Source organism: Neoarius graeffei, chromosome 25, assembly GCF_027579695.1.
Source record: "Neoarius graeffei isolate fNeoGra1 chromosome 25, fNeoGra1.pri, whole genome shotgun sequence".
Lineage (NCBI taxonomy): Eukaryota > Metazoa > Chordata > Actinopteri > Siluriformes > Ariidae > Neoarius > Neoarius graeffei.
This window is the reverse complement of record NC_083593.1, coordinates 5,432,050-6,008,765: the sequence shown is the minus strand read 5'-3', so window position 1 is coordinate 6,008,765 and position 576,716 is coordinate 5,432,050. Positions and strand designations below refer to the sequence as shown.

The following is a 576,716-nucleotide window of genomic DNA, read 5'->3' as shown; positions in this document are numbered from 1 at the left end:
ACAAATTGGCTGCTAGGGGGCGCTATAACTAGGAAAAATGTCTTTTGGCTCATATCTCATGATGCGTTTTGGGTAGAAACAAAATTCTACTATCTCTGGAATCCATGGGTCAAGACGAATGCATCGCACCCTATGCCGTCATATTCTGCCTTGAGGATTTTCCGCCATTTTGAAATTTGTTAAAATCAATGAAATTAGATGGCAACCCATAGAACCGTATGACTAGAGGTTTTCAAATTTTTCAGACTGATTCTAGGCTCCCTCAAGGGTCTTGTCACCAAATTTCAACTCACCACCTCAAACTCTCTAGCGCCACCAACAGGTCAAATTCGCAGGTACATTTCTGGTTGTTACTTTTGGAACATACGTCTGATCGTCAAAATCTTAGTCTTTCTGGAATGCTTCCCTCAAAATGAATCCAACGCGCCCTGTTTCGTCATATTGCACCTGGTAGATTTTCCACCATTTTGAATTATGTGAAAATCAATTAAAATGCTACTCCTCCCTCAGTTTTTGACCATTTTCTCCCAAATTTGGTCCATAGCAACTGTGGATGAAGCTGCACAAGAATCTTACACGGATTTTCGAATTTCATAAGCGTTTGGCCGTGGCAGCCAATCAAATTTGGCTGCACAGACGCGAAAGAGGATGTGTGCTCACATCTCGGCCGCACTTTGGCAGATCTTAACGAAACTTGGTGGCATTATGCTAGACACAACCAGAAAGGTCCCCAAAAAACTTGGACCAACTTGGCCGCTAGGGGGCGCTATAACTAGCAAAAACGAATTTTGGCTCATATCTCATGATACGTTTGGGCTAGAAACAAAATTCCACTAGCTCTGGAATCCTTGGCTCAAGCCGAATCCATCGCACCCTATCACGTCATATTCACCCTTTAGGATTTTCCGCCATTTGGAATTTTGTAAAAATCAATTAAAATGCTTCTCCTCCCTCAATTTTTCACCAATTTCTCCCAAACTTGGTAGATAGCAACTTTGGACTAAGCTCCACAAGGGCATTACCTGGCCCAAGTGCATTCTGCTGGCCTTACGACTCGGCCCATATGCTGCGTGGCCCCCACATTGCTGCTTGCAGCTATATTTATTATTATAATTCAACTTTCTTCTCCTATGGGAAGTCAATGGCAGCCCATAGAGCCACACATAGGAAAATGCTCAAATTTGGCACACACATTTCCGACAGTCTCAGCATTCCCCACAACAATTTTTAGGTCCCCACCCCCAACCCTCTAGCGCCACCAGCTGGTCAAAGTTGCAGGTACATTTCTGCTTGTAACTTTTGAACCGGATGTCCGATTTTCAAAATCTTGGTATCCCTGGAATCCTTGGGTCAAGACGAATCCAAAGCACCCCATGACGTCATTTTCCGCCCATATAGTTTTCCCGCCATTTTGAATTTTGTGAAAATCACTTAAAATGCTTCTCCTCCCTCAATTTTGGACCAATGTCTTCCAAACTTGGTTGATGACAACTATGGACGAAGCTCCACAAGAAACTTACCCGGATTTTAGAATTTCATAGGCGTTTGGCCGTGGCAGCCAATCAAATTTGGCGGCGCAGATGCCAAACAGGAAGTGTGCTCATATTTCGGCCGCCCTTTGGCGTATCTTAACGAAACTTGGTGGGTTTATGCCCCACCACTCCCTGAAGGACACCAAAAAAATTGGAACAAATTGGCTGCTAGGGGGCGCTATAACTAGGAAAAATGTCTTTTGGCTCATATCTCATGATGCGTTTTGGCTAGAAACAAAATTCCACTGCCTATGGAATCCTTGGGTCAAGACGAATCTATCGCACCCTATGACGTCATATTCTGCCTTGAGGATTTTCCGCCATTTTGAATTTCGTTAAAATCAATGAAATTCTATGGAAACCCATAGAACCGTCTGACAACAGGTTTTCAAATTTTGCACACTGATTCTAGGCTGGCTCAAGGTTCTTGTCAGCAAATTTCAACTCACCACCTCAAACTCTCTAGCGCCAACAACAGGCCAAAGTTGCATGTACATTTCTGCTTGTTACTTTTGACTCGTATGTCTGATCGTCAAAATCTGTGTATCGCTGGAATCCTTGGGTCAAAACGAATCCAACGCATCCTATTTCGTCATATGCCGCCTTGTATATTTTCCGCCATTTTGAATTATGTGCAAATCAATTAAAATGCTTCTCCTCCCTCAATTTTTGACCAATTCCTTCCAAACTTGGGAGATGGCAACGTTGCACTAAGCTGCACAAAAAACTTACCCAGTTTTTCGAATTTCATAAGCGTTTGGCCGTGGCTGCCAATCAAACTTGGCTGTGCAGACGCGAAACAGGACGTGTGCTCATATCTCGGCAGCCCTTTGATCTTTCTTAACCAAACTTGGTGGGATTATGCCCCACCCCTCCATAAGGGCCCATACCACATTTGGTGCACATTGGCCATTAGGGGGCGCTATAACTTTCCAAAATGTATTTTGGCTCATATATCATTGAGCTCATATCTCAGCAGTCTTTTTGCACACACACACACACACACACACACACACACACACACACACACACACACCTAGTACACTTGAAGTAATTTCAGCCATCACAGTCAATCGATTTTGACGGTGAAGCCGTGCATGCCTCTACCCATCTGGTTGGAGGTACATTTCTGCTTGTAAACACTTCCCGTGCGTGCCTCTGACCGTCTGCCTGGTCAGTTCTTTCTGTTGCCTTGGCAACTTAGGCTGGGTCACACTGCTTGGCCCCGCATAGCTGCTTGCAGCTATATTTAGGGGCCAAGCAGCGAAGCTGGCGAAGGCCCCTAATGAGTTTGTCGGTTTTCTTATTATTATTATTATTATTATTATTATTCAACTTTCTTCTCCTATGGGATGTCAATGGAAGCCCATAGAACCACACATAGGAAAATGCTCAAATTTGGCACACACATTCTAGACAGTCTCAGCATTCCCCACAACAATTTTTAGGTCCCCACCCCCAACCCTCTAGCGCCACCAGCAGGTCAAAGTTGCAGGTACATTTCTGCTTGTAACTTTTGAACCGTTGGTCCGATTTTCAAAAACTTGGTATCCCTGGAATCCTTGGGTCAAGACGAATACAAAGCACCCCATGACGTCATTTTCCGCCCATATAGTTTTCCCGCCATTTTGAATTTTGTGAAAATCAATTAAAATGCTTCTCCTCCCACAATTTTTGAGCAATTTCTCCCAAACTTGGAAGATGGCAACTGTCGACTAAGCTGCACTAGAAACTTACCCGGATTTTAGAATTTCATAAGCGTTTGGCCGTGGCAGCCAATCAAATTTGGCTGCGCAGACGCCAAACAGGAAGTGTGCTGATATTTCAGCCGCCCTTTGGCCTATCTTAACGAAACTTGGTGGCATTATGCCCCACCCATCCACAAAGGGCCACAAAAAATTTGGAACAAATTGGCTGCTAGGGGGCGCTATAACTAGGAAAAATGACTTTTGGCTCATATCTCATGATGCCTTTTGGGTAGAAACAAAATTCCACTGCCTCTGGAATCCTTGCGTCAAGTCGAATCTATCGCACCCTATGACGTCATATTCTGCCTTGAGGATTTTCCGCCATTTTGAATTTTGTTAAAATCAATGAAATTCTATGGCAACCCATAGAACCGTCTGACTAGAGGTTTTCAAATTTGGGACACTGATTATAGGCTGTCTCAAGGGTCTTGTCAGCAAATTTCAGCTCACCACCTCAAACTCTCTAGCGCCACCAACAGGTCAAAGTTACAGGTACATTTCTGCTTGTTACTTTTGATCCGTACTTCTGATCGTCAAAATCTAAGTATCCATGGGATCCGTGGGTCAACACGAATCCAACGCACCCTATGACGTCATATTCCCCCTTGTATATTTTCCGCCATTTTGAATTTTGTGAAAATCAATTAAAATGCTTCTCCTCCTTCAATTTTTGACCAATTCCTTCTAAACTTGGTATATGGCAACTTTGGACTAAGCTGCACATAAAACTTACCCGGTTTTACGAATTTCGTAAGCGTTTGGCTGTGGCGGCCAATCAAATTTGGCCGCGCAGATGTGAAACAGGAAGTGTGCTCATGTCTCGGCCGCCCTTTGGCTTATCTTAACTAAACTTGGTGGGATTATGCCCCACCCCTCCATGAAGGACCCCAAAAAATTTGGAACAAATTGGCTGCTAGGGGGCGCTATAACTAGGAAAATTGTCTTTTGGCTCATATCTCATGATGCGTTTGGGCTAGAAACAAAATTCCACTATCTCTGGAATCCTTGGGTCAAGACGAATCAATCGCCACCTATGACGTCATATTCTGCCTTGAGGATTTTCCGCCATTTTGAATTTTGTTAAAATCAATGAAATTCTATGGCAACCCATAGAACCGTCTGACTAGAGGTTTTCAAATTTGGCACACTGATTCTAGGCTGTCTCAAGGGTCTTGTCAGCAAATTTCAGCTCACCACCTCAATCTCTCTAGCGCCACCAACAGGTCAAAGTTACAGGTACATTTCTGCTTGTTACTTTTGATCCGTACTTCTGATCGTCAAAATCTAAGTATCCCTGGGATCCGTGGGTCAACACGAATCCAACGCACCCTATGACGTCATATTCCCCCTTGTATATTTTCCGCCATTTTGAATTTTGTGAAAATCAATTAAAATGCTTCTCCTCCTTCAATTTTTGACCAATTCCTTCTAACCTTGGTATATGGCAACTTTGGACTAAGCTGCACATAAAACTTACCCGGTTTTTCGAATTTCGTAAGCGTTTGGCTGTGGCGGCCAATCAAATTTGGCCGTGCAGATGTGACACAGGAAGTGTGCTCATATCTCGGTAGCCCTTTGACCTTGCTTAACCAAACTTGGTGGGATTATGCCCCACCCCTCCAAAAGGTCCCGTACCTCATTTGGTGCACATTGGCCATTAGGGGGCGCTATAACTTTCCAAAATGTATTTTGGCTCATATATCATTGAGCTCATATCTCAGCAGTCTTTTTGCACACACACACACACACACACACACACACACACACACACACACACACCTAGTACACTTGAAGTAATTTCAGCCATCACAGTCAATCGATTTTGACGGTGAAGCCGTGCATGCCTCTACCCATCTGGTTGGAGGTACATTTCTGCTTGTAAACACTTCCCGTGCGTGCCTCTGACCGTCTGCCTGGTCAGTTCTTTCTGTTGCCTTGGCAACTTAGGCTGGGTCACGCTGCTTGGCCCCGCATTGCTGCTTGCAGCTATATTTATTATTCAACTTTCTTCTCCTATGGGATGTCAATGGCAGCCCATAGAACCACACATAGGAAAATGCTCAAATTTGGCACACACATTCTAGACAGTCTCAGCATTCCCCACAACAATTTTTAGGTCCCCACCCCCAACCCTCTAGCGCCACCAGCAGGTCAAAGTTGCAGGTACATTTCTGCTTGTAACTTTTGAACCGTTGGTCCGATTTTCAAAAACTTGGTATCCCTGGAATCCTTGGGTCAAGACGAATCCAAAGCACCCCATGACGTCATTTTCCGCCCATATAGTTTTCCCGCCATTTTGAATTTTGTGAAAATCAATTAAAATGCTTCTCCTCCCTCAATTTTGGACCAATTTCTCCCAAACTTGGTAGATGGCAACTTTGGACTAAGCTCCACAAGAAACTTACCCGGTTTTTAGAATTTCATAAGCGTTTGGCCGTGGCAGCCAATCAAAATTGGAGGCGCAGACGCCAAACAGGTAGTGTAATCATATTTCGGCCGGCCTTTGGCCTATCTTAACGAAACTTGGTGGGTTTATGCCCCACCCCTCCATGAAGGACCCCAAAGAATTTGGAACAAATTGGCTGCTAGGGGGCGCTATAACTAGGAAAAATGTCTTTTGGCTCATATCTCATGATGCGTTTTGGCTAGAAACAAAATTACACTGCCTATGGAATCCTTGGGTCAAGACGAATCTATCGCACCCTATGACGTCATATTCTGCCTTGAGGATTTTCCGCCATTTTGAATTTTGTTAAAATCAATGAAATTCTATGGAAACCCATAGAACCGTCTGACGACAGGTTTTCAAATTTGGCACACTGATTCTAGGCTGGCTCAAGGTTCTTGTCAGCAAATTTCAACTCACCACCTCAAACTCTCTAGCGCCAACAACAGGCCAAAGTTGCATGTACATTTCTGCTTGTTACTTTTGAACCGTATGTCTGATCGTCAAAATCTGTGTATCGCTGGAATCCTTGGGTCAAAACGAATCCAACGCATCCTATGCCGTCATAGTCCGCCTTGTATATTTTCCGCCATTTTGAATTATGTGAAAATCAATTAAAATGCTTCTCCTCCCTCAATTTTTGACCAATTCCTTCCAAACTTGGTAGATGGCAACTGTGGACTAAGCTGCACAAGAAACTTACCCGGATTTTAGAATTTCATAAGCGTTTGGCCGTGGCAGCCAATCAAATTTGGCTGCGCAGACGCCAAACAGGAAGTGTGGTCATATTTCAGCCGCCCTTTGGCGTATCTTAACGAAACTTGGTGAGATTATGCGGCACCCCTGCATGAAGGAACAGAAAAAAATTGGAACAAATTGGCTGCCAGGGGGCGCTATAACTAGGAAAAATGACTTTTGGCTCATATCTCATGATGCGTTTGGGGTAGAAACAAAATTCCACTATCTCTGGAATCCTTGGGTCAAGACGAATCTATCGCACCCTATGACGTCATATTCTGCCTTGAGGATTTTCCGCCATTTTGAATTTTGTTAAAATCAATGAAATTCTATGGCAACCCATAGAACTGTCTGACTAGAGGTTTTCAAATTTGGCACACTGATTCTAGGCTGCCTCAAGGTTCTTGTCAGCAAATTTCAACTCACCACCTCAAACTCTCTAGCGCCACCAACAGGTCAAAGTTGCAGGTACATTTCTGCTTGTTACTTTTGAACCGTACTTCTGATCGTCAAAAGCTAAGTATCTATGGGATCCTTGGGTCAACACGAATCCAACGCACCCTATGGCGTCATATTCCGCCTGGTATATTTTCCGCCATTTTGAATTTTGTGAAAATCAATTAAAATGCTTCTCCTCCCTCAATCTTTGACCAATTCCTTCCAAGCTTGGTACATGGCAACTTTGGACTAAGCTGCACATAAAACTTACCCGGTTTTTCGAATTTCATAAGCGTTTGGCCGTGGCGGCCAATCAAATTTGGACGTGCAGATGTGAAACAGGAAGTGTGGTCATATCTCGGCAGCCCTTTGACCTTTCTTAACCAAACTTGGTGGGATTATGCCCCACCCCTCCAAAAGGTCCCATTCTACATTTGGTGCACATTGGCCATTAGGGGGCGCTATAACTTTCCAAAATGTATTTAGGATCATATATCATTGAGCTCATATCTCAGCAGTCTCTTAGCACACACACACACACACACCTAGTACACTTGAAGTAATTTCAAAGGCATCACAGTCAATCGATTTTGACGGTGAAGCCGTGCATGCCTCTACCCATCTGGTTGGAGGTACATTTCTGCTTGTAAACACTTCCTGTGCGTGCCTCTGATCGTCTGCCTGGTCAGTTCTTTCTGTTGCCATGGCAACTTAGGCTGGGTCACCCTGCTTGGCCCCGCATTGCTGCTTGCAGCTATATTTGAAAATGTAAGTTAACACCTTCTGACCAACGACAATCAAGATTTCACCAGAGATACCCGGCTCTATTCAGTCACCATCACCTTCCAACCTTTGGCCAGTGCCATGCTTTGAATTGCTGTAGCTGCATCGTACATATTGGGACCAGTGCACCAATTTGAATTGGAAATCCTTGGACGCCCTTTTTGTAACAATCAGTAAACTTTCGTTTGTTTAAATAGAACAGAACAAAAACAATTTCTATGCACAGTTATAACTTGCTGGTTATTTGCAGTCTTCTCACATTCTTATGCTGGCAGGTGAGTAAACGGATGAAAGGAAATGTGTATGTGTGTGGTACAGAAAGGAACAGGACGTTTTGAATGGGCTTTTATTGGTGCTTTGTTTCTTGACGGCTGTTCTTTTAGAAAAGCAGAATTCTTTAAGAGCGCTTTCATGCAGCCCAGCAGTGCTACATCGTCTGCCTACTAATCCGATCCTTTCTCTGTTTGTATGGGTGAGAGTGTAGCTCTTTGTTGCCCAGTCGTCCTCATAATAATACACGTTTTAGGTGGATTTTTTTGTTACAGGACAAGAACCAAATGAGTACCTTTTTAGTTTCTAGTAAAGATTAAGGATAGTGAGATATAGTAACCAATGTGAATAGAAATGTTAATGGCATTGAGCAGATACTCTGACCCAGAGCAGCCTGGGGGTTAGGTGCCTTGCTCAAGGTCACTTCAGCCATGCCTGCTGGTCCAGGGAATCAAACCGATGACCTTTCAGTACCAAAGCTGCTTCTCTAACCATTAGGCCATGATATCGCCAAGGAAATACCCCACAACTGCAAGTTTCTGGCCATTGGTGATGCAAGTTACAAGTATTCATGGCCACAATGACCTGCTCACACACTAAGTTTATGGGAATTAGGGATGTTCAAGTGTATGAAGGTTATCCAGGTCATGCTCAAGTGCTCTGGAAATTCGGAAAATGTTTAGAAAGCATGTGGCTTTCCATCCATCCATTATCTGTAGCCGCTTATCCTGTTCTACAGGGTTGCAGGCAAGCTGGAGCCTATCCCAGCTGACTATGGGTGAGAGGCAGGGTACACCCTGGACAAGTTGTCAGGTCGTCACAGGGCTGACACATAGACACAGACAACCATTCGCATTCACACCTACGGTCAATTTAGAGCCACCGATTAGTCTAACCTGCATGTCTTTGGACTGTGGGGGAAACCGGAGCACCCGGCAGAAACCCACACGGACATGGAGAGAACATGCAAACTCCACACAGAAAGGCCCCCGTCGGCTGCTGGGCTCGAACCCAGAACCTTCTTGCTGTGAGGCGACAGTGCTAACCACTACACCACCGTGCCATCCCTCTTTAGATGTTATTTTTATTTTACCTCACTGGCATTACTAATGCACATCATAACTAATAGGTTAACTCACTGGAATATAGTCAGAGACCATACTGGACTGGAAGAGCTGCGGAAAAGCCGTCAAATCCTGACCAAGCGTGCCTGCTTCTGACACTGAGCCCTGACGGAGCTGTAACTTGACAAATATCGCCACCTATAATTCAGTGACCTTGTCCAAATTGGGTGTGACGTCTCTTGCACCTTTTAATGCAAGTTGGATCATCATAGATAACATTCATCAACATGTTTGCCCAGATTACGGAACTGGATTAAAAAGAGACACGACATTTTCGAGATGTATGTATTTATTTATGTATTTTCTTGACTTCCAAGAGCAAGAGTTTAAAAAAATAAGAAACAAAAAAAATCTCATTTTTGAGTGACAATGTACATTTTCATTGAATTTGCACAATTTGGTATTCTACACTATTTACTGACTCTATACATTAAAACTTGAAATTTCCAACACATTACATCATTTATCATTTCCCTCGTTATTTTTCAAGTCATCTCTAAATTTGGCACAAATTCCTGATAAACTGGCTGCCCAGAAACAAAAAAGAAAAGCGAAACACGTACAGAGGATTTGGCTTTGAATTCGATTCCACCTGCAGTCAGAGCTGCGTGTGTCGTCTTGGTGATGCCAGGATGATTCCTACTCTGCCTTTTCCAAATCTTCCATCTTCAAATCACCTGTTTCGTCGGATTGATCGACTTCTTGGGTCGGCGTGGTCTCACTGGTGACGTCAGCTGAATTTTTGTTCTCTTCGGTGGAGACCTGGTTTCCGACTTGGGCGGTTGCTCCGCCCACCTCCTCTGGCACCTGTGACTCATCTTCAGTTGCCTCAATCTCCACTTTCACCGAGCTGCAGTCCTTCAACATTATGTCAGTTTCTGACGGCCCACCATTTTCGCTGTTGCTCCGGGTGATTTTGGGCGATTTCGTCACGACCAGCTCGTTGTTCTTTGCGCCTCGACAACATTTGCAGGTCAGGCACATGATGATGATCAGCAACAAAAAGCAGATTACTGAAAGGACTGCAATCATCAACCATAGTGTCATTTCTTTCTTGTCCTCGAGATTGATGAGGCAGCCTGTTCCCATACTGGACTGACCTGGCGTTTGTTCGGTCTTGCTGACAATAGCCAGCACTGTGGGTTTGGCCATGTGTTTATTGTCTCTTGTCGATGGATTGGTTTGAAGCGTTTGCACTGAAGCATTTGTAGACACGGTTGGATTTGAAGCACTGCTGAATGAAGATGGAGTTGTGGCTGAAGACTTTTGTCCATTCACACTCACAAACAGAATGAAGCACACAAAATGGTACATTTTGGAATCTGTCAGGAATCTGTAAGAGAATTCAGAAAAAAGGGCTTTCTAAATGAGTGGTCAATCATTTTCCTAATTACTATATACATTATTTCTTGAACTGAAATACAGTACTGTGCAAAAGTCTTAGGCACCCTGTTTTGTTTTTTTCCCCCCATACAAACTTTGTTATAGATTTCTATTTTATGACTTCTACATTATCGAGTCAAAACATTTACAAAAGTATTTTAGAGTTCCAAAGGTTTTTTTTCCCCTTTTCCCCCAGCACAAAATTAAATGTTTGTATCTGCGCAGCATATGACATACCGGTAATATAGCACTTTTCAGATTAAAAAAGAAAATATAATGCAGGCTACTGGGTTTTGGTGCAAAATGAAGACGCGAGTGTGACAGTCAAAGTGTCCAGAAGAACTGTGGCTGGTTCTGGAAGATGCTCAGGAAAACCTACAGCTCATTTCCGCATAAAACTGCACTCACTCTACCTGAGACTTTGCTTTAAAAAAAAAAGGAGTCGTCTCATACCAAATATTGACTTTGTTTTGTTTATTATGGCTTACTGATTACGGTTTATATTATTATTATTATTATTTTTATTTATTTATTTACTTTAATATTGAAACATTTCATGTCATTATTTTTTTTAAAGCCATTTTTGGTCTCCAGCATTTCTTCTATTAAAGAAAATATCAAAATAATACAGTTAACCATGAAAGTATTTATCTATATTTTAGTGGTTTCACATCCAGTTGCAATTTTTCAGCCTCTTTTGTTCAACAGTCTTTTTATATATCCTATAATGACCTTTATAAAAAGTCTAGCTAAGTTTAGAAAGTTAATTTTAAAAAAAAAAGTCTACATAATTTCTACAAAGTAAAGTACTTTTTTTTTTTGTAGAGTCAAAGTAAGTTACATGTAGGAAAAAAATGGTCAAAACTGGATTTTTTTTTTATTATTATTTTTTCAGCCACAGTGACGGCTGATGGGTCGCAACACTAAGAATTTTTTTTTTCCCTTGTGATGAGCTATTTTCATATGCAAATTTTATTTCTGCTATATGGAAGCACAATTACGTAGTCGTTCCGAGACTTTTTAAAACATGTAAAAACATTTTCACCAAGCAAAGAATCTCGCATTCTGGCTGTAACCTGTTTATATTTTTATAGACTATAATATAATAGCAATTTCTTACAGAAATCTACTCAGTAATGTAAATGTTTTTGTTGTGTGTTGATTTGATTTTCCAGTGACGATCATGTTTCTACCTGTGTGGAGCAAGAGCTTTAGTGTGAACCACTGCTTGATTATTTGAGTCATGTCTGATGATCCTGATTACTCTTACGGTGAAGTGCCGGAGCAGCAGCAGTTGATCCGTACAGAATTCAATAATAGTGTAAAGGTGTGAGCTTAATAATCTTTTGGTGAAGCAGTGAGCTCTAAATTTCTGAATATTGGTCTGTTGAGTTTTAATTTATCCAAATCTACAGCTGAATTGCAGTTACACTGAAATTGAGAAGTACAATTGTATTTACCTTATGTTATTTTCCTTAAATCAGTAGTTACACCAGAGATGGTAAAAAGCACCCACATTCTTTACTCAGGTAAAAGTGCTATAAAAATGACTAATTCTAGATCATTCCTCTTTTAAACGTTGAAGTCGATCTTCAGATTCTTCAACCATAAACTCCTAAATTGACTTACCATAAGTACCATATAAATATAAATGCGAAAGTACAAGAAAGATTTACAAAAGAAAAAGACGTGTGCGACAAATCACATCCTGATCTGATTTTAGTTCATGATGGTAAATTAGTACCTCTTTGACCAAGGATCCAAGAAACCAATAAATATGGGAAAACATTAGCTAACAGCTTTATTCTTAGTCTTTCTAATAGTTTAGCTCATATGAAAATAACTAGCTGTGATAAGTGCAAAGTACGTATATTTTATAGTGACAGACCTTGGGTCTCTGTATCATCACGTTTTGTTAGGAATTTAGACTCCTTGAAGCAGTTTGATATTAAAAGCTACAAATAGTACCGTAAGTGAAAGACAAAAGAAGCACAGATGAAAATACATAAATAACCGCACCCAAGTACAGGAAACAAATGAGTTGCACTTGGTGACCTCCCACTGAATTGTTTCATCTTATTGAAAGACTTAAATCCAAAATGTGGACTCTGATGTAGTTAAGATAACAAATGAAAAATCTGTTACTTACCTCTAAATCTTTGCCTGCTGTGTGTGCGATCTCTTTGAGATCACTAGGGAGATGTGGTCGGGTGAAGTTAATGTGTGAAATGTGAAGCAGCTGGTCATGAAGCATGAGGAGATATGGCTCTGGCTTCACAGAATAGCACAGACACGTTTCCTGTCACTTTTTCACTTCTGCTGTGGTTTTATTGGAAATATTTTTAAACCTGCATATGGCTTGAGCTTGCCATACTAGAGCTTGAGCTCTACATACTAGAGCTTCATTCTTTACCCTTTGACTGATTGAATATTACTCGTGTCTCAAGCTATAGGATTCTTATCGTATAGTTCATTCTTGAGCTTGGGAAAGGTTCTATAAAACGGACGGACTTTAAAAGAGCTTTCTCTGTCATTTCATACGTAAAATATTTTTGAGTTAAAGCCACAGTAAGAAAAGTGTGTCTGGTTTTGTTTTTTTTAGCACCTCAGTGACATAGAGGTTGGGTTTATGTTCCCATACACATTCAAACATGAATAGCAGCGTGCTTAATTCTCAAGCAAGAATGCCTTCATGTCTAAATCATTCGAGTATGATTTTAGAGCAGGGTTAAATGCGGCCCAAGTTTTTCTAACTTGCTAAAATATATACAGTCGTGTTCAAAATAATAGCAGTCCAACATGACTAACCAGATCAATCACTGCTTTTGGTAGAAATTATATTACTACATGGCAAATAATTTACCAGTAGGTGTAGTAAAGTCGTAGAAAACCAACAGACCCAACATTCATGATATGCATGCTCCTGAGTCTGTGTAATTGAATAATTAAGTGAAAGGGGCGTGTTCAAAATAATAGCAGTGTGGAGTTCAATTAGTGAGGTCATTCATTCTGTGAAAAAACAGGTGTCAGTCAGGTGGCACTAATTTAAGGATGAAGCCAGCACATGTTGTACATCCATTTCTCTCTGAAAACCTGAGTCGTTCCAGACATTGTTCAGAAGAACAGCGTGTTTTGATTAAAACGTTGATTGGAGAGGGGAAAATGCATAAAGAAGTGCAGAAAATGATGGGCTGCTGGGCTAAAATGATCTCCAGTGCTTTAAAATGGACAGCAAAACCAGAGAGACGTGGAAGAAAATGGAAGACTACCATTCGAATGGATCGAAGAATAGCCAGAATGACAAAGACTCAGCCAATGATCAGCTCCAGGGTGATGAAAGACGGTCTGAAGTTACCTGTGAGTACTGTGACAATTAGAAGACGCCTGTGTGAAGCTAATCTATCGGCAAGAAGCCCCCGCAAAGTCCGACTGTTAAAAAAAAAAGACGTGCTGAAGAGGATACAATTTGCCAAAGAACACATCGACTGGCCTAAAGAGAAATGGAGAAACATTTCGTGGACTGATGAAAGTAAAATTGTTCTTTTTGGGTCCAAGAGCCGCAGACAGTTTGTCAGACGACCCCCAGACAGTGAATTCAAGCCACAGTACACTCTGAAGACAGTGAAGCATGGTGGTGCAAGCATCATGATATGGGGATGTTTCTCTTACTATGGTGTCGGGCCTATTTATCGCATACCAGGGATCATGGATCAGTTTGCATATATCAAAATACTTGAAGAGGTCATGTTGCCTTATGCTGAAGAGGAAATGCCCTTGAAATGGATGTTTCAAAAAGACAACGACCCCAAACACACCAGTAAGCGAGCAGCATCAGGGTTCAAGACCAACAAAATGAAAGTTATGGAGTGGCCAGCCCAATCCCCGGACCTTAATCCGATAGAAAACTTGTGGGGTGACATCAAAAATGCTGTTTCTGAGGCAAAACCAAGAAATGCAGAAGAATTGTGGAATGTTGTCAAATCATCCTGGGCTGGAATACCTGTTCACAGGTGCCAGAAGTTGGTCGACTCCATGCAACACAGATGTGAAGCAGTTCTCAGAAACCGTGGTTATACAACTAAATATTAGTTTAGTAATTCACAGGAATACTAAATCCTAAAGATTTTTTCAGTTTATACAGTCAATATTTGAGTTTGTAATGAAAAATGCAGACACTGCTATTTTTTTGAACAGCCCAAAATTCATTTTTCTTCATTTTCTGTAAAGTAATTAAAACATTTGATACATTTTTCTTCATGTTTTGATGTAGAATATAATGTGCAGTGTTCCCAGTGCATGGAAATAAAAACAATTATAAGGATTTTGAGCTTTACTCACGTTTTTAAACACACTGCTATTATTTTGAACACAACTGTAATTGGATTTGTAGACATCATGCACCTCATCTTGACAGGTTCTGCTTTCATTATTTTAGGGAAGTTACCTCTGTTAAAATAAAAATGCCCATTTACTGTAAAAAGACAATATTTGCATGCAGGATTAGCATGAACGGGGAGGATGATGATGAGGAGGAGGATGATGCACTCAGCCAGCAGGCTATTGGGGAAATGAAACTCGACAGTCTTTTTGTAATGTTTTTCCTGGGGAATATTTTCAGCTTATTTTTTTATTTTTAAAGCCCCAGAATGTCTTTCTTTAGCTAGCTTGCAAAGCATGTGGGTTAATCAAGCTAGAAACTTTTTTTTATCTAAAATATATATGAACAACTTCATGAAATAAAAATAAATTACTTGTATAAATCTTCATCATAAATAATACTTTGGGTTAAGATGCTCTGTGGAGCATTTTTGCTTCTCGGAAAAATAATTTTTATAATTTATTTAAATTATTTAAATATAAATAATCTTATTCCTAAAAAACTTAATTACATTTACATTACAGGCATTTAGCAGACGCTCTTATCCAGAACAACATACCCAGAGCAGTTGGGGGTTAGGTGCCTTGTTCAAGGGCACTTCAGCCATTCCTTCAGGTCCAGGGAATCGAACCGACAACCTATTGGTCCCAAAGCTGCTTCTCTAACCATTAGGCCATTGCTTCCCCAATTACTACTCAATTAATTTCTTAAACTCTGTACAAAGATGATCCAAGCACAAGATGTCAAAACAATAGTTCTTGGATCAAAAACAGTAGGAGAGACTCCATGTACAGGAGCATAGTAAGATCATGTACCCAAGATGAAATATGAAAAGCAGCTGCTTGTTGTGTTGAGATTTGATCAGAGGAAACAGACTCAGAGTGTTCAGGGATATATATCCCCCCCCCCCCCCCAATTCTACCCTTCTTCTCAAACCGGTCTTATTTTTCACAACTTTTTAATCCCAGTCATCACTAATGAACGTTTTCCGTGCTTTCTTTTCAGGTTCAAAACTGGCCAGATTAATGGAGACTTGCTCATCTACCACGTGCTGCTTACCCTCAAGCCCTACTACGCCAAACCGTATGAGATCGTAGTGGACCTGACCCATGCTGGCCCCAGCAACCGATTTAAGACCGACTTCCTCTCCAAATGGTTTGTCGTCTTTCCGGGGTTTGCCTACGAGAACGTAGCAGCCATCTACATCTACAACTGTAACACATGGGTGCGGGAGTACACGAAGTACCACGAGAGGCTCCTCACCGGCTTGAAGGGCAGCAAGAAGCTGCTTTTCATCGACTCGCCGACGAAGCTGGCTGAGCACATCGAACTGGAGCAGCAGAAGCTTCCGGCCGCCACGCTGAGCCTGGAGGAGGATCTCAAGGTGTTTCACAATGCCCTCAAACTGGCCCACAAGGACACCAAGGTGTCCATCAAGGTGAGCTGGAGAGGAACAAGCTCGAATGTTTTTATTGCCAGAATGCTGAATTATTTCTCTGAAGCATGTTATGGAAGATTTGATGATATAAAAAGCCACAGCACAAATGAAAGCTCGATTCTGATTGGGTTAATAAGCTGCTGTAGTTGTCATAGCGAAAGTGATGTTTTATTCATTACCTTAGAGTTAATAGAATATTGTGTTTAAAAGTCAGTGTAATATAAAGTAAGCATGTCCCTCTCTTCCCCTCTTCAGGTGGGGTCCAATGCTGTGCAGGTGACCTCGGCAGACCGCACACGTGTCTTGGGCCAGTCGGTCTTCCTTAACGATATCTACTACGCCTCGGAGATCGAGGAGATCTGCCTGGTGGACGAGAACCAGTTCACGCTGACCATCGCCAACCAGGGCACGCCGCTCACCTTCATGCACCAGGAGTGCGAGGCCATAGTGCACTCCATCATTCACATCCGCACGCGCTGGGAGCTCTCTCAGCCCGACTCCATCCCACAGCACACCAAGATCAGGCCCAAGGACGTGCCCGGGACGCTCCTCAACATCGCGCTTCTCAACCTGGGCAGCTCCGACCCTAGTCTCAGGTCATTAACAGTTAGCACACTCGTTAAATACCACAACACTGCTGAATTCTTGATTCTGATTGGTCAAAATGTATTTATTAATTAATTAATCGTGAATTACAGCAGCTCTGATGGTTTTATGTTCTTTTTTTAAAGATATTTTTTGGGCTTTTTTCACCTTTATTGGATAGGACAGTGTAGAGACAGGAAATGAGTGGGAGAGAGAGACGGGGAGGGATCGGGAAATGACCTCGGGTCGGAATCGAACCCGGGTCCCCGGATTTATAGTATGGCTCCTTATCCACCTGAGCCACGACGCCCCCAGTTTTATGTTCTAATATGTTATTGTTTCCATAGTAACAACTTGCACAGGGACGTGAGTGTGAGAGAGAGCGAGAGATCATTGATCTGGTGACGTTTTAACGAAGGAGACGTTTATTTACAATTTTACAGAAGGAGTCTCCAGTGTCCGCTATCAAGTTCTTCCAGTGTGAAGAAATCTTGAACACAAAAAGCTGCATTTTTTTTTTTTTTATTAACTGTAAGAAAGAGGAAAAAGAGAGTCTGCTGAGAGAATAACTGTTTATCTGCTATAAAGTAACTGATAACATGAAATAGCTTGTTTCCTGGATGTTCCACATCATCATATGAACATGACTATAAATGGATATATAGCAGGGCTGTCGAAGTTAATGTGATGATGACAAGTTAACGCAAATTCCTTTTAACACCACTAATTTTTTTTTTTGATGCATAATTAATGCATGCACATTCTGTGCCCCTTCTTCCGTAGTTTGGGAAATCAGGAAGTGATGTCGTGCGAGCGAGCGATGTAGCAAGTAGCTGGTCTGCGTATGTTGTGATAAAGTGCTCTTATGTACGGAATCAATTTATATTGTTGCGTTCTGGCTGTTTTTATATAAAATGTGTGTATTTTTTTATATGCTTTTGATGGTCCAGAGGGGAGAAAAGAAGACATGTTAAGGTCCAGGTGTGTGTGTGTGTGTGTGTGTGTGTGTGTGTGCAGGTTGTACATTGGTGTGAGAGTGAGAGAGTTTGCTGTATTCTGAAAAATTTGTGAGCGATGTAAAAGTGTTTATAAATGCAGTTTTTGCTCATGAATGTACTGTACAGTATATTTACCGGTGAGTTATTGCATTTTACTGGAAAACATCTTTATGAGCTGTGTGGCTAAACAAATGTATTTATTATTTCTTTATTTAAAGACGGCCATTACTGTTGTCTAGACTCCACATCACCGAGTTTAATTTATTTTATTGCACAGGTTGAGGCTGGAACTTAAGTACAGAACTAGAGGAAAATACTAATATTGCTTTCTTCACACTGAATTACATTACATTACATTACAGGCATTTAGCAGACGCTCTTATCCAGAGCAATGTACGACGTACCCCGAGCAGCCTGGGGAGCAGTTGGGGATTTGGTGCCTTGCTCAAGAGCACTTCAACCATTCCTGCAGGTCCAGGGAATCAAACCAGCAACCTTTTGGCCCCAAAGCTGCTTCTCTAACCATTAGGCCATGGCTAAACTCTTGGCTCGACCCTCAAAATTATAAAGTTAACGCTGCTTTATTTATTTTTTTAAATGCAGTGGGGGAATAAACTATCAACGACGACAATTTTTGCTGTGTCTAGCCTTATCCTTCCTGACCTGGCTGCATATATTTGCATAAAGCAAGCAGATTTGTCCACTCCCACTCACCAAAAACTTGAAAAATTTCTCTTTAAGGTACATTTTAGAACAGATTAAAAAAAAAATGTGCGATTAATTTGTGATTAATTGCGAGTTAGCTATGCGATTTAAATATTTTAATCAGTTGACAGCCCTAATATTTATTAAGTAGTTGTGATGAATAAAATAAAGGAATAAACACTTTGGGACGTGCTGCTGTAGGAAAACGATCAACTTCAGGATCGTCACCGTCATTAAACTTCACAACACCTTGTCGTCGATTTATGTTCCGATTACATCAAGTGTTTTATTCCTTAGTTCTGTATATGAGCTTATTACCCTCAGTGGAAACTTTAATGCAGTATTTATGGGATGGTTGTGGTGTGTGTGTGTGTGTGTGTGTGTTAAATGTACAACTTGTACATATTTTTATGTCATTATTGATTTTCCACTCCTCTCTCATTCTTGTGTGTGCAGGTCAGCAGCCTATAATCTCCTGTGTGCCTTAACCTGCACCTTTAACCTGAAGATTGAGGGCCAGCTACTGGAGACGTCAGGTCTGTGCATCCCAGCCAACAACACCCTCTTCATCGTCTCCATCAGCAAGACGCTGGCAGCCAACGAGCCCCACCTCACGCTGGAGTTCCTCGAGGAGTGTATCTCCGGCTTCAGCAAGTCCAGTCAGTGCCTCTCAGTATTCTTCTTTTAATCTTTTCCGTGTGTCAGTGTCAGGGTGTCTAACGAGGCTGGAGAGGATCTCAGACTGCTCCTCATTCCAGAACCTGAGACACAGATCATGTATCGTACTGTTTCTTTGTTAATTTGCTTCTATAGTTACGACAAATAGTCTTGACCACCTGGCAGAGACATCCAGGTATTAGACAATTTTTTTTTCTTTTAATATAAAATGGTGCTCAATTATGAGGTTTTGAAGCTTGAATGTATTTAACATATTTAAATAAGAATTCCATACATTTTCATTATTTGCACATCACATTAGCTAAAATAATTTTAAATTAATATACATTTGTTAATTATTTGATACATTTGCATTTTTGTCCATTTTCCTCCCTTTGTTTAGAAAGTTTTAGGAATAAGATTTCAGATTTTAAAAATTCAGAACCTTTTAATAAAAATCTTTGGAGAAAGTCTGAAATTTTATCCTGGAAATTTCAAAACAAATGAAAATAAGAATGGAAACGCATTAATAAACACACCAAATGCCATATTTAGTAGTGTTTAGAGTGATAGAGTTTTTGCTGCCTGAGAGCAATATTTAAAAACTTTAATTATTTGTTAAGCTGACAGTTCATTTGCATTTATTCATTAAAGCTGTTTTGGGGTGTCAGTAATTTTTTCAAAGGCGTTTTTGAATTATGCGGGAAAATCAATAACCGTCCAATCATTTTTGCGCTAATAATCCAGGAGCATTGCAGCTATCTTTAGTGATGAAACCTTTACTCATAAGTACAACCCCGATTCCAAAAAAGTTGGGACAAAGTACAAATTGTAAATAAAAACGGAATGCAATGATGTGGAAGTTTCAAAATTCCATATTTTATTCAGAATAGAACATAGATGACACATCAAATGTTTAAACTGAGAAAATGTATCATTTAAAGAGAAAAATTAGGTGATTTTATATTTCATGACAACAACACATCTCAAAAAAGTTGGGACAAGGCCATGTTTCCCACTGTGAGACATCCCCTTTTCTCTTTACAACAGTCTGTAAACGTCTGGGGACTGAGGAGACAAGTTGCTCAAGTTTAGGGATAGGAATGTTAACCCATTCTTGTCTAATGTAGGATTCGAGTTGCTCAACTGTCTTAGGTCTTTTCTGTCGTATCTTCCGTTTTATGATGCGCCAAATGTTTTCTATGGGTGAAAGATCTGGACTGCAGGCTGGCCAGTTCAGTACCCGGACCCTTCTTCTACGCAGCCATGATGCTGTAATTGATGCAGTATGTGGTTTAGCATTGTCATGTTGGAAAATGCAAGGTCTTCCCTGAAAGAGACGTCGTCTGGATGGGAGCATATGTTGCTCTAGAACCTGGATATACCTTTCAGCATTGATGGTGTCTTTCCAGATGTGTAAGCTGCCCATGCCACATGCACTAATGCAACCCCATACCATCAGAGATGCAGGCTTCTGAACTGAGCACTGATAACAACTCGGGTCGTCCTTCTCCTCTTTAGTCCGAATGACACGGCGTCCCTGATTTCCATAAAGAACTTCAAATTTTGATTCGTCTGACCACAGAACAGTTTTCCACTTTGCCACAGTCCATTTTAAATGAGCCTTGGCCCAGAGAAGACGTCTGCGCTTCTGGATCATGTTTAGATACGGCTTCTTCTTTGAGCTATAGAGTTTTAGCTGGCAACGGTGGATGGCACGGTGAATTGTGTTCACAGATAATGTTCTCTGGAAATATTCCTGAGCCCATTTTGTGATTTCCAATACAGAAGCATGCCTGTATGTGATGCAGTGCCGTCTAAGGGCCCGAAGATCACGGGCACCCAGTATGGTTTTCCGGCCTTGACCCTTACGCACAGAGATTCTTCCAGATTCCCTGAATCTTTTGATGATATTATGCACTGTAGATGATGATATGTTCAAACTCTTGGCAATTTTACACTGTCGAACTCCTTTCTGATATTGCTCCACTATCTGTCGGCGCAGAATTAGGGGGATTGGTGATCCTCTTCCCATCTTTACTTCTGAGAGCCGCTGCCACTCCAAGATGCTCTTTTTATACCCAGTCATGTTAATGACCTATTGCCAACTGACCTAACGAGTTGCAATTTGGTCCTCCAGCTGTTCCTTTTTTGTACCTTTAACTTTTCCAGCCTCTTATTGCCCCTGTCCCAACTTTTTTGAGATGTGTTGCTGTCATGAAATTTCAAATGAGTCAATATTTGGCATGAAATTTCAAAATGTCTCACTTTCGACATTTGATATGTTGTCTATGTTCTGTTGTGAATACAGTATCAGTTTTTGAGATTTGTAAATTATTGCATTCCGTTTTTGTTTACAATTTGTACTTTGTCCCAACTTTTTTGGAATCGGGGTTGTAGCTTTTGTTTGTGTGATCAATGCTGCTGAAATAATTAAAATATTTGGTATTCAGGTTTCAAAGCTAACCCCAAACTAAAGGTAAGGCAGGTTTTCACAGCTGCTGGTGTAGCACAGGTCATACAAAAGCACGAACTCATGAGGATATTAGAATGAGGCAAGAATTTGCGCTGCCTGCTATATAATCAGCAAAATCTGTGATGCAAATTGCAGGCTGTATAATCCTGGAAATACAGTAATTTCCTAATCCATCCGTTTCTCAACTCTGATTTTGTTATCATGATTAAAAACAGACTTGCAGATCACCAGCTGTGATTGCTGAGGAAATTGAATCACAGGTTTCTTAGATTTTTTTGGTGTGTGTGTGTGTGCAGGTATCGAGTTGAAACACCTCTGTCTGGAGTATATAACTCCATGGCTGCTCAACCTGGTCCGCTTCTGTAAGCACAACGACGATGCCAAGCGCCAGCGGGTCACCGCCATCCTGGACAAGCTCATCACTATGACCATCAACGAGAAGCAGATGTACCCGTCCATCCAGGCCAAGATCTGGGGAAGCCTGGGCCAAGTACGACACGTCATGATTGATTCTAGCGATAAGATTTATCAGATCAAATTATGTCTGTATGTGCTCGTTCAGACGCCCGGCTACTGAAGTGCACTTGTACAAAGTTACCTTTATTGTTTTTATTGTATTACATCACCTGACTATGGGCATTAGTGTGCAGATTTACTCCAGTAGGGTGCCATGCCATGCCGTTCTTGTAGACTCAACTCTGCTTTATAATCTCCTTAAGGAATTCTTATTTTCCTGTGTTTGATTATCAAGACATTAGGTTCTCAGGGGAGACGATGCAAATTTTTCTCCACAGGAAAAAAATTCCCAACCTCCAGGCTGCCATGTCTGTCACATTGTCCCACCTGTCCACTAAATATTTAAACCAACCACACATTTGGCATTTAAATAATTCGTCTGCCAATAAATTTCACTTTGGACTTTATACAGCACTGATTGGTCAGAACATATGATGATGAGGAGGATTCATCTTCTGTAAATAGTAGATTTGACAGCTATTATGTTTTAACACACTATGTTTCTATAGCAATAACAAACGCTATGTCGGACGCAACACAGATTTAAAAAATAATGATGTGTAATTGATGACAGGGTAATGTTATCTATAAGGAGATGTTTGGTTAACCATTCTGGAAGGAATCTCCAGTGTGAGTGCTTTGTAACAGTCAGAGGTAAAATAAAAATATATGACAAAGGAAAGTCTTTCCAGATATTTGGCAACATGACAAACTGCTTTTTTGCTTTAACGTAAATCATAATAATAATAATAACCAACAAAAAAAAAAATCATGGACCCCATCAGTATAGATTTATTACTAACTATAATAAAATAGGGGGCGGCACGGTGGTGTAGTGGTTAGCGCTGTCGCCTCACAGCAAGAAGGTCCTGGGTTCGAGCCCCGGGGCCGGCGAGGGCCTTTCTGTGCGGAGTTTGCATGTTCTTCCCGTGTCCGCGTGGGTTTCCTCCGGGTGCTCCGGTTTCCTCCACAGTCCAAAGACATGCAGGTTAGGTTAACTGGTGACTCTAAATTGACCGTAGGTGTGAATGTGTGTGTGAATGGTTGTCTGTGTCTATGTGTCGGCCCTGTGATGACCTGGCGACTTGTCCAGGGTGTACCCCGCCTTTCGCCCGTAGTCAGCTGGGATAGGCACCAGCTTGCCTGCGACCCTGTAGGACAGGATAAAGCGGCTAGAGATAATGAGATGAGATAATAAAATAGGCACATTATTTAAATGGGTCTAATAATATTTTGGATGTTTTATTTGAGCCATTTTTTTTCCTTTTCAACCTTCCAGCCATGGAATCCATATTTATTAAAGTTGTTCTTGTTGTTTTTACATTCCAGTTAAGGGCGTAGTAACTTTGATAACGTTTACAGAATTAGAAAATTGCAGACTCCCTGACTATGCTTTCAGGACCCTACTGTGAGAACAATGGACTAACTAACTTGAGGCAAACTGATGTGGCATGTTAAAGGAGTGGGGGGAAAAAAACACTTCAGGAAGTGATGTGATGTGATGTATGACTATTTTTTCCTATAACAGCACTTCCTGTTGTGTTTTATTCCTTACATAGTGTCTTTGCGAATACGTTTTTCTCATTTCATCTCATTATCTCTAGTCGCTTTATCCTGTTCTACAGGGTCGCAGGCAAGCTGGAGCCTATCCCAGCTGACTACGGGCGAAAGGCGGGGTACACCCTGGACAAGTCGCCAGGTCATCACAGGGCTGACACATAGACACAGACAACCATTCACACTCACATTCACACCTACGGTCAATTTAAAGTCACCAGTTAACCTAACCTGCATGTCTTTGGACTGTGGGGGAAACCGGAGCACCCGGAGGAAACCCACACGGAGAACATGCAAACTCCGCACAGAAAGGCCCTCGCCGGCCATGGGGCTCGAACCCAGGACCTTCTTGCTGTGAGGTGACCACGCTAACCACTACACAACCGTGCCGCCAATACGTTTTTCTATAAGGTATAAAACTAAAGACTGTGGTCGTCACAGCTCACTCGGTCTCTGACCATCTTCTGTCTGTTCCAGATCACAGACTTGCTGGACGTGGTGTTGGACAGCTTCATTAAGACCAGTGCGACAGGAGGACTGGGCTCCATTAAGGCTGAGGTGATGGCGGACACCGCTGTGGCTCTGGCCTCTGGCAATGTCAAACTGGTCTCTAGCAAGGTGACACACACACACGCACACACACACAGGATGTCAAAATGAAGTAATTGTAAAAGTTTTCCATGTTATCCTCTAATCTCAAATGTGATTGGTCGAAAGCTGTGACACACATTTCATGACATCACTAAGCTGTTATCCAACCGAAGTGCTCAGAAAGCCTGTTTTAAACATAAAAATGATGTGGTGATGTCTATAATCAGAATCTGACATCCAAGAGGAGTTCACGATTTAATATCATCACTATTATATAATATAATTATTGCCATCACTAATTATCTTATCCTCCCGTCCACTTGGCCTTTGCTACGTTTTTATATTTTTTGACCTTTAGCATGACATGGCAAAATGTCTGTCAGTGTTGAAATAATTTCACTACATCTGTGTTTCTTTCTGAGTAACTTTGCTCGATGTGAAGGTGTGTGCGCATGTGGGTTTAAATCTTTTCTCACTTCTGTTATGACTGTGGGGATTGTTTGAGTCATGTGGCGAAGGCCATGTGAGCTCGTGCCAGCGGGAGATGTGCCCGAGCAGGAAGGCTAGCACAGGGGTTGCTTTGTCCCTGTAGTACAAGGGTTACTAGGGCTTAAAAAACCCGTTTCACATATGCTGCAACTCTTAACAAAAGACAGTCGTGCTAAATCCCGGGAGGTTTAAATTATTTAGACATGTAGGACCGAGATGTAGGACTGATCTGTATAGTACCTCTGTCTTGCACAGGCATGGAGCTGGATGTGCCCTCTTTGCCCACTTCTTGTCCAATTGCATCACCTGGCCGTCTTTCATGACAGAACTTGTTTTTTATTCTGCGCAAGTTTCCGTATCATGATTTTCTTTGGATTTTGGTGTACTATGAATACTCTTGTGCATCTCGAATACTGAGGACTGATCAGTGGACATGTTATATTGTGAAATCACGCCTGAAAGTTGTACAGCCAAAGACTCGCCCCAGGATATCATTAATCTCGAAATCCTGTATTTCTAGCAGGGCTTTGAACTGGTTCAAGGAACGAAAACGAAAACCGGGAACTTTTTCTATTTCACATGGAACAGAAACGAAACCAGAAACTTTATTATTTTTTATGTTCCGGAACAGAAACGCTTATTAAAAATAATGGTAACCGGTTAATACCGGTTTTTATTTCGTTCCTCAAAGTTTCCGTAGCCTACAAATAAAAAAAAAAGTCATTCTTCTCCAGCGCAAGTTTCTATGACCCGCTGGGGTTCACTTCCTGTGTGACGTTCGCTGACTGAATGGAGAGAGCGGGAGGGTGGACTACTATCACGTCTCCACATCTTAAATAAGAGATAAATATTGCAGTCTATCGTTATTCAAAAATGTCAATTTCAAACACGATATCAATATATTTGTCCACATTAATGAGAGGCTCGCGAACATTAAATGACGTTAACCTCTGTTAGCCTATCAGTGCATAGGGCCTGACTAGCCTTTGGTAACACACTAAACGAATTATCTTTCATTTTTGGCACTTTTTCTGTTTGTGTAGATGGGAAGACATACTGAGAATCCAAATCGCCAACATTTGAAATAATAATTGTTTTGAATTATTTCTTGTCTTATTTAATGAAGGTTGTAATAGAATTAGCCTACATTTGGCTTAAGCTGGATGAGACAGAGACATAATTTTATAGCCATTTGTTAAACAGCTGACAGGGAACGTAATTAACCGTTCCGGGAACGAAATTTTTTTGTTCTAACCGGTTCGGGAACGTCTATTTAATGGTGGAACCCAAAACCGGAAATGTTAAAATTCTGTTTCTGTTCGGAACGAACCAATAGGAAAAAAATTCTGGTTCAAAGCCCTGATTTCTAGATTAGATTAGATTAGATTAGATTAATTGACTTGTTTCTATGTCTTGTAAACATTGTTAATAAAAGCTCATCCTCGCTATGTTTACGATGCTGTAATCTGATCATCTCTGCCCAGGTTATTATCCGCATGTGTAAGATCATCGATAAGACGTGCCTGTCCCCGACTCCAACGCTGGAGCAGCACTTGATGTGGGACGACATTGCGATCTTGGCGCGCTACATGCTCATGCTGTCCTTCAACAACCTGCTGGATGTGGCAGCTCACCTGCCCTACCTGTTTCACGTGGTGACTCTGCTGGTGGCCACAGGGCCGCTCTCGCTGCGAGCCTCCACCCACGGCCTTGTCATTAACATCATCCACTCGCTCTGCACCTGCTCACAGCTCAGCTTTAGCGGTGAGGGCATGCACACCGAGTGTATCCGTCCTAGCCATACCTCTAGCTACGCTCACCGTGTTTAATGAAAACACTAAACCCCCCCACTATAAATCGGATAGTTTGATAGGTTTAACGCCGTTAGAACACGGTAAATTTGTTACGAATTTCAGCCAAGACCTTGTTAAAATAAGGAAGGCCATCCTCAGATGTCTTCCAGTTAAATTTGGACCACACAAAATATTTTCTTGCTGAAAATAAAAAGCATCTGTAGATCAGTCATTAGTCTGAATGAATATCTTCTTTTATATTTATTGCTAATTGATCTGAAGAGAAGCTAATGGAGCAGGTTGATAACAAATGCTTGTTCTGTCCTGCAGAAGAGACCAAGCAGGTGTTGAGGCTGAGTCTGACCGAATTCTCACTACCCAAGTTTTACCTACTGTTCGGCATCAGTAAAGTCAAGTCTGCAGCCGTCATAGCGTTCCGCTCCAGCTACAGGGATCGCTCCTTCTCACCAGGATCGTACGAGCGAGAGACCTTCGCTCTCTCTTCGCTGGAGACGGTCACAGAGGCTCTGCTGGAGATCATGGAGGTACTTGATCGTTGTAGATAATTGATAGTCAGCTGCTCGGTGTTTCAGCCAATCGGAAAACTTTCTGTACATTCTCAGTATTGTAGTAGAAGTTTAATAATTAAATAATATTAGCTGGCGTTGAGTGGTATATCAGATATTCCATTCAGCTAGCATGATATTGAACAAGTCGAAGATGAGTATCTGAATGGAATATATCTGATATACCATGAAATAAAGCTGTTATTATTATACATACACACACTCTTCATGTCTGCATTCTCAAAGGCCAATGCTAGCTTACCTGTGGCTCGGTGCTGTTAGCGCGGCAGTCCAGTTACCTTCCAGCTGGTGTAGCAATAGCGTTAGCAAAGGCCAATGCTAGCTTACCCGCGGCTCGGTGCTGTTAGCGCGGCAGTCCAGTTACCTTCCAGTTGGTGTAGCAATAGCGTTAGCAAAGGCCAATGCTAGCTTACCTGTGACTCGGTGCTGTTAGCGCGGCAGTCCAGTTACCTTCCAGCTGGTGTAGCAATAGCGTTAGCAAAGGCCAATGCTAGCTTACTTGTGACTCGGTGCTGTTAGCACAGCAGTCCAGTTACCTTCCAGCTGGTGTAGCAGTAATGTTAGCAAAGGCCAATGCTAGCTTACCTGTGACTCGGTGCTGTTAGCACAGCAGTCCAGTTACCTTCCAGCTGGTGTAGCAGTAACGTTAGCAAAGGCCAATGCTAGCTTACCTGTGACTCGGTGCTGTTAGCACAGCAGTCCAGTTACCTTCCAGCTGGTGTAGCAGTAACGTTAGCAAAGGCCAATGCTAGCTTACCTGTGACTCGGTGCTGTTAGCACAGCAGTCCAGTTACCTTCCAGCTGGTGTAGCAATAGCGTTAGCAAAGGCCAATGCTAGCTTACTTGTGACTCGGTGCTGTTAGCACAGCAGTCCAGTTACCTTCCAGCTGGTGTAGCAGTAATGTTAGCAAAGGCCAATGCTAGCTTACCTGTGACTCGGTGCTGTTAGCACAGCAGTCCAGTTACCTTCCAGCTGGTGTAGCAGTAACGTTAGCAAAGGCCAATGCTAGCTTACCTGTGACTCGGTGCTGTTAGCACAGCAGTCCAGTTACCTTCCAGCTGGTGTAGTGTTAACGAAGGCCAAAGCTAGTGCAGTCAAGCCAAATATTATTATTATTATTATTATTATTATTATTATTATTATCCATGTGTAATTTACTCTTAAAATCAACACACACAATGGAGCGACCCAGCAGCCAAAATTCTCTCAAAATCTTCCTTTTTTTTTTAATGAAACAAACCTGGCGGCCATGTTTGTTTACAAATTGTCCCTGTCGCTCACTAACACGGAAGTTTTACGTCTCTGACATGTGATGTCGTGTTGTCTTGACAACGTGCAGTATTGTTACAAATGTTGCACGCTCATTCTCCATTGGGTACAGTGGCGTAATACCCGGAGGATGAGCGATATGGTAACAATATTGCATGCTATCAATAAACCCACAAGAAGGGAATAGAACGTTTTTATTCCATGGAAAAAGTGGCCTCTATGTCTCATAATAGATAATATTGATTATTCCAAGTTTTTTTTAATTTGGACAGTCTTTCTTTCAGATCACTTCATGTTGCTTTGGCTTAGGTTTAAGTGTCCTGAAAGTATTTCTGCTGTAACCTACAAAACTGCAGTACTGTGTACCAGTTGAGACAGGCTTCTGTACCGGTTCCATTTACTAAAATGTGGCCTTTATATTTTTAGCTTAAGTCTTCAACACTTCCTCACACTGCTGTTTCCAGGTTATTTTTACAGCACTGAAGAACCCACAGGGTTTTTCCACGCACTCATTTGTTTTATACAATTGAAGTGATTGAGTGGATTTTTTAATTAATAATCACATATCAAGGTGCTCTTGTTATTGTCTTTAGAAGCAGATACACACCCCTGAATGGGGTTTAATACCAGGGAGATGTTTGTCCTGAGCATAATGAACAGAGTGAGTAATTTGTGAGTAATCCGGTCTCATTTCTTCTCGTCAGGCTTGCATGAGGGATATTCCAGCGTGTAAATGGCTTGATCAGTGGACCGAATTGGCTCAGAAGTAAGTTACCACCCACAGTTTTATTTGCGCATCTGGTGTACTGTGCTCTGCTGATGCAGTATATGAGAAATATGTGTGTCAGGATGGTCAATGAGTCATTCTAACACCGGTTTTGTAATCAGTCCACATGTTTTGTTTTGTTTTTTTTCTGCAGGTTCGCGTTTCAGTACAACCCTTCTCTACAGCCCCGGGCTTTGGTGGTGTTCGGCTGCATCAGCAAGCGCATCACTCACGGTCAGGTCAAACAGATCATCCGCATCCTCAGCAAGGTGAGTCACGTGCTCATCACACCTATTTTTGTGTAGTGATTACAAGATGATGCATGATGCATGGCACGAAGAAGCGGCTCCCAGACTCGTCCAAAACACAACCCAGTCACTTACATTAATGTCCATCAGTGGGGAACCGTCAGGGCCTTCGAGACCTTCAGAGCAGGTTTCAGAATGCGGATTGCCGCCCTGACAGCTTGAAGTTGCTCTATTTGAGTGTGGTTAAAAAAAAAAACACACACACCACAAAGCTGCCTTTCATAAGCGATAACATCATACAATTTGGCTGTAAGTTTCCTCTTTCAGATTAATGACACTTCAGCTAGACTTCCTTTCACTCCGGCCAGTTAACTGTGACTGCAGGATAACAGCTGCACTGTTATTATAGTGATGACTACAGAGCATCTGCAATGTGTAATTCACAACGGATGGACCCTTTGTTGTGTGGACAGGGCCTGGAGAGCTGCTTAAAGGGGCCAGACAGTTACAACAGCCAGGTGCTGATCGAGGCCACAGTCATCGCTCTCACCAAGCTGCAGCCCCTGCTTACCAAGGTACAGCAAACTCTGATCAGATCAACATGTAAACACGCGCGCACATGCACGCACTGCATGTGAGACCATGAATTATTTTGAGAGAATATGCAAGTATTAAAATTGGGAAAGTTTCTTTTAATTAAAAAAAAATCTGATTGAAAATGTAAAGTGAACAGACACTTTGTTAATAATAATAATAATAATAATAATAATAAATGCAAGTTAGCTTGTACTAGTTAAGATTCAGTGATAGTTGCTATGGTTACAGTGTAGGTGTTGCATAAACTGCTTTTTTCAAAGTATCACAAAAGATGTTGAGTACAGCACTTTTTTGTTGGGGGGAGACGTGAAAGCAGTCTTACTTTAAAACCCAACTCTATCTGGTCTGAGGTGAGTGGGTGATGCTTTAGGTATAGAGTTTATCCAGTGTTAAACAGGTAGCTATAAGCTACTTAACATAGAAAATTGCATTGATTGATTGATTAATTACATTAGGGTAGGCTGTGTAAATTTTGCTCGATGACACCTACTGAATATTATTAGATTTAAATAATATTGGCTGGCTTTTTTTCATGGTATATCAGATTATATTCCATTCAGCTAGCATGATATTGAACAAGCTGAAGACGAGTTCAGTATCATGCTAGCTGAATGGAATATATCTGATATACCATGAAAAATAGCCATTATTATTATTATACACATTCCTTTCAGGTGTTAAATGTGTCTTTCTCTTTCAAAATTCTCTCAAAATCTTCTGTATTTAACGAAGCAAACCTGGCAGTCATGTTTGTTTACAAATCATCACAGTCGCTCGCGAGCACAGAAGTTTTACGTCTCTGACTCGTGACGTCATGTCGTCTTGACAACCATGCAATATCGTAAACCATATTCAATGCTCATTATCCATTGGGTAATATAATAATACATAATACACATGGGATAAGCGATACACTAACAATATTGCATGCTATCAAACCAAATGAATGAAACCCGCGAGAAGGAAATAGAACACAATAGAACGTTTTTATTCCATTGAAAAAGTGTCCTGTATGTATAATAATACATTTATACAACCCTGATTCCAAAAAAGTTGGCACAAAGTACAAATTGTAAATAAAAACGGAATGCAATAATTTACAAATCTCAAAAACTGATATTGTATTCACAACAGAACATAGACAACATATCACATGTCGAAAGTGAGACATTTTGAAATTTCATGCCAAATATTGGCTCATTTGAAATTTCATGACAGCAACACATCTCAAAAAAGTTGGGACGGGGCAATAAGAGGCTGGAAAAGTTAAAGGTACAAAAAAGGAACAGCTGGAGGACCAAATTGCAACTCATTAGGTCAATTGGCAATAGGTCATTAAAATGACTGGGTATAAAAAGAGCATCTTGGAGTGGCAGCGGCTCTCAGAGGTAAAGATGGGAAGAGGATCACCAATCCCCCTAATTCTGCGCCGACAAATAGTGGAGCAATATCAGAAAGGAGTTCGACAGTGTAAAATTGCAAAGAGTTTGAACATATCATCATCTACAGTGCATAATATCATCAAAAGATTCAGGGAATCTGGAAGAATCTCTGTGCGTAAGGGTCAAGGCCGGAAAACCATACTGGGTGCCCGTGATCTTCGGGCCCTTAGACGGCACTGCATCACATACAGGCATGCTTCTGTATTGGAAATCACAAAATGGACTCAGGAATATTTCCAGAGAACATTATCTGTGAACACAATTCACCGTGCCATCCGCCGTTGCCAGCTAAAACTCTATAGTTCAAAGAAGAAGCCGTATCTAAACATGATCCAGAAGCGCAGACGTCTTCTCTGGGCCAAGGCTCATTTAAAATGGACTGTGGCAAAGTGGAAAACTGTTCTGTGGTCAGACGAATCAAAATTTGAAGTTCTTTATGGAAATCAGGGACGCCGTGTCATTCGGACTAAAGAGGAGAAGGACGACCCGAGTTGTTATCGGCGCTCAGTTCAGAAGCCTGCATCTCTGATGGTATGGGGTTGCATTAGTGCGTGTGGCATGGGCAGCTTACACATCTGGAAAGACACCATCAATGCTGAAAGGTATATCCAGGTTCTAGAGCAACATATGCTCCCATCCAGACGACGACTCTTTCAGGGAAGACCTTGCATTTTCAACATGACAATGCCAAAGCACATACTGCATCAATTACAGCATCATGGCTGCATAGAAGAAGGGTCCGGGTACTGAACTGACCAGCCTGCAGTCCAGATCTTTCACCCACAGAAAACATTTGGCGCATCATAAAACGGAAGATACGACAAAAAAGACCTAAGACAGTTGAGCAACTAGAATCCTACATTAGACAAGAATGGGTTAACATTCCTATCCCTAAACTTGAGCAACTTGTCTCCTCAGTCCCCAGACGTTTACAGACTGTTGTAAAGAGAAAAGGGGATGTTTCACAGTGGTAAACATGGCCTTGTCCCAACTTTTTTGAGATGTGTTGTTGTCATGAAATTTAAAATTACCTCATTTTTCTCTTTAAATGATACATTTTCTCAGTTTAAACATTTGATATGTCATCCATGTTCTATTCTGAATAAAATATGCAATTTTGAAACTTCCACATTGCATTCCGTTTTTATTTATAATTTGTACTTTGTCCCAACTTTTTTGGAATTGGGGTTGTATTATTGTCACTGCTTGTCAGCACTCTCTCAGAAGTGGATTTGTAAAAACAGTGATATTGAGGGTGTGTTATGATATAAACCAGGAATATCTTTAAACTTTTTCGTCCTGGATAGGACTCGCCCATGCACGAGGCCCTGTTCTGGGTGGCCGTAGCAGTCCTGCAGCTAGATGAGGTGAACCTGTACTCAGCAGGCACGGCCCTGCTGGAGCAGAACCTACACACCCTGGACAGCATGCACATCTTCAACGACAAGGTGCTCCATCCATTTATATACAATTCCTAAAATAAAAAAAAAATCTGTTGAATTCCCATAATCAAAAAAACAGATTAAAAGACGTGCTTTCAGTTAACAACAAAAACTGGCGTCTCCAGTATCAGTCAGCGGTGAAGCTGGAGCTTTAAGTTTTCCATGAAAGGAAAGTCTACAGGACGGAGGAGTTTAAACGTTTTTACGTTATTATGGTGGGCTTTTTGTTTTGTTTGTTTGTTTGTTTGTTTGTTTGTTTTAAATAACTTCAAGAGGAGAAAAAAGACCTAAGTGCTGTAATGTACATAATAACAGGAAGTAACTTGTTTTATAGATGTTCCACAGCATTTAATGTAACTATATTTGGATAATATGGACAACATGACGTTCTTTATTAATAACTAAAATTGTATCTGTTGGTGTGTGTTCTATTTTTGTAAAATAACTTACTTTGGGTTGATTTTGTCTCAGGCCATATTAAACCATGCATGGTTGATTTATTTTCTCATTACAGCTCTCAGCAAAGGATTTTCTTCCTTACTGGTGTTTCAATACGCAAATTCTGTTCACAGTGGAGGAAGGGGTGGGGCAATTGGGGTGGGGTCTGGGGTCAGTTTGCATATCAGTAAACTCTAGAAAGGGGTAAAAGTGCACTGTAGCTTGTTTTTAAGTGATTTTTTTTTTTTGTTCTTGAAATATATATTTATTATTGTTGTTTTTGTTGTTAGTTGTAAACCAGACATGGCAGCCATGTTTGTTTCTTTCTACAGAGCCCTGAGGAGGTGTTTATGGAGATCCGGAAGCCTCTGGAGTGGCACTGCAAGCAGATGGACCACTTCGTCGGCCTCAACTTTAACTCCAACTTCAACTTTGCACTTGTGGGTCATCTGCTTAAAGGTGAGATCTAAAAATACTATAATCGCTACTGTAAAAACTCAGAGAAATTAACTGTCTTCAAAAAAAATAAGTGTGCTTTCATCCCCTTGCTCAGGCTACAGACACCCCTCCCCCACCACTGTGGCCCGGACAGTGCGCATCCTGCACATGCTTCTCAGCCTGGTAGGGAAACATCTCAAGTGTGATAAGTTCGAGGTCAACACGCAGAGCGTGGCCTACTTGGCTGGTGAGCGCTGATCGCCCTGCTAATTTCAGCGCTGTCGAGTTGCTGTGTGCTCTCATTTTGACCGCTCTCTCTCTTTTTATTTTTATTCACTGCAAACCATCGCAGCTCTGCTCACCGTGTCAGAGGAAGTGCGCAGCCGGTGCAGTCTGAAACACAGGAAGTCTCTGCTCCTCTCCGATGTTGCCATGGAGAATGTTCCTATGGAGACTTACTCGATGCATAACAGTGACCCTAGCTGCAGGTGCAAACCACAAGATTAAACAATGAAGACTTGTAAATAACTATAGCATATTGAAGTGAATGTTTGTTTTTATTATAGGACGTTGAGCGAGAACCATCCATGGGCGTCTCCTAAAGTTTCAGAGCGCTACTTGGTTGTAAACTACCCCGTCGTGGGCCAGATCAGCCCTCGGACACGGAAATCCATGAGCCTGGACATGGGCCAGCCGTCTCAGGCCAACACCAAAAAGCTTTTGGGTAAGACTGACACGACACAACCAGGACTGACCAGATATTAACAGGAACGCTAATCCAGTCTGAATAAAGCCTCTGAACAAGTTCTTCTCTGTGTGTGTGTGTGTCAGGGACGAGAAAAAGCTTCGAGCACTTGATATCAGACACTAAAGCACCAAAGAGGCCAGAGATGGAGTCTGGCATCACCACGCCTCCCAAAATGAGGAGAGTGGCTGAGAACGACTACGAATTAGGTGATTATTGTTAGCATGCGGAAATGACGTTGAAGAGGGCTGTGTGTGGTGTAAATGAAAATAACTGTGGTGTGAATGTGTCATAAAGTCACTGAATCTCGATCTGAATCACACATTGCTGTTGTTGAGACTGAACAAGTATTTACAGTTAGTGGCCTAATTACTACTGCACACAGTTTTGATATTTCAGATACTTGTAGTATTTTTTTTAATAATAAAATGAATATAAAAAGTACACAATTGCTTAGCCCGTAGTCAGCTGAGAGAGGCTCCAGCTTGCCTGTGACCCTGTAGAACAGGATAAGCGGCTAGAGATAATGAGATGAGACAATTGTTTAGCTTTACCAAAACTCTTCCTACCTAAAAAAAAATACTATGAAGGTAAATCTGATGATCAAATTATACGAGAAAAGTGTCACACATCCTGCTGTGGTGAAAAGTAAGCATCATGTTGAACAAGAGATGAAATTTATACACATTTTTGACACCAAATAACTTGTAGTTATATTTTATTTATAGAAAAGAACAAGGCTTCTCCATGTGGCTGAACTGTAACACTGTTTGGCAGCAGTCTCAGCCAATCAGAACAAGTTTTAAAATTATTTTAAACTTTACGCCCCGCCTCTAAAGATTAACAGCAAGTGCATGAATTGAAAAATTGAGTTTGGGCCAAAATAGGGTTTTTCTGCTTGTAACATCTCAACTTCAATAAACCGTAAATATATTTCACAACATGGACGTGGTGTTTTTTAATTTAATTTTGAAATCTTGCTTAGGTTAGATTCCTGCAACGATAGTGTTTTGATAAGGAGCGAGTTTAACAAACATGATGTTAAAATGGTGCGTTTGCCTAAAGGCGTCTAAAATCTCATCATTAGCTCGCAATGTCACGATTTGATCAAGTTGTTGGACAGATACATGCCGAGAAAAACGGACATGAGCCTTATCGATTCAATTTGTAATCAGATTATGCGCCGTGATCCTGAACCACGGTCAGAAGGAAATCTTTAAATAGAATTTTTTTTTTTTTTCCTCCTTTGACTTTTGGAGGTCATGAGATTTTAAAATCCTGGAACTTCTGGTCAGTGGTGTAGCCAGGATTTTTTACATGGGGTGGCCAAAGGGGGGCCAAGGATATACAATGGGTGGCCATGCTGTGACTAAATAAAGGGGGGGGGGGGGGTCTGGGGGTCCTCTCCCAGGAAATTTTGAATTAGCTTGATTTGATTTCCTGTATTCTGATGTATCTGGTGGCATATCTGGTGCCTAACTCATGAACAAAACCCATGTGAGCCAAGAGGTCAGAAATTAATGTATTAATTTATTTATGTAAGAAAGCATGTGCAAAACAAAGAAACCATCCAACTTGTTTACTCTAGTTAAGCATCAGGATTTTAACGATCACTACTAAAAATCAGAAGTAAAAACTAAAAGATCACCTGTCCCAGGCACCTGGGAAGTCATCTCATCTCATTATCTCTAGCCACTTTATCCTGTTCTACAGGGTCGCAGGCAAGCTGGAGCCTATCCCAGCTGACTACGGGCGAAAGGCGGGGTACACCCTGGACAAGTCGCCAGGTCATCACAGGGCTGACACATAGACACAGACAACCATTCACACTCACATTCACATCTACGCTCAATTTAGAGTCACCAGTTAACCTAACCTGCATGTCTTTGGACTGTGGGGGAAACCGGAGCACCCGGAGGAAACCCACGCGGACACGGGGAGAACATGCAAACTCCACACAGAAAGGCCCTCGCCGGCCACGGGGCTCGAACCCAGGACCTTCTTGCTGTGAGGCGACAGCGCTAACCACTACACCACCGTGCCGCCCCCACCTGGGAAGTAGTAAGGATATTAGTCAGGCTTGAATAAAGAGTGCTTTGCTCAGGAAAAGGAAAATACTTGTATACTTATACATACAACATATGTAAACACTTACAACATGTTGTGATATTGTCCATTGTAAGTACTGTACAAACTAAATGTGTTGAGTTACAAAATGTTTGTGTGTGCGTGTGTGTGTGAGAGAAAGTGTTACACTGATGTAACACATGACATAGATGAGGTGTAGTGCATGAGTGGTGTGTGTGTGTGTGTGTGTGTGAGAGAGAGAGAGGGGGAAAGTATGTGCACTGCATGTAGATATAGATGAGCTGTAGTATACGAAGTGTGTGTGTGTGTGTGTGTGTGAAGATATGTTACACGTAAATACAAAAATGAAGTGCATAAGTTGTGTGTGTGTGAGAGAGAGAGTGTATGTTCAGAGTGTATGAGTGTTGTGTGTGTTATACGTGAATATAGAAATGTAGTGCATGGGTGGTGTGTGGGTGAGTGTGTGTTCAGAGTGCATGGGTGGTGTGTGGGTGAGTGTGTGTTCAGAGTGCATGGGTGGTGTGTGGGTGAGTGTGTGTATTGAGAGTGCACGAGTGTTGTGTCTACCAGTGAGTGTGTTACATGTAAATATAGAAATGTAGTGCATCATGCATGAGTGGTGTGTGTAAGAGAGGGTGTGTGTTGAGAGTGCATGAGTTGTATCTTATAGTGTGTGTTAAGAGAGTGAAGTACGTGTTCATATATGAGAGAGAGAGTGTTAAGACAGTGCACGAGTGTTACATTTAAATATAAAAATTTAGTGCATGAGTTGTCTGTGTTGAGAGTGTATGAATGTTACATGTAAATATAGAAATGTAGTGCACAAATTGTGTGAGTGTGAGATAGACAGTGTGTTAGAGTGCATAAGTGTTGTGTATGAGTGAGTGTGTTACATGCAAATACAGAAATGTGGTGCATGAGTGGTGTGTGTGTGTGAGAGAGAGGGGTAGGGGGAGAGTGTGTGTTGAGAGAATGTATGAGTGTGACAATTATTAATCAATGTGTACTCCCACCAGTAACACACATCATCTCACACACATTAATATAAACATCACACAACATCTCTATATTTTCTCTATATCTATCTATAACCCTAACACCCCCCCCCCGGCCACCCCTTAGCTCCGCCCTGCTTCTGGTTGAGATGCATGCAAAAGAGAAACATATTTCAATTCAGGAAAGCCTGTTAAGTCTGTACAGAGCTATAAATAGTAGAAAATAATCAGAATTTTTCTAGTGGAAGGGTTTTCCCAGGCCATTGTGTGTGTGTGTGTGTGTGTGTGTGTGTGTGTGTGTGTGTGTGTGTGTGTGTGTTTATTTTATTTATTTATTTAGCATATTTTAATTGACACAAATCACTTCTTGTAAAGTACATCACACTGAGAGTAAAATAAAGAAGAAAACTCTAAACACCAACCATATCGGTATGCTGATTGATTGATTGATTGATTGATTGATTGCTGAAATATACTTTGTGTGGTTTTTTTTTGTTTTGTTTTTTTGTTTTTTTTTTTAAATGTATACATACAGAAACCCAAAGAATCTCCCAGCAGCACCACCACCTGAGGAAAGTCTCCGTGTCCGAGTCCAACGTCCTCCTGGACGAGGAGGTCCTCACTGACCCAAAGATCCAGGCCCTTCTCCTCACCGTGCTGGTGCAAACTCACCTCTCGCACACACTTTCACACTTGCTCATTCGTTTTGGTTCCTCTTTTCGGGCTCTTTGTCGTGTTTGTCTGTGTATTTGTTTCCTGTTGTCTTTTCGGCCTCTCTATCTGCGTCTCTGTTCCTCTTCAGGGGTTCACTTATAACACTTTAACTTGGTTTCATAACATGATGACTTCTCCATTTTGAAAGGATATTGCAAATTTCACTTTTTTTTTAATTCAGGATGATATTTAAAATTTAAAATCTAGCGTAATCAAATGCAAATGTATAAACAAGCGTTTAATGTTTGTTGCAGGCAACTCAGGTCAAAAACACGACAGATGAATTCGATCAGAGGATTCTCTACGAGTTTTTAGCCGAGGCCAGCGTTGTCTTTCCAAAAGTCTTTCCTGTCGTGTAAGTCAAAGAAACCATTTATAATCAACACTGTAGCATTTCCACGAGAGAATGCCATTAGACATTGTGATATGAATTTGATGTCAGTCCTACAAGCCCCGCCCCCTTCCCAGTGTAAACCAGTATTTGTGTATACGAACAGGATTCGCTTAAAGGTTATGGTACAGTAACACCACTCACATATTCAGTAGCTGTTTTTCCAGGCCTTAAATTAATTCCAGCTCTGAAATAATTTAATTATATTGAGTAATTCTAACTCGCCTCCAGTTTATCTTTAAGATCTCTGAGATTTCAGTAACTCACACGTCCTTAATCTTTTACACTTTTTCCCTGCAGTCACAACCTCCTGGACTCGAAGATCAACACGCTGCTGTCGATGTGCCAGGACCCGAACCTGCTGAACCCCGTGCATGGCATTGTACAGAGTGTGGTGTACCATGAGGAGTCACCACCACAGTACCAGCCCTCATACCTTCAGAGTAAAAACACACACACACACCTCACTTGCTGCACCCAACCAGGCATTAACAAGTGACATGACTTTAAGAGTTAAACTGGGCTTATGCTGCATGATTGACATGATGTATGAAATCACATGAGAATTACAGTGTTGAAAGGGTTAATATTAACTAGCTAGAAGCTACACCATTTATTTATACATTTACGATGAATTCATATCAAGCTACAGCAAATAAAAATGAATTACACCATTATAATAAACTCAATTCCTGTGCTCCTATTCCATATTATTTTTACTGATACATAATAAAGCTCTCATTTTCAGAGTGACGCAGTTTGTTTCAGTCGAAACGCTGTGAATGGAGAATGAGCGCTGATCTCAGACATATTGAGGTGACATCACCACTCTTCCCCACTTTCTCTCTCGCCCACAGGTTTCGGATTTAATGGACTCTGGAGATTTGCCGGGCCTTTTTCAAAGGTAGTGAGCCTTAATTTCTCTGGTTTACTGAAAAACAGGAAGTGGCTGAGAAACTCCTGTTTCAGAAAACTCCCTTTTCTGTTTTCTGCATTATTAACAACACTGCTGTCAGAGTGGAACAACACCCGTCCTCTGAGATTTCTGTCCTCTGACTCAAAGATGTACCCTGTTTTCTAAAATGAAAGATAATTGTTTCATTCGTGGTTTGACGGAGATATATTTTTTTTTAAATGAGGAATTTTATTTTTTTTTTTTAAATCTGCTCTTTAAAGCTAGACAGTGTTTGGATTTTGTAAAAATCGGTGAAATTTGGTCATTATGATTTATGTTGATTTCTATAATATCTAAAAAAAAACAAAACAGCCCATTCTGTGGCTGGGAAGTTATTTAACCCATTGACGCCTGAAACGCCTGCAAAAAAACGTCTGCAAATGCCTAAGCCAGTTTTTAGAAAAGGTCCCCATCTGCCTGAGGGTTTTCTGAAATAAAAATAATTAATTGAAAACACCTATGAAAAATTCAATATCTCAGCCTCTGAAGCACATAAAGACATGAAATAGTTGCATTTAAAAGATAAAATTCTCTGCTTTTATTGGATCATGCTCATTCAGCATTAACACGAACACATTTTTATAAAAAAAAAAACAAATCTGTCATGCGTCTTGAAAATAATGACAGATCAACAATGCTGCGTTATGCAGCAACCAGCATTTGGGGCAATGTTGCGTTATGCAACAACCGGCGCTAGGGGCAATGTTGCGCGACGCAGCATCCGGCGTCAATGGGTTAATTTGAGGGGATTCCCGAACAAATCATGTGCATGAAATCGCTCGCTTCATGTAGTCAAGCAGACAGAGGAAGTCTGTGTGTATGCGCATGCGCAGGTTTACCTTTGAGCGTGCACTGACAGTTCCATCATTCTGTCGCTAAACGAACAGCTGATCACACCGAGGTGCTCGCTGAGCGCCAATATTTATTAGTTTGGTCCTGCGTTTCCTTTCCTTCACAAGATAATGTCTTTTCTTCTCGCTTTCCGTTACTGTAGTCAGTCTTTCATGTTTCATTCGCACACTCGCGTCCTCCATTTTTCTCTCCTGTTTCAAATGTGTATCCCACAATGCCTTGCGTGAATGGGGAAAACCCAACACATGATGCATGACATAGTATCTTGAATTGGGTCATGGTGAAGCAGGAAAAAATAGTGGAGAATTTCGGGACACGTCGCCCTAAAGTCATTAATGGTTCTATTTAAAAAAAAAACTAATGAAACTGGAAGTCTGTGATTCGAATTCAGTAGCTTTCAGTCCAATAAACAAAAATAAGGCAAAAATTAAAGGCGGTATGCCTTTAATTTAAACATGTCTTGTTTTTGGTTTTATGCTTTTTTTTTGTTTGTTTGTTTTTTAACTGAATTATTTGCTTTCACATTTATATACTGTGTGTGTATATAAAAACATTATGCTAAATGGTGCTTGGTATCTGATGGCGTAGCTTTTCTTTCTTTAATCTGAGCCGCTGTCCTGTTGCCCACAGCAAAACCAGATCCCGGGCTATGCCGAGCTGATCGTTAAGTTTCTGGATGCTCTGATTGACACCTATCTGCCCGGGATTGATGAGGAAGGTAGCGAGGAGGCGCTGAGGACACCCACGTCTCCGTATCCACCTCCGGTCCAGAGCCAGCTCAGCATCACTGCCAACCTCAACCTCTCCAACTCCATGACCTCACTGGCGACCTCACAACACTCGGCAGGTCAGTGTACACACCCCCACACCCCTCCTTCTCCTTCGTCAGCTATAGTTGACTGTTAAATGCACATTAACTCAGGAGAGCTGACCAGGGTGGATGTAGAGCAGGTCCCACCCAACCATTCTCACACACACACACACACACACACACACACACACACACACACACACACACACCTATGGGCAGTTTAGAGTAGCCAGTAGAGTTAACTTCACCGTATGCCTTTGGACGGTGGAGGAAACCGGAGCACCGGAGGTCACAGTGAGGCGACAGTGCTAACCACTGCACCACCGTGCCGCCCATACAAACACCTTCATCCAACACAACACACACTAAACCATATATTCTGTACTGAGCACACGGCGCGACGTCGTACCTGCTTTAACAGCTTTTAAAGGCTTTCAGGGGAAGAAGATTTTGAAGAGCACTTCAAAACTGGTTTTAAATTACAACTCAGTTAACTTTTGAAAAAAAGTATAAAATTTTCCACAGAACCCGAGGACGGCCTGTAACGCAGCAAGGTCGCATCCTTTTTGCATTAGCCTGATTTGAATATGCGCATTGCTTCGTGTTTGTTTAGTGGGAGTGTTGTTCCAGCAGCTATGAAAATGTTCACTACCATTAACTTGGTGTTAATGTAACCTTGAAACATCTCTTAGGCACAGATTCTAAAGTAAATTATGAAGGTTTCAGCCATGAAAACGTAATGTATTACAATGCAATTAGATTAAATGATGCATTAATTAATATGAATTATATTATCCTGATTATTATGCCTTAAAATATGAGTTATTGGTCAAGTTGAACTTTTAGATAGATATTTTCCAGATTTACAGAGGGATTACATGGAATGGCATGTTAGTCCATTAAAAATAAAATAAATCATTTAAAAAAAAAAAAGCGCAGCAATAAATATATGAAAGATTCAAACAATACTGTGAAATAAGTCAATAAAGAAATGCATAACTTGACATATTTCATCATACTCTTTCACAATTGTCATTTTTGTTTGTTTTTATTTCATATTGCGACTTTTATTTCCTCCTGTTGTCACGTCAGTCAGCACCAGTGGGGCGGAGTCAGGGAAGATGATTGGTTGTTCACACATTCGGGTGTGACTAAAATGTGATTAATCTGGAATAAAATTGCATTATTTGGCAAACTGTCTCCAGTCTACATCTTTCCGGCTCTGGTTCTTTTACAAGAATCTCTCTCTCTCTCTCTCTCTCTCTCTCTCTCTCTCTCTCTCTCTCTCTCTCTCCTCCTCATGCTAGTTTCCATCTCTTAGCAGCTCTTTCAGTGTGTGCTGTCACTCTGCAGGTGTTGATAAAGAGAACGTGGAGTTGTCTCCGAGCGCGGCGGTTCCCACCAGTGGACGTGCGCGACACGGCTCGGCCAGCCACGTGCAGAAGCAGCGCAGCGCCGGCAGCTTCAAGAGGCCAAGCATCAAGAAAATCGTATGAAAACGGTGTCCTCTGCTGGCCCACACTCCATGCTGCATTTCTACTCACACACTCCTTCCTTCTGCTCCTCTTAGTTAGGGTCCCCCCCCCCACCTCCGTTTTCAGCCATACTTTGCCTGATGATCAATAAAACCACAGGACTAATGGGAAAAGTTCTCACATGTTTGGGAACCAGTCAGTGTGTGTTTGAGGAGAATTTTTCATATTTATAATGGAACTCTATCTTCTTTTTTTTTTTTAAATGCACCTCAACAGCTCTGTTAATTCTTTTTATTAAATACTACAAACCAGGTATCTAAAGGAAAAGCACTGAAATTTACAATTCCAGACTGCATTTGAGTGTTTTAAAAGCTTTTTTATGATTATGATTATTTTTATTAACTTTTATGGAAAGTATTAACCAGGTTGCTCTTTCAGCTCCGTTTAGTCCTGTAACGTTTTTTTTTTTTCTCTACAAGGTTTATTTCTGCATACATTCTGCTTTTCTTATAGCAAAAGCGTTTTGTTTTTTTCCCTCTAGCAAGTCTTTGGGAACAAATAGCTCGGTTTTAACACATGCAGCACACATTACTGTATATTCACAGTATAATTTGCACTTGAATTACAGTGTGTATGTTTCCAGTCCTGCTCAGGTCCATGGATGTGCAGAACTGTTTCTGGACAATTGAGGGCTAATGACATTTTTAAATAAGTAGATCAGATGGATGGATGGATGGATGGCTTTGCCCATGGCAGTGTAGGCTTTTTCCCTAAAAATTGTCTAAACTGTTTTGTTGTAATATATCGGTCTCCATGATGATGATGATATTGCTCAACGCACTATCTGATTATCAACATCAGACTGATAGTAAAACAGCACTTGCTCAGAATGGAACTAGTTCCATTTTTATCCACCGCCATCCTTTTAATCCATGAAATGAAGGCATGTGATGCTGACTGATCATTTTCTTCTTTTTATTGCATAGACAAGTAGCTCGATTAGAATCGGTATTTCCATTAAACACATTGTTAGCTGAAACCTAACCAACAACTTTTACAGCATTTGATCAGTATCAGGAGGAATTGGCTAATACTCAGAGCGCTGATGTTGGCACTGTGTCAAATCAGGGATGTGTCAATCATCTGTCGTGTCATATTGGAAAGGGGATACTTTACAGTCTTTGGTGTGGACACAACACATCAACATGGTACTCAGTTGAGTGTTTACAGTGAGTCTATACTTGAATTAGCAAGAAATTGTGAAGCAGTGTCTCCTTGAAAAGAAGAACGTGAAGGAATGTGATACTCATAATCATCTGTGAGGAATTTGTAGCAAAACCAAAGTTGTGGATAATGGTGCAATATAATCTAAGCTCATTCACCAACACTGCGAGTGGGACGATTGGTGGGACCAAGTCTTAATTTGCGTCAAGTATTGAAATAAACAAGGATGTTGTGGTAGTTCAGCGTTTTAAAAGTGCAGTTTATAATGCTTAAAAAAGCATCTAAGATTTCTGATAGTCCTAAAGTTTCATGGAAAATGTAGAGATGTTGCCGTGCAGGTGCTTTGGCTTGTTTTGGCCTCTTGACCAGGGTGTGTTCTCGCCTCATGCATTGTGTTCCTGAGATGGGCTCTCGATCCACAACCCTGACCAAGATTAATGAATGAAAGAAACATGCAATGCTATCGATCATGCTAATTTAATCATTTCAGGCTTGTGTTAAAGGTTGAATTTCTGAATCCTAGAGAGAAGGTTTTGGACATTTAATACTCAACTCTGTGTGGGTTTTATTCTGCCTCATGTCTAACGATTTGTGATTTAAAAAAAAAAGTTAGGTTTACATGTTTATCCATTCAGCAGATGTTTTTATCCAAAGTAACTTCAGAATCCAGAGCAAAGAAGAAATGCAAAGGAAAGTCAGAACCATTGAGGCTGTGTTTCTCTGGCAAACGCTGAATTATCACCATCCTTACACAAAATACTTAAAGTTAGACGGCCTTTCGATTTCATAAAAACGGTGAAATTTAGTTCCCTCTGAAATTTGATCATTGTGATATGTTTATTTCTGTAATATCTCACAAAATATCAGGCTATTCTTTGGCTGGGAATTTATTTAATTTGAGGGGATTCCCGAGCAAATAATGTGCATGAAATCGCTCGCTTCGTGCAGCCAAGCAGCCAGAGGAAGTCCGTGTGTGAGCGCATGCGCAGGTTTCCCTTTGAGCGTGCACTGATGGTTTCCATCATTCTGTCGCTAAACGAACAGCTGATCACACCGAGGTGCTCGCTGACCGCCGATATTTATTAGTTTGGTCCCGAGTTTCCTTTACTTCGTATATAACACAACGTCTTTTCTTCTCGCTTTCCGTTACTGTAGTCGGTCTTTCATGTTTCATTCGCACACTCACGTCCTCCATTTTTCTCTCCTGTTTCAAATTTGTATCTCACAATGCCTTGCGCAAACAGGGAAAGCCCACCACGTGATGCATGACGTAGTATCTTGTATTGGGTCATGGTGAAGCAGGAAAAAATAGCGGTGAATTTCAGGCCATGTGGCTCTAAATTCATTAATTGCGCTATTTAAAAAAAAAAACTAATAAAATTGGAAGTCTGTGATTTCGAATTCAGTAGCTTTCAGTCCACTAAACAAAAATAACTGGGTGTCAGGGAAAATTTCTTTTTATGACCTACACTACACTGAAAATCTGAAAGGTAGTCTACCTTTAAATATGTAAAAGAATTATTTTATTTTTTTTAATGCAATCTGCTCTCACATGCATACATGTGAGGTCATCAACTTCCACTTTGTCCTGTCAAAAGATTTTTTTTATTACTTTTTATTGATATGAATGAACTTTGGTAAGGTGAGATGGCACTGTGCAGGTTTTAATGTTGGAGATGTATTACTTATTCATTCTTTAACGCATTTAGATTGTTTTCTTACTAAAATATATTAAGTTAAATATCTTTGCTTGAATGTTATGTTAGTTTTTTGTATTCACATCAGGGCCAATTATATTAATGAAGCTTTAAAGACAGGTTTGGATCAGAAAAGATTAATTGATGGAGGACAGAAAGGGTGAAGTGTTATTAATCGGATAACCATCAGTGTATGCAGGTAATATGGCTTTGCCCTTATCTTGGGTGTGCGCGCGCGTGTGTGTGTGGTGGGGGTGTGAGTGAGCGACTGTGTTTAGCCATAGACTTTCACAATACCTTAACTAGTTAAGTGTAATTTGCTGAAGTTATGCAAAACAGAACCTTTTTTCATCTGTTTCCTGTTTTTTATCCTTCACAACTGTGCATAATTGTGTAAAGAAAATTGAAAGAGGTATATTTACTACACTGTAAATACATGTGACAATATATTGTATTATTTTGCTTTTTGTACGAGTTCATTGCTGTATGTGTACAACAGAATATGACTTACTGTTGCATCGGTAACTGAGACGTCCATCATGTTCCCAGCAGTCATAAAACCTCTGACGATAAACAGATGGTTACAAACCGAAGATCTAGACAATTGGAAAGAAAAATGTTGTATAATAAATTCCAGTTACCATCTGATTTCATATTTACACACCTTACACTAATAAAGTACATTCTGTCCAGATTGTTCGTCATGGTCTACATTTGGTGCTGATTATGAGAGTAATTCTATTTTATTGAAAAGGCCCAACTTCCTGGTTGGTACAAAGGCCCAAAATATAATACATTTGTACAAGATATGTACAAGATACTAAGTAATAGTGGTTTTTTTTGAGATGTAGATGCCTAAAATGTTATCAATGCCATTAATCTAACAAGAATTAGATTTCATTTCATTGGTCTCCACCAGGCGGCACGGTGGTGTAGTGGTTAGCGCTGTCGCCTCACAGCAAGAAGGTCCTGGGTTCGAGCCCCGGGGCCGGCGAGGGCCTTTCTGTGCGGAGTTTGCATGTTCTCCCCGTGTCCGCGTGGGTTTCCTCCGGGTGCTCCGGTTTCCCCCACAGTCCAAAGACATGCAGGTTAGGTTAACTGGTGACTCTAAATTGAGCGTAGGTGTGAATGTGAGTGTGAATGGTTGTCTGTGTTTATGTGTCAGCCCTGTGATGACCTGGCGACTTGTCCAGGGTGTACCCTGCCTTTCGCCCGTAGTCAGCTGGGATAGGCTCCAGCTTGCCTGCGACCCTGTAGAAGGATAAAGCGGCTACAGATAATGAGATGAGATGGTCTCCACCAAGATGCATGCACAAATAAAAGATGACTTTAGGGTTCCTAACTAACTACTGTGAAGAAGCTGCTTTTTAAACAGATTTAGAACAGGAATGATTTACAAGGACACAAACACGTGCTGAATACAGCCAAACGCTGGTTAATACTGTCTCAGAACCATGAACAAATGTGTTTTAGGGTCTTGATATGTACAAAGCCTGGTATGTAATTTATGGATGTAATGTACACCAATCAGCCATGACATGATGACCACTGACAGGTGAAGTGAATAACATGGATTTTCATTACAACGGCACCTGTCAAGAGGTGGGATATATTATGCAGTGAGAGAACAGTCGGTTCTTGAAGTTGAGGTGTTGGAAGCGGGAAAAAAAATGGGCAAGCGTAAGGATCTGAGCGACTTTGACAAGGACCAATGGCACATCTTGTGGGGTGTTCCCAATATGCAGTGGTTGGTACCTACCAAAAGTGGACCAAGGATTGAAGGACAACTGGTGAACCGGTGACAGGGTCATGGGTATTGAAGGCTCATCGATTTATGTGGGGCACAAAGGCTAGCTCATATGGACCAATCCCACAGAAAAAACAGAAAGGTGTCAGCATTAACTTTTTTTCAGGAGTTTGTGCTGCAGTGGGATTGGACCGTATGGGCTAGCCTTCGTGCACCATACGAACCCATGAGCCTTCAACACCCATGACCCTGTCACCGGTTCACCAGTTGTCCTTCATTGGATCCCACAAGATGTGCTATTTGGGAGATGCTCAGATCCAGTCATCTAGCCATCACAATTTGGCCCCTGTCAAAGTCCCTCAAACCCTTGCCCATTTTTCCTGTATCCAACACATCAACTTCAAGAACTGACTGTTCTCTTGCTGCCTAATATATCCCACCCCTTCACAGGTGCCATTTTTAATGAGATGATCAGTATTAATCACTTAACATGTCAGTGGTCAAAATGTTATGGCTGATTGGTGTAAGTAACAAATAAAATAAAACCCAGTATGCTGTTATAGAAAAATTATCAGCTACACGGTGGGGTGTTGTGATGCCACCCGAGACAAAAGTTGATCGTTTTCCCACAACAGCAATTTGTCAAAGATTACAGGTTATGAAAGAACATCTCGTTACATCTAATGTCATGGAACATCGAGGAAACGTTAATAAAAAAATCACAAAATGGTAATTTCTATGTCCTGAGACAGTATGCGATCTTTAAAACCGATCCTGAAGAATGAATGGGTGAGATCACATTGGAGTTCTCAGGAAAGTTTATACACGATCATCACTGTTGATTGAATTTTGTTTGAAATGAATGGGCTGGAGTTTCCTTAAAGCATCGCAGCACAAAGATAATTGTCAAATGGTAGATCGTGCAACATGCACTCTCCTAGTTAAGATGCTCTTAGGGTTAAGAGGCTTTTGGGAAACCCATCCCAGTTTAGTTCAACAGGATACACGTGCTATACATCTCATCTCATTATCTCTAGCCGCTTTATCCTGTTCTACAGGGTCGCAGGCAAGCTGGAGCCTATCCCAGCTGACTACGGGCGAAAGGCGGGGTACACCCTGGTCAAGTCGCCAGGTCATCGCAGGGCTGACACATAGACACAGACAACCATTCACACTCACATTCACACCTACGCTCAATTTAGAGTCACCAGTTAACCTAACCTGCATGTCTTTGGACTGTGGGGGAAACCGGAGCACCCGGAGGAAACCCACGCGGACACGGGGAGAACATGCAAACTCCACACAGAAAGGCCCTCGCCGGCCACGGGGCTCGAACCCAGGACCTTCTTGCTGTGAGGCGACAGCGCTAACCACTACAACACCGTACCACCCTGCTATACAACTGTGAAACTGATTTTTTTTTTTGGGGGGGGGGAATTAAATTCCCACAGATCTTCTCATCTCATCTCATCTCATTATCTGTAGCCGCTTTATCCTGTTCTACAGGGTCGCAGGCAAGCTGGAGCCTATCCCAGCTGACTACGGGCGAAAGGCGGGGTACACCCTGGACAAGTCGCCAGGTCATCACAGGGCTGACACATAGACACAGACAACCATTCACACTCACATTCACACCTACGGTCAATTTAGAGTCACCAGTTAACCTAACCTGCATGTCTTTGGACTGTGGGGGAAACCGGAGCACCCGGAGGAAACCCACGCGGACACGGGGAGAACATGCAAACTCCGCACAGAAAGGCCCTCGCCGGCCACGGGGCTCGAACCCGGACCTTCTTGCTGTGAAGCGACAGCGCTAACCACTACACCACCGTGCCACCCTCCACAGATCTTACATTTGCATAATACATCCTCCATAAGCATGTAAACAACTTGGTGAAACAGAAAGCTAGTCCACTGTTGTATTTTATTGTTTCATGAGAATACAATGAGAGTCAAATACTGTCAGAAATCACATAATCTGTGTCATTTGAAATAATTTGGTGTCTCATGATGTGGTCAGAGGTTTTCACTACTTGTTGGGTTTCAAACCTGAACTAAAAATATGAATTTAGACCCCAAACATGATTTGGATTTATTTCTACATACAACAGTTATGAAAATTCATTAGAGAGAATACTGGACTCCATTAAAACAGGCCACTTCTTTTAGCTGAGACAGGCAGAATATCAAACAGCTCCCTGTTGGACATCTAGTGCACTATATAGGGAGTAGAAGCCTGTCATTTATACTATTCCTAGTGCACCTATATAGGGCGCGTGAATCGATTTGTCATTCAGCATCACTGGTCTAATAATGACCGTTATTAGTGGCACGTGCGGCTTCAGGCAAAACCCGGCTCAGTAAGTGTTGACTGTCAGCTCGGGGTTTTAAGGTAAAAATTTCCGCGTTTAGTGTTAAAATTGTTTTTAATTTGTGTGTTGTACAAAAATAAGGTTCGTTTTTCAAGCAGGTTACGGTGAGTTTGCAATAAGTTTAAATATTTCGGTACAATATTGTTGTTTTAAGTTTCAAGCTAACATGCTAACGGTGAGGGGTTTTGTGGCCACAGGTGATTTTTTTTTTTTTTTTTTGAGCTGTCTTTTTTTTTTTAATGAAATCTGATAGATGACCTGTAAATATAAAATAAAACACATTGTACTTGTATTAAATTTAATGATATTAAAATATAAAATTTATTTTTGTTCCGTCAAGCTTTTTATAATGTACTTATGATTTCACTCGTGAATGACTGAGTCGACTCTTGGATTCGGCTCTTTTTAGGTAAGGTGAACATTGAGCCGAATCTTATGAGTCGGTTCGTTTGACTGTGGCTTTTTTTTTTTTTGTATTATTTGTATAGGCAGTGTTGTCAGGATAAATGAAAGTTAAGCAATTAAGTTTATCCCTTGCTGACTTAACAATTATTTAAGCAGACTTATAACAATGAAAAACATAATGTTTTGTTTTTTAGAAAGTAGACACCATTTTTGAACAGTTTCTGGTGAAAAGGGTTTTTGGTTTACATTAAAAAAAAAAAAAAGTGATTTGGGAGCCGAAGTATGAACCATCTTAGTATTTTAGGTCAATGTTAATTTCAGTAATCAAATATATTGATCTAATGGAACATTTCTACAGTTTAATAGCATTTATTCAGTGAAACTGTAACGTATCATGTAGAATGAATATTCAGGGGATTTTCATATCATGCTTTTGGTTGTACTGGCTGAGTCACCCAGTTATTTTCTTTTCTGCCTGTGGTCCTGCCAGGCTAAAGTGGTGCCAGTGAAAATGCTGCAGTCACCTCTCAGGCCTCTTGTACCTCTGTCAGCACTTGCTCTGCTCAGCTGGTGTTGGTACACCTTTAGGAAGACGAGGAACCTATGTGAGAGGGCTAAGGAAGAGTTGTTGGTCCCCTCTGCTGCTAGAAAGCAAAGTATGGTGGATAATGTTGCGGTGCAGGAAGCTGCTGTCAATGGAAATACGCTGGCAGCACAGAATGTAAAAACACAGTGCCATTTTCAGCCTCAGGAAAAACAAGAGGGTGATCAAAATCTTGACCGTAACTGCTCTCCGCTTAGCACTACCCTGGATACCTCACAAGCCACTATCCTCACCTCTACTCCAATTGTACGACTTCGAAAAGGAGTTCGCCCTGAACCGGAAGGGGAGGTTTCTAGAGCTCAAGTGCCTCTGATTCTGGCCGAGAAGCCAGAAACGGAGACGGAAAAAGAGGAAGACGCCTTTAAAGGTCACTCGGACTTGAAAGTGGTTGAGACGGAGTCTTTTGTGCAGCAGCCAACAGGGATTGTGTGCCCCAAAGAACATGGAGCCACTACTGTGTCTGAAAATCAAAGTGAAGGAGGCCCAAGCCTGAATGAAGCTAATGGCCTGGTCATCGAGGTCATTGACGGTGCTACAGAAGAGATCACAGCAGTTGGTGGTGGCATTTTAAAAAGAAAAGGTCATGCGGAACTGAAGGTGACTCCACAAAGCCAAGTGCAACTTCAAAAAGAAATCGATGAGAATAACAGTTTAGCGGTCACTAAGAAAGATCTTGGTGCTCTGACTAAGACGGTGAAGGAAAGTGTCTCTTCAGCACACAAGCCGAGTGACCCCCCTTCATCATTCCCAGCAGGAAAGGATTCAGCGGATGGGGTAGAAGCAGAGAAGGCTTCGAGCAAGTCTCAAGCTGTGGAGAAAAACTCTTCCAGTGTTTCAGGATCTTCTGAAATTCCCCATGCCTTAGTGCGAAAAAATGGAAAACTCTCAAGACAAAAGGCAGATGCTTCAAAAGGTTGGTCTAGTAATGTACAACTCAGGAAAAAAACGTTTCCCTTGTTTTTGCTTTGCAAGCGGATAGATGCGTTTGTAAGAATGACCTCATAGGTTTTGGGGTAAGATGCCTAAAATGACTGCTTTTTGTACAGGTGCGAATGGAGTACAGTGTGTGAATGGGGAGAACATCAGCAAAAGAGCCACGCATTTGAGGAATTTGCCCCACACTCTGTGGAACATAGAGGTGCCAGCAGTGAGTGTTGAATGAGAGCTGAAGTACTTCTAGATATTGGGAAAGTGATGTATTCCTAGTGCTTTTAATAATGTAGTGTGTGTGTATGTGGCAGCACCTTGTTGGGCGATTAATTGGAAAGAAAGGGATGCACATTTCCTCCCTGAAGCAAAGTTCTGGTGCAAAGATCTACGTATCTACTCTTCCATACACATACGAGTTTCAGATCTGTCATATAGAGGGTGAGTGAGTGCTTCTCAATAATGACCACCCTTTTCTCCAAGTGTAATGGCACTCAGTGCTCCCTAGGAGGCAGCCCTACACTTCTTATTCTAGGTTGTTCCATTCAGGGACAGAGGTGCAAGTGGAAAAAGCTCTGGTGCTAATCAGAAAAAAGTTCAAAGATTTGGATTTGAGCAACCGCATAAGCAGTTTACAACCTGCTGCAGTCCCGTCTCTACCCATGACTTCCTGGGTAAGTAAGCGGCTGCTATTTTTTGCATCCATCAATAGTGTAAAAAAAAAATGGATCATGGAACAGCTGCTTTTAAATTAAAGACCTTGATTGATTCTGGAAGGGTGACATCAGGTTTTGTTTCATGGGGTAATTTATGCAAGGTGATTTCTCCCCCCCCCCCCCCCCCTTAAATTTATTATTGACTCTTGTCATTCTGCTTACTATGAGTCACATGTACCTTTCACTGCTGTTGTGAAAATGGAAGCATAAACTAAAATCATCGTATCTTGTTTGATTTGACCCCTAGTCCTGGGAGTAAATGTGTGTGGGTTTGTTTTAGTGTGTGATACAAAACAAACTTCAGATCACTTTTTTTTTTCTCTTTTATCCCCAAAAATAAATCTGAAAACAATCAGCATTCCAGTTCTAAGCTCCCCCACCCCCCAAAAAAAATTTATTTTAATGTATCTTAAATGGACCATCCCTGGTTTCGAAGATGCCTTTCACATTCAACCAGGCATAGCAAATAAATGTGGTTTTGTGAATGTGATCAGGCATTGTGTGTGTGTACATGCTTGCATCTAGCTGCTGCTCCCTCAGGACAGAACTGTGGAGGTCATTGTACCACGGGTGGAGGCAGCAAACTACCTATTTGTTCAGCAGCACACACATGCCACCTATTATGGCCTGCACAGTCTCACAGAGCAGATGACGTTCTGCTACTCTCACTCAGGATGCCCCAGCTTGCCCACTCCTGTAGAAGGTACACCATGCCATCAAGCTCTCTCCAACCACACATGTACTGCCTTCAGGGCTCTGTTTATCCTGCCCTTTTTTGTTTTTCTCACCTTCAGTTTGTGTTTTACACAGCCTGTTTTACCACAACTGTATTTTTGGATCTTCTGTGTCATTTATGTTCATTTGTCCCACACAAACACACGCATGCAAATATGTAAATTCTCAGCCTTTGAATAATGTTGTTTGTGTCTTTCTCACAGCAGGAGTGTTATGCGCGGCTCTGTCTCTAGACGGTGCCTGGTGGAGAGCTCAGGTTATTCAGCATTACAAAGACTCCAATATGGTACAGATCAGATACGTGGACTATGGAGGTTACGTGACTGTTAACCTTGCGTCTCTGAAGCAGATCAGGTTGTCCCCCCCCCCCCCCCCCCCCCCCCCAGGCTTGTTTTTACAGCCTGTGATGGGATTGAGGAGACCTAAAAATATCGCTTGTTTTCACAGATCCGATTTTGTGACGTTGCCTTTCCAAGCGTCTGAAGTTGTGTTAGAAAACATTGCACCTTTGCCTGGTATGTAAGTAATGGTAAAGTCTAAATATTTTTCTATTTTCCCCTCACTCACTCACTCACTCATTCAGGGTGGAATTGTTGAGTAGAGGAAGTTCCCTTCCAGCATCTTGTCACTTCAGAATGAAATGAGTGTTCGGGCCAGAATAAGTTTAACTTGTATTATTCAAATTCTGTGCTTAAATTGTGTGTACTCCATAACCAGCCACAAACTCTCTGAATGCTGTCCCTTTGATTCTTCAGGAAAGGGGAAGTTTTCATTTGAAGCCAAAGAGGCTCTTGAGGAATTGACACGAGGGATTCCTTTAATCATGAAGGTGAGAAACTGATAAAATGAGCAGTTCTGCTTCCTTTTTTGATCTTCTTTTCAAAAGGATGAAGCACCACTAGTGTTTTTTACTTGCTTCTCATTGTGATCCATATTGGATATGATCAGTATGCTTTAGGAGGAGTTTTGTTTAAAGCTACTGCTCAGCATTGTATGTGGCAGCTGTGTGCTGCCTAATCATTTATATACAATAAGTGTGTTTCTGTTCTTAGGTGACTGGTAGTCAAAATGGACTGCCCTTAGTGCACATGTGGCGACAGACAGGGGAAGAGGTTTGTATTGATCCCTTTTTTTTTTCAATAGGGGTGCATCAATATCGTTGATGCTGATACAGATATGAAATGAACCAGTCAGGAGGCACATGGTATCAGGGGTTTTTTGAGGACGTGTAAATGAGCATGGTATCGGACTGAGATCCATATCGGTCACTGTGACTACGTTCAGACTGCACCCTGAAACGACCCATATCCGATTTTTTTTTTTTGGCTGTATGCGACCTGTATCCGATTTGTTATTGACAATCTGAACGACACAGATCTGATTTTTTTTCACATGCGACCCAGGCCGCTTGGATATGTGGTCCTAATTCCGATGCATATCCGTTATTTTCACATGCAACTGCAGTCTGACCGGACAGGTCGCATTCATACGACCTACACGTCATCAACAAGAGACAACTGTCACTATTCTGTGTTGGCTAATCCCGCCTCTTTGGTGGAAAACAACAACATTTGTACAGTTTTCAGAATTTAAATAGACTTTTGTAGAATTGATCAAGCTAATGATGGATTTGGTAGGGACCTGGATGTTAAATCATCCTGTATTATAAGATTGTTCTGGAAATTTCCAGTAATTTGACACCTTCGGTCTCATTAGTCTGCTGCCCACATTAATCAGATTATTGTGCGAGTTCCGCCGCCGCCACAAAAAGCACATCGCCAGGTCTCGCCTCATCTCCATGCTTTACTTGCAAACTTGAAGAGTGCGCTTTTTTTTTTTTTTTTTTGTGCATGCGGGACACTTTTGGGTCGTTTTCCGTTCATATTGGAGATCGCATACAAGTCTCATATAATTGGTAATGTGAACGGCCTAACAAAAAAATCGGATTTCACAACAAATCGGATATGGGTCGTTTCAGGTTGCAGTCTGAACGTAGTGTATGTTTACATGCATGAGATTCCTGTTTTTGGCCTTATTCCATAAAGGATGATATTCCGACTAGGCTGTTTTACAAGGTGAATGAACATGAATTGATCATCCCATTTACCTGCAACTGCATCTCTACCCCAGTCTAGTTAGTGTACAACACAGAACGGACCATAAACAGACGAGACTGCTGTAAAAACCGCAGTTGAGACACGTATGCATGTCCAAAGAATGGTCCTGAAACCAGAATAATATCGGCATATCCTTCATGTCTTGAAGCTAAATTCAGAATATCCAAATGGAATGTGCTGCTTACATGACCTGTATCAAATTCTAAATATTGTTCTATTTGGAAAAATTGTGGAATATTACTGTGCATGAAAACGTACTGATCCATCCCCAAATGTAAGGAATGGTCTCTGGAGGGAATTATTTTTAAAGACATTCTGCTATTTCAAATCTAACTAATGAGCAACTGTCAAACATTTTCTTGAAGTTTTCTTGTTTTAGTTCTGCACTGGACCTAATGCAATGTCCTGCCTGGGTTCTGAAAATATCCTCCACTTTTTTCCTTGAAAAATCAAGTCAAAGAAGTATTCACTTTGCTTCTTTCTTAGTTACTGACATGAAGTGGATTTAACACAGGTTTATCCCAACCAAACTGGCACAGCTCAAATATTTATACAGGTCTCTGTATTACATGTAAAATCTAGGCTCCACTCCAGCCTCTAATGGTCTTAATTTTTGCGCACCTTGTGCACCATCAAGCTAAAAATAAGCCTTTTAGGTTGAGGTTACTTTAGCATGAAATTATTCAAAAGAGGTATTAGGACTCTCTCTCTTTAGCCTTTACTTCAACACAAAACTCCTATTTAGTCGAACAGAGTCGAGAAGAATCTTGGGACAACCAACAGTGAAGTTTGAATTTCCCGTCAAATTACGAACCGAAGACAGAATGACACTGCGTTTTTCATCATGCATTCGCCACGGGGACTCAACATGCCACGCCCCCCAAAACATAGCTTCCTTCAGTCACTTGCCAGCTGACAGCACTTTCACTTTTTCTATCTTATTTATTAAAAAAAATAAATAAATCCACTGTCGGATGTGCTTGGGGATGGTAAGGGCTCTGAGTGTGCCTCCTTCATGATTGTTTCGGCCCTTGAATCATCAGTACTTGAAGAAGCTTGTCCAAAAAAACCTTCACCAGCTTGGACTGTGCCATTGTTTGGTTCATGCAGAGATAATTACCACACGAGGCTGGTTAAGACGCACTGCGATTTGGTTAAAAACTTGGCACCTGATTGATCGTTATGTGTAGTCGGGTTATTTATTTTTTTTAATTGGTCACAAGCACGTGCTCATTGTTTACGCTCTGGCTTCCCATCGTCTCTTCACTGGGGTTGGATTTCAGCAAATGGAAGGATTTCTATAAAAGAGAGCTTATGATAAAGATGACGGATGCGTTCGTCACTGTGACGACTGCTAGTAACTTTCTCTTCATCTGATGGAGTATGTTCATCAATGACAAGCGCCAGCAGGAACCCTGCTAATGTTGTGAACAAATAATCAGTCACTTTTTCTATGGACACTTTATTTAATCAAAATTTTAAATGTCAAAAGGCAGTTTTCTGTTAGTGTGTGTAATTTTGTGAGGTGTGGCTTAATGTACGGCTGAAAAGGTAATTCTGGTTCTTCAAGACGCTGGCCCCAAAACTTTAAACGTTCAACTACACAAAATAGTTGGCTTTTTTTTTTTTTTTACATGGTGGTACATGTTGCATTCTTACTTGGTGTCCAGTAACCAGGAAGATGGTATGTCTCCTATGTGCTGATGTAGATGATTTCGGTGAATGGAGTACTGGTGGAGCGTGGGCTTTGCTCGTGGTTGGACAGCCACTGATGGTGAAGCCTGTGCACATCTACTTCACCTCTTCTCCAGATTGTCTTTGCTCACATGGGCCTTGGTGCGCGCACAGCAATGTTTTCTTGTATTGTGTAAAAACCTTTTTTTTTTTTGTTGCATTTGAAGTTTAACTTCCTTGGGGGGAATAAAGTTTATATACTAAAAAAAAAAAAGGGGGTGGGGTGGGAGGGAGATCAGCCTGACTGCAGAGAAGTTTGCAGTCAGATTATAGTACATTGTACACATTTTATGACTTCTGTACATGTAAACGAAGATATTTAAAACATTTTTCTGATCAGTTTTGTAATTTTTTTTTTTTTTTTTTAATATATTTGAGGTACATCTCACTCCGTTATTTGGGTTGGACTGGATGTATAGTGTATATACTAATTGTCTGTTATTGCTGCTTTATTACTCTGTCACTTTTTTTTTTTTTTTTTGTCTCTTGCTGCACCCCCCCGTGTTTCAAAAATGGGGAATCTTAAGTAGGATGTGAATGTAATGTGAGCCTATTGGCTTCATGCTGCTAGGCTAAAGCACAGCCTAAAGAAAAACATCTTTCTAAAGAAAGGCACTCAATGTGGGGAATTACTGTCTTCACACCATTGAATTAAATAAAAAATAAACAAACCCTCTTAGTGTGCTGCTGTATTTCAATCCCATCAGTAACATCTTGTGCTGAAGGGTCCGCCACCCTCCTTTCCTGCTTTTGTGTCTTTTTTAAAATGGAGTTTTTGAATGCAGTTTAAAACATGAATAAATTATAGATAATTTTTGGTGTTACAGTTTAAACTGTTGGGGTACTTGTTTTGTCCCCTACCTGTTCATATATTTTCCTGGGGATGTACTAAAGGGATGTGGGGGAACCCATTGGATTTCACTCTGGCTAAAATTGGGCGAAAAGACAAAATGGAAATTTTGTTTTGGCCCAAATTGGGTTTTTCTGCCGCTAATATGCTTTGACATGTTGACGTTTAAACTGGGCGGTTTCGTGGATATCCAACTCGATTGAGTTGTTGGAGAGCCGTAGATGCGCCGTAGAAACGCGGATATGACTCCTCACGTCGTGATGATGCACTGTGGGCAAAGTTTTGAGTGACCTTTATAAAAAGATGTGAATCTTGGCTTATACATCTAGACAGGATTGAAATAAAACGGCACTTATTTCTCCACTGATCTTTGCCTGAACTGAGATCAGTCGAGTGAAGAGCTGGCATTGTTTAAAAGTCTGACTTCTACCTCAGGTGATGAGGTGGATGTGGCTGATGCTGCGAACTAATTTCCCTTGGTGAATGTATAATTCTTGAGAATTGTTTTTATTAACGTGTCACCAACACGTTCCTTTTTCATGAGTAAATTTGCAAATCTAGAAGTGGGCGGTCTGATTGCTCACTATAGCCCGTTCTCCTCTCAGGATATTTAAACAGGTTAAGATATTTTTCAGAGGTAATATAAAGATAGCATCTGAAATAGTAAGGACTCGTACTTTTTTTTTTAAATGACGTAAATAAATTTGCTTAATTATCTGCCATTTTATATGGAAAAATTATGAAATGACTGCTGGATGGGCAGGGCTGATGACAGCTTGTCAATCTGGAGGTTATGAATAAAAGCTGGCTAAATTATTTTTTTTACGATTTCATATGAAATGCAAATCAAATTAATAAATGGCACTTTTTTTAGACAGTGAGTCAGATTGAGATTTTTAAATGTCATCTTTTTTCACTTTTGGGAGTAATCTGATTTTTAAAATACCAGAAGTGTTGGCCCCCCCCTTTCTTTTTCAAACAATATTATTGTTGAATACGTCCAAATTTTACCAAGGATCTTCCCCAGACTCCCACATACATAACTTGGAACTATGTCTAAGTTTCACTTTACAAGGACTTTCTAAGAATTAAAATAGTTCAGGTCTTTGTCAATGCTTAGTGTCCATTTTGTTTGTTTGTCTGTAGACTGATATCTGCAAGGAACATGTGCTGTAATCCTTGATCTTGGAAAAGGAGGCTTTTAAGAAGCACCCATTTAAAAGGACATCTCAACAAGACTGTAGTTCGAACATCAAAAGATGTGCAGTGACCCAGGTAAGACGCTTTTATCCTGCAGTCATTCAGTGTGCAACCACACCCTTTCATATCAGGTGCTCCTATATGTTGTTGGCCCTTGTTGCCAGTTTTAAGATTATCTTCAAAAATATTTTACATAAACACACATCATGCACACTTTGCAACGTTTGGGTGGTGTAGTGGTTAGCGCTGTCGCCTTGCAGCAAGAAGGTTCTGGGTTCCAGCCCAGGGGCCTTTCTGTGTGGAGTTTGCATGTTCTCCCCGTGTCTCCTTGGGTTTCCTCCGGGTGCTCCAGTTTCCCCCACAGTTCAAAGACGTGGTTAGGTTAACATGGGGCAGCCTTGGCCTGAGGTTGGGCTGAAGTGCCCTTGAGCAAGGCATCTAACCCCCAACTGCTCCCCAGGCACTGTAGCATAGCTGCCCACTGCTCTGGTTATGTGTGTGTGCTCATCGCTCACTTATGTGTGTTCACTGCTTCAGATGGGTTAAATGCAGAAGTTAAGTTTCACTGTGTGCTTAAAGCGTATACGCAGAGCCATGGCGCCTCTTTCGTTTATAAACGCCTTGAGACCTCAAGAATGGCACAGGAATAGTTTTAAGGGTTAACAATAAATCTAATATAGTAATTTTTATGATCAAAGTGATTCATATACGTGGCGGTCTGAGTGAATGACGTTGACGTCTGTAACGTCACAGCAGGAAGTCTATCGGTCTCATTGCCATTTCCGCTATACTAAAACACAGAGCTGACTGCAACTCCGATCCTCCATTTTGAGCTAATTTATCGCCGTGCCACGTAGATGTGCCAGCAACATGACAGAAGATGGATTTACGTTGCATTCATGGCCCAAGAATGTTCAAACTGCAAAGATTTGGACGCGTTTTGTGAGAAGTTCACGGGCACATTGGGCGCCTACGAAGTGGTCTCTCCTCTGCTCTGCACATTTTACTAAAGACTCATACGAGACCTCTGATCTGTTGAGGAGCAGGAGCGTTGGCTATAAGCCTGTACTGAAAGAGGGTGCAGTACCAACAGTTAAATGAAACTACAAGGAAAGCATTTATTTTATTTCGCTTTTTTAAAAGGAAAGTTCAGTTGCACCAGTTCTCCTGGAGCATGAGCCAAGGGTTGTCAGTGACTTCCCCGCGGTTGTTGCTAAAACCGGTGACGTTCCGTCCCGGGTTTTAGTAATTGCCTGAGCCGAGCAGTAATGGCGGAGTACTCCATATGGAGAATGAGTGGACCAGCCGTCTGATTTCTTCACTGGATATTGCTGCCATTTCGCCCTTACGTGGAAGAAGTGAATGAACGGAAAACTGAATGAGCAACTGAAAGTCAGATTGTTTCAGAACAATCGGCCACAAGGTCGGCCTTCCAAAAGCGAGAACACAGACGGGTAAGCGCCGACTCATTTGGTTATAAAACAACAAAAACACTTGTTGTTTACCTGCATTTAGATTAATACATGTAACTTGTATTGTGTGTTTAAGTTAGCGGTATAAGATTATTTAATTTGCTTCAGAATGTGATTGTCTCAGTTCATCTGATTATTTAATTAGCCTTTTACGTTTTATCAGTGAAAATGCGTGCATACGTGCATACGTGTTGCATAAGTTATAACACCCATCCTGTTTTAATGAGAGTCAACCCACAATCAATGAAGTCAAATCAGTCTTAGTTGAGCAAGTCGGTAACAACATTTCTTACTTTCACCATCAGTTTTTATTTATATGACTTTGGTCTAGAGCTGTCAAAGGCCTCGGCCTTAAAACCGGTTCCTGCTGTGACGTCACGCACTCAGAGCTGGCTGGCTCAGCAGGACCGCTCGAATGACAACTTTGCGGTCGATTTTAACTCTCAAAAATATACTTTTTAAAATTCCCATTTATTCAACATACAAGAATCAAGGGTGGAGATACTGTCCACACTGTCCACTCAGACATTTATTTAAAAATAAAGGTTCTGCTAAGTCTGTGCTTGAGTGCACGTGTGACAAAGGCTTCTTGGCTTCTAAAAAAAAAAAGGTATCCTATGGGTACATGTGGCTACTGCTTATAAATAAATTTGTTTGATCCCATGTCCATACAGTAAATATAGCATATATACATGTTATTAATTCTCCTCACCTCATCTCTTGCAAGCGTCACCAAGCTGTGAGCAGCATCAGGGCTTGGACTATTTTGGTTACCAATTTTGTTTACTGTGTTTTGTCCAAAATACAGTGCTGCGAGCTAGATCTATTTTCAAAATAGTAAGAAAGCACTTGTTCATGAATTGTCTTCGAAGCATTATTTAGTACTAATGAGCACGTTTTGTGTCACAAGTGTAGTGTAAAGACTCTAAAATAAAAAAAATTAAAGCGAATAACAGAAGTTTGACCAATTAGACTTCTAACATTTACTCTTAGTTTTCACGAAGGAGCTGATTTATTCCCACATGGGACTTTTGTAATTGCAAACCGAGTGGATTGCTCAAAAGATTCCAATGTTGTCTTCGCTGCTTTCTCGGGTTTTTGTTGAATGGCTGGAATTCTTAGTGTAAATATCTGCCAAAAAGCTAAAAAAAAAAACCCTTACAAAACCTTTCATTTGACCTTTCAGAAGGATCAAACAAAAGCTGTGATAATTTACCTTTTGATTTTCTTAAAATAAACACCACTTAGTTGATATCGAATCCATAGCCTTGGCGAACCACGAGCTGAATTTCGTTTATATTTTTATCTGCTGATTATCTTCCAATACTACGCAATTATAACGAGGTTTCTCTTGTTTCGTTTCTGGTTCTGATTGGTTCCGAAGTTGATCAAGATAAGTGCTGATTGGTTATGAAGTTTCGCTATTGTTACATTCATTCTTACAACACCATGATATAGTGGCTTCCCCACTCGTTCTTGTGCACCTTTTGATAGTGCGAGACCAACTGTTCGTCTTGCGAGATCACGATTCGCCGTTCTGGTGATTGTAATGCTTATGCACATGCACAACGCGCTATTGTTACACTCATTCTTACAACACGATGACATCGTGCCTCTGCCTCTGTGAGGTAGTAGCCACAATGATGCTTCTTCAGAAGAAGAGACTCTAAACACAGTATCCTGGTAAATACTGTACAGCCTACTCAATAGGAGCTATATTTCTCTGATAATGGCTTTCAGCATTATAAAAATATGTGAATTCAAAGTACTCCGATCCAGGTAGTTCATTTATTAAATAAAACAAGCTCTATAAGTAACACTGGCGGCACGGTGGTGTAGTGGTTAGCACTGTCGCCTCACAGCAAGAAGGTCCTGGGTTCGAGCCCAGCAGCCAACGAGGGCCTTTCTGTGTGGAGTCTGCATGTTCTCCCCTTGTCTGTGTGGGTTTCCTCCGGGTGCTCCGGTTTCCCCCCACAGTCCAAAGGCATGCAGGTTAGGTTAACTGGTGGCTCTAAATTGACCGTAGGTGTGAATATGCTCGGAGAGGAGATGGGCGCCACCAAGCAATCTAAGCCCAGAGAAAAGACATGAGAGATGAGTGACCTATGTCAGCATGGTTACGGGAATGAACAGAACAGATAAGTAACACTGATGTTTGAGGTCAAAATGCTTTGTCTCAGCAGGTCGACTTTTTTCCTGTTACTGTTCAATAAACTTCACACTTGGCTTGAAGCCATTACTTTCACTGGATTTAAACTCTATAGCAAGGTGCTTTGGCTTTCTCACCATGATCTTATTGTTGAACTAGACCTGGGCTTTTTAACGCTTTTAGCACTTGGCACTTGAAGAACTGCAGTCATTAAAGACTGGACAAGTCATTTTCTTGTCTAGAGCAGCTGTGACATTTTGTTTGTGTTGATTTGGTACTTTCTGGTCAGTTGTTGTGTTTATTTCCCCCCCCCTCACCCTTTTTGTCAAGGCAGCCAATTTTCTTTCAGTCTTGGCTCCATTTTCTTTGCTTCATTGCTTCTCGATCAGCAGCTCTGCTCTGTATGAACAGATTGTTGGATGCGAGTCTAGTATATTTAGTCTTTGGCACACAGAGTGAAGTATTGCTTTTCTCATTTTACTCTGTTTACTGTGTATATGTCCAAATTACAGACAGGTCACTGCTGAGACATCGCTCTCTAAAGAAACAGAATGATTTTCAGGCATTGACTCATAAACATGAGGCATTTAATTCTTTGACTTCATTCCAGTAAGGAACCCAGGCTTGGTATTTTTTCTCTGTTCTTTCAGTTCACTTCTTGCTCACCTCCATCACCTGCTTGCTGTCTTTAGAATCCACCTGCCTGATTTTTAACATTGTTATTCCAGACTTTGTTCTGGTAACGTTTCTATTAGAACAGCGTCTCAGTGCTGTGGTATGATTGTCTGTCTGCACAGATTCAAATGATTTCACATTATTTTGGATTCTTCCAGTGCAGTAATACGATGGGAAAGATAGGAAAACGGGCTTTCCTGAACAGAAATGTTTCTCTTTTGCATGTATTTCAATGCCAAGTAAAGATTTCATTCTGAATGTGGTGCAAGAGCATCGCGGATATTTTGACAAGTACTTCAGTACAATCTCAGTAGGTTGGGTTTGTATTGGTTTTGTTATGCCATGTAGCTGCCTACCAGTTTGAATAAATCTTGATGTGGGATTCTGTGTGAAGAAAGGGCACTCAGCTAGCAAGGTTTTAGGCAACTTTAGGCAGACTGACTGCTTGTATGTGAAAGTGGCTTCTTACACCACACGATTTTTGTAGTCAGCTAGCCAAAGCTAGATTTAAAAAAAACCAACAAACCCTGTCACTGGGAAATCGCGTGTTTTTGAATCCCACTAAAGCCACAGCCATTCATAACAGAAAGCCAAGAGAGTAAAATTGTTCATGCAGCCCAGTGAGTTTTCGCAGACTGAACCAGTTATTAAGTGGATCATAATTTGTTTCCAAATGGTGATTTGCGGATTGACTTCAGCCTTTTGAACAGAAGTGGGTTTTATTTATTTATTTATTTATTAATATAACTCTCTTAACTGATTCTTCTCATGTTTAGTCACCTTTTCCTGTTTGAAATGGATCCTTCTCTGGCTGAGAGCTGCATCTTTTCCATCTTGTATGACCGTATCTACTGAGCGAGCGAGCAGCCGTGTGGTTGACTCCTCTTCCTCATCCTGCCTTTTTGTTTTGTCTGTTCTGGGACAGTGTGTCTGCTGCTTAATTTCTGTGGCAGAGGTTGATTTATGGGCTCTGCACAGCACAGCAAAGTGGAGTCATCACGCTCCCTAAGCACTGCACTCTCTCCATCATGTTGATCAGCTACACTTCCTGGGTGTACTCAGCTTGTCGGATTGGTTTGTGACCCAGTTTCTCAGTGATGTTGGTCCTTTTCAATTTCCAAACCTACTCAGTTGCTGGTATTTCAAAGGAGACAGATATGCAAGCACAGCTAGGCTTTCGAAATGCAGTCAAGTTCAGAATTATCATCACCTTTCAAGAGACCGGGAGTTTGGGTTTTTGTATATCCAAGTCTTAACACACAGCGTTTTTCAAACTTTCCAAACGTTCAAAACTTCAAGTTAATAAAAATCGATCCTGTCATAAGTATTTCCTCTCTCAAAGTTATGAAGGGGCTAAAATATTTTAAATAAATGCAAATAAATTGTCAGAGTTGTACAAAACAGGTGCTTATGTTTAAAAGATTGTCTTATTTAAAAATAAAATAAAATAAACTCTCATGTCCCAATATTTTTGAATGCCAGATGTATCCCTAATTTTAGGCAGGTTTTTTTTCTTCTTCTTCTTCTCATATTGATTTTACTGCATTATTAGGTTCCAATAATTCTGAAGGTTACTTTAAAGGTCAGGAATTTCAAATAAAGACAAATAGGCCTAAACCATGTTGCCATTTGTCACATTTTCCACTCTGTCTTTTCCTTTAAAGGTATTTTTTAAATTTTAATTCTAGGATAAATTTAATAATTTCTTGTATCCTGTAGATGGAGCTGCAGGCTTAAATGCGAAATTAGTAGCCAAGCCTGTCCTTCAAGCCTTACAATTTTTGCTAAATATTTTAGTTTTATAGTCAATAAACCACTCAAACGCCATGCATTCTCTCTGAGATAAATGGAGGACTTGTGTAGCTGTATGAAGTTCTAGTTCCTCAGACGTTGTAGGAGGTTAAGGATTGACCTTTGTCTCCTGGAGGTTCTCCAAGGCAGTAAGCTCCAAGAATAAACCCTAAGCAAAACTCCAGGCCAGTAAACAAGCACGAATGTGAGTCACTTTGCTGATCAGGACAGACAGCCATACCTCGCTCCTTTATCCTGCAATGTCTTGAGTATACAGGATCCTTTTTGCCTGTGTGTGATTCCTCACTTTAGATGTGCACTGACAGTATCTTGTGTGCCTCGCTGCCCCTACTGCCGACCTTCACTGTCCGCTTTTGTCTGGCCTGTATAAGAGTGATGATGCCTCTCATTGTGCTGGCGATATGATAAACAAGGAACAATATTACCTGTGGCATCCGGATGGTCAGGATGGATGGCTCAGTGGATCTCTTGCAGTGCATCTCTTCAGCAGTGCATTGTGGGAGCGCAGCAAGGGCATGTTTTGTAAGCTGACTGATCTCAACATGTGCACAGTTCATGTAACAGGAAATTTCTCCCTCTCTCTCTCAATAATGGATGGTGATGGGTGTTCTGCTACAGCGAATGGTCGAACCTAATCAGAGCTGTTAAAAGCCACAGCTCACCCTCTATGGCTTTATTTTATTCGTGGGGGGGAAAAATAGTACCAGATCCTGAATAATGGCAGCACTGCATCAACACTGAAATATATTACTGATATTTACCAGAGGGCATTGTGGAGCAGAGCAGTTCCTGTGCATTTTGCACGTTCATTTTTCTTTTTCAGTGCATGGAATAATGCAGAGTGCTGCTGTGTATAATTGGATGGTGCTATCTGGAGGGATTGCAGGAATTGTATGTGTTATAGACAGCAAAAATTTAATAAAGTTACAAGCTCAGTTTCATTCCGAAAAAAAAAATCATCATACCTGCCATTTTGTACACTGTGTAGCCAAATGTTTGTGGACACCTGACCGTTGAACCCATGTGTGTTTGAGTATCCCATTCAAGATTTAGTCCCAACTCTTCTTTAGATTTTGGGGCATAGCTGTGGGGATTTGTGTTCATTCAGCCACAAGAGCATTAGTGAACATGATCAGTCAAGCAATTAGTGCTCCAGTCCATTCCAAAGATGTTCAGTGGGGTTGAGGTCAGGGCTTTGTGCAGGACACTCAAGTTCTTGCATTCCAGCTATGATGCACTGTGTCTTCATGGAGCTCACTTTGTGCAGAGGGACATTTGTCATGCTGGAACAGGTTTGGGCCTCTTGGTTCCAGTGAAAGGAAATTGTAATGGTACAGTGTACAGCAGGGGTGGGCAATTATTTTTTCCATGGGGCCACATGAGAAACCGAAAATTTTGTGGAGGGCCGGACCAAAAGGCTGAACTAAATTCTGCATAATATTAATTGTGTTTCTTTATATAAAGCAATAAATATCATTGTTTTTACAAGCTGCTAAGACTGGTAAGAGTATGGAAAAAACGAGGTTGCCTTACAAAAAATGTCATTTATTCAATCAAATTTCCCAAAGCAATGGTTAACAAAATGTGAACGTTTGTACCTTTTTTTTTTTCAGTCACATTCACCCCAAAACACAATAAAGACATCACAATATTGTCTTTCTACTCCAAATATCAAGCAAGTTACATCATATTATAATAATGATGCCCACATTTCTAGTCTAATCACCTCATTTGGTGTTTTTCAATTTATTTGTTCAGTGAGAGAAATCTAGTCTCTGTTGGTCTTTAACGAGTGCATCAAAGTCAGGTTGAATGTCTGAGGTGGAGATGCGAAGCACAGCTGACAGATGATCATCAGTCGATTCGGTGTAGGAATCAGATCTACAGATCGGCTCGGGCTCCGGCGCCTGCTGGTGACATCACACTATGTGATTGGCTGGACTGTTTGAAGGATGACGTACAAGTTTGTGGTTGGTCTGGACAAATTACGGAAGTAGTTATCGCAGGATTAGGTTTCGTGGGATTTCATGTCATGTTCATGTGGCGCGCATTGCGTTTTTATTGAACACAACTTCAAAATAAAAGCAATGCACATTCAGTTCATGCATGAGGTAAAATTAGAAAATACGTTTATTTTGAAATTTCTAATTAACCTTACGCGGGCCGGTCAGAATGAACCAAAGGGCCGGATGCGGCCCGCGGGCCGTAAAATGCCCAGGTCTGGTGTACAGTGACGTTCTCGACACTTGTGCTTCCAATTTTATGGCAACAGTTTGAGAGGAAGAACCACATATGTTCACATACTTTTGGCCATTTTCTTTTTTTTTTTAAAATGTGCGGTTTGTAGGTATAGGATATCCCTGCAGTGGCTTCCAAAGGAAATTTAATTATTTTAAACGATATTAACTTGTTTGTTGCACTTTTTTTTTGGGGGGGGGGTCATTGTTCATTTTTAAATTAAAATTTTACAGGGAATTCACTATAATTTTATTTTTTTTTATATGCTGTGTTCATGAAAAATTACTTTCAAGCAGCCCTATTTTTTCCTTTAGTGTTTAAAACAAACAAAAAGAACTGTTTATACCACACCCATTTTAAGTCTGGATACAGATATGGGCATTTGTGTTTTAGTGGCATTGCCTTACATGTCCACTTGAAGTATATTGGTTTGATTAGCAATATTATGGAAATTCTTGTTCATTCTTCTTATCGTTTCCTGCCTCGAGTTAATTTTTTTCCTGGAGTGATTCACTGCTAGTAACGATCTTATTTATTCCCCAGGTCAGCATCCCACACCTAATCTAAAGAAAGGGCATTTGAACGAAAGCTTACACAAAGCCAAGGGGTTAAACGAAAGGAGCTTTTGTGACATTTTTGCCCTCGAGGGAAGCCACACCGTTTTCCCCTCCCTGCATTTTTTTTTTTCTCTCTCTCTCTTTGCTTTCTGGCTAACAAAAGAGATATTGGAGATCAGCGTTGCTGTCATTTGAAAGCAGTGACCTTGCCTGTGCCTCTTATTATTTACCTAACCTCTTTTCGTATTGAGTGGAAAAAGCACTTGTGTGGGTGCTCGGTTTCAGCCACCCGTACCTTGAAGAATTGCCTCCATAATAATAGAACCTGTGATTGTTCACAGGCAACGGGAATGCAATCCCCGTGATAAGAATGATGGCTTTGCCAAAGAGATGGGATATAAACATGGTGATGAGAGGGATGGATTTGAGATGGAAAAAGCGGAGATTTTTACATCCCATAAGCCCTTCAAGTGCCAAGGTGCTGTGGCTGAAGGGACAATGGTCAATGAGAGCTTAGCCTTGATTCCAGGCTCAAGTTCTGCAAAGACATCTGGATCAGCTGTAGGTTCAGTGGGAATTTAGTGAGGTAAAATCAGGGCTGGTATGTATAAAGCTTCTGAGAATACCTGTGAAAAATAGTTTGAAAAAAGATTCTTGGTTAAAAGACAGGAGTTTAAATGCGTGTTAAAAGTTCTCAGAGGAACTTTTAGCGAGGGGTAGGAGTGAAATTCGGGGTGGAAATATTTCTCATGTTGCCCTTTAAATAGTATAGACCAAGCTTGTAACACTCGAGTCCAGGACTCGTGACTTGACTTGGACTTGAGCACTGATGACTCGGACTCGTAAATTGGAGACAAGGACTCGAATTTTTTTGTAACATGCCATAATAATTTGGCATAAGATATTTATATCTACATTAATTTTTATACTAATTTCGTGCAAGAGAATGTCACACCTGCGCGCCCTGGCGCATGTATCAGACTGACTCTCGAGCATGCTCCAGACAGCACGCATGCCATAAACGACTCGCACCTACACAGGATTAAGGCACAATCATCGCACCTATATAAGGACTTGGAAAACACTCATGGATCACGAAGTATTGCGTTGTGGACACATTACCGAGCCTTAGTTCCTGCTTGCTTCTCTTGGTTTCCCGATCTTTGATTTTCTATTTCTTGTGTTTGTTTTCTGCCTAGCCTTTGATAATCTGTTTGTGCCTCACTCATCCTATTGCCTGTTTCAACGTTTCTCGATTTGTGCTCACCAGTTTGGATTGTTTGCCTGTTTTCACTTTTCTTAATAATAAACTATCTTCTGCACTTGCATCCGTTTCCCAACCCATTCCTGACAGAATACTCCGCCTAGCTGACAGAGAATGCACATTCACCTGTTCATACGTCATATTCAGGAGCAAACTAACATTAATGGCGCTAAAATGCCTGGAGAGACGCCCCTAGGATTGCCCGCTTTGCTTATACACACTTCTCGTGCAGTGGGAAAAAATGCACTGCTATGTGTTCCATATGTAGAAGAACTATCGAGGAGACGACGGGAACAACCTCGAACTTCAGTCGGCATTTGGTAAGACTCCACCCAGAGAAGGAAGTGACACGCTGTGTTCATTGCTCTGTTGATAGCGGGCCTTGCTGAGCGATGAACTAGCTAGTGTTAACCCTCTCTCATGTTATTTACCCTGTTGATAGTGGGCGGGGCTTGCTGAGAGATGAACAAGCTTTTTATCTGTAGCCTGTTAACTAAAATGGGGCAGTCGAGCAGTAACGTTAGTCCGACACAGTAGCAGAGACGCTTTCACATAAAGGCAGCAACAGCCACCGTCAGATGGTGCGGATGGAGTCTTGTTCTCGGACTCAACTCGGATCAGTAGTGGACTCAACTCGGACTTGAACACTGGGGACTTGAGACTGGACTCGGTTTAGTGACTGGTATAGACCAACAGAAATGGACAAGAAGTAGACAACGTGCAATAATAATAATAATGATCTGAATTGGTTAGTGTAACATTAAAATAATGGCTAAAAAGACACTTCCACTAAGGATATTCAGTTACCGCTACTCTGTATTTACTTTACTGAGCTTTAGCCTGTTTAAATGGTGACGTCTAATTGTTCCCTGTTCAAACGCAAACCCCTTTCGACTCAAATACTAAGCATATATCGGGGACAGTATAAACAGTGTTGAGTGTGACTAGGCAGGATGAGAAACTGGTTAGCTGGAATGTAATAGTGATTGTGTGATAACCTTGTATGGAGCTGTTTTATGCATCAGAGATGAGCGCCGGAAAAGATGGTCCAAAATGCCATCCAATATTTAAAAAAAAAAAAATGTGCAAGTAGCAACAGTCAAGTGAAATAGTCTATTATTTTGGTGTATAACAACTGACTGTATTAAAACTCGTGTAAGGTTTATATGAATATTGCTCACGCTAGCAGAGGCATCGTGGATACAGACACGGCCCGAGAGCCTGTAGTCTTGTAAACGTAAGAGCTAAAGTCAGATACCGTCCGCTATTTGCTTAACGTGTGAGTAACCACCAGACAATCGGCTAATAATCGATTCATTTTAGAACTGAAATGTTCTCACCCATTTAAGAATATCTCTTCAGTGAAAAACCAAAATTAACAGTCAGGAATAATGTGTATATGGGGATGTCCCTGTGTGTGAGTGAGTGAGTGAGTGAGTGTATATACAGGGAGTGCAGAATTATTAGGCAAGTTGTATTTTTGAGGATTAGTTTTATTATTGAAAAACAACTATGTTCTTGATGAACCCAAAAGACTCATAAATATCAAAGCTGAGTATTTTTGGAAGTTGGAGTAGGGCTTTCTTAGTTTTAGCTATCTTAGGAGGATATCTGTGTGTGCAGGTGACTATAACTGTGCATAATTATTAGGCAACTTAACAAAAAACAAACATATACCCATTTCACTCATTTATTTTCACCAGGGAAACCAATATAACAACTCAACATTCACTAATATACATTGCTGGCATTCAAAAACAAAAAAAAAACAAATCAGTGACTAATATAGCCGCCTTTCTTTACAAGGACACTCAAAAGCCTGCCATCCATGGATTCGGTCAGTGTTTTGATCTGTTTGCGATCAACATTGCGTGCAGCAGCAACCACAGCCTCCCAGACACTGTTCAGAGATGTGTACTGTTTCCCCTCCTTGTAGATCTCACATTTGATGAGGGACCACAGGTTTTCTATGGGGTTCAGATCAGGTGAACAAGGAGGCCACGTCATTAATCTTTCTTCCTTTAGACCCTTTCTGGCCAGCCATGCTGTGGAGTACTTGGATGCGTGTGATGGAGCATTGTCCTGCATGAAAATCATGTTTTTCTTCAAGGATGCTGACTTCTTCCTGTACCACTGCTTGAAGAAGGTGTCTTCCAAAAACTGACAATAGGACTGGGAGTTGAGCTTGACGCCATCCTCAACCCGAAAAGGTCCCACAAGCTCATCTTTGATGATACCAGCCCATACCAGTACCCCACCTCCACCTTGCTGGCGTCTGAGTCGGACTGGAGCTCTCTGCCCTTTGCTGATCCAGCCACGAGCCCATCCATCTGGCCCATCAAGACTCACTCTCATTTCATCTGTCCATAAGACCTTAGAAAAATCAGTCTTGTGATACTTCTTGGCCCAGTCTTGACGTTTCATCTTGTGTGTCTTGTTCAGTGGTGGTCGTTTTTCAGCCTTTGTTACCTTGGCCGTGTCCCTGAGTATTGCACACCTTGTGCTTTTTGACACTCCAGTGATGTTGCAGCTCTGAAATATGGCAAAACTGGTGGCGAGTGGCATCTTGGCAGCTTCACGCTTGACTTTCCTCAGTTCACGGGCAGTTAGTTTGCGCCTTTTTTTTTCAACGCGCTTCTTGCGACCCTGTTGACTATTTTGAATGAAGCGCTTGATTGTTCGATGGTCACGCTTCAAAAGCTGGGCAATTTTAAGAGTGCTCCATCCCTTTGCAATATGTGTCACTATTTTTTACTTTTCTGAGTCCGTCAAATCCCTCTTCTGACCCATTTTGCCAAAGGAAAGGAAGTTGCCTAATAATTTTGCACACCTGATATAGGGTGTTGATGTCATTAGACCACACCCCTTTTCATTACAGAGATGCACATCACCTGGTATGCTTAATTGGTAGGAGGCTTTCAAGCCTATGCAGCTTGGAGTAGGCCAACATGCATAGAGAGGGTAATGTGGTCAACATACTCATTTGCCTAATAATTCTGCACTCCCTGTAATTTAAATTCGGTGTTGTGTTTGAATTCTGTTTTTTTGTGTCGTTGTATTGTGATTGTTTTGTATAATTGTATTGTATACGAATTAAAAAAAAAAGAATATCTCTTGAGGCTAAATAATGTTTTCTTAGGCCCAAGTGTAGGAGTACATTTTCTGATTTTTTTTTTTTTTGGAACATAACTGCCACATATCCCAGATCATCATATTTGTGGTCAGTAGCAGTTTGATATGTGTATTAGCAATCCATCGTTTCCAAAAATCAGGTGAAACTCAAGAGACCATCTCTAGCTGAGATCTTGGACACTGCTGCTTTATCAGCCACCCGATATCTGAAGGTCGTGTAAAACCTGCGGTAATTGTCCTTACTTAATGAAAGCTCTTGGATGAGTGGCAATAGTCCTGGAGCTGTGACTTACTCAAAGTCGATTTAAAAAATGACGGACAAAAAAAACCCAACAAAGCAAAATAGTGTCGCCTTCAGTGCCCACCACCTCATTTCCAGAGCACTTCTGTCAAGTGTGTGTTGTTGCTAGGTTACAAAAAAACATCTTTAAATACTTCTGGATTCCTTCGTTGTGAATGCCAAGTGTCTAAAGTTACTATGTATTTACTAATAAACATTGAAAAGCAATTTCAGGTATCGATCATGGTAACCTTTCAATGTTAGATCGTAAATAACTGGATTATCAGTGATTAGTTTCTCCTCCGTCTTTGTTGAATGTTGATATAGTAAGTCCCGCCCCCTTTTTGATTGGTTGGTGAGTGAGAGAAGTGACACACTTTTTTTGGCGGGGGAGGGCTGCATGTTGAAGCCGTTTTTTGCGGAAAGGATGTTCATAGGATTTGTATAGAAAATAGACGCTGCTAACCTTCAAATTAAAATATTGTCTTTGAAATATCTTTGTAGACACTGTTTACTTAAATGATCTATAAGAGACGGTGAAAAAGAACAGCACAGCATTTTGTTCCATTAAAACGTTTGAACTGGGGCCAGTTTAAGAAAGAAAAGTGCAAACAATTATGTATCGGCCTGAGCATTTTGCCCAGCCTGCCAGGTCTCGAGTCGTGTGTGTGAATGCAGACCGAGTGCTGAAAGTCCGCGCCGTTGTCAGTATGCAAGCCACAGAGGAGGCTGCAAAGCTCAGCTGTGTTTCCTCTTGGCACATGACCAATTGCTTTCAATATTTCTTTTTGAAAATGTCTTCCCAGGCAGGTAATTAAGTTTCTTCCCACCCCTCCCCAGTCTACTTTTGGCACGGATCTCGGAGTGTAAATGATTCCAATTGAGCGTGGACTGGAATTTAATTGATCAAAATGTCATCCTGTCTGCCACTCATGTGGACGGAGGGTAATAAAAGAACTGAGGGGAGAAAAGTTTTACGGCTGTGGCGTGCCAGCTGAAAAGGCAGCGCCAAGCTGTCGAGGAGGACTGGCTATGCTAAACGTGCCAATAGATATAAAGTATATGCCGAGCAGAGAAAGGAACTTGGGCGTTTGAAATGTTATGGTTTAAACATGTTGATTTTTGAATAACAACTGGTTTGACCTTCTACAGCTGGCGAAGGACATCCGTCTAAAATGTCCTGCTACTCAAGAAACAGGAAGTGTTCCAACTTCTCCATTTATTAAGGAGAGCTCTCCCATTAGGACTGTCCTTTGGTGTGTCAGGTGATGCGGTGATGTGATTAGCTCTTCCTGCCTCCGACCTGACTGAGATCAATGAACGCTGTGTCCTCATCGACAGCCCAGCCCCATTAAAGAGGCATCGGTCTGCGTCCTCACAGCAGCCTGCCAAACCCCGTTATTCACTATCGAGGCTATGGATCAGGAACACACAGAGCAGGCAGACATCATTTACTGCTCAGAGATGGAGTTTTCAGTAGACTACATTGGTCAAATTGAATCAAAGCACGTCTACTCAGCATCACTTCGCTGTTAACGTTTTACAGAAAATATAGCTGTAGGCGTGTTAATTATCAGGTCATGAGTTGCTCTGTGGTGCTGTAACACACCTCAATGATTCACATTACTCGAAGTCAAGAGATTAATGCATGACCTCTGTAATGCCTGTGTGTAGGATTCATCAAGGTAATAAATAAGACAACTCAATCCGTCCGAGAGCGCCCCCCCCCCCCCCCCCCCCCCCGCGCTTTATTTACTCACTTTATTGATGCCTTTGTGATGAACTCTTGGAGTGCATGGAGTTGAAAGGCAAAAGGAAAACATTATATTGGAAATCACTTGCCTTTAAGCAAAAAGTCTTCTCTCTACAAGTGAGTTTTGTGCTGCGTTTTCCATACATCAGCTCATATGTTTTTTTCTAATACAATTGCTTCCTTTCTTTTTCTGCATTTCAAACTAACCAATGCTTGCTGAACATTTACTTTGCAACAACGCTGTTGGTATTTTTCAAAGCCCTGGCAGTGGCAGCCATCCAAATCTCTCTTGTCTAATGTCGAGCTCAAATTAGAGAAAGCTAATTCATGATTCTGATACCGTTCTCTTTACCTCATTGAGCACTTTGTCAAAATGAGGACAGACAACCACTCTGGGTTGCTCTAATTATTGCACTTGACAGAAACATGTTGCTTTCTCTAAAAAAAAAAAAAAAGATTCACAGAAAATGCTTTACGTGTTTCCCTGAGCAGGGTAGAGGAATATCTGGCAGGACAGTATAAAATCCACGCAGGAGCATACTGTGGTCTATATTTACTATATTTACTAATTACAGCTGATCCATTCACCATTTGTGATTGAAGATGGGGCCAATTTATTAAGTCATCTTCCATGAATACACATGCTGAAAAATTCACGTGAACCTTCTATAAATACATAGGTGCAAGTTTTCCGGCATATGCTGGAAGCTCCGGTTTTTTTCGGTTCTGAAAAAGTCATTTTTCCAAATCGTGTAAATCCGTTGAGATTTTCGGAGGGGTGGCCCTCTCACTGTCTCACTCTCAGCGTATTACCGGGTCACCGCGGTACAGTCTCTGCACGAGACAAATCTTTTCATCTCGTCTTCGCCACAAACCTCATTCAATTTATACGCCGCTCACCGATGAGCGGTCCTGACTAGGCCGTTGTTTCACGGTGTTATACATGTGTGATATGTTTCACGCACGTAGCACGTTGTTCGACCAAATCAACACAGCTATTCCAGTGTATATAAAAGGGATCACAGCAAAAGCATATTAAAAATGGTTGTTTCAACATTTTAAATTAGTAGTTGCTAGATGTTTTGAAATATCAAGCCTAGTACTTTATTATTTCAGATGAATTGATGAAATGTATTAAAGGACCCATGGCATGGTGGTTTGTTGATGCTTTAAACGGGCTCGTGGAGGTTTCCGGATGTTATATCCGCAGCCTTTCTCGAAATGAACCCTCGGCACGTAGATGTAGCCTCCTGGGAGAAAGCCCCGTTTCAGCGCTTTTCCCAGTGCGTCGTTTTTCTAATGAGAAGCATGGAGGCGGGGAAAGGTAGAGGGTGGGGGCGGGTCTTATCATTAATATTCATGACATGTAAACGTGTTACCTCTGATTGGCTAACAGCACTGTGATGCTACCTCCAGTGGGTCAGAACAAGTGGATGTGGGTGTCTTACTATGGCGAGAGAGAAGGAACAAACCGCGAAGGGAAAAATACCGCGCGCTGACGTCATTAAGGTGAGACGCGAGGAAATAAAATAAATTCAACAAATGTTTGGGTTTTTACTGAACAAACAAATAAAATGAACGAGTGACTTAAAAAAAAGAATGTGGGTGTCTTTGTAAAAACTGTTTTGATTGGCTATTATAACAGAGCATGCTGCATGCTTTTTGGTTTTGTAGCGCAGAGTACCTGGCTAACTGCAGGAAGCGGTTAGCTGCACAGCTAATGTAGCCATTGCAAGGCTAACGTGGCACAGATTTTAAAACACGGCAAAATGACTTAACAGTTATACACTTACTTGTTCGCTGTTTGTGGCTGATGCGGCAGGGATGCTTGGTACGGACCCAGGCTTCAGTGACAGTTGATGTGCAAAACCTGCCCTGTACTGTCCCAAGTTGTGGAAACATTCCTCAGGAAAATGCTTCCGACAAACGTACACCGTCTTAGGTAGACTCGACGGCGTATTATTGGAGTAAATAAAATTAAGCCACTGCGTCTTCAGGGGCTCTCCCGTCGGCAGTAAAAACAGACTCCTTTCTGTGTTGTCACATCCATGTACAGCGCAATTTCCATGTTTCGCTCGCTTAGGTGATGCCATGTTGTGTCCTCTATGGTCTCCTCACTACAACTGGGCGGGGCAATCCATACAGTGGGTGGGAATGTAGAGGGGGGGGCGTGGGGATCATCTCCCTTGCTGACGTAGTAAAGGGAAGAGTTTATCAACGCGCCGTTTTGACGCGCCATTCTCAAATGTTGGGCATAGTTTGGTTTACACATTATGAAATTTCTAGCCACTGGGGTGACTTAAGAAGGTCAGAGGAACTCATTTTAACGTTAAAAAACCTCAGAAAGTGAAAATTTCATGCCATGGGACTTTTAAACATTTGATGTGAATATGCAAATCATATAACTATTAATATTATAAATGATTGCATGAGAGACAACCATTTTAACTTGTAATTTAAATTTTTTTTCGAGCCCTAAGGGGGGCTCACCCCCCTTTTGTAACCCCCCCCTGCATGGCTGCGCCATGCACGTCTGGCCTTGTCAGACTTTTCAGGTTTTTGAAAATTTTATACTTGCACCCATGTAAATAACACCTGGACAGTGCAGAATAAAACTCTTTCCACTTGTGTTCCTGTCAGTAAACCATTTTTAGTGCTTTTAGCTTGGCTACATTTAACTTCATTAGGCTGAACAAAACCGAACTAAAAGTTCCTGGCGGTTTTACAAAAATTTCAGTGAGACAGAATTTCTTTGCTACCGGATGCCCATGAACTACCAAGCAGGTTCGTGGCACAGCTGCAGAACATGAATAAAACCATAAAACTCAACAAGGCAAAGCTCACTGAGGGATGTAAATGGCAACTAAACAATGAACGAGCGCCTTCTAATCTCGACGTGCGCTAAACCTTGCAGGAATACAGCTCGGCTATTGCAGCATCTCGCCAACAATGGACAATCCTCCTCTTATAGGGTGCCGTTACTTTTGTTCTAATTTAACGGATATTGATATTTGTCTTAATTTGTGGATTTGACACAACTATGTTTTGGATTGTTTTCTTTTAAGCTTATTAATATGAACTGACACTTTCATAACATTTGGATTAAATTTGTGTGTGTAATGTAAATAAATAAGCTATTTAAATTTGAAGGTGTAATCTGTACATAAAATCTCAGTAACTCAATAATACAACCCCAAATCAGAAAAAAAATTCTCAGTATGTTGAAATTAAATCTGAAAACAATGATTTGTAAATGATCTTTGACTTGCATTGCACATTGTTTCATGTTTTACCTCATGAGTTTTATCGTTTTTTCAAAATAAATGCATCTCAGTTTTGATTCTTGCAACACATTTAAAAAAAAAAAAATTTGGGACAGCAAAGCACTTTGTAATGTTTCCATTCCTTCTCACAACACTTAAAAGATGTTTGGGGACTGAAGACACCAAGTGATGAAATGTTTCAGGTGTTATTTTATCCCATTCTTCTTGTACACAGGTCTTAAGGTGTGCAACAGTACTGGGTCGCCGTTGTCATATTTTTTGTTTAAAAATTCTTGACACATTCTCTCTCGGGGACAGAGGGGACACACCCTCTTCTTCCACAGCCACGCCTTTGCAATGTGTGCAGAATGTGGTTTTGCATTGTCTTGTTAAAATCTCCCTGGAAAAGATGTCGTCTTGAAGGCAGCATTGCTCCAAAATCTCAGTGTACTTTTCTGCATTAATGCTCCATCACAGAAGTGTAAGTTAGCTTTGCTAAGGGCACTGACACAACCCCATACCATGACGCGCTCTGGCTTTTGGACTTGTTCCTGGTAACAGTCTGGATGGTCCTTTTTGTCTTTGGTCCAGAGCACACGCGTCCATTTCTTAAAAAAACAAAAAAAAACCCACCTGGAATTCTGATTCGTCTGACCACAATACACATTTCCACTGTGTGATGGTCCATCCCAGATGCCTCTGAATCCAGAGAAGTCAACGGCGCTTTTGGATACACTTAACATCAGGCTTCCTTTTTGCACAGTGAAGTTTTAACTGGCATTTGTGGATGTAACTCCATATCGTAGTGCTTGACAAAGTAACCCAGAGCCCATGCGGTTCTATCAGCTGTAGATGAATGATGGTTCTTGGTGCAGTGCCGTCTGAGGGATCAGAGATCACAGGTGTTCAGCTTAGGCTTGTGCCCTTGCTTTTTACACACCGAAGTTCCTCCAGATTCCTTGAATCATTTAATGATGTGCACTGTAGAGGGTGAAATATCCAAATCCCTTCATATGTCTTTGAGGAACATTTTTGTTTTTAAACATTTTTTTATGCATTTGTTGGCAAACTGGAGATCCTCAGCCCATCTTTGCTCTTCAAAGGCTAGGCTTTTTCTGGATCCTGATTTTGTACCAAATCATGATTACAATCACTTGTTGACATCTGTTTCAACTCGTGTCATTTTTAAGTTATTTTACCTTATTGTTAGCCCTAAATCGCTCCCATCCCAAGTTTCTTTGGAATGTGTTTCAGGCCTGAAACACAGGGATGGAGTGCATCTCAAAAAATTAGAATATTGTGAAAAAGTTCAATATTTTCCATCAGTTATTTAAGAAAGTGAAAATGTTATATATTATAGACTCATTACACATAAACTAAAATGTTTCAAACATTTTTCTATTTTAATTTTAATCAGTATGGCATACAGTACAAAAACATAAAAAAAACCCATCTCAAAATATTAGAATATTTCATTTCGAGTTTGAGTAAAACAGTATGAACACAGTGTATCTCTCGGTCTAGTTCAGTACACACAACCACAATCATGGGGAAGACTGCTGACTTGACTGTTGTCCAGAAGATGATCGCTGATGCCCTCCACAAGGAGGGTAAGCCACAAAAGGTCATTGCTGAAAAGGGTGGCTGGAAAAGGTGCACAAGCAACAGGGATGGCCGTAGTCTTGAGAGGATTGTCAAGAAAAGTTAATTCAAGAACTTGGGAGAGCTTCACAAGGAGTGGACTGAGGCTGGTGTCAGTGTATCAAGACCCATCACGAACAGACATCTTCAAGAAAGGGGATACAACTTTCGCATTCCTAATATCAAGCTACCGTACTCCTGAGCCAGAGAAATGTCAGAAGTGTCTTATCCGGGCTAAGGAGAGAAAGAAATGGACTGTTGCTCAGTGGTCCAAAGTCCTCTTTTCAGATGAAAGTACATTTTTGCATTTAATTTGGAAATCACAGTTCTAGAGTCTGGAGGAAGAGTGGAGAGGCACAGAATCCAAGGTGTTTGAAGCCCAGTGTGAAGTTTCCACAGTCTGTGATGATTTGGAGTGCCATGTTATCTGCTGGTGTTGGTCCACTGTATTTTATCAAGTCCAAAGTCAACATAGCCATCTACCAGGAGATTTTAGAGCACTTCATGCTTCCATCTGCTGACGAGCTTTTTGGAGATGCTGATTTCCTTTTCCAGCAGGACTTGGCACCTACCCACAGTGCCAAAACTACTGCCAAATGGTTTGCTGACCATGATATTACTGTGTTTGATTGGCCAGCCAACTTGCCTGACCTGAACCCCATAGAGAATCTATGGGGTATTGTCAAGAGGAAGATGAGAAACACCCGACCCAAAAATACAGATACGCTGAAGGCCACTATCAAAGCAACCTGAGCTTCAATAACACCTCAGCAGTGCCACAGACTGATCATCTCCATGCCACACCGCATTGATACAGTAATTCATGGTAACGGAGCCCCAACCAAGTATTGAGTGTATAAATGAATATACTTTTCAGAAGTTGGACATTTCTGTATTGTAAATCCTTTTTTTTTTTTTTATTGATCTTAGGGAATATTCTAATAATTTGAGATACTGGATTTCTGATTTTCATGAGCTATAAGCCATAATCATCAAAATTAAAACAAAAAAAGGCTTTAAGTATTTCACTTTACATGTAATGAGTATAGAATATATGAAAGTTTACCTTTTTGAATTAAATTATGAAAAAAAGGAACTCTTTCATGGTATTCTAATTTTTTGAGATGCACTAGTATATATTAAATGAAGTTGACCAGGAGAAAAAAAAAACATGAAATATCTTGGGTTCGTACAGTCTGCAATGAATTACAAGTCAAAGTAACTTTAGAAATCACTGCCTTTTTTTTTAATTTGCATTTTCCCTACTGTCCCAACTTTTTTCTGATTTGGGGTTGTACTATAGCTTGGGTGGCCAACCTGCGGCTCGCGAGCCGCATGCGGGTCTTTGCCCGGTGTCATGCGGCTCTTACGTTCATATCAAAGTTTGTGTTTGTGTTTTTTTTTTATGTGCGTGTGCGCTTTGCTTGAGTTCAGTATGGTATTTTCGTCAAATACATCTTCGCTTTGCTTGGGTATATTACGGTATTTTCAGGTCATGTCAAATGCGCATGTGCGTGAGATAATCGCTAAGTTTTTGGGCAAGGTGTATCTTGTGTCAAGTAGCCTCTCAAAATGGCAATGAAAAAATGCACAGCAAAACGAAAATATGAAGACGAACATAGGACATTTTTAACAGAGTGGGAGAGTTTATACTTTTTTGTTGAACGTAATGGCAAGCCATTCTGCCTTATATGTCAGTCGTCATTAGCTCATTTCAAAGCTTCCCGCCTCCCTGAATAAGCAAGGAGCCAGATATGCAACACTAATTGAAAACCTGCACGAAAGCTTTGTAACCCGGTTCCGTGATATACAACTGAAAAGGCCACAGGTTACGTTCCTCGTCGACCCATTCAATGCGGAGACGGACTGTTTGAAAGCCCCGCTTGTCACAGATGAGGCTGCGGCTGAGTTGGAGATGATCGATCTTCGTGAGGAAGACCAACTGAAACCTGTTTTGAGGGAAGGCAGCATTGAGTTTTGGAAAAGTGTGCCATTGGAAAAATACCCGAATGTGAAACAGGCTGCGCTTAAGATACTGTCAGTGTTTGGGTCAACATACGTCTGCGAGTCTGTGTTCTCTACCATGAAACACGTGAAGTCAAAGCATCATTCTGTTCTGACTGAAACCCATGTGAAAGAACTGCTTCGAGTGGCAACGACGGAATACAAGACAGATTTGAAGAGGATTGTTCAAGGCAAGGAATGTCAGAAGTCCCACTAAGCAACATGCATAGTAAGTGCACACAATATTGATTGCTGTAAATGACTGGCCTGTGGTATTAGTATTGACTGAAGGAGTAAATTTCTCTCATGTTGGCATGTGACATTTACTATTAATCTGGCTGAGCAGAGGTGCGTGTTTGAGCGTGTGTGTCTGTGAGGGAGAGAGAGAGCGAGGGGGGTCACATGTATGGTACACATGTGTGGTCATGTGTATGGTGTGGCTTTTTTTTGGTAATGCCATGAGTCCCACTAAGCAGCATGCATAGTAAGTGCACACAATGTTCATTGTTAAAAATGACTGGCCTCAGCCTGTGGTCTTAGTACTGTAGGAGTAAATATGTTGGTGTGTGACATTTACTATTAATCTGGCTGAGCAGAGGTGTGTGTGTGTGTGAGAGAGAGAGAGGAAGAGATGGGTGATGTTCGTGTGCCCATGTGTATGATGTGGCTCTTTGCGGTAATACAGTAAAAAATGTGGCTCTTGGTCTCCAACTGGTTGGCCACCCCTGTACTATAGGATGCAGATCAAGTGAGAGTCACATTTGTATTTATGCATACATAAACTCAGGAGCTCTTGCAGGATAGAAATTCCCCCCAAACAAACAGTTTTCATGAATAGTACACATTTCTTGTGTAAATACTTTTTATGAATACATTTGTTCGTATTCTGCTTGATGAATATAACCCATGATGCATATCCTTGTAATTTGAGAAATGTACATGGTGCTAAATAGACAAAAGTGGCAAAAGTGACCTGAGCAACAAGACACCAGAGAAAAGGTAAAAGATGGGTGATGGAGTCCCCCCCCAATTTTCCAAAGTGCTAAATTGACAGACAATCACATGTATAATGCAGTATGTACTGATCAACAATTACTATCAGCTTTCAGAATTATGTCTGGTTCTAAATGCATATGCATTGAGGCAAAACCATAAGCAGTAGTGATTCTACCTGTTCTTTCCGTTTAATACAGATCAGTCTGTTTTCATCCCCAGAGTATGGTTTGTGGACACACACACACACACAGCACTGGTAAATATGGCCGTAATTTGTACACACACGAGACAGAAAAGAACACGAGAGAGCCATTGAAGCTGATAACATTTCATCAGTCACATTGTGATGTACATTGCAGACTGGAGAAAAAGGTAATGAGAAGATATTCCTGGGATTGTGAAATCCCACAGTTTGTTACTGATTATAGCTGTAATGAGAAAGCAACCAGGCTCTTGAGAGCTGAAACACAAGCGCTTTAGGAGGAATTGTTGTGCTTACGATGGTAGGCCGCAGCCGTTTTGGTGATTGAGGCTCATTTTCTCAGGCTAACCATCCATTATTGTGGCTTTCCCAGGTTTTTCTTTCCATGGGTAAATCAAGACGCGTGCATAACCACACGTGCAATAAAATGCAAAGAAGTTAGCGATTTATTTTCTCGGACAGATTGCAGATTAAGTCTTCGAGTAGGACATGGAATGTGACTGTACAATGAAGATGGATGCGGGTTGTACACAACACGGACAAAATCCTACATTGTGATTTTATATCGGTGTATGTTTCATATGTAGTACGTCTTGTAATGTATCAGAGTCTGGTTTGGTTATTATGCAGATTCACCTGTATTGATTGATTTAATTATTTTCGTTCTCTGAAAAATGACAAGTTGCTTGCATCTCAGATTGTTTAAGATTGTCACAGCATGCAAAAAAAAAAAGTTTATTTTTTTTGTATCCTTTTGTGATGTGTAAATATCACAGGCCGATATTAGCGTACTGATTCACAAAATAGATCATGCGACACTAATAAAGGCTCGTGAATATAATGTCGTCGTTGCTGAACTGTTAATTTACCACAGAACATTTACAAGCAAGGGCAAAACCTTGTCAAGATCATTTTCCCACAGATATCGAAATACATGCCTTTTTTTTAAATCTGTGACAGTGAGATATAGGCATATTGTGTGTAATTACCACCAAGAGTTGCATGTATTTTGACAGGGGAGGCTGGACTGTAAAATTGTTTTGTTTGGTTTTAGAGTCGATAAGGGAGCAGCTGCCAGTCATGTTGATGGACAGCTCGGTGATGTAACTGTATATCTGAGCGAGTGTGAAATGGAGGGGAAATGACTTTGAGTGACTGGTTTTATCTGTCGCCTTATATGCGCTTCATATTTACCATAAGCCCCCCGTATCATCTCATATCTTTCCATCAGTCGCTTCTTCAATAGCTTTGTCTTCCAGAAACGGCCGTGTGCAAGAAAGGCGCCCTGCCTCTCCCTTACTCTGTCTCCCTCGTCTCCTTTCCGAGCTTCCCAGCCTGATTAGCTTATGAACTGTGACTGACATTTGACTATTTGCCTGCGCTTTTTTTCCCCCCGACCCATCACTGTTTTGCCTGAGTGATTTGCATTCGCAAGAAAAAGAGGGAGCGTTTCCAAATCCTCCCTGATCCATTCTCATGCCTGAGAAGATCTTATCAAGATGTAAATGTCTCTGATAGCTACGGTGGATTTGATAATGGAGTGAATTAATAAACAATTTGATATGTAAAGGAGCTTTCGGTAACGGCCATTAAAAAAAAAAAGTTGATGCCTCCTCATGCACGCATGCATATGGTCAATATCTCCTCTTTCTCTCTTGCACACAGACACACACACACACACACACACACACACACACGTTCAATGACATCTGTGCATTTAGAGCTCAAGCTATTTCCAGGGAGTTGGATTGGGATGGGTTGACTGCCAATGATGAGATATTGATTAGCTGGAAAATGTCAGTCTTGAATAATAGCCTTGAGCTATGTGGATATGAGAGCAGGAGAAAGGGGCAGTGCCTGTGCTCAACCACTGGGGGAGGCTGTTAACGTTCACGTAACCACCATCTGTCATCAGAGCCGCTGTCATTTGCACCGGATTGAAGGGTGGACACATGCCGCGCTCAAGACCAGGCAACACTGGATGCGCTCTTCGATTTAGCTTTGTTTTCTTCACAGCCTCTTGTTTTTGATTTGTATTTGCTGAGGCCTGGGAAGAAAAAAAACAACAAAAAAAACCAGTGCAGCCATGAAAGCAGACAGCAAACACGCACATTTATGTCAGACAGAGGTGTTGGTGGAAGATGAGAAAGATATGATGAGGTCGAATCTTTAGAGATTGCCCTCGTCAAATTGCCTATCACAGTGTACGGTCAGCTGTATAGCCCCGGCCCATTAGACCTATATCTCACACATCTGCTGCATTTCTTTTGAGTGGGACTGCACGCTTGTGTACCTTCTTAAGAAAAAAAAGAGCTAGGAATAGCTGTGGGTGTATACAGGAATTAGTAAAGAAAAGTCATGAAAATGCTAAAACCTGTTAAAGGAGCATGACAGAGATTCGCCGAGTTACAGTGGAAATGAACGTTTTTAAGATCAGCAGTCTTTTTATTTATTTATTTTTAATCCTCAGAAACCTGGTACTGCAAAACACCCCTTTCCTTCTCCTCCCCCCCCTTAAACTCCAATCCTGATAGGAAGGAATAAATAAATAAGGATCCCCATGACAACTGAGCGAGAACAATTGTCATGCTGCGCAGCGGATGACTGGCATCGCACTCCCTTCATCCCTCCTTAAGGCCCCTGATGGCAAATGCCAGAAGATATATTATTCATGTAGCCACACGCCAAGCACTATTGACAGGAAGCAGGAGGGGGGAAAAAAGTTCCCCCTGGTGCGCAAGCTTGTGCAAACTGCACATATTTCTCTCATACACAGGTGAGCGGTGCAGCCTCTGTGAAGAGCTAAAAGCTTCGTCTCTTGACGCCGATAATCTATTATCAGTGGTCATTCAAGTTTGAAGCTATGATTTGGATAATCTGTTGAGTTGGCTGCCACCACAAACAGCACAAGTTCTTTTAGCACCAGAAACCACCCCAGAGAGGTGATCAGGTGCTGCCAGATTTCATTCCTTCAAGCACAAGAGAGCATGTGGCGTGTCTCAGTTATTCAAATCCTCCTTCCAAGACCCTCTTGTTAATTCCTGAAGGAAGATTAAGCTTTCAGAAAGCAATTAGATAATAATAACAATGAGTTATGCCGACGACTCCCCTGGTAGGCAGCCATAAGTCCAATTCAAATAGACTTGCAGTGTTGCACAAATGATAAACCTGCTTGTGTAACTATTTTTTAAAAGCATTATCTTACTGAGTGTATTTTAAATGTCTAGAATAACAAATTAATGCCTTTTTATATTTATTTGGATTTGTTTTTGGCTGAAGATCTCACCCTGAATCATGACCGCGTCAACTTTTGTGCTTGACAGAAAGTTGCTGATGTACATCAGTGCGCTTCCCATCGGCCCTCTTTCTGGAACACTGATGCATATCTAAACTGAAACTCTTCAGTTGCGAGCTCTCTCTGAGTTTTGTCGCTGCTTGTCACACCATGAGATACAGCATCCATGTCTTTTTATGCTTTTGACTTTTCACACAAAAAAAAAAAAAGTTTCCAAACTACAAGACCTCTTATAAAATTGGATGCCTGATGCCGAGCAAACGTTTGCCTGGGTTTCTTTATGTCCCTTAAAGAAAGGTCCCTTTAACTATCATTCATCAAATAGAGAGAGTTTTTTTTGGCACTTCAACTGTTTTGTTTTCTACTTCACAAAATTCTTGAATGAGAAATCTAGAAAATACAGCCATACACAGCTGAGATAACTGTAAGATTAAAAAAATATATTTAAATACATTTGATAACTGGTTTGACAAGGTATTAATAACTAAATGGTGACACATTATACCCCTTTTACACAAGTTAACGCAATTCACTGAGGTCTTAATGAAATGTCTGCGACTTACTTGTGTCAAAAATACCACAAGGATAAAGCACTCCAGCTCCCTTCTCACCCTGTCCCTGCTCACCCTGTTCCACCCCACCTGCTTCCGCCAACCAATCAGGTAGCACGTTCTTCATTTGCAAAAGCAGTTCTCAAACCATCAGTGAAGATGCCCAGATAAGGAGGTGGTATAAATTGTAATGAGCTGCTCCCCTTGTGACATAGAACTACTTCTGAAACGGGCAGAACCAGAACAAAATAAACTGATTGGGTGTCTTATTTCAGAGTTTGTGGATTGGTAGGGTCCAAATGCACAAATGTATGCACACAAGCACTGAAAAAGTGAGTCTTTCACAATATGTCGTCTTTTACTGATTAATAACATTGAGTTTTTGTTCAGTTGTTGTCAGAAGTTTACATACATGTCAAGGACATGAAATCATGGCCATATTAACTGAGCGCAAGGTCTTTACGGGAAAATATCAGGCTGAGGTCTTGACAGTGCGGACCAAGCCGTAGGGAGGGCGGTACGAAAAGACCGAGGTCTGATATTTTCCTGTAAAGACCAAGCAAGCAAGGTTAATAAGGAGTTTTATTATATGGCTTTTTTTTAATTTCTAAGATTAAAATAGATGGTTATTATTATGAGGTGTGATGCTGCTTTCAATCACGTCATATTTATAGTTCGATTCCCTGTGCAGCCTCTTCAGGATTTTAAAAAAAAACAATAATTGCTTTCTGAATGCTCTTCATTGCTAAGTACCTGAATAACTCAGCGGCTCTTGTTTGTGTTTTGGCCGTTTTTTGATTCCGTTTTGATTTCCAGTTTCTTTTTTTTTTTTTTTGCAACATTGAAAGCCGGCATCTTGGAAAGTCAGTCCATAATCGACCACGGGCATTACGGGAAAATTCTGCCCACCAAGGAACCAATCAGAGCGCACGATTTTACCAGAAGTAGTTCATGCCATATAATATTGGGCTTTAAGTGATTTCTTTGCCCTGTATGTATCTTTTTGACCTTGTGTTCATTTCAGAAAACCTAAAATAAATTAAATCTTGTGCACCAAATTCTTTATTTTTCTATGAAAGATGTATGTACACTCATTCTGCAACAGAAAAGAAACAGCTCAAAGGAATCATTGAAAGTCCAATATTGCTATGACATTCATGTTCATGATGCATGTATGTAAACTTCTGACCGCAACTCTGTGTGTGTGTGTGTAAAAACGGTTTATGAATATTTGAATCACATGGCTTTGAGTATAGCCAGTTTATCATAGAAGCCTTGGGTCAAGATAAAGTGCTGGAGGTAAACTCCTTTTTGCAGAAATGAATGACTGGAGTGTTCACAGCAGTTTGTTCCTGAACAGGGTCTTTGTGGCAGGACACCAGTCAGTGTGCCATTCATTCTGTTTAGAGCGCTTAAACCTTCTTATTCTCTCACCATGCTTTGCCCGTGAGGTGAAACGGTATGAAATACTGACAGTATAATAACTGTACACACCCGTTATCATGCTATCTCCTTACTCCTGCGTTAATTTATTTAGTAGAATCGAAACTCTATGCTCACTTTTTAATTTTTTTAAATTATTATTATGGAATTGTTTGGGGACATGCTGGGGAGAAAGATTCGAGGGCAAAAATCTAGCCGCTTTGCTTATATGAGCCAAGCTGCTAATGTAACATAGTCAGTGAATTAATCCAACTTGGCATATTAAGATATTAATACGACCCACAAGATTGCAACCTCAAACGTACCCGTATTCACTCGTTTTTCCACTGGTTAATTTTATATGCATATAAAATGCAATTATCAGGAGTTATGACACCAATTGCAAGAAATAGGGAATGATATTTTTAAGTGAGATATTTGTGTACGTGTGTCCTGCAGCCATTTTCTCACCACCGCCATCAGGTTTTTAAACTTCATCATGTCTATTTGATCCTCTCAGCTTCATCTAGCCTGCATGTCTAGAAATATGCCATGTTTCCTTATTAAATGAGATTTTCTAATTTCAGTTTGAAGGAGAAATAAACAAACATGACATTACACCAATCCTGAGGCTGTAGAATTCCAAAAACACTTTTCCAACATTCAAACCTTTGCGGTTCTCTGCTTTGTCACAAGCTTGGGGGCGATCCAGAGTAGACAAGGGTTATGAATATTCAGACTTTTATCGGTTCTGACAAATAGCTAAGGAGACATTGACACATGGCACTCTCAGATGCCCTGCATGGGCCGACACGGTATTTCTGGGCTCCCTTCTCTAGCTTTGCCAGAAATTGTGGTGACAGGTGCTTGACAACATCTATTTAAAATGAAGAGGGAGATTAATAAGTTAATTAATCATTCCGTGCCATTCAGAACAACCCCAAGAGAGTTCCCCTTGCAATTTTTTTTTTAAAAAAGACAACATAGCTGCTTTTGCCTTTTTTTTTTTCCCACAAATCATAATTGTTTTCACCTTACGAAGCAGCCTGCTATTTTGGCCACGGTCCTTAATTATGATCGGTGTGTTATTGCTCAACAGAGCATAGCAAATTGCCGTTATGTTGTTTGCCTGAGCCTAATCTAATTGGCACATTGTCACAAAAGTAATTATCTGTCATTTAAATTGATGCCATAAGCACAAGTTAGAGGCACACCTGCTGCCACAAGCAGGACCCAGACCTCCTTCTTTCCCCTCGCCTTTCTCATTCTTTGTCGCTTGCTTAATTGCTGTTCTACCAGTGCTGCAATGCCATCCATGCCTAGTAAGGCTTCTGGTCCTCATTTATACCTTCAAACATCTTGCATTTTAATGATGTAAAGGGTGTAAAGACAATCCTAAAAACCAAGAAAGTGATTAGATCAAGACTTTACCATCAACTGCCAGTCAGTAACATGATCCAACATACATAGAAAATACCTCATCCACCATGTGGACCAAAGACTTATCGGTCCACAGAGAGGCAGTTCATGTCTGTCTTTTTCAAGGTAACACGTTTCCTTCACGTCGGATCTATTTTAACAAACTCAAAACTGTTGTGCTTTGCAATAAAGTGGTGACTTGGTTTATCCATCTTTTATGGCGCCCTTTTATTGGTATTTTATGTAAATTTTGTCACATTTTAGTCAATAACTAATGCCTCCAAACTCATTTGTATACACTGAAAAACAGTATAATATCACATTTATGGGAAAGGAGTGTTATAATATTTTGTGGTGTACCCTGAAGGTATACTTGGTCATTTATTTATTGAGGAAAATGATCCAAATATTACATCAGTGAGTGGTAAAGGATGTGAATCTTGCTTTGAGTATCTGGTGATACTTGCTTGTGCAGAAATAACTGCAACTAAAACGTTTCCGGTAATTGGTACGGAACAGCTTCAGCTCTGGGATGTTGGTGTTTCCTTACACGTACTGTACAGTACTGCTCGCTTCAGGTCTTTCCACAACATTTTCTTTTGGTTTAAGGTCAGGACTCTGACTTGGCCATTCCAAAACATTTAACTTTTATTCTGCTTTAACCATTCTTTGGTAGAACAATGTGTGCGCGCTCGTTGTCTTACTGCATGACCCACTTCTTATTCTTGAGTTTCAGTTCATGGACAGACATCCTGAAATGCTCCTTTAGAATTTGCTGAAATAATTCAGAATTGATCGTTTTTGTTGAACGATGAACCACTGCTAACTCTTGAGAAATGGTTTTGTAAGCTTTTCCTGCCTGATGAGCCTCAACAACTCTTTTTCTAAAGTCCTCAGAAATCTCCTTTGTTCGTGCAGTGATGCACTTCCACAAACGTGTTGTGAAGATCAGACTTTGATAGATCCCTGTTCTTTAAATAAAAACGGGGCGATTCATTCACTCGCACGTGATTCGTCATCCCATTTGGTTGAAAACACCTGAAACTAATTTCACCTTCAGATTAACGACTAATCATTGAGGTTCACGTACTTTTGCCACTCAGTGCTGTAATGAGCAATTCCAGCGTTATGGACGTGACACTTGAACTCAAAATGGCAACAAATGACCCAGTGCATGTTTTCTTGTCTCCCAGTATTTAAACAGGTGTTGCATATTTTAAGGCTGTACCATACTGGAGAAGTGATAGAACAAGAACAATTCCCATAGTACATCTAGGGCATGCCAGAAAATGCCAATAAAAGATGCGTTGTGGATGTGACAGAAAAAGTATCACTTTTCTTGGGTGACTGTACATTTTTATCAAACTCTGTGAAATTGTAAACCTAATGTCGAAATGGAGATATCCATTTGATAGAGGGGACCAAGGTGAATATTAAAAAATCTTTGTTTAAAATATTTTGTATTTCATGCAGAGTTTCGGAAGGAAAAGTCAGCGTTATGGATGTGACGAAATTCCGTTATGGATGTGACGCGTCTGAAATAGATATGGCATATGTTTAGAAAATCAGCAATTTAACCACCATAACCCTTTGAAAAACTCTCTAAATATCAGCTAAAACTATCAAAGTTCTTAAATAATATTTAGGATGGCTATTGTTTTGCTGTTTTGTGGATTTTAGCATACATTTCTGTGGCTTGTGGCAATAATATAGAATTGTACATGATCAAAGTTGATTTTAGCTTGGGTTTTACATTATAAGAAAGAAAGACTGACAGTGACATATTAGGTGATCAAAATATTTATTTATGTATGTATTTATTTGTTTATTGCCTAGGTGATATCTCTGGGAGTGGTTTTGATGTATTACATGTTGCTTTATTTTTGCATGGTGAGGTTGACATTTACATGGAATTGCCCTAATATCGGATCACTTTCCTAAGTAAATAAATGATCAAGTATAATATTTTTGTCTCATTTGTTTAATCGGGCTCTGCGTATCTACTTTTAGGACTTGTGTGAAAATCTGATGAGGTAATTTATGCAGAAATGTATAAAATTTGAAAGGGTTCACAAACTTTCAAGCACTGCAGTGCTGTAGGTGTACATTTTAAGTTTTATACTGTATGTAGAACTCATCACTTGATATACAACCATACAGCTGGAGGATCTGGCTGCTGATTTTATTTTATTTTTTTGCCCCTTAGATAACGTACAGTAGTCAGGCACCATATTTACATTTATCTCTGTAGGATTGCTTACTGATTCCTACAAGACTTGGTAAGAGATTGACTCTTGTTGCATGACGTCGACTTTCTCTGCAGGGGATCATGGGCAGCTTTTTCCGTCTACCTATTAAAAATTCAGCGAAGGAGGAGACGATGATGAATCGGGCCTTATTAATTTTAGCTTTGAATAAATAATGCATGGTTCTCTGGCTCCTTCCTATCTCCCCCTCTGGCCCTTCCAGCCTGTAGCCTTAGTATCTGTCACATCTGATATCCGGACAGTTCCTCTGGACAGTTTCTCTTGAGCCGTGCGCTTCTCATCAAAAACAAACATGTAGCAGAATATTTTTGGATATTACTGTGTTCTGAAGATAAATAAGCAAAAGCACTGAAATGATGACCAAGCCTTAGACTGGAAAGTCTTTTTTTAAACGTCTGTGCCTTCCGTCTGAGCATGTGAGCTTATTTTTAGTGTTTAGCTGCGCTGCCGGTTATTCTTCAGTTCTGTTTTTAAACAAGTCATTTACCTCGAGCTCTGTTTATTTTCAGATACAGATGAAGCGATAAACAGGATGTCCTTGATGCAGAAATGTCTAATTATATCTACTGAATCTACACATAAGCAGATTTCTAACTTGCAGCATTTACACACCTTTAATTTGGGAGCAATCCATCCATCCAGGACATGCTGTTCCTTTAGTTATTCGCTATTCTGTTCAGTTGCCACCCCCGAATCTTCTTAATGTCTTATCTTAGATGTGGGCCTCAGATCCATCTGATTTATTGTTTGATAAAGTTGCCACTGATCTGCCGTAAATGTAGCTGTCAAAGGCTCTTGTCTGAAGGGACCCACAGTTTGCCCTTGACAAATTGGGTTCTGAAAGGCAATTCCTCTCACCGGTTCAGGGGAAAAAAAAGCATCGCCTTGACAAGACAGGAAAGAGGCATCTTCTTGAGACAGGGATATAAATAAAATACAGAATGAGGAAGAAAAAAGGAAGAGGAAAAATAAATCAGAAGGTCCCCTCCCTCTTTCATTCTGGGCCAGACGGTTGCGCTTGGGTGGGAGACAGGGTTGTCAGTGATAATCTTATCTGCCGATGACGGCTAGCAGAAACGGGACAAAGGCACCCGAGCCTGACTCGAGGTCTGATGGGCTGCTGATTGCACAGATGTCCAATAGAGGGGCAGTTGCCATGGAAATGATGAATGACGCGTGGCCTGGCCTTTTGCCCCCCAGCTTTAAGATGGTGCTCAGAAAACAAGGGAAATTTCTCAGTCATGAGCATCTCCCAAAGTTTGAAAATTTTTGTCTCCTTGGAAATCTTTCAATGTTTGAGTTGTAGATTTATTGAGCTTCAGGATTTTATCAACAGTCTTATGATTGCAGATGTTTATGAAGGTAATTGGTTAAAGATGGTGTAAAGCTGGGCATACACTGTGCGATTTTTTTCAATCGCGGTATTCAGCTGCTGCTCACACTGTACGAGTGAATCGCAGGGGTAAACAGCATGCAGCTTACGATTCCTGTTCTCACACTATACGATCTGATGCTCGGATGCGATCTGACTGCTCACACTGTACTTCCATACACGACTCGTCGGATTCTTGTATCCGGAACTGCAACGTGAAAAAGAAGAAGAGGAGGAGACTGGAAGTGCTGCTCAGTGTTTGTTTTCTCTTCCGTATCTGTGTTCGCGCATGTGTAGTGTAACAGGTTGAGGTAAATCGGCTCGTGACACTGCTTCAACAGTACGATAGCCTCACGATGGGCGACCAGGATTTCAAACAGGTTTGATTTTCATCCAATCGATCGGGGAGGAGGTCGTGAGCTGTTAATTGCTTGTCGTTACCCCATGTATACTACACGATCCGAGACGCACGATTGAGCCAAAACTCGGCCCGATCTCCAAAATAGTCGCACGAGTGAAAATCGTGTAAAAATCAGGCCAAAAATCACACAGTGTATGCCCAGCTTAAGGGACTTCTTTATTTATTTATTTATTTATTTATTTATTTATTTATTTTTTTAAGCGTCTGTAGGCTTTCTGCTTGATTTATAAGACGAAGAATTTTTTTATTTTTTTTATTTTTTGGGGAAGCTTGTATCAGATTAAAGTGAATGTTATCCTGAAAATGAAGACAGCAGATGGACCTGAGGTGGATACACGAGAACCAAAACATAGCCTCTCCTGGAGCTGTTTGCTAATAGCTAAAATTATGATCGTGGTTATTTTGCTTAATATTAAAGTCACAATTATGCAATTGTTCAGAGTTTAGGAATACAGTAATTTTCTTGCAGGTTATATTTAACAGTTATTCCATGAAATTGAGTCGGACATGAGCTGATAGCCAGCGAGGTGCGTAGTGCCGAGTTGGCAATAAGCCATGTACGATGAGATTGAGTGGAATACCGGTTTTATTCTATCCACATTCACTGGATTTTGAGAAACGGGGCATTTTTAGTTTTTGCAAATTTGACGAATAAAAACTTTATACAAAACATCCGACAAAATCATTTCCGCTTCGAATGTAAACAAACCGGTGAAATGACAGGAGCAATTTGTGAAAAATGTGATGATAATTCTTGGAAAAAAAAAGTTCTTACGATCAAACACTTTTTCTTTCCATATTTTGCTACTTTTTTCATTTTTTGGGGTTTTGTTTTCAAGTAAGTTTTTATTTCATCCTCAGTTGGTTCAATGACATGCTCTGCCATTTTGTTTTTCTCTACTCATAGTATATGAGCTGATAGCCTAGTAGTAGTCAATCAGAATGCGTGATTGCTCATATCCAGTGAATGTGGATAGAGTAAGTATTGTTTAAAAATGGACTGATGTTTACCATTTATGCCAATATTCCAAAAATAAATTATCAGAATGGTGCTTAATTGAAACTGGTACTTGATTTCACTCGATTCTCTTCATAAGAGTTTAAAAAAAAATCTACCAAGCCACCAGAGTGGATTTCCTGTGCATGTTCTTCCTGTGTTCATTTGGGTTTCCTTGGGGTTTTCTGGTTTCCTTCTACCTCTCAAGCACGCAGATAGCTACGTTGGATTGGTACAAGTGTATGAAATGGGACATGTTCAGGGTGTATTCCTGCCTCATGCACAGTGTTTCTGGGATAGGACCCGGATCAACCTTGACTATAAGCAGGATAAAGTGCTTATATGAGAGAGATGAATGAATGAGTGAATGAATGAGCACCACAGAATGCAACTATATCCAGTGTCGGAGCTGCCCACAAACAGCCATTATCCACCCATAAAGTCTCTCTCTCTCTCACCCACCCCAACACACACACACACACCCTCCTCTGCGCAATATATGAGGGATATGTCTTATGACCCCAATTTTGTAATCTATAAGAGCACATCAGGGTCCGTGTTCTCTTATAGGTCGCTGACTACCTAACTGCGTACTTTAATCACTATCTTTTAAGGCGTTCCTCATTTCTGCGCTGCCTTGTTTATGGCTGAAATGGGGTTGGAGGCAGAGGTGATGTTCATTCTACGTCTGCTTCTCTGTACCACAGTTTAAATCTGGTGGAATTGAGCAGTGAGTGGTAGCCTGTTAGTGAGGACCTTGACCAAAAAAATTCAGCGAGCGAGGTTGACGGCACCGCAGACCTCTGAGAACAGAGATCTGGCGATCACAACATTCCATACTTTAGCAGGAACCTGCTGACAGATAATTCATCATCATATGAGTTAGCTCAGAGCATACACTGCTTTGCAAGGCAAAAAGCATATTTCATCCAGCTCGTGTCTCTTTGTCGCCTTTCCCAGGCTACTTATCCTGATCCTGAGATTTGCAGCATCCGGGTGGGAATGGGAACAGCTTGGCCGCTGCAGGCCTCCATCCGAATCTCGGCTTATTGACCAGCTTTTCACTTGATCAATATTTAATGTCCTCTTTGACGGAGATCACATTCTGTGGTGAATGCTTTCTTTTTTTCTTTCTTTTTATATATACCCGGCTGTTAACCACACTGCCTGGCCTGGGGTCTGGTGTGCTGCCTGAATTCTTTTTTTTTCCCCCCAGTGTTATTACGTGTAAAAGCGGCGTTTGGAGCCACGCTCTCTGGCTCGCTGGTTTGTCCGATTTTCTTTTCAGACCTGACTGGCGATGTCAAGATGAAGCCGTGGGGTGAAGGGGACTATGCAAGACAAGTGCAGATTTTGTTTCTGCCACTAAACGGCTTGTTGAAGTGATAACTCCGTGTCAGCTGTAGTCTGGGCAAAAAGAAAAGATGTCCTTTGTGATACAAAATAGATGCTGAGTGATTTTAATGACGTACCACGAAAACATACCGGTATATAAAATGTAGTCCAGATGTTCCCAAACCTCTGGGTCATGGGGTCACTTGATTTTACAAATGGGCTCACAATCTCCTCTTTTGTTTCATTCATTTTTCCAAATTAATATTAGAAATATCAAAGACGGATTTTGCGTGATGTGACTTGGAGTCCTATTCAGACAATCCACAGTTAAATTAATAGGATGCATGTTATGTTTATTCTTTTTCACCTTAATGATGCACTGCAGTAGTATAATTCAGCAATAAAAACGGACAGATTTCCTCGTCTGCCTCCCTCCAATCTGTCTACAAGTGTCTCAAACAGAGTATATACTATTCTAGACTGTTACTGAGTTAACACGAACTGGTTTTATTATTACATTTAGTGTTTTGAATTTTAAAAACCTCTCACGTTGCCGTAAAGCCCAGTGAAAGAGGTTTTTTTTGTTTTTTGTGTGTACCAGCCTTCTGGATTTATTCTATTGGTAAATGCTTATCAATCCAAGGGCAGAATTTTCGATTTGAGACTTGACATGCTCATGACAACAATCAAGAGGATGGCAGAGTGTTTTAAAGAGAGATCGAGCTTTTCACAGTGTTGAACATCCGTGAGCATAACATCCCTCAACATTTTACAACTCGACTTTGAGACCTGACAGACAGGAAAGTTTTGCCTCTGACATGAGATCGAGAATGTTGCTGTTAAATCTTCTGGATGTATATAAGATATGCAGTGTATATATATGTGTGTGTGTGAACAATTGCTCTCACGTGGCCACAGCTTCTGCACGTGGAAACGCAAAATCATGCGTCTCCTGCATGGAATTTTTTTTTCCTTTAGGAAAAAAAAAAATAAGTGCAACACTTGCCACTAGACAATATTCCTTTGGGTTTAGTCACTTGCATTACACACGTGTATGTTACTGATGTACAACCCCGATTCCAAAAAAGTTGGGACAAAGTACGAATTGTAAATAAAAACGGAATGCAATAATTTACAAATCTCAAAAACTGATATTGTATTCACAATAGAACATAGACAACATATCAAATGTCGAAAGTGAGACATTTTGAAATTTCATGCCAAATATCGGCTCATTTGAAATTTCATGACAGCAACACATCTCAAAAAAGTTGGGACAGGGGCAATAAGAGGCTGGAAAAGTTAAAGGTACAAAAAAGGAACAGCTGGAGGACCAAATTGCAACTCATTAGGTCAATTGGCAATAGGTCATTAACATGACTGGGTATAAAAAGAGCATCTTGGAGTGGCAGCGGCTCTCAGAAGTAAAGATGGGAAGAGGATCAGCAATCCCCCTAATTCTGCGCCGACAAATAGTGGAGCAATATCAGAAAGGAGTTCGACAGTGTAAAATTGCAAAGAGTTTGAACATATCATCGTCTACAGTGCATAATATCATCAAAAGATTCAGAGAATCTGGAAGAATCTCTGTGCGTAAGGGTCAAGGCCGGAAAACCATACTGGGTGCCCGTGATCTTCGGGCTTAGACGGCACTGCATCACATACAGGCATGCTTCTGTATTGGAAATCACAAAATGGGCTCAGGAATATTTCCAGAGAACATTATCTGTGAACACAATTCACCGTGCCATCCGCCGTTGCCAGCTAAAACTCTATAGTTCAAAGAAGAAGTCATATCTAAACACGATCCAGAAGCGCAGATGTCTTCTCTGGGCCAAGGCTCATTTAAAATGGACTGTGGCAAAGTGGAAAACTGTTCTGTGGTCAGACGAATCAAAATTTGAAGTTCTTTATGGAAATCAGGGACGCCGTGTCATTCGGACTAAAGAGGAGAAGGACGACCCAAGTTGTTATCAGCGCTCAGTTCAGAAGCCTGCATCTCTGATGGTATGGGGTTGCATTAGTGCGTGTGGCATGGGTAGCTTACACATCTGGAAAGACACCATCAATGCTGAAAGGCATATCCAGGTTCTAGAGCAACATATGCTCCCATCCAGACGACGTCTCTTTCAGGGAAGACCTTGCATTTTCCAACATGACAATGCCAAACCACATACTGCATCAATTGCAGCATCATGGCTGCGTAGAAGAAGGGTCCGGGTACTGAACTGGCCAGCCTGCAGTCCAGATCTTTCACCCATAGAAAACATTTGGCGCATCATAAAACGGAAGATACGACAAAAAAGACCTAAGACAGTTGAGCAACTAGAATCCTACATTAGACCAGAATGGGTTAACATTCCTATCCCTAAACTTGAGCAACTTGTCTCCTCAGTCCCCAGACGTTTACAGACTGTTGTAAAGAGAAAAGGGGATGTCTCACAGTGGGAAACATGGCCTTGTCCCAACTTTTTTGAGATGTGTTGTTGTCATGAAATTTAAAATCACCTAATTTTTCTCTTTAAATGATACATTTTCTCAGTTTAAACATTTGATATGTCATCTATGTTCTATTCTGAATAAAATATGGAATTTTGAAACTTCCACATCATTGCATTCCGTTTTTATTTACAATTTGTACTTTGTCCCAACTTTTTTGGAATCGGGGTTGTAATAAAATGTATAAATGTTACAGTAGTCCCATGGCCTCTTTTATAAATCTGGAATTTAAAAAAAAAAAAAGGTTGGATGTTGCAGGAAATCTGTAATGTCCCAGAAAGGCTGGGAAACCCTGATGTAGTATCTCTCACTTTGTGTGACTAGCCACATTTGTGTTCGGAAGCTAAAATGGGTCTCAGTAGGAAGCGATAATTTTATATACAGTGGTGCTTGAAAGTTTGTGAACCCTTTAGAATTTCCTATATTTCTGCATAAATATGACCTAAAACATCATCATATTTTCACACAAGTCCTAAAAGTAGATAAAGAGAACCCAGTTAAACAAATGAGACAAAAATATTATACTTGGTCACTTATTTATTGAGGAAAATCATCCAATATTACATATCTGTGAGTGGCAAAAGTATGTGAACCTCGAGGATTAGCAGTTAATTTGAAGGTGAAATTAGAGTCAGGTGTTTTCATTCAAAGGTATGACAATCAGGTGTGAGTGGGCACCCTGTTTTATTTAAAGAACAGGGATCTATCAAAGTCTGATCTTCACAACACATGTTTATGGAAGTGTATCATGACACGAACAAAGGAGATTTCTGAGGACCTCAGAAAAAGCGTTGTTGATGCTCATCAGGCTGGAAAAGGTTACAAAAGCATCTCTAAAGAGTTTGGACTCCACCAATCCACAGTCAGACAGATTGTGTACAAATGGAGGATATTCAAGACCATTGTTACCCTCCCCAGGAGTGGTCGACCAACAAAGATCACTCCATGAGCAAGGTGTGTAATAGTCGGTGAGGTCACAAAGGACCCCAAGGTAACTTCTAAGCAACTGAAGACCTCTCTCACATTAACATTAGCCAATGTTCATGAGTCCACCATCAGGAGAACACTGAACAACAATAGTGTGCATGGCAGGGTTGCAAGGAGAAAGCCACTGCTCTCCAAAAAGAACATTGCTGCTCATCTGCAGTTTGCTAAAGATCATGTGGACAAGCCAGAAGGCTATTGGAAAAATGTTTTGTGGACAAATGAGATCAAAATAGAACTTTTTGGTTTCAATGAGAAGCATTATGTTTGGAGAAAGGAAAGCACTGCATTCCAGCATAAGAACCTTATCCCTTCTGTGAAACATGGTGGTGGTAGTATCATGGTTTGGGCCTGTTTTGCTGCATCTGGGCCAGGATGGTTTGTCATCATTGTTGGAACAAGGAATTCTGAATTATACCAGCAAATTCTAAAGGAAAATATCAGGACATCTGTCCATGAACTAAATCTCAAGAGAAGGTGAGTCATGCAGCAACACAGCAACCCTAAGCATACAAGTCGTTCTACCAAAGAATGGTTAAAGAAGAATAAAGTTAATGTTTTGGAATGACCAAGTCAAAGTCCTGACCTTAATCCAATCGAAATGTTGTGGAAGGACCTGAAGTGAGCAGTTCATGTGAGGAAACCCACCAACATCCCAGAGTTGAAGCTGTTCTGTACGGAGGAATGGGCTAAAATTCCTCCAAGCCGGTGTGCAGGACTGGTCAACAGTTACCACAAATGTTTAGTTGCAGTTATTGCTGCACAAGGGGGTCACATCAGATACTGAATGCAAAGGTTCACATACTTTTGCCACTCACAGATATGTAATATTGGATCATTTTCCTCAATAAATAAATGACCAAGTATAATATTTTTATCTCATTTGTTTAACTGGGTTCTCTTTAACTACTTTTAGGACTTGTGTGAAAATCCGATGATGTTTTAGGTCATATTTATGCAGAAATATAGAAAATTCTAAAGGGTTCACAAACTTTCAAGCACCACTGTATTTCTTACAAGGACTGTAAAAGCCATTTGTTCTTGGCCATGGGGACACCATAATACCAATATTTTAGGGTCTTGGCTAATTTCTGTTGGTTCCAGGGGCTTGTGAGACCGATTTGTGTGGTTTTGTTACTTTAATCCTTCTTTTGTGTGTTTTTAAATCAAGCTCAAATTCTTCAAGGGCCATTTCTTCATTCTGTGAGCACTTTTGAAGGGTTCTGAACTAAGCTAACCCATCATCTCCGTTTCCAATATCAGCCTTCACTGTGCCACCTGTGGTTTAATATTCCTTTATATTCACAATGTATCTTCTGTTGTGAGTGAGTTGGACGTTAGTCAGAGTCTGGCTCGGTCTGCCGTGGATGCAGTTTAGGCTTCTGTGGATTAATAGACGTCTGTGCAATTTATTGTAAAAGGCCACAGCTGATAATAGACTTTCATAATACCTTTTATTAGAGGGCAAAGAAGAGTTGGATTCCTGACTTGCTTTTTTTTTCCTCCCTCAGTTGTATTTCTCATGTGGACCTTCTGCAAAAATAAAAACAAAAATGGCAGCTCCTGTCCTTCAGCCCAAACCTTTTGTTAGAAATTGATACTACTTGGAGGTGACGGTCGTTCTGTCTTCCCACAAACTATTTACTGTAGGAGTTCACAGATTAAACAATTTATTTGTTCTCGAAAGAAAACTTGCCAATGAACACGTGTACAAGATGACCACACAACTCTGTTTTCATCAGCAGGAGGAGACATCTTATTAACGCAGGCACCTGGGACGCGCAGGTTGTGAATCATTTTTTCATTCAAGTGATGACGATGATTATTTATAAAATTTGAGGTGAATAAAATCAGGTGATTTACAGAAATAAAATAGAAAGACAAGACAGTAATAATACAGAAGTAAGACACTGAAAATAAACTGTGCTCTAATGATAATTATAATAATGATGCCAGTCAGACACTTGCGATAAGAGAACAGCACTGCAAAAAAAATTATATCTTAGCAAGTGAAATAGTTGAAACAGTCTAGCATTCCCTATTAGAAGAATACAAGACACCAATTCTGAGATTATTAAACCTAGTTCTAGATTGCAACCAACTTATTCTAAGATGTCTTATCAAGTAAAAAGATCGGTACATGCAGCAAGATAATTTCTCTCGTATTAAGTAATTTTCTCCCCAAATTCAGTTTTCAGTTTTTTGCAGTGCATAGCTCATAGTTGAAATTTCAAAGACTTGATTTCTCTCTGTCAAGGTCTGACATGATTCAGGGATTCAAGTCCTTACTTATTTTCCATAGTCTCTATTAATCCACATAATTAGCTTGACTTAATTTTAGTGCTGCTTAGCTTTGTTAACTAGGCCTCTGTGAGCATAATATGAACCTGGACAAGCACAGAGGAGCTTGGAGTTGCTCCGTAGGCTAGCTGATGGATTTGATTTGTCCAACCTGAAATAAAATATAATTCATGAGCCTTTCGTTAGAGAAAGATCCCTGAGAGACGGTGACGTACACCTCATGAAGATGAACTGTAGTGTGCTTGGTGAACTTAAAAGTAGACAGCCTTTCGATTTCATAAAACCGGTGAAATTTGGTTCCCTCTGAAATTTGGTCATTGTGATGCATGTTTACTTCTGTAATATCTAAAAAAAAAAAAATCATCAGGCCATTCTGTGGCTGGGAAGTTATTTAATTTGAGGTGATTCCCTGGCAAATAATCTACATGAAATCGTTTGCTTTGCGCAGTCAAGCAGACAGAGGAAGTCCGTGTGCGCATGTTTACCTTCCGGCAGCGTCGTCATCTTTTGGGTTTTACGGCAGCTGGCATCCAGTATTGCATTACTTCCATTTACAGTTTTACCTTTGACCGTGCACGGACATTTACATCATTCTGTCACTAAACGAACAGCTGATCACACCAAGGTGCTCGCTGACCGCCGATATTTATTAGTTTGGTCCTGCGTTTCCTTTCCTACGCAACATATCTTCTTTTTTTTTTTTCTCGCTTTCCGTTACTGTAGTCGGTCTTTCACGTTTCATTCGCATCCTCCATTTTTCTCTCTTGTTTCAAATTTGTATCCCACAATGCCTTGCACGAACGGGGAAAGCCCGCCACGTGATGCATGACGTAGCATCTTGTATTGCATCACGGTGAAGCAAGAAATAAGAGCAGAGAATTTAGGGCCATGTGGCCCTAAATTCATTAATTGTTCTATAATAATAATAATAATAATAATAATAATAATAAAAACTAAAAATTGTAAGTCTGTGATTCGAATTCTGTAGCTTTTGGTCCACTAAACAAAAATAATTGGGTGTCGGGGAAAATTATTTTTATGACCTATGCCCTGGCTGGCAATTATTTCATTAAAAGTTTATATGGGGAAAAAAAAAAACAGCAAGTTTTTCTACGTTCCCGGCAGCATAAGCACTCGTTAGCATGCTCTCGACTCATTCATGAAAAACTTGAAGACGTCACCAGGCTAGCCTACCATAATTACCGTGGTAGACAGTCCAAACACTGCCTTACTATACAGGATGCATGTGAACATTACAGGAAGATGCACTTGTATGGAAAAAGGCAGAAATATTGCCAGAAACACCCGAGTGGCTGGTATGATTATGGATTTATTTGGTAAAATTCATACATGTAAAAGATACAGTATACAGTGGTGCTTGAAAGTTTGTGAACCCTTTAGAATTTTCTATATTCCTGCATAAATATGACCTAAAACATCATTAGATTTTCACACAAGTCCTAAAAGTAGATAAAGAGAACCCAGTTAAACAAATGAGACAAAAATATTATACTTGGTCATTTATTTATTGAGGAAAATGATCCAATATTACATATCTGTGAGTGGCAAAAATATGTGGCCCTTTGCTTTCAGTACCGTATCTGGTGTGACCCCCTTGTGCAGCAATAACTGCAACTAAACGTTTGCGGTAACTGTTGATCAGTCCTGCACACTGGCTTGGAGGAATTTTAGCCCGTTCCTCCGTACAGAACAGCTTCAACTCTGGGATGTTGGTGGGTTTCCTCACATGAACTGCTCGCTTCAGGTCCTTCCACAACATTTCCATTGGATGAAGGTCAGGACTTTGACTTGGCCATTCCAAAACATTAACTTTATTCTTCTTTAACCATTCTTTAGTAGAACGGCTTGTGTGCTTAGGGTCGTTGTCTTGCTGCATGACCCACCTTCTCTTGAGATTCAGTTCATGGACAGATGTCCTGACATTTTCCTTTCGAATTCGCTGGTATAATTCACAGTTCATTGTTTCATCAATGATGTCAAGCCGTCCTGGCCCAGATGCAGCAAAACAGGCCCAAACCATGATGATACCACCACCATGTTTCACAGATGGGATAAGGTTCTTATGCTGGAATGCAGTGTTTTCCTTTCTCCAAACATAACACTTCTCGTTTAAACCAAAAATTTCTATTTTGGTCTCATCTGTCCACAAAACATTTTTCCGATAGCCTTCTGGCTTGTCCATGTGATCTTTAGCAAACTGCAGACGAGCAGCAATGTTCTTTTTGGAGAGCAGTGGCTTTCTCCTTGCAACCCTGTCATGCACACCATTGTTGTTCAGTGCTCTCCTGATGGTGGACTCATGAACATTTAACATTAGCCTATGTGAGAGAGGCCTTCAGTTGCTTAGAAGTTACCCTGGGGTCCTGTGTGACCTCACTGATTATTAAACACCTTGCTCTTGGAGTGATCTTTGTTGGTGGACCACTTCTGGGGAGGGTAACAATGGTCTTGAATTTCCTCCATTTGTATACAATCTGTCTGACTGTGGATTGGTGGAGTCCAAACTCTTTAGGGATGGTTTTATAACCTTTTCCAGCCTGATGAGCATCAACAACGCTTTTTCTGAGGTCCTCAGAAATCTCCTTTGTTCGTGCCATGCTACACTTCCACAAACATGTGTTGTGAAGATCAGACTTTGATAGATCCCTGTTCTTTAAATAAAACAAGGTGCCCACTCACACCTGATTGTCATCCCATTGATTGAAATCACCTGACTCTAATTTCACCTTCAAATTAACTGCTAATCCTAGAGGTTCACATACTTTTGCCACTCACAGATATGTAATATTTGGATCATTTTCCTCAATAAATAAATGACCAAGTATAATATTTTTGTCTCATTTGTTTAACTGGGTTCTCTTTATCTACTTTTAGGACTTGTGTGAAAATCTGATGATGTTTTAGGTCATATTTATGCAGAAATATAGAAAATTCTAAAGGGTTCACAAACTTTCAAGCACCACTGTAAATCTGAAAGTCAGCCTTTAAAGGAGATATGCAGAACCTTTTATTTTTAAATAAATGTCTGAGTGGATCGTATCTCCACCCTTGACTCTTGTGTGCTGCATAAATGGGAATTTAAAAAGTATATTTTTGAGAGTTAAAATCGACCGCAAAGTTGTCATTCGAGCTGTCCTGCTGAGCCAGCCAGCCCTGAGTGCGTGTCGTCACAGCAGGAACCGGTTTTAAGGCCGAGGCCTTTGACAGCTCTAGACCAAAGTCATATAAATAAAAATTGATGGTGAAAGTAAGAAATACCGTTACCGACTTACTCAACTAAGACTGATTTGACTTCACTGATTGCGGGTTGACTCATTAAAACAGGATGGGTGTTATAACTTATGCAACATACACGTACAGGCATGCATTTTCACTGATAAAACGTAAAAGGCTAATTAAATAATCAGGTGAACTGAGACAATCACATTCTGAAGCAAATTAAATAATCTTATACCGGTAACTTAAACACACAATACAAGTTACATGTACTAATCTAAATGCAGGTAAACGATGAGTGGTGGTGTTTTTGTTGTTTTGTATCCAAATAAGAGTCGCAGCTTACCCGTCTGTGTTCTCCTTCTTGAAGGCTGACCTTGTGGCCGATTGTTTTTGAAACAATCTGACTTTCAATTGTTCGTTCAGTTCTCCGTTCATTCACTTCTTCCATGTAAAGGTGAGAGATATTGCTGCTGAGGCGAGCGTATCCAGCGGAGAAATCAGATGGCTGGTCCGCTCATTCTCCATTTTCTCCATACTGAGTACTCCGCTATTACTGCTCAGTTCAGGCAGTTACTAAAACCTGGGATGAGACATCACCGGTTTTAGCAACAACCGTGGGGAGGTCATTGCCTGAGTGATATGTCCCATCCCGGTTTTTAGTACAACCCTCGGCTCATGCTTCGGGAGAACTGGTGCAACTGAACTTACTTTCCTTTTCTTGTAGTTTTCTTTTCTTTTAATTGTTGGTACTGCACCCTCTTTCAATACGGGCTTATAGCCAACGCTCCTCGACAGATCAGAGGTCTCGTACGAGTCTTCAGTAAAGTGTGCAGAGCAGAGGAGAGACCACTTCATAGGCGCCCAATGTGCTCGTGAACTTCTCACAAAACGTGTCCAAATCTTTGCAGTTTGAACATTCTTGGGCCTTGAATGCAACGTAAATCCACCTTCTGTCATGTTGCTGCACCCACCAGCAACACATCTACGTGGCATGGCGATAAATTAGCTCAAAATGGAGGCTTGAAGTTGCAGTCAGCGGTGTTTTAGTATAGCGGAAATGGCGAAGAGACCGATCAACTTCCTGCTGTGACGTCACAGATATCAAGGTCATTCACTCAGACCGCTACCTATACAAATCGTTTTAATTGTAAAAATTACTATATTAGGTTTATTTTATTTAGCACTCATAAGAACAATGGTGCAAGGAGTGAACGAAGCCCGAAAAGTTCAAAAGTTCCACCCCATCAGTAATCAGCATCAATCAGTATGATGATGGCTAACAAATGAACTTTGAAAAGTAAGGAGACAATGTACAAAATAGTCATTGTAAAATGGAAAATATAGACACAAGATACAAAACAATGTAAATGGATAATAAGGAGACGAGATGAAAAGAAACGTCAAGGAGGGATAATAATCATGGAAAAAGGCCACACAAAAAACAAAAAAAAAGTGAAGTGAGGCAATGGAGAGGGCAGAGAGTAGATGCAATGACTGGAGGATTCATGAAAAGGTAAAATGTATTTTAAGTTGCTTTTTGAAGCGTGAGAGGGAAGATATGGATCTTAATGGGAGAAGTAGTTCATTCCATAGCTTAGAGCCTCTATAAGATATGTTGAATTGATGGTGTGATGTACTAGAAAATGATAAGTATAGATTATTATTGTTGTTACTATGTCTTGGGCGATATGAATGGACATCTGATGTGTAGGTAAAGAAATTTTGGAATGTGTCAGGGAGATCTTGGTTTTTGTAAATAAACGTGAATGAATAAGCATATTTGGTACATATCCAGTTTTTGAATTGCCAAAAAATATTTTTCAAAAAGTGGTGTAGATGGAGTATATCTGTTAGAATATGAAATGAACCTTAGGAACAACTTCTGAAGAATACATAATTTGTTAAGATGAGTAGGGTAAGAGGCTGCCCAAACAATATTGCAGTAATACAAATAAGGAAACAAGAAACTATAGTACAGAGTTACAGTAGGTGGGCTGAGGGATGTATTAACGGACAGACCTTTCTTAATATGCCCAGCATCTTTGTAGACCTTTTGCAAACGAGGTTGATATGATTTGACCACTTAAGTCTTTCATCAACTATAATTCCCAGAGATTTAGTACATTTTACTTGCAATATTTCAGAACCGTTAATATATAATTTAGCTAGCTCTTTTGGGTAAGACTTATTTGTGTTGCAAAAGATCACGAAGTTACATTAAGTGTTAATTCATTAAGTTGAAACCATTTAGAAATATTAGATAATTCATCATTCACACTATTAATCAAATGATTGAAATCATTATGTGTTGCAATAAGATTAGTGTCATCAGCAAATAATATGGGAAGATGATGTTTGCAAGATATGGCTAAATCATTTATATAAATCAAATATATAAGGGCCAAGAATTGAACCCTGAGGAACTCCGTGTATGATTCTGGATTTGGTGGAAGAGTATCCATTTAGACATACATATTGTTCTCTGTTTAAGTCATTTTTTAAACCACATTAGGGCAATATCCTCCACTCCATATCGATTTAATTTGGAAATCAAAATACTGTGGTTGACAATATCGAAAGCTTTACTTGGGTCTAAAAAGACACCAAGGGCAAACTTTCATCCATAGCGGTTGAAATAACATTTGTTAGCTGAAGTAATGCATGCTCTGTTGAGTATTTTTTTTCGAAATCCATATTGATGTGCATATCGGATGTTATTTTCAGCTAAATGCTTAAATATTCTTGAATAAACTAATTTCTCCAAAATTTTAGAAATGCAGGGCAAGATAGATATAGGTCGATAGTTACCGAAGTCGTTGGTATCACCTGTTTTGAAAATAGGAATAACTTTTGCAATTTTGAGATCAAGGGGAACAACTTCAGATTGTAACGATAAGGAAAGAATGTGGGTTAAAGGTTGAATTATATAATTTAATAGTTTTTTTTTTTTATTAAAATGCTCTTTATGCCATCATGACCTGGTGCTGATTTTTTTAATTCCAAGATGATATCATGGACTTCCTGTACACTTGGAGAGTCGAAGGTATGGAGAGGAGGAAAACGCCCTTTAATCATATTACATGGGAATCCAAAGTACTCGATGCAAGAACAGAACCAACATTTGACCAAAAAAAAAAAATTGTTGAAGCCATCAGCTTCAAGAATGCATGAGAAAGAATCCTCTCTTTCTCACGCATCTCTGTAGGTGATTTTTTGCGATTTAATAAGTGGTTTATGAGGTTCCAGGTTGACTTGATATCATTTGAAGCTTGTGTGAATTTATCTGCATAGTACTTTTTTTTTTCTTATATCGGCTTTGAATGTGTTTTTATATTTCTTATAGGTTTTTATATTTGTTAGGGTGGGGTTTGTAAGAACTTTCCTGTAAAGCTTGTTTTTTTTTTTTGCGGGAGCGTTTCTTCAGTTCATCTGAAATCCAAGGTTTCTCCTTAGAAGAATTAATATTGTATTTTGAGTTGATCAAGGGGAAAAGATCATTCTAAAGCACATTTAAACTGTACTAGAAATGAGTGATAGGCTTCATCAACATCTTGTAACCCGAGAACCTTATCCCAGGAGACTGTAACTGATGGCTGTTTTAAAAGATTCTAAATTATTTCTAGTGAATTTGCGATATTTAATTTGTCCATAATCAGAATTGGTGCATTTAAAGTTTGGATAATCAATAGCATGTAAAATCTGGAAAACCGGGAGATGATTTGAGATATCACACATCAGTAGACCCAAAGTGATTTCAAAGTATAGAGAATTGAATCGGATGTTATTGATTAATGAAGCTGATAATGTAGTAATTCGAGATGGCTTTGTTATTAAGGGATAGAAATTTACAGAATAAAGAGTATTCAAATAGTCTTTTGTTGATGTCAGATCATCTTTGAGCAAATTAATGTTGAAATCACCAAGTAATACACACAATTTATGTTCCTTGTTTATGATGACAATGCATCAATAAACGTATTTATATCAGAGTCGGGTGGCCTATAAATACACCCAACTATAATGCCTTTTCTACTGAAGGATGGATGGGATGGAATGCTGATAAATGCAGATTCTACAAGCGTCATGTCAAAATCAACACACAGATCCTTTCTACTGGTGAAATTATAGTTATCCGACACATACAATGAAACTCCTCCTCCTGTTTTGTTGTTTCTGCAAGAATGAATGGCATTATATTTCGAAAGAGGATAAAGACTGAAAATATCGTCATTTAACCATATTTCTGAAAAAGCTATAACTGAAAAGGAGTGTGTCAGAGTTAAGTTTTCAAACATAGTTTTTAGACAAACTGCGTACATTCAGGTGGAAAGTAGAAAAAGCATCTCGACATGCAGCCGCATGAAACAAATTATTAAACTGATTTTCAGTGAAATAATTACATGACAGTTTAGCAGAGATTGTGTCAATATAAATCACATCAGAATTAAAGAAAGTTTCATAGATTCCGTCATTGTCCGTATTGAGCTCGAAGGGACTGAAAGCTAATAAATCAGAGTCGGTAGGGGCGATCGCCCCGATGTTTATGGGGAGTACGTCACTGGAGGACATAGAGAAAAAGATGATCTATACCTGGAGAGCAGGTCATCGGTCAGTCTCGGCTTGATGCGGTGTTTGGTAAAACCACATTGCTGACTGAACAGACCCAGATCCCTCTGAGCAAGCCATCTGTCAGTCAACCATCTGTAGCGCAGGGCTGGACTCACTCCGCGTCCAGCTACTGTTGACCGTTCAGTGGTGATGGTCCATAAAGTCCAGTTGCTGCCAAAGACACAGTCCGTAGGCCTACAACAAAATGTTATAATCCATTTGATGTTCCCCGCAGTAGGTCTACTGCTGTGGCTGACAGGCAGTCCTTCATAGTTCCTCATACTACTCCAATTCATTGATCTCTCTTACGACAAGCACCTTCTCTTCCTCCGGTGACGCTCCATTGAGTCGTATTAAAACTTTACAATTCCTTGTCCATGTTGGCTTGATCTTTTTCTCTTTCTTGAGTCTGCAGGCTAATCTCATTATGTCAGTGGTTTTTTTTCGTGAGTTGCTCATTCAGGTAAACACCTGTCCCTTTCAGCTTGCTGCGCTGCTTCAATAACTCAGCTTTGTGTTTTCGATTCACAAACCTTATGATTGCTGGTGGTGGCTGCGGCAGGGTGGTTGATTTTGGAGGGAGAGTATGACAAACCGTGATATGTTCTCTTTGAATTGGCAAGTCCATGCTACTGAGGAATTGAATGACCTGGGTCTCCAGCGACTCCACCTCAGTTTGCGAGGACTCCTTGTTGGTCGCAGCCAAGGCTGTGATGCTTGCAAAGGAGCAGTGTGTGGTCTTCAACCCGGTAATAATCAAATCACCAATGCGAGAATATTGTTCCATTTCGTCAATTCTTCTTTTCAGGGTTTCTATTTTCTGGTCCTGTCTCTCCATTTTCTGGTCCTTCTCTTTGTTCTTCTTTTTAAGTTTGTCAACCTCCTTCTGGAGGCTGTCCACCTGTGCAATCAACTGGAGGATCTGTGTTTGCTGCGTGGCAATTTTTCCAATCTCCTGTTGTATATTGGCCAGAGCTTGCTTGATTTCCTCCATCTTTTATCTTTTTAGTGGCACTCTCCTCTCAAAAATAAACTTAAAGTACTTTTGAGCTCCTAGCTTTGGCTTAAACAGCTCAAACGAGCTATACAGGTAAGCTCAGGAACACCGGTAACCTCAGTGTCAGCCATCTTGCGTCCGTTACATTTACTTTAGATTTATTGTTAACTCTTAAAACTATTCCTGTGCCATTCTTGAGGTCTCGAAGCATTTATAAACAAAAAGTGAGGCCATGGTTCTGTGTACAGTGGAGGAAATAATTATTTGATCCCTTGCTGATTTTGTAATTTTGTCCACTGACAAAGAAATGAGCATTCTATAATTTTAATGGTAGGTTTATTTTAACTGTGAGAGACAAAACATCAGAAAGAAAATCTAGAAAATAACTTCATATAAAAGATATAAACTGATTTGCATTTCTTTTGCGTGAAATACGGTAAGTATTTGAACCCTCTAGCAAACACGACTGAGTATTTGGTGGAAAAACCCTTGTTGGCAAGCACAGAGGTCAGACGTTTCTTGTAGTTGATGACCAGGTTTGCGCACATGTCGGGAGGAATTTTGGTCCACTCCTCTTGCAGATCATCTCTAGATCGTTAAGGTTTTGAGGCTGTCGCTTTGCAACTCGGAGCTTCAGCTCCCTCCATAGGTTTTCTATGGGATTAAGGTCCGGAGACTGGCGAGGCCACTCCATGACCTTAATGTGCTTCTTCTTGAGCCACTCCTTTGTTGCCTTGGCTGTATGTTTTGGGTCATTGTCATGCTGGAAGACCCATCCACGACCCATTTTCAGTGTCCTGGCAGAGAGAAGGAGGTTGTCACTCAGGATTTTACGGTACATGGCCGCGTCCATTCTTCCGTTGATGCGGTGAAGTAGTCCTGTGCCCTTAGCGGAGAAACACCCCCAAAGCATAATGTTTCCACCTCCATGCTTGACAGTGGGGATGGTGTCCTTCGGGTCATAGTCAGCATTTTTCTTCCTCCAAACACGGCGAGTTGAGTTAATGCCAAAGAGCTCGATTTTGGTCTCATCTGACCACAGCACCTTCTCCCAATCACTCTCAGAATCATTCAAGTGTTCATTGGCAAACTTCAGACGGGCCTGCACATGTGCCTTCTTGAGCAGGGGGACCTTGCGGGCACTGCAGGATTTTAATCCATTACAGCGTAATGTGTTACCAATGGTTTTCTTGGTGACTGTGGTCCCAGCTGCCTTAAGATAATTAACAAGCTCCTCCCGTGTAGTTCTAGGCTGATCTCTCACCTTTCTCCTGATCATTGATACCCCACGAGGTGAGATCTTGCATGGGGCCCCAGACCGAGGTCGATTGATGGTCATTTTGTATTTCTTCCATTTTCGAACTATTGCGCCAACAGTTGTCTCCTTCTCACCCAGCTTCGTGCTTATGGTTTTGTAGCCCAGTCCAGTCTTGTGCAGCTCTACAATCTTGTCCCTGACATCCTTAGACAGCTCTTTGGTCTTGCCCATGTTGGAGAGGTTGGAGTCTGATTGATTGATTCTGTGGACAGGTGTCTTTTTGTACAGATGTCAATTTAAGACAACTGTCTTTTAATGCAGGTAACGAGTTGATTAGGAGTGTCTAACTGGTCTGTGGGAGCCAGAACTCTTAATGGTTGGTAGGGGATCAAATACTTATTTCACTCAACGAAATGCAAATCAATTTATATATTTTATAAAATGTGATTTTCTGGATTTTCTTTTTGATATTCTATCTCACTGTTAAAATAAACCTACCCTTAAAATTATAGACTGTTCATATCTTTGCCAGTGGGCAAACTTAGAAAATCAGCAAGGGATCAAATAATTATTTCCTCCACTGTATATGCTTTAAGGATGTACACATGTCTCTACACTTTTTAATCAAAAAATATGTAGCCTGCCTCTATAGCCATACAATCTTCCGTTGTCTGATTTAAAATAAATTCAATGGCCTAATCAGTGTGTTGATGCTGGTAAAGCTCATGCAACTGTAATATCCTGCTTAGAGCCCTCTTAGTCATAATAATGCCCTGTTTCTTAAATATGTTTTAATTCATCTCCATAACGCATCTCTAAAGGGTGCTTTATTAAAAGAATCTCTAACCATAATCTGGACTTATGAACTCCACCTTCTTAGATGGAGTTGTAACCTGATTGGTGGTTTTATCCATTAAATCGCAGGTAGATTTTTTTCCCTTTTTTTAACGAGAGCTCATATTAATAACCAAAGCATCACCCATTTTACTTCAAAGATCACAATATAGTGAACTAACCCAAAAAAAAAGCTAAATTGGCTCGTGTTATGGTTTTGTAATCACAATAAATGTGTACATGACATCCATCCATCCATCCGTTATCTGTAGCCGCTTTATCCTGTTCTACAGGGTTGCAGGCAAGCTGGAGCCTATCCCAGCTGACTACGGGCGAAAGGCGGGGTACACCCTGGACAAGTCGCCAGGTCATCACAGGGCTGACACATAGACACAGACAACCATTCACACTCACATTCACACCTACGCTCAATTTAGAGTCACCAGTTAACCTAACCTGCATGTCTTTGGACTGTGGGGGAAACCGGAGCACCCGGAGGAAACCCACGCGGACACGGGGAGAACATGCAAACTCCGCACAGAAAGGCCCTCGCCGGCCGCTGGGCTCGAACCCAGAACCTTCTTGCTGTGAGGTGACCGTGCTAACCACTACACCACCGTGCCGCCCCGGTACATGACATGCGTACACAAAAAAAAAAAAAAAATCAGAGATGGTGTCAAATCCTTATATATCTTTCAAAATTGCTCCCCATTGTGGGGCCCTTTGGGTGTAAAAGCCACCAAATGACTCCGTAACCAAAAGAATGATGTCCGTGCCCTATACAGTGCACTTCGTGACTAGAATTTGAAGCATTCCACGTTCATCCCTAGTTTTTATCCATCTTTCGATGCACAATAGTGAGCAGGTTAGCATCAGATCCACAGGCCCCAAACCAGATTGAAGTGAGTAAATGATGAAAAAAGCCATGCCAAGACAGCTGCCCTCGCTCCCAGGCTGATGATGACAGCCGTGCTCTTGTACATGTCAAAAGTGATACGATGATTGCACGTTTTCAAGAAAGTGCTGACACTGGGTGCGGCAGCATGGGTTGGGAACTGATCGGCGGCATGCTGAGAGAGAAAGAGAGAGAGAGAGACGGATCCGTGTATCACTCTTTGTTTTAGCATCAAATGCCATCGTGATTAATAACCTGCAAGGAGAGATATGAGACGAGAAGGTAAAGCCCAGATTCTCACCACAGTGCTGGATTACTCAAAAAGGCGTTTAATTAACAGTGACACTGTCTGGCCTGCACAGCTCGCTGAGCAGAATACCAACATGCACCACGCTGGCGATATTACACAGATTGTAGAGGATTTAATTCTGTAACGATGGCTCTTATTGTTCATCTAAATCTTTCAGTAAATCATCTGTGTTCAACATGTATCGCTGTTATTATGGTGTGTGTGAAGCTTCACAGTAAATCAGCACCTGTTTTCATGTAAGACACGATGGGTGTGCTGTTCTAGGAAAACAATCATCTGATGCAAAAGTGTTCTATTCCTCTTATACATGTTTGACATTTTTATCCATTTGTAGTTACATTCCATCCTGAACACTTTCCCATGAACATTGAGTGTTATAAAAAACTAACACTGGAGACTCCTTCCAAGAATGCAAAAGCAACAGGAAGATTAAACTACATCAAAAATCAAATGTTTATGTGGAGCGTCAACCATACAGTTCCCCGTGATCTAGCTTTTACTATAGAAACGATAACGTACAAGAACGAGTCCATTCATAAGCACCTTGAAATTGAAAAGAACAAAACGAGACTACTTGCTCAAAATATATTCAGCTAATTGTCAGGTTGTATGTGTGAAACTCAATAATTGATTAGAGAACAATTTTTAATTTAATCTACATTTTTTACAACCTGTCTGATTAGCAGACTTGATGCCTTTGGCTGTTAAGTTGGCGAATGTATACAGGAAACCATATAAATCGTCATGAGAGGGCTTTTACTGTTTGATATATAACCCAATTCAAAGATGATGGAGATATTTTCAGGTCACCCAGGTTGCGTAACTTCCCCCCCTGTGGCCAAGTAACAGAGCGTTGCATAAACCTTTGCTCTCTGGTGGTATTGCATTGCCTGTTTTATTAGTGCATCACAGTTACTGCTTTGCCCTCACAGTCAAGATGATATCTTTTTAAAAGCTTATTGTTATGAAATATTCCAGACACATTCACAGTACTGTGATGCAGATTGCTGGGAGCAGAACACGTTTCCGCAAGCTTGGGAGCTGCTTTTAGCATTAAAATGCGTCTTGAATTGCTCTCGGGCTGAAAAATAGGACTGATGTTTTTGAGTGAAGATTTCTTACGCAGTTAAGACACTTTGATTTCACCAGTCTTTTACAATTTTTACTCGTATTTTCACAACGTACGAGATTGAAATGATTCCGATAAACTCGTGGCTGAATTCTGTAAGAGACTGCGTGATGATGTGCGTTCTCCATGTGAGATTATATGATGACCCTCTCATGACAGACCTGCAATTAAAGAAAATTTCAATGTTCTATTTGTCATCAAAAATAAATATTATTCAACGTGAGCTTGAGATTATATGTATAGTTTTCTGTCCATTTGCATGTTTAATTTACTTTTCGCTTTTGCCACTAACGTGTTTGCAGCTGTCTTGAGAGTTTTTGAATAAATCTATGCCATTCTCCTGTTGATGGGTTTTAGATGAGTGTTGTAGTAGCGCTCAGACTCGGAGACTTTAATCAAACATTTCTAACACTGAAAAAAAAAAATTCTAAACTTTATGAATGAATCTTGGTTATGACTGCTTTTTTTTGTTATATAATGCACTTGAAAAATTACAAAATTTAAGAATAAAGATTTTAAGAATGGACTTTGGAAAATGTAGATGTGCGAAAATAGTAACAGCACCATCGATAGCAAATAGTGCAAACAATGGTTCTGTTAAATAAAGAATATTTAAAGGAGGGATATTTAAAAAAAAAATTGCTTGCACTGTCTACTATAGATGGCACTGTTACTGTTTTTGCACATCTTTGTGAACCCTTCATCCTTGACAGAGTAAATGCGGACCGTGTCTTTCATGACATGAAATGCCACCAAGACTGAAGTCAGTTTGTGGTGGTGCTGGTCTCAAATCCAAGTTCCTTCCCTGTTTACAGCGTGACGTCAAACAAAGTAAAACTTCTTACGCTTTTTAAATGCGTTATACTGTATATACATGCATTAGCTCTAGATTAATCAACATACAGACATATTTGTTTGTTAAATCTAAAACACTGACTGTACAGTTCACTGTTTGAGAGAGAAAATGTATATCTCTTGTCCGAGTTAGCTGCTTAGCTCGTTGCTAACAAAATATGAACACGGGGCCGTCCGTTTTCCCACTTCATCGATCAAACTTGCCGAGGTCAATAATGACGTAATTCCGACTGGTGAATTACTGCTTAGGATGGATTATAATAATGCAGCATCATTATTATATTTTACATAAATTTGTTAATCTGACTTTTCAAACTTCTACCAATTCCATACCTCTGAAGTGATGTTTGAAACTTTTTCTTAGTTCAGTCCTCACTGAAGTGCTGCCTGTTTATCTTCGCTTGCTTTCTTTTTTTTTTAAATCTTAAAAAACGCAGTGTTTGGGAGCAGCACGGCACAAATTAAATGTAGATAGAAGATTGCATTAAAAAGTTCATTCAGCTTAACAAAATGAATCATGAAAATCCCCCAGCACGACTTTGTTGATATCTTTGTTTCCAATGCTAGTTAAATTCAAAATTTAAACTGTTCTAAAATTGATGTTAAGAGCTATTTTTGTTGTGAATGCCTTTTCTAATTTATATTGAAAAAGAATATCACAGGTATAAATATTTGTGACGGTAAAAACACACCCTGTGTCCGAAATCGCTCACTTGTTCGCTACTCCCGACTCCCTGTATAAGGAATTACTATATAGAGGACTATACAGTGAGCTCATTGGTAAAATGAAAAAACGCTTTCGGACACTAGTCCATTGTGCTGGTATTTACGTCATTACTGTCGCACAATTAAGACGTGCCGGATTAGCCAGCTGGTGGGTTTTCAAAATGATAAATACATGCATGTAGTTTTGTGATAAATAGTGCTGAGCGTAAATGAGTACACCCCTTTTGAAAAGTAACATTTTAAACAATATCTCAATGAACACAAACAATTTCCAAAATGTTGACAAGACAAAGTTTAATATAACATCTGTTTAACTTATAACGGGAAAGTAAGGTTAATAATATAATTTAGATTACACATTTTTCAGTTTTACTCAAATTAGGGTGGTGCAAAAATGAGTACACCCCACTGAAAGTCTCTGGAGCAAAGCTAAATTGTAGACTACAAATGTCTAATTTAACAAGAATACAATCACAGGTGAGTCTAATTAGTCATTATACAGGTGTCCACCAGACAGTTGACTGTGTTATGGGCCTTTTCCACTACCCTTTTTCAGCTCACTTCAGCCCAACACGGCTCGCGTTTCGATTACCTCAGAGCAGCACGACTTCAGCCTTACTCAGCACCCAAAACTCGCACGGTTTTGGAGTGGGGCTGAAGTGAGCCAAACCGAGCCGAGTGAGGCTAGGGGCGTGAGGAGACACTCCCCTGTGCACTGATTGGTGAGGAGGAGTGTCCTCACATGCCCACACGCCCCGCAAGCACGCTGGGATCTGTAAACACCGTAAACCTGGAAGAAGAAGAATTACGACTTTCTGAAGCCTTATGCGCCTCGCCTCATCTATACGCTCTTGCCAGTATCTGTTGGCGTTGTCGGTGACAGCAAGCCACAGCACCAAGACCAGCAACACTAACGACTCCATGTCCTCCATGTTTATTGTTTACTATCCGGGTCGTGAGACTACCGCTTAAAAGCTCACTGATGTCACTGTTTGCGTCGCCTAACGACATCACGTGACGTCCACCCACTTTCACTAACTCCACCCAATATGTCCACCCACTTCCAGCCAGCACGGTTCAGCGTGGTTGTAGTCGAAATGCAACTCCAACAGCCCCACTCAGCTCAACTCAGCACCGCACGGCTCAGCCCAACTCAGCCGCGTTGGTAGTGGAAAAGCCCCATTACTTAAAGAAAGCCCCTTCCCATTTCATGCTGTCAGCAATGGCACCACATGGAAGAGAAATGACACAAGACCTGAGAAAGAAAATAATTTCTTTACACCACAAAGGTGAAGGCTACAAGAAGATCAGCAAAGCTTTACTTATCAGTCAGAATACTGTAGCAAAAGTGGTACAAAAATTTAAGAAAGATGGAACTGCAACCATCTCACAGAGACGTCCAGATCGTCTGCGGAAGTTAACACCTCGACAGGAGCGTCTTCTGATGAGAAGGGTTGAAGAAAATCGGCATGCAAGTTCACTGCAGTTATCTAAAGAAGTAGAAAGCCAAACTGGGGTGACTATTTCCCGTGACACAATACGGCATACACTGCAGAGGAATGGCATGCATGGATGCCGTCCACGAAAGAAGCCTCTCCTAAAGCCCAGGCACAAAAAAGCCCACCTAGAGTTTGCCAGGGCCCATGCTGTCAAAGATGAAGACTACTGGGACTCTATACTCTGGAGTGATGAGACCAAGATAAATGTCTTTGGAACTGATGGCTTCAAAACTGTTTGGCATCGCAAAGGTGAGGAATACAAAGAAAAATGCCTGGTGCCTACAGTGAAACATGGTGGTGGCAGTGTCCTTATGTGGGGCTGCATGAGTGCTGCTGGTGTCGGGGAGCTGCGTTTCACTGATGGCATCATGAATTCACAGACGTATTGCTCTATACTGAAAGAGAAGATGCTACCATCGCTCCGTGCCCTTGGTCGTCATGCACTTTTCCAACATGACTAAACGCACATCTAAGGCCACTGTTGGATTTCTGAAGAAGAACAGGGTGAAAGTGATTCAGTGGCCAAGTATGTCTCCTGATCTGAACCTAATCGAACACCTATGGGGAATTCTGAAGAGACAAGTTGAGCATCACTCTCCATCCAGCATCCAGTCACTAAAAGAGGTCGTTGTTGAAGAATGGAAAAAGATTGATGTTGCAAAATGTCGCCAACTTGTTCATTCCATGCCTAGAAGACTTGGTGCTGTCATTAAAAATCATGGAGGCCATACAAAGTACTAGATGGAGTAGTTTTTGTTGTGGGGTGTACTCATTTTTGCACCACCCTAATTTAAGTAAAACTAAGTTATATTATTAACCTTACTTTTTCCTGTTATAAGTTAAACAGATGTTATATTAAACTTTGTCTTGTCAACATTTTGGAAATTGTTTGTGTTCATTGAGATATTGTTTAAAATGTTACTTTTCAAAGGGGGTGCACTCATTTACGCTGAGCACTGTACATATTACTGTATACTGAGCGTATTTCCCACATTAATAAATACAAAGTACCTGCATCTTTCATTCTTTTTAAATCAAGGTTGAATACTTTCTTCTTTGCTGCTGCCTTTTATTAAATCAAATTTGAGACTTTTAATTTGATTTCTTTCAGCGCGACTGCAATGCATGATGGGATATATTGCTTTGGTTAGTGACCATCGTTGTATACTACTTTTCGTGATGCATTGTGGGATGCTTTGCACTATATAGGGTGTAATATTCCTCGCTATCATTTCAGACAGCACTACAAAATGGCATCCTCACTATATAGTGCCCTATATAGTGAGTAGGAAGCGATTTCGGACACACACACTTTTTAATTCACAAACTTTCTTCATATAAACAGTCGATATTTCCAGGCATATTACACTACACTATTAGAAATATTACAAAATTTCCTCGGACATGCTCTGCTGTGTCTTTCAAAATGTCCCAGAGATTTGTAGAGCTTTCTTTTTTTCTTTTAAATTCAGCTCCTAGAGCAGGTCGAGTGATTGAGCAGGTTTTTGCTTTTGCATTACACACTGCACTGCCTTCTTCCTGAGCAAGTATCTCACACAGCTTTGAAATATGTTTGGGCCCATTTCTTGCACAATTTCACAAAAAGTTCTCTGAAAATGTCCATTTCCTTTATTGCAGTCGTTATTATAGCGGAAACAGTTATAAAACGTACCATTAAAAATGATATCTAGTTCAAGTACAGGCTGCCACGGTGAGGTTTGTATTGAAATGAATTCATACTCGAGTTGAATCAGTTGGTTGGGACGCCATCCCCTCAGGCCTAAAGCAGCATTTTCATATTTCCACACTGGCTGCACACCGCAACGCTTGAAGTACGTCGTCGCTCTCTTCACACTTGTGTATGCAAGGAAGGCTGTCTTAAAACAATTAACCACAGACTTTCATAATAACCCCTGACCAAGCCTGCAAATATTGTTTGGTCCTAGCTGGAATTAATTAAGCTTCGTACCAAGGGAGAGGATGACAGCGTGTGATAATGTATTTTACGTGATATGGACCATTGACTGCCTTTCCATAGCTCGGGAACAATAATGAGAGAAATATCTGTGGATCCATTCAGAGCGCTGATTGTTTGTGGGTATTAAATTGTGCGTACATCTCTGAATGCCGGGGCGAAGGAGGAAAGCCATTGTCAAAACATTTGTTAGCAAATTGCTTTCTCCGCCATTGTGCCAGGTTTGATGGATTCTGTATTTCTGAAATGGACAGAATAGAAAGGCCAAGCTTTGAACCGCAGGCCATGGTGGAGAATTCATCCCTGAGATATCTAAAGTGGCGATTGTTCTTGGCACACGGAAGCGAGGTGTGAGCTCCAACAAAGACGGACATGGAGGTTTTTTCTTTCTTTCTTCACACTTTAAATCATGAAAAGGCGACTTGTGTAAAGAAGGGTTGAAGTATTGGAATAGGTCAGCAGTGAGCCATGGCAATTCTGCTTATTCATATACGCACACCGCTCCCAGGTCATTTTCCACTTTCACACACCAGATTAAAATAAGCCATTAAATTATTCCTTTGCATGCTGCTATTCAAATAACTAGGTGCTTCCTTCTAAAGCCCCACCACCATGGCACAATTTCCAATTTTCTATAGCTGGTGCATGAAGGTCATGCAGAGGACGCGTGACCTGCACATTGCATCTCTCTCTTTTTATTTTATTTATTTTTTTGTGTGTGAGAGAATAGAAACAGTGCTAAGATTTTACCACAATAAGCAATGTATTAACACTTAAAGTGCATATCACGGGTAAATTCAAGAGCGAGATCAATGTCTCATCTCATCTCATTATCTCTAGCCGCTTTATCCTTCTACAGGGTCGCAGGCAAGCTGGAGCCTATCCCAGCTGACTACGGGCGAAAGGCGGGGTACACCCTGGACAAGTCGCCAGGTCATCACAGGGCTGACACATAGACACAGACAACCATTCACACTCACATTCACACCTACGCTCAATTTAGAGTCACCAGTTAACCTAACCTGCATGTCTTTGGACTGTGGGGGAAACCGGAGCACCCGGAGGAAACCCACGCGGACACGGGGAGAACATGCAAACTCCGCACAGAAAGGCCCTCGCCGGCCCCGGGGCTCGAACCCAGGACCTTCTTGCTGTGAGGCGACAGCGCTAACCACTACACCACCGTGCCGCCCCGAGATCAATGTAATTCTCCTATTTTATATTAAACTTTGGTCAAATATCTGTCACATTTTGCATTTTGTGCAATTTTTTTTTACCTTGCGCAATACCAGAAAAATTCAGTTGAAATCAAGTCATTTGAGGCGAATTGGTCCGCCGCTGAAAAAACTTGGCATTTGGATTTCCCGGGAAACATTGATTTTCGTGACGTCGCGTGCGGGACGCCTCCTTCTGAATCCTACGTCAGCGCTGGTTTGTTTATGAGAAAACGACCTGGTGGTTTTCTGGAAATTTCTTCAACGTTATCGTGTAATTATTAAAATGGTTAACAGATGTATCCTAGGAGGGTGTAGCAACACCAATCTTGATGGGATTAGTACTCATCGTTTCCCAAAAGACCGGACAATGAGAGCGAAATGGGAGCGCTTGGTCTACACAGGCTGTGCACTGAAACCGTGCAAAGCTCTCGCAGCCTGCCAGCGCTTCCGCAGATAACGTCACGAATCTGGCTCCAGACTCCCTTGGGATTTTTCCAGACACGTTTTGTTATTTTATTTTTTTCTGCTGTAGACAGATGGCCTTGTGCAAAATTACCCTTCTGGATGAGTGTGTAAAGGGACATACTTTCATATAAAAAAAAAAAAACCAATTTGGTCCAGGATATGCACTTTAACTAATGCTTTCATAATCATGAATTGATGCAGTGCGTTAATCCTGAGTTTGTGAAAAATGCTGCTATAATAATAATTCCTGAAAAAGTTAAATATATGTTCTTACCATCAAATACTCATCTCATTATCTGTAGCCGCTTTATCCTGTTCTACAGGGTCGCAGGCAAGCTGGAGCCTATCCCAGCTGACTACGGGCGAAAGGCGGGGTACACCCTGGACAAGTCGCCAGGTCATCACAGGGCTGACACATAGACACAGACAACCATTCACACTCACATTCACACCTACGCTCAATTTAGAGTCACCAGTTAACCTAACCTGCATGTCTTTGGACTGTGGGGGAAACCGGAGCACCCGGAGGAAACCCACGCGGACATGGGGAGACCATGCAAACTCCGCACAGAAAGGCCCTCGGGGCTCGAACCCGGACCTTCTTGCTGTGAGGCGACAGTGCTCACCACTACACCACCGTGCCGCCCATCAAATACTTTCATTCCATATTTTGTTGCTCTTTTTGTATTTTTTGGGGGTTTTGTTTTCGAGTAGAGTTTTTATTTCATCCTAGGTTGGTTCAGTAACACACTCCGCCATTTTCTTTGACTCTACTCACGATATATGAGCTGATATCCTAGTAGTAGAGTCGCCAATCGGAGCATGCGATTGCTCATATCCAGTGAATGTGGATAGAATAAATAGTAATAGCCTCTGAGTTATATATGAATACCTAGTAATAATTGTACTAGAGAAGTACAAGTGCCTTGTTGACTCACTCTGTTTATGAATCATATCCTGGATGGGCGATATGACAATTTGTACGAGACATGATATGTATCACTGTATATAATTTTGCCAACATACTGACAGCAAAACTGAAGTCCTGGGTTAAAAATGTAAAAAAAAAAAAAAACCTTGCACTGAGATTGATGAATTTAACATCTACAAAAACTAAACTGAGCACTGAAAAGAAGGAAAACGGTTTAAAAGATTGTGGAAAAAAAATTACAGTTAAATTATTGTTACCGCAGTAGTGTACAAGATGGGTAAGGGTCCATCTAGGACACGCTAAAGTTTGAGCAAGGCACATCTTTGCATTCATTAGTGAAATTTAATGCAAAGTTGTCATGTATGTATGTCACTGCTGTACAGAAATTTAGTACTGAAAATAACTCTCTGGTCATCAAAAGGGGTTAAAACCCACATGGTTTTGGAGAAAAATATTTATAATTTAGGTGGACCCTTAAATTTGGCATTTTCTTTACTCATTTTATTGGGCAGTACTCGATAATTAAATTATTTATAACTCATATTGTACAGACCAGTGTTGTCGTCGAGTCACTAAACCCCGAGTCCAGTCTCGAGTCCCCAGTGTTCAAGTCCAAGTCATTAAAGAAAATATCAAGTTGAGTCCACTATAGAGGGATTTCACTGACGTCACCCGAAACCGGAAGTAAACAGACCCTGCGCCATTTTGGAAGACCAACAAACTCGTGATTAGGGGGAAATAACGGCAGCGGTATGTGAACCCACGAGAATAAAGTGGAGTGGCAAACGACTTGAGCAAACAAATCTGAGCTGTTTTATTTATGATTTATTGGCCCAACAGTAGACTTGAAAGAAACCTGTGTGAGACTTGGCAAAAAACTGTGGATATAATGGATAAGTCTGTGCATGATCTGCAGACACTTTGAGGTAAGCAAATGCAAGAAATTCAGATTTAAAACATGCTAAATTGGCCCCAAGTTGATAACTGTATGAGGAGCAAGCCTCCCAGACTTCTACAATTTATTAATAATAATAATAATAATAATAATTATTATTATTATTTAGGATGGTTTGGGGCTTGCTCTCCCTCCTATTATATAAATAAAGCATAGTTGTTGTGTAGGCATATATCATAAATACATATGTATAATTTGGATAAATTAACCTAAATTATGGATACCTTAATAGTAACAAAAAGTATTAATTTTTCAACTGAAAAGATATATTATTAAAAGATAAATATCAACAAGATTACCTCGGCCATAACTATGTGTAGGTTATTCTTAATAACAGCTGTAATATCACGAACCAAGCCACTAACAACATAATTGTAAGCCTGTAGGCCTTCAAGTCATCAGCAGTGTAGGCACTGGGTGTAAACAACAAATAGTTAACAATGTCTGGGTAGCAAACAGATGGCAGAATTGGTGTCAGGTCCTCCTTATGTTTCCATTCTCCCTTGCCCCGAGTCTTATCATATGGGTCAAACCCATCAATCACAGCCAGTTTCTCCACATACCGTGCCCTTTCTGCAGCTGGTAATGTACTCTCATAACCCGAATTATCATCCATCGTGTCACTTTACTCTCGCTCGTACTTTGTTTTATATTGTGAGTGCATGTACTTGGTCTTCCAATATGGCGCCTAACAAAATCTCGCGGCGCGGTGATGTCATGCGGTAGCCCTCTATTGATCCGAGTCGATCCCGAGAACAAGACTCCAACGGCACCATTTGACGGTGGCTGTTGCTGCCTTTATGTGAAAGGGTCTCTGCTACTGTGCTGGACTAACGTTACTGCTCGACTGCCCCATTTTAGTTTACAGATAAAAAGCTTGTTCATCGCTCAGCAAGCTATCAACAGGGCAAATAACATGAAAGAGGGTTAACATTAGCTAGTTCATCGCTCAGCAAGCCCTGCTATCAACAGGGCAATGAACATAGCATGTCACTTCCTTCCCTGGGTGGAGTCTTACCAAATAACGTTCAAGGTTGTCCTTGTCGTCTCCTCGATAGTTCTTCTACATATGGAACACATAGCAGTGCATTTTTTCCCCACTACACGAGAAGTCTGTATAAGCAAAGCGGACAATCCTAGGGGCGTCTCTCCAGGCATTTTAGCGCCATTAACGTTAGTTTGTTCCTGAACATGATGTATGAACAGGTCAGACTGCATTCTCTTGCACGAAATTAGTACAAAAATTAATGTACATATAAAAATCTTATGACAAATTATTATGGCATGTTACAAAAAATAAAGAAAATATCTGAGTCCTCGTCTCCAGTTTGAGTCCAAATGCAGTTAATGCACGAGTCCAAGTCCGAGTCATCAGTGCTCAAGTCAAGTCACGAGTCCTTAAAATTAGGGCACGAGTTGGACTCGAGGACGACAAGCCTGGTACAGACCAAAATGCAGCACATCTTTAGACAGTGTAGTTGCACAATCGAAGCAGAAGAATAAAATATCTTTCAAGGCATAGTCAGCAATATTGGTCAAAACGACCAATAGTTGATTTTAAACCCTTCTTTCAGTGTTCCATTCAGTCTTGCAGCTTTAAAATATACACACATGGTGCCTTGACTGGAACGGTAGAGGAGATTTCGACATTAACAGACAACATGATTGATAGACCATCAGAAACACGTCCTAGTCCTGATTGGTTAAGCATTTGTGGTCCGTGATATTTTTTTTCTCTAATTTACATAGAGTTAAGAAACCAGATTTTGTTTTTGGGAAGGGGGTCCTCTGAGCAGATATTGAGAGAAGCTAAAATATTCATAATATATAGATTTAGGCACTGCCTAAAAGCGGGGCTCCTATCTGTTTCTAGGTTGTAGAATTTTCTTATATCATAGCCAGTCTCTTTTGTTTTATTTCTTTACTGGCTAGCACTGGCCAGTAGGCGGTGTGTATGACTGGTAATTACTAACACTGGCCACTAGGCGGTGTGTATGACTGGTAATTACTAACACTGGCCACTAGGCGGTGTGTATGACTGGTGGTACACGGACAAACCGCAAAAAATCGACTCGATGGGTTTACCATTTTTTCTTAGGTATGGTTCTCCGCTAAAACTCCACAAAATATTACTAAAAAAGGTTCTCTAACTCCACCTTCAAGAACGAACAACAAAAAATAAGAGACTAAATACAACAGACATGACAAATACAGACATTAGGATGTTAAGACAGTCAGAAAAAAGATGGCACAATTTTATTGTGCAGTGCAGATGAGATGGAGTAAGAGCATCAATATAACGATATAAAGTGCTAGTGTTTATAAAATGTAATTTGATATAGGAATGTGCAATGCAGAATCAGTTTTTATATAATGAAAGGGAAGTAAAAATATTGCCTTGAACAAGTCGGCTACTGTTTAGCAGCATGTGGAAGCACAAAAAGGTTATATTCTAATGTCATTTACGAAGCGCAGACACCAGCGATACTCTGATATCGAGCTTGTACAGCTGTAGAAACTCTTCTCTCGTCTTGTGTGCTACATTAAGGCTTTAAAACGTGTACAAGTTGTAGATGGAATGTATCATCACAACTTGGTAGACTTCCCCTTGTTGGTCACAATTCTCCAAATTTTGGAAAATAACCCTCTAATTGACTGTAGTGATCATTTTCCTTCCGTGTTTGCTAGTGGGGGTTGCAATGGCAACATGCTAAGAAGGTCTTCCCAGACTCCTTTGTTCCTAGTCACAGGTTCCAGCTCCACTTGGGTGATCCACATATGTTCCCAAGCTGGCTGTGAGATTTAATATGCTATATGGCCGAAAGTGTGTGGACACCTGACCACCTGATGTGTTTCTTCCCCAAACTGCCGCTACCAAGTTGGAAGGCAGAATTGTCTACAATGTCGCTGGAACTAAGGGGCCTAAACCTGTTCCAGCATGACATGTTCTCAAAGTGAGCTCCATGAAGACATGGTTTGCCAAGGTTGGTATGGGAAGAACTCGAGTGTCCTGCATAGAGCCCTGACGTCAACTCCACTGGACACCTTCGGGATAAACTGGAACGTTGACTGCACCCCAGGCCTCGTCCGACACCAGTGCCTGACCTCACTAATGCTCTTATGACGGAATGAGCAAATCCCCACAGCCACGTTCCAAATTCTCAAGCAGCTTCTGGGAATGCCCCGAATTCTCCATCCATTTGGACATGCCTGATGAAGCGCTATTGGGATCATCAGGTAAGCTGCCTGAACCACCGGAACTGGCTCTGTTTGATTCAGAGGAGCAGTGTCTCTAATCAGAAGTCTCCTGGATTGTCGAGCTCCTCACTCTGTTACAAAGAGCAACCCTGCAGCGGAACCTCATTCCCATTGCCTGTACTCAGGCCCGTATCCTTTTGGTCACTACCTACCTTTCGTGAGGATGCAGAAATACCTGGCTGCTAGTGAAGGACTTTGATTGGTATTTGTAGTTTCATACAAAACAAACTTAATCTCTCTCATTCCAACACCTGAGAAGGAACAGTACTTTTGGGGGCTCGATCCCACCAGCAAGGCAGCTGAAATGGTGCTAAGCCAACTCTCTAAATCCAAACAGTACTCCTTAAAGTCAACATAAACAATAGTGGCTTATCACACTCTGAGACAGGACTACTGGTGCTCCAGGGCCTCTCAGCAACCTTGATACCATGATCAATGCATTCTCTTGCTTTCCCATACGTGTTCCTCGATATTATTTGCCCGAAGCAAAAATATTGATTTGGCGGTGGTTGTGTGTATAAAGGTTTGGAGAAATTGTTCACTGTATTAACAATAATGAATAAGTAGGAGGTTGCACACGTTGCAACCAGATGAGGCACTTAAACAACATGCAGTGTTTTTAATAGAGCGATGGTGGGCAGCAATAAAGTGCAATCGTCTCTGAATGCTCTCTATTAGTATTGCTAAAAAGGACACATTTAGCATAGTGGGTTCATTTTTGAATGCGACTGCAGAAACAATAAAAGGGTAATTCTAGCGTAGGATGGAGAACCGACGCTGTAATGTCGATATTTAAAAAAAAAAAAAGCCATTTACCTCAAGAGCCTCAACATCTGGCTCTGACGATAAGACGTGAAGGCTAAATACAAGTTAGCAGCTGAGAAGTACAGCAGAACGTGCCATAAACGAGTTCACTTAGACTCTGTTCACTCGGACCTGGGTGGAAATCTGAGTTTATGCTTTAGTGTTGAGAGCTCTTTGACAACACTTCTGCTTGGCTGACCTTAAAAGCTTTTGTGCAAGCATAACTTTCTCAAATTAGAGAGTCCCGAGACCTTAATTATTCCATTGAATTGGGGTCAAGGATGGACCGCAACAATGTAATTACATTAGATCAGCCACAACTCAAAGGTTATTATAGACATTTGCCACCGCACGGGTAAGTAACAGCTCAATAAAGATAAAAGAAAAAATGGCATTGGTGAATAGCAAAGGAGGATATTGGCTGAAGACATTTTGAGAACAAATAAAAAGCAATGTGCAATCATGGACCATGGACACTCCTATACTTATCCGTGCTTTCTTATTCACACCCATCTTCACGGACGAGTCTGAAATCAGTTCACTTTGGTGTTGGAGCTGTATGTCTGTGCGTGTGTGTGTGGGTTGTTCCCTCCCGTAGGTCATTTGGTTAATGCAGATTTTAGTCTTCACAGGCTCTTAACTAGTTTTTAATCAGCAATTATTAACGAGCTGGAAGGCTGTGCAGGCTCTGGGCTCTCTAGCCGCAGGAGAGTGCCCATCAATATGTCACATCAATTACTGAAAACCAGGCTGTGCTGGGGGGGGAGTGATGGTGGGGACTGTGGATAAGAGACTAAACTACTTTCTATCATATCGATAGTGTATTACTTCTGGAAGTGTTCAAAAAGGTATAAAGCTTTGGAGATGTACTGGGGATTCATTTATAAGGGAAAAAAAGTGTAAAAAAAAATGTTTCTCTCAAACCGCTGAAATGCACAACTTGTGGCAGTAAATCAGCGGCCAAACAAGTCTTAAGTTCGTTATTTGATCCCACTCTGGACATCACTGTAGAGCCCTTGATCACAGCTCTTGACCTGCAAGTAATTAATGCACTGCATGTCTCTTTGAGCAGAGCTTAGTATTATTAAAATCCTGGCACCAGAAGGTTTGACCTCGAAGTCAATGTCGCATCTGTTGCTTTCTGCTTTCTTCAACAGTGTGCATGTTTACCTCAACTCATTCTAAACATAGTCCTGACACTTGCATCCCTATCAGACATATCAGTAATTGCCAATTAAGCATGCCAGTGCTTCAGACTGCTGCTTAATTGCTGTTAATGAGAGTCGAGGCACTGCAAGGTGTGCGCAGGCGTCCTGCAGATTCATAAACAAGTTCCTTATAAAGCAGATGCCCTACTGTACACCGGAGCATGAATATGCATGCCAGTCGATTCGCCTCGGCTTGGACTCATTTCAGAGCCAATCAGGCTGACGTGCCTCAGCGCTCCCAGTGAGTAAACGCCACTTCGTTAGATTTACCGCTACACAACTTAAAGCCCTAAGCTCACATGCACATATTAAACAGATGAGAGCGTGTTTGTGGGTAAGTGTGGTGTGGTCTTGGCTCTCAGTGTGTGGGATGATGGCGTCGGCATTGCAGGTGCTATTCACTAAGCTCTTGCAGGGAACTGCAACTTTTTTCAAAATGTATCACACCTGCATATGCTAATTGGTGCAGACTGCACCTCAAGAGTCCGTTGTCGCATACACAAGAATGTCAGATCACAAAATGACAGTTTCGTTTTCTCCCAGAGCAATACTTGAAATGTGAGCTGAACATAGACCAGAGGTTGGCCCAAGGATTAATCTGGGTAAGGTGAGGTTTAGTCAGTTGGCCCACCAAAGGTTGGCCCAAGGATTAATCTGGGTAAGGCGAGGTTTAGTCAGTTGGTTTACCAGAGGTTGGCCTGAGGTTTAGTCAGTTGGTTTACCAGAAGTTGGCCCATGGTTTAATCTGGGTAAGGCGAGGTTTAGTCAGTTGGTTTGCTAGAGGTTGGCCCGAGGTTTAGTCAGTTGGTTTACCAGAAGTTGGCCCATGGTTTAATCTGGGTAAGGTGAGGTTTAGTCAGTTGGCCCACCAAAGGTTGGCCCAAGGATTAATCTGGGTAAGCCGAGGTTTAGTCAGTTGGTTTACCAGAGGTTGGCCCGAGGTTTAGTCAGTTGGCCCACCAAAGGTTGGCCCAAGGATTAATCTGGGTAAGCCGAGGTTTAGTCAGTTGGTTTACCAGAGGTTGGCCCGAGGTTTAGTCAGTTGGTTTACCAGAAGTTGGCCCATGGTTTAATCTGGGTAAGGTGAGGTTTAGTCAGTTGGCCCACCAAAGGTTGGCCCAAGGATTAATCTGGGTAAGCCGAGGTTTAGTCAGTTGGTTTACCAGAGGTTGGCCCGAGGTTTAGTCAGTTGGTTTACCAGAAGTTGGCCCATGGTTTAATCTGGGTAAGGCGAGGTTTAGTCAGTTGGTTTGCCAGAGGTTGGCCCGAGGTTTAGTCAGTTGGTTTACCAGAAGTTGGCCCATGGTTTAATCTGGGTAAGGCGAGGTTTAGTCAGTTGGTTTGCTAGAGGTTGACTCAAGGTTTAATCTGGGTAAGGCGAGGTTTAGTCAGTTGGTTTACCAGAGGTTGGCCCGAGGTTTAGTCAGTTGGTTTACCAGAAGTTGGCCCATGGTTTAATCTGGGTAAGGCGAGGTTTAGTCAGTTGGTTTGCCAGAGGTTGGCCCGAGGTTTAGTCAGTTGGTTTACCAGAAGTTGGCCCATGGTTTAATCTGGGTAAGGCGAGGTTTAGTCAGTTGGTTTGCTAGAGGTTGACTCAAGGTTTAATCTGGGTAAGGCGAGGTTTAGTCAGTTGGTTTACCAGAGGTTGGCCCGAGGTTTAGTCAGTTGGTTTACCAGAAGTTGGCCCATGGTTTAATCTGGGTAAGGCGAGGTTTAGTCAGTTGGTTTGCCAGAGGTTGGCCCGAGGTTTAGTCAGTTGGTTTACCAGAAGTTGGCCCATGGTTTAATCTGGGTAAGGTGAGGTTTAGTCAGTTGGTTTGCTAGAGGTTGACTCAAGGTTTAATCTGGGTAAGGCGAGGTTTAGTCAGTTGTCACACCTTTGGCTGCTAGATCACATTTTAAGGCTTTCTTCATATTTATCCAAATGTTCTCAAAACATTGTAGAATCCTTGTCTCGTTGTGCATTGTAGGAATATTATCAGCATCAAATATATTGAAGTGTCCACCTTCTGTTATTCCACCGGTTTTGGTCTTGAAAAATATTGTAGATCTATTGTTGGCAGGAAGTGAGACATCAACATGGACCGACCAGCCAACACCGTGCTGAAATGAAATGGGCTGTATATCAATTCTTGAAAGCTTGTTTCCCCAAGAGGTTTGTTCTGACACTCAATCAGTTTACAATTTCATTTTAATCAGTAGCCTACACATCATCTCTGCCATAATCCCTAATTATACAGGTTTCAAAACTGTTGTAGCAGCTGAAATTGAATGTGTGTCAAGGCTGTTAAGTTGCAGCGTTGTTCTCAAGATGACTGGTAGTGATATTTTACTGCACCTCTGCTGTCTTGGCTTGATGTGATGTTGGATTACAGCAGTGGTTCCCAAAGTGGTCTCCAGGGGTCTCTTGGGATCCCCAGGGGGCCATGAAGCATAGCCGTTTTAAATATGTTGTTATTGAAATCTGATGGGTAGTAGGCTGCTCAATTGTTTACTTGAATTAATCGTTTAATAGAAATATTTGAATGTTCAGAGGTGGTTCATGATTTTATTTTTCAGATTGAGGTGTTCCTCAGTCTTGTTGACTTTGTTGCCTGTTCCATATTGTCTCGTTAACGCAAATTTTGATGTCGGCTGAGAATTTGAAGAGCTTTACAGGAAAGATCTGCTCTTTGGTAGTTCTGAGACATTAATCTGCAAAGGTTGTCGTCAGAAGAACCAAACCCACTGAGGCTACCGTCACCCATATAACTTCAACATAACACATCAAATATCAAATGATGCACATTTTGATTTGAGTTGCTGTCAGTTACAAGAGCAGCTTTGAACTTGGATTGCACTTTGAAGCACATGGGACAAGAACATATATTTGACCTGTAGCCCGTCTAAATGAGTGATTAAGTCTTTTCTGCAACACCACAGATTCACTTATGTGACATCTATAGTTAATAACGTTCTGCTATTTTGGTAAGGGATGGCTCTGAACAGATTAAAATTTAATAAGACTGATTTGACAGCATATATATTAGGACTATGTATTTTTATCTATAGATCACTGCCATGGCGCGCTCATAAAGTAATGCGCAGAGCCCAGTATAATACATCACTGGATTATTTGCAGAGTTATTGTACAGCTTAAGTAAAAATGTGAATTTCTATTATGCTGTAGCAGCACACGAGTCGCACCCCACAGCTTAATATCCATTTATGAGAATATTCATTTCGTATTCACCGAAATTCATGAGGTAGAAAATGTCATTACGGAGTTTCTGAAAGCAGAATATGAGGAGTTTGGAAAGTTAAAGGAAGGCTGATTGCCAGGCTCTGTTAACTGGACAATTCATTTTCTCTATCTTGGTGAGAGCAGGATTGAGAGGTTTAAGTATAAGAATGACCACCACGCCGATTCGATTGATTCAAAGGAATCCAAAGTGTGACAGAGCAGCCATTGTGTTTGATGCTCAGCCCATTATAATGCCTAAAAATACATGTTCTAAAATATATATAATATATATACACACTGTATATTTGGATGTCTTTTGAGAGGGGAAAATGAAAGCAGAACTTAAAAAAAGAAGAGCAGAGACCTAATGTAGTCTGCTGACATCGGAATGAAGGCTGAGATAGAGTGAGAGGAAAACGAGCGAGCGGGTAAGAGAGGTGGCAGGTAGAATTAATTCATAACGTCCATAATAATGAAGGCTCCTGTAATTCTCAGCAGCAATCTGAGACGTGGAAATGAGACAAGGGGGAAATGAGACAGGGGAAGAACAAAAGCAGACGATTCCGCTGACGGAACACTATACAATATTGTTTCCCATCACAGCTAAAACACTGCTGGTTTAAGTTTGACGATCATATTCAAAACTTTAACATTCGACACCACGCTCGTGGCTCCGAATTCGGCTCCCTCCTCCGGAAGTCCTCGGACTAAAAAAAAGATTCCCTTCACTTCAAGAGTCTCACTCTTGCAGGACGGATTTACAAACCTCACACAGTCGTGCCACAAAGATGGAAGGCAACTCTCGGATCGTTTCGTTAATGCTTATAATTAACTTGGCACCAGATTGTGGAAGGTCAGCCTGGTTTTTGTTTTGACATAATGAATAAAGGACTCGGGAGAAATAACAAAGCACCAGCTGATGATACATGCTGAGTGGGCACGTCTACCGACTAATTATTGATTAATATCGCCCGTACAGGAAATGAACGACGCTTACCTTGATTTAGAAAACTAAGTGCTTAAGAGCGCCAAGGAGAGAAGGACTCTGTGCTTGTGATGGCTAGTTTAAAAACAGAGATGTGCCCTTGGCCTGACTTGGCACCATATCACTCTGTGTTACTGAGCCTGCTGCTCGACAAAGGAGGAGAGTTATTAAAAAGTTATTTTAATAACGCTTATTAAAAACCAGCTCAGGAGTCACTGACCCAGACCAGGAGAGAATGCCAGCGCATGCTGTGCTAGGTGAGACAGGGCAGCTGCTTTGATGGCGGAGCCTCAACTGCGTTACACTATCATATTCTCTATAAAGAGTAATAAGTAATGGTGGAGTTGAATAAGACTCAATGTTAATTATAAATATAGATATGCAAATTATTCAGGATGGACTTTTTCCTTTAATTCCTGCCCCTGGAATCGATAACCAGAACATGGTGTCATTAATGCAAAGAAGCTTTCTTATCGAGCACCTTGGTGCCCCCCCCCCCCCCCCCCCCCCCTTCCTGAAGGCCTTGATATCAGAAAGCTGACCTGCATATTTCGAGGTGACATCATTGAAGCCTGTCCTTGTTTGAATGTGGAAATTGTTCCGCCCTTTTTTTAAAATTTTTTTAACATCACCATTGTAATGAAAGTGAAATGGTGCGAAAAAAGGAAGCTGTTAAATGTTTCTGTTTAGATGACTGACAACTCTTTATCTACATTGTGAGAAACTACTGTATATCCTGTAGGCATTCGGGTAATGAGTGTAGTGAGTTGAATGATAAATGTGTGTGTGGTGTTTTGATTCAGGCTTTATTAAGTGTTTGTAAGTAGCTTGGCGCAGGGCTTTTCTACTTTAAGGCCCACCTATTCATACTTGTAACAAGTCGGGGCCCATTAAAAAAGATCCCCGATTATTTTGGCTCATCTATTCTATTAGAATCTAACAATCTATTGTGAAGTGTATTAATGGGATGCAGCGCCCCTCCCTGTTACAGATAGGAGCCCAGGAATTAAATAAATAAATGCAATAAACAAATGTAGGTATTGTATTTAAAACTGTATGGATGTGCCAGAAGCCAACATAAAACCATGCAGGGATTAATGGTCCAAAAGTGGAGTCTGGTCCATTAACACAAGAACTTGGTACCATGTTTGTGTTCAGCAAACAAGCAAGTTATTAAAACCAAGAAATACACTCAAAAGAAGTGGATATAGAAACCACTCAATGGGATTAGATCATTACACGCTAACAAAGAAGGATTTTTCCTACGAGTTGGAAAAGTATCCATCCGTCGAGTTCCCGGACATCTCAAACTACCTGGTGTTGCAGACATTGTTCTACACGGACAAACAGATTTAAAAAAAAAAATTATTGGAAGAGCACAACTTTTTATATGTGGCTGGGTTAAAGATCTGGGGATCAGGACACTCCAAGATAAGACGCCATTTGATGGATCTAAGTACAGGAAGTGTGTTTATTAGTAGGCATGATATTTACAAAAACAAAACACAAACGAAAGCAGAGTATTTAAACAGTGTTATCAACATGGCTAGAAACAAATGTGACCGTGATGATGATTATACTTCGCAAAGCATCTGTGAGAACAGCATCCGTATCTGCACACACCGATTGCGCTCAAATCAGTATCAGGTGTTTCCCATAACGACTGGGTCCTAAGCGTGCACACGGCCGCTCGAGCTGTGCCAGACTCAAGTGCGCAAATGCATGACCGTCAAGTGTTCGCCTGCTGTGTGACTACAACTTGCATGTCACCAAAATGTCTCATTTTCATCGATAACCCATTGCAAAGCATCACGAGCTGTCATGTGACCGTAGCTTAAGGAGGCGCCTGTGATGTCGGATGCAACCTAGCAATTGTACAGTTTTTATGAGTAAAAATTAACTTGGGGGGGAAAAAAAAAATCGTGGCCCAGTGGTTGAGAAACACTGGCTTAGTGGACGTTTTTATTGTGAGGCTACTTTGTCAGAGAGAAGGTTTCTTATTAAACAGCTGTACTACAAGGTCAGCAGACTCTAATGTTGTCTTGGTGTAGGGTATGGGTCAGGTATTTTATTTTATTTTTTTTCCTTCCCTAACTCCATATACACACAGTTTATGAATGCATACATTTGTAGGCCATCTGTTATGCACAATTTTGTACTCGTTGACCGCCACGAGGCCACTGCTGTGCAGTGTCACCCATGTACTGATGTCACCGAATACGAGTGCATGATTCACAATGAACAGATCCTGTGGTGGTGTGATGTCATCTGCTTAAGATTAAAGGTCTCACTCAGGACCAAAGTTGCACAAATGGCGTATTTCTTACTTTCCTGCAGCTGAGTGAGTCGTCAAAGACCAAATGCGTGTCATTAATACAACATGCTTAGTCTCTGCCCAGTTAGGGTCACAGTGGGTTAAATTACGCTACTAGTTTGATTGTTTTGGGAAACCAAACTAACACTTTTTTTTTTTTTTTTTAAATAAAATTTATTTGAACTTCCCCACAAGTGCAATTAAAAACATTTTGGCCAAATTATTAACTGGAGTGATGTAGTTGAGGTTGAGGAACTGTCAGAGCCAGAATTCGCATACCATGCTGAGACTGCTGCCATTTGTACTGCTGTTTATCCCCCCAGATTACATCCTACAAGGCTTAGAACAAAAATTGACACTAATGAAGGACAGATTATGAGTAATACACTGTACAGGAGAGGAAAAAAGAGCCCTCATCTCTGCTAGTCTAATGAGGATTTTGTGTGCAAAATTGGCATGTGCAATAAAGTAGCCAGTAATTGTACGCTTACACCAACGCTCCACATAATCACCAGAATAATATCTGCTCAGTGGTAATATTGTAGTAGCCCCTTTGTTGATGTGTTATGTACAGTATCCGATAGGATAGCTATGATTATGATAGCTATGTATAATTCAAGCTGATAGGAAGGCTACTCAAATAACCAGCGTTTACAACCGCGCTGAACAGAAAATCATCTGTTTTTGCGAGCTTGTGCATGCTGGGACCCTGTTACTGGATGACTAGAAAGGAAGTCCATGTATTTTTCTGCTGTTGCAACCCATTGGATTCAAATTTCAGTGTGTTCGATGTGCCGAGATGCTTTTCTGTAACACCACGGCTGTAAGGAATGGTTGAGTTGTAATAGCTTCCTGTCAGTGCCAACAAGTCTGACCATTCTCCTTTGTCCTTTCATCAAAATGTATTCTTAGTCTACAGTTCAGCTAAAAAAAAAAAATTTCACTACTTTATTAAGGAGCGAATTCAGGAACTTTTACTCACCTTGACGTAGAATTAATATTGTTGCTCCTCGTACAGTACAGGTAGCATGAGATTAAAAAGTTTTACATACCACAGCATATGTATGGACATTTATCTTACTGCATTAGTTATATAATCAGGACCATAAACTACTAGATTCATCATTTAGATGAACAAAATAATGATGGAAATGAATAAAATATATTTCTGTTGACTTTTTTTTCCCAGATACATTGACCACAGTAGATGATGGACACCTTTCAGAAACATCTTTTTATTCATAATAATAATAGAAAATAGAAATATAAAAGTATACTTTTCATATCTGAGGCATGATAACCCCCACCCTATTATTATTTATAAAAAAAAAATTTTACATCAAGGCTTGAGCAAGCTATGCAAGAGGACCTGAAAGATGCTTTCAGGCATCAGTTTCTTGCCATTAAAAGGTCGTTAGCATTTGAAGACAGGCAAGTGTCAAGACCGGGGGGGGGAGAAAAGGAAAACTGCCCCAAGGGGGATATAGGAATGGAGTCCGTCGGTCCGTCCGTTTCAATCTGGACAAGTTTTTTCAGAAACTACATAAGCTACATCAGTGAAACTTTGCGTGCTCATACTACTGTTCATGATCTAAGTTGAGTTTGAAAATCCTTTAGGATTAATTCAGAGATGCCTACTAGTACGGATTGGCCGCATTTTGTATGGAAAAGTTACGTAAATACGATGTTACGGCAAACAGTGTTATTCTGTACGGAATTATTATAAAGTCTTAAAAAATTCCAGTGAGTTGTTTTTAAATGTCCAAGCGACTTTTTCAATCCATGCGCGATTCACGGCTATTTATTTTTACGACAACCACACATGCTGTGTGTGACATGCGCAGATACCGCACATGCTGTATGTGACATGCGCAGACATAGACATATAAACATAGACGCCGCCTTCCGCGTAGAATCATACGTCATCCTCGCCACTATATTGGATGGGGCAAAGTGGAGAATAAAGATGCCTCATTCATGTGCTGCGTTTAACTGTACCAACAGGTTTACCGTCCAAACGAGATCACATGAGATTACCTTTCACAAGTGAGACTGGAAAAATACTTTTCATTGTATTTGGTCATTATAACGTAATTTTACGAACAGATTTTTCTGACTTTGTGGCTAATATGACGTCTCGCGCATAATAGCCGCTCGGTGAAACCTGTCTCCAAACAATTTATAATTTATTTCATAGCCCACTAGGGCTGTGCGATGTCCCCTTAATTGGCATCGACGATGTTTACAGTGCAAACATCGTGATGGACGATCATATCGTGGGCGGGGGGGATTTTAATACCACATTTATTAAATATATTATTATTATTATTATTAAAAGTATTAGATACTCATCCGAGGCTTTGGCACGTAAAGAAAAAAAAAGCGCTAGGTGATGTGGAATATTTGGCCTTGACAACGGATATGTGGTCCAGCTGCAACATGATGCCCTATATGTCAGCTACCGTACATTATGTGGACCGAGAGTGGGCAATGCAGTCCAAATGCCTGCAGACGAGTTTCATGCCAGAGACACATTCAGCGGACAATTTAGAAGACGCATTGTGCGAGACACTTGCCGAATGGAAAATAGAGGAGAAAAAGATCGCCTGTATAACAACGGGGCGAATATTGTCACAGCCATCAGGCAATTGAAATGGCCGTGGTTAAGTTGTTTTGGGCACAATTTGAACCTGGCCATAACCAATTCGCTTGCGCAACAGAAGGCCAGTACAGACCGAGCGTTTGGAGTTTGCCGAGCAGTCAACACTGCGTTTGCGCACAGCTGGCTTCGGAGAAATGAGCTGCGCAAAGCGCAGGTGGAAATGAACCTCCCCGAGCACTCACTGATCACGCTAAGATATTAATCAGCTCTAACAATGAAAGACTAGTATTCAAACTATGAGAAGAAACTACACTTAAGCTATTACTCATTGTTTATTTACACCATATCAATTGAAGATGCGTTTCGGCCTTTAGTGCGCACTTGAACGCGCTCATTTTTCCAATTTATTAGTGTTTGAATTATTGCACCAGCTTTTAAAATCATGATTTAATATATATATATATATTTTACTGTCTTTATATTTGTCAGAATCACCTTCATTCTTCCATTTGGTTTGACATTATGGCTTAGAGTGGACCATTTTGAGTCTGAAAGTAGGCCTATTTACCAGATTAAAGTTATTTGACTTCTGCCGAAGTCTGCGCTTCACTGCCGTTTGGGGTGTAATATTTCCTGACTGAAGTCGTTAATAGTGGCTATTTGTTTGAACAACATGACAAATTTTACATTAAAAGTATAGTGTAGGCTAAAAAATGAAGTCAAAATTTATTATTAGTAGCATACTGTATTTGTGTAACCACATGTTATGTTCACTAGCACGTCCCTGCACCATAGCCTACGTGAACAAGCAGTAATAGGATATTACTTTATAATGATTTATATAATTATGTATTTATATATAATTATATGTTATATAATATATTTATATATTAAACAAAACTAACTAACTAAACTAACAAAAAACTAACTTTTTAGGTTAAATAGGCCCAGATGATACCGTATATGCATGTTTATGACAGGAGGGGGTGTGGTATCACGATGGTGGCTCTCCATCGTGATGGATGACCACCATTGTCGATGGATGATGGCATCGTCTATCGGCACAGCCCTATAGCCCACCCAACCAATTTCACCACCAGCTGTCAGATGGTGATGGCACACTCAAAAATAGAAGAGATTGGAAGCATGTCAGACTGTGAAGCAATCACATGGAGCAATCCCATTGTATGGTTTAATTGATTTTTTTTTTTCCAAAGAGCACTGTATATTGCAAAAATTGTTTTTGGAGACATTTTATAGCCTATCTGCTCGGCATTTAATGAAAGTGATGCGGAGACGGCACGGCACGGCTTCAGCAGCGTAAGCACAGCACATTATTCTACACGATCCCCGCTGAGCTCCAAAACGTGCCTTGATGTGTAGATATCGTTAGTAGCCTACGATAGTAGCAGCGGAATAAAAAAAAAAAAGTGGCCTGCTGCATGTTGAGGAAATTTAGGTCACACCTCCCACGGAATATTGACGGGTATTTCGCACACTATTTATAACCATCACATTAAAGTTTTATAAGTTGTTTTGATGCCTGTTTGTTTTCCAAATATATACGTGTATATATTAATGGGTGAATAAAAGGCATCGAGTTAAATATTATTGTAGAAAGGGGCTTTATGAAGTTCAGTCCATTTACTTGCATTGGTTTACGGGGAAGATTTGCCACATCCAATACAGCGGACACTCTGACGTATCCCAGCAACGGGCCACCAGCTCAGTGCGGCGTCTATGTTTATATGTCTGTGTGCAGATACCGCACATGCTGTGTGACATGTGCAGATTCCGCACATTTGTTCGCGCTATTTTCGCTCGACATCACACACGCATGGTGCTGCTTCTCAATCGTGGAAATAAAACGCTCAGTATCGGGACAAGTATAGCACAGGTCTCAGGTGTTCCTCCCACGATATGCGGTAGAATGGCCGTGCATTACACCCAGTCAAAAGGGCAATGGATACGTGTACTGCAAATTGTGTAGAACTGACATTAACATCACTCATGGTGGTCGCGATGACTGCACGGCATGTCAACTCCAAAAAAAAAAAAAAAAACATATGGAGTATGCTGAAATGGCGAGTCAGGCGGAAAGTAAATCTGGGGGTATCCAGCAGTTTTTTACGAAATCTGTGGATGAAAAGACACGGAACGTGACACGTGCTGAAGCGGTGATGGTTGACCTGTGCTTGGAGTTGAACTTGCCGATTAGTGCCATGAAATGTGAGTTAAACTTATTCAGTTTCTTTTTACATGTCTGATTTTTATTCACTGAAATATCAAACACTGGCTGTACTTCTTTAATTCCAAGTCTTTTCAGTGTTGCAAGTGCAAATGTACATGTAGTATGATCAAAAACAGAATTTTATGATTAGTGTTGTTGGGATTGTGGCAAAAAATTGATCATTCCACTGTTTTAAATACAATTATAAATGCCATTTTATTCAATGTCTCATCTGAAGCATTATGCTGAAGTATTTATATACAGTATTGGGACATTAAGATAACAATGTCGGACTCTCTTTGGCATGAAATAAGAAATTTTTTTTAAATTTTATTAGAATCCGTTAACAGGTAGAACATTTTGCCAGGCAATATAATATAATACTTTTGAGGAGTTACATTCAATACCAATGATTGGTAGTCAACCGTAATGTCTGCAAACAGGGAACACTATTGTATTTAGAAAAATGTGATATATTGTATGCTCTAGAAATTTGTTGAGTGGAAATTCAATTGAGATGGCTGCTCGCGTTTTGTTTATTCAATTCACACAAAACAGTACTTTTTAATAATTTAAATGTTAAACATATTGGTATATACACCTCTTTATAATGGAAATGCGCATAAATTAATGTTACTGAAAGACATTCCAAAATACTGAAAAATGTTTTCAAAAATACTGAAATTCAAAATTTGGGGTAGGCATCTCTGTTAATTATTATTTTGAGAGTTATGGCCCTTGATTTATTTGTTACTGGAATTTGTATAAGTGGACTCAATCTGGACAAGTTTTCTCAGAAATCACATAAGCTACATCAGTGAAACTTTGTGTGCTCATACTACTGAAGAAAGCTGGGTAGCGTTTTATGAAGGCGTCATAGCACTTACGACATGAGTCAATATAAGTGTGTTAAGAGGTCTTCATAAAGTGCTCGTGGCGGGGGATAGTGATGACCATGTCTTCTTGTTGATTTAACTGTTTTAAATGTATGATATTGCCTGGTAAAGAGAATTATGGCATTAGCCTTGACAAGAAGGAAATATTCTATGTTGCATTAAAATTTTGCCCTAAAGATGGAATAAAGTAGCAACGATACACATATAACGTGATGAACTAACACATGCCTACTTCTCAGATGGAAAATTAAAACAAAATGGGGGGGAGAGATTCAGTTGAGGCCACTAAAACACTGGTTAAGTCAGTACGCTATTCAGTCATCAGTGTACATGCAAACAAGTTTGCAAGTTTTCACTGCACACAATAAATGCAGAGTACGCTGCAAAGACCTTCCAGCTCAAATTTATTAGAGCTTTTTTAAAAATAACCTTTCTTCCTGAAACCAGTGGACTAACTAGATCTAGTTTAATGTGTGACATTCATCAGCTGGAAACTTAAAAACAATTTTAAAGAAACAATGTCATTCTACCTTAAAATCGAAGCAAGAGCAGAAAATTAAAATCATGTCTCAATAATGAATTATACCACAGCGCAGATGAATGCTCGAATCTGATTGGTGTGCAATAAAGTGTGCATTATTTCTGTAGAACAGCATGACTTGGACAGTGGTTCCAGCTGTGACATGAACAACAGGTTAATATTCATGCGCTCACTCTACAATGTTATGGTTTCTATCGTAACAGCCCAAGGACTTGTACAGCAGATGCTCCACATAACCTAGAACTAATAATAAACGGATTTTAAAAAACGTGTAAGTGCTTTGTGATGTTGACTCTGGCGGAGTGGGTTGTTTGACGCGGCACTCAGCTTGCGCGTAATGCCATGTCCCCCCCGGGTGTATCTTATTTTTAAAAAAATTTTTTCCGTATAACAGCACAGTCTGTTGTGTATTATTCTTTACTTATGATCGATGTAAAACTCTCTTGAGTCAGCTCTGGCGTGTATGCACGCGCGCACTTGTACCAGGGTGATATTTCCGTCCAAAATGTTTTTCTAACTTTCACAGACTGATGAACAGAAGGAATTTTAGATGTACACTGTGTTTACATCACCTTCCTAATGGTACTAAACTGTGCCATTCCCTGTCTACTGTTCTTTGTCAAGCCTACAACGTTTGTACTGCTGGTGTGTATCGTTTACTTAGAAAAGTGAATGTGTGCTCTTTACTTATAACAGGTGATTGTGTACCTTAAATATTTGACACACTATCCTCACTTCCAGAGGAAAAATGGCCATTAAAGATACAGAACATAAGGGTACCACCCCAGCAACAAGGAAACCTATAGTTTAGTACCCCTTTTTCCTCCCTCTGTAGACAGCCTCCAGTAGAGCTGGGCGATAAATCGATTTTATCAATTAATTCAAATTTACAGTTAAGGACGATGTGTTTTCATGAAAATCGGTTTTCTCTCAGTTCTAACTTCCGCCACCGACGCTCCCCTCTGTGCATGTGCAGAACGGATTGGGCAGCAGGGACGGATCGGGCACTGACACCGTAGCCCTCCTCCTGCACGCTTACCATAGACACACAAACAACATGGCAGCGATTGGGGTAAAGCCGCAACTTGTGCCCAAGAAAGGAGTAACGTCCTCTGTGATCTGGAATTGGTTCGGTTTTGCGGCGTCGGACGCAGACCAAACAAGTCCCCGTTGTAAGGTGTGTTTGAAAACGGTTGCTTCTAAAGGAAGCAGCACGACGAATTTATTCCAACCCCTTAAACAGAAGCCTGCAGCGGAGCGGGAGAAGTGCTGCTCCCAGCGGAATGAAAACAGCCTCAGCACTAGCACACCATCTAAAGTAAAGCAAGCAACCGTCCCTGACACATTTTCGAACTGTGTGCCTTATGATAAGAATGGGGCGCGGTGGAAGGCAATCACAGATGCTATCTCATCTACAAGCTTGTTTTTTGGCTTCTTTTTGCACTTTAACCCCAAAGGGAAAATTTAAGTGAAAACAAAATAAAGGTAAAACTTGTTTTGAACCATTTCTTTGTCATCTGTAGTTTGATTTTTAGTAGGGGGGAAAATAGATTAAAATCGAAAATCGGATTTTTTGTGAAAAAATCTAAGATTTATTTTTTTTGGCCATATCACCCAGCTCTAGCCTCCAGTGTTGAATGAAACAATGTGGAGATTAAAGTGTTTTAATGCTGTAATACAGTCTATGCTGAATATTCTGGCATGCTATATAATTTAGGACATGACTTTTTTTTTTTAAATTCTAGGAAAGATTTTCAGGAATAGAAGTGCTGTGGAGATTTGGCTTGGTGCACGCACATACACAGCAGCTGTGAGCGTGTGGGTTAAGTTATAAAAGTCAGGGTGATCTCTCTAACTCGTAGAGATTCCTTTAGGGGGAAAAAACCCCAGACAGTTTAGTGTTTTTACTGTTTATAGCTGTGTTTACACTCAGTGGCCACTTTATTAGGTGTAGGTACCCTGATGATGATTGTACTATTAGGCCAACCTGCTGTATAGGTGCTCATTCAAGCTCTATAATTACTGACTGTAGCTCATTTGTTGCTGTGTGCAGTAACCTGTTCATCAATGGAAACGGACCACCACTGTGCAGATATGATTTGAGTGGTGTAATCTCAGTACGACACTGCCACTAGTAACAGAGGAAGTGTGTATATCAGGCACAGTGATGATGCTGGAGATTTATTCTTACTGGCCATTTTGTTACACGCCTACCTTGTTAGGCCTACCTGTAGGTGTCCAGTTGGAGACTTTATCAGTCAGCAACAGCAATAGTGTTTGGTGCAGGTCATAAAATAAAGGCATGAGAGGGCACGTGATCATGACTTTATCCTGGATAAAAGTGTTCTTATGTATGATGATGAGCAAACAATATATTAAATTGCAGTGTTTAACAAATTGTATAATTAATTAGTCTTAATATTTGTGATAAACAATTTTTATCCCCCGTGGCGATTTCCATCCCTCCCTCCCTCACAAAACTTGGCAGGATTCTTTGTTACATGTCGGTAATACGCATATTGTAATTTTGTTCAATTGGGTCATGTTTTACCAGAGTTACAGCCCTTGATTAATGAAATAATTTGACAATTTCATGAGTGTGTTTTTTCCTTCTGAAATCAACTCCTCTCTCAATTTGTGGAGGAATTTCACCAAACTTGGCAAAAGGCCTTGTTATATGTCAGTAATACGCATATTGTAATTTTGTTCAATTCAGGCACGTTTTATCAGAGTTGTAGCTTTTGATTAACAACCTTGTACTTTCACAATTTCATGAAGGTGTGCTCACCTTCTGACATCAACTCCTCTCTCAATTTTTGGACGAATTTCTCGAAGCTTGGCAAAAGGCCTTGTTATATGACGGTAATACGCAGATTGCGATTTAATTTAGTTTGTGAAAATTTTACCAGAGTTTTGACCCTTGATTAAATAACTTGTATTTTGACAATTTCGTGAGGGTGTACGTTCTTCTGAAATCAACTCCTCTCACAATTTGTGGAGGAATTTCACCAAACTTGGCAAAAGGCTTTGTTATATGGCAGTTATATGCATATTGAAATTTCGTTTAATTTGGGCAAATTTTACAAGAGTTATGCCCTTCTTACCTCACAATTTTTATTATCCCCCGCTGGCCGAAAGGCCCGAAGGGGGATTATGTTGCGGTGATGTCCGGCCGTCCCAGGAAGGGTGCTCACCTTCTGAAATCAACTCCTCTCACAATTTTTGGAGGAATTTCATGAAACTTGAGAGCAATTCCAGCGTTATGGACGTGACACTTGAACTCAAAATGGCAACAAATGACCCAGTGCATGTTTTACTGTCTCCCAGTATTTAAACAGGTGTTGCATATTTTAAGGCTGTACCATACTGGAGAAGTGATAGAACAAGAACAATTCCCATAGTACATCTAGGGCATGCCAGAAAACGCCAATAAAAGATGCGTTATGGATGTGACAGAAAAAGTATCACTTTTCTTGGGTGACTGTACATTTTTATCAAACTCTGTGAAATTGTAAACCTAATGTCGAAATGGAGATATCCATTTGATAGAGGGGTCCAAGGTGAATATTAAAAAATCTTTGTTTAAAATATTTTGTATTTCATGCAGAGTTTCGGAAGGAAAAGTCAGCGTTATGGATGTGACGAAATTCCGTTATGGATGTGACGCGTCTGAAATAGACATGGCATATGTTTAGAAAATCAGCAATTTAACCACCATAACCCTTTGAAAAACTCTCTAAATATCAGCTAAAACTATCAAAGTTCTTAAATAATATTTAGGATGGCTATTGTTTTGCTGTTTTGTGGATTTTAGCATACATTTCTGTGGCTTGTGGCAATAATATAGAATTGTACATGATCAAAGTTGATTTTAGCTTGGGTTTTACATTATAAGAAAGAAAGACTGACAGTGACATATTAGGTTGGTTACAAATTGGTTCAACTTATTCACATCTGTAAAATACAGGCCTAGGTGAGATATCTGGGAGTGGTTTTGATGTATTACATGTTGCTTTAATTTTGCATGGTGAGGTTGACATTTACATGGAATTGCCCTTGACAGGATTCTTTGTTATATGTCGGTAATATGCATATTGCAGTTTCGTTCAATTCAGTCGCATTTAACCAGAGTTATGGCATAGTTGCCAGTGGGGGATATTGCGCTGTCAGATACCATAGTCTGTTAAGAAACATATAACAGACAAATATTAGACTATTCTCCAGTTTAATCAGTTTAAACCTGACGCGTTGCTCCAGAATTTTGATTCTAGTTTCTAGTCACAGGTGTATATAATCAATGGAGGATTTTACTTCGAACAAGGCTCAGCCAATTAGATTTTAGCCGTTTTCTATTCTCTGTCTAGTGAGTGGAGTTCAATGTAAACTGGCAACTGAGTGTGAATGTATATAGCTTTATACTTCAGCAATAGAGAGAAATGCCCAAAAAACAACAATGAAACAAAATCAGTGTCTTGATAATTATTACCCTTTATACATAAAAGAAATAAGATTTGTTTAAAGGCATAGGAAAAAAGAGTGGCACTTTTTTGGTGTAGAAACATCAAATCAGGTAGTTGATTTAGTACTGTAATTATGAAAAAAAGATTTCCACATTAAAATCACCACTGAGCTCTGTTTTAATTATAGCTCCAATCCAAAATAATAGTTCTGCATTAGGATTTAAGGTAGTATGGTGCACTGCTTAAAAAAAAAAATCAATGGTGTGGAGTCAAGCGATGCTTTGATTTTCTTTTTCTGCCTTTTGCAATTTGTATTATTATTTTTTATTATAGAGATCTTTTGTGAAAGCTTTGGTTAGTCAGGAAATTATATGGACAGATGAAATTTGAAAACATTTGATTCTTAGTAGTCCTAAATTTTCTACAAACGACCAAGTCTAAACAGCATCTATAAATTAGGGAAGAGAGAGAAAAAGAATGGCCATGGAAACGTGAAATCACTACACGGCTATCAAAGACGGCACGTTGTTACAGTACATGATTTTATACACCACTGAATATTAGGCATGTGCTGATGTCACAATAGTTGCGTCATGTTTCATCATTGTATTTATCACAAGGCTCCAGCGAAAAACAACTGATACACTGGCAAAAATCGCTTCTCATTTGGACTGACAGTTCTGTCCAGTGAATAGAATTATAGAATCGTATTCTTCAATTGGGACAATTTTCTGCTCAAGAGCACAAAGGCAGCCAAAAAAATCTGCACATGCCTACTAAATACAGTGATGAACTGAAGCTTGGGTGTGTTGATGAATGGAGAGAGAAAGAATCTGAGTACATTGGAGTATAATTATTATATTCACTACTACATCAACAACGACAAAAAATAGGAGTCATAAAATCCCCCCGATCCAAAACTGAAATCAGTGAAGGAACATTTTTTCCTTTTTTTAAAGTTTTGTATTTCATTTTTTTTCTTGTACATTAGAACATTACAATAGTCATCTTTTTTTTTTCTTTCTTCAGTTTAAATTATTACTTGATCGCATCTCCAGATTGTGTAAAAAGCATCCAGCATTTTGCTTCACCTGGTTATTCGGAGCGTTGGTGTACATCAAAATCAAACAAAGTCCAACCAAAAAAAGAAACGAACAACAACAAAAAAAAATAGTAGTATACATTTGCAGCAGGAAACAAGAGACAAATGTACAAATATACATCGATCAAATCATCACCTTCAACAATCCACACTTTTAAAATCATTTCATTAAAACGTTATATATCTCTGACCAAAACCCAAAAGTCTTTTATACAAGTAAAAGTCAGCACAGCAGCTCTGGTTCTCTGCACAAACATATTCAGTGTCTTCTATCAGCTGTATCTAAAATACGTCAATATTTTAGAGTCAATGCTGGCTGTAGCCATGAAATGAGATCTGAGCTCCGAGGTCTAGAGACTGCTTTTCTTTTTGCTCGCCTCGCAGTGACATTCATATGGAGTCTTCATACATGAAACCCTGGTCAAGGAGCATTTGACATGTGCAAAAAGTTAGCGGTCAGAGGGCTTTTCCACTGGTCACAGTGCAATGATTTAGCCTTATACTCAGCTCAGCATGGTTGACCTGTTAACTCACTGATAAAATAAATTACATTACATTTTTAAGCGTTTCCACCGTTAAACTCACAGCACTGAGGTATGGTATAAAAGGTCTGCCTTCTCGATTCATTTAAAATGAATAAGCTGCGACTAGGCCTGTGCTGATATTCAGTTATATCACGATAATAGTCTGATCATGGATTACATTTATCGCAATTTTTTTTTTAAAGTTACTACTTGATGATAAATTGTGGCAAGATTATTTTTTTCAGATCCAGTGAATTAGGATCTTTGAGAACGTGTGTTCTGCTCCCTCATATGTCTAAAATGAGCACCTAAGATCTTTATGCTGTGCAATATCGTATAACCGATTATCAGCACATGCCTAACTGTAATGTACAGGCCAGATAAGTTCCAAAATCAGGTGGAGGACAAACAACAACACCAAATAACATAGTTGTCTTTTTTTTTTTTTTTTCCTTTCCCCCCTCTCAGGAGTATAAAAGTGTCAGGTCACATAGAGTAAAATCTCTTGAACACTACCTACAGTGTGCTTTGGATTGAAACATTGTTCTCTCAAAAGTTCTTCCATGCTTGAATCTCTAGAGTTGAGATAAAAGCTGCCAACAACATTATCTGTTCCTCTGACTCTGAGCAGTGCCCTGTAGTCACCGGTTTGTAAATATGCTGGTATGACACTTGGAAAATTATTCAGCTCGAGTATTTACACAGCAAGCGAAAAACAGCTATCCGATAGATCCGATTTGTCACCGGGGTACTTTACTATATTTGAGTGACACCTAGATAATAATCTGTTAAGACCTATATTTTCTTTTATTTTATTGACACCCTGGAACAATTTCTTTTGACACGTGGTAAGAAAAATATGTACTTTTTTCCCCCCCCATTCTGAGTAGGTTATATGCAATGACTGGAATAATATTTACAGTTACATTTCTTTTTTTTTTCTCTTAAATCTGAATTCACAATGTATTCATCTGAAAAAATGCCATAGTATACATTTTTTTCCCCCCTAAACAACAAAAACAACACTTATAAAAAAAAAAGGACCATAAAAATATCGGAGTCCTCTTTGTATTGCCCAAAAATAGGTAATTATGATCGACAATGAGACGTCACAAGAATTAAAAACAGCTACTAAGATTGATTAGATCAATTAACCTCTCGTTTTTCACTCAAAATGAAATGTTCTCTCATAGCTGTAACGCTGGATCGTTAACTGTGCAAATATGACACCATAAAATCAGAGCTTTACAACAATTGGTACCAAAGGTAATTTCTGACATGACCAGTAAACAAAAACTACACTTTCCAAAATGCTGAAAGAAAATTCACATGAAATAGAAATAAGAAAAAAAATCAATGATCACAAACCAAACTTTTTTTTTTTTAAATCAACTATGCAACTTAACCAACTAAAAGCTGAAGAAAAAGAGAAATAAAATGCCATACAGAACAAATAAAAGTTACGTGGTTACAAGAGGGTGGTAGGGGGTTATGGTACAGCAGTTATTATTATTAATATTTTTTTTTAAATAACAAGCTTAACATATATCCTTTGTTCTTTTCTTCTTCATGGTGCCACCCCCTGTCCCTTTCACCAATGAGATGCTGCAGTGCTTGAAGTCTCACGTCATCACCTGTACAAGACCAGTTAGAAACTTCGGCCCGTCTTCCCAGGACCTCCAGATTTATGCTGAGGAATCAAAACAGGTACAGACCAATTAGTTTCGTGAGTTTCTGTGTGACGTACAGCTAATCACCAGAGCCTGAGCTACTACTATCCTGCAGTGTTAGACACAACACCATTACCTCAGTTCAAATGCACGTAAAGATTAAAAGAAAAGGAAAGTCAGTTTCTATGCAGAATGGAAATTTCGTGGATGCCGCCATTGAAAATATTTTAACCAATCTGAAAATTCCTCCCGATTGTTTCCGGCAAAGCTCTGACGTCATTTGGGTGCAAAACATGGAAGCTCAACATATCAAGTAAGACTTGAAGCTGCCCCTGGCTGGCGATTATTTCATTAAAAGTTTATATGGGGGGAAAAAAAAAAAAAACACAGCGAGTTTTTCTACGTTCCCGGCAGCATAAGCACTCATTAGCATGCTCTTGACCAGGGCTTTGAACCGGAATTTTTTTACTATTGCTTCGTTCCGAACAGAAACAGAATTTTAACGTTTCCGGTTTTGGGTTCCACCATTAAATAGACGTTCCCGAACCGGTTAGAACAAAAAAAATTACGTTCCCTGTCAGCTGTTTAACAAATGGCTATAAAATTATGTCTCTGTCTCATCTAGCTTAAGCCAAATGTAGGCTAATTCTATTACAACCTTCATTAAATAAGACAAGAAATAATTCAAAACAATTATTATTTCAAATGTTGGCGATTTGGATTCTCAGTATGTCTTCCCATCTACACAAACAGAAAAAGTGCCAAAAATGAAAGATAATTCGTTTAGTGTGTTACCAAAGGCTACTCAGGCCCTATAGAGGGCTACCGCATGACGTCACTGCGCCACGAGATTTTGTTAGGCGCCATATTGGAAGTACACATCTATGCAAGTACATACATACATAACAAACTACAGCTGAAATGTAGCCAGGGCCGGTTCTGCCCTAATCTGGACCCGGGTGCAACATCGTGCAACCCCCCCCCCCCCAAAAAAAACAGTCTAAATCAGGACAACCATCACATAACTATAAACATTTTATATCAACTATTTTAACTAAATGGGCTATAATAAATAAGCCTGCAGGCAGCCATGGCGGGCTGCCTCAGAAAACTAACCATTTGTCCTACCTTAAAACTCGTTTTGCATTTTCTGCCTCCTTTTTTGTATTTTCGACCCTCCGTTTAATTTTCTTTCCTTTTCTGAAAACCCGATTTGTGTCCAGACATTTTGTTCTGCTACCAACGAACTAACTCGTCAGTTCTCGTCTCTCGAGCCCGCGATGATTCCCGTGGGAAGGGCAACAACTGATACATTTTTACAAACAGCCAATAGGGAGGTTACATCGTTCAGGCTCTTCTTTGCTCAGAGACACTCAGTAATGCACTTCTCACTCGTAGTCCACCTTCCCGCTCTCTCCATTCAATCAGCGAACGTCACACAGGAAGTGAACCCCAGCGGGTCATAGAAACTTGCGCAGGAGAAGAATGACTATTTGTAGGCTACAGAAACTTTGAGGAACGAAATAAAAACCGGTATTAACCGGTTACCATTATTTTTAATAAGCGTTTCTGTTCCGGAACATAAAAAATAATAAAGTTTCTGGTTTCGTTTCTGTTCCATGTGATATAGAAAAAGTTCCCGGTTTTCGTTCCTTGAACCGGTTCAAAGCCCTGCTCTTGACTCATTTATGAAAAACTTCAAGACGTCACCAGGCTAGCCTACCATAATTACCATGGTAGGCAGTCCAAACACTGCCTTACTATACAGGATGCATGTGAACATTACAGGAAGATGCACTTGTATGGAAAAAGGCAGAAATATCGCCAGAAACACCCAAGTGGCTGGTATGATTATGGATTTATTTGGTAAAATTCATACATGTAAAAGATACAGTATACAGTGCTGCTTGAAAGTTTATGCACCCTTTAGAATTTTCTATATTTCTGCATAAATATGACCTAAAACATCATTAGATTTTCACACGAGTCCTAAAAGTAGATAAAGAGAACCCAGTTAAACAAATGAGACAAAAATATTATACCGTACTTGGCCATTTATTTATTGAGGAAAATGATCCAATATTACAGATCTGTGAGTGGCAAAAGTATGTGAACCTTTGCTTTCAGTATCTAGTGTGACCCCCTTGTGCAGCAATAACTGCAACTAAACGTTTGCGGTAACTGTTGATCAGTCCTGCGCACCGGCTTGGAGGAATTTTAGCCCGTTCCTCCGTACAGAACAGCTTCAACTCTGGGATGTTGGTGGGTTTCCTCACATGAACTGCTTGCTTCAGGTCCTTCCACAACATTTCGATTGGATTAAGGTCAGGATTTGGCCATTCCAAAACATTATTCTTCTTTAACCATTCTTTGGTAGAACGACTTGTGTGTTTAGGGTCGTTGTCTTGCTGCATGACCCACCTTCTCTTGAGATTCAGTTCTTGGACAGATGTCCTGACATTTTCCTTTAGAATTCTCTGGTATAATTCAGAATTCATTGTTTCATCAATGATGGCAAGCCGTCCTGGCCCAGATGCAGAAAACAGGCCCAAACCATGATACTACCACCACCATGTTTCACAGATGGGATAAGGTTCTTATGCTGGAATGCAGTGTTTTCCTTTCTCCAAACATAACGCTTCTCATTCAAACTAAAAAGTTCTATTTTGGTCTCATTCATCCATGTGATCTTTAGCAAACTGCAGGCGAGCAGCAATGTTCTTTTGGGAGGGCAGTGGCTTTCTCCTTACAACCCTGCCATGCACACCATTGTTGTTCAGTAGTATTCTGATGGTGGACTCATGAACATTAACTTTAGCCAGTGTGAGAGAGGCCTTCAGTTGCTTAGAAGTTAGCCTGGGGTCCTTTGTGACCTCGCCGACTATTACACGTCTTGCTCTTGAATTTCCTCCATTTGTACACAATCTGTCTGACTGTGGATTGGTGGAGTCCAAACTCTTTAGAGATGGTTTTGTAACCTTTTCCAGCCTGATGAGCATCAACAATGCTTTTTCTGAGGTCCTCAGAAATCTCCTTTGTTCGTGCCATGATACACTTCCACAAACATGTGTTGTGAAGCTCAGACTTTAATAGATCCCTCTTCTTTAAATAAAACAGGGTGCCCACTCACACCTGACTCTTATTTCACCTTCAAATTAACTGCTTATCCTAGAGATTCACATACTTTTGCCACTCACAGATATGTAATATTGGATCATTTAACTGGGTTCTCTTTATCTACTTTTAGGACTTGTGTGATGTTGTTTTAGGTCATATTTATGCAGAAATGTAGAAAATTCTAAAGGGTTCACAAACTTTCAAGTACCACTATAAATAGCACCGAGGATAACACACTTATTTCCATGACAGCAGGGAAAAATAAGAGAGAATTTATAAACAAAAAATATATACTCTGTGATAATTACAGTTCGGATAACTTGATTACAGAAATAGCACCAAATGATTAAAAATGAGTTATATATAAAACTGGGTTTGGAATTTTCGTCAAAAAAGCCTCGGTAATGATGAACTAAAACAACTCAAATTTTGTTCACTTGTGTGTGTCACCAATTGATATGGTAATGCTTGTTTATCATGATCAGTGTCACTACGGTCCATTTTGTCGAATAGACTACCTTGATCACTGTAATCTAGTTGTACTCTGTGATAATTACAGTAAATATATATTTTTTGTTTATGATCATTGTTTCCTGCTGGACCACATTGGGGAAAAAAGTGTATTTTATACTTTGTGTTATCCTTGGTGCTCTTTATACTGCATCTTTAACCAAATAAATCCATACCATACCAGCAGCTCAGGCGTTTCTGGCAATATTTCCGTACAAGTGCATCCTCCTGCACTCTTCACATGAATCCTGTATAGTAAAGCAGTGTTTGTTTACTCTCTTCCTGCGTTGGCTGGACTGTCTACCACAGTAATTACGGTAGGCTAGCCTGGTGATGTCTTAATGAAGTTTTTCATGAATGAATTGAGAGCATGCTAACAAGTAGTATCACACATAGTTTCAGCCTCGTCCATGAGTCAGGGCTGCATCTTAATAATACACTACTTTAGATGTGTAGTGAGGAGCGGCACTCAGCCTTGCACCCAAATGGTGGCATTCGAGCAGCAATACAAAAACGCTTACAACTTTCTCATAAATGGTCAAACATGCCCTCAATATTACAAGCTACCAACCTATGCATGTATTTACTTTACATTTTCTATTCCAGAACATCTATAAGACAAAAAAAAGTTAGTTGTACTAAGATACTTTTTCTTAATTCTATACACATTGCCCACCATACAAGTCCCTGTGAATGAGTTATTATAGAAACAATAACAGATGCAGTTTATTTAATCAATCAGATTCCAGAATTAACAGTGCATCCTTCCCGCGTTAGCATAATTACTTAAGTTTGTAAGGTGTAGCTTGAAACATTTGCTATAAAAGTGTTTCAGAAACTGTTGCTTTCTCCAAGATTGAGTAATTTCTTATAAAGGATGCGTCATATGGTAGATGCTCCAGTTCCCATAGCTTTCTGTTGCTATACAGGCAAGACCTGTTAGGTTAAATTTTTGTCCATAACGTTTTTTTGTTCAAGGGCCGTAAACCCACAGATTCTTCGAGTCTCTCGGTAATGCTGTTCCTGTAGAAAAGCCAGGCATAGTGATGTGGAAGTGATTTGAGTGGACAGGGCTGGGCAGACTACTGTGTGGTGAGTCTGGGATCTGACTCAATGCTCCACGGATGTGAAAATTTCAAAGCCATGAGAGCAAAGCAGTGGGATACCCAGGGAGCTAATAGAGATGGATGTCGCCTCTTCTGTTAAAAAATAATACAGCATTTAATTTCATTTGCACCAACAGGTCATAGCTAAGACTAATTATTAGATAGAACTTGATTTGATATAAAGTCTGCATATCCATGTTAGTGCGTGGCAGCCCTTTACATGGACCCTATCAGCCATAACATTAAAACCTGCCTTATATTGTGTCGGTCCACCTTGTACTACCAAAATCTGACCTGTTAAGACCTCTGCAGGTGTGCTGTGGTATCTGGCACCAAGCTGTTAGATCCGTAAATCCTGTAAGTTGCTCCTGTAAGCTCAAGGTTTTGCCTCAGGACTTAAAGGATCTGCTGCTAACATCTTGGTGCCAGATACCACAGCACTAGGAGGACCTACATGATAGGCAGATGGTTTTCATGTTATGGCTGATCAGTACAAAAAGGCCTGCCCATTTTTGCAGTTCCTGTTCAAATCAAACATGGGGAACAAAAAACAATGTGAACAGAGGGTCTGCAGGCTGAACCAACTTATTGATGAGAGAGATCAGAGGAGAACGGCCAGACAAGCATGGGTTGTTACAGCACAGCAGACCATATCAGGTTTGACTTCTGTCAGCCAAGAATCAAAGGACAATTTGGTGAGCCTGTGCCCATGATAGCCTCAGATTCTTGTTCTTGGCTGACACAAGTGGAACCTAATGTGGTCTTCTGCTGTTGTAACCCATCCATCTCACGATGCTTTTTTTTCCCTGCTCAGTCCAGTTGTAAAGTGTGATACGAGTTACTGTATCCACTGACTTCTCTTATCCACAAGGCAGCTTCACTCACAGAACTGTTGCTTTTTCGCACCATTCTGTGTAAAAATCCCAGGAGATCAGCAGTTTCTGAAATACTCAAACCACCCATGCCATGATCACACTTTCTTCATGCTGGTGTTTAACCTGTATCTGCATGAAGGTGCATTTAAAGACATCATTCTGATTGCAGGGATGGAGCTTAACAAACATGATCTTTACTAAAAGAAAACTAAGATTTAAAAGAATTCTGACTGGTTATTACAGTAGCATGTAAATTTACCAACAGCCTGTCTTCATCTGGCACAAGGGCCTTAAACTTTTATTTAGGGAAAAAAAAAAATCTGTGAACTGAACTGATAGAAACTAATAATCTTGCAGAAAGCAACAGTATAGATTTTTGTAAACTCTCCACATGATTCTGGTAATGAAACTCCTGAAAAAAACCCATTCAATTGGAAGACAGTAACTGTGCTCTGCCATTACATGCATTTTCCTGCGAGTCTAACATTCAAGCTTAAACATATGAAATGTGAATAGTTCTATAAAGGCCAGAACAGGTGGAGGAGAAATTAGGACTGAAATAAGTCCATAAAGGCTGACACAGTGATGGATACAAAGCACCATTGAGCAATATAAAGGAAACATAATACCTCCACTGAGATGGCGACCGACCACCTGTTAGGTTTCAATGGTATCCGTTTGTAAAAGCTGTCGCAATCAAGGGGCCCTAAAAGTATACAGTTAGTGTGAATTGTCAGTAAGCATTGTGAGAAAAGTAAATACATTTTCATCGACAGGATTGTTCTGTCAGCATGAGTGAGCGGGGGGGGGGGGGGATCACAAGAAAAGCCTTACTGTGAACATGAATATAAAAATTCACCATTTAATTAATGACCGTTCCCCTTCTCTGACATTATTTAACTCATTAGTCGTCAACGTGAACGTACCACAATTGAGTAAAATGAAGCCTACAGTGACCAAGTTCCAAGGTTGGTCTCCGCCTGGAGACCACAGTGGAGCAATTTATAAACATAAGACCATGTTATAATGTTAGGACAGGGAACCACGGTGTAAAGCATTACTTTAATTGTATTATTTATGCAAAGGTCCTCATTACGCACATGTCGTCACTTACCAAACACAGTTGATTTGGTGTCGAAAGGCACCAGCTAGCATTATATAAATCAACGTATGCTAACTTGAGCCATGCTAATGGATCTCTAATAATGTTGTAGAAGGATTTTATTTCATAAAACCAGCAAAATTATTTAATTTGAAGGGATTCCCTAGCAAATAATACACATGAAATCGCTTGCTTCGCGCAGTCAAACGTTTGACCATGCACTGACAGTTACAACTGATCACACTGAGGTGCTCACTGATATTTATTAGCTTGGTCCTGCATTTCCTTTCTTTCGCACACTCGCGTCCTCCATTTTTCTCTCCTGTTTCGAATTTGTATCACACAATGCCTTGCACGAACAGGGAAAGCAGGAGAATTTAGGGCCAGATGGCCCTAAATTCATTCCATGTTCTATTGGGGGGAGGAACAAAATTGGAAGTCTGTGATTCGAATTCAGTAGCTTTCGGTCCACTAAACAAAAAAAATTTGAAAGGCAGTCTACCTAACTAAGCGTAGAACTAAAGCATCACAAATTTCAGGCATAACTAGATTAGATCTCTGGCTCTCATTCATGCTAGCGGGATAACTCGAATACTTCAAACACCCTCCAAAATGAAGAAATGTCCACCCTCATCTTGTCTCAGTCTTGAGACGATCAATTTCCCCCTCCATATGCAAATCCCTGCTGCTGTCTGATTTCCTGAGTGCGTTGGTGAAGTGAACCGCCCATGCGGCAGATTTAGGGGGCAAAACAGCAAACTGTCAACATGTCTTTTCGAAGAAAAAAAAAAAACAGGCTCTTATCAGGGCTGTCATCAGCCCATTGTGATCATGACGGAAGCGCTTCAGAAAGAAGTTTAATCCATATGAATAAATCAAAGGCTGCTCTGGCAGGCAGCTTCGGGCTCTCTAATCAGGCAGACTTGGAAGGAAATGTTTGCTCCCAACTCCCACTAACATTCATCTCAGTGGAGTACAACAGCTTCTAAGATTAAATTCCCTCTCTTTGTGTGTTTATTTCCGTATTACTCAGATCAGGGCCTGGAAGTTAAGTGTTTTTCCTGCTCTAACACAGTTGATTCATTTCATCAGCTAATGATAAAGCTCATTTAGGGTTCAGTGCTGAACTCTAGATCACCAAGGAGCCTCTCGAGCCAGTAATAACGCAGCAAATGTGGAATCGTTTGCCGGATTGTGGCCCCTACAGTTCTGCGGTGTAGCTAATTGTTGACACGTGTCGCAGAAATAAACAGAGAGGAGCATTTTTCCTTCCGCATCATTTCCCGTGCTAATGTGCAGCTCGGAGACATCATCTGCTCTTGGCCCAGCCTTCAACTCTGATAACACCCTCAGAGGAACTAACTCAACCTGAAACCACACCACTACACATTAACCTCTCATCTCTGCGCAAATTTGTGCACACATGCATTCTTTTTAACACGTCTGCGTGACGAGAGATTTTATTTCAAGGCGCTCAGGGTGTTAGACGTTCAAGCCATTTGTTCTCGAACTTCTACTCTTTTTTTTTTCACCAGCACTGGCTAACATTCTTGATGTGACTTGTGTGTGTAAAGAAAGAAAGGAAGAGCAGTTTCTAGCCTTGACGCAAATTGATCCTCAGAATGAGGATAATTACTTGATAACCGTATTATAATTAGCATTGTTCAGCAAACATAACAGCCGGTGACAAAAAGGCTATTCAGTTCACAAAGGCAGGGAAGGGGAGGCCTAGGATGACTGGCGTTATACACTTCATCATAAAGCACATGTCTGCTGTTGAGCTGGTTAAGACACTTAGTTGTGCAAGACCAAGTGTGTGAATAATTGAATTTCAATTTGGCACTTCATTACAAATGCATCCTTTCGTTTTTCCAAATTGAGAGCTGCAGCAATTCAAAAATAGGCACTGACATCTGTGACATTCAGAGGAGGAATCTGCACTCTGCCAGCAAAAAGCCAATTAAAGCAACTTTTGTGCAGCGCCATGTTTTTGTTTAGATATGGTGTCAAAAGCAGCTGCTTGTTACACAGACACTGGAATTTGATTTACTCATTTCCAATCATGCAGGCTTCCCCCCCACCCCGCCCTAAATTTCAGGCACTATTCTGATGGCTTTCCTCATTCATACAGTGGCGATTAATTTAGTACACGCCCTCCTCTACAGCCCGCTGCATTAGCAATAAAAAGGCTCACTTTAGATGACTAGTTTTGGACAAAAAACGTGGTTTTAGATTTTATTTCTGGGTGACGAACTTTTATTCAGTAGCTTCATTTCATAATAATTAAAAAAATATATTTCACCACCAACGTCTTGTCCGATTGAATTAATTTTTGGTCAAAATGTTCCTCTCAGTGAAGCCTTCAGCATTAAGACGTAATTAAACTTTCACTCAAAAACAAGGCTGGAGAAATTTGACGTGTAATACTCACAGCAATGCCGTGGCTGAAGCCGGAGCCAGGCTGAGGACTAGCAGCACTGATGTAGTTCCCCACAGCCGATTCCTGACTAGTCGGGCCGTACAAATCAGCTACAGGCCCTGGACTGTTGGCACCCGGGAAGGCTCCAGGCCGAGCAGGGTTAGCCCCTGGGTGAAAAACACAATGTTACGGTGAACTTCCTCAGGACTGGAGATTGGCATAACCGTGGAGAGAACATGATGTTGGACATGTACATTAATTAATTTTCAGAATACTGAAGGACTGGGAACACTAAATAACACCAGCAAAGAGAGTGGCACTGAAATGCTTACTAATTACCTGAAATGCCATTTAGCTCTAATTACTATAAACTGCAACTTACAGTATGATGACTGTCATTAACCCCATATTAAAATGATACCCATATTTCTTCTAAGTAGTGAGGGGCAAGATTAGCCGAAATCATATTCTCGTGTATGCACATGCTATGTGGGAAAATCTCAAGTTCGGGCAAAGTCATGCACAAGAACATTCAGCATGCAGTCACACGATGAATCCAGCATGCAGTCAAGTTGTCCTCTTAGTCCTTGATGTAGTTGCTTTTGTTCAAATTACAGCACTTTCAAAGAGATGTTTACAGAACAGTGCCTCATTTAGCACACTGGCTGCATTAAACTTGCAATAAAAAAACAAACAAACATCTAAACGAGAGGAGTTGTGTCTGTTGTAAGGGTAAGGTCACTTGTGGTACGAGTACTAACTACTAGTTCACCAAAGTAAACAAGTCTTTGTTGCCGTTTCCTGTGCGCATGTTAAAAACTTGCTCCGCGCTTACATGGAGAGGGGAATATGAACAGGGTTATTGATAATGTTTTATACAACTAACCGACTGTTAGCAACAGCATTTGATAAAGTATAGTTTGCTGGGCAGCTCCCATCACTCTGCATTTCAACTTGTCATGATCACTAGGCTCATTATTACAGGCGTACACGAGACTGGGAAGGATCATCGTAAGCACGCCGCACCCTTTAAATCGCCTCCGCTGCCACCGTCACAACAGAGCCCTGACTAATATGCAGCATCTGAGTCATGGTTCACTTTGGAGAAAGCAAGCAAACAATTCTCTCCTTCTGGTCCAAAGACAAATCCTCTTTGCCACTTCAATGCGTCCAACTCAAAGCATGGAATAAGGGTAAACGTTTAACTGCATTGTAGAAAAGCGTACACACACTCATACTGTCCATGTAATGAATGGCTCGATTCAGGCTACTGTACCTGGCCTACACTGAGAGAGCTAATGAGGAGAGTGAATGTGAGAAAGAATAATGCATAACTCCAGGCCTTTCTTAAAAGTAGCCACACTGGACTTATCTAAACAGCACACGTTCTAATAGGCCTGCTTATTAAGCAATTACAGCCATTTTCACTTTCAACAGTAATCCTCATTTCTTGTAATTGGTGGATTCTGTTGAGGCAAGTGCACTGTGCTCTCTCTCTCTGTGTGCACGCAAGCAGGAGGATTTATGTTTCAACTTAAACCCCCAGGCTAGACTGCTCCTGCTATTAACTTTAATAGGCAAACATGAGTTACACTTATTGGCTTTGACTGGTAGCTAAGCAGCACCATCCTAATTAAACCAGGGGCTTGTGCTTATGCAGCAGCTTTTGAGGTACAGGTGACTTGCATGTCCTGCAGAGGGCTTTAATTTGTAAAAGAGAGCCTTCCTGCAGGATGACAAAGTGCTACTAGTCCACAAGGGAAGAGGGCAAACACTCAACCAAGCACAAGAGCCGCTCTGACCTACAACTTTCACCAAGGTATTTTCCCTTCATCCTCTATTAAATTACACAGGCTTGTGTATTTGACGCTCCACATAAAAAGCACATCTAATTGTTGATATGGTGAAGTTCTCTCTGAAGAGATGTTTATGGAGCATTTTTGGAAGGAGACTCCAGTGTCAGAAATTTGTGACCATCAGAGATAAAGCTGTAAATTTTCTGACAGGACAAGCTGCGTTTTCCATCTTATTAACTTGTTACTTAAAAAAAAATACGATGTATAATTCCTTAATGCATAAATATTAAAAAATGCTGTGATATGGTGGTAACAGTAAATCTGCCGGATCATATCACCCCATCGTAATTTCCTTGCACAGCACGTGTCCGTGTGTTTTATTCCTTAATCGAACACCTACACACACTCGTACCCAAACACTTCCTCCTTACTGTTATGGGATAAAGTGCTTCGCTGTGACCCCTAAAAGACCCATGATGCATTGATTATGTTCATGTTGCCTCAGCAACCAAGATACAGAAGACAGTTTGACAGAACCTCATATCAAGTATCGCCTTAATCCAATAGAAGTTTCTCTCTGTGTTCTTGACCTATATTAAAAGCAATATTACTGTCATATATTGCAAAAACCCAGACACAAATTCACCTTACTGCCTCGGAAGCCACTGTGGGGGGAAAAAAACAACAAAGCTGTAGTGTCGTTTATGTCTACCTGATAAAGGCTGATGAAAAGGCAGTGAAACATATCAAGGGGGGGAGAAAAAAAAAACAACCAAACAAACAAGGGACCAAATACAAAGCAGTTCTGTTGCTTCTGAAAACACAGTGTGAAAGACTGCAGAACAAAGTGAAGATCTTTTAAAGCAGGTCCAGGTGAGTTTCAGTACTGGCATAGCTTACAGGCCTGGGTCTTATAGCACCCCCCGGGGTGTCATTGAAGATGAGCATGGTGAAACGTGTACAGGATGGGTCCAAACCAGGAGCTCTGTGTAATCTTCAGTGTAAAGGACTAAAATGCCTTTCCTTGTCAGCTGCCACCACAAATGAGGCAAGACAGAGTGCCTGGCAGGCCTCGCACCAACTGGCTGGAGCTGCCACCAAGGCAGTCGTTATGACTGCAACAGACGGGCGATGTCACGCAACACATTCAGGCTCGCAGTGCTCGAGACATTGCAGGCAAGGAGGCCCATGGAGGGTCTTCTGAAAATGGCCAACCAACGAGCCTTGACTTTGCATGAGACAGGAGGGTCATGTTCACTGTTCATGACTCCGCAACTGGGATTGAGGTTGCTGTGTTTAGGCCACACCAATTTGATTAGTTGGTTCTCGGAATCGCTGCTTGAAGAAAATGAAAAAAATCGAAATCAAACTCCTGCCAACAGAAAAGGTCACGTGATGTCGAAAACCAATCAAATCGCCCCTTTCACTTTCGTTAAAGACTTGTGAAGTAGCCTACTCCTGGTCAAATCTTTTTTTCTGTAAATTGTAGATGTTCAATTGACTGTAACTCAATCGTTTATTTAGCCTATCTGTTTACTGGTTTGCCTGTATTGTTTGGTCTATTTCCACTGCTAATTTTACCATCAGAGCATTTTTTTTTTTATTTCGCCCACTCGCTTCATATTTTTCCTGAAAAAATCTGAGAACCAACTAATTAAATTGGTGTGGCCTTATCTATCAGGTGAGATTTCAGCAACAGTGCAAAAGAGAACTTTTTTGTTTGCGTTTTTCTCTCTTTTTTTTTTTTTACAGAACGTGGGTAGAAAAGGAAAAGAGGCTTGTCAGTGTTTGCAATGCACTTGTGATTTGGCAGCAGAGGGCTCAAATGATTAACTGCTTCTTTAGAAGAATCTCAAATACAGTTAAAACTAATCTATTTTAAACTAGGACTTATTTTTCACTTAATATTCAGCACTAACATTTTAGACGTGAAATAACTCGTACTCCACAAGCTTAGAGCAACACGTCAAGCGAGACAGAACACCAGGAGGATGTTCCAGGACGCCTGCATTTAGAAGTCGGATCAGACAAATGTCAAGTGAAGGTGACTCACTGTCTTCACGCGCTACACAAAGTGACAGGAAGGGAATTAGCTTGGCTTCTTACTGTGATGATTTTTTTTTTTTTTTTTAAAACACTTCATATGAAATGACATCTGGTCGAAATTCTGAACAGAAAGTGACGGTTTATAAGTATAATACTGCTGCTCAACACATCCTTATTTGAAAGCTGCAAACAAATATGGCCGAGTCTGGACAGATCCAGGTTTTTAAAAACGGCATACCATGCTCCATCCTGCATAAGTATGTAAGCTAATGGTAAAGAAAGTGACTGGGTCATCCATTTTGGCATGCTTGCGTTCTGTGCATGCATCCTGATGTACCTTCGTGCAGAAACAACAAAGAATGGCTCTACAACACGCAAACTTAAAGACCTCTTAAAGGGAGAAATAAACATAACTAAATGAATACATGAAATAAAACCCAGCATGCAGTGCATCTCGGGGCAAGCGATCAGATGCAAGTGTTCTTCGTGTCTTGTAAAACTACGCTCTTAAATGAACACGAAAAGAATAAACGAGGTGTCTTGCTTGTGCAAGATGTGACCAAAAGAAAGTTTAAAAAAAAAAAACAAAGCAAAACCAAATGGAGGAAAGAAACAAACAAACAAAAAAAAAAAACAAAAAGGCAGAAACGCACCATACAAACCTGGGCTCTTAAACTGATCCGGGCTGTGAAGGTGCTGCAGGGGAGAGTTGCAGGCAGATGTGGCGTGCTCGCTTTGCAGCATCTGAGCCGCCTGAGGCCCCAGGGAGCCATAGTCGGCAAAGGAGCAGGGCGCCCCCCGCTGGTCACTGGGCGCGGAATAAAACCCATAATCGGGAAAGCCTGGGAGATACAGTACAGGATGGGGGAGAGGGAAGGGGGTTAAGGGGTGAGGGATGGGACGCCATCATTTGGGGGGAAAAACTCTTTCATTGTACACAGTCATGTAGGCAAGGTGTGTGTGTGTGTGTGGTGCTCATGAGAGTGGCTACAGATGGCTACACGGCTCGATACTACCTGCTCATTCTATATCCAACTTCCAATTTTCAGAAATACACTGCATGACTATAATGGAGGGAGAGAAGTGGCCATTGACTATCTGCTACAACTGAGTAGAAAAATAACTACAGCCAGACAAAGACACTAAAACTAGCTAGTCTGCATGAACGACCTTCAGTTTCACCTAGATGATCAGTGTGGAGCAACAGATTGTTACTGAAAACTGGTCCTCGTTCACACACTCGCATTCTTCAGTAGTCCCTTTATAGTATCTGTCGTTACCTTCTTGACAGAAAGAAACTTGTATTCACACACGTTTCAAGGATCGATTTCAAACTCCCTTGCAATTTCTGAGATTTGACTAAAGACAGCACTGCACGTTAGGTTTTCTATACGATAAAGGAGGCCACATTCATGTTTACTGGGCATAAAACATTAGGGAGGATCAACAGCACAAAGCACTGCACTATCACATCACGAAACAGCCTTCCTTTCACTCAGATGGTAGATTATCAACGCATCAGAGAGCATCACTGACGAGTGTGAGCTGACATTTAGAGTTTGTCAGAATATCCAGAGATGGAAATTTCGTTTTGAAAGCCACTGGTGGCACTCGGATGTCTTTCTAGCTCAGGTAACTCAGTCAAGGCCACTGGCAAAGGCGCTTTACTCTGGGAACTGTACTTTTTTTTTTTTTTTTTATGAGTGACCCAAAGCAAAAAGAAAGGACTCAGAGCATTGCCACACGCAGAGGATACTGTCTGAAATTGCAAAGTGTAACTTAGCTGGCAGAAGAATGCCCATCGATGCTACCGCAACTCCCTTATTGGGTAATGTGCCTACTTCACATTACAGCATGCAGCCTGAGAATGGCACTGCGTTATCCGTTTACAAAAATACATGCGTTATTTAAAGGAATCGGACAAACCTGCAACTATAACAATCTCCTTTCGGGGCAGAGAAGAACACAAAGTGAGTAGGCTACCTTTTGTTTTTGTTTTTAAAAGATCTATCCCATATTCCACAGGTTTTGAAGCCATTCCAGTACTCGGTCAGATGTGGGAGATTTTCAATGAATGGAGTAAAATTAACAAATCAGGAAGAACCTCCCAAGTTGTATTTCTGGCCTTGAGAACGTGTTTTATATTCTAAAAGACAAAACATCCACTGTCCATACAGAGTACAAAGGCTTGATAATATAGCTCTTAAAGTGGGTTTTATAAATAGCACTTACTTATTATATTTAATATAATAAAATGTCAATTGAATTTTAGCCCAAACTCCATAACATTAAAAACAGACTCAATGAGGCAGTAGCTCATACCGGCCAAGACGCCCATAAAATTGTAAATATGACAGGTGGCACCACCATCTTGACAACTTTTATGCACACCTATCTGGGGAACATTGTATGCGAGTTTGATCGAAATACGATCAATCCTGTAAGAGCGACGGCGATTTTTGTAAATTGTGGACGGATGATGCGTCAATCTATAATGTATAAATAATTGGATTTACTGTTTTCTGTCTCCAGTAAATATGAATATAGAGGAAAGAGAGGCATTAGGGCCCATACTTTTTTTGATTAAAAAAAAAAGGTATAAAGAATGTAACTTTATAATAGAACAAACACACAATTACAAATTAACTGACATAAAAGTGCAATAGTTTTCCAACAACTTTTAAACCGGTGTGGGGCAATAAGCCCCCAGCAGAACAGTCTTGCTTTCAATTTCTGTTTCATTTTACTGAGTTCAGTTATCACGCGTTCCGTTTGGCTCCTGAATAATCTGCAACAATGTCCGACATGCTGTTGATAAATTCCATGCATTTTCAATGTAGTGGGGCCACATACCCCACAGGGCCGAATGCCTGCCCGGTTTCCCCTGCAGAGTTAAATCGTGAGACTAATAATTGAATGAATAGTTGGATTATGTTCAGAAATTAGTGTATCAAAGGGGTGGAATTTGTTTTACAGTTAAATAGGTTCCTGGCTACATACAAAGTTTGGGAACTCCTACACTTTGGTTGTTGCATTTGGCTATGAGTGTGGGGGTGCTTAAACAAAGCTTTACTGGCATTGGTATTAGTAAAGTCGCTGTGATTCTCAGGAGAACGGGTGTTTCATCCACACATCGTCTGAGATGAGACACCAGCAGTGAAATCATCACTGGTAGTTTGATGGTGGAAACTGTTTTTCCATGAAATGTGACTTACATAATCAGTCTGTTGTCAATATTACATAATCGAGCCAAATTATTCTGAATGGACAGTGAATACTATGGAAATTGCTCTTGTGGTAATAGTTTTTTTTTTAATGTAGACCTCCCAATTCACTCCCACTGTCCCTAAACCAACTGCTGGCAGGGGGCAGAGAGACTGCTTTCTCTCTCTCTCTCTCTCTCCTAATGACTCATCTTTGATGGGACTGCAGCAGCCTTGGAGTCTGCACTGCCCACTGCGGCTCCTGCTGCTGACTCACCACGTCCGCATCTGCTCTCTCTCTCACACACACACACACACAAATTGCTAGACTACTTCTGTCCAGTTGTCTGGCTCCAGGTCCCTTTCATGTGCCTTCATCAGGTACACACCCTCGCTCAGTGCCACACAGCTGCATGTCGTTAATATCCCATCATTGCTCCGTCCTCTTCTAGTGCAGCTTGCGTTTCCACACAAACGGGAGCCGTGTTTCCCAGCATTCCCCGTGTTCTCCGCTCCTCTGTATTTAATAAAAAGGGTCCAACCCAGAAAGAGTTGGAAATAAGAGTGGGGGTGATGCGAGACCAGGGGTTTGGGACGACGATAACCTCAGAGAAGACAATAAAATCGAAGAGTGGAAAACACTGCCTGGTATAAAGCTCATAAGATGGCACATGCCCCTCTTGCTGCTACCGCCCTGTTTTGTAGCCGTACGACTTTCATGGTAAACAGGCATCCTTTAGGGTTCATTTAATTATTCTAAGCCCAAATACAATACAAAAAAAGAAAAGGGAGCGTGAAAGAGACGACTTCTGTTTAATCCATTTTTAACGTGTATGCAAATAGCTCGTCGTCCTTGAGTTTCAAAGTGGGTTCCGGGCTCCTCACTAATTAGACAAGCTTCCTCAGCTTCCTCTCCTCACTCTAATTAGAATCTTTAATAACAAACAAGCGCCGACCTTTACAAAAGGCTTCACCACAATCTTCTCCATTAGCTAAACGGATGAGGAGAGGAGGGGTGAGAGAAGAACCGTCACCCCCGCTACAGCCAAAACACCATCCAAGGGGCTTAGGCCTTGCCAGGTGCACACAATGTCGGCTTCCTGCCGCGGTCTTGTTCAAGGCGGCGGCAGATTCAGAGTGTTTTTGGGAAGAAGGAAGCGACAAGGCGCAAGGACGACATCAGCACGCACAAACACACACACATGGCGGCTTTGTTTGCTCTGACACGGACAATTAACCCTCAGCTGGCGACATCTCGCAACCGGGAAGGTCTTATCTAATAAAGGCAGGCAAAACGACTTTTATTGTTCAGGTAGATTGCCTCTAATGATAGTGCCATCAGTGTAAAAAGATATGAATAAAAATGGGCCTGCATGAGAAGGGGGGAGAGAAAGTGGCTCTTCAGTGGATGGCAGGAGCGTGAAAAAGACACCATCTGTGAGTGCTGCAATCACTCGGTTATCTTCCTGCGCTAATTTTCTTTTCGGCGCATACAAATGATTTACTTCGGGCAAAGGTGAGATACAAAGTGCGATTGAGCCGAAGAGCCTTTTTTTTTTCTCCTTTTAACATCAAAGTTAGAGAAATAATGGTCTCTCTCTGATCTTCCCCTGGTACAGCATATGTTTGTCTCCATGGTGTGTACGACGGAACTGATTGTGTTGTCGGTTTCCTCTGGGAGAGGCGGTGGCGGTGGAGTGGGTATGGATTAAAGAAAGGCATTTATTCGTACGGCGCGAGAGCAAATTTGCTGCATGCTAATGAACAAACATCAAATGGTGTGTTGGAGCTGCACAGACATCTGCTGCCACACTGCATCCGAACAACAACCAGCAATATCACACAAGCTCGGTGTTTGGAGTAATAAAGGTGCCTGTTTGTGGTCTGTTAAAGCTTGTGATGCGAGTGCATACGTAGGTATCACCCAAAACAAACGATGTCAAAAAACATTTTTTTTTTTTTTTAAACTATGCAGCATTTTTTCTTAATCACTTTCAGTTAACCGAGATGAAACAACCAACAAAAAAAGTGAAACTGCTCAAAGTCTCAAGAATAGTTAAAGCATAGAGAAGAGCTTGACTGAGTATTACCATCACCACATTCAGAATTTCCATATGTTTGTGGATGTGTGCGATTTCTATAATTGTTTAATTTGTCATAGAGGTTTAAAGTTGTCTCTTATCTAGTAGTTGTTACACGTCTCATCATTGCTGCTTGCATGTGACTGGACTTTCTTGTTGCACAGACCACTACTGTACCCAGTCTCACCCCCACCAAGAGGTTGTAGCTTAATTCTAGCGCTTGTGTAGCCTTTTGACTTGTTCTTAACTTCATTCTGCTTTGCCCTTTGGAGCTGTTCACGTTGGTCTTTGTAGAGCTTATACACAGTCTACATACCGTACATACCTACCTAAATAGTTACACACAGCAAAGTAAACTACTGGATTGTCATTTCTGTGTATTTTTGTTTCTCTGTTATGTTAGGAAGCTAACAAACAAAATGAACTCCGATCTAGACCACATTACAACAACTCTACTGACTCTTGCATGGACATGGTCCTCACACAATATATTCTGAAATTATAGCTGTTCAAAGGCTGCGACAAAAATAGCTCGGATACAAAGCCAAGTCTCATTGTACATTACACCTATGAATAAGTATGGATATAACGCTGAGCGAGAGATACCGGTGTTCAGGCGGGTGTTGGTGATTTTCAGCCGAAACAGTGGTTCAGGATAAATGCACACAAATCTTATCATCATCAGCCACCCCCACCTCTCATCATCCAATTATTAATGTTCGAGCTATCAGCCTGAAACAAAAGACCATTTCTTTGCTATTTCTTTCTTTTTTTTTTAATCCTGTGGTCTAATTGGATGTAATTACTCATCTACAAAACAAATGAGTAGGTCGGCGTTGCCGTGGTGACCGGAATGGTGGGTCCAACTGTGGATAATTGTCACTTCTCTACCTTTCGCCCAGTCCCTGAAGGGTTACCTTCACCAAGCTCCAGCCCTCGGCTACTGCTAATTCAGCGGTCTTCAGCTGTTCTGTCTGTCCTAACCTCCCGGTCTTTCTGCATAGCATACTACCATCAAGTGTAGAACACTCAAGTGCATAAATGCGACTCTCTCATTTTCACTTTGCCAGATGACTGCCCTGGAAAAGAAATTCCAAACCACTGCCCTGAAAGTATGACTCTCTTTCTCTCATGAAAAGAAGAGTACGAGTTTTTCACTCATAAAAAGAAGATTAGAAGGAGGACTTGCATGTCAATCCAGTGCATATTCTCCCCCATATTTCCCACTTTAGGGCCAATTTGAGGAGTAAAATCTGATCATCCTAATACCAATGCTTCAGTGATTACATGCACACGTGATGTCTCCACTTCAAATCCCTGGTGGCCATCAACTGCACTTTTGGGCCAAATGTCAGTGAACCCGTCCGATGCCTTCCCAATTGAGCTATGAAATTAATTGCAGCTACAGTTAGCGACTTTATTTCCACTTATGAAGAGACCTGGAGTTAGCCTTCAATTTTCTTTTAAAAATGGGCCTTTTCTGGACGAACCAGTGAGTAATTAAGACCCCTCGAGTCATTCTGACGGTGCTGACATTTCCCAAATAGTTAATAATAAATGTCTTGTCATTTTGTTCTGACAGAGGCTAATGGGTGTTAACAGATGATTTACTCCTGTCTCAACAGTGTCCGTATCTCTAAGCTGTTCAAAGGTCTTCGGATGCTTAGAATGCCACGCATAACTCAATTCAGATGTCTGAAGAATGAAACCTAGACTTGCATTCCTGGGAAGAAACTCACATGAGCATGGCGAACATTCCTATGAGACACTGTGGTGCTGTGTACTTGTTTACCAAAACCAATGGTTTCAAAACCTGCAGCTGTGGTCAAAGCACCACAATTTAGCTCCGTAGAGTACTGCAAGACTGACAAAACCGGCATTGCCCCCCCCCCCCAACACCACTGGGTACAACCACAGACAATGTGGTGCCATGAAGCTGCAGAGCTGGACAATGAAAGCAAGAACAGGCACACCGGACTTAAGCAGCCATAGTGTGTGACCATGGCCAGCAAAGAGCAAACACCCTTTCCTTTGACTAAAGCAACAAGTCCCATATCAGGCTACTATATGATCAGGTGCAATACTTCACCCACATCTGCCAGACATGTATTGGGCCAGGAAAACCAAGTCCAGAAAAGTCTGTTAATCAAGTTTGTCTTACCGAGCTCCGCTACTTCCAGAGACCAGAGAACAAACCCGCGTCAATCTCTAGGTCACATAAACCACACACACACAAAACCCCACCCAGAAATAGTGATTGCAAAGTTATGCAAGTGAGATGAAGCTTTCATATTCCACGTTCACATTGTTTTAAAGGTCATGGTAAGTATGGGAAATGAGAAGATGAAAAAACTTTCTTTTGAGATTTTATCTCCGTGAGTGGGGAGATGAAAGTGGTCTACAGCTGAGCACCTCTGGAGTATGCTTCCCCCTTTGAAGTTCAGGATGGTTCCTCCCAGAGGCCCTGTATGAGCATCTGCCCATAACAGCTGTGCGGAGGAGACCATCCTGAAACAGAGGGGGAGCAATGCCTCTCTAACCTTTATATGTAACATTTCTCTTCCCGCGATGAGAGCCTTTGGGACCGGCGTCACATGGAGCATCCTTGAGAGAGCGAAGCTGCTGTTGGTCCTTTTGGCACGAGCCAGAGCCGCAGCTGCGTGGGTGTGTGTGAGAGGCAGTAGTTGGGCACACGTGAGAGCTGGCGAGCCAGTTTAATCTCGCCATGGCAGCGCAGGCCAACGTGGCCCTCTGATGAGCCTCTCGGCAGCGATCACAGTACTTGTTGGGATGAAATGCATAATGATTTCCAGATAATAGGAAGTACTCAGCCAAAGGAGAGCAGCTCTGTGTCTAGCAAGCCACAGGCCTCAAGCAAGAATAGGACTTCATACAATCATTTCCTTCTTGTTTTATCAGGATATGTCCAGAGGATGGTGCCGACAACGAGGATGACGATGGGCCAGGAGCAAATGTATGCATGCAGAATGCAAAGAGAAATACTGACCATTTCCCCATTACAGCCTGATCAAAAGGAAGAGGCTGACTGATCCTATGAAGAGACCAACTGTGGTGGTGTTGGGATAGAGACAGCAAAATTACACAAAAACATTTGTCTCAAGCCTCTCTAGTGAAAGCAGAGTTTCTGACACCTCTATGCCTGGTATTGTGCAAGGACACAGCTTAGAAGGACTCTAAGGTTAAACGTAGCGGTGATTGGCCATTTTATAAGCCGTAATGCAGAACTGCTTATTCAAGAGAAAGCTGCAAGCAGTATTAACCTTCAGCACAATAGACTTATTGAGCAGCAAGGGACAGCTGGCCACCTGTACAACATACTCTTCTGCTGACAAGAGACACTGGAGAAGTACTGTTGGGTTCCTGACAACCAGCAAGTTGAGAATGACAAAGATGAGAATACAGAGACTAGTGAAAAGGGGTAAAAAATCTGAAAGAACTCTAATTTGAACCCAGGTGTGAAGGAGTGTGCATAATGCCTTGTGATGAAATGGTGCTCTGGAACAGGCTCCAGGTCCACCATGACTCTCACCAGGATAAAGCACTGCCTGAAGATGAATGAAGGAGAAATGAAGTGTGGGAATAACACAAAAATGAGCCAACCTCTCCTCTAAATAGCTGGAGGGAGGAAGGAGGATTGGGAATCGATCTGGGAAGAGCTGTGTTGTGAAGCTCTACAGGAAAGAGACGGAGGTTTAAGAGTGGGTGATATAATGAAAATATATCATATCACAATTTCTGTGATACATGATATGTAGGTTTAGATCACAAATTGTAGCTTTGCTAAGAAACAGCCAGCAAAACAAGTGTGTTGCATTTTTTAAATAAAGAACTGTTTGATGATAGCGGATTAGAAATCTATTAACTATTTTTATATTTAAAACATTTTATTTCTAAAACAACTAAAAATAATTAATACTGAAAAGGAAAAAAGCCGTAAAAAGTTTATCAAATCGGGTGTTTCCAGTGAGTTTGTAATTAACTTTTTTTTTAAGATATAATATCCATGCTGGATCTCAGTAATAGGAACTAACAATTTTTCCCAATATCATCAATATTGTACGGTATATTGTGATATCACCCAGCCCTTGAGAAGACAAAAAGATGTCCATGGAGATACTCAAATTCCTCCAGTGGACATAAAGTAGTAAAAGAGTGAGCCAGAGGACATTTCTCAGCAGACACAGAGGGAGTAGGAGGGGTGACTTGAACAGCACGTGCCAACATGGCAGTCGGACACCCGTACGGCCAGCTATAGAGGCTGGCATGGAGAATAAAAGTGCGAGACAGACCTCCAGAGGGCAGCGCCTCCTGTGGCACAGCACCCTGTGGCTCACACACACTCAGCTGCACGTGAGGTCCAGGAACAGACGGACAGCCGGAGAGACAGAGACCAGCTGAGAGAAAGTCAAAGGGACAGCTAGTGAGACAGATCAACACTCAACTTCCATCTGTGGACTATTCTTCAAATTCAGTGTGCTAGCCTCTCAACCAAGAGCAACACCTGACCAAAGGTTTATAAACGTAATACCAAATCTTTATGACCAACTTCTTTTACAGGAATTCATCCGGGTATGCAGACTGGTTAAAGAAAAAAAAAAAATCCCTCGTTTTCTCCACAATTATGCCACCTGCCAATTTCCACCCACCAGCCTGCTCTCCCATATCATATGACAGCTACCAGCTGGGGAGGGTGAAGGCTTACACATGCTTTCTCCAAGACACGTGAAGCCAGCTACTAATGCTATGAGAAAAACAAGTGCCGTCTACCCTCTTCCGCATACGTGAGCTCACGAACTACTGTGTAGTATCGCTATGATTGACAGGGGAGAGAGTGCGCATGTCCCTCCCACTCAGATAGCATGGCCAATTTTGCTTTCTTGGCTCCTAGCCATGGATGGTTGTGACATCACTATGGTTCGAACTCATGATCTCTAGATGATCGCACAGACACTTTTCAAAGAAATGTGTTTCTAGAAGTATTGCAGTCAGATTTAGGACTAAGTAACCATGACAGGCACAATAAGAAGAGCAGGAGAGAACAAGTTTAAAGTCAACAGAACAGGACTCCCAGTTCCTCCCTGTACATGCGATGATGTACATCTCGATAGGTGATGTATACAACGAGATATTTAAAGCAATCGAGTGTTTAATACATTAGTTCAAGTCGTTTTGATATTCTACAATGATTAAATACATGCTACAGGCTAAAAGCGATAAGCGGCAGCAAAAGTAACTTTAAAAATAAACACACAATTTTTATTCAGAAAGAGACATTAAAATGTTTAACACTGAATCATATTTTTGGATCATATCCAAAAATCCTTGGGTAAACCAGATACCAATAAACATGGCTATTGTTGACAAAGGCATTTAAAAAAAAAAAAAAGTCTTTATCTGCTTTCACACACATTTTTGGCCTGTAGTGGTGAAAAAAGGGAAATGCCATGCCAAAGGAAATTCATTTGATAACGGTTTTGAATGATTTAAAAAAAAAAAAAAACCTGTATGGGGTACGAGACTTTACACTAGCCTGCTATTAAGTCAAGGTAAAAGCTACAATTCACTCAGCCTTTCAGTTGTCCTTGTGTCTGTGGTGCTTCACATACGCTATCTCTCACATTTCAGACAATCGAGTCAGCCAGCAGTGCACGTCAGATCAACATTTCCTCTTCTATCACTGCATGAGAGCTTGTGTATAGCACTTAATGTCTGAGATTTTACAGTATCTTTGCTGTCTAGAAGTACAAAGTCATCTTTCTTAACACTGGACACTTTCAGTACACTAGGCTTAACTGTGCACACAACACCTAGGGTTAACAGACGAACGCAGACTTCAACGCAGATTTTCACGCAGGTTGTGCTGCTCACTGAAGAGTTTAAGTTTAATGAACGCACAGCGTGATACTGCAGTCAGATATTTGATCATTTGTTTCGCTAAAATATTGAATACCACCAAAATTGATAAATAAGACACTCTGGTAAACATTGCTGCATTTTAACAAGATCACCTATGAGCTACTGCTCACTTACGTATCCCCCCCACTCGCTTTTATCAGAATGCAAGCAATTGAAGGAATAGGACACTTATTATGAATGTTGACTTCAACAAATAATGAACCCTGAAACATGCAAGTAAAGAGCAGAGTTCTCCCCAGGGATTTCAAATAGCATCCTGGGAAAGTGTCATTTTGAAATGGCGTCAAAATCCACCCTATGTTTTTCGTAAATGCATTCGGTCAGTAAACAGGAAGTCGATGTGCGACAGACCTGAAAACGATATACACGGTACAGAACCCCAAGATGAAGCTCAGTACCAAATATCAAGCAGTTGTGATTTGTAGTTGCTGAAAAAAGTGTTATGAATTTTGTAAATCCCCGCTGTGTGTTTCGTAAATACATCAAGTCAGTAAACAGGAAGTTGATGTGCAACAGACCTGAAAACAGTATACATGGTATAGAACCCTAAGCTGAAGTTTGGTACCAAGTGACTATGATTTGTGGTCGTTGAGAAAGAGCGTGTTTCGGATGGACGGAGAGACAGACAGACACAGGTAAACCAGTATACCCCCCCTCCCCCTCCTTCAGAGCAGGGGTATCAATAATAATGAAATTTCAGGGGAAGCCAAGCTTCCTGTTTAATCTTAAAACAGTCGCCTGTGGAACGTATGGTTATTTGTAATTAGCAGGAGTGGCAACATGGTGCTCCACACAGTAAATTTCTCATGCAAGATTAGTCAAATGCACAAGTTGCATGCGTGCAGATTTAATGGGTCTTACTACATTATGTATTTCATTACACTGTGAATCTCGCTACTGAAATCTGCCATGGACTTATCTCTACTCAGCGGGAAATGGAAAACAGACGGAGGTCGATGACCGGAGAGCTCCCCGGCAGCCCATCCAATCACAGCACAGCACCCAGAGGGTACCCACTCCAGGATGGTGCTTAATTACCCCCCAAAAAAAGGCCCCGGGGTCCCTGAGGTGTCGGTCAGCCCTTTAAAGATGTCCGTCACCTCAGTTCTAAATTGTGCTTAAGGCAAGTGTCCTCTTCTCCTGAGAAGCCATCGATTTATTTACGGCTATTGAGGAAGCAGATTTGTTCATCAATCTGACAAGCTGATCCATGAAGAGTGATAAAGAGGAGAAACTCCCTTTCCTCCATTTCGGTCAGGACGTGTGTGCTTAGTGGTGCACTTTAATATACACGCGTGTTACTGAGGGTTAAATCATATCCATAATACTCGCAAAATTATTTAAAAACAAATAGAAATTACAGCAAATAGCGATTTAGTCGAGTTGTTTTTGGGTGAACTGGTAAAACTGCCACTCTCTTGTTTAAGGTGTGTAAGTGTAGAGTGCAGAAGAGGATGAACATAGCCGTAACCACACAGAACACACGCGGTCAGAGTGTTTACCTGGCCCCGGGTTCTGTGGGTACGCCACGTAGCTGCCTCTTCCTTGGGCACCCCTACCTGAGCCTCGTGCTGCTGCCACTGCCGCCGCCACCGGACCATACGCTGCTGCCGGGAAACCTGACGCACAAACACACAAGTTGTTAGTACTCAACCTTTTATACTACTTGTTGTTTTGTGATCATGATAATACTGATGCTCTTTACCAGTAGTAAATCCAGTTTTTTGTTTTGTTTGTATCGCACTTTTAACAAGAGCCACTTTTTTTTTTTTAAATCGCTTACTTAAAGCGTAAACATTTAAGGCCAATTTATGCTGACAACCCAGTCCTCGCAGACAGCGTCTGCGTAGCCCCCCCACCTTCGCAGATGCTCTGCGCGCACCTCCCAAAAATTGTGACCACCGCAGAAGCCTCGCAGACAGCGTCGCAGACAAGAGGGCTCTGATTGGTCCACTCTACATCCGCTGTACACGCACTTCCGCTTCCCTACTTTCCCGGTTTGGTTTGGTTTCACGACCGCCATTTTTAAAAGCACGAGCGAAGATGGAGCAGCACGAAGAGCGGTTGATCGAGGAAGTGAGGAAGTACGTACATCTATACGACTCCAGTTCTAGTCATTATAAGTAACCGGAGGATAAACACTCCACTAACCACACCCACCAACTACTCCTAGCGATTTCGCGACTTCGCGCCCCTTGCGTTGTGGCGGTGAATAACATCGCGCACGCCTATTACTCCCCGCTCAACGATAAATTGCAACTGTCTGCGAAAAGCTATCTGCGAAAGCCTTGTCGCAAGAGCATGCAGAGGCCCTTACAATTCACATGTGCAATGTATTACAAACAGAAAACGGCATCGTAGCCATGTTTAGTAAAGCTCTAAGAACAAGCTCTAGTGAAGAAAATATAAAGATTTCAGTTTGAGCATAAATGGATTGCAGAGGGCAACTGAGAACCATGAATAAGCAATGCCCATAAACATTTTATTTCACACACTGTCTTCTCTCCCTCTCTCTCTTGCATGTGCAGTGTTGCTGTGAGGCAGATTGAATAAACTAACTATAACGGTGGTGCCAGCACAATCATTTACTCAAATGAAATAATTAGGAAAGGCAGCGATGAGAGCTCAGGCTTCGATCTGTGAAAGTTTTTCCATGCCTCTTTATTGAGTCAGTGACATGTTCCCATTTACTTGTGCATTCTCTCTCTCTCAACATGACTCCTTTTCAGCACCATAATTACATTGAACACAAGAGTATGGGGTTCATGCATGGGGACTGATTGCTCTTTTCTGTAAAAAGTGCGGGTGTTTATCACACAAATAAATGCAATGAAAGCAAGCAATGAAATGTTTCACTTGAGCAAAAAATTACAGGACTGTTCAACTGAGGAGTGTGAAGAGGTCAGATGGCCAGTAAAGGGCCACTCGCACCAAATATTCACCAGGCAGCTGGACATCAGTCTAAGACAACTGGTAAAAGTAAATGGATGGCTGTTTGGATGAACAGCTTCAGAGAAGGCACACACCCTATAATTTATCAAAACCAAAGGGCCTGCCCTCTTGCTTCTGTGGTCCAACATGCTGTCATAGGATAGAAGATTTAGACCCACTGATTCCCAGTGTCGAATGCACACTACAGGACTATATAGCCCCAATTTCCTGTTGCAGACGAATTTTGGGATGACAGACGCTCGGATTTTTTTTCCCCCTCCAAGCATCATTAAAATTCTCTGCGATGACTTTTCAGTGTAAGCACCTCTACGAGAAGCAGCAAGAACAGTGTTGGGAAACAGCCAATCAAAGCCCAAGAGGAAATCAAATTCATCTCCTGTGATGCACAGCAGATCCCTGAATCCAGTTCATCATTCAGCGATGTGTGTGGAAGGCAAAAATATTAAAAAAAACCAAACAAAAAAACCAATATTGGTCCTATGAGAAATTTATTTGGCATGTCATACTCAAATAGTTGTCATGACCACCTAAAAACAAATAACATGATTACACGGTATAAAAACAGCTACATTTTGTTTCAGTACATCTCCAGTTCTTGTTGCAGAACAGACAATCCATCCTTGTTGCACATTTTTCTCTTTTTTTTTTCTTGTTTCCATACTTTTTGTCTGGGCAGACAGACACAATAGACAGTTCTCACGTTTATTTTTGGAGGGAGCAAGATATGGGAATCAGCCGTGGTGAACAATTGTGAAGTATGTGAGCTGGTTCTGATTGCGTGTTTACTGTGTGATAAAGTCACATGAACAGTGCAGTGATTCTAAGAGATTGTGAAAGTCGTGTAGGAACCAGAGATCGTCCACACGTTTTACTTTCTTCCTGCTCTGCCAGGTATTCGGCGTCCTCGACTGCCCTGGAGTTCAATCTGTTATGGCCAAGTTAGTATGCTGTTTTATTTAGTATGTCGGGGAGGTAGCTGGCTTTAATGTTGGTTCCAAAGAATACTCACAAAATTCAGTTTTCATTTCGATGAAACTTGCATTGTAAATCAGTTAAACGTTACCTTTCCTTATTTTAAAAGAGTAATACTTGAGACTCAGCACTGTTGCTTTGTGGAGATGACCGGACTAGGGGGTCCCTAAGGACTGGATTGGGAAAACCTGGTTTAGGTACAGTACCATTCAGCCTGTATGTGTGGATCTCAGGCACAGTGTGAAGAAAATGAATAATGGGTAGTCGTTGGCCAAGCTTGGCTGGTCTGCCCCACAGCTCCCTCCCCCCACCCCCCTTCCAAAAGACGGGGACAGAAGGATTAATAGCTTGTTACTGAGTGCCTATTATGCCATTCCAGTCCGTGTGCGGCAATGAGGCCCGTCAAAAGCTATGCGGTCTTCTTAAAGAGCCTTAATCGAGGAGAATGATGTGTCTCATCAGATGCATATGATCAAGGCTGAGTTTAAATGTCAAGATTAAGATTACTGAACTCGTTATGTTGAGTTTTAAAGTGAAGCTTCACAGACATTGGTCAAAGCAAAAGCCATTACAACAGGAGCCGGTAAATAACGTTAACTACAACACAAAGGTCTGTTTGTTGAACAGTATAATCAAACATAGTCATTAGCGCAGTCTGATTAGGGACATACATCAGAGTAACGCGGCTGAGACATTACATTATAATAAATATAATTACAGACCATGCACTCTAATGAAGGCATATATCAGTGTGTGACAGCAGCTCATCAGACAGTGGGGGTCCGACAGTGGAGATGGGGCTCACAGTTAGATGGAGTGATGGCATGTAATCAGACATAGCTCAGCTCGGACAGCTCATTCAGCCCCCACTATCAGTCCAATTCCCGCAACAGCGAACATACCAGTCTCATTTAAGAGCCTTAATGATTAGCAAGAGAGGCCCATTAAAAGGCTTAGGTTTAATGGTAAGGGCAGTGACAGCTGAATAGGATACGACTATTATGAAACCATTAGAGCTGACCTTATAGCATTGTAGGCAGAAGCATAAAACTATAATGCAAAAGTCTACATTGGGTGTGAATCTACAGTGTGGGCTAGAAAGAAATCAGCTCCAGCCTCTACTTCATGCTGCATGTGTATTTCATACAACCACTGGTGGTGGTATCGTTTGGTAAAATGTTTTTTTATATATATATATATATATATATATATATATATATATATATATATATATATATATTTAGAAGTCCATTAACAACAAAGATGATGTAGAAGCAAAAAATTAAAAAGAATTTTTTTTTCATTGAAAGAGATGAAGGTTTTAGGCCTGCTAGCTCATTTGCACCAGCTAGCTGTGTGTAAAGGCCAATTTATGCTGACAACGCAGTCCTCGCAGATGGCGTCGCAGATGGCGTCTGCGTAGCCCCCCCCCCCTTCGCAGACGCTCTGCGCGCACCTCCCAAAAATTGTGACCACCGCAGAAGCCTCGCAGACAAGAGGGCTCTGATTGGTCCACTCTACATCCGCTGTACACGCACTTCCGCTTCCCTACTTCCCCGGTTTGGTTTGTTTTCACTACCGCCATTTTTAAAAACACGAGCGAAGATGGAGCAGCACGAAGAGCGGTTGATCGAGGAAGTACGTACATCTATACGACTCCAGTTCTAGTCATTATAAGTAACCGGAGGATAAACACTCCACTAACCACACCCACCTACTCCTCCTAGCGATTTCGTGACTTCGCGCCCCCTTGCGTTGTGGCGGTGAATAACATTGCGCATGCCTATTACTCCCCGCTCAACGATAAATTACAACTGTCTGTGAAAAGCTATCTGCGAAAGCCTTGTCGCAAGAGCATGCAGAGGCCCTAAGGGTCAGTGATTTAAAAAAAAAAGTTTTAAATTGTGTTCTGTTTATTTATTTAAGTGATTTAATATTTGGCAGACTTTCTTGCCAAATAAAACAAGAGTGCTCTGAGAGCACAATATCCTCTGCTACAATATATTGCAAACGAAATTGTAATATGCGTATTACTGTCCTATAACAATGCCTTTTGCCAAGTTTCATGAAATTCCTCCAAAAATTGAGAGAGTAGTTGCTTTCAGAAGGTGAGAGAACCCTTTCCGGGACGGACAGACTTCGTCACGACAAAATCCCCCTTTGGGCCTTTCGGCCAGCGGGGGATTTAAAAAATAAATAATAAATAAATACTTATTTTTTTTTTAAGCAATGATGCACACCACTAAAATCCAACCTACCAATCAAGACAAGGTAATTAGTCTACTCAATAGTTTATCACGTTTAGGTGCTCCAGCTGAGGGACACATGGTGAACAGTTTGTTGCAGTGGATGTTGCCTTTATTAAAAAAAAAAAGAAAAAAATATAAAACATATAATTTGGGAACAGGTGCCTAAACTTTTTCATATACCTGTAACTTTGATGTTTGCTTCTGATAGGATTTGTTTTGTTTTTAAGGAAAGACTCAGAATATCCCAGTGTTGCAGTTTTGTTGTCAGTCACTCAGGATAGAAAAAAGAAAAATGACTGATCAGGGTCACTTTACAATCAGACCTTGTCCTGGCTTAGCATCCTTAGTCTAATTGCACTTTTCATTTCTTTATTCTTATCCACTCATTAATCTCTTCACAGCACCAAATTTATGGTAATTACAATCACGAACCTCGTCCCGCCTTACAAAAACCACAGCACCCCGTCTCCTCGCGCTCAGTCTACCTCTTAACCCCTTTCATCGTAAAATGCTCCTCTCCAGAGCCACAAGTCAAATGCTCTTTTATTTTGCTCAAGTACTTCGTCTCTCCCTCGCTGCCCCGTCAATGTGCCCTCGCCCTGTTCTCAAACTTGGCGCAAAAAAGTTCTTCAGAGAGATTAACTGTGCCGGATTAGGAGGGTTAATTAATAGTTCTTGCCAGCTCATTGTTTTGCGTTGGCGCCGTGAGAAGCCGCCCTAGAGAGGCGCTGCGGCATTAAATCAATTTCATGGCCCTTTTATTACCAGTGCGATAAAGCCAATATTTCGAGTTTTTTTTTTCTTTTCCCTTTCCTAGTGTTGTTTTTGCCCCTGCTGTCATCTAAAGCTGCACTTGGACAGACGGCAGGACTCCAGGGAGGGCACAAGGACACATCTGCTTACAGCCTCGGCCAGGGGTCTCGGGAGAGCATCCCAAACTGTATGCCAGGAGTCCTTTTGGGCCTGGAGCTACCCTCTGTTTCAGGTCGGGAGAGGAGCTGATCACGCTGCAAAGCAAACATGCTTCATGCTCAGTGCAGCACAAACCCTGCAGCTGCCAGTTTGCCAAAACTGAACCCACGTTCCAATAAGATCAAAACAAGCATGAAGGAAAATGCATGCACAAGCAAAGATTCCACCAAGAACGCTGTCAAAAGAAGATGCAGCTGTTTAAAGAGCTGGCTGTCGGACAATAATTACTGTCTCCTTTGGCGGATGCTGTTAATGTTCAGGTTAATTAAAGACATTCTGATGAGAACTTGATGCTAGACACTGAGTGATGCTCAGTGATGGTTCAACTAAAAGGATTTACAGAACATAATTCCTTCTCCCCATAAATCAGCCAGGACATGTTTAGGAACCAAAAGTTTGCTTCACTGCACTTGCTAACGTTGCTTAGAACTACCAGTTTACTAACATGTACATTTCAAGTGTAAAAACAATCTCGCCTCGCCTCAAATTGTGTCTTAAACAGACCTGCTGACGTGGCTTCCGACAAGTGTGACAAGCAGGGAGCGACAATAAAATACAGGTTGGAATAATTTTTTTTTCACTGAGCGCAGTTTGGTGTCACTCCAAGCCAACATCAGGCTCTGGTAGTTTGAAGACAGATTTTTGCAATAGACTATTTTATGAAACGGTCCATTTATGAGTCACATCACTGAGTCACACAATGCCTTCTGAGAAACGTGGTGCAATTTAAACATGCAGTTTGCTTTAAACCGGTCATAATATCCTTCCTCTAGTTGTTTTTTTGACAACCACTGCCGTAACTATAGCCTCTTGTGCGTTCTAGTTACGTCTTCAAGGTTTGCTTCAACCTACTCCGTTCCTTTCTTTTCCGTAGCACCTGCTGAGGAATGAAGGACTCCAATTTGTAAAACTCTGTCAGAATTGAAATGAGGGATGAACTTGTTCGTTCTGTCAGCTCTAAACACTTGGATCACTTACAAGCTTATGCAATTATACAGTGCACTGGAATGTTAAATTAGCAACCGGGAAACTAGGGTTGCCATTAAGAGGCGGATAGCTGTGAGCACAAAACAGGAAAACCAGAAAGCAGTCGATTCCAGTCGAATCCTGAGGCCCTGAAACAGCAAATCTGCTGGTGAACGCGGCTAAACTTCACAAGCTGCAGCGCCAGCGCTCATAAAAAGAGGATCAAGCTGTAAATACAGCTGAGGCTCCCGGGCCAAATCCGCCGGCACTCAACCTACTCCTCCTTTCTTCAGCCTGCAGGGTCGTGGGAAATAGAAAGCTTGCCCCTCTCCGTCATATTTGAAAAGAAAATGGTCCAAAAAAGATAACCATAAAGAGAAAGAAAATCATGACAAATAAGAATAGTCAAGGGGAGAACAGCTATTGCTATCTTTTCATCTGTGGATTGACAGCTAGCTTATTGTTGGGGCGTTCTGCTGCGAGCTAGTGGTGTTTGTTGTTTTCAGAAAGGCTCGGCAGAGTGCTATCAAAGCTCTGAATCGATGCGAGTGGCCCCAAGCCCAGGTGCCTCTTTACGCAGCATGCACGCACACACAATTTCACCCAAAGGAGAACTCCTGGAAGCAAGATGTGCACTTTTGGGAAAGTGTGATGCTTTAGATGCACTTGAGGATCCTTGAAGGAACACGCCAATGAAAAATCAACTTTACATAATTTTCCCCTGATGTCGGTCCCTGATCAGCCAAGGCATGCTCGGAGTTGAGCTTTTGCCTTTTTTTTTTTAGTATTCCACTACAGGTATAATGCTATTACAGAGAAGTAAAATAATTTGCGTAAATATGAGCCTCAGACCATGTTTAGATCTTTAGTGGTGTCACAGGTGCTCTGATCTAGAAAATAATACTAAAATACAGTATATACATCACCACTGATTAATTACATTAGCGTTGTAGCACCACTAGAAAAATTAATCATATTATGTAACTTTCATTTTGTCTAAAATATGGCACATGATGATCACCGTATGATTTGATTCATTTATTATGAAGATCTTTTCCGTCACCGTCTGGACTTCAAACAAAGAAAGGATATGAAGTTAAATAAAGGAGCTCTGTAGGACAGACTTTTCCCTGATGAGTATTCACACTTGAGCCACTGTTTAAAAGCGGTGAGCTGGAGAAAAGTTTCCCAGAAACATACGCCATTGTTCTTTTCCGTACATTAGCAGTACTTCAGACAGCCGTGCGGCATTCATTTTCGCCAGCTCCGTAATGGCATGTCATTTTGTATATGAAAGCATATGACAGGCACCGTCTCGCAAGCCTAACTAGAGTCTGAACTCATCAACAGCGCAGGACTGAAAGTACAGAGCCGGGGTGTAATTTATGACACATTAGCACACACTTACACAGCTGGATACACACGGGGGTGGCGCTCTGAGCTTCTGTGCCCTGTGCGGGTAATAAGGCTATTGTAACACTGTGATGTATGGCTTTGGCCCGCATTACTCGCTCATTACCGTTCCGCTGGATGTATTTTATGGAGGTGACTTGCTCGCCCCCGGTCGCCTCCATGAGAGCCGTATTCACACGTATCATAAAACATCAAAACTCTGCGCATCTCTCAGACCATGCCGGGGCCACGGCGTCTCTGGAAGCAGCCGAGCAAGCAGAAAGATGTCCGCTAAAATAAAATAATTTCTCACGCTGGCGCCACAAATAGCCGGGTTACTGCGAGTCTGACCTGTGGCTAATGGAAGACTCATCACACCGTCAAGGTTATGGCTTGCTTTTTTCTCTCCACCTCCCTTTTTTTTTTTTGCTGTCTTGGAGGCCCTTGGAAGAAGAGTCCTGACCTGTGTGGTCCTCCGTAAAAGCTTCCCTCTATCAAGGTGTTGGCAAAAAACTTCTGACAGGTGTGAAAGTCAGGAAGAAGACCTGTTCCTCAGAAACGCTGCTGATCTCCACTCATTTCCTCAGACCAGACTGATCCAGAATCAGTAGGCACCCTGGTATTTGTTTTCCCTCAGAGGATCTCTCAAAATCAAAGAACGCCAAGAGTAAGCAGGAAGAGACCCCACCCTCTTCGCAAGATGCCGGTCTTGTTTGCCCGAAGTGCCGCTATTAATTAGCAAGGCCACCGTGGCCTCCCACTCGTTAGCACCAGAGTAAACACTCCTAATTTGTTATGCATTTTAATGGCCTTCTCCAAAACACTCAAGAAACGACTGAGGGGGTATTAAAAGTAAACACACAAAACACAAATCCCCAGCAAGCTGTAAAGGAGACGGAGATGAAAGCAAGTGCTTGGTCAAACAGAGTCTGTCTTTCTCTTCCTGTGCAACACAGAGATGAACTGCGGCTAAAGGAAACCCGTGCGTGTACAAGGTTACTGGAGGAGTTTAAGCATGTTTTATGGCTCACTATTACATCTTTACTGCCATTCAATACAAAGCAAAGAGCCTTCAGAATACACGGAGAGAACTCGGTGGTGTGGTGATGCGCGCTCCAGGCTGAACCACTCCGAGTACGGTCAGGAAGCAGGAGACACGGAGGAGAGAGGACGGAAAGAAAACGGGACATCACGTTTGAGCATCTTACATTATAGCAGCTACAAAAAGTCATTCCATAACCAAATGACCAAACAACAAAGCTGGTCATGTTACCGAGAAAACAAATTTCTCCATCCTCAGGACTTTCCCATGCTTCTCCATATCGAGCTCTGTGGTCGGTCATTTGAAACGTCAGTCAAATAATCAGTCTCGGTCTCATTACAGGAGTCTGTTCCTGGTCATGTGACCAAAAGCAGCAGACTCTCTGGTGATATCTGAATCTATGGCTTGCGAAATTATTAAGGGTGCACAGCAATACGATAAAAAGTTTATTCACTCAGCTCATTTTGTCAAATGAATATGATATGATCATGCTTAATTATATTTAATCAGTTATATTACAGAGATGATGAAAAAATTACTGGTGTAATCGAAAACAAAAATGAGGTTCGAGCCACTCTCATTCCCCATGTCTCTTATTTACACACGCACACACATATATACCTGGAAGCTCTTTTAGGGCTCCATTTACATCAATATTGTTTATTTTGATCATTAATGAGATGAAGAGAAGATGAATTGTGGATTTCAAAGAGTATTAGAGCTGAATTGATGGCTTCAGGCAATGCTCCAACGCCGCTAATTACTGAACACAAGGGTTACATACGGCTTCTAATCCTCAAATATCAAGACTTGTCTTATTGATTTCTGATAACCACTTCATGTACTCTTTTAAGAGCTCTTAATCACCAGCGCGCGCACACCCATTTCTGCCCCTCTTCCTCCACAGCTTCTTTTTAACCATCAGTGAGGAGGTGTGAGAAATCTTCAAACAAGGCAAGCTCACACATGCCTGAATACTGGGGGTACACACACACACACACACACACACACACACACACACACACACACACACTCACAGCAGGGTCCTAGGTGCTTATTAATGCCTCTAAGTACCTCACATCCAAATGTGTAATTGAGGTTGTGAGAGGTGGGAGTTGACCTAAGGAACCACCGACAGTGCTTGCGCGCTTTCTCTCTCTCAGCCCCCCCCATACCAGTGCCAAGCTGAACCGTATCTATGCCGAACTGAACCGTATCAGGTCAGCACTGAATTAAAATGAACTGAATCATTACTCATTTTACTGTACGAGGTACGATCAAAAAGTTCTGAGATTGTTCTTGTTGCGAACGAACGCAGATGTGAGCAGTAACTTTTGAGAGTCAGTACGACACGTCACGCCACTCTTAGCATCAGCACCCACGTTAGATGTATTTTTTTGAGACACTGTACCCCGCCTTTCGCCCGTAGTCAGCTGAGATAGGCTCCAGCTTGCCTGCGACCCTGGAGAACAGGATAAAGCGGCTAGAGATAATGAGATGAGATGTACACATTTGCAATTTTACAATGGATCTCAAACTTGAGCAGAGAGCAAACATCAAATTCTGTGTCAAATTCAGGAAATTGGGAACGGAGACCCTTGAAAAGCTTAATTGCCGTAGGCTTGCTGAAGCATTTAAAGGGTCTCCGCTGTGGATTTCCTGAGTTTGACACAGAAAAATGCGCATGTAATGAGAGTTACTGCTCACTCCTGCTGCATGTGCATGCTGCTCCGTTTGTTCGCAACAGGAACAGTCTGTGGACTATTTGATTGCAAATTGTAGCATTTCTATGCTTCGTGGACTGAAAGACGAGGGATTCACTCCCCTAGTGTGACTCAAATAAGGGACCCCCCCAAAAAAACAACAAACAAAACCCCCAACACCACCACTTCTTTCAGCAGTCAGCACTCGTTCATCTCTACATTGCATATCACGTATAAAGCTAAACACACCCTACAAATACTACATTTGTGCTCAGCAGAAAATTGCATGAACTTTCTTCCTTCTTTTAATTTTGAAACTTCTTTTATTGGCTGTGATTGATAATTATTCAATTTGATCATTATTCAGTTTGGTTGCCACCGTTATTAGACGCCGACATGTGCCGTGGTTAGTAATGTCAGGTTTGATTAAGGTGATGGTTAAAGTCATGATTGGTGCATCTCAGGTTCAGACTGAAAGGTTCTCATGCTGTGATCGCAAGCGAGTTCATTATTTCAGGTCTGGTTAAAGCTCGAGTGTACCCACACATCAGCTGAGAGGTGAGCAGGAGAACAGCAGAGTGAGACAGGAGAATGAGAATGAAGGAGCCGTTTCGAGCCGAGCGCTTCCCCAACGTTTCCTCCTTCCAGATGGCCAATTTCCATAATGACAGCGCAGCACTTCACACTGTCCAAATAAGAGTGTGTGAGCGCATGGGCTGCTCCTGCTCATGCCCTCTGAGCAAGTAAATAAGTTACAGAGGGATACGTGTGTTCATGTCTATGACCTCTGTGTCACAGTAAAACGATCCTCAATGATTTTCACCTCTTGCCTTTGTGTGGTGTTACTCTTTATTTACTGTTGGTGCATAAAGAGAGAGAGAGAGAGAGAGAGAGAGAGATATGGAGAAAGTTAGAAAAAAATTTGATTGCTAGATGAATCATGGTTCTCTCTTGGATGATTCTCTAACTTATGTCAGAGTTTTAATTCCTTAATATATTGAACTCTGAAATCGAGTTAAATGTTAATGAGACTGCAATCTTTTTTAGTGCTACACTATTCGATCATGTTGCAAAAACTGCCAAGTGAAAACTCTGCCACTTTCTCAAGCAAAGAAAAATATCCGATATCACAAAAGAATTATAGTAATATTTTTGTCACTGATTTATTTATAAAATTTAGAGGGTACTTAAAGTTGGGGTTGTGAAGCGTAGACTGGTGGTGATGTGGTGAAGTTCCAAGCTACTGTGCTTATAATCTAATGACAATCTGAATTAAAATGGGTTCTATGGGTAGAAGGTTCGGATGGATATATATATATATATATATATATATATATATATATATATATATATAAAAATTACACACACACACACACACACAAATACAGTACCAGTCAAAAGTTTGGAAACACCTTCAAATTCGATTTTTTTCCCCCTACATTGTAAATGAATACTGAAGTCATCCAGACTATGCAGCAACACGCAAGGAATCATTTAGTAAACTTTAAAATGTTAATCAAACCAAAATATGTTTTAGATTTTAGATTCTTTAAAAGTAGGCACCTTTTGCTTTTACAGCTTTGCACACTCTTGACATTCTCTCAATCAGCTTCATGAGGTCATCACTCGAAATGGTTTTCCAACAGTCTTGAAGGAGTTCCCAGAGGTGCTGCGCACTCGTTGGCTGCTTTGCCTTCACTCTGCGGTCCAACTCATCCCAAACATTTTCGGACTGACTGACCTTCATTTCTTAAAGTAATGATGGACTGTCGTTTTTCTTTACATACAGTAGCTGAGTAGTTCTTGGCATATAATATGGATTCGAACAGTACTCAAATAGGGCCATTCACTGCATACCAACTCTACCTCTTCACAACACAACTGATGGTCTCAAACACATTAAGAGGTCAAGAAATTCAAGAAATTAAGGCTACATCCACACGACAATGGCAACGAGATGTTATTTAAAAAAATATCGCGTCCAAATGGGCAACGATCAGTAAAATATCAGGTCCATATGGCAACGCAACGCTTGCTGAAAACGATGCAATACACATGCCACACCTCTAGGGGCGCTGTAAGACGGTCCCTTCGGAGACACCAAAACAATAGAAGAAGTAAGGACGCATGCACATAAACTGTTATGCGCGAGACTTCATATTAGCCACAAAGTCAGAAAAATCTGTTCGTAAAAGTACATTATAATGACCAAATACAATGAAAAGTATTTTTCCAGTCTCACCTGTGAAAGGTAATCCCATGTGATCTCGTTTGGACGGTAAACCTGTTGGTATAGTTAAACGCAGCACATGAATGAGGCATCTTTATTCTCCGCTTTGACCTATCCAATATGGCGGCGAGGATGACGCATGATTCTACGCGGAAGGCGGCGTCTTTAATGGTCCGGAATAAATTGAATGCGACACGTTGATGGATTAATTTGTTGTTCTACGCCCTTTTTGAGGAATGTATTGTAGGACTTAAAACAACATCTGAAGAGGTGAGATCGCTCCTTTTTTTCCCTATTTTTGCTGGCGGGATTGACTCTGCCCTAAGGGCTATTTTCTCTCTCTCTCTCACTCACTCTGCACCATTACACAATAAATATTCACAGTGAAAATATTTTGTAAGCGCGTTTCATGAACCAAGTTATAGGATTTGTTGACAACTCGCATCGAGTTCGTTACACTTCTACCCGGCGTGAAGCACTGACAGTCATGTGGTTGTGACATCATCGTAAACAACTGTTCTACTCATCCAGACGACTTCGCAACGGCAACGTTGCCAGATCTTTCCACTCTGGAACCCGTTCTCAAAAGATTGCGTTTTGGGGCACCCAAAACGCCGGTGCCGTGTGGACGCCAGGCCTAAACGATAAGCAATTGTATCGGATTCACCTGAAACCGTTGCCGTGTGGACAGGGCCTAACTCTTGGCAAGGCACAGCTGTAAACTGAAAGCCATTCCAGGTGACTACCTCGTAAAGCTGACTGAGAAAATGCCAAGATGTGCAAAGCTGTCATCTAAGCAAAAGGTGCCTAACTTTGAAGAATCTAAAATATAAAACATTCTGGTTTGATTAACACTTTTTTTTACCAAATAATTCCATATATATTTCTTCATAATGTTGATGACTTTAGTATTAATCTACAATACAATTCAAAATTTTAAAATAATGAAAAACCACTGACTTGGAGGCGTTTCCAAACTTTTGACTGGTACTGTGTGTGTGTGTGTGTGTATATACACACACACACACACACACACAACACATATACACACACATTTTATATATATATACACACACACACACGTGTGTGTATATATATATATATATATATATATATATATACACACACACACACACACATATACATATATATATATATATATATATACGGTTGAAATTATGGATTCTCTGAGGCAACTGGCATAGTACTATTTTGTGAGCGGTGCAGCCCTGAAGAAGAGAATCCTGAATTTTAACTGGAGCCTCTCAGTGCATGGTATACTAGATTTTTATTCTATCCATATTCATTGGACATGAGCAATCGTGCGCTCTGATTGGCTTCTCTACTACTAGGCTATCAGCCCATATACCATGAGTAGAGAAAAACAAAATGGCGGAGCATGTTGCTGAACCAACCGAGGACGAAATAAAAGGCAAGCAACAAAATATGGAAAGACAGTATTTGATTGTAAGAACACTTTTTTTTTTTTTTTCAAGAATTACCGCATTTTTCACAAATTGCTTCTGTCATTTCGGCGGCTTGCTGACATTCTAAGCGGAAATGATTTTGTCGGACATTTTGTATAAAGTTTTTATTTATTGAATTTGCAAAAAATAAAAATGCTCCGTTTCTCAAAATCCAGTGAATGTGGAGAGAATAAAACAGTTATTCCACTCAATCTCGTCGTACATGGATTATAGCGGCTATCAGCTCGTGTGTGACTCGATTTCGTGGAATAACTATTATATATCCCCCATCAAAAAATTCTAAACTAAAAGTGTTAACTTTTAACTTTCATCTTTGGGACTGAACCTCAGCATAAACTCACTGAAGGCAGCCATGTTTGTTATTTACATTGGCATGACCTTCGATCTGCGCATGTGTAATGTACCATGTTACTGCTTTTTTTTTAATTTATTTTTTTAAAAACACCTTTTTAAATTTTTGTAACCATGCTATTGCCTGCCTCGCAAGGCATGATCATGGTATGTTGATCTACACACACAGAAATGCTCTCAGAGCCACAGCTGTGACTTGAATCAGCTGCAGAGCTTGAAATTGTGACATCAGTTCAATGTTCAGGATATGCCATGACTCACTCACTCACACTATATCCTTTTTATTTATTTATGACATCATGAGATACAGTGCTTAATCAATGGTGGAACTATTTTATATCAGCCATCCTTGGCCAATCCCTGCACAGGAATTTTTTTGATGAGAGAGATGTATACATCTTTGGGCCTTGTAAAAAGTCTGACATTTCCAACTGAGTGAGTCAGGAGTGACCTGAGAGCACTAAGCTGCCATACTGTACATTTACGGGTAGAGTAATGAAATGATTTGTGTCATCCTGTCACCACCTGATGGACGAGCAGTGAGACGAGCCATCATTTATTCCCCCCCCAATAATTCCTCCTTTTCTTCGGTCACTCTGTTTACCGTACATTTAATAACGTAACTAATATCCGCTTTCTTTCATTTAGCCATGTTATTTTCTTTGGATGATGATGAAACTTTTGTGAGAATGCGTGAAAACAAAGCAGAGCGGAGCTGAGAGCAGCCATGTGATTTAGTGGTGTGCGAGAGGCAGGCCGTGTCTCATAAAGGTGAAGGAGAGAAAGAGAGAGTGAGGGAGGATGAGTGCTGATGCTGGAGCAGATAGAGAGACATTTCCTGCCACCTTCAGCTCTCCTGCTCATCACGTCCCATATATCAGAGAATGCAGAGACAGACTGGAGGAGCTAACAGAAAAGCCCGTCACTCCCAACAGCCCTCTGATGACCTGTGAGGCTGTGTGTGAGAGCACACACACGTGTGTGTGTGTGCGCCTATGTGTAAAAGAGAAAGAAGATAGAAAAAGCAGACATGTGATACACTGCATTCCTTCATTCAAGTAATACGCCAGCGTTGTATAATACCGTGAAGTTAGCAGTGGCTAACGCAGGAGCTAGTGCATGTAGGTACATACAGATTAAACATTCAGTCTCAGGATGGACTTCAGTCGAGGTAACAGCAGAGCGCTGAACTGCAGCAACACGAACAGGACAAACATCAAACTGGAATATTTACACAGTACAGTGACTGTATAATTAGAACACACACACACACACTCTCTATAAACGCAGAACGTACAGTACATTTGATCTGAGCACAAGCTGACACACTGTCCTGACCTTCCAGAGACAAAGCGTTTAACAATTTCATTCTGAGAAAGCAGAGCAGCTCGGCTCGAGCATATGGGTGGTCTGTGAAACTGAGAGGTATGCCCTCATCGACAGAAGGACCATCAATCTCTCTCGCTGTCTTCTCACTCCCCCCCACACACACGCACCACACAGAACCAGGCTTAGGGAGAACCCTGTGAAACAAAATGAGCTCCACTCCTTTGAACAGAGTTAGTCAGTCAATCTCAAACCCCCCTTCCACAAATCCTCTTCATACTCACGCACTCACCTTCTCCACTCCACAGCAAGGTCACCGAGCGTGGATTGGGTTAGGCGAGGCAGGGGGTCTTACAGAGCAAAGCTGGGGGATTAGTGCTGACAGAGATGCTGACACGCTAACACACCACCACCAGTCCTTAGACGAGACACACTGAACTGTCCGTTTTACATTTCGTGCCACAGTTTATTCAAGCATTGATCTAGATATCAGTATCAAAAGCTAGATCTGTATTAAAACCATTTGCTATATAAATAAATATAATAGCTTTGATAATTGTTGGTTGTCATTTCTACCACTGTAACAAGATAAATAAAACATGGACACCCAGTCTGAGAATCATGGCAATGTAGGATCTGATTCATTTAGTCAAAAAAAAAAAGTCATCAAGGACTTAATGTGTGTACACAGACAAAGAGACTAGCAGTGAGACCATGGAACGTCAGTGAAATTCAGTGACTTAAAACAATGACAGGCAAAATGCCCATTAGTGATGTTACATACTGAATTAATTTCGTCTGAACTTCGAGGCGAGTAACAATAAGAGCAAAGGATACCGTTGATGCAAAGATATTTCACAGTTATTCCACGAAATTGAGTCGTACATGAGCTGATCGCGGCTATAATCCGTGTATGACGAGATTGAGTGGAATAACTTTTATTCTGTCCACATTCACTGGATTTTGAGAAACAGAGCATTTTTATTTTTTTGCAAATTCGATAAATAAAAACCTGATACAAAATATCTCACAAAATTATTTCCGCGTTGAATGTAAACAAACCGGCAAAATGACGAGCAATTAGTGAAAAAATGCGATGATAATTCGGGGGGGGGGGGGGGGGGTACAGTCTTACCACGAAATACTTTTATTCCATATTTAGTTGCTTTTTTGTATATATATATTTTTTTAGGGTTTTCGAGTCGAGTTTTGATTTCGTCCTCGGTTGATTCAGCAAAACGCGCCGCCATTTTGTTTTTCTCTACTCACAGTATATGAGCTGATAGCCTAGTAGTAGAGTAGCCAATCAGAGCACACGACTGCTCATGTCCAGTGAATGTGGATAGAATTTAAAAAAAAAAAAAATATATATATATATATATATATATATATATATATATATATATATATATATATATATATACACACACACACACATACATACATACAAACAAGAGAGCAAACCAGAGACTGAGGCTACATCCACACAACAACGGCAACGAGATTTTATTAAAAAAAAAAAAATATCGCGTCCACATGGGCAACGGATCAGTAAAATATCAGGTACATATGGCAACGCAATGCTTGCTGAAAACGATGCAATACACATGCCACACCTCTATGTGCGCTGTAAGACGGTCCCATCGGAGACACCAGAACAATAGAAGAAGTAGGACGCATGCGCATAAACCCCTTCTTCTAGCCGGCGTGAAGCACTCACAGGAACAAACACACAACAACAAGAAGATGGCTGCGACTACGCGAGGAAATTGTGCCTTCTGTGCAGGGCTTTGAACCGGTTCAAGGAACGAAAACCGGGAACTTTTTCTATTTCACATGGAACAGAAAGGAAACCAGAAACTTTATTATTTTTTATGTTCCGGAACAGAAACGCTTATTAAAAATAATGGTAACCAGTTAATACCGGTTTTTATTTCGTTCCTCAAAGTTTCCGTAGCCTACAAATAAAGTAATTCTTCTCCTGCACAAGTTTCTATAACCCGCTGGGGTTCACTTCCTGTGTGACGTTCACTGACTGAATGGAGCGCGCGGGAGGGTGGACTACTATCACGTCTCCACATCTTAAATAAGAGGTAAATATTGCAGTCTATCGTTATTCAAAAACGTCAATTTCAAACACGATATCAATATATTTGTCCACGTTAATGAGAGGCTCGCGAACATTAAATGACGTTAACCTCTGTTAGCCTATCAGTGCATAGGGCCTGACTAGCCTTTGGTAACACAATGAATTATCTTTCATTTTTGGCACTTTTTCTGTTTGTGTAGATGGGAAGACATACTGAGAATCCAAATCACCAACATTTGAAATAATAATTGTTTTGAATTATTTCTTGTCTTATTTAATGAAGGTTGTAATAGAATTAGCCTACATTTGGCTTAAGCTGGATGAGACAGAGACATAATTTTATAGCCATTTGTTAAACAGCTGACAGGGAACGTAATTAACCGTTCCGGGAACGAAATTTTTTTGTTCTAACCGGTTCGGGAACGTCTATTTAATGGTGGAACCCAAAACCGGAAACGTTAAAATTCCGTTTCTGTTCGGAACGAACTAATAAGAAAAAAATTCTGGTTCAAAGCCCTGCTTCTGTGTGTACAAATTAGTTTTATTAGTGTGCATAGTTTTATATAACTTAATTTTCTTATTGTGTGTGAACATTTTGAAAAGCATTTTTATATAATTTATATAACTTTTTATATTGTGTGTCAACATTTTGAAAAGCAGTCTTATCCAATAAAAAAAGAAAATCAAGAAATGGTTCAGTTACTTGTTTCTTTAAAAGAAAAGCTGTATGTGAATGCAATGCAGTGGTTCATACAAAACAGCGAGAGTGCTGCTTGTTCTAGTCATGTGGTTGTGACGTCATCGTAAACAAATCCGTTCTACTCATCCAGACGACTTCGCAACGGTGCCGTTGCCAGATTTTTCCACTCTGGAACCCGTTCTCAAAAAATATTGTTTTGGGGCACCCAAAACACCGGTGCCGTGTGGACGCCAGGCCGAAACGATAAACAATTTTATCAGATTCACCTGAATCCGTTGCCGTGTGGACAGCCTCTGAATGTCCACTAGCGGACCAACTGTCGGCTACAAAACGATGGGTGATGAGCAAATCGTTTCTACGTGGATGAGTCTTTACTACTGACATCTCAAATAGCTAACCACATTGAGGTCACCTCTAACAGTTTCAGACAAAACTCGGAAAAAATGTTGGAGCTTTGTGTCCTGAAAAATACAGAAAGGATATCAGGCGCTTAGTGAGCCGTGTGTGGTCGCTAATCTGATCAAACTTTGAATCTTTAAAACTAAAAATTTTATTTTAAAAATTAAATTACATTGAAGTGTTCCTTCTATTTCAGTTCATTTTGGTGGACATTACGGTAAATAACAGTACATCTACACTGATTTTTTTTCTGGCTTAATGTGAGCAAACCTCTATATTCTGATACATTATTGTGCATCACAGAAACACACACACACACACACATTTGATATTGTCATATTATCCACTTTTAAGATGTATAAAAAAAACCTGACACGACTGTAAACATTATTTTTTCCAGACATTTAGTTATAGCAAGAGCATGAAAAGCTGTACAAAGTAAATCCACAGACTTGTATTTTTATGCAGTGGGAAAGTGCTTGACGCTCAGTGCTTTTTAAATGGTTTTTATTTTTTTTAAAACGTCAGAATTGTAAAAAAGTCATACAGTGCATCCAAAATGATAAAAAGGCTCTTTTTAACAGCACCAAACGTAGAAAAAGGGCGAGAGATGATAAGTTTAGATCGATAGACAGACAGACAAATAAATAAATAAATAAGAGCAGGTTTCCCTGGAGGCCAGCACTCTTCAGACTGTAATCGTGTGCACACTTTTCATCTTTTTCAAATTGTTTTGAGGCAAACAGGAGAGTGTTGCGTAGGCCTAATGGAGGCCTAACAGGCATTTAAAAGCAGCACAGGAGAGAGGAGAGAGCTGCTGGAGTTCACCGTGGGTGGCATTAATGACGCAACCATGCTAATACTGGTCTAATGTGACACCGCTGATGATCAGTAACCCTGCTGGCACACGCGCGCACGCGCACACACACACACCTCTTCTAGTGCTTCCCAATTTACACTGCATTATCCCTTCACTCCAGTCATCCTTCCTCTTTTTTTTCCACCAGGCTTGTTGATGAGACTCTACATTCCTTTGCTTTTAAACAGACACGAAGAAACGTTTGATGCGTAGGTTCATGTTTTGTTTTTTCCTTCATGGATTCTTTACACGATGCTGCACTGAAAGGATTTCCAATTATCTGCACTCCGCCCACTAGACTGACAGAAGCCCGGAGAAGAACGAGGTCCTGATTGCTCGGGTCAATCGGCAAGCTAAAGTGAGCAATTACGCTTTTACTTTGATGATTCCTCTCGACTCGGTCATTACTTGAAACACTTCAAGAAAAAACAAAATGTTGAGCCGACATCACAAAAAAGTATCAAGATGCTTTCCAAAGTGCAGCACTGAACCTGAACGCGAGACGGTAAACCAGCATCACTCAGAATCCTCACATCCTTCCTCCAAACACACACACGCTCGAGAAAACGTATTACAGAGATCTGTGCTGCTGTCAGACGTTTCCCATTCGAGCTTATCAGCCGTGTGCCACCGATGTCCGGAGCAGCAAACAGGCATGTGTAAAGAGGCTCAAATAAAGCAGGAAGTCAACAGGCAGAGAGGCGTGGGCCGAGCCGGCACGTATCGGTGCCAACATCTCACCGCCAAGAGCCCTCAACACTCTCCCCATCACTCTAACCATCTCTCACTCCCTCCCTCCCTCACACACAGACCGCAGCTCTGAGTGAACACACACTCGCCATGTTCAGACTGGTGGGCTTTCGGTTTCACTGCAGCTACAAAGCAGACCACTAACGGCAGCAAAATTGTGCAACTATTTGTGGGAAAAAAATTGAACAACTTTGCTCGTTATTAAACGTATCGGGTCAGATTTCACGAAAAACGTACAAATATTTACGTATTTGAAGGTAAAGAAGTGCGATTCATGATCAAAACATGCTTTGATTAAAAATAGAATATCTGTTGTTGTAAAAATAATGTCTGTTTTAATTAAATATGAAAATTATAAAAATACACGTCATCAGAAGACTCTGAATGATGTTCATGTTTTTTTTTTCCCCCCTTCACAAAACCACAGAGTTCCCAGTAGCATTCCACTACACTTTATCCATTACACCTTATGTAGCGAGCATATTATATTCAATTAGGATTAAGCCTAACTGTGCTGGAAGGGATTTATATAGTTTAAAGAGAGGAAAAAAAAAAAGCGTATAAAGATGAAAGACAAGGTAAAGACAGCGGCTGTTAACGTGGTTTCCATAAAACTACGCCAGATAACAAGAAAACATTCTTGTCATGTCCCCCCCCTTAAGAATGGAACGATTTTTACATTTTTTGGTTCATGTGATACAAACGCACAGCGTAGCGCTACTGCTAATGTCCGTACAACATGAAACTCTCATTAATATTACAAAAATCGCGCAGCTCTACAAGCTACTATTATATGCATTATGATCAAGCATGCACTGGGACACCATGGCTAAAATATCCTTTATGCAGCAAAAAGTCATGTGACCACACGCTCGCTTATCCAAACATCTTCGTTACATGTTTCTGATTAACAACCGCACAAACCGTGTTTTTATTATTTAGCAGCAGCACACAGTAACTTACCGGGAAACTGGTAGCTATAACTCGGAGCAAATCCAGTGTATCCACGCCCATACGTCGCCACGATGTTTGGGTAACCTAAAGGACACACAGAGGACGACAGTTTAGACACATCAGAAAGATAAACCTAAGTTTACAGGTGCAGAAATCGCTAGTATGTTGTGCATCTAGCTAGTTTGGTCATTTTATAACAGTCTTTTCAGATCATCACTCACCACACTGTACAAGATTCCAGTCATATCTGGGCTGAATTCTATAATGATAGTGTGTTCTCTGTGTTAGATTATTATACATACAGGACACTTTTTCGATGGAATAAAAACGTGTTCTATTCCCTTCTAGCGGGTTTCATTCATTTGGTTTGATAGCATGCAATATTGTTAGCGTATCGCTTATCCTATGTGTATTACGTCACTCTACCCAATGGAGAATGAGCGTTGAATATGGTTTACAATATTGCATGATTGTCAAGACAACATGACGTCACACGTCAGAGACGTAAAACTTCCGCACTAACGAGCGACTGATGATTTGTAAGCAAACATGGCCGCTGGGTTTGCTTCATTAAATACGGAAGATTTTGAGAGAATTTTGAAAGAGAAAGACGCATTGAACACCCGAAAGGAATGTGTCTGTATAATAATAATAATAATAATAATAATATTGGCTGGCTTATTTTCATGGTCTATCAGATATATTCCATTCAGCTGCTCGTCTTTGACTCGTTCAGTATCATGCTAGCTGAATGGAATACATCTGATAGACCACAAAAAAAAGCCAGCCAATATTATTTAAATATTCAATGAGGATTCTCTAAGGGTCGAATCTTGCTATGTTCTGCTTATGTCATCAATCAGGGTGATCCTCACATTCGCTCACAAACATTCTTCAAAGTGAGCCAGATGTAATGAGGATCATTTTTCTGTCCATTAGCAATGCCACGAGAGTATCTGTGGCTGTCCACGGAGTTTTAAGTCATCCTAAGACATCCTCTTATTAGTGGTTTTTAGATGAGCGTCCTAACAGCGCTCTCACTGAGATTTTAAGAAAAATATTCTCGTACCACCAGCACTTTGGTCGCAATAAGCAAGTCACATTATGCATTCTAAGATCCACAATCTGGACTCACGACTTTGTCGATTTTTGTCTGCAACAGCTAAATCTGACTAAAAGTCATACAGCGTAAAAACACGGCTTGCAGGCATTTTCAGGCACAGCAATAAGCTCCGCCGCAGTCGGAACAGCATGACACAGCTCTGTCTCTTTCCTTGGAAGAGAACCAACAGGGAAAGTGTAGTTTCAACAGCGAGGACACTAAGGAACAAGGATCCATGTCAGTGTTTTCATTGCAGGTGCAGTTCACCTTGCAGGCAGCAGAGGGAGCTTAAATTCCAACAGCACTGAGAAAGTGAACACACTGTCCACACTCTGTACAGGCTATTGACACCACCACCAACACATCACTGGAGTTCTCTTCTGGACTGTTAATCAGCAAAGTCTGAAGGATAAAGAGTAGAACGAGATCGAAAAGAGAGACCGAGATCATGAAAGAGAGACGATGCCTTTAGCATATTGGCTTAGACAAGTACACCATCATGCACCGCAGCACCACTGAACGCACACGGATATTACAACGGTATGTTTGCAAGCAACTGCGAAGAGCTTCAATCAGAACGCGTCATGAGGGAATTTCTCCACCATCTGCTCTCCTTCTCCGGTGCTGCAGAGAGATGTGGCAGCATTTCTGTTGCTACTCCGGCAGATCAGTTATTCTTGGCCTGGTTTATTCTTCTTTTTTTTTTTTTTAAATTTACACACTTTATTGATTTTATGTTATCCAAAAGGAAAAACTTGGATGCAAAGCCAAGCAGCATGTGAGCAAGTGCGTGAGGCAGTGTGCTAAATGAATTCTTTCAGACGGACTTCGAGCAGTTTATAAACACATGCAGGAGCGTGCGCAATATCCGGACACGTGCATACGAATTGTGATAGAGATCACAGTCACGCAGGGGAACGGTCACGGCTAGACAGAGGCGTCATGAAAAACCCAGAGCTAAATACCGTTCAGTACAACTGTGCTGTTTTGCCCCTCAGGCTGGAACCAGTGACATTTAATTGAGGAGCAGGGGTGCAAAATTGGCTGAAACGCATCACGTACAAAGAGCAGCAGATGCGACTCTGGCTACAGGTGGAATTCTGCAAACCCGCTGCAGCGAGGCTATTTGCATAACCCAGGGTGGTTCAGGACTAATAGGCCTCAGCGGGGTTTGGGGTAAAAGAGTGCGTCCAGCATGTTGAAGCGTGACACTCGGGAGATGCCCTTTCAGGATTATTCTGCGCTAATCAAAGCCTCACTACAATCAATCGCTAAATTGGTCTCGGGTCAGCGGAAAAAAGTTCCAGCTACAGCGTTCATCGAAAGGGCAGAGCAGACGACGCTCGGTTACAGAGTGACTGGTCCAATCACAGCACTGCCATGACTTGTGGTCATGTTCATCTGAATAATGAATACTGAAACCAGTTTGTTGCTCCATGACAAAGTGTGATGAAATTCACAGCATGAACTGGAGGATGTGCTCAGTGGGGGCAAGACAAAGAGGAAGAGGAGACGTACGTGGTGTTCAGACGATTCATTTTTGATATTCTAATTTCAGAAAACGAAAAATCTCACAAATCCAACCTTTTACAGTCAAGTTTATTATTTGGTGACTCTCAGAAGCCTTTATCCATCCACTTTATTAGGAACACCTGCACATTCATCCAGTTATCTAAATCAGCCAGTGATGTGGAAGCAGAGCAGCGCAAAAAAAAAAAAAAATCATACAGACGCAGGTCGAGCTTCAGTTAATGTTCACATCAAACATTAGAATGAAGAAAAAGTGCGATCTCTGACTTTGTGGTTTGGTTGTTGGTAACAGATGGGCTGGTTTGTGTATTTCAGGCTACGTCCACACCAGGCTTGTAGGACTCGATTCCGACTCATGTCTTAATTTTAAGGGGTCGTGACTCGGACTCATAAATTGGAGACTAGGACTCAGATTTTTTTTTCTTCATTTTTTGTAGCATGCCATAATAATTTGGCATAAGATATTTAGATCGACATTAATTTTTATACTAATTTTGTGCAAGAGTGTCACACCTGCGTGCTGTGGCGCATGCCAAGTGGACTCTCGTGCTCCGTTAACGACCTGCACAGGATTAAGGCGCAATCAGCACGGCAATATAAAAACACACTTACTTTGCGAAGTATTGAGTTGCGTTGCTGACACGTTACATTTCCTTGTTTGGTTTCCTGATCCCCGATTTCCTGTTTCTAGTCTTTGATTCTGCCGAGTCTACGATAGCCTGTTTGTGCCTCGCTCAATTTATTGCCCGTTTCATGATTTTGCCTGCCGTTCTGGATTGTTTACCGTCTTCACTTGTATTAACAAACACACCTTCTGCACTTACAGCCGTCTCCCAACCATCTCTGGCAGAATACTTCACACTCCCTTGTTCATACGGCATGTTCAGGAACAAATTCATGTTAATGGCGCTAAAACAGCCACCGTCACATGGTACGGTTGGAGTCTTGTTCTCGGACTTGAACACCAATACTCTTTAGTTTTAAAATGAAAACTGTCTCCATCCAGATGAGCATTTTCGGTGTGTATCAGAAATGATCTCCATCTGTACTAACACATCTGAAAACACACATCATATGACCATTCATGTGACCGAAGACTATACGGAGGACAGGAGGGACGTTATCTGCTGTGGCGACCCCTAACAGGAACAGCCAAAAGAAGACGACATGACCATTCACGTACACTGGGTATGTGTGCGCCAGTATAAACAGCTGATGCCAATGGTTTTCTTCTGGAAAAGGGCCACGTGATAGAAATCTGACAAATCAGGGAAGGATTCATTGTGAGTGATGAGACCCAGTCAGGCAGAGAACGTGGGTGTCCGCGTCATCGCTTCCAAACGTCTCCGATTTCACCAGTCTACACTAAAACGCTTTTGAATTAAAATGGGGCTAGCAGCGTTGACAAAAGTCAACATTTTTGGGGCTCAAAACCTCCAGAGTAGTGTAGGTGACAAGTGTAAACATAGCAAACGTGATGCTTTTTAAAACGAAAATGTGTGGACATCGCCTGAGAAACTGCTGAATTTTCACACACAGTCTCGAGTTTACATAGAATGGGGTGGGGTGGGGGGGGGGGGGGGACAACCATCATGTGAGCGCAGGGTCTGCAGGCTGAAACACCTTGCTGATGAGAGAGGTCAGGGGAGAATGACCAGATTGGTCTGAGTTGACAGGAAGTCTATACAAGCTCAAATAAGCACACTTTACAGTCATGGTGCGCAGAAAAGCATCTCAGAACAAACAACAAATTGAACCAGTAAAAAGTCCAGGTGATTCCCCTCCCCCTAATCTTAAACTTCCAGCTTCAGTGAGCCTGTGTCCACGATAGCCTCAGATTCCTGTTTTTGGCTGCAGGAGTGGAACCCAATGCGGTCTTCTGCTGTTGCATGCTGAGATGCTTTTCTGCTCACCACAGTTGTAAAGAGTGATTATATGAGTTACTATATCCTTCCTGGCAAAAAAGCTTGAACCAATCTGCCCATTTTCCTCTGATCTCTCTTATCAACAAGGCACTTGTTTCCACCCACAGAACTGTCCCTCACTCACTCGATATTTTTTGTTTTTCGCACCATTCTGTGTAAACTCTAGAGACTGTTGCGTGTGAGTGAAAACCCCAGGAGATCAGCAGTTTCTGAAATACTCAAAACGGTCCATCTGGCGCAAACCAACACCCACGTCATGATCCAAATCACAGATTTCACACTTTCTTCATTCCGAGCAGAAGCTCTTGACTTTAACTGAGAATAAATAATAAATGTGTTTAATAAACACATTAAACAATTAAAATAAAACAAACTTATTTTACACCATTACGTCAATATTTTGAAAATATTCAAAATAAATCAACAATCCAAACAACAAGCTTGTAATAAAATAAACAACATAATAGATTTCAGATTATCCACAATATCTCAAAGTGTCTTGTAACAAAATCGATCATGATGATAATTTCCCATCATCGTATCGCCCAGCCCTCGCCACCTGAATGAGTTTTAGTCATGGTTGTCTGTGCTGAAAAAAGGTGACGAGATGTCATGTCTCCATGCTGGTAGATATTTAGCTTGAACTTTCACCTGCTTTCGCATTATGTACTCGCAACAATATGGACAGGCAAGCACACGCAAACAAACCAGTCAGACTCGGGCACTTGTAATTTGCATTGCAAAGTTACTTTCGAAAAAAAAAAAAGGATTTAAGGAACAAATCGGATTTGCCGGATTTTTCTCCAGTCATTTTTGTCCACTCTTGAGTCACTGGCATGAGAGATCAGCTGAGAAGGTAGATTCTCAAAAGCAAGAAACAATAAGCAGGAAAATGCTATGATAAAGGTCAGGATGCTATTTAACCATCATGCATCAGGCAGCACCTCAGCATGATGCATGCTGGGTAAATAAAGGCTGTCGCTTCCTCTGGAGCACCAGAGTCGGCTGCTGCTTCTGCTGCTGTCGCTTCTCCCTCCTCTTCCTGTTATTAATATGCATGCTAATGCACCTATTTTATGGCTCAACGGTTCCGATTCACTTTAAAATCAATTATCCATCTGGTACACCCATACTCCACACCAGCTCGAATGTGTATTAATTTCAGCAAACATACATGCAGCACAACACAATAAAGATAAATGGTTCGATTAGGACTGGTAAACAAAGGAGCCGGGGAAGGAGTTTTAATGAGATCTGGCATAGAAGGGAACCTACAGTTCCTTAAATAATGAGTCCTGATCTTCAGCTGCCTCCCCCCCCCCCCCCTCCTGTTCGAATGCAAATTATACTAAGTTATGTCGTGCTGCCCTGCGTTTTCCAATTTCATTTAGATAAGCATGAGTGTGGATAAGTCTGGAGTTAATATTTTCACATGAACACTCCAAAGACTCTCTCTCTCCCCCCTTCTCTCTCAGTTTAGCTCTCTCCCTCTCTTCCACAGCTCAGCGCTGAACCAGAAGAACTTCTGAAAAGTTCACACGGCCTGTTAAAATTTCAATCCGGCCAGATTGCGGGGAAAGCTGGCAAGAAAAGATGGCCCTAGCGCCATTTACATACTGCTGCTACCACAGCACTCTCGCTGAAGGACATGAATCAGACTCTGTTCATTTCAGGGTGCCTCCTCTGAGCCACTGTGCTCTGTGTGTGTGTGTGTGTGTGTGTTATAGGGATGACTATGATAAAGTGGAAGCTTGTATTGCGGCTCTGGAGCGACGAGGAGCTCCTGAGATTCACTGGTGCTGTCATTAGCCAGAGCAGAGGTCAGGCAGATGGATTGGTGAGCCCCTAATAGAGCATTATCCCAATTTTCCTCCTCATTTGCGCTGGTAATGCAGGCTGCGCTCCAGTGCGTGCTGCCATACACCTTGCCATGCCCAGCCCCGCCTCCACAGGCTCATTTCCATATGGGACGACCCTGAGCTCAGGACCGCAGGTTGGTAGGGCCCTGGCGCATCACACTGCTCATCAAGAGTGACCTCACTTGTCACGGAGACAATCAGCAACGTTCAATCTTTAGTGCTGGGGGAGGAGCCATGCTAGGATCCAGCTGACGAGGAACTATAAGAGCACATATATATAGAGAGAGTGGGATATTCGCCTGAGCTGGTGGACCAGTCAGGTTCTGCTTTGCTTTGTTGAAATGAAATCCGTGGAAGTCTTTGGGAACGCTTTCCAATAACGGACATTCATGCGTCTGATCTGCTTCAGAAGCTGCGATACAGATTTTTTTTTCATACATTACTCAGTTCTGCTACAGTACCCCCCCCCAAGTGTTTTATTATGATCAGCTGTAATACTACGTAATAACGCTGGTTGATGACCCTGGTATTAAAGGAACACTTTAATGTGCATAATTTTCCCCTTCATCCAAATCTAATTCATCAGCAAAGACATGGGACACACTGGCTTCTTTAGTTCTGAACAGAATATTTACATTTTAAAGCAATTTATTAGCCTTATCGACCCCTAGACTCGAGATGAAGCGTACACTCTAGATACAGCCTCCTTCATTTATTTTTGGTGTAGATTGTTTAGCTTTATGATGTTCAAACCTTAGTATTTGGATGTGGAAATAATTATTAATTTTTAGCGACTATGCCTGGGATCAAACGCAAAATGTTCGACAACAAACATTTGACCTAAAGGAGAAAACTATTGAGAAGCGTTTCAGTGTGAACGTGATCCACGCTTGGCCAGGGTACGTACGTACGTGTGTGTGTATGCAAGACGTGGTACTCACTCAGCATGCCCATTCCCAACATGAAGGCGTCCATGGTGTAGGGCAGGCCCCTGGCCCTGCCCCGTGTGCCCGGGGGGAACATCACCTCTTTGGGCTGGGCCTTCTTACATTCTACCTGTAGACACAACGATACACAGCTGTCACCAACAACACAACGACAACTCACGAAGAGTGGTTACTATGGTTACATGATGTTTACTCCTATAAATTAACCTGCCATCATCCGATGTGGAAAATAATGACCAGTTTCCACTGATGGCCTTTCTGAACTGCTTTCTTATTCATCACTCACACACATTTCTTAGAATGGATACCATCCAACTTACTTTTGCTAAATTTTGTTATCTGGTTTGTTTCTGGTTTATTACAATTTATGCGACTATTCAAAGAGACTCCAGTAACTGAGTTTTTCAGTCACAGAAGTCTGAGGGAGTTTTTCCTCGCCACCGGTTTGCTCACTGGGGATAAATTAGGGATAAAATTAGCTCATGTTTAAAGTCTTTAATTTTCTGTAAAGCTGCTTTGCAGCAATGTTTGTTGTTAAAAGAAAAGTGCTATACAAATAAACTTGACTAATAAGGTCTAGGAAATGATATAGATTATCTCACACACACTGTGTAATAATCCATCGCTCACCCCTAATATCTGTGTCCTTGTCACAAAACAGCTCCCCCTGTTGGATGCATGTTGCACAGTTTAGCGCATTCTATTAGTAGACACACTATTTGTGCCCTGTTTACTTCTTCACTGCCGCTTGTCATGTCTGTTCTCCTTTGTGTTGTTTTATTTAAAGCGCTTTCGCCACAGGCCTGAAATCGACAGGCGGATATCACCAAAATATTCCTCCCTTCCTCTCCACCTCTCTCTTTCACTCCCCATCTCTGGCTAACACTTATCTCTGACCACAGCAGACATATGTGACACTAAACACACACACACACACACACTTAGGGAGGGACAGGAGGACAGCAGCTTTGCTTTTTAACAGTGTGTTTAAATACTGCTCAAAGAAAACACACACATGCAGAGCAAAGAAAACAGATGTGCAGAGGGAATCTTGTCCATTCTTTGGAAAAGGATAAACAGAGCAGGACCTCTGCGTGTGTAACATGTATATGAGTGCGTTCGAGCTGTCAAACCCTTTAAAACTGCACTTGAATTTTAATTACTTAACAGATTAAGTAAGGAAATGCATCTGAATATTAATGAGCCGAGAGTTTTATACTTTACAAACAGTGAACATTTCCCCCATGTGTACACGCGTGTTATAACAAAAAGGAAACCATCATCTAGGTTTGGATGTTTCAGATTAATATTCACGTATGCAGTACCTTTTTTTCCTCATTGCTGATATTTAGTTCGATTTTATATTTCTTAAGTGAGCAGCTCCAACTAAACTTCCAACATAACTAAATAAATAAATGAGTGTCATCAGGAGATGACGGATCCCCCCGGACCCCACATGAAACCCCACTCCAAATTTTTCTAAGTTGAATTGGTTGCCATGGAAATACGGGGGGGAAGAAAAAAAAAATATCACAGAAAGCCCAAAATGTCAAAAGGCACAACTCTAGTCACTTAACATAACTGAGGTTTTGTGAAAAAAAAAATCCTAACAGTTTGAGTTATGCTTCGGAAACTATAATACTTACAGACAGACAGACGGACAGAGTGCGCGTGTGTGTTTGTAATAAATAAATAAATTTAACAAATCCCAAATGGCTTCCTATTCACTCCAGAATGTTGAGCATAACAGGACTGTCGTAAGTAACTCCTTGACATTCAGAACACGCTTCATAGCTTCGTTTAATTTCTTTTAAATACGTGAAGATAATACACACTGCCTGTCAAATGTTTTTGAACACATGGACATTTCATTCCAGTTTACCCACTACTGGCAATTAAATAAGGAACAAAATAAACAAATGTCCATCAAATCCCTAAATCTTTCATCATCATCCAATCTTTCATTATAATGCAACTTTTATTAAAGGCACAAGTTTGGTGAAGCAGGTTTGTTTTTTGTTTTGTTTTTTTCAATAAAATAAACTGTCAAACATTTCTAAGTTCATGCACACCCATTTCTCCAAATTTAACTAAAACGTTAGTCAAGACAGGCTGCTGAAAAACCTCTGATAAGCGGCATATAGTGAAAACGACGTATATTTATTCATAAAGACATGCAAGAAAACCCCAAAAAACTTCACAACCGTGTGTTTCAGCAGGCTTGCGTAAGGCAACTAAAAGTAGACGGTGAGATCATACACACAAAAACTGTAAATATGATGAAAATTCAAATATATCACTCGAGCGGTGAGATTGGTCCTGACAGCTCCCGTGTGTGTTCTCATATCTATGCGAGCTTGTGACAGGAGTCTGCTCTTTGGTAGGCCAAGGTTGTATTCGCTGAAAATGTCTACGGCGTCGTGCCGCCCTGCTCTGCTGCAGCGGTGATCGACTCGTCAGCCTGCCTGCCTCGGGCCTGTCCATCTGAGGGGCTCAAGGCTACGCTCTCTTTTTCTCTCCCTCTGTCTCTTCCTTTCTCAAGTCTATTGCAATTCACAATTCATCTCTTCTTAAACGTCAGAAAAAAACTGAGGCCAAGACAGTTGTTGTGTAGGAGCGAAAACACACACGTGCTCGCTCACACACACAGCTCCCCTGCTGAGATTCATCACAACGACACACTCAGCATTCATCTGGACAATCAAGGAAATATTTTTAGCTTCAATCATAGGAGAAGAAAGCAGAAAAACAAGGTGATCACACACATGTAGAGAGGAGAACGTTACGCATATTTACTTCGAGGGGAAGATCTCGACACGTTTGACAACACCACAGTGCACTTCACACTAACGCCGATCTGATCCTGATGGTAATGATACCTCTGTAAATCAACACCCAGAAATGTGGAGAACGTCACCAGCTCCAGCTGTCCTCCTCTCCTTGGTGCCACACTCATACACACATTTTCTTGTTGTTGAGAGTCTGCCTCTTGGGCCGAGTCCTTTCCAGTTAAGCGGCCAGCTCTCTCGCTCTCTTCAGGACGACAGGCGTTTGCAGAGAGTTGTGATTTTTCCAGCAGGAGCTCACACGGCCTCCTCTAGCTCTGAAAGCACTCCATATAAACGTACATGTGTGTGTGTGAGAGAGCATGAGAGTGAGTGAGTGTGAAAGAGAGAGAGAGAGACAGACCTCGGGCTGCCTCGAAGGTTGCTTTTAACCCGAGTCGGTGCTGCCACAACCCCTCAATTTTATGTCAAGACGACACAAAAATAAGAATGACATCTCACAGACACACATGGCTGATCTTAACAAAAAAAAAAAAAAAAAGTTGACACTGTCATGATGTCACGTTGTACAAATCTGCTCATCAAAAATATCTAGCTGACAGTTTAGTCTTGTTTGCAGCCAGAAATCTCCGAGTCATCAAAATTAAACTTCGGATAAAACTTTCATGTTGTGCTCGTCAAGAAGCTAGCGTTCATCTTCATTATTTGGTCACTGTATAAGGAATAAGACACTTGGGAGCATGCTGTTTTGGAAAGTCATCCACAGCAGGATGGTGTGATGCGGTATGTTGTGTGTTACACAGCGCTGACACCAGAGACTCCCTTCCATAACGGTTAAAATATCACAATACCAACGATTTTAATTTGTTTCTTATAATCCTCATCTTACAAGACCTTATCGAAATGTAAATCTGCCCTTATCGAAAATTAACCAACACCTCCTGACCAATCAGAGACGAGCATTCGACACCATCTCCTTACGACTGGAAAAATGCAGTTTTCTACTTTTTTGCAGCGTCAACTTTCAACACTGAGTTTTACATACAAGATTTTTTTTACTCTGCAAAGTGTGCCAACGTCAGCTATTCCTGTTACACTGAGGGCACGGACAGGTTTGTTATTCCTGCAGTGAGAGGTTAAAAATGAGCTTCTGGATGGGCGGTGAGTAGGAAGGGCCTCCAGGGATGCTGTGTGTGTGTGTATGTGTGTTATTAGCTTGTTCAGATGTCCTCTACAAGTCCTGATATTACCGTCCCATGTGAGAATGTGAGCACAGGCTCGGAGACGGGATGGTTAAAGCAGTAATTCATTCCCGCGGATGTGGAGAACAGTGGGAGGCGTGGCAGACTGGCAGAAAACATCACTCTGTGGGCGAGAGTTGTGAGAGAGGCCAGTCAGGTTTGGGTGGCGGACAAAAAGGAGAAAGGAAGGGAGTGGAGATGAAGAGAGAGTGACGATCCGTTTTCTCCCACTCAGCTGCCACGCAAGTGCCAGTCACACCACAGCGTGCTGATCATCACTGACTGGAGTCCATCTGCTTCTCTAAACCACCACTGAGCACATCCTCAGCACAACAGCAGTGTGTCTTCAATCAGATTGGTCAGAGGCTGCCATTTTCTATAACAGTAACTCCGACGGTGGCTCAGTGCCGGCTGTAATTCAGATCACAGCTTTATATTAATGCGTTTCTTATGTTGTTATCGTTTCTATAGCAACAGCTCATTCACAGGGATTTGTACAACCCAAATATAATAATAATAAGATGAACCTAAACTTTGGCTGGCAACAATAGCTCCACTCCATCACACCACTGTGTCGATTTTTTTTTTTAAACATACACCAGCCTTATTGGTCACCTTTAGGTGCACAGTGAGAGAGCACACTGTACATTAATTGTCCTCCAGCGTTAATCAGTGTCTGTTTCTGACCATTTACCTGGAGACATTTGGTTGGTGGACTGTGTCTCACCCCAAGAACGCTGCCGTACCTGATACACTCGTACCAGCACCACACACTGAGAATGAGAAAGATCTAGAACCTAAATAGCCGTTCAGCAGTGTTTGCCTGATTAACTGGTAACTCTAATAGTTACGCAAGCTCTTTAATTGCCCAAATCACTGAGTAGATTGGTCACAGTGTAAGACGTTCTAGAAGATTCTGTGTGTTCTATAGGCAGCGAAGACTCTACATCTGCCTCCATCATTAACTTCACATTGCAAACATTGACGTGTTCATCCCAGTTAATGCACCCTCATCCCACTTAATGCACAAAGGCAAACAGCCTTACAGAAGATAACATCGTGAATATTGTTTCTCTCTCCCTTTCCCTCTCTCTCTCTCTCACACACACACCACTACATCGTGCATGTGCAGTTACATAGCCGCACTCAGAGTGCACAATTTCCCTCTCAAAGCAGAAAGCACAATTCCAGCATAAAAGAACTTTCTGCTGAACAGAATTAAATGAAACCTATAGGACCGAGGTAGGCAGCGTTATTAGTGCAATCCATTATCTGCTCCAGTACAGCATGTGTACAAACCAACAACGCATTACTGCCCTACTTTTTATACAACTGTGGTATATTCAAATCTGCAACTGACTGCGCATGTGCGTGTTGTTCATTTACAATTTAATAATCGAAAATGTGCAGTAACACATTACACACACTACACAAAGTGGACGACAATGCTAGGCCAAGAAATAAGTAAATAAACTAGACTGCATTTCCGCAGAGAAAATGCAAAGTGTGCTTGCTGAGCTGTAGCAGAACAGCTATCATGCTAAGGCTAACATGGTAACAGGTTCCATGCTAACATAATAACAGATAGCATGCCAACAGCTACCATGCTAACTTATAGCATGTCAACAGCAAGCATGCCGACATGCTAACACTTAACCTGCTAACAGTTAGCATTTTAACTTGCTAAGCCTAACATGCTAAAAGCTAGCATGTTAACTGTTAGCATGCTAACAGCTAGCATGCTAACTGTTAACATGCCAACATGCTCATGCTAACGACTAACGTTAACTGTTATCATGCTAACACGTTGAAGCCAGGGCGGCACGGTGGTGTAGTGGTTAGCGCTGTCGCCTCACAGCAAGAAGGTCCGGGTTCGAGCCCCGTGGCCGGCGAGGGCCTTTCTGTGCGGAGTTTGCATGTTCTCCCCGTGTCCGCGTGGGTTTCCTCCGGGTGCTCCGGTTTCCCCCACAGTCCAAAGACATGCAGGTTAGGTTAACTGGTGACTCTAAATTGACCGTAGGTGTGAATGTGAGTGTGAATGGTTGTCTGTGTCTATGTGTCAGCCCTGTGATGACCTGGCGACTTGTCCAGGGTGTACCCCGCCTTTCGCCCGTAGTCAGCTGGGATAGGCTCCAGCTTGCCTGCGACCCTGTGGAAGGATAAAGCGGCTAGAGATAATGAGATGAGACGAGACGTTGAAGCCAATATGCTAACAGCTAGCATGCTAAAATGCTAATGGATAGTAAGTGGCGTGTGTGTACGCGTGCATGCAAGTATTCCTAATAAAATGGCCATTGAGTTGAAGTTGATTTGTTGTCAAAGTCTCAGATGAGCAGATCCTTGCCAAATGTATTATCACCTATGGGGGACTGGAGGGATGACTCCGTCAAGCCTCCAATAATTGGCAGCAATGTGGAGGAAAAAGGGATGGATGAAAGGCAAGACAAAGAGCTGATGTGTGTGTGAGGGGTGAGTCGGCCTGAGGTGCCACATGAAGTTTGGTGGATGTGTGGTGAATCTCACCAGATTCCCCCCCCCAAAAAAAAAAAAAATTCCTTGCACATGGAAACCAAACGGTGCCAAGTTTCCCAAAAGTATCGCAACACAAAGATCATCGTTAAATGGTAGAGCGAGCAGCACAATGAACACTCCCTCTCCTAGTTAAGATGCTCTTAGCGTTAAGAGGCTTTTGGGAAACCCGCCACAGTTTAATTAATCATCACTGGCTTCTCCATTTTTTCTTTTCTTTTTTTTTTAAGAACCTAAAATTGAGTCTTTCTTCTACTGGTGCACAAGACTGAGGCGCAAAATTCACCAGTCATATTTTATTTGTGTTCCGCGATTTTAGCCGAGGAAGCAGAAGAGTGCAGTTGTTCCTGATGTCAAGATTTAGCTAGTCAGTGCGACGACATCAATACAGAGCGCACACACCAAGAAAAAAAATTAAAAATCTACACACAGTGATATAAAGCATATTTAAACTGATTCACATACGCGTAAACAGTCTAATTTGTAGAAATACTACGAGGAAAGTGTCCCGTTACTACATTTCATAATAACCATGCTTTTCTTCTCGTAACGAGATGCTTCTCACAGCAATAAGATGTTTTCTCTGATAATGAGATGCTTTTTACGTAGTAAGGAGGTGCTTTTTTTTCCCCATAACAAGATGTTTTTCTCATAAAACATTTTTTCTCTATATATGTTACCTCTGGGCGATATTATTCGTAAACATTGTATTAGTTTCCACTGTTATGCTGATGACACACAGTTGTATGTCTCTGCAAAACCTGATGAGAGACACCAGCTTAATAGAATTGAGGAATGTGTTAAGGACATTAGACACTGGATGCTCGTTAATTTCCTTCTGCTTAACTCTGACAAGACTGAAGTACTTGTGCTAGGACCACATACAGCTAGAAGTAAGTTTTCTGATTACACAGTAACTCTGGATGGCCTTTCTGTTTCTTCACGTGCAGCAGTAAAAGACCTCGGAGTGATTATTGACCCCAGTCTTTCATTCGAAACTCACATTGATAACATCACCCGGATAGCTTTCTTTCATCTCAGAAATATTGCAAAGATAAGAAATTTAATGTCACTACATGATGCAGAAAAACTAGTTCATGCTTTCGTTACCTCCAGGTTGGATTATTGTAATGCCTTACTGTCTGGATGTTCCAATAAGTGCATAAACAAGCTCCAGTTAGTTCAAAATGCCGCAGCAAGAGTCCTTACTAGAACTAGAAAATATGACCACATCACGCCTGTCTTATCCACACTGCATTGGCTCCCAATCAAATTTCGTATTGATTATAAAATACTACTATTGACCTTTAAAGCACTAAATGGTCTCGCACCACAGTACCTGAGTGAACTTCTGCTCCTCTATGACCCGCCACGCCTACTTAGATCAAAAGGTGCAGGCTATCTGCTGGTACCTCGTATATTGAAGGCTACATCAGGGGGCAGAGCCTTTTCTTACAAAGCCCCACTGTTATGGAACAGCCTTCCAAGTAATGTTCGGGAATCAGACACAGTCTCAGCATTTAAGTCTAGGCTGAAAACATATCTGTTTAGTCAAGCCTTTTGTTAATGGTGTTTATGAGGTAAAGGAGTAGATCTGGAGGGTCCTCAGACATAGAGTGTTTTGGTAAACTGGGATGTATGGATGCTGTCAGTCCCCACTCGCTTGCTCACTCGAGTTTGTTGACGGTGCAGTGGCTGGCTGCTTTATGTCCTGGGGCTCCCTCATGCCTGTGTTACCTTCTGGCTCTCTCCTTTTAGTTATGCTGTCATAGTTAGTTGCCGGAGTCCCTGCTTGTACTCGGTGCAATATGTATACTGTTCCTACTTATTCAGGTGACATTGGGCATACCTAACCACCTGTGTTTTCTTTCCCCCCCCCCCAAATCTGTCCCTCTGAGTTACATGGAGTCAACAGGAAATCTTTTGGTGGAGACGGTGGGGACCTCGACTGGCTATCGTAGCCTGCAGGGAATCGGCCGTCAGACATTCTGTCGCATGTCCCAGACCCGGTGAAATGTAACTGAATTGTCTTGGCCAGGCCTAAGAGTCCCATCTGCATCTCATCATTGCTGAGGAGTGTGCTCCCATCACCCAATCAAGCATCCAGCCAGAGCAGGTCATGATATATTTTTTACCATATTAACATGCCATTGTGCGTCATGCCTGATGTAAAGACTCTCGTCTCTGCGAGCCTACCACACAGATTTAATACTTGTCATTTTTAGGGCATACCTAACAACGTGTTTTCTTTCTCTCTCCCCCCCCCCCCCCCCATCTGTCCCTCTGAGTTACATGTTGATCCTGGGATTGAGATGCTGGCCTCTTCTGCCCCTCGGACCTGCTTGATCCATCCTGGTGCCCTGTGTCTGGTCGGAGTTTTATCGCCCCACTCCTGTGAAGGACGGCCCCATGAGGACAGTTGAGGGTTATACCTGTTAAAACTGTTAATATTATAGTCAGGCTGTCTGTTGTTGCCCAAATGAGGATGGGTTCCCTTTTGAGTCTGGTTCCTCTCGAGGTTTCTTCCTCATGTTGTCTGAGGGAGTTTTTCCTTGCCACCGTCGCCACAGGCTTGCTCATTGGGGATAGATTAGGGATAAAATTAGCTCATGTTTTTAAGTCGTTCAAATTCTGTAAAGCTGCTTTGCGACAATGTTTATTGTTAAAAGCGCTGTACAAATAAACTTGATTTGATCATAATAATGAGATCCTTTTTTTTTTTTTGGCATGGAAGCAATGCGCTTGCTTTTGTTGGACCAAACTAAACATGATGATGATGATGATGAAGGCCCAAGGCCACAGTTTTCAAGTAAAAACATCACAAACGGCATGTTTAAGAACATCGGCTCTCAGGACGTCAATAAAAACAACAACATGCAGCCTTTTAGCCCAGGCCCTTCGTCGCTCAGAGTGCTGCCTACCACAGCTGCGCAGAAAAGCACAGAATTCAAGTGTCTGAGCTGTTTTACAAAGAAAAGTGAGTTTCAGATCAGTCCATAAGACATCTCGAGACAGCCAGCACTTCAATTATGAGCCACAAATGCCTGATGTATGAAAAATCTATACAGATCTTTAGCTGAGCTTGATATACTGTGACCTCTGAGTTTAAGATTTTTTTACACAACTCACTCACACTCTTGGACAGTTACACACAGGACAAATGAGAAAAACGTTGTTTGATTGGCTGTTCAAAGCCATCAGCAAAACCCCAGTTTAACAGCAGCATGTAATTCACAGGAGCATGAGCGAGATTACTTTTGAGACACAGGAGTGTGTGCATTATTGATACACTTTGCCTATGACACAGAAATCTATATTCCCCTTCCATCATCGCCGCCCCCCCGAATGACGCTGTCAGAAGCGCTAAGCTTCAGGAGAAAAAAATAGAAATAAAAAGGAAAGCCACTACACTTCACCGCATGTAGCTTGATGCTACCGTACACCATACTAATAGCTCTCTTTCCCATCAAGGCTACATAATACAGCTCTCTCGTAGCCCGAGGAAGACTTTTCCTCAGCTTTCTGTCTTTCTTCTGCTTTTGTATGAACGCAAGCTAATGTACTGTGCAAGTCAGTTTCCAGCATGACTCTCCCTGGGCAAGGTCAGGCTCTGAATAACAGCTCATCTGCGTTCTTCATTAGCTTTCTCCAGGAGAGTTTCCTTCTCCGCTGCCATGGACATCAGAGCTTAGCACTTGCTTTCATGAAACATATTCAGCTTAAATACTCAGTAGAAGAAAAGTGCAGATATAAACAAGAACGCAGCATTTACTGGTTACTACGATCGAATGCTCATTAAATCAGTTCTTTCTTAAACTGTTTGGTAATCAGCTGAAGATTATTTAGAAGCGATAAAACCAGGAACACACCAGGGCCCAAATTTATCAACAGTGTGATTAAAAGGTTTGAAATTATTTCTTATGCATAACATTTACAACTCTCAATGCACTCTATAATTGAAATCCTTCAAATTTAAGCAAAGAACAAATAATAATAAAGCCTAAAGGGTTTTTTTTCGTGAGATTAATTCACACGTCACTTTTTTTTTTTTAAACTGTTGCTTTTGTCACGAGTACTTTAAAGGAGAACTGAAGTCATTTTTAAACTTGTTTTATTTCTTAATTAACGTGTTATTCAGTTACGTTTTCGGTTTTATTAACCTTATATTGTGAATCGTCTCGGCATATTATATTACACTTATCAGCCTTTTCGGTTTTTAGCCATGTTGAATGTAGTTCGTTTGGTCCACGGCAGGCGTCGCTGATCCGCGCGATCTTCACGAGACTCGTGCGAGAGTTCAAACGTGACATGTCAGCGCCACCATTTTGAAAACTGTTTACACAGTGGCCAGATCGCCATATCATTCCAATTTAGATTAATTTTGAGATTTGCCAGCTTCATCAGTGATGGAGTGTCAGTCCTGAGCACTGTGGCGCGCATACCTGAAGGTGCGACTCGGGCTGTGTGCGTGCCGAGTGGACTCTGGCAAGCGCGCCGTGAACAAGACGCACCTGAGCTCAATTAAGGAACTACGCGTTTGCCTATTTAAGGACTGGGCTGATGCATTTGCATCACAAAGTATTACGATACGCACGTACGCCAACCAAGCCTTTCTATCAGTTGTCTTGATTTCCTGTTTCTCGTTCTTGCCCTCGCTTAGCCTTTGATGTACTGTTTGCGCCTCGACTGACCCTTTTTCCTGTATTCTCGTTTTTGATCTAGCCTGCCATTTTGGATTGTTTGCTTGTGTATATATTGTCTCACTATTTTATATATATATATATATATATATATATATATATATATATATATATATAAATAAAAGGATAAAGCAGCTACAGATGAGACGATCTATCTATCTATCTATCTATCTATCTATCTATCTATCTATCTATCTATTCTGCACTTTATTAAACTCTATACTTCTGCACATACCGTACATCCGCCTCCCTTGCGTACGTGACATGGAGATTATTCCATACAACTTCAAACCAACGTGGAGTAGAGAAGAGTTGGAAAGACGATAGGATAAGGATTAGTCCGTCGCGCTGGTATTTACGTCATTACTGTCGCACAGTTAAAACGTGCCAGATCAGGCGGCTGGTGGGTTTTCAAAATAATAAATACATGCATGTATTTTTGTGATAAATCCATATTATACTGAGGGCATTTCCCACATAATCCTCACCAAGTTTTCAGACAGCACTACAAAATGGCGTCCCCACTATATAGTGAGTAGGGAGCGATTTCGGACCCAGGGAAAACTTCCGGCTTGATTACATCAACATTCGAAAGAGGGCGTGCGCGTCTTTTGACAAAGTTGGCAGATGTCGATCGCTTTGATTTCCGCTGTATGTTTCACTTCCGTCCTACGATGTCTCGCACAGGTCTCAGTGAATCTCGTTTACGGCCGTTGCTTTGACAGATGGACTGATATATTACAGAGCATATTTCAAACACTCATAACTTGCTGTAGCAGCGACAAAATAGTGATCAAAAATGCATTCCTATATTTAAGAAAATGAGAGAAATAGAATTTTGATAAAAAAATTTGCCTTCAGTTCCCCTTAAACACAGAATGTGAATACTTGTATTATGCAGCGAAAATATTACTTTTTTCCACAACACTGATTTTTCTGAGTTTTCACACCGCAAATAAACCCAATCACGTTGTGTGGAACAGATGTCACGTGGCGATGTGGGAGACGGAGAGCAAAACAGCCTCGACTGCAGCAGCGAGCCTCTGCTCCGCGCCGACGTCACTCATATCTGAACCCATGAACACACAACACCGTGAGCATCGCTTGCTTTCTTGTTGCCCAGCATCCTGTCTCTCAACTTCAACTCTTGACCGAGATTATAAAACTCTCCATCTTGTCATTTGTGGCCAAAACGTTCTCTTACTTGACAGCATGTCTGTAATCGTCTTCATCATTACTAGATGGCCATCATTCACTCAGGATACTACTGACAGTCGCGGTGTGAAACCAGCATGAAGCAAGCAGAAAACAGAATGCAAAATATTTTTAAAATCTGAATCGGACTCGATGCGCATGCAACATTTTTTACAATTTGTCGTATCCGGTGAGTAAAGGCCATAAGTAACAATTATTCATATCCGAAAAGGTCACTGCACAGTAGCATAATCACTGCTCATTTACAATAAATAGACACACATGTTTCACCATATATGGTATGTAGAATAATTTCAAAAAAAGTGTACCTTTATTTAAGGAAAAGGAAAAAAAAAAAACCTCGGAAGCTGCTGTTTGGCTTATCGCACCTCTATTTAAAAAAAAAAAAAGGTCGCAGTGGTAGAATGAAGGCGACTGTAAGACACTGCTAATCCACAAGTTTAAGAAAATTATTACACTGATGCAGGGTTCGAGAGCTAAAACATATTCTATCCACATTCAATGGATATGAGCAGTCGCATGGTCTGACTGGCGACTCTACTACTAGGCTATCAGCTCATATACGGTGAGTAGAGAAAAACAAGATGGCGGACCGTATTGCCGAACCAACCGAGGATGGAATAAAAACTCTACTCGAAAACAAAACTCCAAAAAATACAAAAAGAAAAAAAAGTCAACTAAATATGGAATGAAAATATTTGATGGAAAGAACATATCTTTTTATTTTTCAAGAATTTTTATTACAGCATTTTCCACAAATTGCTCCTGTCATTTCACCGCTTTGTTTACATTATAAGTGGAAATGATTTTGTTGGACGTTTTGTATAAAGTTTTTGTTTATCGAATTTGCAAAAAAGCCCTATTCCACTCAATCTCGTCGTACACGGCTTATAGCCAACTCAGTGCTACGCGCCTTGTCGGCCATCGGCTCATGTACGACTCGGTTTCGTGGAATAACTGTTAAATATACAACCCTTAAAAGCTTAATTGTACACATGTAACCCAGAGATGAGAAACCAAAACAAATGGTAGCTGTCGCTCAGAAAAGCAGTCATTGATTACTTGTATTGTAATTGACAGAGAAACTTACTTGTTAATTGCTTAGATCAGTGCAAGGTCAAAAAAGTACAAAGGGTCAAACAGACCTCCAGAGTGTTGGTGTAAGGTGCGATGCACTGTAAGCAGTAGTAGTGGTGTCCATCAATGCACCAATCAATTAATTGCCAATCAGTCCCTCGTTTGGGGTTGAAGCGTTGCTGGCACACAGTGATATGGTCTGAGCCAGATTAGCTTAATGATTATCAGAGATGAGTAAGGGGCTACAAGATGATGCCTGAATACACTTCCTGTAGAGCAGTCTGAATCACAAGGCATTCTGTCAGAAAAGCAACAAAACCAACGTGTGTGTGTCGCCTTTCTGCTCATCCATCATCATCACCCACGACATCAGTCCATTAGTCGCACCGCACAAATTAATGACATTCTGAGTGGCTGTGATAAATGTGGCACAAGAGGATGCAGAAGCTTCACTAGATCTGCTAAATCCCTTCTCTTGCTTGTCACCTGTCTTTCTCTCTGTCCAACATCTGGAGACGCGAGTCTGCAGTCTGTCCCAGCCTTTGAGGCTGAGCAGGAGCATGGACTCTTAATGACTGGGTCATTATCTGTGAGATCTGCTCTCCAGGCAAACAGATAAGCGCCAGCAGCCAGTTCCTCAGATAACTAACCCACTGCTGGAGCCAAATTGTGCCAAAAATGACAAAAGGAGAGAGAAGGAGAGGTAGAAGAGAGAGAACAAGGCTTATTGGTATGCACTGCCATTTCCTGTATTTCGTTGATGAGGCAGAACTCACATCTTAACAAGCAAGAAGGGAGTGATCAGGAGCCATTGAGGAACTCGAGAAAGGGAGGCAGGCAGGGATGGCACAAGTGAAGGCCATTTTCTCAATCACTCTCTCGTTCCTGATTCGCAGCAGCCCTGGGGAGTGCGAACAGAGGCAGCAGCAGTAATCAGATCTGAAAAGTCTGTGAGCGAATGAAGAGCTCTGCTGTTCTCACTCTTTCCTTCTCACTTTCCATCTATCCATCTTTTCACACATGTCTGGTCTGTGGACAGAAGAGTGCATTCAGGCATTCCTCTCATCCTGACATGAGGCATCCCAGGCAAGGATCTCAGCCAGCTGGAAGAGCCTCTTCCAAGTGTTGGAGGGAAGAACTTTCCATGGGTTATGGAGAGAGCTGTAATTCTCCACTACCCTCCAGCAGGCTGTAAATAACAGCTCATGGGTTTCTAAATGACATCGTTTAGTGCATGAAGTCCTGTGCAAGGTGTTGACTTTGATCATGGCTCACTGTTCAGTCACAGTGGAAGGGGAGGACGAGCAGAAGGAAGGAGTACGGATGTTAGGAGGCCGATGCTTGAGAAGAGTTAGAAAAGGGGAGACAGGATCAGATTACTCAATGAAATCAGAGTTTACCAATCTAGATCTTGGAGAACCTTCATGGATTTGAATTTGAGCCCTGATCAACGAACAAGGCATCACATTCAGTACTGTCTGGCTTCTTGATTAGAAAAATTGGAAATAAATATAAAATGGACTGAAAAAGTTCCCAGACTTTGGTGTACCGGCTTGTTAATACACTGTGACATGACACGTACTGTAACACTACCGTAACACAATATTCGACGGTCAAGTGAAGGAGGATGGCATCACACTTGCTCCATGTCAAAAAACCAACAGAAAAGGGCACATCAAGTTTGGAACCTTGCTTGTGGATGGTTTCCAGCAGGCTGGTTAGTGCCGGTTCATCCAGGAGCCACGTCTTAAATTTGCATCGCCACCCCTCTCTTATACTTCAACACAATACCACTGCCAACGCTTTTCTCCTCTTCCTGGTCTCTCATCCATCTGTCTCCGTTTCCTCCAGATGTGAGCATCACGGCAGGTCCATCTTAAGTCCAATGTTAAGCCAGCAAGATATGACTTTAACCAAGCTTTAGTTTTAGTGTAATGAAGGATGCTCCTGAATGTTTTATAGGCTGCCGTGTGTCCAAAGTGGAAAATCAAAGGCAGCTGGCAGCAGGAGGCTTCCCTGATATTTGTCTCATTCTCTCCCTCTCTCCCAGCCCCCTGCTGTGCTGGAATCCCTCCCAGGTCCATCTGGGTTGTAGGTGTAAGGGGGCACCTGGCTCACAGCTTAAAGTGTTACCTCAACAGATGGTTACAGCAAAGAAGAAAGGGGAAATCGGGGGGTAAGACAGCAGCTTTCCAAATATCCCAACTGAAGCACTGGCTTGAGGTTTACAAAATAGTAATAACAGTCATTATAATGATGAGGATGATGGTAGCAAATTAGCAAGTCAAATAAGCAATGAGGCTGCAAGCAGGTGATGCTTCTGAGCCTCCTTTGATCTCGCTGGCAGAGAAAAAGAGTTTTCAGCTCTGAAACGAACACTGAAGGTGGGGGCAGGAAAGCACCAAACTCTTCTCAACCGTGCTCCAAACTACGCTGTTCTTCCTCACTCCTACAGCTCTTTCATTTTAAATGGAGCCAGCGAAAATATCACCAACGCGAGAGAAGAACCACTGTTGTCATGTACACGAACCAAATGGCCTCTATTAAATGCAGCATTTTGAAATATGGTCTCTTCTTTTCCCACTCACTTCTTTTTTTGTTTTTTTGCCTGCCCTGAGGTTACTCATCTGGTAATAATGATGCATGCAATTTCCTGGCAGGCTCATTTTGGAGACAGGCATGCGATGGATGGCATGAACAGTGCCGGGAGGAGGAAAGTGCCAGAGATAAGATGTGGAACCAGTATCCTGGCTTTGGTGCTCCCTAGTGATGAAAACATCTGATGCACTATCTTATAAAAATTGATTGCAATGTCTGGTTCTGAAAAATCTGGAGCCAGATACTGTGTCTGTCCCCCAGATCTGAACAGGCGGTGTGTGACAGGGCTGGAGTGGGAAGAAAGAGGCAGAGGACAGAGTGTGTGTGTGTGTGTGTGTGTGTGTGTGTGTGTGTGTGTCTAGAACAGGGATTCTGTTCTTGATACCCAAAGCCCACAGGTCCTGCCCTCACCGAGCCATCCCATGTTGTCTTAGAGGGGCCAAAGGCAGACATCAATCGCTTGCCGGTACACATATAGTACCCAAGGGAAGAGAGAGAAAGTATGAGGGAGAGCGAGAGCAGTGTCTTTCTGCTCTGTGGTCCCTGTCAATCAAGCAACTCTGCGTGTGAAAGGTGGTGACAGCGGGCAGGAGATCTTTGGAGCCCTGATTATTTATTTATTTATTTATTTATTTATAAACCTCAGCTTCGGCTATCTTAGGGCATCACTGTACCCCCACAACCTGCTCTAAGGTCCACATGTATATGGACATTATTGGAAACACAGTGTTCAGAAACACTCCCGCCCCTACAAATAACCTTTCTGAAAATATCTCCATCCATACGTAAACATAAAATAGATCTGAAATGCAGACACCAGCTCAGTGATAGAATGTCATAAACTGATCAAATTTGATTGACCCAAAACATTTGCTGTGTTTGGAACATCCACTCGTCCGTTACATTTAACAATCATTCCACGAAATCGAGTCGCACATGAGCTCATAGCCGACAAAGCGCATGGCACCAAATTGGCTATAAGCCATGTACAACGAGATTGAGTGGAATAAATGTTTTATTCTATCTACATTCACTGGATTTTGAGAAACCGAGCATTTTTTTTTTATTTTTATGCAAATTCGATAAATAAAAACTTTATACAAAAATTTCTAACAAAATCATTTCCACTTCACTGGACTTCTTAAAAACCTATCAATGGCTACACAAATTGACTTTAGTGGGGTTTTTTTTTGTAGAAAGTGTCATCTTGCTGTCGTGCCGAGGTACAGAATAGCTTTAGACGTTTATTTAATTCTTCCTTGGACATTTCAGTGATGTAATTTTCAAACTTCGAGATTTTGAACCAGTCTAAAAAAAAAGATTCAACAAAATTTTAATGCTTAAAGATTAAGAATGTAAACAAACCGGCGAAATGACGGGAGCAATTTGTGAAAATTGCTATAATAATAATAATAATAATAATAATAGAGAAATAAAAAAAAAAAATGCTCTGACCAGCAAAATACTTTCATTCCATGTTTTGTTTTCGAGTTTTTATTTCATCCTCAGTTGGTTCAGCAACACGCGCCACCATTTTGTTTTTCTCTATTCTCGGTATATGAGCTGACAGCTTAGTAGTAGAGCAGCCAATCAGAGCATGCGAGATTGCTCATATCCAGTGAATGTGGATAGAATAAAGTGGACTGTAGAGTGAATCAGCCATTTTGTTGTGCTGTTTGAATTCTCCACTGTAAATTTCATTTACTTTATAGTGCACGACAAATTCTTTGTGAAGTCACACCAAAACGGAGTGGACAGAAACTGTACCCACATCAGCCAACGGAGACGGTCGTGTATTGCGTCCTGTCACGGGAAATGTAGAGTTCTATTAAAAGTATTTATAACAAAAGGCTTATTTTATTTTTCTTTCTTTGGTTTTATTCACATTGGTGTCCGTATTCTGACGTCTGTTTATGTGACAAAGATAACAAAGACGAATATCCGGTGCATAATTATGTATCAGCATAACATCCCCCTGGTATCATCAGGCTGTCTGCCCTTATCCCCTTGTGAATATTATATGTAGCGACACTATATAGTGAATTAGTGGATTTTCATGTGGTCAGGAGGTCAAAGTGGATTGGGGAAAACCACTATATGTGACCCCTCACCGAATCCAGGGACACATGTTGGCCGAAACGAATCTGAGATAATCGCAAAAGAAGCATTTTTTTTCGAAATTTGTGATTTTTGTTTTTTTCCATCATGTGCAAGTTGAGATCTTGAAGAATGCAATCAGTATTTCAGATAATAGATTGTTTTGTTGGAAAAGCATACATTTTTTGTTGCAAATTGTCTCGTTTTTGTCAGGACTGTAGCCTGCTGGGGGGTGTGGGTAAATTACCATATGGGCCATTCACATGATGATTTAAGTCTTTTTTTTTTTTTTTTGCGAATCAGCTGTATGATACGGGCTGAGCTCGTGGCTACTTAACTGCATACAGGCGTGTGATTTCACTATGGAATGAGTTACTAAACAGAGCGCAGAGGAGCTGAAACACCGCGAAGCAAACAGACACACGGTATTTACATCGGAGATAACCATTTCTAGCAAAAAAACCCCGCAACCTCGTTTTCCAGATTGAATGGAATACTTGAATGATCGGATGATACACGGACCGTTCTAGGATTACATTCCATCGGAGGCATTGGTGTGTGCAAGGCGCCGTTTCTCTTTCTGATGGGGTAAGTTTATTAATCTAAGGCTGTGTGGTTATTTTTGCATGTAACGGAGAGTGTTGTGGTTTGGTTAAGCCTAGGTCACAACCGGACGTACGATTTTTTGGCCGTGTGATTTTTGGCGTTTCCCAAATCACTGCGGGTTTTTTTTTTGTTCATGGAGAAAGACGCGCGTTGGCCGTAAGTTTGTCTTGCAACCTGAAAAAAACGTAAGCGCTCGTAGAGTTTGTTTGACATGACAAAGAACCTCTGCGGCCGGTCTGCGTCTCGAAAATCAGCACATCACACGCGTGCTCTCGTGCGTTTCATGCGCGCTCTCCGTGTGTTTTTTGCATGTAGACCGGCCGTAGGAGCGCGTACTGTACGGCCGGTTGTGACCGAGGCTTTACATGAAACTAGCGTTGTGTTAGTTGTGTCATCATCGTGCTATCTTTCTTTCTTACGGTGTGAGTAATTTTTCAACCACAAAACGTTAAAGTATACTTTAGGACTTATTTTTGTACTTCATAATTCTGTTGGGCATACTTTGCATGGAAGGAAAATTGACGTGGTGATTTTTGTTTACATGAAAGTAGTATCGTGCTAGCTAGTAGGGGGTAGAGCTTTCTTTAATATCATGCAAATGAACACCATTATGTGCCCGCCCTACACCCAGAGTAGCTGAGATGGAAAACTTTGAGGGCGATTTTCTCCCTTTTCTGTTTTAAGAGGTATACACTTTCAAAAGGCCACACATTCTTCAAATATTGTCAGATCTCCACATGGAAGGCATCATTGGAAAGCTTAGAAACTGTACTTTCTGAATCTGTCAATAACTCAAAATGCCCCCGGGCCGACATGTGTCCCTGGATTCTGTGATCTGCCACATATACGTTTTCAAAAATATCCTACATATGTAGACTGTGGATGGAGCCCAGGACAAACACTTGTCTCACCAAACCAAGCATTTTATCGAGGTAACTGCCTACTTTTTTTCGATGATTGTTAATCTACACATCATCCTGCTTCTAGTCACTGGTCAGCAGCTTGTGAATGCAGACCGCTCCTTCAGCTGAGTGAGAAAAGTGATTGTGGAACTGTAATAAAGGGGACACTGAGAACTTGGTCTCCTAGTTCTGCTTTGCACAACAGCGCCAGACTCTGTATTCCATGACTCCTGAAGATTCTTGGGTAGGAACCATTGAATGGTACAGAGGAGACAAGGCAGTGCGGTGGGACAAAGCTCAGTCATTAACAGCAAAAAGGAGAGCGAGAGGAATTTATAGGAGTTAAAAGTCTTTATCCTAACCTTGTTACTTGATAACGCCATCAAGCACCATCTGTGCATGTCTTTATAAAACTAAATCCCCAAAAGTGACATTTCGAATCAGATTCTACATAAACTCACAAAATGGCTGCGTATCCTGGGTGTGTGGCCCTGCGTGATGAGCTGTATGACGCAGCCAGCTCGAGGGCTAAGGCCGGTCATTACAAGGATCGCAAAGGCGATAATCCATCTTTAATGAAGTCAGCTGCTGCCAAGTCCATCAGTCTCTCTCTCTCTCTCTCTCCCCCCCCCCTTTCTCTGGCAACTAAAGTGCAGGGATTTACAAAAAGCAGAAGAAACAGATTTCATCTCCTTACTGTTACCTGACAGGATACACTCAGCCACACTCGCACACAATTTCACGCTTCCTGGACAGAGCATACACATCACTGTTCCAGAAACCTGTATCTTACATCCACACACATTCCACGTCATCAGGGCTTCAAATCGCACACCATTAGGGCTTCGACAAATGGGAAATCAAATATTAATCCAGGTAACATTGCCTGCAGAACTGCAAAATGAAGAACACTTACCATTTTATTATTGATCTCGTGGAAATGAATTTCACAGACTTTCTCTACAACATCTTCATTCTCAAAAGTTACGAAGCCAAAGCCTGCAGAGAAACACAGACAAAACAGAAAAGGGTTGACTCAATAACGTGTTAGTTATCTTTTTTTTTTCCTCTTTTAAATTCAGTACATACCAAAAAAAAAGTAAAAAAGGGTCATGTTGTGTGAATTGTAATGTCCATTTGATCAGCAGTGAATCGGGGCAAGTATCAGATGAAAACTATGACGGCCTTAAACATCAGCGTGCTTTTACCCACCAGACATCGTCTTTCTGAAACCAGGCCAGTGATGAAATCTCTGACATTATTAGACACGGTGGAGAGGCTCCTCTACACAAAGAGGGAGATGGGAAAACAGCACAAAGCCTGCTTAATGAGATTCACGGAAACCCGCTCTCCAGCATCTGAATTTCATTAAATGCATTTTGTGTTCCCTTCATTGAAATTTCACTGTATAACAAGCTCTCGTTTTTATGGTAATACGGGAGCAGCCAATATCTGAAATGTGTCACTGACCATGGGATTCTTTTTCTTCATATTTATTAAATAAAAGCTTAACCCTCTCCTGCTGGTCCTAAAAAAGACAAAAAAAAAAAAAAAAGAAGAGCTGCCGGAATTCATCAGGCATCTGCAATCCTTTTTTGCATTAGACTCTGATGGCGATACACAAAAAGCAATTTTCTATCTGTATAGCTGAGTCTCAAAAGGGGAAATTACTTGCCATTGCCAAGTGTTAAGAGGGGGCTTACTGTGGGAACACAAAAGAAAACAAGCTGCGATGAATGGCAAACCGGTGCTTTGCTGTCTGTTTATTCCGGTCGAAATGTTCGGTAGTACCTGCTATCGCACATGCTCATGAGTGCCGCTCTCACACACACACACACTTCATCACCATGAGCATCATATCTCTATATTCAAGAGCAGCTGTGTTATAGAGACAAGTGACATGCACAAAAGAAAGCCACATGAAAAGAGAGTCGAAGCCCAGGCTTCTGCTGACAGATGGATGCGTGTGCATTACAGCATACAAGCCATGCTTATGCATCTCTACATTAAATACATTATACAAGTTGTTTTCCTCCACAATGCATTTCACATTACCATATTGACTAAATCATGCATGTTAGCTGAGATCTGACGCCAAACACAATCCAAAAGCACAACGTTCAACATGCTTCGTTTCTCCACACGAGTCCGACTAACAAGGTCCTTTTAAAACACTCGGTCTGCAGGGCTTTCCCCGAGTCAAATCCTAATCAGAGCTAACAGTTTAAAAAAAGGAAACTGCAGCCAAGATGTACACTTGAAGCCAACCTCTAGCCCATGAACCTCAACTGCCCCAGGAGGAGAGAAGTGGGGTCACAGGTCAAGTGCGGATAGGGAAGACAGAGGGCTGTGGACTCCACAACACAAACACACCATGGATACGGGAAGATAAGAGACAGCAGGGCTGATAAGAGGGCACATGGGCTTTAAGGACTGAATGCACAACGCAGAACGACCACCACCACCACCCTCAGTAACGCTAACAACGTCCAGAGACATTTACTCCATCTTACCTGACCTCATACGTGTCATCACTCAGACACACACCAAAAGAGCAGTTTTTGTTGAGGCCCTTCACACCAAAAGGTTCTCTGGACTTACTGAAGAGGAACTACCCATTGGGGAGTTCCGTCGAGAACTACATACCTTCAAGGACATTTTTCTGTTTGTACCACCAGTAGGAACTCTGAAGTGACGTAAGCCAGCTTTCTCGCATGACGTTAGCAAGAAATGCTAGTGAAGATTCTTATATTCCACTTAGACGCATCAAAATTGTGCTGCATTTCCTCAGTCACATATACGCTAAATAAAGCCTGGACTTCACCGTCAGTCCATCGGTCTTTGTTTTTCGATCGAGTTCTTTAACGCTATTGTTAAGAGTTGTTGTTTACATGGCTAACATTTTACACGGATATTTAAAATTGGTGGTTGGTGGTGCTGCATTTCCTCATGTTTGACCAATCACAGTACACACATCACTCATGGTTCCTCTTGTGCTGGGAGAGTACCTACCCTGAAGTAGGAGCTAAAAAAGTCCCTCAAAACAGCGTTCTAAGAACTATAATGGTTCTCAGTTGCTGCAGTTCAGACACATAAATAAGACCACCTTGCTCCAAATATTCTACGAATTAGGAAGAAGTTTCTCTGGTCCAAAAGTGCCTTCTTTCTCCCCAGTGAAACAGGAGACGAGTCAATCGATGCGTCAACCCGGACTGATTATTTGTGGGAGTTTACAGAACTCTATAATAATGATAACCAACACCACCTGGAAGCCCTGCCTCCTTCCACAAACTCACACGCACTCCATTGGACTCGGGTGGAACTCTCACCATCAGTCAAGGCCAATGGAGAATGCTTCAAGTCCATTAATGAGACAAGTACATGGTTGGCATCAATTATTAGCTCATCCGGCCGACAGGTGATGAGTTTATGCCATCATGTGTTGTCCGTCCGTCGTCCACGTTTCATGAAAATAGTTTCTTTTCTCTCAGCTCTTCACCAATTTTTATTCTTTTTGCCAGGAAGGTAGGTCTGCCTGGGGTGCATATAGCTTCTACTCAAAATTTGCATAATTGCAATTAATAATGAAGATATGGAGTAATTAATCAATCCCTAAGGAGCAGTTTCCACACAAATCACTTCTTCAATTCTTCACCAATTTTGATTCTTTCTGGCATTAAGGTAGGGGTACCTAGGGTGCATATAACTTCTACCCAGATTTGCTTAATTACAATTATTAATGAAGTTATGGGCTAATTAAGCCTTAATGAGCAGTTCAACAAAAATGGCTGCTTCTTGGTCAATTCCTCGCCATTTTGGATTCTTTCTGGTAAATAGGTCGGTATTCCTAGGGTAGATATAGCTTCTGTATAGAGCTTGTATATAGCTTGCAACATTTGTTGTGCGAGGTGGCCCACTTTAGATCATTCCTTCTGGACTAGACGGGGCCAAAATGAGCTACGCTATCATTAACCATCTCGTTGATATTTAACACGCTGACATTCATTTTTTTATTTGCCAAACTATGTAGCAAAATGATGAACTAAATAAACAGATATTTAATGGAAATCCACACTGTTGTGATTGAAATATATTTTTCCAAACCTCATGGGAAACAGGCCCCATTGCAGTGAGCTACAGAGGGAATAAATGGGGGGAAATATTCACAATGTTTGCAGTGTGAGTGTGTAGTGCGTGTTAGAACCATTCTCTCATCCCAGAAGAGAGGAGGATGGGCTCGTGAATAGAGCTCATGAGGTTGCTTCATGGGACGCCTGCTTTCACAGGGTGTCGCACCTCGCTGAGACGACGCACACAGGTGCTGCAGAAGGCTGCCATCAACGTCATAGTGTGAGGATAGAATCATTCTTTCCCGCCTTCTTGCACAAACACCACACGGGCGTCTTGTGCAAAGTCGGTTTGAAGGAACTAGCGTTTGACGCAGACACTCGGGAAAACATCCAGAGCTCATCAACCCCCCCACGCAGATTCAAGTTGTTCACTCACCCCCGTTCATCTTTTCCTCTCATTATTTACTGTTAACCAAGGAAATTAGGCCTGGCAAGGGGAGCTGTAATCTGTGAAATAAAAGCTTGCTCTGACCAGGAGCTACTTTAGTACACCTCTTCTTTGAGAAGGAAAAAAGAGAACTAATTGGGCTACAGAGAGGAATAAGCAAGGTATATGAGCAATGAGGCTCAGAAAGTAGCGGCAGCTTTCCTGCAAGTAATTGCCTCCTTTGAAATACACCTCCGGTCTCGTAGGTGTGACTTAACGGTGGGTTCAGGCAAGAACAGCCAGCTGAGATATTTTCCACACCAAAGTCTCGCTTCTGGAGGGTGCGGGAGGTTTCTGGAAAGGCAGGATTTGGGAGAAACTCGTGGACTGGTCAACATGCCTGAAAAAGTGTCAGGGTGACCTTGCAAGTGCCACTTCTGAGATCCGACAAAAGCAGTCGTCGTGAGTTCGCCGTCAGTGGTGAAGCCCAGGAGGAGGGTGATGCACTGTAAGAGAGGGGTGAGCACACATCTGGCCTTGCCAGAGTCTCACTGTCAGGATCAGTGCCATAGTGTAGTACCACTACTGCCACAAGCGGAGCAGTGCTGAGATAAGAACCCCTCAAACACAGGGTCATCATGTTTACCAAGTACAAGACAGAAATCCAAAAAGACCAACATGCCTTGCATATCCATGCAGCGTTTCAGCTTCCGTATTCTCACATGTACCCAACTAACCCTGCTATGGCAGATGTTGAGGGATCCAGTGAACATGGAGCCTGACGTCTATGTTACAGTTATGGATGGTGAACATTGCTGCTGGAACAGATGAGGGAATTAAACCGCACAATGCACCACATATGCCTTTGCTTACTTTCTGCCTTTTCATCCTTGGACCACACACACACTCCATAATATCCAGGAGGGCAGATAGTTTTGCAGCGTGGGGGTTCTTACTGAAACTCAACCCAATTAATGACTGCCCACACTACTGTGGTCACCTACTTCATTTCCTGAATCCACAGAGCTTTCCCTCATACCTTCGCCATGCCCCCTTGAGAACAACAGATGGTAGACGCAATTGCCTCCCTCGTGTTATAAAGAAACGGCCACACCATTCTCCTTCCCAGCCCTCAGGGGAGCAGCAGCAACACCTTTCACTTTCTCTTCCACGCTCTCCAACTTTCTCTCAATCTTAAACAATCGGCTTTTACGACAACACACCGATTCTGCAATCGCACGCCCGATAATAGGTGTTCGCACCAGTCGGCCGGCCGTCACGGATGATGGAGTTGTATCTCACACTTATTAGCCAGGTGCAAGCAGCGTGCGTCTCCACACCCCCTGCAGCACATCTCTCTCCCTCCCACTCAGCCAGGGTCTCTAATGCTCGAATCCCTTTCTCCCCTCAGAGCAACACAAAAAATGCCATTTAAATGCTAAATTGATGAAATGCCAAGTGACCTTTTCTTAAAAAGCAGTTTAATGTATTTAAGGCAGAACAAATCAAGAGGCTCCGTGAGACTTCCAAGGAGACCCTAATTTCCACAAGTCAACGGAGGAAGTGTAAAGGGAGAAAGTTAGCACAGTTAAATGTTCAAACTGTCAGCCTCCGTCTGAAAGCTTCAACTCCTACAGCTTTCCTTTAGGGAGTTATAAATGAGTGGAAATGCTTCTGCAAGCTAATGTCCTCTTCCAGTTCTTTCAAAGTATTTTACACAAGTGCATGACGGAGGCCGTTGGGATGACGCCGAAGACAGGTTTAACTTCTGTCAGAGTGAGGAGTGTGCACAGAATTCACACTCACCAGCATACACACCTTTTCAATACAGAGAAACAGTTGGTGGGACATGAATGGATGCAGTGTCCAGCAAGAAAAATGCTCAAGGAGGATAAAAGACATGGACATATTATTTACACCGCATGTCCAAAATTAAGGTCCGTGGATACTGACTGGTGCGCGAACGTAGCACGCTAGCACAAACTAATGAAAGACTTATGAGACAGCAGATATTATGGAAGTTAATTATTTTCTGGAAAACAACCAACAGCTTTTGGACAGAAAGAAGACACACTGAACTTTGGACCTCTGTGGAATCAATGTCCCAAAATGTCCAGTTTCTCCACTCACTTTGTGCACTGCACAATTTTTATGACATCCACTGTGTATGGAACTCTGATTAGGGACAGTAGTCTAGAAGGGACAGTATCCCCCACCCCACCCCACCCCCACGAACCTGACCACCAAAGAAAAACCCACAGAGGTACCGTAGAACATGTCTGCTCCATCTGCATGGTGGATGAATTTGGACTCAGACAGTTCCTCAGACTCTGCTACATCACTCCAGTTCATAATGTCCTCTCAATACAGGTTTAAATCCCACTCAAAGATTATTTTTGTAGAGCATTTGTGTCTGCTTACAACACTCATTCAGAATAATGTAGTCGTATTTTGTATGTGGGTCCATCTCAGAAACTGGTCTCTCATTTGGGACATTGTGGTCAAAAAATACATTTTCTAATTTTACTATTTGTTTTGCATTTACCTAACACTCAATGTTTGTCATGTTTAATAAGAATAAAGATAGCATCTTGCTTTATCTGGCCTCCACTGTGGAAAATTTCTTGATTACAATTCAAATGCTTTTGTAAAATTGATTTCCATATAAAATAACTACATCATGAAGAATTAAAGCCCCTCCTTCACAGAGGAGTGAAAATATTGAATAAATTTCTTCTTTTTGATTGGTTGGGTTAAAAATGCCAAGTTATGATGACTGAATTGATTATTCACTTAAATATGAATAATATGATACATTTTGGGTATTTGATATGGCGAAATAGGACACAATGGAAAAATCAAGAACACACCGGAAATATGAGAATAACGGCGCTGGTAAAAGAACAGCGACTGTACCGGCTGAAGGTCGCGCGGGTCTCTGCTGCGGTGTGCGAGCATTGGGACATCACTACCGCACCGGACGGAGCGCGAGGTGGGGGCGGGGCAAAATGACTGGCCGTAGATTCTATCCAAAAGTTCGATCTAAATTGACCATGGTTGCAAAATATTGGCCAAAAATACACAAACACTACGAAATACGAAAGTAAGATGAAAAAGAAACATTCTGTTGCCTTATACTGCAAGACTAAAACAAAATAAAACTGTCAAAACTCACCTTTTCAGTGATAACGTCCGAACAGATCGCTCGCGTAACTGAAAGACCGCAAATGGAAGCACAATCAACTTCTAACTGTTGGAGTGGAAAATTCCATTCTACATATGCAAATTGTTAATGTGTGCCCTTCCCCGCACACAAATAACACGCTACGGTAAAAAATAGACCACAACTCATTTTATAGCACAGAAATTCATACAAGACCAGCTACCATCGTAACATATTCTGTAAGAAACATATTCTATACCTAACTTTCAGCTTTCGTTTTAAAAAACAAAATCGCAGAAGGTTATGATTATTCTGTGAGCGCACCAATCCTTAGGTGTATAAAGTTACAACTTAAAATACAATTAGTGATAACTGTAGACTTTTCAGTGGACTACAACCTTTTTAAGGGAACGCGATGTAGTCGACCATTTATCATGTCCCAGATCAAGCCGCCATTTTTCCACAAATTTGCAGAATTTTTGCCAAATTCTGAATAGAGTATTCACATCAAAGATTTAGTTTTATCTGTATTATTTCTTTCATCATTTTATTTCAAATTAAAACCAACATCACCATTCAAAACCGTATAGTTTATTGACTGAGTATATTTAGTGGGGTACCCCCACAGTACCCAGTTTCTGAGACAGACCCATATCCATATCTCTCTCTCTCTCTCTCTCTCTCTCACACACACACACACACACACACACGCCTGGAAAGACAAAGTCACAAGGGCTCGTGTGTTATTTTGGTTGTGCAAATGTGTGTCCTCTGCTGATCTTATCTCCTCCTAAAACCATACATCAGCATGTCCCCATTCCAAAGCCTGCTGACTCACACACATTCGCCCTCAGGCTACCCTCACTAGCAACATGAGCTCAGGTACACACACACACACACGGAAGCGAGCTTGTACACCATGGATGCATGACAGAAGTGGCACTCCTCAGCGAGACTGAGGTCTACAGTCTTGCAGACGCAGGAGAAAGTGCCACGTCTGATTAATGACAACATTAAATGTTAAAACTAACGGGAATAGGAAGTTTAAAAAAAAAAAGATCCCTCATTCCCACTACAAAGAAATCGTGCAAAACAACTTGTAGAACAAAACAAATCACTCCCTCCAAATCGCTAATGATCTCTGCCCTACTTCCCCCCTTGCAGTAAAGCCGAGCAGCTAATGAGCGAGCGCTGAGGCAGCAGCAGGAACAACGGCGGGGGAAAAAGAGAGAGAGAGAGAGAGAGAGAGAGAGAGAGAGAGAGAACAGCCCTGAGAGAACAGCCCCTCCCCCTGTAGGGGTAAAGCGCTCTCCTGTTTGACCTCTGACCCCAGCTCTCTCTCTGTGGTTCATTCTTGTATCACTGAACCTCTACTGCCTGGAGCTACAGTTTATTATTCTGTACCCGCCCTCTTCTCAGCCAACTGCAGAGAGGTGTGCATGTGGCACGCCTCAGCGTAGACCAATGACGAGGGCGATACCAGGTCCTGGGCAGACATGGGGATTGTGGGGGGAGGGACAGCACTGATCTGTCCTGCTCACACAGGAGACAGGCGAGAAAAGAGAAACATGTGGAAAAGGAACTTCATGAGCAAGCTAATTGCCGTATAAACATAAATAATTAAATAAGACAATTAATAAATTAATAATGCTTAATTTGGCGGCGAACAAAGGAAGAACAAACCACCCCATTTGCACCAAAACGCTGACAAGAAGTCGTCGTCGTCCAATTAAAGTGCTGCATGTGAAATTTCGAGGAACAGCCGCGATACATCAGCACCACCCGGCCATGCTTTTATTTTATTAAAATGAGAGTAAGTAAAGGAATCTGTGTTGCCAACAATAGCTAAATACATATAATCTCTCTCACTCACTCACAGATGTTGGGCTAAAAGGTTCAAACCTAGGTGTGATAAATAATTTAATCTGATAGTTGGCATATCAGGTGAAAATTCAAATTCAATCTAAATTGCTTGAAACTGCTCTCACTGAATTCAGAATTGACTGCAGAACAACATACTTTTTACAGAATTAAAACACATTTATCAGTTCTTGAGCTATTACAAATCAAAGATTGAAGGGGAAAAAAAAGGAGGCTTAATTTTTATTAAACAGACGTAATATTCTGGATGAGGATCATATGGTCCAAAATGGGCCTCATTAACCAATGAGATCAAATGTTTTTTCTTAATAACTTTTCTATTTTTTCAAGATATTTACACGGAAATTGGCAGGCACATAGATGGTTGTATACTGAATACAAATTTTGAAAAATTAGTAACAACAAATTATGCAAATTAGTATTAGCTATGCTAATTAGGCAAAAATGTTAAATTGGTAGACTCAAAAAAAGTAATAAGAGATTATTTTTAATACCCTCTTTGTGCTCTGTAGGTTTGTATTTCTCAAAAGTAGGGCCTACTAATGTTTATATTAAAAAATATAAATGATAATATTCAAAGCTTCCAAGGTTAACCTCGAAAAAACTGTGTGAGCCACATCCAATAAACAATTCACATTAACTGGATTGAAATCGACACTCGCATTTCTGACTTCCGGTTTTCTAAAATCTCATTCCGACCGCTAAGATCTCGATGTTTTTTCATCAACTCCAATTATACTCTAATATAGTTATTTATTTACAGGGATCAGTTTGATTTGAATAAATAAGTAGGTAAAGCTATGAAAACTCACTTCAAAGTCTCCTGTGACTCATAACATCAAAACTAGTTGATGGAAAATTTTGCTGAATCCTTCATCAGAAACAGTGAGAGTGAGAGAACATCCCTATAAAAGTTATCTGATTGATATTCACGAGTAATCCAATCAGAAACCGAGCAGGAGAGAAAGACAGAGAGCCTGACCGCTTTCCTGTGACACAAAAAGCACTGGCAGTTTCCTGACATCATATGAGCAGAGTTTTTACTCTGTTGTACCGACTTCAACCTGCCGTTACTCCCAAAGTACTGAACTTCTTTAGAAAGTAGAGATTATAAGCTTTTTAATGATCGTATTCACGACAGAGTTAAGCAATGACAGATTTTTCACAGCACAGCCAGTGAGCGTCTGATATGCCGACTGATAAACACATATTGCAGTACGCTGCTGATCATAGCAAGTCTGAGTCCTTTAATTTGTCTGAATGCCATTTTAAGTGGCACTTTAAAAAAAATCCTTAAAATGTTGATCTAACTTGAGGAAATTCCCTCTGCATGAACACTCGCATAATCCGGTGAAATCAAACTGGATGATTAGTGCGAGAGTAAAAACACTTATTTGTATTTTGACAGCTTGCTTTGGAACACTCCTGTGTATTAGCGCTCTAAACTTGTGCTTCTTCCTTGGACTGAATTTCTGCATCACGTATAAATGGTTTTGGATTAAAAAAAAGAAAAAAAATGAATGAATGAATGAACAAACATGTGAATGCAAGCCTGGATTTGTGAAAATAGACGGGCTCAGTCAGCTGTCTCTGCTCTGTGTGTGAGAGTGAGTGAGAGAGAGAGAGAACATTGCCATTACTTCTGGTCAGACTTAACCCACAACATGAACAGTCTCTTGCTCTTTTTTCAGCAATTAAAAGCACATGCTGGAAAAGACGCTTGTCAATATGCTCCAAGTGTAAGCACTGCAGGCTTTCGTTGCCTTTAAATAACAGATGACTCTTTGCATGCAGTCTTGCTAATCACGAAAAGATGCACGCATGCGCGCACACACTCAGTTTCATTTTTTCATCTCTCATTCTCATTATCTCTAGCCGCTTTATCCTTCTACAGGGTCGCAGGCAAGCTGGAGCCTATCCCAGCTGACTACGGGTGAAAGGCGGGGTACACCCTGGACAAGTCGCCAGGTCATCACAGGGCCGACACATAGACACAGACAACCATTCACACTCACATTCACACCTACGGCCAATTTAGAGTCACCAGTTAACCTAACCTGCATGTCTTTGGACTGTGGGGGAAACCGGAGCACCCGGAGGAAACCCACGCGGACACGGGGAGAACATGCAAACTCCACACAGAAAGGCCCTCGCCGGCCCCAGGGCTCGAACCCAGGACCTTCTTGCTGTGAGGCGACAGCGCTAACCACTACACCACCATGCCGCCTCATTTTTTCATTTCATTTATTTATTTAAAAGGACATTGCACATTAATCAACAGAACTGTAAATGTGCCAGTGTTCGCCAACAGACTAATTTTCAACTGCAGTCCTTAAGTATGATGTTTGCAAACCCATGTGACCAACTTTTGTAAAAGTCAGGTTGTTAAAAACAATAAAAACAAACAAACAGTAACAGAACAGAAAAGTGTTTACACATCAGACAAACCATTAAGACATTCACATCACTACAAACTGAATCAGTCTTACAAATACACCCACTAAGACAGTAGACAACAAAATAGACATGCACATAAGGGCACAACATACAGTGGTGCTTGAAAGTTTGTGCACCCTTTAGAATTTTCTATATTTCTGCATAAATATGACCGAAAACTTCATCAGATTTTCACACGAGTCCTAAAAGTAGATAAAGAGAACCCAGTTAAACAAATGAGACAAAAATATTATACTTGGTCATTTATTTATTGAGGAAAATGATCCAATATTACATATCTGTGAGTGGCAAAATTATGTGACCCTTTGCTTTCAGTATCTGGTGTGACCCCCTTGTGCAGCAATAACTGCAACTAAACGTTTGCGGTAACTGTTGATCAGTCCTGCACACCGGCTTGGAGGAATTTTAGCCCATTCCTCCGTACAGAACAGCTTCAGCTCTGGGATGTTGGTGGGTTTCTTCACGTGAACTGCTCGCTTCAGGTCCTTCCACAACATTTCCATTGGATTAAGGTCAGGACTTTGACTTGGCCATTCCAAAACATTAACTTTATTCTTCTTTAACCATTCTTTGGTAGAACGACTTGTGCGCTGAGGGTCGTTGTCTTGCTGCATGACCTACCTTCTCTTGAGACTCAGTTCATGGACAGATGTCCTGACATTTTCCTTTCAAATTCGCTGGTATAATTCAGAATTCATTGTTTCATCAATGATGGCAAGCCGTCCTGGCCCAGATGCAGCAAAACAGGCCCAAACCATGATACTACCACCACCATGTTTCACAGATGGGATAAGGTTCTTATGCTGGAATGCAGTGTTTTCCTTTCTCCAAACAGAACACTTCTCATTTAAACCAAAAAAATTCTATTTTGGTCTTATCGTCCACAAAACATTTTTCCAATAGCTTTCTGGCTTGTCCACGTGATCTTTAGCAAACTGCAGACGAGCAGCAATGTTCTTTTTGGAGAGCAGTGGCTTTCTCCTTGCAACCCTGCCATGCACACCATTGTTGTTCAGTGTTCTCCTGATGGTGGACTCATATTAGCCAATGTGAGAGAGGCCTTCAGTTGCTTAGAAGTTACTCTGGGGTCCTTTGTGACCTCGCTGACTATTACACGCTCTGCTCTCGGAGTGATCTTTGTTGGTGGACCACTCCTGGGGACAGTAACAATGGTCTTGAATTTCCTCCATTTGTACACAATCTGTCTGACTGTGGATTGGTGGAGTCCAAACTCTTTAGAGATGGTTTTGTAACCTTTTCCAGCCTGATGAGCATCAACAACGCTTTTTCTGAGGTCCTCAGAAATCTCCTTTGTTCGTGCCATGATACACTTCCACAAACATGTGTTGTGAAGCTCAGACTTTGATAGATCCCTGTTCTTTAAATAAAACAGGGTGCCCACTCACACCTGATTTTCATCCCATTGATTGAAATCACCTGACTCTAATTTCACCTTCAAATTAACTGCTTATCCTAGAGGTTCACATACTTTTGCCACTCACAGGTATGTAATATTGGATCATTTTGCTCAATAAATAAATGACCAAGTATAATATTTTTGTCTCATTTGTTTAACTGGGTTCTCTTTATCTACTTTTAGGACTTGTGTGAAAATCTGATGATGTTTTAGGTCATATTTATGCAGAAATATAGAAAATTCTAAAGGGTTCACAAACTTTCAAGCACCACTGTAACTGCACTCCTGACAGCTCCGCCTTACTTACACACACACACACACACACACACACACACACACACACACACACACACACACAAGAAAGTGGCATAATCCATTCTTACAAGACAAAATTCTCTGCCACAAGAAAGAGCAACAAGTCCAATCTCATCCCTCCATCTCTGCTTCTGTCTTTTTCTCCAAGTCAGGCTGATGTAATTACACACACACACACACAGCCGGCTCTGTCCCTAATTATACAGGAAGCACAAAGGCCACAGAGCTGATGAGAGTGTTAGAAAGACAGCCATCAGTCAGCCACCATCACACACAAACACCAGGCTAGCAGACGTGTGTGTGTGTGTGTGTGTGTGTGTGTGTGTGTGTGTGTGTGTGTGTGTGTGAGAGAGAGAGAGTTTTAGTTTCCTCAACATAAATCTCAGTTCATTTGCCAGCAGGCTGAATTCAGATTAGTGGGTCACTGTTTTGCACAGGCTGAGTGACATTTACAGCACTGAGGGCCTTCCTTACAGAAATAATCTACCAATTACAGGAGATACAGAATGCTGTAAATAAGCAAGTGTGTGCACGTGTGCGTTTCCCAGTCAAGCTGATGTATGGGGGGGAAGCACTCAAAAAGGAAGAATTATGTGTTAGTGACTGGTGGGTGGGAACTGGTAAATGACCAAACTGGGGGGAGAACACACCACCACACAGAGGGTTGAGTACGACATAGTTAGCTTCCACTGGGACTCACTGGCACAAAGGTCATATCATAAATATTGTTTGTTTTTTTTTTCTTCCAAAGAAAGATGACATAATATTTTAACAGCTAAATAATTATTCTGAGGGGAACAAATTGGTGTAAAAACCCTGTAAATAACACGAATGAGTCAATCAGGTTCAATAATTAAACACTAAACAAACAAAATATATCAGGATAAAATGGCTCGTTTCCACCTGTCTTCACATGAAGGAGGTTTGGTAGGAAACCGAGCTCACGGTTTGAATAAAACAGCTAAGCATTAGTGTCCCCGAGTAACAGGCGACTAGAAGACTGTGTGCTTCTTCAGGACGAGGAAGACGTGTAGACCATGTGCGAGTAAAACGGATGCAGCGCGTGCGAGTGTTCCTGACTACACACCTGTTTGTCAACATGCATCCCTGCGGCTTTGTCTCCTCACGCTCACATGCACAGACACGCACAGCACAGAACATACGAGCACATCAGTCAGGGGAGGGGGAGAGAGAGAGAGAGAGAGAGAGAGAGAGAGAAACAGAGACAGACAGAGAGAGAGAGACAGAGAGAGACACAGAGAGAGATGGAAACACAGACAGAGAGAAACAGACAGAGAGAGAGAGAGAAACAGACAGAGAGAGAGAGAGACACAGAGACACAGACAGACAGGGGGGAAACAGGTGGTGCTGGAGTCTGGCATCCAGTGTGTGCCTGCCATGCAAATATATATATTTTTCTAATACTGGTGAGCTGAGGGTCTGAGCGAGGTTAATACACTAATATATATTATACAGTGTGTGTATTGCATGGTCTCCAGCAATGTTCAGCTCCCTGTACATGCTTTCTATGTGCACAACTCAGACTAAAGACTCACAGATGTAGGTTTATAGCATGCAAGCCATCTTGTGTTTTTTTCGTGTGTGTGTGTGAGAGAGAGAGAGAGAGAGAGAGAGAGAGAGAGAGAGAGAGAGAGAGAGAGTAGAGCAGTCTCTTGGTGTGAGTGCAGAAAGAACTATTTTGTCTGTGTCTGTATGTAGGTCAGCAAACAGCGAAGGGCCATCAATTTCTCTGTCCTACTTAGTCTCTCTCTCTCTCACACACACACACCTCATTTGAGCGAGCACGGCTCCCAGATGCTCTTTTCCACAGCCAATACGAACGCTCCTTACCGCTGATCATGAGATACAAAAACAGGAAGAGAAAGACGGAATGCCAGTGAGCACCGTCCATTACCGGGCCGCCTGGCTGCACTTAAATTGGCCCATAATAAGGCGCTGTTATTGGTCCATTCTCATGCAGGTCAGTCCTGGTCTGTGATGATCCTTATATGGTCCATATTAAGTGTGACGTCTTGTATACAGCCACAATGGACATCTCCGCTTCCTCATGAGACACATCAGGACCAGCCAGTTTGGGATAAATCTAGACGTCCCCTTATTGTTTAGCCAAGATGTCCATCTTTGTTCTCACTGAGAAACGAACAAAGGCAAATATAGAGAGAGAATCGGCAGGACAAGACGAGACAGCTGTCCTCTTCCAAAGCATGCCTGAATGTTTGAAACAAACAGACAAAACTATCCGGCGTGCAGCAGCGCTGTGGCCAGAAACAAGACTGATGAAGTACAGAGGATAATTAGCACAAACTCATCCATATGGTGATACACTTCCACTGATGGAGAGCGTAGAGAGGACTGAAACCACATCAGGACTCCGGGGACATGCTGTTATTGAAAAATAATCAACAACTGGGGTGGTGTTTTTTTTTATTATTATTATTTCTGGTTTTCCAAGCTGTAAACAGTCGTTCCATCACAAGCCGCTCATTTTCTCTCTCCAAGTTACTGATAAAAAAAAAAATGCAACTGGAACCAGAAAGTGTGACATTTCCTGTCTGTTCCACAGCACTGTGACTGGAGACTCCTTCCCTGATATTATGCTTTTCTTTGTTAAATAAGTCACTTTTTTGCATTTGTTATTAATCTTCGATTGTATGGAGCGTCTGCTGTACAAGTCCCTGTGATTGAAGCTATTATCTGAGCCATGATGTAGAAAATTAATCAGCACCTTCTGTCTTGTCAGAATCCAGAATTTAACAGCTGTGATATGAAGTCATTTATTATCTATTATTATATATCTTAAAAAAAAAAAAAAGAGAAAAAAAGGGTACCTTAACTGCAGGTGGACATAATAAAACTGTCCTACGTGTGTAGGTATAAGGTAGGAGTACCTAATTAACTTGAAGTAATAATATTATAAGTTTTCTTACACGGTCAGGAATGATTAAATGGTCAGAGCGCAAATGAGATTTTGAACTCCGTCAGTTTTTGATGGCTGAAATGGACAATACCTGGGGGGTTGGCCACCTCAGGGAACACAGAGGACTTGGCTCAATTTCTAAGCTGGAATTGGGAAAGCTCCGTGGCAGATATGCACCTTTTGTGCCGCCTGAGAGCCTCGATACAGATACCATTCTCATCCCGACTTAATTACCATTTTTCATTTTGCGATGAAATTCGGATTTGAACGAGAGATAATGAATAATAAATGAGAGCTGGATGGGAGTGTGGGATGGAGGCATGGCAGGGGAACACATGGACTCTGGATCAGGGCATGAGAAGACATGGTGAAGAAGGGACAGTGTAAAAGAGCTGGAGAAAGAAACACGGGACAAGAGTCAAAGAAAGGCGAAAAAAAAAAGAACACGATGTGCCGATAATCGGTTATCCAATACACCGCCATGCCGTTTCAGAGGAAAAGTACACTGCTCCCTCTCATCTGCTGTTCTGGTGTTTTCCAACAACATTTCTTCCCCCTGACCAGATGCTGAACCAGAGCTGACACACGATTGGAAAAAATGAAGAACAGACGGTACAAAAACCACTGTCGTTTTTAAACCCCCCCCAAGCCCATCACTGGATGCACTCTGAATTAATTTCTAGACAAGTTTTTTCCTCTTTCCAGGTAAAAGTAGGTGATCCTAATCCATATCCTCACTAATCACAAGGCTGATGTCACTCATCGCTCCCACACAGATCCGACTTGGGTGGTGTCTTTGGGCGTTTCACAATCTCGTGGATGCTTCCTTGGTTGGATGAGTCCTTCCAAGTGGGGTCCTTCAGAGGCCAGGCAGGTGCGCGTCACTGAAAAGTCTTGTACATGCGCACAGGACTGTGGGCGCTTTAGGAATGCAGAGGATACACACATGCATCCTTGAAAATTCTCTGAACGAAGGACTCCTCCTATACTCGTTGGCAGAATTTGAAGGATTCTAGATATCAGAACAGTTGGCGGGATTCAATGACGTGGCATCCTTGAAACGCAGCCATTAAAGATAGTTCCTCGACATTGAGAAACATCCTGAGAGTCTGAACGGCCTGGTGAGGGAATGCAAACTCAAACTAGCACGTGAAAGTTCACCTTGTGAGTAAACAATCCTGACTCTCAATCTTCTCTTCTGTGTCAGAGGGGTCGATTCGGATTAGTCAATTCCAATCAAGCGTTCTTATTAGAATATCAGGCCACAGATAGTTTTTCCTGGTTGTCCAGAAAATTTATTTATTTATTTATTTATTTTTTTTAAGTCAAGCACCACTGTATATTTAATAAACCACCTAATTTGGTATCACAAACATTCTAATGTGCAAGTTTAGTTTCTGCAACTTGAAACTCTTTTAAAACACTGAGATAATAAATGTAAACTGTGATAAAATGTTCTACAACATAAAAACCGAATAGCGGCACGCACGTTGTATTCTGTAATTAAAAGAAATGATCCTTCTTCCAGTTTTCTCCATCGCCTGTCCATTCTATAATTGCATTAGGATTTCAGCAGTGCTCGTGTAAAACCTCCGCCAGCGAAAACCCCGAGGAGCGCAACAGTGCAGAATGAGCGCCGAGGACCAGCTGGTTAACGGATCGAAACGCACGCACCCAGGCCATAAAGAAGCATTGATTAAGCTTAATTAGGCACTCTCCTATTTATGAGTGTGCTTGCGGGCAGTGTTTTAAAAGCGAGGTACCGGATCAATTCGCCCATAATGAAGAACATTGATGTTGGCACTTTGCGGCTGTGGCATCTACGCTTCTAGAAGATGGCGCTTAATGAGTGAGCCAAAACACTTGTAAGGCCGACTGCTTCCTTTATTTTCACACAGATCATAATTGAAGGCAAGAAACGCTGGTGTGCTTGAGGATTGCTCGTAGACGGACACAGATGGACGTAACGCCATTTAACACTATGGGCCCTGATGCATTGTGGGGAATAAGAGCAGTCCAGGACACACTGGAGCAATTACTGTTTACACATAATTAAGAATAAAAAGGCCTCTGACCAACCAGCCTTTAAATCTCTCTCTCACTCTCTGGCTCACCTGTGAGCATGTTCAAAGCATCCAGCTTTCATTTTTATCCTTTAAGTGCAGCTTAATTGGCTGTGTGATCCCATGTGAATGTGTTTGCAGCAGTGCTGCTGCCATCGCTCTTCACACACACTTTAATCATGGCACCTGGGCCCCAGCCAACATGAATTAGCCATGCTGAAGAGCTCAGCACCGAATCATGGCTGCTTTATTTACTCCTTTGTTCATTTTGTTCCGTTCCCTGACTGCATCTCTCTCTCTCTCTCTCTCTCTCTCTCATTTACCCCTTCTCCACCAAATCAGTTCCAGGGCTGGTTCGGGGCTGGTGCTGGTTCACAACTCGTTCAACTTGCGAGCCAGCTGAGAACCAGTTTGCTTTTCCATAGCTCGTGGTGCTAAGGGGAGCCACATCATTATGTCGCTGTATACGTCAGTTACGTCGCTGCGTTTGCATAAACCTTGGCACAAATATCGAAGTAACAACAACAACGCGGAGAAGAAGCAGCAGCAACAACGGATGACTTCGCATTTGTACAGCTGCTGCTTCTCGGTGCTTAAAAATAACGACCTTTCGCAGTCTTGCGATTGTTGTTGGTCTTAACAACTCCGCCCCCTCCCCCGCTGACGTAAGCGGTTCTTCCCTCTGGCCCAGCAGAGAGTTGGTGCTAGCCTGGAACCGGTTTTTCTGGCCCCAGAGCCAGTTCTTTGTCAGTGGAAACAGAAAACCCGGTTCCAAACTAAGCACTGGCCCCGAACCAGCCCTGGAACTGCTTTGGTGGAAAAGGGGCAATTGTCCGCTCACTAGAGAGCCCGAGTGATGCAGAAGAGCAAGAACCATGGTCAGGGTCTTAAAGTGTCTCAGAATGTGCCAAATCAACACGCTCATAATCAGTCAGACTTAAAAACAAGTACTCTCTCCATATCATTTGGAGCATTATTATAAGTTGGCCTTGAGTCTTCTGTATAATGAGGTTGACTGGCTAGTTCCTGTGGGACTGTGATTGTTTTGACCAATTAGCGTAAGTATCTGAGCATTTGTTTTAGCTTTAAATGAGAGACAATGATCTTGGTGCGTTGTACTCGTCAGGCCAGCCGTGCATATTGACTGGGTCAGGGACAAGCCATTTTAACGAAACACAAAAACACACATTCGGTGAAACGAAACACTAATTCATTCAAACGTGACATTCAGGATTGCTTACAGTCAGTTATAGTTGAATATGATCTTTTTTTCTTTTTCTGTTTTGTGCGCATGACTTACACATGGCATCTTAGAAAACTTGCACGAGTGAAAGAGTCACAAAAGCAATTCAGTGGGTGTGGCAGTTCTTACCATGAAAACGCAAACAATGTTACGAAATAGCTGAATTACGGTCAACTGTTACCATTCAAGGAATAGAAGAAGCCATGGCCTAATGGTTAGAGAAGCAGCTTTGGGACCAAAAGGTTGCTGGTTCAATTCCCTGACCTAGCAGGACTGGCTGAAGTGCCGTTGAGCAAGGCACCTAACCCCCAATTGCTCTGGCAAGAGTGGTGGCGTACCGTGTCTCTGACTAGCCAAATAAAAGCTGATGTGATCAGTTTGGGTGGTGCCTGACAAACAAAAACGAAAAGGAATTTGGTGGACATCGAGTCATCGTCATCTTCTGGTCACCACAGCGGATCTGCTGCGCATGTTTGATTTGGCATAGGTTTTACACCGGATGCCCTTCCTGACGCAATCTTCCCAAATTTATCTGGGCTTGGCACCAAGTATGCACTGGCTTGTGTAACCCCAGTGGCTGGGTATTGTGCATGTCTTTGGACTGTGGGAGAAACCGGAGCAAACCCACACAGACACTGGGAGAACATGCAAACACCACACAGAAAGGCCCCCGTCGGCCATGAGGTTTGAACCCGGAACCTTCTTGCTACGAGGCGACAATGTGAACCACTGCACCGCTGTGTCACCCTGCTGGACACTGAGTAACGGTACTGAAACCCCCCTGCTGTAGACTGGACTGTCATTCGTGCATTTATGTTTCCTGATGGATCAGCATCTTCACTTGCAAGTACTCAAAGTACTCTTAAGTCGCACTCATGTGTCCTTGTGGCTCTCGTCATCCTAAAATTCTCACCCACTTTTGGCTGCTTGGTGGAAACTTGCCATCATGTCCTCTAAGAGCTTTGGGACTGTCTTCTGCCTCACTTTGTAAATCCTTTTGGATAAAAGCATCCACCGAATGAATAAATGTAAATGTTTACGTGCAAGCCGACAGCGGCTTACTACAGACGCACACCCGAGTCGTCACCATGTAAATGAGTTACATTTGTATTACTGCTTTCCTGAAGACTTCATCATGACACTGACGGAAAAAAAAGCAGGCATGCTATCTCGTCAAAGCCCGAGTGAAAAAGGAGGAAATGCACACCGACTCTGAGACGAAGTAAAGCTTTCCATTTCTCCTCTCTTTTTCTGTTTCACTCGTTCGCTCTCTCTCCCTCTTTAGAAATGTATTTTAACTCCCTCTTTGCAGAGGAAAGCTCATTTCAATCTCAAAGGCCACATCTGCGGAGCCAGAGCAGGGCTCTAAATGAGTGGAGCTAATCCTGTACCATGGGGACGCTCCACAGCAACTCTTCACACACAGGAGGACACAAGGGCTGAGGACAGAATACACTGATAATTTACTTCAACTGCACCTGAAGCCCCCCCTCCACTCTAAACGCTCGTCACCATTTCTGAAGGTGGCAGAAGTGTGCAAACTGGGAGATAAAAAGGGTATTTGGACGGAGCCTGAAAGTGTCCATTAAACTGAAAGGTGACTGATCCTTTTGGATGGGGAAGTCGGGTGAGTCCAGGGTGGGTGTGGCCTCATTACTACTGGCAACCCAAGAAAAAAGTGGAGAGGTATGAATTAGCTTTAAAAAGAGGCTGAAGATTATAAGCATTTTCCACATACAGGGAGGTGAAGAGCGCAGTCTTGTATCACTGGCCTTTCCTAAAGTGCTGTACCTTCCTAACTGCCCTTTAAGATGCCCTGATCAATGGCACAGTGGGCACCAATGCCTGCCCACCCCATTACGGACCACTCGCCTTTGAAGCCTTGGAGTCAGCGGGGTCTCTGCCACTAGACTCGACCTGGTTTAATTCATCTGAAAAGGTTATCCACACATACACACACCTCCACCTTTCTTCCGATCTAAATCGGGAGATAAGAGAACAGAAGGCCAGAGTCAGATCTGGACCTCCCCAGTAGCGCTGATAACCAGGTGAGGTGATATCAGGAAGAAGTGCTGGAGATGAGGGTCGGAGGAACGCCGTTTGCTCTGCATGTGCTGTGATGAGGTACAATTTTGAGAAAAAGGAGCAAGGATGCAGGGAGAAGAGTGAGGTGGAGTGGAGTGAAATCAGTTGACTTCCTCTTGCTGTACTTGAAGACGTAGTTTTGCCTTCGAGCATCAGCAGCTCGGCAGCTTTAAATGTCAGCGGATCAAACGGGCAGCTGCGTTTCTCACTTTCAGCACTACAGTACATCTCCGTCTGAAGGAAGCCGGACAGAGATAACTGCCATGCGTGCGCACACATGGTTCAACCTCTTCCATCTACTCTAATGAACAACACAGTGGAAACCAGTGACCTGCCAAACCACTGGCCGTGTCAATCAAACTAGCGGGGGTTAGGATGCTGGATATATACTGATACAGTATTACTACTGCTACAAATCAAATTCTCCACTTTCCTTAAAGTTTTGTGCAAGAGCTACAAGGCTAATTTCGCTAACAAGTCATGCAAGTCTGTTTCACTCGCATTTTTATATACCTGCTTCTATGCCATATAGCGTAATTATGAAATTACAAAATCGCATCTCAAGCAAAATACAATATTACAATACATCTGGATGAATGTTTAGCCTTATAATACCTTTATGCTTAAGGGGACAGGATCGAGGAAGAGTGTGGTAAAATGTTACCCAGTCTTGTAGTCGAGTCACTAAGCCTCGAGTCCGAGTCCAGTCTGAACTCCCCAGTGTTCAAGTCCGAGTCAAAGAAAATTTCAAGTCGAGTCCACTATTGATCCGAGTCAAGTCCGAGAACAAGACTCCATCCGCACCATTTGACGGTGTCTGTTGCTGCCTTTATGTGAAAGCGTCTCTGCTACTGTGTCGGACTCATGTTACTGCTCGACTGCCCCATTTTAGTTCATAGGGTACAGATAAAAAGCTTGTTCATCGCTCAGGAAGCCCCGCCCACTATCACCAGGGCAAATAACATGAGAGAGGGTTAACACTAGCTAGTTCATCGCTCAGCAAGCCCCGCCCACTATCAACAGAGCAATGCACATAGCATGTCACTTCCTTCTCTGGGTGGAGTCTTGCCAAATGCCGACTGAAGTTCGAGGTTGTCCCCATCGTCTCCTCGATAGTTCTTCTACATATGGAACACACAGCAGTACATTTTTTCCTCACCGCACAAGAAGTCTGTGTAAGCAAAGCGGACAATCCTAGGGGCGTCTCTCCAGGCATTTTAGCACCATTAATGTTAGTTTGTTCCTGAACATGACGTATGAACAGGCGAATGTGCATTCTCTTGCACGAAATTAGTATAAAAATTAATGTAGATATAAATATTTTATGCCAAATTATTATGGCATGTTACAAAAAAAAGAAAAAAAAAAGAAATAGAGTCCTCGTCTCCAATTTATGAGTCTGAATGCAGTTAATGCATGAGTCCGAGTCCAAGTCATCAGTGCTCAAGTCCAAGTCAAGTCACGAGTCCTTAAAATTACGGCACGAGTCGGACTCGAGTACTATAAGCCTGATGTTACGATTGTCAATGCAACCACCAAACAAGTCCAGTTGTGTTCAATTCAGTTTCCTTGAGATAACCATGACCTGGATGAATGAGAATATTCACAGACACCAAACAAAAGGTTGGTAAGCACAAGGCTAGGTCAAGGCTCGCTTGCCGTATTACACGCAAAGAAACCAAACTGGATTTCGGGGGGGAAAGTCATTATAGGGATGTTAGCAGGTTTTTGTTCATGTTTATATCTGGCATTATATCCCTCATCAAAAAATTCCCGTGCACTGATTGGCCAAGGATGGCTCATGGGACATAAAATAGTTCCACCATTAATTAAGCAATGTATCTCATGACATCAAAAATTTAAAAAAAGCATATGGCATGAATCAGTCATGGTATATCCTGGCTATGCCATGAACTGACATCACAATTTCAAACTATACGGCCGACTTGAGTCACAGCTGTGGCTCTGAGCATTTCTGTGTGTAGATCTATGTATCCCGATGATGCCTAACGAGGCAGGCGATAGCATGGTGTATTGCACATGAGCAGGTCGAAGGTCACGCTGACTTAAAAAACATGGCTGCCTCCAGTGAGTTTATGCAGAGATTCAGTCTTAACACCTTTAGTTTGGAATTTTTTGATGAGGGATATAAATCTAATATTCCATGCACTGAGAGGCTCTGGTTGAAATTATGGATTCTCTTTGGTGACTGGCACAGGACTATATTCTTCAGGGCTGCGCTCCTCAGAAAAAAAAAAAAAAATAGTACTATGCCAGTCACCTCAGAGAATCCATAATTTCAACCGGAGCCTCTCAGTGCATGGGATATTTGATTAGGATGTCACATTGCTTCCTAAACCACACTGGGAAGTCTGTGTGACGTCACCGAGAACCGGATGTGGTTACAGTTCGTGGTTAGGATAAATATCGTTACTTGTTATCCTCCAAGCTTCAGTGCAAAGCCAAAGAAGCAAACGTGGCACACTGACCTGATCTTGGTCCATCAGTTGCACTTGGTGTAAGGGGGGAAAGAGCCAATTAGATTTTTTCAGCTCCACCATGTACTACTTTAACCACCTTTTCAATCTCATCGTTCACTCAGCCAGCTCATTAAATAGGGTTTTTTTGTGGTCATTAAAAGCAGAAATTCTCAGAAGTCATTGCTCAGGTGTAATTCCTATTCTTTATCACAGTAGCAAGTTTCCAATCCATGTCCAGTGGATGCAGTGTAAAAAAACAAAACAAAAAAACCAAACAACCCACAGTGCTCCATGATGAACTGAGGAAAGGAGGAGGAGGAGTGAGAGGCTGGGTAGTGGCCTGTGGATTTGTCTGAAGTGCTGAACTTCAGGAGTGTGTTCTCTTGGAGGAAGTGCAGCAGTAACCATCCCTAAACCAGGGGAACGGATTATTCTTTGCTGTGAGATGAAACAATGCAAAAAATTCATCTCATGAGCAACAATTCGATAAATGACGCACCTGATACGAGTTTGAGATTAGCAATGCAACATGTGATTCAATGTGACTCGATATTGTGCAATAGCTCAAATTTCCTTCACTGGAACTGACCAAGCGAGAAGCCACGCCTCCTTCAATGAAACTGACAGGAGCACAGGCCACACCTCGTGTACAGAGACCAAGACTGACTGAGGAAAGGGTTCCTAACAGGGTCCATTTCAATTTTCCAGACCTCACGTTACAAATAACTGATGCCACAGTACAAATAACTTGATGTTTATTATTTAAATAAGTGACTTTAAAATCCAACTGTTAATGTGTTTTATTGGGAGTATGTAAGCTCGTATGTTCCCAAATAATTGCCAGAAGCAAGCAAGTGATTAAATAATATTGGCTGGCTTTTTTTCCGTGGTCTATCAGATATATTCCATTCAGCTCATGATATTGAGCGAGTCGAACATGAGTAGCTGAATGAAATGTATCCGAAAGACCACAAAAAAAAAAAGCCAGCCAATATTATTAGACATACACATTCCTTTTGGGTGTTCAACGCGTCTTTCTCTTTCAAAATTCTCTCAAAGTCTTCCATTTTTAATGACGCAAACCTGGCAGCCATGTTTGTTTACAAATTGTCACAGTCGCTCGCTAGCACACAAGTTTTACACCTCCGACATGTCTCTTTTCCAGTTTTTCGATGTCTGTTGGTATGTTTTTCTCTTGTAAATATGCGTAAAGAATATCTAATGAAGTTTTGGTTGCCTCTTGGGTGTTCAATGCGTCTCTCTCTTTCCCGGTGAACAAAGAAATGCTTCTGCATATGCATAGCAGAAAACTCTCATATTGGATATTCGCATCAGCTACGACGTGTGACATCATGTTGTCTTGACAACCGTGCAATATCGTAAACCATATTCAACGCTCATTCTCCATTGGGTACAGTGGTGTAATACATGTAGGATAAGCGGTATGCTAACAATATTGCATGCTATCAAACCAAATGAATGGAACCTGCTAGAAGGGAATAGAACGCACGTTTTTATTCCATGGAGAAAGTGTCCTGTATGTATAATTGCTGATATTATATTCTTTCATCAGGCCCAAAATTTCTAGTGGCTCCCTGCCGTGAGGTCCTGTAGCTCCTACAAATCAATTAAACCCAAACAAGTTCAACACATACGGTAGCATTTTATTTAGGCTGCAATGCTAAAACAATGCAGTATTGTTCTGTTTCTGCCATATGTAAAACTACACTGATACCTTCTACCTGTAACAGGAGGGATGGTGATGTACAACTCTGCAAAAGAAAACTGGTTGAGTGACCGAGACGTCCACAAACACACATTCAAATATGAAGATCAAACATGGTAGGAAAACCGATATCAGGATAAGCGGTGTTGCGTGAGTTTACCACACACAAATAAGTAAGGGCAGCTATGTTCTCACGCGTACACACACACACACACACACACACACGGAGACGGACAAAAGACAAACGCATTGTCATGCAGATACACACACACACACACACAATTTGCCATCATTCACGCCGGAGGGCCGCCCCACAACACCAGCAAAACTTGCCAGCTCTCAGAAAACATGCAGGTTACCCATTCTTGCATTTGTAGTGTTGCAATGTGCGTTCACACCTTTTTTTTCCCCCTCATAAAAGTTCTGCAGAGGTACGATGTCGCCCAACATGCTCACGTCAGATAGTTCACTGATGACAGATGCCACAGAAATCACCTCAGACACATCGCACACACGTCTTACCTTGCTTCAATTCAACGACATCAGACTCACACTGATTTGATCATTTTGGCTTAATTTTTATATTTTATTAAAAAAAGTAGGCACAATAGTCTGGAAACAGAAATATTTATTCCATACTCCATTTTCCATAATTACCCAGACCTAAAATCAAATTCCAGACTTTTCCATACTGCGTAGGAAACTTGTTTGGAATTCCTCTTCCCTGAAACTCTTGTTCAGATCCCTTTATCTTTTTTTTTTTGAGTCACACTCATCACCCTGATCTGTCAATCCTCCATAGAGGAGTGTGGGGGGAAGGAGTGAGGAAATGAACACATCAACTTACACACACACACACACACACACACACTAGAGAAGGAGAGAGGTGGGGGGGGGGGGGGGAGAGCATGTGACTCTTTGAAGTGCTCTACCAATCAGAGAGCCTGGTCGCCATGGACACCGCACCATCAGGCCCCACAGGTGGTCTCAACACAGCCCATCACACCTGTGTGTGTGTGTGTGTGTGTGTATATATATACACACACACACACGTGTTACTGGACTTCTGACAAGTCTGCATGGGTGCGAATTTTCCATGTGTCTAAATGGCCCTAGTTTTACACACTCAGACACACACAACTGGACACACAGACACGTACAGGCCAGAGACAGAGACACACACACACCACAATTGTGGACACATACAGACAACCACACAAAGGCACATTTGAACACATGACACACACAGAAGACAAAGATATACAGTCACACAAAGATTCACAATCACTCACACTGTTTTCTGAATTTAATTTATAAGAAATTAAAAATGCAAAAATCTTCTCCTTTGAAGTTGGAGAAACGCATCTGCTTCAGATCTGCGTTCTCATTTCAAGGTTGAGGAAGGTTAAAATAGTAATGTTATGTTTGACCAAAGATGGTGATTCATCAGTTTATTGTGAGCGAACAGTGTAGCACTGAGCACTCCTCTGAGCTCCGGAGGAAATTCTGCATCTGTTATGATGGGTGCAGTTTTGAGGAAAAGAGATTAAAAGCAGTTGGAAAGAAAGAAAAAAAAACAGGAAAGAAATGCAGGAGACACAAAGTACAGTGAGAGGAACTCTCAAGTCACAGGGTCAACTAAAAGAATCAGTAGACTGGCAGCTTTAAATGTCAGCGTTCGGAGTGGATCAGACGGTCAGCTGTTTCTCTCACCTTTAGCACTACAGCGAGCCCGGGTTCTGTTCAGGACAAAGCGCACTGTGGGTGCATGCAGCCGTTTTCCTGAACATCTGTCCAACTGACAACAAGAACTGAACACATTTTAAAAAAGAACAAATGGGGGGGGGCGTCGTGGCTCAGGTGGATAAGGCGCCATACCATAAATTCGGGGACCCGGGTTCGATTCCGACCCGAGGTCATTTCCCGATCCCTCTCCGTCTTTCTCTCCTGCTCATTTCCTGTCTCTACACTGTCCTATCCAATAAAGGTGCAAAAAGCCCAAAAAAATATCTTTAAAAAAAAAAAAGAATGAATGGCGAAAAGATAGTGATATCAGGTACAATTTCCCACTCTGTTTAATTCTCAAATCTGATTGGTCAGAGGGTAGATCTGGCTGCAGTTCAATAAAAGTGCTTATTTTAATGCAGCATTCAAACGTGTTATCGTTTAAAGCAGACACTTCTTATGAAATGATGGGGAAAAAATGTGTAATTGTGTAATCAATCAATCAGTGTTAAGTTTTCTGTAATGGAGGATTTCTTTAACATTTATGGAAGGAGTCGCCAGTGTACAGTTTACCATCTGTGGTTTCGAGGGAAAATAAGCTGTGTTTTTAATTCACATTAACCGAGAGAGAGAGGGGTGAGAGCTGAGAGAGAGAGAGATCTGACAGCTAAGAGAGAGAGATCTGACAGCTGAGAGAGAGAGAGAGAGCTGAGAGAGAAAGAGATATGAGAGTTGAGAGAGCTGAGAGCGAAAGGGCTGAAAGAGGGAGAGAGCTGAGAGAGAGAGAGGGCTGAGAGAGAGATATGAGAGTTGAGAGAGCTGAGAGCGAGAGGGCTGAAAGAGGGAGAGAGGGCTGACAGAGAGAGAGCTGAGAGAGATATGAGATTTGAGAGAGCTCAGAGTGAGAGGGCTGAAAGAGGGAGAGAGAGAGCTGAGAGAGATATGAGAGTTGAGAGAGCTGAGAGTGACAGGGCTGAAAGAGGGAGAGAGAGGGCTGAGAGAGAGCTGAAAGCGAGGAAATTATGTAACAGTGTAAATGACTTGTTTCATGGACATTTAAAAACATTAAATATAACTATAACTGGGAGAAAAAGTGAAGCGCAATCCATTAATAAATTAAAAACTGGAATATTTGGTAAATTGCTGTGGTGTTAGAGGAAGTAAAGACTTGTGGAGATGCTGGAACTTGAGACTATTTTCCCTGTAAGAGCTCACTCTGTCGAGATTAATTTCTTGCATCAGAATCCAGAAAAGGTGCAGAAAGCATGCAGGAAAAATGCTAATCCCCCCCCCCCCCCCCCCCCACACACACACACACTCTCTCTCTCTCTCCCCTACCCTCAGGTTCTGTGATGAGGTCTTCACTGTTCTTCGCCAGCAGCTATGAGGAAATTAACGTCTTTTCCGAACATGAATTTGGCCATTTTCCCCCTCCAAACAGAGTACTTTTGCTCATAGCTTCTGGGGAAATCACACAACCAGCACAAGATGCATCACTCCATCACTCCTATCTCCCAGTGTGTGATGACAGTTTCTCATTTCTGTATTCTGAAAGCTAGTTCTCCTGCATCACCTGATAACTGCTCCATTACAAGCGAGGCCGTCTCCTGGACTTAATGCAACTCACTTTGCACTTTTCAAGGCACTTCATAACAAGGCCATTACTCGGCTTTTAAAAGCCACACACCCTGACGGCCACGTGCCTCTTCAAAACACTCACCAGCAGCCGGCCGGACGAAGCTCCGCTGTCACTTTAAGCAGCTAAATTGGTGCTTTTGAGCTGGTGATACTGAGTATCAGGAGGTAATTATAGCAAAGCTGGAAAAAAAAACCCTGCCCTCATTCACACTGATGTACACTCATTCCATGTGAATAATTAAGGCTTGCGAGGGAAGCGCACGTAAATTACAAACCTGTATAATTAGCAGCATTAAATATCGCAGTGGAGAGGAGTTGAGAGGGATGAGTGGGTGATGCGATATGCTGCTGTCTGACCCTTCGCGTTCTCCCACACTGACCGTAAGGAGAGAGAAAATCAACGAGACAGACGAAGGAGCGAGAAAATAAAGAAAACGAAAAGGAATAGAAATAAGACAGGAAGAGTGACATTTCTGACTCGATACACAAATTTCCACTTCACCATCAGCAGACAGCAAAATATTTATCAACAGATTCCTTATAACTATAACGACACGAAAGACTGATCATCAATTCAAGTACTGCTATGGATGGGCAGGGGGCACTTATTTTTGTTCACAGATTTATTTTGATTGCAAATCAACCAAAAGCCAAGTTCCTGAATGAAACATTTCTATCCTGACAAGCGTGGCTTCTTCCGTGATGACTCCGCCCCCACGATGAAATGACAGCACCCCGGGTAATGTGTCTATTATGATTCTGTAAGATCCCAGCGCTGCCTTTGATCAAGCTCAACATGAGATTGTACTTTATTTTCTGTGGAACAGGATTAGCCCTCAGCAAATTCTTACAGTGGTTCAGATCCAACTCGAGCAGTCGTAAATACGATGGAGCGCTGTGCACTGAGGTTTCAGGCTATAACACGGTCCCCAGGAATCCATTCTTGGTGTCTTTTTATTTCACCTATTTATACATCCACAAACTGGAGTTAAAAAGAAGTACAAGAGCTCTTTTAACCAAATCACAAGAAGTTACAGGTCTTCAGCAGCAGCAGGTCTTGTCTTTAAAAAATGCAATATCAGCTTTAAAGGAAAAGTCCAGGAAAGACCGACGTATTAATCTTCATCATGTGATTTTCAGTTTTCGATTACGCAAAACCCAACAACCTGATTTCTGTGAAACTTGGTGGAAGGGTGTGGCATGGGCCAAGGAAGAATCCACTACATTTTGGAGTGAATCCAAGTCCCAGGGAAGATCCAGGAAATGTAGTTTCACTTTTGCCAACATTGAGAGACACGACGACAAGTTTTTAGTTTAGCGACGCTAAATGCACATTATTTGGTCGAGAATCCTCTCAAATTAAATAACTTCCCCGTCACAGAATGGCCTGGGGTTTTGTGAGATATTACAGAAATAAACATATAATCACAATGACCAAATTTCAGAGGGAACTAAATTTCACTGATTTTATGAAACTGAAAGGTCGTCTGGCTTTCAAAGGGAACTAAACAGGCACCTTTTTTTTTTTTTAATGTACTTCAAAATGACGGAACCCATGTCGAAATTGTGAGGATTATACAGATTCTCAATAAAAATGTATCTTAATAGCCCCATTTATCAATCATGGCCTTCTGGAACCATTATTGTTATTTCAGTTGTTAAGATTCATTTTCATGTTACTCAATTAATTTGGTTTCATTCTATTAATGTATTAGTAGCCTTAGTTGTATTTAAAATTTGTATTTCAATAATATAGGTCTTTAATATAAACAAATTCATATATAGATTAGTATTTTACTATTTGCAGGCCAGTGGAGTAATATCTCGTCTCATCTCATTATCTGTAGCCGCTTTATCCTTCTACAGGGTCGCAGGCAAGCTGGAGCCTATCCCAGCTGACTACGGGCGAAAGGCGGGGTACACCCTGGACAAGTCGCCAGGTCATCACAGGGCTGACACATAGACACAGACAACCATTCACACTCACATTCACACCTACGCTCAATTTAGAGTCACCAGTTAACCTAACCTGCATGTCTTTGGACTGTGGGGGAAACCGGAGCACCCGGAGGAAACCCACGCGGACACGGGGAGAACATGCAAACTCCGCACAGAAAGGCCCTCGCCGGCCACGGGGCTCGAACCTGGACCTTCTTGCTGTGAGGCCACAGCGCTAACCACTACACCACCATGCCGCCCTGGAGTAATATTAAATTTGCAAACATGTATGTGTGAATAAATTTAAAAAATAATTTTATTTATTTTTATTTTTATTCGGTGTGTTGCTCTACTTCCACTTTGGTTAACCGTTGTCTACATTACCCACAATGCCATGCTGATCGTGGTGCAGTAGGATCCAGACATTATTTCATCTCTTTTTAAAGAGAACAATGCAGCGGTGCTTTAAGGCCAATTTATGCTGACAACGCAGTCCTCGCAGATGGCGTCTGCGTAGCCCCCCCCTTCGCAGACGCTCTGCGTGCACCTCCCAAAAATTGTGACTACCGCAGAAGCCTCGCAGACAGTGTCGCAGACAAGAGGGCTCTGATTGGGCCACTCTACATCCGCTGTACACGCACTTCCGCTTCCCTACTTTCCCGGTTTGGTTTGTTTTCACGACCGCCATTTTTAAAAACACAAGCGAAGATGGAGCAGCACGAAGAGCGGTTGATTGAGGAAGTGAGGAAGTACGTACATCTATACGATTCCAGTTCTAGTCATTATAAGTAACCGGAGGATAAACACTCCACTAACCACACCCACCAACTACTCCTAGCGATTTCACGACTTCGCGCCCCCTTGCGTTGTGGCGGTGAATAACATCGCGCACGCCTATTACTCCCCGCTCAACGATAAATTACAACTGTCTGTGAAAAGCTATCTGCGAAAGCCTTGTCGCAAGAGCATGCAGAGGCCCTTAGTCCTTGAGCCTGTGCAGCTGTCACACCTCCTCATCAGTACAAACAGATCAGCTTCCAAAGTGTTCATGCTTATGCTGCCATCAACGTCCTTACGCTCGTCATTTCGTAGATCGCTAACTGGTTGAACCAAGTCTCTGCCAGAACTCAACATCTTATCGTTGCAATGCATTGTGGGACTGAGTTCGAGACACTAATTTTACGCTGGATTTCTCATTATTATGACATCAAATGTGAGTGAAATGGTGAGTAATTTTTTTTTTTTTTTAAAAAGCTCCAATTTGTTTTTAGGAGCTAGCAGTGAAACTGGACCTGCATCACATCTGTTTGTGATTGATTTTTTTTCCTCCTATTAAATACCACTGTTGCTGTGTGAACAATGTCAAATCAGTGTGACACACAACCACTAACTTCTCACAGAACGAATGAAATGCATCAACAACCAACAATTTATTAGCAGAATCACTAAAAAAAAAAAAAAAAATTATATATATATATATATATATATATATACATACTTCATGTGTTGGTGCAGTCCTCCTTCAAGAACCACATCACTATTGTGCATTAATTCTCTCAAATGCGTGCATCACAGAGGCAGTGGGTTTCTCGCTGTAGCGTTCTCTCACCTCTACTTTGTTTAAAAAAAAATCCTGCTAGTGGGAAATACATACATGCTTTTGTCAACTCGATGGGATTATTCTCTTATCTGGCCAACCCAGGGGCTCAATTACAAATTTACAACGAGTTCAGCTTGCCTCTGGCAGAATCGTGATATCCCCCAGAGTGAGACGTGTATATTATACTGGCCCTTAAATCTCTTTAGTTCTGTTGTGCAGACCCAATTTCTCAAATTCCCCCCCCCCCCCTTTTTTTTTGCCTTAATGGTCTAGCCAAAGTGAAAACTTGTTAGTTAAGCTCCATCTCGATCATAAAACAGCATTATTTCCACCATCCTAGATAATGATTTTCAGTCCTTGGGCCCTGAACACTGATTCTCTTGCTGTTGGGTTCTCTCACCCCTACTTGGTTTAATAAATAAATAAATTAATCCCCACACTATAAAACAGACCAGCGCAAACCCTACGCAATCGAGTTTTGAAGACGCCGGAGAGTTGTTGTAGATGACCTCGGCTCCGGCAAGAGTTAAAGCCCAAATAAAGCAAGTACAAGTTACGAAATATGGCTTGAAACAAGCTTCTTTCTTTCAGTAGACTTTATTGCACTTTCTTTTTATTTATTAGTTAATATTCTTCATACCTTATTGGTTACTGTAAAGCACTTTGTAAACGGTTTTTCAAACACGCATCCAATACATCATGTTTACTGTTAGGGGAGCGCTTAAAGTGCATTTATTTATCTGTGAACTCCTCACATTAATCTGTGGAATAGCATTTCTATCGCTCAGTAACGGATTTTACGCCCAGATCTAAACCCAGATTTAGTCTTACAACTTTTGTTAAACAGACTCGTCATGATTCATAGGGACTCCCATCTGAAGCAGATCTCAAAATGAATCAAGATTATTATTATTACTACTACTACTATACTGCTCAGCCAAAAAAAAGTCACAGAGTCTAATATTTCATTGGACCGCCTTTAGCTTTGCTTCCAGTGCGCTGTCGGCATGACAACCTTATGCAATGTCACAACATTTATTTCCGTCCAGAGTTGCATTAATTTTTGCCGAGATCATGTCTTGATGACTGAAGAGTTGAACCGCTCTAAAGTCTTCTCCAGCATCCCAAAGACTCTCAGTGGGCTTTCGGTCAGGACTCTGCGGTGGTTAATTCATGTGTGAAAATGATTCCTCATGCTCCCTGAACCACTCTTTCACAATCTGAGCTCTAATTTGATGCCCGTGCCATCAGGGAAGAAAAAAAAAAATCCATTGATGTGATGATAACCTGGTCATTCAGTACCATTCAGGTCATCGGCTGACTTCATTTTATTGTCACATAACATTGCTGAGGCTCGAACTGACCAACTGAAGTAGCCCCAGATCATCACACTGCTTCCAGAGACTTGTACAGTGGCCACTACGCATGATGGGTGCATCGCTTCATGTACAGTGTCTTGCAAAAGTATCCATCCCCCTTGGTATTTGTCCTGTTTTGTCGCATTACAAGCTGGAATTAAAATGGATTTTAGGGGCGTTAGCACCATTTGATTTACACAGCATGCCTCGCACTTCAAAGGTGAAAATTGTTGTTTTATTGTGACACAATAATTAAGATGAAAAAACAGAAATCTGGAGTGTGCATTGGTATTCAGCCCCCCCCAAAGTCAATACTTTGTAGAGCCACCTTTTGCTGCAATTACAGCTGTAAGTCTCTTGGGGTATGTCTCTATTAGCTTAGCACATCTAGCCACTGGGATTTTTGCGCATTCCTCCAAGCAAAACTGCTCCAACCCCTTCAAGTTAGATGGGTTGCGTTGGTGTACAGCAATCTTCAAGTTATGCCACAGATTCTCAATTGGATTGAGGTCTGGGCTTTGATTAGGCCATTCCAAGGTTTCCCTTTAAACCACTCCAGCGTAGCTTTAGCAGTACGTTTAGGGTCATTGTCCTGCTGGAACGTGAACCTTCGTCCCAGTACCAAACCTCTGGCTGACTCAAACAGCTTTTCCTCCAGAATTGCCCTGTATTTAGTGCCATCCATCTTTCCTTCCGTCCTGACCAGTCCCCGCAGATGAAAAATATCCCCACAACACGATGCTGCCACCACCATGCTTCACTGTCGGAATGGCGTTCTCAGGGTGTTGGGTTTTTGTGCTACACATGGCATTTCCCATGATGGCCAAAAAATTCAATGTTAGTCTCATTTGACCAGAGAACCATCTTCCAGGTGTTTGGGGAATCTGCCACATGCTGTTGGGCAAACTCCAAACATGGTTTCTTAAGCAGTGACACTTTTTCTGGCCACTCTTAGTTTCACTATTAAACATAGTCCTGAGTTCTACTGTTCATTTTTTGTGACTGGATATCACCAAGCGTTTAAGTGATCTCTGATCACAGTCAGTCAAAATTTTTTTCAGACCACAGTTCTTCCTCGAAGTTGACGGTCCTCCACTATCCTTCCAGGGTTTAACAATGCCTTGGACAGTTCTGAACCCAATTCCAGGTCACTTCAGCAATCTCCTTACTTGATTTATTTGCTTGATGCAGGCTAATAATTTGACCTTCTGGACCACAGTAACATCTTTTCCATAACCATGAGACACGTCTTCTGAGATGTTTGTTAAAGAAATGAGAAGCTACTCACTGCATCAGTTAGGGTTAAGTGTTGCCAGATGAAACATTAACATCACTGCAGTAATTATTCAGTCAAAGGCTCTTAAGTATTTGCTTATTTAAATCCAAACGTCGACTTTTTTTTGGTCCAGGCCGTGTATAATGCTGAACGTGTGGATATTCCTTCTTTCTAAAGGAGTGTATCTGAAGAAGCCAGTCACTCAACGACGGATAACCCAAAAGCAAACAACTGCTAACAGGATTAGCGCTTTCTTCTTTCATCACGTCTTTAACGCGGTCATGCTTCAGTGACTCTTAAGTGTGTGAAAAATAAAGCCCAACACAACTGGCACACCGCCACAGGTAAAAGCTAGGAACCTGATGGGTGGAGAGACAGAAGCTCAGCTGGGTAGGAGGATTCTCTGGGCCAATGCAATGCACTGCAGTCTGTATAGACTTAACCTACTGTATTAATGCATGCCATCTTCAGAGTTCACAGAGTTGCCACGCGCATGAGATGGCAGACAAAACCGCCACATGATGTGGGCTTAATCTGCAATTACGTCATATTGTTCGTGGAAGACAGGAGAACATGTGAAGCACGCTGGCACAATCACATCGTTGGTGTTTGGTGTAAAAGTAAATCCATATCTGTGCTGCTTTATGAGCATCTGGTCTTCAACGTGCACGCACACACCTAGCAGGCCACGTCTGATCTCACACATCTCCCCATCCATCACTCAGACTTATAAAGCTCCAACGTGAGCAGAAATTCTGCCTCAAACGAGCCTCGCTGATAGAGCAGTCCTAATACATACGCTGATAGAAATTGTGATTTATACACGAGCGAGATATTAAATCGACACCAAGGTATTTCATAAAACTGTATAATGGTTTCTTGTGTACACTGTGATCCCATCACCCAGCCTGAAACACTGAACAGCTGAAACCTTAAAAAAAAAAAAAAAATTCACATTAAGGTGACATTTTAGGAATTGGAGTACAAAATATCTTTGCAGAACTTTCCATTTGTTTTCTCACACGCTTCTGCCTGTTGATGATTCCTCAAATATTTCTACTCGGGTAAAAACGCCGTCTCTCCTCTGCTCTGACTGAGCCGTTACTCTGTGCGAGAGCCAAGTGTCGTAGCCTTAGCGCAGGGTCTGGCTCATCTCCCTGTATGGAAACAGGGGCTTGTGGGATGCAGCTGACAGTCAAAGCCTTTATATCGTCACTGATTGAAAGTGACAGAGTGAAAGAAGCTCCGCTCGGAAACAATGAAGACAATTTTGCGAGTACTGAAAGCGTGATTACCGAGAGCGAGAGAGAGAGGAGAGCTCTATTTGTGCCGACACCCAGATCGCTGGATTATAATCTTTATGCCTTTTTCTCCCTTTCTTTCTGTTTTTCCACATCACTCCCAACTAGTCATATTCTGATATTTCATTTCAAAATACTGCCACATAACACATGATACGACACGAAAACAATGCAGGAAAATGATTCCGTTAACTTCCATTCAATATTAACTCAATATGATTCAGTTCAGTTAAATTTAACATAATGGCAAGATTTTTTTTGGGGGGGGGGGGGGGGGGGGGGAGCTCCTAATGCTAAACGCTGCATCTCTATCTGTAAACCGGTGACTATCGTGTGCATCGCTTTTCAAAAGGAGCAGATATTTTTAACCGGTTTCCTTTTGATTCAAACCAGATCTCGTCTTGTAAATCTGTGCATCCATACATAGCGCGCTCAAATTGGCTTTTCAACCCAACGCATGACTGACTGAAGTTTCCTTCTTTAGTCTTGTGCTGAAGCTACGAGTAAAGGAAGTCTCATTCATGACCTTTTCCTTAAATATACACTCACCAGCAACTTTATTAGGTGCACCCATCCACCTGTTTGTTTGATGCAGTTCTCTAATCAGCCGATCCCTTGACAGCAGCACAATGCATCAAATCATGCAGATACAAATCAGTGTTGTAGTCGAGTCACTAAACCGAATCCGAGTCCAGTCTCGAGTCCACAGTGTTCAAGTCCAAGTCATTAAAAAAAAAAAATTGAGAGTCAAGTCTGAGAACAAGACTCCAACCGTACCATGTTATGGTGGCTGTTTTAGCGCCATTAACGTTAGTTTGTTCCTCAACAGGTGAATGTGCTTCTCTTTATCAGGGAGTGTGAAGTATTCTGTCAGAGATGGTTTGGAGATGGATGTAAGTGCAGAAGGTGCGTTTATTAATACAAGTGAAGACGGTAAACAATCCAGAACGGCAGGCAAAATCGTAAAACGGTGAAACAGGCAATAGGTCAAGCGAGGCACAAACAGGCTATCGTAGACTCAACAGAATCAAAGACGAGAAACAGGAAATCAGGGATCAGGAAACCAAACAAGGAAATAAGGCTCAGTAACGTCTCAGCAACGCAGCTCAATACTTCGCAAAGTGTGTTTTCACAGTTTTTATATAGGCGCACTGATTGCGCCTTAATCCTGTGCAGGTGTGAGTCGTTTACAGCGTGTGCACGAGAGTCCGCACAGCGCATGCACTGTCCGGAGCACGCCTGAGAGTCTATCTGATGCACACGCCTTGGCGCGCAAGTGTGACACTCTTGCATGAAATTAGTACAAAATTAATGTAGATGTAAATATCTTATACCAAATTATTATGTCATTTTACAAAAAATAAAGAAAAATCCGAGTCCTCGTCTCCAATTTACGAGTCCGAACGCAGTTAATGCACGAGTCCGAGTCATCAGTGCCCAAGTCCAAGTCAACTCACGAGTCCTTAAAATTAAGGCACGAGTCGGACTCGAGTATTACAAGCCTGATACAAATCAAGAGCTTCAGTTAATGTTCACAATGTTCAAACATCAGAATGGGAAAAATAGTGATCTCACAGTGAAGTGTGACTTTCTTTCACTGTGGCATGGGTGTTGATTTGAGTATTTCAGAAACTGTTGATCTCCTGGGTTTTTCCACACACGACAGTCTCTAGAGTTTACACAGACAGAATGGTGTGAAAAACAAAAACGTCAATTCGAGTGAGGGACAGTTCTGTGGGTGGAAACAAATGCCTCGTTGATAAGAGAGGTCAGAGGAAAAGGGGCAGATTGGTTTGAGCTTTTTTGCCAGGATGGATATAGCTCCTCATATGATCACTCTCTGCAACCATGATGAGCAGAAAAGCATCTCAGCATACAACAGAAAACAGAAGACCACACTGGGTTCCACTCCTGCAGCCAAGAACAGGGATCTTAGCATCAAGAGCAAGTTCCTTTTAAAGTGGCCGGTGAGTGTATATACATCTTAACAACGTCCAGATCTTCAGTGATGTCACAGTGCTGTGGTTTAGGACACAGTGGGACTTCCAGTCATCTATAAACATGAACAAAACTCCACTGTGTAGCTGAACACTATCAGTAACAGTATGGAGGTGGCGGTGCAGAGGGTCAAATATGCCCCCTTTCCACCAAAGCAGTTCCAGGGCTGGTTCGGGGCCAGTGCTGAGTTTGGAACCGGGTTTTCTGTTTCCACCGACAAAGAACTGGCTCTGGGGCCAGAAAAACCAGTTCCAGGCTAGCACCAACTCTCTGCTGGGCCAGAGGAAAGAATCGCTTACATCAGCGGGGGGGCGGAGTTGTTAAAACCAACAACAATAACAAGACCGCGAAAGATCGCCATTTTTAAGCGACAAGAAGCAGCAGCCGTACAAACGCGAAGTCATCCATTATTATTATTGTTGCCGCTGCTGCTTCTTCCGTGTTGTTTTTGCTTTGATATTCGCGCCAAGGTTTATGTAAACGTAGCACCGTAACTTCCGTATACAGCGACGTAACTGACGTGGCTCCGCTTAGCACCGTGAGCGATGGAAAAGCAAACTGGTTCTCAGCTGGCTCGCAAGTTGAACGAGTTGTGAACCAGCACCGGCTCCGAACCAGCCCTGGAACTGATTTGGTGGAAAAGGGGTAATAGTTACCCTGTGCTGTTTTGCTCAGTAATAATGCTGTAAGGTCACAAAACTCAGTCTTACCCAATACAAAAAACACCGATTTCTGTTACTTGGTAGCTTCATCAGACTTTAAACTAACAAACCAAACAAGTTAAACTGATTCACTACATTTACAGAAGAGTTTTATAGAAGAATCATCCATTTAAACAAAATAACTGTTCGTCCGTTTATCCAGCTGACGTTGGGCAAGAGGCGGGGTTCACCCTGGGCACGTCACCAGTCCATCACAAGACTGCATAGAGACACAGACCACCACTGAAACTCACATTCACACCAGTGGGAAATGTAGAGTAGCCTGCTGACTACATATCTTAAGCGTGTGGGAGAAAACTGGAGCACGCAGAGGAAACCCACAGGGAGAGAACACAAACTCCACACAGAAAAGCCCCGAGTCCACCTGCTACCCACACCGTGTTTATCCCTCTATCATTTTTCAGTGTCACTTGACAGCATTTCATTTGGGTTGAGACAGATGCACAATGCCCTTCTAAAACCTTCTATAATAATAATAATAATAATAATAATAGCAGCAACCTTCTCAAAATGCCACCTACGACACTAAAAATACTTCTTTCACGCCTTGTCAGGGAGGGAAGTGCTTTAATCCTGGTTTGGTTGGCGGTGGATCTGGAGCCTATCCTGGGAACACTGGGTGTGAGACCAGAACACACACATGTACACACTCATTCACACTGAGGGGCAATTTACAGTTGCCAGTCCACTGACTGGCATGTTTTTGAACAACGGGAGGAAACCATGAACTCGAACATGCAGGAAACCCAGATGGATACAGCAAGAACACGCACAACTCCACACAGACAGTAACCTGAACTCAGGATCGAACCCGAGGGACCCTGAAGCTGCAACGCAGCAACTCTACCCACTAACAACATAGTGCACACTTCCACCTTCCACTCACCGCACCTTTATTTCCTGCTCGTTTTCTGTTTCCAGACTGTGTAGAAGATTCCCAGGAGGAGTGGAGCAGGAGTAATAAACCCACCCATCCTGTACACAGACGGCAGCAAAGGTAAGCAGGAAGATGCTCAGGAGTTCTGGTGATCATGGCGGTATCTCTTACAGGTGTTCCTGAGGGAGCAGTTGTGGGCAGCTCATCTACCCTGATCTCATTCACACAGCCAGAGAAACTCCAGCATGGTGAGCTCTACAGCACGTACAGTACAGTGGACTTCCAGTGGAGCCCGTTTATGAGGTCTGTCCAGACTGGTGGAGAAATGCACTTTTTAATCACTTGCTCACACACCATGGTAAATATTTCTGATCTATATGCAATCTATGGAATGAAATGTCTGACAGCTCTCTAAACAAACAACCCGTGTGTGTGTGTGTGTGTGTGTCTTTGAACAGAGTGTGTCTCCACTACTTATGAGCCACAAAGGGATTCTGAAAAATTGGGAAGTTTAAAAAGAGTACATCTATGGTACACATGAGAACTCCGCACACAAAGGGAGGGAGTGTGTGTGTGTGTGTGTGTGTGTGTGTGTGTGTGAGAGAGAGCGCAAGTGTGTGTGTGAGCTGGATTCATTTTCCCCATTGTGGGCTCAGCCCTCTGTGTCAACCACACAATGGGCTGGCCTCCAGTCGGCCCACCTTCTCCAGTGGACATAAATATATGCCACGAGCCTTTGTGCTGCGCGAGTGTGTGTGTGCAGAGAGTGGACAGCGTAGGGGCCTCGGGCCCGCTCCGATAAGGCCTTCAGCTGACATTGTCCTCTAGAGATAAAAAGGACTGAAATGAAATCTGAAGGCTGAAAGAAGCCATTTTCTCCTCTCACCTCCCCCTGGAGCTGATCCGTCAGAGAGAAAGGGCTGAAATGGCAGTGCTGGGGGAGGGGGGAACGAGACTGCAAGTACATGACCATTTTCCTCTCACCTTTCCTCTCTTCATTGAAAACAAGTGCAGAAAGTGAAAGCCGGAGACGGACCAGCTGACAATAGATGTTCATGGTTCCTTAAGCAGACTGGAATTTGGGGATTTATGGGAAGAAAGTAGTAGAAATGAATAAAACACAAACCAAGAAATGAAGGAAACTGACAAACTAGAAGAACTGGGGAAAAACCTGACACGGAAACTTGAATCACAGGATGATGAGAACTGGGAGAATTTCAGGACTAATGGGAATCAAGGAACAACAGAAACCAGAGAAAGATGATACCTGGAGGACAAGGCAAATTATGGAATGCTGAGATGAAGGACAAAAGTGGGAATTTAAAAATAATGGAAATTATGATGAACAGGGACAAATGTGATTTGGAAAACTAAAGGAAATTCAGGAATTGGATAAGAATATTCTGGGAATATGGATTGGGGTATGAGAAGTGGATAATTAGGTTACAACAGGAACTGAAAATAAAGAGGATCATTTGAGAGCAGCAGGAATTAGATAAGGAGAGAAAGTGAAGAACAACAAGAGCTGGGAAAGGATGGGAACAGGGGTACGATGGGAATTGGAGAATTTGTGGAATGTAGGAGACTTGATAGCAGTGGGAAATCAGGAAATTTTGGGCATAATAATTGACTTTATTTTCAGAAGATTAATAACCAGTTAAGCTCAGGCTAATCTCACACTGGGCCTTCAAATCTGGCACAGGTTTTACATCTGATGTCCTTCCTGACGCAACCCTCCCCAGTCTATCTGGGCTTGGAACTGCTACCAAATATGTACTGTCTTGTCCAACTCCAGTGGCTGGGTATTTTACCTATCCTGCATGTCTTTGGACTGTGGGGGAAACTGGAGCACCCGGAGGAAACCCACGGAAACGCGGGAAGAACATGCAAACTCCACACAGAAAGACCCCCCCGTCAGCTGTGAGGCTTGAACCTGGAACCTTCTTGTTGTGAGGCGACAGCGCTAACCACAGCACCATCGTGCCACCCAAATAAACCAGATCCTCCTCTCATCACTGTACCCAAATGTCCCATGATATTCCTGGGATCACGACTTCAATGCTTCTGCAAACAGGACAATCCCTGCTCTTCCTCGTCTTCATCACCGTCTCTTCTCAAGCCGAATCGCAGTGTTTGTATCAGTCACCTTACCTCCTTTCATTTTCTCATGCTTTCTGGCCATCACTTGCTTCCCCTCACCATTGCACTCTCATCTTCCTCTCTCTCTCTCTCTCTCTATTCCCCCCACATCCCCCACCCCCTTTTCACCTGGGAGGTGAGTTCTCATTAACCTGCTGCTCTGGCACTCGATAGAACAGCGTTTAAAGGAAAAACACATTAACACAATGTCACACCTCTGTTCCATTCACTCAGGCTGCTGCCAGTGAAGTGCAGCCTCACACACACACACCAAACTGTAGCAACTAAACTGAACAGTGCAGTTGTGGGAAAGGGGAGGGGCATAAGCATATTTCCAACTGCGAGCATGAACTGTAAAAGCATAAACCCCCAAGCACTTATCCACTTTGAGCCACTGCTGCGAGGTTTTCCCAACACGCCAGGTGACACCACCACAAACCAGGACATCGAACAAGCCCAGAGACGCCATCATAGTGAAACCGATTTAGCAACGACCAAGACGAATATCCAGCAAGAGAGAACATGGGAGAAGTTTCAGTGGTTGCTATGGTGATGTAAATGTTTTAATGAATATCCAGTAGGGACACAGAGTAAACCGTGATTAAACATCAAAGGGCTTGATGCTATCACGACACATTCATGAGGTCTAATTTGTGTATCACGGAAATCCGAGGACTCTGAAGAAGCGATGATAGTTTTGCTATTTGCTCAAGTAATCAGAGAGCAGGAGGCGGGGTTTACCAGAACACACAAGAAAGAAAAATACGATGCAACTTGGTGATCTGCTGCCTTTTACTTCCAAACCAGCTAATACACAAATACAGCAAGCATTTCTGCACATTTACCGTCCTCGAAAGTGCTCTAGGCGAGAGCGAGTGAGTGAGAGTGTGTGTGAGAGAGAGATTGATTCATCATGATGTCACACCAGCGTACCGCTACGCCCCTAACAGACACGTATCCATCAATAACAGGAGCAGATTCCTCCTCCGAGCATATGAAGGAGTGTACACACGCTGTGCATAGTAAGCACTTTCAGCTCGCTATCAGCCAGGACGGGTTAATAAACTGGAGAAGTGGCTGGGAAGACTGACGCGTCAAAAATAAAACAGCCTATTAATTCCCCTCCACCCACAGCACGATGGAGCACTGTGGAAAAGAAACCTTGACAAACTGGAAGACAGACGCCTTTCCCCCTGCACTTCACTTGCAGACAATCCTGCAGCAATTACACCCACAAACACTCAGACGTAGGGGGCGCACACACACACACACACACACACACACACACAGTTTATTCACGCGTGAAGCCATAGAGGCCCATGGGAGACAAACCATACATGTAAGAGCACATGAAAAGTGTAAGGATCTCACCCACAGCCAGGTGGGGGCATAAACAAAAATCCAGAAGCCAGGGGGGAAAAAACCCCAAAACAAAACAGGGATGGCTCTAATTACAGCTAAAAGTCATGAAGAAGCCCGAGTGTGTGTGTCGGCATGCGCCGTTGCCAGAGAAACAGTCATCATTAAGCAATTTGTTCTCTTTTATTACCGCCATTGTAATTAGAAATAATTGAATTGCGGAGTGAGGCGTTCGCCATCGCGCGCTGCCCGTATCTGAGACGCTATCATTCTCCTCTTATCAACGAGAGCCACAATCATATCTGTGCCATTAGCATTTTGATTGAACACAAAGGAAACACAAAGAGCAGGAAGCGTGTGCATACAATGTGTGCGCGCATGCATGCAATCGCTCTCAGGCCCATGTTTTTCAGCAACTTCTCACTGATGTTCCACTCGTAGCACAAATACACAGGAAGACAGACGGAGGAGAGATGGACTCCTGAGAGGAGGACGTTCAGTTTGGGTCAGAAGATGAGGAACAAAATTGTAAGGGGGGGAGCAAAGTGGCATTTGAGAGATGTTAATGTGGGAGGAATGGAACAGCGGAGTGGTATGATATTTGGAGGTGAGAAGAAGCGAGGGATCACAGAGTGCACTCCTTCGAGGCCGGAATGAGAGAAAGAGAATCCTCAGGACACACAGGGAAGGAAAGAGCACGAGAGTCTCCCGAGTGTGGAGGAGAAAAAGGGTCACCCTGGAGGCGGAGACAGACAGACAGAGAGAGAGAGAGAGAGAGAGAGAGAGAGAGATCACAGAGGGCAAATCAAGGGACATGTGGAGAGATGGAGATGGAGAATGACGCGAAAGACAGGCATTACTTCTCTCTCTGTCCCTCGCAGTCTCTGACTTAACAAGATCCCAAACGGCGCTAATTATGCGTGCGCAAGCAGATGAATGGAATGCACAATTCTAGCACTTACACAGTTATTTTTTGCAGAGAAGAACCGACAACACGTACAACATAGCATGAGAAAACTGCACTTTCCCCCACAGTCTGGATGTGATAATTGTTTATGAAAGCTTTGCCAAGTTTAGATCACAATCAGATTTAGCAGATGATTTTCCGCAATGTTGCCGGTGAGACACAGGGCAACTAATTAAGGCAACAGACAATTGGCAACAACCAATCAGATAAGAGCAACCCACCCAAAAAACAAACAAATGAACCTATGAGCTGCCCATCACTTTTAACTTGACGCAAGAGAGCTAACATTATCCCAAAGTAGCTAGCGATAACTTCCGGCTCACTATGTTCACAAAAACCACCGCTAGTTAGCTAAATCCCATTCAATCTCTATGGAGCGGTGGTTAGCTAAAGGCAGTTTACACTTAGCTTGAAAAAAAAAAAAATTGATGTCTTAATTCCTGAGCACATAAAACAGATGTTTGTTGGTTTTCTAAGCATTTGATGAGGTAAATTCACCACTTTGGGTTCACACATAACTTACCGCCGTAAAAAGATACAAGTCGTCTCTCTTTTTCTTCGCTCCACTGCCAGAGATGCTGCCATCTTTGTTGAAAATTTCAGAAGCTCTCAGGTGGTCATGTGATTTGCTGCTAGCACTCTGATTGGATGATATTAAAAAAGTTGCCCAAAACGATCAAAATCGTTCAGATAGAAACGATGTTGTCCAATCTCAATGGGGAAAAGTGTCGAAGCGCAAAATCTGGCAACATTGCCCAAAAATTGCCCCTTGTATCATCACCTTAACACGGAGTTTCACTTCTGTTTTTTTATTCCCTGGTTTACATAGAAATATCTGTCGTGACCACCACAGACGGGAGGAATTTTTTTTTTTTTTAAAAACGCACTACACTGCAGGGGAAAATAACTGTATTAAATACGTCCTCTCTCCTCTCAACTGAATATCGGTTCAGTAACTAGTACAGATTTCTGAATAATAAAATATAAACTCCCTAAAACACAAGCAGACAAGTTAAACACGAGATAAACTGTAATTATAAATAAAGAAACTGACCGGGGCTGAATGAGGAAAAACATAAAACTAACAGGAAAAACTCGACAAGACTTCGCAAAAGCCACAATGAAACACAGATTGGAATAAATAAAGGGAAACTAGGAATAGGTGCACACATTCAGGGCAAAGGAACCAATCAGAAGATGGGGTGGGACTAAAACAGAACATCTACTAGAATCATGACAAAACTGAGCTTTTATTAATTTAATTTATTTGAATCCTGTCAACAATTAAGTATTATATGTTTGTGTAAAGATTTCTATGGAAACGGTTACTTGCAGAAAGTACGCGCTTTTGGACTGGCCACTGTGCTCAGAGTGATATTATTAAAATACTATGACCAGGTCCATGACTACAGGAACAAATCTTCGATCCTGAAAGCCATTCCTGTTGGAATAAATCATGTTAGAGACGCTCGTTTTATTTGTTTGTCAGAAATGTCCACAAGCGCTGATGACCGGCAGGTTTCTCTGCCTACACAGATGGTCCGCGCCGGCTTTATTTTTTTTTTGACGATCCCAGAAAAAAAATTAAAACTTGCCTTTCAATGTTCAAACGATTTATAGCAGCTCCACTGCCCATAATTTGCTACATATCCAATTATTCCACCGCGAAATTGTCTTCGATTCAGGTCTTGCATGACTGGAAGCAACGCTGTATTTGTTGAGCAATTCTCGTGCTCTGATTGGTTGAGGCAAACCACATGACCGTACTGTAGCATATGTAGTTATGTTACACAGCCAGGCAGCGTACTACAAAAGGTAACGGAGAAAGCCGAGCACACATACATCTGGAGGGAAATGGTTAGTAATTTATTAGCTGAGAATGCATCAGAAGGCATGTAAATTTCAAAAGTTTTCTGGGGGGGTTTACAAGTGTGACAAATGTTGATGCGCACAATCTGCAAACTATCACAAGACAAACATTTACTGTAACAGAGCTACAGAAACAAACGAACACATTACACTTCCATTATATAAACCCCCGATTATAACTTGAATGTGGCTTCAGAGTGCAAATCTGTGCATTTGTTTGAGTGGAAAATCTATCGAGAGAGTTTGGAAAAATACAGGAGAGAAATAAGTGTCGAGAAATACAGACTGAAACATAAGTTGCGGTTGAAGCAAGTCCTTAAGGAAGTCACAACTCCTGTGCAGACACATAAAAGCCTCCTCTCTCTCTCTGAGCTCCAGTCTCCCAGTCGCCACTTATCAAAGCGACTCTGTGATATCTGCAGAGAGCTCGACTCAACCCTGGTGCTCACCTCACTAACACAGCGCCAGTGTAATTCTCTGCTGTGTGAGATCAGACAGAACCGTACAAACACACGCGTTCAACTGACGAACACAGCAGGGAGCGCCGAGAACTAAATGGATCGGTTAGATCGGACAGATCTGTAGGCTGCAAGCGTTCGCTCAGACTGATGGCTTAAGTAGCAAAATCCATACTGCTCTGTCAGGATGAACACGCACCATTTTCTCCCTTTCCTGTGCTGTTTTCGATAAAGACAAATGTCAAGACGTACACTAACCCGAGTGTTACACCGTCCTGTGACACCGCTTTAGTTTGATAAAGTGTAGCGGCTTCTCATGTCTCACGATACCGTTCCCGACTGGTAGCACCAAAGAATTAGAAGAATGAATGAATGGCAGAAAATAGAGTTAAATTAAAAAAAAAAAAAAAAAAAATCAATAAATTAATAAAATGGCCTCTCAAAGTGCCATAAAAAACCAAAAAGATGCAACAACACTCCCCCCAAGCGAAATCTGTTAACCTTCAGTCCTGAGGATTGTGTGCGTTCTTGAACTCTGAATGATTAAATATGGAATGGTTCAGAGGTTCCACGTTCCAGCATTAGAGCCTTATGGTGGAAAAAAAGTACCGATTCTGAGCAGATTTTTTTTTTTTCAAAAGCACTAAAACTTTATGATTATTCTAACCGGTACAGAGTGCATGTTGGATGTGATGCTCACTCTACCATTTAGGAAACTCTGAGGAGCGTTTACCGGAAAGGAGGGAAGCTGGGAGAACGATCGCGTCTGCATTGTTCTGAATCAATTTCAGCAGCCACATTAAGATTCATGGATCTCTCTCACTCGAACAGCAGACACAGAAAAGGAGGAGAGAAGGAAGATGAAATGAGGGAAGAACGTCCTTGATGGAAAGAGACATTACACCAGGTGGAGTGACACTTAGTTGAGAGAAAAGACAGCAGTGTTGGGCACAATTAATGCCATTAGCATGACTGTCAGGAGGGGGGTTTGAGAGTGCTGGCAACCCATCAGGGCAAAGCTTCACTGAACACAGAGAGAGAAGTGGAGCTGAATGAAGCGGGACAGAGGAAGACAGACAGGAGGATGATGGAGGGGAATGTGAGGATGTAATGTGTCTCTCTCACAAACGTCCACACATTAGCTCTCTGCATCCTGTGTCCTCCTCTCTGAGTAACTAATGAGCCGGCAACCTGGCCTCCCATTTCTCTCTCTCTCTCACACACACACACACACACACACACACACCAATCCACTCGCAGATTCCTGGAGCTGTGAGGCGGTGCTGAGACGAGCCATTTCTGAAAATTACAAACCTAAACTTTTATTTTCAGTCAACATTACCAACTGGCACACATGGCACCCTTCCTTTCTCTCACCCTGAGTAACACAGCAACAAGTGCCATGATATTGTGATGACAAAACAGTAAAACAATAACAGCCAAGTGAGATAAATTCAATAAACAAATCGCAACACTAGCCACGAGCTCGAGAAGTTTAGATTATTCAATAAAAGTCATATTTATTTTAACGTCTAATTAAATCTCTTGGCATGAACGCATTTCTGTGTATTTATTGCTAACTGTACTGATTTCAGCTGAGCATCATGACTACAGCCTTCTGGTGGAAAAGACAGACTGAATATTAAACTGTAAGGACATGAGGTTGGAAATAATAAAGATGATATTTAACCAAAATATCTCCAGAGTTTTTCATTTTTTGTTAAATAAAACGGTGCATTCCTAATTAAACATACACACCCATGATATTAACACACAGTGGAAAAGTGTACAGACCTGTCTCAGCTGTCAGACAGAGAGAGAGAGAGAGAGAGAGAGAGAGAGGGAGGGGGTTTAATAATGGATGTTGCAGTCGTAACCCTGTTCACTCATTATCCACATCTGATCGCTCTCACGGCGAGGTGTGTGCCCTCACCACCAACTAGTTATTACCTGCTTTATTATTTATCAAAACCATTTCCACAACAAGCAACTGATCGCACAGCTGAGAGCCCTCGGCCAAACCCCCCGCGTGCCGCTGTAATGCAGGTTAAACACACGAGCCAGCCGCTAAGCACCCAGAGTCAGACTACAGCTCTCACAACATCTACCCGCGACCTTGAACTCTGGCAGGGAGGTGTGCGTGCGTGCGTGCGTGAGGCGTGATTAGGGATCTGATGCTTTAAACATACATTTTAAAGAGCTGTGGTTTCAGTGCCATTTCGTTCTGTGCAAAAAACACATGGTCATCTTTCAGATTTAGAAAACCTGCTACATTCCTATAGAAATGGACCAGCACAGAGGACACGCCTCCTTTACCAAGACTGATATGGAAGCCACACCTTCACTTGGACTCACAGAGGCCACACCTCCTTCACTGGGACAGATACAGGGGCCATACCTTCACTGATACAGATAGAGGAGCCACACCTCCCTCTGGTGTGGGACAGACACAGAGGCCACACCTTATTTAAGATGAATAGAGGCCACACCTTCCCTGGGACAGATACAGAAGCCACACCTCCCTCTTTCAGATGAACACAGAGGCCACACCTCCTTCCCTGGGACAGATACAGAGGCCACACCTCTCTCTTTAAGATGAACATAAGTCACGCCTTCCCTGGGACAGACACAGAGGCCACACCTTCACTGGGACAGACACAGAGGCCACACCTTCACTGGGACAGATAGAGGCCACACCTTCCCTGGGACAGACAGAGGCCACACCTCCTTCCCTGGGACAGATAGAGGCCACACCTCCCTCTTTAAGATGAACAGAAGTCACACCTTCACTGGGACAGAGGCCACACCTCCTTCACTGGGACAGACATAGAGGCCACAGCTCCAGGAATGAATTGATGAAATGGAACATTTTGACTTTTTCATACATTATGTTGGTCCAGGACTTCCAGAACATTCTGGAAATATATAACACCCCAACTCAGTGCCATCAGCCTGTCTGTGTTTTCACTCATTAAGACAAAAAAAGTTAATGGCTCCAGGCAGGTCGAAAATAAAAGTCTGCAAATGCTGAATTTAGAGTGACACGATGCTGCGAGCGTTAATATCCGAGAAACAATTAAACGGCAAATTAACAAGAGCGTGCAATAATACTCAGTCAATATTTACTCGAAGCACATAAAAAGAGAACGGGGCAGTTTGGAGAGGGGGGTCTGTGAGATACAACACACTCCTTTCGAAGGGATTAATCTCACCGAGGCTGGAGAGATTACCGAGATCTGACCTTCACTCATTCTGCCCAAGGCTCCTAAAACAAGAGTTAAATATCGTTTAAGCCAAACAGCCAAGATACATTTGGTGTCTAACACTTCCTTTTTATCTACATATTTAATGGGGCTAATGAGTAACGTCTCCCCCTTGTGAGTTTCTACATTAAACCACAGAGCTCTTAACCAATATCACCCAGATTCACTGATGTGCTTTACTGTAGAACACAGCCTATAAACATCAACAAACATTTACCTTGTAGCTAAACGCGCTAACCAAATACGTCAGCCATCTTGGAAAACCAGAATTACCTTGGCTTTTTTTTTTTAAAATAAACCCTTAACTAGTTTCACCTCTCAAAAGTTCAAAGACAGACGTGTACGATTAAACTACAACTGTTAACTCAAACTTATTTAAGAAATTAAACTGTGCCGCTTAAAAATGTTTGATGCCGTTGCATGAAGACTGTGGATGTGTTTATGGAAAAAAATTTGTAAGAAATGGTTAGTTGTTAGCTATGTGAGCCTTGTAGCTTTAGGGGAAACTGTAAATATATATATATTTTTTTTCTTTTGCCGAACAAGAAAAATTACCTAGAAAAACTAAAGTGTCCCAGTGTTCCGACTCCCTTGAAGAGAAAGAGAACCACAGAGTTAGTGTTCCTAAATCAAATCATTTTCCTCGATGCAATAAAGAAAAGTTCGGCTGAAAAAACTTCCGTGAGCCAACTCAATAAAAAAAAATAAATAAAAAAAACCTGTAGGCTCAGTAATGCAGAGACAGAGAGAAAGTGAGTGAGAGTGTGTGTGTGAGGCAGTGGTGTGATGAGATGGGTGTTGGGGTACAGTACAGCTCTCACACACACACACACACACACACACACGGCTGCTGGCACAACACAGCACAGCTGTTAATAGCGCTCACTGCATTAGATATTTATAAAGCTCGGCCCAGGAAGCTGCCAGCACTCGTTTAATATGAAAACACAACTCCGCTGCCTAAACACACATTTCCAGACCTTATGTTTACCATCGTCTTGGTAAACCCGAATGCCACTGGGGTTTACACTCCATTTTAGCAGGAGACTGCGGTCTGGAGGATGAACAATGGCCTTGCTTTCCATTTCCTTCTCTCTGCATCAGTCTCTCTCTATCAAATGTGAAACAACGTCAAACAGACTCTTAGAAACTAAACCCATCTTTGCATGGCAGTATCTTACGCACAATGAACTGCATCCCACCAAAGTCTCAATCAAAAGGGAAAAAAAAATCCTGTGAATGTACCAGGCGTTGTCATTTTATTTAACGTTCCCATTTCCTTCAAAACAGCACTTCAGACCAGAGTTAATAAAACTGTCGTCTTTACCCAAATGTTGTCTTGTTAACGTTACCGTAGTTCAATTGGCCTCGGTTATTCAGATCTCTGCTGCACCGCTAATGCTAACTGGAATAGCAAACAGGGTTATTACACTTACACTACCGTTCAAAAGTTTGGGGTCACCCAGACAATTTTGTGTTTTCCATGAAAAGTCACACTTATTTACCACCATAAGTTGTAAAATGAATAGAAAATATAGTCAAGACATTTTTCTGGCCATTTTGAGCATTTAATCGACCCCACAAATGTGATGCTCCAGAAACTCAATCTGCTCAAAGGAAGGTCAGTTTTATAGCTTCTCTAAAGAGCTCAACTGTTTTCAGCTGTGCTAACATGATTGTACAAGGGTTTTCTAATCATCCATTAGCCTTCTGAGGCAATGAGCAAACACATTGTACCATTAGAACACTGGAGTGAGAGTTGCTGGAAATGGGCCTCTATACACCTATGGAGATATTGCACCAAAAACCAGACATTTGCAGCTAGAATAGTCATTTACCACATTAGCAATGTATAGAGTGGATTTCTGATTAGTTTAAAGTGATCTTCATTGAAAAGAACAGTGCTTTTCTTTCAAAAATAAGGACATTTCAAAGTGACGCCAAACTTTTGAACGGTAGCGTAAAAGTAATGCAACAAAGACGCTATACCCTACGACTGAACTCTCAAACTGTTCAGAGGGTGTTGATTAATTTTCCCTAACAGCAGGTAATGTTAGTGCTGACTATTTATATTAAATGTGCTCAACATTTCTCCAGCTCATTCACAGGGACTTGGAAGACACGTATGTTAATGTATAGATATGCTAATGCTTGCTATCGTAATGGAAAGCATAGTGTAAAGCATTTCCTTGCAGAATTTTACAGCATTTGAGGTCTGGAGCAAAAACTAATATCAAACGGAACCAACTAAATCTAAGATTTGTGCCGATTTCAATTTCAGATGTGCTATATTCTGGACCAAAAGTGGCTCAATCATAAGCAATAACTTTGAAGGATTTCATGCCAAACCTAGTTCTTGGGTACATTTCATTTTCAGGCCCGATTATAAGCCGAGACCTGCTCTCCTTGAGGTTGTGTCGAGTTGGATTATTAAACAAGCGTAAATATGTGCTGGATGTACGACGTGAAACACACATGCACAGGGCCGTGCAAAGACCTTTGGAGGGGCAGGGGCTCAACATTCAAAAAAGGGCACTTGGAACAAATTTTTCACACAAGTTAACTTTATTCAAAACTAAATTTCAATTGCAACTGAACATTCTGTGTGTCTTGATAGAATATGTTGTGGACGTTGTCATTCAGCCTTAAGTTTTCGAAGCTGCTAGAATATGTTATTAACGCCGTCATTCAAACTAAAGTTTCCGAATCTGCCACGTTAATGAAATGGATGGAGCAAACGGTTTAAATATAGCCTAGGCGGCTTCATTAAATGATAAACAACCCTACGCATTTACTGTTGTGTTCTAAGCTGCACAATATTGCATGTTCAGATAAGAAATGAAAGGAGACTTTCAGTGTGACCTTACCATGCCGTTCCTCGCACTGTCTCCCACTGTCAACCGCCTGCATGCGCTTTCTGCATGGAGGTTCACTGAATGCATGACGTCACGGATTGATGCCCGCATTTACATAGAAAAACGTTATTTTATAAATCTATAATTTCATATATTATTGTCAAATTGTAGAGAATATTGATGTTGGAGCTAACTTATCTTTTACAAATATTAAAAAAAAACAACAAAACAGTCCCTATGAAAAGGGCACTTTGGACAGCAAACAGAAAAGGGGCAGGGGCTAGAGCACCTGTAGCACCGGTTCATTGCACATGGGTGCACATGCACGTAAACCTGCAACCTCATTTCAGCACATCTTTCTTTAAAGAAATCATGTTTGCTGGAACAAGGGCAGTATGGTGGTACAGGAGGTAAATGATGCTGCCTTACAACTCCAGAGTATCAGGATTGACCCAGAGCTTGGGTTGTGTGTGTGGTGTCTTCCAGGTTTTCTGTTTTCCTCCCACATCCCAAAAACATGCTAGTTGGTGGATTGCCACGTCTAAGTTACCCCTAGATGATGGTGCGCACCAATGGACTGACATGCCATCCAGAGTGTATTCCTGGCTTGTGCTCAGATCAGCTGCGACCTTTACTTACTGAAGAGACTGTTGGATGAAAATTTACATGTAGCAGTATGGACTTCTGCAGGATCGTTCGTGATCTCTGAGGGAGTTAAAATACGTTTGGTAATGACGGGATCAGGCCAGATACTCCATGCTATTGGATGGATAGAGCTATAATAGGTCAAAGGTTACATAACTATTTATGAATGATTTGGCAACAGGGGGTTTAATTTCCTGGAGAGGCCATGTACACACAGCTGCAGGGTCTGCTGCCTTCCTCTGGCTTAAAAAAAAATCTGTTCTCTTCTTGAGAATGTCCTTCATGCCTGTGCAGAGAGGACAGAGCATGACTAAATTCGGTTTTTAATAGCATCGCGCTTCGATTCCTTATCTGATTAAGACTGGCTCAGTTCTGCTTCCAAGCCGAGAGCAAGTGACCTCTTTGGCAAGTCCTACAAGATTCGTTTGGTCGTTATGGAGTGAAGATGGTGTAATTAGCTGGAATGGGCAACAAGGTGGGCGTGGGGGCAGTTGAGGAGCAATGGAAGTGTTAGGTGCCGCTTGAATTTCATGCCCTTCCTCGTACACACACGCACGCACATAAAAGCATGCCGGCAGCTGGCTGATGAGCTGAGCAGTGATTAAGAGTGAGTGAACACATCATTTCCTTTGTCACTGTGATGAGGCCTGGGAGAAAAAGTCCTCGGGTGGGAAAAGGAGCGAGAGAGAAAGAGGAGGATGCATGTGATTAGGTGTGCCATTTAAATGACATTCACACTAATCGCTGATATCCGGTTAGTCGCGAGGAAAAAAAAAAAAAAGGAATACCGTCGAGAGTTTTCGCAGCTAATGGTGGAGGTGCTGGAGCTTCTAAACGACCACGGTGCCGAATCTCGCTGTACGCCTCATTCCATTTGCACAGAGTCATGGTTAAGCAGGCGAGTGGGCCTGTGGGAAATTACCCACAACTCCCGCTCCAGACCAACACCACAAACCCCTATGTTCATTTGGACACACACACATGCACGAGATAATCACTACAAACTCACCTCTAAAGGAGTTTAGTTTAACACTCTCCTTTCTACCAGCTCAGGTCTGGTCAGAACTCAGAGGGAAGAAAAACAACCTTGATGACATATGAAAGTCTGCGCCTGAAGTCTCGGCGCCTTTCTGGTGGGAGAGAAATACTGCTCTGTTTGAACTGTAATCCCTTCTTTCCTCCTGCGAACAGTGCAGATGTCGAGGAGCTCGTCAGAAGTCACGAGTGAGGAAGAACACAGGGAAAGAGGCAGGGTGCGTCCCCTGACTGCTGGCTGATTGAGGGATTGGAAAACGGTGCTACATCCTGCAGGGGCAATTACCTGGAGGGGGGGGGGGTCTGGAAAGGCACTTAACGCATTCACGTAAGACGACGAGGCAGTTTGTCTCCTGGATGTAACAAGGCTGCTACCAGTTTTGGTTATGGGTGAGATCGTCATCATCATCATGTAGCTTCTGTCAGCAGAAGGTTTTAAGGAATATTTAAACCCTTAACTGTTGGTTGTGTTCATTTTCGCTTCCTGCTGCATGTTCAGAGGACAAGCTTCCAGATAAATTACACCTTTTCACTGATTTAATTTTGAAGCAGTAGTAACACCATGGATGAATTGTTTACAAGCAAATAAATAAATGAATGAATAAATCAAACGATCTAAAGGGAAAGTGGGTTCAGATGACCAAGATCTTTCCAGCAGGATGGTCAGAAATCTCCAGCACACATTCATTACCGAGTGAACAGACTAATGTATCCGTGGAACTGATGTGACATCGCCTCCCTGATGGTAACCTGGTCATTTCTGTGATTTATACGTGCGGAAATGTGGCCAAAACTTTCGAACTTTCTCCTCCATTAGTCTACAATCTGACCTGATCTCTCCTGAAAGTGAGGTCGACAGCAACCAGTCATATGAGGAACCAAAAGCGGATTTCACACATCAAATTTGTTGCTTTGCGACGTTACAATAAGCTCGCTCACTTACTGCTGTTGCCAGAATAATCCTGTGTTGCAAAATTACAAAAATACATCTGCTTTGTGTTTCTTCTTTTTATGCTGGAGCACACTTGATACAACCAATTAGCTTCCTTACAGGATGTTTGGCTTGTGTATGTGGATGTTTTCGAGCACAGAAAACACTGAAATACACAAAAAATACAAGGTTGGGAATAAATGGACACAGATTTTAAAAAATACTGATATTAAATCTAATATGAGTGAGTAAGCATTTGAAACATTTCAGAAGCAGTGTATTATTTGGTTATTCAGTTCCTTTGTTCACCAATAGGTCTTTTTATTCTATCCACATTCACTGGATATGAGCAATCGTGCGCTCTGATTGGCTACCCTGCTACTAGGATATCATCTCATATACAGTGAGTGGAGAAAAACAAAATGGTGGAGCATGTTGCTGAACTAACAGAGGATGAAATAAAAACTACTCGAAAACAAAACCCCAAAAATTGTGATCAAGTATTTCAAAGAAACAGAAACAGCTAAAATATAGGTTTTGTTTTTGTCATCCCCCCCAATATCTCCCGTTCCACGCTCCAGCCCAGTCGGTGGCAGTAATGCATCTTTAAGTTGGTTTGCCAACCACCAAAAAACCCTTAAGAACAAGAAACCCCCCAAAATAAAAAAGCAACAAAATATAGAATAAAAGTATTTCATGGTAAGAACATATTTTTTTTCCCCCAAGAATTATCGCATTGTTCCTGTCATTTCACTGGTTTGTTTACATTCTAAGCAGAAACGATTTTGTCGGACGTTTTGTATAAAGTTTTTATTTATCGAATTTGCAAAAGATAAAAATGCTCCGTTTATCAAAATCCAGTGAATATGGATAGAATAAAACAGTTATTCCACTCACTCAATCTTGTCGTACATGGATTATAGCCGCTATCAGCTCATGTACGACTCGATTTTGTGGAATAACTCTTAAATGTATTTATGTTGGATTGGTAAATAACTTGCAACATGGACCGTTCATGCCAATTAAGCTTCACTGAATTAAAATGGGGAAAGAGTATACATATGTGCGTGTAATGGTGAGCAGGATTGCCTGGCACTCATCTGATGCCAACCACACGGTCTCTCATGCCAGACAGTGGAGACTTCCTAACCCCCCCCGGATAAGCGAGTGCCCCTAATGCACTCAGTACGCTGCCTGATTGAAGAGTCTTTTGGCTTTGTCCTTGACAATCAACTTAAGAGCAGGATCGAGGTGTTAGCACTGCCTTAGCATGACAGGATTGGAGCTTTTAATGCCTCATCTCATTATTCCCGATATTAGAATAGCAGAGACAAAGTCGGGCACAGACAAATACTTTTAACAGTTATCACACACAGGCAGGCAGCACATATAAAATAATAAAAGAACACACAGACACATACACACGAGCTTGGAGCGGTAGCTGAGCTTCTTGCTGCAGGCTGGGAACTGAAACGGCTCCCTGGGCTGCCGATCCAGGTAAGCAGATTAGAGACACGCACAATGCAGCCTTCTGTTTCTCTTCCAGGAACAAACCAGTGCTTTATGCTTTACACACACATACACACACACCTTGTCCACAACCAAGAATCCCTCACTCAATCCAACACCTGTGTCTCCCCATCTTTTCCTGCTCGCTCGTCCGTCTCTCTCTCTCTCTCTCTCCCTCTCTGAGGCCCGAGTCAGTCTCACCGTAGTGAATCAGCTTTCATCCCCACGCTTTGCCGTGACCAATCTCAGATTAAGTTACTTACACTTGCATCATTTAAAAAAAAAATTAAAAAAAAAAAAACACTGACGAATTTTAACCTGTGATCAGACACACACTATGCTAACTCTGTGGATTGGATGCCATCTGGATGCTAACTCTTCCCCAGCTCTATCGGGGATGCACGCTAGCGTTCACGTTTCACGCCGTTTCATCATCCCTTGCTACCGGTTCATTAAAGGAAACAAGGAGCTGAGAGGAGGGAGGGGGCAGGATCGGTGTGCGCTGGGGACATCAAGGTGATCCTCGATCGGTTTTACAGAGTTGGGGTGGGGGGACATAACGTGTATTAGGAAAAGTCAAGGTGAAACAAGAAGCGCAAACCAATGACACTTGTAGATGAAAGCGTGGGAAATTAAATCCGTTCAAAAAGCAGGTATAATAAAAAGGAAAGGAGTTGTGTGGCACCAGTAAAGTTTCTCTCAGTGATCAGCGCATCCCCATCTCACACACACACACACACACATCAATAATCAACATCCACTGCCTGCCAGCTAACAGGTTCTGACAGGAAAATAAGAGGTTAGATTGCACACTCAGACACACGCCAGTTGAACAGAGCTGTACAAGGCCAGAAAAAGCCTTTTTTTTTGCTTTAATTTGGACAATAATTCTATTTAATATGCTGTACATGCTTTAATAAAAATGCAACCTGTGCAGAATAGTGGGGATCTTATAACGGACAGATAATTGGTTGATATTAGAGCTAATTTCAGCCTCGGAGGAAAGATGCAAGCACAGCAGCGTTTAAGCTTCCTGTAAAGAACACACACACTCACACTGTATAGCCTCAGATCTTGAAATCTGATTGGCTGTTCACACTTTCATGCACCAAACATCTGAACCCTGACACTAATGATGATGATGATGATACACGGGGCAACTTTTTGGGCAATGTTGCCGGGTAATTGTGCTTCGACACTTTCCCATTGAGACTGGGCAACATCATTTGAACGATTTTAATCATTTCGGGCAACTTAAGATCATCCAATCAGAGTGCTAGCAGCGAATCACATGACCACATGAAATTTTCAACAAAGATGGCGATAAGCTGTTCTGTGTGAACCCAAAGTGGTGAATTTAGCTCATTAAATGCTTAGAAATCCAACAGACATCTATTTTTATTCTCAGGTTGGAATTAAGACATTGATTTTTTTTCAGCCGAGTGTAAACAGCTGTTAGCTAACCATCGCTCCATAGAGACTGAACTGGATTTAGCTAACTAGCGGTAGTTTTTGCGAACACGGCTAGTTATGTCGGGATAACATTAGCTCTCTTGTGTCAAGTTAAACGTGATAGGCAGCTCATGATTTGTCTCACTTATCGTCTGATCTAATTCACATCCAGAGCACGACTACTTGTGGAACCAGAGGGCGAAACAGGACAAACTTCAGGATCTAAAGAAAGAAAGAAAGCCTTCAGGAGCTCCATCATGCCCTGTTCCTCCTCAGCAGCCATCTCCTGGCCCATGTCCTTTTGTCTTTTTTTGCTGAGATGAGAATTAAATGATGTTTTTGTCAGTTATTAGTTATAGCATATGTGACTGAGTTATAGCATTTTTAGAGAGATTTAAAAAGTGTTTATTATTAACAGAATAATGTGGTTATTTTGACTTATAAATGATAAAATAATGCCAAAGTATCTTTTGGCCACAGGCTCTATTCAGTTTTGTTCCAGAAGTGATTGATACTTGACTGAAATAAATAACGGCTGAAGCGGAGACAAAAGTGACCGCTGCAAATGTTTCACTGCGGTGTCCGTCTCCCTGGCAACAGATTTGCTCTTATCTGATTGGTTGTTGCCAATTGTTTCCTGCTCTAATTAGTTGCCATATCCCTCGCCTGGTTGCCCATTGCTGGGAACACTGTCCAAAAAGTTTCCCCGTCCATCACCCTCAGGGCTTTTTGGAGTGAGATTCACCGGAATGTAAAAAGACCAAGGTATCCCATCTTTAAAGGTTGGTAAAGAGTTTGGTGTGAAGTTATGGTTGGTGAGTAAACGAGGTGTTCTCACATATTCTTGAGTTTCAGTCATATGACTTTTCTTAGCGATTTCACTTCCGGTAAAATGGCTAGTGGTCAAGCAAACCAAAACGGCTGCCGTAGTGCAAACAACTAGCGATAACTTATCAGAGTCTGCTCATAACCTAGAAGCCACTGCTCACTTTAGATATATTCCGAAGATTGCTATGTGTAATGGAATCAACCCCTACGGTCTGGGAAAGAAGGATTTGTCATACGATCTCGAAAACTATCCTTCAGTCGAGTTCCCAGACATTTCGAACTATCTGGTGTTGCAGACGTCCTTCTACACCGCAAAACAGATGAAAGTGTGGAAGAGTACGGAGGCTTACAACTTTTTTGTATGTGGTTGGGTAAAGGACCTCGCTATCAAGTCGCTGCCGAATGAATCCTGTATTGTTTGTGCCTGTGTAAGTATGTTTTTTATTTTTATTTTTTAAGCTTTTCATGCGTGTCTTTACAACAAAGCGCTGCAAACTGAAGTGTAAAGAAACAACAGCTGGCTTGATTCTCACTTGTGTTGGCTCTTATCTCTCAGGTAAATCATTCATAAAGATCATCAGAAACCCCTTTAAAGACCTGGATCTTAGTTAAACAAGACAGAGAAGAAGTGATCAAGGCGCATTGTAACTGTACGGCTGGGTAAGAATTTTGTCGCGACCTTCATGCATATGGACTTTGTGAGGAGTAAAGGCCTCTGCATGCTCTTGCGACAAGGCTTTCGCAGATAGCTTTTCACAGACAGTTGTAATTTATCGTTGAGCGGGGAGTAATAGGCGTGCGCGATGTTATTCACCGCCACAATGCAAGGGGGCGCGAAATCGCTAGGAGTAGTTGGTGGGTGTGGTTAGTGGAGTGTTTATCCTCCGGTTACTTATGACGACTAGAACTGGAGTCGTATAGATGTACGTACTTCCTCACTTCCTCGATCAACCGCTCTTCGTGCTGCTCCATCTTCGCTCGTGTTTTTAAAAATGGCGGTCGTGAAAACAAACCAAACCGGGAAAGTAGGGAAGCGGAAGTGCGTGTACAGCGGATGTAGAGTGGGCCAATCAGAGCCCTCTTGTCTGCAAGGCTTCTGCGGTGGTCACAATTTTTGGGAGGTGCGCGCAGAGCGTCTGCGAAGGTGGGGGGGGGGGGGGGGGGGGGCTACGCAGACACTGTCTGCGACGCTATCTGCGAGAACTGGGTTGTCAGCATAAATTGGCCTTTAACAAAGAAACAGCTGGGGACTTTAGCGCTTTGTGACTTAAAAAACAAAAAGTACCGTAAAAATAACGACACAAAGCAAGAAAAGTACTTGAAAACCACTAAGGACGTAACTGAGAGGGAAATACAATCCTTTCACCAAGTGATCACTGCAAACTCGGGCATGCTTCGAGTCGCCTCCCTTCGATTTCGGTCAGAGGTTCAGAAGCCGTCTTTCTCGACGTCTTTTTGTGAAATCCTGTGTTTGTTCACTCTATTAGTTCACGGGGAACCCTGAAGAAACGATCAGTTTCATGGTTTGATCGATTCAAACAACCTAAAACAATGCCAGCGTAAGGCATTTTCCATGCGAGCAATGCACCTTCTCCGTACAAACGCTTTGTCAACTGAGCTTTGGTAGACCACCAGCTAAAGTTTTGAATAACTAATGAGGTGGATGTGACGTCACGTGAAACCCAGCAATTCACTGAGAAAAGGTGGTGGTTCGGGCCACATTTAATGATTAAAAGCACCAAACTCTTGAGTGACAGTTGGATATGCTGCTTTGTGAGACAAATATTTTATGTTGGCAAGCGTGGACAACATGTAAAGAAGTTGAAAGATCTGATCAAACTGGATTCACCCTACTGGCGGTTCTCACGCTCACATTATGCAAATTAACTACCTCAGTTTATTAACATTTTGTAAGGCAACGTCCCCTTTTAGCCTCTGACCTCCCAACCGCATTAACAGTCGCTGAAGACCGAAGTGTTTCAGCATGATGATCATTCCTGCACGTCTGCTCTTCTTCAAACTGATTTAAGATGTCCAGGAAAAACAGAACCTAGAATTGTAGATGAGAGAGAGAACAGGAAAGAGACAATGTTCTTCCACTGCCAGAACAATGAACTCCCTCCAACACACACACACCCCTCCAGTGTGAGAATCGGTGAGAACAGAGGCATTGCGTTAACCCACAATGCAGCAGGGCAGCAGGACTGATGGCTTTGGAAAGCTCAATTTTCAACACAATCGTCCTCATTTTAGTGCTGCAAATGCCAGCGAGATGGTGTGCTCCACACGCTTTTGTGTGAGGACCTTGCTCTCTCAAGACAGAGAGAGAGAGAAGGAAGGATAAGGAAGGACAAAGAGTGGATCTTAACTTCAGTGGTCACCTGGAAGGAACGGCTGAAGAAGTGCTCAATAGTTGAACCAAGGAAAAAAGTACAAGAGTGTGTTTACGAGAGAATGAGAGAGAGCGTGCACGCTATTCTGGTTGGCATTCACTACTTCAAACCTCTGATGTGCTTCTCTAATTCTCTCCTTTTTCCACAGACATGGTGCCAACCCTGGTTCAGGCAACCATCAGACCTACAAGTTTGATCCATTACCTCAGATGTGGGCGTTTATTTACGCACAACCATGATGCATCATGCAAGGCAAAGATGAGGAGAAAGGCAGAAAAGAGAAACAGAGCCTCTATTATGCTTGCTTTAGGGGGCATTTACTTATTTCTGCTGGCATGATTCGGCTCCTCTTTTTCCTTTCGAGGGAAGCGTCACTGAAAATCACTCCGAAGTTGTTTCGACTGATCGCCTTCAACCTACGACGAAATGTGTATCCTGGTGGGCGTGGTCTCTTCCAGAATGACCCCACCCACATCCACGAGTGTTCGTGTACTTTCTCATTAAACATTTACATCATATACTGTGACCTTCACACTCACCAGATCCCAACACACCCAAACAGCACGCTCCATCATCACCACCACACCAGCTGAGGGAAAATCTTTTGGCAGGATGGAGAGTTGCAGAGACGTGCAGAACTGATGCTAAAGAACTTCTGGAGACTCGTGATGATCCAACAATTTTTTTTTTAAATCTGTGACCTCTCTTTATGTGCTTTTCACAATTTTTTAGCTCTTCATTGTGTCCCAGAAGCTTCGTGCTTGATTTGATTTTTAGCGACGAGTAAGAACCATGACGTACGAGCTCTCTGACCCTCACAGCTCCAGTGCACCCACCAGATGTTTTGGCTGATCGACTTCATTTGGTTTGAGGAAGAAAACACCGAAATGACGCTTATATAAATAGTTTGAGTTCAAACGTCACGGTCAGTCAGTTCCAGTGTTGCGTTTCAGTGCTGTAACAGAACCGATTTTGCGGCTCGAGCGCCGAGACTTTTGCAGTTCAAAAGTGTGGAACGGTTCCGGATTAGGCTCTGTGTTGGTGGAAAAGCACGACGTCTCTCCTCTTCTCTCTCTGCCGCCACTCGTTCCTTTGCATGAGTTAGAATGATTGAAAGCCACAAACTCAGTGACTTGTTTGAGATCTTCGTGAGCTGCCCCTGTTTAAAACACTGAAGTGTGTATGTGTGAAGAGCACATGACGTCAGAGAAGAGAGGAGTGAGAGACAGTAACCTTTTCCGCAGGCTGCTTTAATTTAACCTCCATGCAAACGCACCCAGGCTAGGAGATCTTCTTGATAAGCCTCAATCAGATTCCTGTGTGAGATGACCTGCTTGAGTCTGAAGGGCATTTCACATTTGAGAGAGAGAGAGAGAGAGAGAGAGAGAGAGAGAGAGAGAGAGAGAGAGAGACCGACAAACCGACAGAGAGACAGACAGACCAAGAGAAAGTGTTCTGACTGCTAGAGACAGAGCAAGAATGGATGGAGAGCAAGATAGAGATACAGCGATAGAGAGTGTTAAAGAGAGAAAGACAGGAAAAGAGAGAGAGCAAGAGAGAGCGAAAGGTTGGTGTGTCAGCGGGTCCTGAAGCAGAAACGCTCTCCACGCTTCATTACAGACCAAAATAAAAGAGGAAAGAGCTGCTATTCTCGACTGTGTGTGTGTGTGTGTGTGTGTGTGTGTGTGTGTGTGTGTGTGTAGGAGCCTTTTTAGTCATTCAGTGGGAAATTTCCAGACGACCCACTATGCATCTAAACCGTTCTACTGTATGTATGTCAGTGCAAAGTCAAAGCGAAACAGGGGCCCGAAACCTACCAAGACAGACGCACACACACACACACACACACACACACACACACACTGCACCTGTTTCATGCAAATGACTCAGTTGCTGCCACTTACATTTTTTATTCCTTATTAACTCTTCTTTTGCTCTCACAAAGATGACTCATGTTCTTGACAATTTTAAGAACAAAACGACTGCTTTGGAAAAGATTAGCTGTACGCGTGTGCGCGCGTGTGTGTGTGTGTGTGTGTGAGAGAGAGAGACCATGTTACACTGACACCCCCCCAGCCTTGTTACACCATTCCGGCTCCAGATAAGGTGTTACTGCTCACAATTCCACAGTTTCTGGAAATTTCTCTCAACCCAATCCAAAAGGAAATGGTAAATGTTTGTGCTTTCACCGTGGCCAGGTATTAAAGTCATTCAAGTTATAAGTAAGCTGCTGCTATGCAACTAGAACCACGGAGACATCACAGAACTACAATCTTACGACTGAGGCTAACAGCTTAGCTAGCCGGAAGGTCGGCGTTGATTATCTTCTATAACGTGAAGGCAGACTGATGATGGAAACGACACCAAACTATTGGGAACATCAACAGTTTCCCTCAGATGTTTTGGTAAATCCACCAACATGAAGCGCTAATCAAGAGCCTGCTTCTGCCGTACTGAGGAGAAAACACACAGGAGAGGGACACCGAACACACCAGACGTTTCAAAGATGTCTTGAGTGACAATTATATTTAGGGTAAGATCCTGGGCAAGTTTTCAAATGAACTCCCCCCTCTCTCCCACACGCACAGAGTGAATGCAGCATTAGCGCCGAGTGCATCGTGTGCTTGTAGGACAGGAGCATTGTGTCTTTGCAAAGTCCTCTGCTTTCGGACGAGACCGCTTCCTAATCTCAGATAAAGACTAGATAAAGCAGACAGAGATAATGACAACGCTTCTCTACAGCATTATCACAGCCTTTATCTCACACACACACAAGCCAGGGCATATAAAACTCCTCAAACCCACAGATCAAATCCTCGACATGTAGGGGGTCGGCGCTCCGCTCCCCATCCCTTCTCCATCGATCGTTTTTCCATCACACGCTTCTTCTGATTCGGCAATCAGTCAACAAGCCTCAACGACAAACAGACAGCTGTGATAAAGGCAGGAGCCGGAGCGCACAACTGACGCACTGATAGAGGACAACCCACTAACACACACACACACACACACGATGACAACAGGAGGGCACCATTACATATGACTACATACATGTGTAAACAGTAAAGAAAGCGTTAGCTCTTACCTCTGTGTCTGTTAGTGGTCTTGTCGAACATTAGCATAGCGTCTTCTACCTGCAAGAAGAAAGAGTAACAGGTGTGAGGTCAGGGGTCAACTACAGCACAGGACCGAGAGCAAATTAATTCTGTCAAAAGAAAAAAAATTAAAAATTATTTAAAAATCACACATATTAACCAACAGACTGGCTGCCATGTTTGCATTATTTTCTTATTTTGGAAAATATACATGAAAAACTGTTGCTAGCCAACTGGGAAATACGGGAGCCAAGAACGGGTCGCTTGCAGTTACGTGAAATCCAAAAGGGAGGCAGGAAGTGAAAAGCAGAGTGGATGAGATGGAGGAAGCCCGCACTGTGCAAGTTTACACAAAATTATGAGAGAAAAGGGATTTAAAAAAAAAATAAATAAATAACCCACACACCCAAAACGAGCTCCGTGCAGTTTCCCAGTTTGATCGATCTGAGCAACCGTAACCGACGCAAACCTGCAGCATTTTCAGACACATTCATCTGCAGTTTATGCCACAGCGACGCGATGACGTGAAATCATATGCAAATGAGCTCATTTACACCAACTAATGAGTGAAGAAAGATGATGATTTAGCATTTAGCGAGCCAACACAAAGCCATTAAATCATTTATATTTTCAGAATAAAAACATGTTCATAATGTAAACTAAGCACAATCCTTGAAAATATCAAAGCTGTCCTCAGATGTGTTTGGTTAAAAAAAAAAAAAAAAAAATCCTGACAGGCCACGGTCAAATCTCGAAGCACTGACGTTAGTTAACTCTGCTAACAAAAAGTTTTTACGTAACAGATGTAAAAGGTAACCAATCAGATCACAGTTCCTGTTGCTCATGTCCATCCTGTCCACCAAACCCAGTGAAGCCCATCACACGATTTTAAATGAACATTCCAGTTTTATTTATTTTCGATAGGCTCCACCCTCACCCCGCCCCGTTTTTTTTTTTTAAACTCGACTTGATGAAGTTGCAACAGTTCATTCATGCATTTCTTGTTATTATTTTTTTTTATCCTTGCTGTCAGTACTCGAGGACTCAACCCAAACCAAAATCTGCCTCAGGCCTAACAAGCTTCAGCTGACACCCTCATCCCTGTCCATCACAAACCCTCAGTGCACTCGGAGAGAGAAAAACCGGAGGCAATCTCCCAGAGGGGGACCACAGCCAAAAGGTCCTCAGTTTCTCGCCCCAGTTACCGTCGCTAGGTAACACACTGAGTGGGCAGGGTTCGTGGAATAGAGCAAGGGTGCGCACCGGGAGGGCTGATGGCGTGAGGGTGATGGGAACAGGAATGCATACGTACTCACACTGTCTCTCTCACACACACGTGCGCAAACAAGAGTAAACAGGCTGTGTTACTTCTGTTTGTTTGAATTAGAGGAGCAGTCTAACACAGAGAGCACACATGGAAGCCAAACACTACCACCAGTCTAGCGTGTGTAGGATTCCATAATTATTAGACCATAATGATGCTTGTTATCGCTCCTGAGCACCTTTAATGACCGGTCAGTGAGATCACTTCAAGCATCCAGCCAGAGCAGGTCATGATATTTTTTACCATATTAACATGCCATTGTTGTGTGTTATGCCTGATGTAAAGACTCTCGTCTCTGCGAGTCTACCACACAGATTTAATACTTGTCATTTTTAGGGCATACCTAACAACCTGTGTTTTCTTTCTCTCTCTCTCCCCCCCCAATCTGTCCCTCTGAGTTACATGTTGATCCTGGGATTGAGATGCTGGCCTCTTCTGCCCCTCGGACCTGCTTGATCCATCCTGGTGCCCTGTGTCTGGTCGGAGTTTTATCGCACCGCTCCTGTGAAGGACGGCCCCATGAGGACAGTTGAGGGTTATACCTGTTAAAACTGTTAATATTATAGTCAGGCTGTCTGTTGTTGCCCAAATGAGGATGGGTTCCCTTTTGAGTCTGGTTCCTCTCGAGGTTTCTTCCTCATGTCGTCTGAGGGAGTTTTTCCTTGCCACCATCGCCACAGGCTTGCTCATTGGGGATAGATTAGGGATAAAATTAGCTCATGTTTTAAGTCGTTCAAATTCTGTAAAGCTGCTTTGCGACAATGTTTATTGTTAAAAGCGCTACACAAATAAACTTGATTTGATTTGACTTCCTGAACATCCTGGGGTTCTTCGAAATAAGCATGCGCGCACACAACTAGATTCAAATTCAGGCCCATAAAGGAGTGGGCATGTCTTAAAGACCATAAATGGGATGGTGGGCATGTATGTGCATCACTAAGCTCTATATAAAATCTGGAGAGCTCAGAGGCTTGTCAGAGTGAAGCCAGCTGGCCACCATCTTACCGCTCGCATAGAGTGTATTTGGTTTGTGTGTTAAACCGTCGTATCTGATCAAACTTGCCCAAAGAAAAGCATCTCCTGACTCCCCCCCTCTTCATTACCTCCTCTTATTTTCTCAACTTTACCCCCATTCCTTACATATCTTTATAGCGCTCCCCTTCGCTGTGATAGTCCCCCCCACTTTCCAGTTCAGTCTCTGATCTTTTTTTTTTTTTTGAACAGCTCTTTTACTACTATAAATTATTTTTACGGAGATTATTTCAGTTTTTCTCTTATAGTGTGTCTCTCTCTTTCATATAGTTCTTCTTCCTTTCTGTCTGTCTGTCTATTATACCAACATAAAGCTGTACAATACTTCCTTTTGGTTTAGGACAGTTGTTGAAACAGGATTATTTTCTCATGCTATTTTCCATTTTCACTTCATCCTCACAGTCAGGTCTTAACAGTATTTATTGGTCACATAATTCACCATCACAATATTCATGCAGCTTGTGACCAATAAATACTGTTAAGACCTGACTGAGGATGAAGTGAAAATGGAAAATAGCATGAGAAAATAATCCTGTTTCAACAACTGTCCTAAACCAAAAGGAAGTATTGTACAGCTTTATGTTGGTATAATAGACAGACAGACAGACAGACAGACAGAAAGGAAGAAGAACTACATGAAAGAGAGAGACACACTATAAGAGAAAAACTGAAATAATCTCCGTAAAAATAATTATAGTAGTAAAAGAGCTGTTCAAAAAAAAAAAATGATCAGAGACTGAACTGGAAAAGGGGGAACTATCACAGCGAAGGGGAGCGCTATAAAGATATGTAAGGAATGGGGGTAAAGTTGAGAAAATAAGAGACGGTAATGAAAGAGGGAAAGGTCAGGAGCTACTTTGCTTGGGGCAAGTTTGATTGGATACTACGGTTTAACACATAAGCCAAATACACACGATGTGAGTGCTAAGATGGCGGCCAGCTGGTTTCACTTGTCTCCGTAGTGCAGAATGGGCTATGAGCTCTCCAGATTTTATATAGAGCTCAGTGATTTGCATCCGTATATGGAAGTCTTGGGAAGTGATTGACGAATGTGGCTGTGCATGACATGCTCTGTGTTTTACGAGGCCTTACCCAAAAGTATTTGTAAACACACCCACAGTTAGTTCTGCTTGGAACATCATGTGCCTTTACATAATATGCAGTGTTTAATTCGTTTGAACGGCACCCTGGTGTGCTCTTCTGCTCGGAGCGAGCTTCTTGGTCCGCAAGCCAGTGAACTGTCATGGTGTGATTCAATAACAGTGAGAAAGCGATTCGACTGCAGGAAGTGAATCTTGGGTACTTTGGGTTGCAATAAGGACAGAGCTGGAGCACTTCAGAAAAGTGTTCTGGATCAACAAACAAAATGAAAAAATAAAAGCTAAATGTGACACGGCACATGACTTAGACATGTTCTGTGCGCTTGGGTCATTTTTCAAATTTAAAATTGGAAACTTATTCGTTTGCCTTATTCCATCACTGTATTTCTGAATATTATGAAAAAAAAAAAGTGGTTGACTAGTACACGGTCAAACTGACACCCCCCTCAGCAGCCAAAGTGTATTCTGCTTTTAGTTTTGTTTAATTACGTGCACTGTGAAACCAAACAGCAAAGGAATCAAAACTATCCATTTCACTCTGATTCAGAATGTGTCTCCATTTTAAAAATTCAAATACTTTCACGAGTGAGACGTGTTCGACAGCTCTAACACACACTGCACCGTTTCTGATAAGCAAGCGACTATAAGTTGCTATTCCCACCAAGCGCTGCTCCTTTGAAGGACTGGTCATGATTCAGTGAACACTCGGAGATGGAGTCAGTTCAGCCATTGTATACATCTATACACACGTAGCAGGACAGCGGCGGGAGAGTTCCTGGTGTGTGACCATTGAGCAGCCGTCACGCTCCACCAAGACACGCATATAGGTACACACACACACACACCTCTTTTATAGAGATGCTTCAATACTGCAGGCCTTTTTCAGTGCAGCCTCTCACAGCACACACTGTGCTCTTCCACCATCTGATAGCAGGTTAAGGACCTCTTCACCACACACATACACACACCCATAAAGTGAGGCCATGTTCACTCAAGGGAAGCAGAAATCTCACTCTTTTCTCCTTCTATTCTGAAGCGAATGGTTCAAAGGATAATGGCGGCCTTATCGTATGTAAAAGGAGAGCGCTGGAGACTGCGCTCGAGTGGCCGGCCTTTTGTAACAATGAAGAAAAGGTTCTGCTGCCCACCTCTTTCCTCGTGAATGTTAGCGAGGGAAAAAAAAAAAAAGAAAGAGCCTACTGCCTTTTGTAGCTCTGGAGAAAAAGAGCGAGCTGCGTTGTGTCTTCACTGGTTTTCTTCTTCTTCACGTTTTATCCAATTAGTTTAACTTGTGATAAAGTTTTACAGGACAGTGATTTCTGACTGTGGTTAATGTTGTACCTTGAAGAGCAGGATGCTAGAAAACATTAGCAAAGTTTGTGTAGGATGACTAAAACTAGGTGTTTGTGGCTCAAGATAATTCATAAATGAATGAATGAATGAATGAATGAATGAATGAATGAAACCCGAGCAGTTTTGCCACAGGTTTTCTTCTTTATGACTCATTTGCTAATTTACCATGACATGAGGTGGAGCCCAAGAATCCCAAATCCAAAAAGTTTGAGGATTTTAGCAGAGTTTAGCACGGGACGCATTTGCTAGTATAACTTATGCTAATATCCCACAGGAAAACCAGGCTATTGACAAGCTAATGGACAAATTTGCACCTTTAAGCTACATGAGATGACCAAAAGCAGCCCAAAGTTAAGTAGCATGAGGAAGAAATCCTGTGAGGAAGCTGCTCTTTTTTCCCCCTATTTTTTTTTTCCTGAAAGACCCATAATGTTTTTTTTTTAAAACTAAAACAGGCACAAATTATGCTAACATCTGACAGGAAAATACAAACTCCATGAAACAACCTCAAACACCCTCAAGTCATATGAACACGAAGCTCGAGGACATTAGCACAATTTAGTGAAGGATATCTAAAAACTACCACTTGTGGCTTGAGTTAAAAAGCATTTTGTAGTTCTCCCTCACTCTTTTTTACTTAACTAGCATAAATTATGGTAGAGATGAAAGTGGAGCAAAAAAAAAATTCTGAACTTTTGAAAGTCAAACGGGGGGGGGGGGGGGGACGTCCCCCGAAAAAATTTGAATAACATAACACGCAAAACTCTGCATTCTAGTGCATTTTAGTACTTATTTTCACTAAAACAAATTATAACTTTTAAGCCTTTATCTTTCATGTACATTAATGATTAACGTCAAAAAACATCAAATTTAATTCCCCTAGTTAATGAGTAATTTTCAGGAGTGCATTTAGAAAACGCGGTGATTTTCCTGCCTACACAGTTCATTACTTTGAAAAAAAAATCAGACAGTTGAAGGTAAACTCAGCAAAATCCCAAAACAGTCCTGTTAAAAAGTAAAGGTCTGTTAGAGTTTCTAAAGCTTTCAGGTTTCAATGTTGGGGACATTGAGCCTCGTTTATCAATCTTTTAGTAGAGTTGTGCGTTTGCAGAAGCTAAAGTGAACTAAACATTTCCAATTCATATTTATGCGAGTTGAAGCCAATTGTTTACATTAGTTCGTATTGTCTGTAAATTTAAACACACCAATGAATACCAAATTTCTCATATAAATCAGTGGCGTAGCTAGGATTTTTCAGGGGTGTGTGCGCGCGTCACACACTGACTGGCAGCCTGAGTGCATTATGTAACAAAAAAATAAAATTACCATTGCTAGTTTTAGGCAGTTTAGAAACCGGCTCTTCCATTATTGCTGCTTCTTCCACGTTTTCTTGATGTGTTCTAGAAACGGCACTAAAACTTAGCTTCGAAACCACAAAATGCAACTTTGATGGAAAAAATATTAAATTAATTGCTTACCTCTCTTCACGTCAAAAGGAGGAGGAAAGTTTCGCTTGTTTTGACACGGCGAATTATTAACACACGAGGAAATACTTGCACGGTAATTCGCAACTAAAAAGACTGCAGCTACACTGGCAGCTTGAACATGCTTTCTAGTGCGATTGTGTTGCACTTCTGCAGAACGGTGTCAGTCCTGCACGCCTTCGTTCATGCACCTGAAGGTGCGCCTTGGGCACGCGCGCCTAACGAGCTCCGGCACGCGCGCCGTTAACAAAGAACACCCGTCTTTAAATCAATGAACTATGTTTGGGCTATTTAAGGACTGCGCCCATGCAAGGACGATGCGAAGTATTACGCCGCGTCTAGGAATGCGAAAAATCTGAAAAATAAATTTCTCCATTTGGGAAACCGGAGATTTTCAAGAGTTTTGTCAAATATCCGGATTTCCGGGTAAATCCGGAAGACTTTCATCTATATTATGGTAACATCTGACAGGAAAGCACATTTGTTCGAATAATGGCTAAGTTAGGATCTTTAAATTATATGACGCTCTCCTCAAACACCACAAAGTCATATTAGCAAAGAGCTAGCAAACATTAGTACAGTTTAGCAACTTCTAAAACTAGCATTCTGTAGCTCTAGATAAAAACAAGCAGTTTTATGAAAGGTTTCATCTTAAAATGTTTTTTCTTAACCGAATTAGCATGACCCAGGCTAACATCCAGCAGAAATGATGTTCGGCTAATGATTAAATTTTCTTCATTGTTAAATAACTCATGGGAACATAAAGCTAGAGGACATTAACAGAAATCAGCAGCAAGGGCCATCTATTTGTGCCTCTGGAGAAAAATCAGAACCATTTTTTCCCCCCACCCTCACACCTTTACCTTAACTAGCACAACTCTGGCTAACATCCAACAGAAAGGCCCAACTGCTTAGATTATGCCCACGTTAAGCCTTGAAATGACACAAGGTGACCTCAAGCTCCTCAGAGCCACATGAGCAAGAAGCTCGGAGTAACGCAAAGGGATGTCTGAAGCTTATTCTGCACTTTTAGTGTTAGCAGGAGTGCTGATTTATTAACTAGCATGCAAGCTCTGGAGCTGGTGCACAGAGATACAAGGGGGGGAAAAATTACAAAAGAGGAAGCAACTGAGCAGCTGTTTAAATTCACACGAGGGCCTGGAGGCGGCTTATCGTGTTTCTGTCAGAAGATATGACAATGAACACGCCTTCCCTTGAAACCTTTGCACCTATGCTGCTGCACCCCAAACAGCCATATGTATAAAACGCTACGCTCTCTCCCTCACTCACACACAAGCATTGGTTTAAATCAACAGCCTTTTGAATTATTTATTGACAGACAAAGGCATTCATAAGCGGGCTGACTTGTGGTGTGATGCGGGGAAACGTAGCAGGCCTGCTGGAGATTTAAGAGCAGGGGAAATACAGTGTGACAGCAGTTTAGATCGACTGCAATTTCCCCATTATTTACATTCCCCACACGAGAGAGAGAGAGAGAGAGACAGAGAGAGAGAGAGAGAGAGAGAGAGAGAAGAAAAGTTGTACCAGAGATGATCTCTCTCAGTTTTACTTCTCACCAGGGGGGCTTCATCAGTATTCCTATTTTTATACCGAATTAAAATAAATCACATCAGAGCCGTGTCCTTTACGATGTCCTGTTTTAGAACGTTACGAAGCAAAATTAGCATTTGCTATGCGCATAAATCCGCTACGATTAACTAGTCCATAGTAACTTTGCTACTAACTTGAAGTTTGCTTCTTAAGTCCACCATGCTGAGAATAAAAGGTCAAATCTATAACCTTTAAAGCAGGGGTCAGACTTTCATACCCACATTCAAATCAGTCAATTTTTCAGCATATACTCAACACCAGTACTCCTGCTCATTCATTCAATTTATCCAATCATGTGGCAGCAGTACAATGCATAAAATCATGCAGAAATGCATCATGAGTTTCAGTTAATGTTCACATTAAATGTGATCCCAGTAACTTGGTGGTGCAGACTGGCTGGTTTGAGGATTTCAGAAACTGCTGCTCTCCAAGAACAGTCTGTAGAGTTTACACCAAAATGGTGTGAAAAACAAAAAACAACAAAACATCCAGTGAGAGGACGTTCTGCAGGTGAAAACACCTTTGCGATCAGAGAAGAAGGGTCTCGAGACCCCAGCGTTCAAGTCATTAAAGAAAATTTCAAGTCGAGTCCGAGAACAAGACTCCAACGGCACCGTCTGACGGTGTCTGTTGCTGCCTTTATGCGAAAGCGTCTCTGCTACTGTGTTGGAGTAACGTTCCTGCTCGACCGCACCATTTTAGTTAACAGGCTACAGATAAAAAGCTTGTTCGTTGTTCAGCGAGCCCCGCCCACTATCAACAGGGCAAATAACATGAGAGCGGGTTAACACTAGCTAGTTCATCGCTCAGCAAGCCCCGCCCACTATCAACAGAGCAATGAACATAGCGTGTCACTTCCTTCTCTGGGTGGAGTCTTACCAAATAATGATTCAAGTTCGAGGTTGTTCCCGTCGTCTCCTCGATAGTTCTTCTACATATGGAACACATAGCAGTGCATTTTTTCCCACTGCACAAGAAGTCTGTATAAGCAAAGCAGGCAATCCAGGGGCGTCTCTCCAGGCATTTTAGCGCCATTAACGTTAGTTTGTTCCTGAACGTGACGTATGAACAGGTGAATGTGCATTCTCTTGCACGAAATTACTATAAAAATTAATGTAGATTTCCCTTCTGCCAAATTATGGTGGCATGTTACAAAAAATAAAGAAAAAATCCAAGTCGTCATCTCCAATTTACGAGTCCGAAGGCAGTTAATGGACGAGTCCGAGTCATCAGTGTTCAAGTTCAAGTCAAGTCACGAGTCGGACTCGAGTACAACAAGCCTGATTCAAACAGTTGCTCAAATGGACAGAAAGGGTACGGTAACGCCAATAACCACTCTTTATACCTGTGGTGAGCAGAAAAGTATCTAAGCGCAACCCGCATGATATTATTAGCTCATCTGGCAGACAGACGATGAAATTATGCCATCATGTGTCGTCCGTCGTCCACGCCAATGTTTGACGTGAACTTTACCTGAAGCTCTTAACCTGGATGTGCACGATTTTACACATTCTGCTTCTGCCACATGATTGGCTGATTAAGCTGATAAAGTGATCAGCTTTCCCTGAACTAAGAAATGAACCTAAAACCAAAGTCTATCAGTAAGCGCGATCAACAAGGAAGAAAAATACTTAATCAACTTCAGCATGGTGTCATGCAGCCCAAGTTGACTATTTTACTACAAACAGCACATCCTGAAGTGTTTTATTCGTTTTACACCATGGCAAATTGTAATTTATTAATGAACAAGACAGTACTTTTTAAATTATTTATTAGTTACATACATTTGAAGTCAATTATTAGCTAATCCAGCTGACAATGAGTTTATGCCATCATGGGTTGGCTGTCGTTTGTTGTCTGTCCGGCGTTGTCCACATTTCATGAAAATCGTTTATTCTCTCTCAATTCTTCACCGATTTTTATTCTTTTTTGGCAGGAAGGTAGGTCTGCCTGGGGTGCATATAGCTTCTACGCAAATTTGCATACTTGCAATTAATAATGAAGATATGGAGTAATTAAATCGATCCCTAAGGAGCAGTTTCCACACAAATCACTTCTTCAATTCTTCACCGATTTTGATTCTTTCTGGCATGAAGATAGGGGTACCTCTGGTGCATATAACTTCTACCCAGATTTGCTTCATTACAATTATTAATGAAGTTATGGACTAATTAAGCCTCAATGAGCAGTTCAACAAAAACGGCTTCTTCTCGGTCAATTCCTCGCCGTTTTGGAGTCTTTCTGGCAAATAGGTCGATATTCCTAGGGTGGATAGAGCTTGTATATAGTGCATATAACCTGCAACATTTATTGCGCAAGGTGGCCCACTTTAGATCGCTCCTTCTGGAATAGACGGGTCTGGAGTGAACTACACCATCATTGACTGTCTCATTCCCCCCTCATGATGTTTGATATATTATTGCTCTGTCATTCAAACCATGTTAGTTAATTTCCTCTCAGTCTGTGTGATTACTGCATTCTCGCAATGTTAATGCTGACACAGTAGCATAGAAAAATCATTCAGCCCTAATTTACACTTGTACAAAATCCTTCAAATGTGTATCTCCTTAGGTGAGTCTGGATTGAAACTGGTTTTAAACCTGACTCGGGTGCATTTACACCCGTGTGTGGCTCATTCCAAAAATCAGATATAATCCTGATACACAAGAAACGACGTGGTGTAATGGTGTCCGACACCCCGGAAACATGTCTTTTTTGTTTCTTTACAAATCCTTTCCTCCGTTGGGGTCACCCAGTGCTCAGGAATTCAAATATCCCATCTGACATACCCGCCTTCCAGTGAGTCAGTAAATCTGCAGCTTGAGCCTCAGCAGCACCATGGAGCACACGGACACCATGTGTAACATCACACCATCACCTGTTCCCAACAGAGGAACAACAAACTCCTCCTGACTTCCAGCTCTTGCGCAAGTGTGGACCACTCTCACTGGACAGGAAGCTCACCGTGGAAAGAATTCACACTGATTTACAGTCTAACCTCAACAAGATGAGGATAGAGGTAGCATTTTTTCCTTACTACCTCTTAAATCAGTGAAGGGTTTACAGCTAAAAAGATCAATAACACGTCTGTTTGAAGTGGAGAGAAAAAAAGGTGCGGGATTGTGTTTGAGCGGCGTACGTTTCACCCAGCACTGTTCGCATCTGTTATAGATTTAAAAAAAAAAAAAACTTGTTCTTCTTGCCATTTGGCTATTGTATGCAAGACAAGTACGTGACAGCAGTTATATGACCAAAACTCCACGATTCTCTCTGCACATGGAGTGAAGTCCATTTCTCCACTGTGATGTTAAGACGGTTTCCTGCTTCATGTGTCTCCTGAAGAATCAAGGTGTGGCAGCGGGGGCGTGGCCAAGCATCTGTCTGTGAATGGAGGGCGGAGTCAGGGAAGGTAAGTGGTGGAATCATAGCACCTGATGGGGATTAACCTGTGTTTGTGTGTCTTCCCCAGTGACCGCGCCCTTTAAAAGGAGAGGAGAGCAGAGAAAGGGAGCGCTCCCCAACCAGAACACGTGTGTGTGTGCGCGTGGGTGGCTGGGAAATGAGTGAATGAGCTGAAAAGCCACACAAATTGTTAAAAATAAATAGTTCATTGAGAACTCAGTTCTGGCCTGCCGCGCTTCTGTGCTCCACCCAGCTGGTCGAGTACAACAGTGGTGCTGAAACTAAAGGGTAGTTGTGAACATCCCCGTGCACACACAACACCTTCACCAGCTGTGCTCTTCCCAATGCCTCGTCCTGTACCAGGCTTTGGTGGATTGAGGTCTGATTACAGCCGGAGTCCACCAAAGCCTGATACGTATCCCCTTGGATACTCACTGGTATGCAATACGCTCTGGCCCGATCGAGGGCGGTCTCCAGCACGTCGGGGATCCGGACCACCGCGCCCACCTCCATTGCCGAGCACTGATGCTGGAGGTGCCCCGGTTCCCCGCAGCGCCAGCATACCAGCCCAGGCTCTCTCTCTGCACCGGTGTTCCGGAGATCACTCACCTGATGGGGGGGAAGACACAGACACGGAAGTAGGAAACGGTAGGACACCGCGGGTGCAGCGGGCCGGCTGGGGGGGAGCCGGCCCCCGCCTCCATGGTGGGGGAATGGGGCGAGGGCGAGGAACAGAAGGGGGGGAGAGAGAGAGACAGACAGAGAGGAGAGGGGAGAAGGGGAGACACGCTGTCCTGCCATCGGAACGGCCGCCATATGGTCCTCCGCCAGCTCGATGGCCTGATCCAACGACGCCGGGCGATGGCACTGGACCCAATCCGCGGTTCCTTCCGGAAATCAGGCGGCGAATTACTCCAGCGCCACCAGATCAATGACTCCCTCGGTGTCGCGGTTGTCGGCCCTCAGCCACCGCTGGCAGGCATCCCGGAATTGCTGGCCAAAACACGAACGGCCGGCCGGCCGACCTCCTCCAGGCGCAGCGCGCGGAAGCACTGCTGCTGCTGCTCCGGGGTGCAACCCATGCGCTGGAGGACGGCCCTGCGGAGGTCCGCATAGACCAGCTGGCTGTCAGCGGGGAGCTGTAGCGCGGCCAGCTGCGCCTCGCCCGTTAGCAAGGGGGGGAGGCGTGCCGCGCGCTGTTCCACCGGCCAACCCCATGCCTCAGCTGCCTGCTCGAAAAGAGCGAGGAAGGCTTCGGGGTCGTCCTGCAGACCCATCTTTATTAGGGTGAGTTGGGGAGGGTCCGCGGCGGTGGTGATTGGGGCTCCCACCGATGCGAGCAGGTGCCGGAACGCCTGGCGATCTTCCTGTTGCACCAGCACCAGGGCTTCGAAGCGTTGTTCTTGCTCCTTCTGGAGGGCAATCAGCGCCTGGTGCTGGCTCTGTTGGGCCGTGGCGAGGGCATGGACCAAGTCCTGGAAGGGGGAGGACTCCATGTGGCCGTTCCCTTCAGCACTTTCCCGGGTTTCGGCACCACTGTTGTATTCGACCAGGTGGGTGGAGCACAGAAGCACGGCAGGCCAGAACTGAGTTCTCAATGAACTATTTATTTTTAACAATCTGTGTGGCTTTTCAGCTCATTCACTCATTTCCCAGCCACCCGCACACACACACACACACACACAAAAGTGTTCTGGTTGGGGAGAGACCGCTCCCTTTCTCTGCTCTCCTCTCCTTTTAAAGAGCGCGGTCACTGGGGAAGACACACAAACAGGTTAATCCCCATCAGGTGCAATGATTCCACCACTTACCTTCCCTGACTCCGCCCTCCATTCACAGACCAACGCTTGGCCACGCCCCCGCTGCCACACGGGGGTTTAAAGGTAGAATACACACAGTTACAGATCATTAAAGCCGCTGCTGTATGGGTAAGCAGAATATGACCTTGATGGTAATACACAGAAATACAGAGTGAGCTCAAGGAGGAAAGAAAGATCAAGTCAGCATCTGAAAGGAGAATGCATCAAAACTACCAATTTTATCATCAACCTGAAAATGAAAGCTTACGAAAAGCTGTCATTTTTAAATCCAGTGTACGGGCGAGCACTGTTCAAGAAAACTCAACCAAAAAAACTTTCACACCCATTAGTCCATCTGCTGAATGTAAATCAGAGCGAAATCAATTGCTTGGAAATTCACTCGCTTTTTAGTTTGGTTTGTTTTCACATTGCGCATTATAAACCAAACCACAAAGCAATAAAAACAAACAAACAAACAAAAAAACGTCAGCTGAGGGAAGGTGTAGGGCTGAAAACATCCTCATAAAACTCAGATACTCTTTGATCAATGGAAAAAGGTAAACAAACCTTTGCCAAGTGTTCAGAGAAATCACACAAACCACCAACACACAACATGCAGGCTGTGCTTAGTAACTGATAATTATATCAATAATCTGGGTGCGATTTGCTGGGGGGGATGGTGGGGATCATCCCCCCCTCTGGTTTTTATCTCTGCTGAAAAAAAAATCCTCCAGGACAACCCCGCCAATAAAACAAACCAAAAAAAAAGTTGACATGACCGGCATGTTGTGACACAGTTTTCTATGGTCTACATTGCACTCACTTTCAAAATGACCCGAAGTGGCAGCTTTGATGTTCACGAACGTCCCCAGCAAATAGATACATTGTAGATAATAACAATATCTCTGCGTTCTATGCAGGGATGCAAACAGCGCGCCTTTTGGCGGATGCTGCCTTTTTCACGGCCGATTTTTTTTTTTTTTAGGGGGGGCGTTGGAGTGTCTGATTATAATTTCAAAGTAAATTCTGTATTAAAATTACTAAATAAGCAAATCCGTTACAGTCCATGAAACAGGAAGTATAAGGATGAGAAAAAAAACAGTTTAAATCGGAAAGCTGCGCACAATGTGAACTGCGCCATCAGAGCAAACTGTTCATTTAGTATTCATGTATTTTAGTGATTTTCGAGTCACTGTCCATTTAATCCGGAGGGAGAGAAACATCACAGCAACGCGACAAGCAATGCGAACTTTGTTGTGTTAGTGTTCGTGTATTTAGTCAGAGAGATAGGAAGATGAATTTACTATCTCTGGTTTAGTGTTCGTTTTCATTTAGTGTTATTCATTTGATATCATCGGATGTTATTGAGCTGTTAGCCTATTGTTACCTTAATTTTGTGACGTTTCATGATAAAAAAAAAAAAAAATCCCCCCTTCTGGTTTTTTGACAAATCGCACCCTGTCAATAATAATAATAATAACTGAATATTTGAATTGAAAAGCTGGGCGGCACGGTGGTGTAGTAGTTAGCACTGTCGCCTCACAGCAAGAAGGTCCGGGTTCGAGCCCCGTGGCCGGCGAGGGCCTTTCTGTGTGGAGTTTGCATGTTCTCCCCGTGTCCGCGTGGGTTTCCTCCGGGTGCTCCGGTTTCCCCCACAGTCCAAAGACATGCAGGTTAGGTTAACTGGTGACTCTAAATTGACCGTAGGTGTGAATGTGAGTGTGAATGGTTGTCTGTGTCTATGTGTCAGCCCTGTGATGACCTGGCGACTTGTCCAGGGTGTACCCCGCCTTTTGCCCGTAGTCAGCTGGGATAGGCTCCAGCTCGCCTGCGACCCTATAGAACAGGATAAAGCGGCTACAGATAATGAGGTGAGATGAATTTGAAAAGTTTCTTATTGAATTCAGAATTGACTGCAGAACAGCACACTTTACAGAATTAAAATGTTTATCTGTTCTTGAGCTATTACAAATCAAAGATTGAAGAAAAAAAAAAAAAAAAAAAAAAGGGGCTTAATTTTTTGAAAGCCGCTGTAATATTCTGCATGAGGATCGCATGGTCCAAAATGGGCCTCATTAACCAATGAGATCAATTTTTTTTTCTTAATTTTTATATTTTTCAAGATGTTTACATGGACATTGGCAGGCATATAGATGGTTGTATACTGAATACAAAGTTTAAAAAATTTGTAAAAACCAATTATGCAAATTAGTATTTAATTAGCATTGATTCTGCTAATTGGGTAAAAACATTAAATCAGTACACTCAATCAAAAAGTAATAAAAGATTATTTCTAGTAGCCTCTTTGTGCTCTGTAGGCCTTTGTATTTCTCAAAAGTAGGGCCTATTAGTGTTAATATGAAAGAATATAAATGACTATTTCGATTAATATTCACAGCTTTCAAGGTGAAACTCGAAAAAACTGTGAGCCACATCCAATAAACAATTCATATTAACTGAACTGAAATTGACACTCGCATTTCTGACTTCTGGTTTTCTAAAATCTCATTCTGACCATGAAGATCTCAATATTTTTCATCAAAACAACTCCAATTATATTCTAAAATAGTTATTTATTTAACTGTGTGGTGTGGGTTCACCACCCACAGAGGTAGCAGTAGGGGGCTGGTGCAGTGTGGATTGGGTGGCAGTCGAAGGCAGGGGCCTCGACGACCTGATCCCCGGACACAGCGGCTAGCTGTTGGGACATGGAATGTCACTTCGCTGGGGGGGAAAGAGCCTGAGCTTGTGCGGGAGGTTGAGAGGTACCGGCTAGAGATAGTCGGGCTCACCTCCACGCACAGCTTGGGCTCTGGAACCCAGCTCCTCGAGAGGGGCTGGACTCTCCACTTCTCTGGAGTCGCCCATGGTGAACGGCGGCGGGCTGGTGTAGGCTTGCTTATAGCTCCCCAGCTCAGCCGCCATGTGTTGGAGTTTACCCCAGTGAACGAGAGGGTCGCCTCTCTGCGCCTTCGGATTGGGGAGAGGGCTCTTGCTGTTGTTTGTGCCTACGGGCCGAATAGCAGTGTAGAGTATCCGGCCTTCTTTGAGTCCCTGGGAGAGGTACTGAGGGGTGCTCAGACTGGGGACTCCATTGTACTACTGGGGGACTTCAATGCTCACGTGGGCGACGACAGTGACACCTGGAGGGGCGTGGTTGGGCGGAACGGCCTCCCCGATCTGAACCCGAGTGGTGTTTTGTTATTGGACTTCTGTGCTAGTCACGGTTTGTCCATAACAAACACCATGTTCGAGCATAGGGGTGTCCATAAGTGCACGTGGCACCAGGACACCTTAGGTCGGAGGTCGATGATGGACTTTATTGTCGTTTCATCTGATCTCCAGCCCTATGTCTTGGACACTCGGGTGAAGAGAGGGGCTGAGCTGTCAACTGATCACCACCTGGTGGTGAGTTGGATCCGCTGGCGGAGGAGGAAGCTGGACAGACCTGGCAGGCCCAAACGTATGGTGAGGGTCTGCTGGGAACGTCTGGCCGAGCACCCTGTTGGGGAGGTCTTTAACTCCCACCTCCAGGAGAGCTTTTCCCAGCTTCCGGAGGAGATGGGGGACATTGAGTCTGAGTGGACCATGTTCTCTACCTCCATTGTGGACGCGGCTGTTCGGAGCTGTGGCCGCAAGGTCTCCGGTGCCTGTCGTGGCGGCAATCCCCGAACCTGGTGGTGGACACTGGAAGTAAGGGATGCCGTCAAGCTGAAGGAGTCCTATCGGGCCATGTTGACCTCCAGGACTCCTGAGGCAGCTGACGGGTATTGGCAGGCCAGGCGTGCTGCAGCTCGGGCAGTTGCGGAGGCAAAAACTCAGAACTGGGAGGAGTTCGGGGAGGCCATGGAGAAAGACTATCGGTCGGCCTCGAAGAAATTCTGGCAAACCGTCCGGCGCCTCAGGAGGGGGAAGTAGTACTCTGCCAACACTGTTTACAGTGCGGGGGGGGGGGGGGGGGGGGGGGGGGGGCTGTTGACCTCGACTGGGGACATTGTCGGGAGGTGGAAGGAATACTTTGAGGATCTCCTCAATCCCACCGTCATGTCTTCCATTGAGGAGACTGAGGCTGATGACTCAGAGGTGGACTCGTCCATTACCCAAGCCGAAGTCACTGAGGTGGTTTGCAAGCTCCTCGGTGGCAAGGCACCGGGGGTGGATGAGATCCGCCCTGAGTATCTCAAGTCTCTGGATGTTGTGGGGCTGTCTTGGTTGACACGCCTCTGCAACATCGCGTGGCGGTCGGGGACAGTACCTATGGAGTGGCAGACTGGGGTGGTGGTCCTTCTTTTTAAGAAAGGGGACCGGAGAGTGTGCTCCAATCACACTTCTCAGCCTCCCAGGGAAGGTTTACTCCAGGGTACTGGAGAGGATAATTCGACCGATAGTCGAACCTCGGATCCAGGAGGAACAATGCGGTTTTCGTCCTGGTCGCGGAACACTGGACCAGCTCTATACCCTTCATAGGGTGCTCGAGGGTTCATGGGAGTTTGCCCAACCAGTCCACATGTGCTTTGTGGATCTGGAGAAGGCATTCGACCGTGTCCCCCGTGGTATTCTGTGGGGGGTGCTTCGGGAGTATGGGGTTCGGGGCCCTTTGCTAAGGGCTGTCCGGTCCCTGTACAAACGGACCGGGAGTCTGGTTCGCATTGCCGGCAGTAAGTCAGACCTGTTCCCGGTGCAGGTTGGACTCCGGCAGGGCTGCCCTTTGTCACCGGTTCTGTTCATAATTTTTATGGACAGAATTTCTAGGCGCAGCCAGGGGCCAGAAGGAATCCTGTTTGGGAACCACAGGATTTCATCTCTGCTTTTTGCGGATGATGTTGTCCTGTTGGCTTCTTCAAACCAGGACCTCCAGCATGCACTGGGGCGGTTTGCAGTCGAGTGTGAAGCGGCTGGGATGAGAATCAGCACCTCCAAGTCTGAGGCCATGGTTCTCGACCGGAAAAGGGTGGCTTGCCCTCTCCAGGTTGGTGGAGAAGTCCTGCCTCAAGTGGAGGAGTTTAAGTATCTCGGGATCTTGTTCACGAGTGAGGGAAGGATGGAGCGTGAGATCGACAGGCGGATTGGTGCAGCCTCCATAGTGATGCGGTCGCTTTACCGGTCCGTCGTGGTGAAGGAGCTGAGCCAAAAGGCGAAGCTCTCAATTTACCGGTCGATCTACGTTCCGACTCTCACCTATGGTCATGAGCTTTGGGTAATGACCGAAAGAACAAGATCGCGGATACAAGCGGCCGAAATGAGTTTCCTTCGCAGGGTGGCTGGGCGCTCCCTTAGAGATAGGGTGAGAAGCACAGTCACTCGGGAGGAGCTCGGAGTAGAGCCGCTGCTCCTCCACATCGAGAGGAATCAGCTGAGGTGGCTCGGGCATCTTTTTCGGATGCCTCCTGGACGCCTCCCTGGGGAGGTGTTCCAGGCATGTCCCCCCGGGAGGAGGCCCCGGGGAAGACCCAGGACACGCTGGAGGGACTATGTCTCTCGGCTGGCCTGGGAACGCCTCGGTGTTCTTCCCGAGGAGCTGGCCGAGGTGTCTGGGGAAAGGGAAGTTTGGGCTTCCATGCTTAGACTGCTGCCTCCGCAACCCGGTCCCGGATAAAGCGGAAAAAGACGAGACGAGTTATTTATTTACAGGAATCAGTTTGATTTGAAAAAATAAGTAGGTAAAGCAATGAAAACTCACTTCAAAGTCTCCTGTGAATCATAACATCAAAACTAGCAGAGGGAAAATTTTGCTGAATCCTTCATCAGAAACAGTGAGAGCGAGAGAACATCCCTATAAAAGTTATCTGATTGATATTCACGAGTAATCCAGTCAGAAACTGATAGAGAGAGAGAGAGACACACTGCCTGACCGCTTTCTGGTGACTCAAAAAGCACTGGCAGTTTCCCGACGTCACATGAGCAGAGTTTTTACTCTGTTGTACTGACTTCAACCTGCCGTTACTCCCAAAGTACTGAACAGATATTACCGAGATACATTTCTTTGGAAAGCAGAGATTATAAATTATTTAATGATAGTATTCACGATAGAAAATATTCAAGAGTTCAAAAAACAGTACACAGTGATCACACTAGTCCAACATGCTCAGGTGCAGCACACATCACTCAGGCTTGGTTTAACACCTTACATCGACCAAAAAATAAAATAAATAACACGTTACAACCAAAAACACACAGCATGTTTGGTTCGCTCAACTTGGAGCCGAGTCGACTCAGAATTGAATCACGTTCTCTCTGTGATCAAACTGCACTCCCTGAAACTGGACAGAGACCTCGCCCAGGCGCTCCTCCACTGTTCTTACCTGCCTGAGGAACTGCAGTAAAAAGTAAAACAAAAACGTAGAGAAAGAATCACAGAGCTCCACTCGACCTCACCTGGATCTGTTGGAACTCTACACAAGCTCCATTTCTCCACTGTAAAACGCTTCAGTACCCCTTTAAATCTGGTGAGAGGAGAAATTGCGTACCCATTCATGTCAAGAAAGTAGACTGGAAAATATCCTGTGCATTATTTTACATAATGCTAGCTCTTTACTTACTTTTTTAAAATCAAATTAACGCACTGCCAGCCATATTTACACCCTACATTTAAGTTATTCCATGAAATCGAGTCATACATGAGCTGACAGCTGACGAGGCGCAAGCACTGAATTGTCTAAAAGCCATGCACAATGAGATTGAGTGGAATAACTGCTTTATTCTAGCCACATTCACTGGATTTTGAGAAACAGAGCGATTTTATTTTTAGTTTTTTGCAAATTTGATTAAAAAAAAAAAACCCTCTTTATCCAAAAACGTCCGACAAAATCATTTCCACTCAGAATGTAAACAAACCGGCGAAATGACTGGAGCAATTTGTGAAAAATATGATCATTCGGGGGGGGGGGGGGGGGAGTTCTTACAATCAAATACTTTCATTCCATATTTTCTTGCTTTTTTAAATTTATTTATTGGGGTTTTGTTTACGAGTAGAGTTTTTATTTCGTCCTCTGCTGGTTCAGCAACATGCTCCACCATTTTGTTTTTCTCTACTCATGGTATATGAGCTGATAACCTAGTAGTAGAGTAGCCAATCAGAGCATGCGATTGCTCATATCCAGTGAATGTGAACAGAATAAATCCTAATACATTCAAGAAAATAAAAAAGTACATGGGTAAAATATTTCCAAGCTCCGTCAATCAAATTTAAATCCCACGGATGCCACTGCCGGGCCCTTAAGCCTTGACTGCTCGGTTTGATCCACCAAATGAATAAAGGCAAATATAAAACCAAGTTTGTGATGGTTAAAAAAAAAAAAATTATATATGTAAAAAGAAAAATCAATCTTTCACTCAGGAAACGAGCCACAAAGCCACATCAGTGAAGAACTAAGAAGCATGCAGAGCAATGCATTTCTGCTGAGCCATCAACTAATAATGAGGATATTCTGGGCCGGTTCTGGGTTTTCCAGCCAGTTGGAGGTTAAATACATGCAATAAAGAAAGTGCCACTTCTCGGAACAGTGTTGCTCTCTGACTGTCAAGCTCATCACCCTGTCACAGAGTAAAGCCCAGGAAGGAACATTGTGTAGAACCTTGTTTCTGCCACTTGTACTTGTGACCCCATTCTTTTGTTCACTACCTACAGTGTGTAACCTTAAAGTGCTGATGACACGAACATGACTCAATGCAATTTCTTAAATAAACTATACAACATGGCAAACATGTTAGATTTGTGTTATAATTACGTGAAAAGAAGCTGTTGTTACGCAAATATCCAACTTTTAGTTGCACAGCGCAAGAAAACTGGGTCCGTGGCTCGCGGCCATGTTGTGACGTCAGCGGAAGAACACGCTGCGGTTCACTGGCTGTTCTACTCTGGTTCTACTCAATGGAAATGGTGCATGAAAACGCCGGTGAACTCTCTAGTGCTAGCTCTTCCTCTTCTGGGAGTCTAGAATTGTGTTGATCTCTTCCGAATAGAATCTATGATAGTCTACCCTCTTTACCCTTTGCCTCTCGTTGCTAGGCGGCAGTTACATGAAAGCCGCAAGCTTTCACAAGCAAATACATGACTGATATCACGCTGACTTTATGATTACATTTATGATTATCATGTAGAATCTATAGCTCTGCGTACCTTTATCTTATGTCATTTCACAACACATGTTCTGACAGGAGGACTGTCTTTGGATCCGGCATAGCTACTAGTAGACCCCCTCCGGAATACTGGCAGTGTTGCCAGATTGGGAGGTTTCCCACCCAGTTGGGAGGTTTCAAGTTCATTTTGGTGGGTTTTGAACATATTTTGGGCTGGAAAACGTCAGCAGTATCTGGCAACAGATACTGCTGACGTTTTCCAGCCCAAAATATGCTCAAAACCCACCAAAATGCACTTGAAACTTCCCAACTGGGCGGGAAACCTCCCAATCTGGCAACACTGTGTAGGCACTGCTGATGGTAGTAACACACGTTTGTGCTGAACTGCACACCCAAGAGATTCTTTTAAGCTGGGAAGGGTGTCAAAACAATCCAAATCGAAGTGTTCAGAGCACAGGACGGATGTTGGTGAGGGCTCCCACTTGTCACGAGTGCGCCTGACTTGCTTCACCCACTTCGCATGCAGCTCGGGATCTCTGGGAAACTTGAATAAACTTACCCCATCCTTGTGGGTTTTGGAGCAAAAGCCGGCAACACAACGCGAAGGCATAATAACTATATATATATATATATATATATATATATATATAAAAAATAATGTATAATAATGTATAATAATAATACTAATAATGACAAACTGAACACCTGTCGCATCAACAACAAACTGGTAAGTGAGGAAGAAGAACACAACACGAAGGCATAATAACTATATTATATATATAAAATAATGTATAGTAATGTCTAATAAAAATACTAATAATGATAAACTGAACACCTGTCGCATCAACAACAAACTGGTAAGTTAGGAAGAAGGTTCTTTCGCTGACGTCATATAGCTCCTCCTCCTCCTGGGTGCTGCAGCCCCGTCAAATTTGCTCAAATAGCCGCGTTTATCATCATAACTTGTAAAATAGGCGCCTTCGTGAATTAATATATGGATCATCGGGAATTACTTTTTATGTTATAAAACATCGCCAAAGATGTCAAAAACGTGTCATCAGCACTTTAAGTGAGGACAGAGACATGGACTGGTTCCTGTTTACCACCACACACTGCAACACGAACACAGCTGCTGATGACCCAGTTAGTTCTCTTCTTCGTGAATAAGATCCCAAGGTACTTAAAGGTCATAGGCAACGGTCGGAGGTGAAACGTAGAATATTAACTTTATTGTCTAGAAGAACGACCCAAAAAGTGAATTCAATCTTCCTAGTGTCTAATTTGCACCCTAAAATTGAATAAAAACGGTTAAAATATACTGTTTTGCCCAATTTCCGAAGGTTTGTTTACATCTCACTTATGCGCACTTTCACCGCTGGGGACAGTTGTCATGGCGTCATTTAAGCCAAACAGACCGGGAGCAGCTCTGTGTTTACTTGCGAACCGAGCACACATGCATGGACTTTGGGCATGAGAGGTTGTGTAAAATGTCTGATAGCGATTTTGAAGTAGGAACTCTCCAAGTTGAATATCAAGAGATGAAACCATATATGTATGAACCTATGGCTGTTGCGAAGCAGTCGGTGAATGTGGCTCACTGGTTTGATCGTGCAGCCTCGGAATCGGACGGCGACTCGGCCGACTCTGATCGCGGTGACCTCGGACCTCAACAAGACTCGCGCCCAAACGATTCATCCTGGTAGTTATGATAAATTCCTACTTTCGTCGTAATACTAAATAAGAGCCCTTTTGAAGAATAATTAAACCGCCCTCCCTAGTGGATATAGGGAACGATTACTTGACAGTGCGCCGGTAGGCCACATTAGCCTGCCATCCGCGGCATTATACTATTTATAGCCGACTCTAAGCGAGGAAATATCCCTTTGTCTCATTTCCACAATGATTGTACAGGATCCCTCAGGATTCTTGACTTGTCAACTGCAAGTAAAGGTCAAAATGTTTACCTCCGATCTTCTCCTTTTTGCTTGAGCGTTGCTGCTCCGTTTCTTCTTTGACTGCTCGATTTCGTTTCACGCGCACAATCCACTCTCTCCGCCTCGTCTCCTCTTCCGGAAAAAACAACCCTCTGGCTTCACGCGCACAATCCACTCTCTCCGCCTCGTCTCCTCTTTCGGAAAAAGCCAACCCTCTCGCTCTGCCTCTTCTCCTTTTCCGGAAAAAGCCAACCCTCTCGCTCTGCCTCTTCTCTTTCATAAAAAGCCAACCCTTTCGCTCTGCCTCTTCTCCTTTTTCGGAAAAAGCTAAACCTCTCGCTCCACCTCTTCCAGATAAAGCCAACCCACTCGCTCCGCCTCTTCTCCTTTTTCGGAAAAAGCCAACCCTCTCGCTCCGCCTCTTCTCTTTCATAAAAAGCCAACCCACTCACTCCGCTTCTTCTCCTTTTTCGGAAAAAGCTAAACCTCTCACTCCACCTCTTCCGGATAAAGCCAACCCACTTGCTCTGCCTCTTCTCCCCTCTCGGAAAAAGGTAAAAACTTCTTCTGAACCAGTCCCGTTGTTACAGTTCACTGCACAACAATAAGGCATGGGGTTTTTCTTTGGAAATTCCTGAACGCACGTCTGCACTCAAGCCGAACGGCAATGCAAGTAAACGGAAGTGGACTCAGCTCAAGCAGTTTGTTTGTCTTAAATGACATCACGCGGCGAGTGGTCATGAAAATAGCCGAACAGAAATTCGCCACGATCCGCACTCACTTATTTTAATTACTTATTAACAATACTTCTTGGGACCAGAAGAAAATTAGAGGGTTTAACAACATATAAAGTTCCAAATGTGCATAAAATTAAAACTGTTGCCTATGAGCTTTAAAGTCCTCCACCACTGGCAAGATCTCTCCCATCACCTGAAGGGAGCATCCCACTCTCTTCCAGCAGAGAGAGAACCATGGCCCCGGACACGGAGGTGAGGATTTTAATCTCCGCAGTTCGAAGTGTTTGATTGCTTTTTCTTTGTACACGTCGCCTACAAAGATACAAAAAGCAATCAAATTCCAAAACCTTTCCAACTTGATCTTGATGTAGGTGGGAGCTGCACCTTACTGGCATGAGTTTTGAGCAACAATGTTACCAAAGCCAAGGAAAGAAAATATAATCATTATACAGCTCGGTGAGAAGTAAGCAAATAATATAGCGCTCAGCCAGCGTTCATTGTTTGGGCTCCCTAACAGCTCAGTGGCTCTGAAATCGGCCAAATTACAACCCACCTGAAACAAAACTACAGCCCTGATTGGAACTCAAACTACATTACAAAGTAAAATGAAACGCTGACTGGCTATAAAAAGTCAGTGCACCATGGCAGCATAGAGGCTGATGAAACGCTGAGAAGCACTTGGGCAGAGATGTCCCACACCAGCAGCGTAAACCAAAGGGGAAACAGTTGCATTTAAAAAAAAAAAAAACTTTTCCGAACGTAGTCCTCCACATTTCCCTCCAGTCAGCTAGCACTCACGATTTTATACATGTGAATTAACAGACGCCTGAAATTGGCTAGAGGAAAAGAGGAAGGCTAGCATTTCCACCGAGAGACAGCAGGACCAATTATGCTCTCCTGGGTCATGGATGGATGGATGGATGTGGCACGTTAGGATTCAAACTCCCAATGATGCAACAAAAAGGAGAGAGAGAGAGAGAGAGAGAGAGAGAGAGATGCACTACTGAAAAACAAAAAAAACAAATAAGCAAAAATTTTTTTTGCAGTTCTCCAAATATCAAGAAGTTATCACACCAAATAGCAGAAAAGGAGAAGTGCTGCTTATTGCTTTCTCGTCTGTCATCAGAACAGGGACAACAAGTGGTCACATCATGCATGGAAGATCTCACGCACAGTAATTTAGATCATACCATTATGCTATTTTAGGGATATGTGAGCTCATCAGTTACAATTTTAGGCTACATACTGAAAGGTTCTGAGCTCAGATCCCCAGACTGCCAGAGAGACAGTCTGGGTCCTTGAACAAGACCCTTAACTCTGCTCAGCTCTTCAGATAAAAACATTATTAATTAACTTGATCTCACTGCGATTGTAACTATTCAAACTGCATTAGTTTTATGGAAGGGGTTTGAAAAAGTATCTGGTCTACACTCTCAGAAAATGCTCTTCCTTGTGGTCTCAGCCCAGCGTTCTGTACCTTTAGTGGGCGTCTTTCAGCTGGAAACATTAATATAGTTTACCTTTAAGATTTGCTTTACAGAGCAATGATGTACCGAAAAAGCTCATTTAATAAAAAAAAAAGGTACAAGTTTAAATATTAAATGCATTAAAATGTCCTCTTGATGGTCCCACCCCAGAAACAAGGACAAGTACCATTTGGTACCTTTATTTCTAAGACATCAATGGGAGAACTATCTTTCAAGTGCTGTAACTCCCAGTTTTTGGAACGCCTTCCCTCAGGAACTTCACAACTACACTTTCTTCTCTTGTTTTCAGAGTCAACTTCAAATGTACCTTTTCTACAAACATTTTTCCCTTTTTTTCTTCTGGCTAGTCTTTTCCTTTTTTGCAAAGCGACCTTGAGTATGGAGAGGAAAAAAAAAACCACCACAAGCATCATTTTCCCACAAATATGAAATAAATAATTCAGTCCTTTGTTGCATCATTCACCCGGAACACTTAAACACTTCATTCTGACACTATTACAAACTCTCCAATAAAAAATAAATAAAATTCAATTTCCTCCATATTAGTCTTTAGTTCTCCCAAATCCAAATGCCAAGACAGGTGTAGCATTGCGTGTCAAGCACCTTTGAGTCGTAATTGTAGAAAGAGTGAGAAAAAGTGAACAGATCCCTCTTTCACTCAACATTCCCATGCTTGAAGCTTGGAGAATAATGTGTGTGTGTGTGGGGGGGGACTTTAGTTTAAAAAAAAAAAAAGAGAGATAATCAAACGCAGCTCTGTGCACATTGTGAGCGAGTTGAGTACATATAAAAGATCCTCCAGTGAAGCAGGTTTGGTTTCATTGGCGCTCAAAGAGACGCTCCGTATTCGGGGGGTGTTGGCGCGCGGTTAGCCTAACCTCCATTCTCCCATTCGCAGTGGGAAAACACTGGAGGTTGGGAAACGATACTCCCAGGATGCATGCGACTCTAAGGAGCCGGTTTCCCTGCGATTAGGTGGAAAACAGCAAAAGCTTTAAGGTGCTTGTTTTACACAAAGCCGAACGCTATCAGATACAGCCGCTCAGTGGGCTTTCTTTGCCAATCCTGAGTCTGAACGAACTGTCTGTCAGGCTCACCTGGGGGGGGGGGTGTTACCCAACAATGAATAAACAAACAAACAGTCTTTTTTAGAAGTGTTTTTTTTCCTTCCCATCTCTGATATGAGCAGTCATCGTTTGTTCTACAACACGTCACTTCAAGCTGTGTAACTGCCTCGCTCTGCCCCGACTGAATGAGATATTAACATTGAGAGCCAGGGCTCACAGTGGGGCATTAAACAGAGAGGAATGTGTTTTTGTTTGATTTTTCTCCCTCACACACGTCCACACACTGAGAGCACAGCATAATCACAGCACACAAGTTGGGAAAGGGCAGATTTTGAATGTGTGTGTCTAAAGTATAGCATGTTTACGCACAGATTAATCCACAAGCATCCTAATTATGGTTACGTTACAGGCGTTTCCAAGGAGCAAACCTTATCTTGGCTTATTCAAAACAAAGTCAAGATTAAATCAAAGGTATTGTGACTACATACCGCTATCTTGCACTTTCTTTAAGCATGCTGGACATGGCATACAAAAAAACCCATCATGTTTTTGGGTTCTGCTATCACTATTAAATGAATCCTAACCAGTCGGAGCTCCAGGGTCTCTGGTTTGGATCCTGAGATTTGCATGTTCTCCGTGTGTGTGTGCGCGCGTGTGTGAAATCTGACGTTCTTGACCAACGGTGACTCCACACGTAGGGAGAAAGCTTCACAGGATCCTTATTACATGCTCCAAAACAAAACTTACCATCAAAGGAGCACCAAAACCTTGAAAAAAAACACACAAATGAAAGCAGCTTTGATTTGCATGCTTTTATTCAGACATATTCAACATCTAACAGCATGCACAAATCTTTTGATATTTGTTTGCCGTCTGAGCTCCGCAACGGAGTCACAATTCAGAGCTTCCCTTCAGGCGACGGAGGCCATCGACGACTGCGATTCCTCAAATCCGTCCGCCATTAATATTCATGAGCTGCACGGTGCCGCAACCAACCGGAGTACGGACGAGCTGATGCATATTGTATAAGGGACTTTCGTATGTCAGCCATGACAATTGTGAACATGAAACGAGGGCGAGGGGTGGGGACTGGGGTATATTCAGGGAGACGAAATTAGATAAGGGGACATGTGGAGGTTAAAGCGGAGCACAGGGTTATGGCAGGGTGTAGGGGTGACGGACAAAAACGTTATCAGAGTCCCTAATTGGTCAACGAGAGTTTATGAATACGGTAGAAGTGTGGATATGTGCACACCGACCACAACACACAAAGGTGTGTGTGTGTAATATAAAGAGTGAAAGAAAGAGAGAGCACTGCAGGGGACTGTCTATTATAGCTGAGTTTTATTAATAGGACTTTAATGTAGTAGCCATATCCATCTCTGCCACACGTTCTACAGAGGCTCGGCTTATTGTCAGGAAGCAGAATGCCTCTGAGACACGCACTTTCTCTCTCTCACTTGCACACAAGTCCTTCCTCCCACTCACTGTACTGAAAATGTAGAAATATGGTTTCTAGCATTCGAGATGATTGAAATCCATGTGGCTCAGACGGACCCGTAAACATGACTTCCTTAAGTGATGCCCTCATCTTTTTCTTTTTTTTTTGTCTAAGCAAAATCACCATTATTCTTTTCCTTAGCAATCTTTTACAGCAGTTTTTTCCTCTTTCTACCACCACGACCAACACCATATCCTTTCCAGCCTTCTGCTCTCCCCCACAGTGCCGTTTATGTATATGCTAATTACATTAATCAACACAAAAAGTGCTTATTAAATCTGCTAATTGGTATGTAAATAAGTTCCTCCTGACACTGCCAGGCGCACGCTCACTCTAATTTAAAATAAATATAAATGTCAGTTTTCATTTAGAAAGGAAAAAAAAATAAAACAAAACAGCACGATGCCAGAATCGTCACAGCCACTCTTCAGTCTTATTTTCTCTCCGAGTTCTGCCCGGAGCATCCGGACCCATCCATCTCCCACGGCAGAGATGCCAGTTAAACCTGATCTCCACTCCCGCTGGCCGATCGATAGCTAACCAAAGACGCAGGCGAGGGAGAAAGCGAGTTTGAGAGCAGTGTCATTTTCTATGTAATGGAAAAAGTAATCGCATCTTTTCTCACTCTCTCCTTCTCTCACTTTTTTCCTCCCTTACGGTGATCTGAGGTGATAGCCAAGTGGAGGGTTTGGATTCAGTGCCGTTGGCATTCTCAGGAAATCAGTCTTACCCAAAAGCTTTATGCGATTGCCTTTTTTTTTTTTACCAACTCCATCAACCATGCCACAAATGATACACGGTTTTATCCAAGAACTCCAAAGAGAAGGCTTACTAAAAGACGTCCCATCATGTGAATCACTCTTATTTAAAAGCTCATCTAATGGGGTCTAATGACAGTTAAAATAATCAAACCAGCTCCCTTTTGGGGCCTCTTAGCCGAGATATCCGTCACCTCACAATGCTGCATTACAGGCTTACTTAAGCGAAAGAGCGACAAATTCAATTAGGTCTGCTGAAACACCCCTCCCCCTGTCCTCGTCACCGGTGTTTTCCCTCAGATTAAGCCTTAATCTCTTTCAAAGGCCATATCAATAATATGACATTTTCCATCACAATAGAAATGAATAAATGCCAGTCAAACCTTTCTTCATTATCCCCCCACCCCCCCAATCCCCTCTCTGTAGCGCGAGTCGCTTTTGAGAGCTCGTCCCTTTCTGTCAGCCCGAACGCAGGAGGCTCCAATTTGAATACAGTAACACAGCCCCCTATTTATTAAAGCTTGGATTAACATGACAGGCAGTTTTGTCTGGGGAGTCTTTAATATGGCTCAAAGAAGCGATCCGCGAGACAGTAATGGCTTCGGGATAATATACTTGAGTGATGCCGCTCGCTTGGCGCTCCAAAGCAGAACAATAGGAGCATGTGGGCCGTGAACAGGAAGGTGGGATTGTGGTATGTGGAGAGCTGGGAATATCACTGAACCTCTATCTATCTGTCTGTCTGTCTGTCTGTCTGCTGTTCATCTGTCTGTCTGGGTAAAACAAAAGGATGAGAAGCAAACAAAGGAAACTGCATCCAAAGGGTGCATTTACATGCTCTTCTCTTTTCTCCTCTTCCAGCATTGACGAACTTGGCCTTGAGCTCTCTGAAGCTCCAAGTTGGAGTTGTCAGGACTGTAGTTATGGCTCACGGCGTCCTCCCGTTTCATTCCATTTCTCCGATTTCACAGCTGATGACTGCTGTATGGCCTCCGCTAAAATGCTGTGAGACAAAATGGCCCATCTGCCCTCAGACCCATATTGCACAGAACAGGACACAATATCTCTACATATTAGGTCTGGGATCACATCTTGTATTTATAGAGCCATCCATCCTGAAAAGATTGCACCAATCCACTCCTGCTTTGAACCCAGGGATTCCTCCATAAGTGCATTAGTAATAAAACTGAAAAGGGCCTAACGTACGCCTCTGAGGCTCCTCGCTAGTCAGTACATTTTTTTCTCCAGGTGTGTGGAATGCGAGGGCCCGGTAGGCTCAGAGGTCTGTTCCACGATCAAACACGCATCTGTTGCCGTTATCCGAGATTGGGAATTCAGGGGCAGCGGTGAGGGGGGTGTTCTTCCCAAACCCCTGGATTCCAATTAGACCCCCTCTCTCTCTCTCTCTCTCTCTGTCCATGGCCACGTGCCAGGAGCCAACAGTGTCCATACAGAATGCAGCAGCACAACAGAAGTGGGATAAAGAGAAAATGGAGACGATTAGAGGAGGAGTTAAAAGGAAGAGACTAACCACTAATTCACTGGAGACCGAGCACGGATTTTTGGATTGCTGTGGAGTTTCGGTGCAGATGTAATCATGAGCTCTGTTAAACAGCACCCCTGTGGCTTTCAGAGAACATCAGCCTGAGGGATGGGCAACAAAAATACATCATGATTCTTGATTTCTATGATACACAATATGCATCATGATACAGGTTTGCTAAGAAACTTCCAGCAAAACTGTATACGTGTTAAACACAAGGTTTTAGTGAATTTTTTTATCTGATGTCTACTGTATATAATTTTACTGATTCAGTATAATTTCTACACTCATCTGCTACAAGTTGAGGAGTGTGTGTGTTTGTGACATCAGCAAGTTGTTTACTAGGCATATAGACGTGTTGCTCGGGCTTGGTGCTGGGTCCATACTGTGCAGAAAGCCTCTCTGGTCCGCACCAGATAAGCAGGTAATTCATCAAGCCTGCCTGCCAAAGCTTATCGTTCCTTCACAAGGATTCAGACTCTCCCTGGCAGCACTCGGGAAAAGTCACCTGCGTCCCACACATCTCCCTCCCTCGCCCTCAATTACCATGATGACGTTCAGCCAGTCCTGGTAGATGACAAGAGAGAAGATGCGTCTTGGCCTCGTCACTCTTGCCGTTGTTTCCATGGCAAGCGAGATTCGCAAAAGGCACAGACGCTCAACAACCAAGCCTGGCAGGAAGACCCTGGTTTCTCTGATATTGCTCAGACATAGTGTCAGACACCACCAGCACCAAAAATGACCAAGTCGCTCATTTAGAGAAGTGCTATAATCTCGGCAGGCAGACCAAAAAGAAGGAAAGTAAGGAAGCTCACCTTTATAGTCGCATCAAAAACCATTAAATGTACATTTTCGAGGATCACGCCAACCAGGTGGAGGTAAAGTTGCCAAATAAGAAGAGAGACAGAAAGAAAGACAGAGCAAGTGTGTAGGTGGGGAGTAGCGATGATAGAACCATCACGTTGTGGCTCATTAGAGGCCGAACATGCTGAGGTTTTGCCTGGCAAAGTCAATCAGGGAACGTTGAACTCTGCATCTCAGCAGGGGGGCTGGGACTGCACTGCCAACTCCAGGAGGCCAGACCCAGTGGGGAGTCCATCTTGTACACCAACAGCGCTGCCAATCACCTGCTCTACAGTTCCTCACTTGAGAAGCAATCACACGCCCTCTTAGCTAAGAGCTAGTGGGCTGCTAACATCTGGCTTGCAGTGGCAAATCAGAACACAGACGGGACCTCAAACTGACAAAAACCCTCTGCGTCTCACATGCAGGAATGTGGAAAATCAGTCCCGGGTGAGCTAAAGGGCAAATATACAAGTCATTGACATTTGCTAGAAATAACGGACCATTCATTCATGGCGGCATTGATGGTGGTCCATTTGCGCCGAGCGATTTTCAAGCCTCTCCATTAGGATTGTAACGGGAAGAAACTGCCCTTGGCATTGCCCCGTGGCAATCGAGCCTCAAATTGAGGCTCGGCTGGATAGCTTTGGCATCATTCGGTCACAGCACACTGGGTCAGCGTAAAAAATTGCCTCTATGGAGACCAGTGCATCGTTCTTTTCCCTGTCTCCGCTTCTCATGTATGCTGCTGTCTCGGGAGGCAGCCAGACGAGCTCGTGACACCCTGTGAACAGCGCAGAATCAACACGCGGCATGACAGCCTATCTCTGCGTAAATCACCCCGCCTCTCCTCGATCCCTCGGTTCCCAGACACAAACTGCCGACAGGCGCATTTAGCATTGTCTCGGAGCTCGATTAATGAGATGTTCGACTAATAACTGCTGATCTCTTTCCACCTGACAAGCTGTATACTTGAAAGGTAACTCTTTTGCCTCTTGCTGTCTTTTTCTTTCACTGAAATTACACAGGGCTTGGTGTTAATATGCATCTGCAGCCATTTCTCGGAGGGTGAGATGGTGCGACTGGGGTGAGATCAAAGGCTGCACCAAGAGAAAGAATAAAACATGGAAATTAATTCAGTTCATCGAGGGATGACTTGAGCTGGGCGTCGTGTTGGGGAGAGAGAGAGAGAGAGAGAGAGAGAGAGAGAGAGAGAGAGAGAGAGACTGTAGACGGGTGCGTTGTAGACAAATAGCTCAACTAAGACTTGGTTTAATCCAGCAGCTTGGGATGGGTAAGATTGAAGACCCCATGGTTACCGTGACTCATAGGACACCAAGATGTGGCTGTTCCATCTGTCCACTCCTTACTCATTCGCTTTCTCTATTTGTCAGAAGAGGTGATTAGCTGTCAGCGCCTCTGTGAAGAAAGATAACCTCTACACAGACAGGCTTTTCCCCTCAGGCAGCAAGCAAGGGAGCACAATCATACAATCCGACACACATACTAGACACTCACATGGCTGGCAATCATGCAGCGTTGGCCCTACTGTGGGCATATGGAAGCATTCTACACATCCGCTCTTAATCATGCAATGCTCAGCGACTCACCAATGGAGCAGTAACCCTCGCTCAAGGATTAGTCAACTCCAACATCAAAAACATAAAACAAAACAAAAAAAACCCAGCACAGTAATGTTCAGGGAATAGTTTTATCCTCGAGTTGTACCTACGGCTAAAAACTGAGTCGTCAAAGATATGATAAAAGTCTCTTTTCTGAGCTGATCTTTTATCAAGTTCCTCCAAACGTTCTAACATGTTTGCTCAAACCAAAGATGAACACTGCTCTGCTGGAAGCTTTCTTTTCTGTTCCTCATTGAAATGTACATACTAGACGGAGTTGCGCGTGCGCGTGTGTGTGAGTGAGAGAATCTCACCACCGTTCATTTCTCTGCTTTTAGACAGCCTCCTTTCAAAGGGGTCAAAAAACATTTTGAAGTCCCTGTACAAGATAATCAGAGATATTCACTGGAAAGCCTGCATGAAGAGAACGAGGAGAAGAAAAAAAACCAAAGAAAATTTAAAGAGAGAAAGAGAGAAACAAAGAATATTAAAATCCATAAATGATTGGATGGATAGAAAGAAAATGAAAAAAGAAAAAAAAAAAAGATACAGGGGAAAGCAAATGATAAATTCCAACAAGGAAAAGAAGGAAAAAAGGAAATAAAAAGGAAGATATTAAGATGTTTGTTGTTGTTGAATGGCAGAAATGGTGTTAATTGTGATGCGGCCTACGATCCCTAAGAGGACAGACTTTGGGGAGATGGAAAGTGTGAGAGAAAGGCACTTTAATACGAAATGGAAAAGCAGAAACTCTGTACAAAACCTCCATGGACTTTACACCGTTTTGTGTGTGTGTGTGTGTGTGTGTGTGTGTGTGTGTGTGTGTGTGTGAGAGAACCAGTGTTAAAACACACCAACAGATCCTATGACAAACATGTTAGTGATGCCTTTACATGAGACGACCAGTGGGCTTCTATTTACACAGAGCCTCCAGTGACTAAGGTTTAGGCCTTGGGGTGGGGGGGGTGGGGGGGGGGGGGGAAGAGAGAGAGAGAGAGAGAACTTCACTGCCTCTGAGAACGTGCCTTAATTGAGTACAAACAGAATGCATCCACTAATTAACGTTAATCAATTCACTGCAAAGAGCCATTATGACTCAAATCCATGGGAAAAAAAAAAAAACCCACACACACCTGCTGAAAGCAGAAAGCATAATCATATTGTTTTAGCCTGGACTGCCAAAACAACAAGCACGCTGGAAGAACATCAGCAGAGTTTTTACAGTGTTCTACGGAATGCTGACGAAATCCGCGCTGGATCCGTCCGTCCCAACAAGTAAACGTGCCAATAGGAAATTTTCAAGCCCTAATAACTGCCTCGCCTTTTATTACAATTTTCTCATCTACCTGCGAAGCTACTTTTTAGGGTTTTCACACTCGAGTCTGCACCCACGACTCATTCTGGGCTCAATCACAGGTTTGCTTTTACACCGAGGAACACAAAAGAACTGATTCTGACTGTGGATCGGTTGCACGATTCTCACGTGCACGTTTGCCCTCCGTTCATCCTTTTCCTCTCGTACCAGGTGGTGAAGAGCATGGCTTTTTACATGTACAACACGTCATCTTGCAGAAATACCGACAGATAAGGAACTGCTCGAGAAAAAGAACACTAACCATGCAGTGCTATAAAAGGTTTGGTTTATGCATCAATAAGGTTCCATCAAAAAAAAAAAAAAAAAAAAAATGTGAAAACAACAGAGTTCGTGCCTGAGCTAATATAACCAACTCATGCTCAAAAGGCTCATATGCAATGCCTTCCAGTAAGCAAACCAATATACGATCAGTATATGAAGTACCTGTTCATCAGACAGAGAAGTAAATATTGGTGCATGAATCAGCATCACGGTGTCGCTCATGCCTACCAGTGTCAACTTATTTCCCTCCTAATGTCACTCTGACAGCCGGATTAGAACGTGACGGATAAAAATACAATTTGCATCCAATTTCCCAGTCTATTATTTTATCTCCAGGAGTAGCTTTTCCTTGAGGAACGCTTGCGTAATATCACCGGATCTGCGCTTTTTTTTCCCCCAGGAATAAAAGAAAAGCCTTTTTCATCAAATCATGCTGATAACGTCAAACGCCAACAAAAGCTTCGAAGGTGCACTTCAGTGCTGGCACCAAGTAAGACCTTAAACAGCGACAAAGTGGAAACACAAAGGCATACACACCTGTGTCCCCCAATCTGTGGCACTTGTTCAGTGTTCAGGAAAAAGAAAAGTCCCCCAGGCTGCCATTTGTAAATCATTATTCCACCTCATAACTAAAAGCTGGCACCTGATTCAAAGTTGACGTGCAAGATCGCAGGTGGAGCCGTGAACACTCGTCTTTCTGTGGCTCCCACCATGCAAAGAAATGCATGAAAATTAATAATCCGATCTGTCTAATCAGCTATTCCACAGTGTTGTTGACTGTGGAACTTGACAAGCCAGCTTTTCCCACAGAACCCGGAGAGCAGCCTTGGAAAACTGATCTCCACAGAGATTTTGGCTTGAGGTTGAATGTTTTTGTCTCTTTTATTTAAGGATGGGACGACTACAGGCAGTTAGCATACAGGCAGAGAGATCTCAGTGCTGCTTTGTTGAATTAAAGCTGATCCAAAGGCTCCACAGGACATCATGTGGATCTCAGCATCACCTTTGTTCTGGTTTTATTAATTTGCGCGAGCAGCACTGACGCAAATTGTTACTCTCACTCAAGATCTTTCTACTTTCTTCTTATTATTATTCTTATTATTATTCTCCTAACATTTTTTAGGATGCTATTTCTCCCTCAGTTGTCAACCAATCACCAACAAATTTCACACGACTACCTTAGGGCTGAATCATGTTGCTATGACTTTAGGTGCTGATCTGGATCACCAAACTGGACCAATCCATGAGAAACGGGATTTTTTTTTTCAATCACTTGTAACTCTGTCAATTTTCATGATTTTTTTTTCAATATTTTTATTTTATTTTGTTCAGGGCGGCAGGATGCAACTTTTCCTCCCTAACCATCATTCTCTCTCTCTTACCGTTCTGGATCTATAGGGTACTGTCACACCCACGCCCGTTGGCTGGCTCTGGATGGCGGCACACTGCGAACTGATTCATGTGTGCATGCAGCTAGTGACTCTCACTGGCATTGGATTAAGGCGCAATCAGTGCACATGTATAAGGACGCCAAAGGCTAACTCGGGTTGCAAAGTGTTGAGACACATTCCTGAGTCATGCATTGTTCTGATTTCCTGGTTTCCGAATTCCTAGTTCCCATTCCTAGTCCTTTGAGTCCACCTTTGTCTGTGCCTATGATATTCTGTTTGTGCCTTGCCCAACCTACTGCTTGTTTATTGTTTCTGATTTATGCCTGCCCATTTGGGGTGCTTGCCCGATTGCACTTTTCTTAATAAATTTCTTCTGCGCATACATTCGTCTTCATGCATCCCTGACAGGTACGGTGACCAGATGTCCCAGTTTGTAACAGCTAGCGCAAATTACTGTGACCTTCATCACAGTCTATCTAGTGTTCAAGTTGTTGTTTAATGCAACAAGACACAACACAGGATGGAAAACGAATAAGAAACTGCCACACTGAAACAGAAACGAAAGGTCCCTCTGTGAGTTGGTCTGAGAGGTGGCAGGCAGCCTCACCTTCCTCAGTCCTCAGACATAAGGATGCATCCGAACAGAAGTGTGATCGCGGCCATCTCGGGCAAAATAAGCAGCGCGATCCAAATCGAAGGGCCTAATAGGTTTTATAGATCAACTCCATAGATTTTTCCCCTTCGTCTCTCGGTCTCTATTCGTTTCCTGACTTAAGTTTAATTCAGCTCAATTAAATCAACCCTGGCAGCCCCAGAGTTCAGCAAGAGCACTATAAGTCATCAGTCTTGTGTAGAAAAAGGCTCTTCATGCGGGTGACCTTGCAGACTGACCCCCACCGTGGACAGAAACAGGCCCTGGTTCAACCTCCTTTTCATCAGAGTGGCTCAGTCAATACTCAGAGGGAGTTTTCCTGTGCTTTCCCCACGACTGGGGGATTTCAAGGTGACAGGAAAACTTTCAGCTGCAGTGAGTTTCAGAAGGTCTGATTGCTGCTGTGACTCAATTAACCCCCTGCCAGTATCTGAGAGAGATGGTGCCCGTCAGATTCAGCAGGGGAAAAAAAAAAAAAAAAAACTCCTGGAGAAGAAAACGCATCTTATCAACTAATTGGAAAAACAAGTAGTTCCTGTAATGGCGAGCAATGGGGTGTTGTAAGGCTTCCGTGTAATGAAATAGCACGTGAACCATGGGTTGGATTTGAAAATGCACATTCTTTGCAGCTCAGGAGCACAGTGGTTAAGTAAAACCATATGCTCCATTTTAAATCTGCCCAGTGCCACTCATTGAGGAGGTGTCATCGAGGAGCGGACTCTAAAACCACCAGGGCTAACAGGCAGTTCACCGCACACTGTAACCACAAACCACAGGCCATGAGTCATCGGGCTAAACACTGTCATCATCTCGCCACTTCACACTGATTTTCAGATACTACTGCACTCAGGCCACTTGCTTCTACCTTTTTTTTTTGAAAGCACTATGTTTTGCATTTCTTTCTTCACATTTCTTGCTGCGCACTGCACAGTGACACTTAACAGGAAGGAGGCTTTTGTACACCCCATCATTCCTCCTCTCAGAGATTCGTTCAATTTTCACAGTTATGAAAGGTCAGGTGAGTTTTGCCAGCCAGCCGCCCACAAAAAACGTAAGTAACTTTATCGAGACAAATCATCTCTAGTCTTTGTCACGTCAAACCTGTACCAGTCAGAACGCTCTGGGTGAGTTGGGACTGTCAGTTTAAGGTCATTCTCATGATCAAACGATGTTGGGTCAATTATTTTAGCTAGGTTCAAAACCGCAGGTTTTCCCCTCTCTTCCTCTCCCACCCACTTGCCCTTTGGTGCAGCATTAACACTGAGTACTGAGGAAAGAATGAACACGCAAATGTGCACGGGTGCAAAAGTACATGCACGATATTCTAATCTTCACCTAGCAAACCCACACACGCACAGATTGAAGCTAAAAGTGAAAGTGACAAGCAATGGCAAAGCTAAACCAGTATGCCATCTGATCCGAGCTAGACAATCCTCTAGACTAATCTTTACTTCATCCTAGAGGAACGTTCTCAATCGTGGCTCTGTGGATCTCCATGGGTACTTACACTAACACACGACCCAAAAAAAAAAAAATCTATATTTCATGAGTTATGGTAAACAAGCACGAGCTACAGAAGACACAGAGCTCGAAGCAGCTGCAATGGAGCATTGAATAATTACATTCCGGCACAACGTTTAATGGATTGAAAGCTTGCCTGTTTGAAGAAAAGCAAGCAATAAGCAAGCATGCAGGGTATAAACAGAATAAACAGCTATGAGTTGTGGCGCAAGAAAAGAGCAGCAGCAGTGTTCCTTCCATTCTTCATGCACTCTTTGTATATTGTTGGAAATCACAGTCCGTAATGAAAGTAAGCAGGGTTTTTTTTTCCTCAACTACAATTGATTCACATATTTCAAAGAGGCACGGTCAGAGGCTTTGATCAGCTGGGATCAGTCGCACAAGAGGAGAAGCGAGTGTCAACTATAATCTACCTAGACACTTCTCCTCTCTCTCATCTACACATACTTGGCCACCATCCTCATCACTGCATCTGCTTGCTTTGGCTCAGACATCATGGCTTAGAGGTCTCATTCCTTCTGACCAGGGGGAATTCAACTCAATTTTTGGAAGGTCCTGCTACATAAAACTCTTCAGTAGTGTTGCAGGGCTCGAGACCGGTCTCAAGACCACTTTTTGAAGGTCTCGGTCTTGTCTCGGAATCGACTGCATTTTGTCTTGCTCTCAGATATAGAGGACTCGGGATTTAATTTCAAGAAAAGTCAATACCACAACTGGGAATTTCACCAAACTGCCTGTGCATTGTCTGATTTATTTGTTAACATCATTACTATGATTGGATATAAAATTTCCTGCTTCAATTGCAACCAATAACGTGACTCGTTGCCAATTTGAAAGTTCTCTTCCTGTTAATATCCATCACCCATCCCCCACCTCCCGTCACACACACTGGTCTGGTCTTGACGCCGTCTCGCCCTGCCTTGGTCCTGGTCTTGACGCCGTCTCGCCCTGCCTTGGTCCTGGTCTTGACGCTGTCTCGCCCTGCCTTGGTCCTGGTCTTGACTCGGTCGTAACCCCTTAAAGTCTTGGTCTCTGTCTTGTTAAGGTGGTCTTGACTACAACAAAACTCTTCAGATAAGTAACTAACATGACCAAAGAGTGACCTTTAACTTTACAGCTCCTTAAACATTGTTTATTATGGCAACATCTATCCATCCATTATCTGTAGCCACTGATCCTATGCAGGGTCGCAGGCAAGCTGGAACCTATCCCAGCTGACGATGGGTGACAGGCAGGGTACACCCCTGGACAAGTCACCAGGTCATCGCAAGCTGACACAGAGACAAACAACCACTCACATTCAGAGTTACAGTCAATTCAGAGCCACCAATTAGCCTAACCTGCATGTCTTTGGACTGTGGGGGGAAACCGAAACACCCGGAGGAAACCCACACAGACAGGAGGAGAACATGTAAACTCCACACAGAAAGGCCCCCGTCAGCCACTGGGCTTGAATCCAGAACCTTCTTGGTGTGAGGCGACAGTGCTAACCACTACACCACCGTGCCACCTAATTCATGGCTACAGATAAGATGATTAAGTGGAATTCGAAACATGAAGATAATTATTCCACATTACTACTTAAATTCTGTTTTCATCATTGACCTTCTCTAACATGCCATGTTGTCAGTTCAATAATCAGAATAGAGAAGATGAAATAAAAATTTTTCTCTCACTGAGCTGCCTTCAGGTGAATAATCTACATAAACGCTTGTGATTTGTCACAACTAGCCACAACAGAGGATCTGCTACAGATGCATTGTTTCAAAATTTAAAAATAAAAAATAAAAAAGGACACTGAATTGCAGGCTGTTCCCCCCGACGTTAATCAACTCTGCTGCAGTATTTTTCATTTCCATTTGCTGAAATACTTTTGCTGGTTCTGCACCCACATCGACGACCCCCTTCTTGCACTGAAACAAAGATTAGCTATACACCTGGCCGGCACAACACCAACGTGCACCGTCACTGAAAATCCTGCCTGAGCTTCAGGGAAATCTTTACAGTTCTATTAAGTTGCATTAAGATGTCTGCAAACCTGACTGAGCTCTTAACCAATATCCCAGCAAATCTCAGGGTCTAATTGCAGCAGCTCAGCACCTAATACCCAAAGGATTGGGCTGAAGATCTTTTTTCAGCCATGAAAAGCGTGCTTGCCTCCTTTTTGCTCTTTTTCTCCTCAAGGTTTTAGCTGGTCAATGCTGCCACCTGAGCCGTGAAAACAAAAAGCATCAAGATTCACCCTGCTTTTTCTGAACTCCAACCCCCACAACCCACTGCTCTTCCCATACAGGCTGATGACAGAAGCGGACTGCTGCTTGTTTTGTAAGGTTCGGCAGGCCATGACCAGGATTACTCAAAAACCGGCGTCGGGTCCAATGATGGATTCCTAATCTCCATTAGAAGGCTGCGTCTGGGCGCGAGCAGTAATTGCTTTTCCTGGTGAGGTAAGAGCATTAGGAGAATAAATAGTGTGCTCTGGTTGTAGTCAGTGGCCGTGCACGCCGATTAGGCCTTTTAATAAGATGAGCAATCTGGTGATAAAAATCAATTAGCCCAACTCGTGGGGGGGAGGGGGGGTCCTCACAAAAAGGCTCAACTGCCGTGGATTTACGTGGCATTGCACTCGCACATGCTCTAAAAGCAACTCACCCAACTGTGTAGCTCTGGAGTGATGTAAACAAAAATGGACCAGTAACGAAAGAAACAACTTGATTTTCCGGGGGGGGGGGATTCTCCAAGGAGCTCATTTGAAAGCTCAGTAATAGACAAAAGGACTAGCACAGGTCTAACTCTTCTCACGAGTCTTTAATCGAGCCTTGCCCAGTCACAGCCTGGTGGCATTTTGCTCGTGTGTGTGTGTGAGTGAGAGAGAGAGAGACTGTGGTTTCGTCACCTCTCTTCACGCCTACAGGAGGAGGCTGCTGAGCGTCTGCTGAGCTCCGCCTGTCCAGCTTTAACAGCAGATTGAGAAAGAATCTGCTTGATTGAAACCCCCACGTGCATCCAATCAAACTTCACTGCTGGACCTTCTTCATCAGAGCAGCGGAAGCAACAGAGGAGCATCATGAGAGCTGACACATGGTGCCCCACGAGCATCCAGGCACTCGCTACAGCACTCAGATACTAAGTTGTGGGGAATACAAATCAATCAAATTAATGGACGAATTAAAAAAAAAAATAAAAACCACACAATCCAAAAAAAATCCCACAAACAAACAAAAAACCCACCCCAGAGACCCAACTCCACAGCCCAGTCCATTAAACCAAAAACAAACAATGACTGTCTTTAAAAGGGTGAGCATGGGTCAACCAGCAGCAGACTAAGAAAAGTGCAGCGGTGAGGTGGCAGGGGCACCAAGAGAAGGAGGCTCTGTGGGTGAGGAGGATAAATTAATTAGTGCAGAAGCTGAAAAAAATAAACGTTAGTGCGATGTAGAGATCACGCTGGGAAAAATACATTTCCCGCTGTGATCCATGCCCTTTATTGATCGCCACTAAATGCTCCAGCTGGCATGCCATGAAATATTCATACATCAGTTCTGACAGCTGTTTTTGGGAACTTTCCTAAGCAGTGCTGCTCCATTATGGGACACTAAAACTCAATAAAACCCCCCAAAGAGCCATAAATGAACAGAGCATTCACTCAGGGTTGCACTGTGGCTGAAAGGAGTCCAGGGCTTCCCTCAGAAAAGAGTAACGGGGGTGGGGGGGATGCCTTTGCTTGGCAGTCGGAGTTTTCTGGTTACGAAAGGACATTTGGCTCAAAATGATATGCCTTGGACATGAGATTTGGGAAAATTGTGTTGCATTAAACAATACTTCATGTTGTAGAGTGAATCTCAACATAGAGTCTAGTTTGTCGGAGTACTGCTTCGCCATCAGATTAAAAGTACCGCTCACTGCAGCGCCAACAGTCCAGGGGTGGAGTCAGACCTGATCTGGCTCCTCCTACCTAGGAAGAGTTGAACCAAAAGTCCAGGGGGATGGAGATAACTGTATGTTTCAGGCTGGATAAGTTTTCTGTCGAGCATCTCCTGGGTTACGGTTAGAGACGGAGTTGAGTCAGGTCCAGCTCATCCTCTTGATTTTTGGATCTGATGCAATGTGCTTTTAAACCAGAGGATTATGATCAAGATTATGGGGGAAGCCATGGCCTAATGGTTAGAGAAGCAGCTTTGGGACCAAAAGGTCATCGGTTCAATTCCCTGGACCAGTAGGAATGGCTGAAGTGTCCTTGAGCAAGGCAAACCCCCCCTCTCAGGCTGCTCTGGGGACGTTGTACGTCGCTGTGGATAAGAGTGTCTGCCGTAAAAGATTAAACACCACTGACGGTCTAAACAGTGACCCCAGACCCATGCACCCATGTCCAGTCCTGGCATTGGACCAGAAGAAACTGAACCTCGAGCAACACACAAGCCAAAGCTGACAAACAGGACACGCTGATGTCTCCACCACACAGCATCATATGAGGTCACTCATGATGGAATAGAGCTGGAGAGATAAATATTAGGATAAACCCAGCAATTAAAAACAGGGGATATTAGTATTTGCATAATGTTGCAATTATACAGTGGTGCCTGAAAGTTTGTGAACCCTTGAGAATTTTCTATATTTCTGCATAAATATGACCTAAAACATCAGATTTTTATACAAGTCCTAAAAGTAGATAAAGAGAACCCAGTTAAACAAATGAGACAAAAATATTATACTTGGTCATTTATTTATTGAGCAAAATGATCCAATATTACATACCTGTGAGTGGCAAAAGTATGTGAACCTCTAGGATAAGCAGTTAATTTGAAGGTGAAATTAGAGTCAGGTGATTTCAATCAATGGGATGAAAATCAGGTGTGAGTGGGCACCCTGTTTTATTTAAAGAACAGGGATCTATCAAAGTCTGATCTTCACAACACGTTTGTGGAAGTGTATCATGGCATGAACAAAGGAGATTTCTGAGGACCTCAGAAAAAGCATTGCTGATGCTCATCAGGCTGGAAAAGGTTACAAAGCCATCTCTAAAGAGTTTGGACTCCACCAATCCACAGTCAGACAGATTGTGTACAAATACAGGAAATTCAAGACCATTGTTACCCTCCCCAGGAGTGGTCGACCAACAAAGATCACTCCAAGAGCAAGGTGTGTAATAGTCGGCGAGGTCACAAAGGACCCCAGGGGAACTTCTAAGCAACTGAAGGCCTCTCTCACATTGGCTAATATTAATGTTCATGAGTCCACCATCAGGAGAACACTAAACAACAATGGTGTGCATGGCAGGGTTGCAAGGAGAAAGCCACTGCTCTCCAAAAAGAACATTGCTGCTCGTCTACAGTTTGCTAAAGATCATGTGGACAAGCCAGAAGACTATTGGAAAAATGTTTTGTGGACGGATGAGACCAAAATAGAACTTTTTGGTTTAAATGAGAAGTGTTCTGTTTGGAGAAAGGAAAAAAACACTGCATTCCAGCATAAGAACCTTATCCCATCTGGAACACATGGTGGGGGTAGTGTCATGGTTTGGGCCTGTTTTGCTGCATCTGGGTCAGGACGGCTTGCCATCATTGATGGAACAGTGAATTCTGAATTACACCAAGTGAATTCTAAAGGAAAATGTCAGGAAATCTGTCCATGAACTGAATCTCAAGAGAAGGTGGGTCATGCAGCAAGACAACGACCCTAAGCACACAAGTCGTTCTACCAAAGAATGGTTAAAGAAGAATAAAGTTCATGTTTTGGAATGGCCAAGTCAAAGTCCTGACCTTAATCCAATCGAAATGTTGTGGAAGGACCTGAAGCGAGCAGTTCACGTGAAGAAACCCACCAACATCCCAGAGTTGAAGCTGTTCTGTATGAAGGAACGGGCTAAAATTCCTCCAAGCCGGTGTGCAGGACTGATCAACAGTTACCGCAAACGTTTAGTTGCAGTTATTGCTGCACAAGGGGGTCACACCAGATACTGAAAGCAAAGGGTCACATAATTTTGCCACTCACAGATGTTAAATATTGGATCATTTTCCTCAATAAATAAATGACCAAGTATAATATTTTTGTCTCATTTGTTTAACTGGGTTCTCTTTATCTACTTTTAAGACTTGTGTGAAAATCTGATGATGTTTTAGGTCATATTTATGCAGAAATATAGAAAATTCTAAAAGGTTCACAAACTTTCAAGCACCATTGTATTTCCCCCCATGTCTATCAGACTTGGTAGTCACTTGTCTCCAGCAGTTTAATTACAGTTCTGTGATGACTACTTAATGTGATTAGATGTTATACCTTATTGTTGCAAGAGGCATATTTCACAATTATATTAAAGACTTCATATCTTTGCCAGGACACAGGCATGTGACGTGAAATGCAGACGACTCGGTTAAGACGCACTCATGTGAAGACTTCATTGTGTGAAGTAAATAATCTATACGACTTCCATGTTCGCAGAAGTGTGCAGCAGAAAGAAGAAGAAAAAGAAAAAACACCACACTGGCTTCTTTTGCATAATTGAGGCAGCAGAAGTGTATCACTTTGATTGAACCGCAGCTTTGTAATTGTGGTGTAAACAGTCAGCCGTCACTGCCACTGCCACTCCAGATCTTCCTCACTTTTCTGTTCAGCTTGTTTTAGCTATTTATTCTTTCCTCCCGATTCAGAACACAGGCATGCGGACCGTAGTGTGATTGAAATAATTACAGGTTGTGCGTTACCTGTGTTGACTCTGAATCTCCTCCATCACTCTCCATGTGTCTCTACCCATCAAGCCTTTTTCACAGCCGTTTGCTCATCAGCAGGGCACAGAGCCGAACACACCTCTTCGTTTTTCCTTTCCTGACTCTCACCATTTCCGTCTTTTCACTTAGCAGCCTGTCATTTAATAAAAACTCACTCTTCTGTTTACGCAACAATGTCTGCTGTTGCATTAGCGATGATCAAATTGAGCTGCGGAAAAACTGACAAAAATCCAAAACAGCCTGACAGGATCGGATAGATGTCTTTTCAAGTCAGGCCAGAGCGCTTGGTTTACAAATGTTGAACATAAAGCAAACGCCAGATTTGTAGACGACACTCAGCAGGGTTTGGTGGTTCGCCAGCTTTTATATGCTAATGTGCCCTACGCATGGTCCTAGGTTCGGTCCATATGGCTAACAAAGGTAACAGGAAATGTCAGAAAAGATCTCGCCGGAATCGTCCACGTGCCACGGCCCCCCATTTCTCGAATGTCTATTTATCTAGCGATTAATAAACGTAATTGAATGGAGACCATGTTGAATAATGAATATCACACAAGTCTCAGAGGATTTCCGAAGATGATAAGGAGGAAATAGAACAGGCCTAACAATGGGTGCGGTAAAGTTTAAAGTGCGAAACGACACGTGCCATTTGCACATAGGTCATTTGTGCACTTTCGAGAAATGTCAGCGAACATCTGGAAGTCCTTCAGCGTGGCTGGCCAGTGTCTCAGTGGCAGGCTCTACTGTTCACACTGCTCAGTGGGACAGTGTCAAGCTTACTGTTCGTTAACTTCCCTGGCAAAAAGGTCGAGGTGTCCTGTTCCTGAAGGAGAGTGCTTTATTAAAGTCCACGAGAAGGCGCTGGCAGGTCGGCATCGCTCATTCGCTCACACGCGGCTCCAACAGTGGTGTCAACGGTTCCTAGGTGTCGATTCAGACTAGCCATTACTGACAGAACAGCGGTAAATCCTGCTTTATCACCGTCCGAAAGAGTCCACTGCTTTCTCAGACACCCACACACCGGAGAAACCTTCTGTTCGAGCGGCTACAAGACCGAGCGAGGTGGTGGAAAAATAAGAATAGACAGAGAATGAGAATTTCTCTTACACTTTCACAAACTGAGCTTTCACCTTTTTTCCTCCTGTTATGCTTTAAGGGCCAGTGAGCGTGTGGCTCTGGCTGCCTGGACATGCCACAAAGAAGACTCCAGATATTACAGGAAATTAACATGGCTTCCTGAAAGGTGTATTTGGGGATGTAGGGGAGCAAGTATGATTCTTCCTAAGATTCTTTGCTTGCTGTGGGAGAAATGAGAAAGAGGCCTGAGAAGAAATGGAAGCAGGGAAGAAGAAGAAGCAGATACACTGTCTGAAGCTCAATGCTTCCAGACTATTAAAAACCGAATACAAGAGGCCAGTCTTTATACCATTCAAAATAACTCCTTGGTGTCACTTTCTTCTTGATGCTTTGGACAGTGCGTGTGTATAAAGTAAAAACACCGCTGTGCGACACTGTTTGCAGCATTACAGCCGTTCAGGACAATTATGGGCTGTCACTATGGTTACTCAAGAGCACCTTGGAGCACTGGGGGTGTTCGTGAAGGAGCTGGAGTGAGACAGACATACACCCGAGTAGAACTCTGACCAGCCCAATAAGTCGCCACTTTCCCCACACACACAGATTCTAGGAGTAGAGATGAAAGTGGAGCAAAGAAAAAAAAATCCTGAACTTTTGAAAGTCAAACTAAGATTTGGGGGGGGACGTCCCCACAAAAAATTTTAACAACACGCAAACCCCTGCATTCTAGTGCATTTTAGTACTTATTTTCACTAAAACAAGGTATAACTTTTAAGCCTTTTTCTTTCATGTACGGTACATTAATGACTAACGTCAAAAAATATTAAATTTAATTCCCCTAGTTAATGAGTAATTTTCAGGAGTGCATTTAGAAAACGCGGTGATTTTCCAGCTACACAGTTCATTACTTTGGAAAAAAAAAATTCAGACAGTTGAAGGTAAACTCAGCAAAATCCCAAAACAGTCCTGTTAAAAAGTAAAGGTCTGTTAGAGTTTCTAAAGCTTTCAGGTTTCAATGTTGGGGACATTGAGCCTCGTTTATCAATCTTTTAGTAGAGTTGTGCGTTTGCAGAAGCTAAAGTGAACTAAACATTTCCAATTCATATTTATGCGAGTTGAAGCCAATTGTTTGCATTAGTTCATACTGTCTGTAAATTTAAACACACCAATGAATACCAAATTTCTCATATAAATATCAGGGCGTAGCTAGGATTTTTCAGGGTGTGTGTGTGTGTGTGTGTGGGGGGGGGGGGGGGGGGGGGGGGGGGGTGCGTCACACACTGACTGGCAGCCTGAGTGCATTATGTCACAAAAAATAAACTACCATTGCTAGTTTTAGGCAGCTTAGAAACCGGCTCTTCCATTATTGCTGTTTCTTCCACGTTTTCTTGATGTTGTGTTCTAGAAACGGCACTAAAACTTAGTTTCGAAGTCACAAAATGCAACTTTGATGGGAAAAAAAAAATGTAATAAATTGCTTACCTCTATTCACGTCGAAAGGAGGAGGAAAGTTTCGCTTGTTTTGACACGGCGAATTATTAACACACGAGAAAATACTTGTAATTCGCAACTAAAAAGACTGCAGCTACACTGGCAGCTTGAACATGCTTTCTAGTGCGATTGTGTTGCGCTTGTGCAGAACGGTGTCAGTCCTGCGCGCCTTAGCTCGTGCACCTGAAGGCGCGCTTTGGGCACGCGCGCCGTTAACAAAGAACACCCGTCCTTAATCAATGAACCATGTTTGGGCTATTTAAGGACTGCGCCCATGCAAGAACGATGCGAAGTATTATGCCGCGTCTAGGAACGCGAAAAATCCGAAAAATCAATTTCTCCATTCGGGAAACTGGAGATTTTCAAGAGTTTTGTCAAATGTCAGGATTTCCGGGTAAATCCGGAAGACTTTCATCTATATAGTAGTTTTGTATGGTGTCACACCTCCAGATGAGCATCTCTAAGCCAGTTGTTAAAGGTGTCACCTCTCATGTATAGTGGCGCTGCCCCCTGGCACTGCTGTTACTGGGCAGTGAAACACTAGGTGGTCAGTGTCTTGTGGGGATTCCTGACATTTAGGGCATATAGGGGACTCTATGTAGCCCCAACGACACAAACTGGCGGCTGTTCTGGCATGTCTTGATCTACGCCTGTTTGCTTGAGTCCACTGTCTTCTAGTTTGGTTGAGGAAGACAGGTAGTGGATTGATGGGGTCCTCTATGAGCTCCCCAGCTCTGGGAACATTTTGGTTCCATTCCTCTCTCCAGGAAGTTTTGATGTTGAAGTTTTTCTTCTTGGTCTCATAGAAGGGCTTTCTTGATTTTAATCTGGATTCTGAACCAACATTTTACCCTTAATACCGATAAACACAAAAACAAGCTAGCCATACTGGAATTTCCCCATGTCATTTGTACTTGGGTAGGGAAAAAAAAATAAATCTTTACCTTGTCCAAATCAGAATTAAATTAATTGGCTCGGTATGGTTTTGTTTTATATTTGGTCTGATTTGGGTCCACAATCTGCACGAGTAAGCAAAAAACATTTACAAAGGGGCATTGTGGGGATATGGGACTTCGTAGTCAGATTGTACACTCATTATTACTCGTACGTCCAAATGATGGTGAAAAGTGTTTGTTGCAAACACACAAAGTAATCTTATTTGTTTACAGAACAAATTGTACTTGAGGTACAAATCAGGCACCAGTAAATAACACCATGTTCCATGATGTGGCAGCGAGGGGTGGGGGTGTGGTCAGGTGGCAGCTGTGGAAGGATGGAGGAGTTGTGAAGAATGAGCGGGTAACGAATGATTGTCTACATCTGTATGTGCCTTTTGTGATTATTTCCTCAGTGGGCTTCTAGAAGGAGACAGAGCTGACTGTGTATACCCTGTCCTGGGCAGAGCTGTCCAAGTCAAGCAGTGGGACACCGAGTTTGATTCCCCCCCCGTGTGCACATTTAAAAGTGCTGAGAGGAATGGAGCTGAAAAACACCCATTAATAAAAAGAACCACTCCGGTGTTTCCATCTCCTGCTTCCTCATTCCCCACCCCATCGACCAGAGATATCATCAAGCCAACACATTCCGCATGAACAACTAAGTTTCCTTGTTATTTAAATAAAAAATATAAAGCAAACTCCAGCTATAAACAATTTCATCACCATAATGGTGTGGAGGTCAGGCTGTAATAGTACATTTACAGAAAACACTGCCCTTTTGTAACAATTCACAATAAAGTTTCCATATCGCTCTACAGTAATTTCTACAGCAGGTTAGCTAGTACCAGTACTGGAAACTTCTAGTTCCAAGCTGTTTTCTTTGAAATCTGGTACCTTAGTACTGTTTTGCACCAAGCCTTAACCAACATTCCTCCCATCAGGAAGACCCTCACATCTGTTTGCAATAAATTCACTACACTTTCACGATTCAATTTCGCACGCCTGCTGTTCAGTGCAGTGCAGTGCAATACGACAACTAATCCACCCTCAAACATAGTACACACTCTTAAAACTGTAATAACCCTCTATAGTGCGCATCTGTGCGAGTCTCCAGCAGCATTTGTCTTGGAGAACATTGGTAATCCCTTTTAAGTGTTGCAAGCACTCCAGCATGGAAATAAGACTCTCCCTTTTCTTTACTGAGCCAAACGCAAGGAGCCGCTCTCCTGCTTGTGTGATCAGCTTGTTGAATGCTTCCTTAAATCACCAAAAAAAAAAAAATTGTGGTTCCTGTTCAAAAGGTGGACTCGGTTTTGAAAGACTCGATCCCACAGACACATGGAGCACTGGGTGAATGCTAGCACTGAAGTGTTAGGCTGGCATTAGGATTAATTCAAAGCTCCATATCCAAGATGGCTGCCATGTAGATGTGTCCTGCAACTGCTCAGCACGTTGGTTGTGCATGTCTTCAGAAATGAACTACCATCTTGCTATTCCTCCCCATGACGCAACCAGGGAAAATGAAGGACAACATGAACCTGAGAGTCCAAGAGAGCATGACTGGCTGTGCTTACTCTTTGGAAGGGATTCATTCATTCATCTTTCCTGTCAATCAAAGCGACACTAGCCAATCACAGAAGTCCTGCGAGCGTGTGTGTATACAGGTAGAAGATAATTAGCCTTCTCCTCCAAACGTGTTCAGCTGTGATGTCACAGCAGATCAAAAAGATGCAACAGCAGAGCTGCATGTCTGGGAGGAGCCATGCATACAAACCAGGCTTGCAGTACTCGAGTCCAGGACTCTGACTCGAGTCCGATTCGTGACTTGAGCACTGATGACTCAGACATGTGCATTAACTGCATTCTGACTCAAACTGGAGACGAGGACTCAGATTTTTTTTCTTTATTTTTTCTAACATGCCACAATAATTTGGCATAAGATATTTATATCTACATTAATTTTTATCCTAATTTTGTACAAGAGAATGCAGTCTCACCTGTTCATACGTCATGTTCAGGAACAAACTAACATTAATGGTGCTAAAATGCCTGGAGAGACGCCCCAGGATTGTCCGCTTTGCTTATACAGACTTCTCGTGCAGTGGGGAAAAAATGCACTGCTATGTGTTCCATATGTAGAAGAACTATCGAGGAGACGACGGGAACAACCTCGAATTTCAGTCGGCATTTGGTAAGACTCCACCCAGAGAAGGAAGTAACACGGTGTGTTCATTGCTCTGTTGATAGTGGGTGGGGCTTGCTGAGCGATGAACTAGCTACTGTTAACCCTCTCTCATGTTATTTGCCCTGTTGATGGTGGGCGGGGCTTGCCGAGCGACGAACAAGCTTTTTATCTGTAGCCTATTAACTAAAAATGGGGCAGTTGAGCAGTAACGTTAGTCTGACACAGTAGTAGAGACGCTTTCACATAAAGGCAGCAACAGCCACCGTCAAATGGTACGGTTCTCAGACTCGACTCTGATCAATAGTGGACTCAACTCGAAATTTTCTTTAATGACTCGGACTTGAACACCAGGGACTCTGACTCGAGGTTTAGTGACTCGACTACAACTCTGATACAATTACGTTTTCTTTTATTAAAACCTTTGTGCACCTGTATCCTGGTTTCCTTATACGTTTATTAGTCCCAAGACTCCACATTCACCCCCAATGACTGGTAGCTACCAAGCCAGACTGGCAAAATTAGTAAACTAACACGGGGGAAAAAGAAGCCTTACAATCCACAAAAGGTACGCGGCAAGTATACACATATGTACAGTTATGGCCTTCGGGACGTAGAGGGTAAAAAGACCATCTTTCTGTGATAACACTCAGTGCTACAAATAAGGCTGGAAACCTGAGGGAAAGAAGGTGTCAACACCCACCGAGCTGCCGCCAATACAATTCTTGTGTGTGGGAGCGCTCACTTCCAGAGCCAGCGCTCACAAATAACACACAAGACAAACTACAGACACACAACTCAATGTTTGTGCTTTACAGGAAGTGCCATGCTCCTCCTTTTGCTCGCGCGCACACACACACACACACACACTTCCTTCCATCTGAATTGTGCTCATCTGAGGCCCAGCAGGAAACAAACGCGCAATGTCTATAAGAATATATGAATAACTGAAAGCCACAGTGACGGAGTCAGTGACACTGGTGAAGAATCCTCCGTGTGTGTGTGTGTGTGCACGCGCGTATCCTGACACTTGCCCAGATGGTGGGTGGCAGGGGTCTCCATCCCCCACCCAGTCCCTGTGGGGGTCACCGGAGAGGCACCATTAGACCCCGACGCCTCAACGAGGCGCACACACACACACACACACACACACACACGCGCGCGCGCTCATCCAGGGCCAAGCAAAGTGGGAGAAGTGACATCATCAGAGCACAGCAGTGAGCACCCAGTGAGTGCGTGTGGGAACAGATGGCAGGAGGAGAGCAGGGCCTTCCACCTCGGGGAGCGGAGGAGGAGATCAGCACAAATGCACACACACACTCGGGGGGGCGGAGACAGAGTGTTAATATATTGATTTTCTAAAGAGACAGGAAATAGCTAATCCCAACTGGTGGTCCATCTCTGAGGCCCTGGACTACAATGCGTTATATCTATAAAAGCATGCTGATCAAATTACTAGCATACAATCCCTGAAAAACAAGGTTTTATAGACATATCACACTTAGTGTGAACACAGTAAGGTTTTGGTCACACTTTGACCACATTTTGACCTTGACCCATTATCAGAATATTTCAAATTCAAGTTCAGACCTTGCTCTCTGGGTGGGAACTTGTTTCCTGCTCTGCTTGTCAAATAGTGCAGTGGTTTTCAGAGTGACAACTCACAACAACCCCCAGCGATCTTGGATATTATTAAAAAAAAGTTACCTTGTTTGAATTCTTAAAAAGTTACTAATATTTTATATATATATATATATATATATATATATATATATATATATATATATATATATAAAAATCTCACTTTCATGGCCAGGATATTCAGGTTGTCCAGGGAGGAAGAAGTGTGTCCATCTGAACTAGACCTCCAAGACACTCAAAATTTTCATTGAGTGTGAAGCGACTGGGATGAAAATAACATTACATTACAGGCATTTAGCAGACGCTCTTATCCAGAGCAACATACAACATACCCAGGGCAGTCTGGGGAACAATTAAGGGTTAGGTGCCTTGCTCAAGGGCACTTCAGGTCACTCTTGCTGGTCCAGGGAATTGAACCAGCAAACTATTGGTCCCAAAGCTGCTTCTATAACCATTAGGCCATGGCTTCCCAGACCTGCCAAGCCCAAGGTTCTCTCCCAATAGATGGTGGGCTGCTCCCTCCAGGTGTGGGGACAGACCTTGCCCTTAGTCGAGAAGTTTAAGTATCTTGGAATCTTATTCAAACATACCCGAGGATACAAGATCGACAACTAGATTTGGTCAGTGGCAGCAGTGTTCCAGTCGCTCTGTCAGTCTGTAGTGGTGAAACAGGAGCTCAGTTTCCAAACAAAGCTCTCTACCGGTCAATCTACATCTTTCTCCTCACCTATGGTCACGACCAATTGATAGAGAGCAAAAGAATAGGTGGCGGAAATGAGGTTCTTCCACAGGGTTGCCGTTTTATATTCTGGGATGGTGTGAAATCCACAAGAACTGCTGAGTAGAGCCACTGCTCCTCCAAAATGAAGAGAAACCAACTGAGGTGGCTTGGGCACTTTACAAAGATGCCTCCTGGTTGGATCACAGTAAAATTGCATGAGGCACGTCTCAGCGGTTGGAGAACCCAGGGCAGACCCAGGACCTTCAAGAGAGATATCATATCTCACAGATGGCTTCAGAACATCTGAGGAGACCCCAAGAGGAGCTGGAATCTGTGGTAGAGGATCAAATCTGGACTGACCTCCTTACCATGATCCCCACCCAGAAAAGTGGAAAGAAAATTAATGAGGGAAAGAATGAATGAATGAATGAATGAATGATTTCCACTGTTGAGGGAAAGTTCTGGACTAAAAAGCCCCATGGCTTTAATAAGTAGCCAGAATATTATCACTGAGGAGGCCCGTGGAATTTTACAGGTTTTACATTTATCAATAAGTGTGAGAAACCCTGATCTCTTTCACACGTATCAGAGAAAGTACAATAAGCCTCGCCCTCTCAGCCTGGTCGCTCCTGGGCAAGACAGCGAACAAAATAATGAGATGAAAAAAAATTGTGAGAAAACGTTTTTTTAAATACAAGTTATTTTTGTCAGTACAACAGTTACAGTAATGCTTCATAATATTAAGTCACTTCATATACTCTGAAACAGGTTAACAAATTACAGAATTTCCTTTACCATACATCTGTCCATTTTTTAATTGCTCTTATTTATCAAGTGTCTTTTTTCATCTCCTTTTCAATTCGTACTTTTTTTCCATTTTATAAGCTGCTGTAATTTGTTCTTGGTATTGTATCAGAAGTGAAAGGTGCTCTAATTATTACAGCGGTTGCTTTTAAATGATACTTATGACAGAAAGCTGACCTGAAATAAACATAGAATTGATTTTTTTTTTCCACTGTTCTACCATCAGGCTTCAAAGTCAGGCTTCAATCTGCATGCACAACACACGCGCACGATATGAATACGTTAGGGAAGGCAGGCTGCATCGGCAGAGTGAAGGATGTGGGCTGACTTGCTGCTCTTATTGACTTGTTGGTGAAAGAGCTTGATTCCGTCTGCCTTGATTCTGCCCTGGCATATCAGCATCACATCGCAGACCGAAGTTTGTTATCTGCTTTAATTAAATAGATTTAGCGCCTCTGACAAGGAGAGCCGTGCTGGAAGGAAAAGGGGGAGTGGCGCGTCTATCGATATTTATCCGATAGAGGCTATTCCATCCTGGGCTGCAGGGTGTTAAGCATCTCTATCTCTCTCCCTCACACACACACACCATGTCAATGGAGTGTCAACCTAAAGAACTCGCTGAACGCTGCTGTGGATACGACATGACAATTTCTTCTCATGACTGCAGACAAGGCTTTCTCTCACACACACCAACTTTTAATCCCCAAAATTCCACTTTCTCAAAAAAAAAAACAACAAGATCAACTGTGAGCTACTGCTCACTTACATATCCCCCCCGCTCTCACTTATATCAGAATGTGAGCAATCGAAGGAATAGGACACTTATTATGAACGTTGACTTCAACGAATAATGAACCCTGAAACATGTAAGTAAAGAGCAGCGTCTCTCCTCAGGGATTTCAAATAGTATCCTGGTAAACTGCCATTTTGAAATAGCATTTTGCTTCTTGAAATAGCGTCAAAATCCACCCTATATGTTTCGTAAATGCATTCGGTCGGTAAACAGGAAGTCGATGTGCAACAGACCTGAAAATGGTTTACATGGTATAGAACTCCAAGCTGAAACTCTGTACCAAATATCAAGCAGTTGTGATTTGTAGTTGCTGAGAAAAGTGTTACGCAAATTTTGTAAATCCACCCTGTGTGTTTCGTAAATAAATTCAGTCGGTAAACAGGAAGTCGATGTGCAACAGACCTGAAAACGGCATACATGGTATAGAACCCCAAGCTGAAGTGTGGTACCAAGTGGCTATGATTTGTGGCTGTTGAGAAAAAGGGTGCTTCGGAGAGACAACGGTAAACCAGTATATATTCCCCCGCCCTTTGGAGTGGGGGTATAATTAAAAAAATAATAATAATTGAAAGGGGGGGGGGGGCCTTCATGTGACTGTCAGGAACGAAATGGTTGTGTTTTGTTCTGCACCATTTTAGACAGAAAAATGTGGAGGAAGTGTCGTTTGGTGAAACACAGACGTGCACCAAAGATAGTCTGCTCTGCAAAGAGAACTGGAGGTATAATGCAAACTATGACTCATGTTTGCAATTACGTTTGCTTTTTGCAGTTACCAAGACCCATTTGACAAATCATTTCTTATTGAAGCAACGTTATAACTTAACTTTCACCCTCGTCCTCTCACACAAACAATGATGAACTGGATTCAGGAATCTGCTGCGCGTAAGAGCAGATCAATCTGATTTCATCTCGGACTCTCATTGGCTCTTTCCCCAGAGCTGTTCTTGTTAATTGTCATGGAAGCGCTCACACTACATGATTCATTGCTGAGAATATCAAACGCGCTCAAAAATACTGGCGGGTCTGTGACAGCTCGCAGGCGGAGAAAATCTCATCGCTGAACCACTGGCACTACACGAGCAGGATGAACACTGATTTGTTGCTGAGCTCTGTGGTTCTGCTGAGCACATCGCTAAGCAGGTAGAGTGTCAAAGGGTTTTCCTCAGAGACCCAATACTGACCCTCTGTGATAATTCTGGTATCTCTACAAGCAGAGACCTTCACCTGCTGAGCTGAAACCATCCCATTTCTGTGACGCTTCTGCACAAAGAACACAAAAGAGTCCATCAACAGAAATTTTAATTAGCCACTCGGAGAATGAACGATTAGCTTCCTGCTCATCACTGCTTTTCTAGACGCCAGGAAAGGGAAGTTTTTCCTCAGGCATGCTGCCAAACCCCTGTCTGCTCCCCCCCCCCCCACTATGTCTGGGGGGAAAAAAAAAAAGGGACTGAATATGCTGATAATTAATCTGCAGCTCATTCTTGCAGTTTTGTTAATGTGTGTGTTGAATAGCGCGGGAGGCTCTGGGACTTCAAAACAAGAGCGAAGAGAGCGAGACAGCAGAGACAGAGAAAACTCCAACCCCAACAACCCCACGGCATTGTCTCTCATTCTCTCGTCTCTCCAAAACCAATCTGTTCCTGCAGACAATGGCGTTCTGTCTGTGAGAAATGGCGCGATTCTGCTCTTCTTTTTCAGCATTCAGAAGCTTTAATGAAACTGGAACGTGTTCAGGCTTTGCTCTTCTAATGAATGGCTCGGTTTTAGTGGTGCGACTCGCCGTTCTCTCACTGGAGCCTGCTGAATTATGCTTTTTAACCAGCACGCGTGTGTGTGTTGTACTTTGTTGGTTTACTAAAGTGTACCCTTATCCTCGCTGAATTCATATTAAACTCGTTGATCATCGCAGCCTTTTAAACTAATAATCAATGCAAAACTGGGCGCTGGATGAAAAAGAACAAACCCGTCATTAACAAGCTGCTTTTCCGGTGTGTGTGTAAAATGTTAAGCAAATTATGACCCGCAGATCTGTCTTCAAAGGCGCACGCGTGTGTCAAATGAACATGCTGATTGAGATTCCTGAATACGTTCACTGCTAATGAACCCCAATAGAGCATTCGGGGATGTGAAGTGAGTGTGCGCGCATGCGCATGTGTGTGTGGTCCAAGTATGTCCGATGAAGTTGACACTTGAAGCATAATTCTTATTTTTCACTTCCTGATCAACACGCACGCGCGTACACGCACACTTTAGATGATGAACCACTACGAAACCCAAAGTTGAGCAGCTCATTCATTCTCTGACCTCAAGAATTCCGGCCACTTACGATGTTGCCATGGCAACGATCCCGCCATGAAGACTAACGACCCGAGTGCAAGGAGACTGTGTGTGTATGAATGTGTGTATGTTGGCACAGAAACAGCTGGGTCTCTCCCTCTCATTTACACCTAAATATGCTCAGGGTGAGGGCACTGGTGTCAAACATTTGTGTGTGTGCGTACACACACACTACTGCACAGAACAAGCAAACCAATCTTCCTTCACCACACACACACACTCCTGCAGGTCCACGCTGTACAACTCTCCGACTCATTTCTACAGGAACTTGGTCATGGACAGCAGGGACGGTGACGACACCTGGACATCAACGTGTGATTAATTTAATAGGACTATGGACACGAACACAATGTGGAAAATATGGTTTTAACAAATTTACAGCTACAAAATATTCATAAAAATAAAATGTAAAGGAAAAACTGCTTTTGTTCAGGCCACATGAGTTATTTTGTAAACCACTGAAGGACCATGAACTACAGACTCAGGACTGATATGGAGCAGAGAGAGAGAGAGAGAGAGAGATAAATAAAAGGAATGACTGAAGGGTAATGAATGGAAAAGACTGGAACTGATTTTTTTTTTTAAACAGTAAATGTTTACATACAAGGAGCCCTGATTGTATCTTTCAATTGAACCTGATTACACTGAATATAATTAAGAATATTTATACTATTATAATCTCATTTTTGTAATGGAAGTGATGTGTGTGTATCTGCGCGCGTGCGTAAGCTACCATTTTGCGCAAGTCCTGTTTTTAGCAAAGTCGTTTTTCCTTAAATGCTTAAGTTTTAAAATAAAAATCATATTCAAGTTGAGTAGGTTTTGTTTGTGGCACTGTGCACCTCCACCATCAATTAGAAGTATTACATTTTTTAACGTGTTCCCTCTTCCATTGATTAATAACCAGCTTTGAAAGTAGAACAGGAGGATTCTTGAATAACGAAAGCCTGATGAACTATTCAACTGTTCACACTATCAGCTTATATTTAACAGTTACTCCATGAAATCGAGTCGTACATGAGCTGATAGTGTCGCGGAAACTCTCGAACTCTCCAAGCAAAATATTGACTCAAAGTCCAAGAAGTTGCAGAAAGGTTTAGACTTTTATTAAATCAAATAATAAAAGCCGTGTTCGGTCTGCAGAGTGAACAGAGTCAAAATTACAAAGTTCTCATTTTATACTGTCCCAGAGAAAAAAACAGCGTATACAAATAATTTCATTGGTTAATACGTCACGTCATACCACGTCAACATTTTCTATCGGGCAGTACATCTCACACTTCTCATATTTTATATCACCTGAGCCAAATTTTCCAGTATGAATGGTCCATTCAGAAAGAATCAAACACACACGATAAGGAGTGTCCTTGGCCAGTCTGCTACACCACAAGATAAAAAAAAAAAGAAAGCGCACACTGCAGTTTGTAGCAATACCCAATTCAGAATAGCTTGATGAAAATGTATTACATCAGCATGCAAATCGTTTTTTGCTTGGAGACTTAGAGAGTTTCCACGACAACAGCCGACGAGCCGCATAGCACTGAGTTGTCTATAAGCCATGTATGACAAGATTGAGTAGAATCACTGTTTTATTCTATCCACATTCACTGGATTTTTGAGAAAAGGAGCATTTTTATTTTCAGCAAATCCGATAAATAAAAACTTGATACAAAACGTCTGACAAAATAATTTCCACTTAGAATGTAAACAAACGGGCGAAATGACTGGAGCAATTTGTGAAAAATGCTATAATAATAATAATAATAATAATAATAATAATTTTTTTTTTTTGGGGGGGGGGGGGGGGGTTCGGTTCTTACGGAATAAAACACTTGTTCCATATTTTGTTGGTTTTTTATTGTATTTTTGGGGTTTTGTTTTGGAGTAGAGTTTTTATTTCATCCTCAGTTGGTTTAGCAACATGCGCCGCCATTTTGTTTTTCTCTACTCGCGGTATATGAGCTGATAGCCTAGTAGCAGAGTCGCCAAGCAGAGCGTGCAATTGCTTATATCCAGTGAATGTATGCATATATAAAATAATTTGTTTTACTGATCAACATTGTTTAATAGCCATCACAAATATATATCCAAATATCATAAATGTATAATTTTTAGTGATTTAACTGTTGCAATCCCGAGTCTCCCATCTCACGTGTCTTCATTGTCCATCACGGAATCCCACTAAAGCCGAACATCTCACACGTTTCTGAATTGTACGCAGCCGATAGCGTCCACTCGACTCGCACTGTGAAACGCGAGTCCACTGATCCAGTGTGAAAACGTTGAGTGTTGTACGCCGATTCTTTGCAAGTTCACTCGGGCTGAATGAAACGAGACCTCGAGTCTGACACCTGTGCGTTAGCAGATAAATACATCTCCAAAGAGCGAGAGTGTTTTCCTCCTACAACATTAGCATAACATCAAGAATAGATGGCACAGCCGGGGAAAAATTGGAAAGTTGATTATCTCGTCTCTGTATCCAGGGACGTTTTATTACCTGCGTAGTATTATTTAGAAACACCATCAGATTAATTTCCCTTGGCACTCGGTTTCTCTTTCTCTCTCCTCTCTGGAATGCTTCTCTCAGTCTCGGTGAAGGAGGTGTGGCCTTTCAGTGCTCGTCAGTCCCTGTAAAGAAGGCGTGGCCTCCCCCTCCTCTTCAAAATTTACTTTTTTTTCCACCACAATCTGACCTTCATTGCACAACATCAAATCAAAACGACTCCAAACCTATACACAAACTGCATCTCCATTACAGCTCTCCGTGGAGTTCAAGATTAACCTTTGTCTATTCAGCAATAATTATAGCACAAACGAAATCCCCAGACTTAGAACAACAGTTATGACCTACACAGCAGAGTTTGTCCTGGCCATGAAGAGGAGAAGCAGGATGTTGAAACGCTGTTTCTAATTTTGAACTGAATATTTCTGCATGGAGAAGAAAGTGTGGATGTTTCAACCTACAGCTGAGGATTACATCACATTTCCAACCCAAATAAGGAAGAGACGTGAATTATTCAATCGCATGCATCGCTGCATATAGTGAGCCCGGTTTCAGAGGAGCTTTCCATTACACGTGGCCACACGGTGACATCCCGCTGTGTGTGATTGGGCCGTAAATGGTGGACTGTGCCGGGTCTTTCCCATCAAAGCAGGCAGCAATTAGGGCGAGTATGGCAGCTGGGGCTGAACCAGGCACTGCAGCGCGAGCCTGAGACGCAGCTCCCCCTCAGGAAGCCTTCCAATTATCCCAGCCACACTCGCTCGCTCGCACACGCGTGCGCGCTCTTCAGGCTCCCACCGTGACCTCATCATGGACCCTAATTTAAGCTGATCTGAACAGAGGCCTTTAGCTGGACAACTTTCAGGCAACAGAAGCGTACAGCAGCACAATCCTGATCTTGTATCCGCTCAACTCTCATCACATAAGGTGTTCATTAATAGAAATAACAGGTTTATATGAACACGCTCCTTCGAATACACCGTCATTTCTATCATAACTCCTCACTCGTTCACATGGGGTACGTATGTGCCATGATCCAAACATGTCTTCAGTACGCACTGTCCAGTGTCTCACTAACACGACAAGCTGCACATTTTTTTGTCCTATTACCTTCCTGAGAGATTAAAAACAAGAGACACCAGTGAGTGAACAACTGTTTATAGCTGCTATAAAAGAAGAAGTAGTGAGAACAGGATTTATTCTATCCATGTTCACTGGATATGAGCAGTCACGCGCTCCGATTGGCTACTCTACTACTAGGATATCAGCTCATATACTGTGAGTAGAGAAAAATAAAATGGCAGAGCATGTTGCTGAACCAACCAAGGACGAAATAAAAACTCTACTCGAAAACAACCCCCCCAAATTATCAAGTATTTAAAAGAAACAGAAACAGATAAAAGAATAAATTTTTTGCCCCCCCCAAAAAAAAATCTCCCATGCCACACTCCAGCCCAGTCAGTGACAGTAATGCACCTTTAAGTTGGTTTTCCAACCGCCAAAAAACCTTAAAGAAGAAGAAAACCCCAAAAAATAAAAGGCAACAAAATATGGAATGAAAGTATTTGATGGTAAGGACGTATCCCCCCCCCCCAAGAATTATCATCACGTTTTTCACAAATTGCTACCGTCATTTTGCCGGTTTGTTTACATTCTAAGCAGAAATTATTTTGTCGTACGTTTTGTATAAAAGTTTTTATTTATTGAATTTGCAAAAAATAAAAATAAAAAATGCTGTTTCTCAAAAATCCAGTGAACATGGAGAGAATAAAACAATTATTTCACTCCATCTCGTCATACAAGGCTTATAGCCACTATCAGCTCATGCACAACTTGATTTCGTGGAATAGCGGTTAAATAACTTGTCTTCAACGCCAAAAGTAACTATAAATGGTCAAAAAGCACCATGTGATGCTCATTAATGAATGAAAACTGGTCCTCGTTGGTAAACTGCTGTTGTATAACCACCACCACACACTTCAAGCCTTGCAGCTCGAGGAAAATAATCCATGAGCCTGGGTTATTTTCCTACAACACCACCACAGTGTATTATTAGTTATTCCTTATTCTCACAGGATCGTTGAATCACCATGACCGCTAAAACCACAAAACACTTTACACCATCTTTCAAAACAAAGCGGATTGTTCGGAAATCAAAGGAAGCAGCCAATCAGACTGATGCCCCCACTTCTTTCTTTCCCACCTTTGAGTTTCCGGGAGCATTTGGTTCCCACGGACGTCACTTTCAACAGGGTTTGAATCAGATTAAAAACTTGTGACCATTGATTCGACCCTGTTTGCAGATCAGACTCAAAAAGGTAACTCAAGAGGGAGTGTGAAGTTCTGATCAGATCTCTGTGGGAGAGAGGAGCCTCGTCAGATCGACACACACTCATTCTGTAAAGCTGCTTTGCGACAATGTTTATTGTTAAAAGCGCTATACCAATAAACTTGACTTGACATTCAGTTCGCTGAACAGAGCTGACCTGTGTATAAGTCAAGTGTCACGTGATCTTAATACATATCCCCCTGGATATACTGTACATTAGATGCCACTGGAAGGCCACAGAGTTAGAGAACACACCTAAACAAACAGCACCACAAAGACCAGGTCGCTACCAAAACAGGGTCTGGAAAAGTATTGAGCAGGGCATGGTTATTTAAAAAAAAAAAAAAAAAAAAAGATTAAAAAAAAAAAAAAAAAAAAATATATATATATATATATATATATATATATATATATATATATATATATATATATATATATATATAAAAAGGCAAACTGTGAGTCTGCCTGGAGGAGGCTGTCCACCAGTCAGTGATGGGGGGGGGGGGGGGGGGGGGGGGATTAGTCAGAGAAGGAACCACAAGATCCACAGTCAGTCACAGTCAAATGATTTGCCGTTTGCAAAAAGACATGATGAAATTTTGCAAAAAGACATGAGACATTTTTTGCCATGACACAAAAAGCTACACTTGGCAAAACACAGCAGTGTTCATCAGCCTGAGAACTCCATCCAACACAGTGAAGCATGGTGGTGGGAGCATCACGCTCAGACTTACCCATAGTATGCATCATGGTTGCTTCTGACTAGTGTCCTGTTAACCTGGTCACAACCTCCTCTAGTTGCAGCTGCATCATATTTTTTTTCACCATCTTTTTAATAACAAATATTTTTAAACGAAGAAAATCTTCACTGATGCTTTTTCAGGGGAAAAAAAAAAAGGTGGTGTTTTCATTGGTTTGGTTTCTAAACTATACTGATTTTCACCCCATTTAACATGGCCAATTCTGTGCAGATTCATGACAAAGTCCCAAGTAAGTCCATTTCAGTAGCAGTTTGTAATAAAAACTAAACAAGGTGGAAAAGTTCAAGGTCAGTATTTATACAAGCCCCTGCACTTTACGCTGCATGTTTTGTCCACAAGACCAACATAAACCCAATTAAAAAACAAACTAAAACAAACAATGCTTAAAATCTAACTGTGGGATTTTAAACACTGGATGTGACACCACTGACAATCTGTTAGGTGTGTGTGTGTGTGTGTGTGTGTGTGTGTGTAGCAAGGGAGTTGTGAAGAGGCACAGAGGTCGGCTTGGTTAATGAAGCGGTCTGTTCAAGCTAATGGAGATTAGCTCCTCACTGCAGCAACTGCCCGCCCAAACCTAAGCATGCACGCACAAAATATCCACGGGAACCACACAACTCAGACACACAGCATCTCAGGAGATGGGATGAAGAGCGAGGGGATCAATGAGAGGTTTTAGAATGTCTATCACTGATATAGATCCAGACTAGGCTTTGGTGTTGGGGAGAGAGAGAGAGAGAGAGAGAGAGTGAGTGAGTGAGTGAGCGAGCGAGTGAGCGAGCGTGTGTCGCACTGGCTCTGCTGAGTCATAGAGAACGCTGAAAGGTTAGCCATGATGCTGCTGTGTGTCCTGCTCCCTGGGGGTTCCATTAAAAAGCCCTGTTGATTGGTTATGGAACGGTTTCCGTGGCGCCAGAGCAAAATTAAAACTCTTGTGAGCCAGAATGCTGCCTCCCTCTCTGGGTGTGTGTGTGTGTGTGTGTGTGTCAAAAGGCACAGAGAGGAGAGAGAAGAACAGATGTGACAGATGGGCAGAATATAGACTTCAGTCGTCTTCAACAGATACGAAAATATTAAGACAATAGGGGTTTTTGTCAAATGGAATCAGGTGTGATGAGGGAATCAGGTGTGATGAGGGAAGTGTGTGCGCGCACACGCACGCATACATGTGTGTATAAAAAATTAAAAAATAAAAAACCACTGGAACAGAACAAACTGCTAAAATCCCCTCTCAGGAGCAGCTGCAGGAGACACCCCAGCAGAAGTGTGTGTTGTCAAATCTACACTTCCTTAGCGCACGCACGCACGCACGCGCACGCAACAAGGAACATGTGCGCATACACGGTTTCCTATCCTTGTGAGGGCCTTCCATTGGCATAAAGTCGCTAATTAATCCTCTGCCGAGTCCCACCTCCTGGTGAAACACGCTCCGATTGGTTCAGGGTGCACTGGTTTACAATAACCAACCAAAAAAAAAAAAAAAAAAAATATTCAAAACAATTTAAAAGAATTAAATTGCACATAATTAAAACGTTAGCACTGTAGCCTTGTTTGTTTACTTGTTTTTAATGTTTGTATTTATACTGATGCGACAAGCTGATGATAAAAGCATAAGTTGCTCTGCTGTATTTAAAAAAAATAAAATTAAAATTTTAAAAAGAAAGAAAGAAAAAAAGTCAGTCAGTCCAGGGGCAATATTTGGGGGTGGGGGGGTGGGGTGGAGAGAGATGCACATTTTCTAATCTGTAAGCTACACTGGCTGTTCTCAGTAAAAGCTCGGTTTGATTTTTCAAAGCCCTTGTTTGCTTAAGCCGAGAGTGAGAAACACACGACCTGAACAAGTTGACGTTTGCTTTGAGAGTCACTGATGCAACAAGCATGAGAGTCTGTCAGATACACATCACGCTGATCACATGGGAGGAAACATCCGTGCAGATCCAGCCGCTGTCTCCCTCACTCACTCGCTCGCTCTTACAAAAGGTCAAATCGGCGCGAGTGTTGTAGCCGACTGAGCGCTCGCGCTCTCTCTCTGGCCCTGCCCACTGGCTTTTCCAGGTCAATGATAGAACAGGACAAAAGCTGCTTCTCACTCATCCATACACAGGAACAGAGCCAGTTCTCACAACCCAGCTGTCACAGTGATTACCTCCATGACTGAAGACACGAACGGTGGCTGGCGGCTGAAAATTACTGCAATGATCCGGCTAACGTGACTGTACGGATACAGAGATGGACAGACAGACAGACAGACAGAAGGAACTCTGAGGCACAGAGTCTCAGCTCCATCATAATCACCTAAACATCGAGTTTATAATTCAGCACCAACACTTTCACTAATCAACCAACCAATCATTAGAACCTAAAACCCTTGGTCTGCGAAGTCACATGACTCAAAGCTGGAAGCCTAAAGTTCTAGTTTCAGGAAAAGCAGAGTCAGCATGTCCGCGAAATAACGTCATCTACACTGGAAGAAATGTCCTGTAAATATATCCCTGCAATTCGAGATTTTTTTTCCCCCCTGAGGTTTGGACAACTCCAGAATTATGGACGTGAACTTTATGGATCTATTGACTCTGTATTAGGGAGACTAATACTTGGTCATGTGACATTTCAGGAGAAACGCAAGCATTACGGATATGATGAGACCTGGACAGAGGAACTTGTGAAGATGTGATTTATACTAACGAAATTAAACCTTTAAAATGTGCCTGTTTAAAAGCATGTCAAGTTTCAGTACACACACACACACACACACACACCACCTGCTCATTCATGCAACTATTCAATCAGATCATCATGTGGCGCCAACACAATATCCAATCTTGTACCCAGTGTAGCTTCAGGTTCCTGTTCCTGCTGTTGTACACCAAGGTTTGTGCATTCGGAGATGCTTGTCTGCTCACCATGATTGTAAAAAGTGCTTTTTTTTTTTTTAAGTTACTGCAGCTTTCCTCTCTTCTCAGAAAGGAGTTTCTGGCAGCAGAACTGGATTTTGTTGTTGTTTTGTTTTTCACACCATTCTCAAGTGTAAGAGTCGTGTGTGAAAATCTCAGGAGATCAGCACTTTCTGAAATACTTAGACTGACACCAACACCCGTGCCCCAAGAACACACTCCCCCCCCCCCATCCTGATGTTTAATGTCAACATTAGCTGAAGCTCTTGACCCGCTTTCTGCATGATTTCTTGAGTGTAAAAGCGTTCTTCATTCATAATTTCATGAATCATTTCATATTTCCGACCAGAATGTGAAAATAAAATACTTTTTCATGAATGTGGAAAACCATCTTCTTAAAAAGTCAGAGACCCGTGTGTGCGCGCGCGCATATGTGTGTAGGTGAAGTCATTCAGCTCCTGTGATGACAACTTGACTTTTTACACAATAATGCTGACATTTTCTGTCCATTTTTCAACTTTCTGTCTAAAGCTCATGGAGGAAAAAAAGCCACAATACAATTCAAATAAAGTATTCTTGACATAGCTGAAGGCTTTTATTCCACTGGGTGCTTCTGCTGCATAAAGCCAGAATAAAATGTCCACAGCAAGAAATGATATTTTAGCAATTAAAATATGATCGTGTCTATAGTCAAACTTGGAATCATAGATGCGTGTTTCAAATCGGCCCTTTCTGGAAAGAAAAAGCATTATTATGCATATGGGCCACTTTTTCCATGGAATAAAAGCATGTGTTCTATTCCCTTCTAACGGGTTTACTGATGGCATACAATATTGTTATATCATATCGCTTATCCTCCATGTATTACGCCACTCTACCCAATGGAGAATGAGTGTGCAATATTGTTATAATATTGCACGTTGTCAAGACAACATGACGTCACATCGGCGCTTACGCAAAGATCCAATGACAAAACTTTTCTGCTGTGCGAGCGCACAATCATTTCTTTGTCGGCCGGGAAAGAGAGAAGACCAGTGCTACTGCTAGGATTAGCTAAGCACTAAATAAATAAACTGAAACCGAAGACGTGTTGAACACCCGAAAGGCTACCAAAACTTCATACATTCTTCACACACATTTACAAGAGGAAAAACATACCAACGGACATCAAAAAACTGGAAAAGAGACACGTCGGAGATATAAAACTTCTGTACTAGCGAGTGACTGACGGTTTGTAAACAAACATGGCCGCCAGGTTTGCATCACTAAACATGGAAGATTTTGAGAGAATTTTGGCTGCCAGGTCGCTCCGTAGTGTGCAGCTGTCGATGTTGATTTTAAAAGTAACTCGGTAAATTACAAAGGGAAATGAATACTTAAGTCTGAGTGAAAAACACTGTGGTGAGCGTGCAGTGTGGAAGAAGAGTCTGGAGATGGGAATCTTAGTTTCCCAATCGTTAGCCTGTGCTACTGATGAATGCTACAGCGACTGGAAGGTGACTTCACTGCCGCGCTAACTCGCGGGTAAGCTAGCGTTGGCCTTTGAAAATGCAGCTATAAAGAGTGTTTATGTAGAACAACGGCTGGCTTTTTTTTTCACGATCCATCAGATCTATTCCATTCAGCTACTCGTCTTCGACTCATTCAGTATCATGCTAGCTGAATGGAATATATCTGATACCACGAAAAAAAAAACCCACAAAAAAACCAGCTAAAATTCTTAAAATATCTGACAACAGAACCATTTCAAGCCCCAGTACAGGTTTAATAATATTCACATATTATTTAATTAATTTTACTAATATTCATCTCATCTCATTATCTCTAGCCGCTTTATCCTGTTCTACAGGGTCGCAGGCAAGCTGGAGCCTATCCCAGCTGACTACGGGCGAAAGGCGGGGTACACCCTGGACAAGTCGCCAGGTCATCACAGGGCTGACACACAGACACAGACAACCATTCACACTCACACTCACACCTACGGTCAATTTAGAGTCACCAGTTAACCTAACCTGCATGTCTTTGGACTGTGGGGGAAACCGGAGCACCCGGAGGAAACCCACGCGGACACAGGGAGAACATGCAAACTCCACACAGAAAGGCCCTCGCCGGCCACGGGGCTCGAACCCGGACCTTCTTGCTGTGAGGCGACAGCGCTAACCACTACACCACCGTGCCGCCCTAATTTTACTAATATTGATGCCCTTTAAAATAATTTGCTAATGAAAAAAAGTGAAAGATTTGTGCACATTTAAGATCCCATTTCGTTCCGAATCTGCCAGTTTTTTTTTTTTAAGTGCATGGTGTCCAAGTTTCTGTGCATCTGATCATTTTTGGGTTCAAGAACCCAGATTAATTTTCCAGCTAAATGTTTAACTGGAGCACTTTGTAAGTGTTTACTGTAAATGTAAGCGCTCCCTTGGTTAAGCCTCCTCATTTACCCTGTATCTGTTTCAGTATCCGTCTCTCTCGGTCCTGGCTCACACTCCAACTCTGTCTGGCTAGTGTGAGTTTACTCGCTGCCTCCACACCTGCCCTATCTGGCTCCGATTCCTGTGATCTGCATCCGTTTTGGTTAATAGGTGGCATGGTGCTTGGGCAGCCCAACTCAGGAGCTGTTAACGAATCCCCATTCCTGTGTTCTGCTCCAGCACCGGCATCTCCTCTCGCTCCCTGAGCTCGTGGTTTGTTTTGCACGGGTGGCCGCTGGAGAAAGCGTTGGAACGGACGGGCAGAAAAATTCGCCTTAATTAAAATGCTTTTGTCAGCCTGAGGGACGCAGGCGTATCGAAACTATCCAAAATAGCTTTGTGCTGCCGTTGGCATGGAAGAATGTTTGGAATTGGCAGGTGCGTGAGCTGAACTGGGCCACGCTGAGTCAGCCTGAAACAAAAGCAAAGAGGAAGAGAACGAAGCGGCCTGGAATACCTAAACTAATCATGCCTTAAATTGCACTGAACTCAGCCGCCTGTCTGCATTTCCTTGTGTAGAACAGAAACGGATGAGCAGCCGGGACGGTTTAAAAAAAAAATAATTGCTTGGCACCACAGTTTAGTCCACACATACACAACTACTATATTTACTACGCTGGGTGTCACAGATTTGCTAAAAACTTATTACTGCTGCCAAGGGCTTTCTCAAATGCATTTGCGCTTCAAAAAAAAAAAAAAAGTAAAAAAAAAAAAAAAAGTTGAAGGCCAGTCTACCACGACAGAGCATTTAGCATCTTGCCATGTTATAAGAATATGTCAAAATAAGTGGCCATCGATTGTACAGTACGATTCGACACAATTTTACATAAAAATGGTTTTCCAAAGGTTTGATTGAACCCTTCAATAGTTCAGAGTTCCTAAAGAGTCTCTCAGCTTCTTAGACCTCGAGACAGAATGTTTCCAGGACCCCCAGAGTTACGAACTAAACGCATCAGATGCAAACCATTTTCTAAGACGACACGTCACTTGTGGTTTTGGTGATGCAGCGCACATCTTTCAGGTTAAGTGGGAAAGCTGTTTGTGAGCTGAGTCACATGCTGGACTCTCAGTGGAAAGAGTTTCAGGGTTTGGAAAAACAGACCAGGGCAGGAATAGATTTAAAAGTAGATTTATTTTATTTATTTATTGGCGCATTTGCATATACAATAATGACAACACTATAAATATCAAATCTGAAGAGTTAATGCTGCTTTATGGCGTGACACAGGAAGCAGGAAGAAAAACAGATCAGTTACTGAATTCTAAAAGCTCAGTATAGTGTGGAGCGACTGTAGCCGTTTATGTAAAATTACCTCAAACTAAACAGGGGATCGTTCTTTGTTTTCCAATTATTCAGAATTCTTATTGATTTTATTTTTAAACAGGCAGAGAGATCAGCTCTTATACCACCATCCTCGAGGGATTCACTGTTTACCTATGCAGCCTGCAGCATTCAGGAGAGATAAAACCACCTTCCTGTACCACTCCCTCCCACACACACGGTGGTATAAGTGTGGAAAATGAAGAATGAATCCTTGCTCGAGACACAAATCCTCCTAATCTGAGGCAAGTTGTTGATATATCCACTGCGAAGAATTCTTCTCTCTCCCCTGATACACTTTCACAGAAGTGACACACACACACACCTCCTCTACCTCCAGGTGTGTGCTGTCGTCACTGCCCACACCATGCTTCAATACCTCAGAGGCTTCATTAGGGCACAAACAAGGACTCATTCCTCCCTCTCTCTCTCTCACACACACACACACACACACACACACACACACAGGAGAAATGGACAAAAGAAGTGAAGAGTAACACAAGGGCATTTCCTCCTGCCGTTTCATAAGTACAGAGTATCGGAGGCAGCTGTCCCAAGAGACGCTGCAAAGTTGTTGGTTTTTTTTTTTTAACCTGGATGTGAGATATAGACTTTCCGTAAAGGTGCAGTCGTATCTTCTTGTTTAGAGTCTCTCTCTCTCTCTCTCTCTCTCTCTCCAGGCTCAAGCTTGGTTTCTGCTCTTATTTAGATGTTGTCAGCAAGGCACACACTGCCCGCTTTAAGCAGATGCTCCCAAAGTTAGTTGCAAACCTCTGCAAAAACTTTGTTGGAAACAGATGTGCAGTTCTTTTGCGCGTGTGTGTGTATATATACACGTACGCACACATGTCCTTCGGAGATAATGTGATCTGCATCTCATTATCCAGGATATGTTTATTGTAGAAAAGACTGATTTGATACAATATGATATTCCATTTTGGACAATTAAAATGAAATAATTTAATTTTAATTGTCACTTTTCCAGAGGCACAGGCCACCCCCCATCGCTTTTACAAAGGCGCAAGCCACACCTTTTTGTGATGTATAAAACTCATGAGTGTGTGATGATGCAGGGTGATGAAATCATCTGCATGCTCTGATTCACCAATTTATTTATTTTTTATTTAATGAACACCAAGATTCTTACACGTGTCAGAGTTGGGGTTTAAACTCACAAAACACACAAAAACCCAATAAAAAAGAAAAACATGCTGTCTCGAGAGGACAAAACATCGATTCTGACAAAGCTGCGAGATGCTGGCAGTTTGGCAAGGAGAAAAAAAAAAGTCAGTGCTATTCGGCTCAACAATAAAAGCTGAAGGTAGGTGTGTGTGTGTGTGTGTGTGTGTGTGTGTGTGTGTGTGTGTGTGTTTCCCCAGCGCAGGTTGGAGGGTGACACTATAATATTGGATCACATTTGGCTGTCCACAGAAAGCTGTGCTGGAGAAGAGGCTGCCACTCAGACAGCATCGGCTCTCAAGATGCCACTTTCACACATCACCTGTCACCTGGAGCCGCTCGGCCAGAACGTGCACACGCCACGGAGTGGTGGAGGAAATACCCGCAGGCCGCATTTCATTTCCAAGGGCCTACTGTCTCATTTAAGGATTGCACCAGGAACAAGTTATTAAGGCCCCTTTCTCAGGTTTATACACATTTACTGGAGAGAAAAAAAAAAAAAATCCCCATGTATCCCAGCAAACGGGTCTTTTAGAGAGGCTGATATTTTTAAAGGCTGATATTGTGATGTAGGTGTGTCGAGGTGACGATGACTTCTGCCAGAGCCTTTTAACAGGATGCCAAATTTAAAAGTGGTGGGACATGACGTGCGTCCAGACGTCTCACACCTTCATTCTGTCGCCACAACAGGGGCGAGGAAACCGTCGGGAAATCATCAGCAACTGGATTCAGTCTTGTGGGCCTTTTCCACTACCCTTTTTCAGCTCACTTCAGCTCAACACGGCTCGCGTTTCGACTACCTCAGAGCAGCACGACTGAGCTCACTTCAGCCTTACTCAGCACCCAAAACTCACACGGTTTTGGAGTGGGGCTGAAATGAGCCCAACCGAGCCGAGTGGGGCTAGGGGCGTGAGGAGATACTCCCCTGTGCACTGATTGGTGAGGAGGAGTGTCCTCACATGCCCACACACGCCCCGTGAGCACGCTGGGATCTTTAACCACCATCTGTAAACACCGTAAACCCGGAAGAAGAAGAATTACGACAAAGATAATCAGAAAACTAGCACCAAGACCAGCAACACTAACGACCTCATGTCCTCCATGTTTATTGTTTACTATCCGGGTTGTGAGACTACCGCTTAAAAGGTCACTGATGTCACTGTTTGCGCCGCCTAACGACATCACGTGATGTCCACCCACTTTCGCTAACTCCACCCAATGTGTCCACCCACTTCTAGCCAGCACGGTTCAGCGCGGTTGTAGTTGAAATGCAACTCCAACAGCCCCACTCAGCTCGACTCAGCACAACTCAGCACCGCACGGCTCAGCCCAACTCGGCCACGTTGGTAGTGGAAAAGCCCCATTGCAAACAGGTCAAGTATTAAAACAGAAGCAGTGGGAGGGGTTTAGGAAAAACATCCATCAGCTGAATGGCTGAGGATGCACGCGCACACGAAAAGTATAAACATTTTCAAGATCCTCAACCAGAACCCTTTGTAGTCACAGAGTGTAGAAACTTTACACCAGTCACTAGTTTTCCTCAAAAAACTTTGACCAAAATATTTAAAAAAAAAAAAAATTGCAGTTCCCCAATCCATGGAAGTTGGGAAGTCTGCAGGCAACAATCTCACCCATGCAGACAGACAGACAGACAGACAGACACGCTCCTGATATAGAAACCCAAGCAAACAGATGATCAAGGAAGTCAGTGCAACCAAAAGTGCTGGTAGATATTTAAACAGCAACTATCCACCTTCAGAGATCAGAGCTCAGGAACCGGCTCCAACCATCTATAAACTATTAACTCAATCACGGGCCTCCCACTACCTCCCTATCTCTCAAAGGCACACAATTTCACGACCGGGTTCAAAGGCGAATCTGCGAGGAAGCCCGAGGGCAGCAACAGCAGGAGGAATCGGATAAAACGATGATGGAGGCTGTCAGACTCTTACCGCTGAAACTAAACTAGTCTCACTCAGGGATCCCTGAGGTTGAAACAAACCTCCCAACTTTATTCTCGCTCCTGCTTCTCTTACAACATTTCAATGTTATTTTACAGCACTTTTAACAGCAGACACCGTCACAAAGCAGATTTACAGATTTAAATCTGTAATGAACAAGCCAGAGGTGACGGTCGCAAGGAAACAGATGATCCAACGATGACAAAGTCGATCAATCATTCATCTTCAAACTGTATACTGTAAAGTCAAAGTGTTGAAAGGACGTTCACTGTAGAGGTGGGCGATATATGAAATAATAAAATTCATTTTATATACACTACCGTTCAAAAGTTTGGGGTCACCCAGACAATTTTGTGTTTTCCATGAAAAGTCACAATTTTATTTACCACCATAAGTTGTAAAATGAATAGAAAATATAGTCAAGACATTTTTCTGGCCATTTTCACAAACGTGATGCTCCGGAAACTCAATCTGCTCAAAGAAAGGTCAGTTTTATAGCTTCTCTAAAGAGCTAAACTGTTTTCAGCTGTGCTAACATGATTGTACAAGGGTTTTCTAATCATCCATTAGCCTTCTGAGGCAATGAGCAAACACATTGTACCATTAGAACACTGGAGTGAGAGTTGCTGGAAATGGGCCTCTATACACCTATGGAGATATTGCACCAAAAACCAGACATTTGCAGCTAGAATAGTCATTTACCACATTAGCAATGTATAGAGTGGATTTCTGATTAGTTTAAAGTGATCTTCATTGAAAAGAACAGTGCTTTTCTTTCAAAAATAAGGACATTTCAAAGTGACCCCAAACTTTTGAACGGTAGTGTACAAACAAGAAAAAATTTCTCAAGATCTTTGTAAAGAAATGCCACATTTTACAATTTTAATCTTAAATACAAAATTTTCTGCATCGCACCAGCCAGTTTGTCAGATTGTAATTATTTTTAATAATTTAATTTATTAAAAACATATCCATAATGTGGATTAAAAAGTGCACTGTGGCATAATTTATTACAATATCAAAATTATCATAAATCACCCCGTCCTAGTTCAGTACAAGCAGACGGGGTGTGTGTATAGGACAGCGTTAATGATTACAGCAGCAGTTTTTAAAGAAGGTGAACTGCAAGGGAGCTGCACGCTCACAGAAATTCAGAATCTCTGGATCTTGTCGTAAGATCATCTGAAATGAAGATCTGACCCATGTGGGTCTTGAAAGCTGCATCATAAAACATGGCTTGTATCAAAATAACGGTTATGTGGCCCATTCTATAACTGCAGGTATATTTCAAGTGTCGAACCCGTTAGTCATCGTCAACTCTGTTATCGTTAAACTGGGCAATCCATTAACAGAACTGACGAAAACAGAGTTGACATTTTCCACCATTTTCTCTCAATTCCACATGCTAACCTCAAACTAGCTACCACATGGCGTGTACAAAACCAGAATTTTATGGATTTTAATCATACTGTTTAAAAATAAATAAATAAATAAATAAAAGTGAGCAGGAGAGTCACTCTAATATCACAATAACAGAGTTGACGAATCATTAATCTACCATTGGTGTAAAATCCTCAACATTTTGTTCAAATTAATGAGAGAAGAAACATAACGTACCTCATTGCCTTTCTGAAGTTTCCCACCAGAGGAAGTGACCTCGCTTGGTGCAGGTGTCATGCGTATTATTCAAAGTCTTTGTGGATTGTATGCAGTTTTATAACAGTTAACAATAACATTGGGACAGATTTAAAAAAAAAATTTTTTTTTGACTAAAATTTCACATAATACAGAAAATAGACTTTGTGGGGGGGGGATGGTCATTTTGTGAATGTTTCATGGATAAATTGGGTCTAAAATGGAAATAAAGCATAGCTATTGGTGAAAGGTTGTCATAGTTTACATTAGTGCTTAAAACTGATTCAATAAAGATTTCTTTAGTGGAAAATAAAGATTTCTCACAGATGCAAAATGTACCCCAAATTCTAGAATGACCCATTATTTATATTTTCTATACACACACACCTGAACATGGAGATAGTTGCAGAGCGTGTTGCTCGGATTGCCCTTCTGTGTCTGCTGAAAGAATGAAAATAAATGTAAAATGTGAGGAAGGCTCCAGCCCCTGGAGGGACTCGTGTAAAACACCTCATGTGCTTCATATGGAATCGCAGCGCAGCAGAGAACGGAAAGAAAGGCTGACCACTAGGCAAATGGAAGACTTTTCCACACGGAGTGTGTGAGGTGATGCCTGGGCAATAAAATGTAAAGTTATGAAAATGTCCAGCTGTAACCAAAGCCGTCTGAGGAAAACCTCAGTCTGTCTGAGCTCCGGCGTGCACACGCTGTTCTTCTAAACCTCATCTTCACTCAGCACATAAACTTCTCCCTTTTCAGTCATGATCTCAGGCTGGAACCAAACGGCAAATCAAACCTTATTCCTGTTCACACCCACATGTTTGTGTTTCTCGAAGCAGGAAGTCAGGGCAGCGACGCTAACGTACATCAAAAGTGGTTTTATTTGGTACACCTGATCAGCTCAAACATTGTTATTAAACGCTAGTGCTTGGGCAGGAATGCTAAATGAAATGTTTTGAAGTCTGGACCAGAACGCTCCAGCTCACAACCAACCACATCCGCATAACCCCACAACCCCCTCTGCCATTTACCCAATCTTAACGTGCACAAAATGTCAGGCGTGATATCAGATTACTGACGGCACCAAAACAAATTTATCATCGCTAAACAGGTCATATTTTATTTATTTATTTAACCTTCAACATTCCTGTCTTCCTGTTGAAGTGTAGGAGTCCACAAACAGCCAGAGGTGTCTCTCCCCCTCACTTCTAGGGCAATATTGCCAAACCAGTTCCAAGGTGATCTGAAATAATAACACAATGATGACCATCGCTCTCCTTCCTTCTCAGTGCGGACAACGGAAGCTTCAGGGATGGATTCTCCACCTCATCATACAAAAACATACCTCGTCACTTGGATGATGGTGCACCCAAGAGGATGTCCAGTATGTGCCAGTATGAGAAGGTGCAAGCGGTGTATCTTTAGTTCGTTTCCATACCTAGTCTAAAGATGTATACTCAAGGGAGAGGAGATGATGGTTCCACCTCAACAAGGAAAAGTGCAGTCTGGTGCCGTCAAGCAGACAGAAGTCGTCCGTGTGTGTGCACATGCGCAGGTTTACCTTTGAGCGTGCACTGACAGTTCCATCATTCTGTCGCTAAACGAACAGCTGATCACACCGAGGTGCTCGCTGACGCCGATATTTATTAGTTTGGTCCCGCGTTTCCTTTCCTTCGTATAGAACATAACGTCTTTTCTTCTCGTTTTCCGTTACTGTAGTTGGTCTTTCACGTTTCATTCGCACACTGACGTCCTCTGTTTTTCTCTCCTGTTTCAAATTTGTATCCCACAATGCCTTGCGCAAACGGGGAAAGCCCAACACGTGATGCATGATGTAGTATCTTGAACTGGGTCATGGTGAAGTGGTGGGGGGGGGGGGGGGGGGGGAGACTTTAGGGCCACGTGGCCTGAAATTCATTAATTGTTCCATTTAAAAAAAAAATTGAAAGTCTGTGATTCGAATTCAATAGCTTTCAGTCCACTAAACAAAAGTAATTGGGTGTCGGGGAAAATTCTTTTTATGACCTACACTTAAAAAATCTGAAAGGCAGTCTACCTTTAACAAACTAGAACCAAAAGCAAAACCGAGAGATCAAGGAAATACATTTATGCGATGGATTGGACCCCAACAGTTTAAAAAAAGACAGACCTTTCAAGTGATTTCAACAAACAGTTTCCGGACATTTCCAATTATCTGGTCGTCCAAACATCGTTTTACATGAAGAATCAAACAAAAGCTTTCAAGTGTCTTGAAGCTGATGACTTTTTCATTTGAGCTGGGTTCCTGATGTTAGAATCAGACTTCTAAAGGACAATAATCGTCTTATTTTTGCGAGGGTGAGTAATGTAAGCTGAAGTGTCGGATGTGATTCGAGTCGGAGCTGCTGTAAGCATTTTTGCAACGATAACTTACATTTTATTTCATGATATTTCAAACGTAGCTCAGACTTATGAACCGACATCGTTCTTTCACACAAGGTCAACCGTTCACAACGATCGACAGTCACTCCTTTGGAGACTTGGGCGGTTCTTAAAGATGATGGCGAAGTGATAACAGGTCACTGTGATTGTATGGCTGGGTAAGATAATAAAAATACATGATTCTTTTCTTTCTGTGCCTGAGGTAGTAACATGAGAAGTTTTGATTTTAGATCCATAAACTATCACGATGTACGTACCTTTAACAAAATGATCACTGCAAAACACGAGCAGGTGGAGTCTCGATTCCTTTCCAACACAGTGAGCCATTTTTCACGGCGTCTTTTTGAGACACTTGTCGTTCTTTCACCCTCATGCACGACTTCTTTTGATATCCTATAAAACCTGTTGTCTTTTTCTCGATTTGATCAGTTTGAACATCCAAACAGAGCAACAATCTGGCATATCTAGAGGTCAAACACAAGAAACTACTGCAAAGTGACTGTAAACAAATACGATGCCTGACTGTCAGCTGGAAATCTGAAGCAGATTACTATCGGAAGTGACGTCGATTGTAAACACAGAATTCTTGTATATTCTTGCTGAATATAATAGAAAATTTAGATTCTTAAGGCAACAGCATTTCAATATTTGAGGATACAATACAATTTCGATATTTAAGACAATTCGATGTGATTTTGATTCAATATTTGATGACACCACTGAACCTGCTATGATTCAGTGATTTCGATTAACGGGACGACTGTGAAATGCACCTGGAGTGTTGAGCATTTTGAAGCGTGATTCAGGTTTAAGGCATGCCCTGCAGCCAGGCTCTTCCATCCTCCCTCCAGATGCAGCGTGGATTTAAAGACCTCAGGCGTTTTACTGATCTTTTATATCAATAATACACGGAACAAATTCATCATTTACTACAGGATTATTACTACTATTAGTTCATACAGCTATGGAGGAGGAGTATCCAGGGGAATAGTAAAAAAAAAACAAGATTCTGATGTTCTACATGTGCACCAGTTTAGTATAAACTCAGCTTTGGTCTCCCCCAAAAAAAACCTGATTCATCTTTGATGCAAATGTTATAGAAAAGCATGGAAAGCAGGAAGTGGAGATGAGAGGAGACGCGTGTTGGAGTGCTGTGGTCTTCTGGAAAAGCAGCAGGAGAAATCCACTCACTCTAAAGCTGCCTGGGATTTACACTGGAGTCATGCCGAGTTGTCGGCTCAGCAAAGCTTCTATACCTGTCTCTCTCTCTCACACACACCCCATTACAGGTGACACACAGACTGCAGACAGCTCTGTGTGTGTGTGTGTGTGTGTGTGTGTGTGTGTGTGTGTGTGTCAGAAGGAGAAAGGAGAATCTCACGTGACCTCAGTGCTCGTACCACCTGTTTCCTCACCACAATGTGACACCACCCACCACACACGCACACACTGATGCTTCCCCCCTCCATCCTTTCCCCTATTCTCTCTCCACCTTTCCTCCCTCCCTCTCCTTACTTTCTTAATCCGAGATAATGGCAGGATGTAGTGGAAAGTCAGGGCATTTAATAAATGTGCTGGAGAAACATGGCTGTTAAAACACACACACACACACACACACACACACACACACACACACACAGAGAGAGAGAGAGAGACACAGACAGACCACCCCCCCATCAGCTGACCACAGACACAGACACACGCAGCAGTGTGTCTGATTTGAGTGGCGCTCTCAATCACACTGATTTGTTTATCCCCTCGTGAGTGTGAGGATTCCTCAAAAAAAGAAAGAAAAAAAACAAAAAAAACCCAAATGAAACAGAGGAAAAAAAAAAAAAAACACGGTTGTATAATCAAAGCCAATCAAGTCATTCAATCAAGTTGAGATTTGCAGCGAGGCTGAGCTGATTAGCAGCAGAGTCGGGAAAACACTAAACACCGCGGTGTCGACGCCCATTCGGCTTTATTTATACAAACAGCGACCCAAAGACAACAGTCTTCATGCACATTCAGCAACACACACACACACCTTACATGTATGAGATAATCCACTTTCTGCCAAGAAGACAGCACTTACACAGAAACAACATATTTCCACCATATCCATCATATTCAGATCAGACGTCAAAGCAAACCATAAAAAGTCCACACTTTCACTCGGATTATCTTACATCTGACGTGCACCTTTTTTTCCACAGCATCTACAAAGCTAAGAACTGCATCTCAAACACTTCAAGTAATTTTTTTCCCTCAAATATCATTTTAAAGCTTATTCATTCTCAGAGGTGTCCGATGGGATCGAGATCAACTGATCCTTTAGTATCCGTGTCTCTAAAGCCGATTCTTTTCTCTGAGAAAGGACACAAAGAAAGTCTCGCCTGAAGCATCATCGTTAAGCTAACATTATTAAAAATCACAATTAAAAAGATTTTCAAGGAAACCAAAATAAATGATAGATGCGTCACGTTCATTATGTCTTCTTATTAAATCAAGTCATTAGTTTTCTTTTTTTTTTTTTACAGACATGTAAAAGTTTTTTCCTTTACCTGACATGTTTCAACGGTGTAACTTCCGTCTTCATCAGAGGGTCACCCGGATGTTGGTGTGTGACGTGCTTTTGTAATCAGCTGATGATTTCTGAATAGAAATCAGAACGCGTAGCCCAAGAACAATAAACAGGGATGAGGGGGCATACATGCTCTCCCACACCTGGAGCACCGTCCTGAGGGGGCAACACTGACAGCGGGAGGTGTGGCCGACCTGTCAATGTTGACAGGGAGGTCACACCTCCATAACATCAGCTGATTACAAAAGCACGTCACACATCAACATCCGGGTGACCCTCTGATGAAGACGGAAGTTACACCGTCGAAACATGTCAGGTAAAGGAAAAAACTTTTACATGTCTGTAAAAAAAGAAAACTAATGGCTTCAAAATGAATGATGCTGAATTACAAAATAAATAAATAAGAGACACCCCAGATTCTGGTTGTACAAGATGGCCGCCTGTAAACTGTTGCTCAGTTCAGCTCTATGGTTTAGGTTTATTGAGGTATTTCACCCACGTGACCAAGTCATGTGATGCTGCCATTTTGGACAGCACGGCTCGAATCAGTTTGAATGCGAGGAAGGCGACAAACGAAAAACATAAAAGAAAAAGGAGCGAGATGCAGAAAACACCTTCACTATCCAGCGACGTAGGGCATTTACAGGGCGAGCAGAGGGAGAGGTATTTGCAAAAATTGAGGTTAGCAGGCTTAGAGAACGACGTTTGCCTGCTTCCACCAGGATTGTTCACTGACGTACGGAAGCACACGAAGCCCTCGTCTTTACCTGACTTCGGCCCACATGATCTGTATACCTATGTCGTTAAAAACCCATCGCCATACACAGGTATTGATCTGAAAGCGTATAAGAGTTTGGATGCCTACAAATATTTTGTGTCAGGCTGGGTAACATGCCTACATCAGCGGGTCGTCCCTGGAGCCGGTGGTCGCCATCTTATTACAGCTAAGGTTTGTTCACATTTTCATTTACTTTCGGTCCTCAGGATAAACAAAATGTTATTAAATGTCATTGAAATAACTTCTTAGTCTGTTGAGACATGGCCCGTTATAAATTTGCTGTTACCAGGCAATGACCAAGAACTGTATTATTAGGGTCGGTGTCTGTGTTGTAGCAGTGTACTAGCAACTAGCTGTTAGCACTAGCTAATGTCAACAACATCATAGCTGGTATGTTACTGTAGCAATGTTTACGTTCAGTCATTTGGATGACTGTTAAAACCTGCCGGCGCCCGGCGCGCTAGCGCAGTAAACTAGTAAATCCAGTAAAGGAAAAACTTGAGACTGAAAGGTTTTAACAGTCATCCAAATGACTGAACGTAAACACTGCTACAGTAACATACCAGCTACTGTTGTTGACATTAGCTAGCTTGACGTTCAAAATGGCGGACACCGGGATGTCACGTGACCCTGTGACGTCAGGTGAAATACCTCAATAGTCAACAGGACGTCCCAGTGTGTCCTCCAGCAGATTACAGAGATGGTTCAGCTGAACAGGACATTACCCTTCAGTGCAAAACTAAAGAAATGAACATGGGCTATGAAATGACATCTCACTGGAAGAGGAGAGGAGAGTCCAAACGAAAGGGATGAAGGAAATGAAACTGAATCTTAACGTCCCATGAGATGCTTGCTTGTGCCACTGAGGTTTCTTGATAACGGCCAGCTGAACTTAGCAGAGCTTCAGAGTGTGTGTGTGTGTGTGTGTGTGCGTGACACATCAATCTGATTCACTTACCTTCCCGAACTGCTCAAAATACTGCTTCACATCATCCACCACTGTGTTCGCTGACAAACCACCAACAAATATTTTCTTCGTTCTTGTGACCATCTGGAGAGCGAGAGCGAGAGAGAGAGAGAGAGAGAGAGAGAGACAGACACATTAATACACCAGCACTTTAAAAAAAAAAAAAATTCTCCTGCAGCAGTATAACCCAGGGGTGTGACCTCATGCATGTAGAGTCCCATGATTTATTTACTAACAGCATCATGAGATGATCTCAGTCCCTCCATCTCTTTTGTTCAATGGCCTGAATATCATCAAATATGGAAATATATTTCAAGGTGATCCAATTTTGAAACGTTCATTCATTTAAATGCCACGTTTGAGTCTTTTGGCTATCCACACACACACACTTCTTCATGATCACCTTTTACAGTACTTGAGAACACACACACACGAATCCTCATGGGCCCAAAGTTAAAATGAGCACAAGACTTAATTACACTCCTCTATACGTTTCAATGCATTTCCTCTTCCGGGGCCTGGGTTTTTGTCGAGAACATCTCATCGTAGTTGCTGTGGTAATTCTCTGTCCCCGTAAAGAGACACACACAGCCCCATTAGAGCACCTTTTCCACCCTGTTAAACCTCTGGCATGTTTATTTGTTTGGCAAAACGCTCAGGTCTTTTCTATCAGCCATCCAACATTCAGTGTATAAGACAATAACAGCACGAAGCGCACGTCCCCTTCCCTTTGCAAACACAATTAAGCAGCACAAAGGGGAAAAATCAGAGTACATTAAAGCCTCGATTAATTCTCAGCTGAGAATATATGGAGCATTAGAAGGAGGAGGTTGGGGGGGGAAGCAGTGCAAAAAATATGAAGCTAAGTGCAGCGGTGCGTGTGAGAGAGTGAGAAATTGGAGGACAGACAGTTCCCTGAGACACAAACAGATGTGTGTGATTGTGTTTACGTAGCATAAAATCCAAACATTTACTCTTACGGATGCACCCTCGCACCTCGGCGAGCCGGAATAACGCAGTTTCTCTGGAAACCGGGATCAGCAAAGCACATCTTTAAAGCTCTTCTGCAGCTTGAACGAAATTAAAACACATTTGCAGACAGTCGCTCAATTCAGACAGCAGCAGGAGGAAACAAAACAAACAAATAAATAAAAGCTCGACGATCCCGGCTTTTGAGGATGAGGAATGTGCGTGTTGATTTCTGGGGGGGGGTACCCAAACCGAATTGTACAATTAGCCAAAAAGGACTAATAGAGTGAGGAGAAAAAACAAACAAAAAAAACTAGATTTTTTTTTCCTGCTCACAAAGTACCATTAAATCTCTCAATGAACATTTAATTGCCTGGTTGAAAGAAAAAAAAAAAAAAGGTCACAAAGTAAAAACTAGCTGAAGCTGCGAACAAAACTGGCTGCCAAAATGTATATTCTATTATTTAATAGAGTTTAAAAAAAAATTCACAAAAGCTGTTAATCAGTTCATTTGAAATTGTTAAAACTGTAAAATACCTGATGATCGGTAATGAAAAGTGCACTGTTACCCCTTTTCCACCAAATCATTTCCAGGGCTGGTTCGGGGCCAGTGCTGGTGCACAACTCGTTCAACTTGCGAGCCAGCTGAGAACCAGTTTGCTTTTCCATAGCTCGCGGTGCTAAGGGAAGCCACGTCATTACGTTGCTGTATACGTCAGTTACGTCGCTACGTTTGCATAAACCTTGGCGTGAATATCGAAGCAAAAACAACGCGCAAGAAGCAGCAGCAGCAACAACAATAATAATAATGGATGACTTCGAGTTTGTACGGCTGCTGCTTCTCGTCGCTTAAAAATGGCGATCTTTCGCGGTCTTAACAACTCTGCCCCCTCCCCCACTGACGTAAGCGGTTCTTTCCTCTGGCCCAGCAGAGAGTTGGTGCTAGCCTGGAACCGGTTTTTCTGGCCCCAGAGCCAGTTCTTTGTCAGTGGAAACAGAAAACCTGGTTCCAAACTAAGCACTGGCCCCGAACCAGCCCTGGAACTGCTTTGGTGGAAAAGGGGCATGTGACGTAACTGATCATGATCTCGATATTACATCACCACCCGAGTTGAGATGCATTTCAAGAAGCAGCTAATGTGTGTAGGAGACATCATGAGATCACCATGTGGAGGGTTTCCCAGGTCAACCACACATTTGCAAAAATGTCTGTGTGTTCCTTCTTCATTACACACAAACACACTTTTGTGTTCCTCCTGCTGTGTGCGTGCACACACACACACACACACACACACACACACACACGTCCAGGGAAACACTCCCTCACTTCTACTTTGCATGTGAGCTCACACCATTTGGATGGCATCCAGCCAGCATGCAAATGCCCGCTCCCACCCCCGCCCCCGCCGGGTTTATCGGTCCTGATAAAGACCGTGTGTGCTCGTTTAACACCGTCCCTCACTTTCATCAGCCCTGACCGGTGTTTTAGAGATGTTCAAGTTCTCCTACATTCATCTTCCCTTGCAACACCTGATGGATAAACTGACTCGGCTCCCTCACTGGCTTCTTTTTTCTGCCTCTGCTTTAGTTTTTTGACTCCGTTATTATGGGCTGTGACAGGGCTGCCCCAGAGGCTGATGGGATTTCTGCAGAAGCTGAAATAGAATTATGCTCCCCTATTGCTCCATTTCTCTACAATACCAAACACACACACACACACACAGGAAAAGACTAAGAGACGGAAGTAAAGAAAGGGATTAATAATTCAGGAGACATAGCACGATGGATGGATACACCCCCAGTTTGAACCAGGATGAATTCCTGCCTCTGGCCCAGTATTCCCGGGATAGGCTCTGAATTCACCTCGACATGTGCTACTGTAAATGAATGAACGAAAGCAATATGAGGTTTGCCCCTGTTCACTTTCTCTGTCCGTTTCGCCTGAGGGGAACTCCCAGTGCCACATCAGATTCATCTTTTACAACAGGTACAATCTCTCTGAATAGAGATGTGGAAACCAATGGCAACTCTGTCTCAAACATTTCTCTCAACCATTATGCAAATTACTTGAAGCTAGACGACCTTTCAATTTCATAAAATCAGTGAAATTTAGTTCCCTCTGAAATTTGGTCATTGTGATACATGTTTATTTCGGTAAAATCTCAAAAAGCTCAGGCCATTCTGTGGCTGGGAAGTTATTTAATTTGAGGGGATTCCTGAGCAAATAATGTCCATGAAATTGCTCGCTCCGCAAAGTCAAGCAGACAGAGGAAGTCCGTGTGTGTTTGCGCATGCGCAGGTTTGCCTTTGACCGTGCGCTGACAGTTCCATCATTGTGTCACAAAACCAACTGCTGATCACACCGAGGTGCTCGCTGAGCGCCGATATTTATTAGTTTGGTTCCGAGTTTCCTTTCTTTCATATATAACATAACGTCTTTTCTTCTCACTTTCCGTTACTGTAGTCGGTCTTTCACGTTTCATTCGCACGTTCACGTCCTCCCTTTTTCTCTCCTGTTTCAAATTTGTATCCCACAATGCCTTGCGTGAATGGGGAAAGCCCATCATGTCATGCATGACGTAATATCTTGAACTGGGTCATGGTGAAGCAGGAAAAAACAGCAGAGAATTTAGGGCCACGTGGTCTTAAATTCAATAATTGTTCTTTTTTTTTAAAAACTAGAAAAATTCAAAGTCTGTGATTCGAATTCAGTAGCTTTCGGTCCACTAAACAAAAATAACTGGGTGTCGGGGTTAAATTCTTTTAATAACCCCGATTCCAAAAAAGTTGGGACAAAGTACAAATTGTAAATAAAAATGGAATGCAATAATTTACAAATCTCAAAAACTGATATTGTATTCACAATAGAACATAGACAACATATCAAATGTCGAAAGTGAGACATTTTGAAATTTCATGCCAAATATTGGCTCATTTGAAATTTCATGACAGCAACACATCTCAAAAAAGTTGGGACAGGGGCAATAAGAGGCTGGAAAAGTTAAAGGTACAAAAAAGGAACAGCTGGAGGACCAAATTGCAACTCATTAGGTCAATTGGCAATAGGTCATTAACATGACTGGGTATAAAAAGAGCATCTTGGAGTGGCAGCGGCTCTCAGAGGTAAAGATGGGAAGAGGATCACCAATCCCCCTAATTCTGCGCCGACAAATAGTGGAGCAATATCAGAAAGGAGTTCGACAGTGTAAAATTGCAAAGAGTTTGAACATATCATCATCTACAGTGCATATCATCATCAAAAAATTCAGAGAATCTGGAAGAATCTCTGTGCGTAAGGGTCAAGGCCGGAAAACCATACTGGGTGCCCGTTATCTTCGGGCCCTTAGATGGCACTGCATCACGTACAGGCATGCTTCTGTATTGGAAATCACAAAATGGGCTCAGGAATATTTCCAGAGAACATTATCTGTGAACACAATTCACCATGCCATCCGCCGTTGCCAGCTAAAACTCTATAGTTCAAAGAAGAAGCCGTATCTAAACATGATCCAGAAGCGCAGACGTCTTCTCTGGGCCAAGGCTCATTTAAAATGGACTGTGGCAAAGTGGAAAACTGTTCTGTGGTCAGACGAATCAAAATTTGAAGTTCTTTATGGAAATCAGGGACGCCGTGTCATTCGGACTAAAGAGGAGAAGGACGACCCGAGTTGTTATCGGCGCTCAGTTCAGAAGCCTGCATCTCTGATGGTATGGGGTTGCATTAGTGCGTGTGGCATGGGCAGTTTACACATCTGGAAAGACATCATCAATGCTGAAAGGTAGATCCAGGTTCTAGAGCAACATATGCTCCCATTCAGACGACGTCTCTTTCAGGGAAGACCTTGCATTTTCCAACATGACAATGCCAAACCACATACTGCATCAATTACAGCATCATGGCTGCGTAGAAGAAGGGTCCGGGTACTGAACTGGCCAGCCTGCAGTCCAGATCTTTCACCCATAGAAAACATTTGGCGCATCATAAAACGGAAGATACGACAAAAAAAGACCTAAGACAGTTGAGCAACTAGAATCCTACATTAGACAAGAATGGGTTAACATTCCTATCCCTAAACGTGAGCAACTTGTCTCCTCAGTCCCCAGACGTTTACAGACTGTTGTAAAGAGAAAAGGGGATGTCTCACAGTGGGAAACATGGCCTTGTCCCAACTTTTTTGAGATATCTTGTCATGAAATTTAAAATCACCTAATTTTTCTCTTTAAATGATACATTTTCTCAGTTTAAACATTTGATATGTCATCTATGTTCTATTCTGAATAAAATATGGAATTTTGAAACTTCCACATCATTGCATTCCGTTTTTATTTACAAATTGCACCTTGTCCCAACTTTTTTGGAATCGGGGTTGTATGATCTACACTTGAAAAAATCTGAAAGGCAGTCTACCTTTAAAGTTTATTAAAAAAATTAATTTATATTATATATAAACCATAAAATCAAGATTCAACAGATGTTTTATTGCTTGCAGTTGCTGAATCCACAGCAGCACCAGTCTGAGAACACAAAAGATCCTGAACCATTATGGCTGCAATCACATTCAGAAACAAAGCAGGAAGAAAACCTCCACTTAGCAACCCATGCCCGGATCTATGGCATCTTATCTCAATCTCCAAGCTGCTTCAGTCAGCAGCGCGCACACACACACACACAGAGCATGGTATCAGTCACTGCCATAACGCCAAACAAACCAGTGTGATGGAGAAGCCATGCTATCTACCTATCAGTCAGGGATTTGCAGACGGAAGCCCTGCAGCAAAGCGAGAGCAAGAGAGATGACTGGGATGAGATATGGACATTATGAAGCTGCAAAGGCAACAGGGAGGAAGCAAGCAAAAAGCTCCTGAATGTGGAGAAACGTGATACGGGGCTGAAGAAAAGCAGGAGGCGTGCTGAAAAAGCAATAAAAAGCAGCAGCTCACATGGAGCACCGACTCCGCTGAGATTCACATGAGTTTCTGCGTCATGGCCACAAACAAACTGGGAGCAGAGGCCTGTAAACGAGCGATAAATCCTCAGGAGAGGAGCCGCAGTGGGAGACCGAATGACCTCGCTCTCGCTTGTTCTCCCATGAGGACAAAGTCATCCCTCCCTTCCTTTCTCTCTCTTCCTCACTTTCCCACCCTTACTTACTTTCAAGGAATATGCTCATCTCTTAGTTAAACACTCTTATGTCCCAGGAAGGATCTTTTAGCGGGTTACCTTCCATTCCAAAGCTTAACCTTGCTCAGGACCCAGCTGTCAATCAAGGGAATTACAGCCAATCCATAGGAAGAGGGCGGAGTTACCCCATCTCACACAAAGGGTTAGGAAATTAGGTCAAGACTTGCTTAGATCGCTTTAGACGCAACAGCCGAATCGAAACTCCTTTGTCTGGCGTCTCCTCGCTGGACTTTCAGACACGGGCAGGTTAATCCGTGCGTCACCTATCCGCAGAAGATGGAGGTACATCTTGACGTTTTGGAGTGTTTTATCTCGCAGAGACACGCCGCGTGATGAACGAAGCTCAGTCAAGTGCACAGGGAGTATGGGTGAGCTTAAGAGCCCACTCTCAAACTGCATCCTCTCAGACACTCTCACTCACACCCCAAATCTTTCTCTTCCCACTCGATTCCTCCATCAGTCCTGATTAAGTGAATGGCAGTATTTGTGGCCAGCTGATTACAGCTGTCTGACTTTGCCACAAGTGCCCTTGTTTTAGACAAAAAGCCAAAGGGAGTGATTTCGAGCGAGGTAACTTTGCCCATCTCCCCCCTGCAATCAGAGCTCTGGTGAAGGGCTTGTTGAGTTCAGGAAGATGGTGATTGCGAGGTAACTGGGCCCATCACTGGGGCAGGCGGGCGGGGTAGGTTCTGAGAGGGATTGGAGTGATGATCCCTTCCCTTAGTGTGACTGCAGCTTTAACAGCATCAGAGCTCTGAGAACAGAAACTCACTTTTAGTCCGAGGCCATCCAAAGCCTTGCATTTGCACTAATGGGTTTGGAGTAAATTATTCTTAGCACCTATCCACCGACCATGTTCCAAGTTCAGAGAAGAAACTGGGAGGGGAATCCTAACATGATATTTGAAGATGAAATATCACCCGCATCGTAATTTCCACATACTGTGTTACGTTTAAGTTACACTCAAGTTAGGAATAAAACAATTTGAGATGTGCTGTTGTAAGACAATTCCGCGAGCTGGCATAGCCGTTAGTGTGTCCACCTCTCGATCGGGAGGTTGTGAGTTCTACCAAAGACCATCATTAAAAAAAAAAAAAAAGGTGCTTACTGCCATCTGGCAAGGCACGCTGCAATACAGATGTGAGTGGGGAGTCAAACTCTCACAGTTACCAGAGGAACAGCCCCCGACTGTAACCCGAGCTGTATAGGCAAGAGGCCGAAGGCTACTGAGGTATTTCACTCACGTGACCAAGTCATATGACGCTGCCATTTTGGACGGCACGGCTCGAATCAGTTTGAATGCGAGGAAGGCGACAAACGAAAAACATAAAAGAAAAAGGAGCGAGATGCAGAAAACACCTTCACTATCCAGCGACGTAGGGCATTTACAGGGCGAGCAGAGGGAGAGGTATTTGCAAAAATTGAGGTTAGCAGGCTTAGAGAACGACGTTTACCTGCTTCCACCAGGATTGTTCACTGACAGCTAAGATTTGTTCACATTTTCATTTACTTTCGGTCCTCAGGATAAACAAAATGTTATTAAATGTCATTGAAATAACTTCTTAGTCTGTTGAGACATGGCCCGTTCTAAGTTTTTCCTTTACTGTATTTACTAGTTTACTGAGCGCGTTCCGGGGCGGGCTGGCTGGCGCTAGCTAGCTAGCGCTCCGGGGCGGGCTGGCTGGCGCTAGCTAGCTAGCGCTCCGGGGCGGGCCGGCTGGCGCTCCGGGGCCGGCCGGCTGGCGCTCCGGGGCGGGCCGGCTGGCGCTCCGGGGCCGGCCGGCTGGCGCTCCGGGGCCGGCCGGCTGGCGCTCCGGGGCCGGCCGGCTGGCGCTCCGGGGCCGGCCGGCTCAGTAAACTAGTAAATCCAGTAAAGGAAAAACTTGAGACTGAAAGGTTTTAACATTCATCCAAATGACTGAACGTAAACATTGCTACAGTAACATACCAGCTACTGTTGTTGACATTAGCTAGCTTGCCGTCCAAAATGGCGGACACCGGGGCGTCACGTGACCCTGTGACGTCAGGTGAAATACCTCAATAGAAGTAGAGATCGATGCTGCCCAATGCATCTTAAGGGCCTGGTTAGTGCTGGAATGGAGGACTGCCTGGCACAGGAAGGACTTTGTTACAGGACAATAATCATGCCATATTATTGGCATTTATGTTCTTATAACACACATTTTATCCCTTATATGGGGAAGTCATGGCCTAATAGTTAGGCCATGAAGCAGCTTTGGGACCAAAAGGTCACTGGTTTGATTCCCTGGACCAGCAGGAATGGCTGAAATACCCTTAAGCAAGGCACCTAACCCCCAATTGCTCCCCAGGCTGCTCAGGCTATATAGTAGGTCGCTCTGCTAAATGCCTGTAATGTAATAATTATATTGAAACACACTCCTATACCACAGCGATTTGCCGATGTGAACAAATAACGTCCGAAATGATGAAGACAGAGCAGTTAGATAAGTTTAGATAAGAGGAGATGACATCAGGCTTCCAACAATTCCAAATCACATGGACTTCCTTTACTACGTTATTCCTAATTTGCATAAAAATTCATTTCAAATGTCGCTCATCATAGAAAATGTTACGCTGAACTCTGGCGTCTCTGCTTGCTTGAGTAAACGTAGACTTGCTTCTGATTTGTGAGACTTAAAACAGATGTAAAGTAATCTCCTTCCAAGGGCCTACATTACTGAAACACGAGGCCAAACGCTCGGTTTTATTGAGTAAGCAATAAGACAAAGCCGTTCAACATCTCATTCTAACTGGAGCTTTTTAAATAAACTCACTCATGCTGACATGTAAGACATTAATGCTTCGGTCTAGACCTCGCTCTTGTTTGTCAGGGAACAAAGTGAACCTGAACAGGAACATGCTTTGCTCGATTATCACTGAGGTCTGGCAGAAACGCCACCGGTGCTCATTCATGCTCGCTGCTGCAGGTGCTACTCATGACACGACTCTGATGAGCTCAGTTACTCTGTACAGGAAGTGGGGGACGTGGTCACACTGCACTGTTGCGCGCGCGTTTCTATAAATGTGCATGTGTGCAAAACTCGACTACGTTTTCGGTGTCGCAGCTGCATGGCTGTGCTGGAAAGGCAAAACAAGGTCAGAATACTTCAAGGTCAAAAATTCCCCTCGTCAGCATGAGAGAGGATTCTCAGGACAGCAACACAGAGAGAGAGAGAGAGAGAGAGAGAGAGAGAGAGAGAGAGAGAGAGAGACCAAAAACTGATTCAGAGAAATAACACAAAAGTGAGTGAGGATTTCAGTTAAGAGTGCAAGAACACACTCCGGGTCACAGGACGGCTGTAGGTCCGTCTTTTTCTTCTCGCTCTTCTGAGAAGTACTCAAATCTCAGCTCTAGTGTGTATAAATAGACCCCTAATTGCTAATTAAATTACAATTAGAGCCGAGGAGATGAGAAGGGGAGAGGTGCTTAGTGCAAATACAGAGTGACAGGTTGTAGCACTCTGGCTCAGGATTACACCAGGAAAAAGCACACACAAACACACCAATCTGACTGCTTGACCATCATGGTTAATTCACGTCTGCTGTACACTGGACCCAAAACCTTCACTCTTGCCCCTTTTCCACCAAAGCAGTTCCAGGGCTGGTTCGGGGCCAGTGCCTAGTTTGGAACCGGGTTTTCTGTTTCCACCGACAAAGAACTGGCTCTGGGGCCAGAAAAACCGGTTCCAGGCTAGCACCAACTCTCTGCTGGGCCAGAGGAAAGAACCGCTTACATCAGCGGGGGGGCGGAGTGGTTAAGACCAACAACAATAACAAGACCGCGAAAGATCGCCATTTTTAAGCAACGAGAAGCAGCAGCTGTACAAACGCGAAGTCATCCATTATTATTATTATTATTGTTGTTGTTGTTGCTGCTGCTTCTTCCGTGTTGTTTTTGCTTCGATATTCGCGCCAAGGTTTATGCAAACGTAGCGACGTAACTGACGTATACAGCGACATAACTGACGTGTCTTCTCTTAGCACCGCAAGCTATGGAAAAGCAAACTGGTTCTCAGCTGGCTCGCAAGTTGAACGAGTTGTGAACCAGCACCAGCCCCGAACCAGCCCTGGAACTGATTTGGTGGAAAAGGGGTATCTGTCCTTCCCATCTGAAACTGCCCCTTCACCTCCACTCATCACTGTTCCTCTAAAACACCTCATTCCATCTCTAGTCAATCCCGAAGACTCGGCTCTTCTTGCTCTTTTCTCTCTATCTAATTCACCGCCACTCTATCTTGCTCCTCAAAAAAAAAAAGCCCCAATTCACCTCCACTCCATCCTGTCTCTCTATCATAGTTAATAACCCTTCCACTTTGTCTTTTTCTCTTTAAAAAAAAAAATGTTCATTTCACCTCCACTTAATCCTGCTCCTCTAATATCGCTAATTCACCTCCACTTGATCCTGTCCCTCTAAAATGCCTTGTTCACCTCCACTCGATCCTGCTCGTCAAAACTGCTACTTCACCTCCACTCCATCCTCTAAACGGCTGTTTCACCTTCACTCCGTCTTGTTTCCTGCAATACTGCTATTTCGCCTTTAGTTCATCCCATTTTCCTGACAGTGCTAATTCACCTCAACTCGATTCGGTTTCTCTAACCTGGATAATTCACCTCTACTCCATTCTACAGCCCCAATATGGATAATTCACATCCAGGGCCTGATGATGGGTCAAGTTCACTGAGGTTTCTCGAAATAACTCGCAACCCAAACACAGCACCGTCCCAACAGCTAATTTCCAACTATTGACTCCGTTCCTCTAAAACAGCTCTTTCACCTTCACTTGACATTGGTTCCCATAATAATACTGTAGTAGTATTTCACCTTCAGCCAGTCTTTTTCTCCTAATATTGCTAATTCACCTCAACTGTGTCCCTGCAAACACAGCTAATTCAACTCCACTGGATTCTACGGCACCAGTACAGCTAATTAGCCACCTGGGCTTGACGACAGCTCAGGTTCATGAAGGATTCTAGTAATGGGTTCCTCTCGGACATGGCTAATTCACCAACACTTAATCCAGTTCCTCTAAAATGCCCATTTCACTCTTGCTTGATCTTATTTCTCTGTAATGTTGCTTATGGCTTCAGTGTGGTTATTAGCTCATCCGGCCAACAGGCGATAAGCTCATGCCATCATGTGGTGTTGTCCGACATCCATCCATCATCCGTCGTTTGTCCGGTGTCGTCCACGTTTCACGAAAATCGCTTCTTTTCTCTCAATTCTTCACTGATTTTTATTATTCATTTTGGCAGGAAGGTAGGTCTGCCTGGGCTGCATATAGCTTCTACCCAAATTTGCAAAATTGCAGTTAATAAAGATACGGAGTAATTAAGCCCTAATGAGCAGTTTCCACACAAATCGCTTCTTGTCCCTCAATCCTTCATCGATTTTTATTCTTTCTGGCATGAAGGTAGAGGTACTTAGGGTGCATATAACTTCTACCCAGTCTGGCCCCATCTAGTCCAGAAGGAACGATCTAAAGTGGGCCACCTTGTGCAGTTCTACTCTCAAATACTTGAGCTGGAGTGGTTGAGAGAAGAACTGCGCAAGGTGGCCCACTTCAGATCGTTCCTTCTGGACTAGACGGGGCCGGAGTGAGCTACGCCATCATTGACTGTTTCGTTTTTCCTCCAGGTCAGGTTCACTCAAGTTTTTTGCACTCCTTTACTTGTTTGTCTTCCTCCAATATTGACAATTTACCACCACTCGATCCTGTCCCCCAAACATAGCCAGTTCACCTCCACTAGAGTCTGTTGCTCAAACATTCACTCTTCAGCAATTTTGTTTCTCAATCAAGTTTCCTTTAAAAAAAAAAAAACAAACAACAACAACAACAAAAAACCCCACCTATTCTGTCAAACATGTCTAACCCGCCTCCAATCATTCCGATTGCTCAATAGGGCTAATTCACCACCAGGGCATGATGATACGGTAAGCCAGGTTCAGTAAGGTTTCTCATCCTGGGCTCCTCTTGGACAAGGCTAAAATCACCAAACACTCCATCATGTCTCTCAAACTCTGCTAATTCACCTCCAGGTCAGGTTCACCGAGGACTCTTGAGATGAGCCCCTCTTTGACAACTAATTCACTGATCCAGATACTCCAATGTGGTTATTACACCTTCACTCATTTGTCTTCCTCCAACATTGCTAATTCACAGCTACTCGATCCTGTCCCTTAAAACACACAGCTAATTCACCTCCACTCGATCCTGTTGCTCTAATACGGCTAATTCCCCTCCTGTAACACTGTTAATTCACTTCCCCTCAGCTCAAGGAGAACCTTAATGTCAGCACTGTTGTGGCTGCGGTTGAAAAGCCCATCAATAGCCGCAGGTAACCTTCCCTTGTCGATCTCCCCGAACCGAATTCAGCAAATCGATAGTTCTTTAAAGAAAACTATTTGATTGTTAATATTCTACAGGCAGACATTAATGAGGGAGTCTCCCTTGTGGGGTTTTAAACATCATTATCATGTCCATGACAACAGCGTGACAATAGGTCAGGTCAGGAGAGATCAGAAACATGGCATATTCAGTGAGCATGTGATCCAGTCCCCTTTTCTCAAATTTTTTTTCTCAGATTCTGTTGCAAGTGTATGAGGATCTCATATGATTTGCTCATCGTGAGCCAATGTGCTTGCCACTCAGGTGGACGGTGGACTGGACGAAGGAGGGGGTGATGAAGTGGGTGGGTGGGGAGGAAGGCTGGCTCACTGGAGCACCATTTTTAATTGGTTCTCTGCTCCTAGCAAAATCCTGCTGTCAATCTGCCTACACTGGCTACACAAGCTCCAGCCAAGTCACCCACCTGAGTGACTCAAACAGAGAAGGGAGAGTCTATAGATAGATGGGTAGCATGCTGCCCTTGCCCATTCTCCTTGCTGTAAATAAAGCATTGGGCCTTAAGGCTGGGGATCAGCCTGCCTGCTGTGTCTCAGTGGACACTCATCAAGCTCCAGTCCAACCACACAGGAGGCTTTAACACCACCAACTATCATAACGACACATGGCTATGTAGCCGCACGCCCACAAAAAAAAAAAAAAGGCGATTTGGAAATAGAGCTGGGAGAATGGGATGGCCTGCGTTGAAGAATGTGTCCCCTCCAAGTCCCTCCTCATCCCGATGCTTTGCTGTTAGTGCTGTTGTGGGAGGTTCTAGTCCTCTTTTACTCCTCGACTACCTTTTTTCTTATTGCTGCTGCGAGCAGAAAACAACAACCACCAAGAGATTTCTTGCAAATGTTTCTGGTGACAAACAATCCATCTCTTCTGACCACTGACTCCATTCTTCCCCCCAAAAAATCTCTCTCTCTATGCCTCAGTCAGTCCCCAGGAGGAAGCAGTGCAGCTAAGCAAGAAAAACGCCACAGCTGTTTGAGCCTCTGGGGGCGCAGGACAGATGAGTTAGGGAGCAACAGCAATACTTCTTTCCCCTCACTCACCGCCAAACACACTGGCACGCTCCCTTGCTTTCTTTCACATTAACTCATGCGTTCTCTTTCTCTTTCCCTCGCTCTTCATCGCTCTTTCACTCCTCGCTCCATCTTCACTAATTGCTCCCAGCTCCCTTGCTGTCCGAGGTCTCCTCACTCCAGTTCTCCTTCCATCCATCCTCGAGCAGGAACGACGAAACAGAGCGGCCGGCTCTTCATTTCCGACTCAGTGGGGGTCGCTCGGTTCATTCATCATCTTCATATTCCCCCTCGCTGCAAACCTCGAGGTCCGTGAGCCAATTAAAAGTAGCACGCCTGCCTGGCTCACTTGCTCCATCACAGGGTATCCCATCAGAGGGAACTGTTGATGGTGAAGATGGTGGGGTTTTTCCCCCCCCTCCTTTTCCAATAGGTAGGGTCTTTTTACTGAGAGAGGAGCAGTAACTCTTTAAAAACCTCGAGTGGTAGAGAGCTACTTTAGCAGAAGTAAGTACTCTCAATTCAAATGCCACCGTAAAGAGCTGTTGACTTTTATGTAATGAACCATTTGGGAGTCTGGAGTAAATCAGTCTTACAGAAGGAACTGCTACTTCTCCATTATGGAAAAGGGTCCAGCGCTTTTTACAGCCATCATATTTTAGATTAACGCCCTTTACCCTTTTACCTCAAAACGACTTCACATCCTTATTTCTGCTCGATTGTTGCTCTTAGCTGTTTTATCAGAGTCCCATAGCAATATGAAGTCCCTTTTTGTCAGTGGCACCAAGTTAAACGTCCTGTCAAATGGGCTGTTGCCATGCCATGCTGCCCCAACTGCCATCGTTTAGAATCCTATCACACTGATAACGTTGTGCATTTGCTACATGTCTGAATGGCCCGTTTTCCTCACGCGGGGTGTTCACCTAGACCTCCATTAGCCTTGAACAAGTGACGCACCCTGAGCCATAAAGCACCAAGCGCCTACCTCGATGCTCAGCTGGAGAAAGAGCCAAACTAAAAAATGATGAATCATTCTTTGCCTGTTTCTAATAACCGTGACAAGGGCACCTTGAACAACTACTTTTCTAGACAGACAATGCAAGTTAAAACCGAGATATGGATATGAGAAAAAGCACAGAGCAATTAATAAGGCAATGTCAAATATAATTCGTAGAGGGTGACTTCAAATAGCTGACACCGAAGACACCAAGCTCTTATTGAAACTCGTCCCTTCTCGGCAGGAGCGGCGCGCTGCTCTAACAGGCTTTTGTCATTTAAAGGAATCAGCAATAAGACCCCCAGCAATGGACGCGTTCGCGAGTATTTCCGCTGTCCTACGTTGTGCACAGGAGAGTCGTTATTAACTGGGTAGAAAATGAAGCCTAAGAAATGGAGAGGGCACTAAATGCAGCTTTGTAAAACAATACATTCTGGATCCCCCCCTCTCTCTCTCTCTCTGCATGTCCTCTTCGAAAACAGCTAATGGCTATAGTGCTGGCTGTAGATGAGGCAGAAGTGGGCTCTTATTTGCCTCGCTCTCTCCGCCAGCCCACTTCATTCTCCTGAATCTTCCCATCTTCGCCCCAGGAGCATCCTTGCAAACAAACACAGACGCACACGCTCACGCAAACACAAAGCTTTACATCTGCACTCGTGCATCACATGGCTCGGTTCATTAATACGTCCAGTGATTGCGAGTCTATCCGAGTGCTCATCACATCACATCGCATCGCATGCAGCAAATACCTGCTCAATCAAACCTTAAGGAGTTTATGGCACATTGCAACACAGAGTTCGTCTTAACTGGCAATCAAGAGGCGTGGGAGGAGTCGTTTCGCTGAATTATACTGCATGCTTGGCAGCGATTTGTGGGCATTAAATCAACAAACAATATCAGGTGCTCGAGTGCTGGAGAAGAGGACGACACCAAATCACCCAAACGAATCAAACATGGCAAAGGCTTTCACTTTCCTGTTGCACTGTACTCACTGTACTCAGTGGAACTTGGTAAATTAGTAAATCAAAAACTGTATTCCTCTGACAGATGCGTTTACCTAAAAGAGATCCAAGCACACAGCTGAAGGTTAAATTTAGGAACGATGTGTCAAATATATCAAAACACTACACACCACGACAAATTTTTTCTGAGGTTTTGCTAGTAATAACGATCAATATTATATAGACAAGTGTTTTAGTGGGAAATACGCCACTCGTATTTTTCATCTGCGCGCCATCCGGGACCTGGAGAACCAAAACCGGGACATAAGTTTCTGTCACTCGTGAGGAAATCGATAAATTGTTTTGATAAATTTGGGTACTTTCTTTGTGAATGTGTCGATATAATAAAAAGAAAATCACATATTGGCTTGAAGACATGAAGTTTATCTTCTTGTACTGAAAAACTCGCATTTTTCATACAAAATACATCCAGGGATGAGAATGAAAAATATTTAAAAAGTCTGAAAAAACCAGGGCGGGGCCCCAGGGGCTAATGATTTTTGGCTATTTTTTTATTTATTTTCTTTATTATTAGACAGGGAGATGATTATTAGACAGGGAGATTATTATTAGACCGGGAGATTCTTTTGTGTAATCTGAGCTGAAGTGGGTTTTGTACTTTGGTTTTTTGGGGCGAACGCGCGCTCTCTCTGCCATGCCGATCCTGTAGGCTGCACTGACTCAACTGAAAACTCCGGTCCTCGAGAAAAGAGATAAAAGCCCGCCCACACTGAAAGCTGATTGGCTTATTTTGCTGAGTAACCCAATCAGGATGCTCTTTGTCTGGCATGCGCTACATGAACAAGCACACAGGCAGTGTTGCCACACTGGGCGGTTTTAAGTGCATTTTGGCGGGTTTGGAACATATTTTGGGATGGAAAACATTAGCAGTATCTGGCAACACTGCACACAGTCTCCCTTGCGCGCGCACATTCTAAGATGCGTGATGCAGACCTTAATGTTGCAGGCGCATGCTCAAAAACGATCATTTTGGTCTGAAAAAGTCGGAAATCCGCTGATCGGCGGAAAATTCTCATCCCTGTACATCACGGATCTGAGTGACATATTTAAATAATATTGGCTGGCATTGAGTGGTGACTCGTTCAATATCATGCCAGCTGAATATCCGATATACTACGAAAAAAGCCTTTATTATTATTATTATTATTATTCATACACATTCCTTTCGGGTGTTTAACGCATCTTTCTCTTTCAAAATTCTCTCACAATCCTCCGTACTTAATAAAGCAAACCTGGCAGCCATCTTTGTTTACAAATCGTCACAGTCGCTCGTGTGTGTGGAACTTTTACGTCTCCGACGTGTGACGTCATGTTGTCTTGACAACCACGCAATATCGTAAACCATATTCAACATTCGTTCTCCATTGGGTAGAGAGTGACGTAATACAGGTAGGATAAGCAATACGATATCGCATGCTATCAAAACCAAATGAATGAAACCTGCTAGAAGGGAATAGAACAAAAGTTTTTATTCCATTGAAAACATGACCGTATGTATAATAAATTCCCGATATATTTCACTCTGACGAGGTCACTCGCAGTGTTTTCCCGCTGACTGGATGCACGTTGTCAAAATCGGTTCAAAATTTAAATTCTCTCGATTAATCTGCGGGTTTCTTTGTTGTTGTTGTTGTTGTTTGGTGGATGTGTCCACATCATATCATGCATCACAGAAAGAACATTACACAGTTGCATGAAGCTATGAAGTTTATTTTCTCGTGTTGAAAAATATATTAAAATCACTCGTGACCATCTTCACCACCTGAAGCTAAACTTCATATCTTTGTGCAACTGTGTAATATACTCTAAACAAGTTCAGTGATTTTTGTCCACAGTGCTGCTGAATGTTCAAAGCTGATTGATCAGAAGGTGTTAACATCCATATGCTCATTCTTACACGTTACTGTCCACATCACAACTCACGCTTGTATAAATGTAAACGAATTAAAACATCTGTTGATATAGTGGAGGTTTTTGTAAGGAGACATTTATTGAGCATTTATGAAAGGAGTCTCTCGTGCCAGTGCTTTCTAACAGTCAGAGATAAAGTGGGAACATTCAGATGAAAGTGAGATGCTGCTGTGATTTTATCTTCACGAGAGAGAAAAAAATAAGATAAAATAAAGGCTGGTGACTGAACAACGTCTGCTATTATCTCAGTGATTCCACAACATTAACTAACTATAAACAGATAAAACAATGTAGGCGTCACTTTTTTGTGTTGAATTGTAAGCATTGGGAACCACAGCACATTCTGAAATGTTTTATTTCTAAGATGGATCTTGAAGAAAAGGAGGAAAACAAGATCTTTATTTGAACAGTGAATACAAAGGAGGTGTAAAAGCACCAGTAATATAGACGACGTTATATCATCATATCGTCCAGCACTAGCACGACAGTCTGGGAGTGCTGGGACATGACCTGAGAACCTTCTGGTCACGAAGACTAAATCTGAAAACGTTGAACTACCATGACATGAAGTTCAAAATTCATTGTTTCACTTTATATATGAGAGCATCGAGGTTTCATTTTGAGACAGAGAAACGAACAAACACATTGGGAAAAACCCTCAAAAACCCGAGCAGCACGATTGTGGTGGAAATTACCAGGAACATAATCGATGTTTCAATCAAGTTCCTGCTTTCGACTAAACAAGGAGCTCTTAACAGCTGTCCCTTGGTGAAATCAGCAGCTACCGTACAGCAGGAAAAGCATTAATTGAACTGCAGAGAAAAAAAAAACCCTCAAACATGAAAAGGCACACAGCTTAGGCTTTAATTAATAAAACGCTGTGTAGTTGCACGAGGCGGCAGGTTCATGGTGTAAAGAGCAGCGTGTTGTTCTGCTGCACACCGATAACGCTCTTTTAAACCAGGGTGGAGTGCGGCACTGACAGGAACCCCTTCAGTTACACTGTTTATTCCATAACACACTTCGCCTGAGTGTCCATTACAGCATCCACATGGGTGTTACGCTTCATCACTAATACCTACATGCTTAAGGGACACACACACTCAGGAGAGAGAGCTACACGTTTAAAGCGGAGAGATGCCCAGAGTGTTGGGGTTATGAATTACAAAACAACAAGAGTATAAAAAACACTTAATATACTGTGTATATCAAACAACCACTGCCATTTTCCACATAAAAACTCATTTAGCAACTTAAGTGAAAATCTAATCTCTGAGTAGAGCTTAATAAATAAATTAATTAATATATAATTGAAAATATGTCCTATCATGAGATAACAAACATACGGCAGATTCTATTTCGACACTTTCCCTCATTTTACATGAGAAGTTAAGTAATTTTATCATACTGTCAGACAAGTAATTTTTCCATTTTAAATCCACACAACTACCTAACAAACAATGTTAAGCATGAAATTGGTAAGGCCAAAAAAAAAAAAAAAAAGGGTGTTTCCGGTAACATGAAATACTAAAATAAGGTCGGTAGGTAGGAAAAAGTTTTTTTTTTTCTTAATTTTTTTTTTTTTGTTTGTTTGAAAAAATTAACAAGTAAACATCTTACAAAATAGTATTTTGGCACAGAACCCTTTATACCACACATCATAATAAAATAAAAGTGTTTTAAATCTTTAAACGAATTAAAAAAAAAAATATTGCGAGAGTTCGAGTTATGATCTACGGAAGCGTATTGCTGCCACACTCAAAAAAAAATTGGCTTAGAATCAAGTAATTATGTGAAAAGATATTGTTAACAAAGTTATCACGTTTTTACAATATATTTATCATGTAATAACATAACATCACGTAATTTCATGATACAGAATTATCACGTTATTTCATGATATTTTCATGTAATAACGTGAAAACACCTTATCAAGAAATAACGTGAAAATAACATCCTAGGCTAGGCTACTTCCATTAAAAGCAGACGGCCTAGCCGAGCCTACTGTAGAACTTGGCTTGAGCAAAAACACCGAGCAAAAACATGGCTGAATCCTGAATGACTCCTATTTGTATAAATACGGGACTACATAGGCGGCAAAACGTAGTGTTTTTCCCTGCCATGGAAGTGCACTTGTATACTAAAGAGGAAGCAATTTGCATTACAGCCTTGAATGAGGATTCAAAATGGCGCCTCGGCTCAGTTTTGCCTTCCTCCTTCAGTATACAAGTGCGCTTCCATGTTTATGCAGGAGGGCTGATAGAAGTGGCGAAACATTTTACTTATCGTTTCTTTCACAACTTGAATGCGTTGAAACAAAAAATGACAAACTAACGCCGCTTACACTAAAATATCGAGGGAAATTTGTAATAAAAACTTTACGGTTGGCAATTTCGACGCGGAAATTCTCGATCGGTCGGGTTACCGGAAACACACTTTTTTTTTTTTGGCCTAATATATGCCAATTAATTTATTAATTAAATGTTAATGATTAAAGGTAGACTGCCTTTCAGATTTTTCAAGTGTAGGTCATAAAAAGAATTTTCCCCGACACCCAGTTATTTTTGTTTAGTGACCAAAAGCTACTGAATTCGAATCACAAACTTGCAATTTTATTATTATTATTTACAAAGAGAACAATTAATGAACTTAAGGCCACGTGGCCCTAAATTCTCTGCCATTTTTTCCTGCTTCACCATGACCCAATTCAAGATACTACGTCATGCATCACGTGTGGGCTTTCCTCGTTCGCGCAAGGCATTGTGGGATGCAAATTTTGTACAGGAGAGAAAAATGGAGAATGCGAGTGTGCGAATAAAACGTGAAAGACCGACTACAATAACAAAGCGAGAAGAAAAGACGTTATCTTGAGAAGGAAAGGAAACGCAGGACCAAACTAATAAATATCGGCGGTCAGCGAGCACCTCGGTGCGATCAGCTGTTCGTTTAGCAACAGAATGATGGAACTGTCAGTGCACGCTCAAAGGGAAACCTGCGCATGCGCATACACACGGACTTCCTCTGTCTGCATGAAGTGAGCGGTTTCATGCACATTATTTGCTTTAATCTCCTCAAATTAAATAACTTCCCAGCCACAGAATGGTCTGATATTTTGAGAGATACGGTATTACAGAAATAAACACATCACAATGACCACATTTCAGAAGGAACTAAATTTCACTGATTTTATGAAATCAAAAGGCCGTCTAGTTTTAAGGATTGTTTTTTATAAATTAACTTATGATTAAAACTGTTGAATAAATTAACTTCTACACAACTTTTCCGCAAATGTTCCCTTTTCTGCAGGGGTGCAGTAACCTGAGTGAACCCGTGCTCTGGGATTATTTGATCACATCATATACACGTGTATTTCTATGGTGACACAGTGAAGTTAAATAAGATGACAGAAATTCTTCCAGAATTCCCAAACAGGAATTGTAGGGCATTGAGGGAGATTCATGTAGATTCAGCAGGTGAGTAAGCTCACTCGTTTAAAGAAGTACCGGAGGAAAAATAATCATTCTCCTGTGCTTTCCTCCTGTGCCTTTTGTTCATCGTAAATGCCAATTACCCAATATCCTCTAGCATGCAAATCATATTAAAGAGGGGCTCATATTAAAGCTTGTACAGTGCATTCTGCAGCGATGCATACAGAGCACCAAGGAGATGCACCTTTCTTTCTTTCGCTACGACCCTTTACCCAGCACGCAACCGTTTAATCAAGCTCCATTTACAACGCTCACAACTGATTTTCCTGTCTCCCATTAGGAAACTAAACAATAGTGATAATTAAAATAATAATTGCTTGCTCCTAAAAATCTACACTGCCAAGCTTCTACTGCCAAAGGCTAATTTTCACTGAAATTTTTATTTTTCCCCCTATAAATGCACAAATAATGGTGACCGTTATGAGCATCCTAATGCAAGAGAGATGGAGCTGGGTTTGTATACACACAGGGACAGGGTTTTATGTGCTGAGTGTTTATTTTCCATTGGAGTTGTGGGTAATTACAGTCGTGCGATTGATCTTTTTGATTAAGAAATGCCCTGCCGAGTGAATTCACACTCTGGCCAAACATTAAATGCTCTTGAAGCAGTTTCTATCCTCGCGGGCCGGGCGTGGGTGGGGCGTGCGTGCTTGTTACATGACAGATATTTTAAAAAGCCAGATATTTTAAAAAACCCTTTCCCTGTCGAATCACAACCAACCAGGGCTGAGTGATCTGATCATACAATACTGATATTGTGATCAATTGTGCCACAATACATTTAACAGTTATTCCACTCAATCTCATTGTACATGAGTTGATAGCCGACGAGGTGCATAGCACCAAGTCGGCTATAATCCATGTACGATGAGATTGAGTGGAATAACTATTTTATTCTATCCCCGTTCACTGGATTTTGAGAAAACAGGGCTTTTTTTTCCCCCAAATTCGATAAATAAAAACTTTACACAAAACATCCGACAAAATCACTTCCGCTTAGAATGTAAACAAACCAGCGAAATGACAGGAGCAATTTGTGAAAAAATGCGATAATTCTTGAAAAATTAAAAAATACCTTCTTACCATCAAATACTTTTATTCCTTTTTTTTTTGTTGCTTTTTTTGTATTTTTTGGGGTTTTGTTTTCAGTAGAGTTTTTATTTCATCCTCGGTTGGTTCAGCAACACACGTTGCCATTTTGTTTTTCTCTACTCACAGTATAGGAGCTGATATCCTTGCAGTAGAGTAGCCAGAGCACGCGACTGCTCATATTCCAGTGAATGTGGATAGAATAATTTGAGACATCATAGTATCTTTTGCTTTAACATCAGTTTATCCACTAGTAATATAAAATCCAAGTCAGTAAACCAAGCGCGAAATATGTACACACTTAAGTAAATCAAAACATTTGTACTTTGTGTAATTGGATAGATCTGATGTGCATCACTCGGATTAGACTCCTGCAGCACAAAATGTCTTACAAGTCTGCATTACAGTTGCTGCTACTGTACTGCAGTTTCATATTAACTAATGATCTTACAGTAACAGTTCCAAACAAGTGTACTTCTCTTTAATATGTCACATTTACAGCCTCGGTAGCATTTCAGAGTGAACAATGAACAAGTGCTTAAATACTGGATGGATGGATGGATGGATGGATGGATGGATGGATGGATGGATGGATGGATGGATGGATGGATGGATGGATGGATGGATGGATGGATGGATGGATGGATGGATGGATGGATGGATGGATGGATGGATGGATGGATGGATGGATGGATGGATGGATGGATGGATGGATGGATGGATGGATGGATGGATGGATGGATGGATGGATGGATGGATGGATGGATGGATGGATGGATGGATGGATGGATGGATGGATGGATGGATGGATGGATGGATGGATGGATGGATGGATGGATGGATGGATGGATGGATGGATGGATGGATGGATGGATGGATGGATGGATGGATGGATGGATGGATGGATGGATGGATGGATGGATGAGAACTATATACACGTCCAAAAACCCGCCCTGCAGTGTACAGATTTTTCTGAAATAGGATGCAATTTCTCACAGATGGTGTTTTTGGACAAAGACACTATAACAAATTTTAAAGTCTTTTATATGAAGCAGTATAGTAAAGAAACCTGAATGAAGACAAAAAAAAAAATCATTTGCTGTTCTCATGTTACCGATATGACGTGTGAAAACGTCACACAAGCTGGAAGAAAGAAAAAGCAAGAAACCCTGAAACCCTTCAAACCAGAATCAGCTTCAGTAATGACGTCCAGCTGAAGGTTCCAGCTCAGTGAATCTGGCTTTTAAAACGTTCTTCATATCGGATACTGTACAAGAGAAAAGTCAAAGGAAGACCTAAGTGACCCATCTGAAAGGGAAATTGTTGTTCCTGTGGTAAAGCTGCCTTTTGCCTGTAATTAGTCAGTCGTTTTAGTTTCAATTGTTCAGGTGAAACATTATTCCACTGAAAGTAAATTAACTATAGTTAGTAAAAGTAATGATGGTGCAATTCATGAAGTGAAGAATAAAACACTTGGGAGTGTGATTTATTAAAAAAATAAATCAAATCAATGACAGACAATTAACACTTTCAGATGAATCAGATTTAAAAATTCAACAGCACTGTGGGATAAATCTTACTACTCAAACCCAAATTCATGCAGGTATTAATAATAATAATAAAAATAAATAAAAATAAATTTAAAAAAGCGTAATCTAACATCCAGAGCATCCAGTTTCCTCCTCAAAAAGCAGTCAGGTTTCTTCATATTTGCGCCCTAAAATCACTTCACATGACTATACCTAAATTTTTAATGGCTGATCATGAGCTATTAATGATGGAGGAATTATACATCAATAATATTAATTAGTTTTAAAAGCACTTGAGTGCCTGCGATTAAAACAACGTCCTTGTCACCATAACTTCTCAAAGCACCTTCTCAGGGACTTTGTGTGCTGTGAACACCACTCCGGTTATTACGCGTTATCCATCACAGTCTGTGTGTTTTGTGACCGCACTGTTTTTGGTGCAACAGAGGTTATCGTAGTGGTTTATTTAACTGATGAATATATGTGCGTGTGTGTTAGGAAAGTACTGTGTTTACACATCCCTAAGACAGACATGTGAACACCGTCAGGTGGACATGATCCTGGATCAGATGGAAAACACAACTGTATGGAGATTCCTTAAATCGGAGCACTTGATTAGACGCGCATGCGAGAGAGAGAGAGAGAGAGAGAGAGAGAGAGAGACATACACAAGAAGAGAGATACATAGCGAGAAGGGAGAGATAGACACCGAGAGAGATAGACACATACACCAAGAGAGAACACGCAAGCAAGAGATGCACAGAGAGAGATACAGACACACAGAGAGAGAGAGAGATACAGACATACACACACAGACACCAGAGAGAGAGAGATACAGACATACACACACACACACCAGAGAGAGAGAGATACAGACATACACACACACCAGAGAGAGAGAGATACAGACATACACACACACCAGAGAGAGATACAGACATACACACACACCAGAGAGAGAGAGAGAGAGAGAGAGAGATACAGACATACACACAGACACCAGAGAGCGAGGGAGAGATAGACATACACAGACACCAGAGAGAGAGAGAGAGATACAGACATACACACAGACACCAGAGAGAGAGAGATACAGACATACAGACACCAGAAAGAGAGAGAGATACAGACATACACACGAGAGAGAGAGAGAGAGAGAGAGAGAGAGAGAGAGAGAGAGAGAGAGAGAGAGAGAGATACACAGACATACACACACAGACACCAGAGAGAGAGGGAGAGATACAGACATACACACACAGATACCAGAGAGAGAGATACACATACACACACAGACACCAGAGAGAGAGGGAGAGATACAGACATACAGACACCAGAAAGAGAGAGAGAGATACAGACATACACACGAGAGAGAGAGAGAGAGAGAGAGAGAGAGAGAGAGAGAGAGAGATACACAGACATACACACACAGACACCAGAGAGAGAGGGAGAGATACACATACAGACACCAGAGAGAGAGGGAGAGATACAGACATACAGACACCAGAAAGAGAGAGAGAGAGATACAGACATACACACGAGAGAGAGAGAGAGATACACAGACATACACACACAGACACCAGAGAGAGAGGGAGAGATACACATACACACACAGACACCAGAGAGAGAGGGAGAGATACAGACATACACACACAGACACCAGAAAGAGAGAGAGAGAGAGAGAGAGAGAGATACAGACATACACACACACACACACACACACACACACACACACACACACACACACACACACACACAGACACCAGAGAGAGAGAGATACACAGACATACACCAGAGAGAGCAAGAGAGAGATACAGACATACACACACAGACACCAGAGAGAGAGAGATACACATACACACACAGACACCAGAGAGAGAGGGAGAGATACAGACATACACACACAGACACCAGAGAGAGAGAGAGAGATACAGACATACACACACACACACACACCAGAGAGAGAGAGATACACAGACATACACCAGAGAGAGCAAGAGAGAGATACAGACATACACACACACACACACACACACACACACACACAGACACCAGAGAGAGAGAGATACACAGACATACACCAGAGAGAGCAAGAGAGAGATACAGACATACACACACAGACACCAGAGAGAGAGATACACATACACACACAGACACCAGAGAGAGAGGGAGAGATACAGACATACACACACAGACACCAGAGAGAGAGAGAGAGATACAGACATACACACACACACACACACCAGAGAGAGAGAGATACACAGACATACACCAGAGAGAGCAAGAGAGAGATACAGACATACACACACAGACACCAGAGAGAGACAGACACACACACACACACACACACACACACACACACACACAGATACAGACACCAGAGAGAGAGAGAGAGAGAGAGAGAGAGAGAGAGAGAGAGAGACTCCACCCAGGCCTGCCATTCTTGAGGAGGTACCAAAAACAACCAACTCAAACCTCTGACACTGGAGCAGTGACCAATGGGGGGGACAAAACCCCACCAGTCATAGCTTTCCGGTACCTTTGCAGCAAAAAAAAGATCTGATAAAAAAGATGGTCTGTGATTTCATACTTGAGAGAGACTGAGGCAGCGTGGGAGCCGTCACCAGCTCACAGCCCTGAGCCGAGCTCAACACCACAAACGTTACATTCTGCATTAATGCAGTGGGTTGAAACCGAGTTCTCAAGGCACATTTGCTCATACGATCAAAGAATGTGCAGCTGCAAAGCTGACACTGACCAAGTGGGATGAAACTTCACTTTTTCATCATATGAAGAACAAAAAACCCCAACACACACACACACACACCCTGCTGCAAATGCACAGAAAAGAGAGCAGCTCACCATCATCAAGGTTATTTAGCATAATTTCTTCAGCAGAGTCATTAGAGCTGAAGGAAGGAAAAAATAAATAAATAACACGAGGGATGCGGTGGACACTCTTTTCTCATCTTCTCTACAGAAAATGGCTCATGATCAGATTTCTACAGCTTTTGACGATACAGGATTTCTGTATGCAGCTTCTTTGCCGAAAATATTTTTTTCCCCATTTTGTATAAACTGACATTCTTGTGACATCTATGGAGGAGTAGGAGAGGAAGGGGCCTGTGTGCATTCCTTTCTCTGCCCCTAAACCCCTCACCCTACCCCCAAACGCATGCTTCCTGTCTTGGCCAGGCCTAATGTTTAGAGCAAATACACACCTGCACAGCAAGAGGCAGGTAAACAGCCATTAGAGCAGAGCAACTGCTTCAAACCCAACTTTAGCAGGCTTATCAGAGCTGGAGCTTCCAATGCCAGACCACCCCACACACACACACACACACACACACACACACACACACACACTGGTTGAAGCTAGTCCCGATGTAAGCCACTAGGTGCACAGTGCACATGCTCCACGTTCAGCAGCGATCTCCACTCAGCCCTAACATTATCGCCAATACAGAAATAATTGTGATGCTTGTGATTTTTTTTTTTAAAAAGACCCATTTCATTATTATTCTATAGTTTAGTCAAAGTCTATCTTGTGGTCTACACAATGGGGATCTCTGAAGGAAGTTTAACGAGACAGTTCAATGTGTTCAATTCAACTTGTCTAACATCAAGCGTTTTTACAGCTCGCGAAGAGAGCTTGTCAGCAGCCTGGTACTGAATTCAGACGTGAAGGAGGGAGATGGATCGATCAGGCTCCCACGCCAGCTTGTTTTGGCAGCCTCGCTCGGCACACAGCAACACTTTCAATTTTTGATATCTGGAGCTCTTTAATAACCGACAAACTCACAAAACTGCACTGTGTCCACATGCGTCTGGCTCAGTCTTCTAAGGAACGTTTACTTAATGATCATGACAGCCATGTGACTGCACTGTCCATGTTGTCAGGGTGATACCCTCAAGGGTACAGCTTTTTATACCCCTGTGTCTGTGTGTATGTATATGCAAGTTTAAATTTATCAGTATAATTCCCATTAGTATCTTTGTGATATTATTATTATTATTATTATTATTATTAACGGCTACACAGCCCCCCTCCCAATTATACTATTGGTGTTACATTTACTTTGTTAATTAATTAGGTAATCATTTAATTCCTTCACTTCGTCTCAGATAATTTTTCCTCCATTAGTATCATAGTATTGGTCAAATTTTAAATTTGACTTATTTTTCATACATCTCCAATATTTAGTATTATAAAGTAAAGGGCTTCTTTTTGGTATCTCAGGTTAGGAAATTCTCTTCTCTTTTATATTCATTATTATAAGGTTAACAATTAGTATTTATGATTTTTAACATCAGTAGAGCATGTATATTTAGCTTTTATACATCAGGTGAAGAGCCATACTTTCCAAGCCGCAAGGAAATGTACAATTTAACCCCTTTTTTGAGTGCAAGAGGAAAAAAAAATTTTATTCCAAACAGAATGGAGGCAAAGGATGATGACGAAGGATATAGCAAGTAAAAAGGTTATGTAGTATCCTGAGGGACAAAGAGAACTTTGAGAAAAGCAAGTATTAGAGAACAGGAACTTCAGACCGAAGAAAAAGCTGACGTTTTGTTTGGAGTGAAACGTTCCCGCCTGCTGAGAGAGATGGACTTCCAACACCTTCAGCTCCAATATAAATGTTAATAGAGTTCAGGCAGGGAAAACTAGGTGTAAACAAACAAAATGTGCCAGTGCATGTGACAGGCCCGCAGGAGGCCACAGCTCTTCAACAAGACAAGGAGAACAGCCGAGGAAGGGGACGAGGGAGGGATCGGTCCTCGTGATGATGGCTCAACTGTACTCCCAAAGGTGAATATGTTCATGCTGCCATCATCATCATCATCATCATCATCTCTCTCTCACTCACTTTCCATTCCTCTGTTCTTTCTTGTTTGTGTCTGTAGAACAATAGTGAATGCCCTTGTTAAGTCAAGCCGATGACCTGGCACCAAAATAACTGGAATAAAACCTGGGGGGGAGGGGTAGACGAGGTGAAAATATTAAGGAACATATTATTCCCATCCCCTGATGAGATAGCTTTGACCTAGAAGAAGAGTTCTGTCTTTTTACACAGACCGTGTCTCATTCTTCACCTACTAACACCACAGGAGGACAAAAGAAATGAGGCAGCGGCATCTGTGAGCGATGGAAAACTGCAGAATAAACATTTACAGTGCGAGAGGCAGCAGGAACTCTCTGTCCTGACTTGTTCAAAGGTTTGGCAACCTTCAGACCAATTAGACATCAGAGCTGCAGCCTCCAGTGGGCCCGGTTCCTGTATAAACGGCGAGCTAGGCTTGTTTAAATCAACTGTAATTTAAGGATTTAAAAAAAGATCAAATCCTTCCTGTTGGACCCAAAGAAGCAGGAAAGGGGTGTGGGGTGTGGCAATGGGGAGTCAGTGATTCCTCTAACCCATCCATTCATTCTTGCCGTCCGACCTCTGTGGAGCTCCGGGAGCGTGGATTTGCGGGTGGATTTGCAACACTCGGTAGGGCGAGCAGCTGTGGCAGAGAGCAGTGGCTGCCTGGTGAAACTCCAGAGAGATTTTCTCATTGATGGCTGTAATTAATGAGGCAGTGCTGTAGGTTGGCGCTTCTCTGGATATCCGCCTTTCCTTTGCCACGGCTGCGCAAACCTCCGGACCTTCAACCACAGATCCAGAGCCTGGCTTTAATCAGTGGGCGCATGGCACCACCAGCACACCTCAATAAACATGCCGTGTTTACAGCGGCTCCACACCCGGGGTACGTGTGGACACCACTGTGGGTGACGCCAATGTCTTGATACAGTCAAGTGCAACTTATAAAGGGCTTATGCGAGAGCCCTTGAGATCCAAACACTGCTTTTCAACTTAGCGTAGTTTAGCAGAAGACAGGGTGGCTCGCAGTCATCTGAACGTCCTGTTTAGAGTCTGAGAAAGCCCAAGGTAGCACTCGTGCTTTTAGAGCTGTGGTAAGACTAAATTTTAAGTCACTGCATACACAGTGCTCCTGTTTTGCACATCATTGCCTGGGAAGACATGATGATCTCATCAATACGGACTCCCCTTCTCTCACTACTCAAATCCTTCATCCATTCCATCCCCCCCCAACCTGAGTGCCAAGGCACCATGCTGATTCAAGAGCGCTAAAACCGTCTGCTGCACACTTGCCATTGAGAATCAGCTGTGGCTAATCTTATCCACTGGCTTTGTGCGTCACTTGCTCCTCCAAGCAAAACGGGAGCAGGAAGGAGATACGGCATTACAAGCGTTTACATGCGCAAAAGCTTTTTGCTTTTTCTCCACCTCCTCAGCGCTACCTGTAAACATGCACCCAGAGACAACATTTGCCTAAATGGAAGATTTTGTTAAATGTGAAAGCGTGTGAGCTCAAGACAGCGTGCTGAATTCTTCCCTGAGGAGTTAAATCTTTGGATTTGTCTATGCAGTTCCCAAGGCCTAATTATGGCCTTCTTTGCTGCTTTCTGAAGCACACCCTTGCTTAGAGGTCTACAGTGTCTTCTAAACACACCAGAAGAGACCAGAACAAAAGACTAACAATCTGTCTTACTCTATAAATAAACGGCAAACAAGACAAACCTTTGGAGCTTGCAGCTAGGCATCATGTCTTGTTAGCCAATCATGATATAATACTTTATCATCATCATCGGCGGCACGGTGGTGTAGTGGTTAGCGCTGTCGCCTCACAGCAAGAAGGTCCTGGGTTCGAGCCCCGGGGCCGGCGAGGGCCTTTCTGTGTGGAGTTTGCATGTTCTCCCTGTGTCCGCGTGGGTTTCCTCCGGGTGCTCCGGTTTCCCCCACAGTCCAAAGACATGCAGGTTAGGTTAACTGGTGACTCTAAATTGACCGTAGGTGTGAATGTGAGTGTGAATGGTTGTCTGTGTCTATGTGTCAGCCCTGTGATGACCTGGCGACTTGTCCAGGGTGTACCCCGCCTTTCGCCCGTAGTCAGCTGGGATAGGCTCCAGCTTGCCTGCGACCCTGTAGAAGGATAAAGCGGCTAGAGATAATGAGATGAGATCATCATCATCATCATAATAATAACAACAACAACAACAACTGGGGCTTGGGTGCATTTCTCCTTCTCAACCTCCTTTCTTCCACTGCACACTGGTGCAGTACCCCTCATGATGCTCTGAAACATTGCAGCATCGCCCTTTTTAATGGCGTAAAAAGTCATTTGGTGGCAAAAACTATTCTCAGTGTAGTAAGCTTGTGTCTCCTTCTCCCCTCCCTACTTACAGTATCTTCAGGTGAAAGACAAGTGAAGAGGCAGAGAGCTCTGGGACTGCTGTCCGGAGAGTCATCCAAGAGAGGGGGAGGAGGGAATGAAAAGACAGACGGCGAGTAGAGATTGAGAGACGTGTGCATTTCGCTCACCCCCTCTAGTCTGTTCAAAGACAGAAGAACCAACCTGCTCCACTCTTTGCATAATCAAGTAACACATGAACCACTGATATTTCCACAGAACCTTCTCTCCCCACTCCTGTCCTGACCTCCATGGTCGCTCGAGCGCCAGACACCACCATCTTGCGATCCTTCACAACACTTCAGACTTGACATTCATGCTCCTTACACCGTGGCACTCCATCTCCTTGAGCAACCAACTCTGAAATAGACCGCCACCTCCTGCCACCTTCTGTTCACACTGCCCTCACACTGCTGCTGTTACATGGCATAGAAAAACCCATTGACAGACACACACACACACACCCGCCCGTCTTCACACCCAGCTACACACACACACACTGCCCATCTTCTGCTTGTCACTCATGCCCCAAGAGGCATAGATGGTCCTCACCTCCTGCCAATCAAAATCTTTACAGCCTGCAGGATGAGCTTGTGACCCACAACAGTTAAAAAAAAAAAGACACCCCACACAGTACATTGTCTCACATTTCACACCACATAGGTGCCTGACATCCAGGCGTTTTGTAATAGGAACAAAGTTTGGAGTGTTGGACGTGTATTTGAGGATAAAGCTACTCTCCACGTGCTGCACCTGAACCAAAAAAGAAAAGGGGGGGGGGAACAGTTCCACTCTCATTTTCCTTATATAGTCTAATGTCTTGTTCTCTTTTATTTAAAAAAAAAAAAAAAAAAGGCCTGCTGTTGAGTCTTCCCAGATGCGGTGGGGTTATTTTGAGCCAATCGCCAAAGCTCGCCATTGTCCGTAGTTGGAAAAGACAAAAAGGGTTAACAGCCTGCGGCCTTTGTCACCAAACCAACATCTAGCAATTGCAACCCAGCAGAAACCCTGTGCAGCGACAATTCTCATCACGAAAAAGATGATGTCCGAGTCAGATTCAGAAGAACTCCTGATGCTGGAACTGCTTAGAATGCTGGATGGCAGCGTTGGTGGGCTGGAAGGGTTGATCAGGGCTGTGTTACGGTCAGAAAGACCAGGTGGTGAGAACTGTGCATCCCATCCTCCCCCTTTCTGTCCCAAATCTGGCATGAATCCAACAAACTGCCTTGGAGGAGAACGTCAAAATGTAATGTGTGTCAAAACACACAAAACCAAAAATAACTCATTTCCTGTTGAGGATGGCTAATATAATGTACATTACAATTTTGTTTGTCTTGGGGCACTCCACACCTACCAAATTTGACACAGATAGGTGAAACTATATACTGGGCAAAAGTCACAATGGCATGTGGGGGCACTATGTAGTCCCCCAGGCACACCCGTGGACAAGCCTCTGTCCCCGAGTAGCAGTGGCCAGGACTGATGTGTGTACCAAATATCATGAGTTTTCACCCATCGAACCACCTCAAAAATGGCCAAGTCTTGAAGAAGAATCATCCTCAGGAAAACAATAGGGACTTGCACCTCAGTGCAGCGCCCTCCAGTGCTTGGGCCTGAATCATCCAAATAAAATAACACAAAAATGAAACGGTCATGGAGCAGCTCTGTTGTCATCAGGCTTTCAGGAAAATTGAACTAGACATCATCTTTGCAGCAAGATTTTGTAGCGCAAGTCACGAAGGCTAAGCCTAGAAACCCTGTGGAGGAATCTTTCCATCAGTGCGTTTACATGCACATCCAAATTGAGCTACTGTCGGTAATTGAGCTAAGGGTCCCAGCAGGGGTGCCGGAGAAATCCAATCCTACATGCACACAAGGAAATCGAGCTATTGTGTGAGGTACATTGTGCACCCGAGCCACAGGTGGCGCTACATGCCCCATCGTGTTGGTACACTTCCGGTTGTCGTCATGAAGATCTATTCAAGAGTATAAACAAATTTATCAGTTCCGTGTTCACAAGAAGAACGAGAAGTTCGTTCTCCTTGTTCCTCCTGACCTCTTCTGCTGCTCGCTACTACTACTGTTGTCATGCTGACTGAGGCTGTTGTGTTTCCCGCTTGTGGTCTCGTCACTCGTCACTTCCGGAAGGGGCAGTGCTGAAGTAAGTAGCTTGACTATGTAGCTCGATAGGGTTTACATGCACTAAGTAGCTCGGCTACAATCGCATAATCTAGGTCACGTAGCTCGATTACGAGAAATCCAGTTCGGTTCGATTTCAGCCGAGCTAAGGTGTTTCCATGGCATTTAAAACTTCGATTTCAGTCGAGCTACGGCAGAAATTCGATTTTCTCTATGTGCATGTAAACGCACTGCATGTGATTCCAAAGATCTATAGTCTTACTGTATTTTGTATATACAGTTCAAGTTCATTCAGATCAAGTGCCTGACCTTTTTTGGGGGAAAAAAAACAAACCCAGAGTAGAGCACAAGTTCCACCATTCTTCCCCTGGTTGTTTTCTTTTTGTTTTCATCTTTCAGCACTACTACTGCTCAGCGTCTAAAAGCCACGCTCCTGAAATGTTGAGCGCAACTGGATCGAGCTCAACAGCCATCAACTGGAATTACAGTCACAACCAATCAACGAGTTGTTAACAAGGTCGCAGTGCATGTTTGAAAAGGTAGCAAGCGTTAAATGGCTAGTTTGTACAAATATTAAAATAATAATCTCATGTTATTGTGGCGATATACAATTGCGTCGAATTGATTAAATCATTACTGGACAACGCAAAGCAGACTTCACCAGCAACAAACACCATGACTCAAGTCTGGCGATCTGGCAGGAAAGCAGATCATGTTTCTCACTCTTGCACCACACACATACACCCCCACACCCCTTCAAGCCTGCACTGCACTTCATAAAGTTACTAAAGGAAATGAGAGGAAGCAGGGGAGCAGTGCAGAGACAGATAAAAGCACAGTTTCCACCATCACCGACATAACAGACGAGCAAGCAACGTGATGGAGGTGTAAAGCCTCACCTCCCTTTGCCAAATCTTAGAGATGGGCTTGCCGAGTCTGCTTCCTCCCCTGCGCCCGTTAAGTGAACCATTAGTGCTGGAAGAGAGGGCTGAATACATGAATGCATCAGCCACAGCATCACAGCTAAATTTAGACCTTTTTTCCATGGACATCCAGCGCCGGTTACAGCAAGGCCTGAAGGACAACGGGAACTTTCCACTTTCCACATTGACCCTACAGGTCAATGCGAGATCACTACACCATGCCATTCACATTTAGACATGTTCCTACACACAAACAAACTAAATCCTTCAGCTGGTTTAAATATTTACCTTGTAAAGCATATCGTTAGCGACAGGTTTTCTACAATGGCTTAAGTCTTGTTAAGGCAACTCAAAAAGCACACCGACAAGTGCATACCATCATTAATGCCAACTCCGACACCTCACTCAAGCTCTTTCTGGGATATTAAAGCCACTGTAGATAATGACCGGTTTAATGATTCAGAAATAGGGAGCTGGATCACCAGGGTGACAATAGGATTTTTTTTTTTTAAACTCCTCGAGCTACAACGTTTTCCCAGAAACCCTTTCTAACTGATTTAGACGGTGTACAGTAATAATAAATCAGAATTGACTGATGTAATTCCATTTACATCTGGTCCATATGCATAAAGGTAAAGTGCTCAAGTCAAACTGCACAGACGAGTGCAACATGACACCGTCTGACTGAAGAACTTAATCCGATAAGACAGATGGTGCGATTTCATTCCGAGAGCTGCACGTGTGCACAGGAGCAAGTTTGGCTTGAAGGTAAACATGGTAAAGAGCTCCGATTTAAGCACATGGATCCACGGAGGGGATGGGAATAAAGGATGAGTGAGGTGGAAAAAGACTCCATTGTCCTAGAAAAAAAAAGTCCCGAAACAAATGATGCAGCTAGCATATAATGATGACACTCATCTCTCCCATGTACACACACACACACACACACTTTTGAAGTTCAGTAAAGTCAAGTGGCTGTACAGAGCCATGTGGCACAGCAGGCCACGAAGAGCTCTTCTTTAAATAATAACTTGCAGAGCCATTTAAGAAAACATTAGCCTGCCCACATGCTCAATTACCACAGCCCACTTTTGCACTTTGTCCCTGCATTGTGTCCCAGAATAGTGATTGGCCTGCGTTGGGGGGGGGGGGAGACATGTCGCACTAAAGCCTCTATACTATTTTCTTTAGTGCTGGCCCACGTTTGTCAGAGAGCACGCGCGCGCGAGAGAGAGAGACTTCCTGCTTTACAAATCACATATCAAATACTTCTCTTTGACAAGCCTAAATGGATGTAATTACCTCCTGCCTCTTTGTTCGCTTGCTTCCAGCATCCGCTAAGCAGACGGTGGCAAACAGCACTGCACCGGCCCACAGGAAGATGACAGGACTGCACAGTAAAGAAGAAAACCACTTCTGTGCCTGTTTAAACATGAGCGCCAAGCACTGAGGCACAGGTGCGAAAACTTTAATATTCCACTCGGACACAGTGAGGCAGGTACAAATTGGATTTAGCACATTGGCCTTCGAGGAATCAACATCATGAAACCTTGCAGCTATTTAAACAAAGGGCGACATGCCTTTTTCTCCCTAGAGGGAGGGGGGGAAGGGACACGACAGCTTTTGGATGTAGCTAAATGGGGATGAGTTCACAAGCCCTTGACTGGAAAAAAAAAATAAATAAACAGATTCGATCCGAGCCTGCGGTGAGTCAGACAATGAGCTAAATATAGCAGTCACCTTCCTTCCATCGTTAGTGCTGGAAAGACTTCAGAAAATAGCTGCTGTGTGCATGCATGCACATGCATATGACACAAAAAAGAGCAGTGGAAGTTGAAGACTCAGATTAGAGGAAAAGAAAACAAAAGGCTAGAACTAAAAGGATTAGCTTTCTGAAGGGGAGTGTGTGTGTGTGTGTGTGTGTGTGTGTGTGTGTGTGTGTGTGTGTGTGTGTGTGTGTGTGATTTATTTTGTTAGACAAGTCTCACTGATTCATTTCCGTCACACGATGGGGAAAGATGTAAAATAAACATGTCTGACTTTGTGACCTGATGGTGTTAAACGCTGATCAGGACCAGAGTGGAGAGACTTTATTCAAGAGTGCCTCAAAAAAAAAAAAAAAAAAAGTGATCTTTTGTGGTTCTTGAATTGCAGTGAGAACCATGTTGGTAATACAGAATAAGGACGTGAGGGGAAAACAGAACAGATCCCGACCTTAACGGATTTAAATATCATGGAAGTCTAAAATCAAAATAATTAAATATTGATGTCACACAAGCCTACTACGGTATGTAGGCATGTACGTATCTAATGCTGCCTGATACGCACCAATTCTTGTACATGAACCAAAACCGCCAAAACCTGCCGTCATCATGTCCATTGAGGGTTGGTCTAACATGTTCAAACCTTGAAGGGAGTCAGCTTGATTAATGATCAGATGTCAGTATTGGATCAGAACTCATCCCAAATGTTGGAGCTCTGGATATCAACAGATACTATTTTCAAATATGGAAAAATGATCCTACCCTAAAGGCCCGATGCGGCTGTGAAACCCTTTGCCCTGGTAATTGGCCAACGTTGGTAACCTGAGGCAAGGCCATTAACTGGCGTTCCATTTAAGCTCGACAACTCTTACCGACAGCCAGTTCTGGGCAACAAGCTGTTTACATTAAGCAATTTTATGTAATCCAGCCACATCAAGAGAGCTCGCTGCCATTGAGCACTGGACAAGCCATTTTAAACCATTCAGAGAAAGGATGGTTTGTTCTGAGAAACATGTTTCTTCAGATAACTGGCTCGCCAAAAAAAAAAAAGAAAAAAAAAGCACCAAGACAGATATACACAAGCAAAGCTGTTTAGAAGAATAAAAGACACATCAGATGATTGCTTAGAGAAAGGGACCAGGAACACATTCATTCTTTTTTTTTTTTTTTTTTTTTTTTTTTTAAGTACGAGCAAAAAGGCCGAGCAGATCTGTGCTACCATAAGCACCAGACAGCTTAGAGCTCCAACTATACAAAGGAGATCAAGACCCGTTGTGATAGAGTGCCAGTCCAGATGGGTGGGTGAAGCTGACTCACCTGGCCATGCCACCACATGGAGCAGCTGGAGCCTAATCACAGCTGATGAATGTGGGCCTGCTTTAATCTTAGTGCTACAGCACCATCGAGCACGAGGCTCTGGCAGCGGTGCTTTGAAGTGAGGACTTCCATTAGCTTTCAGTGCTCTGATCCAAGAGGCTACGAAAGAAGACTGCACACAAACCTCCTGAAAATATACACCTCCCGTCCACCCATCAATCTTTACCGGAGATGCATGATTTCAAACAAAATAATAATAATAATAATCAATAAGAAAAGTGGATGCAGACGACATTTTTCTGTCTACCTCTTCTTGTGCCTTGTCACCACTGAATCACACTCAACTTCAAGGGCTTCCCTTTACTTTGATCCCATCAAATAAGACAATTGGCGCTTAGGAGGCAGGAGTCGGCGGCGTCCCACCTGATGGAAGTGAAGCGAGGCAGACGGACAGATGAGAGAAAAAGCAGGACTGCCATCTGTGCTGGTCACACAGCTGGCCTCCAACCAGAACTGCGCTGAAGAAAACAAACACCAATAAAGCTACCAATAAATGTGGGGGGGAAAAAAAAAAAAAGACTATTTTTGTTTTTCCAGTCAGGCTTGCAAAACCTTTATTTTCCAGTCATGAGCATGTCTGGACTGGAGTTTTTGTTGTTTATAAAAAAAAAAATAAAAATAAAAATACTGACTGCACTGAAAAGGTCCTTCCTGTGGAGATGTAGAGTAAAAAATAAGTACAATATAACGCCATGACCCCATCCTCACAACAGCGGTCAAATAACACCAACGGAATGACAGTCAGATACTCCAGCTTGGTAAACCACGAGCATGCATTTTCTCATTACCCCCCACCAAGGAGACAGGGCAAGGCATATAAATTAGGGTGCAAAACTGCAAGGAAATCACCAAGCAGGTCACCCCTGTCGGCCGAGGCCTGCTGGGATCATTTATATTCCCTAGACGTGATTTTACTTTTAATATTATTGAGCAAGCAGGACTGGAAAATGTGGTGGACAGTGTGAACTCTTCAGAACTAAGAGGAAAGGCTGCCTTACTTCAGCAACTGTTTCTACCCCCACCATAATGGTAGGAATGAGGATTGGGAAGCGAGACGGTGCAGTGTGCATTACTTATGCTGGGATATTAGGGGACTGGAGGCAGCTGGAGACCATGCTGCTTTAACGCATGACACGGCTATAACTCCATACAAAGAAGTGTGTGTGTGTGGAGCGTTAATGTGTCTTCCCCTTTACAGTGGTGTTTATTTGGTCCATCCCCCACACGCTGCCCACTATCCTACCTCTCCGCCAAGGCCTGGTTCCAGTTAGCGTGGCTAAATTTCCACTTGGGCCTCTCTACAACACACACCCCCGAGGTAAAAGTGCTCAGTCCAGGTTGTCACAGTCTTCTTCGAAATGTTTCCCTTACTAATCCCCAGCACCGCTCGCTCATGCCTTTCATTCATGCTAATCACAGCCACAGATTATAGACCATAAGTTTTGGCAGAACCAATGCAGAGGAGGGCAGATTCGATAAACTGCATTAACAAAAATGCAAAGATGCAGCTTGTAAAAATCAGTTAAGGCAACGGCGTGAAGTTATGCCTCGACCTTCAAATGCAGCTAATTAAATACACATGCACTATATGCTGGCTGTGATTTCCCTTTAGCTGTGATTTATACAATTCATTACCCTATCAGGACCTGGTGGATCATGTCCGCTTTCAAGCATCTTGACGTGTTCCTTCGGAGAAAGGCGACCAAGAAAGCACACCAAGTTCTCCCCTCCACATCAAGATTTTCAGGATGTTTTTCACCCCAAAACTGGGCAGAAAATGAACCCTTCCATGACCAATGACTCCATGGCATACCACTGCATGGCTTCCCACAAATAAGGCCTCTTGTCTGCACAACCTCCTGCTCTGTCATTAACGTCTGCGGTAGAACCGAAAGTGTTTGGTAAAGTGTGTATGTAAAGTAGAGAGCTAACAAAACTCCTCTTTCCACACCAGAATTTATTTTGCTTTCTCTTCCGTTTGTGTTTTCTTTTCGTTTTTTGGGAACTCTGGAGATCAGGCACGACAGGGCACACGCTGGGGACTAATCTATAAAGAAGCAGTCGTACCACGGTCATGCATTCATGTCCATTAAGCATTTTTGGACAGCATTCCCAGCTTCACTTTCCAACTTCAAAGAAAGCAGTGTGTTTTTTTTTTTTTTACTGTAGCCCATGATCACTTTCAGTCTCCTTGGGTAAGACACGTAGCTAATAAAAATGAGACAAAATGACAGGGCTAAAGGTTTTCGCTGCAGGGAGAGGGAAAGGTATGATTGTGTTTTTAATAAAAGCATGGCGGAGGAGGTAGAGGAGGTCTACAGGGAAAGGCAGAAGGGTCAGAGAGCAAAAGAAGTGCTGCTTCTGTACGGCTTGGAGGATCGGGGCTCTCATTCGTGGCCTGACCTTTCCTGCAGCGTCCTTGTAGAGAGACTCCGCAGGGTACGAAGGAAAAGTCACAAAATGACTCACGCTGCTTATACATTCCTCACGAAACGCCAGCTCACAACTGACATGGACAGGGCACTGAAATGCAACCTTACTCTAGCATTTATCACTTAAATCATACCACCCACGATACTCTTGATTAACTGCATCTGGATTAGATGATAAATATGTAAAAAGCATTCGAGATCAGGGTCTTTTAAAGGATCTTTATTTTGTGCGTTGAAAGACAGAAACCCTGGCTGCTGCTGGGAGACAGAAGAGCCTGCTGAGTGTGGGGGGTGTAATCAAGAGCCTACGCAACACACTCACTCTCTCTCTCTGTGTGTGTGTGTGTGTGTGTGTGTGTGTGTGTGTGTGTGTGTGTGTGTGTGTGTGTGTGTGAGTGAATGATTGAAAGAGAAAGAGGGAAAGATGGACAGAGGAAAGAAAAGGAATGGGGGACACAGGCAGCGTTTGATTGGACTGACAGCGTCTCAGAGACCGTCAGAGATGGCGTGCGTGACGATGTCTCTCTCTCTCACACAAAACTCAAAGTCAGAGAGCAAAAGAAAGAAATAAAATGAGGCAGAGAGACAAAAGAAACAAGAAGTGCGAAGATTGAAAGCTCAATCACGCAGTGGGAGGTATGAGATAACGGCTGATTTTGGCTTCCATCTGCGAGCCAAAATAATGCGGGTAATCAAAAATAAATTGTTAAAAAAAAAAAGGGGGTGGGGAAAAAAAAAAGCTTGAGAGAGATGAACAAAAGGGGGCTGTTATAAGGGGTGACTCAAATTAATTCAATGCTTCTTTTTCACAGCGAAGAAAGCAAAGCACTCCTACTCACCCTCTTTTTTTTATTGCAGGTAAAATGTTTGTTTTAGAAGCTCTTACATCATGAGTGTTTGTTTAGGCTGGTGATGACGTGAAAGTAGCCCATCCTTCACTTTTATAGCTCTCAATAAACACAGACTCTCTCTCCCACCGCCCGCATCACTGTTCTCAACCGAGAGCCCGGTCCTAATGAGTTATGAGCCGGGGTTTGAAAGCAGAGATCAGGTTTCCGACTGAAAAGGATTTGTTAAAATTTCCTGATTGCATCCTTTGGAATATCAGAATGGCTCCTAATCCTGAACAAAACTCTATGAAATCATGGAGAAAGCCACCATTACCGACACACACACACACACAGACATGGAGTAGGACAAGAAACCGCTCTGCACACACCCCTGACGAGAACACGTCCTTGTTCAAACAGCAGAGCAGAAACGAAGCCTTCGGTTTCCACGGACGCTGCTCTTATGTGCTGGAGAAACAAATAGATAAAAGCAGCTCTTGCACATTACATGCAGAAAAGCATCGGAGAGATGAAAATGTAAACGTGTCCCCGAGTCTCCCGTCTCAGACTCTGAAGTGCTCAAGAGCATGGATTCTTTTTACACGAAAAGCAGACCGATATTAAAAGACTCTGTAAATGAATGGCTTCGAAGTGTAAATGAACATCTCAAAGTGTTTCATTCCTCTTATACCAAAGCAATGTGTCTGTTTACAGCTAGATTAATGTTGCCAAACATTTACAAAACAATTTCGTTCCCATTATCAAAAGTTCAAGATCTTCTGACCAATCAGAATCAACTGTGGTGTAACTAATCCATATCACGGAATTGTTCTTGAGGCGTTTTGCTCAACTGTTACTACGAATCATCTTTCCAGCTCGATTCTCCATCAACGCTTGGTCGTGACACAATCTTCCACTTTGTGTAAGGGATCCTTAACAAATATCTCACAATCCCACCATTCCATGAAAATAAACATGAGAACTGCATCCTGTTACTTTACCAACATGGAGCCTGAGAAACTCGGAAATCCCCAAATCTCTCCAACTGATTGGAGGCTTACAAACTATTCTATCAGCCAAGCGAGCGTCTGTGCTGTTAAAGAGCTCCATCAGCTTCTGGTCTACAAATAAAAGTAGGAAACTCATCCAACAGCATCAGCGCTTTGTAAAAGTCCCCTTTTCATCGTTTGTCTGCCCTTTTATTTCTTATTTTCCGTAAATCCTGAGATCAGGCATGTCGGAGCAGGAGCTGAGGACCAACCTATAAAAGAAGAGGTCGAGTTACAGCCCTGATGAAACCACATCCTTCAAGTGTTCAGACAGAATTCCTGACTTTACTTGCTCACTTCAAACAATGTGCGATTGATTGTCTGAGGGTGCGTTCACACTCGTCACACTTATTGTGGAAAAATAAGTGCTAGATGGAGCACCATTGTGCTCATCGTACCTTTTTACCTTTTTGTGCCAAATGCCTCACGCAACACAGTCACCATTAGCAGTCCTCACGAGAATCACTGCGCACGGTCAGAAATAGGAGTACAGTAGGAGTCCATTTCTGTCCCCCACGCTACAATCGGGGCTCATTACTGGACTTCAAGGGAACCATGTGTACCTTTTTATAGCCAGAAAGGTACATACATGTTCCCTAGCAGTATTTAAAAGGGTACAGATAAGGACCTTAGAGGGTACTGCCCCAGTGACAAGCCGGTGTACCCCTAAAGGTACAACAATGCACTTTGTTTTCTGAGAGTGTACCAACTACAGGTGGTGTGCGCGCGCACACATTGTCGGCTCATAGGCTTCCGAGTCGCAAAACAGAAGCATTCTAGTTCGAATCGTGACATGGACAGCTTCGCGTGTCTCGTAGGAAGCACGTGTTAACCTTCACCGTCACTGAATGGTAGCTGGTGTATGGGAAGATAAAGAAATGAACATACTGAAAGAAAAAAAGTGGCACGTCACATGGTATACTGATCAAATGTCATAAAAACACATACATATGTTGTTTGACCAGCTGGGAGGTCCGTATCGTGAAATACCGTGACCGAGGTCTTGAAAGTACTGAGCGAGGCCCTCTGGGCTGAGGTCAGTATTCAAGGCCGAGGTCACGGTATTTCACCATACGGACCGACCTTAAGCTGGTAAATAAATTTTTTTTTCTTTACCAAAAGTCTAACAGAAAACGAGAGCGCCTGAAAGGGAAAACCGAGCCAAGCCGCCATTTTGAATCCTCATTCACGGCTGTAATGCAAATTGCTTCCTCCTCGGTATACAAGTGCACTTCCATGGCAGGGAAACTACATTTTGCCACCTATGTAGTCCCCTATTTATACAAATAGGAGTCATTCAGGATTCAGCCATGTTTTTGCTCGATGTTAGCAAATTACAGGTTTTAGCCTTCTCCTGAAACGTTTTCTTTTATTTCTTCTTCCTCAGGGTAGTAAAACTCGCTTTCGCTGCGAAGACTGTTGTTATCGCTATCCATGCTGTAAAATTAACGCTATTCTCCTGAGAAATGCTGGCAAAAATTTACAAGATTTTTTATAAATTTTATAAATAAATCTTATCAAAAAAGATAAATGTTGACAAAAGATGCTACCATGTTTGTTGTTGTGAATGAGCGAGTCGCCAGAGGTCCGTAACCGGGGTCCGTATCGTCGGATACGGACCCGCTCGCCAGCCAATCAAAGCGCAGGATTTAGACCGTGAAAAAAATAATGTTAGTTATTTTTTAGTTATGAAATATATTTGATTCAACACACCATAAATCTCACTCACTAACAATCCCCCCTAGACACTCCGTCCTTTATGTTTGTATTTCCTTATTCAGCTCCAAACCTGCGACTTGATCGGTCGAGAGATAAAAATGCACTTGAGATCAGGATGTGCTTTTCTGAAAATTTTCAAGAGCGCCACTGTGAGCACTAAATAAATGAATAAATGAATGAATAAAAGCCAGCATCAGGCTTTTAAAATGGGAAGTAGCCACAAGACGGGAAAAATGCAGTTGCTTCCCGTAGGATTGTGTGCAAAAAGTGTAAACAAGCTACACCATTGGGGTCAAATGCATTTCCAGGGTCCAGGTGTAACATCAAGTGACCTTCTCCACAATCACCATTGTTCTGATTTTTCCTGCATTATTCATAAAGAATGTTTTGTGCTCGCCCTTTGGTGCACTACCCTATAATTAGTCATAAAACAGTAACACTAATATTCAGCGCTGAAAACTTGAAACAACTTAAACAGAAATGTGTGTTTAGTTGTGTACATCGTCACACTCATCAACTTGTAAAGCTAACACATACTAACCCATAATTATATCTACATACACACACACCTCTCCACATCTTTCTTGTGTGTTAGATTTCTCGTGTTTGTTTTCCTCCTTTCTATATTTCCTGCTGATTAATGGACAACACTCAGGGCAGGAAAAACGAGAGAGGAGGGGAAGAAAGAGCATTGATTCACAAGCGTTTAATATTGTACTACATAAATAACAGACAAGAAGAAGTGACAGCGGTTCAATAAGGAGCCTTCTCGTCTTTGATTAATCTATTCCATTGCTATACTTCACGTGTGTACGTGTGTGTGATCAAAAAAAAAAAAGTAAAAATAAAAATAAGTGAGAGAACATTCTTAGAATGCCCCTCTGTCTTAATCATGACGCAGAGTTTCCTCCCTGGCACTGGCATTAAAAAGGCAAGTGTTTAAATCAGCCGACAGCCAGCGTGTGCGCGCGCACATGCCATGATGAGCCATAGATCAACATTAATTCATTGCCTTTGCTGAGCAATTAATCTTTGCCGTGTTAGCCAAGAGCACAACGCTGAGGTCACCCGGCGCCTCACACAGAGACTGCTCTCTAATCATGTGACTTATATCCACCAATATTATGCCAGGGTTAAAAATGGACATACCACACACACTTTTTATTCATTAAGCATTATACAAGAAGTCACGAAACAAATAAAAGGCTTAAAAGTATGGTTTACATGATTGTTAATTAAGCTGCAACACATACACTAATTTTTATTTCCATTTATTTGTGTTTTGCTCAGCTGTGTGAGCCGAGCAGCTGTACGGTACGTCATGAGCGCCGCGAGTGTTTATTTGCGCAAGTAATGACGAATGACACAACCTGTTGCAGGTCCAGCTGGGAGCTCAATCTACACAGCTCTATTTAAAACTAAAAGCACCTGAGCAAAAATGCAAACATCACACAGGCGTGCGTTTGTGTTTTCTGTCCTCCCCAACCAGAGTTCCACGTATCATCAATTATCAGACAGTGACGAAAAACAGTTACGCGTAGAAGATGCCAGAAGTTATCGCTGTAACTACAACTTTTGAAAATGTAAACCCCCCCCCAGTGTTTCCGCTATGTACAATTGGCTGTGGCGGGCCGCCGCACCTTGATTTTTGCCGCCGCACCTTCAGGAATTCCTGAAGGGGGGCCGTGGCCCGGGTAACTTTTTGAAAATTATTTTTGAAAATTATTTAAAAAATAGGCTAAACCAATATTTTTTGACGTTGAGCAGACTTGAGCCGGACATGAACCGCTCCGACACGCTATAATGACACCAATCTATCACCAGCCAAGCAGGAGACTTAATCAAACGCATCCCCCGTCCACCAATCTATCACCAGCCAATCAGAAGACTTAATCAAACGCATCTCCCCGCCCACTTGTGTCCGCGTCTGAGACGTTGAATTTTCACAGAAGGAGGGAAGAAGTTGACTGAGGTAAGACTGTGTGATAAATTAACAAACGAATAAGAGAGGAATTTCAACATATAGGGCTTAAGTTTGTTACCGTTAAATAAGCATTGCTTGTACAGTAGCGTTATGTCGTTACAACATTGACCCACTTTTAACATGCCGGGTACCGACTGTAGCCGCTAACATGCTAATTAGCTTGCTGTCAAAAGTGCAAAGACCTTAAATTGCTCTGTGTAAATTAGAAAATGGCGCAACTTCCTCTGTAGCTGTCAACTCAACTTGTCTTGAGTTTTGAGCCAATCACAACAGGGCAGCACTGTGGCCTGAGGTAAAACATGATAGTTTAAGTTTGTTTAAATTACAAAAATGAGTAACCCAATGACTGTCTCATATACTCTTCATATACTTACACTGTTTAAGTAATGCAATAAAACTAATCTTTAAAAGTGGTATTTACTCAAACTGTTTGCACAGAATGAACTTTCGGGTTAACAGTGTAATAGTGTTGCAGTGTTCTGCAAATTTGCAATTTAATATTTCAGATCTTGAGACATGAAAGTGCTATTTTAAAAAATAAAAGGTCAGAAATGTTTTCTTTGTCGTCTATTTAGTTCATTTTATTTCCTCAATAAATTTTCCTTGATTGAGAAATCGGTCTGGGCTCTTATGGGTTAATCAGTAGCCTGCATGCTAGTATATGTTCCATTTACAGTCAAACATTTTGATGAACTCCAGGCTCAATTTTGATTAATCAAAAATCTGCGTAGTAGTACAGTCTGAAGATGCTCTTGCACATTCGGTGTCAATTGAACAAAAATTATGGGAGGATATAGGTTTAAGTTTTACAATTTTTGAAGTGAGTGATGGATTGATAAGTTTAGATGTCTTCAATATTTTCTTATCTTCAGACATAATATTGTAGATGTTTCTTTACCTGCTTGATAGTTTTGACCGGGACTCCAATCTTCCTTAGAAGAGTCATTAGTCCTTAAATTAAATTCATTATAGACATGAACTTAAAATCATTGTTTTATTTTATGGCCTCGGTGCCCTGGCTTTTGGCCTTCGTGCCCTCGGCATCAGGAGAGCGTTTGTTTTCCACACTTCGTCGACTGAAATCATACCGCCGATCCACAATGACACAAGAGACTGAATGACTTGATGAACTGCCATATTCACCGTGACATTCTGGAACAAACTGACATGACAGCCATCGCAAAGGAGTTCGTGCAGGCCAATGACAGACGCAGGCAGGCCTTTGGGAAGTTTTAAGTGTAAGTCATTGGTTACTTCTATTAGCACCGCCGAGTGCACTGCTTCCTCTGTTTTCAATGTTTCTATACTGCATTGGTACTGATACAAGCAAGTTGTTTGTATCAGTACCAATGCAGCAAAAGTACCAACAAATGCACCTACTACCGAGGTGCTTTTGTTGTGTACTGTTGGCTGTTTTAGCATTTTATTCTGCGCAGTTATGTGCTGGCATGTTGTGGGCTAAAGTCATGACCGATGGATTAATCTATGTATAGCCTTCTGTGCTGTTGGCTGTTTTTATCCTCGTACTGGGGTGGGACGTCTGAGCGCAGGTCTTGCCACCGCACCTTCAAACATTTTCTAGGGGAAACACTGCCCCCCCCAACTAATGCTGCCTTCCAGTCCTCCTGAGAAGTTTGTACAAGTTCACAACGTAGCATGTGCTCAAGTGGTTTTGGTTGGTTGGGGTGTGGGGGGTGTGGGGGGGGGGGAAATGGCGTAAGAAAATTTGTTTTTTGGTTTGTTTTTTTCCCCCCGGGGTCATGAACAATACGTTTATTTGCCTCACTTCTGAGTTCCTCAAGTGCAACTGCAACATCGTCAGGACACTGAAGCGTGTTCACCTTGAAATTATGATATTTCTAGCAGGCAGAAAGAACCACCTTCGAATGAGTCAGTTTATTATGCATCAACTGCAGTAACGATGCAGTGAGATAAAGGTCCGGTATGAGCGCCGTTTACTCGTCCTCTGGTTTTTTTTTCTCTTTAATGACCAAAAGGAGACCACAGCCCCACCCACTTGCTTTCTTTTGGCTCACAAGACAGAGGTTTAAGAATTTGTTCAAATTCACCGAGATTAACCAATCAATCAATGTGAAGTGAAAGGTACAGCTTGAAGAGACAAATACATCCTTCACGTCCTGCGTCCTGCCTCCCTTCAGTGAAATCGGCTCATTTTATTTATATTCGGTTTGACTGCTGCTTTATCTGAAAAATCTGAAAGTATAATTGGGGGGAAACCGCACCACTCGGAAATATTTTATATTCTATAGCCAAGACATCCCACGTGTTCTCACAAACCATCATACGCATGTTCTGCTCCTTTTAATGTACAACAAAAAAGTGTGTTCAAAATGCACCCAAATGGCTGACTGTAGGGTTTATTTAACCCAATGCTTACACGAAGGCTTTCCAGAATCAGACAAAACACGTCTCCGGAGCACAGCTTCGTTTTTTTAAAGAGAATGATTGCAGTCTTGGTCCAAAAATGTAAATACTTTAGTTTTGTTCAGCTGGAAATGGCTACTTTACTTTCCTAGCCCAAGGGAAAATGCAAATATATTTCTGTGTGTGTGTGTGTGTGTGTGTGTGTGTGTGTGTGTGTGTGTGTGTGTGTGTGTGAGAGAGAGAGACTAGCTTTTCAGTGACCCTCGACAAGTAGCCTAATTAGAACGCCCCTTACCCACATTTCTGCTCTCTCCTTCATTAAATCAGTAATGGTCTTTTAATAGCCAGTGTGATCAAGGTTCATAAACGTCACGTATTCAGATATGTCGACACAGGATCCCATTTTCAGCCCCAGCAACTTCAATCTGAATGAACAAACCGTCTCCATCCAGCTCGTTTCCTATCTAACCCGGTCAGGAAGAGGACAGCACGTGCATGCGTGTGTGTGTGGGTGTGTATCGGGTCTCTTAAGTAACTCGTTATCCTCTATTATCCTCTATTTAGCATTTCTCCTCAACACAATTCAAGTGCACATCACGCACACACCCAAGAGTTTCCTGTGCACATGCAGCTTCCTCCACCCCATCCCCCTCCCCCCCCCCCCCCAAAAAAAAGAGGCGGAGAAAAAAAAAAAAGGAAAGCCAAATTAAACCGGCTAAAAAAAGCCTCCCAAATTACAGTTTTCCACACCAGGGGCTGAAATAGCATACTCAATTTAGTCTTATTGTCTTATCCAATAGCGCTGCTCATCCTTCCCTTACACTGGAAATTTTAAAGGAGGCTGTAAAAAAAAAAAGTGAAAATGTTAATTCGGATGAGGAAAAGATGTCGAATGAGCTGTAACAAGTGCTGTAAACAATGATCGTGATCATAGGTCAAGCTGCTCTTGCTCAAAAACGTGCATCAATAACAAAGGACTGCTAAAGGTCAGTGCACTGTCTCTTTTTACACATTTATCAGCGTGTGTGCACTTCCTTCCTCTCTTTCTCCTCCATCAGAATAAAAACAATGAGAGAAATGGAGTCATTAATCAGAGGAGCTTTGCCCTTCTGCAGGCTCAGAGGAGAGAAAGCGACAGCAAGGTAGAGGAAGAAGAGTGAGGGTGGAGCATGCCGTTACACAGCTCCCTACTGACGGGGAGAGGAAAGAGTCGGAGGCAGGATCACTCAGGCTGCATTTCAGCATCGGGTGATCAGACAGCCGACGGTCTCCAAGTCCCTTCTGAACTGTTCCAGTCCTACTTATTCCAGCCCCTTCAAAAGTCACAGCCCTCATGGCCTCATCTAGCACCAAGAATGGTCTGACGGAAACAAATAATTGGCCTGTTTTTCCTTGCTTGTGTTTTGTCGTTCCAATTGCTTCCAGGTCCTTATCGCTTCCTGCTCTGGCGAGGCAGTTAAGAGTCACTTTGCTTATTTCTCTTTTCTGTCTCTCTTGGCTCTAGTTGGAGCCGGAGCCCCTCCTCTGGACCCACTCAATGCGCCGCATTTATCAATCATTTAGTAAAGCTAAGATGTGTGCAAATGTTTCCATTGGCTTAACCAGACTAAAAATTCCTGCTAGATTTACAAAAGATTCAGTAACGCTGATTTTATTCAATGATTTTTGGCAGCCAGAAATTTTCAAATATTGAGAGATGCCCACAAATCTCCATAAAGAGCAAAGCTCGGCGCTGAAAACAACAAAATGATGAATAAAAGATGAGCTTTGTATCTTTTTCGTATACCTTCCAGTAATGCAGCTCAGCCACTGCAGCGCTTCAGCTAACAGACACACACCAACACCTCCTCTTTTTACAGGGTGCCATTACTTTTGTCTGAGATGAATGCTTAGACTTATTTGTCTCAATTTATGGTGTTGTTTTGGATTGTGTTGTTTTCTTTCACATCATGTGGAATGAAACATGGGGGGGGGGGGGGGGGGGATGCGACAGTCTTATCCGTTTCTAAAATTGCAGCAACTAATCATCAATACCAGGTTTCTTATATAAACACAAATTGATTCGGATCCAGTTTGGTAAACGAGGCCGAATGTGATGTCCCCGAGTTCATCCTGCTTCTTTAAACACCAGTCATCCAGCTTGGAACTGGAAAATGGATGTCAATTTAGGAGGCTAGTGCCCTCACTTATCCATCTTCCCTTCCTGGATTAAGCCAGGAGGCCCAGACAGAGGTAGGTCTGTTCTCTGACTGTTCTTCAGCCTGTCCAGATGAACAGAAAGTACCTGTCAGTTTCTGTCATTAAACCCGGTTTCTCTACGGTCTCTGGCATGGGTCATCAAGTCCACTGCCTGCTCTTCTCAGCCCACGTGGCACTTCTTGCCCAGTTCCCTGCAGTGTCCCGAGGAGCTGATTACAGTGCTCCAGAGCCTGCTCACTTTGGAGCTCCAGCTGGGGGAAAAGAGCTTGAAGACAGACAAGTCTCTCTCTCTCTCTCTCTCTCTCATATATTCAGAACAGCTCAGTGAAACGTACATGGGAAGAAGGGGGGAAAAAATGCATGCATTATTCAAACTGTTCAAAGCCAGGAACTGAAATGTCTGCATGCAGGTTAGGATAGAATTAATTAGCAGGAAACGGTTTTAAGGACGTGCCGTGCACCCGAAGCGCAGCCAGAATAGTAGAGTAGATGCCCTGGCGCAAACAAAAATCACATTTATGCTTCCAGAAAAAGAGCAGCTGGAGATGCCGTGGCGCCGTTCACATTTTCAGGGCTCAATATCCGGCTCAATACACAATCCCTTTTTTTTTTCCTCTGTTGCATCCTCTGGTTTCTTGTTCAGCCTCCGTCCACAGCTCGGCTCATTGACTTTGCTGCAAAATGTCCATCACGAGCTGTGACGGCACAGGCAGGCCTAATCTCGGCAACAATCTCTGACAAAACATTACACACTGCAAGGACTGCAGCAGCTGCCAAACTGGGAAAAGGCAAAAGTTAATACACCCCACATCATGAACTGAGGCCAGTCTCAGATTTGTTACTCTGTCACGTTCATCCGTTTCACCGCACGCAGCAAGCCAAATCATGAGTAAAGAGTATCTTGGATTAACAAGAGACTTCCTCTAGTGTTTAAAACGTGCTAGTTTTCCTTCTTGGGAACATCTAGTCTTGAATCCGATCACTCGCTACACAACATGACGTCTGCCAATCTTAGAACACTGGATAAGCAGGCAGCCAACAACTCCGATTAATCAGTTGGGTTAATTAATTGAATTAAGCCAGTAATTAAACCTGAGCAGCAAACCTCATGCTTTAAGGCCAAGCAAGCAAGAAAGAAAGAAGTCTCCAGTTGCAAGCAAAGTCTACTCGGGGGGGGGGGATTCAACAGTATTCTCGAAATTCTCAGCTCGAGGTAAATAAACTGCAATCTAAGACTTAACTCACAAGAGCTTCCTTCCAGAGGGCCTTGGCTCACTTCCTTACTCCCCCCTTAAAGATTGACCGTTGCTAGCAGCTAATTGTGCTATTAATCTAATGGTTAACCAAATACTTTCTCTAACTGTGCCTCTTCCTGGGGAGAGAGAGAGACACTGACCAAACGGACCGATCGCGTGCAATCGTTTCCTCAGTCTCAGCTCTCTGGGGTTTTTTTGTTCTCCTAAAAAACCAAACCGTGGAGGCCTAACCATAGGGATGAATCACTCAGCAATGGACACGGAGCACTGTGGGCAACACAGTTTAGAAACCAAATCCACAACACCAACAGCAGCCATTTCTACGGTAGGTCAAAGAAAGGACAAGCACATAACTGGTACCAATCTGGCTCATCACACAGTTCAGTCACAGCTGCACATGGCAAGGTCTTTATCGTAGACGTGGTTGTGCACTCTCCACACGGCAGCCAGGACGTAAAGTAAAAAGACAGACAGCTTAAGGACATACTGGGTGAAAGTAGAGACAAGAACACGAAGATAAGTAACAGATAAAAAGGTACTGTAAAAAGCAGTAACTTTTAGTTCACCAGAGTAAAAACATCATAAAATGCTCTATAAGAGCAGTTGTCTAACATCCAATTATAAGGAATAAAACACTCAGGGACCTGCTGTTATAGGAAAATAATCAACGACAGGGTGATGTGGCTCAGTATGATGCAGAGTTAATGTAACCACCCAGAAGCTGATCATTTTCCATTCGCGTGTGCTCGTCCCCAAGACGCTTTCAGTCACTCATCCATCTTTGGTCCATCACACGCAGAGCCTGAAATGTTTTATTCCCCTGATACGCTCAGTAATTACAGCCAAGCATGACGGTTTATTTATTAAATGAACAGCACATCATATTTGTGATCCATTTAACAGGTTATTCCACAAAATTGAGTCGTACATGAGCTGATAGCTGACGAAGCGCGTAGCACCGAGTCGGCTACAAGCCATGTATGACGAGACTTAGTGGAATAACTTATGCTATCCACATTCACTAGATTTTGACAAACAGAGAATTTTGTTATTTTTTGCAAATTCAGCAAATAAAAACTTGATCCAAAACTTACAACAAAATAATTTTCGCTTGGTGTAGGTAATCGTATGGGGCCGAGTAAAATTAAGGATTAATTTCATGAGTGATTTCGAAGTTTTGAAAATGCCCTCGTTGCAAATTTCAAAACTTGGAAATCTCATTATCTGTAGCCGCTTTATCCTGTCCTACAGGGTCACAGGCAAGCTGGAGCCTATCCCAGCTGACTACGGGCGAAAGGCGGGGTACACCCTGGACAAGTCGCCAGGTCATCACAGGGCAACTTGGAAATCATGAGTGAAATTGATCTTTTATTTTACAAGGAACCATACGATGACTTGTTTATAATATATAGGACCAAATTCATACTTCGGAAGCTATTCAAGTTCACAACATGTCATTCACGTTTTCTGCACCAATCAGGGCGCAAGACTATCTTGCACGTTTGAATCAGTTTCTAAAGCATCTTTCATCATGACACACACAAAAAAAAAACTGCGATAGCACCTTGTCTAACTCACAGCATTCATTCGCCACTAGAGAGTCGTTCATGTGTCTTTCTGCGGCCCATTTCTTAAACACGGAAAGCCAAAAATTCGTACTATTTTTTTGCCATTTTCATTTTCTCTTGGAGCTTTCAATTGGTTTATCATTTCTTCGTCAAATATAGTGAAACGCGGCATTGCTGAGTCAGCAGAGTCAGCCATTTTGTTGACAAAATTTGCTAATTTCTGTAACCGTAACCAAGCAATGAACTAGCCAATAGCATTTCAGAAATACGGCCCCGTGTTAAGGAAAAAAGCCCTACTTGATTGACCAATCAGAATTGAGTAATTTGGCCCCATGTATTATAAGAACGTAAACAAACCGGCAAAATGACAGGAGCAATTTGTGAAAAATGGGGGGGGGGGGGGGGGGGGGTTTTACACTCTTACCATCAAATACTTTTATTCCATATTTTTGTTGCTTTTTTTGTACTTTTTGGGTTTTGTTTACGTTTATTTCGTCCTCCATTGGTTCAGCAACACGCGCCGCCATTTTGTTTTTCCTCTACTCACGGTATACGAGCTGATATCCTAGTAGCAGAGTAGCCAGAGTGCACGACTGCTCATATCCAGTCAATGTGGATAGAATAACTGCAGTTATATACTGAGGAACACCCAGGAAAAGGGTTAGTTCCTGTTTTCATGGACATTATTTTACATTTAATTAAAAAAAAAAAAAAAAAAAAAAACACAGCTTACGTCCCTGAAAAATCAAAGTGCAAATCCTCTGTCTGTAGCAGAAAATGCAAAGCGAACCCATCAGAACGAGTGCATTAATATAAACCTGATTTGAATCACAGCCAGCGCTGAAGCCCGAGCTGCCTTGAGAGAAAACTTAACACCTCCTGACCAATCAGATTTCAGAACTGAGTATTAAATGAGACTTAACGGGATAAACACACAAGACTTGAGATATTCTTGAGAGTGCTTTCAGTTGACAGTGTTTATAAACAGAGATTGTTTTTTTTCCCCCTTTCTCCTCTTCCTTCTGGAAGTGTTAAGACAGGAGGCTGGGAAAGCCTGAGGACTGGGACTGGAAACTCTCGTGCTGGATGTCCCAGCCTTCCTCCATCTCATCAGCACCACAAATATTAAAACCTGCCTGAAAATGAGAAATCTTCCCGTTTAGATGTGTTCCATTATTGCAATCCTCTTTTTTGTTGTTGTCGTCCCCCCCCCCCAAAAAAATAAATAAAATAAACCCCACACACAGTTCTTCCCCTCGGTATTGATTGTGATGTAATTGCTTCGAAAACAGTGGCGTACCAAAGCCACTTCCACTATCGATGGCGTGTAGGCGGACTGGGATTTTCACTCCGAGTGCAATCAAGGCACCATCACCGACGCCTACCGTTATTAAAAGCGAGCGGTGGGCTAAAACCACAGGCAGAACATTTCTACAGCAATTCCACTCACAGGGCCGTTTTTATCGGAAAAGTGGGCCAGACCAGAGTCTAATTCTCACACACACACGCAAAGCACCAGTCTTTTGCTGAGACTAACTGGGACAGGCTCACACCACTCACAAGGGAGAATCCTGTCTGGAATCGACTACGCAGATTTCATTTCAAATACAAATAAATGAATAAAAACCAGCCCTTAAATGATGAGCAGCTCTGTTAATAACCAAAAGAGGATGATTTAAAAAGAAAATTATTTTTTCACCCCCAAAGGAAATGCAACACACTGCTGAAGACCTTGAGGCCCTCTTGAGTGCAGCAGCCATGTCAGACAGAATCTCTCCTTCAACCTCCAAAAGCTTCAAGGTAAAAGCGTCAGAAAATCTAATACAGACACTTAGCTCTCGAATACGACACTCACTGACCCAGCAACTATCCAATCCTCCCATAGCACTCTGCTAAAGGAGGCCAGGGCAGACAGAGGGCAGCTATTTAACACACAACTCGCATGCCACTTGCTTTTCTTGCGCATGCTACCTGTTCATGCTAGCTGTTTAGTGATACCCTGACATATAAGCAATTAAATTCATTTAATCTTTGCTTCTATGAAACGCACCATTTTACCCAGTCTGTTTACACAGTCCTAGAACTGGAATCTCTTAGCTTAGCATAATCAGTCAGGCACAGATGAGCTGGTGATTTTTCATGGCACGATAAAATTACGAATCTGAATCGAGAATTTTACACACTCTGATCAAGCATGGTTCTGGGGGCCCTGCATCCCACCAGAACAAGGAACTGTGTAACCTTGATGAGGTGTAGCAGCTTGTTCCTACCTGGTGTCTGCCTGGGTCTGGTGCATGGGAGACCTGTAACCTTCGGGGGGGCTTATGGCACCAGGGAGGTACTAATTAGCAGTTCCGCCCTCTCCATAAACACCGGAGTTAGGCGCTGGGTCAGCACCCCAATCCTGTAAAAACCTAAAAACCGCTACAGGAACAGCAAGTGAAAATCGAAGATATCGACGCAAGGAAGATGGCAGTGGACCAGATCCTACAGTGACGGACCCTAATGAAAGCCGCAAGGAAGTTAGGGCCCCGATGTGCCGGATTCTGAGTGCCACAAGCGAAACGAAGATCGAAACTTGGAATGTAAGAACTTTGTACCAGAGTGGGAAGATGGCACAGCTGCTGAGGGAGTTGGATGAGTACCAACTCAACATCCTTGGAATCAGTGAGATGAGGTGGATCGGGAGTGGGAAGTTGTGCAATGATGGAAGGACAGTCCTCTACTCCAGACATGAGGACCAGCACTGCCGTGGAGCTGGCATGGTCGTGGATAAGGAAGCCACCAGAGCCCTTATCGGATGAAAGCCTGTCAGCGACTGGATCATCACAGCACGCTTCCAGTCAAGACATGGAAAGACCACTATAGTCCAGGTGTATGCACCAACGGAAGATGCTGAGGACAGTGATAAAGACCAGTTCTACAACCAGCTACAGGATACTTTCGACAACATCCCCAGTCATGACGTGAAAATCTTGATGGGCGACTTCAACGCTCAAGTTGACAGTAGCAGACAAGGGTTTGACACTGTGGTTGGACCATTTGGAACAGCACAGAAGACTAACAACAATGGGGAACGTCTCTTGCTTTTCTGTAACATCAACAGCCTCAACGTTGGAAATACCTATTTTTAGCACAAGATGATACACAAGAAAACATGGAGCGCACCCGATGGGATAACAAAAAAATGAGTGATTACATCTGTATTAGCCAACGCTGGAGGTAGTCACTTCTCGATGTCAGAGTGTTCAGGGGAGCGGATGTAGGTTCAGACCACCACCTGCTAGGGGCAAGGGTGAGGCTGCGGTTGAAGAAGCTCACAGTGAAGAAGAAAGTGAAACCCTATGCCAGTGAGAAGCTCAAAAACCCTGATGATGGCCAACAGTACCAGCTCAACCTCCAAAACAGATTCCAGCTATTGCAAGAGATGGGGCCAGACTTAGAAGACCAGTGGGCACTCTTCAGGGAAACAGTCACAAAAAGTGCAGAAGAAGCCATCGGTAGAAGGCGGGGTTCAAGGAAAGAGCAATGGATACAGGAGCCTACCTGGAAGCTCATTGATGAAAGAAAAAAGATGAAGGGTAACAGAGACAGAGCAAAAACAGAGGAGGAAGAGAAATGAACAGATCAACAGTACCGTGACCTTGACCGCCAAGTGAAGAAGCAGTTGCCGTGCAGACAAAAGGCACTGGTTGGAAAAGAAAGGCGCTGAGGCCAAGGAAGCAGCTAAGAGAAACGATTCAAGGACCCTGTATCGTCTAGTCAGAGAGCTCTCTGGAAACTGGAACAACAACAACTCAAACGTGCCTGTAAAGGACAAACATGGGAGGATATTGGTGACTACAGAAGAACAAAACCAATGGTGGATGGAACATTTCCAGGAAACCCTAAACCAGCCAACACCAGGTACTCTGTTCGACTTCGAAACAGAAGAAATACCAGATCCACTGGAGGTCTGTGAGGAGCCTATCAGGACAGAGGAAACCATAGAAGCCATTAAAGCTATGAAAAACAACAAGGCAGCAGGACTGGATGAGATCTCGGCAGAGATGCTGAAGCATGGGGGTGAGCCTATAGTGGAGATGCTGACCAGGCTGATGGATCGCTGTTGGCAGGAGAAACAGGTCCCTAGGGACTGGCAAGAGGGCGTGATCGTGAAGCTCCCAAAGAAAGGGGACCTCTCAAACTGCAACACTTGGCAGGGAATTACTCTTTTATCCATCCCTGGGAAGGTGTTCTGCACAGTGCTCTTGAAGAGGTTGAAGAAAGATGTTGACTGCCAGTTGAGAGAATAAGCTGGTTTTCGTAGCAACCGCTCATGCACAGAACAGATATTCACCCTCAGAAACATCATTGATCAATGCCTTGAACATCAAACACCATTAGCACTGAATTTCATCGATTTTAAGAAGGCATTCGATAGTATACACAGGGAGACTCTCTGGAACATTGCTCTGTCATATGGAATACCAGAATGCTTTATCAGTATCTTTAAGAGCCTCTATGCAAACTCAAGGTGCTGCGTAAGCACGGAGGAAGGAACAACAGATTTCTTCAACATCGTCACAGGTGTCAGACAAGGCTGCATCCTTTCGCCCTTCCTCTTTCTTCTGACAATCGACTTTGTCCTGAAGACCACCAGAGAAGGCAGAGAGGGTATCAAATGGAGGGATGAAGCAAGGCTGGCAGACCTAGATTTTGCAGATGACCGAGCCCTGCTGACTGAAAACAACCAGGATCTACAACACCTAACCACAAGGCTAGAGGAGTTTGCCGGGAAAGCTGGGCTGCGAGTGAGCTCCGAGAAGACCAAGACAATGGAGGTGGGAAACCACATCAGTCAAACACCACTGAGCATCATTGTCAATGGCAGCCAGGTGGAGACAGTTGATCTGTTTACCTACCTTGGCAGTGTTATCAGCAACAGAGGCAATGTGGAGCCAGACATCAACTGCAGAGTAGGGAAAGCCGCTTCAGTGTTCCGAAGAATGAATATTATCTGGACAGCAACCAACATCAACCTTGACACAAAACTCCGACTGTATAACAGCATAGTCCTACCCACTGCAATATATGCAAGCGAGACATGGAAGTGTTCTGTCAAAATGACCAAAAAGCTGGATGCCTTCCACCAGAGAAACCTAAGGAAGATCTTAAGAGGTGAGGTGGCAAGAGCACGTAACAAATGAAGAAATCCTCAGAAGGGCTAAATCAAGACCGCTCAGTGACATTATTACAGCCAAGAGGATGCAGCTGGCAGGACACATCCTCCACCTACCCAGACACTCCAAAACAGCCATGACCTGGGTTCCTCCAGACAGCAGAAGAAAGAGAGGAAGGCCAAAAAACACCTGGCGAAGGACATTCCTGGAAGATCTCAAAAAGGCAAACATCGCCTGGGAGGAAGCGGAGACAGTAGCAGCCGATAAACGGGCATGGAAGCTTGCTGCCCAATGTGCCTCGAAAGGCACAGGAGGAACTAAGGTCTAAGGATCAAGTATGGAGTTACTGTTCACAAACTAGCATCACATAGCAGCCGTGTTGTGAGGACAGTCTTTTCCACAAGCTCAAAAAAGAAACAACAACAAACAAAGAAGTCTCTAGGCCTGATTTAGCTTTCCACTGTATTCAGAAATATGGAGGTACAATAAGAGCTTTTGTACACTATTAAAAAGCTTTTTATGCAAAACAGTCTCGCAAAAAAAAAAAAAACCTAAGCTTTGAGCTAGCTAAGTAACACAGAAAACTAAAATTACAAATAAATGTGCTGTACTTTAATGTACTACATAGCATGCTACAGTTCTAATATACAGCACTGTGCAAAAGTCTGAGGAACCAGATTTATTTTTATCCAAAATTTGTTATAGATTTCTATTTTATGACTTCTACATTATCAAGTCAAAACATTACAAAAAAATTTTAGGAGTTCCAAACATTCGTTTTCCAGCACAACATTAAATGTTACAGAAGGAAAAAAAAAAAAAAAAGGTTACATCATAAGAGCCCACTTTTCAGATTAAATAAAAAACAATGAAGGCTACTGGGTTTTGGTGCAAAATTAAGATGCAAGTGAGACAGTCAAAGTGTCCAGAAGAACCGTGGCTGGTTCTGCAAGATGCTCAGTAAAACCTACAGCTCATTTCCGCATAAAACTGCACTCATTCTTGGGTTTCACGTGACGTCACATCCGCCTCATTAGTTATTCAAAACTTTAGCTGGTGGTCTACCAAAGCTCAGTTGACAAAGCATTTGTACGGAGAAGGTGTATTGCTCGTATGGAAAATGCCTTACGCTGGCATTGTTTTAGGTTGTTTGAATCGATCAAACCGTGAAACTGATAGTTTCTTCAGGGTTCCCCATGACGTCGAGAAAGGCGGCTTCTGAACCTCTGACCGAAATCGAAGGGAGCCGAGTCAAAGCATGCTTGAGTTTGCAGTAATCACTTGGTGAAAGGATTGTTTGTATTTCCCTCTCAGTTACGTCCTTGGTGGTTTCCAAGTACTTTTCTTGCTTTGTGTCGTTATTTTATGGGACTTGTTTTTTTTTTTAAGGTCACAAAGCACTAAAGTCCCTAGCTGTTTGTTTACTCCTCACAAAGTCCATATGCATGAAGGTCACGACAAAATTCTTACCCAGCCGTACAGTTACAATGCGCTGTGATCACTTCTTCTCTGTCTTGTTTAACTAAGATCCAGGTCTTTAAAAGTGCTGATGACACGAACATGACTCTATGCAATTTCTTAAATAAACTATACAACATGGCAAACATGTTAGATTTCTGTTATAATTACGTGAAAAGAAGCTGTTGTTACGCGAATATCCAACTTTTAATTGCACAGCGCAAGAAAACTGGGTCTGTGGCTCGCGGCCATGCTGTGACGTCAGCGGAAGAACACGCTGCGGTTCACTGGCTGTTCTACTCCATGGAAATGGCGCATGAAAACGCCGGTGAACTCTCTAGTGCTAGCTCTTCCTCTGAACAAAAGAACAACCAAATACTGGTACTTTAAGCAGTGATCATGATGGCATGATTTTATCTGATTTTTAAAAAAAAATGAGATTGATAATGTGAATGTTCACAACTAGTACATACAAACTCTGCAGCTTCTGATTCAGCAGCTGCGTCATACTCCGCAAAAACATCAGCAAGAACCTACAATATAAATGGAAATGCAATACACTAAGCTCAAATGACTTTTGGAAAGTATAATTTCTAAATTTTTTCTACATGTTCTTGAAGTCGGTCATCAGGGTACTTGCTACCGTTCCCTAACAACGCATGGCAAAGGGTAAAGTGTAGTGTTGCTACGAGTACTTGCTAAAGCCTTCGGTGGAAGATCCTCGATGTGCTGATAAGACATACAGTTCTATATAACACACAAGTGTCACGATAATCACAAAACAGATGCAAATTGTTAAAATACCTAATTTTTAAGCAATCATGCGTTGACCTCTTCCGAATAGAATCTATGATAGCCTACCCTCTTTACCCTTTGCCTCTCGTTGCTAGGCGGCAGTTACGTGAAAGCCGCAAGCTTTCACAAGCAAGTACATGACTGATATCACGCCGACTTTATGATTACATTTATGATTATCATGAATGTGTACTCTATGATGTGTACTCTGAGCGCTCTGGAGCGAGTCACTTCCAAGATGGCCGCGCAGACCGCATGGTTACTATTTTTAGCATCATGTCTGAGCACTCTATAGCTCTATGTACCTTTATCTTATGTCATTTCTCAACACATGTTCTGACAGGAGGACTGTCTTTGGAGGAGTCGCCTTGTCCCAGGCGACTGCTGGATCCGGCATAGCTACTAGTAGACCCCCTCCGGAATACTGTAGGCACTGCTGATGGTAGCAACACACGTGTGTGCTGAACTGCACACCCAAGAGATTCTTTTAAGCTGGGAAGGGTGTCAAAACAATCCAAATCGAAGTGTTCAGAGCACAGGACGGATGTTGGTGAGGGCTCCCACTTGTCACGAGTGCGCCTGACTTGCTTCACCCACTTCGCATGCAGCTCGGGATCTCTGGGAAACTTGAATAAACTTACCCCATCCTTGTGGGTTTTGGAGCAAAAGCCGGCAACACAACGCGAAGGCATAATACCTCTATATACCTATATATATATATATATATACCTATATATATATATATATATATATATATATATATATATATATATATATATATATATATATATATACCTATATATATATATACCTATATATATATATACCTATATATATATATACCTATATATATATATATATATATATATATATATATATATATATATATATATATATATACCTATATATATATATATACCTATATATATATATATATATACCTATATATATATATATACCTATATATATATATATACACCTATATATATATATACCTATATATATATATATATATATATATATATATATATATATATATATATATATACACACACACACACATACATACACTATATATATATATATATATATATATATATATATATAAAATGTATAATAATAATACTAATAATGATAAACTGAACACCTGTCGCATCAACAACAAACTGGTAAGTTAGGAGGAAGATTCTTTCGCTGACGTCATATAGCGCCTCCTCCTCATTCGTCTCCTGGGTGCTGCAGCCCCGTCAAATTTGCCCAAATAGCCGTGTTTTTTTATCATAACTTGTAAAATAGGCGCCTTCGTGAATTAATATACAGTATGGATCATCGGGAATTACTTTTTATGTTATAAAACATCGCCAAAGATGTCAAAAACGTGTCATCAGCCCTTTAAAGGGGTTTCTGATGATCTTTATGAATGATTTACCTGAAAGATAAGAGCCAACACAAGTGAGAATCAAGCCAGCTGTTGTTTGTTTACACTTCAACTTGCAGCGCTTTGTTGTAAAGACACAGACAAAAAGCTTAAATAAACAAACAAACTTACACAGGCAAAAACAATCCAGGATTCATTCGGCAGCGACTTGATAGCGAGGTCCTTTACCCAGCCACATACAAAAAAGTTGTAAGCCTCCATACTCTTTCATCTGTTTTGCGGTGTAGAGGGACGTCTGCAACACCGGATAGTTCGAAATGTCTGGGAACTCGACTGAAGGGTAGTTTTCGAGATCGTATGACAAATCTTTCTTTCCCAGACTGTAGGGGTCGATTCCATTACACATAGCAATCTTCGGAATATATCTAAAGCCAGCAGTGGCTTCTAGATTACGAGCAGACTCTGATAAGTTAGTTATCGCTAGTTGTTTGCACTACGGCAGCCGTTTTGGTTTGCTTGACCACCAGCTGTTTTACTGGATGTGAACTCGCTAAGAAAAGTCATGTGACTGAAACCCAAGAATTGTACCCGAGACTACTGTTTTTTTTTTTTATTTTAAAGCAAAGGGTTGTTTCATACCAAATATTGACTTTGTTTCATTTATTATGGCTTACTGATTACAATGTTGAAACATTTCATTTCATTATTTTTAAGCTATTTTTGGTCGACAGCATTTCTTTACACGTGACTAAGACTTCTGCACAGGACTGTATATATACACACTGTTTTTTTTCCTCCTTAAAGGAACAGTCCACTGTATTTCCATAATGAAATATGCTCTTATCTGAATTGAGACGAGCTGCTCCGTACCTATCCGAGCTTTGCGCGACCTCCCAGTCAGTCAGACGCAGTCAGACGCGCTGTCACTCCTGTTAGCAATGTAGCTAGGCTCAGTATGGCCAACGGTATTTTTTGGGGCTGTAGTTAGATGCGACCAAACTCTTCCACGTTTTTCCTGTTTACATAGGTTTCGCGCTTCGGCAGTGCATTGATACGGAGCTCAGATATCAATGCGCTGCCGAAGCGCGCAGAAGGTGTTAGTACGCCTGTCATTATAGTGCGGACTTTCCATAGCATAGAAAATCGCTACCTTTCAATTTGTGTAACTGAACTTGTTTCATATCACTGGTCATATAAACCTATGTAAACAGGAAAAACGTGGAAGAGTTTGGTCGCATCTAACTACAGCCCCAAAAAATACCGTTGGCCATACTGAGCCTAGCTACATTGCTAACAGGAGTGACAGCGCGTCTGACTGCGTCTGACTGACTGGGAGGTCGCGCAAAGCTCGGATAGGTACGGAGCAGCTCGTCTCAATTCAGATAAGAGCATATTTCATTATGGAAATACGGTGGACTGTTCCTTTAAAAGGGAGGTTGTCTTACTTGAGTGTCGAATTCTTGACAAATGGTCTGTTCAACCAATCAGTGGTGTACACGACGTCTAACGCCACCCATGTGTTCTTTTTTTGGCACTTTTGGTACTCTAGCAATAACAGTAACCAGATTTGACATGGATACTAACCCAAAGTGAACTGGAAAACGCTACAGTACTGTCTGGTGTAAAGTGTTATATAAAGCACTAAAGACCTCATAAGCTATGTGATGAGTCATTTGTCAAATCCTATAAAGCTCAACATGTTTGTTTTCGGTTGTGAATGCAAAGAAAATTCACCCACAACTTGAAATGCCCACGCAGAGTCAAGAAGGCTTCCTCATCCATGGGTTCAGCACATGACCTCTAATCAATAGGAAATAAAATACCGTTTCTCTACTTTTATACAAGATTATAGTCATTTACTTGAGATTAATAAACATACAGACGGTTGTCACTTCTGTAACACTGGCCACACAAGTTTACTGTTTTGAGAACATCAACCTTAAAGGTCACTCGTATCCCTAAGCTGGATAGCTCACTGCTAACAAAACACAAACAGGGAGGCATCTGTGTACTAGTTTGGTGGTTCAAGGTCAAATAAAGGACATAATTTCCATGTTCTGAAGACGTCACAGGATCGATTTAAAAGATGGTATTTTTTCTGAAAGGTTTGGAGAAGAGCCTGCTCGCCTTCCATTCAATGCAATGCACCAATCCCAGCTAAACACTTATGACATGGCCTTCAAATCACACACAGAGCGCCGTTAGTCCTCCTAATAAGTCGTAAAAATGCTTAATTATCCCTTTAAATTCAGTTTGAGGGGAGGGGAATCAGTAATCTTTTCCTCTCTCTCTGTCTGACAGTGAAGTTAAAAAAAAAACAAAAAACCCTCATCTAAATTTAGCAACAGATTTATCAGGCTGTGGCAAAAACGAAAGAGGGGGAGTGTGTGCGCGCGCCTGTGTATATGAGGGAGAGAGAGAGAGAGAGAGAGAGAGAGAGAGAGAGAGAGACACAGCAGGCATCTTGGCGGTAGGTGTCCACTGAGGGGAACTGTTCGTCATGAGTCACGTTCAGACAGAACCAAAATACATCTCCACCAGGCTCGAAAATAGCACAATGCACTGACGCTGGCCCGGTGTGACACACACAAACACGAGACAAAAGGCCTGCCCCCTAGCAAGATCACAGCGGAGGAGGAGATTGGAATTTTTAAAAAGCTCAAGGAAGCAAGTCCAATGTGTAGAGTGGGAGATTTTTTTTATATATATAAATTTATGTATGTAGAGACAGAGTGAAAGGGTGTGTGTGTGTGAGAGAGAGAGAGAGAGAGAGAGAGAGAGAGAGAGAGAGAGAGAGAGAGAGAGTGAGTGAGTGAGTGAGTGAGTGAGTGAGTGTGTGTGTGTGTGTGTGAGAGAGAGAGAGTGCGTGTGTGTGATGGAGAGAGAGAGAGAGAGAGAGAGAGAGAATCCCTGCAGCCACCCAAGCAGATAAGCACAGAAGTGCTGCAGGAACTCTGAAGGACATGGAGACAGAGCTACAGCACAGCCAACTGCAAACCACACACATTTTTCATTCTTCTCCCTGCTCACTGCCAGCAACACTTATAAAGGACATCCCCATCTATCTGGAACTTCGTGTTTCATTTCTCCCTCCCAACCCTACACAACCACACGCGCGCACACACACACACACACACACACACACACAGCTGCTTTTTCCATTTCGTGTCAATGCTGCTGAAGTGTTCAGTGGTTGTAATTAAGGAGGCAAGACACATAAAACACATATCACGTGTGTGTGTGTTCGTTCAGTGATGGACTGGAATTCCATCCAGGATGAGTTCCCGCCTCATGTCCAGCGTTCCCGTCTAAAGCTCCGGATCCACCGTGACCTCTGACCAAGGTAAAGCAGTGACTGAAGATGAAGGCAGGAGATAAAAGTGTCAGTCTCACAACAGTCCGCTGTCATCAGTAAACATGCTCAACTCCGTCGCCTGTTTACAGAACGCACAAGTCTGTGCGTGGAGTTTCTCAGTGTCATTCCCAGGGCGAGAGTAAAGGTAGAACATGTACAAGAAGGTGTGTTTCTGAGTAGGCAAATCATCTGTGCTGTTTTGCATGCAATAACCTTTGGCATGACAGAAGCCAAAGAGAGGAAGAGAAGGAGTATTGCTTTGGTGCTGAATCTCCAAATTGATTTAAAAGTGATTTTAACTCTCTCTCTCTCTCTCTCTCACACACAAAATAAAGCTCTGCTCACTATTCCATCAGACGTTCTATTATTCAAAAGAGCAACAACAAAGAGCTAAGAATAAACGCCAAGCTCTCCTCACATGGTGCTTCACTGCGCTGCTCATGTGGTTCAAACCCAGGCAAACAAAAGAACATGAGTTTATGGCTAATTACTCTAAAGCACCTAAAACATCCTGCCTCGGTTTTTGATAAATCGCTTTAAACGCTATGACTAAGCGGCTAAACGAGGCTGAATGTAGCAGGAGCTAAAGGCTGACTCGGGGAGAACACTAGCAGGCAGAGATAATTGCCTGCGTTTCTGAAGGTGCTCTAATAGGCCTGCTAGGCAGCAAACGCTGAAGTCTGCACACTCGAGTGTGTCGAACACGAGCCCTGCAGAGTGCGCAAGGAGGAACGGTTCTGCAGCAAAACGACCCACATTCACTCACGCGCACACACGCAGCGTATACATACAGTACATCTCTCACACACACACACACACACACACACACACACACAGCTTTTCCATAAAATCAGAAAAAGTACCAAAACGACTTGATTAAAAGTGAGCAGAGGGTTTTAAGGACGAGGATACTATTACCAGTTAAAAGAAGCAAGTGGACACACTGGGAAACATAGTCATCAAAAATTAAGATGATGCACACAGAGAAACAGATGACAAAGAAATATAGCTTGACAAAGACAGACAGAAGATAGTTGGATAGATTAAAAAATGATAGAAAGATGGAGAGAGATATCGTTGGTCAGGCAAATAAAGATAGACAGAAAGAAGGATAAGTGAGCAAACCGACTGACAGAATGATGAACAGATAGTCAGACAGACATAATCGATGGACATCCTGGACCTCAATAACATGAGGCTGGAAACCCCCCACACACACACCCTGGGACGAGACACCAGTCCATCACATACACACATTCACACCTCCAGGCTGTTTATGTTTATGTTCTTGAAATCAGAGAACCCAGAGGAACCCCACACAAACACAGGGAGAACATCTGAAACGCCAAACACACACAGACACCGAGCTTGAGCTCGAACCCTGTACCCTGGAGCTACTCGCTGCAATCTTAGTATGAAATTAACTGCCTTCCCATAACTCCTGGAGTACAGCATCTACTGTAAGTACACTAATAACCAGACATCATATTATTATTAATACTTCTGTTATACAAGTCACAGCGAATGCAGCATGCTGTAAAAAATATGTCTTACAGTACAGAAAGTACAAGGTCACACCCGGGTGTCATGTGGTACAGGATCAGAGCTACCCAAGGAGCTGATCTACAGGAGGCTCTGTTGGGGGTCTAGAGGCGGCACCAACTTTTCGCTCGCTCTCATCGTTTCGCACTCCTCATTACTGTCACTCAACCAGGAGATCTCAGACAGTCCAGCTGGAGTGACCTGGTGCCCTCTCGGCATGTGTATGCGATGCGCGCGCGCACACACACACACAGAGAGAGAGAGAGAGAGAGAGAGAGAGAGAGAGAGAGAGAGAAAGAAAAGCAGGCGCTTGCTAGTGTTAATTACAGGGCCCGGAACCCCCACCCACCACGCTCTAATTAGCAGAGAGCCATGAAGACAAAGGGAAAGGAGACATGAAACACACGCACACAAACATCTGCAGTAAACGTGTAGAAAAACACACCCAAACAGGCAGCTAGTCACAGACACGTTCTCCAAGCGGGCGAGCTTCTTTAGGTCAATAACAATAAAATCAAGAAAAAAAAAAAGGATCCCTACACCAACACACTCCCTCTGAATGCACTCTGGCCGACACGCAGATCACAAACGCACGCACTCGCTCGCTCTTTCCAATCCACTCTGCCTGCTTGTGTTTGAGGGAGATTTATGAGATCCTATCTCTGCCTGGCTGCTGCTTTTTTTCACAGGCCATTTCAAATCAGAAACAAAAGGGTAAGGAGGTTATTCCATCTCCAGACACTTTGATCCATCTATTACCACCCAAGAATAACAGCCTCTCCCATCCTCCTCTGTGCACACGGCCTCATTCCTGCCTGCGACATGCGGTCCTTTCCTTTTTTCAGGGCCCCCAGGGTGACGATAAAGCAATCCCATCAACTCGACACTGATTGATCGACTATCCTCTCTCTCTCTCTCACACACACACAATATAATCCAGGTTAGCTGTGTTTGTTTTTGTTTTTCAGGGGGTCAATGGACTTCCCATCTGCTGCAGGTTCTTTTCAAAGGCAGAATCTCTTTTCTTAACACACACACACACAAACAGAGCTCTGTTTACACCTCGGGTTGTTTAGCCGGAGACAGAATAAGGCAGGAATCAAAGACGTGTCGGAGTCGAGACGAGCTCTTCCAAAGGACTTGGGATATAAAATTCAAGCGGATGATTGAAACTCTTGCAAGCGTTTGACAGGAGTGTTCAGAGTGGCAGAGAGCTGCCTGGCAGCTTTTTTTTTTTAGATGTAGTCGGTTAAAATGGATATAATAATTTGAAAGCCCGGGCTGCCATTACATTTTAAACAGCCTAAAGATGTGCAAAACGGAGTAGCAATAGGAGTCATGTCCAATTCACTTTGCTTAACAAGGTGGACCAAAAGTACCACTGTGAGAAAGAGATGAATAGAAGTAATGAGAGAAGCAAAAGTTCATTGCTGGTGCCGTAATTGGTGTAAGAGCTCGGAGTTAGAAGAGTCGAGCAGCAAAGCTCCTGGGTCTCACCACTTTGGCAAAGAAACAAACGCAATCTGGAAGCGTGCAACAAGCGTGACCCTTCATGCACTTCATTAAAATCTCGGATTGGAGCGTTCTCACTAAGCAACACATTTTCCCTCAACTGGAGGGTCATGGGAATCCCAGGAGGTTGGCTCTTTGGATGACATCATTACCAACGCAACCCATTCCCAAGAGGAAGCCCAGACCGAAGAACAGCGCGCTCACCAAAACGTTCGAATAAAACCTCGTGCATGCAGCCAATCTCAGAACTGGCCAGGAAGTGCTCTACAAGTTTTCTCCACTTTACTAGCATGGTGCATGGAGTCCCAATATAAACCAGGTACTTGACCTTGGCTTGACCTTCATCCACTCTGCCTTACTAGCAGATTTGAATCCCACTATAAACCAGTAAGGACACCATAAATTCTCTTTGTCCACACTTGTCTTCCTAATCATTAAAGTTCAGATTTTTAGTTCAAATCCACTCCCAGGCCATTGTGCCTCCTGGGGTCTCTAATCAAAAATCGGCGTCACCACAGTCATGAAAAAGTCACGCTCATCCAGTCAGTCATAACGAGGCAGACCTGTCGCAATGAGGGAAGGGTTCGTGCAGCGGTCGCCTAGTTCTGAAGCGCCTAGTGACAAGCCTTCATTTCCATAACGAGCTCCTCTTGCAGCGCAAATGACCACGGCCCCAGCGGCAATTAAAATCGTGTCGGGACATGTTGGGTTCTGTTAAACTGCACAACAACAACAACAACAACTACTTGCTGATCTCGGGCGATGTTACCCGGCATGTCAACCCTGGGCCTTTTTCTCTCCAAAATAAAACAAAACAAGGCCATTTCTAAACGGGGAGGAGAGGAAAAGGCGATGGCTGTTTTGCTTTTGATTTTCTTTTGAGGCTCATGAGCTTCCAGGGTTTCTTACTCATTAGGCTGCACTTCTCGCCAGCTCGGTGGAATTATCTGAGCAAATGATGGCGTGAACTCATCTGAGCAAATGACAGTATGGGTTTATGACGACGAGACGGGCTCGCCCGCCGGTGGAGCTCGGACTGGGTTGTGCACCTTCAGTAGTTCTGAGCATCCACCAGGTTCTCTCAACTGATGATAAACATCACAGATGCACATTATGAAGCATTATACGGTCATAATACGGTAGATCAAAGCCACAGTGCGCATAAATATGAGACCTTACGTTGGCAAAGTCTCTACTGAATATTTATGTTGAAACCTGAAGCACTATTCCGCACAAACAATAGCTTTATTACAGATACTTCAAAATATCTGATCAAAGACCTCTCTGCGCTCCGTTTCAGAGGAGGCTGCCTAAGCAGGGTGACTTTCTGGGCAATGACCGTGCCTTCATATCCATCTGAAGACAGGCAGGTCAACCTGGAAGATCTCAGTGCCAGTTATGGTGCGTTCCGAGATGCTTTTCAGTTCACTACGGTTGTCAAGAGTGGTTATTTGAACAACTGTCCGCTTGAACCGGTCTTACCATTCTCTTCTAATCCCTCTCAACAGCAAGGCACTTCCGCCTGCTGTACGGTCGCTTACTGGATAGTTTTTTTTGTTTGTTTGTTTTTGCACCGTTCTGTATAAACTCTGGAGACTTGCTGTGCGGGAGATCAGCAGTTTCTGAAAACACTCAATCCAGTCAGTCGGTCTGCCTTTAACAAACATGCCACAGCCAAATTCACCATCACATTTTTTTTTCCCTGGTGAATGAGCAGATTCATGAGGAAAGGTGTTCCTAATTTATCCTACATCGAAGTACATCGTCTTCGGGTGTGAACATTGTGATGATTTACAAGTGATATACTGTGAAACATTGTCGAGCCCAGCTGCAGTACCAGTAGAAAGTACGTGAAAACATGCATATGAAACCACACGTTTATTTAAAAAAAAAAAAAAAAAACGCCGAGGTCGACCTATTCATCCCACAGCGCGGCCCTTTGAAACACCTGCCTGCTCAGTCAAAGAGCTGAAACCGATACCTCAACCACAGGGAGGGCAGAGCGGAAGGACAGAGAGAACTGGAGAGAGAGAGAGAAACGAAAACGATGACAAATGCAAAACAGAGAGACGCTTCAAAACCGAGCCAGACTGCTTATAGAGGCCTTAAATCAATTTGACATGGAGGAACAAAAAGGGCTGTGCAATGCTAATCTATCTGCCTTAATCCCATCGCTGCGAGATCCTTTTGAAATTCACATTCAGTGCCTAATACAAAAACAATAAAACCTTCTTTCTTTCGCTAATCAGCTTGTCCTTCATCGTGCCCTTTCTCAAGCAGTCAAAGAAGGATTTTTATGATGCTTTATCTTAAAAATTGTTTTTACTCTTAAGCAGTAATGCACTCTCAACACAACCAACACTTTCGCTTTTCAGTAAGAAAAAGTCATTCATGTCTTGAAAACTGCCAATCCAGTTTCTGTATCCTGGCCACACCACTTCCATACACACTGAGATCACATTGTTCTGGAAGGTCTTAAAAAACAACAAGAGCAGTGCCTGCGAGAACAAAACACATTTTCATCCTTTCAACAGAAACTCGACAATCCAGGGGCAAACTGGTTTTGTTTTTTTTGGTTGCTTGTCCCCCCCCCCAAGCTGTGATATGGAAAAGAAAAGGTTAAAGCATGAGCCAGGCAAGTATTAGAAGAGAAGGGAGAGAAAAAAAAAATAAATAAATAAAAGCTTGTACAGAAACGCTGATTGTTTCTCAACCATATGCCGATACCCTTAAGACACCATGTGCTTTGGCTTTGAAAGCTTTCGCTGCCGATTCCCCATCTGAAACTCAAACCGCTCAGCAACAATACCTCTTGGAAAAAACACGAGGAAAAAGAGGGGGGAGAAATCCATTATCGATTTTAGCTTGTTTGGGGATAAAAAGGAAAGAAAAACACAGTAAAACACTCTGATAACATCACACTCTTTACAGTCAGAAAGTGAAAAGGAAAAATAATTGAATGACAGCCTTCATGGAAACAGTAGGACGAAGGAAACACAGCTGCAATACACATTATATTACAGTGAATAATACTCACATAAAAGCAAATAAACATTTGCTCCCTTATCAGCCCTTTTTTCCTCCCTTATGAATTTAAAAAAAAAAACCCAGCTCATCATGATAGGAAAAACTGAAGTGTGAGAGGTTACGGCTTTCCCTCTTACTGGTGCAGAGTACTGGAGACACCTTCTCTAAATGTTATCAACATCTCTCACAGAAAACACTAATCCCATATATAGTGTACGCGGTCTCTATAGAAACGATAGCATGTTCTCGAACGTTATAGAGAACGAGTGCGTGAATATAAACCTGTGATCTGCAGCTGAACTCCTGTCAGAGCTACACAACTTTTGACCAGTCAGAATGGAGGAGAACTCAACAGCACAGTGATGCAAGCAGAAGAAACATCAGGGTTAAGGGTCCAACTGGGACTGATTTGGAACGCATAACCTTCCTGTCATCTTTCAGACAGAGTGAACCACACACCAGATACAAGCACAAGTTCAGGAATTAAAGCAGGAGGGATCAGGACCGAGGAGAAACACATACTTGGCTTTCAGAAAGCAGCAGCGACAGACAGACAGACAGACAGACAGACAGACAGACGGGGCTCTTACCTTAGGCTGAGCGCGGCGAGGGAAGGCCACTTTAGGGTCAATCTGAGGGCAAAACCAGAACGCAGAATTAACAGGATGTCAAAGAAAAAAAAAATTCAAAAGGAGCTTGACGAGCAAAAAAATCTACACAGCAGTGGCAATATGTCCGAAACGATGACATCGTTCACGTGGTGAGCTCTTCTTTTGTCTTATTAGCTTTAAGAGAAAGAAATGAAAAGAGGCTGGTGAGGGAATGAGTGTTTACAGCTGCTATAATGCAAGTGACAACAGGAAATTGTTTCATGGACATTCTACAACATTAATTATTCTATCCACATTCACTGGATATGAGCAGTCATGCACTCTGATTGGCTACTCTACTACTAGGATATCAGCTCATATACCATGAGGAGAGAAAAACAAAATGGCGGCGTTACTGAACCAACTGAGGACGAAAAAAAAAAAAAAAACCTCGAACCCCCCCCAAAAGCAACAAAATATGGAATGAAAGTATTTCATGGTAAGAACATTTTTTTAAATTATTTTTCAAGAATTATTATAGCCTTTTTCACAAATTGCTACTGTCATTTCACCAGTTTATTTACATTCTTCATCTTTAAGAACTAAAATTCGTCGATTTTTTTTTTTAGACTGATTCAAAAGCTCAAAGAAATTTGAAAGTTACAGAACTGAAATGTGCAAGAAAGAATTAAATAAATGTCTAAAGCTATTCTATACCTTGGCACAACAGCAAGACGGCACTTTCTACAAAAAAAAAAAAAACCTCTAAAGTCAGTTTGTGCAGCCATCAATAGGTTTTTAAGAAGTCGGACATTTTGTATAAAATTTTTATTTATTGAATTTGAAAAAAAAAATTTTTTAATGCTCAGTTTCTCAATCCGGTGAATATGGATAGAATAAAACAGTTATTCCACTCAATCTCGTCGTACATGGCTTATAGCCAATTCGGTGCTACGCGCCTCGTCAGCCATCAGCTCATGTATGACTTGATTTCATGGAATAACTGAAATGTAACTATAAACAGATAAAATGCATGATGTTCTTTAATAATGAAAAAATTGTAAGCTTTGGCAAATTGCTGTGGTGTAAGAGGAATAAAACACTTGCGATCATGCTGGCATTAGGAAATAAACTTCGACACAAACCAACCACTTTATTATTATTTTCCTATAAAAGCCCTCATTCAGATATTTTATTATCTGCCTAGTTTAATAAAAGCACCACAAGGACAACTAAAAGACATCCCATGTGAATACACACAAGTCTAAAGTGTTCACACACATGCAATGATCAAAGTACTCGTGTCAGTTCAACAAGCCCAAAAATTAAAAGGACAAGAAAAGATTTTTTTTTTTTTGGGGGGGGGGGGGGGGGGGGGGGGGGGGTGTTCATCGTCTTGTTAATTTTGGTGTTTTTCTCCCCGTCAAGCGCTCACGCTGGGAGCTTTATCAATCTTGCATTTGGAACGAATGAGAAACTATTTCATGCACCAGTGTCACGCTCGGCTTTAATACGCAGCTCTTTAAAACTTTCAGCCGATCTCATCCGTGCAGACAGCGAAGGAGAAATGGGGAAGAAAAGAAAAAATAAATGTAAACAGATCGAAATTGTTCTCTTGCAGAAAATTACTTGGCGGTGTTCAGCAAGGCACACGCTTTACGTTGAGGTAGGTGCATCTTGCGCTTTTGAGCTGAACGCTTGCCCAGAGGAAGGGATGGAGTGATATCAGATTGGAGTCACTGCAGAGGCGAACGCTCATGTGCGCTATATGAAAACACTGAAGCAATTTGGATGAAAGTGTCCCCTTCACGGATGAGGTTTGTGACATGATTTCATTTAATGCATGAAAATAACGGTATGATTAACTCCCAGGACGCAGCGATACTGATGCTGGTAGCAGGTACTGGTCGGATATCGTGCTTAATTACTCAGCAACTGATACCTTGTGACTCTACGTGACCAAATCCCGGTTTCCATAATCACACTGATGAACACAACAATCTGGATGTGTTTCGTGATGTACATCCTTTATGATCCTAAGACACAGATGCTAAGTCCGGTATATCCATTTTGTCATTTGTTTGACTTTAATAAAACTACAAGTAAAAACAAGAACAAATGACATCGCAGCTTGTCACGTTATCAAGAACCTGGAAAGTGCAAACTCGTCCAACCTGAAGAAAGATTTTCACGTGACTGAAAAAAAAAAGCGCTCTCAGAAAATTCACACACACACACACACACACACACACACACACCCCATCTCTTCCCTTTGTCTGTCCCTCTCAATTGAGTTACATGTCGATCCTGAGACATCAGTAAGATGGAATAAAGGATACTGTGCTTAAAGCATATACGTAGAACCATGGCCTCACTTTTTGTTTATAAATGCCTTGAGACCTCAAGAATGGCACAGGAATAGTTTTAAGCATTAACAATAAATCTAATACAGTAATTTTTACGATCAAAGTGATTCATATAGGTAGCGGTCTGAGTCAATGGCCTCGGTGTCACAGAAGGAAGTCTATCGGTCTCATCATCATTTCCGCTATACTAAAACAAAGAGCTGACTGCAACTTCGAGCCTCCATTTTGAGCTAATTTATCGCCGTGCCACGTAGATGTGTTGCTGGCAGGTGTAGCAACATGACAGAAGGTGGATTTACGTTGCATTCATGGCCCAAGAATTTTCAAACTGCAAAAGATTTGGACACATTTTGCAAGAAATCCACAGACACATTGGGCGCCTACGAAGTGGTCTGTCCTCTGCTCTGCACATTTTACTCAAGACTCGTACGAGACCTCTGATCTGTTGAGGCGCGTTGGCTTTTAGCCCATATTGAAAGAGGGTGCAGTATCAACAATTAAATAAAACTACAAGAAAAGGAAAGTAAGTTCAGTTGCACCAGTTCTCCCAGAGCGTGAGCCAAGGGTTGTTGCTAAAACCTGGGACGGAACGGGACATCATATCACTCAGGCAGTGACCTCTCCGTGGTTGTTGCTAAAACCGGGGACATCCCATCCCAGGTTTTAGTAATTGCCTGAACCGAGCAGTAATGGCGAAATACTCAGTATGGAGAAAAGGGAGAATGAGTGGACCAGCCGTCTGATTTCTCCGCCGGATATGCTCGCCTCAGCAGCAATATCTCACCCTTACGTGGACGAAGTGAATGAATGGAGAACTGAACGAACAACTGAAAGTCAGATTGTTTTGAAACAATCGGCCACAAGATCAGCCTTCAAGAAGCGAGAACACAGACGGGTAAGCTGCGATTCTCATTTGTTTACCTGTATTGAGATTAATACATGTAACTTGTATTGTGTGTTTAAGTTGGCGGTATAAGATTATTTAATTTGCTTCAGAATGTGATTGTCTCAGTTCATCTGATTATTTAATTAGCCTTTTACGTTTTATCAGTGAAAATGCATGCATGTTGCATAAGTTATAACACCCGTCCTGTTTTAATGAGAGTCAACTCACAATCAATGAAGTCAAATCAGTCTGAGTTGAGCAAGTCGGTAACGGGATTTCTTACTTTCACCATAAATTTTTTATTTATATGACTTTTGTTTACAGCTGTCAAAGGCCTCGGCCTTAAAACCGGTTACCGCTGTGACATCACGCACTCAGGGCTGGCTGGCTCAGCGAGGCAGCTCAAATGTCCACTTTGCGGTCGATTTTAACTTTTTTTTTCTTAATTCCTATTTATGCAGCATACAAGAGTCAAGGGTGGAGATACTATCCACTCAGAAATGTATTTAAAAATAAAGGTTCTGCATAAATCCTTTAAGTTCTACTCCAATGATCCTTAGGGCTATATAGACCCCTCTCCGAGGCCATATTTCTTCTTATGGGGCTATGTAGCCTCATATATTGTGTCTCTCTGTTGAGTTACATGTTGATCCTGAGACACCAGTAAGATGCTGACCTCTCCTCCTCCTCGGCCCTACTTGATCCATCCTGATGCCCTACTTCTGGCTAGAGTCTCATCACATTGCTCCTGTGGAGGACGGCCCCATATGGACAGTCCAAAGTCGCGCTTGGAAGACGGCTCTAGACACTTTACGCTAAGGCATCTATATCTGAGGACTACTGTTATCTTGCTAACTTGAGGACTGCAGTGGTCATGAACAGTTTTGCAATCAAGTCTCCATCAATGAACAGTTTATAACTTGAACAAAACAGACTTCATGCTAAAACTATAATGATTTTTCTGGTTACACAGTTATAGAAGCGAGTTACTCATAATCACGCCATCACCCAGATGAGGATGGGTTCCCCTTTGAGTCTGGTTCCTCTCGAGGTTTCTTCCTCATGTCATCTGAGGGAGTTTTTCCTCGCCACAGGCTTGCTCACTGGGGATAAATTTCTCTCATGTTTAAAGTCTTTAATTTTCTGTAAAGCTGCTTTGCAACAATGTCTGTTAAAAGCGCTATACAAATAAACTTGACTTGACTGGCTTACGCTGGAGACTCCTTCCTTAAATGTTAAACACACACCACCTTACGGAAAACTACACCTCAACAGTTAGTTTTCTTTTTAAAACATGTTGATTATTAAACCTACACGTTGTTAAATATCACGGATTCACACGAGTCACAGTTGAACGAGAGCTTCGAGATGGAGCTACGACTGTTTCGTGACGTCCTTTTGTCCCCAACAAGTCGAGAAAGCTGTTTGTAGAGTGTACATGACGGTTTAGACATGCTGGTAGCTAAATGGAAACTTTTAGTTTGCCTTACGGGTTCAAAGCAAACTTCAGGCAACAAACTGATCGAAGGTGAAGATTTAAAATGCAAATGTTCAGCAATGCTGCAATGGCAAAATATCAAACTGCGATTTCTGACTACATTACAATTAAAAACTTAACAGGAATTTTACAATGAATCCATTCCGAGATGCAGTGAATAGCTAGAATAGTAATAACAGCTATAAAATGATTGCGCCATCATCAAGAAAGTGCATCATGATCTTCACACTGTGAAACATCCAATCATATGATGGAGCCTTAATAAAAGCTTCATCAATCATCAAGACGTGAGCATTTAATATCGAGACGCAGCTCGATGATGATGACACCGAGACCTTCACCTTGAGTGTGCTTCCTGCATTAAACGCGATGTCATGCATTTCCCAACAACGTCCACATAAACATGGCTTTAAGAGAAATTAAAACGGCATTCGCGTTATGTGGAGCGCGACCCAATTACCCTGCTGTCTACCACAGCAAAACAACAGACTTGAGAAATTTATCTGGAGGATGAACAGCAACGTTTTCCGCCTGCCATAATTCCATTTGACAGAGTTATGATTGTTATCTCTGTAAATCAGGTCAATTTAGGAAATGAATTCCATAACACCTGGCTACAGTAACCTTTTTCCTAATGAATTCCGTGTAATGATTCGGTTTAGCGATTGGCCCCAGGCGCAAGCGATTCAACCTCAATTACTGCGAGAGAGCGGCCCAATCCGAGCGCACGGACACCGCCACACTTTGAATTGCAAAGCAGGTCGACTCTTTATGAGGCGTCTCTGTAAAATCCCCCAAATACAGGTATGTATATACACACGCAGTTCCTGTGGAACTTTCTTGCTTTAAAAATATCCTGAAGAATAACCCTGATCTGGTTTCTCTGTAACATCCGTCACATTATTACAGTAATGAGGGCAACAGAGGGGAGGAGAGGGGGATGACGACCAAAAAAAAAACCCCTCACACTGATTTACAGCCTGATGAAAAATGCTGGGTGAGAATAACATGGCAATCAGCATTGCCAAGTTAAATACACATAACTAAAGAAAAATAACACACACACACACACAAACACACACACACACACACACACACACACACACACACACCATCTGTCCAAGTCCTGACTCCATTCATCAGTAGTACTAGAGGCACACGATGCCTTTAAAAAGATACGCACCACACGAGCCAATCAGAGCGCGCTTCCTATTTCGGGTCGTGCCCTTTTAGTGTGAATGGCTCCTCTGTGCACCTCAGCGAGGAGGAAAATGCCAACAATCTGTGTCCTTTCAGTGGAGGTATTTATGTAAATGCAAGGCTGATGAGAGAATTAGCTCGCATTCATATCGAACCGTGTGACCAGGGAGACTCTGCTCCATCACTTCAGCAATAAATGGGGAGAAATAAAAAAAAATTGAAATAAAAAAAATATATGTACAACGTAACAGCCGATTAATCTGCAGGACTAATATTTGAGAATTAAGTGAAATAAATGTGAGAATGAAATTTCTTTAAATCTGGTCTTTGATTAGGGTAAGGCTGAGTGCTGTAACGTTAGGACACAGGAACTGGAGTAATTTTACCTCACAGTGTGCTCTTCCTGGGATATTTCTCTTTCGGGAAAAAAAAGCAATAAAATGATTTTGTGCTGATTTTTAAACTTTCCAGACTTTCTAGTCTACGTCTGGCGTCTCTGCGAATTTTACAATATCATTAAAATGGAAAATATGAGAAGGTGATATACATCAGGGAAGCTACATTAGTGCAGGAAATAAAGGAGTCCTCAAAAAAACCCTCCACACAAACACTCCAGTCTTGTTTGTAGATCTGTCAGAACTTGCTGAAATTTGGTTAGCTGTAATGCTAAGTGTATTTAGACTGTCATTTCAGTCACACCGAGTCTTCTCAGTAATTTTCCTCAGATTTGTTAGTTAATCATGATGTTCTGGACAATTCTGTCTCATTTTCGTCATAATCCTGCCTTGACATGGTCTGTAAGAATTCACAGCTGTGTGCTCGCTGGCTAAGCAGCTAGCTTTAATGATTAACTCAGCTAGTTTAGCCTCCTTGTCAAAAGTATCTCGGTTGCCTAGCAACATTTCTATTCACTTTGAACGCACAATCCATTCTTAAAATCCATTTTAATATATTTTCTAAAATGGTTTCCTTTTATTTGTCCCCCCCCCCAGGAAGGGAGTTCTGCTTTGGAATGCTTTCTTCTCACAGTATTGCGTTTCTTTTACATTTATAATCCTGCTGTAAATATTTAATCTTGGCAGGAAGTTCTCAGTTTGGCCTTTTTTTCAGTAAAAAATGTTATACAACTGAATGAATCCATGTAGGTTTTCATAGGTTTTAACTGCTCTGCTAGCACTTTCTTAGCAAAAGTTTAATATCACAGGTATTATGGGAGGGGGAAAAAGAGGGAGGGAAAAGAAACGAATCCAAAACAAACAAATACCACAACACACGTCCTCTCACGTTGCAACACGATGTCATAATATTTTGGCCACATCACCCAGCACTGGAATAACTTCCCTGTTCAGCTAAACGAGCCGGTTAATACACCCTCTGTGCAGCGTAAATCAATAACCAGCTCAGATTAATGAGACACAAATGGAAATATTGTCAGACTTGTGTCACTATTCAAGATTAAGATTTCTGCTGAATAATAACACCAACCATCAAGTCAGCCAATCAGTTCAAATAACTGCGATTAGAACAATTAAAGCTGAAGTAATTATTGTGATATACAAATCCTTGTTCTATCCACGCCTTGATTTACAGCTCCTTATTTCACTTGGGGAGGATTTTCCTGCTCGTCCTCCGTCTGTTTGGTGAGAGATGAAAGAGTTCAGAACGTTTTACATTCGTACAGCGAAGCTCTCCCTGCGAATTCCATTAGAGCGCCGTCGTATCGACGTTACATTGCTGCTTATTTCGGCTGCTTTATGCCTAGCAGTCTACTAAAAAGCCATCAGTAAACAAAATGATGCTGATGATTAAACAATGACCTGCAACATTTTACAACAAAAGGATTAATTCCAAACAGGCTACACAATCTTAAACACGCAAAATACACCCAAACGATATCAGAGGTTCAAGCTGTGTATTCTGCCAGTGTTTTGATAAACAGTTACAGTGCTCAGCGTAAATGAGTACACCCCCTTTGAAAATAACATTTTAAACAATATCTCGGGGCGGCATGGTGGTGTAGTGGTTAGCGCGGTCACCTCACAGCAAGAAGGTCCGGGTTCGAGCCCTGTGGCCGGCGAGGGCCTTTCTGTGCGGAGTTTGCATGTTCTCCCCGTGTCCGCGTGGGTTTCCTCCGGGTGCTCCGGTTTCCCCCACAGTCCAAAGACATGCAGGTTAGGTTAACTGGTGGCTCTAAATTGAGCGTAGGTGTGAATGTGAGTGTGAATGGTTGTCTGTGTCTATGTGTCAGCCCTGTGATGACCTGGCGACTTGTCCAGGGTGTACCCTGCCTTTCGCCCGTAGTCAGCTGGGATAGGCTCCAGCTTGCCTGCGACCCTGTAAAACAGGATAAAGCAGCTAGAGATAATGAGATGAGATGAGACAATATCTCAAATGAACACAATTTCCAAAATGTTGACAAGTTTAATATAACATCTGTTTAACTTATAACGGGAAAGTAAGGTTAATAATATAACTTAGATGACACATTTTTCAGTTTTACTCAAATTAGGGTGGTGCAAAAATGAGTATACCCCACAACAAAAACTACTACATCTAGTACTTTGTATGGCCTCCATGATTTTTAATGACAGCACCAAGTCTTCTAGGCATGGAATGAATGAGTTGGCGACATTTTGCAACATCAATCTTTTTCCATTCTTCAACAATGACCTCTTTTAGTGACTGGATGCTGGATGGAGAGTGATGCTCAACTTGTCTCCTCAGAATTCCCCATAGGTGTTCAATTGGGTTCAGATACTTGGTCACTGAATCACTTTCACCCTGTTCTTCTTCAGAAATCCAACAGTGGCCTCAGATGTGTGTTTAGTCATGCTGGAAAAGTGCATGACGACCAAGGGCACGGAGCGATGGTAGCATCTTCTCTTTCAGTATAGAGCAATACGTCTGTGAATTCATGATGCCATCAATGAAACGCAGCTCCCCGACACCAGCAGCACTCATGCAGCCCCACATAAGGACACTGCCACCACCATGTTTCACTGTAAGCACCAGGCATTTTTCTTTGTATTCCTCACCTTTGTGACGCCATACAGTTTTGAAGCCATCAGTTCCAAAAACATTTATCTTGGTCTCATCACTCCAGAGTATAGAGTCCCAGTAGTCTTCATCTTTGTCAGCATGGGCCCTGGCAAACTCTGGCGGGCTTTTTTGTACCTGGGCTTTAGGAGAGGCTTCTTTCGTGGATGGCATCCATGCATGCCATTCCTCTGCAGTGTACGCCGTATTGTGTCACGGGAAATAGTCACCCCAGTTTGGCTTTCTACTTCTTTAGATAACTGCAGTGAACTTGCATGCTGATTTTCTTCAACCCTTCTCATCAGAAGACGCTCCTGTCGAGGTGTTAACTTCCGTGGACGACCCGGACGTCTCTGTGAGATGGTTGCAGTTCCATCTTTCTTAAATTTTTGTACCACTTTTGCTACAGTATTCTGACTGATAAGTAAAGCTTTGCTATCTTCTTGTAGCCTTCACCTTTGTGGTGTAAAGAAATTATTTTCTTTGGGGAATTCCGAAGAGACAAGTTGAGCATCACTCTCCATCCAGCATCCAGTCACTAAAAGAGGTCATTGTTGAAGAATGGAAAAAGATTGATGTTGCAAAATGTTGCCAACTTGTTCATTCCATGCCTAGAAGACTTGGTGCTGTCCTTAAAAATCATGGCGGCCATACAAAGTACTAGATGTAGTAGTTTTTGTTGTGGGGTGTACTCATTTTTGCACCACCCTAATTTGAGTAAAACTGAAAAATGTGTAATCTAAGTTTATTATTAACCTTACTTTCTTGTTATAAGTTACAGATGTTATATTAAACTTTGTCTCGTCAACATTTTGGAAATTGTTTGTGTTCATTGAGATATTGTTTAAAATGTTACTTTTCAAAGGGGGTGTACTTATTTACGCTCAGCACTAATTGTAGCAATTAAAATACTGGGGTGAAATAAAGCAAATCAATATTTCTGACTCAGACATTCATAGCAGTTTGCTTTAAGACTTTGCCAGGAATGCACCGACAACAACTGAGAGCAATTTAAGCACTTTTTTTTTTTTTTTGTCCATTTATTCATCTCGTCTGGAGCATCGACTTAAACAATAACGAATTAACACTTGTGGGTGGTGCTGTTCTTGGAAAATAATCAACAACAGGCTGGTGTGATGAAGCAGAGTTACTGTTACCACCGTGAAGTTCCAGCACTCCCCAAAGTGTTTTATTCCCTTTATATTACAGCAACTTTCCAACACACTTACCAATTTAAAAATAAATAAATTAAAAAAATAAATAAAGACACATTATGCTTATTATCTGTTCAAAGTTACAATTAACGTTGTGGGACAAGCTTCTGTCATCACTTACTTTAAACAGTGAGTCACATTACCAAGAAACCACAAATCTTAAACACTTGTCTGAAACACTAACACTGGAGCCTACTTCCACTAACGTTCTATTAATAATTATTATCCACAGAGGACACTTTTTTGATGGAATAAAAACGTGTTCTATTCCCTTCTAGCAGGTTTCATTCATTTGGTTCGATAGCATGCAATATTGTTAGCATATTGCTTATCCTACATGTATTGCGTCACTCTACCCAATGGAGAACGAGCGTTGAATACGGTTTACGATATTGCATGGTTGTCAAGACAACGACGTCACACGTCAGAGATGTAAAACTTCCATGCTAGCAAACGACTGACAATTTGCAAACAAACATGGCCGCCAGGTTTGCTTCGTTAAATACAGAAGATTTTGGAGAATTTTGAAAGAGAAAAACGCATTGAACACCCGAAATGAACGTACAATAATCATAACAACAAGGGTTTTTTCATGGTACATCAGATATATTCCATGCAGTTAGCTTCATCTTCGACTTGTTCAATATCATGCTAGCTGAATGGAATATATCTGATATACCATAAAAAAAAAAGCCAGCCAATATTAGTTAAGCATCTCCCTGCTGAGAGAGAGGGGAAAAGGAAAGGGGGGGGAGAAAAAAAAACAAAAAAAAACAAAAACCACACCCTTTTGAAAATCTGTTCGTGGCGTGTCCAACACACGTCCCCTTGAACGAGCTATGTTTGAATGAGCAGCACGTCAAACTAAGCCTGCATTCAAACAACTTATAAAACGCTGAATTCACTCATACTTTTACTGAACAGACACAGAAAATGAAGGATTTGATCCAAAAATGTAACTTATCATCCAATCTAGGTACTTGATTAGCACTGGTGTCGGGCAGCGTTCCAAAATTATCCATAATACCTCATGAAAGTGCATCATAATGCCCATGACTGATCAGGAAACGCTTTATTTATTACAGGCTTCATTTGCATTCAGTAAAAACAGCTTCTGCAACACTGTACTCTACTGCAGAATCCTCTCATATCACAATCATGATCTGTCCCCGATATATTGTGTAGCACTGAAGTAAATTCCAATTATTATTCCAGCACCTCAGGGGTGATGAAACCGGCTGCAACAGGAATTTAGCACAAGGTCAAATAACCCGAATTCAGCAGATATCACTGGTGTGCGTCATCACCTGCTTCGGATTCGGGCGATTAGCTTTAGGGGACATCGTAGTCCGAGAAGAAGCTTTTTTAAAAATAAATAAATAAATTATTTAAAAAAAAAAAAAGAGCCGGTGCAGGACGGTGAACGGTTAAAAACACAGCCCTGTTTGGTGACTGCAGCAAATTGGTGGAAGTAAGTCATCACTTTTCTGACACTCATTCTGTGTAACAGTACACCTCTGCGGAGGTAAACCTGCTTTCCACAGCGAGAGCGTGTGTCTGGTCGAGAGGAAATAGAGCAGGAGAGTGCGCAGGTGTGACGAGGCCTTATGTAACCCTGCTGCTTTTCTAGTTTCACTGCAGGGACAGTGGCTCAGATTCCCTCCACCTCAAACACAAAGCTGGGCAGCTGCATCTTTTTGACCTGCTGCTTGTGCTACATTACAATACACCGAGTACAGCGCTATCTGCCCTCTTCTACATACATAAGCTCACAGACACCCACGACTGAACGGGGAATGACAAAGCAATCCATTGGACTGGACTTGAAAACCAACCTGAAGTCAAACCTCACCTTTTTGCCTTGGTAATCGGTCACTGGTTATTAGTTCTGATCACTTCAGACGATGACAGCTCTATTCTGACGAGACAAGTTTTACTGCATGACGTCTGTACTATTTGCTACAGGCTGTTCTGTCTATGAACCTGCTTGATTACATAACACGGTGGGTATGCAATATGGAGACGAAGTAGAGCAAGCAAATAAGTTGTTGAGAAGCTCTTCCAAAGAATTCACCCCTTTGTGATTCAGGAAGGGGACTAGATATATATGGCAAGAAGTAGCGTCACCAAAAAAAATAAATAAAAACATTTTCCAGCACAAGAGGTAGCAACAGCCTGTAAAATTCACCGATGCACCAAATCAGATGGGGGTAATGTTATCGGACAACTGGAGAGACGGTCAAAAAAAGAGGACACACTTAATTTCCTCAAAGGACAAGGGCGGCAGCATGGCCGATCCAGACAGGAATAAAATCGCAGGAGTGCCTGCAAATGATGAGAATGCAAATATCTCCAGATCCATATGTAAATTTAACCCTGTCTGAATAAGGCTGTGGTTGGGTTTCTGTCATCTCACATCAAAAGGCATTGATTTTGACACAGCTGTTGTGATTTTTAAGATCACTACGCATGTATGGGCAGAAAAAAATAATACTAAAACAATAAGAGTAAACATTTCATCTTTCCAATTTCCAGTGCCTCACCACAGCAATCACTGAGCAGCTTCACTCAAAAATATAACGTCACATTATCAAAGACAAGTGTGCACATTTCAGGTTTAACTCACAATCTGGTGCCTTGCAGGGGTGGAGTAGCGTGTCGAGCAAGAGCGTGAGAGTTTAAACGCTCGAGAGAAAACACACCAGTATGAATATGGAAATTAATTTGGAAAGACTTTCCACCGATGCAGGGATTTTGTAGGTTGAGGAAAAGCTCTGGATCAACATTAATCGTGAAAGAACGCAAGACGAGCACGAAGCGTCACGTGAACGGATTTGTGGATTTAATGATCACCGTCATTATGTGCAAATTCAGTCAGAACACTGAAACCGACAACGATAATACCCTCCTACACAATATTAAACTGAAAAAGTACTTAACGGTAGTTTTTTTCCTGACTAATTTTGCCAGTCTACAACTTGCCCCTACAAGAACCAGGCAACTAAACAATCAAACCAAGGAAGTGCGTGTGCAAACAAGATATCCGGGGCACTCTGAACCAAACCCATGGCCATTTAGAGTCAACAGAGCATCTAAAGATCTTCACCGCATTCATTTTCTCTTCAGTTCCGGCTATTCAGCTCTACAGCGCACGCAAACACCACATCACACGAACCTGCAGCAGGAAATCAATGTGCTCCGTTTCCAAAGGCAGATCAGGCCGTCCTTCAGCTGCTGCTCTCTTTCTGCGGATGATCTCCCGCTAGCTTGTTTCTAGCATTAAGATTGAGCGTTCGAGCTCAATCTTACGACAGATCTGTCGTCTCAGGGGTTACATTTAATTTTTTTTTTTTTAAGAACCCTAAACCAGAATCGTGTGGTTTAAAAGAACAGCAAAAAGTGCAAAAAAGTTTTCATCCTTCACTTCCAGCCATATTGAAAACCACATCGTGTGTGTCCAGATATAAAACTTGCTAATTGTTTATTACAGTAAAGTGATGTGTGATTTTGCTGCGAGACCATCAGCAGTTTTTTCACCATATGTTGAGTTTTCAAACACCACTGCAATAAGAATTTACGCAGGAACTTCTACAGCAGACATCTCGCTTTGTAACAAAACTATAAATTTCTGACAGTGTTCACCAGTATGTGAGAGTCTTTTTGCTTTCTGGTTTCTCAGCATCATGACAAGCTGCAGTTTTTGATTAGCAACTTTTAGAGAGAGGAAAAAACAGGCTGGTGAAGGAACTACTGTTTATGACTCCTATAACATAAGTGAGAACAGGAACTAACAGGATTTGTGGACGTTCCACAACCGTAAATGTAATTATTAATGGACTGAAAAGTATGACGTGTCCTTATTTTATAAATATACTAGTAGAAGGGCACTCAAAGTGCAAATACCGTACATCACAATGTTGGCAAAAGCGAAACTAAATTCTTGGGTCCGTGCCACAGTTTAATGTGGACTTCCTTACCCCGTGCTACACTTTTCCACCAAGTTTCATGGAAATCGGGCCTGTTTTACTCTCAAGGAGAGCACTGTTCAGGACTTCATGGCTCGATTGTGGCCCCGTGCTGGGATTTGAATTCCATGCTGGTTCTTTGGTTAAGGTTCCAATTTAAAGGTTGAGTCTCCAAGACGAGTAAAAAAAAAAAAAAAAAAGTGAGTGTAGTGACCATGACGGAAGGTAAGAACCACCAAAACTATAGTATGCATCAGAAATTATTCTATCCACATTCACTGAATATGAACAATCACACGCTACGACTGGCTACTCTACTGCTAGGACATCAGCTCATATACCATGGGTAGAGAAAAACAAAATGGTAAAATGTGTTGCTGAACCAACCGAGGACAAAATAAAAATTATACTTGAAAACAAAACACAAAAAATACACAAATACACAAAAAATACACAAAAAAAAAAATATAGAATGAAAGTATAAGAGCGTTGGGCTTCCCCCCCCCAGAATCATCACATTTTTCATAAATTGCTCCTGTCATTTCACCGGTATGTTTACATTCTAAGCCGAAATGATTTTGTCAGATGTTTTGTATAAAAGTTTATCAAATTTGCAAAAAAGTAAAAAAAAAAAAAAAAAAGCCATTTCTCAAAATCCAGTGAATGTGGATAGAATAAAACCATTATTCCACTCAATCTTGTTGTACATGGATTATAGACGACTCTGTGCTACGTGCCTCGTCAGCTATCAGCTCATGTACGAGTACGACTCGATTTCATAGAATAACTTAAATAGGAGTCAACTAAATTAAATAAAGACCCAAACCGCACACCATACAACCTACAAATCAACATACAATCATTATTGTATTACTTATTCTGTTTAAATAATTATGTAGAGTACAACAGATCAAAGTATTTGAATTATTTATAACAAATTTTTTTTTTTTTTATAAATTATAAACAACCAATTTTCAACTGTGGTTCAAATTTGGTGCAATAATTGATTAATAATTTGTGTGATTAATTCCCCCCCCCTTTTTTTTTTTTAATAGTAACAAGTTTAAAAAAAAAAAAAAACTTGATATTTGAAGTATTATCACCCTTCCATTTTCTTTCAAAGAAACATCAGAAATCAAAAGTTGCAAAGGTAACAAAAATTAAATATTAAAGCGTGAACAAGCCCTGACGCAAACAAGTAACACTAACAATACTTGTAAAAAAAAAAAAAGGCACCAAAATCAAAATGACATTTCTTTTAATTATTATTATTATTTATTTTTTAATCTAAGATTTTGATGAAGTCTGATGCACACTTTTGGACAGGCTAACGACTAAATCAGACATGATTTGCTAGCTGTTGTGTCATTCTAAAACTGGAAACAATTTGATGAGAAGCGACAGCATGGTGATCACAAGTCATTGGGGGTGGGGCATTCCTGTCTTTCTTAAATGTAGACAAATCCTAACCGAAATCTAACTAAAGCTCTCCTTTTGGCTGTACATGCGTGACGTTGCTTCCTGTTTGTCCTGCAGACAAAATGAGTGGCAAACGCTACATCTAACCAATTTCCCTTTATTTCCTTTTCTGTGACACATAAAACAGAAACCATACTTCAAAACAAAACAAACAAACCCCCCACCACACCTCATGTCAAACTTCTATTCACACTGGACAAATGGGTGAAACCAGGACGGACGCTGCATCCTCAAGCATTAAATTGAAACACAGGCATGAAGAGTCCTGGGATTCGATACGGAGCTGATATTAAAGTGGAGTGAGCTTACACTGTGCACACAGAAATAAAACCAGGAGCAGTGTTTACCAACAGTGTCATTTGATCTCCATCTTGAACTGGGAAGATAAATAAATAAATAAATAAATAAATAAAAACCGATATTGATATATCCCATAATTATATCACATTCTAAACTAGAATAAAAATGGGGTTCTTTCTAGAAATATATGGCTTACAACTGTCTGCCCCCCCACACAATAAAATTAATTAATTAGATAGATAGATAGATAGATAGATAGATAGATAGATAGATAGATAGATAGATAGATAGATAGATAGATAGATAGATAGATAGATAGATAGATAGATAGATAGATAGATGCTTCATTAGCTCGCCTTGCTCAGTTTTCTATTTTTCGTTGCATGAATTGACTATGCTAAAAAGTGATAGCTAATTTAATACAATAACAAAGAGCTGGTTAATTAACTAGTTAAATGCATGAACAAACTAAGAGAAACCAACAAGTTTACGATTGTGATTATCTTTTAACAAAAGTTTGTCACATCTGTGATCTGAAGAAAAATCAATAAGTCATTCGCCAAAGTTTGAGCTCGGTTCTGTTTGTTCCTGATTCTGAAACGTTCACCTAACCTCAATATGTGGAGGTGAAATAATCTGCGTAAAATAAATCGTTCTACAGTAAAACAGATGAAAGCCTCAGCTGATGTGTGTAGTGCAGCAGGCAGCGGGATGGGACTGTAGTTACAGTGCTGCGTTGTCACACTATGCCATGTTTAAACATAGCTACATAAATAGAAATTAATAAGGAGTAGTTTTTGTTTGTTTGTCGTCAACATACTTGTCCACCAGGCAGTTATGAAATACAGGTAGTCGTCAACTTATGACTGCGTTTGGTTACGACTGACCGGTCGTAAACCGATCTGGTCGTAAGTCGGCCTATGTTAAATGATTGTAAGTATATTGTGATGTGTAATGATATTGTAATCAAGTCTTATTTTATCAACATTTTCTTATTTCATTACCTTGGCTCATTATTTGGTTTAAGTCAAACACTGCATACTACACTGCATACAGTACAATTCGTTTAATATGTGCAAAACAAAAAATACAAAATACAGGTGTGAAAAATAGAAAACGTTTTAGTTTGAAACATACCAAAATACAAATGTAAAACATAGCAAAATACAAATGTAAAACATAGCAAAATACAAAACTTAGTGACCGCTGGCATCACTGGTGCTTGGCTGTGGGTCGTCTACGTCATCATCAGCTGTTGCAGCGCTCAGGCTGGCGGGAGCATTTGCTCGTTTCATAAACCAGGAGCTGGGGCGGAAACTGTATGACGGAGCGCGACAGAGACTGCACGTGTGCTTGGAGCTGGGGCGGAAACTGTCGTACGCGGCGAGAGGCGCTGCCGGGAGCTGGGACGGAAACTGTCGTACGCGGCGAGAGGCGCTGCCGGGAGCTGGGGCGGAAATTGTCGTACACGGCGAGAGGCGCTGCCGGGAGCTGGGGCGGAAACTGTCGTACGCGGCGAGAGGCGCTGCCGGGAGCAGGGGCGGAAACTGTCATACGCTCAGCTAGCTCAGCTGGGAAACACATGCCAGTCATAACCAGACGGTTGTAAAGTCGATCGGTCGTAAGTCGCATAGGTTGTAAGTCGACGACTAACCGAACACAACATCTGAGAAGAGCCACTAATGGTTAGAGAAGCAGCTTTGGGACCAAAAGGTCTCTGGTTCGATTCCCTGGACCAGCAGGAATGGCTGAAGTGCCCCTGAGCAAGGCACCTAACCCCAAACTGCTCCCCAGGCTGCTCTGGGTACGATGTACGTCGCTCTGGATAAGAACGTCTACTAAATGCCATTAAATCAGTCCATGAACCAGACTCACCTCAACGTACCACTCAGAGGGACCAGTGGATAATGACAGATTTGAAGTTTGGCCTGGGTTGTTTTTGGGTTTTTTTTTTTTAAATAAAAAATAAAAATGACAGCAATTCCAAAAGAGAAGCTCTCTTATACATTTTAAGCTGAAATATCCCCAAAATTCACTTCTGCATGAAATCAGGGTGCCTCATGAAAAGTTATTAAAAATGCTCAGATGGAACCAAAATCAGTCTTCATCACCTACACTTGAAAGAAGAAAGTATGCTGATTATTTTCTGTCAACCAGGCTTCAGTTTGGCTCTTGAAAAGCAACAAAATGACCTGGTGCTGAGAACAGGTGTGTTTCATACCATTTGTACATTCCTCTTGGTAATCGGAAAGCAGTTCCAGGATGCCAGTTCGAGAGAGATACGTATCAAATCTGCCGTAATTGCTGACGGTTTCGTAACTGGTGGAAAATGTGTGGACTTATGGAGCATTTCTGTTGCCATAGTAACAAGAAAAAAAATTTCAACATATCCATTACTGTGCATTCCATTTGGACCCATCGACTCTATAGATGTGTAAATTATTGTTGGGGGGGGAATAATTTAAAAAAAAAAAATCCAACAGTGAATTTAACTGTAATTATAACTTCAAATTTCACAGCTTTAACTGGATTGCTGGCCATAAGCCAGCCTGAATGATGTCATTTGATCACATGATTACAGCACAAAAGCTACTCACAGAGGCTTGTGATCATACCTTCAAATAAACTTCAACCACTGTAGATTTTAAACAAACAAACAAACAAACAAACAAACAAAAACTCCATGGCAGCACTGGTCTCTCTGTGTGATATAAAAATCCTTACTTTGGGCCTCTTGGCCCCATGGACTAAACGTCATGTAATCTGCTCGCCCTGAGCGTCCTGGTTACTGATTTGTCCACCCGCCATGACTTGACACTTTATCCAAATGGTTTGTTGTAACCAGCAGTGAGCAATCAATCATCCATCAAACTAAGGGATTTTTGTAGCAGAAAACGCAACAGGGCAGAAATACATCTCCAAATTGAACCTTTTGACAACTTTTCTCCAGATTTTTGTTTTTATCAGGGGTCATGAAAAGGAAAAAAAAAAAGGTAAAATGTGAGATCATTTTAGTATAAATACGGAGGTGATTATAGGAAGTCATGCGCCATTTTTCTGACCATTCCTTGAAAATCACCTCGAGCGACTCGGCAAAACAGCAGCCAATCGTTTTGTCGCCATAAGTGAAGTAGTACAAATTACGAAAGAGAATGCTGATCCAAAAAGCACTAAAGATGCGACGAAGTTAGTCAAACTATTCAAAGGGAAGGTGGAATTGTGATCCATTTTATCAATTCCAAAACAAAGTATTTTATGTGACTCGGTGTAGATAAAGGAGACAAATCTGTGTGCATTATATTTACATGCCGCTTTTGAAGTTTGAAATAAATGATTACAGTTTTTCTCAAATGCTGAAACACAAAAGCCAATCCTCTAAACCAAATGACCAGTTGTCTAAACACATTTACTAAATGTAGCCATCATTTGCCAATATCATAAACACATTTCACATGAAGACACAATTCACAAAACACAATCCTCCGTTCTCATAAACCTAAACACATTTTTCCTTGCTAAAACACAAGTTGCAAAAGAACTCTGCTCATATTCTCAAATGAAAGCTCATGTGATGCAAAATGCTTGCCACAGTCAGCAATATTTGAACACAATGAACACACCTGGCGTCATTAATTACACACAACGACTCAAAATTGAAGACACTTGTTGCTAATGCTGTGACCACATGTATAAAAGCAAGTTCAGAGTGCACAGTTTGCTGAAGATTCCAAACAAACACAATGGATGAAGGCAGAGTCAGGGGAAGAGGAATTCGAGTCAGAGGAGGGAGAGGAGCTGACCATGGAGGGAGAAGAGCTGGCCATGGAAGAAGAGGAGCAGGCCAACGAGGAAGTGGAGTTCAAATCAGAGGAGGAAGAGGTGCAGGCCAACGAGGAAGAGGAGGAGGCCAACAAGGGAGAGGACAAGGTCCAGGAGGGAGAGTACAAGGTCCAGGAGGGACAGCAAGACAACCTCGCACCATCATTACGGACGAGATGCGAGCAACAGTCATTGACCATGTCACTGTCCATGGCATGACAATGGCTGAAGCAGGACTAAGAGTCTGTCCAAACCTGAGTAGGTTCACCGTGGCCACCATTATCAGGGCATTCAGACAACACAACAGGTATTGTACTCTATTGCTTTCTTTGTCACAATACAGTTTTACAAGCCTGTGAAAGTAGTCTATTGGTTTCAAATCAATTGTTATTGTAAAACATGTCAATTGACAACACATGCTTCTTTCTTTAGAGTTGAAAGAATGCCGCATAGAGGTGGGAGGGTTGCCATATTTACAGCGGCACAAGAAACCCTCATTGTGGATATGGTTCGTGAGAACAACCTCATCAGACTCCGGGAGATCAGAGACAAAGTCATTGCCAATAATGTCAACTTTGAGAGCACTAATGATGTCAGCTTGGCCACAATAGACAGAGTTCTCCGGCGCCAAAAGATGCGGATGAAACAGGTCTGTAGGGTTCCCTTTGAGTGCAACTCTGCGCGACACAAAGACCTACGTTACGAGTATGTGCAAGTAAGTATACATCCATCTTCACAGTACAGTTAGTGGACATACTGTGTTGCTCAGTGGCTTACATTACTTCTGGACAATACTGTGCTACCTGATTGACTGTTGTTCTGAACACCTGTGCACTTTCACATTTTCACAGAGGATATTACAGTTGGACGCGATGGCCAGACCTCATGAGTACCTCTTCCTGGATGAGGCTGGCTTCAACCTGCAGAAACGAAGGCAAAGAGGCCGTAACATCATTGGCCAAAGAGCCATCACTGAGGTTCCTGGCCAACGGGGGGGTAATACTACTCTTTGTGCGGCCATGGGTTCGGAGGGGCTTGTCCACCGGCATGCTGTCCTTGGGTCTTACAACACCCAACGTCTCCTCTCCTTCCTAGAGGAGCTAAGAGACATCCTCCTGGACCGCCAACACCACCATCCTGGGCCCGCACATCCCATTTATGTGATCATTTGGGACAATGTCTGCTTCCACAGAACAAACCAAATCAGAGAGTGGTTCACCACCAACAGTAACCAGTTTTTAAACATCTGTCTGCCACCCTACTCCCCTTTCCTGAACCCTATAGAGGAGTTCTTCTCATCGTGGAGATGGAAGGTTTATGACAGACAACCATACACTAGAGAGAACCTCCTAAGGGCAATGGAGCTGGCCTGTGGTGACATCCCAGTGGAGGCCTTCCAAGGATGGATGCGCCATTCCAGGGCGTTTTTCCCGCGGTGCCTGGCAAGAGAGAATATAGCCTGCGATGTGGATGAGGTGATGTGGCCCGATGCAGCTCAGCGACATGATGCCGCATAGTGATTGTGGTGTGTGTGTGTGGTGTGAATAAAGTAAATAAAAAAACTTCACACCCTGAACATGTTTTCAAGAGTACTGTTGTGTGCAATAGATTCTGTTTTTGCATTGAGTTGTGTTACAGTAGTGTACATGCAGTATTTTCTATAGATTTATACTCTTCATATGAAACTCACAAATCTAAATGCCTAATCCTCTACAGAGATCTAAGATCCGTTACTGTAAAGTTTCAAAAAATATGCATTGGCAGTTATGAAAAAGAACCTTCTCACAAATTGAGCATTGTGTTTTCAATTGTTTTGCTGTAGTGTGTAATGATGTGTATAGTGTTTACATTTTTGAAAGCTTCGAGCTGCTCTTTTGGTGTGAAAGTTTTAGTTTTGAAGTGAGAAGGTGTGGTTGTGTTTATGTAGCTTTAGAAAAGGGTGTTGTGTTTAGACATCGGGGAACATAGAGGAAACATTTGTGAAATGTGTTTTAGCATTTGAGAAAAACTGTAATACAGTTTAATAATCACGTGTATTTATACCAAAACAATTATCCACCTCAGGCTCAGTGAATCTCGGTGATTACTATACATACAGAACGCTTTTTCGATGGAACAAAAACATGTTCTATTCCCTTCTAGTGGGTTTCATTCATTTGGTTCGATAGCATGCAATTATTGTTAGAGTATCGCTTATCCTACATGTATTACGTCACTCTACCCAATGGAGAATGAGCGTTGAATATGGTTTACGATAGTGCATGGTTGTCAAGATGACATGACACGTCAGAGACGTAAAACTTCCACGCTAGCGAGCAACTGTGACTATTTGTAAACAAAACATGGCCGCCAGGTTTGCATCATTAAACACAGAAGATTGAGAGAATTTTGAAAGAGAAAGACGCGTTGAACACCCAAAAGGAATGTGTATTAATGATAATAACGGCCGACTTTTTTTCGTGGTCTATCAGATATATTCCGTTCAGCTACTCGTCTTCGACTCATTCAACATCATGCTAGCTGAACAAAATATATCCGATATGCCACTGAACGCCAGCCAATATTAATTAACAACCTCGACTTCATCTCGCTTATTATTCACCGATATTCATTTCACCTTTGACGAATAACTGTTCAATAATAAATCTGATAGTGTTTCTCTTATTTTCACTCTAACATCGATAGGTAATACAACAATAATACCAGACACTGTTTTTTGCGATATTGAGGGCATCACTGTATAACTGCATTGTTCCTGGGTGATAAAACAATATTGAGCTGCATCGCTGACAGACACTTCAACAGCAAGAAGAAAATTGTTCAATATTTTCAGTGAAATGTATTAAATGCAAAGCCCCAGAAAAGCACATGAACACAGTTATATGAACAAACCAAGCGTGTTCCCTCCCTGGCTCATAAAAAGCCCATCATGTATACATCATACATCACATTCCTTGATAAAGAAGCGTGCTCAGTGACAGGCATTTAACAGGTGTATTGTTCAGTTGCACCACTGACATGTGGCGACAGAAACAACGTGGAGTGACTGAGAAAACGGGCCTTAACAGGCCTTAAATATACTTGTGGTGGAAGGTGGCAGAAAGATCCGTGTGACCTGCAGCACGAAAACGCTCTACCTCATGCAATTTTGGATCATATTTGAATTTGCTCCATTCATGCCGCTCAGTAAACTGCGTGTTATTTATCAGCGACAACCACAGGCTGCTTTTAAATTTTAATCGGCCGTCTGCAATTTATGGGAATAAAAAACACCTTTTAATTTCAAACAGCAACCCAAATGTACACAGACTGTTAAAAGCTGAATGCGCTGACTGGACTCGAGCACTCCATGTTGTCATGGTAACGTTGACAAGAACACGTAGCGTGCACACTGACGGAAACGACCTACAGCGTGGAAGCTCTCTGTCCATGCGGTATTTGGTCAATCGTTCCAGTACGACACAGCTCCTTCTACCGAGACAGGATATGATATTCATTATTTCCCTATCGCTCACAGGACATTCTCGCTCTGCACACTTATCTACTTTCATCGGTCATCAAATATTACTTTAGGTGGCTGGTAATATTCCTGGGCGTCGCCTGAGGAAAGTCTGTGTTTGGGAAACACTGAGAAAATGATGAAGAAATTGCTGATTTTTTTTTTTTTGAGTGTCTAAATTAAAAATAAAGGGGTTCAAATGAACCTCCCCTCCGGGCAATTATAAGAAATAGGTCATTAAAAATGATCAATAATTACAGATATTGACTGAAATTAAACATTTTATTGTGATCAATATTTCAGCTATATCGCCCAGCCCTAAACTGGAAATTTTTTTTTTTTTAAACAAACTAATTATGAAATCATCTCATTATCTCTAGCCGCTTCATCCTGTTCTACAGGGTCGCAGGCAAGCTGGAGCCTATCCCAGCTGACTACGGGCGAAAGGCGGCGTACACCCTGGACAAGTCGCCAGGTCATCACAGGGCCGACACATAGACACAGACAACCATTCACACTCACATTCACACCTACGCTCAATTTAGAGTCACCAGTTAACCTAACCTGCATGTCTTTGGACTGTGGGGGAAACCGGAGCACCCGGAGGAAACCCACGCGGACACGGGGAGAACATGCAAACTCCGCACAGAAAGGCCCTCGCCGGCCACGGGGCTCAAACTCAGACCTTCTTGCTGTGAGGCGACAGCGCTAACCACTACACCACCATGCCGCCCATTATAAAATCACAATGTAAAAAATAAATAAATATTCTAAACGCTGCATCCAACTGATGTAACATTTTCATCCTGAAATAACTAAATTGTTCTAATTTCATTCTTTGCAGTGCTTACTTATTTACATTCTTCCTTTTTTGTCTTTTTTTTAAGCAGCACTGCGTTTCCCACCGTCTCTTAGCAAACCAAAATACACATCACAGAAATACCTCTTCAACTATCATGATTTGTGTCACCTCACCGACAGACAACACCATTGGAGGGTGTTTTTTTTTTCCCCAAATTTTAATCCTTTTCCAGAACTTTTAGTCAGAAACCCAATCTACACGTCTCCACATACGTCATCAAAACGATGCACCAAAAACCACAAGGCACGAAAATCATAATCAGCAGCTTCTTCCCCCGAGCAGCAGCTCATCCACAGAGCCAAACTCCGAACTCTACAGACGTGAAACCTTCAGCGATTTGCGTTACAAAAATACACACTGTGTGTGTGTGTGTGTGTTGGGCTCGGGATCACACTCCACACTCCGCCTATTTATTGCTGTGCACACATTTTATTTTTGGTACAGCTGTTACTTAATCATCTCCTGCACAGATTTGCAGAATTTGCTAGTTAGACTTTTCTATCTCTCTGTATATTTTATGTCATTCTTATCCAACTAGTGTGCGTGTGCTGGAAATTTATTCAACACACCTGACTCCGGTGCTGACTTGGAAAAGTGCTACACACTCTCGGCAGTTTTTTTAATCCCTTTTCAAGGTGATGCTTGCAAGAAAAACCATTATAATTACCACTGAAAAATAGGTGACCTGAGGTGCATTTCATATAACCCTCTTATTATCTGCACTAAACTCTGAGAGAAACACACACACACACACTTTCTACATTGTTTTGATGTATGTAAAGAATAAAACACACATGGAGGTGTGCCTTCATAGGAAAATAAGAGTGCTCAATTTTACTTTTTATCCATTTATAGTTGCATTTAATGTTGGGGAACATCCATGAAACGAGTTAGATCCTGTTATCCTCCTGTTACGTTATAGCAGCGATAAACAGTAGTTCCTTCACCAGTCTCTCTCTCTCTCTCAGCATTAATACAACAGAAAATAAAATGCAGTTTGTTTTGATGCAAAAAAAAGACTTTGCAGAAAACTCAAAAGTTACAGCTTTACTCCTTATGAACACTGGAGACTCCTTCCATAAATATTAACCATAGGCTGAGAGTCTCACTGTACATTTATGAATGAGCTGCAAGTATAGATATCCCCCCCCCAAAAAAAAACTTCACCGCAGAAAAGCACTCGCTTTATGGTCTGAAAATCACAGGTTTGAATGCAAGACAGACAGACTCTCCGCCACACAAGTCTACAACAACAAAACTAGCCGTGCTCTCTGGGTGGGAGGGATATCATACTTTCTCCCTGTCAATCACAGCAATCCTAGCCAATCGTGATTGAGTATGGGAAACAACTTTTTTTTTTGACACTTTCTCTCTCTTTCTCTCACACAGAGACGAAACTCCAAAGTCTGCATGTTCTCCATACTCTACCCAGGATTGGTTTTCAATACATCATGCCTTTTCAGCCAGGCCCACGTTCACAACAGCAGCTGTGACATGACTAAATAATTCAATAAAAACAGCTACAGCGACACTCCAGAACTATAGATTTAGCCACTCGACACGTCTTTATCTCCTTATCCTCAAGCCGCCGTATTGTTACCCTTCATAAATCAGTGCAGCCGTTATTCATCCTCGGTTAACTGCCCCAGAGGACCTCGAGTGATTCTCCACATCTGGCGTTTCACAGCTTTTAAACCGATGCCATAATGGTATGCAGCACGCGGAAAGCGTGGAGCTCGGACACCCCGCCATCCGTTAACGGCTTTAACTCCCGAGTTCAAAAGAACTGGTGCCCCATGAAACACACTGGCATGATGTCGACATGGGTTGGATGTTCTTATTACGCCAGTAGAAGGGCATCCAGACGTGTTTTTTTGACTGCGTTGTAAATCTTCCAAGTTGCTATTTTCTTGGATTCGTACAAATCCGTATTGGTGCTGTAATTTCAGGACTGTATGGTGCACTTCTGCACCTTGAACAGGTTCAAGAAAAGAAGTCAGGTGAAGCAACAAGATTTTTTGAAAATTTTTTTTTAAACACAGCAAATTCAACAAGCCAATAAACTTTGCCGTGTAAACGTGAGGGGGCGTGTCAGTGTCTTTCATCACAATGTGTATAACTATGTGAAAGGATAAAGAACAATGAGAAAGTGAACCATGAACAATGTATTACTAATCTGGTTCCACAAGGGCACACTTCGTTCCCTGAATAAAGTCGAGACGCCAAGAGAAACACAAATTTCCGACAGACAAAGCTGCTCACACGCTGACTCGAGCTCACTGATGCGGACCAGGGTATGCTTCTTGTCATTTCTTTACTTGTGCCTCATTGTTTAATTTCCTTGCTTCTTAGCTCCTCCCTCTGAGGGAGGGAAAAAAAAAAAAAAGACGACAGGTGGGATCATGGTCGTATAGAGACGTTCTCGCTCACTGAAGCGTCACTCCGAGAATTCACATATGGATGATGTACTAATTGTAGAACAGATCTGCCTATATACACAGAACAGACATGAAATTATTCTTCATTAACACACTCTGTTCATTTGATGATCATGAGTGCAAGCAATGGCAAAGTGCAGGCATGGGAGCTGTCCAGAAAGGAAAAGACTGAGTGTGTGTGTGAAGAAGAGAGCAAACAAACATCGCACAATTGAAAATCATTCTTAAAAAAATAATACAAAAAAAAAAAAAAAAACCACAAGCAAACCTACCGTCTTTGAGTCTAATTCGTGGTGCGGCTGAGCTAGGACTTTATCTACACTGGCTGCGTCAGCAAACGTAACAAATCCAAAGCCTCTGTGGGACAAAAACAGACACAGAACATAATGAGACACAGTGTGGAAGGGGAGGAAAAGACATACATTTCATCATTGCATCACTTCATTTATCCTGGTGAGCAGGAGCAACAGATTTGCCTTAAGGAATATTCTCTGGCATGTTTTACATGCGAGGAAACAACTCTGGGAGTGTTACGCAGTGTGTAACCTAGTAGGAAGGACTTTTCAATAAAACCTCTTTCGCTGTTGGTATTTATCACATTGTTATTACAAGCTGAAAGAAAGGTCCATGAGGAAAGGTTATAAATAAATAAATATCTAGCTAGCATGGCAGCGTGTAGCGCTGCTTAGCCAAAAATACAGTTTCATGCTCTGTGTGGTTGCGTTTGAGTTGATAAACGTCGTACATAAAGAGCTTACGAATACGCTCGTGATGCAACATGTTTACAAGCACAGCAGATTAAAGACTGCCGAAGCGTTTTCAGAGCCCCCTTGTGGTTGCTTTAGTAATCCAAGTGGGCAGGTTTTGAACTTTTGGGAATTGAAGCAAGATACGAGGTGGGGGAAGGGATGGGCTCCACCTGAGTAAGGAACTTTTGGGATAAAATGGATAGTTACTGACAAAAAAATGCATTTTAATCAGAATTTGAAAAAAAGAAAGATCAGCAGTGATGTCATCGTCTGATGACACACTGTGACTAACTGTGAAGCTGGGACAAGATAACAACCCTAGAGTGTACACACACACACACACGTCAGGTTGCATTAGACAGCAGCTTTTGCACTGCCGTTTTTTTCCCTCTCTCCTTGATGCAAGTGTCAGCGCAACACAGAGCAGGTCAGGACGCTTTAAATATAGCAGCTATCAATGCTCAGCTCTGAGGAAGCCGCTTGGTGGGTGTTGTGTGTGCGGAAAGGAGGACACCACACACACACACACACACACACTACAGTTGCTGTACAGTCCCCAAGTCAATGTCAGACTGCATTAGAGCAGCAGCTTTTGCACGGCCAGCTCTCCGACTGCCAGTGAAACACAAGGCAGGACTCCAGGGTTGCCAGATTCAGGAGAATTCCCACTTAACCTGACACGGCGTGGCGATTCACCTGCACAGATCCGGCTCGCCACTTCATGACCAAGTGTGATAGTGAAGACTGATCACCATGCCAGACTCCACACATAACAAAAGCAAAATAATTGTAAAGAAGCACAGGAAAGAATCCAAGAATTAAAATTTTACGTTATTAGCTCCTGAAGGCTGTGCGGGGGGGTGGAGTTTATTTCACATTTTCCTTCTTTCCATAAGGTGAAATTTCTAACTTCAATTTGGTTCACGGCATTTTGAAGGATGATTATGGAAAACAAATCTTAGAAAATATGTTTGTCCTGATGAATCGTGCACAACACACATCGTACATGCGATCAAGGTTGAACCACAGTTTTCGATTTCAGCTCATCTTTGGGAATAATTTTAGAAGCAGAAAAAACATCTTGTGTGGAGAGAAAGATTTCTAGAGCACCTACCGAATAAACCATAGCACCTTTTTTTTTTTTTTTTTTTAAATCACACCAGGTGTATAGTGTTAAACTTCACCTGGAAAAGTTGGAGGTTTTGGTGCATCATGCACTTTATATACACTACAAAAACAAACAAAAAAACAAACAAATAAATAAAAAACTAGCAACCTGAATTGAGACAATGTAAATATACTGTTTTGGAGCTCAGTCATGGTGTGTTGGATGTGCAGAAAGGAGGACAGCACATGTGTATCTCACACACACACCTCTAGAATGTAAGGTTGCTAGTCAATGTCAGACTGCATTAAAGCAGCAGTAGCAGGGTTTGAATCGAGCTTTTCTCCAGAGCAGAGCAACTTGGGACTTAGAGAATCCCACCAACACAGGGTCAGTCCTACCTCATGCCAATGAAGAAGCAGCTTTACTTTCAACTATAAATAATAATAATTCCTGGGTTTACCTTGAGCGTTTGGTTGTGGGGTCTCGCATCACCATGCATTCTCTGATCTCTCCAAATTTGCTGAAATATTCTCTAAGGCTGTCTGCGGGCCAGAAGAGAAGAAAGGAGAGGGAAGAAGCGGGTCATTCATTCATTCATTCTCGCACTGCGCGTAAAAAAGCGCCCCTCCGTGCCAGCGCGCAGGGGTCGAATAGAGGACTCCGGGATGAACAGAAGGGGAAAACATCTCCATTTCTAATTTACTGTCAGATCTGAACACCAGGTTTATAAAGAGAATGATCAAGATGAACATAAAGGTCATGCTTTACCTGGTGAGGTCTGCCAGCTCAGGCCGCCGATAAACATTTTACTGCAAGAAGAAAAAGAAAAAAAAAAGAGAGAGAGAAAGAAAAGAAAGAAGTGAGTTCCAGGTGTGGGATCGGCCATGTTTCTGAAGGTGGAACCTTTACTTATTCATAACAATTCTTTATTTTAAAAAGATTGTTTAAGAAAAGCAAGTTGCATTGTGGTTGCAAATATATATATCTATATAGATCCTGAAATTGTGAAGATGAAAGAAAGCAAGTAAGCAAACAAAGCCGCCGTGTGTGTGTGTGTGTGTATCCGGAAGGACTAACGGGGACGCCGTCGGCGTCTCTTTGCTTTCATTTCACTCCGACAAAAAAAAGGACCAAAAACCAACCCCAAGAAAGCAAAAGGAGCGAGGAGTCCCGGGCTGAGCGCTGATCTTACCCCGGGTCATGCTGCGTGTCGCTCGGGCTTCCGGACGTGGCTTGGCTCCCGTCTCCATCCATAGCGCTGTCTCACGGAAAAAAAAAAAAAAGAACCCCCCCCCAAAAAAAAACTACAGGGCAATAAAACTACGAGGCGCACACACACACTCACTCACTCACTCACACACACTCATTCACACACACACTCATGCGCGCGCGCGCACATGCACACGCATTCTCACTCACTCACTCTCGTGCGCGCGCACACACACATACAAGAAAAAGAGAGAGAGAGAGAGAGAGAGAGGGACGAGGAGCAAACAGCAGCGCAGGAGGAATATTACCGAAGCGGGAAGGCAAAATCGTCACACGTGGGGATCAGGCTCAGCCTCCTGCTCCTGCCCCGCCCTCTAACGGCCAGAAGGAGAGGGTGTGGCCAGGGCTCTTGACGTCAAGAGCGACAACACAACTCTCCGCCTTCTGAAGAGGACGACTCGGGAAACCACGCCCTCTGTTGGTCAATCAATCGAACACACACGCACGCACTTTTTTTTTTTTTTTAACCTTCTTTATTCCGGTCTATAACTGCTTGTAATCGTAAACAGTTGTATACAATTAAAAACCCAGATAATGGCAGAACAATACGTTTAATCGGCTATTCAGCCCATTAGATTCAAATCCACCCTGAGAAAAACGCTCGTTATACCGTTTATCCATCCATTATGGTGGTGTAGCGGTGAGCACGGTCGCCTCACAGCAAGAAGGTTCTGGGTTCGAACCCAGCGGCCGGCGAGGGCCTTTCTGTGTGGAGTTTGCATGTTCTCCTCGTGTCTGCGTGGGTTTCCCCCACAGTCCAAAGACATGCAGTGGGGCGGCCTTGGGCTGAAGTGCCCTTGAGCGAGGCACCTAACCCCTGACTGCTCCCCGGGCGCTCTACAGCTGCTCTGGGTGTCCACTGCTTCAAATAGGTTAAATGCAGAGGATGAATTTCACTGTGCTTGAAGTGTGCATGTGACAAATAAAGGTTCTTCTTCTTCTGAAGATCGTGGTTGAGCTGGAGCCAATCCCAGCTGAGTGGCGGGGTTCATCCTGGACGGGTTGGCAATCTATGACAGGCCTACACACAGACAAACACTCAGATCGACACAGATGGGCAGTTTAGAGTGAGCAGGTGACCTGGGCGGCATTGGGGTGAGCATTGCTGTGTCACAGCAACAATGTTCTGGGTTCGAGCCCAGTGGCCGACAGGGGGCCTTTCTGTGTAGAGCTTGCATGTTCTCCCCCTTGCTGCATGGGTTTCCCCCACAGTCCAAAGACAGGCAGTTAGGTTAACTGGCTACTCTAAATTGTCAATAGGTGCGAATGGTTGTTTCCCGAAGCCTGGAAATGGGAGGGTTGCGTCAGGAAGGGCATCCGGCATAAAACTATCCTCCAGTTAATGACATAATGGATCAGTAGGGTTCGCAGGGCAGCAACCCCACATGCTGGAAGTAGTGAGTGAGTGAGTGAGACTAACCAGGTGACCTAATCTGCATGTCTTTGGACGGTGGGAGAAAACCAGAGCACTCTGAGGAAACCCACAGAGACACGAGGAGAATATACAAACTTGGTTGGCAGAACCTAGAACCTGCTTGCTTTGAGGCGACAGGCTTTTTTTTTTTTAAATAGCACAATAGAGGTTCCGCAGCATTAGGTGCAGGACCACCAGGTTCTGTAACAGCTTTTTCCCCCAGGTCGCCAGACTGCTGAACTCCAAACCCAAACTCTCATCTCATCTCTCATCTCATTATCTCTAGCCGCTTTATCCTTCTACAGGGTTGCAGGCAAGCTGGAGCCTATCCCAGCTGACTACGGGCGAAAGGCGGGGTACACCCTGGACAAGTCGCCAGGTCATCACAGGGCTGACACATAGACACAGACAACCACTCACACTCACATTCACACCTACGGTCAATTTAGAGTCACCAGTTAACCTAACCTGCATGTCTTTGGACTGTGGGGGAAACCGGAGCACCCGGAGGAAACCCACGCGGACACGGGGAGAACATGCAAACTCCACACAGAAAGGCCCTCGCCGACCCTGGGGCTCGAACCCAGGACCTTCTTGCTGTGAGGCGACAGCGCTAACCACTACACCACCGTGCCGCCAACCCAAACTCTAAACTTCTATTTATAACTTGAACATTCCTAATTCCACAGGTCACTTTATACTATTGCACTTTATAATATTTTTGCTGCTGCATAATTTAATTTAATACACTTCACATTTATTTCTGTGCTGAGCCAAATTGCAACGAAATTTCATTCAGCGTACACTTGTTGCAGACTGAATGACAATAAAGGTTGTCAAAGTCTATATGGAGTAGTGTGTCCATACAAAAAGTCACACGTGATACAGTGGCTGAGAAAGTGTATCACATGTAAAGGTGAACATGATGAACATATGGTGTAATTAATAAATACAAAATTATATGCATGTATTTTTACTATCAGTGGTCCTTGTTTTGTTTGTTTTGGACGCCCTGCATTTGTGACTTGATTTGTGCATGAATTTTAATAATAAATCTGACTTATTCTTTATTTTGAAATTGTACAGTACCAGTCAAAAGTTTAGACACGCCTTCTAATTGTTTTCTCCTTATTGTTATGAATTTACAGACACTTCTTCGTGTCTTAAAGTAATGATGGATATGTCGTTTCTCTTTACCGAGGTGAGCAGTTCGAGATACAATATGAATTAATGGATTATGAGACATAATATCTCATATTGGTGGAGAAGTCCTGCCTCAAGTGGAGGAGTTTAAGTATCTCGGGATCTTGTTCACGAGTGAGGGAAGGATGGAGCGTGAGATCGACAGGCGGATCGGTGCAGCCTCCGCAGTGATGCGGTCGCTTTACCGGTCTGTCGTGGTGAAGAAGGAGCTGAGCCAAAAGGCGAAGCTCTCAATTTACCGGTCGATCTACGTTCCGACTCTCACCTATGGTCATGAGCTTTGGGTAATGACAGAAAGAACAAGATCGCGGATACAAGCGGCTGAAATGAGTTTCCTTCGCAGGGTGGCTGGGCGCTCCCTTAGAGATAGGGTGAGAAGCACAGTCACTCGGGAGGAGCTCGGAGTAGAGCCGCTGCTCCTCCACATCGAGAGGAACCAGCTGAGGTGGCTCGGGCATCTTTTTCGGATGCCTCCTGGACGCCTCCCTGGGGAGGTGTTCCAGGCATGTCCCCCCGGGAGGAGGCCCCGGGGAAGACCCAGGACACGCTGGAGGGACTATGTCTCTCGGCTGGCCTGGGAACGCCTCGGTGTTCTTCCCGAGGAGCTGGCCGAGGTGTCTGGGGAAAGGGAAGTTTGGGCTTCCATGCTTAGACTGCTGCCTCCGCGACCCGGTCCTGGATAAGCGGAAGAAGACGAGACGAGACGAGACGAGAGACATAATATCGAGCCCAGTGGCTGACGGGGCCTTTCTGTGCGGAGTTTGCATGTTCTCCCTGTGTCCGCGTGGGTTTCCTCCAGGTGCTCCGGTTTCCCCCACAGTCCAAAGACATGCAGGTTAGGTTAACTGGTGACTCTAAATTGACCGTAGGTGTGAATGTGAGTGTGAAGGGTTGTCTGTGTCTATGTGTCAGCCCTGTGATGACCTGGCGACTTGTCCAGGGTGTACCCCGCCTTTCGCCCGTAGTCAGCTGGGATAGGCTCCAGCTTGCCCGCAACCCTGCACAGGATAAGCAGTTATGGATGATGGATGGATGGATGGATGTTTGATTTCAAACGCATTAAGAAGGCAAGAAACTCGTCCACTAATTACCTTTTGACAAGGCACGCCTGTTAATTGAAAATCATTCCAGGTGACTACCTCAGGAAGCTGGTTAAGATAATGCCAAAGTGTGCAAAGCGTCATCAAGGTAAACGTTGGATACGCTGAAGCATCGAAAATATCAAACATTTTGAGGTTTTTTTAAACACTTTGTTTTCATAGTTCTGATGTCTTCAGTATTGTTCTACAATGTAGAAAATACAAAATAAATAAAAACCTATGAATGAGGAGGGGTGTCTAAACTTTTGACTGCTACTGGATATCAAATTTTGCATGCATTGTTTTTGATCATTTGATTAAATATGATTAAACTGATTATTCATTCCTCAGTAAGTGCTTTATCCTGGCAAGAGTCATGGCAGATCCCAGGACTCCAAACCATAACAGTGCACGTTTTTTGGGGTTTTTTTTTTTTTGAGAGGTCGGAGGAAAGGAAACCCACACAGACATGAGGAGAATATGCACAGAAACACTTAAGAAAGTCTAAAAAGACAGGATTTTGCACTTTCTTCTTGGTAACATGACAAGCTGCATTTCATTTTGTTTGAAGTAATTTCATCAGAGGAAAACAAGTGTCTGGATGTTTATAGCTGCTATAACATAAGCAATAACAGGAAATGTCATTTTGAGGACATTCCATCATATTAACTATAACTATATAACTATAATTGGATAAAAAGTTGATCCAAGAGGAATAAAACATGCTGCTATAGGAAAGTAATCAACTTTCAGGTGGAAGCTTTTCACACTACTGCGTTGTGTGTTATATCTTACGGATATAACAATACGTTGCTGTTGTACGTCGTCATTTAATTTGATCTGTATAATTATTTCTTCTCAATTCACAGCTCTCAGTAAACCCACTGTACATGCAGCACGCATCTCTCTAAGAGTTACAGTGTCGGAGGAAAAATGATTTTTTTGTCCGTCGCCTGTGAATAGACCTGCTCAGCAGCTGTGGGCGACGCACACCTAGTTTTCCATCACATAGCCTTGCAACTGAGAGCTCAATTAAAGCAGGATGCTCGGTGGCTTTTAAGTCATGCTACAGTGATTGCTGTTTATTTCCTCACTACAGCCGGGGAGACGAGTGAGAGGAGGAGGAAGACGACGCTTCCAGCCAGAAACGGAGAGAAAGATGTGTGTGTTGAAAATAAACCTCCTGGTTGTGCTCCCAGCACACGTGATGCACCTCAGCAGCTCATTAACAAGTCCTTCAAGAGGTCCAGAGCCGTGTCTTACAGTGAAGTGTGCACTACTGAGGGACTGAAGCAGCGAGACGGAGAAAGACTCTTCAAAGTAAACATGCAGTTTGATCAGTGCTTTGCTCACTCAGGTTCTGTGCTAGTCACCAGTGGGTTGTGAGTTCAAATCCCAAGACAGCCACAGAGGCACTGTTGGACTGTTCATGGAGACACCTAACCCTTCATTGCACCGCTATATCCTTGGATTGGGTCCCATTTCTAGGTTGGACTTCAAATTATACATTTAATCAGATCTATTCAGTATTTCACATGTTCACGTGTAACATCCCTTTTACCAGTTTACGACATGCAACATACCTATATATCAGTACAGCATATCCATACTGTCGTTAGATTTCTCTAGATACATGAATTCACACTGTTGAGTGTTGAATGCTTGATACGTGAAGTAATTTTCTACAGTGCCCTCCACAATTATTGGCACCCCTTGTAAAGATTAGTAAAAAGGGTTAGAAAAAACTAACCTTTTTTTAGTGAAAATAATTGTTTCTTGGTGAGGGATTTGTTTTTCTCTGAGGAAATATATTTCAGTTCAAGGTTGGATTTTTCTCTCTTTTTTCCCCCAATGTGAGATGAAGCGACTTCACCAAAAGGTGGGGTTTTTTTCTAATTCTAATCCCACTGTATTGATGTGTTGTCCTTATTTTAATTCACTTGAGTTGTCTCTGCATGATATGTTTGTGATGTACGCCAAAAGGCATCAAAGATTGAAAATAACAAATTTTTCCCCAACAATTTTTAAAAAACTAAATAAAAATTAATTAATTAATTAATTAATTAATTAAAAACTTTTTACTAAGGCGGCACGGTGGTGTAGTGGTTAGCGCTGTCGCCTCACAGCAAGAAGGTCCGGGTTCGAGCCCCGTGGCCAACGAGGGCCTTTCTGTGTAGAGTTTGCATGTTCTCCCCGCGTCCGCGTGGGTTTCCTCCGGGTGCTCCGGTTTCCCCCACAGTCCAAAGACATGCAGGTTAGGTTAACTGGTGACTCTAAATTGAGCGTAGGTGTGAATGTGAGTGTGAATGGTTGTCTGTGTCTATGTGTCAGCCCTGTGATGACCTGGCGACTTGTCCAGGGTGTACCCCGCCTTTCGCCCGTAGTCAGCTGGGATAGGCTCCAGCTTGCCTGCGACCCTGTAGAACAGGATAAAGCGGCTACAGATAATGAGATGAGATGAGATGAATCAGACACAAGGTACGCCACCACTCTTGCCAGAGCAGTTGGGGGTTAGGTGCCTTGCTCAAGGGCACTTAAGCCAGTCCTGCTGGTCTAGGGAATCAAACCAGCAACCTTTTGATCCTAAAGCTGTTTCTCTAGTCTAACCATTAGGCCATGGCTTCCCCGCTCTTACTTATAAACAGTAAGCACTAAGCCATAATAAATGAAACAAAAAGTCAACATTTGGTGTGAGACGACCCTTTGCTTTAAAAAAAATATCAGAGTCTACTATTTAGACTTTTGCACGGTACTGTATATAATTTTTTTTTAAGAAGATTAAATACATTTCAAAAAAGGTAAAAATGTGCTATCCAACATGCTTTCTTTCTTAAAAAAGGTAAAAATTAAACATTTCACTAAATAATTTTGTACCTCAAAAAAGTTAAACATTTTGCTTTTTTTCTTAATTTAGAATTAAGATCAAATTAAACACATTTTACTTTTTAATTAAAAAAAAAAACAAGGTAAATTTGCTAACCGACATTTTTTTTTCCAAAAAGAGAAAAATGAAATACATTTTCCTCACTAAATCTATTTTCCCCCAAAAGGTACAAGTGAAACACATTTTTTGCAAATCAAACTTACTGATAATGTTTACAAATGTTTGAACAAACTTTTTCTTTATTTATTTCTGTTTATTAGTTTTCAAATGCTTTATCAGGTTCAATGCTCATGATCATAAGGTCGTGAGTTCGAGTCTCATTACCGCTGTAAGAAATCTGCTTCCTCTTATCTTACATGACCTTCTCTTCTTTTCTTGTAAAGCAGAATGCTATATTAAACACAAAACAACAGATTGGCCCTCGCAGGAATGAAAAGTGTTTCATCTGCGACTAACCACATGCCTTTCTACTCCTTAATAAACATCTTCAGTTCCTCCAGCCTTGACACTTTGCTAACACTCGCTCAATTCCTCCATGACTGAAGCTTAAGATCCTGCAAACATTTCTGCCTGGTGCAAAAATGTCACTACCTGCATTCATTGACCTCCATCTGACACGCTTGATGCTAATCTGCAGATCCGGCACCAGGAGGCCAGGATGTGATCTTAATTACCAAATATCCCAAATCTGATCATTTCTAAATAATACAAAGTACATCTTCAGGTGCTGTTTATTAAGGACGCATTGCCACCCATCAATTCCACATGGCAGAATTGGATTTCTGTAACCTGGAGTTTTCCCAAAAAAAAAAAAAAACACAGCCGCTAAAGCACAATTACAAAAGGGCAATTATTGCTCTGAGGCTGCCGGCGTTTGCTCTGCAAATCAGAGAAAGATTACAGTGCATAGATCACCGTGCTTGTGACAGCTTCTGTGTTCAGTGGATTGGAAAATTTGAAGATGTTTATGGAGTATCTGTGTCTGGAGCACGCAGTGTTTACGGCTGTTTGGAACACAATTTGGTCTTTGCACAACAGCCTCATGGTGACCGACCGAGATCTCTTCCAGGAGTAAGGTGAGAACACATCAGATAACACTCTTCACTGAATATTAATGCAATCAGCTCGTGCACAGCCATTAAACAGATTACACACTCCCTTCACAGACCAGTGCCAGGCTTGTTTTGTGTGTATTTTTTTATTTAAAGTGAGTAAAGCACAATCCAGTCCATGCACAGAGCTCAGCAGGGATTCTTTACCAGTCCAAGACCTTCTGCTTGGCCCAGAATCTTCAGGGAATACTCCTCTCACTGTATTGGTCGTGTAATCTCATTAAACACTTGGTTAGTAATGCTAAGAACCAAAATCTGACCAGGTGATGTTTTTACAATTTTCAAAGGTCCACTTTCAGTGCCAACTGTAGCTTCAGGTTCCTGGAACCCAGCCACTACAAACCAGCCTGGCCATTCTACTCCACCCTCTTTCATCAACAAGGCGTTTCCGCCCACAGAGCTGCGACTCACTGCGTTTCAATGTTTTCTGTTTTTCGCACCATTCTGTATAACCTCTCGAGACTGTTGGCTGGTGTGTCAGCAGTTTTTGTAAAACACAAACCAGTCCATCTTGCACCAAAAAAAAAAATCCTACAGTTAAAGTCCCCGAGATCAGAATCTTTTTCCACACTCCAATGTTTGACGTGAACTTTACTTGAAGCTCTTAACCTGGATGTGCACGATTTTACGCATTCTGCTTCTGCCACATGATTGGCTTATTAAGCTGATAAAGTGATCAGCTTTCCCTGAACTGAGAAATGAACCCAAAACCAAAGTCTAAGAGTGATCAGTAAGTAGGCAAAATACTTAATCAACTTCAGCATGGTGTCATGCAGCCCAAGTTGACTATTTTACTACAAGCAGCACATCCTGAAGTGTTTTATTCATTTTACACCATGGCAAATTCTAATTTATTCATGAACAAGACAGTACTTTTTAATCTGTTTATAGTTACACGCGTTGGAAGTCAATTATTAGCTCATCCAGCTGACAGGCGATGAGCTTATGCTATCATGTGTTGTCCGTCGTTTGTCGTTCTCCTGGCATCGTCCACATTTCATGAGAATCACTTTTTCTCTCTCAATTCTTCACCGATTTTTATTCTGTTTGGCAGGAAGGTAGCTCTGCCTGGGGTGCATATAGCTTCTGCGCAAATTTGCATAATTGCAATTAATAATGAAGATATCGAGTAATCAATCCCTAACGAGCAGTTTCCACACAAATCGCTTCTCCTTCCATTCTTCACCAATTTTGATGCTTTCTGGCATGAAGGTAGGGGTACCTAGGATGCATATAACTTCTACCCAGATTTGCTTCATTACAATTATTAATGAAATTATGGACTAATTAAGGCTTAATGAGGAGTTCAACAAAAATCGCTTCTTCTCGGTCAATTCCTCGCTGTTTTGGATTCTTTCTGGCAAATAGGTTGGTATTCCTAGGGTGGATAGAGCTTCTATATATAGCTTGCAACGTTTACTGTGTAAGGTGGCCCACTTTAGATCCTTTCTTCTGGACTAGACGGGGCCCGGAGTGAGCTGTGCTGTCGTTGACGGTCAGGTTACAAAGTTCTCATGGCATTAGCATTCAATAATAAAAACTCAACCCTGTTACACATTTAAGATCCCAAAAGCCTGCACAAGGGTAGGAATATCTGACATTTGGATGGTCCCCATGAGGATAATTGCTTCTTTAAATAAATGAGCCAAAAAAAAAAGTTTCCTTTTATTTACTGGTGTTATAAGCTTAGGATTAGATTTAGGTGTCGCATAGCCTTAGTTATCTGTATTAATAATTAAATCCGTGAAAAGTCATCCGAAGGATAGGAAAACAAACACATGGCATGCCTATAGGTTAACACAGCCTACTTTATTTATTTATTTTTATAAAGTGCTTCTCGACAGGATTCTGTAACACCAGGAGCATTATTTCAATGCATGACTCACAGGCAGTAGAGAAAATAGGATTCTTTTCTAAGATTCATAGTAAATATGGCAGCTGGTGAGTATAAACAGAATGGCAGGACGGTTTATCACAACTGACTGCAAGACAGAATCCCTTCTTGTTAAATACAAAGAGGAGATGCTCCATTATTGTGTGGCAGGCACACATTTCCGAAATGTGCCTCGCAGTCGGAGCGGCATCTGTGTTTGATTAATGAACGGATAAAGTATTTAAAGGAGGGTTTAATTTTTAATACCCTACATCTGTTAGACGCCCCGAATAGATCAATAAGTGAGGCGTGCGCAAACCTAAACCTATGAGCCGATTCCTCCTGCAAATGCATTTCTTTTCTTCTTTTTTTTTTTTTTTACACCCAATAATATTGAAACAGCAAAAAACATGCAGCATAATAGGAATGACAAAAGCGACATAACTGTCTGGATGATGCTTTAATGTATTTTATATTACAGGCCTTGCGTGGAAGATGTGCCCGTTACCTCCATTAAAGGGTCAAGCTGATATGGTGAGGAGCCCTGGATGCTCGTGCGCTCTGCCAGCTTCAGCGAGACTCAAATTGTCCTCTCGCGCAGCACTCTGATGTCAAAGTAGCTCGAGACGGAGAAAAACGGTAATATGTGGATGTCAAAGCACAATGAATAACTCAATGTCAAGAAGCGGGTGTGTGTGTGAGAATGTGTGGGGTGGGCAGAGAAGTGTGTAGGCATGTGAAGGAACATCATAATAGCATGGCTGTCATATGGAAGTTTTATCATCTCTCCTTATACATATATAGTAACAAAAACGTATAGAGCAGGACACTATTGATGTAGGTCTCCTATGGGCTCGCTCTTTTTTTTTTTTTACTCTCACTTCCTAAAAACGTGTGTTTCTCGTTTCAATCCACATGTTAGATTTGGCACAGTTTTATGCCGGATGCCCTTCCTGACGCAACCCTCTCCAATTTATCCAGGCTTGGGACCAGTGCCAAGAGTACGCTTATGCACCCCCAGTGGCTGGATTAGCAAAACAGAATACATGTGCATCAGTGAGAACGGGGATGAAAGTGTAGCAAAGATGCAAGGAGTAGACGTAAAGAAAGTTGGTGAACTCAAATACCTGGGGTCAACTGTGCAGGAAAATGAGGGCTGCGATAGTGAGGTGAGAAAGAGAGTGCAGGCAGGGTGGAGCAGTTGGAGAAGGATTTCGGGAGTCATTTGTGATCGGAAAGTCCCAGCAAAAGTGAAAGGTAAGCTGTATAAGACAGTAGTGAGACCAGCTGTGATGTATGGATTGGAGACCGGACCCTTAACGAAGAGACAGGAGGCAAAGTTGGAGGTGGCGGAGTTGAGGATGTTAAGGTTTGCGATGAGAGTGAGAAGGTTGGACAGGATAAGGAACGAGCACATGTGGAGAGCTTGGGAATTAAGCTAAGGGTAGTATCTCACTGGGCTGCGACAGCCCGCGACTAGTTGGAAACAACAATTGCGATAAAATATGCGAGTTAGCTACAATTTTCACTTGGAATTACACTGAATTGATATTCGCATATTTTACCTTAATTGTTGTGTCTCCAACTAGTCGCAGGCTGTCGCAGCCTGGCTTTCACTCGACAGGCAGGGAAGTAGAGGAAGCCTCAGGGAAACTGACTTGAGAAGGGTTCGCGACGGCTTTGCGACACCAGCGACGCATTTGCGGCTATTTTGAGAGAAATTTTGTCTCACGAATTTTTTGAACATGTTCAAAATTTCAGCGACGAAGGAGCGACACTTTGCAACTCGTGCGAGGAAATTGAAAAGCCCCGCGAATGTTTCAAGACACTTTTAAAACTCTCTCGCGAATGACGTTCGCAATTTGTCGCAAGCTGTCGCAGCCCAGTGAGATACTAGCTTAAGAGAGATGAGACTGAGATAGTATGGACACATCCTGAGAAGAGATGCAGAGCATGTTGGAAGGAGAATGTTGAGGATGGAGCTGCCAGGCACACGAAAACGAGGAAGGCCAAAGAGGAGATACATGGATGTGGTGAGAGAGGACATGAAAGTGGCAGGTGTGGTAGAGAAGGATGCGGAAGACAGGGAGCAATGGAGACGAAAGATCCGCTGTGGCGACCCCTAATCAGGAGCAGCCAAAAGAAGACGACGACTTCCTAAAAGCGTGTGTAAGGTGTATTGATGACTGACTAGGTGTTAAAGTGTGTGCATATAGTGATACGGTCACGGTGTCCCATTCCGAGTCAAAGTCCACATCATTCCCAGTTTTTCCATGGATCATCTCCAGATCAAGGTTTCCGGTCGAGAGGACGCTGTGCACATTTTGGCTTCCGCTTCTCACCGGAGCTTTTTCTTTTTGCGTTTGAATGTTTTGTCGGCCGGTTGTGGTGTAGGTCCAGACCCAGTTTCGGGTGTCGGTTCCCTTCATGGCCTGCCATGGGTGATGCCTGTGCTCCTTGCTCTAGATTGCAGCGAAATTGCTGCTCTCTAACATCAGGGTTCTCCAGCGGTCTGTGCAGAATTGCTTCTGTACTTGGCACGGTGTTCCAAGCGATGGTGCGGTGACTGTGCAGGTGATTTGGGACATACCCTCAAGTGCCTTTTGGTGGAACTGTAGGCAGCTACACCACTGGAGTTACATCCTGACCACATTTGGTGGACATTTATTTATTTATATTGTAAAGCAACCTTGGGTGAGAGAAAGGTGCTATATAAATACAAATTACTACTATTATGATCGTCATCCGTTCCAACCTTGATCAGAATAAACAGCCAAGCTCAGGTTTATGAAAACGTTGTTACATAACACACAAATTAATGACTTCAGATGTTCTGTAAATTTAAGAGAACACCTACTTGCAAATTTAATAAACAAACACGTTTGATAAACTTTTTTGACATGAACATTAGGTAAAGGATTCAGAAACATTGATTCGACGTATGAGAAAGCGACTGGATTGTGAATCTTTTTGTAATTTTGTCAGAGTGATGAAATTTACACTTATGGCATTTGTCAGACGCCCTCATCTAGTACGGCTTATGTTTTTATTTCATTTATACAACTGAGCAGTCGAGAGTTAAGGGCCTTGCTCAAGGGCCGAGCTGTGTCAGCTTGGCAGTGCTAAGATTTGAACTCATGACCTTCCAGTCAGAAGTCCAATATTTTTTCCAGTACCTCAAAAAATGCCTCCTTTTCACTGGAAAAGAAAAAGACAAAAATTATTGCACATGCAAGCAAGCTCACGACAATGCCGTATCCTAAATGCTTTTCTTTATCAAGTCATCGAGGGAACAGGGGTAATCAGTGCACTGTAATCGTCACTGTTTTGGACAGGCCCTGAGGATTCAGGTGTGAAGCTTCATGGCTGCCTTTTGATGTCTTCAAATATAGTCTCTGCTATTTTTCTCCAGCTACATGTAGGAAGAGAGTTTAGCTCTAACAGATGCCTGTGACTGGCACTCTTCTGAATGAGAGGCGAGAGAGGAATACCATCTTTCTCATCCAGAGAGCGAGGCCACTTATCTCTTGGACTGTCAGACTAGCAGATACAGATGGCTGTGGCGTCATCTGGATTCAAACTTATCTCTTGACAACAGGGCAACTGCCTGGGAAGGTTGTACTATCAAATAAAACTACAACTACCAGTCTGGCGGCACATAATGAAATTTATTCACTAAACATCACCAGGCACCAGAAGATAGAGTGTAAACCAGGCAAAAGTAGCAGCCTGTGAGGATGTTACATCAAATTGAGCCATGGTTCACAAAATAGAGTTGCTGAAGCATACGGTTCCCATAAACAGCCATTACATATATTATTATACACAGTAAAATAAAAAGTCTAATATTTAAAGAGTTAGATTATGTACTAAGGTTTCCCTGGCTACAAAAAGTTTGAGAACCCTAATATAGAAGGCATAAAGAGGTCCTGGAAGCTATGACTATCCAGCTTTGGCCTACTTCCTCTAAACGAACTGCATAAACAGATTCACAGCATTATGAAAGACCAAGTGTGGTCTCACACCAGCAGTAAAATCTGACTTAATGATGACAAACGATGAGTCGTGCTCACAGGCTCGCTGGTACACAGTAAAAACCATTGGTGAAAGGACAGATATAATCTATTAAAAGGACTCGCAGCAAAACCACAAACCCAACCAAGCAGCTTGGCTCTATTTAAATCCCATTCACAGTCCAGCAGCACCGGAAAGGAAGCGTCGCTGGCAAAAACAGTGGCGTCTCTTAGGAGTGTAGGGTTGTTACCGCCGTGTGTAAAAATGGCAACCATTTGAAATAAAATAGTGCATGGACGTGGGCCAGGTCATATTTTCAGAAAGGTTTCTCCTCCCAAAATCCAGAACCCAGAATATCCTCTTGGGAGGAAAAGGGTTCCTTCAGTGTTCCTCCATCCTAAATGGTTGGGTTTTTTTTTTTACTGAGAACCCTTTATGAAACCTTGATGTAAAAGTGTTAAGCAGCCCCACAATAAATAAATAATGTGTAACATCTTTTGCATTGAAACATGCATCTTTATTCTGGTCAGGGTTGTGGTGGATCTGAAGCCCATCCCAATAACGCATCCTAGAATGTGACTCCAGGCAGGGCATCTCACACACTTACATCTAGGAGCAATTTTGAAAAGTCAATCTCCTGGCATGGATTTGGTAGGTAGGAGGAAACTGGATGACTCAGAAGAAACCCACACAGTGTCAGACAGGAAGTAACCCAGACTTAAAATCTCAGCCCAGACCCAGGAGCTGGCAGTCATTCCATAATCCTGTGATAATATTGTGCACGGTGATAAAAAGGCAAATCAAAATTATATGAAACCGTAAGGTTCTAGGCCATCCATGGCTGGGAGCCGAAGAGAACTGCACTTTCACTTACACATTCTCCCACCCTTAGAATTCGCTTTCCTCAGAGTGTAACGCTGCCCTGTGACCCAACATGAACAGCCGTTAGAAAAAATGAGGAGGTTGGCTTCACGTCACATCTCAGAGAAAGTATGTGTGTGTTCGCCTTCACCCTCAGTTGGTATCAGAAAGCTGGCTGGTGACCAAACAGTGGGAGAACTTGGGGCTACAAATGTTCTAAGCTACAGGTACCCAAACCTGGCCCTGGAGACCCGCCAAAACCTTGTCCTGCATGTTTGAGCATTTTCCTTGCTGCAACACACGAATCAACTAAAACGTCGTGAGCCGTGGAGTTCCTTCTGAACCCATAATCAAGACCCTACACCCTCTCGGATAGGATTCTCCCACACTTACAATTCGCTTTTGATAAAAGCATTTAATTCATTTCCTCATCAGGGTCACAGCAGCTCTGGAATCCATCACAAAAACCCTGTGTGAGGGACAGGAACACGTCTTTGACGGGAGCAGAGACAGATTCACACACTTTCATACCTAGACTCAGTTTAGAGTCACCAAAGGTCACCTAGTGGAGAAAATTGGCGGAAAACCTACACAAACCCGAAGAGACACAGGAACCGTAGAGCGTGAGGCAGCGATGCTATACGCTGCTCGACCAAGCCAGCGTGATAAAAAAGCATCTGCCAAATATAAATGTAAATGTGTGTTATTTAGCCTAAGTAGCTTAGCATGAAGGGTCCAGTGAGAGTTCTGGTGCAGTTATTCTGGCGGTGACGGTGCTTTTCTTATAGATAATGGGGCTGAGTGGGCTTCCATTAATCAACAGCGTTCTCTGACGAGGCTCTTCATCGTCCCGAGTTCTGAATTGTTTTTCATGCTGCATGCTATTAATTAAAGTCATCAAAGGCAGCAGCAGGCAGACACGGCTGCTTTATCAGGACCACGTTGCACGTACACTACAGTACATGTTTAAATCTTGTTTATTAGCGACAGCATTTCAAATTGTCATTTTAATTTTCCGAAGAGCTATCTAACGTATACAGGCTCATTCCTAAACAGAACAATTTATCTTGATACAGATCTCAAGCCTGCAGGCGAACAGTATACAGTTCGATGTGCTTATCCTTCAGGTAAAATGTGTTTAAAACGTGGAGAACATTTCACACGTGGTGCAAAAAAACTAGACAGGATGATGGCAGGTGCCATTTTCTAAGCTTTACCTTGAGTGGCACCTAATGCTCAAAAGCAGCTGGTGCACTTGATAAAAACAGGAAGGAGTCTAAAGGATCGATACCGCTGTAATGCCTACAGTGTGAGGTGGGTCAATAAAACTAATAACACCAGCAGAGGTAGCAGACCTATCGAAATAACACCCAATAAAAGGTATTTAAAAGTCTGATAGCACGAAAGGAAAGTTGGCACGAAAGCAATATTAGTTAAGTATGCTCGACTTTATCATAAATAAGCCACTCGCATGTTCGGTTCTGACTCGTTTCCGGTCACAGCAGTGTAGCACAAACACCAGGTTTATTATAATGGACTCGTCCTAATAATGTTATTGTTTCTACAGCAATGGCTCATTTGCAGGGACTCGTACAGACTCGCCAAAAAAACGGATTAAACACAGATGAAGGAAATATTTACACCAGGAGTCTCCAGGATCAGCGCTCTGTAACCAACTTTTATGAACACTAACATTCAGGACTTTACACGTCATGGTTTCTTAGTAGCACGACAAGCTGCATGTTCCTTCATACAAATGTGAACATTTCTGATCATTAACAATAACCTCAGCGGTCCAGTTGAAATAAGAAATCATTTCAAGATGTGCTGCGACAGGGAAATAATTCAATTCAGCTGTATTTGTATCACACTTTTAACAACGGACGTTATCACAAAGCAGCTTTACAGAAATCCTGATATAAAACTGTCAATAAAATTTATCCCTAAAGAGCAAGCCAGAGATGACGGTGATGAGAAAAACCAAGACGACATGAGGTAGAAACCTCCTCATCCAGAGAGTGTGATTATACACACACCAGCCACTTTAATAGGAATTTGTTCAGGAGTGGAACCCAATGTGGTCTTCTGCTGTTGCATGCTGAGATGCTTTTCTGCTCATCGCACTTGTTAAGAGTGATTATGAGAGTTGCTATATCCTTCCTAGCAAAAAAATCTAGAACCAATCTACCCATTTTCCTCTGACCTCTCTTATCAACAAGGCATTTGTTTCCACCCACAGAACTGTCGTTCTAGGATGTTTTTTGCACCATTCTGTGCAAACTCTACAGATTGCTGTGTGAGAAAACCCCAGAAGAACAGCAGTTTCTGAAATACTCAAACCAGAAATACTCATCTGGCTCAAACCAACACCCATGCCATAGTGAAAGAAAGTCACACTTTGAGATCACAATTTTTCCCATTCTGATGTTTGAACATTGTGAGCATTAACTGAAGCTCTTGATTTGTATCTGCATGATCTGATGAATTGTGCTGCTGTCAAGGGATCGGCTGATTAGAGAACGGCAAACAAACAAACAAAGCAGGTGGATGGGTGTACCTAACATGGTGGCCAGTGAGTGTAAATAATTACTCTTATAACTAAAGTGAAGCAATGTGTTAAAAGGAACTTGAGTAGGAGCATCATTAGAGTTTTAAGTTTGGGGGGCGTCGTGGCTCAGGTGGCTAAGGTGCCATACCATAAATCCGGGGACCCGGGTTCGATTCCGACCCGAGGTCATTTCCCGATCCCTCCCCGTCTCTCTCTCCCACTCATTTCCTGTCCTGTCTCTACACTGTCCTATCCAATAAAAGTGAAAAAAAAGCCCAAAAAATATCTTAAAAAAAAAAAAAAAAAAGAGTTTTAAGTTTGTGTCAAACTATAGTCATCAACTGTTCAGTGATGGAGACTCGATTATGAACGTTCTTAAGACAGCAACTAGATGTAATTAAAAAAAACAAAAAAAACTGATCATTTTTAAAATTAAAAAAAAATTACGACACTTTTTATCCGTTTAATGTTGGATCGTGTTTACTAACCTGTTTTGCAGACATGATCACTTTGTTCCCTCGCTTTCTCATCTCATTATCCGTAGCCGCTTTATCCTTCTACAGGGTCGCAGGCAAGCTGGAGCCTATCCCAGCTGACTATGGGCGAAAGGCGGGGTACACCCTGGACAAGTCGCCAGGTCATCACAGGACTGACACATAGACACAGACAACCATTCACACTCACATTCACACCTACGCTCAATTTAGAGTCACCAGTTAACCTAACCTGCATGTCTTTGGACTGTGGGGGAAACCGGAGCACCCGGAGGAAACCCACGCGGACACGGGGAGAACATGCAAACTCTGCACAGAAAGGCCCTCGCCGGCCACGGGGCTCGAACCCGGACCTTCTTGCTGTGAGGCGACAGCGCTAACCACTACACCACCGTGCCGCCTTCCCTCGCTTTCTCTTGAAGTTAATATAAGAGCTCATAAAAGAACATCTTTCGCTTTCGTGAAGAAGCCGTGACACAAGAGACTATAAATATCTCCTTAGAAAAAAACCCCCACCATAAACAACTACATATTTCTACCATCACGCTTCGATTATGTAGCGCGCCCATGATACAAGTCCCTGTGTAAGATGTTACTACAGAATCGACAACGTACACTACCGTTCAAAAGTTTGGGGTCACTTTGAAATGTCCTTATTTTTGAAAGAAAAGCACTGTTCTTTTCAATGAAGATCACTTTAAACTAATCAGAAATCCACTCTATACATTGCTAATGTGGTAAATGACTATTCTAGCTGCAAATGTCTGGTTTTTGGTGCAATATCTCCATAGGTGTATAGAGGCCCATTTCCAGCAACTCTCACTCCAGTGTTCTAATGGTACAATGTGTTTGCTCATTGCCTCAGAAGGCTAATGGATGATTAGAAAACCCTTGTACAATCATGTTAGCACAGCTGAAAACAGTTGAGCTCTTTAGAGAAGCTATAAAACTGACCTTCCTTTGAGCAGATTGAGTTTCTGAAGCATCACATTTGTGGGGTCGATTAAATGCTCAAAATGGCCAGAAAAATGTCTTGACTATATTTTCTATTCGTTTTACAACTTATGGTGGGAAATAAAAGTGTGACTTTTCATGGAAAACACAAAATTGTCTGGGTGACCCCAAACTTTTGAACGGTAGTGTATTAGAACGAGTGCGTTAATAGAAGCCTGTAATTTGCAGCTCTTACAATAATAGTCATAGCTGCTGTTGTACAAATTAATCAACACCTTCTGACCAATCACAGTTGAGAATGTGTAAACAGCACGGAATGCTGTCTAGTAAAACACACACACAGTGATTAGTGTATGGTTATGCTGCTGTGAATTAATTACGCAGGTTACTAGGAGAAAATAAAAAAACAGCTAATAATCTTAGAAAGAAAAAAACTGGGATCAAGACAGGAACACACACACACACACCCAGCCATCCATCAGCAGTGTGAGCGTGTTGCATCAGCATCTAAAAATAGTGTAAGCGGTGCCCATCTGTTCCTCCTATTTCAGACTGTTACGTATGAAAGAATGTTCCAGTGAGCTGAGCAATTCAGGAATCTCAAGACTGCAGTCAGTGGGGGGGACAGCAGAAATTCCTGTTTTGATGGCCAATGTTCTAAAAAAAAAAAGAAGTTTGCATTAACGTCAAGATGTACTACAGAGTCGGGTACAAAAAGAAAAAAGTTTGTACACCCTTGGGACAGCGCAAACTTATTTAATTCACAGCAATGACATTTAGTGCATTTGGCTTCACAGGACTTTGATTATCACACGCTTCCATCATTCACAGCTACATCAACATCTGGGTGAGTGGAGAGTCCAGGAATTTATTTAAATAAAAAAAAAAAACCTCCCATCTAATGGCACAAACAAGTATACATAACTATTATAATTCAAATATATAATTCATGCATTGCATTCAGGCTTTTATTGGGCATCATGGTTCCCCCCCAACGCCTTTGTTTTATTATTTCTGTCCCATCTTCTGGGTGTTTGTTGTACTGTTGATATATTGGCTTATTGAAATCTTTTTTGGGGCTTTATTTGAATTTATTGAGCTACATCAAATTCATTAATTATAATTGATACATTTAATGGTATATAATTAATGTATACATAAATACATAATGTACAATTCATTAAATTATGCATTAATTAAATAATTAATTCATCAGTGAATTTCCCCTATAATTATGTCAAATATAGCCCAAAAGGATTAGGAGTGGATAACCACAGACGAAATATAGCATCTCTGGGTTTTATATAACAACATGATGTACAACAGCAGATGTTTTAGCCAGAACTTCCAAGCCAAAGAATCCTTCAGGAGACTCCATGGAACAAGCAGCTGTACAGCTCACTACTTGTCATACAAGCTGAAGGAGTTAAAAGGTAGACTGCCTTTCAGATTTTTCCAAGTCATAAAAATAAATTTTCCCCAACCCCTAATTATTTTTGTTTAGTGGACCAAAAGCTCCTGAATTCGAATCACAGACTTCCAATTTTATTTTAACAGAACAATTAATGAATTTAGAGCCAGGTGGTCCTAAATTCTCTGCTATTTTTTCCTGCTTCACCATGACCCAATATAGCATACTACGTCATGCATCACGTGGTGGGCTTTCTCTGTTCATGCAAGGCATTGCGGGATACAAATTTGAAACAGGAGAGAAAAACGGAGGACGTGAATGTGTGAATAAAACATGAGACTGACTACAGTAACAGAAAGCGACAAGAAAAGACGTTATGTTGCGAAGGAAAGGAAACACAGGACCAAACTAAAATATCGGCGGTCAGCGAGCACCTCGGTGTGACCAGCTGTTCATTTATAGCAACAAAATGATGGAATCATCAGTGCACAAAGGTAAACCTGTAGATGACAGTAATGCAACACTGGACACCAGCTGCTGTAAAACCCAAAAGAAGGCAAATCTGTGCATGCGCGCACAGACTTCCTCTGTCTGCTTGACTGTGCAAAGCAAGCGATTTCATGGACCTTATTTGCTCGGGAATCCCCTCAAATTAAATAACTTCCCAGCCACAGAATGGCCTATTTTGTGAGATACTACAGAAATAAACCTATCACAATGGCCAAATTTCAGAGGGAACTAAATTTCACCAATTTTATGAAATTGAAAGGCATTCTCGCTTTAATATTTAGTTTTCCAGACAGACAGACAGTTGTCTGCATTCAACGGCCTTCGCCGCCAAAACCGAGATGGCGACAGGGCTCTCCCTTCACTGAGAAATGGCAAGGGGCAGTCACATTAAAATATTATTGGAACACAGCCCTGTTTTTAAAATGTGTAAAGGAGATTTAAGATTGTAAAGGAGTGTACGTTTAAACCAGGAATAAGTAAACAGTGCCCCCTGCTGCACACAGCTACACAAACAGAACTTTCACACCAAGCTTTTAGTTTACTGGACCAAAGAACGAAGAAATACTGAACATATACTTGTACCAAAGATCAGATCACATGCACAATTTTATAATTATATTAGGAATGAATTCAGGAGCAGCTTTAAGAATAGGTTTGTATCATTTTGCTTGTTCTCATAACATTCAAAGCAAATATAAAGAAATAAAACAAATGTAATAGTTGGCAAGACTGTGCAAGAATAAAACACGTTTGATTATTTCCCAGAAACTACATGTCTCAAAGTGTTTTATTCCTCTTATACCAAAGCAAGGATATGAACAATTTCTAACGACTTAAGCTAAAGAACATCACCACGTCACTTGTGTAGTTTGTTACTTATGCTCTGGAATGCATGCGAGACATTAGTACCTGCTTTAACTTGCATTAGAGTAACAACTCCTCTGTCCCAAAAGACTTTCCTGTAGTGGAAAACTTTTTGTTACAGATCGCATGCAATCCTGACAGAATATCTTGCTACAGCAATCAAACAATGAAGTGGTTCTTATAGAAACAATAACAACCACCACCACCTCTGCAAGACCCCTTAAAAGTCTTAAGCAAATACTGGTTCAGAGTTCTATCAGAGATGGTTCTCGGAACTTAAAGTGTGTAATGTACTACTGTGATAAAAGGTTTAGTCATCACTCACACACATACGATGTTGAAATCAATTCAGCATTTTAATAGGGACAGAAAAGTTGTGAAAACACGTTTGAACAATTTACATGGTCAAGGAAGCTGAACAGGACACTCTCACGCTCGTGTGAAATAAATCACATCCAGACACTTTCACAATTCCAATTACTGGAGACACGATTTTGCTTTAATCGGAAAACAAAAACCTGCCTCAAGAATTCCAACAGCGTCAGTACACACACACACACAAAAAGATGAAACAAGATAACATGGAGAGGACGTGATGAGTCAAACTTGGCAGTTGTCGTGACGTGGCACTGGTGATATTTACCCGATATGACACTGGCACAGTGAGTATCCTCTCCCTCTCGGTCACATACGGTACACACTTCCCTTACAGCCATGGACACCTCCGTGGATGGGGCTCAAGGATGCAAAAACATGATAAAGTTCGTTCATAAAACAAGGAACAGAAACCAAAACTTTGATTTCACATGTAATCCAATAAAGCAGCACTTTGGGAACTGGATTGTATATTCCTTTTACGTGGAGCTTTCAGGATGCACCGATCCAATGCAACAAGGAAGAAGTCCGTCAGTCATACACCATGCTGACATTTTCCCCAAAGTTTCCAGGGACGTAGTGGGAAGGTTTGTAATTCAGTTGAACACGACAGGCAGGATGTGCATCAGATTCGACATTTCACAACTCAAAATCCTTTTACGCCATAATCACATGTCCTAAATGACACGTGAGCCGAGAGACGTCAGAGTCGCCGGTTTGTCAAGTAACTCAGAATTGTTGCTTCATCGGCATAACCCATCAGCCTAATGCAAGTATCTAATTTCAGTACATAAAATAAATCAAATAAAGGGATCGGTGCATCCTTACATGATTTTCACTTTTTCATGTCACCAAAAAAAAAAAAAGCCTCAAATATTTGAACAGTACTGTGTCTTATTATGCCAGGTCTCCTGTAAAGATTTCCCATTGAGGCATTTCACATGTTTATCCAAGAGGCAGAATCCAATCCAAGCACAGAACAGATCAGTGGTTTATCATAAGCCTAACAGCCACAGGGGTGGACAAATCTCGTAATCCTGGCACAAGCAGATAGCATATTGTATTTTTTGTTTTTATTTATTTTTATTCGTACTTGTCCAGCAGATGAAGCACATTCAATAAACAAAGGAAGAAAAAAAAGAAAACCCTCCTTATTGACTTTAGCAATGCTAAACTACCAAAAAAAAAAATTTAATTTAATACAATCGCTACAGTTAGTTAGATTAGATTTCTTGAGCTATTACTTTTTCCTCTGGTCAGTGACATTTCCAGGCAACCCAAACACGACGAGGCAGGATACTGGCGTTTTCGCTTGCCTGGTGGATTAGCTAATAAAAACATCATTTATCCACCCCTGAGCCACAACTAAATCCGTTTCTCCCTTTTTTTTTGCCTGCTGATGACAGCTCACCAAAAAAGAAAAGGAAAAAAAAAAAAGATAAGACAACGAGTCCTCCAGCCATTACACAGCAAGCTGGGCTGACAGCAGCCTACTCCATTCAACATGACTAAAATAATCTTTTAAACAAATTCAGCTACATTTAAAGAGGGGAAGGAAAAAAACAAACAAAACACATTTCCTAAAATGTGCATTCTCCCAAACACAGTGTTGAAAGTTAGTCTAGTGTGTGCATGGGAAATAAATAAAAGAGCTTATTTAGCATATAGTTGAAAGGGATAAAGGAAACCGATTCAGCCAGTGAAAAGATCTGTGTCAAAGGCTCGAAAATGGATTTAGTGATTTAGCGTTTAGACTGTTAAACACAGGCCTCAAAAGATCAAACGTCAAACTCGGACAGTGACCTCTAAAAGCGCAGCTAAAAAAAAAAAATGTATTTTATATCTATCAATCCCCATACATTACAAAGTAAAATAAAAGAAACTGTTGGAAAGACAGGAAATCATGGCACTGATTGTTTCTGAAACAAGAAATCGAATATAACACTAAAAACAAAAGGAGATATTAAAATCGTCTAAATAATAAAATGGTTTGTTCAGGCACCAACAGGAGGCGAGAGCAACAAGGGAAACTTGCATATCTTAAGCTCTGGAGTCGAAATGCCATTGCACATCATCTTCAGGGCAACACACACACCGCTTCAACTCGGCGCACACACAAAACCAGCTTTCATGTCCATGCTAATCCTCCGCCTCATACATCCCTAAAGCTACGATACAACTAGACATGTGCCGATGTTAACCTATATAAATTACTTTTTTTATATATATATATAAAACACATCATACTACACTTTCAATAAATTATTCAATTCACAGGAAACCTTCAGCCTCAGGGTGCACAAACTTTTGAACTGTAACATCGCATTTCTGTATCTCTTCATGGATGTTGTATAAAAGATAAAAATCGGCACATGCCTAGACAAAGCCTTTCAAATACCAAACTTACCCATGTATATCATATACATCTATAGTGTCACTCCTATACTTTTGTATAAAATAGAACCTTAAAATAAAATAAGTGCTTTGAAAATATGTCATGGAATTTAAAAACTATTATTTCTTTATTAGTTTAATTTTTTTAAATCCATTCTGAACAGGACCATCAGTGTGAATAAAAATTTAATTTATAGTACAATTAAATGAGTTTGTTTTTTGTTAATGTCAAAAAAAGACAAAAAAACAGGTGCATAAATGTGGCATGATTAAGAAGTTTAACTGAAAATAGTGACGCGCTTATTGGAACAAAATCAACTTGCGCGACTTGGGACGAGAGTCGCTGCGTTTCCTGATCATGTGACAGACGTAAATAACTTGCACAATATTAATGAGGTGACACAATGGAAAAAAAAAAAAACACTACCTAACAGAAATGCTCACGATGAAGTAATATGTCAAGTTAAAAACGAGCTACATTTTATTCCAAAAAAAATTGAGATTAAATACCGCATCTCAATAGCGAAGCATGCAAACACTCAATCTGCTGTTTTGCTCACTGACAAAACCAGTTCCAGCGTAATGAGCGTCTTGAACCTCCCTCCTGCATCTCTCGGCATGTTTTCAGCCCTTGTGCGGGGGGGAATCCTCAAATCCAAAGAAAATGATAAACTGCACACAACTCCTGCGATTGCATATAACTGGGTGCACAAGAGAATCCGACTGTCCACAGCTGACTTGGGTTAAAGCAGTAATGTGTCATCTTTTAAAGGAGCAGTTTGTCATTTTTATCCACTACAGTGAAAGTCTTTTAATCCCACCCTCTTCTTCATAATAACTGACCACACCCACTCTGCTGGAAACGTCAGTGCTGAGCAGCTGTCCTTGGAAAAACAGTGTGTGGGGGTATGGGCGGAGCTAATTTCCAGGCAAGAAAACTGTAAACAGATGCTTAAAAATTAAAACAAGCTCAATCCATTCCAAATGTAATGCAAACATTGTATAATTCTAAAGTGAAAATGAAAATCATCAGAGGTTAGTTAGGTTTCTTTCACTCGTATAGCGTTTAACACGTTTCAGCGGAACCCCGGTGTGTTCTCCTCCTCTGGGCCGTTCTTCCAGCAGGTGTGAATCATGACACCACAATCATATTCAAGTGTAGACCAAAACAAGCAGCTTGTTCGTGCAAGAGCTTCAAAGTGTGATTCGATTACAATGAGAAAGTGAACCGACTCAGGAATCCTTTCAGGATGGGTTTTTTTTGTAAACTGAACCAGAACCAGCTGCAGTGCTGCAGAAATGTGATGCCCTCTGGAGATTTGGACCAACGATCAATAATATGAGACAAATAGTGGATATAACAAAACATTTTAATCTAATTATATATTTATCTAGTCATTTATTTAGCGCGCATTACAAAGTCTCCAAGCTCAGGTCAATTTCATGACTTCGACATCAATTTTTTTTTCCTGACGAATGAACGAACGAGGCGGCCACGTTTTCTGTCCTACACGCCCCCTCATCCAAGTTTTTTTTTTTGAATCACTGAATTACATGCATTGTGAAAAACCAAGCATAAAACAATTTTAAAAAAAAGTATTGATTACACTTTGATAAGCGTGTGACAGCACCCTTAAACGGTTTAAAAATTACAAACTGCACCTTTAAAAGAAAAACAAAAACACAGGCCATATTGTGATCACATCAATCCAACATACGAAGGAATTGAGAAGCAGGAGTTTTGACGAATAGCGAGTACACAGAAGAGGAACACGTGCCAACGCTAGCTGGGATCATTCTCCATCAAACGCACCGTGTGAAAAGAAAAAACAAAAACGCTCCGCTTTGCAATGGCTTCCCCCAATTCTACCTGAGTAAAAAGAGTTAATTATTCTTGAAAGCACAACAGCTCAAAGCCATTCGAAGCAGGAGTTAGTAACTCATGTTTCAGATAGGTGTAGTCAACTTTAAACCAGTACGTGTGTATAAAGTGCTATTACTCATATGATGAGCCAAACACCTTTGCTTGGTTAGAAAAAGAAAAAGAAAGATTGCTTATTTAAACCAAGCCTAAGAGATGGTCATCTAAACTCAAACTCCGGCCCGATCTTTGGTCTGTGTGTCCAAGATGATTAAAAAAAAAAAAAAGTGACCGCGATATACCTCGGCACAGTGTACCATTGAGTTCTGAAGAAAGGCCTTGCTCATGAAATGTCACAGTAGATGGTGAGGCTTGAGTACAATCAGCTGATTACGGTTGCAGCTTTTACATTAGCTCTCACAACAGAAATGTGCAAAGAAATATTACAGTCTTACACCAGAAAGAACGGAAAAGACCGAGTACAGCTCTGTCCGGTCACAGCTGCTTCTCAGCAGCGTGCACAACAAAGTCGTTTGTATTTATTTGCTGTATTATTAAAAAAAAAAAAAGTTCAACTTGGTCAGTGTGGGATGCCACCAAGGTTTCCTCATCTAAACTCTTTCATTAGAGGATTTTATTTTCCCCTCCATTCCTTTTCCATTTTCTCAGCCGTGTATTTCAAGTAACGCATCGCTGAGAAGCCCAACTTTTAGGAACGATACACACTTTTCTACGATGACTAGTTGGGAAATATTAATAATACTGAGCTCTAAATGACTTTCTGCAGAAATCTAAAATAAAAGTTTGGGGTTTTTTCCCCTCTCTCTCTCTCTCTCATGCTACAACAAGCCTGCTGAGCAAGAAGTGATTTCAAGCTTGTTGCAATGCTGGATCATGACTTCACACAGAAAAGAAAGAGGAGGGGGAGAGAAGGAAAAGAAAAAGTTTAGGGCTTTTTTTTTTCAAGCAGATAAAGTTAAGAATAATCAATTTCTGTTCTTCCTCCTGAGCAGGAAGGTCAGAAAGATTCAAATTTGCCCTTCTGGACTGTTTATGAGCATTGCATAAATGGGGGGGGGACTAACAAGCATGACTAATTTCAATGCAGGATGAAACTGAATGACTGGGAAGATTGTATTTGTATCTGGAAAGCTCCAGGGTGGTGGCTGCATCACTCCCCCACACAAAATCCCTTCCACCTTAAACAGTTTTGCGATAGTGTTTGTGCATAGTCCACTGCCTCTGTACAGCTCAAAGCAGTCTAATGTGCAGAACAAACCAACAACTCCATTCATCATCCAACACTCCTGTCTGGTTGGTTGTGGTCGGACCAGAAGGTTCACATCCAGGATCAGATCTGAGTGTAGCACCGAAGGTGGAGCAGATGCAATACTGATACTCAACACCTCAATGATCAGGTCCGTCCATGATCTCTTCATAATACATCACCTTTTTTGGATCTATGAAAGAGAGGAAAAAAAAGTGATAGATTATTATAAAAGAGACAATTTTATTCATACACACTTTATCCTGCTCAGGGCTTCGGTTGGATCTGATCCGAATTCCAGTCCTCCAGAGTGGCACTTTGGGATAATTTTTTTTCACGTCACTCCAGTATGTCTCCTCCCCTTCTCTCAAACTCTCGCGGTTACCAGAGGACCAGCATCCCCCACTGTAACCCTAGCTATGTAATAGGCGAGAGGCAGAGGGCTACAGAAATGGAGATCGGCACTGCCTAATGCACCACACGGTGCGGGAAGGACTTTAGACTTCTCTCAATGCTCAAGTCTACCTGACTTTCACTACACATACGAGTATGCAAAATGGCTGCCATGCGTATCTTGCAGTCATTTCGAGTGTTACTTGTGTACCACATGATGCAATACCAGCATCAATAATTCTTCGCGCGCACGTGACATCACACTTATTTTCCAAACTGGAAATCCACCGTGTTGGATAACAACCACCACCAAGGTGGTGGCACTTCACGTGTGAGCCGCTACGATGCTTCATGCTTTTTCAATTTCATTGCCTTTGAAAAAAAAAAAGACAGACAGAGCCTCCTTTGTGTGCGGGATATAATTGCTGTAATAATGCTACTCGTGACAAAACACCCCGGTCCTTCAGAATTCCCAAAATAATTAAAAACTGCAACAGAACGGATGAAGAACAGACTGTCCAGAGAACGTCGTGCGTTCAAAAAATAAGGGCTTAACTGAGGAAAAAGCCAATTACATCCAGGTGTGTGTGTCTGGTGGCCACTTTATATCTGATAAGAAGAGTTCACTGTTAATTAAAGCTGCTTTCTGCTGATTAACTTGAATTTTGAGCTTTAACACGAACATTCTGCTTCTCACCTTGCAGGAGCACTAGGAGACCTACACGATAAAATCCAGATTGGGCACCAACACTCAAATATGGACAAAAACTCATGTCGCAGTATCGAGAAGCAACAGGATAAATGAAAGCTCTGCCATGAAAGCCAGATTAGAAGCAGCACAAACTTCAGCGAATTTGGATACACAAGAACAACAATGTGGGTCAACTTTGCCAGGTGAGATATTAGCAATGCTGTTCCAGTAACCCAGTAATTTCGTTTTGCTTATGCACCTTTTTTTTTGGGAGAACGAGATAGTTCGTCGCTGGTAATGAGGCTAAATCCTCTGTATAATCGGACGGCTTTAACATACCGGTCAAAACCACAAACTTCAACTTTTTCTCCGAATCTTGACTTGGCAGACGACTCCAGAGCATCAGAATATTTCAAGAAAGTCAGAGCTGCATCACGGTTACTGTTCGCACAAGACAGCATTTTGGATTTCTACATCATCCAACGTGGCGGCGGACACATACGTCACACTATTTTGTCACGTGGCTGCACACGAAGGTGGTGGTCAGTGTAGCACCATGTGACATTGCGTCTGCAAACTAATAAAAACTAACAACGCATCTCAAACCGTGTACTGATGCATGACTCTAAACCATCATCGAGTATGAACACTAATCAGTTCTACAGTTAATTTTAAAATCTTCTCACGCTGCCTTTAAACTTACCAAAATGCCCGTTTGCGTCTCAGTTTTCTGGATTTTCTCTACAGCTAAAGAGTTTCTGATTTCAGACGCAGCTCATGACAATCACAATGACAGTGGAAAGTTTTAAAGAGAAACAAAGCTTGTGAGCTGCGTGTAAAACAACCGCCGCCGCTCAACATTTTAAAGGAATGTTTTGGCTCGGCTGTGGATCGAGTGGATGTTGTTTTTTAATCCTCTAGATGTACGTAAGACATGCAGCGAATGTTTGAACAACAGCGTTCGGATTACCGCCGCTTCTGCATGTGTACGGAAAGTCATGAGAAGCCCTACGGTGTAACTACAGGATGTGAAATACAATATTTAGGGAAAACAAGTGCTTACCTTGCTTGTGAAGAGTGAGAAGATACTCAAATTCTGCAAGACAAAAAATTATATACTCCCTCAATATGCAAATATTGCTGATATAAACAATTTTTTATATAAAAAATCCTTCACATGTACAGCAAGAGATTTTGGATCACATAACAGCATGATGCATTTCAGTATCGGAAATCAAATTCATTCAATTCCAACCTTATTCACTGGAGCAGGTTTACAGGTAAAGCGTACCTTTAGTGTGGTAAAGGACAGCAGCTTGCAGATCAGCCCATCCCCACCCGTGAGCTCCATCCTGCTCGTTTACAGTGTGCATCTGAGACAAATCCTCGTAGTTCATCATAAACTCTGCTTCCAGTTCCTCGTAAGAAGCGCCTGAACTCCTGCACTCCGTTTTACACTCTTCCAGATGGGCAGGTTGGGGTTGTGGACAGTCCTGACTGGTGGCAGTGCGGGAAGCGGAACATGGTTTCACAGCCACATCGGTCCCGTTAGTCCTTCTCTGCACATCCTGAGGTGCTGGGAGAGAAACGGCGTTCAGGGATGGCTGGATGAGGAACGGAATATTTCCACCCTGAAACGTAATGTCTGAAATTTCCAATGGCACAGCCTTACGAGAAACAGACGCCCCTTCTGGGCCTGCATTGGGCTCGTTGATGAACGACAGGCCCCACTGGTTCTGGAAGATGTCCCCGAGAGCTTTCTGATTTGTCTGAGCAGCAGGGGGTTGCATATTTAAAGGTTTGTGCGGGTAAACAAAAAGACTCGATTTCCGTGGCTCTGGAGCAGACAGACAAGACGACGAGGTGCAACCGTTATCTGGGGCGGACTCTCCGTCCTCTTCAACCTGGTTCGAGGAACCAGAAGGTACACCGTTATCACCAGAAATGGAATTGAAAGATGTTTCCACAGAGTAACACCCATTATCATCCAGAGATGCAGGGATGTTCGGAAAGCTTGCAGATGTGACAGTTTTTACAGCAGACATGGGAACGTGAGAGAGCTTTCCAGACGTTTGTGACGTCTCTGCACTGGCCTGCGTCGCTTTGTTGAGGTTCTCCTTAACTTTGCTTGCGTAACTGATTTTCGGGACTATCTTAGCGCTGCTGTTGTCCACAGGAAACACAGGTGGAGGCTTGAACAAAGTCCACGAGTCCTCTTTAGAGCTCACTGAGGAGACCAGTTTGGTTTTACCGATCCGATCATCGGTCTTTTTACCAACAAGACCAAAAGACGTCTTGCTGTCTGAGTTTCTATGCTGCACCTCGGACACAAGGCTTGCGTCCTGAACACCTGTCCTACGAGCCCCTGCGTGCACCTCTGGTTTAAGGTAAGTCCTGGTGCAGTTAGGTCGAGAGTGTAGCGCTTTCCCAGACCCCTCCTGGTTTGAAGTTTCTGTATCCTGTTTAGAATAGGGCTTCGCTGCTTTCTCCTTTTCCCGACTCGTGTTCTCTGGGCCCTTCATGCTGCTGCGTCTCGCTCTCCTCTTTTTCGGTGTCGTGTATCCGCTCTCAGAGCCGCTACCGTCGTTGTCGGTGGGCTTGCTGGAATAACCGTTTAGAATGTAACTAGAACTGAGGACCACCTCTCCATTCAGAGATAACACTGGTTCTTTCTCATGCATGTTTTTAACCTCGTAATGCTTTAAAACAGAAGCCTGATGATTCCTGTCCATACTGTGAGCACAACCGCAATTAGAATTGTTTTTCTGAGGCCTGTACAAATTAGGCTGTCTCCACTTTCAACAAACTTTTAGTATATTCCCAACTCCGTCATCAGGAACGCTCTACGAGTTGTCTTTACTCAGTCAGGTTGAAACCAATTAGTTTACTTTCACCTGCAAGACAGGAGCATGAGAAAAAACGTGAACAGAAATGATTAACAAAAGGTGCCATTTATCATCTGAGTCAAAATAGCAAACACGAACACACAGGCTTAACAGAAAACTCTGGTGAACTTTGAAATCTTCCAAGGCCACCATGACTGAGCAAAACGTGACTATTCACCAAGAATGAAATGACTCACACAGCAAAGTCTGAGCCAAAGACGATCTATATATAAGCTTCCTGGAAAACCTCAACGGCCTCTGTGGACAGATAACCAACTGACAAAAACTTGTATAGTTTTATGATCATCAATTAGAAAATCTCGTTTATCATCAGGATGATCTAAAAAAAAATAATAATAATAATTCAACCTATTTGTTAACTTCCAACTACTATTGATAAATTGATTTTTTTTTTTTTTGGGGGGGGGGAGTGAAAATATAGCTAAAGATAAAAAAGTAAAATATAAAAATAGTTTTATACAAGCAACATGTTTAAAAAAAAAATTCTGCAACGTTAACTCTGCTAATTAGGTCATGACACATTCCATATCCGGCTGAATCCCAAACGCCTTCCTATTGGCTAATTCGTGCACTATGTAGAATGCGAAGAAAGCTTTCTTTAGATTAGATGAAGTGCACTTGTATAAGGCGGAGCTGTTGATTCCGGATACAGCCACCATCGTCAGGCAGGTGGTCCAGGCCCAATATAGAAGCTAACCAGATATATCTGGAAGGTAAAATAAAACCTGAACGTTCAGACTAAACAGCTGAAAGCGTGTTAGATTATATTTCCGACTATTTAAATAACTGTTCGTTGTTGGTTTTTTTTTTTAATTCTGTCTAATAAACTAACACCCTCGATTCAGATTAGTCCAGTTCACAAAATGTTTTGCTTACGTTAGCTTAAATCCTTCCAGATTTCAAATTACAATATAATTTCATTACGCAACACAAAATGTCTCAACACCATACACGAAAACGACACTTGCGAGATTTGTGACCAAACAGATGTGAAAACTACAGCGGTGAAAATCACCACCACTAAACTTCTTGGCTATAATCTGGGACTTTTGGTTTTAACAAACATGGCGGACAGGAAAAAGAGCAAACTGATCACGTCATGCTAAACTTCACACCCGTTTTCCTCGTCAAACCCTACCTCCTGTGTATTTATTGGCTAGTTTAAGGTCACGATCAAGCTCAGTTGACCAAATCAGTTTGTAGTATACGGGTGCACACGGACTACCTGGCCAATCCCAGGACAGGAGGCGGGACTTGTCGGAATATGGGTAGCAAGGGAAATAACACTTAAATTCCAGTGAACCCGGCGTTGACGTTAGCCTACAAAGCTACCTCGAGAATCATGTCGATTATTTGTATTTTTAAAATCCATGTCGTATATCCGGTTACGAGATATGTTTTTTTTTTTTTAAAGTGTTAATAAATTTCTCCGTATTGTGTTGAGTTAACTGATTAATTCATGCTCGCTAGCTCGTTTGTCAAAACTGTTTTTGTTGCTATCATTAGCCTCATTGAGACACAGCGAGAAAAGGTTCCCCTCACCGGGCGGGCGGGCAGGCAGGCAGGACGCTGCGTCTCAAAAAATATACTGATATAGACTCATCAGCCTATTTCTTTAACTCCTAAGCTAGTTAGCTAGCCCGGTGTCCGAGACCTGATGCGGTACACATTACTAACACAGCTAATCTCCAGTTACCTGTTTTCTCCTTCTGCGTTTCCGGCAGCTTGAGCTCACAGTAGCGATGAACAGCATCGTTCAGACGTCTCTCGGAGTGCCGTGTGACTTCCCCCGGTCCATGGCGCTACGGCGGTGAGACGGTACTGGTCGTGTGTCGGCTCTCTGCGGTCCTGCTGCTCCTCCTCCATTGAAACTATGCGGGACAGTGGAAATGGATTCGAGTCCGCAGGTCGCCCCCGTGTGGCCAAACTCCGCTACTGCGCGCAAACGCTCCGCCCATGTGGAACACCAAAAGGGCCACATCCCATCACAAAACAAGCATCTTTACACGCGTTTTTATTTGACTGCGAATGAAACGACGTTTGTACAGTTGGTAGGCAGGTTTGTTTGTTTGTTTTTTAAACAAAACCGCAAAAAGTCATTAAAACGCCATATTTTTCGTTTTTGGAATTGTTTAAAGATGCTGCTCTGAGCACTGTTAGGCTTTCCATAACATCACATAGCTCTACCCACTATTGCCCCTTTTCCACCAAAGCAGTTCCAGGGCTGGTTCGGGGCCAGTGCTGAGTTTGGAACCGGGTTTTCTGTTTCCACTGACAAAGAACTGGGTCTGGGGCCAGAAAAACCAGTTCCAGGCTAGCACCAACTCTTTGCTGGGACAGAGAAAAGAACCGCTTACGTCAGTGGGGGGGTGGAGTTGTTAAGACCAACAACAATAGCAAGATTGCGAAAGGTCGCCATTTTTAAGCGGCGAGAAGCAGCAGCTGTACAAACGTGAAGTCATCCATTATTATTATTATTATTATTATTATTGTTGTTGCTGCTTCTTCTCCGTGTTGTTGTTGCTACGATGTTCGCGCCAAGGTTTATACAAACGCAGCGATGTAATGACGTGGCTCCGCTTAGCACCCCAAGCTATGGAAAAGCAAACTGGTTCTCAGCTGGCTCGCAAGTTGAACGAGTTGTGAACCAGCACCAGCCCCGAACCAGCCCTGGAACTGATTTGGTGGAAAAGGGGTATATTTCTACCAATATGAACTAAGTGCTAGTTCAGGGCTGAGGACTGGTGTTAGTGCTGGTACCAGTTCAGAGTTGGTTCAAGTCTGCTTTTCCACAGGCTAGAGAGCCACATCATTACATCACCATATGTCTCTGCTTGCCCAGCAACACTAACACCAAGCACATCAACAACAACAACAACAACGGACTATTGAGTGAGGCAAACTAGACACTACAGTCACTCTTTTTTTTTTAAATGGCCGGTCTAGTTGGTCACAACAATTCCACCCACAGCCCCTTGACGTCAGCAGTTCTTGGTTCTAGACCAGCAAAGTTTTCTGCTGCTCTCAAACCAGTTTTCCTGGCCGTGAACCAGCTCTTTGCTTGTCGAAACGCAAAGTACTGGTTCGACATTAGGCCTTGGTGGAAAAGGGGTAAAACTAGGGTTCATGTATCACGACCAGAGGGTCTGTGATTTATTTATTTATTTTTATTATTTGTTACAGTGGTAGAAATCACAACCCGCCTTTATAAATTGGTTATACCTCTAAATAATGTCAGCGAGCCAGACTCTAATAAAGCAATAAGCCACTGTGCTTGTGCGCATTACAGAGATTTTCTCTCATGAAAGGTCATTCTTAGGCACAACACGAAGCAAAAGCCCTATTCAGATTGGATTAGGTTTTGAAATATTGCATCAAGGCCAAAACTCACAACCAGACAACAATAACACGAGCAGAAGACGACGAGAGAATTTCTAGCACATTGTGTTTTCTACAAATGCAGATGTTTATTCACATGGTTGTATGACCATGCTCAATTCACAACACAGTGTCCAGTTGGTTGAACAGGCACTGGCGTAAAGGAGGAGATGCTGTAATCCTGTCCGAATAGGGCTTAAAACCCCTCTTAACCTGTAATAAAATCACTAACGCACTCCCTTGAGTGGTTTACTGCCATAAAACGGTGGCAACAAATTATCATAAAATCCACCATTCAATAAACAATTTTATGACTGATTATATTCGCAACAAACAACTCTTCTGCTATGTAGTTTAGTCTGTTAACAGGAAGCTTTGGTTGTGAAGAAACATAATGGATGTGTTCTGTATGCAACAGTTTTACTGGTTCGAAACCACGGCTCAGCTGATCAGATTTTAGAACCAATTAAAATTTAAAGCTATACAGCCTTTCGAGTTCATAAAATCGGTGAAATTTAGTTTCCTCTGAAATGTGGTCATTGTGAGATATGTTTATTTCTGAAATATCTCACAAAATATCAGCCCATTCTGTGGCTAGGAAGTTATTTAATTTGAGGGGATTCCCGAGCAAATAATGTGCATGAAATTGCTCGCTTCGCGCAGTCAAGCAGACACAGGAAGTCCGTGTGTGCAGGTTTACCTTTGAGCGTGCACTGACAGTTCCATCATTCTGTCACTAAACGAACAGCTGATCACACCGAGGTGCTCGCTGAGCGCCAATATTTATTGGTTTGGTCCTGAGTTTCCTTTCCTTCACAACATAACGCATTTTCTTCTCGCTTTCCGTTACTGTAGTCGGTCTTTCACGTTTCATTCGCACACTTGCATCCTCCATTTTTCTCTCCTGTTTCAAATGTGTATCCCACAATGCCTTGTGCGAATGGGGAAAGCCCAACACATGATGCATGACGACGTATCTTGAATTGGGTCATGGTGAAGCAGGAAAAAAATAGCAGAGAATTTAGGGCGGGGCGGCACGGTGGTGTAGTGGTTAGCGCTGTCGCCTCACAGCAAGAAGGTCCTGGGTTCGAACCCCGGGTCCGGCGAGGGCCTTTCTGTGTGGAGTTTGCATGTTCTCCCTGTGTCCACGTGGGTTTCCTCCGGGTGCTCCGGTTTCCCCCACAGTCCAAAGACATGCAGGTTAGGTTAACTGGTGACTCTAAATTGACCGTAGGTGTGAATGAGTGTGTGAATGGTTGTCTTTGTCTATGTGTCAGCCCTGTGATGACCTGGCGACTTGTCCAGGGTGTACCCCGCCTTTCGCCCGTAGTCAGCTGGGATAGGCTCCAGCTTGCCTGCGACCCTGTAGAAGGATAAAGCGGCTAGAGATAATGAGATGAGATGAGATGAGAATTTAGGGCCACATGGCCTGAAGTTCATTAATTGTTCTATTTAAAAAAAAAAACCACACACACAAAATCGGAAGTCTGTGATTCAAATTCAGTAGCTTTCGGCTCACTAAACAAAAATAATTGGGTGTCAGGGAAAATTCTTTTTATGACCTACACTTGAAAAACCTGAAAGTCTGGCAGTCCACCTTTAAGGGTTTCCTGAAAGGTTTCATAATAACTATTTTAATGGCTTTGATTGGTGGAAAGTTCAGAAATTACAAAAGCTCCCTAAGATATTGTACGCATTTAAATATTGTACCTGAATTTTTTATTTTAAATTGTTTGTGCTCATGGGGTCCAAGCACAGAAAAATCTGTCGTCACTGAAGATGAATTCACTTTCTGGGTGCAACTTGTACAGTATTTATGGAAATCAAGGCATGAATTGGCATTCATCATGTCCACAAGGTTTCACCAGCTATCTGAAACTCATCTCATCTCATTATTTCTAGCCGCTTTATCAGGCAAGCTGGAGCCTATCCCAGCTGACTACGGGCGAAAGGCGGGGTACACCCTGGACAAGTCGCCAGGTCATCACAGGGCTGACACATAGACACAGACAACCATTCACACTCACATTCACACCTACGCTCAATTTAGGCCCTGTCCACACGGCAACGGATTCAGGTGACTCCGATACAATTGCTTATCGTTTCGGCCTGGCGTCCACACTGCACCGGCGTTTTGGGTGCCCAAAACGCAATCTTTTTGAGAACGGGTTCCAGAGTGGAAAGATCTGGCAACGTTGCCGTTGTGAAGTCGTCTGGATGAGTAGAACGGATTTGTTTACGATGACGTCACAACCACATGACTGTGAGTGCTTCACGCCGGGGAGAAGTGTAACGAACTCGATGCGAGTTGTCAACAAATCCTATAACTTGGTTCATGAAACGCGCTTACAAAATATTTTCACTGTGAATATTTATTGTGTAATGGTGCAAAGTGAGAGAGAGAGAGAGAGAAAATAGCCCTTAGGGCAGAGTCAATCCCGCCAGCAAAAATAGGGAAAAAAAGGAGCGATCTCACCTCTTCAGATGTTGGTTTAAGTCCTACAATACATTCCTCAAAAAGGGCGTAGAACAACAAATTAATCCATCAACATGTAGCATTCAATTTATTCCGGACCATTAAAGACGCCGCCTTCCGTGTAGAATCATACGTCATCCTCGCCGCCATATTGGATAGGTCAAAGTGGAGAATAAAGATTCATGTGCTGCGTTTAACTGTACCAACAGGTTTACCGTCCAAACGAGATCACATGGGATTACCTTTCACAGGTGAGACTGGAAAAATACTTTTCATTGTATTTGGTCATTATAATGTAATTTTACGAACAGATTTTCCTGACTTTGTGGCTAATATGAAGTCTCGCGCATAATAGTTTATGCGCATGCGTCCTTACTTCTTCTATTGTTCTGGTGTCTCCGATGGGACCGTCTTACAGCGCCCCTAGAGGTGTGGCATGTGTATTACATCGTTTTCAGCAAGCGTTGCGTTGCCATATGGACCTGATATTTTACTGATCGTTGCCCATTTGGACGCGATATATTTTTAAATAACATCTCGTTGCCGTTGTCGTGTGGATGTGACTTTAGAGTCACCAGTTAACCTAACCTGCATGTCTTTGGACTGTGGGGGAAACCGGAGCACCCGGAGGAAACCCACGCGGACACGGGGAGAACATGCAAACTCCGCACAGAAAGGCCCTCGCCGGCCACGGGGCTCGAACCCGGACCTTCTTGCTGTGAGGCGACAGCGCTAACCACTACACCACCGTGCCGCCCCCTATCTGAAACTAACATTTATAATTTTATGTACAAGATAGATAGATAGATAGATAGATAGATAGATAGATAGATAGATAGATAGATAGATAATCTGCTGTATGTAGTCAGTGTAATAACCTATTATCCTTGACGTGATTATCAAAGTAAATGGAAATAAAGCTTCTTAATGAAGCACACAGACAGCAGCACAATAACATTATTGCAGCGTTACTTACTGTATTGGTAAAACCCATCTATCTGCACTCCCTTTGATTTTGCAATTATTTCAAATTTATAAAATGCAAAGTTTTGTTTATTAAAAGCTCGAGCATGATTTCATGACACACTTTCAGTCACAGTGAAGCAAAGAACAATTACTTACACACACACACACACACACACACACACACGTATTTAAAAAAAAAAAAAAGCCAACCAATATGACTTACTGAAAAGTGTGGGAATTCATTGGGATGCAGACGAAAAGGTAAAAACGGATTAAATTTCTCAGAAAGGGTCATATACACATCCTTTGAAAATTATATTTTTATGCAATCCATTTAAACAGCCATAGGTCTCTCAGATTTATACGAAACTCAGTATGTTGATTCATAAAGTTGTACAGCTCTGCATTCAACACACGGAGCGAGTGTGTTCAATCCCACACCACTAGAGGACACTTCATCCCCAAATATCATGCACTTCAAGAAGGTTTAAGGTTACAAGCCAAATATACACTGATTATTCAGTGCAATAACAGATCAGATTTGCCCTATATGAAGCTTCCTGGGGCCACATTCATCGATTATTGTCCTGAGTATTAAAAGTATTACAGCTTTGTGGGGTTACAAATAACAGGGGAAACAAAAATGTAAAGATTTACGAGTGTAGAAATTAAAAAGAAAAAAAAATGCAGCTTGTCATGTTACTGAGAAACCACACACACTTTCCTGTTCCTGAAGATTTTTGTGTGTTGGAAAACGTTATGGCTTTAATTCTGACTGTTACAAAACAACACCACTCTATAAATGTTGTATAAACCTCTCCTTACAGAAAACTTCACCGTATCAACGATTACATGCATTTTTAAGCCCGTTTTATGGAGCCTTTAGGTGATGATACAGAGTACAATACCACAACAGACCCAGATTTCAAACTAAAACAAATCCTTTGAATAAAAGGTATTTAGCAGGATGTAAGAAGGTAAATCACATCATCTTGTTACTGATCACATGGTTCACTGCTGCTGATCGGGCTTGGATCTGTTAGGACTAGGACTGTTTTGGCCTCTAGAGGCCGCTGTTATTTCCTTTTCATGTCATGTTTATTTTGGCCTCTAGAGGCCGCCACTGTTCCTGTGTTTTGTGTTTGTGTTAATTGCCTAATTATCTTCACCTGTGTCCTTAATTAGTTTGTCTATTTATACCCCTGAGTTCAGTCCTCTTGTCACGGAGTCTTTGTGCTGTTATGTTTATCTCCAGTTTCCTTTGTACTGTGTTTTTTGATCTTCTTAGCTTTTGAATTTTTGCACTTTGCTTTTCTTTTGGATTATACTCTTTGGTTTTTTTTTGTCTTTTGTTTTGCCCTGTATATAGTGTATATAGTTTAAATAAACCTTTTGATTCTTTTTCTACTTCCGCCTCACGCCTCTGCATTTGAGTCATTCCCCTGGTGGCCTAGTGGGGGTTTGCTGGATTATCACACCAACGAACCAGGTTCGAATCCCAGCAATACCCTAACAGAAAGACTCCGTCATGACCGACTCAGCAGAGGCTGCTTCAACTGTCTACCCGGCCAACCTTCAGGGAATTATGGCAGCTTTGACACGCTTCGGAGCGACCATGGACGCTCATGGACGTACGCTCACCAGCCAACGTGAGGCCCTCGCTCGCCACGAGGAACTGCTTCAGCAAATTGGGAAAACCCTGGCACAGCTGACATCTCTGCCTGCATCTCCTGCTCCTGATCCAGTTCCTGATCCAGCTCCCACTCCTGCTCCAGTGCCTCCTGCAATGCTGCCTTCTTCACCTCGCGAACCCAGCCTTCCTGCACCACAGAGGTATGACGGCAAGCACAGTGAGTGCCGAGAGTTCCTTACCCAGTGTCAACTCACCTTTGAGCTTCAGCCTACCACCTACACCACGGATCGCCGCAAGATTGCCTTTGTGATCACCTTATTAGCTGGTAAGGCGCGAGCCTGGGCTACTGCTATCTGGCAAAGACAGGGACCTGAGTGCTTTGATTTCCAGCTGTTTTCTGAAGAGATGCTTCGGGTCTTCGATCAGGCAGACATCAGTACCGACGCAGCCCGAAAGCTCATGTCCATCCGGCAAGGAGGAAGCGTCGCAGATTACGCCATCTCGTTCCGAACACTCGCAGCAGTAAGTGGATGGAACGAGACTGCCCTGGTGTCAGCCTTCCACCATGGTCTGTCTGACCCCATCAAGGACGGTCTGGCCTCTATTGGATGCCCAAGTGACCTCGAAACCCTCATCTCACATGCTATTCGTCTGGACAACAGGATGAGAGAACGCCACCAAGCCTTGAGCCCCCCCAGCCTCCCTACCTCTACCTGGAGACCGTCTACCTCCTTCAGTGACTGTCCAGAACCCATGCAAGTGGGTCGTACTCGCCTCTCCGCATCTGAGAGGGAGCGCAGAAGGAGGGACAAGTGCTGCATCTACTGTGGCAAGCCTGGTCACTTCCGAGCATCATGTCCCGAACTCTTGGGAAAAGGACCGCCCCGTCCAGCCGAGGGAGGGTTGTGACGGGGCCTACCCTCTCTCCCGGACTCCCTGGCCAAGGAATCTACATCCCGGTCTCCATCTCCTGGGGTGAGTCTGTCCACTCTTGTCAAGCTTTGATAGACTCAGGGGCGGCTGGGAACTTTATGGATATTCACTTCGCCCAAAGCATCAATATTCCGACTGCACCTCTTGAAGTCCCACTGTCTGTGTCTGCCCTCGATGGCCAAGCGTTAGGTGATGGAAGAGTCACCCAAGTTACTTCTCCAGTTTTCCTCCAGTCTCAAGGTCACAAGGAAGAAATATCCCTGCACCTGATTCCTTCACCTGAGTTCCCAGTTATTCTAGGCCTTCCTTGGCTTACTCGCCACAACCCTCGCATAGACTGGGTAACAAGCCAGGTTGTGGAATGGGGCCCTGCATGCCATGCCTCTTGTCTGCTCTCTAGCTCTCCTGTGTCTCCTGCCGAGCCCCCTGATCTCACCGAGTTATCTCAAGTTCCCACAGAGTACTGGGATCTCAAGGAGGTATTCAGCAAGAGCAGGGCCGCCGTTCTTCCTCCGCACCGGGCCTACGACTGTGCCATCGACTTGCTCCCTGGGACTACCCCTCCTCGTGGCAGACTGTTTTCACTCTCTCAGCCAGAACGCAAGGCCATGGAGGAATACCTCAAAGATGCCCTGGTCTCTGGGTTTATTCGACCCTCCACTTCACCTGCTGGAGCCGGCTTCTTCTTTGTCGGCAAGAAGGATGGGGGGCTCCGACCATGTATTGATTACAGGGGCCTGAATAAGATCACTGTGCGCAACCGATATCCCCTTCCGCTGATGTCCACAGCTTTCGACCTGCTCCAAGGCGCCACCGTCTTCACCAAGTTGGACCTACGGAACGCATACCACCTCATCCGTATCCGACAGGGAGACGAGTGGAAGACTGCCTTTAACACCCCGTCTGGGCACTACGAATACCAGGTGATGCCCTTCGGACTCACCAACGCACCAGCTGTTTTTCAGGCCCTAATCAACGACGTCTTAAGGGACATGATTAACCTATACGTTTTTGTCTACCTCGACGACATCCTTATCTTTTCCAAGACCGTGCAGGAGCACCGCCACCATGTCCGCCAGGTTCTCCAGAGGCTGCTACAGAACAATCTGTTCGCCAAGGCCCAGAAATGCGAATTTCATGTTCCCGAGGTCTCCTTTCTGGGATTTATTGTACGGACAGGCCAACTCCAAATGGACCCTGCCAAGACCCTGGCCGTCCGGGATTGGCCTACTCCCAAGTCCGTTAAGGAGGTTCAGCGGTTCTTAGGATTCGCTAACTTCTACCGCAAGTTCATCAGGAACTTCAGTTCTGTGGCAGCACCCATGTCAGACCTCACCAAAGGGACAGGTGGATCTTATGGCTGGTCTCCTCAGGCAGAAAAGGCATTCAAAGACCTCAAGGACCGCTTCTGCACGGCACCCATTCTGGTTCTCCCGGACACCTCCCAACCATTCATCGTGGAGGTGGACGCCTCGGACAGTGGTGTCGGCGCGGTGCTCTCTCAACGTTCGGAAGGAAAGCTGCACCCCTGCGCTTACTTCTCCCACCGCCTGAGTCCTGCTGAGTCCCGGTACGATGTGGGGGATCGAGAACTGCTAGCGGTCAAACTGGCCCTTGAGGAGTGGAGGCACTGGCTGGAGGGAGCACAACATCCATTCCTGGTTTGGACTGACCACAAGAACCTGGAGTACCTCCAGCAAGCCAAGAGACTGAACCCTCGACAGGCTAGGTGGGCCCTGTTTTTCAGTCGGTTTGACTTCACCCTCTCATACCGCCCCGGCTCCAAGAACACCAAACCTGACGCACTGTCCAGACTGTTCTCTGCCACTAACAGGGAGAATGAAGTCGGGCCTATTATCCCTGTGTCCCGGATTGTGGCCCCTGTCCGCTGGGGTATTGAGGAGGCTGTCCGACGAGCCCAACGCCAGGACCCCGGTCCTGGGACGGGGCCACCAGGCCTCTTGTACGTCCCACATCAAGCCCGGGCCAAGGTTCTCCAGTGGGGTCACTCTTCCCCTCTCACCGCCCACCCGGGAGCTCGGAGGACCCTGGACTTCCTGAAAAGACGCTTCTGGTGGCCTAACATGGAGAAGGAAGTAAGGTCATTTGTCCTGTCCTGTGAGGTTTGCACCAGAACCAAGAACCCACGACAGCGTCCCCAGGGTCTCCTGCATCCTCTGACCATTCCCCGGCGTCCCTGGTCCCACGTGGCAGTCGACTTTATCACGGGTCTCCCTGAGTCACAAGGTAACACGGTCATTTTGGTCTTAGTTGACAGATTCTCCAAGGCCTGCCGCTTCATACCACTGTGCAAACTCCCCTCTGCTCTTGAAACTGCGAAACTTTTGTTTAATCATGTCTTCCGAGTCTTTGGTCTTCCACAGGACATCGTCTCAGACCGAGGGCCCCAGTTCTCCTCCCGAGTGTGGCACGGGTTCTGCAAGGTCATCGGAGCCACTGCCAGCCTCTCCTCTGGGTTTCACCCACAGTCCAATGGTCAGACGGAGAGGCTCAACCAGGACCTGGAAACCACCCTGCGAGGCCTGGCTATGGATAACCCGACATCGTGGAGCACCTGGCTGCCATGGGCGGAGTACGCCCACAACACCCTGCAGTCATCGGCCACCAAGCTGTCGCCATTCCAGTGCCAATTCGGGTTCCAGCCACCTCTGTTCCCGGACCAGGAGGAGGACGCGGGGGTGCCCTCGGTCAACCAATATGTGAGACGGTGTCGCAAGACCTGGATCAAGGTCAGGAAGACCCTCATACAGACCTCCAGAACCAACCAGACTCAGGCCAACCGCCATAGAAGACCTGCACACGCTTTCCGCCCTGGGCAGCGTGTTTGGCTGTCCACTAAGGACCTTCCACTGCGGGTGGAGAACCGCAAGCTTGCTCCTCGCTACATTGGCCCCTTCAAGGTGGTGCGCAGGGTGAACCCTGTCTCCTACCGGCTCCAGTTGCCCCGGACTCTGAGGATCAACCCCACTTTCCATGTTTCCCTGTTACGGCCCGTACTGACGTCTACGTATGCCCCTGCCCCTAGGAACCCCCCACCCCCCCGCATATTCCAGGGGCAGACTGTGTTCACTGTGAATCGCCTGCTTGACTCCCGCCGGGTCCGCGGCGGGTTGCAATATCTGGTGGACTGGGAGGGCTATGGTCCTGAGGAGCGCTGCTGGGTTCCTGCTCGGGATGTCCTTGATAAAGAACTATGTCGGGACTTCCATTCGGCCCATCCGGATCGCCCTGGGAACGTCAGGAGACGCTCCTAGAGGGGGGGGTCCTGTTAGGACTAGGACTGTTTTGGCCTCTAGAGGCCGCTGTTATTTCCTTTTCATGTCATGTTTATTTTGGCCTCTAGAGGCCGCCACTGTTCCTGTGTTTTGTGTTTGTGTTAATTGCCTAATTATCTTCACCTGTGTCCTTAATTAGTTTGTCTATTTATACCCCTGAGTTCAGTCCTCTTGTCACGGAGTCTTTGTGCTGTTATGTTTATCTCCAGTTTCCTTTGTACTGTGTTTTTTGATCTTCTTAGCTTTTGAATTTTTGCACTTTGCTTTTCTTTTGGATTATACTCTTTGGTTTTTTTTTGTCTTTTGTTTTGCCCTGTATATAGTGTATATAGTTTAAATAAACCTTTTGATTCTTTTTCTACTTCCGCCTCACGCCTCTGCATTTGAGTCATTCCCCTGGTGGCCTAGTGGGGGTTTGCTGGATTATCACACCAACGAACCAGGTTCGAATCCCAGCAATACCCTAACAGGATCAGACACACTACCATGACTTAAGCTAGCAAGTCAAGATTTAAAGATGTATTTTTGGATTATTCAGAGTATACCTGTATTGATGACGTGATCCACAAAGCCCTCCCTCAATTTGTCTTTTTTTTTGTAAACGGATATAGAAACGAGTTAATGAAGCTGCTAAAACTTTGGTTGATCAAAGTCATTGATGCATTACATGAAGATAAGATTTATTATTCTATCCACATTCACTGGATGAGCAATCGCGCACTCTGATTGGCTACTCTACTACAAGGCTATCAGCTCATACACCGTAAGTAGAGAAAAACAAAATGGCGACGCATGTTGCTGAACCAACCGAGGACAAAATAAAAACTTTACTCAAGAGCAAAACACAAAAAATACTAAAAAAAAAAAGCAACAAAATATGTAATGAAATGAAAGTATTTGTTGGTAAGAATATCTTACTTTCAAGAATTAGCATTATAGCATTTTTCACAAATTGCTACTGTAATTTCACCAGTTTGTTTACATTCTAAGCAGAAATGGTTTTGTTGGATGTTTTGTATCAAGTTACGTATGGAATTTGCAAAAATTAAAAATAAAATGCTGTGTTTCTCAAAATCCAGTGGACACGGATAGAATAAAAACAGTTTGTGGCAGCAGGGGCGTGGCCAAGCAGCAGTCTGTGAATGGAGGGCGGGGTCGGGGAAGGTAAAGGCCTCTGCATGCTCTTGAGACAAGGCTTTTTCGCAGACAGTTGTAATTTATCGTTGAGCGGGGAGTAATAGGCATGCGCGATGTTATTCACCGCCACAACGCAAGGGGGCGCGAAGTCGCGAAATCGCTAGGAGTAATTGGTGGGTGTGGTTAGTGGAGTGTTTATCCTCCAGCTACTTATAATGACTAGAACTGGAGTCGTACAGATGTACGTACTTCCTCACTTCCTCGATCAACCGCTCTTCGTGCTGCTCCATCTTCGCTCGTGTTTTTAAAAATGGCGGTCGTGAAAACAAAACAAACCGGGAAAGTAGGGAAGTGGAAGTGTGTATACAGCGGATGTAGAGTGGACCAATCAGAGCCCTCTTGTCTGCGATGGTCACAATTTTTGGGAGGTGCGCGCAGAGCGTCTGCGAAGGGGGGGGGGGGCTTCGCAAACGCCATCTGCAACGCCATCTGCGAGGACTGGGTTGTCAGCATAAATTGGCCTTAAGTGGCTAGGTCATTACACCTGATGTTAATTTGTGTGTGTGTGTGTGTGTGTGTGTGTGTTGCAGGGATGGAGTATAAAGGGGGGGGGGAGAAGAGGCTCGCTCCCCGACCAGACGACTGATGGGTGTGTGCGTGTCTGTGTGACTGGGAGTTTGTTAAAAAAGCTGAAAAGCTGCAACTAAAGAGTTTTGTGAAACTCAGTTCTGGCCTGCCGTACTTCTGTACTCCACCCACCCGCTCAACTTACTACACAGTTATTCCACTCAATCTCGTCGTACATGGCTTACAGCTGCTATCAGCTCCTGTACAACTTGATTTCGTGGAATAACTGTTAAATAGTGTCAAATCTCAGTGTATTTATTAATTCATACAATTTATTGCTTATTTTCAGTGATTTGGAGCATCATGACAGTTTTTGAGCTTCAAATTTCTGGGCGGAAGTTGCAGAAATCTGGCTGAAACGGTTCAGTTAATCCTGATTTATATTACTCATATCATGTACTTGTGTGTTTATGGTAGTTTATGTTGTTTACTATTGATTTACAGCCAAATTTATAAAAACGATGAGATGATTGAAGATTTTGACAAGAATTATCTACTGAATGGTGAAAATTTCTTTAAAAAAAAAATCCAATTAGTGTGGAAGTTATGACCATGGGGTGGCATGGTGGTGTAGTGGTTGGTGCTGTCGCCTCACAGCAAGAAGGTCCGGGTTCGAGCCCCGTGGCCAGCGAGGGCCTTTCTGTGCAGAGTTTGCATGTTCTCCCCGTGTCCGCGTGGGTTTCCTCCGGGTGCTCCGGTTTCCCCCACAGTCCAAAGCTTGGGTGGCCGGCTCGCGAGCCGCATGCGGCTCTTTGCCCGGTGTCATGCGGCTCTTACGTTCATATCGAAGTTTGTGGGTTTTTTTTTTTTATGTGCATGTGCGCTTTGCTTGAGTTCAGTATGGTATTTTCGTCAAATGCATCTTCGCTTTGCTTGGGTATATTACGGTATTTTCAGGTCATGTCAAATGCACATGTGCGTGAGATAATCGCTAAATTTTTGGGCAAGGTGTATCTTGTGTCAAGTAGCCTCTCAAAATGGCAATGAAAAAATGCACAGCAAAACGAAAATATGAAGACGAACATAGGACATTTTTAACAGAGTGGGAGAGTTTATACTTTTTTGTTGAATGTAATGGCAAGCCATTCTGCCTTATATGTCAGTTGTCATTAGCTCATTTCAAAGCTTCCCGCCTCCCTGAATAAGCAAGGAGCCAGATATGCAACACTAATTGAAAACCTGCACGAAAGCTTTGTAACCCGGTTCCGTGATGTACAACTGAAAAGGCCACAGGTTACGTTCCTCGTCGACCCATTCAATGCGGAGATGGACTGTTTGAAAGCCCTGCTTGTCACAGATGAGGCTGCGGCTGAGTTGGAGATGATCGATCTTCGTGAGGAAGACCAACTGAAACCTGTTTTGAGGGAAGGCACCATTGAGTTTTGGAAAAGTGTGCCATTGGAAAAATACCCGAATGTGAAACAGGCTGCGCTTAAGATACTGTCAATGTTTGGGTCAACATACGTCTGTGAGTCTGTGTTCTCTACCATGAAACACGTGAAGTCAAAGCATCGTTCTGTTCTGACTGAAACCCATGTGAAAGAACTGCTTCGAGTGGCAACGACGGAATACAAGCCAGATTTGAAGAGGATTGTTCAAGGCAAGGAATGTCAGAAGTCCCACTAAGCAACATGCATAGTAAGTGCACACAATATTGATTGCTGTAAATGACTGGCCTGTGGTATTAGTACTGACTGAAGGAGTAAATTTCTCTCATGTTGGCGTGTGACATTTACTATTAATCTGGCTGAGCAGAGGTGCGTGAGCGTGTGCGTGTGTGTCTGTGAGAGAGAGAGAGAGCGAGCGGGGGGGGCGATGTTCATGTGCGGTCATGTGTATGGTGTGGCTTTTTTTTGGTAATGCCATGAGTCCCACTAAGCAGCATGCATAGTAAGTGCACATAATGTTCATTGTTAAAAATGACTGGCCTCAGCCTGTGGTCTTAGTACTGTAGGAGTAAATATGTTGCTGTGTGACATTTACTATTAATCTGGCTGAGCAGAGGTGTGTGTGTGTGTGTGTGTGTGTGTGTGTGTGTGTGTGTGAGAGAGAGGAAGAGATGGGTGATGTTCGTGTGCCCATGTGTATGATGTGGCTCTTTGCGGTAATACAGTAAAAAATGTGGCTCTTGGTCTCCAACTGGTTGGCCACCCCTGGTCCAAAGACATGCAGGTTAGGTTAACTGGTGACTCTAAATTGACCGTAGGTGTGAATGTGAGTGTGAATGGTTGTCTGTGTCTATGTGTCAGCCCTGTGATGACCTGGCGACTTGTCCAGGGTGTACCCCGCCTTTCGCCCGTAGTCAGCTGGGATAAGCTCAGCTTGCCTGCGACCCTGTAGAACAGGATAAAGCGGCTAGAGATAATGAGATATGACCGCATTTTGGTTCGCATGGAGTTTTTAATTAATTGTTTATAAGTTCATTTTAATTAATTGACATCCTTTTCATGGACTTTAAAGACCTGGTCTTTTTATTTTATCAAGCTATAAACATAAAATATTTAGACGTTATAATGTTTAGAATGGTATCTTTCTCAGAAAGTGGTCACGCTTTCCTTCACAGAAGAAAAATTTAAACATAACTGTAAAGTTTATTTCAGGCTCTTTTCACTGCTAATATTTATGATACAGACATGTCAAGTTCATTTTTGTGTCACATACCTACAGTAATGTAATGAGTCTCTACATTCCTCCTACAACCAACAGCATGTGTTGGACAAGTTATGACATTTATGTAGCAGCTTCTTCAAACATGCAAGCAACTCACTGGGGCATAAATCAGTGAAGGGAAGCGACGGTTAATGGTATGCGCATGTACTGTATGAGCAGGCTACTATAGTGTTAAACCAGGACTGATGCCAGAGTCAGCAGCGTTCAGAAGTGAAATCACTGCTCTCTGGATTGAGGCGATTCACTGATGACAGATTCTCAACTTGACATTTTGCTTTTCCTCAGTATGACAGCTTCGCACTGACTGACTTGTGCTTTCGATAGTAATTTCACTTAGAGAGAACTCACACATTTCAAAAGGGAATAATCAAATGATTTACATGTCGTTTTTAGACAATTTACATTTAATGTTTCGGACATATTTCATATAGTAGCACGTGTTGTTTCATCTTATGATGTTCTCACCTGAGACATTCACATGTAGGTTACAGGAATGTAACACAGCGCCACTATGTGCATCTGTTTTATTACTCCAAATACCTGTATGTGTGTCTGTACAGTATTTGTATTTAAACCTGAAGTGGGCATGGCCTCAACAGGGGAGTTAGATGAAATATGAGTCCTACCATTATCCCAGAAACACAAGGGAAAATCCCAGATGTAGAAATGAAGCACTATCGCTGGTCCCCCCCCCGACAAGAGTGCTCTGAGAGCACGATATCCCCCGCTGGAAACTATGCCATAACTTTGGTAAAATGCAAATGAACTGAACGAAATCGCAATATGCATATTACCGACATATAAAGAATCCTGTCAAGTTTGGTGGAATTCCTCCAAAAACTGTGAGAGGAGTTGATTTCAGAAAGCGAGTACAATTTCAGGACGGCTGGACGGACATCGCCACGACATAATCCCCCTTCCGGCCAGCGGGGGATAAAAAGTGTGAGGGAAGTTGATTTCAGAAAGCAAGCACACCTTGATGAAATTGCCAAAGTGCAAGTTTGTTAATAATCAAGGGCATAATTCTGGGAAAATTTGCCCAAATTAAATGAAACTTCAATATGCGTATAACTGTCATATAACAAAGCCTTTCACCAAATTAGGTGAAATTCCTCCACAAATTGTGAGAGGAGTTGATTTCATAAGAACGTACACCCTCATGAAATTATCAAAGTTATTTAATCAAGGGTCAAAACTCTGGTAAAAATTTCACAAACAAAATTAAATCGCAATCTGCGTATTACCGTCATATAACAAGGCCTTTTGCCAAGTTTCGAGAAATTCGTCCAAAAATTGCGAGAGGAGTTGATGTCAGAAGGAAAACACACTCGTGAAATTGTCAAATTATAATTTTGTTAATCAAGGGCTGTAACTCTGGTAAAATGTGACTGAATTGAACGAAATTACAATATACGCATTACCAACATATAACAAAGAATCCTGCTAAGTTTGGTGAAATTCGTCCAAAAATTGTGAGAGGAGTCGGTTGATTTCAGAAGGTGAGCACCCTTTCGGGATGGATGGACAGACATCACCATGACATAATCCCCCTTCGGGCCTTTCAGCCAGCGGGGGATTTAAAAAAAAAAAAGTAGTCTAATTTAAACCACCATAACCCTGACGAGGCAGCTACTAAGGATGAAGGAGTGAATGCTGTAAATGCTTCATGCAGTGGTGCACAATCCTGCTATATGCAATATGGCCTACCCCCCCCCCATTCCTTTTCTTTTCAGTCCCAACACAACCTCTAGTCTCAACCAGATCCCGTGAGCCTTTCTGTCAAGCTTTAAAAACAAACAAACAAACCACACAGACACACACAAACACACAGTGCTCCTCCTAACATAGTGCCCCGTATTTGTCTCTGCTTATTCCGAACCATGTACTCATATTCGGTTGCATCCTTTGTAGGTCATGTGGTTGTACAGCATGACATCACGTACCTTTCACGTCACGTGTTTACTAGAGTTTGCATTTTGACTTTTTTTTTGATGTGATCAAATATTTTTCCCATGTATGTAACACGCATGTTCAATACTTATAGCTTGATTCTCTGTGTGCTCGAACCAAGTGAAGTAAATGCTAAAAGCGAATAAATCAGCCACTGAAACAACATCGACTAATTTTCATTTTGGAAAGAAATGAAGACGTTCTCTTAAGCGCCTGTCATTACGCTGATAAACAGCTGTAAACAGCAGCAGTGCTGGTACTCGCTCTGCCCTTCAGTGCTGCAATTGGCAGTCGATATCTTAACAACCGTTAATAGCACACTGTTGACGTGAAGCCCTCAGGCCTTTCAGCTTGTACATCTCGCATTTTATGAACTATTTACTTCCCTCGTTGGCTGGTTGATGGGTTCGTTGAGGTTTTATAGATTTAATGGAACATTTTTGAAGTGTAAGAATTTTTGTAATTCATCTCACAAAGTATTTGCAATGTAAATGTCAATAAGAGACAGCTGCAGTCTGATATATTTAAAACGAGTTCAGTTGAAGAGATTCAAATTACATTTACACTACAGGCTCTTACCCAGAGTGAAGTACATTATACCCAGAGCAGCCTGGGGGGCAGTTGGGGGTTCGGTGCCTTGCTCAAGGGCACTTAAGCCATTCCTGCTGGTCCAGGGAATCAAACCAGTGACCTTTTGGTCTCAAAGCTGCTTCTCTAACTAGTAGTCCATGGCTTCCCCAAATAACTGATGAGTGTGTCCCACACTGATCTAAAAAATATCAAACATTAAAAATATAAACATTTTAAGGTTCCCAAATTTTCACCACCCATGCCTAAAACGCAGTGTGATGAAACAGAGTTGATTACTTTCCTAGAACATCATGTCCTGAAGTTTTTTTATTCCTCTTAGACTGCAGCAGTTTGTCAGTGGTTACAGTTTTTATTTATGAAAGAATGACACTTTTTTTTTCCTTTTATAGCTACACTTAATTTTGTGGCATGTCCTCAAAACAACTCAGTTCCTAATATGACTCATCTCATAGCGCCTATAAACCGTCGTTCCCTCACCAGCACCTTTTTTTTCTTTTTCTTTTTTCTGTTATAAAATGCTGACACTGGAGACTCCTTCCATAAATGTTAAATACATTTCCTTCACCATTTCAAATGGTTAGGCTTTTTTTGTTGTTGGTGGTGTTAAATAGCACTTACTGTATGTGGAGCATCCACAAGCATCCATCGTGCAAGTCCCTGTAAAAAAAACGATAACATTAGAACAAGCACATTAATATAATAACAATAAATAATAATACTTTATTTCTTAAAAATGCATTTCAAAAACTCGATGCTTTTTACAAAAACTATTGCACATAAAAAGGAAACACAGACTGCCTTTCAGATTTTTCAAGTTTAGGTTATAAAAAGAATCCCCCCCATTATTTTTGTTTAGTGGACCAAAAGCTACTGAATTCGAATCACAGACTTCCAATTTTTAGTTTTTTTTTTCCTAATAGAACAATTGATGAGTTTAGGGACACATGGCACTAAATTCTCCACTATTTTTTCCTGCTTCACCATGACCCAATTCAAGATACTATGTCATGCATCACGTGGTGGGCTTTCCCCATTCGCGCAAGGCATTGTGGGATACAAATTTGAAACAGGAGAGAAAAATGGAGGACGAGAGTCTGCGAATGAAATGTGAAAGACCGACTACAGTAACGGAAAGCCAGAAGATGTTATGTTGTGATGGAAAGGAAACGCAGGACCAAACTAATAAATATCGGCAGTCAGCGAGCACCTCAGTGTGATCAGCTGTTTGTTTAGCGACAGAATGATGGAACTGTCAGTGCACACTCAAAGGTAAACCTGTAGATGGCAGTAATGCAACCTACACGAGTAAAGCAATCTAGACAAGAGCTGATGAAGGCATGGACCAGGCGCTTAGTGGCAGAAGAATCCAAGCGTTTTCTAATCTTGCTGTGTTATAAAGGGCATATGAAGCATTCTTGCAGATGTTAGTCACATGATGTTTCATTGTTAGAAGCTGATCAAATATAACACCTAGATTCTGAACTTTACAAATGGGCTTAATTGCCACATCACCAACAGATATCTCGGAAATAGAAAATCGGTTTTAGATTCCTTGAGAATAAGGTTATTCTCAATAGTCCAAGCCTTAATATAATATAAACCTAGGATTTACCTCACGGCTGCTGTTTTAGAAAATTAAGCACTTTCTGACTACAGTACTTGAAAATCACTGAATGACTTTAAATCACAAAGCCTTTGTGTTTTCACTCTTGTGAAAAAGTAAACTGATATGAGCCAGTAGTTAGAGTAATTTTCAGTGATTTTACAGTAATTGGTTCTCCAGTGTGTTCAGGGTTGACTCATCTATCGGTGTTGCTCATCTCTCTACCTCTCTCTCGAGTGGAGAGAGTGAGAGACGTGTTGTGTCTACTGACTCAGACTGGGTGGTTCTGTTAAACCAGTAAGTGAAGTGGTAGGTGTGTGTGTGTGTGTGTGTGTGTGTGTGTGTGTGTGTGTGTGTGTGTGAATACGACAGTATTACAGAATGTCGTGTCAGAAAACAAAGGCAACATCTCACAGCAAAACCAAACAGCCTCTGGTGACAGTGATTATTTTAATCATTGCGATTGTGTCCCTTGTTTTTTTTTTTTTAATCACAGTCCATGTGTAATTGTCAGTAAATTGAATTAAAAAAAAAAACATTCAATATTCAAAAAGTTGTTTGATCTCGAGCTGGAACATCTGTAAACAAAAGTCAGGTGCTGATAAAAATCAAAATGACCTCATTGTTAGTTTTGTCCCCCCCCATTGGAAAAAATACCCAAGGCAATCCGTCTTTGGCAGGAGGATATGTTTTATTGAGGTGTGAAAATTCCACTCGGAAAGCCGAAAACATATATTAACATACCTCTGCAAAAGGCAAGGTTAGCAACCGGACTCTACTTACTCATTACGCTAACCACCCCTTAGGAAACGCAAATCTATAACGTTGGCCACAAACCTCTAATAACACGCAAGTAACAACCGCTCATTACGCGGGCCTGAGCTAGAGATTTACAAATCTCAGGAAAGTGTCTTTTGGATGGGTTCTCCTTGTCATGAAAATGGTTATTCTTTCAAGGGCGTCGCAGGACGCTCAGTAAAGGCCTTGATTTATTCTTGGCGGCTGATAATTACTAGTGTCTTGTCATCTGTCAGAAGGAACGGACTTGGATGGTCTGAGGCACGGATTTCATGTTCTCGATGGGAGACAATAAAATCTGACATGGGCCACTTATAAATCATCGGCTGGTCCAGAGGGACGGTTCACACTTCGCACTGATTCAAACCAAATGTCCTTCAGTATTATAAAATGCCACAAATGGCAAAAAGCTTCTGAAACACCAATATTGGGCAGTAAAGGTGTTTCAGTGAGTATTTCCATATCTGGCTTCATGAAACATGTCATTACTATACAGTGTTCGAAATACCCGTCTGCAGTCTGCATTTTTCAGAATGATTTTCAAGATTGCAGAAGAAAAATTAAACAACCTGCAATTTTGCAGAATGAAAAAATCAGGCTTGGGGTTCAATGGTTCTCAATTTAGCAAACTAGCGGCGCTGTAAATAAACTGAAACCTGCGCCGCGCGAACCTGACGGCGTTTTCCAGGTCAAAGTTGAGCAATATTTACGTAATACCGACGAAAGGCAACGACAACCAAATAAGGGCAGTTGCCATTTTCCGATGTAAGATTTTGTCACTTTTAATACCCGCCGGGAGGACCCTTCAACTACCTCGGCAGTGTTCGGCAGTTTCCGCCATGCATCTCCCAGAATTCAATGCGGCACAACAAACATGGCTCCCAAGAAGAGGATTGTTTCTTCAGGGCAAGAGTCCGACAAAAACGCCAAGAAAAAAAGGACGATTTTGTCGTATCTCGGCAAAACCGGCAGCCAGCGTGACTCCAACAACAACAGCGACAGATCGCGTGTCCGTAAGGGTGACAAAAATGAAGACAATCGCTGTTATAGTTTGATTGCTGTAGCAGGTATATCTTTATTCATAGATACTTTTGAATATTTTTGTGGCAGCGGAGGCGTGGTCAAGCGTCAGTCTGTGACAGGAGGGCGGAGTCAGGGAAGGTAAGTGGCAGAATCACTACACCTGATAGTTAACCTGTGTTTGTGTGTCTTCCCCAGTGACCGTGCCCTATATAAGGAGAGAGACAGCAGAGGAAGAGAGCGCTCTCCCCAACCAGACGACTGGTGTGTGTGTGTAGATAGGAGGAGAGTGTGTCTAAAGTCTGAAAAGACCATAAATAAAGAGTTTGTTTGTGGAACTTAATTCTGGCCTGCCGTCTTTCTGTGCTCCACCCCTACGAACTGCTACAGTGGTGCTGAAACCCGGGATTCAAGCACAGGAAGAACAGCCCCATGGAGTCCTCCCCCTTCGTGGACCTGGTCCACGCCCTCGCCACGGCCCAGCAGAGCCAGCACCAGGCAGTAGTCACCCTCCAAAAGGAGCAGGAGCACCGGTTCGAGGCCCTGGTGCTAGCGCAGCAGGAAGACCGACAGGCGTTCCGGCATCTCCTCGCGTCGGCGGAGTCCACCACCTCCACCGCAGCGGGCCCTTCTCCCCTCACCAAGATGGGTCCACATGACGACCCTGAGGCCTTCCTCATGCTCTTCGAGCAGGCAGCAAAGGCCTCGGGCTGGCCGGTGGAACAGGGCGAGGCGCAGCTGGCCGCGCTACAGCTCCCCACCGATCGCCGGCTGGTCTACGCGGACCTTCGCCGGGCCGTCCTCCAGCGGGTGGGGCGCACCCCCTGAACAACAGCGACAGCGCTTCCATGTTCTGCGTCTGGAGGAAGTCGGCCAGCCGTTCGCGTTTGGCCAGCAGCTCCGGGACGCCTGCTGGCGGTGGTTGAGGGCCGACAACCGCGATGCCGAGGGGATCATCGATCAGGTGGTACTGGAGCAGTTCATCGCCCGCCTACCAGAGGAAACCGTGGAGTGGGTCCAGTGCCACCGTCCGGCGTCGCTGGATCACGCCATCGAGTTGGCGGAGGACCATTTGGCGGCTGTTCCGACAGCAGGACAGCGGACATCCTCTTCTTTCCTCTTCTCTCTCTCTCGCTCTCTCTCCCTCTCTCCTCCTGTGTCTCGTCCTCACCCCGTTCCCCCACCGCGGAGGCGGGGGCCGGCCCCACCCCAGCCGGCCCGTCGCACCCGCGGTGCCCTCCCGTTTTTTCCTTCGGTGTCTGTCTCTCCCCCCCCAGGTGAGTGAGCCCCAGAGCGCCGGTGCAGAGAGGAAGCCCAGGCCGGTTTGCTGGCGCTGCGGGGAGCCGGCCCACCTCCAACAGCAGTGCTCGGCGATGGAAGTGGGCGTGGTGGTTTGGATCCCCGACGCACCAGGAGCCGCCCTCGATCGGGCCGGAGTGTATCGCATACCGGTGAGTATCCAAGGGGATACATATCAGGCTTTGGTGGACTCTGGCTGTAATCAGACCTCAATTCACCAAAGCCTGGTGCAAGACGAGGCATTGGGGGGAGCACAGGGGGTGAAGGTGTTGTGTGTGCACGGGGATGTTCACAGCTACCCTTTAGTGTCGGTCCACATTCTTTTCCGAGGGGAAAAATTTAGAGTAAAGGCGGCGGTTAATCCTCGCCTCACCCACTCGATAATTTTGGGTACTGATTGGCCGGGATCCGGGGAGTCAATGAGCCATCTAGTGAAGAGTGGGTTCTGCCGTAGTTCAGCAGGGGGAGGTCCCAGTGTCGCTTTGGCGGGAGCAGCCATCACAGAGCCGTCTATGTCACCTCCTCGTCAGAGTGAGGAGCAGCAGGCTCCTCCTCCCACTCTCAGGGAATCCCTTGCGGACATCCCGTTAGAGCAATCGCGAGACGAGTCTCTGCGGCATGCGTTTGACCAAGTGAGAGTAATCGATGGTCAAACGCTCCAGCCAAACGCCACCCCGTCCTTCCCCTATTTCTCTATGATGAAGGATAGGTTATACAGAGTGACGCAGGACACTCAGACTAAAGAGCAAGTCACAAAGCTTTTGATTCCAAAGAGCCGCCGGGAATTGGTATTCCAGGCAGCTCACTTTAATCCCATGGCTGGACACTTAGGGCAGGATAAGACACTAGCCCGACTAATGGCCTGGTTCTATTGGCCAGGGATTCGTGGCGATGTCCGTAGGTGGTGTACGGCGTGCCGCGAATGCCAGTTAGTAAATCCAGCGGCCATTCCAAAAGCGCCTTTGCGCCATCTCCCATTAATCGAGACCCCGTTCGAAAGAATTGGGATGGATCTCGTCGGGCCATTAGATCGGTCAACACGAGGGTACCGCTTTATTTTAGTTCTGGTGGACTATGCAACGCGATACCCGGAAGCAGTGCCTCTTTGCAATATCTCAGCACGCAGTATTGCGGAAGCGCTCTTCCGTGTCATCTCCCGAGTTGGAATCCCGAAAGAGATTCTGACTGACCAAGGCACCTTGTTTATGTCACGTACACTGAACGAACTGTATGGGTTGTTAGGTATTAAGCCGATCCGCACCAGCATTTATCACCCACAAACGGACGGTTTAGTTGAACGGTTCAATCGCACCCTCAAGAATATAATTAAAAAATTCATAAGTGAGAACGCACGTAATTGGGATAAATGGCTCGAACCCTTGTTATTTGCAGTGCGAGAGGTCCCCCAAGCCTCCACGAGGTTCTCCCCGTTCAAATTGTTATATGGGCGTAAGCCGTGCGGCATTCTAGATGTGCTGCGAGAAAATTGGGAGGAGGGACCTTCACCCAGTAAAAATCAAATTCAATACGTTATGGACCTGCGCGCAAAACTCCACACACACACACCTAACCCAAGAGAATTTGCAGCAGGCCCAAGAACGGCAAACCCGCCTGTACGACAGGGGTACGCACCTTAGGGAGTTCGCACCGGGAGATAAAGTTCTTGTACTGTTGCCCACATCGAGCTCCAAATTAATCGCCAAGTGGCAAGGACCCTTTGAGGTCACACGGCGAGTTGGGGACGTCGACTGCGAGGTAAGGCGAACAGACAGGGGTGGGGCGCTACAGATTTACCACCTCAATCTGCTCAAACTCTGGAATGAAGAGGTCCCCGTGGTGTCGGTGTCGGTGGTTCCGGAGAAGGCGGAGCTGGGGCCAGAGGTTCAAAAGGGAACACGGGCATCGCGTACCTCTCCGGTCCCCTGTGGAGACCACCTCTCCCCGACCCAACTCGCGGAGGTCACCCAGTTGCAGACCGAGTTTTCGGACGTGTTCTCGCCCCTGTCAGGCCGCACCGACCTCATAGAGCACCACATTGAGACGCCCCCAGGGGTGGTAGTGCGCAGCCGCCCTTACAGGCTACCCGAACACAAGAAAAAAGTGGTTCGGGAAGAACTCGAGGCCATGCTCGAAATGGGCATCATCGAGGAGTCCCACAGTGACTGGAGCAGCCCGGTGGTCTTGGTACCCAAGACCGACGGGTCGGTCTGGTTCTATGTAGACTATAGAAAAGTCAGCGCGGTGTCTAAATTCGACGCGTACCCAATGCCTCGTATTAAGTTGCTCGATCAACTAGGCACGGCTCGCTTTTACTCGACACTGGATTTGACAAAGGGTTATTGGCAGATCCCCTTGACTCCATTATCCCGAGAAAAAACGGCCTTTTCCACACCGTTCGGCTTACACCAGTTTGTCACACTTCCTTTTGGGCCGTTTGGGGCGCCCACTACGTGCCAGCGACTGATGGATAGGGTCCTCCGCCCCCACGCCACCTATGCGGCCGCGTACCTAGACGACATCATTATTTATAGTAATGACTGGCCGCGGCACCTACAACATCTGAGGGCCGTCCTTAGGTCGCTGAGGCGGGCGGGTCTCACAGCCAACCCGAAGAAGTGTGCGATTGGGCGGGTGGAAGTACGGTATCTGGGATTCCACTTGGGCAACAGGCAGGTGCGTCCCCAAATTAACAAGACGGCAGCAATTACGGCCTGCCCGAGGCCCAAGACCAAAAAGGGGGTGAGACAGTTCCTGGGGCTGGCTGGCTACTATCGTAGGTTTATACCTAATTATTCGGACGTCGCCAGCCTGCTGACTGATCTGACTAAAAAGAGGGCACCAGATCCAGTCCAGTGGACAGAGCAATGCCAGCAGGCTTTCTCTGAGGTGAAGGCGGCACTGTGCGGGGGGCCACTGTTACACTCCCCTGACTTTTCTCTCCCCTTTACGTTGCAGACGGACGCGTCGGACAGCGGGCTGGGGGCCATTCTGTCCCAGGAGGTGGAGGGGGAGGACCGCCCCGTCCTGTACATAAGCAGGAAGCTGTCGGTGCGTGAGGGGCGCTACAGCACCATCGAAAAGGAGTGCCTGGCGATCAAGTGGGCGGTCCTCGTCCTCCGCTACTACCTCCTGGGGCGCTCTTTCACCCTCTGTTCGGACCACTCGCCCCTCCAGTGGCTCCACCGCATGAAGGATGCCAATGCGCGGATCACCCGTTGGTATCTGGCACTCCAGCCCTTTAATTTCAAGGTGGTCCACAGGCCGGGGGCGCAGATGGTCGTGGCGGACTTCCTCTCCCGTCAAGGGGGGGGGGGGGGGGGGGGGGAGTTAGCTGCCCGGCCTGAGTCGAGTGGTGGGGGTATGTGGCAGCGGGGGCATGGTCAAGCGTCAGTCTGTGACAGGAGGGCAGAGTCAGGGAAGGTAAGTGGCAGAATCACTACACCTGATGTTAGTTAACCTGTGTTTGTGTGTCTTCCCCAGTGACCACGCCCTATATAAGCAGAGAGAGAGCAGAGAAAGAGAGCTCTCTCCCCAACCAGACGACTGGTGTGTCTGTGTGCGTAGATAGGAGGAGAGTGTGTCTAAAGTCTGAAAAGACCATAAATAAAGAGTTTGTTTGTGGAACTTAATTCTGGCCTGCCGTCTTTCTGTGCTCCACCCCTACAAACTGCTACAATTTTGTTTTCTCATACCAAGCTACACTAATACTGTACATGTTTTGTGTACATGTTCTATTTTTTTTTTTTTACTAGTGCTGTCTTGCCTGTGGTGCAGACTAGCACAAAGTAAAACAGTTGCCCTGTAAGACAAAGCCCATATCGTAGGTTCAGTTCTGTAGCTCTCAGTTCTGCCATGATTAGTTTGTACCCAGTTCTCTGTTGTTAGTTTAGAGCAGTGAAGCCCCTGCAGTAGTTCTCAGTTCAGTTCATAACCTTGCACTTTAGAAGCCAGGCAAACACAATGAACCCAAACGTCTTTCCATTTGCCAGTTGGGTTTTATTCCTTAATGGCATCAATTCTTTGCATCATCGTAAGATGTAACAAAGTGTAGAATTGAAGCCTTGCTTTCAATTTAAAACTACAGGTTGCAGATGCAAACACTGTGAATGAAGTGCATTTTGAGTAACAATCTATTGCTCAAGCTAGAAACTTAATCTTGACAAAATGTAACATGACGTGTAACATGAAAATGACTGTTTTGTTTCTTGAAGATCAGTTGTGTTCTATTTTTTTATTGTGGTGATACCTTTATTAGTATGTTGTGTGGAAGGATAATGTGTGGGTGTGATAACTAGTACATTTATGAATTAGTTGGTATACTTCAAGTTGTAGTAGCCTGTAGTGTCAGGGCGAGGGGGACGAAAGACCTGTGGAGGTATCATGGAATGATAACTTTGCTGCAGAGAAGGATCTGTGAAGACTGAAATTAAAAATAGAGTGAGAGAATAAAGAATTACAGTAATGCTACGAGTTGTAAAGCTAGATATGATGTAAATATAGGCATTATTAGGTTGAGAAGGGTGTAGTATGGAAGCTTGTGTATTTGCAGAAAATATTTCCAAATTGCAGAACAAAATTTTGACATTCTGCAATATTGCAGAACACTGGAAAAAAGTATTTCGACCACTGCTATAGATACGGTAAGTCCAGAAGGTAAATGTGCACTGAAATTGATCATACCGATGAAAAACTCAATTTTGCAAAACAATAAGTAATGAGAAACATGTTAACACTCATGGTGCAGTTTTCTGGAAGGAGATGTTTATTTAATTGTTATCTCCAGTGGTTACCAACTCCTCTTTGACAGGAAAAAGTCCTCAGGACTTTTAAAAAGTCTTTTAAATGCAAACAATTAACGCATCCCATTGAGAGTCATTGTCCTTTGCATTGCCATCGCCAGGCCCGCCGACAGGGGGGGACAAACGGGTATGTTGTCCCGGGCCCAGGAATGGGGGGGGCCCAGAACTGGGCTCTCATGAAGTTGCGATTATTTTATTTCATTTCAAAATGTGTTGATTTGGGGGAGAAATGTGCTATATTTGCATTCAATAAATGATTTCTAGATCTTTTGCCTTTACTGTCTTTGAAAAAGTCGTCAAGAACCCCCTACCACCCCTAATGCAAAAATGGTTTGGTCTGACTCTTTGATTAAGGGGAAAAAAACGACATCGTTCGATCATAGCGCTTCGACAATCAGCATGCGTGCTATTTGCCAACATGCACAAGTCAGGAGCACAAAAAAGAAAAGAGAAAAAGAGAGGAAGAAACCAAGAGACTCAGGGGCTCCCTGCATAAATATTTTAAAAAAGATTCGGATGATGCAGCGGGTACTAGCAAAGGCAGTGGGGCAGCTGAGCCAGCAGTGTTGGGCACGTTACTTTCAAAAAGTAATTAGTTATAGTTACTAGTTACTTTTCCCAAAAAGTAACTGAGTTAGTAACGGAGTTACTTTGTCATAAAAGTAATTAATTACCAGGGAAAGTAATTATTCCGTTACATTTTGTTCCCCCTCAAAAAAAATCTAATTCAATTAGTGTAATCATAATAAAAGTGAATGTTAAATGTGTTTAATGACTGAAATGGACACTTAACAGAACCAATTAGTAACGTTATCTACACTATATTAATGTTTTTGTGGGACAATGTGAGATAAGACATCTATCAAATGTAATATATTTTTGTAGTTATTAAAATTATGTTACTAATTACTGGCCACTGACGAGGACAAACGCTTTGTTCCTCGACATAATGTGCATTGCACGTAAACACTCTTGCCTTTTATTTCAAGTAATGAAAAGTAATGGCTGTATTTCCAATGTGAAAACGCAGTGCTGGGCTGACCGCTCGCCATCGCTGTGTCTTCCGATTGAAAAAGAGCGCGCAGTAGGCATGGCCTACCTACGTATGTTGTCCAAATCTACTCTGATTGGCTTACTGTGCCGTTGCCTCGTGTCTCCCCGCCCCACACGAAAGCAGAGTAAAGAAAGGCTGAACGAGCAGCGTGCCAGATGAAAACAGCTTTAATAAAGTAACGCATAGTATTTTATTGTAAGTAACGGGAACGGCGTTATAACGATGTAAAAAGTAATTAGTTAGATTACTCGTTACTAAAAAAAGTAACGCCGTTTATTTCTAACGCCGTTAGTCCCATCACTGGGTAAGACACAGCCAACTTTTTCCAGCCCCGTAAAGTAACCCCAACCAAGGCACGTGTGGCACGCAATTCATGTTACAAACGAGGGGAGAGCAAGTCACACTGAACACCATATCAAACGCACAGGGCATTGAATCATTTCCTAACCACAACGGCTTAATAACATTGTGTTTCATATATCTGACTGAAGCTAAGAATATTCACATTAGCCCGCAATCATATCCCGCCGTTTCTCGAGCGGTGTGTTCTTCTCTGCTTTTCACACTGGACAGTACGCACGCACAACAAAAGTCCGGCGCATTGCATTTCGCACCTGAATAGTTGCAGACTAAGGAAATGTTAAAACTGTAAAAATGTTGAAATGCTAAAATGAAATGGTTGTTGACCGGTTGAATGGTTTTTGAATACCTGTCATTTAAGGGTTGGCGTGAGTAGAGACTGGGATGGGGGGGTTTGTTAGGGGGGGCCCATTCAGAGCATTTTGTCCCGGGCCCAGCCAAAGCTGTCAGCGGCCCTGGCCATCGCTATATTCCTGTCCACATTGAACCTGCAGGAACATTAATCTTATGGCCCACATCAAAACCAAGAATCCCTCTCAGCACTGTACGGTACACATAACCTCTAATGGGGGCTACTGCTAAGTAACAATACGTCCAAGTGAAAAGGGCTGAAATGTTCACATCGTTAGCTCTTTAACGGCTGGCGGCACTCAGCCGCAGCAGCCACCATAAAAGAAAAGAAAAGGAAGGAAGCTATGTTCAGGCATGACCTCTTGTTTGGCATTAGGGCAATGGCCATGGCCTGTCCTCAAGCTATCTAATGGTCTGGTCCGCTTGACTGAGGAGATCAGTATTTTGCTCAGGTAAAAGAAATACAAACATGAAGTCTTGACAGAGAGCACTGAACTCGACAAACATGTCTGACATAAATGCCTCAGAGAGATGATGAAAACATGATCAAACATGACACTGGTAGACTTGCACAGGTCATATGAGTGGATGTTGCACACACTGGCATTCAAATAAAGAAAAAGAAAATGTGTCCACATCAAAAGATCTTTTTTTTTTGAAGACTGAACTGAAGAATTTTGCTTGTTTTGACAAGCTTTTTTTTTTTTTTAAGAAACTACACAAACCATGGTGTAAAATGTCAGGTTGCTCGAACAAGCAACTATTACGTGTTATAATTGTAAAATATTTGCCCTCTTTTCCCCAGCTTTGAAGTCCAGGTCCTTATCTAGGTTTGTCCTCAGGTGCTGTTGGGACTTGATTTATAGTAGCCTTACAAAGACAAGCAAATTATACAGTTCATAAAGCCTTGCACCAGAAGAGCAACGATCGCCACGCTGGAGACTCCTAATTGCATCTGTGGACAAATCCAAATAATGGGTCCTAACTGTTTTCTTCCTCCTCTCACACTGTTGGAGAGGAAATACACAAAATACTAGTTATCTGATCAATACACAATTTGTCATGATGAGCCACAGACAAATTTAGATGGAGATGATGATTACTCACCGAAATTCAAGAGAAAAAAAAAGAAAGCATTGAATCTCCTTCACAATCTCTCATGCTGAGATTCCAGGGATTTTTAGAAATGTTTTGGAAACAGATTTTTTTTTTTTGCATATGGTTTTAAAATGTGAGACTAATTCAAGGTGAATGTGTTATGACTGAAGTATACTGGGCAAAAGTGGCCAGAAGTGCCAAAAAGTGAAGAAGTGAAGGAGATAGTAACATAATTGTTTAAGGTCAGGTAAATCTCCAAGATAAAGATCTTCCCATCCAAATTTGAGAGTGCAGGCCTTTCACAATTTCAGTTAGTTAAAAATGGTGTTGTTTCAATGTGCGTAATCTTTAACAGTTTGTAGATTATAAACTCAACACTGTCAAAGCCTTTCACTGAAAGATTGAAAAAACAATGTTGGGATCCAAAGTGAGGTTCAGAGGAAGGCGTGCCTGTTCAGCAAACTGATGCATTTGCCTGGAGGGAACTCGTAAACACAGCGCGCCATTCCTCATGGGTGACTGTACCATGTGACTCCAGGAGAAGGTGCTTTAAAAAGCAGCCGTACTTGTTAGGAGGAAGCAAAGGTAATCATATGGTGTCTGGTGGCGTCAACCAAAAGAGGCTCTGGACTCCACGGCAAAGCTGAAACTTCGGTAGTGAGCTCCACGAGAAGCGAGACGCAGCTAGTAGTCCCAGATTTTAGCAATGAGAAGCTGCAGCAGTTTCACTGGCTCTGAGTTCTCAGAAGAGGAGTTGGAGCTGAGTCTAGAGGCTCAAGTAGACAATGGTTCTGCTGAGAGTGGCCGGAAAGGTTCCTACGCCGAGAGCTCGAGTCCCAGCAGCACTGTCAGTGAGGCCGAGGAGGGTCGGTTGAAGAAGCGCAGCAGACCGGTGCGCTCCAAGGCCCGTAGGATGGCGGCCAACGTGAGGGAGAGAAAGCGAATTCTGGATTACAACCAGGCCTTCAATGCACTGCGTGTGGCACTGCATCATGACCTGAGTGGCAAACGTCTTTCCAAGATAGCCACACTGCAGCGTGCCATCAACCGCATCTCAGCATTATCCGTGTTTCTTAAAAATAACCCACCCAACAGAGCCAGCAAAGCCTGCAACCACTGGGAATGCCATGGACAACCTGGACAAGTGTCTCCAACCCGTCTAGAGCCCCAGGAGTGCATGTCCTGGGAACAACCACTGACAGCCCAGATGCAGATGCACAGACTTCCTTCAGAGCATTTGAGACACGTGGGTTCTACCTGTCCGCTATCACCACACTATTCCTGCTGCTCTCCCGATGTCCAGCTTTATGGGACTGGTGGATCCTGTGGCAGTCCTGCCAGTGACAATGCCAGCCCTCCTTGGTACGGGTGGCTGGGTGACGGGTTGGGCTACCAGGCTGGGGTTTGGGGATCCTGTTCTCAGAGCTATATGGATGGGCACCACAGTGAGGCAACTCAGACTCTGCCTTTCTCTTGGCACATGGGTTATCTCCAGGAGACAGGTGCTCAACACTGCTATCCAATGCTCTGATACTTTTTCTGAGGGAACTGTGATAAAAATGAGATGAGGACACTGTAGGTGCAATCTCAACATCATAACCTCATCTAAGGCTCTGACATTGGACAAGTCACCTGTACAATGAATAAATATTTTAAATGTGATTAGAATTTAGTTTAAAGTCAATGCTGCATGAACGAATAGGTGAATTATGATTCAGTATGTCACATTGCCGACCTTATCATCTAAAACCTCAAAAACGCACAATGAACGTAGAGGTAAATAAATGTGTGATGAAATGTACCCATGGTGGAAATGCTCAGGAATCACTGACTGGACAAAAATGAAGATACTCAGTGTTATTGTTAATATATCAATTGATCCATTCTTTCTAATAAAGTCATACAAAATTACAAAGTGGACCGAGTTCGTTTTCTTTGGTGTCATCCTTTATTTATGATAATAAAAGCTTTACATGTTTTTTTGTGACCACAAGAAAACGTGTAAGAATCTGCTTCTTTTAACTAATTTCTCAAGACACAAGACATCTCTCCAACTATTAAACTGCAGCAGAAATAATCCCATGCACATAGAAATGACAACTCAAATCTCTCACTCACTCTCGTTCACTCTCGCTTTCTCGCTCTCTTAAATCAAACTCAGTATTTCTGCATTCTTGCACTCTCTTGCCTGGTCTGTTCTTGCAAATATGTCTTTTCAAGAGGGATTAAAAAAAGGCCCCAAACAGAACGGCAGACCAACCTGCAGTCACTAGTTCAGTCTATAGAGTCTGCTCGGGAACTTCCTCTCTCTGCGTGTTAATGAAAGCAAACAACATTAATTTGCTGAGAGACAGATTTATGAACTCTCAGGAAGGAAGCAGGAAAATCCTCTAACTGCCTGAGAAAACCCCTGTCCTGTAGCCTCCAGCTGTGCCATGCAACACATCCTGCTGGAGACTGTATCCCAGAATGTCCTGAAAAACACCACAAAAAGACTTTCACAGAGATACGGGTGAAATTTCAGATCATAAACACCGGATTTGGTGTGAGGGGAGGAATCGATGAGTTGAGGTATAGGAGGTACTAGGGTCGTTCTCATCATTATTTTTTCCCCCGACGGTTAGCATGAATCATGGAAGTCCCTGATTCAACCAAAGTGTGCTGAGTGACAAATGAAGGTGACGACATGTCTCCTGTTCCTGCCCACTATTGGCTGACGGCCAGGACAGCCGTATAAAGAATTCCGGCTGCTTGTACCTCTCGATGCAATACTTTCTTTCTGTTAGTAAATTTTTAAAAAATATCTAAAAGGATATGAATGTTTAGAGATCATCTGTGTCAATGTGAGCGACTGAGAAATAAACAAAAGCGTACTTTACATCTTCCTCACCGCTTACAAACTTGCAAATAAACAGTCTGATGACGGATGTACGGTACGGACTTGGAAAAGGCTGTGACTGGTGTAATTTAGACTTTCTAATGCCGTGAGTCAGAATTAATGCTTACACATCAACCCCACGGCACACAAATCTGTCCGCCTGACACACCCCTATTACGTCTTCCGTCTCCTGAGCTGGTCGAGATATACAAGCAAGAAAGTGGTTGCCCTGGGAACCCAAATGGTGAATGAACAATGACTCGTTTGGCTAATCCAGTTCATTGAACATAAACCCATGTGCTTGAACAAGTTTACATTTTATACAAACGTCAAAGCCATCTCAAAGATTCTGATGGAGGGAAGGATGGCTTCTAGCTCTCCTTTGAACAACACTGATCAATCCATCCATCTCTTAAACCATGTACTGGATACAAAACCTGTATCCAGCTACCTGTAAAAATGCAGCAAATGCCTTCATGTGTGTCACAATAAATCCGATTTAGCTTTTTCCAATTTCCACTCACTCTCTCTCATTCTTGCCCCCCTCTCTCCTTTCACCATATTTATTTATAATCACATATAATATTTGTCAAATACTTGTCATTTAAGACTTTCTGGCATTCAAGGAGTTGATCTAAATTTCAAACACAGATTAAACTTGAACAGATGTAACGGAGAGAATGAGACCCAATACCCATCACTGTCATCTGTCTGCTGCTACGGACCATTTGTATTATTTTATCTACGTTCACTGGATATGATGAATCACGCGCTCTGATTGGCTACTCTACTACGAGGCTATCAGCTCATATACCATGAGTAGAGAAAAACAAAATGGCGGCGCATGTTGCTGAATCAACCGAGGACAAAAAAAACTCTATTCGAAAACAAAACCCCATAAAAAAAAAATATGGAAAGTAAGTATTTCATGGTAAGAATGTATTTTTTTAATTTTTCAAGAATTATTATAGCATTTTTCACAAATTGCTCCTGTCATTTCACTGGTTTGTTTACATTCTTCATTTTTAAACATAAAAATTTGTTGAATTTTTTTAGACTGGTTCAAAAGCTCAAAGAAGTTTGAAAATTACAGAGCTGAAATGTCCAAGGAAGAATTAAATAAGTGTCTAAAGCTGTTCTGTACCTTGGCACAACAGCAAGACGGCACTTTCTACAAAAAAAATACAATTACCGGTAAATAAAAAAAAAAAAAAGGCAATTTGTGCAGCCATCAATAGGTTTTGAAGAAGTCTGCCGAAGCAGAAATTATTCTGTCGGACAGTTTGTTTAAAGTTATCAAATTTGCAAAAAATAAAAGTGCTCCGTTTCTCAAAATCCGGTGAATGTGGATATAATAAAACAGTTATTCCACTCAATCTTGTCATACTTGGCTTACAGTCAACTCAATTCTATGCGCCTCGTCAGCTCATGTACAACTCGATTTCATGGAATAACTTAATTGTGACAGCTAGCTAACATTTGAGAGATTAGGAATAAAGCTATTGTTAGTTAGCCTGAGCGAATGTTTTTTCACGTTCCTTGGAGAAAGAGGAGCATATTTACCAGCAGGAACTGAAATCAGTCTGATCTGAGCTAGATGGGTTTTTTCCTATAATTCTTGTACTTTAAAGAAATGTAAACGCTTATATTTTCTGAAATATCTTGAGTGAAGAATGTGAAGCTGTGCCTCAGTGTTTACCACAAAATTAACTGAGACGAGTTGTACAATTGAAAAACGTGTGTAGTTTTGCCACCTCTCAGGTCATGAACAGGAATTTTCTATATCTACAGTACAAACTGGAAGACAAACCGAACAGCAATGGAAGAAAACATTCATGCTGTCATGTCTGACCCCGGGACATATTCTTGTGTATTGGCTTGTGCAGGCAGTCAGTTCAGTGGGTTGCTCAGTCACACATAAATCAGCGTGCAGCAGTGAACAAATGCGGTCAGAGGAAAAAGTAACACGCTGCTGCATCATCGACGAGGTGTTAAGTAAATGACATTTATAACGGAAAGGGTTACGATTCATCACAGCCAGTCCTGTTCATGCAAGAATGAACGGATATACAAGTAGAACATCGTCTAACAGCTCAAAAATGCGATATTTACCCAAGTTAAATCCAGGTGCTGACTTATAAGATCTTTCCAAACAGTTACCATGGCACAATATTTCCAATTTTAAAATATCCAGCACAAATAAGCCTTCTTAAAGTTAAACACTGTATCTTAAACTACTTAAATACAGTCCAGTGCAAAAATATGAACCCCATAGTTTGTTGTTGGAAAAAGGAAAATTTACATCTATTTTACAGTAATGGAGCAACACGGTGGTGTAGTGGTTAGCACTGTTGCCTCACAGCAAGAAGGTTCCAGGTTCGAGCCCAGTGGCCGATGGGACCTTTCTGTGTGGAGTTTGCATGTTCTCCCCATGTCTGCATGGGTTTCCTCTGGTTTCCCCGACAGTCCAACGACTTGCAGGTTAGGCTAATTGGTGGCTCTTAGCCCATGTTTACATTAGACCGTATCAGCGGATCATCAGATTAACGTTTTTAAAACGATTAGTGTGCACACAGCAACACCAATACACGATTTGCGTGCACACAGCAATACCAATACACGGATATGCTCGGCTCCGCAGGCATCCTGCGCTCCAAATCACTCCGCCCTGAACAGCGAGTGCCCTCTGGAAGGTGCGCACTCCAGCCTTGCGCAGCTCACAGAGCACGCGAGTGAAGTGAACAAGCTGTGATTCGGGACTGAGCCGCTGTGTGTGTGATCCCAGCGCATATCACTTACCACTTGCAAGTGGAAGGATGGCAAGCCTAAAGACAATCATAACTACACAATGGGCAGTATTTGCATCAGTATTTGCAGTATTTTCATACTTTTATACTCTTTAATGAAAGGTGATACAAGGCGGAAGTCCGCGCCGTTTTTCAGCAGCCGCGTCACATGACCAACGCCAGCGAATCAGGAAGGTGGATGTCACAGTGACGTTGTCCAATGAGACGCCAGCTAGAGCTCAGCACAGCGTATCCTGAATGTTTACACAGCACCGGAGCTGACACGATCTGGATTGAATACGTGGACGCTGGCGGATTCCCGTTTCCCGGCGTTTCCAGGCGATTTAATGTAAACGGACAGTGCATCCGCGAAGAAAACGAGACAGATACGGTCTAATGTAAACGTAGCCTAAATTGACCGTAGGTGTGAATGTGAGTGTGAATGGTTGTTTGTCTCTGCATGTCAGCCCTGCGATGGCCTGGCGACTTGTCCAGGGTGTACCCCGCCTTTCACCCACAGTCAGCTGGGATAGGCTCCAGCTTGCCTGCGACCCTGCACAGGATAAGCGGCTACGGATAACGGATGGATAGATTTTACAGATATTCCTGTATTATCACAAGCAACAAAAATGTAAAATAGTGCATTGTATACAAATACATCTTAAAATTTCTATCAATGTGATATATGTCTTGTATGTCCAATGTGTAATCGTCTCCAAACACTTTGTATCCTCTTACCATCTTTTCAGTAATAATATTGACCTCTCAGTTTTTTTCCATATTTAATTTATATTCAACTTCTTGGAATAATTTTTATTACAGGCATTACTGTAAATCCATCCATCCATTATCTGTAACCGCTTATCCTGTGCAGGGTCACGGGCAAGCTGGAGCCTATCCCAGCTGACTATGGGCGAGAGGCAGGGTACACCCTGGACAAGTCATCAGATCATTGCAGGGCTGACACAGAGACTTCCTCCGGAGCACCCGGAGGAAACCTGGGCAGACATAGGGAGAACATGCAAACTCCACACAGAAAGGCCCCCGTCAGCTGCTGGGCTTGAACCCAGGACCTTCTTGCTGTGAGGCAACAGTGCTAACCACTACACCACCATGCCGCCTATCTGTAAAATCATAAACACTAATTGTATTGATGCTATAGAGGTTTTTGTTTCTTCATTTTGTCCTGGGGTGCACACATTTTTGCACTTAACTGTACTAATGCTCACAGTAACACAAACGCTAACAAACAAACTGCAAATGCTGCAAAATAACATTTATCAACAATAATAATTAATAAATGTGTTTACATTTTTATTGCTATAAATATGGCTCTTTAATTTATTTCATACATGTATAACCAAACATGGTTAGCGCTGTCGCCTCACAGCAAGAAAGTTCTAGGTTCAAGCCCAGCGGCCAGCGAGGGCCTTTCTGTGCGGAGTTTGCATGTTCTCCCCGTGTCCGCGTGGGTTTCCTCCGGGTGCTCCGGTTTCCCCCACAGTCCAAAGACATGCAGGTTAGGTTAACTGGTGACTCTAAATTGACCGTAGGTGTGAATGTGAGTGTGAATGGTTGTTTGTCTCTATGTGTCGGCCCTGAGATGACCTGGAGACTTGTCCAGGGTGTACCCCGCCTTTCGCCCGTAGTCAGCTGGGATAGGCTCCAGCTTACCTGCGACCCTGTACACTGTAAGAAGTGATTTTGGAGCGTGGTAAATATAATCTATGCAAACCAGATAAAATTTACTCGATTATTGCAGTCAGCCAAGGAATTATAAAGTAATGTGTAAATTATACATATGCTACCTATTCGTTAACAGTAACAACCGTTACATGGAAAAATACGGTAAAATGTACCCCAAAGCCGTGAGTCCTGTGCTCCAGATTGCGCATGCGTCAGACCGCGCGTTTGAGTGAGCAGGACAGGGAACACTCGGACTGCCATCTTCCTCTCTCCGGCTGTTAGTTTAGTGAGTTATAAAACAGGTTCATTACTTGAAATGTTGTGTGAAGCTGTTGTACTGCACTTTATTCTGTGTTTTTTTATCATTTGGTGCATCACTGCTGCATATAAACAAGGCGGTTCAGTTATTTGTTGTATAAATGCACCTGGACTGCAGATTTGGTCAGTCCAAAAACAACATTTGAAGCTGTTAGTTTGTCAGTACGTTTACATGCACATCCAAATCGAGCTGCTGTCGGTAATCGAGCAAAGGGTCCCAGCAGGGGTGCCAGAGAAATCCAATCCTACATGCACACAAGGAAATCGAGCTATTGTGTGAGGTACATTGTGCACCCGAGCCACAGGTGGCGCTACACGCCCCATCGTGTTGGTACACTTCCGGTTGTCGTCATGAAAAAGAGCTATTCAAGAGTGTAAACAAAGTTATCAGTTCTATGTTCTCCATTGTGCGTTTTTCTCCCGTCCATGAATTTTAATATATTCAACTCCTTAAGCTGAATGAGCATGAACTCTGTCTCCTCATTGCTCCAGAAGTGCACGTTTCTGCTCACCATTTTCTCTTCTTCGTTTGTTCCTCCTGACCTCTTCTGCTGCTCGCTACTACTGTTGTCATGCCGACCGAGGCTGTCGTGTTTCCCACTTGTGGTCTCGTCACTCGTCACTTCTGGAAGGGGTAGTGCTGAAGTAAGTAGCTCGACTACGTAGCTCGATAGGATATACATGCACTAAGTAGCTCGGCAAAAATCGCATAATCTAGGTCGTGTAGCTCGATTACGAGAAATCAAGTTCGGTTCAATTTCAGCCTAGCTAAGGTGTTTCCATGGCATTTAGAACTTCGATTTCAGTCGAGCAACAGCAGAAATTCGATTTTCTCTATGTGCATGTAAACGCACTGTAAAACAGGTTCATTACTTGAAATGTTGTGTGAAGCTGTTGTACTGCACTTTATTCTGTGGTTTTTTTTTTATTATTTTATGGATTAAAAACATTGAGATGATGAACCATCTGAAGGTCTTTTTTTTGGGGGGTACATCTTACCTTCTCCGAATAAGTAATGGTTACTAAGTGATATTAATTACCTTTGATTAGTAATTATCAGGTATTACCTACTAGCAAAAAAGAGATAATTTTACCCAATTTCAATGAGAAAGTAGCTGTTGAATAGATACAGAAATGTGAGGTAAATTTTACCCAATTTATTTAAGTATTTCATAGCTTATTTCAGTTATTTTATACTCAATATATGGAATTAAATCTACCCCAAACAAGTCAATGCAAATTGTTACCTCAGATTTATTGGGTAAATTCTATAGGTTACTTTTTTCAGTGTATAGAACAGGATAAGCGGCTACAGATAATGGATGGATGGATGGATGGATGGATGGATGGATGGATGGATAACCACACATCTATCTACATCTGCACATCATCTCCATTTACATACCTTTAAAATAAACTTGGGATGAAACATTTGACCCCAGTTTGACCCCAGATTTTGTCCTTTCTCTCAGTTCGAGCCACCAGGTGGTGATATTACACTGCAGTAAGGAAAGGAGCTCCAGGCTCAGCCACACGACTCCAGAGTTCATAAAGAGCGTTTAACTGAACACAAGCATCCCAAAGCAAATCACCACCAATACACCCAGTGAGAGAGGTCTTCGAGATGAATCTGACCAGTTCCAGGGTTATTTAAGCGAGGAAAAGCAACCCTGCTTTCACTCACTTGTATCTTGTGATCACATGACGGTGGAATCTCAGATACCAGACGCCTACACAATGTACAACAAGGTTTTTCAAAAACAAGATATTTAAGACGGTGTTCCTTTATCTGCTGTTCAAGTGAATTTTTAAAGCCAGTTTATACATACACACACACCCCTTTCCCAGATGTTTCCAGGAATAGTTCGGCTTAAAAATAAATTAATTAATAAATAATCTTGCCCTCTTCCACTCAAAACTTGTCAGTCAGCCATGATGTTTGCTTCTTAAGTTGTGCACCAGAGCCACAAGGCTAAACCACACCCGGTTCTTCAGTGGTTTAGGACACAGAGGGAGTCACTATTTAACAATTATTCGCCTTAGGTGAAGTGAACATTGGTGATGATTATGCACACGGGCCACTTTTTCCATGGAATAAAAACATGTATTCTATTCCCTTCTCATGGGTTTATTTATGGCATGCAATATTTATTACACCACTTATCCTCCATCTATTACGTCACTCTCCCCAAGGGAGAATGAGCGTGTAATATTGTATGTTGTCAAGACAACACGACGTCACACACGAAGATCCAATGACAAAACTTTCCTGTTGAGCATGTGCACAATCATTTCTTCATCAGCCAGGAGAGAAAGACGACGGGGTTAATTCAGTGCTTGGATTAAGCACTAAAAAAAATAAACTGAAAACTGAACCTAAAGATGCACTGAACACCCGAAAGGCTACCAAAACTTCATTAGATGTTCTTCATGCATATTTACAAGAGAAAAACATACCAACAGACATCGAAAAACTGTAAAAGAGACACGTCGGAGATGTAAAACCTCTGCACTAGCAAGTGACTGACAGTTTATACACAAACATGGCCATGAGGTTTGCTTCATTAAAAGCGAAAAATTTAAAGAGAAAGATACACTGAACACCCGAAAGGCTACCAAAATGTCGCTGGATATTCTTCACGCATATTTACAATAGAAAAACATGCCAACGGACATCGAAAAATTGGAAAAGAGAGCAATAGTGGAAATATTGTCAGAGATCTACCTGGAGGTGAGGAAAAGTGACAGAGACTTTTACAAAAGGACTTCACTCGTGGACTTCACTCAGCAAATTCCTTTTGTTTTGAACAAGTGCAATGTAACAATGAATTACTATCAAAAGTAACTTTGAACTTGAACCGTCAACCTGTATATAGCTTTTATACAAGTTGGGTTGTTGTTCAGGCTTTTTGGACTTGGACAATTTTTATTGTTAGAACTTTGACTTTGTACAGTACATTGGATTGGCAGAACATTGAATTACATTCGATCAGAATCAGTATTGGTAAGTTCCCCCCCCGTTCTTAACTTTTTGTAAAATCTATAATTGTTCCATTAAATGCATATGTATAATAATAATAATAATAATAATATTGGCTGGGTTTTTTTCGTGGTATATCAGATATATTCCATTCAGCTACTCGTCTTCGACTCGTTCAATATCATGCTAGCTGAATGGAATATATCTGATAGACTACTCAAAACCAGCCAATATTATTTGAATAATAGCTAAGATGAAGTCGAAGTTATTATTCACCGATATTCACTGAGCCTGAGGTGGATAATTCTTTTAGTATAAATACACAGGTGATTATTTTTAAAAAATGAAAAATTTATTTTTTAAAATCATTTTATTTCAAACTTCAAAAGCAGCATGCAAATGGAATAACAGTGCGGCGCAGACTTGTCACTTATCTACGCCGAAATAAGATGGGTCGTCACTGTCACATAAAATACCGTTTTAAAATACATAAAATAAATCACAATTCCACCATACCTTTGAATAGTTTTACTAACTTCATTGCATCTTTACTGCTTTTAGGAACGGCATTTTCTTTCTCATTTGTAATTCTTCCTCACTTATACTGACAAAGCGATTGGCCGCCATTTTGTCAAGTCGCTCGAGGTGATTATTGAGAAATAGTCTGAATTTCTCAACTAATCAGTGCATGCGATTTTCTATAAATCACCTCTGTATTTATACTCAAAATGCCAATAAAACAATGTCTTGTATGTAGCGGAAAGCTGGACTGGAATGGACCGAGGCAGCCGTCTTCGTCAGGTTTTACCTCTGCACAGTTCGTCATTCCCTGTTCATCAAGCCTCGTTTCATGAAAGCATGAAAGGCTGATCATTTAGTTCCTCTCTGTATTCAAATTCATAAATACCAACTGCTACTGCTGTGGTCTAAAATGATCTCTTTAAAAGTGATCAATTGGTTCAAGTGGAAAATTGTATCAAGCACTTGAATTCACTTATCTATAATATTAAATAAATAATTCTTCTGTCTTTTTCATACTCTATGAATTATAAATCTCCAGACTGATAGTGTTCTTAATCCATGATCCTGTGAACCAACACGAGGATGTATTTTTGATCGAGACGACAAAGCTCCAAAGGGTTTCTGCTGAATGCTGTAAATGCATCTATTTGATTTACCAACAAAATGGTTCTTTTATAGCCTAGTAAACTAGACCCACCCGCCTAGCGGCCAAAAATATTTTTGCCTAGCGAGTGGGTCTAGCCTCGCACCATATAAACAAAAACACCCCGGGCATCAAATCATGCCCGCCAATCACAACGCAAGGTTTTTGTTTGGATTCTTTGGGCGGGCTTTTGCAGGAGTGACGACAAAGCTGCGCGACGCTGGAGAAAGCACAACAGGAAAGATGGCTACGGCTAGCGAACAGCGCACGTTTGACTCCGCTTTGGAATCAGTTTTAGAAAAATTAGACTTGGAGTTTTCGTTGAAACATGAGCAGGAAGAGGCTCTCCGCTCATTCCTTTTCAAGAAGGACGTTTTTGCTGTTTTGCCGACTGGCTATGGCAAAAGTCTGATCTACCAGCTGGCTCCGCTCGTAGCCAAAAGGATGGGGCTAGTTTGTGCAGTACGAAGAATTAATAAACAGCTTTGAAACATTACTTTTTGATTGTTTCTTATTTTCCCGTTATTTTAAATTTAAGGGAAATTATTTCACCAAACACCACTAAATAAAAACTCCCTAAAAACAGCTTAAGCAAACCCTTGAAAAACACTTGAAAAAAATAAGAGTGTATGTTAAGTATGTGGTACAGACTCCAAACTTGTGGTCATTATCTCCAAACTTCTTAATATCTAGAACCTGTTTATTAATTAATACGCATTTTGAAAAATTATTTATTTCAAGGTCTCCCCCACTGCTTTCTGTCGCTCTGACTACGTCACAGTCACTGTTGCGCTGATTGGTCAGAGCGTTGGCCTATACGCACAGAGACAGTTTGAAAGACAGCGGTTTGTTCCACCCCCACCCTTCAGAAATGTCTACGGATCGAGGCCAGACTAAATATTCACATTTAGTCTGGCTTGCCAGGCTAGTTCTTTTATGCATCATGTTCATTCTTTGGGTTTTATCAGCTATACTGATAGCTGGGATCATTAATACGAGTCGTGTCTGGAAATGAAAAATCTCCTGATTGGTGTAAAAGAGTGACTCCAATGTTCTTGGAACGTTGCTCCAAATATCTTTATCTGTATCAGTTAGGTTAACATGGGGCAGCCTTGGGCTGAATGAGCAAGGCACCTAACCCGAATGCTCCCCGGGCGCTGTAGCATAGCTGCCCACTGCTCTGTGTGTGTGTGTGTGTGTGTGTGTGTGTGTGTGTGAGATCATTGCTCACTTGTGTGTGTGTTTTCACTGCTTCAAATGGGTTAAATACAGAGGACGAATTTCACTGTGCTCGAGTGTACATGTGACAAAGAAAGGCTGCTTCTTCAATCCATTTAGTGCTATAGTCAGTCATATCTGGGTCTGTATTTGGATATAAACCAAGAGTGGGTGTGGCTTAAACCGGAAGGGAGGAATCTTTTTTAATCAAATAAGAAGCCTACGACAATGCCACCAGAAACACTGAAAAGGGGGAAAAAAAAAAAAACTTCCAGTCATCATGGTGTGTGAATTCTGCCTCGGACAGTTCCTCAGCCTCAGCCACATCACTCCGCTTCAGGTTATTAATTTTGTTTGTACTTGCCTGTGACGTTTTTCATGAATTTACACACTTCTACTTCCTAAAACAAATTAGTAGCTTAATTAAACCACCACAACCCTGACCACACAGTTAATCATGTATAAATGCTGTAAATTTGTTATAGAGCATGTATATACAGTATATCCATAAGATGAAAGCAGGATGAAAGATTTTTTTTGGCCTATATCCATGATGTCCTTGTTGTCCCCATTCCTTGTTTGATGTATAGCAGATTTTCAAGAGAATTGGTCATGGGTTGCTGTTCTTCCTGCTGCTCCTGCGGCTGTGTAGAATTGACAAAATTACCCTGTTCCTGGTGAGATACGGAACCCCACTGTGCTCAGATTTGCCATTAGTTGCCTTCTCCTGCCTTCTCCACGCAGCAGGAGGGTCATCATCCAGGCAGCAGCCTTACATGTCGACAGTCAGGCTTTTGACACAAAAGAATGCATCAACACGGAGGAGGGTTAGCAAGGAACGTTTTCAATTATGGAACAGATTAGGGACCAAACTCTGATTGGACACATCATAAATAAGGCAAAAGCAAATCACCATTAAATGGAGCCAGGCAACTCTATATACAGCATGTCCAAAGCTGTCTCTTTAAATATTACTAGCGTTTATTATTAAGACATGCTCTCAAACAAATTTTCCTTTCTGTACCATGTTTCTCTTTCATTCTTTCTGTGGCCTGAGCATCGGACGCTGTTTTGACTCTCATTCAGGTGGGAGCATGAGGTCAGATATGAAGCTTGTGGGACAAAGTCAGTCCACGTTTGTTGGAGGAGCGTATCGGAAGTCCGTGTGCGCAAGTTTACCTTCTAGTTAGTTTTAACGTCTACACATAATATACCACTACAGCAGTGTTTAGTTTGCATGCCTGCATTTGGTAATGCGTTTACTTCTGAATTAGAACTAAACACTTCATTTACATTAAATCTCATTTGTCTGAGGACGATTTATGGTGTAAAGCTATAAATATTTAATCATGGCCTCTGGTGAGAGTCATGAATATCATCTAGCACAATAAAACTGTAATGCCTTAGTGACATTAGGATTAATTTCTCAGTACTACAAACAATTGCTGAGAAAAGTAGCTCTGTGTTTGTGTGTTATGATTGTCTGGATTGATGGAGGAAGCAGAGATGGAATATTATTCAGTAGTATTAAAGTGGGGGAAATCAATATACAGTGGTGCTTGAAAGTTTGTGAACCCTTTAGAATTTTCTATATTTCTGCATAAATATGACCGAAAACTTCATCAGATTTTCACACAAGTCCTAAAAGAAGATAAAGAGAACCCAGTTAAACAAATGAGACAAAAATATTATACTTGGTCATTTATTTATTGAGGAAAATGACCCAATATTACATATCTATGAGTGGCAAAAGTATGTGAACCTTTGCTTTCAGTATCTAGTGTGACCCCCTTGTGCAGCAATAACTGCAGCTAAACGTTTGCGGTAACTGTTGATCAGTCCTGCACACCGGCTTGGAGGAATTTTAGCCCGTTCCTCCGTACAGAACAGATTCAGCTCTGGGATGTTGGTGGGTTTCCTCACATGAACTGCTCGCTTCACGTCCTTCCACAACATTTCGATTGGATTAAGGTCAGGACATTGACTTGGCCATTCCAAAACATTCACTTTATTCTTCTTTAACCATTCTTTGGTAGAACGACTTGTGTGCTTAGGGTCGTTGTCTTGCTGCATGACCCACCTTCTCTTGAGATTCAGTTCATGGACAGATGTCCTGACATTTTCCTTTAGAATTCGCCAGTATAATTCGGAATTCATTGTTCCATCAATGATGGCAAGCCGTCCTGACCCAGATGCAGCAAAACAGGCCCAAACCATGATACTACCACCACCATGTCTCACAGATGGGATAAGGTTCTTATGCTGGAATGCAGTGTTTTCCTTTCTCCCAACATAACACTTCTCATTTAAACCAAAAAATTCTATTTTGGTCTCATCCATCCACAAAACATTTTTCCAATAGCCTTCTGGCTTGTCCACATGATCTTTAGCAAACTGCAGACGAGCAGCAATGCTCTTTTTGGAGAGCAGTGGTTTTCTCCTTGCAACCCTGCCATGCACACCATTGTTGTTCAGTGTTCTCATGATGGTGGACTCATGAACATTAGCCAATGTGAGAGAGGCCTTCAGTTGCTTAGAAGTTACCCTGGGGTCCTTTGTGACCTCACTGACTATTACATGCCTTGCTCTCGGAGTGATCTTTGTTGGTCAACCACTCCTGAGGAGGGTAACAATGGTCTTGAATTTCCTCCATTTGTACACAATCTGTCTGACTGTGGATTGGTGGAGTCCAAACTCTTTAGAGGTGGTTTTGTAACCTTTTCCAGCCTGATGAGCATCAACAACACTTTTTCTGAGGTCCTCAGAAATCTCCTTTGTTCGTGCCATGATACACTTCCACAAACATGTGTTGCGAAGATCAGACTTTGATAGATCCCTGTTCTTTAAATAAAACAGGGTGCCCACTCACACCTGATTGTCATCCCATTGATTGAAACACCTGACTCTAATTTCACCTTCAAATTAAATGCTAATCCTAGAGGTTCACATACTTTTGCCACTCACAGATATGTAATATTGGATCATTTTCCTCAATAAATAAATGACCAAGTATCATATTTTTGTCTCATTTGTTTAACTGGGTTCTCTTTATCTACTTTTAGGACTTGTGTGAAAATCTGATAATGTTTTAGGTCATATTTATGCAGAAATATAGAAAATTCTAAAGGGTTCACAAAGGGTTAGAAAATTCTAAAGGGTTCAAGCACCACTGTAGTTTGCAAAGTTATGCTTGGTTCACACATTAGCGTTTCAGCCTTGCGTAGATGCGGCCTATCAGGATATGTGGCAGTAAGAAAGGAACGTCACAGCATCGCCAGCTTATGTAGCTAATACTCTAGGATGCATAACACGATCTCCTTGTACGCCAGGGTGCAGTGTATTTTTAAGTCCGCGCTTAAAAATCTGTAGGACATACGTAGCAGCTTTGATACGTCACATGTACGCCGTAAAAACGAAAGCTACTTTGCAGTGACGCAGCGGGAACGTTGCTTGAACACCTATTACGCCATGCGAACGCTTTAGTTGACGTGTCTGATGAAGGTGGCTCCGGGGCTGGCTGGGTGGATGCAGCTGATGTCTTTCCTCTTCCTTTGCCCTTCTTGAGCCCTGACGTCTTTGCTAGCATGATGCTTTCTTGACCGTGATGAATGACAACGAATGCAGCGTGGGGCCCCCTTTTATACCCACCTGTGAATGCCACAGGTACACAGCAGCAACGTCGCACGCAAGAACGAAACGCCATGCCAACGAAACGGTTACGCAGTAACGCATCATATGACACGCATACGCCTCAGTACGCCATAACTTTACATCCCTTGAACCCCATACAAACCCCAGACACGCCACACATACACCATGTACATCACAGGACTTTCATTCTGGACAAAATGCGCCTCATTTCTTGGCGTTTGACCCACATGCCGCTTACATGGCAACATATGAGACAGTGTGATAGTAGCCTTACATACAAATAATAAAAAGTGTAAAAGTTAGTTCTGTTGTAGCCTGTCGCCATCAGAAGTTCTCTGGTCTGAGCTTTTACCCTTGGCCTAAATTTCTATCTTTTGTGGATACCAAACATTGTTGATCTAGCAGAGAACATTATCTTTTGTGAAGCATGGTGGTGGTAGTATGTTGCAGAGATGCTTTTCATGAAATTCAGGAAAGGAATTTGAAAATAAACATCTAAAACTGTCATGTCACACATTCCTTTTTCTCTGGATACAGGTTTTATCTTGGTGACAGACGCATTCTAGGGAAGTTCTTCTTGGGAAATAAGGCGAATACGGTGCGAGGTGAATACTACAGTACATCACAGACACAAATATACGCACGTACATAACGACTCTCATTCATCACTTTCTACCCAGGTGGATGGCGATGAATATTCAGAGGCTTACAGCCCCAAATTTCATCTCATCAGGGAAAGATGGAATTGTGGTCCTGAATATCTCGAAACCCTGCATTAATTTAGGTGAAAATGTACAAGTTTGGGGCCTGATTGTGTTGCTCGCATCCATAAAAGCACGACACATCTATTGGCCATCAGAGCATAGCGGTGCCAAGGAATAAATTAGAGCTATTCGGATGCATGGACTGCTTCATGCTGAGGAAGCTGTACGCCGTAAAGCATTAAGTATGCGTGCTACATTCCACACATTAGCATTATGTACGCTAAATTATTAAATCCTTCGCTAGAAGCAAATGTTATAATAATGGAGGAGAAGAGAGAATGAATTTATAAATCAGTGGTTAAACTGTATTGTGCTTTTGTTATAGTTATGTTTAAATATTTACTTCTTCAGCTCAGCAGGAATAAGTGCAGTAAGCTTGGGAAATTATATATATATGGGGGAAAAGTCAATGATTGCTCTGGAAAACCCATTCCTCAAGGAGAAGAAAATAAATCTTACCACGACAGCCGTCAAAAACATCAATATCCAGGGGAAAAAACCTAAAGCTCACATTAACCAGGTGTTTACTCAGCTAGTCAACTTATGTAAGAGAATTATTCATGTGGCATTGTGACATCTCAATGTGACTAACATTATACAGCGCCCTCCACAACTATTGGCACCCCTCGTTAAGATACGTTCTTAGGCTTCTAATAAATTCATTTTTTTTAAATAATATAGGACAACAATGCAAAAAAAGAGAAAAATCCAACCTTTAATTCAAGTGCATTTATTCAGTGGGAAAGAAAGCCCACATTAAGAAATAATTCTTTTACATGAAATAATGTGTGCCACAATTATTGGCACCCCGATGTTAATACTTTGTACAACTCCCTTTTGCCAACAAGACAGCACTTAATATTCTCCTATAACATTTCACAAGATGGAAGAATACAGAGAGAAGGATATTCGACCATTCCTCTTTGCACAGTCTCTCTAAATCATCCAGAGTCCTGAGTCCTCTCCTATGCACTCTCCTCTTCAGCTCACCCCACAGGCTTTCAATTGGGTTGAGGTCTGGGGACTGAGATGGCCATGAGAGGAGCTTAATTTTTTTGTCTGGTGAACCATTTTTGTGTAGATTTGGCCACACGTTTAGGGTCATTATCTTGCTGAAAGACCCAGTGACGACCCATCTTCAGCTTTCAGGCAGAGGCCACCAGATTTTGATTTAAAATGTCCTGGTATTTCAAAGAGTTCATGATGCCATGCACCCAAACAAGGTTCCCGGGGCCTTTGGAAGAGAAACAGGCCCACAGCATCACCGATCCTCCCCCATACTTCACAGTGGGCATGAGGTGCTTTTCCGCATACTCATCTTTTGTGCTGTATCATGTTTATTGCCAAAAAGCTCCATCTTGGTCTCATCTGACCAAAGCACACGGTCCCAGTTGAAGTCCCAGTACCGCTTAGCAAACTCCAGACGTTTACGTTTATGCTTGTAATTGAGAAAAGGCTTTTTCCGTGCATGCCTCCCAAACAGCTTGTTGCCATGTAGATAGCGCCTGATGGTTGTTATGGAGACTTTGTGACCCCAAGATGCTACTCTTTGATGCAATTCTCTAACAATGAGCTTTGGAGAACTTTTTACTTCTCTTACCATCCTCCTCACTGTGCATGGTGGCAAGATAAACTTGCATCCTCGTCCAGGCTTGTTTGCCACTGTTCCAGTTGTTTTAAAGTTCTTGATGATTCCTCTGACTGTAGATATGGGCAGGTGAAGGCGAGCGGCTATTTTCTTGTAGCCATTGCCTGACTTATGAAGGTCGACACACATCTGCCTTAGTTGAATGGTGTGTTCTCTTGTCTTTCCTATGCTGAAGAGTGGATAAGAGAAATAGGCCTCTGTGTCACATCATTTGTGTGTCACATCATTTGTGTATATGTTTCACACATATTTATACCCCAGGGAAACAGGATGTGATGAATTACTAATTAAAGGTTCTTAGATACCCTGAACAACTTTATAAACTACAGTATAAATGACAGAAATGCTTCAATTACATTTATTTTCTAGGAATTATGGGTGCCAATAATTGTGGAACAGGTGATTTTATGAAAAATATTTCTTAGTCAGGGATTTTTTTTTTAATTCATTTGAGTGAAGGGTTACATTTTTCTACAATTTTCAGTGCAAGACTATGCTTCTGCAATAAAAATTGAACTTATTTTAAAGGTCTCCTTGCATCGTTTTTTCATTAATTGTGCGGTGGTCTCTAGTATGAATGAATGCCCTGTGAGTCGGTTTTGGTGAAAAAAATACTGTGGTTCTGTTTCAGGCTGTTCTAGTTTGGTGGAGGAGTGGGTGGCGGGAGAACGACAGGATTTCAGCTCTTACTCATTAATATTCATGACATGTAAACTAAGGATGCACCGAATTTTCGGCCACCGAAAATTTTCGGCCGAAAATGGAAAAAAATCCACTTTCGGTTTTCAGTGGACTGAGTTAGAAGTGAGGCCGAAAAGTCACGTGTGGCGCAAAGACGCAATGAAACAACACAATGCGATGATCTGGCCAGGGTTGCCAGCACTGAAGTCGCGAATGTTTGATTGAAACGTTTCTGAATGTTAACTTTTTCTTTCTCACGTTCTCTCACTAACTTAGTGGTATAAAAATGATACATGCTAATAAAATAAAACACAAACGTCCTCTCCCTTTGTGAGACCCATTTCCCATTAGCTTTTTGTCTTGTTTTCGTGGTGCCAGTTGTTTATTCATCTTGTCAGACCTGGCAACATTGAAATGGCGCCTTCTTGAAAATGTCGGCGGTGTGGAAATATTTTAAAGTATCTGAGAGCGAGAATAGGGTTGCAGTTTGCAATGAATGTGACGCGAAAGTGTCTAGAGGGGGTATTAATGCTAAGACGTTTAGCACTTCAGGTTTAATTAGCCATTTAAAAACCAACCATCCAGCAAAACATGATGAATACGCGAGAGAGTCAGCTGCTGCTGCAGCTAAGAGAAAGGCTAGCAGCGCACCATCTGTGGTCGACGTCTTTGAAAAGACAAAAAAATTCGCCTCTGAGAGTCCCAAAGCAATAGGGATTACTAAAAAAATAATGGAATACATGGCTTTAGACGACCAACCATTCAGTGTTGTGGAGGACACTGGATTTCGAAGACTCATGGCGTACATTGAGCCCCGTTACACCTTACCGAGCAGGCGTTATTTCGCGGACGTGTGCCTACCAGAGCTGTACCATAGCATTGCGACTCGCGTGCACGAGCTCTTGGCCAAAGATAGCAATGCTTACCTGAGCTTCACGACAGACATATGGACCTCCGATGTCAGCCCAACCAGCATGCTGAGCTTAACAGCGCAGTGGGTCGACGAGAACTTCAAACTTCGGCAGGTTGTACTTCAGTCACAGGAATTTAAAGGATCGCATACAGCAGGAGCCATCTCCGATGCGTTCAACAGAATGTTTGAGTCTTGGCAGATAGACCGGGCCAGAGTGCATGCTGTGGTCAGCGACAACGCTCGGAATATGGTGAAAGCTATGGAAGATAATGGCCTGAAAGGGATACGGTGCATGGCTCACACTCTGCAGATTGCTGTGAATGAAGGCGTGTTGAGCCAGCGCAGCATTGTGGATATAATATCAACAGGGAGGAAAATTGTAGGCCACTTTAAGCATTCCCCGCTTGCTTATTCTCGCCTCCAGGCCCTTCAAGAACAATTCGGAATGCCTCCAAAACGTTTCCAGCAGGATGTAAGTACTAGGTGGAACAGTACCTACTATATGCTCCAGAGCCTTTTGTCACAAAAACAAGTCCTGGCTGCCTACGCTGCCGATAATGATCTGCCCGCGACATTCACCTCCTACCAGTGGTTATTAATTGAGAACACACTTTCTCTTCTCGCCCCGTTTGAGCAGTTGACAAAGGAAATAAGTTCATCTAAAGCATCTGCTGCAGATGTTATCCCGTTGCTTGCAGCACTCACGCGTCTTCTCAAGAAAGAAAGTGAAACGGACCACGGAGTCAAAACAACAAAAAGTGCACTGTTGGAGGCTGTCAACAGACGTTTTTGTCAGGCAGACACGGAACCCCTGTTTTGCATCGCAACTGTGCTTGACCCACGATATAAGGATTACTACATTGATGTTGAGAAAAAACGGAGAGTAAGGGAAATGGTCCAGGCTGAATTGGACTTGTTAAACCCGCTTGGAGACGGCGAAGTGAAGCACGGAGAAGGGGCCGAGGGTACTCAAACAAAAAGAATCTGCACTACAGAGTCAGTGCGTGCGCCCTCACTCTCAGACATGTTCAAGGAAATCATCCAGGAAAGCGACCCAGATCTCAGGCAGCCGAGTGCCACTGCTCAGCAGCTGGACTGTTACCTGTCAGAAGTCCTGATCCCCAGGAATGATGATCCGCTAACATATTGGAGGACCAATCGAGGGCACTTTCCTGAGTTGGCACGGATGGCACGCAGGTAAGAAGTCAATAGGTTTTACAAAACAAAAGGTTTAATTTAATGAATGTAATATAAAACAATATTGGAATACAACAACGACAGTGCACAAAAATGAAGCACAATATTTTAAAACAATAATGGAATGGTTTATTCTCTGTATGTCTTTTTTATTGCTTGATAATAAAGAACTGAACCTACAATGTTATTCCCATCCAAGGTACTTGGCTGCTCCATGCACAAGCACAGATAGCGAGAGGCTGTTTAGTGCTGCATCCAATGTTCTTGATGAGAGGAGGAACAGACTGACATGTGACAAAGCAGAGAAGTTACTGTTCATAAAGAAGAACCTGCCACTGTTCCTGAAGGAGTAGGCTAAGTACACTCTATGCCAGAAGGACACTCCATAATTCATTTGCGATTTTGCACGTTGATGCATTTTTTTGTTGTTGTTGGAATGCTTACAGAAGAGGTCCACCTAAGTTCAAATAGTTTTTTTATACATTTTATTTGGGGCTTGATACACAGGTGCAGTGGTTAATGTTTGGTCTATATTTGTCTACCGTCATACCCCAGGGTAGAACAGAGAGTAATATGTTGAGTACATGATTCATACAGGCTGTTTAAGTGTTTGAGTGAATTATACACTTGATTTGGATTGTGTTGTTTTGGAGTTTTTTGTTTGAATGCCTTGTCTAATGAAAATGGGAAAAAAGGAAATTAAAAATCAAATGAACAACTATACCTACTGGCAGTTCTACGGGAACATTTGAAGACTATTAAATAAACATTTACTTTCTTTGAAAAAACATGTCTACAGTTATTTTCGGTTATTATGCAATATTTAAAAAATGTAAAACTTAACCGCATTTGATATTCGGTTTCAGTTTCGGTATTCGGCCAAGCATTTTAATTGTTATTCGGTTTCGGTTTCGGCCACAAATTTTCATTTCGGTGCATCCCTAATGTAAACGTGTTACCTCTGATTGGCTAACAGCACTGTGACGCTACCTCCAGTGAGTCAGAACAAGTGGATGTGGGTGTCTTTGTAAAAACTGTTTTGATTGGCTATTATGGTCTCGACGTCAATGTTTTGACCAATAACAATGTAGATAACACGAATTTTACATCACATTCAACGAGATTTAAACGAGACTGAAGATGGCGACTTACAAATAATGTGTAAACATCGTTGGAGTTAATAAAGTTTGAACAGCATGAAGGAACATACCCCAACCCCCCGAAATTAATTTTTAAAAAATTCTCAACGGATTTGGCATAATATATAAAGGCCGTTTTTTACTCAGAAAAAGCGGAAATCCGCCAAAAAGCGGAAAACTCTCATCCCTGCCTAGCTTGTGACCATGTCATGCATGCTAACATGGAGAATATGAACATGCTATTTTTTAAGAAAAACCTTCGAACAAAAAGTTCATGTTTTACTTACAGCTTGTGAGCTGGTGGTCGATTGTCTTGACTACAGATCCAAGGATTAAAAACAACCTCGAAGCAAAACCACTACTGAAGGCACCGAAGTTTGAAAAGTCATTGTGGTTGAAATGATCAGAACACAGTACTAACGCTGCATTACACTTCGCTGGTGGTGTTCCAAAGATAAATTCCAGCCTTTTATTCTTCACCTCTTCTATCTTACAACGTTGCTCCGCTTAGGTTTCGTTTCTGTTGGCAGCTCCAGCTAGGGTATTAGGCAGAAAAAGAAATTTACCAGTCAAAAATAATATTTTATATAATCCTGATAAGCGCCGCAGGTGCGAAGACGAGCGCCGCAGGCGCGAAGTCCCTCTAGGGGAGTCTGGGGGCATGCCCCCCCAGAAAATTTTTGAAATTTAGACTTCATTTCCTGCATTCTAGGACATTTTCAGGGTGAAATGGCGTGTAATTTTTGATCAGAAATATTGCATATTTTTACTTTGTATTTTTTTCAGTTTCACTCCTGAATGTATCAGATGTATGTATGGTGTTTGATTTGGTAACAAAAGTGAAAAGAAAATAAACAACAATGAATTGTATATAATCTTTTGATCTAGTTACAGTATTTAATAAAAAAAAAAACCAACAGTATTCTATTTTACCATACCCCAATGAACCCCCCTTGTTAATCAATGTATCACACATACCTTTTCTGTCTTTTTGTGGAAAAACGAATCAGTTTTTGTCACATTCAATTTGGGGCGTTTGTTGGGATTCATCTTGATCCAGAAGAGTGAGTCAGCAAAAAAAAATGCGGTTCTCCCGCCAAGAAAGAGGAAACTACAACGCAGGGTGTTTGGCAATTTTCGACCAATCAGAATTCGCGATTTATTCAGTCCGCATGTTACAAGATTCAGTGCGGGCCAAAATGGCGGAAACGATGAAATATTCTGATTTTTCATTTCAAGTTTTCAGTATTTTTCGTATTAAACTGTGTTTCTTACGATTTGTAAATGATGGCGGAACCACACACGGACTGGCCATCGGGAGTAGCGGGAGTTTTCCCAGTGGGCCGGTGGTTCAGCGTGGGCCGGCGGAGAAAAAAAAAAAAAAAAAACAGTTGCGCGCTGGCCTTTAATATGATAAGCAATGTTAACAGTTTCTTTAACAAACTGTTAACATTGCTTATCATATTAAAGGCCAGCGCGCAACTGTAATAAGCAATGTTAACAGTTTGTTAAAGAAACTGTTAACATTGCTTATCATATTAAAGGCCAGCGCGCAACTGTTTTTTTTTCTCCGCCGGCCCACGCTGAACCACCAGCCCACCGGGAAAACTCCCGCTACTCCCGATGGCCAGTCCGTGTGTGGGCGGAACATAACTGGATTTATCGGATGACATGTGGGAGTATTCATGTGCGAAAATTTTCGGCATTATCGTCCGTTTCAGTATCCGTCTGTGTGTATACTTGCCCGTTGAAATCGGCAATTGCCCGTCAAATTTACGGGTGGACGGGTCTCTGCCTAATACCTTAGCTCCAGCCCGACTTTGAACGCTCGTAACTCGGGCAGGGGAGGTCCCAGCCTCCCCAAACTTGGCAGCCAGAGACCTCTGCCCTCTCCACAATGAACCAGTGCTGCCAGGGCGGGCTAGCCCCGCGCCTCGGGACATAATTCGCCCCAAGGCGAGCCGCGACGCTCCACTTAGGTTTCGTTTCTGTCGGCGGCTCCAGCCCGACTTTGAACGCTCGTAACTCGCGCAGGGGAGGTCCCAGCCTCGCCAAACATGCAATGTTGATGTGTTACTGCCACAAATAACACAGGCACGAACTTGTTCAGACATGTTTTCAACTTGCTGTTAGGTCCTCTTCGTTAGCTACTGACGAGATGGGCTCTGCTATCTCTCCTTGCACTTAAATCCAAACTTTCTTCCCGTGGGCGGTCGCAAGCCAAGGCCATGAATACTAATTTTCGAACTGACGCAAGTTCATAGGGCTTTTTCAGATTTGCTCGTTTTTCCGACTATTTTCTTTCATAAGCTAATACAGGGAATGGGAGTAGAATTACATTTTCACATGCAGCATGCATATGCAACTCGGAGTGAACTATGGTATTTCAAAAAAGGCCAGTATTAAACGTTTTTGATGGAAGGGCACCTTTAAGGCTTTTAACACACCTTAATCAGGGGTGCCAATAATTGTGGAGTGTGCTGTAATTAAATAATAATAAATGCTAAATAAATCACAAAACCTTTTCATATGTCACCATTGAGCATTTCCATCCATTATCTGTAGCCGCTTATCCTGTGCAGGGTCGCAGGTGAGCTGGAGCCTATCCCAGCTGACTACGGGCGAAAGGCGGGGTACACCCTGGACAAGTCGCCAGGTCATCACAGGGCTGACACATAGACACAGACAACCATTCACACTCACATTCACACCTACGCTCAATTTATGGCCCTTTTCCACTACCCTTTTTCAGCTCACTTCAGCTCACTTCAGCCCGACACGGCTCGCGTTTCGACTACCTTAGGCCAAGTTTACATTAGACCATATCTGTCTCGTTTTCTTCACGGATGCACTGTCCGTTTACATTAAACCGCCTGGAAACGCCGGGAAACGGGAATCCGCCAGGGTCCACGTATTCAATCTAGATCGTGTCTGGTCTGGTGCTGTGTAAACATTGAGAATACACGGATACGCTGTGCTGAGCTCTAGCTGGCGTCGTCATTGGACAACGTCACTGTGACATCCACCTTCCTGATTCGCTGGCGCTGGTCAAGTGACGCGACTGCTGAAAAACGGCGCGGACTTCTGCCTTGTATCACCTTTCATTAAAGAGTATAAAAGTATGAAAATACTGCAAATACTGATGCAAATACTGCCCATTGTGTAGTTATGATTGTCTTTAGGCTTGCCATCCTTCCACTTGCAAGTGGTAAGTGATATGCACTGAGATCACACACACACAGCGGCTCAGTCCCGAATCACTGCTCGTGCGCTATACTCGCGCGCTCTGTGAGCTGCGCGGGGCCGGAGTGCGCACCCTCCAGAGGGCACTCGCTGTTCAGGGCGGAGTGATTTGGAGTGCAGGATGCCTGCGGAGCCGAGCATATCCGTGTATTGGTGTTGCTGTGTGCACGCGAATCGTGTATTGGTGTTGCTGTGTGCACACTAATCGTTTTAAAAACGTTAATCTGATGATCCGCTGATACAGTCTAATGTAAACCCCACCTTACAGCAGCATGACTCAGCTCGCTTCAGCCCTGCTTAGCACCCAAAACTCGCACGGTTTTGGAGTAGGGCTGAAGCGAGCCAAACCAGAGCCGAGTGGGGCTAGGGGCATGAGCAGACACTCCCCTGTGCACTGATTGGTGAGGAGGAGTGTCCTCACATGCCCACACACGCCCCGCGAGCACGCTGGGATCTGTAAACACCGTAAACCCAGAAGAAGGAGAATTACGAATTACGAGAATTTCTGAAGCCTTATGCGCCTTGCCTCATCTATACGCTCTTGCCAGTATGTGTTGGCGTTGTCGGTGACAACAAGCCACAGCACCAAGACCAGCAACACTAACGACTCCATGTCCTCCATGTTTATTGTTTACTATCCGGGTTGTGAGACTACCGCTTAAAAGATCACTGATGTCACTGTTTGCGCCGCCTAACAACATCACGTGACGTCCACCCACTTTCGCTAACTCCACCCAACGTGTCCACCCACTTCCAGCCAGCACTGTTCAGCGCAGTTGTAGTCGAAATGCAACTCCAACAGCCCCACTCAGCTCGACTCAGCCCAACTCAGCCGCGTTGGTAGTGGAAAAGCGGCATTAGAGTCACCAGTTAACCTAACCTGCATGTCTTTGGACTGTGGGGGAAACCGGAGCACCCGGAGGAAACCCACGCGGACACGGGGAGAACATGAAAACTCCGCACAGAAAGGCCCTCGCTGGCCACGGGGCTCGAACCTGGACCTTCTTGCTGTGAGGTGACAGTGCTAACCACTACACCACCCCCACTGAGCATACAAGTTCAAAAATAACAATGCTGTGTCATCCACTGTAGATCCATTTGCCTCTCTGATCATTTTCTCAGACGTCTAATCATTTATAAAAAGTGAGAACTTTATAAAATGAAATGAAAATTCCATACAATTATCTTATTTTTAAAAATGCCGTATTGTCCCTGAGTGAAAAATTACAAGGTGCTAGCTGTGAGCTATTATTACGTTTATGCCAAGGATATAGAATTATAAAAGAAAGCTGTGAGAAAGCTGTGCCAATTAAATAAAAGCTTGGATTATTAGGAAAGCCATTCATAATTCTCAGAAAAACAGAGAAACTAACGTTAGGCACCGTTTCTGCCTGAAATACAGCTTGTCTAGAGATTGTCAGCTTTGAGAAACTAAAAGCTACAGTTAACACCCTTGATGTTGGTTTCTCCTGCTATTCTATAGGAAAAATTCACTTTTAATGCAATCAGTGCTTTCACTGGCATTTTGGTCTTTTTTTTTTGTTTGTTTGGTTTTTTTTTTTTTTGTAGTGGAGCATTGAGTGATGTCAAGCGTTTAGCGGCTGTAAGTTTGGGGACAAGGAAACAAACAAAAACCCACAACCAGACAATACTGATGAATAAATCAATCTTGTTAGCCAGCAAATATGAGATTGAACATGTTTCATTTCCAATACTGCCTCGTAACTGAAAATAACATCTTTCACCGGTAAACAATGTGACATTCCACTTTAATTGTTCAGTCAATTCACATCAGCTCAGATTCTCTTGATTTTCTGCCTCCAAGGCTACAGCAAAAGTAAACCACCCCCTCATCACCAGGGCTTTATTTCATCTACATTACTGATAATAATAATAATAATAAATCTAATTGAGAGAGCAAGCTAGGCTAGTTATGTGATGGTTACTGTAGAACACAATATGGCGACGCTGTAGTATTAAAGAACGTCTCCAATTATAAACGTCCCCATTCAACATCATACAGTCCTGTGCAAAAAACTAGGGCACCTTTTTTTTTTTCCATACAAACTTTTTTTTTATACATTTCTATTTTATGACGTCTACATTTTCGAGTCAAAACATTACAAAAACATTTTAGAGTTCCAAATGTCCGTTTTTTTCCAGCACAAAATTAAATATTACAGAAAAAAAGTTTGTATCTGAGCAGTATATTACATAAGAGATCACTTTTCAGATTAAAAAAGAAAACATAATGAAGGCTACTGGGTTTTGGTGCAAAATTAAGAAGCAAGTGTGACAGTCAAAGTGTCCAGAAGAACTGTGGCTGGTTCTGCAAGATGCTCAGAAAAACCCACAGATCATTTCCGCATAAAACTGCACTCATTATACCAGAGAGTACTATTTTTTTTTAAAGCAAAGGGTCATCTCACACCAAATACTGTGTTTCATTTATTAAGGCTTGCTGATTACTGTTTATATGATCATATGATAGACAGTTGTCATTGTGTAATAAAATACTGTCTTCAGGAAACACACATATGAAAAGAAGTGGATGCTATGTATAGGTTTCAAGGGGATTTTGCGCGCGCACACACACACGCGCGCACGTTTGCAGAATCTGGATTTCTGGATGAAGGTAAAAGTGTCATCAACATCATTATGGTTTCAAAAACTGATTTTGAGTTCCTGCAAAGGTTTCGCCGAGTTTTACTGGTGTAGTATGCAACGAGAAATACAATGGCTGTTTAAAATGTCCTTTTTCCAGTGCTTACTGGCTCCTACTGAGGACAGACTTTGATACAGAAGCCAGACAGAAAATCCAGACAGTGTGTAATTAATACCAGAGACAAAGAGGCCTTCGGATGAGGGACTGAGCATCCCGGCGATACTCCACCTGGCAGAGACGCACACACCACAGTACTCAGAAGACACTTAGTGGTCTAATTACAGATAAGACACATTCATTAACGGTCCAAATCCCTGCCATATGGGTCTGTATTGGCCAATTCTGAGCCACTCACTCGTCTCTGGAACCAACAAATTGGTCTGCTCTCAGAAGTTCTATCTAAATGCAAAATACAAACACTGAGCAGTCCTTCAGAATATTAAACAGCCATCTTGGGTCTTTGCTAAGGGAACAATGTAATTTAACAGGGTATTTTTCTATGTCCTGGGCTTAATTATTCTTATTCTCATTCTCCACATAGCTTCGGCTTTAATGGATTGCATATTCCTAGGAGACTGCTCTATAAAATGGTCTGTGAAAAGTGAGAAGGCTGACCTTTCTGAGCTTTCAGCCATTATCCAGATCCATCTCAAACCACACACAGTACAATTACTCATTAATCTACATATGGTATCCTGCACCGCTTTATTGGCTCTACTTGCATCGCTCTCCATCAAAAGGTGTAACCAGGGTTGCCAGGTCTGTGTTTACTCCATCATGAATCTCGAAAGCAAAATTGACCATGCGCTCAGGTTAGGAGGTGAATACTCCTCCTCCTCTGTCAATCACAGCGACACTAGTCAATTGTGCAAGTCTGTGAGATCATGTATGCAGAAGAGGGTCGATAGATAGCGCTTTTCTCCGAGTGTGTTATGCTGTTTATGATGAAGCATTAGCAGCAGTTCAAAAAGCTGCGTTTGGCTGATGACATGTCTTGGAGGTAGCACGCATTAGCTTTCACCCTCTCCTACTGGTAGTCGTCATATGATTTTGGGTGGGCTGAGACTAAAAACGGGGAGGGAAGGAACAATGATGTCACCGACTTCAACCTTTCCAAAACCTGCATTAAACTCACACATCATTGCAACAACTAGTAAATATACCTGCTGCCATTTACCTAAGGAATAAAAGACTTGTTTTACTGGAAATCGAGACTGTCAATGACGGTGTAGCTCACTCCGGCCCCGTCTAGTCCAGAAGGAACGATCTAAAGTGGGCCACCTTACGCCGTAAATGTTGCAAGCTCTATATAGAAGCTATATACACCCTAGGAATACCGACCTATTTGCCAGAAAGAATCCAAAATGGTGAGGAATTAACCAAGAAGAAGTGATTTTTGTTGAACTGCTCATTAAGGCTTAATTAGTCCACTATTAACTTCATTAATAATTATAATGAAGCAAATCTGGGTAGAAGTTATATGCACCCTAGGTACCCCTACCTTCATGCCAGAAAGAATCAAAATCGGTGAAGAATTGAGGGAGAAGTGATGTGTATGGAAACTGCTCATTAAGGATTGATTAATTACTCCATATCTTCATTATTAATTGCAATTATGCAAATCTGGGTAGAAGCTATCTATATGCACCCCAGGTAGACCTATCTTCCTGCTAAAAAGAATAAAAATCGGTGAAGAATTGAGAGAGAAGAAACGATTTTCATGAAGTGTGGACGACGCCGGACAACACGATGGCATCAACTCGTCACCTGTCGGCCAGATGTGCTAATAATCAAGGATTGGGTTGTGACATGCATCCTATTTCATTTTGATGCAAAGCAAACTTACTGTAACCACCTCGACGTGTTTTATTGATACAGCATACTTTTTTTATGCATTTGTTGTTGCATTTAGTGTTGTAAATCATCCAAGTTAGTTTTTCTTATTCTCTCTCTCAATGTCACCTCACAAGTTATGACATACCTCCTTAAAATGTTAAAAAACGAGTTATTCTTGTGGACTCTCCAACTGTAACGTGTTCACCTGATCGACTCAGAATTATATTAGAGACATCAACACAAATCTTTTTAACAAACAAATATGGGCTATTTTACCATTTTCATGGTGTGCCTATTCCCATTCTCATTTTCCTTTCGCTTTCCTCTTCTTCTCTGTGATTTTTTTTCTTTGTTCAGTAAAACAATTTGGTGAAATAAGAATGCTGACCTTTCAGTGCTTTTAAGAAGAACAAGTAAGTGAAATAGCCTGCTCCTACACGCACAGCTTTCACACAGCTCTCTAATAACCTTATTTATTCAACAAATATTTGATTTCCTGCAACGGAAAAGGTTTTGTCGCAGTTCTGCTGGCAGTCAGATGGATTTGAATAGAATTTGCCTACCATAGAAAAGGAAAGAAATAAAAGATCCTTTGTAAGGCTTTGTGCATGACGAGTTAGGCAGCACTTTGCACTTCAGCTGTTTACTGTAGCGTAGGTTTACAATATTAAGGCCCAGACAGTTGCACAAGTAAATTAAATAGAGGGGGGAAAAAAAAAGCTTTTCCCCCCCGAGGCAGTACAACTGAAAGTCTAAGAGCGACTGATATCCTGGAGAAAGCACTGGGCTGGCAGAATTTCTCTAACCGAGTTAACGTCAAAAAAAGATGGATTACTTCAGGTGGTTTCACAGGACCACAATCCAATATCTCCTGAAAGCCAAACACAATATATGAATTAACATACATGGAGCAAGGAAACCGGAGTTCTGTTATACAGTGAATATTTACGCGTTTTATAGACTGAATGAATATATATATATATATATATATATATATATATATATATATATATATATATATATATATATAAGCCAGACACAATAACACATGAGCAAAAAATAAATCCATAAAAAACTCCACCATATCCAAAGCTCTGAAGCTAATGTAGCTAACGACTAACATAACACTCACTGAAAATTTTCCGATAAATGCATGCACAAATATTTATATTCCTGTCACACAAGTAAGGAATAAAACATCAGTAAATTTACAGCATTACCTCTGAGTGTTATGACACACTGACACTGGAGACTCCTTCCATCAATGTTAAAAACAAACATTTCACATTTTTCTTCTGAAATAACAGCAACCACTTTCACGTCAGTTCCCGTGGTGACGAGTGACATGTGCTTATGTTTATTCAAGTTCAGCTTCAAGTCTTTTATTCGAACACTAGTGCAGAGTTTAGCTTTAAAATACACAAAATGCGAGTTATTTATTACCACACAATGTTTTTAGGGTGTGTATCCTGTGCATTTTTTAAATATATATCTGGATGTTTGATATCTGCTGTACGTGTGTGCATATGAATGGAAAAGCAATAAAAATGGACCAGAGGGGGAGAGAGTAGTCCTGAAGTACTTTAACAATTCGAAACGCCACCACTTTGGATTGGGTTTGCGTCTCATCTCCTTACTTTACATTTCTACTCGGGCATATTTCTGCTCCAAACTATTTGTGCTGCTGAAGCAATTTACTTTGGCTGATTGATGGTGCGGAGACACTGAATGCTCATCCTGCTCTGCGAGCTCACACAATGTAGTTAGAGAGAATAGTGACTCTGCCATCTGAACGCAGGCCGAGCCATGAGACTGATGATGTGTCTGGACTATGCAATTTATTTTTCTCTTTATACCAATCTGCACTGTTATTATATAGCACCGTGGGTTATATTCTTCACCGGAGCAACTGAATTTAAAGACGCGTTTACCCTTTTAGGCACAGATTCAGAATTTCAGCTCATTTCATCTTAAATATGTTCACAAAGTGAACATAGTGTATTTCCATTTAAAGTTTCACTTTCGCTGGTCAGTATTCTGATTTTTACTGTGACTCCAAAAGTCATTACAGAAGCAATCAATAGGACAGGGATAACGCTTAACATGATGCTACCACCACCATGCTTCACTGTAGAGATAGTGATGATCATTGCTAGGTTCCATCAAAGGTAACGATTTGTGGCAAAGCCATTTGTTCTTGTCAGACGAGAGGACCATCACTCCAAACAGAATTTCTTGATGCACCACTCTTCCACAAAGCCCAGGTTTGTGGAGGGTCCAGGTCCCGGGTGTCCTATGAACTTCTCCCGTGTGAGTTATGGATCTGTCCAGCTCATTCACAGTGACCTTTGGGCTCTTGGTTGTTTCTCTGACTCACACTGATTTTTGGCAGACTCTCCTCTGGGCAGAGTCATATACTTTACATTTTTAATAATGGATTTAATGGTGCTCAAGGAGTATTTTTTTAATAACTACACCATGCTCAATATTCTTCCCAGCACACTGCAAAAAAAAATTGAAAACTGAATTTGGGGAGAAAATTACTTAATACTAGTGAAATTATCTTGCTGCATGGACAGATATTTTTACTTGATAAGACAACTTAGAATAAGTTGGTTGCAATCTAGAACTAGGTTTAATAATCTCAGAATTGATGTCTTGTATTCTTCTCATAGGAAATGCTAGACTGTTTCAACTACAGTATTTTCAAGATATTTTCACTTGCTAAGACATGATTTTTTGCAGTGCACTTTGTCATGGGCATGTTTTGATAGCTCCTTGTTCTTCATGATGCCGTTTGTTTACGTATAATCTCTAACAAACTCTGTGGTCTTTTAAAGTGCTGGTCTTACAAAAATGACGACATCATAAAATCCTGGGTTTTCTGCGTGTGATATGCTTAAATAAAGTTCACCGACAAATAAAAAATTGGTTCAAAAATGAATTTTTTTAGCATCTGAATTCTGTTCCAAAAATCACTAAAAGCTTGTCCGCCATTAGATCGCAGCAATTCATTGGTCAGCGACGCTGCGTGTGTGATGTCATATACGCCACTGTCTTCTTTTGTAAAGCTCTCAACACAACTTTACGACAACAAGGACGAAGAAGTGATTCAGAGTAAGCATGTTTTTGGTTTGCTTTTAGTTCAGTAATTGTCTGTTGTCTAAGTATTATATTTGGCCACACAGAAACTACCTTAGAATGTTTTTGATCTAACTAAGGACAACTAAAAAATTCAAGCAACAGGCTAAACACAAGCTCGACATTTACTGTGTGGCAGTGTTGTAGTTGAGTCACTAAACCTCAAGCCCAAGTCCAGTCTCGAGTCCCTGGTGTTCAAGTCCGAGTCAAGTCATTTAAAAAAAAAAAAAAAAAAAGAGTCAAGTCCGAGTCCACTATTGATCTGAGTTGAGTCCAAGAACAAGACTCCAACCGCACCATTTGACGGTGACTGTTTTAGCACCATTAACATTAGTTTGCTCCTGAACATTACGTATGAACGGGTGAATGTGCTTCTCTTTGTCAGGGAGTGTGAAGTATTCTGTCAGAGATGGTTTGGAGACAGATGTAAGTGCAGAAGGTGTGTTTATTAATTACAAGTGAAGACGGTAAACAATCCAGAATGGCAGGCAAAATCGTAAAACAGTGAAACAAGCAATAGGTTGAGCGAGGCACAAACAGGCTATCGTAGACTCGACAGAATCAAAGACAAGAAACAGGAAATCAGGGATCAGGAAAACATCCATCCATCATCTGTAGCCGCTTTATCCTGTTCTACAGGGTCATGGGCAAGCTGGAGCCTATCCCAGCTGACTATGGGTGAGAGGCGGGGTACACCCTGGACAAGTCACCAGGTTATCACAGGGCTGACACAGACACAGACAACCATTCACACTCACATTCACACCTACGGTCAATTTAGAGTCACCAGTTAACCTAACCTGCATGTCTTTGGACTGTGGGGGAAACCGGAGCACCCAGAGGAAACCCACGCGGACACGGGGAGAACATGCAAACTCCGCACAGAAAGGCCCTCGCCAGCCACTGGGCTCGAACCCGGACCTTCTTGCTGTGAGGCAACAGTGCTAACCACTACACCACCGTGCCGCCGGATCAGGAAACCAAACAAGCAAATAAGGTTCAGTAATGTGTCAGCAACACAACTCAATACTTCACAAAGCAAGTGTGTTTTCACCGTTTTTGTATATGCGCACTGATTACGCCTTAATCCTGTGCAGGTGCGAGTCGTTTACGGTGAAAATTTAATACAAAATTTAATGTAGATATATCTTATGCCAAATTATTATGGCACGTTACAAAAAATAAAGAAAAAATCCAAGTCCTCATCTCCAATTTATGAGTCTGAATACAGTTAATGCACGAGTTCAAGTCCAAGTCAAGTCACGAGTCTTTAAAATTAGGGCATGAGTTGGACTCAAGTCAGAGTCCTGGACTCGAGTACTACAAGCCTGCTGTGCGGTGAGCTCTTTGGGATGGCACTTCAGACTTTTGTTTCCAGATCGTAGGAACTGGAAATCCACGTACCAGACGTCGCTCAAATCCTTATGTGAATCTGCCTCACAAATGTATCTTTTTCACAATGTATGGAGCAGACACCAAACCGTCCTGTCAGCTTGAAGGTACCTCTCTTTGTCCATACAAATCGAACCCGTTCATTCCGTAAGTGTCCTGCCGACTTTGGGTTATAATTGATTGAAATTCCGTTTTTTATTTTTATTTATTTATTTTTTAAAATCAGCTGCACTCGAATAGCCTTGAACGACACACCTCTTTGGAGGCATGCTTTGGTTTTAATTTTGTTTTCAAATAAAAAAGTTAAAAACGTGCTACACTTTGCAAAGCAGATGAAGCCAGAAAAGCCGCAAACTTTCAAGTGTTGTGCGCATGATGTCACTTCCTTTGAATGAACAATAACTTAACTTACCAGGAACGCATTCGTGCAATGGCGGATTCAAAGAGCCAAACTTTACCGGCTAAATAGAACATGTTCCCGGTCTCGTATTAAAATACAATTCAGACAGTAAACTATTTAACGTGTCTAGATGTATAAGGTATAATTTCCAGGAGTGATGTCATTTTTGTAAGACTAGCACTTTAAGAACTGATGTATTTATAGTGAGATCTTGTGACACTAATTGCACACAGGTCAACTCTGCTCAACTCATTAACGTCACTTCTGATGACAACTGGATTTTATTTGCAAGTCATTTTGCTAACTGTAAAACTGATGCCCCTCCCCTCCCTTTCAGTATGAGGAGTTACTTGTTTGTAGATTCATTACATACAATCCCAATTTCAGGTTGCAACACTACAAAATTGAATAAGTTCAGGGGGAGATTATTTATGCATGGAACTGTAGTGTGTTAGCAGGCCTCAATCAATTCTGACAGCAGTAAAAGACAAAAATAAATGAGAGTTTCACAATGGCTGGTTTGTCTCCGTAACTGCTGTTACACTCAATTTCAAGTGTCCTATTTTAATCCACACAGCTCAACTACTTAATGACACATTTACTATTAAGTACCACGAGATCCAGCTACAATATTTGTGCATGAAGCAGATGTGAAAACGCACAGCTCGGTTTGCTGTCTCACATCTGCCGTTCTGTTTATACACTGAGCATGACGCATGGGTTCCTTCGTTACTGTGCTCGCCTGACGTTGTGGCTCTGTTAATTAGAACGGTGGGGTGAGATCTGAATTGTTAAGGCAAGACAGCATGCCACCTTGAGGGACGATTAGCCTCAAACGCTAATCTCGCTGGCTGTTAAGGAGAAAAATGGCTCCAATTATACACAGCGGGTCAGAGAGAACCGAGAGCACTGAAGGCTGCTGCCAGAGATGCATTTTATTGTGGCTCAATTCTGTCAGAGATTAAAATAAGAGATTCAACACCACCACCAATGTTATGGTTAAAAACCCAAATCACTGTTTCACTGATATTTCCCCTGACAAAGCACTTCCTGTAAACAAAGGACACGCTCATAAATGACATCAATTAACATGCTCGGTAATGAGGCGTATACAGCAACTAATGAGAAACTTTAGCCCTAAGTGAGCGATAATACAGATACTCGCAATTAAATCACTAAAACAAGAGCCATTTCAGATCTAATTAGCAATGAGAATCAGGAAGTAAGAGGTTACAAATACAGTCTCATGTAAATCAGAGCCTAAAATCCAATAAAGCCAGTGGAGCAGCTGTCGTATTTAACAAATGTGTCACCTACAGTGTTATCGAACTGTGATCACCTCACGATATACTAAACCCAGTCTGGACTCCTACAGCCACACACACCAGACATGCTCAGAGGAAAAAAAAACAAGACGACAGAGTCATCTATATCCCCTGCCCTATATACCAATTATACACCAAGTTTGAAGATACTGTCACATTTTTCAAGTTCTGCTGCAGGAAACCAACCCTACCTCTTTACACTGACCTCAGCAGCCCATGGCATAAACCCACCGGACCTTTGGTCCAGGTGAGCTAAAAATTCTCACATTTCTTAGTATAAAAATGCACATACATTACTTAAATCAACACATATACCAACTTTCAAGACCATACCACTCAGTTGTCAAGTTCTGCTCCGGAACACAAACCTACCCCTCAGACTAACCTAAGAGACCAAGTCTGAAATTGTTTCCATGGAAACATGAAAAATTTAAATTTCTCAAATGTCTTAAGGCACATCTACATCACATTGTTAACATGTATACCAAGTTCCAAATCTGTATCATGAATAGTTTTGGATATATGCTCTGGAAACGAACATTGCTCTTAGAAACGAAGTCAAAATCTATATTTTTTATGTATAAATTAGAAAAATACTTTTTTTCAAAAATCCAAAATAGCAAAAGGCATCAGTTCACATGTTGCTTGATATGTATACAAAGTTTCATGAAGATATCTTCAGTAGTTTTAAAGATATGGCCCGGAAATGAAAACGTGACCGGACAGACGGATGCCGTTTCTGTATCCCCCACCAAACTTCGTTTGGGCGGGGGATTAAAACAAAGTTTCTCAGGGTTCTAAACTGTACCACTCCTTGTTGCTGTACCCTCAAGCTCAAAGCGGGATGATGACTCATAAAGGAAGCACATTCTGAATGTTTCTAAATCCAGGATTTATCATAATCCCAAACAAAAAGCAACAGGTTGTGGATTTGGTTGTCATTTGGAGAAGACAAACGTCCTTGCTAAGTCACACATGGTGAGCACACTGCTTGGGATTTGAAGCCTTGGCACCATGCTTAATGACTAACAAAACAATATTTTGCAGAGGTTCACAAACTTAACTGTAAAAAATAATATTTTATGAACAGTCCAGTTATTAGCTCATCCGGCCGACAGGTGATGAGCTTATGTCACCATGTGTTGTTCATCGTCTGTCCATCATCGTCCATATTTCATGAATATTACTTCTCTCAATTCTTCACCGATTTTTATTCTTTTTGGCAGGAAGGTAGCTCTGGCTGGAGTGCATATAACTTCTACCTAAACTTGCATAATTGCAATTAATAATAAAGATATGGAGTAATTAAGCCCTAACGAGCAGTTTTTACACAAATTGCTTCTTCTCCCTTAATTCTTCACCGATGTTGATTCTTTTTGGCAGGAAGGTAGGGGTACGTAGGGTGCATATAACTTCTACCCAGATTTGCTTAATTACAATTATTAACAAAGTTATCATCTGTAACCGCTTATCCTGTGCAGGGTCGCGGGCAAGCTGGAGCCTATCCCAGCTGACAATGGGCAAGAGGTGGGGTACACCCTGGACAAGTCGCCAGGTCATCGCAGGACTGACACATAGACACACACAACTATTCACACCTACGGTCAATTTAGAGCCACCAATTAAACTAACCTGCATGTCTTTGGACTGTGGGGGAAACCAGAGCACCCAGAACAACATGCAAATTAAACACAGAAAGGCCCCCATTGGCCACTGGGCTTGAACCCAGAACCTTCTTGCTGAGAGGTGAAAGTGCTAACCACTACACCACCGTGCAACCAGTTATGTTAAATTAGTCCAGTTATGGACTAATTAAGCCTTAATGAGCAGTTCAACCAAGAAAAAAAAAAAACCCGCTGCTTCTAGGTCAATTCCTTGCCGTTTTGGATTCTTTCTGGCAAATAAGTAAGTATTCCTAGGAGGTATATAGCTTCTATATATATAACTTGTATATAGCTTGCAACATTTATTGCTCAACGTAGCCCACTTCAGATTGTTCCTTCTGGACTAGACGAGGCCGGAATGAGCTACACCATCATTGACGGTCTCATTCCAGTATTAGGCTCATTAAATTCTGTACTATAATATTTTGCCCATTTATTTGATACCAGCTGACATTTTTTGTCAACTGCGAACATCCTGTTGACATTATTTATACACTAATTAGAGTTACTGAGGTTTGTATGAAACTATTTTAGTTCCAATTTGTCAGTCAAAAGAGGCAAATAAACAACTTGATAATGATTATAATAAACATTCATGGTGAGTTACTATAACAAAATTATAAAAAATATGGTGAAATCCCACGTCTGTGCTTCATGGAACCAACATTGAGAACCATGGCTCTCGAGTGCTATCTTGAGTGTTACCCTGTGTGACTGATATACAATAAATGCAGTATATTTTTATTTCTTCTCCAGATTCTCCGGTTTGCCTCCCCCCTCCCAAAAACACTCATCCAGCTGAGCTGATGGGCTGGCATCCTGTCCAGGATGAAGTCCTGCCTGACATCCAGTGCTCCCAGGATAGACTGTAGATCCACCATGACTCTGACCAGAATAAAGGGGTTACAGAAGAATCAGTGAATGACCTACGAGCTGGCAGAACGTCTGGGAAACCCAACACGCTCATGTCCTGTTGTGATGCAGTAAATTTCAGTTATTTGTCATTCAAATGAATTAATCTTTTTATCCTAGGAGACTACAAACTTTTGTACCTGACTATCCTGGAAATATTTTTCAACATGAAAATCTCTCACGGGGCGGCACGGTGGTGTAGTGGTTAGCGCTGTCGCCTCACAGCAAGAAGGTCCGGGTTCGAGCCCCGGGGCCGGCGAGGGCCTTTCTGTGTGGAGTTTGCATGTTCTCCCCGTGTCCGCGTGGGTTTCCTCCGGGTGCTCCGGTTTCCCCCACAGTCCAAAGACATGCAGGTTAGGTTAACTGGTGACTCTAAATTGAGCGTAGGTGTGAATGTGAGTGTGAATGGTTGTCTGTGTCTATGTGTCAGCCCTGTGATGACCTGGCGACTTGTCCAGGGTGTACCCCGCCTTTCGCCCGTAGTCAGCTGGGATAGGCTCCAGCTTGCCTGTGACCCTGTAGAAGGATAAAGCGGCTAGAGATAATGAGATGAGAAAATCTCTCACAAAAATAAGTTAGGCAGCATGTGACTAAAATTGATTTCATTCTTCTTTTGTTAAAAGATGTTTACATGGTCTGTAACTGAGAGAAAAACCTCCAGCGCTGAGACTTCTGTATTTGTGAACACAACAAAATGTTTTCTCTGGCAGAAAATAAACTCTGTGATGGAGAAAGCTCTCAGGACTGCACTCCACTTCATTTTGCCGAGCATGTGGCCCACACAGGAATGAGAGGGACTCTAATGAGGGCCGACGTGTTGTTACACCTCACACTGCTGCAGCAGTCCCTCGGATGACGTGTCCCCTTATTAGAGAACAAAATGTCACCCAGCTCGGGACGATATAAACACAGACACTGTCGGTTTTTCTTGCTCCTTGTCCCAGTATCATCAGTATCACTTTTATTCACCAGTGCCTGGAATTTGTCTTTGCATGAATGACTCAGCTTATCACCAAAAAAATAAACAGCAAAATAACTCTTGTTTTTACAAATATATAGCATGCTTCAGTACATTATATAGTATATACGTGTGAGTTAGGAATAAAATGTTTCCTCTGTGTGATGATGGAAAACTAACTGCACCGACACTGGAGACTCCTTCCATGAACGTTATATAAACATCTTGTAAGGGGGGGAAAAAAAATCACCATATCAATAATGATAATCATTTGCAGTTCGTCGAATCAACGATGACTGTTCTATAGTTGGTCCCATTCTAACTTCTGATCAAAGTCCTCCAGGAGGATCTGTCATTTACCTGGGACTGCTATCAAGGTGTATCGATACCGTTCCTCTTCATGTTCCTCTTCGCAATATCTTTGAATCTCAGATGTGGTCTTCCCTGATCCCTCTTCCCATTAAAAAGTCGGGAGTACAATATTTGTCTTGGCAGTCGATGATGTTCCATCCTATGAACATTTCCAAGCCATCTCGGGTTCTTTTCAATGAGCATCTTCTCCAGAATCATTTCACAGAGCTGCACGCAAGTCAAGTTTAAAGTGCAGCTAGCTTTTGCCAAACTACAAACACTCTCTCAGCAAACAGAAATGCAGTCCAGTGGGTAAGGACAGGCCGAGACATGCTGGCATTTATGTTTGCTGTGGTGGGGGACCAGAAGATAGGTTTATTTATCCCTGCTCTTAGGTGATGCCACAGTGCACCTGACTGGGGTGGTCCACCACAGACCTGAAGACAGCTCTTGTATTTGGTTCTGCCAGGATGTCCACTCTCACCTTCCTCACATAGGCAAGCCAAGTGGGGCAACCAGTTTAGTCGCCAGTTACTCAACTCTACTGAAGCAGATTCTACCAGATTACATGTTACCAGTAGCAGGCAAGCTATGACCTGAAATGTTCATGTAAGCTTCATCTAACACTCCTTTAACGTTTACATCATGTTCATCTAACTTTCATCTAACGCTCCTCTAACATTTATCTAATGTTCATCTAACGCTCCTCTAACAGTTTTCAAATGTTCCTCTCACCTTCATCTAACGCTCCTTTAACATTTTTCGAATGTTCATCTCACCCTCCTCTAACATTTTTCGAATGTTCATCTCACCCTCCTCTAATGTTTATCTCACCTTGATCTATCATTCCTCTTACATTTATCTCACCTTGATCTATCACTCTTCTAACGTTTATCCCACCTTGATCTAACACTAACATTTATCTCACCTTGATCTAACGCTCCTCTAACATTTATCTAATGTTTGTCTAACATTCCTCTAACATTTATCTAATGTTCATCTCCCCTTCATCTAGTGTTCCTCTAACATTTATCTAATGCTCATCTAACCTTGATCTAATGTTCCCGTAACGTTTATCTAACTTTAATGTAAAGTTGGTCGTTGGTCCAATCAGCAGGGAGGAAGTCCACAGGTACCTGAGGGAGACGGATCGTGGAGTAACACAGTCAACATTTGGCATTGCAGAAGCTGCAACCAGCAACAACTTCAAGGTCCAAATCAAAACAAACACACAAACATCATTCCATCATTATGAGGAAATTGACATGATGAAAAGATTCTTCTTCCTCTTCGATCAAGGATTATACTGTATGCTTTTCTTTATTAGGTACATAACAGGGTTCTTTTAATCGGTTTGTATTTTGTCTTGGATTACATGGCGCATCGTCCATACACATCCCTGTGAATGAGCTGTTGCTATAGAAACTAGCACGAGACTGAAACCTTTTACGGTTTTTAGAATGTCGCTCTTGATGAACCCTCAAAGGTTGTACATACAGCCACTTTACAAAATGTTATAGTTAAGAGTATTACCTTATCCTTTGAGGAGGCTAAGAACTAATTAATGATACAAAGGACTCCGTGAAGAACCCTTTTGTGAGTAAAGTAAACTTGGTGTCTAAGACATGCAAGGATATGAAAAGTAAATGACAGGTACGCTTGGCAGGTAGTGTACATCAGTCTACGTACTCCTCAGTATACATGAAGTGTAGTTGAATAAAGGTTTTCTCTCATAAGGAAATGGAGGGGGACAGGATTTGTGAAGTGCATCAGTCTCACTTTATGTTGCTGAGGAGAGAAACTGTACGAACCAGACATTCGTTCTACATCAACTGTACGTTATCTCATC

General features: G+C 42.4%; 6 protein-coding genes across 13 annotated transcripts in view; 3 read left to right on the top strand and 3 right to left on the bottom strand.

The window, feature by feature from the left end:
- Positions 1-46,512, top strand: part of nf1b (neurofibromin 1b) — a 153,482-nt gene extending 106,970 nt beyond the window's left edge. For 2 of the 3 annotated variants that reach the window (XM_060908982.1, XM_060908981.1), the window contains 22 exons: positions 15,846-16,278; positions 16,534-16,874; positions 19,023-19,225; positions 21,996-22,189; positions 24,250-24,390; positions 26,337-26,616; positions 26,976-27,190; positions 29,207-29,268; positions 29,423-29,537; positions 29,990-30,091; positions 32,863-33,003; positions 33,768-33,894; positions 33,989-34,120; positions 34,226-34,361; positions 34,440-34,597; positions 34,705-34,827; positions 38,237-38,361; positions 38,670-38,770; positions 39,107-39,249; positions 39,664-39,710; positions 41,244-41,460; positions 42,778-46,512. In XM_060908982.1, the coding sequence (XP_060764965.1) occupies positions 15,846-16,278; positions 16,534-16,874; positions 19,023-19,225; positions 21,996-22,189; positions 24,250-24,390; positions 26,337-26,616; positions 26,976-27,190; positions 29,207-29,268; positions 29,423-29,537; positions 29,990-30,091; positions 32,863-33,003; positions 33,768-33,894; positions 33,989-34,120; positions 34,226-34,361; positions 34,440-34,597; positions 34,705-34,827; positions 38,237-38,361; positions 38,670-38,770; positions 39,107-39,249; positions 39,664-39,710; positions 41,244-41,460; positions 42,778-42,920 (3,679 nt within the window). In that variant the 3' untranslated portion in view covers positions 42,921-46,512. Of the gene's footprint in view, positions 1-15,845; positions 16,279-16,533; positions 16,875-19,022; positions 19,226-21,995; positions 22,190-24,249; positions 24,391-26,336; positions 26,617-26,975; positions 27,191-29,206; positions 29,269-29,422; positions 29,538-29,989; positions 30,092-32,862; positions 33,004-33,767; positions 33,895-33,988; positions 34,121-34,225; positions 34,362-34,439; positions 34,598-34,704; positions 34,828-38,236; positions 38,362-38,669; positions 38,771-39,106; positions 39,250-39,663; positions 39,711-41,243; positions 41,461-42,777 lie in introns of those variants that run through there. The other variant, XM_060908983.1, reaches the window with a different exon arrangement.
- LOC132873108 (uncharacterized) lies at positions 9,450-12,726 on the bottom strand. Its single transcript, XM_060908353.1, has 2 exons — positions 12,612-12,726; positions 9,450-10,412 (listed from the first exon to the last, which is right to left on the bottom strand). Exon 2 carries the CDS (start codon positions 10,391-10,393, stop codon positions 9,719-9,721), a length of 675 nt encoding a protein of 224 aa, XP_060764336.1. The 5' UTR covers positions 10,394-10,412; positions 12,612-12,726; the 3' UTR covers positions 9,450-9,718.
- A 4,343-nt stretch (positions 46,513-50,855) lies between the features above and the next one.
- akap1a (A kinase (PRKA) anchor protein 1a) lies at positions 50,856-57,215 on the top strand. Its single transcript, XM_060909597.1, has 10 exons — positions 50,856-51,861; positions 51,995-52,095; positions 52,190-52,316; positions 52,425-52,549; positions 53,117-53,294; positions 53,530-53,680; positions 53,774-53,841; positions 54,082-54,155; positions 54,379-54,438; positions 57,153-57,215. The coding sequence occupies exons 1-10, from the start codon at positions 50,856-50,858 to the stop codon at positions 57,213-57,215; spliced, it is 1,953 nt and encodes a 650-aa protein (XP_060765580.1).
- An 88,807-nt stretch (positions 57,216-146,022) lies between these two features.
- msi2a (musashi RNA-binding protein 2a) lies at positions 146,023-471,112 on the bottom strand. 6 transcript variants are annotated; one of them, XM_060909349.1, is made up of 15 exons: positions 470,733-471,112; positions 470,309-470,349; positions 470,001-470,082; positions 467,956-468,040; positions 441,122-441,163; positions 369,800-369,892; positions 289,425-289,473; positions 224,855-224,937; positions 204,182-204,296; positions 196,834-196,908; positions 174,934-175,050; positions 162,864-163,052; positions 158,381-158,535; positions 155,477-155,553; positions 146,023-149,259 (listed from the first exon to the last, which is right to left on the bottom strand). In XM_060909349.1, exons 1-14 carry the CDS (start codon positions 470,792-470,794, stop codon positions 155,512-155,514), a joined length of 1,230 nt encoding a protein of 409 aa, XP_060765332.1. In that variant the 5' UTR covers positions 470,795-471,112; the 3' UTR covers positions 146,023-149,259; positions 155,477-155,511. The 6 variants fall into 6 exon arrangements, with proteins under 6 accessions (XP_060765332.1, XP_060765333.1, XP_060765334.1 ...); XM_060909350.1 differs by having other exon boundaries at positions 146,024-149,259; positions 162,873-163,052; positions 470,733-471,111; XM_060909351.1 differs by having other exon boundaries at positions 146,024-149,259; positions 174,991-175,050; positions 470,733-471,111.
- A 21,255-nt stretch (positions 471,113-492,367) lies between these two features.
- On the bottom strand, positions 492,368-503,787 carry LOC132873014 (FMR1-interacting protein NUFIP2-like). The gene is made up of 4 exons (XM_060908191.1): positions 503,614-503,787; positions 500,303-501,905; positions 500,075-500,107; positions 492,368-498,120 (listed from the first exon to the last, which is right to left on the bottom strand). Exons 2-4 carry the CDS (start codon positions 501,741-501,743, stop codon positions 498,068-498,070), a joined length of 1,527 nt encoding a protein of 508 aa, XP_060764174.1. The 5' UTR covers positions 501,744-501,905; positions 503,614-503,787; the 3' UTR covers positions 492,368-498,067.
- Positions 503,788-534,662: 30,875 nt separating this feature from the next.
- On the top strand, positions 534,663-535,487 carry bhlha9 (basic helix-loop-helix family, member a9). The gene has a single exon (XM_060908969.1). The coding sequence runs from the start codon at positions 534,663-534,665 to the stop codon at positions 535,485-535,487; it is 825 nt and encodes a 274-aa protein (XP_060764952.1).
- Positions 535,488-576,716: the final 41,229 nt, after the last annotated feature.

Excerpts from the sequence above, each read along its gene's own strand:
- bhlha9 (XM_060908969.1), top strand. The coding sequence starts at position 534,663 with ATGAGAAGCTGCAGCAGTTTCACTGGCTCTGAGTTCTCAGAAGAGGAG.
- msi2a (XM_060909349.1), bottom strand. The coding sequence starts at position 470,794 with ATGGATGGAGACGGGAGCCAAGCCACGTCCGGAAGCCCGAGCGACACG. Across the intron at positions 470,350-470,732 it reads GACACGCAGCATGACCCGGG|TAAAATGTTTATCGGCGGCC; the intron begins GTAAGATCAGCG and ends TTCTTCTTGCAG. Across the intron at positions 196,909-204,181 it reads GTTGGGAATGGGCATGCTGA|GTTACCCAAACATCGTGGCG; the intron begins GTGAGTACCACG and ends TGTGTCCTTTAG.
- LOC132873014 (XM_060908191.1), bottom strand. The coding sequence starts at position 501,743 with ATGGACAGGAATCATCAGGCTTCTGTTTTAAAGCATTACGAGGTTAAA. Across the intron at positions 500,108-500,302 it reads TGTCCTTTACCACACTAAAG|AATTTGAGTATCTTCTCACT; the intron begins GTACGCTTTACC and ends TTTGTCTTGCAG. Across the intron at positions 498,121-500,074 it reads TCTCACTCTTCACAAGCAAG|ATCCAAAAAAGGTGATGTAT; the intron begins GTAAGCACTTGT and ends TCTCTTTCATAG.
- akap1a (XM_060909597.1), top strand. The coding sequence starts at position 50,856 with ATGCTGCAGTCACCTCTCAGGCCTCTTGTACCTCTGTCAGCACTTGCT. Across the intron at positions 53,842-54,081 it reads AAACATTGCACCTTTGCCTG|GAAAGGGGAAGTTTTCATTT; the intron begins GTATGTAAGTAA and ends TTGATTCTTCAG. Across the intron at positions 54,156-54,378 it reads GGATTCCTTTAATCATGAAG|GTGACTGGTAGTCAAAATGG; the intron begins GTGAGAAACTGA and ends TTCTGTTCTTAG.
- LOC132873108 (XM_060908353.1), bottom strand. The coding sequence starts at position 10,393 with ATGTACCATTTTGTGTGCTTCATTCTGTTTGTGAGTGTGAATGGACAA.